Below are 420,412 nucleotides of genomic sequence, written 5' to 3' on the forward strand. Positions count from 1 at the left end.
CTCGTTCCTCACACACACACAAAAATATGTTTCACAGGTTCTACAGTGTCCACCTGGCAAATTTCAAGACACGTGCTGGCCTTGCCTTTGTAATAGCACCACTTCTATGTGTGTTTGCCAGCGCTGACGAGAGGCGGTAACCCTGGCAACAGCTCCCGATGTGCTATCTCTTCTCCCTGCCCACTGATACCCATCGCTCGCTCGCTCTCTCTCTTGCTCCTGTAGTGAGTCATGAACTTCCTGTGCAACAACTCTGATCCCCCATAGTGCACCAAGGATATGTTTTGAGTTGTGCATGAGTGTCAACATGTGCTTGTGCTACGGATGAAATAACTGAAATGATTTTTTGGGCTCATTTGAAAAAAGAAAAATCGATTTCTTTGTTGCTACGACTTCTCAAAAACCAATGAGACCATATGGCTCAGTTAAACAGGCACACATAGTTTTTGTTCTACTCTTTTGGTCAACCTCAGACCTCTTTTACAACATCACTTCTTTTAATGTTGTTTTTGACTTTCTTTGACGTCTCCCACTAGGTGACAAGTGGTTTGTGTCTAGAAGTGTTCAGCTGTGAGTTTCCGCTACCACACAGGCTAAATTATGGGCATCACTGTGATAAAAATAGACCATATCAAAGCTTAATATTAACTGCTGAAGGTGTTGATACCAATGGAAAAATTGTACTGCCATACAACCATCACAGCTAAACCAGACCGTTATAGTGAATTCCTATGCGTAAGCATTAACACATATACACAAATGTGAACACATCCTAATTAATACCTCAGAATACCTGCACAATTTCAATCTCTTGAGTCCATCTGTCAACGCGTCTGTGTGATACATGTGTACAGGTGGAAGATTGTTATGTTGTTAGGAGCCAGCGCGGTGATCCAGTCGCTTCCAGCGTCCGATATGCAGAAAAGATAAGTTCTGTTTGAAAGGCTAGCCACTCTGGTTAGCCAAGACCCATTCAGGGCCAACAACAGCTGGCTTGGCACATGCACACCTTCATCTGTCTGATCTGGCCCCAGACTCTGACAGCAGATCCTAATCACATCCATTCAAGATCCAATCACTGTTTCTGGGACAAAAGAGGAGAGTGAATGAGAATTATGCAACTTAGCTGAAGCATATGTGTTTCATTGATATTAAATGACTTCTTAGAGCAGAGTGCACTTTTTTTCAGAGGGATACACAGATACAAATGCAAATAGAGTCTAGATCATGGGTAGTCTATAAGTTTGTATGCATGTGTGGGCACCCAGATAGCTCAGTTGGTAGAACGGGTGCCCATGTATAGCGGTTTACTCCTCGACGCAGCCGGCCCGGGTTCGAATCCGGCCTGCGGCCCTTTGCTGCATATCACTCCCCCTCTCTCTCCGCTTTCATATCTTCGACTGTCCTGTCAATTAAAGGCCTAAAATGCCCAAAAAATAATCTTAAAAAAAAAAAAAAAAAGTTTGTGTGTGTGTGTGTGTGTGTGGCTTACTACCACGAAGATTAAGCACAGTTCAGAATAAAAGCAAACCACGGTGAGGCAGAAAAAGGTCACCAAATGCTACCAACAGATAAGCGAACACAGAACCAGATAGCGTTGCCAAAAAGCAGCTTCCCTTTGCTTAGAGCCACCCAGAGATAACTCCAAATTCACACCATGTACTTTTCAGTAATTCTTATTTATAAAGATGTTGCTGTGCGAATGATAAAATCAGGCGTTTTGCGTGTTTTTGACTCGGTCTGTCATTTATTCCATGCATTAGTTTGTGAAGTTCTTGCCCCACAGTAAGGTAAAGCTTATACTTTCTTACACTAAATAATATAAGCTAAGAGGTATTTTTTCAGAACTGTATGTCTATTATTTATTCATAACCTACACTTTTTTCATGATGGACAGTGAGCAGATTCCCTCAAGTACTGTACTTGAATTTTTGAGTGTATTTTTTTTTACATTGTTGTATTTCTACTTTTACTAAAAATTCTTGCACAATCACTTATTAGATAGACACTTGACATTTATTGTGGTAAAATTAGCTTCCTAGCTGTCTTTAAATCATCACGCTCCATTTGCACTTTACATTACCATAATGTATAACACATTTTCGTAGATAAATATATATTTACATGCAAAGATGCTGAGATGAACACATATAATACAAACTAAATTTAAAATTGACACGAGCATTAGTGTCTTGCACTTGGAGTAGGAGAAAAGAGGAGGCCTTACTGTAGGCGGGGTGTAATTTGTATATTGGTCCATGGATGATGTGTTAAACTGCTACCTACACTAATACCAACATTATAATACACTGTGCAAATTATCCGCTCCTGCAGTGAACTGAATGTGGATGCAAATCATGATTTTTATACAGTATACAGTTGTATCTGTTTGCCTCGAGGTAGGGAACTGAGAAAGTGTGCATGATGCATTCAAACAAGACTTAAAAAAAAAACAATCTTTACCACACGGCCTGTAACATTTGATGGAAATTCTTTGCTCTTGTTAGAAATATAAATATGCTCTAAGCAATGAAAATAATCATTCCTTAATCAACAAAGCTCTGTTAACAGTTTCGTTTACAAAACGCATGTGCAATCACAAAGAAAGAGGCCTGTTTTTAACACGTTTACACCGATTTTAAAGTCCTGACTACATCCTGTTGAAGAAGAAAAAAACACATCACAGAGAGATAGAAGGTACGAGAAGATGCTGCTGCTGATTTTAGATTGTATCATTTGGCTTCTGACTGCGTGTTCATTTATCTTGCGAGAGAGGCGTGTGACATTTATGGCAGGAAGAAGGCCTTCCAAGGGTTTGAGGGCATGGCAGAAGCAGATGGAGACTGTATCTGAAGCCAGTACAACGCCGGAGCTGAGCTGGGTTTGGGTCCTCTGGGGAATTGGTGAAGCCCTGTGGAGCCAGTGGTGGCTTAGGTTTCTGCCCTGACCACACACACACACACACACCACACACACACACCACACACACCACACACACACACACACACACACACACACACACACACACACCACACACACACACACACACACACACACACACACACACACACACACACACCATCCTTTGCATATGGTGTCATTGTTATATTTGCATACAAGCATATAACACACTCAAAGAAACAAGCATTAATTGAATATGAACACTGTAGACTTACACAAACAATAAGGCTAATTTCAGTATGTCTAACAATAAATATATGGATGGATACAGTGAAGTCTCGATTTAGCTTTTTCACTTGATAGAAAAAGAGACCTGTCAGCAATGAGTTACACTTGTGGCGCAGTGTTCCACGGACTGTAATGATGCATAAAACATCCAACAACCACTAATTCACTTTTGCTTTTAATTATTGCTTGGTCCATATGGTGTTTGTGTGTGTGCGTGTGTCTGTGTGAAAGTGTGTGTGAAAGTGTGGGAGCGGGACCCACAGAGTGCACTGACAGGGCAGAGGGACTTCCACCCTTACTTGTGCATCGCAAACACAGCAAACCACAAAGCCACTTCTGCTACCTCTACTGGAACAAAAGGTCAAATATGATCCTGAACCTACTTTCAGTCAAGTCCATTTCCCTTTCACTGCAGCTTTCGTCTATAAGACGTGTAATATCTCTTTTTTCACTGCATCATTTATACATTTGTTGTTTTCAGATTATTGCAATGCTTTAAAGAGGCTGTAGCATGGGCATTTCCAAAAAAAAGCTTCTGCAAAAAAACCTAAATTTCAAGAGCTAAAATAATGCACCTTGTGATTCTGGTTAAATTAGTAATTTTAGTATGTCCGTTTTTAGGTTTTGGTTGAATATTTCAATCTAGCTTGGTGTTTTCATTGTTTGATTTCATGTCTTTTCTCCTCATTCAGTAGCTGCTACTTTCATGTAGCAACAATTTGAGTTCAAGACGTTGCAGTGTTCCTTTAAACCAACAGAAATAACAAGTGCATGACAAAATCTGACCAAATTAGCGAATAAAAACCAATTTATATCGTTAACAATGATCAAATCAAGTGACATGGGCGTCCATGATAACTCTATTCTTCTCCTTCAGGTGAAGTGAAACTGGTCACAGAGACAGAACACCACAAGGGCCAGAAGCTTAAGGTCCTGACACCCGGGTCAGCTGAGCTGCAGCATGTGTGGGACTGAAAAAAGCAGCAGTCAGAGAGAAGCCTTCGACGCTGGTCGCCTGTGTGGCTTCCCCATTGGTCGCTGCTTCCCTGTCTGCAGGGGGAAGCAGGACAGTGCCAGGGTGCGATGTTTTATGAGCTGGTCTCAACCAAACTCACCACGTTCCCACAAGCATTGCACTGAAGGACGTGACTCTGGCCACGCAGCCGCGCAAGCCGGACCACAGGGAGCGTGCGCGGTGCATCATGACACATACACATACACACATGTACTTACATATGTGCACATATCAGACCGGGGAATAAAGGTTGACTCAACAACTCAACTGTGCTCCACAATAAAGTACTGAAAAAAGAGTCACTTTTCCCAAGCTCTCAGCTGTCTCTCACAGCCTTTTTCTGCAAATTTGAAACAAAAGGAAACAAGAGACTTCAGGTGTTATTACGTGACCCAACCACAATATGACACTTGGGCAGGTGTTTTTCCAACCACAGCTTCTCGAGGTTAAGAATAAATGATCATGTCATGTATTCAATTATACAAAAACACTCGCATCAAAATCTATTTCTATAACACTTCAGATTTCCTGCATTTTCTGCAGAAGACCAGCTTATTGTTTGCTGTTCTCTCTTTTTTTATTGAAGGGCATAACCTATGAGTCAACTGCTGTATATCATTTTGTTTGCTTGCCAGACTGTGACGGCCGACTTGACTGACTCACTAAAAAAAAAAGTTTTTGGGTCACAATGTTGATCACGCCCACCACGTTTTTATCTAAATGTCAGGGATGTTTTAATCTTCCAAAAGGCCAAAGTAGTTAAATAATGGCCACTATAGACTATGACATATACTTCAGAGCTGCATTTGAAAGAATCTATCATCATATGGTGACTAGGGAACTATCCGTTGAAAAAAAAGTAGATATTTTAGTTAAGTGTTAATATTGTGTGTGTGTGTGTGTGTGTGTGTGTGTGTGTGTGTGTGTGTGTGTGCTATGTTTAACTACATTTGTGGGGACCAAGAACCGGGAATACAGTATACTTATGGGGTCCTGACAGCTTTGTGGGGACAAAATGCTGGTCCCCACAACTTTAAAGGGCTGTTTGAGGAATAAGACTTGGTTTTAGGATTAGGGTTAGAGTTAGGTTATGGTTAGGGTGAGGGTGAGGGTTAAGGTTAGGCATTTAGGTCTGATGGTTAAGGTTAGGGTAAGGGGCTAGGGAATGCATTAGGGTTAGGGTTAGGGTTAGGGTGTGTGTGTGTGTGTGTGTGTGTGTGTGTGTGGTGTGTGTGTGGAACCACATCGCTATGGAGCAATGTGCATTACCAGACCTATCTCCACAGCGGTGTGGAGAAGGCTACACCACACATACATTGTGGGGTAGGAGAAAAAAAAACGCTCTGGGTTGTTTGCATTTCTTTAACCCTCATGTTGTCCTCGGATCAAATTGACCCGTTTTCCTATATCAATGTTCTTTTTAACTCCCCAAAATAACATGATTGATTCCACACAACGCTCTTTGGCAAGTACAAATCTCTACTTTCATTAATTTTTGGGGTGTCTTATTCAATTAATAGCATTTGGAGAAAAGAAATGTGGTTTTGAAATAGTATTGAGTAAAAGTTGACATATTCCAGTCTGTGTTCATCCAAAAAACATAAATTCTTTTAATTTTAGTCTACATAATTCCTAATTTCTGCTTTTCTAACTCAAACAGTAGGTAAGATTTCCTATAAATGAGGTTTATTGACCATAAATTCCAAAAATAACTGTAAAACTAAATTTAATAAGATAGTGTTATGTAGCGTTAAACATTAAAAAAAGTGGCAAAAATTGAAAAAAGTGTTGGAAAAGGGACAAAAACGTAAGAAAAGGTTAAAAACTTTGATTAAAAAGTCAACAAAAGTGGTGACTCGAGGGTTAAACCCGGTCACAATTGTCTTGGTTGCTAAGCTTTGGACACAGCAACGGTGGGTCGGCTAAATAGTCTCGGGAAGGAACTTGAGGAGAAGAAAACATTACATACATACACACAATCACACGATAATATAATTTGCTCTTACAATTTAAAAATATACAGCTTAAGTATGATGCAGTTTTCTCTTTCTGCTGCTTTGACCATGTCTCACTATATAACCTTTGAGCTCCCGCTCTCTGGTTGAGAGGAAGACCTGGTATTAACCTTCCTGTTGTCCTCGGGTCACATTTGACCCCTTTAAAAAAAAAGTCTATATCTGAAATATGGGTTTCTTTTTAACCAAATTACACACAAATGGATTAGATTCCATACAGCGCTCTTTGCAAATACAATTGATCACAATTGATCATTCCTCTAATCTTAACTATTGGTCAATAAAATTCAGTATTTCTGCTTTTTTAACTCAAATATTAGGTCAAATTCTATATAAATGAGGGTTATTGACCATGAATTCCAAAAAGTACTGTAAAACTAGTAGTAGTCAGGTGGTGTTAGTGAAAAAAAAGTTTAAAAAAGGGACAAACATGTCATATTTTTGTCTGTTTTTGACCCGGGAGGACACCACAAGGGTTAAGAAAATGCTGGCCTTGTCCAATATCATGAACTATTCTAGAAATCCATGAAGGGTGGATGCGTAGAATTCTGGTGGCCTTTCCGAACTGTCACACATGAGTCAAGTTCCATTTACAGTTAAAACCCCCCGCGGGTTTCCATGTTCAGCTTCAGCGTGGCAAACAAAGCGATAAATACTTGACAGTGAAAATCATGAGCGCAAATCATTATAATCCACCCTCCCTCCCTGACTCAGATTGCAAATTATGCAGCAAATTTTGAATAGGAAGGCATTCAGTGGGTTTAAAGTGTGTGTTGGCATATCCTGTGTGAGGTTGACCAGAGATAGATTACACACCCGGAGTGTGTGGTGACCTGTGTTGCAGCCAACCAGCAGCGGTTTAGATTGCAACTCTAAATCATTTCATATCACGGCCATATCTGCTCTTCCCATGGCAGTTAGGAGCCGCAATCCTAACCCGCACAGTCCCTACAGGAATGTACAATGAAACTAACTCGGTTTTTCAGCAACTTTAACATCCATATTTCAACAATTTACACATATAGTGTATGGTACCTCCAAATAGGAGCTAGGTCAACAGCTGACACAATGCTGTAGCAACAGCCGCCCGGGATGTGTGGTATTAAATATACATCAAGGTGAAATTGACATGCTTTCCACTGCAGGTTGCTGAGAGCACAGAGGTTTTACGAGATGCATCCATACATCATATTGCAGTTGTTCATAGTACATTGTTGGTGAATAATAGATGTAAGCCAGCAGGGACCGGGTTGTTCGGAACAGATGGAAGCAGAAAGTCACTAGCCTCCATTTATTAAATCTTCATCTCCAAAAAGAGTGACTAAAGCTTTCAGAGTCATGGAGAAGACTTAAGGACTGAGAAGCTCATTTAAATAGGCTCATGTGTTTCCTGTTCTCCTATTAGGATGTTTGTGTCGCAGGGACGTAACATACACAATGTACTGGAAATGTCAGTAACATTTGTCAGACCAACACTGACATCTATTGGTGGCCTCTAAACGAGTAGAAAGAAAAGGGGGTTACATCATTGCCTCTTTATAAATAAATATTCAGTGCTATATGTTTTTGGGGTTTAGCTCAAATTCAGTCAAATAAGAAAAACAAGTTAATTATAACAAGAAAATACCTGATTAAAACATTCCACAGTAAACTGAAGATACAAGAATTTTTACCATACAAAATGTCATGTGAAATACAGTCTTTTGTCTGCTGTAAATTCTAATTACATGTCATTTTTCTGACGCTTTTATCCACAGTGACTTATAATAGCTATACATGTCAGAGGCTACATGTCTCTGGAGCAACTACGGGTTAAGTGTCTTGCTCGGGGACACATTGGTTGATGAATCACAGTGGGAATTGAACCCATAACTCCCACACCAAAGGCGTGTGTCATATCCACCGCGCCAAGTAATCTGGGGTAGGAGTAAATACCATCACATGGGAAACATGGGCGATTCTAGGATCGGACCTTTAGGGGGGCTCAGCCCCTAATGACGATGTCACGAAGATACAGTGCCCCCCCCCCCGCTAAACCAGTCATTTCATTTCATTAGCCGATCATCTTTGAGCTAGCTGCTGAACAACAACATCAGGTATCAGGTATCATTTTTTGACACTATTAACATTGTGATGGAACTAAATCTGACACTTTGTAAGTCACAGTAATAACATCCAGCAATTTTAGTTGTTTACATTTCAATTTGGGTTCTAATGAAATTACCAACTTCTTCTCTGGGGACTACAAACTTCACAACCTCCTCTTGCTCGCCCCCTGACGGATCAGATTAGAGACTCAGCCAAAGGCGGGAGTCTGGCACGACCTCCTCCGATGGGCCAACACTCCGTTACTGTTAACCCTTTTCTTGACTGGGTTGCAGGTGCATAGCATCGGCTTCAGAGACACCTGTTAAACCTGTTTCAAGCCCTTTAAACCTGTTTTTTTTTTTGGCATTAACAGACAAGTTTGCAAACTCTAACTTGAAACCCTTGAAGGATTGAGCCCATGATGCCAATGATGAATGATGGGAAATATGTTTCAGTTTATATAATACATGCAATTAAAAAGTTTCCAAGTTACATTTTTAGTGAACATTGAGTACTGGCTCCTGATGCCCAAACACACATCACTTCAAGTGAATGAAACAATGAATAAAACTAACTATTGGAATGACTGAAAATTGATAATTTTCTGAGGAAAGAATGGTCTGGGTTGCTGAAATTATGGAATATATATATATATAGAGAGGACGTTGAAATGGAAGTGACATCATGCGTCAGCTGAGAAAAAAAAAAAATTCCCTTTTTTGATGTTAACATGTTGGTTTGATGAAAAGATTTACACTGTGGCATGTTAGCCTGTGGCCACAAAGTCTATTTGACAACATAAGCTTTTTTTTGAAGAGGATGATGTCTGCAGATATATTTGTAAAAATGCTAATATTTTTGGGCTCGGTCTGTGGGCCACTTATGTAAAACATGGAGGTGGCACAAAGCAGCATCTCCAGCTGCGTCTTACAATACCAGCACCTTTCTGTGTTCCTCTGTCAAGGTTAGCTAGGAGAGATAGTGTGAGCGTGTGGCAGAGGGGGGGTGGGGGGAGATGGGGGTGAGTCATCTGGATGAGTCATGTGCGGCGTGTGTGGACAGCTCAGGGAAGGATGGATTGGGAGAGGAAGACTGGGGTGTGGAGGCCAGAGTGGAATTGAAAAAGGTGTCACGGCGCTCCATGTGACTGAAAACACACTCTCGTTAAAGAGAACAGATGGATTAAGTTGCTGCTGCTACTGTACGCTCAGTCTGATACTTATTTAACATATTCTTGATTGACAGAATCATAAAAAACAGTGTTCTATCGTTCATATGAGCTCTGGCTTGCAGTGTGTGTTTATAACCAGCAGGGGGCCCCTGAATATTCACATCTCAAAGGGAGTCATACAGAAGAGGAAAAGAGAGTCTGGGGACTGTGAGAAAGTTTCACAAGAAAAAAGGCGGCCAGACAAGCTGATAGAGAGAATTTGGGTGCCTGGAAATCGTCATGGACGGCAGTATTTCAGTGATCCAGAGTTTTTGGGTTTCATTCAGAGCTCCTCCTACCCTCTTCTTTTCTCCCTCCCTTAGAGAATAAGTTCACATCTAAGACTGCTGTATCTGCCTAATGCTGCTCTTCTCACTTCCCATCTCATCCTTACTGTACAACATATGGTATGGACGGTGCTATATGACACATATGGTTTTTAATGATTGTCAGGTATGAAATTAAGGATGGCAGCTGTACTCTATTTTCCGAGATGTGCTACTAACTGTTTGGTTGGAGGAGTCGTGATCAGCTGAGTCAGACTGAAGACTTTGTCCAAATTCACCAGATTTATTCTTAGTGAGTCAGTGTAAGACTCCAGGTTTATACCTCCATGGAACAGCCCTCTTTCCTTAAAACGATCAGTGACGAACAGACTGTATCCATGCGCACAAGGCAGGACAGCATCAACTTTACACGCTGCATCTGACTTAAAAGAAAAGGCGTGAACATCGGGCATTATCGATGCACTGACATCAGGCGTTCAGATGAGCTACAAAGACATTGTTTTCTTCTTCTATGGTGCCCACACCTGTACCGGTGAATGAACAGTCACGTCTGGTGGAATCAAACCAACTTTGGGTGATGCGTTTTAATTAATTCTCACCCACTAACGCTGGCTTTCCAACGGGGAGGGAGTGAGGGAGAGCTGAGGAGGAGGAGGAGGAGGAGGAGGAGGAGGAGGAGGAGGAGGAGGAGGGGAGAGGAGAGGGGTGTGTGTGTGTGATGAAAGATTCATGAGCGGTGGTGATGTTCGAATGAAGATAGGGATTTTATGTCAATGTTAGTGAATGGGATGCTGTAACATAAAGAGCCCCTGAATAAATACGCATGTGGAACACATACATATGCATCACGGCACATACCATAATTCAGAGGAATGAGTATGTGAAGCAGCAGATGGTGGGGAGAATACCGTCATCGCTTTGCTTTACTGGTGCACGGAGCAAGGGGTAATTCCCTATTTTGATAACATACATGCACACCACTGTTGACATGGCTCCAGGCCCTCAGTTCTAACAAGATGCAGATTGGAAACCAGGCTGAATCATTGTTAATGTTGCGCCTCAGTGCATGTAAAACTACACAGCTGTAGTAGAATGAGGGACAGAGAGGAGGAAATAAGGAGAGTTTGACTGAGTTGGAAGGAAAGAGGGGAAAATCAAGAGGGGGGAACTAGCAGGAAGAGTGGTAAAGCAGAATACTGATTAGTTGTGTGTACTGTGTGTGTACTGTGTGTGTGTGCGTGTGTGAGAGAGAGGTGGGGCAGGAGCAGCACTCTGCAGGTGAATGCTGAGCCCTGTGGGGTCTCTCTCTCTCTCTTTCCTTTTTTCTTTCTTTCTGTAAAACGATGCACACAGAGAAATTAACAGATATGGGCCAGATGGGAAGAGATGAAGAAACAGATAGATGGAAGCAGTGTGAAGGATAGCAAGAGAATTTAGAGATGGAAATAGCGGGGGAGCATCACTTGCAGAATAAAAATGACACAAGGAATCAGGCAGTGTGTATAGAGACATTCCCTGGACATCAAAGTGGCATCCCCACAGTCCCTCCCTCCTGCTTCTCTCGAGCTATCCGTCTCTTTGTCTTTTTCTCACTCTGACACATGCAACTGCTGCATTGGAGCAGATTTTTTTTTTTTAAGTTGAAGCAGGAGGTTGGGGAGCTGGAGACGATACTCCGGTTCAATGTAAGAGATACAGCCTTAGGGGGGGAAAGTGTGGGGGCAGAGGGGGGGGGGTGAAATGTACATAAGAACATGAGGTGCACTGGAATTTTTTATTCCCAGTGACATATTATCATTTCATACTTAATTCATGGCGCTCCTGTGAGAGCATTGATGGTTGGTTCTAGCGTTTGTGTGAGTAAGAGTACTGACCGACGCTACCTTTGATTCGGTATGACTTATTAATGTTCGGCTCATTAGTTTGTATAACTCATCACGTCGCATTCTCTTTCGGAGATACTTTTTCTGGAACTCTTAGAGATTTGTGCTTCAGGATTTAATGAGCGTGGAAAGAGAGGTGAAAGTAAAGTGATGGCTTATGAAACCCAAATCTATAGAATTGATGTTGTTAATATTAGTGGGATCTTAAATTATCATTTATTAAATGAATAAGCGAGTTTAAGTAAACTGATTACCATAATGTTACGGAAATACAGCAAGTTTCGAAGTAGAACATTCTGATTGTAAATCAAGCAGTATGAGTGCCAATAAAGACGTTATTAAGATAATTGTGTGTTGATATGACACGACCAATAAGAAGAGTATCTTTGTCACTATCTTTATAAAGATTCCGCTATAAGGTCCATTCATTCAGCCGAGGTGAGTTGCTAACTTAGTTTTTAAGTGCCACGCAGCAATCCCTGCCCTCAAGTTTCCTCGCATGCAAAAAACGTAATAAATAACGCAGTGTGGTGTACAGATTTTGCGCTAAAGATAGCGATGGTACGGCAGACGTGATGTTTCCAAATTGGTATCGGGAGACAAAATGTTTTATCAGTGCATTTGCACTTTTCAGAAACATTGAAGAGCAACACTACAAAGTCTACAAATGGAAGAACTTGTGGGTAAATACATTTACGTCAGCACCACAGAATATAGTAGTAGTAGAAGTTTATTTGAACATGTAAAACATTAAAATAAAAAATATATATACCAGGGCTGAGTCCAAGACAAGTGCAGGACCAGGACTAGTCGAGTCCAAGTCGAAACCGAGTCCAAAAAGGTTTGATTCCGAGTCAAGGCCGAGTCCAGGACAGAAAAAAAGGTCTTATGCATGATAGTACCGAGACAATATTTTTGGGTTTCACTTTCCCAAAAATATTATTATCAACATAATAAAGACACCTGGACTCGGTCGAGACCAAAAGCCATATTTGCTCAAGACCAGTGGCAGGGACCGAGACAAGTCCGAGTCCAAATACTAGCGAGTCCGAGACAAGTCAGAGACCATAGAAAAACGGTCTTGAATCCGGACTCGAGTCCAAAACCAGACTCAAGTACTACAGCCCTGATATATACATACATTCATGCATATATATATATATATATATATATATATATATGATGTACTGTATGTATGTATATATGTATGTATGTTTGTATGTATGTATCTATGTATGTATATAATTGTCTGTTACAATTAAAGTGACAGATATATAAGGTCAAGTACTTCTCAGCACAATCTTCCAAAATGATTGAAAGTAATTCAAAAAAAGAATTCCCATCTGCAAAAAGGTGTGTATATATATATATATATATATATATATATATATATATATATACATATACATATACATACATACATACATATATATATATATATAATATATAGTGTAATATAATACATATAGTACAACAACTGCAAAGTTATTGGAGCGAGTGTTCATTTAGAAACTGTGTCTGTACACATTTGGTTTTGTTGGGTTTTTGTCACACTGTAAGGCGTTCCTGTTATTTTGTCTAGCCCATGATTATACCACACACATAAAATACCAGTAGTCTATTTAACTCAGGTGAAATACTTCTAATATAATTTGCGACATGCCTAAGAGCTCCATAGGATGGACTTCCTGTCAGTCACATACTGTAGTGTGCTCTCTGTCAACACCACGTTATAATATTCTATAATAATACAATACAGCGTTTGTTCATCAGTCCGTCCTGTGTAACTCTTACTAATTAATCCTGTGGATAATTACCTTCTCTTTGTCACTCTCTTGCTCACACCACACAAGTGAATCATCGCTGTCGCTCCCTCCCTCTTCTGTTAACTGCAGCTTTCTCGCTTGTACGCTCACACATGGAAAATCAGCCATCGGCAGCCAATCAAAAAACACCACCTATGAGGAGAGAAGTATGTGAGAGAAGCCGAAATAAAAGAAAAATAGGAAAGATATAGCATAGAAGAGAATGTATTAGCATTGATCATCATATAAGCCAAACAACACCTACGAGTCATATATAGTAAGATTGAGCTTATTGTAGCTGTCAATAACTCCTGCTCACATCCTCCATATACTGTACATCTTAATTTTCAGGAAGTTCAGTTTAGGCTTAAATGTCTGTTTTGTAAAAAAAAAAAAAAAAAAAAGAAATGCTGCAACTCTAGATTTAGACTAACTTCCTTCAGCTCAAGGAGGAGGAAGTGATTTGAATGATTTAAACCAACTTGACCCCGTGGCCAGGTTGGTTCAGTGGGTAGGGCGGGCGCACATGTACTTCCAGATTTATGCCTCGACGCAGAGGTCTAGGGTTAGAATCCGACCTGTGATGATTTCCTGCATGGCCTCCCCCTCTCCCTCTCCTTTCTCACCTAGCTGTCCTGTCAAATAAAGGCGGAAAATAATTATTTGAAGAAAAAAAATCTACTTGACCTTATCAAAAGTGATGGCCATAGTGTATTCATGAATTGTTAGAAATCACATTTTCCTATCTTATACCGTTTTCTTTTTAAGGATTTTAGGGCCTTAATGGGGAAAAGAATCCATAAATGTTACAATGGGAAAAAGCTAAATCAGAAAAAGAGATTAATTTGATTAACGGAGGTATCTTGTGACTATCTGGAGAACCACAGATTTAAATAGATGTTTATATTATATGTTTATAATATTTTCTGTATTCTCTGTAATACCCTTTTGTGCCAGAAAAGAAAATCTGGATTAGTTTAGGTAAATGAATTGTTTAATTAATTCTTTGGATTCTATTGTTGCTTTACTGCATCAACTACTGAACTCGACGCATCTGGTGAGATCTAGGTTCTGACTTAGTCATGAGTTTCATTTTCCAAAAGAGAGACATCAAATTTAGGATATGTAGAGACCCACAGAGCTTCCTTAAAGCGGACAATAAGACTCAATAAACACAGGTGTGACTGAAAATATTAACACGGCATTAATAAGCCACTGACATGGCTTACTGGTACATCTAGATAGAACAGAGCCATTGGTTTTTTTAGATTATTTTGGGGCTTTTCCCTTAATTATAGTGACAGTGATAGACATGAAAGGGGGAGAGAGATGGGGGATGACACACAGCAAATGGCCGCTGCAGGACTCAGCCAACATGAGGGCAAATATTCTTACTAGTTGAGGCAGAGCCCCCCCCCGAACTGAGCTATTGTTGCACCTGTGTCTTTACACTTAAGGCCCACAAACTCAATGCAGATTGTTTGGTTGTCATAGAATAGTAGTTTCTTTTGTTCTGAGCACTCATTCCCTTTTCCCGGAGCTTCTTTTTCTCCAGCTTCTCTTTCAACTAAATATCTTCCCATAATATCTCCAAAGAGCTGATCCACAGTCTGGCTGGAAGCAAAATCACTACACATTTGATTTAGTATTACTTGTTCCAACGCTTCTCACATACATCAGAATCGTACAGGGCCACTGCACCGATTATACACATGAATATCAAGTTTACACGTCGTGAAATGTGGCCCGATACTCGGTTTGATGATTTCCTCTGTGGTTTTGGAGGAGCTTTCTAAAGTCTGAGAAAGCAACCTTGCTGATATATCGGTGCATGTATCAGCAGGAGACTTCAGATTTATAACAGAAAGCTTGTGTTACAAATTGTGTGTGTGAGGTTTAAAAGAAGGTCTAATGAAAGAAGCTATAAGTTGCATTATGGAAATGTATGTATGTAAATTACGTTATTAGTTCTTTCTTTGTTAAAGTCATCTTATATCAGCCTCTGCTGCTTTGATTTGGACTTATTCTTTAAATCTGTTGTTCACAAATATCCTCACTTTATAAAAGTAAATTGCTGGATCACCTCCTTAAAAGCAAGATGGAACAGATCCAGTCCCACGGCTCCATGGCGCCTCCCAGAGCGGATCCAGGACTGAAAGATGTGTTTGATCCCTGTGATTATTCTCTGATGAGGAGAGGAGAGCATGTATTACATAGCAGGTTCAAAGAAGGGAAGGAATTACTGATCATTTACTTGGCACACACACGGGAATATACAGTGCATACATGCCAAGGATAGTTTAATAAACCAACAACAAAAGGGTCCAGGTGACTAATATTTTACTTTTCCTGCTTTATTTCTTGTGCACGCATCACTTTGGCACACAGGCTTGTACTATTAGAAATCAATGTGCTTGACAAATACACACAGGACTATTGGCTATCCAATTAAAAGCCAAAGATTGTCACTCTCCCACCCCCCCCCTACACACTTCCTCCCCCAACCCCGTCATGCTTCCTTCTTCTCTTTCTCTCTCTCTCTCTCTGACTTCCTCCCCTCACGGAACCCTGCGCGTCCTCCTGTTGACTAAATTTCCTCGGTGACGTAAGAGTCCACGTACATCGTCCATGTAGGTGATGCTTCTGAATGAATGAGTGTCCCCTCCCATCTCCATTACTAGTACTACGGGATGTCTATAAGAGCAGATCGCCGGGACAGCCCGCTGAATTTCATGAGCTACCGAGGCGCAAGAGCGAGAAGCCAGAGATTGAAAAATAAATCCGAATTCGAGATTTTTTGGGGCGAAAATTACGCACCAGCGCTGGCGATGAGAGTAGATAGGATTAGACTATGATTTATGAAAACATTTGCTGAAATCCTGTTATTATTTCACCAGTTAGGAATTGGTAAAACTGTTTTTTTTTCTTTTATAGTTTTGATAACAACTGAAGAAATATCAACTGGACCGAAGAAGACCAAGAGGTAAGTTTTCTTTTTCATATTGCCAATGTTAGTCTTCGACACATACCGATAACAACAGCTGCCTCGATCCACGTGTAGCAAGACATTACAACAACGATGAGCATGTTAAATCGGTCACTCTTTTTTCCTGTCACCGAATTCTCTTTGCGTGACATTTCGTGAATCTACGGTAGATTACAGCGACTGGAAGTTACTGCAGTGTGAGTCACTTTTGCGCACATGGGCAGTGACAACTGTGAAAAAAGGAGGGAATGTCTTGTAGGGTGGAGGCTGCGCTGACTGCATGTTAACCAGGCTGCATCCCCGCAGATTGTCAGCAAATCACGACATGCGGGTGATTTCTAACCCCCCCCCCCCCCCTTTGTCTTTGTGGGACGTGGGCTGGACTTATTCACACCTAACACAGCCAAGACTGGTGTGTAGACAGGAGGAAGGGGAAGACGGGTGGGGGTGGGGGTGGGGGGGTATATAGGACACTTATGTGTTGCTATAGTTAAGGTGAACCAAGACATAAAAAAAAAAGCAACCGTAGGCTTTAAATCCGTCAGTGTGACGATGTATGCATCCCCTGTGGAGGAAACAAAGTGATTCCTCTCTTTGGAAGGCAGAGCTTCTCTCCTTAGTTAGTTTTTCTCTCCTTTTTTTTCCATGTTGAAATGACATCGTGACGCGTTCTTTAGATGAAGTCAAGTTTGCGTCATTCTTGCGCACATGCAGACGACTCCCAATCACCCGTCAGAGGGCTTTAAAGATACAGTGTGCGTCGCCCATATGCGTCTACAGCCTGCATTGCGATGTACTAGGTGGAGAAGATAAAGGGAGGTGGGGGGGTGGGAAGGCCTAGGAGTTCTGATGTAAACTCCCCGATGTAACTCCTGGAGGGAGGATATGACCAGAATTACAATAAGCATGGTTCGATACCATCTCCTTTAGCTCCACTGGGGCATATCCACAGTGGCTTAAAACAGGAAAGTACATGAAGCATAAATATAATCAGCAATAGTCTTTTAAACAGCGTTTAAAGAGATGGAAAAAGTAGTGGATCCGTGGTGCTGTCCATGGTGCTGAACCGGGTCTGGGTTGACCTGCATGGAGCTGAATACAAAAGTACATCTAGGCTTAGCTGATTTGTCTCCATACAACCAGTGAACTATGTTCATAACCGAGAAATATAGATATGTTATAGAGAAATTTGTTGTTGTTATTTGTTATAGATCTCTTACTCTGTCCTGTGTGTGTCTTGTTATCTACCTGGAATATTTTAATATTTTAAACTTTCTGACCTCTACTTAACGTGTGTGTGTGTGTGTGTGTCTCTCACAAATAGAGAAGTGCATCTCTAGAGATCTTTACGGCTCACGCAGCAGCCGGATGATTTCCAGCACCATGGACAGCATCAGAGTCCAGATACTTAGTCACAGAACAAAACCGTCTGCTTATAATGAATTTGTTCTAATAATTTCAGAATTTCTGTATGTATTTCACATATAGGTTAAAGCTACAGTTGGCTAACGGTTACTAATGAAAGTACTAATGATAATAACTGGCAAAAAAGTCAGTGGTAACCTCTGGTGACACTTACGTGGCAACTTTTGCACTTTCCCCCCCACACAGTGCTCCGTCCCTTTTCTTACTCATCTATCAATTCCTTCAAAAGGAACATAACACACATATGAGCACAGTCAGCCATTTAACACAGCTTCAAACTGCCGTAACATCCGGTATTTGAAAATCAGATGAGTGCTCGCGAGTACTCAAATTTCCGGACTGCTGACGTCAGTCCCAGAGTTACTCAGTTGAGCTTGCATAAGCCACCAATCCACCCTGTCCATATCCTGTGTCTGACTCATAAATAATCGGCATGGAAATCAATACGACAAACACAACAAGTGGGCTACGTAACCTCCAGTCTGGCCACACGTAGCCTTAGGCCCGGGGCAGGAAAATGCTTTAATGTGTGCTACTGTGAGCACTGGGTCACAGTATGTAATCTGATTTGACTAATGGCCGTGGAGATATGCCAGGCGATAGCAAAAAGCACTAAAGAGCTTGTTTTCCTTTGCACTAACCTTGATTTGTTCACAACACAACTACAGGTGACATTTAATTGTTGAACAAAGGGCAGCTCCATGGTGTCTGTCTCTCTCTCTCTCACTCGGCACACCCCCCTTTCCCTCCGTGTGTTGCCATCAGCTTGTATGCTTTCTCACACTGTGATTTAATTCCAAGCTCCTGCCGTGTTCTGTTCTATCAGTCAGTGCATCAATACCTTGGCTCTAGACTGCTTACTGCTAAAACTCCTCCAAAGTACAGTAACAGTCTACAGTCATGGCTACTGACGTCTGGCAAACATCAGCTCGGTGTGACAACGTTCACCTCGGTGACTGTGAGAGTTCAGACGAGTGGGGAGAGGCGGCTGTACTGTATGAAGTTCCCTCCTCCGAAGCCCAGCACTACTGAAGGCTGCATCACCGACATCATCAAGCCACCGAGGACGTCAGCAGTTACTACAGCCAATCCTATTTCGCCTGCTGTCTCCATGGTGACCGTGGCATTAGATTGTTACTGTAGCAACAGCACCACTGGTAACAGTCTACAGCCATGGTCGCTAGGGGGCCAAACACACATCTGAACCAGAGTGGTGCAAAACACGTACTAGACATGTGAGAAGAGAGGGACGGAAAGGGACCAAAGAAATAATCGCAAATAATTATATTTGCAATTAAATAATTGCAGCATTCTAGGTTGAATCAGAAGAAGAATGTTATTAACCAGAACATATACAGCCTTTGATGTGGAGTGTATCATGCATGGAATTCAATTGAAAATGTAAAAGAAAAGACAAGAAACCACCAAAAGTAAGTGAAACTAATAAAACCCAAAGAGCCTATGAACTCTATGAACCAGAGCATCATTTATACACACAGAAGTAGAAACCCTTACATGTCAGAGATGGTATCCTAAAGGGGGTAAAAGGCATCACGTAACTGATGTACATTTAAGAAGGAATGTTACATTATACCCATATCGTGGGGGAGGGCAGACTCCTTGACATGTGGATGAAAGTCTTGGGCTTTGAGACTACCCGTCCAGTCCTGATGAAAACTAATCCACTCCTGCCAGGAAAGAGGAAAAGAGCTCAGGGAACATCCTGTTCATGTGGATTTTTGCTTCTCATCAGCGGTTATGTTGGGTTAGTTCATTTTCTACCGTGTTGGTTTGAACCATTCCACATGCAGTGTATCATTTCCTATCAATAAATTGGTATATCAACACATGACTTTGTCAGTAGTAGTGACATGAACTGCTCTTAACAATGGCCTGGATGCGTTGGTTTAAGAATTGATCATTGGACAAATGAAAACCTCCCCCCGAGGCTGTAGTTGCCATCCTCTGAGCGAGGGTTCTACTACAGATGAGTGTCTGTTGTCTCTGCACTGTAAGACTCAACGTACTGAGGTCCTTTCCAGCAGCCCCTAAACTCGTACTGTTCAGAGACCAAGACTCACGTCATACAATTGGCACCATAATCAACATGATTTCAATATCCACAATTAACTCGGTAGGGTTGGAAGACTTGTCTCTTGCTTTTTTAGAAAATCCTATTTAGGGAACACAAGATCAGATGAGGTAGATGCTGATTAAACATATGCGATACAGTGGAAGAAGTAGCATGTGCAGCAAAGAATATGTCTGTGTATGAATGTTAAGAGGACACTTAAAAACAGCTGTATTTCTTTTTAAGATTCTTTTTTGGGCATTTATTACTATTGGACAGCTTAGTGTTAAAAAAAAGGGGGGGGGGGTATACCTCTATATATGGGGGCTCGCTCGACCAGGTGAGCTACCCGGGCGCCAAAATCAGCTGTAAATAGTGCCAAAACAAGAGGGAGAAATTAAGTATTAACGGGTTACGGGACTCAATCAATAAATCCCATTGAAAGAATTCTTCTAAAGTGGCCGGATCCTAAGAAAGGTTTTTACAATAAGTAAGTGCTCCACTTAAAACACAGTAACCCCAAGGGTATTTTTTATTTTCACAAGAAAGATTCTGTAACGATAAGACGGTTTGAGGCTTATACTACTGTACATGTAATGTCAATGGCTGTTCCGATTGAGCTAAACTGTTATCTTTCACTGAAAATAACATACATAATGTTCAAATGGCTCTTTCATTTGTGCAAAACCTTTTTTTTTTTAACTCTTTCTTTAACTCAAAGGCACATTTGCAACACAAGTATACACAGTTGCTACTTCACTGTATAAACCTGTTGAACTCAGAGGTAACATGAATTAGGCCTTTATGTACAGTGCTGCTCATGAGTATAGGTTCCCATGCTTAAGTTGACTAAAAAAAGGAATTAAAAAAAACATCTTTTGGAAACAAATCTTATTGCCTTAATTAAAAAATTAGGAAAAATTCAACCTTTAAGGACACCAATTTTCTTTGTGAACGAATAACAAATCGTAAATAAATAAACGTTCTTCCTTAAAATACAGGGGGCATAAGTATACAACCCCCTATGTTAAATTCCCATAGGCAGGCAGTTTTTTTTTTTTTTTTTTTTTAAAGGTCAGTTATTTAATGGATCCAGGATCCTACGCAGCCTGATAAACTTCCGTTGGCCTTTGGAATTAAAACAGCCCCCCTCCCCCCCCCACATCATCACATACCCTTCACCATACCTAAAGATTGGCATGGGGTACTTTTCCATAAAATCATCTCTCAATGCAAACCAACTATTACGCTAACTGAAATAAAACCATGCCAATCTATAGGTATGGTGAAGAGTATGTGGTGATGTGGGGGGGGGGGGTAAATATAAATGAAAATATAGATAAAAATATAAACGTGACTGATATGGGAATTTAACATAGGGGTGTGTATACTCATACCCCCGGTAGTTTAAGGAAGAACATATTTTTTATTGACATAATACATTTACAAAGAAAATTGGTGTCCTTAAAGGTTGGATTTTTCCTCATTTTTTAATTTAGGCAATAAGATCTATTTCCATAAGATGATTTTTTTTTAATTTTCTTTTTTTCCTCTTAAGCAGGGGTTCCTATACTCATGAGCAGCACTGTACACAAAGGGATCTTATCCAGTAACAACAGCATGCTTGTCGGAATAAGGGAGAGGAAATCCAGACTGAAATTGTGAGTTTTCGCTCCTCTTTTCTACCTGAGCGAGAAAACAAGAGTGGCATTAGTCATCCGCTTCAGTCCCACTGGGACAATTCATAAAAGGGTTTCCATTGTGTCTGGTAAACTGGTACAGCACCGTCACATCCAACTCTTCAGTCACACTCTGAAAATGAAATGGTAATTAGTAAACAATGAGCTCATGACAACCTCACGAGAAAACAATAGCTTATCAATCCACTCATGAATAGTCATTATTATCTTTGATTTACCAATAGTATCCTGATGATTTATAACAGATTAGTAGTAACGGTGACATTTGGCGTTTTGTTTATGTTAAGGCAATGGAAACTTTTCTACATTTTTGATTAAATAATGGCTTGATGACATTGTCAACAGATATATTATTATTACACATTCTAACATTTATTATAGAATGAACAAGTGCTCGGTTGTGTATTTAGACATCAAGCGTTCATGAGGAACACACCCGTTTAGAACAAAGGACACACAACCTTGAGTCGTTACCAAGGTTACAAAGTGAGGAACAAATCAAAAGTAATACAAATCTACAACAATAAAAAAATAATAAATGCAATTAAGAACTATTGAAACGTCTTGACAGCCTACTCCTGGATACTACGTTAGATAACTTTTTTTTTTTTTTTTTTTTTATACATTCGTCTCTTTTTTTGACATTTTTGTCAATTTATTTGGCTTTTTTTTTCTCCACATTTGTCACGTGTCATTTTTAACATTTGTTCACATTTTTGTTTAATTGACATTTTTCTTTTTGATGATATAAAATTGACAAAAACACCCAAATTCAATGAAAGTGGTGAACTCATTATTTATTTAACTTTATTTATTTTACTTAACGTTGTAGGGAAACCATCCACGTTACTATTTTGGACAATTTGTTTAAAAGAAACCCAAATTTCTGATATAGAAACTTAAAAAAAAAAAAAAAAAAAAGGGGTCAAATTTGACTTGAAGACACCAGGAGCGTTAAACGCAGCGCCTGAAAACACTTGTTTACAACCTGGTCCCGGGGTGAAGAATTGAAAACGCCGCGTTGGTCTCGTTTGGACGGCGAAGCCTCATACTCGATGGTGACATCGCCACACCCCTCGACCCGTAGCCTTCGACCTCTTATCCCGAAACAATGGCGGACTACATGCTTGTGTTCCTGCTGGAGAACATATTGAGCCCCTTAGGGTTCCAAAACATAGCATGCTCCGCCTCTTCTTCTCCGTTTGTGAGGAATTTCTGTAACAGAAAACAGCGCCACACATAGAATATGAAGTAGCATGTTGAGTCATTTACAAATGGATCCTTTGGATGCAAATGTTCTTGAAACAATGCAGGGAAAACGGGGGGGGGGGGGGGGGGGATATGGTTTTGGTAAGTGTGGACGTGGCCTGACTTAAATCTGCTGCTAATGGCACACAGCTGATCATGATTAGAATAGCAGTAGTTTTGACTGGCAGACCGCAACTGGGAAGGCATCAATATAGCTCGCATATGACACAGGGCAGACACGAGTTAATCATTTGCAAAGCATATTTACATTACAATTCACATTCACATGTCATATTATTATTACACTGGAAAAGTGACATGCATTTGGGAAATGAGTCCATCACTGTCAATGGCCGCCCTGCTGCGTAGTTATTCCATCCTTTTATCAATGAGTCATATCTGTTAATGGAGAATGGTTGTCGATATTTTGAGTGTGTTAAAAGAGAGCTGACATTACCTCTCTGTTTGTTACTCACAGTCGATGAGGTAAGACGTCACCTGGGAGCAGATTCTGATTGGTTCGTAGCAGTCAACCAAACTACCTGGGCGCACAATTCAATGTGCAGTGTGAATTCACGTTGAATGATACTTTAGTTACACATGAAAATGAAAATACTTTATTTCACGTTTGGGAAATAAAGTATTTACAGCGTGTGGGACTTCTTCAACAACAACAAGTCAGGGAGCCGCTGCTCCCAATTGGAAATTAGACCAAATCAATGTGATTACATAATCATTTAGAAAGGGTCAGTAGGCATATTCACAGATATCTGATCATCACAAACTAGCACACTGGCATGGTATAGTCAGTTCCTTAGCTTTAGGTTTTTTTTTTTTTAAACACTTCTTTATTTTCTTTTTAATTTTATATCAGAGATGGAGGGCAGTACAAAAGAGATCAGAACAGCCAAAAAGTACAATGCACACAGCATAACAGTGACCCTCCACCCCCCCCCCCCCCCCCCCCGCTCCCCCCTCAAACAGCAAACCACAACATAATAGTAGTGGTAGTATTAAGTATTACAGTAATTTAAAGAAAAACAAAATTAAATAAGTAAGCAAATTAATAAGTATATAAATTACCCCAAAAAAATTATTAGTTGTCATTTCTGGGGATGGACATGTTATGTACACACGTTATGTTCAAAGGATAGAGTATTAACCTGGATAAGTATGGGCATCGTCTGTGGAGAAGGTCTATTGTGTAAAAAGGTTAAAAATCTCCCCGGCATCTGTCAAAAAGAAATGGCTTCTTCTTTTGGTTAAACTGATCTTTTCTGCATGGGTTCATAAGTTTATGAACCCTACTAAAGTTGACTAAAAAGAGGAAATAAAAAAATTTTTTGGAAAGATAAAGTTCCCTTTGGCCCTTTGGGAAATTTAAAAATAAAAAAAACGCAGAGTACAAAAAAAAAAAAAAAAATTTTTTTCAATACTCTTTATCGGGGGCATAGATCCTGGTTACTTTCCTTGGCCTTTGGAAGGGTATGTGAATGTGGGGGGGGGGCTATTTTTTTAATTCCAAAGGCCAACTTTCGGGATAATAGTATAGGATACAAAAGTCTGCCCCAGAAATAAGGGTTTTAAATAAAAAAATCTCCCTCCTTAGGGGAATTTCCCATAGGGTGTAGGGGGGGGGGGGGCTCAGGGTGAGTGGGGGCCGAAATTTGGAAGTTGGTGTTTTACCCCGGCCCCTGCACCCCATGTAAAGGGCCCTTGGGAAAAACCCCCCCGGCCAAAAATAGGGGGTGTGGGTGTGGGTGTTTTGGGGTGTGTTGTGGGGGTTTTGGTGTGTGCTCCTCTGATGAGCAGGGGCCCCTTTGGGTACGCACCTGGGCCACGGGTTTTGGAATGAAATGGTGTCTTACTGTTAAAAAGCGCTTTCAGTATCCTTGAATAGAAATGCATATACACTCATTTTGCCCCCTGTATTTTATACATATTTTTCATCACAAAAAAATGGTGTCCCTTTAAAGGTTTGGGTTTAACTTTAACCTTTTAAATTTAAACATTAAGATCAATTTCCAAAAAGGTTTTTTATATTCTTTTTTGTAACTTTTGATGGGTGACTTGTTCCCCGTTGTGTTTGTTTTTAATGTTTTTAAATTTTTAAAGAATATAAAAAAAATTTTTTAAAAAAATTGGTTATAAACGTATGAAAACCCACTGTAGTTGTAGATGAAAGCTCTCTGACCCTGGAAACCCCCGGGAGCTCCCATTTTCCAGAAAGGCTTAAAAAAAATTTGCGCAATCAGGCTTAGCTTCAGGATTTTGTTATATTTCCGCCAATATTAGGAAACCCCGGTTTTGGACTAAATATAGACCACAGGGTATTTCAGAAGGTTTTTTGACAGTAAAGATTTTTTTAATTTGGGGGAAATTCAGAATGTTGCTGCTTCTGCTTGTTTGAAAGTTTGTAAAAATTTTTCATCTCCCGAGATGTTTTTTTCCCCCTCATGTTTCCCTTGGGCCCTTTTCAGTTCATTTTATTTTTTTTGTTGAAAAAAAAAGGGTCTTTGAATAGCGCGAAAAAAATATAAAATACTAAAAAACACCAAAAAAAAAAAGCACCCCCAACATTAAAAAAGTGACAAAAATGCAAAAAAAGAGATAATGGTAAAAAAAAAATGAAAAAAAAGTTTTTTTTTTTTTTTTTTTCCAGTAGAGGGGAAGACAAAACAAGGGTTAAAGGGGCCAGAAAAACCAGATTGCACCTTTCTTTCACATGATCAATTAACCTCAAAGAAGAATTCAGATTAAAAAAATTTTTGGGTTTTCAGAAACTTTGCTAAATTCTCAAATTTTTTGAATGGTTTTGAACAATCAATGTAATATAAAAAAATAGTTTCCCGTGCAATAATAGAAATAATAAAAAATTAAATTTGTATAGTGTTTTTTCCCCAAACTCAAATTTGACAGATAGAAACAGTAGATAAAAATATATATAATAAAAAAAAAAAAAAAAAATAAGGATAGGCAAAAAAGAAGGAAAGGGTCTTAGACGGGACTGAAAAATGGGAGGGACTCAAATGCGGATCTCATGGGGGGGGGTTCCCGGCCTGGGAGCTGCCCTGGGAAAGGTCTGTCCCAAAACGCGGGTTGACTTGGGGCCAGAGCCCCCTGGGGGGGTAGGTTTGGGAGGGGGGGAGGGGGGACAGTGAGGGGACGGGGGAAAATGGGTTGCTTTTTTAGTAAGGACCGGAAAGTTTATGTGAGATTTTTTAGGACCGGATGATTAACAATGACATCTTCCTTTGCGATCCACTCCAAATCCTTTAAGGATCATAGCCCAAAATTACTGTTTCAAACACAAGAAAACAGAAAATCAGAACCCTTTGGCCCCCTCCCCCCCCACGGGAGTAAGGACTATATTAAAGATAGAAATGGAGAATACAACATGACGGAAAACGTGACAATCCACGGCAGGGAAAGGAGTGGGTTGGGAAAAAAGGGACTTTGCGCAGCCCGCGGGGGTGGCTCTTGGGGGGGGTGACAGGACAGACTGACCTCCTACGCAGCATAGCTTCTTTTACCCACTTATTTTCTTTCCCGCCTAAATCTTTTTCAACCTTTTAGAACCCCTTTCCATAGCTGTTGGGGGGGACCCACACACACACAACCACACACAAAGGAAAAGTCACAGCCCCAGACAATTTATTTTTTGTTCAAAATTTTCCCCAAAGGGTGCGGAAACAGGGCTTGTTAAACACATCGCTGCTAATCTCCACCTTGAGGATAGGATTCTTCTTAAACTAAGTCAAAGAAACACTTGGAATTAGAATAGTTTTAACACGAATAACAAGCTATTTTTTGGCTGTTAAATTCTGCCTTTAAGGGACCTGTTTCTTTTGTTTAGCTTTTTATGTAAAAAAAAAAAAAGGTCTGTTCTCCTTGTATTGCAGACCTGATTCTCAGCAGAAAAATGGGAAAACAGAACACGATACGAGAGCTCAGTGGTGCCTGCAAACCACTTTTGGAGTTACTCACGCTGTAATACAGGTACAATAGCTCAGACCGGCTTTCTGTTCATTATGCATCTTCAGAAAATGTAATGCAGACACAGTTTGTACACTAACAACGTCAGTCCGTTGTTATCGGCATAGCACACTCAAAGAAACCTTTCAAACGGTGTTCCTCTGCAGCTGAAAATTGATTTTTCCCCCCCAAACAGTTTCTCATCAACCTATTGTAGAGTGTCTTGACAGATGTAAATACAGGCGAGTTAAACCAAAGCAGTTGTCTATAATTTCTAATAATCAGCAAAACTGCTGAAAGAATAGCAGAGAACTACAGAATAAGGAAGGCACACCTCTTTTCACTCAGTTATTGAGCTTTTATGACTAGGCCCTCTACTGCCACTCCTTCCCCAGCACAGCACCAGTCACATGTGGCCTTCTGAAGTCACACTTTACCTGATGGAAAAAATAAAATATATAATATATATATAATATATATATATAATAATATATATATATATATATATATATATATATATGCAAAAAACAACTTACGAAACAAATCTACTCCTCTTCTGTGTATTTTTGTTGTAGTGCCATGAGTCATAACTTCTGTCTCAGTTCCACCCATGCATGATTTCTCTATTTGGACGAAGAAGTCGGTTATTAATAATAAGAAAGCGAGAGAGACTGCTGTGATGTAGCCTTTCCCTGCTCGAGAAATGAAACGACTAAATATATCTGACAAACCCACCGAATAACAATGACCCGGGCAAACAGTTCATATTTACTGAATATTATCACCTCTGGATGTTTGATGACGTGTGCTTGCTGAGGGTGCATTAACCGATGGTGTTTGAGTCATATCGCAGCTTACTGCTGTAGGCTACACAAACAAGTGCCGGGGCGCCAATAGCAACCAGCTGACAATGCAGTCAGGGTATATCCATATCACATTGAGCGGTGCGTGACTTGCGCACCTGTTGCGTAAAGTACAGACTCAGACCTGCAGCCATCTGCAGAGACATAATGAACATGTCACTAATTCTCTGTGGTGAGCTGTGCCCCTCTGGACAAGAAACTGGATGCTGATGTCAGAGGAGGTGGGATGGCAAACACATTCGGAGCAAGTAGGGTGCACGGGGAGAAAGAGTTGAGGGATGAGATGCCAAGAAGGATGAAAGAGCGTGGAATTAAATTCCTACCACATCTGGAAAGAATTGCACACACCAGTTACAGAAGTACACTGGGTTCTTGCACCCTGCCAAGCACACTCACTCTTCATGCTGCCATGCCCTGCACAGTCTTTCCACAGTGAACAGCGTGTGCCTTGAATGCCTTACAGGACTTCACATAAGCTATGCAAACAGTGCCACCCAGTGGTCTCTCAGCGGTCGGGAGACCAGACCAGACTGACTGGGTTTACATTACTCACACAGCCGTCTGTCTGGGACTGGCACAGTTAAAACAGATCCGTGGGTCAGAGCCTCGTTAACTTTCCGGTCTAACTCCCCTGTCAGTTTGCCTCCATGAGCCATATCAAGTAACCTGGAAATGCTTTGAAATAGTTCCATCCAACTGCTCGGGAATTCACTTTTATTGAGTTTTAGGTTTGGTACAGTTCCATCATTTTTTTTCTTTCCACAGGCATGGTTAGCTAGACATGACTTGCACATGTTGTGTTCTATCAGGTGCAATTATGACTGTGTCCATTGCCAAATTGTTCATTATGGGAACAAGAACAAACCCTGCAGCGGGTGGATAAGAAGGTGAGGCTGAGTCATGTTACATCAGCACTGACAAATAAAACCATTATGGACAGAGCCATATCTCACTAGCACACTCAGCCATACTTTATATCCTAATCTTGTAAAAAAAAATGTTTAAAGAAGCAAATTAACAAGGTTATTCTTGGTCAATTATTGCTTTAATGTTTTGATAGTTTGGTATTTTGAGGTACGTAAGGTAGGTAGGTAGAATATTGACATAACCGCATTATCTACTGTATGTAATGTAAGAGTAAATATTGGCTCATTATATTGTAATTTTTCAACATGGATTTATGGTAGCGTACTTGTTGCCAAGGTAACGATCAAAGGGGATCCATATATACAGTAAGCAATAAGATTGAGATAATGTAGTTTTGAGATTTATACGCAAAAACTGAATATTTTTAATTGGATCATTAGTTTAAAATGATCTACCGAAATGAAACACCACACACATCTACGTTGACAATTTTAAATTTTATTTCACACATACTGAGAAAATAATATAGTTTTGATTGGAAAAACATTCCACAGTGGTATGCATACATCAAAGTGTCCAGACCTCTACTATTTATCTAACTATGTTAGCAATGTAATAGGGGCCCGATTTGACTTTAATTGTGATATTTAAAGAACCTTTGGTTCCGTCTTCCGTGTGTCTAAAATGGTTGAAATTCTAAACCCAGCAGACAAAATGTAGCCATGCCAGCTTGGATTTTTTTTTAGAACCCATCCCATTTTACTGATGGTCTAGACAGTTTAGACAAAATATTTAAAGCAAAACAAATCTTTAGGCTGTGATAAAACTGCACACTTTAGTTGGAAAGAGATGAGGATTTATTCAACTGTTCCCCATCTCCCCCCCCCCCCCCCCCCATAGAGTGTGTTAAATAAAAATAAATCAAACCTCAGCTGGGAGAGAGCTCTGCTGCCCAATAATCTATTCTTGACCACCATGCATCACACACTGCACTGGAGCAAGTACTGAGCTCTTCAACATAACGGCCACTAGTGGGACGCGTGAGACACATCATAAGACGGACATCTAGTGGGACGGCCTGCATCGCACCGGCCTCTGTTGCCAAGGAGATACAACGGTGGAAAGTAGAGGAGAGGGATCTGATTCGAGAAGTCTAGTAGTTGTAGGCAAATAAACCAAAACTCACGGAGCCCACCCGCTTGAGACGGCGTGCTGGAATCTGGGGAAGATCAACAAGTTCTCGGGGTCAGCTGGAGCCACGGTGTGCTGCTGTCAGTCAGTTTCTGCTGTGACAGCCAAACAGCACTAGGGTTTTTTTTTTATTTTTTATTGTTATTTATATTTACTGACAGACTCCACCATCAATAAATAATGAGGATGGAGAGCAGTCGTGACCAGCACTGCATGGATCTACTGTAGAAACCCGTAGGGTTTGTAAGGCCGAGGGCTTCCGCGTGGCACTGAGCTGATCAAAACCACTCACACAACAAGCAAGGGTCCATTCCCGATTTATTGTTTCAGAGTTTGACCAGAAAAACAAGACAGAGAGACAAGGTGGTGTCGTGGCGCATCACATTTTAGAAGAATAATCAAATAAAGTGCTTGATACAATATGTCAACGCCATTGAAACTTAGCATGAAGTGTCCGAAAACATACAGGGCTTTGCAAGGGCGACTGCTTATATTTGATAATCCACCCACATTATCGCTTTCCTTCCATTTAACGTACACAAGGCATTCTCGCATGTTCGCTCCAACAATCCCAAAAGCCATGCGTGCATTACAGAAAGGCCCACAGTTTCCCCCTGTCCAGGATCAACTTGTTTCTTAGCACCGCAGAGAGCAGCTCCTTCATGGGAATGTGACTCACATGGACATGCATGACCTTAAACGCACAAGCTATACTCTCAGTATTCTGAGTTCAGAACACGTGCAGAAAACGTGAATGAGAGCAAGGAATTTGGTTTGACCCGCTGTGCTTTAAAACGAGGGCTTACTTATGGCTGGTAATCCGTGTGAGGAGCAGCTGAGGGCTCCTGTGGGTTTACCTCTGCTTGTTCTATCCCGCCTGGACAAATACCCACTGTCTTCTTCTGGTCTGACCTCCCTCCAGCCGTCAGCAGAGGCAGAAGCACTGGCAAACACTGGGCTGGGCATGACGTGTTATTTCCCTTGACAGTCACAGGGGGCGCTCCGGTTCTGCTCACACTGCTTGGTAGGAGGGGCTGGCTCCGAGCCCGGTTTCTGCAGGCAGGTAGTGGGACAGCATTAACACTTGGAACAGAGACAGGACCCACCTCAGACAGATTAGTGGTAATATGGGGCAATATGGCTACTGCAAGGTGTATTCTCACGGCAGCAACTGCTGGATATGCCACAACTACTACAAAAAGACACAAAGATATGCACTTAATTAAGTGCATATCTTTTCTGGCTTTTTGACAGGTCCTTTTTTGTTTAAAGGTCCAGTGTGAGAATTTCTCCCATCCACCATTGAGATCATAAATTACTCTCTTGCGCAACGCAGGTCAAAGTATTACAGCTACGGTAGCCTTCAAGCTTCAAAAAAGCCGCTCGTCTCTTGCTCTTTTCAATATCCTTTTTTTTTTTCTGGGCTAATAAGAAGACTCCTGTTCCTGAAATTTGGATTTTGAATACATGTGGTCCTCTATGTTTCCTTCTTCAAACTTGCCGGGGCCGGGAAGTGACGATACCCCTTAGCAGTATTAGCATCACCTGGGAGTTTATCATGTGACAGCGAAAACGCAAAAGGCGGAGCAGTATGTCCTGTCTGTCCCTCACCGGCTAACATATTTCAAGATGGCGCATGAATATGAAGCGTCTACCCCAGTTCACGCAAATGCCAATGTAGAATTTCAAGCCAATAGGAATACTTGGAATTGATGGTGGTGGTAAAATATTCATAAAAAAGGAGAAGTTTCTGAACGGCAATACAGATCTTAATAATAAACAACTAAACACGTTACACACTGGGCCTTTAAAAAGCCGTACAATGTGGATTTTACATTCTCATAGATTATGTATTTACTTGTTTATTTACATTATTTTCTACGATAAGTATGTACATATTTCAATATGTAGGTTTTCTTTTTTGCAGTGTGTGCATTTATACATATGTAGCAAATTGTAAAGAATGTGTTAAAGATAAGGATATGATATAAATATGAAGCCATTCATGGTGATTATTATTATATATTTTAGACATGTTAAGTCTGGTGTTTGTGTTCTTTAAGCTTTTACTGCATTCATTACAAAAGTGTTCATTACATTTTTTTTTCTTCACTAAATGAGAAAATGTTTGATGCACATCAAGGACAAGGTCACAAGTCCACGCCTATAAGAGAGACGTCCACATACATGTCCTTTAGTCATTGGGCCACTAGGTGTCAGTGTGCTGACATTCTGATAAACACATGCTGAACACAGTACAGTTTCTCTCTTTACCAGCTATTTTTCTCCTCTCCCCTCTATTTCCTCATCCATTCCTCCTTTTATCTCCCAGCCCTGCCTACCTGGGTCTGCCTGCGCGTGGGCCGCACTGGTTGGTTGTCAGGGTGGTTGGGTGCCCACGGCCCCAGGCTCTGATTGGAGTAGAAGTCCATGGGGTAGACTTCCTTCCAGCCGACCTCCTGTAGAGCCACAGCAGCCTGGGAGATAGTGAGACGGATAATCCCAAATAATGTAACAACAAATAAAGAACAAGAAGCTCGACGATCTCAAAAGTGTACCACCGTGTTTGGGCAAAGCAGCTGCAGGAAGCCGCGCAGTGACGAGAAGTCGCAGCAGACAAGACAGGTGTCATAACATTAAGCTTGGATAACAGGCAGAGTTGTCATGTTATCCCTATGCAGCTGCACTGCATGGCACAACAGCTGTTAGAGAAGAGAGCAACAGCACAGGCATGACAGTACAGTGACTTTAGTCCAGACTGCTCCATATGGAAGACAAGTGCCTGTGAATATTGATTCTGAATGAAGGAGGGAGCAGCTGAATGATGAACAGATGAATAAACAAGCGTGTTGAAGGAAAGAGCAAATCATTTGATTGATCATTTATTCATTATTTATAACTATTTCAGACTAGATTCCAAGACCTAACTTTAGCTTTATGCAAATTGGGATAATTTCTATGATGAATGGATGGATGATGAGAAAACAAGTCACGTGACGCATTAGAGACCCAAGTTTAAAAACCCTAGTTGAAAAGGGCAGCTTTAAAGGTGCACTATGAGATAAGATGATAAAATAAGATAAGAAAACCTTTATTTGTCCCACAGTGGGGAAATTGCGGTCTGCAACAGCAAAGACAAGAGCAGAGATAGATGTGTACAAGTAGCATGTGTCTTGTGTACTTCAAACAAAGAAGTACTGTTCCAACAGTAAAATATAACCAAAGGTACTGTACATTAAATAAGACTAAAACAGACAATGCCTTATACAGTCTCCTGGGGCATAAATAAATACTGGTAGTATAAAAGTATTGAGGGGTAATGCGTATACGTCATATATAGCAAACTGTATTATACAATAATTGCACATGAATGAGTAAAATTGCACCATGAAAATGGCACAAATGAAAATTATCCACAGATGTAATAATGGTGCATGGGATATACTGTATATCCTGCATGGTTTCAGCACAATTTCATTTTTGTCTCAAATCGTTGGCTTCTCTCCTGGATCTGCTAGCTGTCTGCCCCCTGAACACAGGGTGACAAAGCCCGGTCCCGGGAGACAACACAGGGGTCGTACACGTCAAACAGACACTAGAGGCACAGGATAGGCATCAAAATACAGCAAAGCACTCCGGCCAATCACCGAGAAGATGGTTTGGGGGGTGGGGTGGGGGTTAGTGACAGTTAGACAGTTAGTCGTGACAGTTACGGAAACATGGAACTCGGAAGGTCAACAGAAGGGACCCATGCAGGAACTCCTAGTGCACCTTTAAAAGTGATGACATCTCTCATCTAGTGGGACATAAGTCCTCCTGGTTTCACAGCGTGTAGCTACTGTAGTTTATTTTGTTAAATTTGGTGTGTACCGACACTAACAAGGTAGTGGTCTCTCACATGCTGGCTGCATCTTTAATTAGAAACAGGAACACAGCCAACCCCTTAAACATGTGTTGTTTTTAATACGTTCATATGAACAAGAAACAATAAAGGATAAAAGCAGCAGTAGAGCTACGGATATCCTTTCCCTTGCTCCAAATAATCAGCTAATGGTCGTATTAGTTTCTATTTATTTTTTTCTATGTATATATGTTTGTATAAAAGGTCAAATGTAGCACTTCATATTCAGCTAATAAAAATACAATCTGTGGCTCAACTGAATCCCCTTATGTTTCCTCCTATACAAACAAACACACACACTCTGTACTGGGATACATCTGTCATGTTCTACCTCTCCTTTCCCCAAACACCCTTTTTCTTAATTTTCCTTCTCCTCTGCCCTTATTTCACCCGCCTCCTCCTCCTCCTTTTACCCACGCTCTCTTCCTATCCCCTCTCACACCAACCGCCTCTCTCTGTGGCAGCTAGCTTCTCTTGCTAATCCCTGCTCTGACAGAAGAGCCAAGTGTGTCTTATTGACTATAAATATAACATGAGAAGCACTGAAAATAAATGCTGCTGCTGCCCCCCCGCTCCCCTCCCCTCCACCAGCCACCCCTCTCCTTGCTCACTCCACCCTCCCATCTCGTCCCTCTTCATCTTCATTGGGAATGCCACAGTGAAAAGCACAGTGCACTGGGACGTATAACCCCCATAGGTACGAGATGGGGGTGAATTACGACTCATCACAACTGCGCACACATATAGACACAAGTGCAGCTGCGAATTATTTAAATGGGCAGAGAGTGTTCCCAAATAGCTAGCGGGAAGAGCAAAGTGAGCTCTAACCAAAAAGGGCTAAAGAAAAAACAGATTTCCACATTCCAGCGGGGCGAATTTCAGACTTCATAAGCACCATTATACCCTTAATCAAAAACAAAACAATCCTCACTTTTTTCCTTCCAAGGTCTATGCTATCATTCGTTATTCTTAATGGCCTCACTCAGCAATGTATGTGCGGCACACGCCGTGCACAAAATTGTGCAGCCGCAGGACAGCAGCGAGCATTTGAAATCACACTCAAATACTCAAGACAGCAAGTCCCCTCGCTGCCATTTCACAAGGATTCAAATCAGCAGCGTATCTTTGAGGAAATTCATTGAATGGATTAATAGTTGGCATCAAACGCTAACCAGCCAAGTCACATAATGGCACATAACCGCCAAACCCATCACAAAGTGGCTACACCAGCTGCAACAACAACACAACGCGTGCTTTAAACGGATCTTTATGAGTTGCTGTCCAATCTTTTTCTCTCCCTCTAGATAAACAAGTCAGCTGCAGGGGAGGAGCGGTGCTGTGTGGTCCTGTGGCCAGTAGGGGGGGCTCATCTTCTGCTGATGCTGTTTTACGTGTGCGTCTGTGTGTGTGTGTGCTGGTGTGTTTCATGGCAGGGATGGAGGGAGAGAGAGTGTAGTAGGCACAAGTCCTCATCTCCAACACAAGCAGGGCTTGATGAGTTGTATACAAATTCACAAACACTCCCTATAAAACAGCTCCCTTATCTTGTGTTCTTCGATGAAGGCTTCAGCAAGACAACCGTCAGGGGGTCTGTGTACTGGCAGGAGGGTCAGTGTGCGTGTGTGCAATGCATGAGCCCCCTCTGATAAGGTAGTGACAGCTTGGGATCTTGCTGAGAGACTATACGGTGTTTACCTCGTATGGAGACAGCAGTGGCTTGGAGAAGGCTGTGCCCCAGTCGATAGAGAGGCGCGGACAAGCGATCTGGATCCACCTGTAGGGATGAGAAGATACAAATTTGGGCTTATAATGTACATGCATAGGTGAGTTCAAATGTGCGTGTGCGTGCGTGTGTGTGTGTGTGTGTGTGTGTGTGTGTGTGTGTGTGTGTGTGTGTGTGTGTGTGTGTGTGTGTGTGTGTGTGTGTGTGTGTGTGTGGTGTGTGTGTGTGTTGATACGTGATTGCAATGGGTTTGTGCAGGGAGCCTCCCTCCACCTGATCTCCAGCATCTATTGGAGAGTTCCGTCCTGTTCTGCAAAAGCTCTAAAGACCGCCACGCTACACAGTCTGAATGCATAGCCAGTTAGTTAAAGAGAGAGGGAGGAAAGGTGGTGTGGTGGTGGAGCGGGGGTAGACTGGTTGCAGGGGGGGGCCCCTAAACAGAAAAAAACAGGGAAGGAAGTGAACTGAAGTGAAAAGAGGAGAAACGCAGCGAAAGAAACAAGGAAGAGGTTAGGTGAGTGTGAATAAAAAAGCCGCACAAGCCCCGGTCTCCACGGAGGTAGCCTACATAGAGAAAGGGGGGGGGGGTGAGAAAAAGAGAGAGAAGGACACAGATATACAGCGATAAAGAGATAGAGTAATGAAGACGACAACAGAGGGAGGGGGATTGAAAAGGCACGAGTAGGAAGAGAGAACAGAGGAGGGGAGGATGATTGGCAGCGAGAAAAGTGTTTACTTTGGAAAATGCATGGGGGGGGGTGAGAATGGTGCAGATGTAAACAGCTGTAGGGAAAAATGAACAATGGGTAAATAGAGATGGAGAGATGCAGCGAGGGCGGTTAGCTTTTCACAGATGAATGCAATCTACATTTTCATCAGAAATATTGACAAATATGAGTTATCAGTTATATCAAGCCCAGGAGATAACGTTAGCTCTAGGTAAATGTCCACAGGAATATTAATACACAACGTTTTGAGATGTAAGCATAGGGGTATCGGCGAGTACAGCAGCTTAGATGGGAAACACTTGAAAGAAAAGAAAAAGTTTTGCAGTAATCACATGACTACTTTTTGTGAGTACACTACTGAGTCTAAATCCCCATCTGTCTTTTCGTCATTTCCCAACTTTTACGCAGTTTTTCGACTGCAGAATTGATTGCGCCGATGACTCTCGCTCCACTCTGATTTCGGTCACAGAAATATTCCAGCCCACCCCCTTGGGCAACCGCGTGACATTTTCTCATTTTCAAATAAAAGTAAAAAAAATAAATAAATAAAAGTCGCCCCTCCAAAGTGTAAATTCGTATTCGTCCTCCTAATTTTAGAGCCAGCTGAAACAGAGATGTGTGCACCATGCACCAGATCCTCAGACCGAAGTTTGCCGAGTTGAGATGGCGTTGTGGAATCTAGAAAATGACCTTTAACCCTCCTGTTGTCCTCGGATCAATTTTGACCCGGTTATAATAAAAAAATCTATATCGGAACAATGACAAAAGATTGTTAAAAAGAGTGACAAGTGTGGGAAAAAAATACAAAAACGCAGGAAAGAAATCTGCAAAAACATTGTTTGTTTAAATGCTGATATTTTTTTGGGGGGGGGAAAAAACCACAATTTTTTTTTTTACAAAATTGACTAAAACATAATTTTAAAAAACATCAAAAAATTGACAAATGTGTAGAAAAAGAACAACAAAATGTTGAAATTTCAACCCGGAAAAACACAAAGTTGCATGGTCGACGGGAAGACAACACAAGGGTTATATCCTTCAGCAGCTATTCATAACCCGAGCCCTTTCTGTAGCCAAACGCCGCACACGTATCAAAACCGCCGCAGCCCAAACACACAGGAAAAATAATATATAATTAATGTGGAAGAGTCTGGCAGTTTGCATTTGTGCGTTTACACTTGGTGAGTAGACGTCTGTATGCACTTTGGCTGTATGTAACTATGTAGTGTGTTTATGGTATATACCACTAGGTGTAGTTAAAAGAGGTAAGGCACTTTATCATTCACTAAATCACTGGTGCTAGCATAGAGGAAGGTAAGACAGAAGGCAGGAAAACAAAGACAGAGAGGATCAGATAGCTGATTGGCACATGGACCCAGAAGGGACTTTATTTTTTTTTAATATTAGCACAGAGATTGAAAATATAATGCAATTCCCTAAAATGCATAGTGCAATGCCAGGTATAGCCCCTCAGAATGCGGCCTTCAAACTAGACAGCTCAGTAGAGACACCACATTATAGGGTGCAGAGAAACAGAGAGAGAGAGAGAGAGAGAGAGAGAGAGAAAGAGAGAGAGAGAGAGAGAGAGAGAGAGAGAGAGAGAGAGCAGTAGGAAAGAAAAAGGTGCAGAGAATAAAGAAAAATGTGGGCTTTTGTCTCTGGCAGTGGAGCCTTGTTTCACAACTTATTCCCAAGCAAAGAGGAATTGAAAGAAAGAATGTATAAATGTGACTTTGATCGAAACCTCGTCTCTTCGGAACCTGTTTACCTTTAGTAGAAAGTAGAACCCTTCAACACTGAGACTCGTGCAGAGTTTAGAGGAGCAGGGTGCAGGACTGGTGCAGACTATGCTGTGATATAAAAAAAGGTAAGACTGAAGGCATTTAGTGTGCTATGCAATGCGAGCTCCAGCCCTGGCCTTGCCGCATCACCTGCTGTGGCCCATTACAACCTGACACTGTTAGGCGGACCTCCACCTGCGTGACTTCGCTTCAATTATCCTCAGTCACGAAGCGCCGAAAGCAAGAACAATCCACCTTTCAGCACGCTGGGCAAATGCCCACCTTTAACGGCAACCTTAATTAAATTAGAACAAACTACTTCATTTCAAAAGGGGTCAAAAATGCAAATTCAAACAGAGTGTATGGTGTTACGGAATCTGTACAGAAAATCTGTACAATAGTTTAAAAGCTGCTTGGGGACAGCCTAATTACACACTTAAAAACATCTGCTAATGGTGTCCCTCGGTTTATACGAGTGAGTGTGTCTGTGTGTGTGTGTGTGTGTGTGTGTGTGTAATGACGGAGAAAGCCCGGGGGCGGGCTCTGTACAGTGTGCTGTGTCGGCTTGTGCTGAGCACTAATGTGTCCTCTACCACCCCACACCATCTATCTCTCAATCCTCCCCCCCCCTCTTTCCTACTATTCCTCCCTCAACACAGCTTCACACCCCTGGTGGTGTGTAATGTCTACTGCAGCCTCGTGCCTGTGATCTTACAAACTTATTCTGCGCTGTGAGGGGAAAACACTAAACAAAAAAATTTGAAATTAAAATAGCGATCCACTCTATGTCAGTCAGACTTTGAATAAACACGTTTATAATTTAACCCTCATGTTGTCCTCGGGTCAAATTGACCTGTTTTCCTATATCAATGTTCTTTTTAATTCCCCAAAATAACATGATTGATTCCCCACGACGCTCTTCGCCAAGTACAAATCTCTACTTTCATTAATTTTGGGGCGTCTTATTCAATTTTATAGCATTTGAAAAAACAAATTGAAGTGGTTTTGAAATAGTATGGAGTAAAAGTTGACATATTCCAGTCTGTGATTATCCATCAACATCCATTCCTTTCATTTTAGTCTAAATAATTCCTAATTTCTGCTTTTGTAACTCAAATTCATTTCCTATAAATGAGGTTTACTGATCATAAATTCCAAAAATAACTGTAAAACTTGAGTTAATAAGTTAGTGTTACGAAGTCTTGAAAATGAAAGTGACAAAGATTGAAAAAAAAGTGTCAAAAGTGTTGAAAAAAGGGACAAAAACGTAAGAAATAGTTAAAAACATCAATTAAAAAGTGTTGATTTTCAATTTTGACAGGAAGACAACACGAGGGTGAATGAATAACAATGTTGTCAGTGAACCTTCAATTTTCACTTTCATATCTTACTTGGACTATTATAAGTATTAGAAGTTGACCGATGTATGGGCTAACCAATATTAATCGGCCGATAGTTTTTTTTTTTTTTTTTAAATATTCATTCAACAGAATCATGTATAATGACAAATAAAGAATTCTGATAAAAATTAAAAACGGACTGTCAACCATGTTATGAGCGTTGCCGTTGTATTGTCTGTCCACCAGAGGACGCTCTACAGCGTCCCTGTTGGCAACACTGATTTTTTTTTTTTGTTAATGTGTTTTTGTTCAAAGGACTTTAAGTTTCATACCTTAAGTTTGTATTTTTATACATTTTATTTACCAGACCTTTAATATATTTTGATGTTCTTCTGTTCTGTTGTGACAATAAAAGAAATTAACATATTTTACTGAATAACTCAAATAACTAAAAACAACTAATGTTAGGGAAATCTGTTTATGTTTTGTAACGCGTTTCTGGATTATTTTTGTTTGGCCGATATCTCAGCATATCGGATTTTTAAATAATCAAATATTTGTATTGTATCGGCCTTAAAAATCCTATGTCGGTCAGGCTCTGATAGGTATTCATTTATGGCGTCATTAGGCAAAAATCAATTGTAATTCAAGTGGTGTGAGAGAAATCTGTACTTCAGCATCTCTTCTTGGCTCCGTTTTCAGGTTTAAGATCCCAGCCCATGCCGGGAGACTGTCCTATTCCTACTGGCTCTTCTGCAAATGAAAGTTCTGCTAACCGTAGCCAAAGGCTCAGGGCTAGAGCTAATTTAAGGATTAACTATTAGATAAAAGACCCGACTGTCATCCATCTACATGCAGTCCAGTTTATTGTCCAGGGAGCGGACATTTGCTGTGACATTTAGTGGGGAGAGCTGGTCTGCTGGGGTTAGCCTTTAGCGTAGCAAGAATGCCAGCTTGTTTGCCGTGTTTCCTCTCACACGGCCTCTGGCGTCTCCTTGCTCAGAGAGTCCAAAACCGCGGCACCGCCTACTGCTTCTGCCGTCCGAATGAGGAGTAGGGGTGGGCGGATTGATCCAAATATATAGATAATATCTATACCTACGCTGGTATTGATATTGATCAATACCAGTGTAATGAGATCGACACTTTAGTTTCAGTTTCTCTGCAGTATACACTGCTGCGGTTTCACCAAAGCAGCGACCTGGCTGTCTGTATCATGTACAGTAAGTAAATACAGGACCAGTATCACCGATACTTAGACTTCTCCTTAATAATTATGAATTCATATTAATTAATTTATGCCTTTTATGATGACTCCTACAAGAAAATTGAACTTTCCAGGAGCGGTTTTCAGCAAGAAAAATCCAATAAAGAGAAAAAAGACAGTATTAAGATAGCAATAATAAAAGAAATAATAACAGTAGTGATATTAATAACGATACCTTTTTTAATAATTAAGGTGGATTCATCATCAATTTGCTAAATCTAAAGTTCCGAAAAATTTATTTTCATGATCATTTAAGTGTTTTTGGGGATTTTTTCCTTTGGATTATTAAGAAGTGAAAACCCAGTCCAGAATGTTCATATGCTTGTATAGATTTGTTAACACTGTATCTAAGAGACAGACAGCCGGGTCGCCTCTTCGATGAAACTGCAGCGGTGCCAAAAAAAGTATTGATCTTATTACACTGGTATCGATCAATGTCAATGTTGGTATCGATTTTATCAATATTTGGATCGATCCCCCCCCCATCACAACCAGGACAGAAGCTAAGTTTCCATCAACGTGTCAATCGAATTATCTGAAGTTCGGTAAAAAAAAACTCATGCGAATAAAGCTGGTGAAAGTGTGTTTCCATCCAACGGCTTTAAAGCCGATAAAAACCTGGGGTGATGACGTCACATGACGCCGTTTTGCGATCAAATTGGCATATCAAATTGATTTGAGACATTTTAAGGTGTTTCGATTCATTTTCGCGCTGAATCGCACAACATTCAAGCAAACTTTTGCAAACAAAGTTTTTTTTAGACAAAATGGATCGTCCACCAACACATGATCAATATGGAACACGTTGTAAAAGTGCTTATGTGTCAGCTGATAGCGACATATCAAGCTATAATAAGAAAACAACGACGCTATCACCACATTGCTATTGTCGGCCATTTCCTTCGCGAGTTCCTGATAAGTTAAATTCAAAAAGTCTCTTGTCTCGTCAGTCCACTTCCATCTGTCTTTGTTGACACTCGCTGGTGTGCAGACAGAGAGGAAGTACTGGGCGGAAATGAACGAAAACTTCTTCTTCTTCTTTGTTTTGTTGCGGGTTGCAACCATAAAATGACCTTAAACTTAATCGCAATTCATTATGTATTCAGCAAATAACGTTTCCATCAGCGTATAGCAATCAAGATAAAATCTGAACGTATTTCCTTTGAGTCGATATTCATGAAATTCCATCTAATTTTACGGTTTCCATGAGGAATTTTTCATTCGATATCACTTAATCCGGATAAAAACGTGTGAATGGAAACAGCTAGACGCAGCAAAGAGGAAGAGGAGCGCCGTGTGACTATATTTTCAGGCTGAAAATGAAACGGCAGCAAGCTGTATAATCTCTAAAAAAGGCTGTAAGATACTGTGGTAACAACAGATTTATACAAGCATATGAAAATTCTGCTATGGTTTTAACTTAATAATCCAAAGGTACAATCAGAAAAACACTTAACCCTTGTGTTGTCTTCCCGTCGAAATTGAAAATCAACACTTGTCGCCGCTTTTTATTTTTTCAATGTTTGTCATTTTTTGGGACGTTTTCAACACTACGTAATGCTAACTTTTTAACTAGTTTTACATTTATTTTTGGAATTTATGTTCAATACACCTCATTAATAGGAAATTGTACCTAATGTTGACAAGCAGAAATTAGGAATTATTTAGACTAAAATTAAAGGAATGGATGTTGATGGATAATCACAGACTGGAATATGTCAACTTTTACTCAATACTATTTCAAAACCACTTCAATGTTGTTTTCGAATGCCATAAAATTGAATAAGACACCCCAAAATTAATGAAAGCAGAGATTTGTACTTGCCAAAGAGCGTTGTGTGGAATCAATCATGTTATTTTGGGTAATTAAAAAGAACATTGATATAGGAAAACGGGTCCATTTGACGTGAGGACAACATGAGGGTTTAAAGGTCATGAAAATTCATTCAAATTTAGCATTATGATGATGCATCCACCTTAAGTAATAAAAAAGTATTGTATTGTATCGGCAATACTGGCACTGTATTTACCTTTGCTGTATAGCACACCACTAATGAGGAGACGCCGGAGGCGGTGCAAGGGAAACGTGGCAGACGAGCCGGTGGTTTAGCCTGCTGCTAACTACAGCCAAAGACTCACAGTTGTGGCTGATTCAAGTTCATGTAGCTAGCCATAGCCTGGAATCACAGCATGTCATCTCTAAGGGCTCTACGAAGAAAACAGGGCGACCATATAGGTCGCTTTATCACGCCATCTGAGTGTAATGAATGACTAGCAGTCATAAAGGTTACTGTGTGAAGATGGTGCATAGTGTTTGTCTGGTGGAAGGGGATGGAGAGAGAGAGGAGAGGGAGAGCTGCACGAGGAGGTCTGCTCTACTTCAAATTCTATAGGTGTAGCTACTTAACTGGCAACTGGGTATACAAGTATATAGCATAGTTCTATCTGATATACAGTGCACAGATTTATGGGCCTTCATTTTGTATTTCAGCACTTTTGTTTTCTGGACATCAAAATCATAAATGCTAATGAAACCGACCTTGTTGAAAAGCTGTTGTCTGTGTTGAGGGTTGGATTTGGTTGGGTGAATCGTGCCTGACTTACATAATTTCGGACAAGGACTCATACGTCAGTCTGTAGAGGAGAGCCAAAAAAAAAAGAAAAAAAAAAGAAAAACTGCTTTTACTGCGATCACTCGCTTTCAAAGGCAGCCTCCGCAGTTACCTCTGCATCTCTCTCTCCAACTCACTCTCAATCTCTCTTAGACCTTCTGTCCTCTCACCCACTCCTCCCTCACACATCACACTTCTCATTACTCCACAGTGAGGGGCCAATCTGAGGGAGTGTGAGGAGCATGTGTGTGTGTTAGGGGCCGTTGGAACAAATTCCGAAAGTCGAATATATTTCGAATAGTTAAAAAAAAAATCAACACATTTCAAATGCTGAAATTACTATTCAAATGTAATTTTTTTTAATGTTTTTTAAGTATGTTGATTAATCTTCTCACCTTGGCCTACCCGCACGTGAAAACAAAATGCTTTTGCCACAGCTGATGAACAATAAGTTAGCGGAAGTCGGAAGAAGAATGCAAAATAGTTTTATCGTGACATCCGCCAAAATGCTTATGTTATATTTAATTTTCATTAAAAATGTAATTAATTTATGTTCTTGTTTCCTAACTGAGTCATAGGTGCTTAGCTGCTTGCCACATGGTGACAGCTAAAGTTAATGTTAGCTGTCCGAGTTAGCATCAACATCATTTATTACCTTCTAACAGCTGTATTCTCAGTAACGTGACAATCTGAAAGGAACAGGTTGCTTATAAATCAATAAAAGATTAGTGACAGCATGTCGCTGTGTGTTCCTGGTCAAAAACAAAAGTAAAAACAATGATGCGTGCAAGAAATGCAACGATGTAGGTCCCCTTCAAGGCCTGGCTAATGTTGAAAGTCCCTCTAGTGGACAGAACATGCAACAACAACCACATGCTTATAGTGGCATTGACAATAGTGTGGTACATATTATCAACAGGCTGCATTAGAAAATTATTTGAATAACAAATGAAATTTCAAATGGTATTACAGAGGAAGATTGATAGCTCCATTGTCTAGTAAGCCTAGAAGTCTAGACGCTAGATGAATTAGAGAGGCGTTTGAGTACTTGGTATTTCATTAAAGAAACTTGCAGAGTTAATTTCTTTGAAGACTGTAATGAGTGGGGTGGATAACAGCGTCAAATGGCAGAGAATAGTTCAGAACCTGCCACTCTGATTATCATATTTTATTAGTAAGATCAAAAATAGCATCAAGAATGCAATCATTTTTATAGTATGTAAGGGAATGAGTAAGTGTTGATTATGTGTGATGGCTTTACAGTGTCCTTGGGTTCAGGAAGGCAACATATTTTTAAACTAATGGTTGATGTTTAAAATGAACAGAATTTGGAGCCTGAAGGTAAAAGAAAAGCAAGAGGAATGCTAATATATATACTTACATTATATATTATATTATAGTAGAGAGTCCAAAGCAATCCCTTTAATAGGTTATATATAAGTAGAAATTCCTCTTTCCATGACCCGTGTGTCAAAGCTGAGGACATTTTGCGTTGCGCTTGAATATTAGCTTTCGCTACAAACCTATGGAATCTCACTAAGACATGAATGGCAATTTTTGAAGTTTTCAAACAAAGTTTATGAAGCAATGACAACTATAGAAAACTAGAATTGTCTGCTCCTGGTTATAGCACTTGCAAATTATGCTGAATCCCCAGTTATGTGCGCAATGATGCGTACAGAATACATTTCAAATGTATTCGCCTGCAACTTTTATGTGCCTACTTGCTGTTGATCACAACAGCTCTGCCAGGGTCCATGGTGTGAAATATAAATTAGCCATTTTGTATAACAACGAGACACCAATGATTAAGAATCTGCAAATGACGAAAAAGAGCCAAAGGAAGATGTGTTTTAGAGATGTGTGGAAGACAATGACAAGTAATCCAACTATAAGGTTGCAGGAAGCGATGGTGACAAGGAAATATGACCAAATACATTTTATAAGAGGCTGATGTACACAAGTCTTTGCAGTACCAAAAATAAGACGGAGAGCTTTTCACTTTAAGAATAATCTTAGCCTCCAATGTTTCATGCATTGTGGTATGGCTCAAAAGCATCCGAGGTGTTGTCAGGGGGAACCGACTGAAATTACTGGCTTCTGCAAGGCTTGGAGACTACGGGCCTTTGATTTTACTCCATCTGCCAAGGCCAAGCAGTTCTGGTTCAATAAATAGCACATTTCCTAATTGCGGGTGTGCGTTAGTTTACGTATATGTGCCTCTTCATACTCACGCGTCTACATCTTGCATCAGATCCAGCTTGCCTGGGAAAATCTCCGACAGCAGCACTCGAGTGAAGGACTTGCCCAATGACCGGAGCCTTGACTCCAGATGCTAGGAAAAGAAAGAAGTACAATGAAAAAGGACCAAGTGAAATGTTTGCAATCCACACATCAAACACAATTTCTCTCTAGGGTTGCGAAACTCAACATAAACTGTGTAAAGTGTGTATTGGTATATTTTTTCTTTTAAAGGCCATTTCTGTGGAAACTGCCTCTTTACTTATGTTCTCTCCTGACTCCTAAAGTCACCACCAAATGGGCAAATCACATATGATCTTCCCACAAACATGAACTTTCTTCTGTGAAAGTGCCTTTAAAGTTTTTGCACCCTCGTATAAATTGCAGGAGCATTTTAAATTAGACTACCTACCAGCAATGGCACAGTTGAAAATTAGGATAAAGGACTATTTGAGTACTATTTGAGTTATTGGGCGCTGCTGGAGATGTTAAAATGATGTTAAAATCTCAAATTACCAGTCTTTTAGTCTTTTTCTGTTTTCTGTTGTCTGTTTTTTCCTATATATTTTAAATATGGAACTATTGTGCTGCTGTCTTGGCCAGGACTCCCTTGTAAAAGAGATTCTGTATCTCAATGGGATTATTATATAAAATAACGGTTATAAAAATGAAAAACAAACAAAGCCCACACAGACAGTCCAATAGGCAAAATAGGGTTGTCCAGGAGTTTTTCCTCTACCGGTTATAATCTCAGCACAAAGACTATTTAAGTACTCAGTCTCTGAAGGCTCACATATCCATTCATCTATTTTCTGCTCGTTAAGTCTACAGGGTGCCGAAAGCAAGTTAAGCAAGGCAGCAGACAGATTTGTCTCCTCAGCCATGTCATTCTTACATGCGGGACGTGTAATCTCTCCAGCATATTCTAGGGCTTCCTCTGGATCTACTTCCAGTTGGCTCTGGCCAGAGCATCTCCACTGAATTAGATACCCAAACCATCAACTGGCTCCTGTCAGACCACCTTCCTATTGTTCAATCTCCTCAAACTGTCACTATGTGCCCATACACAGTGTAGAAAACTCAGTTCGGGCACTTGCAGCCACAGTCCTATTCTTTCAGTCTCTACCCAGAGCTGAAACTATGGGAGAGGGCAGGTCGTCAGATCAAGCACTTCTGCTTCAGATTCCCTAACCCTAACCCTCCACTTCCAGCAGCAATTAGCAAATAATTGCTCTACAGATCTGTAATTTTAATTTACAGACTGAAAAATGTGTGCTGCAGAATTGTGCTGTTTTCTAACAGTTTGGCCTTGCAATGAATAAAGAGAGAAAACCTGCTCTTAACCTTTTTACTGGCATTTTGTGTTCATAGTTAGACCCATATCAAGATATATCATTATAGGATTGTCTAGGGATATATTGGTTATGGCAGAATTTCTGAATCGTGATATTATTGATGTCGTTTGCCATGTCTCTGGTCATGTCTCTGGCCATGTCTCTGGCCATGTCTCTGGCCATGTCGCTCGCCATGTCGCTCGCCATGTCCCCCGCCATGTTGCTCGCCATGTCCCCCGCCATGTCCCCCGCCATGTCGCTCGCCAAGTCCCTCGCCCTGTCGCTCGCCCTGTCGCTCGCCCTGTCGCTCGCCATGTCTCTCGCCATGTCCCCCGCCATGTCGCTCGCTAAGTCCCTCGCCCTGTCGCTCGCCCTGTCGCTCGCCCTGTCGCTCGCCATGTCTCTCGCCATGTCTCTCGCCATGTCCCCCGCCCTGTCCCCCGCCCTGTCGCTCGCCCTGTCGCTCGCCATATCTATTCCCATGTCTAGTCCCATGTCTCTCGCCATGTCTACTCCCAATCACGAACCTTCAACTCCATTAAAAACATAAAAAAAGGAATTCCCATTACCCTTCCTGGCAAGTCAAAGGTCTGGTCCATTGTTTGACGCAGTAAAGCTGAGGATCAGAAATGGTCAACAGTCAGAGAAAGTCTGTGCCTCAGTCATGTAGATATGACCTTCTTTTTCTACAGGTAAAAGCTCCAGCACAGTTGTGCTCATCAAGAAGTTTATAACTCATAAATTCCACCGGGCGGCGGTAGCTCAAGGCAACGCTAGTCGCAACGCAGCACGTCCCACAAAACGGCTCTTTGCTCCGCTAAGAATTTACACCAGGAGCGCCCTGTACAGACTCCTGACCGCGTATCACATGACTACACTATTTTGACAAATAAAGCACAGCCATAACTCATTGATTCGTGCCATTCATAACTAGACTAAATGGAAGAAACTATTTGACTATGTTGACTACTTATTTTTATGGCAGAAGCACAGATATGCGGGGAAAATGATCAAAACAACAGAATAGAATGCCTTTTTTTGTCATTATACACAAGTGCAGTACCTGTGCAACGAGATTGAAGCAATCCCTTCACAGTGTCAACACGCAATATAAAAAATATAAAATGTAAGAAGAGCAGAAGAAGGTGAAAAAAAAATAAAGAGAGGGGGGAACGTGGTGCACAGGTCCTGAGAGCAACTATATACATATATGAAATAGTAAGAAAGATAAAGGGTTTGTATACACATTATGCAAAAATATAGTTTGGTGAATCAAAAGTCCTGAGTATTAAACATTACACAGTAATGAGATTAAGTGATTAAGTCTTAAATATTGCACTGTAATGAAATGAAGTGCTTAAGTATTAATAATACATAAATATTGCACTGTAATAATGAAATTAAATGGTTAAATATTATATATTGCACTGTAATGAAAGTTGCACAGAATTCTAGTGAATGTGCAAGCTGGGCGGGCAAAACACTCTGATTCCGAGATGCTCCTGAAGGCATCCACCCTGGTAGATAGTGGGGCCTTGTAGATCAGGCCCAACCTAACTTCCTCAGATTGAGCTGGATTGGGGCCCTTGGGTATTAACCCAGACACCAGGCCTATATAACATATCAATAAATAATATTGCGTAGCCAGTTCAAGGAAGTCTTCTCCCTGGGTGTCGCTGCCTTTGAAGTGTCGGGCATTTGCACTGAGGTGTTCTTCAGAAGGCAGCCAAACCAAGTGAAGAAATCCCATAAATGTTCCTTTGGTGAGATAAAGGTATGAAAGTTGCTGATATCCACTGTCCTTGGGAGTATCATGAGACATTTCTACAACTGTGCTCTTATCAGAGATAGTTCTGTCCCCCTGCTGGAGGGGTTATCTTACACTGCACTCCTTAATCTCAAAAGATCACTATGGGAGAGCTGGTCCGTCTTTTTATTTAAATCCCCATTTTAATCCAGCCTCTCCTGCCAGCCTAAAATATTACTATTCACTCTCTGGTTGACATTCACATACAATCAATGCTAACTTCATCTTTCAAGTCTGGATATTTAGAAATAGGAGCAGAGCGCCAATATAAGCCTAAGAGTGTATGATAGGTGTGGAGTGGTTTTAACCTTTTTACATCTAAAAAGGTCAATGCACTCCACCATACTGGAATATCTATACTAATTCCTGACATGATTACGTGACAAAGACAAAGCAGAAAACAAAACAGAACTATGAAAAACTATAAAAACTATGTCAGATGTCATACAAAACAAAGGAGAAAGAAAAAGGAGAAGTGGAGAGGAAAGCAGCAGGAGGAGAAGCAGTGGTTAGGAGTGACCAGAGAGGTCGATCAATCACTACCATCAGACAGACTTGTGTGCATGCTAATGCATAATAGCTCATACTAGCAAAGACAGAGTTCCTCACTCAACACACTAATGGACCAGCATTACCGTATATCCACAAACCCCCCCCCCCCCCACACACACACACAGTAACCATGAATTAATGTTAATTTTGTCAGGCGAGACGAGACTAAATATGTTCGTCGACAGCTTTTTTTCCAAGACAAGACGAGGACAAGACTGCACCATTGTCCAAAAACGCTGACTAAGACTAAATTAGCATGCATTATTGTTGACGAAAAAAGACGAGACAAAAATGTTTTGCATAACATAAAAAACAAGATAAAATCTTTCTCCATTTCCGTTTACAGTCGTCTCTACTTGTTCATCATGAGATAGAACTAGTGCAGCGTCCGTTTGGAGAGCCGCAGTTCAAACAGGCGCAGCTGTGGCCCATCTAGAGATTTGGCATGTCCCCCTTTTTTCATCTAGCCATCACGCATCCAGGTAGCAATGTGGCCCGGGTGGGGGAGGGAGGAAGCCCACTTTAGCCTGCTGGAGAAGCCGCTACAGCGCGTAGCGATGTGCCCTGGCCCCGGGCAAGGGGAGGGAGACATGGTGGAAGGCCGGTTTAGCCTGCTGGAGAAGCCGCTACAGCGCGTGGCGATGTGCCCCGGCCCAGGGCAAGGAAAGGCGTGCAGGCGAAGCCGCTCTTATACAGCTAGCAGAGCAGCTGCCGATATGTATGCAACAAGGTGCTGTAGAACCCAGGAGCCCTGGCTCTTATCTAACATGTGTCGGTGTAACAAGGTGCTGTAGAACCCAGGAGCCCTGGCTCTTATCTAACGTGTCTGTGTAACAAGGCGCTGTAGAACCCATGAGCCCTGGCTCTTATCTAACATGTGTCGGTGTAACAAGGTGCTGTAGAACCCAGGAGCCCTGGCTCTTATCTAACATGTGTCTGTGTAACAAGGTGCTGTAGATCCCAGGAGCCCTGGCTCTTATCTAACATGTGTCTGTGTAACAAGGTGCTGTAGATCCCAGGAGCCCTGGCTCTTATCTAACATGTGTCTGTGTAACAAGGTGCTGTAGAACCCAGGAGCCCTGGCTCTTATCTAACATGTGTCTGTGTAACAAGGTGCTGTAGATCCCAGGAGCCCTGGCTCTTATCTAACATGTGTCTGTGTAACTAGGTGCTGTAGAGCCCAGGAGCCTGGCTCTTATCTAACATGTGCTGTGTAACTAGGTGCTGTAAGCCAGGAGCCCTGGCTCTTATCACATGTGTCTGTAAGGTGCTGTAAGCCCAGGAGGCCTGGGGCTTATCTAACATGTGTCTGTGTAACAAGGTGCTGTAGAGCCCAGGAGGCCTGGGGCTTATCCAACATTTGTCTGTGTACGATTGTATTGAATGAAGAAAGAGGCTCGATATAAAAACCAGACGCATTTAACAAAGTTGCATTCAACAAAAATCATTCAACAAGTCTATTTTGTCAGGTAAGTGTGATTTCTAACGAATATTTCAGATATGTGGAACACTATTTGACAGAAATGGTTATCGAAAATAATCTATTTAAAAAAAAAAAAAAAAGACAAAATGTTTCGACTGAAACTTGACTAAGATACAGAACCTGAGTTCTCTTTTGACTAAAACTAGACTAAAATGTTCACTAACAAAAAAACATATGTGAATGACTAAATATGACTAAAACTAACAAGAACATTTGATAAAAGACTAAATTAAAAATAGGCGACAAAATTAACACTATCACGAATAAGGATTTTTTTTACATGTAACATTTTTGAAGTGTTGGGAAATTTGCCAAAAAAAACAAAACGGAAAGCAATGTTCAGTGACAAAAAGAGTATTGTTTACTTTTGAATATTAATTTATGATTAATTGATAAAATAACTTAAAGTGTTCATATTATGCTTTTTGGCTTTTCCCTTACCTTGTATTGTGTTATATACATCTTTTTTGTGCACGTTAAAGGTTTACAAAGTGAAAAAGCCACCCCAACAAAAATATGGTGTTTTTTGAAAATTAAACCATGTAAACCTTTTCTGATATAACCTCTTAACACAATTATGGACCTGAAATTGAGCATCATATGGGCACTTTAAATCCCCACTTACACTATAACAGCAGATCAAGGATAAGACGCTCTATGGCTGCATCATAAATGTGAAATAACAAGGTCCCAGTGTGAAGACTACTTGTCCTATCAGCACTTCATGTCACCAAACCACTTTTCAGAGAAATTCACACTGCTAAATATTACAAGCCATTGCACAAGCAGCCTTAGGACATGTAAACGGTTGAAATGAGGATGCAGACTCTCACCTCCATGACTTTGGGGCTGCCTTGCCGGCCCAGTGTGCCCATGATCAAGCCCCATCTTTGGGCGGATCGAGCCTTGTCAATCGCCTGGAACCTTAAAGCACGCATGGCTTCGTGGTCATAGTACTCCCTGGAGAAGACCTTACTGTAGGGGTCATATCTTTGTACAAACACAACACAGAAAAAGGCAAAGACGATGTGAATGGAATGTGTGTAGAAAAATAAACCGACAAACCATATTATACACATTAACAGCTATTGTTCAAGCATCTAACTTGAGGACAGACATGCAAGAAAAGATGAAAAAATCCAATCACGAAAAGCCATCAAGTATGACACGAGTTAGTGTATCTTAGGAAAAATGAAGGTACTTCTGAGCATCTAATCTCTTTTTCCCCGGTACAAGGGGTTCACCTGAGATTAGAATCTTGTTTATGAGAGAGACCTGTGATCTGTGCAGCAGTGCATATGTCTATAACGACACAATTTCACTTTGCATCCAATCAAGACCTCATCAAAACAGAACTTCATCCTCCCAAACTGTTATCATGACACTGCGGTACGGTGAGTGATCACGACAGCAAGTGCTTTTTTAAATCTGAATAGCATTATAAAATACCTTTTAGGTGCAAAGAACATTTTTTCCTGAGGAAAAATTAATTCAAATTAATAGTTCATCCCATTATTATATTTGCATAATGGATTACTTTTCTCCTTAGTTTACCAATGTATGCTGCTCCAAAATTGGGTGAATAACATTAAAGCTGTAATGCTTAGTCACTACAATTAACATTTTGTCAATGACCAATGTCAATATTTCCCCACAGAAACTTAAATATTCAACAACGCTGGTGTCATTTTGTTTCACAATACCTGTAGGCAGGGATGTCTGGGTTTGCGATCATGATCGACTCCAGGTGAAATCTTCCATCTCCCAGATAACTACAGCAAAACACAATGTAATTCAATGTTAGAGGGAAAACAAAGACATGAAGAAAAGATATTTGTGCAAAGGAAACAATACAATTCAATGCGCAACCATAATAAATACTGGCCTACTATTCTCCAAAGATTTCAACCAGCTTTCTCTATGGCTTTGTTTTGAAATCCATTCCTCTTTGCAGCCTCTTCAACAGAAGACCAAAGTGTTACCAGGCAGAAGGCCTGAGGCTGGGGTGGAGGGTCTGCCCATATCTGCTGTCCGGGAACATGATCCTAACGATTGGAGCATGCTGTTTACAGAGAATGCAAGCCCTTCCAATTAACCCAGGGTCTGGGGCTGGGGATTCACCAGAGCACGAGCCGAGGCAGTGTTCACAAACTATAAGTACGCAGAGACACGTAGGTGCCAGAAAACACAAGCTCAGGCTGAACAGCCTTAAACATAAACTGCCCTCTTAGGGTCAGGCTGAGAAGAATCCTGCTGTTAGTGTGAGGGGGGCTCAGATCGGTGCACCTCCTTACTACTGTACACTCTCAGTAGGCCTACTGAGACAGGATACACAATTAAATCCACTAATTGGTCGGTGTTTAGAGCAGCTTGGATGCTGTGGGTGGTTTGCCATGAAGGCAAACTGGATACATGCCAGGACTTTGTTTTTAAGGGCCTTTGTGTGTGTGAAAACACACATGTACTGCGTGTCTCACTGTGCATGTGTGTGTCTCAAATAACACTCGACGACAGTACAAAATGAAGTCAAGCACATGCGTCTGTTGCATTGCTTTTCCTCAGCAACATCCAAGGCCTTCACGTAGCTCTCTGTAGCTTTAAAAGGCTGGCGTCAACGCTAGCTCTCACTACCACCACCGTCCTTCCATCTGGATTCGATTGTTTGTAAAATGCTCTCCCTGTAATGGTAATGCTTTGCGTTATGCAACACCGTATCTTCACATTCATATCTTTATATTGTTATATGGATCGAGTGGAGGCAGAAATGGTCGACTGATCATAGCTTCATTCAATGCAGCTATTAAAAATACTTTTCTTCATAGATAAAAGGACAGACCAAGCCATTTCTAAAGCTACAAGATGGGTCTCAAAGACTAAAAGACTACTACTTTTTCTTCCAAATGCTCAAGTAGCTCAAAGCTCAGGTTAAATACACTTTTTTGGAACACTGACTTCAACCTAATTAATGGAATATAACCTGGTGTTACATATTAATTCAATGTACTATTAAAATGTGATATACGCAACCATGCACTCTTAAAAAGAACTTGTTCTGGGCTGCTTTTCTTGGAGATAGTGGATTCTGTCAACACTTTCATAGTGATTCATTAGGATCATTAAGGTAAATGGAAGCTTTTTATTAGAGGGAAACTACACAGTGATTAAGCTTTGGATACAGATTTCACATCTTAATAAAAGTTCTTTCATTTAGGTTTTTGAATAAAATTGGGAGAAGGGAGATCCAGCTCGCTTCAGGAAGTATGAAGTCCCGACCATGTCTGCATGTTGTACATGCAGGCATGAGAGAGAGAGAGAGAGAGAGAGAGAGGAGAGAGAGAGAGAGGAAGAGGAGAGAGAGGAGAGAGAGAGAGAGAATACAAACTCTCAGGCAGCATTATCGTGTGTCTCTCCCATCACACCATTACAAACCCCCACTCACACATCGAAGACAATGCACATTGGATTAGAAAGGGAAGGACACCCTAACCCTTCCACTTCCACTTATTTCACACACACAAAGACACTATGTAAGAAAGACACAGCGCTCTTGTCTCCCTAAAGGCCTGGCTTATGCATACAGCAAAGCTTGTCCTTGTGAAGCCAGTTTAATCTCATGCACTGGGAGGTTTTAATCACATGGACTAACACTAGATGTGTGCGGATCCGACGTGCCAGGTGATACACCTAGATATTATTATTCTACCCGGGGAAATACTTCAACTCACTGTGCACCAAAGACCAAAGCATAGGATTCTCTCTGCTGTAGAGCCGCACAAGATGCACACACACAAAGTGGTTGCGGAGGTGTTTGTTGCCTGAACCTGTTATTCTGCCAGAGCACTCTCCTCCCTGCAGTACCGGAAGGATAAGCCTCACTTTGACAAGTCTCACATGCACAGTGTTTATGTCGATGACACAGAGGAGCTCGTCTTTTCGGATTCTACGTTTCATTATCCTCCTTTCCCCTTTAGAGGAAATGAACAGGCAATCTGACAAGCTGAAACAAATGTACAGACAATTGGAGACGCGTTGCACATTTGATCAATTTTTCACCCTGAATGTGCCACAGCAGGTGTCACACCTTGTGAAAACACTTCTTTTGAAACACAGAACGTTGGCGAGTGCGTGGATGTGTTGTGGTTGGTTTGAAACAGCCAAAAGTGGCCATGTCTGTCGGGCTTTACACAATTCAATGCTTTGCACAGCGTGACGGTATTTTTAGCCTTGCTGTCCTGGATCAGCATCTGGCTGTTATTGACTTGATGTAATAGAAACCTGACTGGAAGCACACAGACACAGCTAGTTGTCACAGCTAGCTATGTCAGGTGTGACTGGTGTGACGTCATACTGATTATGTCACATGGGTGGGCATGGCAATGGCAGGGGTTATTATGGGACCTGGAGCGGGAGGGGGAAGGGGTGTCTGGGTGAGTCAAGGCTGATGTCTTTGGTTATCCTGATATCTCTGCTAATTAACAGGAAGAATGGAAGACCTGGGGAGAAACTGTGAGGCAGGAGGACAGGAGGTTTCTTACATTATGGCATTGACGTGGCAGTCCAAGCGAGGGGAGGTGCAGCCCAAGATTTCTCCTGGTGACAGAGGACGACACTGTGGGACCAGCACATCATACTCTGGCTTCAGGGCTGCACTCACAGCCTGGAGCATCGAGGAAGGGAGAAGGAAAGCCAGTTAGAGATTCACACCTTTTCCCTTGTGTTAGTGTAGCTCTAAGTTTGGAATGCCTCTTCAAAAAAACACAGCTATGAGGTACAGTCTTAAAGTAACCTGCATATGCCATTCAAGACTTGTACATCTTGTACTAGGACCAGCAAAACAGTGTAAGCCACATTTCTTCTTCTTTTGAATAAAAGAATGGGAGTCGCCAAATGCAGGAACATGTTAATGTTGTTATTGGGTCAGTGAGCTACCTCCCTTGTGAATATTATTCAAATGTTTCTGTGTTCAACTTGTTGTTATATTACAGGATCACATGTACAATATTCCTTATCAATGGTGAAATCCTCCTATTATTGTTCTGTATTTAAGGTTTCATGTTAGAGCTTATTTATGCTGTCGCTTCCTGCTTTTTCCTTATTTCTAGAGACGTGTCAGCATAAAAGAATCCAGAGTGGCTGATGATTCAAGCCTTTTTGTGTTCCTTATGCCATTGAGTGTATTTGTGAGGGGGAAAAAAGCAAGTTAACTTTTCTCCATTTGGGGCTTTTTTCTTTGTATTAAAGAATAGATAACGACAGAGAGAGAAGGCAATGACGCAAAGAATGAGAACGGTCAAAGGTTACAGTAAAAATGTGCCGCGGCAGCGATCCTGAATGGATCACGTTTGACTTAGACTCCCGATGTGGCCACTCATGGCTAAATGTATGGATTCATAATTCTGCTGAGCACTGACAAAGAAAATGTCGACATGGCATGCCATAAGCATTAATAACAATGAAAATGTGTCGATAAGAAGAATATCAACACATTAACATGGGAAATAAATATTTTCTGAAGACAGCACTGCAATACTGAAGTGAGAAATCAAAGTAAGAAGGTAAGAGAGCAAACACAACAAAAGAAAGAGGTAGTGTGCTTGGAGGTGGAGGGAAAAAGTGAACGATTTAAGGCTAATTTAAGACAGGGAATATGGGTGAACTACCGCCCATACTGTGTGATCTCAACAAGCCTACACACTTTAAGACATGGGTGAGATGGAGGCAGACATGCATACAATACACAAGTACAAACACAGAGACATATGTGCACACATATAGCCTCCACATGGATGCACTCAAACACCCCAACATAAGGTATGAGCCATGGGCAAAGTGTGGTGTAAAAATAACAGTGGTTACATTAGTGAAGGCCCAAAGTGGTGTTGCATCAACATTGCAAATGAAAGTAGCTAAATGCATTATAGAGAGGCAGCGAGTCTGAAAAAAAAAAAACAAATGTTCAGGCTTAATACTATAGCTGCTGCCACCGCTTATATAAAAAGCAGAGCTGAGCACGACTGAACCGAGAGGCCTTCCGAGTTCATTCCACCTTTCAAATCCAAAATAACTGCTGTCGGATTTGACAAACCCACACTTGAACTGAGCTTAAGTGTGGAGTGTGAGCTTGTTCATAAAAGCCAGGAACCGGATGAAGTATACTGTACAAATGCACAGAAGTATGCATGCGTGTGTGTTCCTATACTGGACATACAAAAATACTTGGGTAAAAACAGAAAATACACACAAGGATCATCCAGGCATGGATACAGAATAACTCTACCTCGGCCGCCTCCGACTCACCCGCATTAACACACAATCAGAGACACAGACCCGGAGCTTAATCACCTGCAGTGCTGCAACGAACTGAATAGTGCTGACGAGAGCCAGAGAGTGTCCGGGAGGGAAGTTGAACTTGACCGTGTCCAGGAAGTGTGCATTGTCCATCTGGATATCCACAAACACATACAGCATCTTAATACCTGCTGTGGAGTCTATGGGGACTGCAGGAAGACAAAAACAAAAGAAAGACAGATGAATAATTCACCATGTTATGTCAGGTATGCCTGCAGTATATACACTGTAGATGGTGGCTCACACATTAACACACAGCACATGTTCAGTGATACGGTAAACACAGGACATGCACATATATAGATCTTAGTAGGCGTCCATGTGATGGAACTGAAACTCATACAGCAGAAAGTGATGCAAGACCCTCAAGTATTAAGGTAAGGAGAGTGACACATGCACTTACTATTACTGCCATTCATTTTACAGACCATATACTACAAGCCCGGGCCTAAGACAGGTAGCTAGACATATGGTGAGTTAAATGCTGAAAAAAGTAGGCGAGGGTGAGGAAATGGAGGGGGGAAAGGGCTCGGATAGGAAAGAATTTTTTTCGTTTGTGTTGATCATCATAATTATTCTTCCTCTTGCGTTAAATTTAATTTGGAGATCAGTAACAAGGGGACGTTTTTATGATTAAGCAAATGGCTCATTATGGTGCAAATGTTTTATGAGCGAGTGCAGCTTACTAGATGGCCGAGATTAAAGCAACATCGAGAGAGGCATAGTGGCGTTAGAAAGGCAAGAAAGAAGAAAGAATGAGTGAATAGAGATGGGGTGGGACAAGGAGAGACGGAAGATGTGTGAGATGCACTTTTTTTACAATGGACTGAAGGCAGATGGGAGTGAGACCAGGAGGGAGGAATGGGAAAATCCAACGAACGGAGGCTGGAAAACAATAGATGGAAATCTAATTTGGAGGTAGGGGTAGGCAATAAAATAATGTAATGTAGAAATTCCAAAAGATAGAGCATGGAAGTGAGGAAAGGAAAAAGGAATAGGATACTCTGAGTGTGTGTTTGTGTGCGTGTGTGTGTGTGTGTGTGTGTGTGTGTGGTGGAGGGGGGTGTCAATTAACTGGCAAGAGAAGTGATGAATGGGCTTACATCTCAACAGAGAGGGAAGGGTAGGAGATGGATAAGGATTTAGAAAAGGTGGGCTTGGCTGCATGTTGAGTGAGAAACCAATGAGATAAATATGTCACGAGAGTAAAAAAGGACTGGAGGAGTTGAGTAAAAAGTCCAGACTGAAACTAACAGCGGTCTGATGCTTGTTTATAGGCACTCCCAAAACGTAAAGGGCAAAGAAAAGTGACATCGATCTGTGTTCACATTAGCATGGTAGCCGGAGAGCACTTAGACGCTGCAATTAGAGACACAGTCAACGAGATGGACAGGACTCACGTGCCCCGCCCGTGGTTTTATTCATCTATGTGTTCTAGCACTGTGGTCACTTAGCACGGCAGCTCGTTGTAAACAAATATGCATGCACATTTATAGCAAGTGGAAGTATCAAAAGGTCTGACATAATGGTGTACTGGCTTATTTACAAATGGCTTGTTGACAAATCAATATCAGGTGCTTGTGGACAACTTTATAAATAATACAGCAATCATTTGGTGCCTGAAGTGATCTATGACCAATTTGTGGCAGTACAACCTTAAGACCGAGACGGCCCTTGAGAAAACACAGAGGGCAGCCGCAGTGGCGGTGTTCTGTGGGTGAAAAAAAGACTTGAGTCCCATAATTTTTTGGCCTGTTATTTAAACCCAAGCGTCATGCTGGTCCACTTCAATAACACTAGCTGAAACTAAAGTTGGCGCCTTGGGTAAATTTTGCTTTGCAAAGCTCTACTAAAATGAGTCATGCCACCAAAATAGTGAGGACCTGCTTGTAATGTAGAAGAAGGTCCAGTGTTACTAACGGCAATACCGGGCAGCTAGCCCGGCATCTGAGCAAGTCTTCGAAGTCTAATTGCGTATATTTGCTTCTTCTCCTTCTTGCCAACACACTTTCACTTCCTTCTATCTCGGTGTTTTTGGTTCAGACTGGTCAGATAATCAGTTACAAAAATGTTGTTTAACCCTCATGTTGTCCCGGGTCAAATTGACCCGTTTTCCTATATCAATGTTCTTTTTAACTACCCAAAATAACATGATTGATTCCACACAACGCTCTTTGGCAAGTACAAATCTCTACTTATTCAAATTTAGCATTTGAAGAGAAAAAAAAAATTGAAGTGTTTTTGAAATAGTATTGAGTAAAAGTTGACAAATTCCAGTCTGTGATTATCCATCAACATACTTTCCTTTAATTTTAGTCCAAATAATTCCTAATTTCTGCTTTTCTAACTCAAACATTAGGTATAATTTCCTATAAATGAGGTTTATTGACCATAAATCCCAAAAATAACTGTAAAACTAAAGTTAAAAAGTTAGTGTTATGTAGTGTTGAAAATGTCAAAAAAAGTGAAAAACGCTGGAAAAAAAGCGTCAAAAGTGTTGAATAAAGGGACAAAAACATAAGAAAAGTTAAAAACATCGTTGATTTTCAATTTTGACGGGAAGACAACACAAGGGTTAAACATCAATAATGTTAAATACATTTCCCATCCCTCATATTATACCTTGAAAACATACAAGAACATGGTTCTCTGATGTAGCCCATATTGCCCTGCACTAGATGGAGGTGCTACATGATGACAAAAGATGAGATGGCAACGGTATTCACACAATCAAATACCGCAGAGGAAATGAAAGGTGCAGGAGAGACAGGTTCTTGTAAGGGAAATTGTGTTTGATCATGTTGAATCATGCATGTTGTTACCTCTGAATGAAATTACCTCTGATCCTACACATGTTAAACTCCCCTTGTGTTTGATCAAGCTGAATCCTGTACAATGTAACCTTTGATTAAACAAATACTGGCCCGATTGCATAAACTAAAGCCCCGTTTCCACCAAGGAGTCCGGTTCAGTTCAGTTAAGTTCGCCACACGTAAGAACGGTTCTATTTGCGTTTCCATTGTCAAAGGTTCATGGTTCATGGATCGCAGTTGCAGCGGTCGCCGTGGTCCTGCTACGCTCTGCTGTGCCACGTAATGCAGCGCAGTACCCCGCTATCCCACTACACACTACTATTCTTTTTAGTCAATGTTCCATTCTCTTTTACTGTGACTGTTATTGCCGCCCTTCCTTTCAACGCCAACCGGCTTGGGTCCTTGTAAATTATAGAGTGTGGTCTAGACCTACTCTATCTGTAAGGGATCTCGAGATGACTCTTGTTATGAATTGAATTGAGAAGTTATGGATGGTACCAATTGAACCGCTCCATTCCATCCTGTTGTATCGGTACCCCTCTGTTTTAATGTACCTACTGTACCTTAGCGAGCTGGGTGGATCGGTAAGGAATAAAAGGTTTTTCAGCTTGTTTCATCGCATGGCTATCCATGGCTATACGTTGAAAAGTAGCATCTAGTGTTAGAACAGATCTAGTGTTAGGTACATGTCCGTAGGGCTTAACCCTTGTATGGTATTCGGGTCAAATTAACCCATTTCAAATTTTCACAAGAAGAAAAATGGTATAAGTTACATTTTTTCTACCTGAAAATCAATGGCCTTACCTTATTTTCTGTGATAAACATGTATTCCTGACACAATTTCAGAAAATTATTCTGGATATGACCACTTATGTTTTTACCATAGTGGATTTTTAACATGAATTATAACCTTATGACAAAAAACAAACCCCACTTCCATTTTTTTCCATGACCACTTATGTTTTTACCATACTGGATTTTTAAAATTAATTATAACATTATGACAAAAAACAAACCCCACTTCCATTTTAAATTGTGTTTTAGTAAAGACTGATTGCATTCCCTGAACATGTATGTTACCTCAATTGTTTGAAATGGAGATAAAGACAATATTTGTTAATAGTATATGAAGTAAAATTTTATTTCAGAATTGTTTTTAAAACCCCAAATAAGTCCCGGGTTAATTTGACCCGGGAGATATGAGAGGGTCCCGGAAGCCAACGTATGAAGCTAGAGACCAGCTCCCCATCAGCATGCATATTAAAACTCACCACACCCTTAGCATAGGAATTATTTAGACTAAAAAGTATGTTGATGGATAATCACAGACTGGATCGTGTCAACTTTTACTCAACACTTTTTTGAAAACATTTCTTTCTCAAATGCTATAAAATTGAATAAGACCCCAAAATTAATGTGATTACCAAGGAAACCCTTAGTTGATTTCATCAAGAGACCTTTTGTTGACATTTACCTAATGTTAAATATTGTATGATTAACTGTCAAGTGATGCTTATTACTGTAATAACTAATGAAAATAGCATCTTATAAACCATTAAACAACGAATCAAACAATACGTTAGTTGACGTTAGCATTAGTAAATGATAGTTGGACACTTTAGTTAGCGGTTATTTCCAGTTTAGGCTCATTGGTAAATTAAATAATGGCAAAATAGAATTAGTTAACTGTAATTAACAATTAGTTAAGGCATTAACTAAAGGTAAATAATGCCTCAATTAATACCTAAGTCAACAATAACAAACATGAACATTGTTTGTACATGTTTATTAGACACTTTATTTAACCATAATTGACGGTTAATTAATGAGTATTAATGTATTAAGTAATGCTTATTAATGTACCCTTATTGTAAAGTGTTGACGAGATTGTTGGTCTCGTTCCTCAGAGTGGAATTACAAAATGGCTTACATTACTTACTTCACCATTTAATTTCATTACAGTGCAATGTTTAATACTTAATCACTTAATCTCATTACTGTGCAATATTTAATACTCAGGACTTTTAACGCACCAAACTATATTTTTGCATAATGTGTGTACAACCCTTTATCTTTCTTATTATTTTATATACAGTATGTACAGTACATAGGTGCTCTCAGGAATGGGCACCACTCTTTTTTTTCTGCACTACTTACATTTTATATTTGTATATTTTTATATTTTGTGTTGCCACTGTAAAGGGGTTGCTTCAATCTCCTTGCCCAGGTACTGCACTTGTGTATCATGACAATAAAGGCATTTTGCTTCTATTCATTCTCTACAAGCCAGTCAGAACACTGCCTTCAATCTCCCACAGGTATCGGACATCTTGGGCAACAGTGCAGATGATGTCATGATTGAGTGATGAAGGTCAGGAACACATGTGCACTGAAACCCTTACACACAGAATTTTCTAGAATCTCCTCCTTCAATTAATATCTGATCCTACTTCACAACATACGACACATTGATCTTTGGTGCCTTTATCTTGAGGTTATTCTGAGTGCAAATGAAAAAGTGCACACATCTTATCTCTTTTGTAAGCATACATGCATGCAATCACATCATTCTTCCACGATCATCAAACTCTATAAGTCCACACACACAAACACAAACCAACACAGTGAAAGCGTTTCAGTGTATTAAAATTCTGTTGGTCATTTCTGGTATTTGGGAGAGGTGAGGTTGTTCTGGCAGCGATGTATCAAAACTATTGATTTAGCATTTCCTCCCATGTCCTGCAAGAGACAGACAGCGGGGGCGAGGGAGAAGGTCCTCAAGAACTGCTTGAGGTTTTCAAAGGACACCACTAATGCATGTTCCCCATTGATCTGCTGGGTAAATGTGATGTCCAGGCTCCAAAGGTCTGATATGCCTCTATACTAGAGCTGGGCGGGCTGCACTAACTAGTTACGTTTTCCGTTGATCAATAGCTCTGTCGGTCGGACTTCTTCTTCATGCAAGCCCACTCTCAGTAGGTGTGAGTCCTTGATATTCGCCCACTTCACGTTCCTCTTTGTGGTATAGTCAAGCATCCGGAGTGACGGAAAGACAGACAAACATGCACACACACAAATGCACACGCAGGTAAAAAGACTCACTGAGACAACTGTGACCGTAGTGCACCATGAAATCAGCTCCCAGGGCTCGGGCGGTGAAGTCGTCCACACAGCAGGCCCCATACGTCACGTCCCCCATCACAATGGTATCGGCCTCCGTGAACCTGAAACGCACACGGACAACAATCAGTACAGCCACACACACACACACCATAATGTACATCCAGCTGTTCGTTACCATCGCGATCAATAAAGAGCATGCCAGGCACAGGGTGATTATGAGAGAGCTGAATAAGATCAATCCCTATCCACTTGCTACAGATCAAGTACACTATATAGTATCTGACAGCGATGTCAGTCTATTGACTGACTCACAGCTCATCAGAGTGACACACTGCTATTCTTTTGCTCCTCAGGACCGCCAGCCAAAGGCCTGAGTGCGGCACAAGCAGCCTGGTAGTTAAAGCCCTGCCAGATGAGGGTGAATAGGTCATCAGTCAGCCCTGCCACAGAAAGGAGGCTCCACAAAAGGAAGCGGCAGTCGGAGGGGGCTAGGACTGGTACACATAAGCAGATTAGAGTTTGTAGGGGCCGTGGCTTGTCCATCTATGGCCTGGATTTACAGCACATCTGCCTCAGAAGGAGAAACAGCCTCAGCAACAGTTTTTGCAACATTAGAATAAACTATTCAGCCTAGATGCTTTCTTCCACAAGCAGATTGCGAGAGCACTGCACGGACCACGTGGGCCTCGTGTTCCACTTTGCGCCTGTAATAATAATAAAAAAAAAAAAAATCATGTCCTTATTGAGAGGAAAACTACCAAATTACACAGACATCTGTGGACCCAGATCTGTAAGAATGAATTGCCGATCACACTACAGAAAAATAAGCGCTTTCTTTTATTGCCCTTTAAGGGCGAATAAAATGCTAAGTAAACCCATAAAGGCTAAGTGAAATGAATAAAGGCTGAGAGTAACAGGGAGGAAGTGCAAATGAATAAAAGCTAAAGGCATTGTAGGGAAGGGAAGATGGGTAAAGAGGGGGTGGCTGTTGCCAGGTATTTGTGGCTGTATTCTGACAGATTTAGGCTAGAAAGAAGGGGCAGAATAGAGATAAGACCAAGGACTTGTGGAGAAGAGGAAAGTGATAAGCAGACATGGCTGCATACAGAACAGCATCTGCAGCAACCAGCAGACTCTTAGTAATGTGTCTCCTGTTGGCCAACCTTTCAACCCACATCCACTCTGTGTTTATTCCTCACCGTGGCCCTCACAACAGGCTTCACACAACGTTTCTATTTAGCCTTTCCTCCCTCATTCTCTCTGATGTAATCTCTGGTTTTCACTCTCTCCGGGCTCCTCATCATCGTCCCCTATCTTTCTGTTATTTCTCTCTCTCGCTCTCTTTATTTGTGTTGTCCCTTCTCCTCTAATGGCTGCTCTCAAGTGAAGGGCAGTGCAGGCCAGCTGAGCCCAGGAAAACATAGACGGAGCAACTTATCCGCTAAATAAATATTTGCCTTCGAAGATTTGAATCAATTACCCTATCCCTTGTCAAGGTTTTCTGAGGTTGTCAGTATGTCTCTTTGTACGACACACACATCCGTTAGCAGAAAGGAAATTGTGGGTTACTAAAAATGATACAATCACACAGGTTGTTTAAGGTCTGTGGACCTGTGCACTATTTTGCTAATTCACTGCAGTCCATTGTTCTTTCATCGCAGTCCGGGGACTTTGTTTGGAGTTGCATAAAACATACATCAACCTAAAGCTTAGCTAAAAATACACAGCATGCCCACCAGAAAAATAGAGAGGCTATTCCCTGCAATCCACTGCGGATCATGCAGAATCATCTATAATGCAAAACACAGCACTACAGAAAATGATTTGATCTAATCAGCCATTTATCTGCCAGAAATACCATTACCGTGTCATCTCCATTGGCAGTGCACTGCACATCTAGTTATTTCCAGATTGAGTACGCTGAAATTTCATGGTAATAAATGCAAAGAATCCGATTAAGAGGACCATAAGAGACATGCAATGCTACTGGGACATTGGCAGAGTAATTACTGGGCAACGTATAGTCCCATATTCCACTGGAAGAGAGCCAAAGAGGAAAGATGGAATGAAAGAACTTGAGAAAGAGAACAACAGAATGAAAAGTACATCAGTGTTAATCAAATCCTATTTTTAACACGCTATCTCACACAAGACATACTATATGACTGGTGGGGTACATACTGCATAAACCAGAAATGTCCTCCAATGTCTCCTCATTTCCATTTATTCCCCTCTCCATCTCCTCAACTATCGGTCCTTCTCTCCCTTCCTGCATGCACTTGTCTCTAGTGTCAGTCACTTTCCTGTTTCCTTCAGTATATCAGCACGGGCTTTGCCTCATCTCGAGGTACTCAGTTCAGCCATTCCAACTAAAATGTCATTAAGATCTAATTAAGATGTCAGAGGAGCTTGTGGACTCCATAACAGCCCTGGTTAATTAGCTCTATAGCATACAGCTCAATATGTGTGAGAAATTGCCCGCTGATCTAAATCTTATGGTATAAAAAACACTGTGCTGGTGTGTGCTGCAAACACAAATCTAGGACTGCAATATGCAAATGCGAACTTCCCCCAGTATGAGTGCGCACACGCACACGACAAAGGATTAAGTGCCAGCTGATTGTTTTACTGTTTATCAACAGGTTAAGCAGCTGATACGTTTCAAATGAATGGGATCTCATTCAGCACCATTATTGTCCTAGCCTGGCAGCATGAAAACAGATTCATCTTTCGGCTGCTGTCCTCTGGAGAGGCTACACTTTTCTGACTTTGACAGGAACTTCTTCTGATGCCGGCATAAAAGAGGGACTCGTTGGCACCAGTGCCTTATGATGAGATGTTGCCGGAGACAAAGAGAATGAAAAACCTCTCCTGTCTCCGAACGCTCCTTTTTAGTATTCACTAAGCCATTCTGTCGCCGGTGACACTTATCTGTTGATGAAAATGACTTGACTGAATTTAATTAAAAGCATTCCGCCATCTGTTTGAATAACCGCTGGTATAAGGTTTGCCGGGTTTGGAGGTGTGGGAAGCTGTGGGTAATTTTCACTCTGACACCCAGCTTTACCCTTGGGCCAAGCGGTTTGAGAAAGCCTTACAGTTTAAAGGGCTGTTGGAAAAAACAAAACAGTTCATATATTTACAGTGCACTGTTCTTAACATTTCCATATATCAGCTATATTCGGCTGGCTGAACCAACAGGGCTAGATGATTCATTTTACCGTATTACTGTGTGATCTTTCTGCATGCAACATCCCAGATGGAGTGTGTGTATGATGGTGGTGGTGGTGGTGGGGGGGGGGGGACCTTTCTGCAACAGCAGATGTTTTTGGATCTGTATTTATTCAAATGAAGTGGACTGACTGAATTGAAAGCATGAAGTGCTTCATGTTCATATCTTTTTTTTCTGGAAGGTGCGAAATATAAAATCAGATCTCAATTTAAAAAAAAAGTTGTGTTTCAGATGATTCCGCAGTCACGCAGACAGCGCTCCGTACGAGATGTACACAGATCAATGACGTCACTCATATTCATTTGCAAAACACATTTACTGTGAAGCTGTAGAATCACTAGATGTGATCCTTTGATGTTATGTTTCGAAGCAGTAGCCATGCAGCACATTGCATACGTCATAACTTTGTAATTGTGTATGTGTGTATGTATCGTTGCTAGTCATGGTTCGTTTCACTCTGAACCATCAACGGTAGATGTATTTCTGTAGCTCAACAAATTGTAAGCTGTAATGAGCATGATGGAAAAAGACCAAAGACTCACTGCCACAAAATGAAACTGTTGCAAACAAGAAATAAAAGCCGCCACACCAAACTCCCCGCAAAACTCTTGCAATTTAACCCTTGTGTTGTCTTCCCGTCAAAATAAAAAAAGAAATTAACACTTTTGTGGACGCTTTTTATCAATGTTTTTAACTTTAATTACGTTTTTGTCTCTTTTTTCAACAGTTTTGACACTTAAAAAAAAAAAGTCACTTTTTTGACGTTTTCAACACTTATTAATTTTATTTTTTTCAGTTATTTTAGAATTTATGGTTAATAAACCTCATTTATAGGAAATTATACCTAATGTTTGAGTTAGAAAAGCAGAAATTAGGAATTATTTAGACTAAAATTAAAGGAATGGAAGTTGATGGATAATCACAGACTGGAATATGTCAACTTTTACTCAACGCTATTTCAAAAGCACTTTTTCTAATGCTATAAAATTGAATAAGACGCCCCAAAATGAATGAAAGTAGAGATTTGTCCTTGCCAAAGAGCGTTGTGTGGAATCAATCATGGTATTTTGGGTAGTTAAAAAGAATATTGATATAGGAAAACGGGTCAATTTGACCCGAGGACAACATGAGGGTTAACTGGCTTACAGCAAATGTTCCATTTCTAGTTTGCCCTCTAGATAATTGCCATTGCACTCCATGCTAATGTGTTAATCAGTCTACCTGCTTGGCTATATGGACCTTTTTCACAGCAGATACTTTGACTTGTTATAGTAGGAAAGGCAAAGCTGAAATCGATAACCTTAACGATGGCTCAATTCCTTCAAGTGTCCCAGTAGGCTTTCAGTGAGTCAGCATGCCCAACACCAGGGCCTCTCCTTAGTGGAATGCAGCCATCATTAATGGTTTTAAATACACCTGTGCTTTTCCTACAGCTGAACCTTTATGCCGTGGAAAAGGTCTATTGTATCCACAATACTGTTTCTCAAACACCCCTAATTTAGATTAAATGCTGCAGGAAAACACAAACATGATAGTAGATATTAGGACTGCACCGAACGATGATTTTCACTGTTAATTGATCTGTTATTTTCTCAATTAATTGATTGGTTGTTTGATCTATGAAATATCAGAAAACGGTGAACAATGTGGATCAGTGTATCCCATCTTTTGTCCACAGCTCAAAGATATTCAGTTATGGTCATAGAGGAGTTAAGAAACTAGAAAATAATCACATTTAAGAAGCTAGAATCTGGAATTTCGTTTCATAAAACATGACTCAAACCGATAGCTGGCGATTAATTTAATAGATGACAACTAATCGATCAATCGGTTCATCTCTGCAGTTCTGGTCAATATTCAAAACACAATCAATCACATCAATGTTGCAATATTTGATTTTGTCGGTATTGCGTAGCACTGCATTTGGCGTTATGATTAGGCTTGGGTTTCCTCTCCATTGTGCCAGAAAGTGGGATACGTGCCTTGCTCAAGGGCAGGGCAGAATTGGGAATGAAGGGACAATGTTACGACTTCCCTACCCTCATGTTTTCCTACTGGTCTGCTAATGTAAAGGAGGCAGTGGTTAACATAAAAAAATAACAACCTCTTATTACGCTCAGATGCTTCAATCAAGCCCATTTAAGTAGAACAAGCTCTCATAAGCCGCATTAGTGCTGCTTGTAATGCATTTACACATTTGCTTGTAAAGTGTATGGATGGTCAACAAGCCTGACAAGCAAAAAATAGGAGAAAAAAAAGAAGACAATTCATGAGCCATCATCAGGTGGGCTTATCTAATTAGCACAATGTCACGCCTCCTTATTTCCCTGCTGATGTGATTTAATTTGCTCAAAGGTAACTTTGCTAGCCAAGTGAACCATGGGTGAGAAAATGATGAAAGCTTTTCCATCTTTCCAGGTTTTAAAGTCTTGCGGTCAACGGTAAACATCCCGGATCTTCTATGGCACGAATGGTAATTTTCATGGAACTTAATGAGCATTTGCCATGTAATTAAGTCATTGCAATTATGTAAAAGTATGGCAGGGAATACCAGCAACCAACCACATGTTGCTCTGGCAGCAGCTTGGTAATTAGCACTATCCTCTCACAAAAGAGAGTTCAGGTTTGAATGTTGAGCCATGGCGCTTTGTATATTAAGTCTGCATGTTCTCCCAGTGGGGGGGGGGGGGGGTGGATTGCCTCCAGTGGCACACATGAAATGGATTTGTCACTCTACATTGCCAAGCGGGATTGAGAATATGTTGACCCTGATGGATTGGAAATCTATCCAGACCGTTTCCCTGCCTCTCATTGAGTGCATGCTGGGATGGACTACAGACTGTCTCAGCATCCTGTAGATTGTACAGTATTTTTACAATACACAGTGCTACCATGTGTTTCTTTACTTGTCAGGCCAACCTATTATGTCATTTGAGGTATTTGGAATCTACACTAAGATGTGTTTATATACAGTAAAATACACTTAAATGCAAATAGGTTTTAATAAAATACATAAGTAGTAGTAAATAGTAAAAGAATATCCTGCAGAATACAGCCAGAGGGATCAAAATCTCTCATTTTATAACTGATCTGCACATTAGCAATAATAGTACATCAAAGCAATACCTTATAGTCATTGAAATGTATTATAATAAGGCATCTTACAGTAAAGCATACGGTAGATAACTAGCTAAAACTAGCTGTGTAAAGCACAGGTGCACGCATATATGCAACAGTATGGTCGAGGCATTCATTTCACATTATTGATATTAACATATCAGTTTGGTAAACGTAATCGTAATAATATTTCCAACATCTTCTAACATTTGTTTTAAGATCACAGATGTTGCTAAGCTACAATTTAACCTTGAATTCATCTTTTTGTATTAATACAAAAATACATTCAGTAAAAGTTCTTTGTAATTAATTATCATCTAAAACCAATTATTGCCTAATGATAAGAGCATCCTTATAATAATTGTGATAATTTCTTTTGAGTTTTTTTATGAGTTGGTATTCCTAACTTACTAAACCAATAATAATGCGTCTATTTATTTTTACTGTCTGGTTATTTGATCGATAAGCCAATACAAATATGTGGTGGCAAGGTTTAAAGGCAGGGTTTTTTATTCTTAATGCTGTCACTATTAAATTGCATGTTTTCCTCGTGTTCGGCTCAAAACCTAAGCCAAATCAAATATGCGGCTGATATAATCAGATTTCCATAGACCAACTAGACGCAAAACAGATGACGCGATGTGACGACTCCTGATGGGATCAGCGGGAGGAAGGAAGAAGAAGGTCGTCACTATGCATCGTAATGTGCACTTCCTTTCCAACTTTATTATGCCTTTTGCTCTTTGTTACAGTACGGTATGAAGACGTGATCTTCCCAAATAAAGAGAATGGGATGTGCTAAACATTGTTATTCGTGATATAATGAAGGGGGGTGAGTGCTGCGCTGATCCAGTTGGCTCTTCTTCAAAGAATTTCTACTTCTCACTTCTCACCCATTGCTTAAAACAGATGTCTTAATGAAATGTATTTGAACTATGTTGATGGTGAATAGTTAGAGTAGCATAGACAATCTTAAGCTCGTGAGAACTTCATTAACTACTGTCCTTACTGGGGGCTAAGTAGAGTCATTTAATTCAGGTTGCAACGTCCTTCAACTAGTACCAATCTAAGCTTCAAAACACAAGAAATAGCTAGCTTGGTGAGGGAACATACTGTATATTTTATGTCTAAGCAGCTTTTCAATTACTAAATGTGTGTCCAATGTTGGCTTTGGACATTGCTTTAACTTGACTTGTGTTATGGTACTATAAGTAATAAGGTAATAAAAGAACACTAGAATTTAACACAAAGACTTCACAAGAGTGAAACATATATTTCAAATATGCTGATTAATGTCGGAAAAAAAACAGTGCAGCTATAAGCCGTAACACACAGAAACAACTAGACGCACTTATACAACCTTTGTTTACGTGCATGCATTTGAATGGTGTGAATGAATGAATCACTGCAGGAATGTTGTGCACATTGACTGACCCTGGTGAATAAATGGATAGTCAGGATTAGACTAGACTAGACCAGAGGCACTATTCTTATTCCTCAAAGGACAGTATGTATTGTAACTAACAGTCTAAAAGGGAAGGTTGCAGTACACTCCATGGTAGGTTATGTGTCCATACTACTGTGTGCCAGGGATATTTTTTTTTTTGTATCTGAAGTCTAATAATAGCAGAGGTAGCAGGCCGGTCTCATAGGAAACAAAGTGACAAGCAGGTCAGCGGGGTGGGTGCCGGTGCAGCAGCGCTGCTTTTGCACAGTTGCCACTGCAACACCGTCGGCTAGACAGCTCAGATGAGCATATGTGGCGCGTTTGCATACCAATTCACACATGCACACACTCGGACACAAGGTCACGTTTCCCTGTACACAAAAGTGTGAATTATTTCCTACATTTGGCAAAAGCTCATCTTTTATGAGGGGTGGCTATGGCTCAGTGGTAGAGTGGTTGCCTGCCAATCGGAAGGTTGGTGGTTCGATCCCTGCCCCTGCAGTCATTGTCGAAGTGTCCTTGGGCAAGACACTGAACCCCGAGTTGCCCCCGGTGCTGCGCATCGGAGTGTGAATGTGTGTGAGTGTTTATCTGATGAGCAGGTGGCACCTTGTACGGCAGCCCCGGACACAGTACACATGTAAAAGCGCTTTGAGCAGTTGTTAAGACTGGAAAAGCGCTATATAAATACAGCACATTTACATTTACATTTATTCCATCACATTTCAGACAGCCACAGCAGTGGTTCGGTGAGTGGGCTTTGGCATGGGGCGGAGCACGTTGGCCCAGGAATAGAGGCTTCTCCCGAAGGTGGCAGGGCGGCTCAGCAGAGATGAACTGTCATTACACACTCTAATACACTCTAAAGTTTAGGTAAATGAGAAGAAAAAGATTAAATCACACACAGCGAGGAGCAAAAGTGCAAGAGATACTGTTGAGTGATGGGTGAGAGGACACAGAGGGAAAACAAGAGAACACGTGAGTTGAAAAACAGAACGGGAGAACGGTGCTTTCTACATGAGGCAGAGAGGGAAATGTTGAAAAAGATGGAGACAGAGAGAAGGAGAGGGGGGGGTGATTATGAGGAGGAGGAGGACGAGGGTGGCGACTACATAAGACAGATGAGCGGTTTGCCGTCGGCTTTGTAATATTAGCAAATCTGATATTGATAATCTGCTTGCTGCACATATAACATAGAAAATATCCTGACAAAGTGCTCCCCTCCAAAAATAAAATTGGCAAGGGGGACTGGGCAGGAGGATTAAATGATCTCCACTCCTTTTCTCATTGTGTATATCTTCCACTTGATGTCTCTCCTTACTTATTTCACTATATTTCAGTGTCATATTGACACAAGAAATCCTGGGTTGCTTTTCACAGAGAAAATTTGGAGACAAACCCCGTGTAAAATATGACTTTCCGCAGTCATTGAACATCTGCCAGGAATGGGTAAATCAAGAGACGTGAGACAGCGAGTACAGGCTGATGCTTACACAGATGTTTTCAGTAATACTATTAGATAATCCTTTAACTCCCTGAAAAACAAGATCATTACTGCTATTTCTGTGAGTGTATCTAATCTATTTGTCATGGCATGTATTCAAAAGCCTAAGCCATAGGTCATTATAGAAAGGCCTACAGCTTTATCGAGATAGATAGAGGCCCAAACGGCACAGCGTAGCGGAGCATGCTTAAATCCGCGATCCAATTCACATACCTAAACAACGCATGCAAACAGTTATTACAAGTGACAGTTTTGACAGATTTTTGCCCTGGAAGGTGAAAACTCAGCCTACAACCAGGAACCATTCAAATCTCTAAGGAGCTCTAAAAAACACAATACACCAAACAACATCTAGTGTGACACAGTGGTTATCATATCTGTGAGGGTATACAGACAGCAATCAGGATAAGGGACCAAAGAGGACAGATAATGGAGGTTTTAAGTGCTACTGTGCCTCCACGAGATCAAAACACTTAAGCTTCCTTGAAGATGCTGTTGTTGGCTGGAACATTGTATTTGCCTATTTATCCTTAGGTACATTAATTATACCATGCAGGGTGATGGCGTGAAGCCCACGTGTGAATACTGTTTTAGGGACTCCTTTAAAAAGGTGAAGTCTGCTATTCTTAAATCAGCAAGAGTCAAAAGTTAAAGAAGCGAAAAAACACCTTTGTTGGAAGTTATTAAATAAATAATGCATTTCTAACAACAACGGATCAAATTATTATGTGAAATTGGATGGAGATGGCTGACCTGGCTGATAAAAAATGTCATCACATCACTGACCGTAGAGCCCGACCGATAAAGGATTTTTTAAGGCCGATACCAACACGAATATTTGGTTATTTAAATAGATATGCCGATATATATTAAAAATAGTATAATCCAGAAACACGTAACAAAACTCAAACAGATTACCCTAACATTAGTTATTTGTAGTTATTTAATAGTTTGCACTAAAATAATATGATAATAATGTATTTTATTGTCACAGAACAGAGGAACATAAAAATATATTAAAGGTCTGATATATAAAATGTATAAAAATACAAACTTAAGATATGAAACTTAAAGTCCTTTGAACAAAAACACAATAACAAAACAACCAAAAAAATCAGTGTTGCCAACAGGGACGCTGTAGAGCGTCCTCTGGTGGACAGACTATGCAACGCCATCACTAACAGGGACGTTGTAGAGCGTCCTCTGGTGGACACACTATGCAACGCCATCACTAACAGGGACGTTGTAGAGCGTCCTCTGGTGGACAGACTATGCAACGCCATCACTAACAGGGACGCTGTAGAGCGCCCTCTGGTGGACACTATGCAACGCCAACACTAACAGGGACGTTGTAGAGCGTCCTCTGGTGGACAGACTATGCAACGCCATCACTAACAGGGACGTTGTAGAGCGTCCTCTGGTGGACAGACTATGCAACGCCATCACTAACAGGGACGCTGTAGAGCGTCCTCTGGTGGACACACTATGCAACGCCATCACTAACAGGGACGTTGTAGAGCGTCCTCTGGTGGACACACTATGCAACTCCAACACTAACAGGGACGTTGTAGAGCGTCCTGTGGTGGACATACTATCCAAAGCCATCACTCACAACACGGTTGACGTTTATATTTTATTCTTCTTTCTGAGAATGTATTTCCCAGTTAGTATGCGGTTAGGAGATGGCTGTGTCTCATGTGACTTCTTATTTGTACACCCTGGGACTATACAAATCCCAACATGTAAATAAGAACATGTTGGCGTTATTTTGTCATACATTGGGAGCAGTAGCTAGTTGGAACCAGTTACCTGCAGGATCTGTGCTAGGCTAAGCCAATGCTGGGGGCGTCAGACAGAGTTACAGTACGCACGGAGATGAGAAGGGTGTGTATGGACTTTAACTCTGGGGGGGGGGGGGGGGGGGGGGGGGGGTTACGGTGAATAGGCTAAAGTCCCAGTAAGTCGGCGCGTCCCTTTAAGGGCCTTCAAAATACATCCGGTAGGATTCACAAATGAGCCTAAAGTCTAAATTTAAAACAATTTACTGTACATCCAAGCTCTAGGCCGATAAAAATGTGCTTCTGCACATTTAAGTTTGGAAAACAAGTTTCCAAAAACCCCAGTACATCACTTAAAGCCAACTCAGAAAAAATGTAATGCATTAAAACTTGTTCTTGTAGCGATTGATGAGGTCACATTCATCTAATCCCTCCTTTGTTCATCCCTAAGGCTCTCCTCCATCGTCTGTCGCTCGGCTCCCTCAAGTCATTTCACAGTCTCTCTCTTCACTTTCTCAAGCTTATTTTCACTCATATTCACTCTTCTTATGCTCCTTGTCATAATTTCTCTGAGCTGCTGTGTATCATAACATCTCTCTCTCAATTTTGGGGAACGCCTTCTCATTAGGGTCTTTCTTAATGCCTGATGAATCTAGGTGGGTCCCAGTGATTGAGTTGTCCTTTATTCATCCTCTAATAAAAAAGGACATTCTCATATTAGTTTCGGTTCTCTCTTTTGGCTTCCCTATATAGCAAAATACTAATGTCCATGTTTTCAGAATAGAAAAGTAGTTGTTGCATGTTGGATTAGGAAACGTGCCTTTTTCTAGCCATACGTTTGGCTGAATTCACGAAACTAAGTTCTGTGTCATAAGTGAGTGTAAACTACTCAATTTTCCTATAGCGCAGAACTTCACATGATGCTTTGATTTTGTTGTTTTCATTCATTCCAATTTGCAGATTGTCCAACTCCCAATTTGTGTCCTTGGAACTGCCAGAGCAATATCAGTGGAATAACTGTGAAAGGACATTTTAAAAGCATATGTAATATTCTTCCGGTATATTCTTTCCAGGCTGTGCATAATATTACACGGCTCTCTGTGAGTGCAATTACATGGACCATGTGCGTGGGACTGGGCCATCCAAATTGAGAGTGATTATGGCCGGGCTAACTGGTTGCGCTGAGACAGAACAGAGGGGAAGAGAGGGAATGTAACCTTCAGCACTAAGTATTGCCTCTCTCTCTCTCTCTCTCTTCTACACACTGCTGAGAAGAGTCAGAATGTGTTCATATTAGGGCCGGGCTATAGGGAGAAAATGAGATATCCCGATATGCTTGACCAAATCCCTCAATATCAATATTGCGGCAACATACTGGGGTTGACAAGTAGTTCTTAAACAATATATCTTCACACTTAGATTTTAGATAAATAATGTGTAATGTGGGCAGTAATGTGGACCGAATGTCTAAGTGGGGAAAAGGCACATAATAAAACTAAAACAGTCAGAAAAGTACATCACTTAACTGTAATGCAGCCTTTAAAACCAGTCAAAGATAACACCTATGTCATATCACGATATTAAGATATTAACCCTCGTGTTGTCTTCCCGTTAACCATGAACTTGTCCTTCCAGGTCAACATTTTTTTGTGCTTTTCCAATGTTTGTCGCTTTTTCTGAATTTTTTTTTTTTTTTTTAAACCTGAGCTGGTTTTATAATAGGTTTTACACTTATTCTTGGAATTCATTGTCAACAAACCTCATTTATATCAAATTATACATAACTTTTAGTTAAAAAGGCAGAAATTATGAATTATTTTGCCAAATAGTTAAGATCAGAGGATGTTGAGTGGATCACAGATGGGCAGATGTCAAAGTTTAGTCCCAATACTGTTTTGAAACCATTATAAAAAAAAAAGAATTCAAATACTATAAGATTAAATAAAACACCCATGTTATTTTTGGGCAATTTGGTTGAAAGAAATCCATATTTCTGATAGAAAACACTTTGAAACGGGTCAGTTTGACCCAAGGACAACACAAGGGTTAAGCTATCCAGTCTCAGATCACAATATCAATATTTAATATCGATATATTGCCCAGCCCTAGTTACTTGCATAAACTACAAGTATCCAGTCCAGGTAACATCAGGGGTCTCTTCACCCGTGGAGCAGTGCCTTCACCTAAGTATTCTCATTATCATCCTCATATTTTATTTGGAAGTCAAAGGCCAGGCATTAAGAATAAAGAGTCACAGAATGTGTTTATGAAATCTACCAGATGGAAAGACTAACATTTTCACTCCGTTTGCAGATGAATAGATTTGTAGTCTTATGGTCAAAATGGGTGTCCTATGTTAATCAAACACAACATGCAGGAATGTTGTCAAAATAGTGGTAATCGAGGGTTGATTTCTAATTGTACTGTATTTTATGTACAGTTTATTTCAAAAATAATTGTGTTGTTGTCTTTTGTTTCTATATGTGTTAGAGATATGTCTTATAGTAATGCACCCCTTGTATTGTGCTCTAATATGTTCTGATTATATTTACAAAAATGGGAATGTTGGGAATGGAGAACTTTGGTCTAGATCACGGACCGGAGCTGTGACAATGACGTAATGTAAATCTGGCTATTGTCTTGTTCTCACTGTTTCAAAAATAAAAGAATTAAAAAAAAAAGTCACAACCTCCATCTGGCTCGCCCAGTCTGGTCCAAGTTACGGCCAAAGCAACCTTTTATTATTCTTACTGTATCTCTAGAGGAAATCAATTGTGCTTTCATGACAGCTCAAGCAATTATCAAGGTGCTATCTGCCAATATATCATATCACACAGTGTCAGCAGCTATCAGAATTTCCAGTCTGCCTGGGCATGATGTCCTCTCAGATGAAATGTGATTAGCAAAGACAGAACCAGAAGGTATCGTGGTGGTCCTCTAGGCTTTTGCTTTTAAAGTGCAAGGAAACGTAGGTGTGGCTGATTCACTTTACACTCTCCTGTACTACTACCTGGCACTACAAATCAAATTCACCGGAGATGGCATCAGTGTCACGTTTCACCAGGGGGTGACCAACACCTGCAATGACAATACTCCCTGCGGTAGAAAGTCTTCCCCTCTCCTTTCTCTTTTCTTGCTCTCAACTCTGATGTGTGTCTCCTTTTTAAAAAGCAAAGAGTGACAAGGAGAAAACTGAGGATGTGAGACAGACACACAGTGTGCTGCCGGGGTTTGCCTATACCTGTAAGCTTGCTTTGTACAAATTAGAACATAGGAAATATACAGACACAATGCTCCCCTCCAAAGAGAAATTTGGTAAGGCGTGCAGGACAGGAAGTGTAGTCTTCAAGCGTGTCTCCGTGTCTTTCTTTCCATTTGGGCAGATGGTAGGAGACGATATGGGGGGGGATAGAAAATCGTGACAGATGTACGGGTTTTGCAGGCAGTCGCTGATGATGGGATATTGTTGGAGTTCAATAAAAGCTTCGGGAAGGCAGAGAGGGTGTGCGTATGAATACCTCATACATGAGGATCTCATAGAGCCGAAGAGCAGACAGAAGTTAGAGTCGGCACAGACATCCAACCACGGTGCACGTAGGCACAAAAACACACATACATCCACGCTGGCCCACGGACACATTCCCCGCCTTGCATGCGCCCGCATCTGTTGCCACAGCTCAGCTGCGCTGTGGGCGCCGTGAGGACTGTGACGATGTGAGGGTAAGAAGGCGTTGGAGGCTCCCTACCAGGCTCCTTCCTAATCGTAGAGTTGACATTTACCCTGGGAGGCTGTGAGCTGTGACTGCTGCTTCCACAAAAATGATTCAACCTGCTGGGTGGAATGTAGAGAAATCTATTCTGATGGATGAAGACAGCCACGGTGAAGGACCTGGAGATGTCTGGGGGCTGTGTGTGCATACTGTCCCTTAATTTACTAACACACTGCATCTGACATGACTGTTACTTGAGCCATCTAGGGCCAATGTTGACAGTTATCGAGGATAGCACATGATGGAGCGAGACAGAAAACAGGCACGGTATGTCAGGATCACTAAGTGAACGTCTTTCATTACACATTTTGTTGAATCATACATACAAGCACACAACTCCTCTAGATGGCTCAATAAAAAGCATCTCAGAAAAAAACTTCCCCCACACATCGTTATTGATTGGACATGACTTAATCCTGTTCCTATTCTAGCAGTCGTGTTACTGCTGGTCACACATTTCTTAGACATTCGTCTTTACACTGATTTACTGCTTCAGATTTCTGGAGTGTTGAATACCTGCATCACAAAAAGTCTACCAGTCCTAGTGACATGGACAAAAAACATTGATAAAGCTAGTCTTTTATAGAATGTTCACCACGTTCGTAATAGTTAAGCCTGCAAGGTCAATACAACAAGTGTGATGGGAATGTCATTAGTTGTAGAGGTATTTGGCCATAAACTTAAAGTATTTTTTATGCTTCACACAATAAAATTTAGCCTATAAATGCCATATGTTTAGCCTATATACCGTATATATACACACACACACACACACACACATATACACATACATATATAGTTGTCATACATTTTTAATTGCTGTGTTTAACACACAGACACAGAGAGACACACACACACACACACACACACACATACTATACACATACATATATACATACACACACACACACACACACACACACACGCACGCACACACACATACCCACACACGCATATACACATACATATACACACACACACACCACACACACACGCACGCACACACACATACCCACAACGCATATACACATACATATACACATACATATACACCACACACACACACACACACACACCACACACACACACACACACACACACCCACACACACACACACCACAACACACACACACACACACACACACAACACACACACACACACACACACACACACACACACGAGTGTATAACATCCGTACTTTATTGCCACATTATGCCAATTGAATTGAAGGTAAACAAAAAACATAAAACACTGTTCTGCTCACCTGACAGAGATCATAAAATGAATACAAATGTCAAAACAATGGACCGCTGATACTGTGCTGCACATCCGATTTAATTGGGGTCGCTTTAAAATGACAGCTCCGAGGCACGGATGTCTCATTTTGTTAAACGCCTGGTGCTGCGACTGCTCTCTCATCGCGTCTCTTCCTCCAATCCACCGTAAGCGAGACTAAGACGCAAGGAGGGAAGACGAGGAGAGGAATCGGGGATGCACTAACTGGGAAAGTGGAAGTGAGGATTTTTGACCGGAGGGTGGAGCTGGGGAGGGCGACGCGGCCGCGCCATATTTTTTTTTATGGTTGCAGTGGCGCTGCCCTTAAGGCACTTCCGCGTTGGCTTCACTTTCCAGGCCCTAAAGCATCAACCAATTCATTTTACACTCTATGGCTGCAGCTGGCTGATTCAGGAAGCCAATACATTTTAACTGACTTATCTCTGCATCTCTTTGTTCTGCTATCTTCCTCTATTTTTCTGTTTATCTACTTTTTAATGCAACTTTACATTCACTGCATTGTACATCTGACTGGTATGTATTTCTTGATAAACAGATTCTGAATACAAACATTGTATAAATACAAAGAGCATGATGGTAACACCTACAGTCATAAAACCATAAAACCTCACCCTATCATTTTTTACCTCAACTTCAATAATACACAGTGCAACACTTGAGCCTTGTCCTCAATTAAAATTGGTCAAAATTAACCGGGTAGCGGAAATTAGGGTTTTAAACTCAATTCTGTGAGCAAACACTGATCAAATAAAATCCTCAACCTTTCTGACGTGTGGCCACAAAAAAACAGTTCATCAATCGAACAGTGGTTAATGTATGCACTGCCATTAGCTATGTTTCCATCCACACGTTTCTATCTGAATTAAGTGATATCAGATGAAATATGCTTTATGGAAACAGTAAAATTCGATGGAATTTCATGAATATCGACTCAAAGGAAACACGTTCAGTTTCATCGGATTTTATCTTGATCGCTATACGGCTAATGCGATAAACGCTGATGGAAACGTTATTTGCTGAATAAATAATGAATTGCGATTAAGTTTTAGGTCATTTTATGATTGCAACCCGCCACAAAACGAAGAAGAAGAAGAAGAAGTTGTAGTTAATTTCCGCCCAGGGTTTCCGCTCTGTCTGCACACATGGCGGCTGTCAACAAAGACGGATGGAAGTGGACGGACGAGGAGACGAGAGACTTTTTGAATTTAACTTATCAGGAACTCGCAAAGGAAATGGCCGACAAAGGTTAGGACAAGCCGTGGGACGTCCTGCGGAGTAAATGGAAGGCTCTCAAACAGCGAGACATGTCTCAAAAAAAGAGTCTCGCAGCGGTGCCAGAGGGACAATAAAAGGCATAGCAATGTGTTGATAGTGTCATTGTCTTCTTATTATAGCTTGATATGTCGCTATCAGCTGACACATAAGCACTTTTACAACTTGTCCCATATTGATCATGTGTTGGTAAACGATCCATTTTGTCTAGAAAAACCTTGTTCGCAAAAGTTTGCTTGGATATTGTGCAATTCAGTGCGAAAATAAATGGAAAACCCTTCAAATGTCTAAAATCTATTCGATATACCAATTTGATCGCAAAAATGCGTCAAGTGACGTCGTCACCCCAGGTTTTAATTGGCTTTAAAGTCGTTGGATGGAAACACACTTTCACCAGCTTTATCCGCATGAGTTTTTTTTTTTTTTTTTTTACTGAACTTCAGATCATTTGATTGACAAGTGGATGGAAACTCAGACAGTTCATTGAATACTATGGCGTGCTACGGCTCTGTTCAAGGCAGCTTCTCTACTCTTTTAGACCCAAATTGGTTGGAAAATGGAGGAACATTTAACAGATGGTTGTTTACAACATATGAAAACACACTAGACTGTGTTTCGTGGGTGTCATTTGTTGGACAGAGTGTCATCTTCTCTGAACCTAGAAATTGTTTCACAATAAAATGTAAATTCAATTTACTTGATTTCACTCAGTATTTATACTGCTTCATAAAACACGCTCAATACATAAATTAAAAACAAACAGTAAAACAAAAGCACTATAAAACATGTTTAATGTCTCTTACGAGCTATGATAAATGGTCAGAGAAGTGCTTTTCAGTCAGAGAAAGGAATGTTTCATCTTTCACTGTTGTTTTTTGCTTCGATAGCAGGAGCCCTTTGGCCTTGTGTGCTCAGCAAATTTGTCGTTTAACCACCAAACATCACAGAACAAGACCTCGGATTAGGTTACAAGCCCAAATCTCCGGGAAAACAGAAATATTAAATGCTAGTGCTGTCGTCAGGATGGGGACAAGGCAACATCCCCCCCACAACTTGCTTTTTCTCCCACTTCTCTCTTTATCTTCCCCCACTGTCACAAAAGCAGCAGCAGTAAATATGGAAGTAAGCTCATAAAAGTATCCTTCAAAGCGAGGACGAGACAGCTGGCATGCCATCAAAGGCAATAAAACATATGGTACAGTGACAGCACATGCATCATCGCCTGCCTGCACAAGTTACCAATTCTTTATTTTATTCTGAAAGCGTTTTCTCTTTTGTTTACTTGTGACGGCAGAGTTCATAAGTCTTTGAATTCCCATGGCAATGTTGACACGGAGAGAGTAAAGAATGACATGAAATGGCACAGAGAGAATCAGATGAAGGTGGATGGACTGCCGCTTTAAATATTGTGAAATGGTTATTTAGACATTAGGCATTTGAAGAGTTGGGAGTGTACAAACTAACCTACTTTAAAGTATGAGACGTACGCCCATCTCTAAGTGCTGAGTTTCTGCATCCTGCATAGAACCAATAGAAAACTAAGATATGGTACAGAGGACTGTGGGTAGAAACATCTGGAGGTTAGTAAGGAAATGTTAAAATAGAGTTATATTCAAGGTACTAAATATAAATATATACCTAAATATAATCTAATTCAATAAAACAGACTTGGACTATGCTTTACCTTCATGAAGTACAAATTATTAGGCAACATTTTAGCATCTCTTCCTTGGATATGTGTATGTATTGGAGTATTATTATTATTATTATTATTATTATTATTATATATTTAAAGGCTCACTTTCAAGGACAAGCGTGTAGGTTTGGTTGTTAGAGGTTCTGAAGCAAAACAAAGTGTGTACTAGAACTCGACCGATAAAGGATTTTTAAGGCCGATAGCGATACGAATATTTGGTTATTTAAAAATCCGATATGCCGATATATCGGCCGATATATTTTTTAATGTTACAAAACATAAACAGATTTCCCTAACATTAGTTACTTGTAGTTATTTATGAGTTCTCACTAAAAGAACATAATAATATTTATATATTATGATAACAATTTATTTTATTGTCACAATAGAACGGAGGGACATCAAAATATATCAACGTTCTGATAAATAAAATGTATAAAATTACAAATTTAAGATAAAAAAATTAAAAGCCCCTTGAACAAAAAAAAAAAAACAAAAAAAAAAAATCAGTAAACCCCAACGCTCAAACAGGGTTTATCTTTAAAATATATAATTTTATAATATATATAATATTAAAAATTATATCATATGGGCATTTATAATGGCCTTTTTAAAAAAAAAGAAAAAAAAAAAAAAATTTTAAGAAAATTTATTCAAAAATATTTTTTTCCCATTAAATGTTTCTGATGTTTAATTTTTTTTATTAATTGATTAAATTAAATTAATTTATTTATTTTTTAAAAAGGCCATTTAAATGCCGATACGGAATATGGGGAAAATGTCTAATATCAGCCACATTTTCACCCCCCCAAATAATCGGTGGGCTCGGTAAAAAACGCTATTTTCTTTTCTTTTTCAATGGGTCTACAATCTTCCCCTCTCCCCCAAAAGCCTTTGCTTGGGCTGGTAAACGAAAATAAAAACCAAATCAGAGCTCCTTCATCGGGGGAGAGGGGCATTTTAAAAAAAAAAAAATTTTTTTTAAAAAACTAACCCCAAAGGTCATTCTAAAACGTGAGGGGGACTTTCCCCCCTCCCTTTCCAGTGGAAAGAATGTTTGGCGACCGTTAACTATGGAGGGCAGGTTCATGAAAAACCATCAAAAACCCGTCAAAACGCATGAGGAACGGGCCTGTCCCCCGTATTGCCCCAAAGGTGTTTCACTTTTTGCGATAAAACGCAACATGAAAATTTTTTTAAACATCAATGGCTAAAACCCTTTTTTTCACCCAAAGCCTCTGCTGTTCAATCCGTCAGCCTGCAGCGGGGGGGGTGCTCATTCCCCCCGGGCGGCTGGCCGCCACACAGACCCAAACACCAACACACACACACACCACACACCAGACACCACACAAACCCAAAGGTCAAAAAAAATGGGAAAGAGACGTACGATGACCCAAATTGGGGACATACGCTCTTTTTTTAGTCCAAAACCTTTTTCAAAAACCCATGAATGTGGGCCAGCCCCCGGATAAAATAAATAAAAATGTAAAATCACAAGCCACGACGACATGCTCAAATTTGATTTATTCAATAATTTGTTATTTGTCTTAAATCCGCCATTATTACCAACTTTGCACATCCTGAGCCCCTTTCGGGGAAGGTTGCAGGGCCCAGCTAAAATTATTTTATATTCCCCAAAAATTTCCCTTTAAAATTTTTTAAAGAAAATTTTGTGGTTAAAATTTTACTTTACAAACAAAAAGAACTTGATTTTCCTCTCTTTCTTTTATTTTTAAGGGAAAAATTTTAAATAAAAGCCCCTTAAATTGGCAGGTTGTTTTATCCCGGTTATTTCGGGTTGGGATTTGGGTAATATTTAAATTTTCGGTAAAAAAAGGCCCATAATTTTCCGGTAATGGAAAACCTTTTCTCCTTTTTTTTTTTTCCCAAAAAAAAAAAAGCGTTTGAAGCCCAAAAACCCTCCTCCCCTTGCGTTCGTCTCAGCTACTTTCCCCTGAGAAGGCCCCAATAATGGCTTGAATCACGTAAAACTTTTTGTGCTTTATTCCATGATGGGAAACTTTTTGTAATAGTGTATCCTAATTGGGGAAAAATTTTAATTTATATATCGATGCTGAAGTTTTTCTTTTTTCTGGATTTGTTTAAGATTAAAAAAAAAATAAAAAAAACCGCACAAAACCCCAAAACCCCATGACCCTCCCAACCCCGTGAGGGAATCAACCCGGGGTTTTTGTGAACCAGGGCCAAACCGAGTTTTCGGGTTATCATATTTCCCTTCGGGGCCTTTTTTGGGAACATTTCCCCCCAGGCTAAAACGAGAGGACTCCTTGCAATAGTCTAGCAGTTATTTATTTTATTTTGTCTTATTATATTATTTGTTTTAATTCTTTCATTTTTTAAGCAAGATCGAAGTCAGAAATGTGCTGAATCTACTCTAAAGTCATTTTATTATGTAGGCTGTAGCTTGTTGTGCTGCTGTATACTAAATGTGTAAATGGGATTGCAAGATCATGTATTTTCCCGCGGTTGTTGATATGAATGTGAATGAATCAGAAAGATAGGGGAGAGTGATAAACAGATAGATGAATAACTAGATGGACGGAACAACAGAGGAGAAAGATCATGCTAGAATTAAAAATGTAGCGCCTATCACATCATGGACACTGACTTGACACACCACACACACACACACACACACACCACACACACACACACACAACACACACCACACACACACACACACACACACCACACACACACACACACACAACACACATATATGCGCATATACTAACATATAAATACAGTATATGCACATATATACATACAGTATATGCACATATATATACATATACACATACATACACATACATATATTGTATATATAAATATACATATATATATACATATATATATACACACACACACATATGTGTATATACAGTATGTATATATCTATATGTGTATATACTGTATGTATATGTGTACTTATATGTATGTATATATAGGATATGTATGTGTATATGTATATATATGTATGTATGTATGTATGTATGTATGCGTGCATATATATATTTGGCCTAAGTGTAACTGTAGCATGACCATAATTCAGAGCAGCTTGTCCTCATTTAGTCTTTGCAGTCCCTCCCACTGAAGCGCCTTACTCTGAGGGCAGATTAGCCCTTTCATCCCCATTTTGGTATGGACCTCAGCCCTGTCTCAAAGGGATCGAGGGACTGTGGCAGTGATGGTCATGGCAGAGCCACCCAACTCCTGGGACCTCTGGTAACCCGCAGCATAAGCTGGGTGACACGAGGTCAGCGGCCTGCTGCGCCAACATCCAAAGGTTACCGTCCCTCACTCTCTCCAAACACCACCCTCCAATCCTCTGCTAGATCCACATTAGGGTTGGCATGCCAATTTGCTCATTTTCATCAATGCAACAGTTTGCTTGGTTGTTGCCATAGTAAAGTGCTCTGAAATGGTGGACACTGCAAAGTCTGACATATATGTCTCATCTCTCTATCTTGTGATCACTGTTAAGTTTTCCATGCCAATCTCAGCAGAAAATCCTGGTTTCTCCCCAACAAGCGGTTTCATCTGACAGCTTTCACCTGCAGGTTAAGCCTTTAAGGGGATAAGCTAAATTCTGAGCTTGTGTTGAGATTGTTATCAAGGCAATTCTGACTTCCAGGGCACCATCTATCCGGTTAGAGTATGAAGTGAAAACAGACTTAAACCAAAACCTTAAATTCCTTTAGTTACATGGTTCAATTTCATCCCCATATCAGGATCAAAGACCATATGGTGAGAAGCCACCACATAGTGTTGACACTAGATTCCCTTTTGCTCCGATAAGCTTTTAGACGTGGTTGTCAACATAAACTACCAGTTGTGTCTCCATCACATTAGCAAAGTATGTCTAAGAAGATTCTCAGTCAGAGAGGCGGCGATTTTTGCATGTTGGATGCTTTTATATAGACCTTAGTGGTCCCCTAATACTGTATCTGAAGTCTCTTTCATAAAGGCCTTAGTGGTCCCCTAATACTGTATCTGAAGTCTCTTTCCCAAAATTCAGCCATGGTGCAGAATTACAGCCACTAGAGCCAGTCCCACAATGAGCTCTCCTCCTTAAAAGGGGCAAGACTCCAGATCGGCCCATATGAGCTTTAATTTTCTCAAAGGATACCCAGGGCTCGGTTTACACCTATCGCCATTTCTCGCCACTGGGGGATCATAGGCAGGCTGGGGGAACTCATATTAATGTTAAATGACATTTTCATGCCATGGGAACTTTAAGTCATAGGCAAGTGGACTTTTTGGGGCATTAAATGCAGGCTTCACCATACACTGTGGCTTCACACCGTATGGGTGTAGACTTTTAACAAAGACCCTGTGCTGTGTTTTCTGAGGTCACAGATTCATGGCAAGTGTTCTCGTCTTTGCTGTTGTCTGTTGAGGTGACCAGGATCAATAAGTTCACCAAGAAGACGGGATCCGTTATTGGCCTGTCGCCAGATTAGTGTCTCCCATATATTGACTTATTTGTGGCGACCCGCCACAATATCAACATTGACTGCCACGTATTGATTTCCTATTTTTGCTTGAAGCAATTTGAATTGTAAAGAAAAACAAAAATCTTACATAGTAAGACAGCACAGGCAGAAGCAAAATAGCTTAAGGGAAACTATATAGCAGGAGCTAATGAAGCGCAACCATGAGAACCACTTCGGCTGCCACAGCCTAGAGGAGAAATCGTGTGGATGGTGAAGAGAGGGTGAAAAAATACAGAGGGATGAGCGATACCGGACGGGGTATGAAAACACTGAGAAAAGCAATTAGTGTCCGCTAATTGCTCTCATTAGTGGAGATGGGTGTGATTTTCCAGACTCGTCAAACAGTACATGTGGACTGCATGGGTATGCGGTGTAAAAGCCATGCAGCAAACGGTGCTAGCTCTCAGTCTGATAGCAGCAGGACTGATAAGACCAGACCCTATCATCAGACCTTCACACTATCGTCTTCCTTGTGATAAAAAAAAAGCAGACGTGACTGTAGAGAGAGTGATAGAAAGATAAGGTAATAGAAGTCTGATACAGCTGCAGAAAAGACGAACAAAATGATGGGAGTAAAAAGAGAAGATTAAAGATAAAAGCGCTTAGGCAATGGAGAAAGACAACCCCCTTGCCCAACTTCTTTGAGACCGAAGTTGTTTCATTTATATGGTAAATAAACGAGTCTTGGCATTTTAATATAAAGTGCATGCACGTATGAAGAGCCCAATAATGCAGTCATACTGATGTAATCCAGGTTTCCTGTGTGAAATCAAATATCTGCCCAGCCTGAACAAAAGGCAGCTCCAGCCACTCTATGCTTCATCATGTAAATCGGGTTAGTATTGACTAAACACCTATGAAAAGAATCCACGCCGGGTGTTTAATGATAGCAGCCATTTTCTTTGAGAAAACACTTAGCGGACAGTGCTCCTGAGAAACAGAGGCCAACTGAAGGTGCAATGAGACCACAGAGACTAAATAACAGGGAGAAAAATTGAAAAAGAGAGCAGATTTTTATTGTGCTTAATAGCGGCTCAAGACAAAAACGACACCCACAAAATCTTGTGAAAACATGTTTTTCGACTAACCAGGCACGCTGCCGAGCATTTATCACAGTGTAGGACAAACCGTAGCCTTGTATAAAAAGGGACCATTAATGCTGAAGCCCTTCTTGCCGCAGGATGAAATAAAAGAACTTTGTGGTGTCTGTGTGATGGAGTGTTGGTGTGCAATAGGGCATATGCAGACTGAAACGAGATGTAATTAACAAGAATAATAGCTCGCCCCTCCTCCAACTGTAAGCGAGGGAAGCTGTGATATCTGCTCCGTCCTAAAACAGCGTAATCATGTCTCATTTTCTGCTGAATCCCTGATTGAGTCGAAGGCGGGGAATGACGATAAAGCTCTCGCTCTCCTAATGAGCACCAAGTGGCCACGGCAGTTAAAGTTCGCACTCCGCCGGCTTGACTTCTACACCTGCTTCTTACTCAGAGACTTACAAATAACTTAAGCGACCAAAATAAAGCACCTTACCTCTCAATGATGTCAGCAATGACACAGGCAAACATCTGCAGGCCCTCGGGAAGCTGCAGAGCCACTGGAGAGAGGGGGAACAGGCAAACAGAGAAAAGTTACATACTTGCATTAGAGTGACGGCAACATGTTATTTAATAAATCCTGGAGAGCACGGCTATACATAGCCTCTGCTACTGGTTCTGCTCCACTGACAGCAAATCATGACATTTCAGGGTAATTCCCCCTCTGCACGGCGGTGCCGTGGTTTTTTTTTTAAAGTTTGGCTGTGGAAATATATCCAAACCAATCCCCCAGGTCACTCTACGCTCGGGTTGTACGGACACTTAACTGCCTTTTTCCTGTCTGTTCCACGGCGCCCTGGCTCTTGGTCTCAAAACACAAACACCACAGACACACACACAAGCGGGGAATAAAATTGGATAAGGGTGAGGGCCGCTTAGAATTGAATTAAAAGAATTAACCGTTGGACCTCTGAGGGTTGCTCCCGACAAATGGAGACCACAATCGACTTTGTGATCCGCTGGACGAACCCCTCTTTGGGGCGGGATTTCTCCCCTCGTTTCGCCCCCTGCATCGGGCCCGGGCATTTTTTTTTTTTTTTTTTTTTTTTAATAAAAGAGCAAAAAGCCGGGAAGCATCTCAGTGCCCCCAATCAATCGTAAAACGCGCCCCTTCCTTTACGAAATCCCAGTCCCCCCCCGTACTTTGGCCAAAACAGGGACTTGGCCACGCCCCCCCCCCCCCCCCGGGTTCCCCAACCCCAACCCCTAAAAGTTGGGGTTTTAAACCCCGCCTCCATTGGGAGACCAAAAGTCCCTAACTCAAAAGGGAGTTAGTCCTTAGTCCGCCCCTTAACCACCGGGCCATCCTGACAATTAATGGACTATTTTTTAATAATTCTGCAAATGCTTTTAGGGGTGGGGGTCTCTCTGAAACCTGCCCCTGTGTTTACAAAACACAAATCCGCCAAATTTTAATCTCACTCACTCTCCGTCTCATTTGCGTGATTTTTTTTTAAAGGGGTGCTGGGGGAGCTATTCCTCCTGGCTTTCCCAAGGTGCTCTTGGCAAGGCAAAAACCCCCCCTCCCCGCTCGGGCGTTGGCCACCCGAAGCCCCCCCCCCCACTTTGACATCCCCCTTTGGTCAGTATAGAACCCCTCTGTGGGTGATTTGGCCTTGTGTAGAGTAAAATTGTAAATTTCCCATAGGGGATCAATAAAAATATAAATTTAAAAAAACTAAAATTTAAATTAAAAGGGCTTTTTTTTTTTTTTTTTAAAGACTTTAACACCCGCAAAAGTTTCACACCCGTCTCGACCACTTCTGTACCTTTTGGCTTTGCTTCAGGATATTTTTATTGAATTTAAAGTAATGAAAAACTAAAAATAACCTTTCTTTTAATTTGCATAAAAAACCTATCTTATTCAGGATCCATAATCCAGATTTATAACATTAAACCTGCCATCCCCTCCCAAAAACCACGCATCTAACAAAAGATTTGATGATGTCAAGAAAACCCCCCAAGGGAAAAAACCGAACAGAAAACAGAGCATAAATTGGGTAGAAGGGAAAGAAAACGCAGAAAGGGAATTAATAAGGAAAGCAAATATGGTGCTATGAAATGGCACACCCCGTTATAATAACAAAACAAATACCTTCCCTATTGACCTTTTGCAAAATTTTAAAAAGCACAAGTAAAAAAGTTATACTGATTTTTGGTTGAACTTTCTATTTCGCCCCCAAACGTTTACTCCCCCAATTAGTTATTTTTTTGGGCTATAAAACATGAAAAAGGAAAAAAAATTAAAAAAAAAAAAAAATTCCCCCAAAAGAAAAAAACCTAAAATTTTCCAAATTAATAAAAAATTGACTCAATTTTCAGAGATTTAAAACAGCGGGAAATCAGACTTCCCCCTTTGACAACGGGGAAACCAAAACCTTTTTTGGGAATTTTGGGGTTTTTAAATCCCACACTTTTTAAACAATTTTTTATGATTTGTTTTGTTTTTTAAAATTTCTCACTATTAATTTCTATTTAGCGAAAATCAAATGCTAAACAAAAAGTACAAAAAAATTTTAAAAATTATTTCTAGCAGCATGGGAAAAAAGTGCGCTAAATCAAATTACGGGTAAACCCCCCCTCCTCTTCCGCTGCGCTGGGTCGGAAAACCTGCCGTTTCAATTTTTTCGGAACCAAAAAAACAAACGGCGATTTTCCTGGGGGCCTATTTTCCGGTTTTAAAACAAGGAAAACACGTTAAAAGCAACCGATTTCTTCTTTTTCCCTTCAACAAGCGGCTTCGGGACCCGATCTGTCTGCCCCGCACGTCCGTCATAACACCAAAGATTTCCGCAGCTAAAAATAATCCGGGTTTTTCAAGAATTCGGCAAAGTTTGGGGCCGCTGTTGCTTTTACCCACCCGTCGTTGCTCGATTGGGTTTAAGGCTTCCAATTTCTACAAGTCTTTGAACTATGCCCATTGGTCACCTTCTTTTGCAGAAAAAACAGGCCCCCCCCGCCAATGCTCAATCTCAAATCTATGGGGTTGGCTCGGTCTGGTGTGGCCAATACCAATCAAAAAGAATAAAAGGGGAAAAATCCTTTACAAAAATTCCTTTCACCTTCATTTTAAATCTTTTGAGAAAGATACGGGAAAGGTAAGTATTAACTATAAATTAGAGATGTTCCCATACTGATACCAGTATCGGTATCCCATCCAATACTACCTAAAACGCTGGTATCGGGAAGTACTGGAGTTTATGCACCGATCCAATACCACGTAAAAAAGTCCTAAAGAAAATCAACCTTAAAGTAGTTTATTTATGTCCTTTTTCTGTTATGGCTGACTGTCAAACTGGATGATAAAAGAAAGTTATGGGGCATTCATTGTTTGTGTTTGTTCATGTTTCACAAAGAGTTTAACCTGAGCCAGACCGACAACAAAGATAGAAATCATATCGCATCCATACAGGGGTAGTAGTACACAGCTGTTAAAACATGATAAAATACATGACACAGTGGAATGGGATCAGTACTGAGGTATCAGAATCGGTATCTGGAAGCAAAAAAAAGGTATCAGACCATCTTTGTTTTCAAATACACATAATAATGCAAGACTGACAGAAGTTGTGTAACTGTGTGTATTAAAGAAGTTCTGCTGTTCAGTGGTTTGCTGTATGGGATTATATTATACGACATTGTTTCATGAAGATTTGATATGATCACAAACATGCATTCACATGGTGTTGCCCAGTTCAGTGTGGAGTTTCAGCCATTATGTCATGACATGGAGCGAGCCCTGGAGACAAAAAGCCCATGACAACCAGTCAACCTCTGCCCCACGTTACTTTGATTTTTATTTTACAAAAAAACCTTTATTTGTATTAGCCGTATACCCACAGTATGTAGTGACATTTCATCTCTGAATTCTTAACTCATCCTAGTATTAGCATCACTGGCCAGTAAGGGTGTGACAAGATCTCGTTTTACGAGATCTCGCGAGATTAAAACGTGACGAGATTTCTCGTCGAGGTGAAAAGTTGTCTCGTGAGGCGATGTGATGTCAGCGTGATGGAGCGTGAAATGATAAACGGCGAAAGAGTGACAGACAAGACGAACACAATATGTAAACATTGTAAGAAAAAAATGCTAAAAAGTTAAATAACATTCATCATTAATAGTTGATTTCAAAATGCACCTAAATTGTTTTGCATTTTGTGATTTTTCAGTTGAATAAAAAAAACTATTTTCCATTCATATATTTCATCGAGGATTTCTTAAATTTTTTTTTTTAAATCTCGTCTCTTCTCGTTCTCGTGAACCCAATCTCGTGATGTGTCTCGTCTCGTGGAGTAAGCGTCTCGTCACACCCCTATTGGCCAGCAATTCATATAGCATTTGAGGGCAATCAAGAACTGAGAATTCAATAAATCCATCGTCTCAGTGGACACTTATAGTTTGAAGACACTAAACTCAATGCAACGTTTTCACATGACTAGGCCTGAAACAGATCCAAGCCGTCAGGGCCAGACAGCATTAAACAATAAAAGCTGGGACAGACAAAAGGCCAGGGAAGTTCAGGGTGCATGGTCTCGAGATGGAGTGATAAGGGTGGGGGGGGGGGGGGGGGGGTGTGGGAAGAGGAGAGCAAGAGCAGTTCTTACTGATGAAAGGTTAAGGGATCACCAAGCACTCATGCAGACAGTGGAAGACAGGTCGTTACCTAGAAAAGGGCAAGTTTATTAACAGAGAAAGGTGTACCTCCGCCACAGCTGACGGAAGCAAAGAGCTTTCTCCATCTGCTGCCCCCCCCCCCGGCAAAAGGTGAGTCAGATGTTGAAGGTGGGACTGACCGTTGGAATGCATATTTGACTTTTTCACGCAAGAATGATTAGCTGCTTTTACCTTTGGAAGTGCACTCCCGCCCCCACAGAACAGAGAACCTAAACAACACAACATAAATGTGGCAAGAGGAGTTCATTTCACGGCTTCATATTAGTGCTGGGTACCATTTTCTTTACTTTTTAGGCACTAACCGAATTGCCTCCTAAGTATGGAGTATTGAAAAATGCCCCGTCATTCAATACCAATAAAATCAATGCCGGTTGGATTTTTTGCTAACCAGTCAAACTGGCATTTTTTTTTTACCGTAGCTATGTTTCCATCCACATGTTATATTGAATGAAAAATGCCTTATGGAAACGGTAAAATTCGATGGAATTTCATGAATATCGACTTAAAGGAAATACGTTCAGATTTTGTCTTGTTTGATATGCGGCTTATGCGATAAACGCTGATGGAAACATTATTTGCCGAATAAATAATGAATTGCGATTAAGTTTTAAGTCATTTTATGGTTGCAACCTGCCACAAAACGAAGAAGAAGAGGAAGTTTTAGTTCATTTCCGCCCAGTATTTCCGCTCTATTTACAAACATGGTGCGTGTCAACAAAGACGGATGGAAGTGGACGGACGAGGAGACGAGAGACTGTTTGAATTTAATTTACAAGCAAAATATAACGGCTATTTTTGGAAGTTGCTCAAACAGCGAGACATGTCTCAAAAAAAAAAAAAAAAAAAGAGTCTTGAGGCGGTGCCAGAGGGACAATAAAAGCCGAGTTGCATCTCCACTGTCAAAGCAATGTGTTGATAGTGTTGTGGTTTTCTTATTATAGCTTGATATGCAACTATCAGCTGGCACATAAGCACTATTACAACTTATAATATTGATCATGTGTTGGTAGATGGCGCGACCCATTTTGTCTAAAAAAAACTTTGTTCACAGATGTTTCCTGGAATGTTGTGCGATTCAGTGCAAAAATAAATGGAAACACCTTAAAATGTCTCAAATCAATTAGATATGCCAATTTGATTGTAAAACAGCATATGACGTCATCACCACAGGTTTTTATTCACTTTAAAGCCGTTGGATGGAAACACACTTTTTACCAATTTTATTCACATGAGTTTTTTTTCCGGACTTCAGATAATCCAACTGACAAGTGGATGGAAACTTAGCTATTGTCAAATTAAAAGTATATAAAAAAGGCAGCCTGCATTAGGAACCTGTGCCCACGGTGTCATGACACTAAATACAACTCACTACTTCAAACAGTACAGGGCAGTAGCGTTACTAGTTTAACTACTTCAATAGCTAATGTTAACACTTTTATTGATCGAGTAGTGCGGTAGTATCCACACAAGCAAACATACTAATTTTCCCCGAGCATTCTGAAGCTCAGGACTAAAAATAAAATTGCTGAGTATCACTGGTGCCACCGCCAAACACAGACATATGCTGTGTATATGGATGTAGGCCCGTAACAGATATTACTAAATTGTCTAATCACAATATTTTTTAGACCCTAATATATCAGAGTTTCAATCTCCACCTCTTAAAAAAAGTGACGCTTCTCAGCCGGATTACGTCTGGCCATGTTGTAAATGGTAGGGGGCGTGATATTGAAATTTCTATTCCAGAGTCTAAGATCCGTTTCCAGCCACTACATTTATCAATGTACAACCATTCTCATGCTCTGATTGGTGTGATACAAACGTTTCATCTTGTTTCTACTATATAGCAGTATGTTCCAAACGTCAGCCATAATTTCACTAAAATACACGGCTTTCATCTTCTTTGTGAATGGCTAGTCTGAAGAACCTCCATCAGGCTCGTTTGTTGCTCTGAATTCCAATTCCAGGCCGTTTTTGAAATGATTCCCATCTTCTGTTATGGTTTGCTATGAGAAAAATGTCTTAGTTCATGCATTTCACAAATTTCAGTATGACAGTTATAATGTCAACCGTTTAACCCTTGTGTTGTCTTCCCGTCAAAATTAAAAATCAACCCTTTTGTTGAGGCTTTTAATTTTTAAAAGCTTTTAAGCTTTTTTGACACTACGTTACACTAACTTATTAACTTTAGTTTTACAATTATTTTCAGAATTTATGGTCAATAAACCTCATTTATAGGAAGTTTTACCAAAGTTTTTGAGTTAGAAAAGCAGACATTAGGAATTATTTTACAACTTTTACTCAATACTATGTCAAAACCACTTCAATTGTTTTTTCAAATGCTATAAAACTGAATAAGACGCCCCGAAATTAATGAAAATAGAGATTTGTACTTGGCAAAGAGCGTTGTGTGGAGTCAATCATGTTATTTTGGGGAATTAAAAAGAACATTAATAAAGGAAAACGGGGCAATTTGACCCGAGGACAACATGAGGGTTAAATCTGAACATGCTCAACTCACATCTGTACTTGACCAGAGCCGGTCTGACTCGACTCTCATCGGGTAGGACACGTTATGCCGTAAATCGTTTACATTTGAGCTTGCGCGACTCAAATCTGCACTCGAATTATATTGGGGAGTGACAATCACTCAAACAATTGCTTCTTCATAAACACTTGAATCAAGTCAGCTAGGTATTATCACCTAATTAAATTTGCGTTGTCTTTATCTTAACTGAATGTGCGACCGTAATCAAGACAGCAGACAGCATTCAGAGAAACTCTAAATGACTAAGCTGCTCTGGAATGTGCAGCAGATTATACCACAACAAAATGAGAAAGTTATGAAAAACAACACAAAGCTTATGACTATTTATAAACCCTGACAAAAAAAAAGAAGCTGGGCAGTTAAAGTGCTCATATTATGCTCATTTTTAGATTCCTAATTGTATTTAGAGGTCATATCAGAATAGGTTTACATTGTCAAATTTTCAAAAAACACCATATTTTTGTCACACTGCACATTGCTGCAGCTCCTCTTTTCACCCTGTGTGTTGAGCTCCCTGTTTTATCTACTGAGTGAGGCCTCTTACCTCTAGTCCATCTTTGTTGGGAGTTGCACATGCACAGTACCTAGATAAGGACTACTAGCCAGTCAGAAGCAGAGTATGAGGGCCCTGACAGTAGCTAGGTAAGGACTACTAGCCAGTCAGAAGCAGAGTATGAGGCCCTGACAGTACCTAGGTAAGGACTACTAGCCAGTCAGAAGCAGAGTATGAGGCCCTGACAGTACCTAGGTAAGGACTACTAGCCAGTCAGAAGCAGAGTATGAGGCCCTGACAGTACCTAGGTAAGGACTACTAGCCAGTCAGAAGCAGAGTATGAGGGCCCTGACAGTACCTAGGTAAGGACTACTAGCCAGTCAGAAGCAGAGTATGAGGCCCTGACAGTACCTAGGTAAGGACTACTAGCCAGTCAGAAGCAGAGTATGAGGCCGTGCCACGCTAGCAGCTAGGCGAGCATCATAACATGTGTTACAAAGTGACTTTGGGCTTTTTCACTTTATAAACCTTTAACATGCAAAAAAAAAAAGATATATACCACAATACAAGGTAAGGGAAAAGCCAAAAAGCATAATATGAGCACTTTAAAATGAAATTGTACTGTATCGTCCTCAGTCCTCCATTTCAAAAGCAGACTGTATGAGACTCAAGAGGAGTTCAAAGAAACAGATGGACACAAAGAGGAACAGAGAGAGAGAGACAGGGGTGATAAGGTGAGTTATGCTCTCGGAGTTCAAAGAAAGAGAGGATGATATTTATGAGAAACAAATGCCACAGAACAAAAGAAGCAAAGCCAGCAAGCTGTGGTAAACCACCCACTCCCCACAGGGACATGGACACAGGGACTAAAAAATGATTCAGTCCTCTTGGTATGCCATCTACATATTTCAACCCGAGGCAGGGGCGACTAAAGGACTTAACACGTTGCCGCTATCGCAACACCACCCCGTGTCCACGATCCGTTTCCCTGAGAACACCAAGCACAAGGAAACGTCAAAATGTACACGTAATAACGCACGAGGGCCGGAACTGAAGTTGCCTGGGAAAACCCTGACGAACTTCCGGCAAATTTGACATTTGCTCTGGAAGTCCGTCTGGCCAAGAGCCCATTTCCAATTTTTCCCGTATCAATTTTTCCCATATCGAGGCACCAATCGCAGCCGTTAGCGTTACACAATGACGATAGCCCTGACTGGTTTTAGGTTTAGCCTAAGAGGCATTTGAGCGGAGTCCGTTGGTGACGCCCCTTTGGAAATGGGCTGTGAATCAACGTTCCCCTGAGAAGGGTCTGCTGTCAACCAGGAGTAGTACATATGCTATTCAAATATCTTTTTTTTTTTAAGTCTGTTTTAAACCAATACTCACAGGTCCATATATATCAAGTCAAGTCAAAGGGGCAATTGGTTCTGCAGCAGTGACCACACAACATCATTACAAATGCAACAAGAAATAGCAGACATGTAAGAACAAAAAAACAAAACAAATTTAAAACAACCGGAAACTTCATTCCACTTAAAATTTCCAAAAAGCCATGTTTACCATGTGTGGTTGTGGTCCAGCTGATATGACCTTATTTATATACACTGCAGGTCAAAAGTTTGGGGTCACTTAGAAATTTCCATTGCACTCTAAAGACAGAATACACTATAATACTAATGCACTATAGACAGAATACCAGCTGAGATCAGTTGCATTGTGTTTGTTAACCAGGACAGCAGTTTTCAACTACATTATGTGCTTACATAATTGTAAAAGGGTCCTCCAGTGTTTTTTCAGTTAGTTAAAAAAAAAAAAAAAAAAAGTAAACAGAATGGGCCTTTGGAACATTGGATGAATGGTGGCTGATAATGGGCAATGTAGATGTTGCATTAAAGATCAGCCACCCACTCAGATCAGCTGGTATTCTGTCTAGAATGGAGTGGTATGGAAATTTGAAAGTGACCCCGGGTAGTGTATATATATTGAAATTAGGAGTCTGCGATATGTTAAAACTATATATGTGCAAGTGCGAGGAAGACAAAAAAAGTCTTGACACGTGGAGTAGCTTATAGGTTACGTTTTGCTGTACGGGTCACATTACAGGACAACAGGAACCACCGGTACCGGTGTGTGAGGAGAACAAATTCAGGTATGAATGTTTATAACAAGAGTTATGAGTCATCCAATGAGAACTTAATAAAAAGCAGTTCAAAAATGAATAATGTGTTACACTTGAACTGTGCACCTGAGGCTAAGTCTCTCCAAACTGTGGATCACCTGTGCGACACATAGGCTATTCATGTTAACAATTTTATATTAATTACGTTACATTGGTCTGCAGACATGAATATTAGACTCTTGTGTTTCTCTTTTTTTTTTACGCTGTCAAATTGCTCCTGTTACTATGCAAACAAAACAATGAAAAGCCGTCATGTCTGGGTGCGTGGCTTGTCAGGACCCAGGAGCACCTTAAAACGAGGCGCTTTTCTCTTGATACGGTTCATAACACATTCAATTCCAATTCCATTTTATTTATAGAACATTCCTCTCAGTACAAGCATTCGCACCACCTGATTAGTCCTGACTCCTAAATGTGTTTTTATATCCGACCCAATTTGTGAAAACCCGCAGGCGAAATATGTATTACCTAAAACTACCTCTGCAAATAGATCGTACAACTGAAGTACTGTGTGTGTCATCAAGATACACATTCATTCATCAATCATTCACATTTCTTTGCTTCTTTGTTTCCGGACTGAAATTTAAAAAAAACAACAACAAAAAAACAGCTCTGCCTTGATAATTAATAGGGGACTGACTGCAGCTCTTCAAAGCTTCCCTGTAGTATTTCATTTTGTGGGTGTTTTTGTTTTATCACCTAATAAATGTAAAAAGGCTAGTTAAACAATGTAATACTATCATCAAATGATATTAAAGGCGCTGCGAGAGCAACAAAAAAGGATTTGCCTGTTGCCGTAGACCACAGTGTACAGTACGTGGATGTTAGTGAAGCCTCCCACTGTGCCCACACTCAAGTTAGTCCTGAGGCTGCAAGCCTTACTACTCATTTCAGATTTCTGCTCCGATCTGATTATTCTGTATACAAAGTGACCCGTATCCTGTATCAGTGTAAATGACCTCCATCCTGAAAACACCACCAAAGGACAAAAGATATCACAAGAAAAGATATGATGTCTGGACAGTCTGTCAGAGAGGCAAGTGAAATTGTTTTGTAGGATCATTTTCAATGGACTTTGAGACTGGGTTTAAAGTACCTGTCCTTTATGGGGCCGAGTTCTGCGTTCAATATGGGTCAAAAAGACATAAACAATGCAAAGTCTTGTATTTTTTTGTAGTTACACTGCACACAAACATCTGTGGTGCATGGTGAGTGAGAATACACATGGAGGTGTGATAGTGAAAAGCATCCTGCTTTACTTTGGTGTTCCATGCTGATATATAATAATAATAATAATAATAATAATAATAATAAAACATAATAATAAGATGTAACATAACATGAGAAAAAGAGGCTTTTTTTGTCTAAATCACATCACCACAAATGGACACATTATGAAACACATTTGAAAATCTCATTGCACTACAACCAATCACAACAACACACAGGGTGACGTATCCAGAGCTCCAAACGCTTAGCTACCAGCGGAGCTAACTTGTAGGTAGGGCTGCACAATTAATCGAATTTTATTCGCGATCACGATTTGGACTTCCCACGATCAAATTTGCGTGATCGAGCGATTATTTTTTATAAAGCGTCATTTCATAGAACGCTCCGGGTTTTTTGCAAAGCCCATCTCCCGCTCCGTAAAGCCGTCTGCTCATGAGCCAGTCAGAGTAGTTCACTGCACCCCGTGCAGCTAAGTTTCTAGATGTAGACAGTCACAGAGGACAGAGAAACGGGAGGAAAACTCAACAGATAGCAGTCGGTAATACGTCAGTCTCAAGGTTTACCAGTTTACCAGTAAACGCAACACTTTGTCCCATTTGTTGTTTTTCAGACAACAGCAGTGACCAGTGCTAGTCGGTGCTAGTAGCATCTGTTAGCTGTTAGCTAGTAGCGTCTGTTAGCTGTTAGCTCCTCTAGGACGCACCGGTGCTAATGTCCTCGCATCCGCTACAATGCTGTTTATATGGATATGGTTTAATTTTGCGTTACATGACCCATTTCGTCTGTAAAGCCGTGCCTGTGTTGGATCTTTCTACGCTCTCTCGTCCTCCTCTCTCTCCTCTTACTCTCCGCGCCCCGCCACACAGCGGCCGCCGGTCCACACTTCTGATATTTGTCTACAGTTTTAATTTTTCATTAACACAGCTGTATATTGTTAAGTATGAGGGGGCAAACCTGTATTTGTACCAGTGTTTCCGCGGGTAACTCTGTTATCGTGGCCGCTGCGGCGAAGAACACAGAAGAAGTTATTGAATGCAGCTAACTTCAGTTGGTAGAGTAACAGCGTGTGAGACGCAGCTGCTGGACCAGGACCAGAGATGTGACCCATGGCCAGAATATCATAGTTCATAAAAATGCAGCGCAGTGAAGATACAGACGTTTCATACACACGACGTGTGTATCCGCCGTTTGACCCGTGCTGGACCCATTCATAATGATCAGCCGTCTCTCTGTGAGTAGCGTCCATCACACTCCCTCTCACAGTTATAAATAGCCTAAGTGACAATAAAATTTGTTTTGGTTAAAATCAACAAATAAATCGTGAGAATAATCGCGATCAAAATTTTGATCAAAATAATCGTGATTATCATTTTGGCCATAATCGTGCAGCCCTACTTGTAGATTAGACTGTCCTCATCTGTTTAGCTCGCCTCTGGCCCCGCCTATATCAGATACACCGATGTGATTGGTTATTGTGGGATGACCTACAGGCCCATTGGAAACTGTGTTTGGTTTTGATTTGCTACAGCACTGAATACACCTGTGTGAACTTCGCAGGTTACAGATTGTTCAATAAAGTCGTCGTAGTTGGTTAAAGCACGGATGCACTCATGGATGGAATTTTGACTGAATTAACGCTGTGCATCTGTGTGTTCTACGGACGATAAACTTATCGTTTTCATTTAATATAACATTATTATTCGGATTCCTGGTAAGGATGCCTCCTGGGCGCCTCCCTAGGGAGGTGTTCCAAGCATGTCAAGCTGGGAGGAGGCCTCGGGGAAGACCCAGGACTAGGTGGAGGGATTATATCTCCAACCTGGCCTGGGAACGCCTCGGGATCCCCCAGTCGGAGCTGGTTAATGAGGCTCGGGAAAGGGAAGTCTGGGGTCCCCTGCTGGAGCTGCTTCCCCCGCAACCCGAGACCGGATAAGGGGACGGAGATGGATGGATAACATTATTATCAAGGTGGATTACCACGGTGTGGAAACCGCGTGTTTAATCCTTCAATGTTCAGTGCAGACGTTTGCTGCTTGCTCCTGCCTCTGCTTGCATATTTCTTCTGATAATCTTGCTTTTCCCCCGAGAGAAACTATGAGCAGTGGCTCTTAGACTTAGACTTAGACTTAGACTTCTCTTTATTGATCCTTTTGGATGACTCCCGCAGGAAATGAAAATTCCAGCACCAGTTTAGCAAGAAAAACAAATTAAAAAATGATTAAAAAAGAAAAGAAAAGACAGTATAAAGACAACAAAATAACAATAATGATAATATAACAAACAATAAGAACATTTGTCAATAAAACAACAAAAGACCTAAATTGTTATTAAAGTGTCAGTGTTGAGCCAGTATTGAAGTGATAAAGTGATAAAGTGACTAGTGTGCGTGTATGTATGTATGTGTACTGTGTGTATGTATGTATGTATGTGTACTGTGTATGCATGTATGTATATATGTATGTATATATGTATATATGTATGTATATATTATATATGTATGTATGTATGTAGTATGTATGTATTGTCCTATGCCCTATTTCCTCCTCCCCCCTAGTGAGGAGTTGTATAGTCTGATGGCATGAGGGACAAAGGAGTCCTTGAGTCTGTTGGTCCGGCACTTGGAAGGAGCAGCCTTTCCCCTGAACCGGCTCCTCTGGGTGCTGATGACGGTGTGCAGGGGGTGCTGGCATTTTCAGTAATAGCCAGCAGTTTGTCCAATGTCCTCCTCTCTGCCACCGTCACCAGTGAGTCCAGCTTCATGCCGACCACAGAGCCGGCCCGCCTGATCAGTTTGTCCAGCCTGTGGGTGTCCTTCTTTGATATGCTGCCCCCCCAGCACACCACAGTGTAGAAGAGCACTGGTGACCACAGACTGGTAGAACATCCACAGCAGTTTTGCTGCAGATGTTAAAGGATACTAAAAAATAAGATACTAAATCTTGGATACTCATAAATCATTTTTTGTAGATATAGTAGGCTATTGCCATATTTCAACATTTTTCCGCATGAGCGTGGCCTACCAATAGCTCAAGTCTGTCCTACACTGACTGTAGCTAAAGCCAATTAGCAGCGAGGTGCCTCCCTTCTCCGCGGATGACTAGTACAAACTCCTTCAGAAGACTGCACTAGTTTCTTGGAGTTGGAATCATGTCGGAAGGAGGAGATGACAGCGCTCTAAGAGGACGAAAGCCTGAAGCATGGGCATATTTTGATTATTATAAGAATGCCAAAGGACAGCTGATTGAAGATAGTTCTCCTGTCTGCAGAACTTGCAGGAAAACAGTTAAAGGCTAAAGCTAAAGGCATAAAATACACTTTTAATAATTACATTTTCCTTTAACCCTTGTGTTGTCTTCAGGTCAAATTGACCCGTTTCAAAGTATTTTTTATCAGAAATATGGATTTCTTTCAACCAAATTGCCCAAAAATAACATGGATGATTCCATACAACGTTCTTCAGGTGACATTTTATTAATCAAAATAATTCAAAATTTCTGCCTTTTTAACTAAATACGTATGTATAATTTGATACAAATGAGGTTTGTGGACCATGAATTCCAAGAATAAGTGTAAAACCTAGTATTAAACCAGCTCAGGTTTTTTTTTTAAAGCGCCAAACGCATTTAAAAAGGACAAAAACATTGGAAAAGCACAACATTTTTTGTCAATTTTGACCTGGAAGGGCAAGTTCATGGTTAACGGGAAGACAACACGAGGGATAAAGACAATATTTGTGAATAGATTATGAAGTCAAATTTTTTTTCAGAATTGTTTTTAAAACCCCAAATAAGTCACGGGTCAATTTGACCCGAGGGATACAAGAGGGTCACCAAAGTGAAGACAACACAAGGGTTAACTGTTTAATTATTAATCTGTCAAATAGAGCCCGACCAATAAAGGATTTTTAAGCCCGATACCGATACAAATATTTGGTTATTTAAAAATCCAATATGCCGATACATCGGCCGATATATATATTTTTATAAATCCAGAAACGCGTTACAAAACAAACCAATTTCACTAACATTAGTTATTTGTAGCTATTTATGAGTTCTCACTAAAATAACATGGTAATAATGTGTTTTATTGTCACAACAGAAAAGAGGAACATTAAAATATATTAAAATATATCTGATAAATAAGATGTATAAAAAACACAATCTTAAGATATGTAACCTAAAGTCCTTTGAACAAAAACAAATTAACAGAAGTTAAAATAAATCAGTGTTTCCAACAGGGACGTTGTAGAGCGTCCTCTGGTGGACAGACTATGCAACGCCATCACTAACAGGGACGTTGTAGAGCGTCCTCTGGTGGACAGACTATGCAACGCCATCACTAACAGGGACGTTGTAGAGCGTCCTCTGGTGGACAGACTATGCAAAACCATCACTAACAGGGACGTTGTAGAGCGTCCTCTGGTGGACAGACTATGCAACGCCATCACTAACAGGGACGTTGTAGAGCGTCCTCTGGTGGACAGACTATGCAAAACCATCACTAACAGGGACGTTGTAGAGCGTCCTCTGGTGGACAGACTATGCAACGCCATCACGTTGTAGAGCGTCAACGCCAACACTCATAACATGGTTAACAGTCCGTTTTTATTTTTTAAATTGATCACACTCATTTATTTGTCATTATAAATTACTTTTTCTTTTTTTTCTTTTTCTTTTTTTTCTTTCCCGATCTATCGGTACCCATAGATCGGGAAATTTCTAATATCGGCCGATAATATCGGCCCACATATATATCGCTCTACTGACAAAATGTATTATTGTCGGTTAATGGAGTTGGTGACCCAGACCCAGATTCCACATTTGCAATGAAGCGTATTCTACAACTGAACTTCTATAACTTGAACACTGGCATGCCCCCCCCCCCACGGTAAATACAGTGACTGTGCAAAATGGATCAAGTGTATTCAGAAAGAACAGGGCTCACCTCTCGTTGCATTCGCTTGTCTCACTCGCCAAACCGTCTTGTGAATCTCAAAGTTGTAATTTGCGGGCAGGGCTTTGATCGCCTCTTGTAACTCAGGGTCTTGCAGGATTTCATCTGGTATTTGATTGGCTACCCGCCGTGGACCTCGGACTGGGGAGAAAATGAAATGATTGAGCTGTTATTAATCGATCAGATCTAACGGAGACTTTCATGCAAAAAGTCCCAGTCGGACAATCACGTGGAAGTTATCAGTGATGTTTTCCAACAAGAGCCGTCTATGCAGGTCACTCTGCACCAAACGAAGCTAGACTCAGGCTTTAAAACAAGCTTCGGACATGTTCTATGGTTAGGACTGACCCCACGGGTGTAAAGGCGGTAATACACTACAGGAGAGTTGCATTCTACGTGGGTCTCCTACCTATACAGAGATAGATTCACAATGTGCAATCTTATTTAGGGACTGCACCTGCATTTTCTAATCCATTTGCCTTTTGTTATAGATACATGCCACACAGGGTTTTTTAGCATAACATTTACATTTCTATGTGGTTATTGGTATGGTTTCATAGGCACTTCCGCTTATGTCCGTTTATGTCAAGACTATGCACCATTGTACTTGAGTTCAATAAATAACTCAGACATTTAAAATGACATTGTGTTTAATTTGGAAGACTGAATATTTAGTCTCCAAAAATGTTAATGCAAAACTTGACAGTCACACACTGCAGCTGTCATATTTCACGTAGCCACTGATTCCACATTAAACTTTGCCACAAGACTCCCATGATACAGTTTTTGTTTTTTCTCTGCCAGAATGTGATTTCTCAATTGACATAAGCTATTGTCACAGGACAGTCCAAGTAAGTTAGACATTTTAATCATAAATTAAAACAAACAAACAAAATGCAGTCAATCAAAATGCCGCTCCGGTTTCATCTGTCGTTAAATGGCTAAACAACATGTTAAGAACTCCTGCCCAGTGTGTCTCATTACATGCAGTAGACTTAAGAAAACACACTTTCAGGTTCTTTTAAAGGTCCCGTGACATGAAAAATTAACTTTATGAGTTTTTTTTTTAACACTAATAGGTCTAATAGCCTGCCTATGGTCCCCCAGAGGCTAGAAATGGTGATAGGTGAAAACCGAGCCCTGGGTATCCTGCTTTGCCTTTGAGAACATGAAGATGAGATGGGCCAATCTGGAATCTTGCTCCTTATGAGGTCATAAGGGGCAAGGTTACCTCCCCTTTCTCTGCTCTGGCCGCCCAGAGAATTTGGCCCACCCATGAGAGAGAGACATCGTGGCTTTCAAACGCGCAAAGTGGCAGTTGGTCAAGGCCACACCCCCAGCCTCCACCTTGTGACCTTAGACTGACTCTAGTGGCTGTAATTCTGCACAAAGACTGAGTTTTGGGAAAGAGACTTCAGTTCCTAGAACATTCTTGGAACGTTTGTTCTTGGTTGCGGGAACGCTCCCTAAAAGGTTAGGTTTGGTTAGGTTTTAGTTGTGTTTTGGTTGTGTTTTGGTTGTAATGGAAAGTTGGTTTAACGTTCTGGGTTTTTGGTTACATTGAACGTTACCCTAACGTTACCCTAACGTTGCAACCTTTTAGAGAACGTTCCCTTAACGTTTCCTTAACGTTGCAACCTTTAGAGAATATTCCCATAACGTTCCCCTAACTGTAACATAGCGTTATCCTAACGTTGCATCCTTTATAGAAAGTCACCCTAACGTTGCCCTAACGTTGCAACCTTTAGAGAACGTTACCCTAACGTTTCAACCTTTAGAGAACGTTCCCTTAACGTTTCCCTAATGTTGCAACCTTTAGAGAAACTTCCCCTAACGTTCCCCTAACTTTAACCTAACGTTATCCTAACGTTGCAACCTTTAGAGAACGTTCCCTTAACGTTTCCCTAACGTTTCCCTAACGTTGCAATCTTTAGAGAACGTTCCCTTAACGTTTCCCTAACGTTGCAACCTTTAGAGAAGGTTCCCCTAACGTTCCCCTAACTTTAACCTAACGGTATTTTAACGTTGCAACCTTTAGCAAACGTTCCCCTAACGTTGCAACCTTTAGTGAACGTTACCCTAACGTTGGAACCCTAAGGTTCTTTTTTACATTCCCCTACCCTGACAGTAAAACAAGCTAATGTTTGTGTCATGTACGTCGATGCTAAGCTACATGCTGAGCATATCCGGACACCTACAAAACATCCCGTACAGCAGACGTGTGCTGGTTACTGATTTTCCTGTTATAATACAGCTTTTATAATATAGCTATGTAATATAGCTAACCAGCCTGCTGTGTTGTGATGAAAACAGCTGAGTGTCGGTGTGCATCACCGACGTGGAAGCTAGGTAGCCTAGCGTAGATCCATAAAGTACGCATAGAAGTTATATTCCCATCTGTCTACTGAATAAATATTGAATATTTCATATTCCACGTCAATTCTTACCTGTGGGCTTTTTGGCAGGTACAACCTGAACTTCACTCACGAGCGCTGACATGTTTTTTCTCCCAAACATGAAACATGTGAGGAAGAGAAAGACGAAACCAATCGACCACAGAGCTCAGGGGAGAGAAGTCGAGCACAGATGTAACCGATGCTGCTAAACGGGACAGGACAGGATGATACTTCATTCCGGTGTATTCTATGGATTAAAGTGTCCGTAGTGGCCATAATAAAAGGAAATAAAATAATCATATCAAATTAAAATATTCTCCAGCCCAATCTATATACGGCTGTTCCAACCTTCTTTACAATGGGCCTACCATGTAAAAACAATAAATAAATATGTATGATAATAAAAAAATGAAAGTAAAAAGTAAAATTAATTGTTATTTTCTTGCAGCCAAATGTATACCCTAAGCAACAGTTTCAAGTAGCTGTACATACATTTACATGCAACAAATACAATAAAACATAACAGAAATTAACATAACATTAATGAATAAATAAACAAATAAAAAGTAAAATGGAATACATTTGAAATTGGAATAAAACATAAAACAAAATAAAATAGGAAAAATGTCATAAAAAATGATTTGCTAAGAGTGTGTTTGTGTGTGTCTGTGTGCGCGCGAGAGAGAGAGAGACAGAGAGAGAGAGAGGGAGAGACATAAAGAGAGAGGGAGAGAGACAGCGAGAGACATAGGGTGACAGAGAGAGAGAGACACACACACACATACACACACAGAACGAGAGAGAGAGAGAGACAGAGAAAGACAGAAAGAAAGAGAGGGAGAGAGACACAGAGAGAGAGAGACAGACAGAGAGAGAGAAAAACAGAGAAAGAGAGAGACAGAGAGAGACACACAGAGAGAGAAAGAGAGAGAGAAAGACAGAGGGGAGAGACACACAGAGAGAGAGAGACACAGAGAGAGAGAGAGAGAGAAAGAGAGATCAATAAGAATATCTATAAGATGTTGATTTGGGAAGAGTCTATTTGATCAGAAACCAGCAAGTTGTATCGAACTGTCCCCCTCTGCAGAATGAGGACCATCCCAGGGAACGTCCTCCCATGTTTTGTCCCCCTAATCCATTGCTGTTACATGGAGGTTTTGTCCCGTTGAGTCCTATCACATTTCCTATGAAGACCTCTGGTGTCAGGGAGTGTGTCAGGCTGGCGCAGACAGAGCCAGTGAGAGGGATGGAGCAGGATGCTGCCCGGTGGGGGGGCTGAGGCGGTACAACATACTTTCTCCCTCCTTGAGCGCATCCGCGAGCTCTCATCCATAGGTGGACAGCAGAGAGAGAGAGAGAGCTTCACAGACGAGATCCCAGAAATGTAACAACATTACGAGTGTAGAGGAGAGCTGAAAAAAGGAGGGATATTTTTTAAGGAAACCGAAGGCATCAAAGTCCACATTAATAGGGAGGATTTGACGAGTCTTCGTTTATAATCCGACATCAGAGGCGGACTGAATCCAAATAACTTGTTAATTAGAGATGTTAACGAAAAATGATGCGATTTGAGCGGCTTTGACGCACCGAGAGAAGAATTTAAGATTGGCCATTTGAATCTTGAAGAGAAATATCTGTTTTGGGGGGGGGGGTGTTTTTTTTTTTTTTTTGTGGGGGGGGGGGCTTGTGTCCACCGTCGACTTGCTCCCAGAACAGATTGAAGGCTCAACGGTCATCTGCGTAAAAAAAAAAAAGGAGTTGGCTATCAGAGGCGGTGTCGGTGCGTCCGTGGAGTTACCGTGACATCGGACCGTGGGGATGGTTCTCGTGCGTCTTTTTCGCCTTATTTCCCAGGTCCGACTACGGTCTGCCAGACTTTGTGGAAAAGGGAGATTATTATTTGTTGTCGACGTCTATCACACCCGTGGCGGTCTGCAGTGCAACTCAACACCAAGCGGATCGCGTGGACAGCCCGAGGAGTGACAACTGACATTCACGCGACGAGCCGCGAAAGCTCCGGATCAACTTCAAAACTAAAGCGCTCAAGTTTTACGTCTGGAATATAAGAATACATGTTTCTCAGAGGACAGAGGACAAAATCCACCTAGGCCTACAAAATGTTCAAAAGGGGTGAGTAAAGTCTCAACTTTAACACCCAAATGGATATTTCGTAGTGTATTTTCTCATAGCATCCATGTGGCGATCTGTGCGTTCTCGTACATGTGTATGTCTCCACTGTGATGCTGGTACTTTCTACGGTTATGAAACACATGTTTACATATGACACATTCATAATGCACCACGTTTTCCCCGCCGATGTGTTATTACAGACGATGCGCCATTTGAAGCGCACGCTCATTTGCACAACACGCACTGAAGATTTCCGGGAGGGAAATATTAAACTTGGTATGGAAACATGGGGAAGACTAGGCTATATGTGATATTAATACAGCTGATGCCGCACTGCAGTTGATGAGTTGTACCCGGGTCACTAGGCTATCTCTCCGAGCATTGCACTCTGCTGAAGCCTTATTATTGGCTGTGTGTGTCAGTACATCTAGATGTGATGGATCAAACCGCAGTTCACAAGGTTATTCTCCGCGGGGTGCACACTAGATGAACACTCGAGACCTTTAGCAATCTCCTATAAAAGGGAAAAGCTCCACAAACTTTTAATATCAAGATCCCCCAGATGGATGCACGTTAGACAACAGAGTCCTATTTGATGGTCCCAAGGGACCGTTTCTTTCTTTCTTTTTTTCTTTCTTTCTTTCTTTCTTGGCTTTAATTAGCCATACAGCTGCGTTAAGTGTCTACACTGGATGTCTGACAACAGGGAGAGTAAAGACTCTGTCTAATTAGGATAGATCACAGTAATACACACTCCCATTGTGCTATTATCGGGGGAGTGAAATAATAGTGAAATTACTGGACCCTTTAGGTTCCCACGTCAGGAACTACTGCATTGGACCAAGCCTTATCACTTTGTCATGAGTTATTAATCCCGTGCATATTAAGCAAAAGTAGCTTAAGAGATGCTCCAACTATTAACCCCTTGTTGCCTTGATCAAAGTGACCCTTAAAATGTTATATCTGAAATATGGGTTTCTTTTACAATTGGATCACTTTCATTCTGATGAAAATCCTGTTTATCAACTATTGTCAAATATTCACATTCCTGCTTTTAACTCAAATAGTAGTATTTCTGTAATGAGGTTATTGACCATAAATCCAAAAGTAGTATAATCTATGGATAAGGTGTAGTGGTAAAAAAATCTAAAAAAAGACAAAAATTGTAAATTTTGGAGTTTTTTGACCCGAGGACAACACAATGAGGTTATTGACCATGAAATCCAAAAGTAGTGTAAAACTAGTGGTACAACTGAGTTGCTATGAAAAAAAATTAAAAAGGACAAAAAATTCATATTTTTGGCAGTTTTTGACCCGGAGGACAACAAAATGAGGGTTATTGACCATGAAATCCAAAAAGTAGTGTAAAACTAGTGGTAGGAAGGTGGTGCTAGTGAAAAAAAAGTCTAAAAAAGGAAAGAAATGTCATATTTTTGGCAGTTTTTGACCCGGGAGGACAACACAATGAGAGTTATTGACCATGAAATCCAAAAAGTAGTGTAAAACTAGTGGTAGGAAGGTGGTGCTAGTGAAAAAAAAGTCTAAAAAAGGAAAGAAATGTCATATTTTTGGCAGTTTTTGACCCGGGAGGACAACACAATGAGAGTTATTGACCATGAAATCCAAAAAGTAGTGTAAAACTAGTGGTAGGAAGGTGGTGCTAGTGAAAAAAAAGTCTAAAAAAGGAAAGAAATGTCATATTTTTGGCAGTTTTTGACCCGGGAGGACAACACAATGAGAGTTATTGACCATGAAATCCAAAAAGTAGTGTAAAACTAGTGGTAGGAAGGTGGTGCTAGTGAAAAAAAGTCTGAAAAAAGGACGAAATTGTCAATTTTCTTAGCAGTTTTTGACCCGGGAGGACAACACAAGGGTTAAAGTAAATCTTCCAAACACAAACACATGATGGGGTCGTCATACAATAATCACTGCGTGTGTCATGTTTGTATGTATTTAGTCTGTCTTGCAAAAAAACCAAGTATCTGTTTAGTTTGTGTGTCTGCTGTGTGCCTTAGGGCCAGAGGAAACACAACATGCTGTTCTTGCTGCCATCAGATTGATTATTGTTGTTCACACAGTCGAGATGAAACACACCATGGTGATGAGTGCTATAGCTAAATAACAGCTTTGAGGGAAGGCCTTTTTTCTTAATGTGCACCCTGACAGCTTCTCATAACTGCTCTTATTTTCTATTTTTTTTTATCATATATGTTAAGTGTCATGTCTGGATTTTAAGGGAGAACCAGCGTGAGTCACCATTGCGTTCCAGGAGAGGCTCTTTACTGGTCAAGTATAGAGCAAACCTGTCTGTCTCTGTTTTGTGTCAAACTAATGGACATGCTGGTAAATGCTCTTACTGTTGGTGATGTATCATCATCATCATCACCAACATATCCTCAAGGATATGATTTTCCACAACACACACTCATTTCCCATTTATGTCGAGGGGTTAAATGGAGAGCTGAAACCAAAAGTGATTGGCATTTGAGGATTTTGTACTCCGATCATGCTCCAACCCTGCTCTGTCCAAGGTTTTTTGTATGTAAATCAGTCTTACCACTGCTCAGCGTCTGCTCAGAAAATCACTTAATTCAAGACAAACGACTTCAAAGTACAGATTCCACCGGTCGGCCCAAAGTGCTCAGCATGCCAGCGTGTCTGAGTCTACAATAGTGATGCAGAGATGCGTCAGCGTTGGCAGGAACAGAGGTTCTGTGGTGAATCTGAATTTTTTTTGGCACCTAAAATAACACATTGGAGGGAGCCTGGCTGATGAACGCAGTTTTTTTTTGCGACAGCTCCACCATTCACCAACACATATAGAAGGAAAGTGTCTTGGTTGACACACCTTACAGCACCTCCCACATTTACTTCACACTGTTGTCCCGCTATGGCTAATTATCATGTAATGGAGTGGCCACGTAGCTTGTATAATGGCCTTTCGGTTCCCACTTTGTCTATCAGTCTAAGGCTGCTGATCCCTTCATCTGTGGATCATGAATTTGTGCGTGTGTATCAGTGCTGCAGCAAGGGATATTAATGTCCAAACCATCAACAAATATGTCTGGACATGTATATTACTTGCGTCACTGCAGGTGAAACAACACAGTCCTCATGTCTTTGTTTGAACAGTCAGAATGATTGTGTGTTGATGTCTTTTCTGTGGCTTATAAAACAACGACATGTGTGAGTGAGTGTGTCTCTGGGTACATGTGTAGATTTATGTAGCCCTGCAAGCATACATATCACTCAATCTCTATATTGGCTTTTTGTCCCACTTTTACGGTCTCTCTTTTTGTCAAAACCAGTCAGCCATTGAGTGGGCACAAGGGATGATCTGTCAGAACAGTTGGAAAGGAGATGGAAAGGACGATACGTCCAGTGAATATACCATGCTGTGACATTCTGGAATTCCTGCTACATGTTATTCAGGATTATTGGAGGAGGCTCAGCCAAGGCTTTTTCTGCGTTATGCCACCTTTTGGATTGTACAGTGTTCGGCACGTACCAAATGATCCATGCAGATAAGCACAGGCGGAAGACAGGCAGGTATGCACCTCACATCCTAAAAAAAAACAACACAATGATCGATGTCAATGTGCAACCCCACTCAAACACAAAGATGAACATACATGCACATCCTTGTACTTCTGTCATTATGAGAATGCTCTGACGATTCTCTTAAGTTTTTACATGTTTTAGTCTATTTAAGTTTGCCTACCCGGATGTTGGAACTTTTCTCACTCCCATGGTAGCAACTATTTTCTTTTCATTTCAAAACGGCATGGAAATCAATTTGCAAATCTTACATTGTCAAATTTGCAGCATACCACACACACAACACGAATTCCCCGTTTCAACGTGAACAACATGATTTACTGCATAATTGCATGGGGATGCTATTGTGGACAGAAACTATTGTTAAAATACTTTTATTTCTTGCAAGCACATGTCAAAGTGCACATACCATTGCAGATGTCAGACCTTTCAAAGCAGCCTCTTAAATGCAAAACGAAACTGACCCTTATTGCATCTATGTTCACCACTCAAAGACAATGGAACCTGTAAATTAAATGTACATAGTGATAAATCACTTGCCTCAGGTAAGCTGAGAGTCTCTACAAGTAGTTGAACATGTACTTAACTAAAGCTGATGGTTACCTGACAGCTAGGAAATCACTCACAACCTATGGCATGCTCTGGAAAACTGGAATGCTTTGGTTGTGATGTAATATATACATCATTGGCACTTTTCAGGCTAAAACATACAATATCTGGGATATAAGCATCAAGCCCTACATGTCTGACCTCAACCCTTATACATGAACTTAAAGCTAATCCATCATCAACCACAAAACTAAGTTCTTAACCTAAAATAGGACTTGGAAGTGCTCACAAAAGCAGTGGGGAACACACATGCTTACACACACACGCACACACGCACACACACAAGAGGGTATTGCAATTGCAACTTTAAAATGTATTATTTTGAAAGGCCTCAGATATTATGCCTTTAGATATTTCTAAACTGCACGTTCTTTCCTTTACGACTCATACCACAGGAATGGTATGATGGAAAATGTCAGTGGTTTAGAAATCATGACTTACAAAATACCTTAAAAACGGTAACCAGCCCATGCTCTAGACATGCACGCACACACACGCTTGCACGCACGCACGTACACACGCACGCCATTGCTTTTTGAACATAAGCATCAGACTTGCAAGATAAGACTAATTGGTAAACGCAATCCCATTGACTTCCTTTAACGTGATGAGCATTTTTTAAATGGAATTTAGCTCAGAGAGAACAAAGGGGGGGGTTAAAAGATCATGTGAGCTTTATGTTTGTGCACATTGGCAAACACATCCGCAATCACATGACTACTAATTAATTGACAATTTGAACATTCTGTTATGAACATATCTAAAAAGCACCACAGCCTGTTCCTTAATCTTCCATCTCCTGTGATTGACAATATGCGGGGATAATTACTTGCAGCAATTATGAAATGTTGTAGCATTTAGTAATCATATTTTGTAAATCAACGGCAATTACGAGCACTGTTAAGGTTTCACATTGCTCATGTTGTATTCAGAAGTCGCTGACAGGTTCGGGGATTTGCCGTTAATGAGTTCAGCACAATGGATGCAGCACATATGTAGGTAAACACATGTGACCTTTGCTCTTCAGCTTTCTGGCTCCGCTCACTTGTGCGGGCCACATATCTCATTCTGGTGTCAAAGCAGCTCATCCGCCAACACAGCTCCATTTCTGCTCTCCACAATATCTAATAACCGCACACGTCAAGGGGCTCCTCTCTTCCGTAAGGGAGAATGTTTTTAACCAAAGGATGATGTGACTCATACACATCAAGTGCCATGTTGATGACAATTATAAATCAAAATGTTGAAGTCATGAAAACAAGTGGTTTGTCTTTGTTACCAAAGAACAATCAGAGGCCTTTTACCAGAGGAGAAGACACAGGAAAACCTCGCAGCTAACCCCATGCGAGTAGATCTGATATGACTGCATATGTTTACCCACATCTGTCACTGTGATATGAAAACTTTGCGCCATCGTCGAGGCCCGGACAGTTCTATTAAAAGACAATGGCTCCCCGCTCATATGATCATCTTCCAAATCCCCCCAGCTTTCTGGTATCACTCCTTGTCAACTCTGCATTGTTGTACTTTCCAGCCATGCTTGTGTTTCCATACGGTTGAGAGGCAGCGTGGACTGATGACTGAGGGTTTAGAGGAGAAGAGGTTTGAAGGGAAGTGAAGAGGATAATGTAGAGAGGAGCAAAAATATAAACCTCAAACTGATCCCCTAAATCTATCTAAGCCGCCTGAAAAATAGAAAGCAAATCTGAGAGGAGGACAACTCTTCCACTCCTGTCTGACACTTGTTTAAGAAAAGACCTTCCTCTGAAATGGTAGAAAATGCTAATCAAGACACAAGGTAGATACAGGAAAATGAGAGCATAAACTCGGATGTAATAAAAATAAGGCAACCAAAATCCCATTGGTTGTCTGTAGATCCAGCCCAGACACACAAACACAGAGTAGTTGATGGAGGAACATGACTATTGGATAGCTGAGTCACATTTATTGTATTACTACATAATGCATGTGGCTTTATTGGTGCATTCCAAACATCTTATTTAGCTGAAGGAGAGTTTTTCAAATCCAAAAGCCATATTTAGTGGCCAATACTGTGAGTGTTTTCATGGAAGATGACAAATAATTAACGAGCGTGTGTGTTTGTGTGTTTGTGTGTGTGTATGCGTGCAGAAGACAGCACTGACCAGGGGGCATGTCACATTTTTGTCTTTTTTTTGGGGAGACATTTTCACAAGTCCCTGTCAACCATTTCACACTGAATTACGCCATGAGTACTCTGAGTTTAGAAGTGGATGCAGTGCTCTTATGCAGCTGAGGACTCTCCTATTTATTCAGTCCGAAGAGACATCTAAGTGATTAAATCCAGAGGACATTTCGACTTGGACAAGGAGTCAGGTGTGAAAATTACAGCACATGCATGGAAAGAAAATCTGTCCATCTCCATTTGCCCTTTGGAAGAAATCACCTGATTCTCTTGCAAAAGCCATTTCTGTAGCCTTTGTTGTGGAAATGAGATGCAAGGGTGGTCATTAGCGGATGATAATGAGGTGAAATAGACAAACAACCAAAGCCCTGTTGGTTTGTCTAATATTAATAATTAATTTCTGATTAAGTGGCTAATTGGAGTTTAAAGGTCAATGGCAATGAGAATGCCATGGATCTTAGGAGACAGCAGTGAGGTGGGGGAGGGGCAGAGGGAGACAGTCCAGGAGACTGTTGACAGTAATCCCAGGTGCTCTCCAGTTACTTTGACAGCTCTCCCCCTTCCTGAGCCATCCCCCCCCCCCCAGGCGACATTGCCTTTGTGTGCTTAGGACAGCAATTCAGCTACCCCAGCACCTGGGCATCTGCCCTTTTGGCATTGAGAGTTAGCAAATCTTCAAGATGGAGTGGCATATCATCGCAAGATAGAGCAGAGGTTAAGAAAAAGGGAGAAGGGAGCATCTGTTGTGTACATTTGTGTTTCTTATTATTACGTAAAGAGAGTGACAGATTTTTGGTGTGAATGCTCAAAAAGCGCGGGCATGTATGTACACACTGGCTGCATGCCCTTCTGAGCGACATTAGGTTTGAACTAAACTGACTCCTGGCATTGATTCATGTACTTTATTATGCCTCGGATTAATCTCACACTCTATCAAGTCACAGTCAGCGCTCGTTTGTTTCAAGGTGTTCGCCGCGAAAACAACGGTGTTTGTAGGCAGGTTAAAAAGATGCTTCTGAATGAAAGTCTCTGCCCGGGCTGCCGAGTGAAATTATAACACCCAGTGGGGTATGGGATGAGAAAAAAAAAAAGAGCAACAATCAACTTTCCATTCCATTTTCCAAGGCTCCGGTCTTTGGCTCTGTCGCTCCGGTCACCTTCTGCTCCACAGCTCCACGAGAGCCAACCTCCTCGTCCACGGCTTTAATGAGACAGGCTAGTGTCACAGTCACATCTGAGCGCAGTGCTTGTAATATCTGCCGTGTCTGTGTTTCTGGCAAATGTTATCTGTGCTCATGCGTCTGTCACGGCTCAGACTGACTTTTAAGTACAGTCAGGGCTCAGGTAATTGCTGCAGCCTGTTGGGATTAATTCAGTCCTCCATGTTAATGCACGCTGTGGCCCGTGATACTGCAACTGCAGAACCACTTACAACTCAGGCCCACTCTAGCCTACTGCAGAGTGAAAAGGTTCTACCAAAACAAAGTAAGCTTTGACTTTTCCTTAGATTTATTTCACTTTTCACTATTCTATGAAAGCAACAGGATTTAGTTGCGTGAAATATTTCAACAGTTAATGAGATACAGGCTGGAACCAGATGTTGTCTCGTACAATAGCCAGACAAAGACAAGAGGATTTACTTTAGAATCCGAAAGACAGTTGAAGAGAGGAATGGATGAGTATTATTGAGGCAGGACTGAGAGACGGATGGAGATGTAGTAATTACAGAATGTAGGCCAAGGTCTCTTCCATAATCACACATCTTTTTATATGCAAATTCCTCACAATTGTTTTAGAATGGTGTTAAATTCAGTGATTTACAGAAGCAGAACCAAGTTTTGACCTTATTAAAACTGGTACAATGGGGATTAGCATGGATTGGAACTATCAGTTTCAATTTACCCTCCGTTTTTTGAGAATGTCAATTTCAAACGTTGTGTTCGCGGGCTACCTTCATCAAAGTTAAATCTATTTCTATATCTGGATCTCACTCTCTCCTTAAGCGTTTCACTGCGGGGAATAAAGCCTACACACCTACCAGACGGAGGGAAAGGCAGTTGGATTGATCAGTCTCCCCGAGTTGGTCAAAAAAGTGCCTCGGAACACACCGAAGTGACGAGACTTAATACGTCTCCATAACAGTAGGCGGCGCTAATCTGTACTGCCGCCCAAAAATGAAATGTAGCTGATTGGACAAACGCGTCACGGGGGGGTGGTATCTTGAGAAATTCAAAGCCAGACTGTCATGCAGTTGCTGAATCTGTCTTCATTTCATATCGACAAAGGTCATTTTAGAAGCTTTTTCGTCAGATTTTCAGAGACTCCAGTCACGCTTATCTGGGTTTGCACTCCACCAATCAGATCGGTCATTTGAGTCCGACTCCCAGCAGTGCCCGCCTTTCAACCGAGCATGTCAGGTCGGTCAAGACGAAGGCCGACGGCCTCTCCGGACCACTCCAGACGGACAATTGCACGGAACACACCGAACAGACACAAGTCACCGACCTCGCCAGACTGTCCGACGGCCTATTATCGGGTTGGTGCGTCCCGGCCCTAAGAGTGAATTCCTTGACATTTGCCTGTTCTTTTTTTACAAGCTTTGCTTTTCAGCATTGACAATCACTCACACAAACCATTCAAGCCATTAAGAGCTTGCATCGTAAACACTGGGCATCAAAGTCACAATAGAGGTGCAAGGTGCTGTGTTGTGTGCCAGAGATAAGCTAATTATTCCCCTACTTGGTAGACTACAGAGCCTTCGCTGGACTCAAATGACACACTAAGGTGGATTGTGACACATGGTGCATGTGGTTTGTTGGTATTGTGTTGCATCACATCCTTGGCCTACTTAACTGATGTTGCGGTGCCTGGGGAGACCCTGATTTAGGACGGAGGCGTAGAGACAGTAGTGAGGAGTAGTGAAGCCAGTAGCTGGCCGTTTTACATTCCAATCACCTCGATGCTGCAGGGTTTCACCTGTGCATCCTAATGAAGCACTTCCCTTTGCACGAAGCTCAGAAATCCAGATACCTTTCTGTTAGAGATGAAACAGCTCGGAAACCACACTCAGAACATTTTGTCAATTTATTCTTGGCTGTCTTTTTGGAAAAAACAAAAGGGACAGATGTCACAACAGTGTGGTCTAAAAGGCGTAGTATAGAGTATGAAAACCCCGTCCGATATGGATTTTCTTCCCTTGGCAGGGCTTGGATGGCTGTTTGTTGTTGGGATTTTAACGGTGAACCAAAAGGGGAAAGCTCAGAGCTGTTTTTATTCCGAAGAGAGGTTTCCACCCATCTGCTTTGGTTGGCAAGGGACTTTGAAAAGCAAGCAGCATGCTTCCTTGCCTGCAGTCAAAAAAAAAAAGAGAAAAGAAGCAAGAATAAAAAAAACAAAAAAACTGCCAGCTAATAGATAGACACCGCCACGTATGCTGTTTCTCGTAGCTGCTGCTCCTAGTCTCAATCACAAACTGCCCATTTACCCATGGGAGGCCAAGGAACACAGAGATGCCACTGTCTGACAGCGAACACCGCCACAGCTCTGCCCCAACGCCCAGTATAAGATCCCTGTCTAAGCCACGTGTGCACCCCTGACAGCTCCAACTCTTACAAAAGCTACCAGTCTCTTTATTCCCCAGATGGCCGGGAACAGCCTACAGTTTACCCTCCGCAATCACACTAATATGTCCCCAGCCCCAATGCAGAGACCTGCCTGACGTTAAATTGTTGTTTGGAAATGGAACGTAATCATAGAGGGTAAATATAGCAGATGTCATCCGCTGCCAGCTCTCTAGCGAAACAATAAACAGAACATGCTGACGGAATACCGACTTGTTATATAGCTGAGCTGGGGTAAGATGAGATTTATGAACTGCCGTTGCGGTAACAGTTCCATGTAGGGGGGGATTGATAGCGTTTGGTGATAAAACTCCTCTGGCTGGGACATTAACTCAGCAGATTTGTCCCTGTCTTCCCAAACACAGCCAGGTCAATTATTTAAAGGAACAAAACAACAGCTCTGGAAAAGACAGCATTTGGTGTGCATTTACACAAATCTATTCCCAGAAGTGTGCTCATTCATTTGGGCGCTAATAAGAACTGGTCTTTTATTCCTACGTTCAAACTATTGCCAACGTGAGTGCCCTCATTCCTCAAAGACGATCAGCATCAAGGGGAAACAAAGAGGCACTGAGGGAGAAAGTAACACAAAAAAAAGTATTATTAAAGACTTGTTAAGTTGCTCACTTCATAGGAGCAGAGGGAGGCAGACGGCATTGCAACAGCGAGATACAGGGCTGAAGAGAGAAGGAGAGAGCACAGGGACAGGCATTAGGCTCTGTCAGGGCTCTAATGGAAGAAGCAGGTTTTTTGTGTCACGGCTGCTCTCTCCACTGACGGATGGGGAGGTGAACAGTCGCTGTGAGTTAGGTAGCCGAGTGCACAACATCCTCTGGAGCCACTTTCCAAACGCAGCCCTCCTGTAGCTGCTGATCAGCCAGTCAACCAGTCTCAATCTTAACTTTTAACCTAGTTTCCCTGCATTGTGATAACAAACTAAAACCTGTTCAAAGTATGCTTTGTCTTGTTTTATGTGGCTATATTTGCCAAGCTCTGCTTACATCCCTTCACACAATTATTTCCCACTCCCGTGGGGAACGAATCTCCTTGAGAGACCACAAAGTATGTGAAAGAGGTATACGGTAGTGGTATTCAACTGGAGCTCATTCTAAACACAGATTGTGTTGCAGAGGGAGAGCCTGTGACACACTGGTCAAAGGGAAGTTAATAGATTCTATGACATTGTCAACAATGAAAAAAAAAAGCAAGTACAAAGAGTTGTTGAAATAGAGAGGGAGTAAAAGGAGAGTGAAAGAGGAGGAGGGAGAATCTGGAAGATAGGGAAAAGGAGATTATGTGGGCTGTAATGATGTCTGAGGGAACATATGTGTGTGCCCGAGATGGTGTCATTGACACGAAAGGGACTGTTATCCATTCCCATGGACCAGTATGAGGCTATTGTACTTTTCAAGGAACAAACAGACATTTATTATGAGCATGTATGTATGTACAAGCTCTGCGTAACCAGGAAAGGAACACATACACACTCCCGCACACATTAAAACATGCAGACATGCTTGTTAACCTTGGCACAGACATGAAGGTGTGGAGCTTGTGTGTTCTTCCTGTCAAAATCAACACTTTTGTTGATGCTTTTTATCAACGTTTTTAACTCTTTCTTATGTTTTTGTCCCTTTTTTCAACACTTTTGACGCTTTTTTCAATGTTTGTCACTTTTTTGGCATTTTCTACACTACGTAACTAACTTATTAACTTTAGTTTCACAGTTCTTTTTGGAATTTATGGTCAATAGACCTTATTCATCGGAAATTCTACCTTATGCTTGAGTTAGAAAAGCAGAAATTAGGAATTATTTAGACTAAAATTAAAGGAATGTATGTTGATGGATAATCACAGACTGGAAAATGTCAACTTTTACTCAATACTATTGCAAAACCCCTTGGGTAGAAAATTGAATAAGACACCCCAAAATGAATGAAAGTAGAGATTTTTAATTGCCAAAGAGCGTTGTGAATCAATCATGTTATTTTGGGTAATTACAATTGGATAGTTAAAAAGAACATTGTTATAGGAAAACGGGTCAATTTGACCAAAGGACAACATGAGGGTTAACAACTTTGATGGAAAATCTCTTGAAATGACATTTTTTTTGTAGTTTAGTTATACTCTAAGAACTGACTGACTGTTTGACAGTAAATGTAGGATTAATCACCTCAGGAGAACCCCATCTAATCTGTCATGGACTCTCATATAGAGCTTTTCAAGTCTTAATGACTACCCAAAGCTCTTTCACATAGTACAGGAACCATACTACTCATCCACCTACTCATCAGAGGAACGCTCACACACATTTACACACCGATGGTGCAGCATCGGGTGCAATTTAGGTTTCAGTGTTATGCCCAAGGACACTTCGACATGGGACTGCAAGGCCAGGGATCGAACCACCGACCTTCCGATTCCCGACCACTGAGCCACCGTAGCATCTGAGAAACAAATGCAAAGCAAGCCATGCTGTAGTTTCATCTAGTGGCTGAAAAGATAATCATATTTACAATTTTCCAAATCATTTCTTTGCGCAAGGTATAAGATGGTGCTTGAAGCACATGTGTTGCAGCAAGATTATGCTTTAACGTTATGGTGTTTATAGTAGAAATATCTTTTTCTAGGAAGGTGCAAGATAATGATTCCTTCAGGAAAGAAACAATAAAAAGATTGGAGGGTAAAGGGAAATGATGAGGTAATATGGAGGAGTTTACACTATCAGTGTTCCCTCCCCTTGCTTGGGAGATTCTTTCAGAGAGCTGTGCTTATTTCTAAATTTCACACCTGGTTTATGATGTTTACATCATCCTAGTCCCAAAGTCTCCACGCAGTACACGCTACATGATGTGGCAGTGAGAAGAAGGCGCACCCACAGCCCAATCTGTCAATGCCCCTCACAGCAGGCCCCGCCACGCACACACTGCACTGGTTTTCAACTATTTTAAAATTCATACATTTAGTCAGCTTCTCATCTCTGCACGGAGTGCCTCGGCTCATGAAACCACGCGATGATGGCACTATTATCCTGCTGATCGGAATAGCTCTCGGCGCTGTGTGGGAGCAGCTGGGACGATCTGGCTTCAGGTGCACACTGCGCACACACACACACACGCACACACACACACACACACACACACACACCACACACACAACACACACACACAGTAACTCTCTCTCTGTTGTAGATTCACACCATTGTTGTTCCATCGGTGTATGTATGAGCCCTCTTCAGCTCTCTGCCTCCCACCTAGCAGGTGCAAACACTTCTATAAAACTAAAAAGGCCTCAGCTGTCCCCGTCCGTACACTTCTCATCTACTCACCATGGCCCACGTAGCCCTCCTGAAGAATATGATATGATATTAGAACAGTTTGTACAACAAAGTTGTGTTTTGTTTCTGCTGACGGTGAACTGTTAAATACCGAGTTTCAACTGTAAGAGCACAACTTTTTAGATTCAGCATGTTGGGAGTGACTGATATCGCTGTTTCTACTGTCGCTTTGCTAGTCGCTGTAGACCCAACAGCTGTGCTTTGAACAGAGTTTTGATCTGCAATGTTCGTTGGCCATCTTGACGATACAACGCAGAGGTCACCTTTTAAGTAATAATCGTGCCGACTGAGGAAAGATGGCGACTCGTTTTAAGACGCCGCCCCTCGGCGTTCTGCCGTGTCACTGCATATTGTTTGGGTCACACCACATGTTTTCAGAAAACCTCTGTCAGAATGGATCATGATTATTGTGTGATCTAGCCTGGAAGGTGTAGCGGCCTAAGGTACCTGTCTTTACAAATATTTCAGTGCCAAAAAATGTTGACAAGGCAGAAAAATGAGTCATGGCAGATGTCAAAATATTAAAATAGGCCTTTATGAAAGACAGCTCTGAAAACCAATCCAAACAAAGTAGGTCTGTGTGTGTGAAATAAGGTAGAGTAATATTTACAGTTGAGAGAGTTGGCGTTTATGTCTTGAGTATATGAATATTGTAAGGGCCTCTGACAAATGCACAAATAGAGGTCATTAAAAAAATAAAATAATTTAAATCAAGGAACATGAGAAATCCAATCTTTTTTTGCTTCTTTCAAGAGCAACTTCACTCCGTCTCTGATGTAAAGTAAATCAACGTTAATACATCAAATGCTTAGACATTTAAAAAATGTGCCACTCTTGCTTATTAGAAATAAAACCACTCTGTTTAAAAGAAGAAGAAAGAAAACCATGCAAGCCTTAATTTGTCAGATTTCAAAGTTCACATCCACCTTATTCAACAATGAATGTCGGGATTTTCTACTGATTACAGCAATGTACAATGCTTTTGGTATTACTGATGGGTGTCTTCCATCCCTTTTTGTGCAAATGAGTCTCCTGTCTGGAGAAGCAACAATTACGCAACATCTGTCTGGGTTGTTGCTGACCCACAGTCAGGTCTGCTCCCTCGGCCCGCATTCGTGCTGTGTGTGTAATGCAGTTCTTCCCCTCTTCTTTGGCGTGTGATTAATGAAACCCATCTGAGAAGCGTGTGCATGTGTGTTTGTGTTATAGCATTTTGTGTTTAGACTTACACTGGGCAAAGTAGGCAGGGTCCCCTAAAGAGCATGTCTGAACACAAAGGCCGTGACCTGTCAGCACCAGACCTGTGACCCCCCCTCAGCTCAGCGTGCTCAGTAAACACCCACAGAGCTCCGGCTTATCTCCAGTCACAGCAACAAACAAGGCATTGTTGAAAAGATATAGAATTATGAGCCAATATGTTTTCTGTCTGAGTTGCTGCATCTTGCAGAGACAGCAGGATAACTGACATGGATTCATGAGGACTGAATAAATGGGTAACAAAGGTCACAGAAAAATATTATCCCTAGCACCACCTGCTATGCACAGACACACACCTATTCTGCAGACAGACAGGGGCATTTCTACACACATCCAACCATTTTTCCCCCCTACATATTGAAGATACAATGTTCCCAGTTGATGCGGGACACTACATTATAGATTTCAACCATGACACAGACCATTATCCACATAAAAGAAATCCGACATAGGAAAACAGGATGACAGACGTTGTAAGCGGTGGCATTTGAAACAAAACAGCGTCAACACAAACGATTAGATCTCACCGCAGCACTTCCTCTCTTTCAAGCCATTATGGCAGGGACAACTGTGTGTGCGGGCTGAAAATGAATAATTAATGTAAATTGGAATTGTTAGCAAAGAGTGGCAAAATCACAAGGGCTCAGACTAATTGGCAAACGTTGTTCCCTCGCTACCTTGTTGCCAGTGGTAAGAAATTAAGAACAGTGGAACATAATGAGATGTGGTTTGGGCCAGGGTCGGGAGAAGTAAAACAACCAAAATGAACTGATTAATTTGAGATGAAATTAATTAGAATTGAAGCCACGCTAAAAGGAAAATACTGTCTGAGAAACGGAACAGGTGCCTCGACAAATTGAAAAATCGAAACCACGGTAATTGTACATTTTGTTCGGTACTTGACATGACTCCTCAGGTGGTACCGACGGAGCATAGTCTAGCACCCACTCCGAGTATTTTGATGACGTGTTTACGTCGTGAAATTTGGTAGTAACATTTTGAACTTGGCGAGTTAATCCTAAGAATTCCCTCACTCTTAAGTATAGCTGCACTTCAAATGAAGACATCATGGTGAGGTAGTTGCTAGAGCGTGTGTGAGTGAGCCAAGGTCATAAATAACAAGTAGCACAGCATTTCTCTATGCTAAAAGACTTCTCTATCAACTGATGCACAGCGTAACCCTATAGCAGTCGTTCAGTCTCCAGACTGGTAGATTTGGTACGGAGAGTGTTGTTGGATTCTTTTCCTCCCTGTCATTTCCTTGGCTTCATCGCTTGCTGCAGAATTCTTTCTCCTCTATTCATCCTGAATTATTAAAAAGTGTTGTGATTCCCAGTGTGATTGTGAATATGGGGCTGCAGCTCTCAACTGCGCAGTCACATTTGCTTGTTTTTCCTTGCTCCTCACAGTGTTCGCCCTGTCTTTTTCTCGTGCTTTCTCACTTGGTTGACAAGGCGGAGCATGATGCTGCAGTCCTCACGCCCAAAATACACCTTGAAGGGGGCAGGAGGGGGGGGGGGGGGTTTAAGATGGTGAATACTTAAAAAGTCGTGTCTGCCCTCGTCTACAGAGCGAGTATTATTCGTCTGAATCTGTATTCAGGTCAGGGTGCTTTCACGGGGAGGCAAAAGGGAGGGAGGGATATTTTTCTTTCCCATCATGCATCAGCAGCAGGACCCAAATTGGCACAGAGGGTTGGGCAGTTTCTCTAGGGATAAGCATCCTGTCTCTAGCCTGACTCCCTCTGCGGGAAACCTGCCAGGGACATCCGTGACCACAACACACATGTCTGTTGTCTCCTGAAACAAAACCAAACACCCAAGAGACCAACACATTCGTCCCCCCCCCCCCCCCCCCCCCGGCATCTGACCTGCCACCATGGCCAAGGACCCCCACCTCTAATGTTTTTTTCGCGCTCCTTTAAATTCCCAATGCTGCCAATCTTGACGTTCCAGTGACTCTCTGGCACTGCAGAAACCTCAGTGGCTGCCCTGAGAAAAGGTTATGGAAGCAGCTGCTGGCAGATGAAAAATTCATGCAGTGTTACCATACATTTGAGTATCCCCGCCTCATCCTCTCCTTCTCGTTTTCTCTCTCTCTCCTTCTCACTTTCTGGGTGATGCACAGATGACAAACCAGTCAGTACAGCACATTGGTCTGAGGCTCTTTTGTCTCTGATCTGTGGGAGAATATTAATGCAGTGTGTGCTGTCTGAGATGGATCAAACTATTCAGTAAAAAGATGGATCTTTATCTGGGTCCACAAGCACTGGGTTGTAGGGATTTTAATGTGGCACTGACTTTACACTCTAATAGGCCAGTGCAGACAACACGAGAGGGGTCCTCAGAGAGCACGATGGAAGAAGATACAGTATGAAGTGAGGGAGGGGAGAGAGAGAGAGAGATACGCATGGATAAAAAAAGCTCTTTCTATAGCTGAGAGGAGGCCTAGCGAGTGCGGTTGCCTCACTTGCCGGATTACTTCCAGTGGACATGGATCTCTTTGCAAATCTTTAGTGGACCCTCTTGCCTCTTAACTGATGTTTTTTTCTTCTTATTATTTTGCTTGCTTGCAGTGTACTGGACCATTTAATAAGCTCAATAAGAACTTAAATCTGGACAGAACTTTAAGTGGAAACACAGTGGGCTCTATTTTAATGATTTAAGCGCGTGTGAAGCAGACAGCACTGGTGCGTTTAGGTCCTGTCCAAATCCAAGTCTCAATTAATTCAAAGGTGTGTTTTGGGCGTAACATGCAATACACCAATCCGTGTCATCTCATTCCCTTTAACAGTTTACCTTGGTGCATTGCTATCATGATTGTGGATTTGCACCGTAATATTTTAATTTTTATTCTTTTGCGTGTGTGTGTGCTGCTGCGCTTCCATGTGTGTGTAACATAGCATAGCATAGTGTGCAACCTGTGCACAAGCCTGGACACATTTTACTCATACACTGTTAAAATAACAATCAAATGCTGCGTTATTGACTTCAGACCAGGTTTTCTTGGTCAATGGGGCGATCACTTCCTGCTGCCTCAAGATAACAATACACCAAGAAGTCACCTGAACGCACCTCCCTTTAAGACCAGCACGCCCATGGGCGCAGGTGCATTTGATATTTAAACGACGTGGGCACAGGATGGGAAATTAACAACTGCGTCGATCTTAAAATAGCAAAGCCACTTGCGTTGAGTTTAAAGTTGCAGTATTGAATATGCTTCAAGCTTGTGTGTTTGTCTGATTTATATTTGTTGTACCTTGAAGAAGGAGACAGTTCTCCTAAAAGCATTGTCACATTAAAATGTACTGATTTTATTTAGTATTGATGAAATCTGTTATAATATATTAGGCAGCCAACAAGCACAACTTGAAAAAGATGCAGAGCCAATTTAGTATGATGAATACACCTTACTCACATAGACCTTTTTTAATGAGAGGACGTCTTGGCAGCACCATGCATTCTGGACTATATGTGCCATAAACACATAGCCTACGTCTAATCAAATGGTCCCATTATATTCACCACTAGCAATTTGAAATCACATTTGCATTAAGTCTTCATTTTTTTAAGTGTTCGTTAATGGGAGATATTTTACAATAAAAATCAAAGGGGATACATTTAGCGTCAAAGGCCACAGGGATTAAGAATAGTAGTTTAATGAGGCAGTGTGTGGATGTAGAAGGATGCCCAGACGTTCCCAGATAAGAGTCCTTTTTTCCGATCAATGTATGGTAATGAGGGAGCAACAAAGGTTATCCAAGAGAAGGAGTGGGAAATGAATACAGGGTTACAGGTTGTTAAAGCTGCTACAGTTAGGAATTGACAACATAATAATAACTCTTTTGAATGAGCATTGAACGACCCAGGCTCCTTGCAGTGATAAATGCACCACCTGTGCTTTTACTCATGATGCATTGGTAGGGGCTTGGCAACATGATATGATAAAGGACAGCGTGTTGAGCTGTATCCTGTCATTAAACACTTCCACCTTGCTCTGGGGACAGTTTGTGGCACTACCCCTCTAAATGATAATCAACACCCATCTGAGACACACCATGCATTTCTTGTAGCAAAGAAATATTCAATAGAATCTATGTATTCATGCTGGCTGCCAATAACATGTCAATGTAAGCTGTCTGCGAGCACCTAATCGCACCCCGATGGGAGCAGAGAATACTGAGCTAGATCAGCAGAGAGCGAAATCAGAGCTCTGCAATGAAATCTAGAGGCCTTTCCTCCCCAGGGCATGCCTCCAGGGCTGGATGTGTCCACAGTGAGGCAGCCTGTGATCAGCCTCAGTTCAGAGAAGCCTAACACACAGAGCCTTGTCATGTGGTAGTTGGAGTGGAGGTTAATTTCAGATGGGTGTGGTATTAGAATGGTGTGGAATAGAAAGTTAACGTCAGAAACAATAACCGAAACCCGCTATGAAAACGAAACCTAGTCTGTCAGATTATTGAAATGCTGTTTGATCTTTCTTTTGTCCTGGTTTGGTTATCATTTAAGCTCCTCTACTACCTCACAGATCACCACTGCGGGTTCAACTTAGCTCCCTCTTCTCCATTTATCCTCTCTCCCTTCCTCCCTCCAAAGCATTGTTTCACATACCCCTCTTTGCAGAGTGGAGAAAACACTTGTTTTGACAGTTATGATAACTGACTAAATGTAATACGTCTGGAAGAAAGGGGTCTTTTGTGTAGTATTAGAAGGCATTGCACTCGCCTTCTTTCTCCTTCTTCCTCCTCTCTGCTGTTTTCGGGTGTGTACGTCAGTGTGTTGATCCTGACCAGTGTGGTGTGTTGGCTAGCTGGATATGTGTGTGTGTGTGTGTGTGTGTGTGTGTGTGTCCCTTAATGTTTGCCTGTGCCTGTTTCCTCAGACAAGTCGAAGCAATCGTGTGCATATTTGAGTTTGCAGTTGTGTGTGTACATTGAACTACAAATGGCATCTCGTCGGGAAAGATAAATGAGGTGTCAATGCTTTGGCTTCCGCCTGTGCCATTAGTCGTTTTCACTGTTTACTCACATGCAAATGTGAGCTTTCCTGCAAAAATAATGAAATAATGCAATCAAAACGCACTCCATTGTAAGTGTCATAAACCCAGGCTTAACATGAGGATAATGGCCATTTAAAATGCACACTCTTTGATGTCTCACGAGAGAAACGTTTAAAAGGAAGGGCCTGTTGTGGAATACATTATTTCACTGACGTAGAATTCCTGGCATATACATAACATGTATACGTTTTCCTGTTATTAGAACCACTGTCAGAGCAGTCAATCGTCAGGTGTACAGGAAGAAGTGGAGACACATATCTGCTGAAACTAAAGTAGAAGAGACATGTGGAATGTGTGGGAAATTGCCTAAGCCTTTTCAAATATTGAATTAATGTGTTCCAATAGTCATCATGTATCTAAATATAGTGTAATAGAATGCATCTTGGAGCTTGAAGAGCCTTGGGGTATTGCCTATGATGTCTTTTTTTGTGCAGGCTCACCAGGCTGGATGACATGTGAGAGAGGGTGAGGAGAGAGCTGTGCTATTAACTGGCATCTAAAAGACTTCCCTAATGTATACTTAATAGAATTCTGGGGGTCAGAGATGCAGGAAATATTCATTCAGTCCAGCACTAATTGCAGCGCCAAGTTTTGTTTTGAATCACTGACAATGTGCTGATGCTCTTTGGATGTATTTTATGGCTGTTAATCCAATACCGCATAATGATCTTGCATCCAGGGATGTTGTTGGAAATGAAAAACAAGTGGTGCTTGAAGAGTCTACCACGCCCCCCCACCCCACTCAAACATACATTTGTTATATATTAGCATAGATATTGTATATGCATATGGATTATTTTCTTTGTTTACCAGGAGAATTACTCATCAACTTGTGGTGGGTGGCAGTAGCTCAGTCTGTAGATAGTTGGTGGGGTTGGGAACTGGAGGGTCCTGGTTCAAGTCCCAGTACGGACCAAAGTACAGGGTGGGGATTGGTAGCTGGAGAGATGCCAGTTCACCTCCGAGGCGCTGCCAGGTGCTCTTGGGCAAGGCACTGCACCCCCTTATCCGCTCAGGGTGCTGGTCCAGCACTGGCAGCCCACTCACTCTGACATCTCTCCATTTGTGCATGAATAGGTCCTGTGTGTGTGTGTGTGTGTGTGTGTGTGTGTGTGTGTGTGTGTGTGTGTGTGTGTGTGGTGTGTGTGTGTGTTACGGGCCTATGTGTAGTGATTTCTAACAAAGAGTTTACATTGTAATTTCCTCATTGGGGCTCAATAAACAATATAAAAAAAAGAAACTTAACCAGAACAACAAACTAGGAGGTACCTACCTACAGTCATACATATGCTGATTGACCATGTGGTTAAAGCATTCTGATTGGCCACACTCCAAGGAGGGACGACATCACTTCCTCCCTCCTGTCTCTCTCAAAGAGTTGTGTCTTTATCGTTTCTACACAATGACTTATACAAATGAAAAATGCCTGCAAGGCATGGTGTTTTACTCGGTTGTACGTTCAAAATGGGATGACAGTTGTTATGTTATCAATGAAAAAAGGTCATCATGGAGAAGGTCAAACCCGGCCTACATTTACAACTCCACATCTGGCTCATTGCTGCAAAAAGTTGAAAGATTTTTGGATTCTGCAGCCATTTTAGCATGATGATGATAATTCTCACTCTAACCATAACCCTAAAATACATAGTTAACCTTGTGGGACCAGTTTTTGTTCTCAAATGGGAGATATAGAAATCTTCCAAACCAAGTTTCAGTCCCCAAGGGGTAATTCAGTGTTACAGGCCACCCATCCATTACTGTAAGAGTTCAAGTTAAAAGTGCATTAGCATACAATGTATATGATGTTAAAAAGAATAATTCAACAAACAATAAATAAGTACTGCAGCAGTCACACATCACACTGTTTACAGATGCTTCTCTCTCTCCCATAACATCCACACATTTACACATGACCCAGTCATTACACACACACACACACACAAAACAGACACACACACTCATACACCCAAACATAGACACACACACACGCACACACACACACACACATACAAACAGACACTGACACACACACACACACACACACACACACACACACAACACACACACACACACACACACACACACACACACACACACACTCATACAACCAAACACAGACACACACACACACACACACACACAAAACAGACACACACACTCATACACCCAAACATAGACACACACACACACGCACAAAAACACACACACACATAAAAACAGACATGACACACACACCACACACCACACACCACTCATACAAAAAAACAAGACAACCCACCCCCACACACCACCCCACACAAACACACACACATAAAAAACAGAAACACATATCATAAAAACCTACACACACACACACACACAACACGATTTGACCTGACACAACACATCTAAACCTAAACACCACACACACCACCCCACACACACACCCAAACACTATACAACCAAACAAACACCACACCCACAACAACACAAAACAAACACACATGACACACAGAGACCGACCACAACACACACACCAAACTTTTAAAACAGACAACAATACTCATACCCTCAACCACCAAACACACACAAAAGACTCGCCTGACACCACACACTATAAACCCAAACACACACACCCACCACACCAAAACAAACGTCCGACCCCACACAAAAACCAAAAACAAAACACACAACACACAAAAACCAAACCCAAAACAAACACACAAACCCCCACACACCACAACCAAACACAGAAAAAAACCACAAAAAAAAACAACACGACACACACGACACATAAAAAACCAGACCACACAAAACACACACACACAAACACACACACCCATACCACACCGCGACGTAACAGAGAAAGGAGGTGTTCCAGTAGGTGACTCCATTATAGTGTGAAAAAAAAAACACTTTTTTTGAATTTGCAACGCCTTTTTTTCTGAAATTTCTCTTTGAAAAAGAAAAAAAACAATGTGAGGGGGGTTTTTTTGGGAAAGAGAGAAAAACCTCCTTTTTTATGTAACTGGGGGGTCAAAGTTGAATAGGTTTTTTCTGTGTTTCCTGACCTAGCTATCAGATGAAGCTAAAAACCATGTGAATGATGACCCATATCCCCGGTTATATGTGCGCAAAAAAGGAGAAGGGGAGAAAAAATATGTGATGCAAAAAAACGGTGTGACCGGCAGGATGTGAAGACATAATATCTAGTGGCCTTCCCAGTTCCCCTCTGACTGGAATATATGAGAGGGCCCCCCCTCACAGAAAAAGATATGCATGGGGCCAACACAAAAACCAAAAAAGTTTCTTGAAAAAGAAGGACTTGCATGACCGTTCCCATGAAACTACCTCAAGGCGGGTCATTGCTGCTGCAAAGTGATATGGACTTCTATTTTAGTTTTTCAAGGTTGCCTTTGATTTTTGGGATCATGTTGTCGCCTGGCTCCCCAAAGGGCCCCAAGCGTGAAGATGTGACTGAAGATCACGGCCTGGGCGGGGGTTGGATCAGGGGTAGGGGGCGCCATATATGGAGGTTTAGCCAGGGTTCGGTTGACCGACCTGCCCCCCCTTTCCCCTATGCCCTGTCCAAAAGGCAAAAAACCCCCCAAAAAAAATCTTAAAAAAAGAAGTCAGCCCAAAAACCATTTAAGTGTTTGAAGGCTGGCATTCGGTGCAATTTTTCCCTTTGATTTGTGTTTCATTTAGTGAATATTTCATTGATTTTTTGTTAAAAAAGAATAAAAAAAAAATAAAAAAATTAAAATTTTTTTAAATTTTATGTGAACCCCCCCTAAACCCTGACCTTTTATTAATTTATATACTGTATTTTGTACCTAGTGCTGTATTTCCCTTAGGGTTTTGCTGCCTTGAAAATAAAGTTCGGGAGGGGAAAAAAAGGGAAACAAAAAATAAAAAATAAAAAAGAATTTTTTTTTGGGTGAAAAGTCTTTTTTTGTGGTAGATATTAATATTTTCTGAAATTTCCCAAAAAAACTACGGCAGAAAACCAATTTTGTGGCAAATATGTATTTGGTTTCTATTGAAAACAGCTTTCTCTTATTAGGCTACACAAAATAATGCTAACGTTAATTTCTTTTTGGATAACCTTGGTGTTTGCAATTACAAAAGATTCTTTTGCCTTTTATTTAACCCTTGTGTGGTCTTCCCTTTGACCATGAAAACCATTTTTCCCCATATCTCAACATTTTTGTTGCTTTTTACAAAGTTTTTTGGGAAGTTTTTGTATTTTTGATTTTTTTTTAATCAATTTTTCTGCTTTTTTCAACATTTTTCACCCGTATTTTGACTTCCTTTATTTCAGATTAAAAAAAAAAACTTTGAAAACGAAGAGAAGAAGACAACATGAGGGTTGAGATTTACAAGTTTTCACAGCACTCTTCAAAGAGTACTCTTGAAAGTTATTCTTATGTTTACCGTATTATTCACAAGTATCATTACAAGTAAGATTACTCACATGGAACAACAGACTCAGAGAGGTTGCTTACTTTGGCTATCTGGTCTCTCTACACTGTCACTTGAAAAGTACCCTGCAAGATTGACTACTCTCCCCTCAAAAGCCATTTTTTCCGCAAATAAAGATTTGTCAGGTCTTTGGTGTTCTCTACATCTTTGGCAGGCAGTTCCCTCTTGTGAAGGCCAGTACTTTAAGAGATTCTTGTAAAAGGCCAAGTGTGTCAACAACATCAAATCTCCGGTCTGTCCTCCTGATTGTATTTTTTCAGTAAATCCACAAAGTCCAGCAATATAAATGTCAACAACCCTTCCTCCACATGCTTTAGTTAGGAAGAAAACAACTCATTGAGAAGTTTCACAGCTCCACAACTTAACTGTGTTGTGGTGCTTGTAATCCCACCAGGTCATAGCCAGTGCAAGCACACTACGTTGTCTGTTAATAAATACTTTAATTGCCACTCTAAATTCATATCTCGTTCTGAAGCACATGGGCACTGTCTCTTTTAACAGCTGACTCTCTCACCATGCAACAAGAAGGCTTAAGTATGCTTTTAAGATGTAAATTCCCATGTCAGATATTACACGTAGAATTCTCATATGTTGACTATTGCAGGACATAAATACATGTTTACATTTATGTGTACATTTGACTCATTAACAAGGGTGCTAAGGGACATCTTGACCCATTCCAGGGACTGTTCAAGGGCCCTCAACCCACTGTGATTATTAATAAAATAATTAGGAACATAAAAATGCTTTCCCACCAGCAGACACTGTTAGGCTCCACTTGACTACGTGGTTGACCCTGACGGGACACTCACTCTGTAGGACGTCACGGACCAGATGGCAAATGTGGTGTGGTGGCCAACTCTGTCTGGCTACAAAGCCACAGGAGGCAATGTGTAGCGGCCTATGGAGAACCAAAGAGAAAACCAGGAAGGACAAAAAGGACAGAGTCCACAGTTTAGGCACGTTCAGATGATCCTCAAGGAGAAGGGTGGCTATGAAACATGGCAAATGTCTTAACAGATAGATAGGGGCTTTAAAAAAAAAGGAAGAGTGACAGTCAGCTGAGATAGAACAAACAAGAAAAAGTTAATACTTGTCTTTGTCATTTCACTCACAATTTCAGGGTCATCGTAACAAGAGGATAAAAATAGCTGCAGTATAAAGTTACACAAAAAGACCATGGCTACAGCACAAATAGAAAACACAATGGGAGGTGCATATAGATTTCTACTCATAATTCTATATAGCGGAAAGATTGCCTACTACTAAATACTGTTATTGTTACTTCAAATTTTACTGCAGGAAGAACTAGATTGACTTGTGCTCAGAACAACTTATGTAGGAGAAGAAAGGTTTTGACGTAGTCTCTGAATAACACTAACTGCATACAATAATTACATATGGCTGTGATTAAGTATTCTTAAAGAAAAAAGAGAAAAATGATTTTAGGCAACAGTGAAAAGCAGGTGGGATGGAAAATAGGGTGGACAGGGATTTATTTGCAAAGAGCTCAGGAGCTAGCATGGATAGCAGGCTAATAACACAGTAATAAAACAATAATTGCAGATTTTTTTGTTTCTTATAAAACACGTGATTGTCAAGATCTTCTATCAATGACCTTGCACTTACTGCAGCCAAGCAGCAGCCCTCCTCCTCTGCTGTGTGTATTCTTTTTGCAGTGAAGTTATACAGGATACAGACAATCAATATTTCTGGAATTAGAGGTTAGTCTATCCGCTATCAAAAATAGGCAGGACACTGAAGAGATGCACAATTCCCCCGGTCAAAGTTCAACAATTCATGAAAATCCTGTCCTCATTTAAATAAATGGGGAGCTAATTTACAGTAAGTCTGACCACATCTTAATTGTACTGTAATAGGATACATGTAGCCACTCTTAGGTAGTTTTATTTTGGGATTCAATAACTATTTATAATTAAGTACATGCTACCCCTGCACTGCGGACTGTGTGGCAGTACAATTTGTTATTGATACTAAATGAGAAAGTAATGAGGAGGAGCTGAAACACGAAGCCGCAAAGTGCTGTTGTTCTCTTGTCTAATCAGGCATGCTTGTGCACGAACACACGCCGAACACTGCCTCTCGCCCTTACCTTTTTTTATTCCCCGCATCCTCTCCTCCCATCTTGACTCCCCCTTTCCTCCTTTGCAACATGACAGCACAAAAACAGAGAGCGAGGCGACCAAGCAAGCCCTGAACTTGTTTACCACGCTCTCCTCTCGGACACTCCGACAGGGGCCATAAAGTTTATGCTGATGTATGGTTACATCCGAGCCATTCAGGGTAAAAATATTGCCACTGCATATGAAAGAAGTGTGGGCGATAAGAGACCCACAACAGCTTGTGTGTGAAAAGGCCATGCCAGCAGGGGTGATACATTACACCTCCACATTTTTCCCCCCCCCTGGAGTTTGTATATATGTGTTTCCGTGATTATGTGTTAGTCTGTGCATCTAAGCGGTGTTACTACGTGAGTTGTAGATGCAGAAGACTGGACAATGTTGCACAGAAGTGAAATAAACCTGTGAAAGCAGATTTAGTCTACTGTGGGGAAGGCATGGCCTCTTGTGACTCTGGGCTGACTAACAGGTTTTGAAGTATAAACAGGGGTGAGGTTGCGAGCCGTTACGAGCGGTGGGATGTCAGGGCACAGATTGTCGAGAGGAAAGAAAAGCAATCATGACTGACATTAATAAGAAACGGCGGCAATAACAGCAGGAGCGGGTGAAAAAACTAACACAAAAATATTTAATTTTAGTAGGGGAACACACGACTCCTGAACTAAACGGTGAGTTTGCAGATGTACAGCACTTTGTTCAGCTACTGCTGATGTGAAAGCGCTTTATAAATAAAGTGATGATGATGATGATGATGTGACACATAGCATTGAAGAACGAGCAGTTAAAACCCATTTACTCCCACTACCGGGGCGTAATTGGCGTTCATTAGTGCTCCTCATATAGCACATACTGTACTTTTTCATCTCTCACGCTTCATCTCACCCCTTTTCTGACCTCGCCACTCGCTCTGTCGACACACATATTCTAGATTCCAATAGATAACTCACAAGCCATTTCGGAATCAGACTATACGACACATGTGCTCGGACTGCTAAAAGGGTTTATCACCTGTTGCACGTTTATTTCCCTGCAATCACAGGTAATCAGCCAGGTGGAGTACACAAAAAGGCTCGCTGTCATTGCTCTACTCGACCCAGAGCCCGGCGTGACATCACATACCCTCTCTTTTGTCTCCATCCTTTAGAAATATTACAGCCTGGAACACTCTCTGTACTGGCTGGGTTGCAAAGGGCTCAAAAGACTTCTGGAAAGTTACGCTTGGGAAATTTAGAAACGTTTGTGTAATTCACGTTAAACCCTAAGTTGGCACACAGCCCACATTGTCTGCACCGGATATTAGTCATAAAAAGTTGGAACAGTAACGTGCAAAGCCCTCTTATTGTCCTTCGATCCCCTTTTTTTTTTAGTGGTGATCAGGTCGAAGTGTTGTATATCTGGATAAAAGCAACAATGAATACACAATATAGAGTTACAGACATACGTGACAGTCAGGAACCAACGGAACAAAAGGCAGCAGATTAGGGTAAATACTGCAGCTGGTGTGCAAGTCATTGATTACATTTGAACAAAGATTTGCTACTCTGATTAATGGCATGAGAGTTTAAATTGCTTGTGTACCAGTGGTTTGGTTAACACACACACACCACACACACACACACACACACACACACACACACACACACACACACACACACACACACACACGCACACAAACTTTCGGTGTTTCACACAGACTTTGAATGAGTTTACAGGATCATTTTCCTGCTATCTTATCATGATAGATATGGTATTCAGTAAAGCCTCAAGCTCTGCAAAACTGTGATTACAATCTCAGATAGATGGCCCTTTATTCCCTAGTTGTTCCTATTTTTTCAGTGATACACCTTTCCTGCCGGATTTGTCATCGTTGCGTGGAAGAAAAATGAACCCCTTGCCCTCTTCCTTGCCCCTCATACGCACGCTCCTTGGCAGCCACTTTGTTGCGGGATTTTTTGGGGGGAAAATTGAAAAGAAAACCAATTAATTTCAGGGCGAAAAAATACAAGCTCACACCATTCTTGATTTGTGTCCCAGTGATTGAATGAGTCGGTTCCCTGACTGAGCTGACCTGAAGACACAGTCTCCCCCGTCTGCTCCATCACAACCATACTCACTCCCACGCTCTTTACTTTCTTAACTTCTTTACTGTAAGCAAACACTAGCTAGGGATAACAATACTGTGTCTGTCTTTGTGAGATAAAGTGTGTATATATATATATATATATATATATATATATATATATATATATGTATGTGTGCTTTGGTGCAAATTAGTTCTTAGTTAGAATATTATGCTTGTTTTCCCTCTTGAATGGTTGTAATGTAGGGATGCTTCCCATTTATTGTCTCTTGATGTTCTTTTATATATATTATGTAACTGAAAAAAGACCAATCCAAGCTTGAATTTTAAGCAAAAGCCATTTGAGCTGTTACCGTGAGTGAATCACAGTGTCCAGAGGGAACGCCTGGATTTTAAACCCCACTGTGCACATTGTTAAACCCACACAGGTCTGTGAAGATAGGAGTGCTGTGGTACAGACTGCTTTAGGGGTTGAGGGTGTGGGATGAGGCTCAGCTCTCTGTAACAGGGCGATCTGTGGATGGCTGTCTGCCCTGCAACAGGCATCCATGTCATGTTGTTCCTCACAAATGGAGTCATGCGGTGCACACTTTTCTTTTTTCTTTGTCTCTCTATCTCTTTCTTTTGCCTTTTTCCCCTCTCCTTGCATTGCAATGCTATTAATAGCAAGTTCAGCCTCTGGAGGATTTAAACTGGAAAGCGGGGATGGATAGAGCATAGAAGAGTGGAAGTGATGTAGATGGAGAGACCAAAGCAAAGAGATAAATGAGGGAAGGGTTGATGAAGTGAGGATGGAGAAAAAGGGCAGAGAGCTGGAACAAGGAGGCAAGCAGGAATAGCTAATCTGCGCAAAAAGCATGAAGCTGTATAAAAAACTATGTTGTAAAGATGACGTAAATAAAGTAAGGTTAAACAGTGTCACATAAAAGTGAGAGCGTGAGAGGGAAGACTTTAGACCTCAGCTCTAAATCTATTTTCGGAGGTGGGCTGGCAGGCAAGAAGGCAAAAACACTGAATCCATGTGGGAGCTGAGGCAGGTCAAGACAGACCAGCCAGTGTCTCCATGTCATCTAGTGGTAGTCACCACAGCAAACCAGAAAATTTGTGGCACAATAAGTGAATTAGCGCCTTCCCATCATTATGCAAACATATCCAAAGGCATGTGACAAGATTCCATAATTGATCCAGGCAACTCTTCAATAAAAGATGGCATGGCATAATTGCTTCTTTTGCAATAGACAAAGCAGAGGCATGGAATAGATATAGGTATAGAAAAATGAAGATGTATTTGAAGAAGAAAAAAATGTCTATCCACTTCACATCTGTCCACAACTGGTCCAGATGCTGCTGCAAGGCTATTGGCCCGGTCCAGCAGGACGTCGCACATCACTCCGATCGCTTCCGATCAAGTTCAGGATCCAATATCAAGTTATTGTTCTGAAATATAAAGCTTTACATGGTCAGGCACCCATTTATATCTCTGATTTGGTACATCCATACATTACCAACATGTTACTCAGGTCTTTTAACCAGGGATTACTGGTGGTAAAAAACGTCTTTAAAACTTTAAAAACTAAAGATCACGGTTCCTTCGAAGTGGAACGCCCTTTAAAAAGCAGCTGAAGATGCGTTTACACTTGCTTTTGTCTCATTTTTTTTGGTTTTAAGTTTTAATTTTTCATTGGTAATTCATTTATTATTGCTTACTAATTTTCTGGACTGTATTTTAACAAATGTTTCACATGTGACGCACTTTGTGACTTTGTCTGTAAAAGGTGCTACATCAAATAAAGTCATTATATAAACTATTATTATTATAAATATATTATTTTCCTTATTAACATGCAATTTTTTTTCACCACAGAAAGTTTTGCACAATTTTTGTAACGTATTACTGGCATTATTTTATGCTTGGTTTGAAAATGTGCACAGATCCAGGTAAATGGAAACATACCTGGTGCTATGGCCTATAGACATTATATGATTGTGTCATGCTTTTACATTTTTAGTTGTGATTATACCACCATCAGTGCTGGAGGTCCATTTTCCAAATGAAGAGATTCAAGCAAATCTTCAGGCTTATTTCTAAACTCCTTCATTGCTCAATTTCATGGCATTTGAACACTTGGGTCTGCAGGTAATTGAAAATAGCCTGTTGTCTGACAAGCTATAAACCCATTCACAGTCATTACACAGCCAATGAAAAGCATGTTTTCCTAATTAGGCTGCTGATAATAAAGTCACCTGGCTGGGAGCTCCGATTTCACTGTGGAACAAAGGAAGGCAGGCAGGCCACACGTGACGTTAGAGATTTTAGCGTGACCTCGGAGACCCCGCTTCCCCCCTGGGCCACAGCTCCCACTGAGCCTTAATTATAACCGCATGTGGCCCTCAAACGCAGCCATATCGGATTCTAGATTAAACCACTTTGAAACACTTAATTGAAATGAGAATTTTCTGTGGAAATAAGCCTGGTGACTCCTACGAAATGTCCACGCCAGGACATCACAATGGATGTGTGGATTGAAGTGATGATTGTAGACCTGATAGGATGCTTACCCTAGCTGCCGCAGTAGCTTAACCAATTACCTGCTAAATGCAGGCTGGATCATAGCCGGATAACCTACCGAGCCACAGATAGAGCCTGTGGGTATACACGAGAGGGAAGGAGGTGGAAGAGGTTGTTGTCCCATTTCCTGCTAGAAACACTGGCTATGTGTGGGTGCATCTGTGGCCAGTTAGCACTGTTGTTGTTCTCATTAGACTGGGTCACCACAGGGGCAGCGCTCAAACAATTGCACCTCCCTGAGCCTTTTCTACTTTTGAGCCTTTTCTTTCAAAGTTGTCCCCCATGCACACTTTTCGATTGATAAAGGGTAGAAAATGGAGGCCCTTTTCCACCCTTTATCCGTCAACAGTGAGATATGGCTCAGCTGTGTCACAGTCGGATCAGTTGAAGAGATCCTGCGCCGAATAAAACAAGACAGAGAACATCAGCATGTGACGGGGTACAAATTGCTTTACTGCCGAGATCTTCGCTCTGCTACAGGTGCAATGTTAGAAACATGCATTGGACCTTGGGGTTATTGTGAGCTGTAATTCACCCCGGCACTTGATTTCCCTTGATAACAGCTGCAGCTGATGTCAGACGGTTGGGATGTTATATGCTATGAAATTTCAACAGCAGAAAAGATAATATATTCCTGCTGTAAAGTGTTTCTCTCATCTGCCGTCATGCTTTAACTCCTAGTCTTTGGCCCTTTGGATCCACACAGAAGCCTTTCTACAGAGAAACGTGGGCTTATTTCAAATGTAATGCAAAACATTAAATAATTCTGTATATAGAGAATGTAGACCATTCCTCACAGTGAAGAAACACAGGCCCTCTCACAAACCCCAGGCCACTGCAGCACATGGGGAGATAGTTACATAGTATGTTTAAAGCTAATTTAAGCCATCACATAATTCAGCCTTATGTGAAGCAATGCCCCTCCTGGCATGGCTGCATACACAACTAATCAGATCAGAAATTAGAGATTAAGGGTGGGGTCACACTCACAGTCAGTCAGAGTTTTCTCAGTCTTTGTGTCTTAAGATTGGAAGACAGTCAGACGGAAATATAATGCTACATTGTTTTCAGCTTTTGATTCATGAAGTTCTCATATCTTGCTTAGCGCTGCCATGCGAAACTGCCGTGACGTCATCACCAACACGACATAAACAGTGTGAAACATCTGCACTTGGTTAATGGACCATGGCGTATTGATCGTAGCTTGGCTGTTTAAAAAGTGATGGGTTTGTGCAAGATTCTAGTGATGATTCTCTCTGACCAATCAGTGGGCCGCTGTGTGTCGGCTCAGCTCGGTTGGAACCTTGACCCATGGTGATACCAAAAAAAGTACCAGAGACCAGATAGTATCAACCCGGGTTAGGGTTAGCCAATGGAAAACCAGGAAAAAAGAAGGGTCCAAGCAAGTTGAGTCAAATTGAGCTGAGCCGTGCTGTACTATCCAGTGGAAATGCTACATTGGCTAAGAGGTTAGCACGTCTCCTTCACAGAAAGACGAGTCTCGGTTCAAATTCAGGTTGTTCCGGGCCAGTTTGTGTGTTTGCATGGGTTTCCTCTGGGTGCTTCTGTTTCTTCCAATAAACATTCTTACAATAAAGACATGCACACTTGGCAGAAATACACTTAAAAAAATAGCTGATTGGCTAACACTGCTGCATTTACAGATATGTCGATTGATGTGCATTGTCCCAATCAAACAAATACATTTTAAAAAAAGTAATTAAAATACCTCTGCCACAGTGTTTTAATTATTTGTAAGCAGCGGAGATGTTCGAAATTGGCAGGACTCTGCCTTTAACTTTATCATGCTCTCACCCATCTTTCTCATTGAGTTATGGTGGCTTGTGAATCACTTTAACGGCGCAGGAAGGCCCGTTAGGCGAGAGTGGAAAAGGAAATGTTTATGAATGGAGGAGATTTGATGTGTTCATATGCAAATAACCTAATACTTTTAGCCCTGCTTGCCATAATGCCTTGCGTTGCTGGTTGCTCAGTTGTTGCAAAAACTTCCAAAACTTCCAAAAAAAGAGAACATTTGCTGGAAAGTCAGTTTTAAGACTGTCTGCACCTGGCGCATTAATCTTGAAAAATTGATCACTGACCTGTGAAATTGATCATTGACCTCGACTGTGATGCATTATGGTTACTTTGTGCTGCCGTGCAGGTAAATACTGAATTAAAGCAAGACAGATTGTGACGGAAATGTTGCCCAGTCAGGCCGAGCTCACATTAAAGAATGTGTTTACAATTCAGAGTATGTAGCAGTGGGTGTGTTTGAGCTCGAGCTTCCAATCTGTCTTCTCCGAAATACTAAAAATACAATCGCCTGCCCTTTCTAATTTCAAAAAAGATGCAGTGGATGCTGATTGAAGAAGTGAGAGAGCGCAGAGGCAAGATAGAAGAGAAGGAGAGCAAGAGATGATCCCTATTGAAGCTGGATTTTAAGAACGGACACGACAACAAAAAAAAGCGAGCAAAACGAATGAAATAGCCGCTGCTTAAGCTAACACACGCACACTCCGACAGTAATTAATCTCCTTTTGGGTCACAAATGGCTGGCCTGTTTCTGCGTTAAGGGTTCAGGGTTGACACTGTGCTAATCTCTTCTTCTCTCGGACATTCACGCTGCTGCTGCTGAATGTAGGACACCCGGCTTGGGGTTGGGCAGAGATTGAAGAGGAGTGCCCATCCTCAGCCGTCTACTGCTTCACCCCTGTGCCATCGCCTCTTTACTGACAGACTTATAGAATGGCTAAGGCTGGCTCATCTGTAGTGCCAAAGCAGAGAGGAGTAGTTGGAAGACCTCAGTGTGTTGACCTAAATGCTAGATAGCAGCATATCAAACAATCCTGCAGCTGTGAGTTGTTAAAGGTGTGTTCAGACAGAGAGCAAAGCAAAGCCCCTCCTGTTATTCACTGTCTGTGTTCATTCACCCCAAACAGCCAATGTACTGACTGGAGAGACGTCAGCTGCAGCTAGCTTGCAATGGAAGCACCAACCATGTTTGTATATGTGTGTGTGTGTGTGTGTGTGTGTGTGTTGGCTGTCTTTTCTGCGTTTTAGTAATAGCTCAGCCTCTTACTGATGTTAAATCTAAAAACTGCTGGATCTCTAGTTATTTTGGTTATTTTATTCAAGGCCCCTCTCCTCTTCTTATTTTCTCTGTAGATGTATTCATTGGAGTAGTAGTGACCAGTTTGAATTTGCATGTTTATGTATTTCTGGCTTTGTCTTTTTATATGGCATTGCATCACCTCTAAAATATGTTTCACATTCAGTCCAAAACATCTTAATACAATCCAAAAAGTACACTTGATGGCAATTATTTTTTACAGTTATTATTATAGTTTAAGGGAGGGGTGCATGCTAGAGACTAAAGAGCATCTTGCTATGGGATAAACAGTATGCACATTCAATACTCGTTTAGATGTATAAATTCTAGGATTTAACCCTTGTGTTGTCCTCGGGGCAAATTGACCCGTTTCAAAGTGTTTTATATCAGAAATATTAGATTTCTTTCAACCAAATTGTCCAAAAATAACATGGATGATTCCATACAACCTTCTTCAGGTAACTTAATGATTACTTTCATTGCATTTTTTGGGTGCTTTTTTTCAATCTAATTGCATTTGAATCCTTAATTATTTAGTCCAGAATTATCCGGACTAAACTTTGACATAAAATCTACATCCTCTGATCTTAACTATTAGTCTAAACAATTCATAATTCCCGCCTGTTTAACTAAAAACGTATGTATAATTCCATAAAAATGAGGTTTGTTGAGCATGAATTATTATTAAACCAGCTCAGGTTTTTTTAAAAAAGCGCTAAAAGCATTTTAAAAAGTGACAAATAAATCAGAAAAAGGACATGGGGAAAGCACAAAAAAAGGTTTGACCTGGAAAGGGCAAGTTCATGGTTTACGGGAAGACAACACAAGGTATAAAGACAATATCTATTTATAGATTATGAAGTAAAATGTTATTTCCCATTAAAAAAAAACCCAAATAAGTCACGGGTCAATCTGACCCTCGGGATACGAGAGGGTCCCGAAAGCGAAAACATCACAAGGGTTAAAAAGACTTAACTACTTAAAGTATATAAGGTAAAGTAATGTAAAGGGAAAAAAAATGCCCTTAAGGACAAAAGCTTAGGCCGCTCTACAGGAGGCTTGTGTACTCCAGGCCATAATGAATATAATGTTATATTAAAATGTTAATGTTGAAACATTTGGGATGCACCTGTTTCAGCCACATTCATGCTCATTGAAAATGAATGCATTTTAGTAAATTAAATTAAATTAAAGAACCATATATGTGTACTACTGAGCATTAACATGTTTTTCATGGAGCAGAATATATTCTGACTATGTCTTTTAATGGTGCAAAAAAATCAAACTTCAGAGGCATGTTATCAATGGCCTTTATTGGAATATAAATGTACATCCAAGCTTAGCTGCAGGAATCTGTGAGGGCGCCATTTATCTGGATAGTTTTTTTTGTGTGTGTGTGTGTGTGTGTTTTTGAATGATGACAAGCCGGAATGAAATAGGAGTTAACAAGGCTATTTTTAAAAGGTAAGGAGGAAAAAGTACAGAATATTGGGTAAAAATGTTAAGGAGTAGTAAGTAAAACGTCTGCTGTAAAATAATGAATGCAAGTATAGATAGATAGATAGATAGATAGATAGATAGATAGATAAATCGATAGATAGATAGATATTTATTGATCCCAAAAAATGGGAAATTACGGCGTTACAGCAGCACACGTACATTAGTCACAAAACACAGAATATAAATGAGATACTAGGAAAAAATATACATACATACAGTATACATGAAATAATAATAATAATAATAGGAATAAAATATAAGAATAAAATATAAGAACAAATATTTAAATATATACAGGATGGGAAAACAAAATGTGCAACTGCTTAAATAATATGCTAAATTGTAAATGAACCAATTGTGCAGGTTGGCCTTAGTGCAATATTGTGGTGAGATAGAAAAAGAGTGCAAACAGCTGACCCCGGGACCCCTCTTAGTTTGTTGGTTTCTACTTTATAATTCATCTCGTCTGTATAGCATCCTGCATATTTGTATGCATCAATGCATAAATAAATGCTGTACTTTCCAACAGCCTGCTTCTGAAGGTGTCTCTACAGCTATTTTCTGCTTAGGGCAACATATTAATACATGTCAGTAGTCAGACCCAAACTTTCTACTTCAATAAGGTAACAAAGTATTTGTACTTCGTTACTTGACACCTCTAAATGGGATCACCCCAGTCGTAATGGGCCCAAATCTGGCTACTCCCCCCCTTTCTACTTCCTGGCACCCTTGCTTGGACCACACTCATCTTTGAAGCTGATCTTCATTTGAAGGTCAACTACACGCCTGGAAAGTTTTGTGACATGATTTTGCAGGTTTATTGGGCCGGGGGTTTCTACCCCATTACTTGTAGAAAGGCGTCCTTGCTGGGACCACACCCTTTTTTAAACCCAGGCTTCTTTTTTGATCTCAACTACACACGTTGAAAGGTTTTTGACGTTATCGCAGTGACAAAATCTGGCAACGTGCTCACATCCGCCTCTGCTTTTGTTCCTGCTACAGTAGGTGTCTCCAGGACTAAATTTGGCATTCTGCTACAATGACACACACACATACACACGCACACACACGCACACACACACACACACACACACACACACGTTGCTGTCGTGTGTTGAGGCTTTTCTGACGCCAAAGAAGAGTCAAAAACATTCAGATGGTGCAAATAAGATGAGTTATTTTTGCAGAAAGAAACTGACTTGAGTGTGACATCTCTTTGGAAAGTGGCATTCAGCAGTTGTTGGGATGCTTGTAGAGCATTAGGAGCTGGATTGAGAGCTAAAAGATTGACACACACACACACACACACACACACACATACACACACAGGGTCAGTCTTTTAGCTCTCAATCCAGCTCCTCATACTCTCCTGATCTGAGTCTTTTTTATTCATCCTTGGCATCAGATAAAACTCAACACGTGTCAGCATTGTGGGTATTGATGTCACTGTGTGTGTGTGTGTGTGTGTGTGTTGTGTGAGAGAGTTAGGGGGTTTCTTCTCTTTATACATGAAGCTGCTCTTAGGAAAGATCTATCCATTCCCAAACCCCGTGGGACATTCAACACGGCAAAAGTGCTTCAGGACTCACTTCCGCAAATCCATTTTCCTCCAAAGCAGAGTGTGGTGCGGCGTATGCATGTCAATACTGCAGTGTGTGTGAATAGAGGAGGGAAAGGGGAGAGAGAGTCGGGCACGTCATTGGCTTGTGAAGCGAGAGAAAGGTAGAGCGGGGGTAACGGGGAGGGGCGGGCATCAGTGAGAGAAAGTCCTTTCATCTCTTTCTGACATCTTCAAAGACAATGAGCATTACCCACTGCACTTTGTATTGACATTAACACGCAGCACACGCACACACTAAAGCCATCCTAAACATCTTAAAGCACACACACACAGTGCGGACACACTTGTGTCAGCCCTCACGTGTGAGCTATCTCACCACATGCATTATGTGTGGATGGATGTCAACGAGGACACGATTGATAACCTAGCGTACAGTTGAGTGTATTTCCACGCCACAAAGAGGCACCAGATTGCAAGGGTACACGTCAGCGTTCCCTGCCCCGTCTCCGTCACTCCATTGCGGACTCCACTGATGGGAGACTACGTCAAAAGAGCTCATGTGTTGACGCAAACACAGGCGGTAGGCGGGAGGCGACCACAATCCCGCTCGAGGGTGATTTGACGGACAGAAAATGAATTTTTATCATCGTCAAATTGTTTTCATTTGCTGTAAAATAACACCAAATTAGCTTTGACATGGACTGTTGTTCAAGCGGATGTAGTCATGCACCGCACTAATTTGAAATAAGGATTGTAATGGTGCAAAAAGTCAAACTTCAAGGCATGTTATCAATAGCCTTTATTGGAATATAAATGTACATCCAACCTGAACGATGACAAGCCGGAATGAAATAGGAGTTAACAAGGCTACTTTTAAAAGGTAAGGAGTAAAAAGTACAGGTAATTGCGTGAAAATGTAAAGAGTAGATGTAAAAAGTCTGCTGTAGGCAAGGCAAGGCAAGGCAGCTTTATTTGCATAGCACATTTCAGCAACAGCGCAATTCAAAGTGCTTTACACAAAATCAGTTACAAACAGTCAAAAAAAATAAAAACAGATAAAACATTAAGACACATAAAACATAAGAATAAAAGTTATAGTGCAGCATGAGAAATTAAACATTAAAGAAAGGCAACATCACAAATAAAGGTCTTCAGCCTTGATTTAAAAGCGCTGTAAAATAATTAATCCAGTAAAGTATAGATACCCAATATTTCGACCTAAGTAAAATAACAAAGTATTTGTACTTAGTTACTTGGCATCACACCCGTCGTAATGCCAAATCTGGCATAGGCAACCACAATCCCGCTCCAGGGGGATTTGACGGACATAAAATGAATTTTTTATCACTGTCAGATGGTTTTTATTTGCTCTAAAACAACACCAAATTAGGTTCCTTGCTTTGACATTGACAGCTGTTCAAGCTGATGTAGTCACGCACCGCACTAATTAGCCTTACATCTCAAAGTCACTCCTAGTCTGCCAGAGCGAGCCAAAATATGGTGGGCTTAGCACATATGGGTGACAGCAATGACATAGTAAGTTTAAAGCAGCAATAACTGAGTTTTTATGAATGCAAATTCAAGCTTTTTTCACCAATTCGACGATTTGTGTAGGCTACGTGGTCGGGGTGGGGGTTCAAACACGAATCAAAAGCCTGTTGGCATTATTTTTGACGGTGTCAAGGTTCCATGCAATCCACAGCCGACTGTCATGTATTCTCATCATGAAGTGGCAGCATCACATCTGGCTCTGTGCTGCACACAGACCAATTAGAGCCTGAAGAACCCCCATCATATGAAAAGCAAATACATCATATCATAATCATATGTCACAAATCTAATCCATTTAGTCAAACAGCGTACTACATTTGCATTCAATAATGCATATGTGTGTCTCTGCCGAGTGCTTGTTAGAGCTTCTCAACATTCAAGTGGACATGTTCAGAGACCCTTTCTAGTGGCTGCATGATGTGCACACAGCGTTTTATTTTGTGTTGATCTGTGCTGGAGGCTTTTTGCAATCAACAGTGCTCCATGCTTGTTATTGCGAGCAAAATGTCTCCCAGCTCTGTATCTCTCTATCTCCGTCTCTTTTTCTTTGTCACGCTCTCCACTGTTGCGAATCCGTGGACTCAAATGCCGCGGGGCGCGGGACGTCCATGTGCTTGACAGTTTGGGTCTTCTGAGGGGGCGTTTTTACTGCATTTGTCAGACAGAGTGAAGTCGTGGCGTGATGGACAGGCAGGAGATGAGTGGGTGACATAAAAACACAATTTGCTGGCAAGGTGTTTTTGGTTTTTTTTTCCTACAGAAATGATGAGGCAGATAATTACACTGCAGGCAGATGCCGGTTGTTTTTATTTGTGCTGCTAATCATGAGCCAAGTATTACAACAAAAACAAACAAAAAATGCTGTTCCCACTTTGATATACACTTTACATTTTACCAATAAGCTGATGCGCTTGATGCGCCAGACATAACCATCTGAGAAGCTGTCATTGGAAACTTTTTGGGGAAAGAGCGGGCACTTAAAAACACCTGGCAGGTGACTGGATGAACCATTGTTATTATATACATATATTTATTATATATGCAGTATTCATGAATACATACTATATACTTGATATCGTGAGAATCCAGCTGCCGTGCAAGGTAATGTTACTACCCCATTAATTAATATTGATAATTTTATCCAAAATGTCACACTTCTATGTAATTTAAACCTATGTTCCTCTATTTGGTGACACTGCAAAATTACAGTAAGCCTATATATATTTAGTCAGAAAAATAGATTTGAATGTAGTCATTTTTGTTGTGATTAATTTGGATTTTTTATTTTTTATTTTCAGAAAACATAATATAGGAAACATATTCATGAACAGTTACAAACAACACACTGGGACATGGTAACACGTCCCAAGGCCAAGAAAACACAGAGAGGAAAAACGGGCGGGAGGGACACACAAACAGACACACACAGACACACACACAGACAGACAGACATAAGACAGAGGACCAATCACACACACAAAAAGACACACACACAGTCAGACACATGACAAGGGACCAATCACACAAGCAAATAAGAGAACAGGCTACAGCATTGACCATAAGGACTCAGCAATGCTGTGCCAGGTCTCCAAACTCTTCCCCCGGGGCTCCACCCACATTGTCGTAGGGGTCCATGTACGTGACACTCAAAACAGAAAGGATCCAGAAGTCAGAGAAGGTGGATTCTAACGGGTTGCAGTCATTCTCTTAGCAGCTGTATGTCCAGCAAACGCAGAATGTTTTGGAGCTTTAGAGAGCTGAAAGGCTCACAGGTCTTGAATGTAGTCCTTTTGACTTCTAGTTAGTTAATCCTTTATTTAAATAGGTACTTTCATTTTCATCAAGGTCTCTTTTTTGAGACGGATCTGTGCATACAAATTTTAGGCTCGACAACCACGCAGAAACTCACAGCAACACACGACAACGTAGATGAAATTCTTTTATTAGGAATAACCCCTTGAGATGTAGTTTTTGATGGGATCCTTGAATGCAAGAAAATACAGGACATTCACAATTAGACAAGACAGTTAACAAAACAACTTGAGAGGACCTAAAAAAAACAAAAAAAAAACGTCACAAACACACACACATAGTGACTGACACAAGCTCTCTATCACACCAAAACCACCCATATCCCCCCCGTTCCACCATTAAATATCAGACAATAAACAGATAAGGTCATTAATATAGACCGTTGAGAAAAGAATTAAGATTTTTTTTTATAAAAAAAAAATAATAATAATAATAATAATAATAAAAAAAATAAAAAAAAAAAAAAAAATAAAATAAAAATAAAAATAAAAATAAAAATAAAAATAAAAATAAAAATAAAAATAAAAATAAATAAATAAAATAAAACAAAAATCAAGTTTGAGGAAAACAGTTGCAGCTTGTATTCAATAATTGAGAAGAGACATCTTAACCCTTGTGTTGTCTTCCCGTCCACCATGAAACCTTATTACCATTATTCACTTTTTCTGACATTTTTCTCACTTTTTCAATATTGTCGGTGCTTTTTTTTAAATGCTTTTTCCAAAGTTATTTGATATTTTTAATGTGTACATTTCCAGCGCTCATTTCGAAGGCACATTTTCTATGACAAAAAAAATTAAAATGGGTCAAATTTGACCCGAGGATAACATGAGGGTTAAACTGGTGAAAAGAGGAGATAGCTCTAAAATACCTAGGTAAACCATTCCAATTGGAAAGGGCTTTAACTGTAAAGGCCTTCCAATTTCTTTATACACATGTGGTACGGCGAAGCAAAGACGGTGAGTGTCTCTTAGGCTACACAAAAGACATTACTTACAATGGAAAGGGAAATAGGAAAACCTGTTTTTTTCAAGCTCAGTTCAAACATTCAATTCAATTCCATTTTATTTATATAGCGCCAAATCACAACAACAGTTATCTCATTGTGCTTTTCATAAAAGAGCCGGTCTAGACCGGACTCTGTGATGTTCTTCACAGAAACCCAACAATTCCCTCCAAGAGCAAGCACTAGGCCACAGGGCAAGGAAAAAGTTGCTAGCTAAAGTTTGTTACCTTACATCAGTGGTTCCCAAACTTTTTCAGCTCGAGACCCAAAAGAGAAATTTGGTGTCTCCCCGGGACCCAAATTTACAAAAATACACCATGAATCATTGTAACATCTACATTTTTAAACTGTGGACAAAAGACGGAACAAACCGTGAATTTAAATGTATATCAAGTATATTTATTCCATTATAAAAGTAAACAAAAACAGAAAAGGTCTCTATTTTCCTTTCTGTGTCTCACCCCTTTCTCAACTCATTTTCTTATCCCCTCCCATCATCTCTCAGTACCGACACCAACATTTGTTTAAATAATGCTGACTTGAATTTAATGAGATGTATTTGGCTGGTTGAAGATATCAACCAGCTGATCTAGTCGAGGTTCGGTTTTTGAAAGTGCCCCATTCTGAGGTCATGCTGGGCATTTAGTCTGTTCTCTGCCAATTGGCAACCCAATGAAACGGGTCTGCGACCCATTTTGGGTCCCGACCCTATGTTGAAACATTGCCTTACATTATAGTTGCTGTGTTTGCTGCTCTTTAAGCATGAAAACACTTTTCTGTTCTGCTCAAGAATGTATATCACCTGTGATAAAGTACAGTGCACTGTAAAAAACAGAGTCAAGAGGCTAGAAAATGTTGTGTGGGTGGGGGAAGACATCACCATAATCAAGCTCAGACATTATTGTAGATTGTCTTGTGACGAGCAGAAGATTAACATGATTTCACTTTTGACCTTCAATCTTCTAGTCAGGTGTTCCTAACAGTGACTTATCAGTAGCCATACAAAGGTGATCATTATGTGTGGCACACAGTTAAAGCATTATTATTATTATTATTGTTTGCATTTGAGGCATTCTTGTCTTGACGAGGAGCTTTTTCTAATGTTGTTGTGTTGTGTAAGAGCTTCCCCAGCTGCACCATGGTGTGCCTAGGGCTGTTTGGCACACACCAGCACTCAGCCCCTTTAGTTGTCTATGTAACTGGTGTGTGTGTGTGTGTGTGTGTGTGTGTGTGTGTGTGTGTGTGTGTGTGTGTGTGTGAGTTGGGTGGTAACAAGGTGACAGCGATGGTACCTGGGTGAGCAATGAGCAGCGAGGCGCACGCAGGCCATCTGTAGTGAATACTGTGTCAGCGCTCAGAGGTCAAACAAAGAGAGGGATGCAAACCACAGGGCTGCTATTATTTCTTTGGCCTAAATGACCTGCACTATCTCCTCTCATATAACCCATACATCTCATCGAGGGCTGGACCATTTGTCCATGTGATGCTTTATCTCATCGGCATCTATGGATCCACAGAGACTAACTGAATTCAACCCCTCAAAACAGACTCAGAGAGAGTCTCGGTTTACATAAAAGGGCCCACGGCTCATTTAGACCAGGTAGTGTTTCCCAAAATTCTGTGTAACCCAGTCCGCTTTTCCCAGATAGAAAATGACCTGTAGTACCTGTAGTCTTTTAGATGAGACTTGGATTTGATTGAAAAACAACAATACTTGAAATGGACTTAAAAACAACCTAATGACAAGCAATGTGTTGTCCACAACCCATGATGTCGATACACAGACACATACACAGACAAAGGACATGATGATGGATGGACTGTGAAAACCAAGAGCCATTCATTTACCAATTTCACTGTCATTGTAATCAATAGGTTTTCTCCAGCGCTATTCCAGTGTAATAATGTCCGATGTCTTTAATTGCTGATGGTAATGAACAGTGACTCTTAGGATCAGAGGTTTCACTGTGTAAAGTACAAGGAATTAGATCTGTAGCTGAAGGAGTGGTTAATAACAGGGCTGCCGCTGACGTTTCAAGGAAAGAGAGCAATACAGAGAGAGATTGTGATTCTCTCCTCTGCAGGAATGCCAGAAGGTTAGCAGGATGGGGCAGGTGCTGAAGATAGGGTGCCGCCATCAAAGCAAAGATCTGTGACTGCTGTTGTCAAAAGCAGGGCACCAAAACCTTTCATCCGTCCACGCCAATCTGGGAACTCTCACATGTGTCCTGTCACGGCTAGGTCTATTTGCTGTGTGCACGCCATCCATACCGGACATGTCAGACAAGAGGGACTTCAAAAGGTAAAAACACGCAAATGCAGTTTTATCTGCATCCAAAAACCCACCCCCCGGTCCTACATTTGTCCCTGTGACCCCAAGCGGAACAATGATGGTACACCAGCATCCTACAGCTGATATGTTTGTTCAGTAAATCAGATCAAAGCAAAACAAATCGCATGAAATACAGCATAACAATAGATGTAATGATAGCTCCGGGTCAGCTCTTGTGCCAACACACTTTTAGCTTTGCATCAGCCGCTGGCACAACAAAAGCCTAGTCGGGAGGGGATCTAAAAGGAAATTCAGTTTGATTGCAAATTGCAAACCTTAGTCTCCGTAGCTGAGTGTGTGACATTTATTTCCTATTACCACTTTGAATCCTGTAATTACTTTCTGGGCCTTCTGAGAGGCTGGCACAGAAGTGTGTGCACACAGCAGACAGCCCCAGCAGCCCCACTCAAGTACACTTTCAATCTAGTCTGCCCTCTTTGGCATGCACCATTGTTCATATTCCATAGAGAAGTATCTACACAATTGTTAATCTCAAGAAGCCAGAACCCCTGTCTTGTAAAGCTCACAGAGGTCTGGAGAAAATCCCTTAACAGAATGTGACAGTGAGACCTCAGGTAAGCCTTAGACCGCTATTCGATTAACTGTAGGTTTGAAATGTTAGCCTCTAGCTGGGCGCAAACAAGTCCCCCGCAGGGATAACATCAGTGGTTATGGTATAAACATCCCATTACGTCTACACCGACAAAGTTATAGGACAGAGGGCTGTCTATGCAAGATTACATGAAAGTAGCCCACAATTGTCCCTGCTGTTACATCCAAATCCATTCATTTTGATTTTGACCCTCTGAAAGATCTTTCATTTGCAGTGTTTTACCCTGAGAAGGAATATACAGTACTCAGCTTGAGAGCAACATCCTCCACTCTCTTTATTCCACTCCTAATGATATGTCAGGTGTTCACACGCACCCCTGATAAGCAGAGGTAAACCTTGCCCAAAAGTGGTCCATTTCCAACAGGTTGGAACCAAGGGGCTCCAATCTCCCGCCTTGGACCCCATATGGCTGGGTTTGAAATCTAGTTTGTCCCGGAGGTGGGTAAACGGAGCGGAACTGACCCCAAAATGGACTCATCATAGGTGTGATGGCAACAGATGAGGGAGTTTAGTCCACATGGCCTCCTTTTGCTCATTAAACCAGTCTGCACCTGTGTTCCCGCTGCACGGCACATCTGCCAGCCAAACCCCCGCTCCTCCTTTACTTTTCCCTCCGCAGCCCTCTCTTGGTTACCTTGCACGGCAGCTGGACTCTCGCGATATGACGAAATTATGCGGGAACCGCGGGATCACATATCACAAACCATCTGGCATGTCAAGTTACTCTCTTGGGGTGATGCACCGTGATTCATGAATACAGACGCACGTATATCTCACTTTTAATCCTCTCTATCACACCTTAGGTGCACCAGCTCCTCATCAACATCTGTTCACTGTGTATAGTCCTGATTATATGATATACAATATTGTGCGTAGCATTCAGTCACACTGCAAAATGTTACACACTGGATAAAAAAAAACAGATAATTGTAGCTAATAGATAATAATACAGCACATGGGTAAATAAAATGCGCATGCCTCCTTATCACACTTAGTCTCATGAGTGTATTAGATTTCTTTCATATTTTCTTTTTTCATTTTCTATAATTTACACTGTGATGTGTATTTAGTGGCATCATACACATTCACAACATGAAGCAACGATGTCTACACATCAACCAGTGTTGCTAAAGAGAGGGACATTTGCTTGAATTTTGGGCTTCACAGTTAATGGCTATGATAATATTCATGATGTTTTTGGACTCCACAACTGCTATAATTTTACCTGGGCTGCTGTAATATTGTGGAGACTTCCTGTCTGATCTAGTGTGTAAACCCATGCAGGTAAACTGTCCGACCCATCACAGCCATTTATTTGGAGCATGCTGTGATTAACTGGTCTGTGCCTCCCAGACACAGCTGCAGGCGAGGGTGTTTTCACTTCACGAGCGACCTGCAAGTTGTAACCGCAGTTTCTATTTAGGGATGAATCCTCTTTATTTGGTGGCATGCTGTGAAGGAATAATTACTGAGACTTCTAAGAGTTTCATTTATATTAAGCTTATAGAAAATGCCCTGGTTTCTTGTGAAGAAATACAAAGATGTGTGGAGATTATTGGACAGTATTTTGTCAAGTATTTTAGATAAATAATCACAACCTCTGTTATCATTTTAGCTGTGATCGTGCAGCCTTACTTTAACCTATCCCATGTCTGTTTAATGTAAATATAGGGTACAATTTGGAATAAAACAGCACTACACGGAGCACTGTGGTTGTTTTTTTTCAATGTTCTTATGTATTAAAATATGAGTTGGGGACTGAGAATACTATTCAATCAGCCATTATAGGTTGGAAGCTCTTTGTTGTTGTCCTGTCTGCTCCCAGCCACTCATCTTTGTGTTTGTCTGAACTCAGCCCTTCTACTCCAGGCAGAAAGCCATGCCGAGCTTCAGAGCTCAAATTAAATGCATGTCCAATATGTTTTTCATAGAATGGCACAACAGTAGCCCAATAAGCTATTCACATTATCTTCTGCCTCGCATGCATCAAAGAGAGTGCCGCCACGTCCTCGTAGACTAAAGAAATGTTTTAGGTTTTTAGCATTGATCCGGGTCCCTATGTTCCTTTAACAGTGCATCATCGGCACTGTCGGTTCATTCCTCTCATTCTGTTTGTGTTTTGATTTTCTATTGTTAATTTCACAGTTTGCACTCATCGCCCAGCCAATAGCGACGTGTTTCCCGACTGCTTATGTTTCCCACCTGGTGTGCGCGCAGAGCCTGTCTGTCGCCTGTGTTTGTGATGAGCTCAGTGGCATTTGTCATAGATCCCTCCGTGTTTGGGTGCACAGGACAGAGCTTTGTAGAACCACACGTCATCTTTAGACAACTGCTTTTTGTGCGAAAGAAGGCAAACAGCACACACGGTTCAGTTGCAACAATCATGTCAAGAGAAGCTAATTTTCCTTTTCTCCCTTTTTTCCATGGGGCTTTGTAGTTTATGTCAGTACTGCATGAAGAAAGCCAGCCAGACACTTTTATTTTTCATTTATGGCTGCAAACCTCATCAAGGGCACCAAACAATACATAGTCTGCATTTTTCTTTTCCTTCTTTTACATAGGCAGAGGGCAGGAGATACTAATGAGATGAGAAAAATGCTTCATGAAGACACTGAGTGTAGTTTGGCCTATTAAAAATGTGCATTTTCTTCCTAATCATTAGGAGGACAACTGTGTGTGTGTGTGTGTGTGTGTGTGTGTGTGTGTGTGTGTGTGGTGGTAGTCATGGTGATGGTGGCAGTATCTGTTAAGGTATGTACTCTATGTATGTGTGTTTGAGAGACAGATAGAGCTATGGAGGGTGAGAGAGTGAGAAAGTATGACAAAAAGAGGCAGCCATTTCCGAATATATTGGATGGATTGTGGCAAAAGCTGTTGGCCTCTGTTGAATAATGAAAAAGAATGTCAAAACATGCAGTGACATGAAGCTGGGCAAGGGCCTTATTTGTTCACATTTGGGGAAATGTGGACATATATGAAATGGGGGAACAAGACTTTATCTCCTCCAAGGAGAAAACATGATTCTACTGTGAATATAAGTATGAAATTACTCTAAATGTGACAGCGTGGATAATAGTAGTAAAGTGCACTGCAATATGGGTGTCAAGTCAATATTTATGCGTCCATGCGTTAGTCTGTGTGCTTGCTCTAGCTGACATTTTCTAATAGCTCTGAAATGTGTGTTTAGGCAACTGAGGGATGGAGGAGAAAATGAGGGAGATAGGGAGAGAAAAGCAAGAGGACGTGGTGTACATAGATGCCTCTCAGACTCCATTAAGGCTGATGGCGCCCCCATAAAGCTCCTCTGTGCTTTTACTGTTTATGCTTTATTCCTTATTCAATTCACAAAGTGACGTTTGAACCTGACACATTCAGGCCACAGCTGGTTTAGGCTTTCATACACTCATATCTCCGTTGTATGCACAACACTGACTCACTGAAATAAAGGCCGAAGCGTTGCAATTCTTATTCAGCACTGTGAAAGGACAGGGCCTCAAATCCTCTCTGGAGCTGTCCATGGTACCGACAAAACAATGTAGTCTTGCATGACTCGAAAGCTTTTCTTAGCCCCTGCAGCCATCAGCATGTCATGTGTCCATGGTCTGTCTGGTCCATGATGGCTGCTTGTGCTGCAGTGGCTGGATGTGGTAATAAGAGAAATGGTGGGGCCCCTGGTCTCTCACGTTCGTCCCCCTGTCTCTATCAGTACCTGCCACTGACTATGTTTACATGCACACCCATATGCTACTATTAGCCCAAATATGACAATATTCCGGATTTGATACAGGTCATGTACACAACATACTCCGGTTGGATATTCAGAATAAGGCCTTTTTTCCAAATATAGCATTTTCCGATTAAGACATGAGATACTTACTTTCTTACTTGCTTACTCAAGCCTGTTAATCCAAGAAGGAGCATAGACCACTGACAATATGTCTCCACTTTGTCCTATTCTCTGCCAGCTCTTTCCATCTCGGGTGTGACACTCTTCCTCCAGGTGTTTCTTGGTCTCCCTCTACCATGTTGACCCTGTGGGTTCCTCTGCAGCGCATGGCGTGTGATGGAATTCTTCGGTTTCATCAATGTGTGTCCAATCCCTCCTCATTTTTCTTTATTTCCACTTCTATTGCATGCTGCTTTGCTCTTCCCCACAGCTCTTCCTTCTTCATTTTATCAGACCAGCTGATCTTACGAATACAGTATTTCTGAGTCAGTGGTTGGTGAAGACTTGTAACTTGTTCTGGAGATTCTTTGTTGTTTTTCGTGTCTCAGATGCGTAGAGGAGTATAGTTTTTATGCTTGAGCTGAATCACTGTATTTTGGTCTTGAGTGTGATGTCAGGGGCTCTCCATATGACCCCTATCATGCCAAATGCATCTCTTGCCTTGCCTATTCTCCTCTTTACAAGACGTGGGATATTCCGGTATTATTCTGGTTTTAGAGGCACTCTTTGGACATGTATGAAACGCATTCCGACTATGCGTTATAATTGCGTTTTTTACAGGCTTATGGTCAGCGTTGATGATGCGTTGCTATAAAAACCAACCAGCCAACAGTTTGCAAGGCTGCAGACCTGATTAGAAGGATAGACACAGCAACTTTTAAACATTATCAAAGACTTGGATATCAACAGGTTTTGGATGTGTGCACACATTGTGACGCTGACCTTTTAAAGAAGCTGGTTGAAGGAATGAAAGAGGGAGGCTGTGTTCTCACGGTCCAACGAGTCTGCCACTGCTGGTAAACAGCTTAGTCGAAACATCGTCTTTTTTGGAATAAGGGCAAAACCTGGTTATATTATGTGCATGTACACGTAGCCACTGTTAGCAAAGACTGTCCAAGCCTGACAGCAGAGTTTGCATAACACACACACGTAGCATAATGACATTAAGTCAATTGGCCAACAAGGTTACTTTTGCCTAAGCAAGCACACGTTTTTGGAACGGCTCTTAGAGAGGACGAGCACGGCAAATGTGATCCTACACACAGGCATCCATATGAAAAAAAACAACATTGTTAATTATTCAGCTGCTCTGGAGAACAGGCGGGAATAACTGCACCTGGACAGTCAAATCAAGTTTATTTATTCACATAGTGTGTCAGTGGGCTTTACGGACCTGCATCAGCAATGGATTTTGGCAAAGCTCTCAGAGAAAGCAAGCATGTGTGTGTTTGTGGGAGAAAGCATGTGCAGTATGCATGTTTTTTTGTTTTTTTAATTAGGGCTGCAACCAACAGTTCTCTTCACAATTGATGTATCTGTCTAATTATGTTTTGATCAATTATTCAGTCTAGAAAATGACAGAATTGATAAGAATACAAATAAATACAAACAAAATGTCCAATGCTTGTTGCGGCAGAACAGTCCAAAAACCCAGAGAGATTCAATTTACAATGATTTCGAGTAAGAAAACAGCACATTTGAAAAGAACAGCCAATCTTGACAAAAGACTTAAACAGATTTGAACATCAACTTCTTCTCGATCTGACAAAAAAAAAAAAACAGCAGTGTAAGAAGCACAAACTGAACCAAAAATACTGAAATCTGCGGACAATGAATGAAGGCAAAAAAAAATAAAAATACTAGCAGGCTCCTTTCTATAGGCAAGATAGTTTTCAGCAGAAATAAAGAAAAGGGACACAAGCAAGACACAAAAGGATAAAAATACCCATTGCCCTTGAGGAGAATAGAATAAATGAAAAAAATGACAGATGGACAAGAAAGTTCTTTAAAAGATATTAGGAAGGGACAGGCATGCAGCAAGTAAATGTCAGAATGGAGAGGAGTGGAGAAGATGAGCAGTGGTCCAATGGGACGTGGTACTTTGCTACTGGCTAGTGCATCTTTATTGGCTACAGTCTTCTATCACTGTGCACGGGGCTAAATTTGTTGTTTCACAGCCCTGCAGGTCTGCTATTTCAATGGCTGTTATCTACACCAGGGGCGAGCAGGACTAGCTAGCGTAGGTTGACCATATTTTGATTTCCAAAAAACACTCGGCCCGGCCTCGAGACACAAATCCAGACAGGCTTCTCAGAGGTTAATGAACGTACTTTATTATGTCTCAGTGGTACAAAAATAACTTGTGTAATAAAATAAAATCTGTAACCACTTGCAACTAAATAATAGCTCTCTTTTCAAATAAATGCATGAATATGAAATAATGTTGTAAATGTGACCTATTCTGTGTCAACCTCAACATCCAGCTTCAACAAAATATCTTTTAAAACCTTTTCAATGTAATAAGATCAGGTTTTGAGATCTCCAGCACCTTTATTAGACACAAACAAATGTGCTAGCTTTGCACATGGTGCACTCCGCCTCCCACCTGACCCGACCGGTTTGCAGTTACGCATTTTGAATGCAATGTTGCTCCCCTTCCTGTCTGATCTGCTCCCTGTATGTGCTCCCTGTCTGATCTGCACAAGGCAGCCTCTCGGGAATTAACAGGACATAATGAAGTTTTTGTTTATTTGTAGATATGACAATGCTGGGCAATATTGATTATCCAAAATGTCAAGAAAATAACCTAACCTGTCTTTTTGGTTAAAATGTCTGTTCTTGTTTAAAACCTTTTGGCTGCATTGAATAGGCAGTTTTGATTGGAGTCCCAGTACCTGTAATGCCTGTCACCGTTCACACCATCACAGCCTCTCAGCAGAATGCCTCCATGACTGATGCCGATTACGTAGCAGAGTGCAGCCTTGTGCTCTCTGGAGTAGCAAAAGAGTGGACAGAGAAGGACAAAAACATGTATCAAGTCCCAGGGGATTGATTCTCAGTATATGGGGACGGACCGTAGAGCGGGGTGGGCACTGCTGACATTTATAGCGCAGTGTGAATGAGGCAACAGGGGCGAGAGACGCAGTGGTCGGTTGGTGCAGGGTGATGATGAAGTGACCCTGGTGCAAAGCCCCGGTTCTTCTCCTCCCTGCCCCTTTGCCACCCGCCGTAGCCAGGATTGATGAGCGAGGGCCAGCGAGTAGACGCTGGGCTAGATTACAAACATATCGCTTTGTCTTGTGAGCAGCAGTTCTTCAATGGTAGCACTGCTCCCTTTAATTGGTTGCAATCCCTCCAAAGCTATTCTCCCCATGCGGCCAGTCCGTGTTGTGTGCATTTGGGGGGGGGAGGGTCGATAGAAGGGAGGAAGGAGGAACCTTGGGTAGGAAAAGAGAGAAAGAGAGGTGGAAAAAACTAACAGCTGCAGGAGTTGCTGGAGTGTCTGAATTTTCTATACCAATAAACTCACTTCTGGGGATGTGCGTGCATGTGTGTTTTCCAAAAGCAGAACATGAAACATTCAGACTTTGCATGGCCTAGATTCAATGTTTTTTTTTCTTTATAAAGTCAGGCCAGACACATGAAAGGTGGAGAAAAACTGTTTAAACGCAGCTTCTTTAGTAGCACCCGGATTGATAAGACTATTTTTGTTGTTGTTGGAGAAGGATGAAGGGTTGTGGAAGGACTGTTTGCAAACTATTTAAATTACCGCAAAGATGGAACCTGCTCAACATCAAATGAGGATGAATAGGAGAGGAAGATTACAGGAGAGGTACTGCCATAGATTTGAATAATTCCTTCCTCTCTTAGAGTAGCAGGTGCAAGTCATACACAGGTGCTCACTTTTTATTAGATCCAAGAGTTGTATCCTAGCAACCCGGCTGTGGGAATAGGCTGGTCCCGCCCATGCCCCAGGGGCTGCTAGGATTGAGATTCTGATTAAGGCTTTAGGCCAGTCGGAGAGCAAATTGCAAATCATCAGCACTGCTCTTTCGAGTTGTGGGAACCTGGCAGCTCTTGAGCCTTGAGGGTCCAAAACCAAACCGAGCGACCATTCAAGAAAAACCTTGATGACTCAGCAGGCTACATCTTTATAGCGCCGTGACCTGGTGATCACGTGATGTAAGGAGGATTCACAAAGTCAGAAGGGAGAATTCAGAGCATGTTTAAGCATCTTCCTACACAGCAGGGGAATTGAATTGTGAGTCCATGAACGTGTGTTTGTTGAAAAGCCTTTGAATATGGGACCTTGTTTGTATTTGTGTGTATTTCAGTGTGCGAGTGTGAGGCTATGCATGTGAGTGTGTACCCTCCTGCGAGCACTGCGCATTTATTATTTTTAATGTGATTCCTGAATCATACTGGAAGGCTGCTAATGAAGCTCATTGGGTGTCTGGGCCGCAGTACTTCTTCTCCCGCTGTTTACTGGCTACCTCCCCCCCGTTTTACACTCTCTCTCCTTCGCTTTCTCGCCCAGGCTTCGTGGGGAAAACTACAGAGATGCACCAACGATGAGGGGCCGATCGGGGGACAGCCAGGAGAAGAGGGATTGGAGTGTTAATGAAAGGAATTAGGTTGGTGTGAAGAAAGCGAGCCAAGTTTGAGGAAACAAAAGAGGCTAAATAGGCATGGATGAGAGAAGAAATAGGAACCAGAGACAAGATGTGAGACACTGAAACAGATGTCAGACAGAGTCAGTGTTAGTAAAAGGGCTGCATGATAAGGCGTGTGAGATAGTGACCGAGAGACGAAGCGAAGGAGGGAGGGAGGTAGAAAATATTCTGACCCACTTTGCAGACACCACGCTGAGATCCTAACCACGGCTGCAATAAATAACACAAGGCAGGCCAGCAGAGCCTAACAGCTGCTTGATGGCACTCTGTGCCTCCACTGCCCCCCCCCCCCCCCCCCCCCCCTTCGTCCCCTGCCACCGCCTGGCTGGCAGCCTCCACCCATAACCTCATAATTCTACCCATCACTTCCACTGCTCATATATTCATACACCCTGGAGCACTGGGTGTTGTTTGTGTATTTGAATGTGTACAATCAAAACAAGCCTTCGGGCATGCGTGTGGGTGTGGGTTAAGCAGCTAGGATTGTTCTGTGATTTGTGCGGGCTTGGTCATGCAGATTGATGGATACGTTTACATGGAAGCACAGGTGCAGTGCGAAAAATCCTCCCGTTTGGAATAGATAACAAAAGAAAGATAGAAGATAAAAGGAAAGAAGCAAAAGAGAGGGGTTAGACATGGAGGAATAAATGATGAAAGAGCAAAGACACAAACACACACACAGGCTTACTGTTAAAGTAATCATGTCCATTGTATATACGCACACAGTATTTTTCATAAATGAATGCTGCATGGCGATACAAAGATTACTGCAATCCATTAATGCGGCATACTGTGAAAAAAGCTGTTGTTTCGCTTGTCAAAAGACTGTTGGCTGTAGCTCAGCATTTTTGCAGATGTTTTAAAGTCTGTATGCCAACTTAATTCTTGGCGCAACGTTGTTGCTTTTGGGACCCATTCACTCTTTTCATGCACCAGAGTCGTGTCCCTCGTGAACACAAAGGCACATTCATCAGCGCATATGACAGGAGAACACAAGACTGAGGCAAGCTATTTGCTATTTGCTTGTATTTCGAATGGCAACTATACTGCGAATGTATGAGGATAGAAGTAAGTTGACAATAAAGTGTGATTTTTTGGATGTCTCATTCCAAAACAGTGGGAAATAATGTGTTGATATAACAGCCTTCACATTTCTGTTAAGGCTTTCCTTCACCTGTCTGCCTCAATTTGCTGCCATTCAGCCACAAGAGCATTAGTGATGCCGGCCACAGATGCAGGCTGATAACACTCAACAAGGTTCGCAGTCAGCATTCATCCCACTGCTGCTGGATGGGGTTGAGGTCGAGGCTCAAGTCTTCCACGCCAAACTGGGAAAACCACTTCGGTGCAGACTTGGCTTTGCGCACAGGGCCATTATCATGTTGAAACATGAAGGGGCTTCACTAAACTATTGCAACAAAGTTGAAAGCACACAATAGTCAAACAATATCCCTCTACGCTGTAGCATTAAGAATTAATTAGATATGAGCCGAACCATGAAAAACAGCCTCACCAAAAGTATAGAGAAAGTATGTGAACCGGTTCTGTCTGCATATTATATGTACTTAACTGTCTGATACTGTAGGTGCATTTGAAGTTCACATAAAACATATTTTAAGATGTGTGTCCTCCACCAGCAATGGGCTCTGACTTTGTCCAGCCATCTTACTGTATATAGGGAGGCTTTGTGTTTGCAGCTGCTCCTGGATTGAATTTGTCATCAAACACAAAGGCAAGCAGAGTGTACTTTAGAGACACGTTCAAAGCAAAAGCTGGAGAGAAGGTAGGTGTGTGTGTGTGCGTGTGTGTGTGTGTGTGTGTGTGTTTTGGATGGGTGTGTGAAGCCACTTGTCCTTGGAAGGGGGTTTAGCCCTGGTACTGGCATCAATCAATAAGCAGTGTTGTGTGAAGGGGTCATGAACACATGGTCCTCTCTCTCTTTTTTTTCCTCTTTCTCTCACAACAAAAGAAGGCTGCCCTGTTTCTAGAGCACACAAAGGTGACTCTGCCAACATGAGAACAACCAACACTATAGGGCTCTCATAGCACAATAAACATATGGCCATTTTATAACACATTACCTGATGTGCAATCCAAAAAACTAACCTCATTACCTGTTAATTCTGAACATGATGCGATTTGTGAGCTAATTGTCCTGATGGTGGCGCTACAACAGCAATCTAAAATTTGAAACTTTAAAAATTCATAACAGATCAGCCGTATATGCTTCAACGTTGCAACTTATGCCAAACTGTAGCTCCAATAGATGCAAGATGATCATACACATATCTAATTAGGCATTGGGCTGTGGACAACCGCGCAGCATATTTTAAATGTGTGACTGCATTAAAGGTCCCATGACATGCTTTAGATAGGTCTTAGTTGTCCCCTGATACTCTTATCTGAAGTCTCTTTTATATAGGCCTTAGTGGTCCCCTAATACTGTATCTGAAGTCTCTTTTATGTAGACCTTAGTGGTCCCCTAATACTGTATCTGAAGTCTCTTTTATATAGGCCTTAGTGGTCCCCTAATGCTGTATCTGAAGTCTCTTTTATATCTTTCTTGCATGTGGGGGGGGGGGGGGGGGGGGGGGGGGGTGGCCTTGACTAACTGGCACTTTGCTTGTTTGAAAGCCATGATGTCTCTCACTCATGGGTGGGCCAAATTCTCTGGGTTGGCAAAACAAAGAAAGGGGAGATAACCTTTCCCCTGATGACCTCATAAGGAGCAAGATTCCAGATCGACCCACCTGAGTTTTTATTTTGTCAAAGGCAGAGCAGGATACCCAGACCTCGGTTTACACCTATCACCATTGCAAGACACTGGGGGACCAGAGACAGGTTTGGGGAATGCATATTAATGTTAAAAAACTTCATAAAGTGACATTGTCATGCCATGGGACCTTTAACACACCAGATTTTGATTATCAATCAGTCCAGTTTCAGTTTAGGAAAGTCAAATTATTGAGTCAACCCAGACTGACTCAATAAAATATAGCCCAAATAGCTAGAGGAGTCAGCACCTGAATAACTGAGATCAACGTTTGCCTTTGGACCCAAAGATTGCGAGTTCAAAGCTTAGCTTAATATTGCTTGTTTTCAGAATGATCATATACTCGGGCACTTGAGAACCATATTTTGTAAACTATACACCAATTGGATTTGCAGGCACATAAAATAAAAAGCTTTTCTTCAAATAAATTATATAACATGTACATCACAAAAACAAGCTGTTTTAAATGATTGCCCACCTGTACATACCCCGCTCAGTGACAATGTTCACACAATGTGCATAAATGACTAACAGCACACTCCAATCCATTTACTCTATGAGGCAATTACTAACCTTTGTGAATACAATAGCACAATGCATGGAAATATAGCAGGCAATTTGAGACATTGTGATGCTGAACAGAAGTGCTGATGAACACAATCTCTATGTTATTAGAAACTGTCTATTGTTAGATTAGAAAACAGGAGAAGTGAACATGGAGAAGAAGCTTGGTGGGAGGGGGGATTGAAGTGAGGCCTCTGTGAAATAGTAAGCATAACAAAGCTAGGTGGGTGTGGGCCTTTAATTAATCCCCTGACCCTGATGAAAGCACAAGCTGAAACGCGAATGGTCTTACACGAGAATCGGTCTATATATTGTACCACAAGTGTTGCTGGAGTCATGACCCATTTCATTAATCCACTTAACAAAAATAACTGTTGTCACTGACCCACACACTGGAGCATCATTAAAAGCCAATCCACGCCATGATGTGTAATTGGGACTGAAAAGGTCACATAAATACAGTATTAAAGGAATACTGTGTGTTTGTTACATTTTTTGCTGTACTCACATAGAGTCTTAGGTTAGGAGTAGTCCCAGCCATCGTTGCAGTGATACTATCTAATCACATTAAATACCGCACATAACTTCAGATCTTTACTTCTTTTGTGTCTGTGAGAGAAAGACAAACATTGTGGAATTCCGGCATCGTGCAACATGCTCTCAGCGGTACTCTTTGGCGATCCACAAAGTGTAAATGATAACAAATCCACAGAGTGACACGTCTCACTCCTCTCAGCAGTGTTGAGTGGAGACAACATAAATCATCCAGTGTGTCTACATCTGTGTGATGGATGGCCAGCTAAACATAAGACAGTCCACATCGCTTTTGATCGGCATCTTCACACTCAATCTCAGAAGTTATATATACTGTGGCCATGATTCCTTCATAGTTTCCCTCAGTTCTTATTATTCATTGAAGTAGTTTTGTGGATCTACATGCATTGTGTCATGCTGTTCTGACGGGCTGGAGAAGGGGTGGATGCAGATGACATGGCTGACCGTGCTGGAGGTGAAACACTGAGAGAAAGTGATGTCGGGCCACCTACAGTCGTCAGAAGGCCATGGATCCGGAGAGTGATAAATGGTTCCATGCCACTTGTGTAGTAAACCGCAGTTTTTGGAGAGCTGTCTTTTGATTTATGTTCTGATATTTTCTTTAAATGGCATTTTGTTTCCTTCATCGCCATCATAAAAAGGTGTTTAATGAGCGGTTTGCACACAGCAACTGCTGGCAGTGTGTGAGGTCCTCGGGGGTGTAAAAAGTGCAGCCCCAGGAGACAGAATGCAGAAAGAGAACTTGGACAGGTTTATTGTTTACTCCAAACAGTAGGAAAGTAAAGCCCCCCCCCCCTTGGATCAATCAGTAAGTAAGAGGATGCCTCATACTGTGAATTATAAAATGTGAGATGTTGACCTTTTCTTGTACCCATCAAGCCAATCAGTTTATTTCTTTTCTTAAATGCCAAAACGCGGTACATAAATGCATCATTCCACCACCTTTGAATACGAGTGAGCCAGTGCTGGATGTTTTATGCCTCGGTTTGTTTGTTTTAAGCAACCATGCTGAGAATTTGAACATTTCTGACTTTAGCATCCCTGTGTGGCACTATCAGCACCTATTTCGAGTGGGATTTTTTTCAACTTGACAGTATTCATTCAACTTGTATTTATGGCTGTGAGGTGTCTTGGCCAAGTTTTTTTTTCCACTGCATGATTACAGTATTGCCACTATGACTTGACTTTTTTGTTCATTACAGGCATCATTAAAATATATCTTAAATTACTACTTCAGTTATGTAACGTACACATTAAAATCCCATAGTATTTCTAGCATATTACTCTAGGTCACGGCTGCGGCTAATTCAAGTTCAATTCAATTCTATTCATGGCATCAAATCATAACAAGAGTTATCTCAAGACACTTTACAGATAGAGTAGGACTAGACCACCCTATAATTTACAAAAACCCAACAATTTTCTTACGAGCAAGCATCGTGGTGAGGCAGCAACCTCAGCCAGACCCAGGCTCTTTGTGCGGTACCTGTCACTGCACGGACACAGACACTGATACAGACACACAAACATAGAGAAATATGATTCATGATTATAGCGGTTGGAATGATGAACAGTGGCAGTTATATGGTAACAATAAAGATAGTTCAACTATGACTAGAAATAATAGTTGTAGTAGTTCAGGGGCGGGGCGTAGCAAGGCATTGCAGGGCATAGCCGGGCGTAGCAAGGCATTGCAGGGCATAGCAGGGCCTAGCCGGGCGTAGCAAGGCATTGCAGGGCAGAGTTCATGTTTCTTTAGCTAACTAGAGCCTCCAATCGGTGTGTATCTTTTGGATGGTAATTTTTATTAATGCCAATATATAATGGTACCAGGATGAATTGAATGACTACTTATATGTGTCCGCATATGCCCGTATATTCCCATCTTTGTCTAATGGGTAGGGAATTTGCCTTCCTACTGTTGCCCCAACCTTGCACAATTAAGTGTGCACAAGTGTAGTTTTGTATGTAAGTGTGTAACTGTAGTCATGTATTAACAACATATAATTAGTATAACTCAACACAATTGACAGTAGAATTTTCATTCATTGAAAAAGTACATTTACTTTAACCCTCATGCTGTATTTTATGGCTTTTCTTTGTAAATGGTGTAATATCTTTGCATGTGTGTGGCACACCAGCCACTTTGTGGCCACCAACAGCTGATTCTAGTCATTTCTGACTTGTGCTGAATAATATTAAACAGAGAGAGGGGCGAGCATGGACTACATGATGATCTAAAGATAGCATTGCTGATTGTGATGATGTATCTAGTAGTTGTACTCTTAATGAGCCTTGTCCCACCTGGAGAGAAAGGGGAACACTGGTTGTCTCTGTAATGAGGTGTTTTCACGGAGCTGGTTAAAGTCATTCTGGGAAATCACGGCATGTTGAAGTTGATGAGGCCAGTTTAAGCAAAGTGGGCACAGCCAAAATCGAAAATTGCCACATTTCATCGCAAATTGAACATCACAAGTTGATGGTGTCTAATTGTGTAAGTGCATCTGAGGATGAGATTGTAAGGGAAAAGGCAGGGTAAAGTGACATGAAGAGAGATAGAGACAAGCATGTCCTTGCCAATCTCATTGTCACAAATGAAATCAAACAAAAACATCCTCCTCTCACTTCGTTTCTACCAGCCTCCACTGATTAAAACACAGCGGCACTTTGTCATGAATAAATTATCATGGCTTTTTTTTCTACCAACTGCAGACCATGGCCAGCTTAAATTATTGAGATAAATACTCGAATAAACCTTTAATGCCCTGAAACGGCACAAGGAGAAGGCACATAGCTCTGCACCATCTATTGGCTAAATACTAAAAACAGTAAACAGCGAGCTGCTGTGCCAGAGTGAATGATCCAGAGACTAGTGTTCTTCAGGGGGTGAGACCAGAACACACACGTCCAGTGCCTTAGGGCTGCTGGATCCTCAAACTGGAGGCTATCCACCCTCTCACTGACTTTAGAGGTTACTTCTGCTGCATCCATGTGGGTGGAGGTGTTTGGAATAAAAAAAACACAGCTTTTTGCTCTAAAAAAACAACAACCCTTTAATCAAAAATTCCTGTTTGAACGTTACTAATTCTTTTTGATTGTGATCTTAGTTATGAGCTTTGAAAAAACCAGCATCTGATGACTGACGCTTATATTTTTATTTATTTATAATGTTCTATTTATACGTTATTGCTTTATATGTAGCACAGAGAATTGCTAATTTTCCAATTATGCTATTTTCTGTGGTTTTGTCAATAATCTACAACAGTGCAACCAGCTGTATTTGAAATATTTGTAATGTTGAGTTACATTGCACAAATTCTTGTGAAGATGTTTTGCTGCAAGAGTTTAAAAAAAATTAAAAAAGTGTTTTTACCTGTTTCAGCCTGTATGTAAAACAATATATTATCCTATATGTTCCATTACAGCCACATATGTTTTAACCCTTGTGTTGTCTTCCTGTTAACCTGACACTATGTGTTTTTCTGGGTTGAAATTTCAACATTTGTCACTTTTTTTCAACGTTCTTTTCTTATATAGAAAGTTTTTGTAAACCGGTCAAATTTGACCCAAGGACAACACAAGTATTAAAGCATTCGATAGAAAGCAAAAAAGGGAAAGTAAACACTACACGGGGTGACGTATCCAGAGCCCCATACGCTTAGCTATCAGCAAAGCTAACTGGTAGATTAAACTGTCGTCATTTGTTTAGCTTGCCTCTGGCCCCGCCTACATCAGATACACCGATGTGATTGGTGCAGCTCAGCTACAAGGGCATAGTTAATGAGCAGCATTACTCGATGCCAGAGTAACTCGCTGAGCAAATTCAAATTGTGCTCTCTGAGAACTTTGGATTTCCTGGGTAGTAAAAGAGTGAAACCATAAATAACTCCTGGTATGTTTCTTTAACAAAAATATTTCCCACTCCCTTCTACAGATTCAGTGTCATCTATAGTTGTATAGCTTGGAGGATGATACGGATAATACAGTTTTTCTCAGTACCAATATATGTAAGACCACCAATGTATTTACAGCACCACAATCATACCCCACCATCTGCTCACCTATATATTTTTCTTTTACCTATCGACGTCACAGATTCCTGTGAAAAATCCAGTGGAAGCTGCTCATTGCTGCCTGAACTAATGCAATCTCTCATGCTGAAAGCACATGCAAGGCACATTTGACTCTACTGTATGTGTTCAAAATCACTGGCATTGTATGGAAAGTGGTTTCATTGTGCCTTTCAACGTGATACAATATATTAGTCTAAGCAGCAGTGTGTGTCCGCGAGCTGTTTCTAATTAATTTTAGACATCAACGGTTGCCTGTGACTGGCAGGGCTGCAGTCAAAGAGAAAGTAATGGACACCACAGCACTTTAGTGAGCTAAGTTTTCAATGAGCAACAATAAAGATTGGATAAAACGACCCCAAATCAAAAGAAAGCTTTCATTTATGGTTGATACAGCACATCTGTGCAGCCAATAATACTTACACTGTACATTTTTATAAAGCAGCCCCGCAGTCACACAGTTTGTGTTTGTGTTTGATTGTTTAAAGCGTCCTGTCTTTTCATGACTTTACACAAGCATTGGTTTACACTTAAGCTTTACACTTTCGAGATCTTCACAACCCACTGACCACAGAGTCCGGTCAGTGGGTTGTGAGGATCTTGAAAGTGTAAAGCTCTCCCCTGGGACCTAGAAGAAAAAGCCTGTGGTATACACAGTGCACCTCTACTTTAGTAATGGACTTATGGGAGAGTAGCATCAGGCAGGCGTAGGAGGCAAAGGGTGGCTGAGTTTAAGACACCCAGTAGACTACTTAATGGCCTTTCACCCCCTTGAGACCTCCCAGAGAACGTGCAAATGTTAATATGGCGGGTGGTGGACTGAGAGTGGTTTGAGAATACATGACGACATGATACATAGTTATGGAATGGGGATAAGGGAAAGGAAGCAGTGCCATAGGCAAGTGAGAGAGGGAAGAGTGACAAAAAATAGATGGAGAAAGGTCGTATCTATAATGCTTTCCATATTTTCAGCTGCATAAGAGTGCTAATGTGAGTCTTCATGCATTAGGCAGATAACAAAAACTGACGATTTTTCAGATGTGGAGAGAACAATTTGAAAGGAAACGTGTGGTTGAGAGATTAAAAAACACTGTGTTTTCACACTATCAGCGCATGTGCTATGAGGTGTCCAAGCAGCTGGAGAGCTGGACTTGTCACAAAAGTAAGGTTAAAGTACACTGATGAGCAGATACAAGATCAAAAAGGGGAAGAAGTGAATCGGGTTGCATTCTACCCTGCTCTAACAATGACTGTTAATGATCCTGTTAATGATCCTTTGAGAAAAGAGTTGAACCCACAATTGCCAAGAGGTTTGCAGTCGCACCATGCAGGTCCCAGGTGGAAATACAGTATGTGTAGCTCTCTATGACTTGTTGGGCAGGCCACTGTAGAGAGAGGGCAAGCATGCTCAGTCAACATTCTGGTTAAATAAATGTTTTAAAATGGAAGGAGGTAGTGAGAGCAACAGAAAAATGGAGTGCATCGATGCCTACAGCTCTAAATAATACGTTACCTTGTAAGTAGGCAGTGTTGAGAATTTAACCCTCGAGTTGCACATAACTTAAGTCTCCAAAGACAACCCCAAAGGTACCAAGGCATTAAATGTATGTATCTCTAGTCTACATTCTGGCATAATAAAGGCTGTATTCATCATTTTGCACATAAAAAAACCCATATGTTAGCCCTAGGAAGAATGATAAAAAAGGCTTTATAAAACTTTTTCAAATATGCAGTAGTACTCTACTAGACCTGTAAACAGACTTTAATGTGTAAAATTGGTGGAGTTCCCCCTTTAAGTCCACTGCATGTAGAATTTGAAAATTGGCAATTTTGGTTGCATTAAGGTAGACAGCAGTGCACGCCGCTCGACTCACCCTTCTAAAGTAAAATAATAAGCCACAAAGGGAATTGTGGCGGATTCCTGGAACATGATAAGTTATAACAACCTATTTTATGTTATGCACCAAAGGGTTAAACCCTTCCATTTCAGAACATGAGACTCTAGCAATTTTTTATCAGTCTCCGTGGAATCATGCTCTGAACTTCTCATTGTACAATTCTTAAACCTTTGATAGAAAAGTCTTTTGTTTATGGCTCAGGTAATCACCACTGGTACCTGCGCACGGTGTTCCCAGTGTACAGTTGACACTTGATAAATGAAATGTTGAAGTTGTGTCAACCTCAGACATGGGATATGACAATAATCTCGAGTGGACCACCAGTATATCTAAATGTAAATATTTCGATATCATCTCAATGTGTTGATACATTTATGGATGTATTCAAGGTCACTTGCAGGCCCGGCTAAAGCCGTGTGACTGAGCAGAAGGAATTCTGACAGCAATATTTTGTAGCTTTATCTAATTCCAGCTCCACTGTCATGCTTAAATACCTTTTTCCATGTACCTTCCCTTCATTTTGGAAACACTTCAGAGGGAAAAACAGAGAACCAAAGATGGAATACATTCAAATGTTCTCCTTTTTTTCAGTCCACTAATCTGAAGAGTTACCTTCATATCATTTTTCCTCCTCTTTGACTGTACAAGTGTAAAAATAATGAGCATTTGCTGAGCTGCATTTTAATGTGGACTCCTGCGTCTCCTTACCGTTTGAGTTTTCTGCTTTCGATACTTCTACTACTAATCTAATATTAAGTCACTAGTGTACAAGTGAAGAAAATCAGTCGTAAAAAAAAATCAATTTTTACCTTCTTCATTTACAATGTGTATTTTTTTTCTTCAAATTATGGCTGGTAGTTTGTCGACTTGAGCTGCTTCTTGCCGTCAACACATTTCCATCGCCAACGCCCTGTAGGCATGTTTAACACTTTGGTTGTAGAAAACTGTGCATGCATGTTTGTGGATGAAAAATGTCAGTTTCATTTGTTCAAGAAAAGTCGTTCTTCCCTGGAAACTCTACACACCTCGAGCTGGCTTTGTCTACGGCATGTAATAAGGGCTATTTTCATCTTGGTCACCATATGAGCTCATTCAGGCGAAACAGCATGAAGTGAGAATGCTGCAATTGCTCGCCCAGTGGATAAGCTCGAACTATTGCCGTCTTTATGGAGTGAGAATACTACAAACCACTGAATGGGCTCTCCCATTCCAATTACCGAGCATTCAGCAGCCGCTTATATTCTAACTAGTCAATTCTTTCTGTACTGTTCATTTTATTTTTTTTGCAGTTTGCCTAACACTCAGTCCCCAACTTCATGACTCAGCGGTGGTTGGCAGGGTGACTGTCCATCTTTGTCACCTCCCCATCAAACATGGACCCCCCACGCGCTTCCCCCCGCAGGTCCACACTCTTTGTAGCTCTGTGCGGAGCGACGTATCCGTCTCCCACCCCCTGGGAAGCTTCTGGCTCTGATGCAGTACTGCAGGTCTAGATAAATGTGGATTTTGGTTCTCAGCTTCAGATCTTTCCCACTGTAGTACTGAGTAGACACACCTAAGAGCATAGTTATTCTTAAGCTACTAGTCTCAGCCAAAGCTTTCAAAAACACAACACGGCTTGTCCGTCAAATACACATGGGTTTATGGCAAAAACTATTTTTCTCTCTCAGGCAAAGTATGGATGTGTGAACATGTTGTCAGAGCAAGTTGTATTTCTTGTGAAAGTTTTTCTTTCTGGTGCTCTTTGACCTCTGTTTGTTCTGGCATTTGCTTTACTCAAATGCAAAGAAAGCAGCCAAAACACTGTGCCAGGGAGATACTGAATTAATGATGCAAGAAACTCTGGCCGGAGCCACAAGCCATGGCACGGCATGGCCAGTTTGGGTCAATGTAATCCACCCCCGTATCCTGCGGCCCCAACCAGGGCTGCATTTTTCTACCTCGGGCCGCAAAGCCTTAGGGCTTATCGGGCAAGGGGGGGCGGGGCTTTTCTTTTAAATTAAATTAAATTCTCCATTTCCCTTTTTTGTTTTGCAGTGTGTCACAATTCATTTTTTTTCACAAGGGAATGGGGGTGTTGTCGAAAGCCGATGCCTCGCCCTTGTCTTCGCGGGAAAACAAAAGAAACATACTTAAAAAGCAAAAGCTCGTTGTTAATTTTTTTTTTCCCTTTTTTTTCAGCAGGGCCAAACTTCTCCCCATCCAATTGTCAAATTTTGCCCAAAACCAAAAAATTACCCATACATGGCTTTGGAGCTGACACCAGTCCCCATAAAAATGGCTTACGGTCAGTTAGGGAGTTGAGCCATTTTTTTTCCTTGTGAACCCTCATGTTAATTTTTTTTCTTGCTGTAGTAAATTTGGGAAGGGTTGTGGGGGAGTTTTACATCCTTTTTTTTCCATTCTTTTTATTAATCCTTTCCACCCTTTAAAATTCCATCCATTTTTCCCTGCCCGTACCCCTTTTTATAAGGGTTGTTACCACACGGACCCCAAATTTCTTTATACTTTTTTTTTTTTTAAAACAAGAAACCCTCATTACTGCTACGTCATTCATAAAAGATAGGTCCAAAGCACCTTTCCTGCAAAAATTTAAACCCCTTTCCCCTTTAGAGGGCTTTTTTCCATATAGAAATTGTTACCCCAAAACTAGAGGGGGTAACAACCCACCCCTTGGCGGCACAAACTCCCTTTCTCCGGGGTTTCTCTTTCTTCCCTTTTTGCCCCCCCAAAATCTCATAAACCATAGTGCCCCAATCCAAACCAATGGCAAAAAATTTAAGCCTTGATCTGTGGCCCCTTTTTTTTCCCCCACTCTCTAATCGAACAAAACCACCTGCAATGTGCGCTGACAACCCACCTTTAAACCCCCATAATCCTTCTTACGTCACACCGGAAACCCCTTCGAAGACATGCTTCCCCTCTCAAGGGGAGGAAACCGAAAACCTCACACTTGAGTCCCAAATGCCACCATCAACTCCAGAAAAAGGGGCCAGCACGCTTTAAAGAAAAAAGTCCCATTTACCCCAGAAAAAGGCTCATCTCCCAAACAGCCGCCCACTCAATTAAAATTCCTAAACTTTGGCCCTTGGGGCCCTCCATTTTGAGTTTTGTCAAAAAGTTCAAAAACCCGGACTCACCCTCTAATTTTAAGCCCAAACAGTGCCCCAAATGGCAATGAAAAGAACCCCCCAAAGAACCAAAATAAAACCCCCTTCCCCTGTTAAAGGGGCTTAAATTAAAAGCGAAACCCGTTTAGGGGCTATTTTTAGGGGAAAAACACTCTAAAAAATTAGCCGGGGACTTTCTTTATCTTATCTGGGAAATTCCCCAAGGTTTTTTCTAGGTGGGGGTAGAAAGGAAATCCCCTTCGGGTGGGCCCGGGATCTCCCCGGGGGGGGGGTTTCTCCCCCCATTAGTTTTTCCCTATTCCAAATGCCCTCCAAACAGGGAAATTGGAGCTTTTCTAATCAGCTCCCTTACCCCCCAAAATTTCCCCAACTGTTTTGATAGGGGGGGAAAGCACCTCTCCCCCCGGACTCCTAAACCTCCCCAAAGGGGATAAATTTTTTAAATCCTTTTCAGCCCCTTAAAACCCAAGAAGGGGCCCGGGAAGGTAAGGTGTAGAAATTAAAATCACCTGCTAAATTGAATTTTTGGGCCTTCGGGCCCCTTTTTTTACTTCAAACTTTGTCTGGTACAATGTCTTCATGACTGCAGCACCAACCCTCTTTGATCAAATGCTCCATTTTACAGTGGATTGAGAAAGTGTACACACCCCAGCTAAAGCTGGTTAAACAAAGAAATAAAAAAACATCCTTTGGAAATTGATTTTAATGCCTTAATTAAAAGAATTTAGGAAAATCCAATTTTCTTTGTGAATGAATGATGTATTGTAAAAAAATAAATGTTCTTCCTTAAAATAAGGGGGCATAAGTATACACATATACATTATAAATTATGTTAACTGTAACCTTTATGTTAAAACTTTAGCACGGGTGTGTAAACTTTCTGAAGCCACTGTACATGACAACACACCAAACTATCGTTTTGGTCACCCTTAAATAAAAATGGAGTCCATCACCAGGCCAAGGGGACATCTCCCAAAAATCTAAGTCATTCACATAAGTTATTTTACCATCTGCAAAGCTTGAGCATTTCTACCTATTTTCTCCTTAATTGGTAGTAGTGTGTGCTGCTGATCTTGATTGCCAGCTCACCTAACTATTCTCTCCCTAATATGGTGGAGCTTCTAAGTTTTGTCCATAGAGGAAATAGAGAGCTGAGGTGGATACTGATGTATCCTGTAATTGAAATTAACAATCTCATACACATGGACCCTCAGAATCATAGCTAATTGCCTCCCTCATTAAAAAACATGTGCTGCGTCTTTGTGATCTGCACCATGTTGAACTGGATTATTGCTGCTGCCACAGACAGCACAGTATATCATTCTTTTTTTTTGTCAGGTCATTTGGAGACTACATGGTGAAAGTGAGATAGCGCTGCTTGGTGGCATGCTATATGCTTTAAATGAATAAGCTTCATTATAAAGGTCTCGCTCCTCTGAACTTCCATTCCACTCAGTGTCCAATTCGCCTCCATTATACTGCCTCGACCGTTAGGAAATTTAATTACAGATCCTGAAAAAACTTGAATCAGATGGATTATCCACAGTCGCAATAAAGCTTTGTTTCAGGGTGGAGGGCATTCAGGAAATTTCCAGAACACTGTTAAGGCTTGCTAGCCTCCATTTAGGGACAGGATTAGACAAAAATGCACCATTAAACAAGTCCATTTAATATGCTGCTGGAGTACGGCCTTCAAATTCAATTTTTCTATTGAATTGAATTGAAATGCAAGCATGCCAACCAAGCCCTTATATGAAAGAAATGTATTTTCTAGAATGTGATCATTGTGTCAGTAGTTAAAAGGGCTGACATATGGGCCCACAAATGCACCAACGTGTTTTTTTATAGCTTATATTTTATAAATAGGAAGCGTAAATACATGTCTGTTTGGTGTGAGCTATGCTGGCTCTTGACTGGACATGAATTTCTTGCTGTCTGAAGGCGAAAAGGTAAAATTCTCCTACCACTGTGCTTGTATGATACAAAACAAAGTGTCGAAAGAGAGCATTATTAACTCAATGTTACAGGCCGTTTTTATGAGGTCTTTCCCTTTTTTATGCAAGCGCCGCACAAACACGTGTAGACGCACGCACCCACACACTCAGGAAGTGAAAGATAAATGTCGTTAATAATGCATTTTTCGACTGAAGCGTTGAAACAGGTGTCAGGAAGAAATGGGTCATCAGTGTTTGCGGGCTGAAATGTGTTGATGGATTATCTCACTTTCAGGTGTGCTTTTCTCAATCACAGTCTGACAGTTCTGTTTGAAATTCTGCTCAATATTTGATGAAGCCATGCACCTTAGATCTCGGTATGCACCCATTGTACTGAGCTGCACAATCTGTGTGAGACTCTCTTCTGTCATTGTAAATACTAGTACAGGGCCCGTTGAAAATGTGCCTGTTTCGAATAAAATTCAGAATGTAATCATAAAAAAACTGGGTTATTTTTGGGACGGTAACATTATTAGCGTTAGCAGTAGACTTAATTAACCGGACCCAGGGTGAGTATGATGAAAACTGCTGTGTCAGCCCGGTTCAGCTCGGAGATTTTCTCGCATTGCACAGCGCTGTGAAGGAATAATCTCTGAGATTACGTTATGTTCTGCCTCTGTTTAGAAATGGTGAATGTAGGCTACAATTCACAGCAACTAAATTCTATTTAGTGTTGATTTTCCCCTTAAATAATACCCACTGAAAAGCGTAGTTTTTTTTTTTCTACCCATATTTCACACAACAATCGCAATGTTCCTTTCAGCTATCTGCTCCAGGAAAAGCGAAGAAAAGTTGGTTTGGTATATCCAGCAGTCATGTAGCTAAAAAAGACAGTAACACCTCCTCCCTGCTGCTGTAAAGCCTTCTGCATGTGGCGTCTGTGTGTGGCGTGCAGGTTGCCTTCCCACCGACACACATGCATACATACAGATGTGTCTGACTTCATGAACATCTCTATTTTTATACCTGATATCAATTACCGTGTGATGATGCACATTTTTCAGTGTAGTTCAAATTTTTGCTTTGATAATGCTCGACTGAAGTCAGGTTTACTTAGATTTATCACTTTGGAGATCCTCTTCTCAGCACCCTATACAAAATTAGCCCTGTGTTGTTGCCAGGTTGGCTCAGTGGTAGAGCAGGCGCACATGCACACAGAGGTTTAGTCCTTGATGCAGAGGTCCAGGGTTTGAATCCAACCTGTGACGGTTTCCTACATGTCTTCCCCGTTCTCACCTAACTGTCTTGTCAAAAATTAATGGCGGAAAAGCCCAAAAAACATTTAAATAAATAAAATGATCCCCGTGTTGACTCATCGGCAGGCTTGACTATCCAAATAGTGGCACAAATCAACGAAAGCCATTTTAAGAGCTTGCAGAGAGACATTTCAAATCCTGCCGAATGACAAATCTGGCCTATGACGATGAGTCTGAGCTCCAAGCATATAATCCACTTGTTCCCTAAATATTCTGTGGAAACGCTTTTTATACCTACGCCATAGTTCTGTTGAAACTTGACACGGCTGCCGGTGACATTTGCAGGCTCCTTGTTAAGGAACAGGGCGGTTTTGTCACTTATTCAACATGTTTCTAAGGATTTTAAGGGTTATTTGTCAAAAACACATGGTTGTCATTTTCAATAATATGTTGTACAGTGTTTATGACACAGCATAGTCCAATGCAGTTCAATTGCAGGTCCACTAAAATGAAATCATTTATGTTCTTTACTATTCCATTTGCAAACATTTGACAATAAAGCAGAATTGCTTGGAATTGATTATAATTGCTATAAGATAAGATCATTCAGCGTTAATATTGCCTCTAGTCAGTATACTGTGTTATTGGCTTCATTTAATACTGGGTTATTTAATTATGGCTCCAGCAATCTACTTGCCCTCCAGCTGCTCTAAACATAGGACTTTTAGAGGTCTGCGATGTTGTCTTGGCTGATCTGAAAAGGAGAGTCTCCCACAAATTACATTCATATAACTAATTTGCAATCAAAAATTATGTTCAATATAGGAAAACTGGCCATACAGACGGTAATGTAATATAGTGACGGTGTGTGAGGTGGATGGGTGTACAGCTGCAGGACTGCAGTAGAAGTAAAATGTACCAATGCCATAGTGTAAAAATACTGTTTTAGGAGTAAAATGTTACTTCAGTAAAAGGACAAAAGTATGAGCATCAAAACATATTTATACCACAAGTAAAATTACTCAATATACAGAATACCCTATTTCAGAATTGTAGTGTCTAATGATTTGTAACGTGAATCAGGTTCTTTTCAAATTAAATACGGTTGATGCAAGGGGGTTTACACTGTATTTGGAGCATGAGTTGGAGGGATGTTTGGGCTAAAAAGTGATGATTTGGATTTGATCTTTGGTTTTCCCATGTAGCAAATCCTAAATGTTATCTAACATGTGACCTAAACATATCCTATATGAAGTATGTCTAATGTATTGAAAGCTAGAGTGTGTTCATTGGGTTAACACTCTCCAAGCTTCTGGAGAGCTTGTAAATTGACGCTGAATCTTTGAAATAATAAACTTTATTTACTTTTTTTCTTTCGACACATCATCCAGCCTTGTTGTTCAGACACCCCAGAATAATGTACAATACATTACTGGATGATTAATAGTGATGCATTAATGTGTTGGCATCACTTTAGTGTTGCAGCTGGTAAAGTTGGGGCTGATTTCAACTGATTACTAAAATGGAAAAAAGTACTCACGTGCAGTACTTCCACTTCCTTTCACCACAACAACATTCTTTTCCTCAGTCAAGTGGTTTAGTTGCCTATGCTTAACCCTACTTTATAAGACACCCATGTTCAGACTTAAAGTTGCATAAACATAATCATGCTATTTATGCCTCCACCGTCGGCGATGGCTGTGGCTGAAACCCGAAGGAATTATGTTTTCGGATTTTTTGATCCAGTTCTCTTGAATGCTATATCTCAGGAACTCCTTGAGGGAATTTCTTCAAATTTAGCAAAAACATCAACTTTTATTTAATACTTTCAGAGTCTTCACTACAGCATTTATTTGAGTCTGGATAGAAATTGATATAAACTAGAGCCAGACAGATATATTGACTTGCTGATATTATCGGCCGATATTTGGCATTTTCCAAACTATTGGTATCGGCATTTATCGGCATTTATTTGAGTGTTGGGGTTTGTCCACCAGAGGGCGCGCTACAATGTCCCTGTTGGCAACTCTTTGATTTTTTTTTTTATATCATTGTGTTTTTGTTCAAAGGACTTTAACTTTCACATCTTAAGTTTGTATTTTTATACTTTTAATTTATCAGAACGTTAATATATTTTGACGTTTTTCTGTTCTGTTGTGACAATAAAACCAGAAAGTTTTTATAAAACTGCATTATCATTAATTTTAATGAGGACTCATAAATAACTACAGGGTATAACCCTATAACTACAAATAACTAATGATAGGGAAAGCTGTTTATGTTTTGTTACGCCTTTCTGGATTTAAAAAAAATTTAATATATTGGTCGATACATATATTGGAGCAAATATTTGTATTGATGTCAGCCTTAACAATCCTTTATCGGTCGGGTTCTAAACTGCAACTTGACTGGTCAGTGGAGGGAGCAATTCTAGTTTTCACATGAGCAGATATTGTATTACAAGTTTAAAAATTCTAACTTTGAACATTTAGCATGTTTTCATTATGCCTCTTTAAAAAGGGTTGGCAGTTAACATATGGTATGTTCAGATATGTTCATTTAAAAAATGGAATCTTGATGACATTACATTTCCTCCAAAACCTCCATATAGAGCTCAGGCAAAAGAGACTGTAAATCTTAGCAGAAATTGTCCTTTTGAGTGAGCCTGTCACTCAAAAAGAAGCAACGGCAAAGAGGATCAAGGTCTTTGATTGTTCGACACAGTGGGAAGCCACTGCTTGCCGCACTCTGCATCATCCCTCATAAATTACCTTTTGTCTGCTAGTTTCCATCATCTTTGTCTTCTTTTTACCTGGCAAACCCCGACCTCACAGCCTGTCTCTTTTACATACAGTACGCCTTCTTTTTATCATCCCATCTTGCATTGTGTAGCCATGTATCATGGCATACCCCCCTCTCTGCTTTTCATTCCTCCTCTCTACATCTGTTCCTCCCTGCATCCTGCCATTGGGATTCTGCTCACACTGGCCTGCCTAATTAGAGTGAGGCAGCAAGAAAGAAAAACAAAAGGCCTCTCCTTTTTTACTTCCCTCAACGTGTCCTCTCGCTCCTTCCAATGCCGTTGGTTTTCTCTCCCCTCCCTCTCACTCCTCAGTCAGCTGGATCACAGGGAGATGGTGCTAATTGATTTATTAAAAGCCATTCGGTTTCTTATGGCGTTTTAACAACTTTCTGTGACAAGTGCAAACGATGCAGCAACTCCTCCCACTTTGCACCTCCAGCGTGTGTGCATAGATTGTAAATTGACTGTAAGCTGAATAATTAGTTTGGAGTTGCCAGTTTAGCACACTGGTCTGTTTATTTATCAAAAGTTATACTACTTATATGGACCCTCCATATTCGAGTTGCCAAAACTGAAACAATCAGAATAAAGGATGCAGCATCTATTCACTTTCCAGCAAATTACCCATGCATACAAAAAAACATGTTTATGTAATGCTGCGTGCCGCCAGAAGGTTTTGTTGAGAAACCCATTCCCTCATTTCTGCATTAATCCATTTCATCTTCTTTGTGTCTGTCTGTACTCTCTGTGCATTCTCCTATGCTGTGAGGGATGATCAATATTTCAGTGAAGTGTCATTTCAGTTCCAGGCCTGTTCATTCCCCCTGTCTACATCAAGGATTTGAGATCAGCTAACCCCCGGTGCCTCCGTCCTTGCAGAAGCATGGGCATACATGCACAGCAGTTGACATACAGTATATGTCTGGACACACACGCTCTATCATGCAACCCAGACCCATTTTACAACCTCAACTAACACAGCTAGGCCAACAAACCGCTCTCCACAGCTATTCACATTTTCCAGCTCCCACATACTTGGTCCAGCTGCCCCAGTGAGCCATGCTCATTTATAACTGAGCCTATGTGACAGGATCCAGCATTAGCACACTCCACTGTCCAAGCACACACAAATTCCGCTCTACGGGACAGCGTGCATTCCTCCATATGTGTGTCTGTTCTGCTGGTGGCTTCCCAGCAGTGAAGCTGTGTCTCAGCTGGGGCTGGTTCTCCCTCAAAGCCTGCCGCCTGCTGCCACACACCCGTCCTGATCACTCACTGTTAATAAGAAAATTCAATCACCAGCAGCCCATCACACATGGCTGAGTCCCCTCATTTCCCACAATCTACGAACAGGGGCGAACTAAAGAAAAAGAGGAAATGTTGGCATGAAATAGGATTTCCTTTTTACATATTCAGCAGTGTGCAGTCAGGTTTTGGCAATCTTCAATGAAAAATATATATCTTGGATCCATTCCTTCCATTATACGCATCCAAGCAAGCCGCCAAACATACTTAGCATTTGCTGGGAGAATGGTGTTGTTTTGTTAAAGAAAACAGATTTACTGATGTTTTTATGCTTGTCTGTTTTTGGTCGCACAGCGGCTTTTGCCTAATGATCTGCGTCAGATTAGACGGATAAATCATTAAACACAGTGGTTTGTTGCCACGCTCAAATTGACCTCCTTAGCCATGCAATGGAGTGTGAACCATCTCTTTAGATTGTTCACATCCTACATTACATTCTCAAACCTCTCTCCTTCACCATTATCATTTCTTAGTTCCTGCTCCTTCTCCACCCCACACGTACCCTCCTCCCTTTCTCATTAATTGATATTGTTTCACTTCATTAGAGCCATTTTGCACTGATAGATCATTTCACATTCATTTTCTCAGTGTGTTTCATCATTGTTAATTTCAACCTTTACTGTCACCCATGAAAACCTTCTTCAGTTCCATCTTGTGATCGGCGTTCTCTCGTCTTTTATGGGTCCAGATTCTGACTCTAACCTTTCTTTTAGGTTTTTTTGGGACATGAGCTGAAATTAAAAAAGAAGAAGCTTTAACCATGGTGGGATCTGTTGAATGTTAGAACCACAATTAGAACCACAATTAGAACCACCTAGACTGGGTAAATCCTACCCACTCTGCCGGCGATTTGATTTCGCCCTGCAGCTCGGCCTGGAAACCTGCACGTTTAATTCTCCTGCTTCAGTTCCCAATTGTGCAAGAACCAATCACGAGCTGGCTTATCTACTTGGCGCGCTATTTGCTGGTTTAACACGATGACGATACAGAAGCGACCAAGCAAGACCAATGCTCAATCTCACATCAATGGAGCTTGGCTTGGTCTGGTGATAGCCAGACTAAGAACCACCAGTTCCTAAAGCGCCCATATAAGGCTGATTTTCAGGTTCATGGTTGTATTTTGAGGTTGTACCAGAATAGGTTTCCATGGTTTCATTTTCAAAAAACACCATATTTTTGTTGTACTGCACATTGCTGCAGATCCTGTTTTCACCCTGTGTGTTCAGGTCTCTGGTTTAGCTCCAGAGCGAGACATCTCGCTTCTATCCTGTCTTTGTTTGGAGTCAGACATGCTCAGTAGCTAGCTAAGATCCCATCAGCTAGATAACTCTTTCTCCAGCTTTGGTCAGTCCAAAGAAGGATTAGCTGGGAGACTTCTTCTAGACAAGGGCCACTTTTGGAATGCCTGCACAACAGGGACATGGAAGTAGATCTTTTGGAGATTATGGTGCACTAGTGTGTGTTGTTGCAGTGTTTTGCCATTGAGAACAAGCTAGCATGCTACGGTTAGCTACCTGGTCTCGGCTAGTGACGTAGAAAGCCGTGCAGATGTTGAACAGCTCACCCGGAGAGTGAATGCAGAGGACTTTCAGAAACCATATCTCACTCAGAACAGTATGGATGTATTCTTTCCAAGTTTGTATGCATGTGGAAAAACCAAAGACACAAAATAACACCCCAAATCCCAGAAAAAAGTGTTGTTTTTTTCACAATATGGGCACATTTTTAGTTGTTTCCGCAAGGCAAAGTTGGCAGGAACATAGACACATTTATTTTCAGCCAATGACTGTAGAAAAGCCTTAGAATGCTTTACTGATGCTTGATTGGGATTTTTCTCTGTGTTGGGAGTGTGGACTGGCTCTCCTCACACAAGATAAATGAACCACTTTAAAAAAGACTCCTGTTTTCACTGGGCTGTCGCTGGTTAGAATATTAACCAAGTGTCCACATTGCCAGACATACTGTGGGTACGCCATGATGGTTTATACTAGGCCATCTGAGTTGGAAGCCAAACACTTTGGAGTGCCTGAGTCATTGAAATGCTGGAATGACCTTTGGGCTAAAGCGAGGCACAAACCTAAACCAGGGGAAGTACATAGTCATCAATAACAAGAATTCTAACAACAGATGGGTCTCTAGGAGAGGAGGAGAAATAGCATGGTGAGTGGACAGGGATGCCTGGCTGCCTGGAATGCATTTCCTTCTTGATCAACGGATTTTCATGAACGTGTTCCTTAGACAACTTATTATTAAATGATGTTTCCCGCAAGTTGGCATCATGTGGTGATGGCTGGGTTCAGTAATAAACTAGTCAAAAAAAGAGTTTATGAATCATTTCTTGAAAAAATGACTATTTACATTTCAAAATGACTATTTACATGTCAACAAACCAGCCTAGAAGATGATACAGATGAAGTGTAGCTGTGCTTTGTCAACTACATGTGGTTGGTTTGTCAAATAAAATTTGGTTGGTTGAGAAGATAAAATACTTGATTAGTGTTACTCAGAGCAGAAATGTTGAATGTATTAACAACTAAACCTTAAACCCATACAATGATCCATAGAGACAGTTCCATGTTATTATAAATCTCAACCCTGTGTGACTCTCATAACTCCTGTTAAATGATATTACACTAACGCTATCCAAAGTTAAATCTTGTTAATTTTAATAGGTAATTGATCATTCAATACCCAATTTCAACACCTGAGGAGTAAATGTCAGTGAGCCAGTAAGCACGCAGCATGCTTCTAATGCTGCTGATTGTCTTCGTTTTGTTTTATAAAATTGGTATCTGAAAAAAGTATTGTTTATAAACTGGTATCGAAGTCTCGGTATGGGTATTGGTATCAATATCAAAAATCTTTGAACGATACCCAGCCCTACCATGAGATGCTGGTAGTTTCACAGGCCATTGCAATTAACCCTTGTATTGTCTTTTACTTTTGGGATCCTCTCATATCCCTTGGGTCACATTGACCCGTGACTTATTTGGGGTTTTAAAACTATTCTGAAATAAAATTTTACTTCATAATCTATTAACAAATATTTTCTTTAAATATTGACTTTATTTCAATTTCAAACAATTCAGATAAGGGATTGCAATCAGTCTCTACTAGAACATAATTAAAAATGGAAGTGTGATTCGTTTTTTTTGTCATAAGGTTATAATGTTAAAAATCCCCTATGTGATCATTCTTATCTTGGAAAAAGAAATAAGTGGTCATATCCAGAATAATTTTCTGAATTGAGTCAGGGATCAACAGCTCAAAGGATTTGATATCATGATCAACATGAGTCACTACAAATCATTTGGGTCCTGGTACCATCCGTAATATGTTAGCAGTTGAGTGGGGGGGCTTTGTCACTGGGGATGAAAACCATTGAATCTGTCCATTCTTAGACAAATATGGCTGTGGGGCTGTGGGGTATAGTAGCATGTGTGCTCTTTTTTTTTTTTTTTTTATACATGTTTATCACAGAAAATAAGGTAAGGCCATTGATTTTCAGGTAGAAAAAAATTATACTTGCACCATTTTTTCTTCTTGTAAAAATTTGAAACGGGTCAATTTCACCCAGATACCATACAAGGGTTAAGTTTAGCCAACAAAAGGTGACCGTCATGCGGCGACAACAGTTAAGTTAAGGCACCAAGACAAATCATTTAGATAAGATGGTTAGGATTTAAACACCGGTCCCCTTAAGTAGCACTCCTGGAACATGAAAACACACTTCCTTTATGACCCCCCCATCCACCCGACCTCCTCCCTTAGTGGACCAGATTGGTCTCATACAGCAGCAATTGCTGTGGTGCATACAGCAATGAATACGTGTAATACATACAAATTAAAGCACATTACCTTTCATAGCCATATGTATGAATGGCTCGTGAGAACAGACTTTTCTGAGACATGTCAGTTTACCATAAACTTATATGGCCACAAAACGCTACACGACCAACAAGGTATCATTTAGTGGAGTGGTTAAAAGGCTCTGAAACAGTTAGTTAAGCTCAAGCTGTGGTCTGACTGCACTGAGTTAAACAGTGCTCTTATAATGGCAAGTGCTCTTATGATGCTGTCAAGTATTGCAGACAAATGATAGTAGTTTGGACATCACTTTCCTGTGAGACCGAAATTTCAAGCTCATTCCAGAAAATTGGTTGTGGATATTTTTTTTCCATATTTAAAGCAAGGCACAGCTCTGTCCTAGTGCCAAAATAAATTGTTGCCCTGACTCATTATTTTTTTAACCCTAATGTTCTAGTCCTAATGTTTTAGTTATTGTTTAAGTTAAATACTATCACCTTGATGCTTCCGCGCTAAATTGATCAGAAATACTTCTAAAACCGGATTTTAAACTGGCATGTTTCAAAAATTTACCGCAGAAAATGAAGAATTCCTTCTGTTCTGCTGTAAAACATAGTTAAATATGACAGATTTTCACACGCTCTGTATCTGTGATTGGTGTTGACAGTAGTTTTTACACAGCACAATGCCTCCAAAACCCCAAATTACTAGCTGTCTATTTGAATTTTTAACAGTTTGTTAACACCCCAGAGAGGTGTAACAGCAAGTTAGACGCCTACTGTATATTTATTTGATGAAATATATGCTTGTTTGGTGTAATACAAATTAGGAATTGTTTGTGACAAAGGGATTGGGAATGGGATTGATTTTGCTATTATTATTTTACACATACAGCACAGGGGTCTGTGTGACCCAAAACAAAAAGGAAGCCAATATACTGTTGTTGTACACATATACATATTTATGAAGAATTATTTAATTTGATTGTATTGCAATAGAAAGGACCATATGGTTGAAATTGACATATGCTTGGCATTTAATATTGTTATCTCACATGTAAAATTAATTACAAAACCCTCCAGTTATCATGCGCTGTTGTTGGCATGTTAGCTGGAGGGTCAAGAACAACCTGATAAACGTCTCCCCTTTTTAAATAGCAAATCCAATTCTAATCAGAAGAATTATTGACTCCTGCAAAAAAAATAAAAAAAATAACATGAAGTGAATTAGCTGGCTGACCAGGCTAAGTCAAGTACGCGTACGTCTGCCTGACAATAATTATTGGGTTAATAATGAATTCCAATGTGTCCTCCAGTGCAATCACTAAAAAGGTTAATTGAAGCCACTTTCAAATGCAAGGGCTTAATAGCACTCTAGGTTGCTATCCCCATTTAACTTTGCAAAAATCAACATACTAATGCAGAGAACATTATCATCAGGATGCACAACGCATCCGGATTGTTTCCAGAAGATAACATTTCCAGTTAAATGCAGCTGTGTTATTGCTAAAATTTACATACAAGCCAAACTGTAGTTAGTATAGGCTGGAAACGTCTCTCTGAAACGCAAACCTATTTTGCATGGTGAACATGAAATTAAATAAAAAGTAGGCCTCAGATCGTATATGCTCTGTGGCTGCCCACACTATTCTGACTGTGCCGTGGGGACATTCAACTCCATCAAACTGGAGAAACAAACAGAACCAGCTGCAAACAGAGTCTCCTCCTGCTGTGTAGCAGAGTATGTCCTCAGCTGGTGGAGCCTATGATTTAATGCGTGTGCGTGTTCAAGTATGCACCTGTGCAAAGTCAAAAGTGACAAATTAGAATTGATGCTTATTAGTTTTTCCCGGCAGTAACATCGGAGGGTGACACCTAAAAACAGATTTCCGACAGAAAATGACATTCCTGCTTTTGTGCGGTGACCAGATTTAAAAAGCAAAAAAAAGGACTCAGTCAGTCAAGGTGTGACAGTGTGACAGCTGACAGACAGTCTGAGATGGCCTCAGTGTTTGTGTGTATTGGGTCAGATGGGCAAAAAAGGATCAAAGTGCTGTGTTTCACTGGCGAAGAGAATCACACTTTCCCAGCATGCTTGCTGTTCTCAGATTCTTCTCAGCGCTCCACCTTCCCCATTGTTACTGAAGCGTCAGACACACACACGTGCATTGGCTGTTGCCAAGATATCAGCACTGACAGTGCTGAGCTGGGCTGGGCTGGGCTGTTTTGTTGCTATGCAGCCAGACAAACAGGCTGCGCTCCTCTGGTGTGTCCATCTACCAGACCGGAGCGGGCCAGTCAAGCCCAGCCGGCCGCTACAGCTTGTCTGTGCTTGTTTTTTTGCCATGTGGCTGTGCTACATCTGGCAGTAACCCAGCTCCAGAGCCACCTTGCCTTCACAGGCAAAGTCCTGAAAGATTGATGAGCAGCCAAAGTGTGGCACGGTCTCGCAGGTACAGGGAACTGCTAATGGAAGCCCTAGACACATCCAGAGTAGACCCGTCTGGTCCTGACTCAACAGATCCAGCTCTGATATCGTTCAATCTTCAAATTTCTCCTCCTAGTCCACTCACGCTGTAGAATCCAATGCCCTACCTTGTCAGCATGTGTGTCTAAACGATTATTGTAACTTCGATCCGCAGTTTCCCTAGCGTCCTCTTTAGGGATTTGAACAGACTTGAACTCTGATTAACCCTAATCCAACCGCAGAAGGGCACCGCAGCGGCTGAGCGAGGTGTCCGTCAGCTTGAACAAATGCATTTAATAAAAGTTGTTTGTGAGCTCTCGGCTTAATTGTTGACACGGGTGATGAATAAGGCTGAATGGGCCATTTGTTAGGCACATATGGGCTTTTATTGACTTTTGATTTAAAATGCATTTGATTATAAGTGCATGTTTTCAAGCTTAACATCCAAGCAAATTGACAAATATGTGATAGGTTTTGAGTATCACTCTTGCTTTTATGGGTAAGTGAATTGGCATGCACACATTCCACAATTTGGTAATAGGAAGAAATGATTTAATGTGCACATTTTACTTGTTTTTTAGGGTAGGCCTCCAGGATATGAATGTACACAGGTCAATAAAAGTCCAAAAGTACCACAGAGAAGGCAACAAATCATGTTTCTGATGACAATATAATTGCTTTACAACAAAGAAATCTATAAAAGCAAGGCCACCCCGAAATAATGCAGAAAGCCGGCTGCATTACACACAGGAATGGATGATGTGTGTCAATTTTTACCAAACTTGATTGAGTAAGCCAACCATCCATGCAGAGCAGAGTGCAGTGTGTATGCAAAGCTCACTTTAATGAATTTCAATCTGCCACTCTCCATCTTCCCTTAGAATGTACCTTAAATGGCTAAAGGAAGTGTTACGGTGAAAAATATCAAGGTTTCCAGATACGGCAGTGATTTTGATAAATTTCCTCATCAAAGACTCGTCACGCCATATGCCAGATCTTTATTTTGCATCTGACCTTCTCCTGTTAAATACCTTGTTTCATAGCAGCAAGGGAAGCAGATAATGGCCTTCTCCTGCACTGCTGGGGCAAGAAAACTCTTCTAAACTGCGGTTCGTATCAAACTGTCTCGGCAGTGCACAACAAAGCACAAAGAAAAAGTGTCAAAACAAAACCATGACCTAAAAGAGAACTCATCTCAGAGCTGACTTCTGACTGCATTGGTCAGTGCTGAGCACTTTTGAATTCAAGATGTAATATTTTTCCATTAGAATTAGTTGCCCGAAGGCACCCAGCTAGAAAATCATTTTCCCAATTAAATAAAAAATTCTGGGAAATGATTCCCCTTTCGGTTGAAATGAAAACCCATTTAAGGACATTTGACTGGCAGTTTTCTTACCTTTCCAGGTGTCAGATGTGTTCAGATTTCAGAGGGCCTAACTCCAGATGCTACATTTCCCATAACAATATCTCCTCCCTTTTCCATGCATATTAAGCATAATGGATGTGTAGATATGTATATGGATTCAGGAATGTGCACATGTAGTATGCAAATAACTGTTGAGTGCTTGCATGTGCAAAAAGCTCTTTCCCCTTACTTTCCCCACTCCAACATGGTACTGGTAATTATTTGATATGAGATCAGGCTCCCTTTAATAATTCCCCCCTTCGTGAAGGAACTCCAGGCTGCACATAACCTACACAGAGTATTTGGGACTGTGGCTCGACGACAGGCTGGGTGTGCATGGGTGGCTTTGGAGAAGTGGTGTTTACTAGAGTGGGCTTTGAGAAGAGGGATTAGTCCTTTTCCACTTAAGCAGTGGGCAGTGGGCTCTGGCTCTGCTGCCGGAGATGCCAGCTCTCCACTCAGCCAGATAAAGCAGGCACAGCATATGTTAACAAACACTTGGATATACTCAAACTACTACAAACACTCATATTTGGGCTGAAAATGCATGTGTGCGTTTGTACATACAGATTCAGGAAAAACAAAACTTAGGTGATTCTTTCTCAACACTATAAATCTTGTTACCACTCCTCAGTTTTAAACAGATAGATAGATATTTATTGATCCCAATAAAATGGGAATTTATAGTGTTACTGCAGTCACACAGCACAGAATATAAATATAAATGAAATACTAAGTACTAATAGACATGCATACAATATACATGAAATTATAATAGGATGTGAATGAATGTGCAACTCCTTAAATAGTACTATAAAATGTGAATAAACCAATTGTGTAGGTTTCACTTAGTGCAGTATTGTGGTGTCAAATACTGATAGTGACAGTTTGCAGTGTGGCACTAAAATACACAGGGTATAACATGACAACAGAAAGATAGAAACTCATGAGCGTGAATTAAAGGACTGGTTTGTGGGTGGGATTAGAGAAAACAAGTGCGGTCATAAATGAAGTAGGGGGTGGGGGTGAAGAAAAGAGGAGTGGCGGTGCCAGACGTGCAGAGGAGACAGAAGTGGGTTCCCACAGAGTAATGTGGGAGCAGAAGAGGTTGTGCGAGGTATGATGCAAGGGATTGGATCTTTCAAACGGTAATCGCTTAGCTACCCAAAGGGGACAACTCCACCTTTCCCGCTGTCTTTCTCTTTCTCTCTGCCCACTCCCCCATTCAGGACGAAGGTGGTGCAGACGGTGGATTGAAATGTAAGAGACAGAAGATCAGAGACAGGTGGAATGAAATGAGAGGAGCAAAGGGCAGAGTGGGGAAGAGATGAGGCAGAAAAGGTGCCGATCCCTGCTCTTGAGCAGGGTAGAGGTATAAAGGTCTTGTGCATGCGTGTGATTGTGTGCTTGCTGGCGTGTGCATTCTTGTTTATGAGCAGGCCTCTAGAGAGAGAGAATGGTAGATTGTTGTTAGAGGTCCTATCCTATTGAATCACTCCATGGGCCCCCTTCAGGAATAGACAGTCAGCCGAGGATCTCCCCCGAGAATGAGGGGAAAATGGAATGATATCCATCAGTAATATAAACAGCTGGAGGTCATGCTGGGACCAGGAGGTATTCGGCGCTGACTCCCCTCACGGTCGGCTCAAGGGAGCTCCGCTATGTTGCTAACGTGTGAATCGTGTGCCCTTAAAGCACAGCACGCAGCAAGACATTATGGATTTGAGTAAAAAGATAAGATAGGATAGGATAAATAGGCAGTGTCGTACAAAAACGACATTAATAAAAGTGAGAGCCATAGACCCATTTTTGGGGAACTAAAGCAGAAGACAATTCAAACAAATAAAATAACACATGAATAAAAAAATTCTTGTCCCCCATAGTCAAATTTAAATGGCTGGCGAGCTCTTTCTAGCCCAATTTAAGAAGAAACAGGCAACAGCTCTGACAATGATCACCTGTAATCGTTCTATTGTAAAGGAAAATGATGCACCAGGACAGTCTTCACCTCGTGTCCTAATTGCATGTTCAAATGCAGGCATACATTTTTTAATACTAACAATATGAATTATTCATTGACCTAATTAAAGCCATGACTCATTAACGTGCATGTGGGGTGTACGTGATGATATTCAAAGAAAGAATGGCTATGAATCATGGATTGCCCACTGCAAGATGCATCAATCGGAAAGTCCTTGTTCAATAAATAGACAGTAATTGGGCCCAAAGAAAGTTAGTTATTTGCAGACCAACATTACGTTTAGTAAAAAAGTTCTTGTTGGTCCCCCAACTGGAAATGATTTTTTCATGGTCTGACCTATTTAAAAAAGAAATTGAACATTTGCATTGCTGCCTACATTTTTCTGAAGCCTATGTTTTAGACTTCCTACCACCCAAGCAAGCCACTAGACGTAATTTGTTGGTAATTGCATCACAGTCAACAACATTACAACAAGTTCTCCTAAATAAATAACAAAATATGTTGTTTGTACAGTAATTTCCATCTGGAAACACAAGGACAAGACTCATTATCTATACGGTTGACTCCGGGTTTGTATAATATCACACAAAAATTCACAGTGCTACTTATGTGGTGTACAAATTACTATGCATTACTTTTCACTGGTTCATGAGAACATGCTGGTTTAAACATGTTACTTTTTTACATGAAGGTATCTGCATAAGAGTGACATGACACTGTCATGAATGTGTCATGAAGAATATAAACAAGTCATAAACGTTTATGACATAACGCTTCTTTTAGTAAGTGTCATTCGGTTTTGTCACGACAAGTTAGGGTTAGGGTTCATGTGTCATGCCAGTGTCATGTGTTCATAACAGTGTCATGTGTTCATAACAGTGTCATGTGTTCATGACAGTGTCATGTCACTCTTATGTAGATACCTTGTGGCAGTAGCTCAACCTGTAGGAGATTTGGGTTGGGAATCGGAGGGTCGCTGGTTCAAGTCCCCATGCGGACCAAAGTATGGTGGCGGACTGGTAGCTGGAGAGTTGCCAGTTCCAAAGCACTGCCAAGGTGCTCTTGAGCGAGGCACCGAACCCCGTACTGCTCTGGGCGCCTTTCCAGGGGCAGCCCCCCCCACTCTGACATCTCTCCATTTAGTGCATGTATAGGTACTGAGCATGTGTATGTCATACAAGCCTGTGTGTTATAACAACAGAGTGTAAATTGTAATTACCCCTTGCGGGATTAATAAAGCATGCATTATTATAAATAATTTCTTAGGATGACAGTTTCTAAGTGTCCAAAGTCCCATTTGTATGTACCTGCAGGTGAAAGCAGGAAGGGAAACTCAATTCTCTGACACCTACCCTGTCAACGTCTCCTGCTGAACAGCAATCCTTTTTAGTGTGAGAAATGACCAAAATCCCAGCATCCCTTTCACAATGTCAGTGTTTGTGTGCCGTTTGTCTTCTAGATTAGATTGCCTGAAAACGGCACTCATCAATTCTTTTCGTCAGATGACTAAATGTACATTTTTTTTAAATGCACCGCTGGCACCGTTGAAAATTGTCCCTGTTACAACTTTGACAAAAATAAATAACGAAAACAATCAAGGTGGCAGATCTCAAGCTGAAGATATGATAGATCTCTCAAGTATCGAGTCTGCACGACGTACGATTTTAACAGCCACAACTGAAATAAACTGAAAAAATACAGTTAAGAAACTTATGGTGTTATTTAGAAATTGTTCACCTTAATGTAAAGCCTGTTATGTGCATCACTTAAAGGTTTTAGTAGAAGCAGTTACCCATAATGGGCCATGCTCTCTTCATATCTTTATCACCCTAGCTACCATCTTACACACATCTGGTGAGCAGAGAGAGGCTTCTCCTCTAGGCTTATCATTAGCACCAACCGTAGGGATGGGCTCATTTGATCAGATCCCCCCCCGCCCTCTCTACTCTGCACATGTTCTCACCCATCTCTGTTCCACCATCCTCTCCTCTGTCTCCTCTTTTCTCGCCTGGCGGCCTCTGAACAAGGGGAGTTCTATTTTAAGAGGAATGCCGGAGAGAAGGCATCAGTAATAACGACAGGAACATTAAATAAGGTAGAGAGGAGGATGGGTGGAATGCTTTGCAGCAGCTTCGGGGAGGTAAAATAAACCAAATCATAGATCTGATGCAGTAAATACACAATCAGGAGATGTGTACAGTAGTTTTTGTTCAAAGGGTGGAGTGTCTCCCCACTATTATTTTAGACACTTTCATGGAATCAGTGTGAGTGGGAGTGAAGCAGGTGGGTCTAGTGATTTCTAATGAGAGAAAAAAACAGTCTTAACATATATATTTCCTGTAGAGAAAGAGAGAAAGAGAGAGTGTGTTTGTGTGGATGTAGGGCATGTATCATGTGCATACTTGCTCACTCATTTATTGATCAATACCCTTGGACTTCCTGACCCCTTTTAGCACTGTCAGTCAGGCGGCTTATTCTCACCCAAACGCCCCCTCAGTGCTGATTGAATGTCAGTCTTGAGGTCGTGCGGCGCTGCGGTTCTTCTTGATTTACCAAGGCAGCATATCTTGGAAGTATTTCATTATTTTTAATTTCCTGTCTGTGTCATGCACACTAATTCTGCACTACTGGGTATGGAAACACTTCAGCAGAGCCCTGCAAGGCTGCACCCTTCATGCTGAGTAAAATACAACACAGAAGATCAAAAAGCTGTTTAATGTAACATCAAATTGTGACTTTGCAGTTGGCATTTTGACGGGCAACCTAATGTTCCTCTAAAGGTCCACCTTCACGTGTTGTTCGAGGCTACCTTGAACGGTAAACCATGTTGTTTCTGCACAGTAATGAAGTTGCCATTTGTGTTCCATTTTGTGCTTAATTTATGGTACATGTCAGCAAATAAAACTGTCTAGCTTTCATCAAGTGGCTTCAAGTCTTGTTTGTTTTATTAGACTTAATAGGGCTGCTTGGAAGCTCTATTTCCCACTGCTCATGAGTGAAAGCCTACATGTTAAAAAGTAATTGTATTGCCAAGTTGCCATGAGCCTTCATTTCCAGGACAGCTCATTTATATCTATCATCAAAACCGTTTCATTCATCATCTTTTAGAGAGTATTGAATAGAACAAAACAGCAAAGCTGATAAGCTGCTAGCTTCCTGTCTGCCGGTGTACTAGCTCAACGGCTTGAATCCATCAATGCTAGCATTCAGTAACAATGCAGAATGCAGAATACAGATGATCTCCCGCCTGTCTCAGACCGGATTCATACTGTTCATGCAGTAGTGAACATTTTAGATTCACAGCTTCGATAGACTATAAAACATTTTAGAGTCATATAGCCACTTGTGCCACCTGATAGATTCCAGAGGCATTTAAATGCACCATGTCCTCCCTATGATGAAACTTTGCGAGTGAATGGTGAAATTACTTCCACAACTGAGGCAACTTTTGGCACTCCATTAAAAGTATTTGGCAACTGCCGATATTCTCAGTCAACACACCCTTTGGGAATTGAAGGGTGTAGACAGAATGTCAATGTAATCACACTAGAAAACTAGTCCTGCCCTATATCTGAGTTTTTAAAGATCCTAACAATCTCATCAAAACACTTTAGTCTAGATTACTGTGAGAACTAACTGTATTCTGGATGTATTCGTTGATGTGACCCAATTCTGTCAGCTCCCCCTTTGCTGTCTTTTACCTCATACATACTCCACAACTGTTAACTGGCACAGTCACTCTAATGGACACACATATTCATTAGAGGTAGAGGAACAAAGCAGGTGACTGTTTGATGAAAAAAGCTTTTTTGGGGAATAATAGTAAATGAGTTATCATTGCAACACCAACTGCTTATATGTTTGTGTGTGTGCATTTGGCACCTGTTAGTGGTTTGCTCAGCAGTTGTTATCATCTCTCTCTCTCTCTCTCTCTCTCTCTCTCTCTCTCTCTCGGATTCAGGTTTGTTTCACACCTCCTACTCTATCAAAACCACTAATGAACTTGACTCCCCCATGAACTTCATAAGAAAGCCCTTTATCCCTTTTCAAGGAGGCTTTTACTTATATAATAGCTGAATGTAGCATTTTGTTCATACTATAATGCGGCTTTGAAGACCAAAAAGCTTAGACACTATGGACATTTTGGGATTCAGATTCCAATATGGCTGCATTATTACGCTATCTTCCAATAGGACTGAAGAAAAAGACCGAAATCCTCTGACACAGACTGAACTTGCATCTAGAGGGATGTGGAAAATGATGAATTGTTGTAGAAACTAGAGCTCCAGGAACTGGGATTTTACAGGCCATCAGCACTGGGTTGAATTGGACCAGACAGTCGACAGGAAGACAACAATGTAATGTATTTAGAGGCAGTGGTGGCCCAGGGGCGCAAGCTAGGGACCGGGAGGTCGCCAGTCGGCAGGATAAAATCTGGGTGGGGAAAGTGAAAGAGCAGTGCTCGTCATTACCACCACTGAGGTGCCCTTGAGCAAGGCCCTTAACCCCAACTGGTCCAGTGGAGCTGCTTAGTGGCCAGCAGATCAGACTGTGGTTGTACTGGGCAGCTTCCAGGTATGAATGTGGAAGTTGTGTAAACGTGAAAGGTCGGCTTACTTGGGTAATAAAAGTATAAAAACAACAACAACATTAAATCAGTTTGGTCTGTCCTTGTACAGTGTTGGTTTCCAGGCTTTTTAACTGCAGTTCCTAGGAGATCCTTCTAATAGCTGAGGCCTTTCAGGTTTAATTCTGTTTGGATGAGCAATGTTGTTAGTGCGTCTCTGTGGCTGTATCAGCCTGATCGGTGAAGGGAACTGCAAGGGAGCTGATTGGAGCTTTTGATAAAGGGTAATTAACCAAGCCACTCTTTATTTTTATTATCTCACAAATGTGTGTGCACAAACACACACAGCTTCTGTATACACTCGTGGCGTGGCCCCCAGCTCTATGTCACACTGGCTGGGTTTAATAGAAAAACACAAGACAGCAGTTAAGAGATAGTCCCCTGAATTTCCACCAAGGACATGATTGTGTTTTATATTCAGAGGAAACGGAGGCTATACTGCCTATGAGACATTGTACGAGTAATTTATTTTTTTACTCTGACAGTACCCACTAGCAGACCTTGGAGGACATCAGCCAACATGCTGTACGTGGCTTTGAGGTGCCCTTGCTGCGGTAATGTTGGGCCAGAGACAAACCAGCAACTGTTCCAGTCCGACTTCCCACCCATACTGCCTATTGCTGGCTAGCTGCGCTGAGTAAAGCTGACTTAAAGAAAACCAGCAGACGGATTTTTAGATGCAAAGCCTTTGGTGTGTTATTCCCCTTTATCAGTGGGGTGTTTCTTTTCATGGATGGCTGCAACAGAGGTCACGATCACACAGGGAAACCAAGAGCAAGGGAATCACTGAAGTGAGTAGACTTTGTTGTACTGTGTGATGTCTTCAAGCAGGCCATTTAAATATTGGGAATTTACCTTGATAAAGACAACCAAAGGAAGGGATTAACATCTAAGAACACAATTACTAAAACAAACAGAACGTAAAATGCAATTAATTCTATTAGCAGGATATTCCCCAGAGGAGTAGTGATAAGGCCGAACACTTAGGGATGTGTCAACAGGCAGCGTCAGCAGAAACAAGGAAGAGATACTCTTATGTAGGAATTAAAGCCTGACCGATAAAGGATTTGGAAGGCCAATACAATACGAGTATTTGGTTAATTAAAAATCCGACATGCCAATATAGCGTTTGATATATTAAAAAAAAAATCAAGAAACGTGTTACAAAACATAAACAGATTTACCTAAGATTAGTTATTTGTAATTATTTATGAGTTCTCACTAAAATAATAAGACAATAATTTGGTTTATTGTCACAACAGAACAGAGGAACATTAAAATATATTAACGTTCTGATAAATAAAATGTATAAAACTACAGATATGAAACGTAACGTCCTTTGAACAAAAACACAATAACATCAACAAAAATCAAAGAAAGAAAAAAATTTGTGAGACGTTGTAGAGCGTCCTCTGGTGGACAGACTATGCAACGCCATGACCAACAGGGACGTTGTAGAGCGTCCTCTGGTGGACAGACTATACAACGCCATCACTAAGAGGGACGTTGTAGAGTGTCCTCTGGTCCTCTGGTGGACAGACTATGCAACACCATCACCAACAGGGACGTTGTAGAGTGTCCTCTGGTGGACAGACTATACAACGCCAACACTAACAGGGACGTTGTAGAGCGTCCTTTGGTCCTCTTGTGGACAGACTATGCAACACCATCACTAATAGGGCCGTTGTAGAGCGTCCTCTGGTGGACAGACTATACAACGCCAACACTAACAGGGACGTTGTAGAGTGTCCTCTGGTCCTCTTGTGGACAGACTATGCAACACCATCACTAATAGGGACGTTGTAGAGCGTCCTCTGGTGGACAGACTATACAACGCCATCACCAACAGGGACGTTGTAGAGCGTCCTCTGGTGGACAGACTATGCAACGCCATCACCAACAGGGACGTTGTAGAGCGTCCTCTGGTGGACAGACTATACAACGCCAACACTAACAGGGACGTTGTAGAGTGTCCTCTGGTCCTCTGGTGGACAGACTATGCAACACCATCACTAACAGGGACGTTGCAGAGCGTCCTCTGGTGGACAGACTATGCAATGCCAACACTAACAGGGACGTTGTAGAGCGTCCTCTGGTGGACAGACTATGCAACGCCATCACCAACAGGGACGTTGTAGAGCGTCCTCTGGTGGACAGACTATACAACGCCAACACTAACAGGGATGTTGTAGAGTGTCCTCTGGTCCTCTGGTGGACAGACTATGTAACACCATCACTAACAGGGACGTTGCAGAGCGTCCTCTGGTGGACAGACTATGCAATGCCAACACTAACAGGGACGTTGTAGAGCGTCCTCTGGTGGACAGACTATGCAACGCCATCACCAACAGGGACGTTGTAGAGCGTCCTCTGGTGGACAGACTATACAACACCATTACTAACAGGGACGTTGTAGAGCGTCCTCTGGTGGACAGACTATGCAACACCAACACTCATAAAACGGTTCACCGTCCGTTTTTATATTTTAAATATTCATTTATCAGAATCATTTATTTGTCATTATGAATGATTCTGAGGAATGCATATTTAAAAAAAATCGGCCATTATAAATGCCGATACCGATATATCGGGAAATAAATTGAATAGTAGGAACCAGCTTGGGATGACTACACAAGCCCAATAAACAAGCCCAGGCCTTTGAATTGACTCTTTCCTTCATCATGTTGTAGATAGAAACTGAACGTGTTTAAAAAGAGAAAAAATACAATCAGAAAATTGTTTAAATTTACACAATTTGCTTGCACACTGTGACGCAGGTGGCGAGTGATAGCACTGAAGGACGTGTTCTGTTAGCTCTGATCAAAGTGACTACAGCAGCACAAAGAGTGGTCACTGTATACAGTTTTATTTACTTTATCTAGCAGAGACAGAGCTACTGGAGGCCACTTCTTTCTAACTACCCCTCACAATTGTTTGCTTGAAGAAAAGAGCTTTTTAAATTACAGTATGTCTTCCTATGAAAATCACAGTTTTCATTAGTTGTATGTAATTTCATTTTTCTGTTTGCCCTCTATGTCTCTTCTTTGACTGTAGCAGGTGAATCTTTTCTTGTGTACAAAGGCCATGTCTGTTCCTAACACAAATGTGCAGAACTAATAAGAAAATGGCCCTGACTTCTTGTATCTGCATGGATCTCTTGTTCTGTATTGATCTTTCTTCAGCAGCAAATAGACCTCTGGCAGGTAAGAGGTAAGAAGTGTGGAAAACTGCACATTCGTTACTGTTGGCTGATTTAAAGCATAAACGCTTAATTTCGTTCTGTGTTGGTAAAGCAACACACCGGCTCGCGGTTGAATGGCAACAAATAAGTGCGAGAGCGCCTTCTTTTACAGTGATGAATCAAAGCTAGAAAATGACCCTCCATCCCCTCATCTAAAACCAGTCATGCACACGACCAGGCTGGGATGTGTTTATTCGAGTACCATTAGCATAATGTTGGCTACTGTCCTTGCAGCTTGTAAAGTTTAAAGGACGTTGAAGGAAACCGTAGGAAACAGCAATGTTGTACTTTTCTATGATGTCAGCTGTGAGTAATAGTCTTTCAAACTAGTTCATGGATACCGTTGAACTAGCTTGCCTCAATGCTGTGACACAACACCCAAAGGTAATGGATGGATATGTACACTCAACAACGAAACAATCCAGGTGAGTCGATGTAAGCTGAGTTTGTACCGTAGCAAGCACATAGCTCTTGACCCAGTCAGCCTTTTGACTAGTGAGAAGAAGAGAAGAGTGATTGAAAATCTCTGCATTGCCTAACACTGCTCTTTGAGCAAGGGGTGAGGTAAGGGGGGGGGGGGGCATGGTAAATCTATAACCAATAGGACTGAAGAAAAAGACCCTGTCAAATCTTCTAACATAGGCTGAGCTTGTACCTAGAGGGATATGGAAAATGATGAATGTTGTAGAAGCTAGCGCTCCAGGAACTGGGATTTTACAGGCCATCAGCACTGGGTTGCATTGGACCAGACAGTCGACAGGAAGACAACAATCCCAGGAGGAGGAAATCAAGGCTGCACATAGAGCAAGAGTTGCAAGGCTCTGTTTGCTCCACAGTTGCTTTGACATCCTCAAGAGGTTTTTCAAAGCTGTGAGTCGAGGCAATTATTAATTATGGCCTTTTCTTCCCGTGGAATAAGAACTAAGGGGAGATGTGTTCATATAATATGTGATAGTAAAGAGGTCTGAAGGTACCTTGATCTGAAAGAGGCAATTTTGTTCTTGGTGTCAAGGCAAAGTCTAATTATTGAATAACTGGTGCTATGAACTAGACTGGGTAAACCCCGCCCCCTCATTTGATTTTGCCCTGCAGCTTAGTCTGGAAACCTGCACGTTTAATTCTCCTGCTTCAGTTCAACAATTTTGCGGGAACCAATCACAAACTGGCTTATCTACCCGACGCGCTATTGGTGGGTTTAACACAATGACGATAGAGAAGCGACCAAGAAGCTTCTTGTTCACGTTCAACATAGCGGCCAACGAGGTGTAGCAACCCGTTTATGCCCCTCCTACATCACCCAGATTGTTGATCTGATTGGTTGAAGGACTATCCAATTACTTAGAGAGTCATTTGAACTATGCCCTCTGGTCAACCCTCTTGCAGCGAAAACACAGAGAAGACTCCCCAGACCAATGCTCAATCTCAAATCTATGGAGCTTGGCTCGGTCTGGTGATAGCCAGATTATCCATGAATGACACAAAACATAAATTACTTACAGAACAGCCAGAAGAAAAAAGGTATTCAGGTAAAGTCTGAGTCATTTCCTGTGTAAGCACATCTCAGCTTGTATTGCCAATAAACACTGCATGTCATTTTTTGATTGTTTTTGTAATAGGCCTCGACGCAGCCAATACACGACTAAAACATAAAGTCAATAGGACAACATATTTTTCGACATACAAAGCACACCAGTGCTGTTTAAATCAATGTCTCATTTCAAACTGACCTACTTTGCTTAAAATCCAGCCGATTACTTAGAAATAATTAAAGATGTGCTGCTTCTGTAACCCATGCAAACGTTCGAGGAACATACAGGAACCGTGATCACGACTAATACAAAGTGGTTTTGCTCTGAAAAGGGTGTTGGGAGGAGAGAAAAAAAAAGAATTGACCTTGAGAAAGTCCTTGATCTGGGATGCATTTTCTTTCCCTTGGTGAAATTGCTCCATTGCACATCCCTCTTAAATATTTCAATAGGGACAAGATTATGGTTGCCACATTTTTACGGCGTTCATGCGCTACTCAGTATATCCATCCATGGTCCTTTTTCTAATAATTCCGCAAGCTGTGGCTAAGCTAAAACATGCTATGTTTGTTTGTTTTTTTCTGAGTCAGAAAGCAAGAAAAACCTATTGACTTGTCTTTTCTATTTACACTCTCTTCCCTCAATCAGGTTTCCCATGTTTCATTGTCTTGTCACATTTTGCCTCTCCATCCTTCCATCTCTCCCTTCCCTCACAAAAAAAACATGTCTTAGCTCTCAAAAGAATGGGCCAACTGCGCCTTTTGTCCTGCTGTTTCTCGGGTGATGAAATATTGAAAGAACATTTCTGTTCCTATTTAATTGCATGTCAACATCCATGTCAACTGAAATGAATTGCCGGATGCACCTAACCAGCGTACCTTGTGGGAAAAAACCCGCACCTGCTCTGATTGGCTGCTAAATGCTAACATTAGCCAAGCTAACAGAGAGGAGTAGTGACTCAACCACGGCATCTAAGGCTTTTGTTCCCTGGACACGACACAGCCTATTTGTGATTTCATACATATTTGCAGTCTTTACCAGCATGTTATTTGGGCTGTTTTGCCCGACAATGGAAATGTTATGAATTCAATGATACGACAGCAACAGCTCAAATAACAGGGGAGGCATTAACGTTACTCGGTCGGTGATTGTCACCCACCCACCCGCCTATCACCGGATCTTTAAAGCTCTTCTGCAGTTGGATGACACAGGCGACAGTGTCGGCGGCACAGAGTTCCCTAGGGAACAGCAGTAGACAATAATCTTATTTTTATGTTAATAAAATGTGCCAAAAAAAAAAATCACACACATACTGTCATCTGGTGTTTCTGTTCCTGTGTACATCCAGAGAAATGTAAGTTGTGATGTTATCAAATTGATACAGTGTTATGTATATATTATTTTAATTATGTACATTACAGTGTGAATAAATTACGTGGAAATGTGTCTTTTATCAGCATGAATGGCACCAAACCATCCAGTTCTGTTTCTACTTTTATGTACGGCAGTTTCTTACGGTTTAAATTTAGGCCTATGTTGTTGCCAATGAAGCACAGTAGCAAATTAATAGGTATATTTGCCCACTGTGACTAGGATATTTTTAAGATTATTATGTTAGTTTATTAACTTGTGTGTTGTAGCAAAGCTTTAAGCTTGTCAACCGCTACATTGTATTGTTTACCATCACAAATTAAAGTGCAATAGATTGATCCAATTGTATGGAACTATTGGTTGCTCTAGGCCTTTTCTTGGTCTCACCCGTGTCACCACGCCCTCCACCAAGACTCCAAATGGTCAGGAGGGTTAGAAAGCAAAGCTTCAATCAGTCTTGGGTCAGTAATGTTTTATAAAAACCTAGCAGACTGGAAAGAAATGAGTTAAGCATGAAAATGCTGAGTGTGGGCATGTCAGCCTCAACAACACCATAAGTAATTCATAGGTTGTGTTCTAACCTACTGGGATGAAGTTGCCCTTCAGAAGCCTTTTTTTCTTGAGATTCCATCCTGCCGGTTTTACTCACATACAATAATAACATCACTAGAGGACATTTCGCATGTAATGCATTGATTGGTGAGCAGGGATGCCTGTGGGGATGACATTCATCTAGTACCGTATATGTAGACTCGGTCAGGGGCTATGCAATGTATGCATGTGTGTGTGTTTGTGTATTTGTGGCTCCAGGGAAAACGACACTGCCCAGCTGTGCTGCATGTGTTACCCCGGGTGATTCATCGATCAGCGATATGGCAGAGTCTGCCTCAACGGTGGCTGTCTAGACGTGGCAGCATGGTGAGGAATAAAGAGATAGGAAAAATAAGATTGAGGAAAGTTGTGGTGAATGTGCCAAAACGGCAATGCAGCAAGGCAAATATGTGATGCTTAAGGTCTGGAAGAGACACCAAATGTACTGTGCGAATGTACTCTAAAGTCTACATGTATTAATCAGACCGACGGACTGACACATGCCTACATAATTATTCATAGTCACCGCAATTTCTCACCTCCTACTGTGACCCTTTCTCTCATCCAACCCACTGCTGTACTGGTAAAATCCTAAGTGCTCGCAAGCCATGAAGCATGTAATCGGAACATACAATCACAGAGTGGTCTGATCTGCTGGATGCTAGGTTGGGAATGGGGAAATGGCTTGAGAGCAGTGGTCTCAGAATCAAAAGGAGGTACTGTTGCATTATTTGCCCGTTAGGAACATGTCTGTTTGCTTATGTGGGACCTGTATTACACGACGGATTGCCCTGAATGCAAACGGGCTGGCTTGGAGAATGCTAGACTTATTTAAGACCCTTAGAAGCCCACTGCAGAAATGACACATATATATCATATATTGGATCATGGGTCACTATCTGTTCCCGTATCCCGAGAAAGATAGACCTAGTCTCCCTACCCACCCCTCCACTCCTACCCCCAGGGTTTTTAAGTCTCTTTTAGTAACTTAATATTTAGCATTTATTTAGTCTCTGGTATGGTTAATTCGGGGTATGTATTGTATGTTGTGTTTGAATGTGCCTGACCACAAACAAAGTTCCCTCACGGGAAAAATAAAGTTCTTTTGATTTTTGATTTCGAGAGAGACACTCTCCAGACACCAATTTAACGAGGTAAAGAAAAGTAATCACAAACCCGAGACTGCAAACTGAATTAATAGGATGGTGAATCTGGTGGTGGTGGGGATCAGCAATGAGAGCCGGTTTCACACCTATCCATATCAAAGGCTTTCAGGGCGAGAGAAGGAGCTGTGCGCTTCTGAATAGTAGCGGGGGATCAGTGATTAAAGCTAACCTGGGCATAGCAAGACGGCCGTACAAGAGAACTATGTGCTTCCCTTCCTGATTGATTTTCCAAGCTTTGGGCCTTTGGAATGTCCACATGCTTCTTGGGTCTTTCAAAGGTGGAGTGAAATGAGATTTGATGACTGTCCTTCTTGTCTTGACCAGCATAAAAGACGAGGGCTATACTCTCTTCACTGTCTTTTATAGGTTTCTACGTTAAGGAGGGAACAATGTCTTCACAATGTCTTCAGGAATCCAAGCAGAACATCAGGGTTAATGACTAGGTTTAGGTTTAGCTCGAATCCTTCAAATGAGAAACAACTTGTCTTGTTTGATATCTGAAAATTGCGACTGGGTCCGATTTTCACTTATTTAGTAGCAGGCACCGAGTGTTGACTTATTAATCACCATTATGTCATGTGCACTGTTTGCAGATGTCATGCTTCATAAATCTGACAGATATGATCATCTGCCCAAAATTATTTCACGCAGGCACATGTGTGTGCATATTCATGGAGCGTCATGCCCGCTGAAGAACCTCAAAGCGCTTAATAGTCCCCCCCCTTCGCTTTCCTTCCACTAGTGGCGGACTACCTGTTGTGTTATGTAAATCATCTATGGTTTGACATCGCCAACCATAAATCTTCATTAGTAGATAGAAAGGCCCTCATTTATCAACCTAACGTAGAAACCAGCACGCAAATGAGCGCAGAAATCCTCTTACGACAGGCTTAACGTGGGAGTCATGAAACGTTCGTATCGCACCAATCAGAGCGTAAGAATGATCGTACGTTGATAAATGCAGCAGATGGAAGCGATCGTAATTTAAATATCACGCCCCAATATATTCTTAATATATTCTCAGTTTCTCGGCACTTTTCAGAGGTGAAGATTGAAACCCTGACTTCTCAGTTTAATTTGCAGTAACGCATTTTTTATTTGGCGGCCTGAACACTATTATCAGGCTGTAGGAAGAACGCGGAATAGAAAGAGATCACTGATGCGGTCAACAGTGTCGCCAAATTAAATCGGACTCCAGCTGAAGTTTATTTAATTTATACATCCTTGACATAAGTATGTATTCTCCTAAAAGTAATACACAGGCTGATATTGCAATCTCTTAGGCCTACATGTAGGTGTACCTATATTTAAATAAACTCACGTTAGGGTAGTTTATGCAGTGTTTTTTGTTTTACTAGTGTTTTTTTCATGAGTCAGAGCCAAGCAACAGCTGTGTGGAAGAGCTGTGACCTACGCCCCCCCCCCCGTGCTGGACCACCACCACCCCGACCCTGTCCCCTGACAGCAGAGGGGCTGTAAAAACTAGCCGTAATATTTCAAAAATGGCAGAAAAAAAAACCTTCACTTGTGGCCATTAACAACACTTTAAAAGACAAACGAAAACCTGAAGAATAAATGTTGAAAAAATGTTGGGCATCGTCATGTTTCCTGTATTGAATATCATTGCCAAACCTAACACTATAACTTTTGTGTACCGGTTGTAGCCCCCAGTTGGGGCTGTGCTGGACCCTGGTCTCTGGGCATCGGGTCAGCGGCTCCGCCGCCACTACATTTATGACACCCTGTTTTCCTGCACGATGTGCAGAACCCCACAGGCTGAAACAGTGTTGCAGACTTTTTCTGGCGTGTATAGTAGGGCCCCCCCGCCCCCCCTTCACCGTGGCTTGTGCGTGTAGGCTACGTGTGCACTGTTGCTCGGCTCATAGAGGTCTTCTAAAAGAGCCAGATCTGCTGCACCGCAAGTCCACACTCACTCCAAAACTTGCGTACACGAGGTCAGACCAGACGTGAGATTTTTTCGCAGCCTACACTCAAATTGAAAATCACCAAGCTTAGGAATCGGCGTACGCCCGTCTAAACCTGTTTTAGGTCGTACACACGTTTCATAAATGAGGGCCAATAAGAGAAAGGAGCTATTTTCTGATTCATAAGAGCTGTTTAATCATGTAGAGGGATAGGACAGAAGTCATGGAGCAAGAACTAATCTGCACACTGCAACCAACTAAAGAGTATTACTGATGGTATTTAACCTAATTTGAATAAAAGTGCAAACCCAAACCTCCATTCATTTCTGTTCTAGACATTGTTAGACACTCAGAGCTCATTAGCTACCACACTAGCGTAGGAAAACAAACCCCAAATACTTTCAAATGTTTCTCTTATTTCTCATTATGTAGGTTACGTTGCTGTGGTTCAGCTCTTAATATGATAACAGGCAGTGTCAAAGGTCTACTTATTGATTTTTATTACAGCTTTATTAAAGCAGTCAGGATAAAATGCCATGAAAATAGATCACATGTATATTTTATGTATTTGCAACGAGGATGAAGTGCACTCTCTCGCTGGATGTGACATTTGTCACTGCATATTTTAAAACTCAAAGCATATTATGTAAAAAATGAGCTAGCCGTGCATTGAAAGTGTCTGGTAGATGCTTAAAAATAGGCACACTGAATCATCCCATTGACAGTGTTTTCCCACCTAGAGAGATAGTGCCTGGATCAGGTGTAGACATTTTAAAATGCCAGACTTATCTCCCGTTCCATCTTCCACAGTCCTTATTCAGTGCGTACTAAAGGAAGTCCATTACCCACTAATCTACGGTGTGTAGCCTATCACAGAAATTATTTCAAGGCATCCAGGATTCGAGAACTTACGATGTATTATGTCAGCACATTTTCTCCATTCTGTATATCAGCGATGCTATTCTTCTGAGTTTCACTCTATCTCTCTTGAAACATTTAAAAGTGGAGACACTGCAGAAATAGCATCGTTCCGACTGATGTTTATCGCAAGCAAGCGTTTCAGTGCATAATCCATTGGATTCTTGAGAGGATTGAGTGTGTGTGTGTGTGTGTGTGTGAGGGAGAGAAATTTCCATCCTCTGAGTATCAGATTCAACTCATCTCTCTTCATTACCAATACACATCCATCCACAGTGAACTGAACCCCTGGCTTCGGTACTTCACACAGTATTACTCCGCAAACCCCATCTGCCCTGGCAACTTCCCTGTGCCACTCAGGCCAATCTACCCATATTACCTCCCCTCAGGCATCATCTAAGTGTGACTGATAGGGCCAACACAGGGAAACAAACAGCAGGCCTAACTTCCAATAGGATTAGGGGCTGTGAAGCATCAGCACCACAGTCTCTCTTGCTCTCCCTCCGTCAACAATGGACCAGCTCAGCCCATCTGCGTGCATGTAGGAGTGACTTTAGAGAAGCTGTCGAAACAGACATGAATAAATGCGGGCTAGATTGAAAATCTCAAAGCCGATTTTATTAGCCGGTCCCCAAAGCTAGTGGGTCAACAGCAAGGATGGGGGGGGGGGGATTCTGTAACAAATGTACTAAAACTGTTGGGAGGAGAGAAAGTCAACCTGCTTGAAGCCCGTCTCGCTCCTCTATTATTTACACCCACCAGTGACGCCATGTAACAGAGAAAAAGCACGCTGTTACAAAATGAGTTTGGGGTTAGATTTCACGAGGCTCCTGAGTGCTCTTACTGTACAGCCCAAAACTGCTCAGGTACGGGTCATTAGGAAACGCCTGCTCTTGCCGTGCACCACACCAGCCCGTTAGCTGGAGCCTGGTGCATGCTGGGTGAGAAAAAACCGGTGGACAGGTTCCAGGCTAGAAGTACTGTATTCTTTAGAAACACAGGAATTAGCAATGTATGTAGGTAATTTTACACTGGACAGGTGGTTAAGGTATGATGACGAAATGTGATATTTCATTTGATCACAACAATTGTCATTACACTGGCAATGTGATACTATATTGATCATTATTGGGAACGTTAGAAATAGTACAGTGCCTAGGGTGCTGGTAGAACGAGTAGTGTGTCTTCATCGAGGCCACTTTAGCAAGGCACACAACATGCTAACCTTATATACTGTAGCAGAACTCACCCAGAGGCAGTAGCATCATTGTGGGTGGGGAAGCTTAGGCCAAGCCTTATTAGTAATAGCATGTGCTAAATTTTTTTGTCTGAAAAACTAATAACTAAAAATGATATGAACATGACAGACAATTTAAAGGAATGTGTAGGCCTACTCTGCAGACGGTCACAGACTAATTGCTGTGGTTGTCATTGTGATTATTTGCAACAGGTTCAATTACAGCCTCAATGCCATATAGCCCGCAGAACTAAAAGAAAAAACACTGGTTAAAGATTTCTCAGACGTAGTGGCCGCGGGTTTGACTTTAACCTGTTGCTCTTTGCTGCATGTACTTCCCCCTCTCTCTCCCTTTTTCATGTCTCCAGCTGTCCTATGAAAATAAAGGCCTAAGGGAATTGCCCATGCAGTAACATTTGCCATTTTGCTACATTCAAAGCACAAAAATCCGTCCCGTCAGCTGTGTGCCAGCCGCATTTCCTCAGCTCGTCCCTGCTCTCAAAAATGGCCACTGGCTCAGGGACAGCACAGACAATGGGGACCGTAGTGTGTGATTATCTCAGATATCCATCCTGTGAAACATAACATAAAATTTAATAAGTGAGAAACAGAAGACGGACCTCGTCCTCATCTTTGAGATTCCTTTGAGAGGGTCTTTTCTGGTGAGTGCCTAACTGCTGAAAAGATATTGTTTGCTGCAGGTGTACCAGTAGGAGCTGCTAGAGTGGGGGAGCATTGTTTGTACAAGGAATATTTTCAGTTGCACTATGGCACTTAATAAATCCTGTCACAAATTTGTGTGCATATTTGCATTTATTTATGTAACATATAGCCAGTATCAGTTATAACTGACCAATGTGTTCAATTCTATACACTTCTTTAGACTAAAATGTATCACGAGAGGGAAAAGCCTAGTTTACAAACTGTGCAGAGACAAAAATCTATCAACCATCCTATCAACTGCATCCAAATGAGGTCTCTTCGTGGGTGCAACCTTTAGTGAGTGAGGCTTTCAGGGCTCCATCTCTCCCCCGCTCTGCTGAGTTCATGCATGATTGAAAGTAGTTTACTTCATGATGCTGTGGTTTCTTTTTTCATCACTGGGAGAAAAATTCAGCGACACCAAGTAAAATTCTGTCTACCCTTACAATTAAAAAATAAAAATTGGTGAGGACTTTATACAGTATACACTCATACATATTTTAAATAATAAATGTAATTAAATAATAATATTTTTAATTGAAAATCTCTGTTTACATTATGCATTTTGGCTTTTTCCCCTCTCAAAGTGAAAAAGCCCAAAGACCCCCCCAAAGGGAGTTACCATCTCCCACAGAAAACACTGTTCACATTCTCACTCCCATCTGGTAAAAAACAGACACTTGGTCAGGTGCCTTTGTCTTTGTTATTGATGCTAAAGGAGACCTTTGGCGTCATAAAATGCGGGTTAAGGAAAAGGATATAGGTGGGCTTACGGTTCCGTGACCCGCGGTAATGGGACGATTGGGTTAAGGAAAAAAGTTGTAGGTGGGATTATGGTTCCGAGATTCGCGCTATTGGGATGGTTGGGTTTAGGGAAAGGTCGTGGGTGGGTTCACAGTTCCGAGATTTGCGCTAATGGGAGGGTTGGGTTTAGGGAAAAGGTCGTGGGTGGGCTTATGGTTCTGTGACTCGCGATAACGGGACGGTTGGGTTCAGGAAAAGGTTGTGGGTGGGCCTATGGTTCTGTCACTTGTGGTAATGGAACGGTTTGGTTTCATGGAAAGGTCGTGGGTGGGCTTATGGTTCTGTGACTCGGGGTAATGGGACGGTTGGGTTTAGGGAAAACGTCGTGGGTGGGCTTATGGTTCTGTGACTCGCGGTAATGGGATGGTTGGGTTTTAAGGAAAAGGTCGTGGGTGGGCTTATGGTTCTGTGACTTGCGATAACGGGACGGTTGGGTTCAGGAAAAGGTTGTGGGTGGGCCTATGGTTCTGTGACTTGTGGTAATGGAACGGTTTGGTTTCATGGAAAGGTCGTGGGTGGGCTTATGGTTCTGTGACTCACGGTAATGGGACGGTTGGGTTTAGGGAACAGGTCGTGGGTGGGCTTATGGTTCCGAAACACGAGGGAATAACGGGCCGGTTAAAGAAGAAAGCAGCTTCCCTGACATATAACGGGACGGTCAAGGACACACGTGGGACACAAACCCCACTCCCCTGGGTAAAAGTCCTGGGCTTGACCCGTCCACCCCCCCGCCCCAACCACCCTCCCTATGCGGAATGTCCCCCTTACATACTACTCGCTAAACCCGTCTACATGCTGCTACACACACGCTGAAGGGCGTCTTTTTTGGCGCATCAGATGTGGACAGCTACTGTCCAAACTTCCATATTTTACACACCGTATACCTGCCGGAAATCATTTTGTGACTTTGCAAGAAAAATTGAAAAAGGCATTAATAAAAACTGTATGAAAATAGCGTTATTTTCACTGTTAGTCTCATTTTCTATGACAGGTCATTCATGATCTTTAAATGGAACATTACACACTTTCAAAAACATTTAAAAGTTACATAGAGTCACTTTAAATAACTTTCCACTATGAAACATCTTCGACTTGTTCTGCCTGTGTTTCGGAATCAGACTAACATGACCAGCTGAGCCGTAGCCGTGGTTACCGGCTGAAGCCACACTAGCTTGCTTGTCACGCTAGTAGCTGGCTAGTAGTCCTTACCTAGCTGCTGCGCATGTTCAACTCCCAACAAAGATAGTACAGAAGTGAGATGCATCACTCTGTTGCTGAAACAGAGAGCTGCAGAAATATGCAGTACAACAAAAATACATATTATATATCTAACCCTAACCCTTTTTCAATTAAACCATGTAAACCTATTCTAATACAACCTCTAAATACAACCATGAACTTGAAATTGAGCATAATATGACTTTATCACTTTAATATGTATGGGGATTCGTTATACATTCATCGACCTAAAGACTTTTTTAAAAGCATAATGTTGTTGAAGCCATGGTTTATTAGTCATATGAATTATTATTATTGTTTTATTAGTAGTCAGATGAATTACTGCACCCCATTGCAGTTTGCATTGGCCTAAATATTCAGATTTGATGGTTGTTTCTTGCATGAAACTTATGCTTTGGTTGGTTCCTACTCTCTACACCACCAAGCCCTGAAGCGTCTTTCTACCTCATACAAAACACACCCGTCAGGTATGCACTTATTACTTTTTAATGAATTGTTTTTTCCATCCCGCTGACTTGCACAGGCTCCTTTTTGGGCAGCAAGATCCTGAGCTGATGATGATGAACTATCCATTGATGGGAGGTCAGCGAGCAGGAAATGAGCCTTAATATAAACCTGATTCAAATGCAGCTTTGCAGTTAATGTACTGGTCAGACTATTTAATGGCTTGTATGGACACTGTCATTATCATCAATTATTTATTTATTGAGGCAAATAGGAACAATTTGGTTTTAGATGCAGGGTTTAAATGTAATCTGAACTGCATTGCGTAACATTATAATGGAATTGGAAACTTTTAAATGAACTTTGTGTGCAAATTTTGTGTTTTGGGACCACAAAGTCACTGGTTGTTGTTGTTGTTGTTTATTGTAATTTATATTCAACCAAATAATAGTTTGAACAGAGAAAACGACCATTTTATTCATAAAAATGAATACACTCCATGGATTCTTGTTACAGTTTAACACCATTTCTTAATAGCTATCACTGAATTTGTGATTATTATTGCCAATTGTGACTACTATTGCCATTGTTCATCACACCCCCGACCAGCACCATCAGACACCACCTACAAAAAGCCAGGGTCTGTCCAACGATTCTCCCTAAAAGGAAGTATTTCTCTTCAACAAGGTTTCTTCCTAAAAAGGAGTTTTTCCTTGCCACTGTCACACTAAAATCTTGCGGTTGGGGGAATTACTAGAATTGTTGGGTCTTTGTAAATTATAGAGTGTGGTCTAGACCTACTCCATCTGTAAAGTGTCCTGAGATAACTCTCGTTATGATTTGATACTATAAATGAAATTGAAATACTCACATAAGGAGTCCTCTTAAGAACTAGACAATTCATGAAACAGACACTGTGATAAAATATAAAGTGCGCAACACTTCAGTTTTAAATGTGCGATAATGTAGGGGCCATTAGAGGCAATTATGACCAGCCTTTAACATGTATTATATCTCATCAGCTACTGTAATTATTGAAGGGTGGATGAATGAATGGATGGACAAATGTGTGGGTGTTTGAGTAAATGGAATTGATGTGTGTCTGTATACCACATTTTCAATCCACTAGGTTTTCCTGTGTTGAGAGACAGGAACTGAGAAAATTCGATCTGACCTTGGAGATGGGAGATGTTCTTCCTCACATCGCACATCTAGAAAACGCAATCTTGTTTTTTTTTTTTGCGACACATGTTGTTGAATACTGTGAGAGATCCTCTCCGCCTGACCTACATCATGCAATTACATTTTACGGCCTTGACTATCCCGACTCTTGACCCACCTACTATACAACCTGATATTGACTGCAGGGTCTCCAATCAAAAAGATCAGCTTGAGGATGTACTTTTTGTTATTGTGCCGTGTCAAAACAATGAGGTTTGGTATTAAGTGGGTTCATGAGACGCCTCAATCTCTTATAGCTTCTGATTAAAGTAGTGTTATTACGCTGAGGCTACAGCATCACTTTGTCTAACAAGGAGCGGGTGTAGGGCCCCGGATAATATGCCGTACTTGTCAGACACTCAATTATTATTTGTACCCGTCTTTGCATTTTAATTTCATGTACAGTGTATTCCGACAAGGAAAGTGATTAAATTTGACATTGCACATGTGCCAAAGGTTATGAGAAAATTCTCTCTGATTTGACGAAACTAGAGAAAAAAAAAATCCAATAAAGCTTAGCCGTGCCCCAGAAAGGGAAGATGTTAAACCGAGGCTGTTTTTTTCATTTAGGCTCTACCTCTTTCTCTCTTTTCCTGTTCCCTTATTACCCTGCAGCTCAGAAAGGATGGGGAAATGATTTGAGTTGAGCCAGCAGAGTAGGAAGGACAGACGGACTGAGACCTATAGCAAAAGGCTTGCGTCTGTTTATGAGGCTGAGCTGGAAGATCTAAAATATAGAGGAATATTATTGCATTTACAATTAATTCCAACGTCCCTACTAGCCTAAAATTCAACTTCTGTGTAGTTTGTTTGTTTCACCCCAGCTCATCAAGATGTTGCTGTGTGCACACTGTACACGAGTGTGAATACGTGCATCCGAGTGTGTGGTCCCATGTGTGTGCGCGGCTGTGGATGCCGGTAAATGTCCCGTCCCCTGCGGGTAATGCGAGGTTTGGTTTCCAGATGGCTGCCAGGGAAACTCAGTCTTAATCTTGGTTCCACAACTGTCCTCTCACGGGTAATGACAGTGTCCCACTTCTCTGTTTCCCATTTGATGTCTCCTTCTGCTATTCTCCACACCTCTGTCCTCTGTCACTCCCCGTGTTTCTACTCTTCCTCGAGAAGTGCAAATGAGGCTTTTCAGCTCCCACCCTAACTCCAACGTCCCCACAGACGGCTCTATCCCTCCCCTCTCCTCCCCTCTCCTCTCCCTTTCCCTCCTCTCCTCTCCCTCTCCTCTCCTTTCTTTTTGTATTGTTTGTATTTGTTTAGTTGTTTTTTTTGTCTATGTTTGTCGGTTATTCTGTGATTTGAAAATGGTCCAATAAAGGGAAATTAAAAAAACCAAAACCTCTCCTCTCCATCTGGCTGTCCAGTAGAAATATGGGGCAGGGGGTGGGCAGTGTGGAGCCGGCACCGATGCTGAAGGGGCTGGTCAGGGCCCGGCTGAGGGTTGAGCACTCTTACTACCAGCGGATGGACAATTTGGTGGGTTTTGGTAATGTGTGGGCTGTAAAGGGTGTGTTGTGCTCCTTGGAGGAGGTGGGGGGGGAGTTGGAGCTCAGGTTTTGAATGGAAATGTAACAATGTCTTTTTTGTATTGTTTGTATTTGTTTAGTTTTTTTTGTTGTTGTCTATGTTTGTCGGTTATTCTGTGATTTGAAAATGGTCCAATAAAGGGACTTTTAATACCAAAAACCTCTCCCTCCCCTCTCCTCTCCCTCACCTCTCCTCTTCCTCCCCTCTCCTCTCCCTCCTCTCCTCTCCTCCTGCCTCTCCCCTCCTCTCCTCTCCCCTTCTCTCCTCTCCCTCTCCTCTCCTGCTATGACAGGCCACCGACCACACATTTTCATCACCTAATTAGCGCTGACATTAAACTGCATTTGTTTACAGAGACCCTGTCTATACCATCTTAATTATCTGAATAAAAATGTCACACATTCGTTGTTGTTTTTTAAAGGCGCTGCTGTTGAAAAAACACCTTAAAGGCGCAGACAGACAGAAGGTGTGAAATAAGTCCCCATCCAATCCCGAAGATGACAAACATCACTTATAGGCTTTTAAGATGACTCAAACTGTTAATTACATACAAAAACAAAAAAAAAGAGTAGGTTAAATAATGTACCTAGATACATAGAAAATAGCATAAAGTATTTTTACCCTCCAATGGCTGCATAAAAGTTTTCCTGTGTTTCATTTACAGACACTTTACTATCTCTAATAACTCTTTGCTTCTCTTATTCTCGTTGACTTATTTAGTAAGCCTGCAGCATTTCCCACTTTCCTTGTCACATATCGAATAAGAGAGGTGTGTTTTAAATGCTTTTGCAGAATTAGCAATAATCTTAATTTATGCAACAGTGAAACAACCCAAAAATTGTTTTGGCAACTAACTATGCCGCAGGAGCCACTGGCAGCCTTTTAGCTGCGCCACTCGCGCTAATTAATTCTAACCCCATAAAAACTAAATCTAGATGTTTTTTGTGCTGTTTTTCTCCAACAGATCAGCTGATAAAATGGCATCTCTGACAAAGTGCAGTAAATGGGAGTGGTTTAAAAAACCCAATGGTCCCTGTGTATTGGATAAAAGTAATAAAACACCATCCCCTAATGATAACTTTGACGTTTCACAAGCCCATGTATTTTAGATTTAATTACCATACAGACAAAGAAAATATGAAAATGTTACGTGAGGGAAATGGGGAAACAGATAAGTGATTTAAATGTGGAGTAAAGCCAAAAAAAAAAAAAAAAAAGTATTTTCATTTTTTATGAGTTCAACGACTAAATGGAAAATTGTAGATTTAAAGTAATTGTTTTATTAATTTATGCTATGGACTGATTTGAGGCAAAGCAAGTAATTATGCGAGATAAAAGCTTGTCATTTAGAAAAATCCATTTGCATTATTTAAATCACTCATTATGTTGGCAATTTATTCAATTACACCCTCAAATTATCAAATTGCCTCTTCGTGACATTTGGGACGAATTTAGGATTGCATAAATCTCACCTGGAAAGTGTTGTTGTTAGTCAACAAATAATCCATTTCCCTCCTGGTAAAAGAAGAACCTTTAAGGGTATAACCTTGTTGGTAATGTTGAATTTCTTGAAGGATGTGGTTAGAACTGCAATCTGCCTGTATGACTGCTTGGCTCAAGGAACTGGCGTTTGCTAAAAATAATAAACCGCATAGCCATTTAGAAGATGTTTATTTCATGGCACATGTACGATAGGTATCCATGATTCTACAAACATGATTATGCCATGTGATGCGACGAGGCAGTCTATTCCAAAAAAACATACTGAATTACTAATGCAAAAAAACCCAAAATCAATTTAAATGGCTGTTTCCTGTGACCAAGTGCAGTTGTCCATGGTCATTTCTACCCCATTTATATTTAATAATCAGGATTCTATTATAATCAAAGGCAATCCTCTCTTCCCACGCGTGACCGTATAATCTGCGTGTGGACGTGAGCAGAGCATCAATAGCCCCCTGGAGCCATACATAGCGGGATCCAAATGGATGTTAAACCAATTCTGACATGTCTATGAGCTGCGCTGGGCATCAAGGTGATTGGTTGGTTCTTCTCTAAACGGGATCTAAATGAGCTGGTGCGCTTGGCTGATCTGCAGAAGAGAAACGAGATGGTCGGTGGCTAATTCCTGGTGTCTGGGGGGGGGACTGGCCCTACAACCTTTCGGCAACGGTGGTCCTCTGGGGCGTTGCAGGCATTACTGAGCACCAGTGTGACCTTTATGTCCATTGTAAGTGGCATCCAACCAGGGCTGTAAATCACATTACGTACTTGTCTATACATCCCTGAGGGATTCTTTACCATCGCCTACAGGTCAGCAATAAAAGAAAAGAACATGCTGTTTGTTATTTTGCTAATGAGCCATAGTTACACCCTTTTACCTGGCTAAAGCAATGTGCCCGGCCTTCACTTTGTGTGAACAAGTTGCGTTTTAAAAGTGTTAATAAGCCCCGAGTGAAATGCCATGTGTAAAGTAGCCATTAGTAATACTGTCAGCTCCAGTCTAGCAGGCCTAAACCAGTTATAGTTTAAATGTCATCTCTTGGCTTTGCACGCGGCCCGAGACTGACTGAAGAAAACCTCCGCCTGTCCAATGAGGGGGTTGATATAATATGGCCTCTGACACAGCAATCAATAGGCACTGTCTGTGGAGGGAATACTGTGTTCCTCCCAGGGTCTAGGTGAGAAGGCCAGAGCCCGGTGCCAAGAAAGAAGAATTGCAATAGGCAGGTTTGGAAGGAGGCACAACAGATGCCAAAGCCATACTGAGTCACAGCTTACTGAAAGCAGCACGGCCCGATATGGCCTGTCTCACATTTACCCTCTCTCTCTCGCAGACCACACACCCATTATGCTGACACATGTAGGCAGGGATTTTCAGACCTAATCTGCCTTGCCTTCAGCGGTGTTTCAGTACTTGTTACATCTTTTTGTGGATTCCCTTACCCTGCAACCTTATGGATACAAATAAACAGAAAACACCCAGCTGTTAACACACATATATGCACGCTCATGCTCATACTGTCGTCCTAACCCTTTCATCATTCCGTTTATCCCTTGTTGGTGTTGTTTCGCCAGCGTCGCTACTCATAGCCATCTCTCCAGCTGAGACCCGTCCATTCCTACTATCCCTACCATCCATCTCAGCCAATGACTAAGAGCCAGGAGGGATGAGCTGCCTGTCAGCAGAGGAATTGGTACAGGGATTCATAACCTCTTCAATGCCCTCTCAATTTCCCTTCACTGTCTTGTTCCAGACAGGCCCTCTAAAGTTTTTTGTCAGAGCTCCATGGCCAAAGCACAGTCAGACACAAACGTCTGTCCATGAGGAGGATTTGGTCTCTTGGCTCAAACACACAGAGAGACAAGACAGACAAGACAGCAACAGAGACAGTTCGCCTTGATAGATCCTCCTGAGAGACAGAAAGAAAGCATAGGGACTCTGTGACAGCGTAGATGGAAGGTGGGGTGGCAGATAGACGGACGTCACAGAGGTGCAGCAAGGAGCAAGAAGACATGTGACAGCGGATGAGAGGAGATGGATAGAGACAGGGCTAGTAAACAGACAGAGAAAGAAGAACAGATGATGATAGATAATAGACAGGGAAACACAAGAGAGAGAGAGAGAGAGAGGGCCTGCCCTGTCCTAGCATGTCTCTGCTCTGTCTGAGAGGGTTAATATAAGCTGCACACCAGCACTTTCATAATACACCAGTCATGGAGTTTAAATGGATAAACATATAAAAGATTCATCAACCTGTCATACAAGAAGGCAATGGTGTGTGTATGTGCACGAGTATATGTTTGAGTCCAACCCTGCATAGTGAGTCTTTTAAACATTACAGAAACTACAATGTGGATATTACAGTGGTAGCTTTATCAAAAGAAGTACATCACTGAGATCTCAGATTGACATATAGGCCCAATAAGGTCTGCAGATAAATAGCAAATGTAACATAACACTGACTAAAGCTAGAGCTGTCAATGGTGAGATATGGGGCCTCGGCACAGGCTGTCGAAAACAATTCACAGCAACAAAGGGAAATCTCAATCAAGGCTTTCTTTTTTTATGGCAAACACAAACCACATCCATGCTTTGTCATCAACTTTGACAGAATGCAGAGTCATTAATAAAGATACAAATGCGAAAGCACACACGAAAGTTGCAGCACACACACAAACACACACACACACACACACACACACACACACACACAGGCGTCTTAACGTGTCTTAAGTGAAAATAGTGCTCAGTCTGGCTTCTTTGAAAGCTTCAGTGCTCTCACAGTTCAATTAGTAGAGCCAAATCCATCTCTTGTCCAACTCCCAGTAGGCCTGTCAATCTCACAGTCAGGACCTGCCACTGCCCTGCTTTTAGCCTGACAGCCCAGTACACACACATGCACATACACATGTAAGCTAGACACACACACACGCGCACACACACACACACACACACACACACATACACACACCAAAGCTCATGTCATTCCCCTCCTGCCCTTATCCGCAGACATTGACCCACATAAGGCTAACTTAAAAGGTGCTAAAAAACATTTCCTCACTATCTGCTAGCTGTCTGTTCCCTGAACACACTGTAAAAAACATCTCTTCACTAGCTGCCTGTCCCCAAAACACACTGTAACAAACATTTGCTCACTATCTGCTAGCTGCCTGTCCCCTGAACTTACACAAAAAAAACATCTCCTCACTATCTGCTAGCTGCCGGTCCCCAGAACACACTGTAAAAAACATCTTTTCACTATCTGCTAGCTTCCGGTCCCCAGAACACACTGTAAAAAACATCACCTCAGTATCTGCTAGCTGCCTGTCCCCAGAACACACTGTAAAAAACATCACCTCAGTATCTGCTAGCTGCCTGTCCCCAGAACACACTGTAAAAAACATCTCATCACTGTCTGCTAGCTGTCTGTCCCCATAACACACTGTAAAAAACATCTCCTCACTGTCTGCTAGCTGCCTGTCCCCAGAACACACTGTAAAAAAACATCTCCTCACTGTCTGCTAGCTGCCTGTCCCCAGAACACACTGTAAAAAAACATCTCCTCACTGTCTGCTAGCTGCCTGTCCCCAGAACACACTCTAAAAAAACAGTTTATTGTGATTCAGTGACAAAGATCACGCCATTTAAGTGAGAAAATTAGCTTACTGGATTGGCAAGTAAGGCGTAGGGGTGAATCAAGAGAAAGCCAGGCTGTGCGACTCACGGTGGGGGGTGGATGAGACTTATGATGTCATCGTTGCCCTCTGTGGATCCTGTAATGAGTGAGAAGGAGGAAAGAAGGTTGTGGAGGTGTTTTTTGGAGGGATGGTTGTGAAAACTGAGACAATCTTGAGAGAAAAGGGGTTAGACACACCTGTATAGACACAGGGAATGACATTACAGGGTGAGGTATGGTCTTAGTCCCTGTTCCTGGTTCCAAGTTGTCATATTAACTTCATGAAAACCATAATCTATTTAGCCCTTTATGAATGGGGTCAATATATAATCAATCAATTCATACATACAATAAAAAATCGTTAACCTGTGTGTTGTCCTCCCGGATCAAAAAGATTAACACTTATTTATTTTTACCCTTTTTTCGACATTTGACATTTTCAACCCATTATTGAATGTTTTTATTTCACCAACACCACCTTACTACCACTACTTTAAACTACTGTTTGGAATCCATGGTCAATAACCCTCATTTGTATAGAATTAGACCTAATATTTGAGAAAATAAAGCAGAAATTATGAATAATTTTGATTAATAGTTAAGATCAAAGGAACATATGTTGAGTGGATGAGTATGGTCAGGATATTGATTTGAAACCATTTCAATTTTCACCACACATTCAATGAAAGTGATCAACTGTATTTGCATGGAATCCATCCTTTTTGTGGTAATTTGGTTAAAAAGAATGCCATATTTCTGATATAGACATTTTTAAAAAGGGTCAAATTTGACCCGAGGACAACAGGAAGGTTAGTACTACAGCAGATTTGTAGTAAACACATGCTGAGGTAAAACCTCTCTCATATCTTCTAATGCTACAGCAAGCAGCTGGTTAGCTTTGCTTAGCATAAAGAATAGAAACAGGAAGGAACAGCCGGCCTGTCTCTGTCCAATGGCAAGTCTTTGTTTTCACAGTGAGGTTGCCAGGTAACTGGTGTAAAGAGCCAGACTAGCTATTCACTTGTATCCGGTCTTTATGCTGAGCTAAGCTAACCTGCTGCTGGCTTTAGCTTTTTATTGAATGGACAGATAGCGTGGTATCAACCTTCATTTCTAGCTCTGCAAATCCTGCTCTGAAAACAGGTTGTGAGTGTTTCCTCTACCTAGTTATGTATTGAATGCACCTTTGCTCCAGGCTGGTAACACTTTATTATTTAATATAAAGGCAACACAAATGACATGTTTCTGTCTTCGTGTTATGAATTTCAAACACCCACACATGCTCATAGTGCCATTTCCTGATTCACAGCATCCCATATTAACTGTTTGCAGGACAAGTCATAGGTGAAAGAGTACCTCACAATACCTGAGGGTGAAAACTGGAGAGCTCAGGGGACACGTTTGATGGAGGATAAAACGGGATGGTGGCAGTAAAAGTTATTGTCCCATTAATCAAAGTGACAGCTCTCGTGCCCATCACACATGAAGAAATTGTCTCCGGTGACATAAATAGGTTGAACAGACTTGGAATGAGCAGCTTCTATCAGTGGATGACAAAACTGTAACTGACCCCTTGTCTCTCATCTATTTTAGGACGCGCCAGTTGAGCCCGCAAGCTGTAATTTAGCCAGCGTAATGCATCTGTAATTTCATGCTGGCTTTGCTGTATTTTAAGGACAATGGAGGCCGCATGTAAAAAAAAAAAAGAAATTAATAGGTGGACTCCTGTGTCATTGTGGATTTATTTGGGACTATGGCTGTAGTTCCAAGCTATTCAGGAGGATTGTGTTTAACAATGCTGCACGAGCCCTCTGCTGTTTTCCCAGAGTAAGGAGCTGCCAGAAAATCAATCAAGGGAAGCATTACTACAAATACATATTTACGTTGAGCGACAATCGGCCTGCATAAACACCACTTAATGTCCCAGGAGCAGAAGACCTTATTCATTTCAAAATTACCTTTCCAATCTTGCAGACAGAAACATAGTTCTGTACAGGCTCGCCGGTGTCATCCTTATGTCTGTTGTGACTCACATTTTTCACACTTCTGCTTGTATGAGAGAGAGACAGAGTAGAGAGAGAGCTTGCAGGCTGAGTAGCGTGTTGCGCCTGATGTTTTAAGCAATTAATGAGTAAGTTGGCTTCAAGTTAGCTAGTGTGAAAGTGGTCACTTTTTCATATTGGTGCAGTCCCATGGTGGATGTAGGGCAGTTCTGCAGTCAGGGCTCTTGTCTCCCGGGAGTCACTAAACACAGGAATCAGACAGAGGAGAGGCCCAGTGAAATATATGAAAAATACTCATTAAAGATAGACTGGGGAAAAAAAAAGTCCATTCATCTGCAGGCACAAAGCTTTTACACTGCAGCTTGACTGAGCAACATGTTGTCGTTCCAAATGCTTTCCTGCTCTGTGATTTCCTCTCCTACTCTATTCTCCGGGCATGGCAACGTCAGACTAATTCGCAAATGCAAATTAGTCTGGAACCTTTCAGTTCACTCCATTTCCAAGGGGTGTTATCGATGGGCACAGACCAACATGCCTCTGGACGCAGTTGAATATACCTACAACTAATCAGAAACGCCGTGGCGCTGAGCAACACGTGCAAGTTGGGCTTAGTCCCTTTAGAAGCAGGACAAAAACATCACCAACCTTCTCAAACTACAGCTAAACCATACACTCAAATGTGCTTCAGAAAGCATTTCAGGCGAGAAATATGCAATACAGTAAAAGAATGTGATTCATATTTGATCAGCACTGCCTAGTTTGATAGTTTCATCAGAGTTTTGTGTCCCTGGTACGTTACATTCGGTAATTTGGTAAACATGACGCTCCTCTGTCAGTCATTGTCTCAAACCTGCCTGTCTTAAACTTAAATGGCTGTGATTGGTCGGCCCAGGGCCTGGCCGGCTGGAGATCTGTCTGAATGTGAGAGGGGCGAGATGAACTGTATCTACCAGAGCAAATCAAACATGAGCTAGCAGATTCGAATGGTGTCCAGGCTACCGTCCTCCTCTCCTCCTAATCCATTCTGCAGCCCCTCCGTCTGCTAACAACCATTGCACGGTAATTGTGCCCCCTGGTGAAAAGTATAAAAAGCTTTTCTGTCTGCCTTGGGGGCTACCTGGTGTCCCATAGGATCGTTATTTTGCCCGCTTCTGCTTTTATTGCACCACCATGCAACAGACAAAAAGATCAAATATCAATCCGTCAAAATGACAAACCACCTGCTCCCACATTGATACAAAAGCCCTACGCACTGCAGGGCTCTCATAAAAGAGGTTGATTACAAGAGAAGACGCTAACACACACACACACACACACACACACACACACACACACACGCACAAAAAGACCGTAGAGAACTTGGACAACTGCTTGACTAATCAGCTGTCCTCACAGAGGACACACTGCACCATCAATACCAAGGATGTTCACAATTATCCATACACTCGTGTTTGTAATATAAAACAGTTTAATATAAAAGCAAATGAAAAACAAATTGATGCCTTCCATAATGGCATCGTTCCCATTTTGATTGTGCATGTTAAAATTGTATACAAAATGAGACGCCACCTCCTGAATGAGTAATGAGTCTCCATTATTATCACTCATACAATAAAAGAGAAATTATTAATAATTTTATACAGTTCAGTTCTGTAAGGAGCAAGAACTATAACCAAAAGTGGTATGGTAGTGAAACGAGTTACCAAAATGTACCATGTCATGAAATGATTGATTAAGATTCATAGTTTATACTTTTCATTGGAGCCAACCAAAGATCATGGTGGGACGTTTTTCTAAACCAACACATACACAATAACCTTTAATCTTATTGTCTTGTCGGCAGGAAAAAGGCCTTTTTTTTGGAGCCAATGTTGTATGCTGCCAGCTCACTGCCAGACGTAGCCCACTTAAGTACTTACTCACGCTGTGATCGCAGCCGGTGGCATTGGCTATGGTCAGAAACTAAATCCAAAACCTATTGGGAAGTAACACCAAATACTGCAGGGGCACGCAAAAGCATTGTGAGGGAACACAAAAGTAGTTCAGCAAAATAAATCGCATTATGCTGATGTATTATCCTGAGCACAAGGGGTAGTGAGTGGATATGACATCAACATATACATCAACCAATTCGTCCCTGAGCAAGACACTTAACCCCTAGTAGCTCCAGAGGCGTGCGATCTTTAACATATATAGCAATTGTAAAAGTGTGAATAAAAGTGTCAGCTAAATAGCATGTAATAATTTAATGTAATGCATCTCCACGCCTCTCCTTTTAGAAGGTGATGGCGCAGTGGATATGACACATTCCTTTGGTGTGGGAGATCTGTGTTCGATTCCCACTGCGATACATCAACCAATGTGTCCCTGAGCAAGACACTTAACCCATAGTTGCTACAGAGATGTGTGATCTCTGACATAAATAGCAAATGTAAGTCGCTTTGGATAAAAAGCTAAATTAAATGTTATGTAACAAGACATTCAACAACTTCAGTCTCTATTGAGCTGCCATCTAGTATGCCACGGTTAAACATAAGCATTTGTCTCATAAGAGTGATGCTATACAGTGGCTAGTTTATATTTAAGTATGCTGTTGTAGTTTAAGCAATGCAGGGAAATATATTAAAAGTGCAAGCTGAATGGCCCTCAAAATATCAGTTTACGCTAAGTCCTACAGTACCAACACATATTTTCTGCCAAACTGTTTTGGTTTGGTCTTTCTGAAAAATACTCTTCTACACATTACGGATACATGTTCGTAAATTGGTCATAAACGACTAAGACTTGTGCCGTTCCTTGAATTTGTCTGACGAGAGTTCCCGGATGTGGTTTTCAGAATCAGAAACAGCTTTATTCGCCAGGTATGAAGACACATACAAGGAATCTGTCTTTGGTTGGAGCAAGCCTCCAGGGGGCAGCTATGGAACAGCGCCACCACACGCTTTCTCGAAAAGAAACAATGCAGACAGCAACATACTATACAATACAACATAGTGCACAAGACAACACACAGTTCATGTGGTCACATTGAGGTGGCTTGGGAGGGTGTGAGAAACACAAAACCCCTCCCGTTAGACATTTGTGTTACCGTCTTTCTGTAAATCTGTACGTTTTTTTTAAAATTGAAGATCACACAGACTTTGTACTAGAAAGCTGGCATGGTAAAGACCAGTTGATGTCTGATTCTGATGTCTAGAAAATTTCAGGTTTGCAGTGCATGTGTGAAAGAGGCTTCTGATGACTGATGGGGAATTTTGTTCATGTTACTAGCACTGTCAATCCGATCAAACCAGCTGATTAGGTGAGTTTTTGACTAACTAAGTGCTAACTAAAGATGTTTTTTGTGTATATTGTTGTGTGTGTTCTATAAGAGATATGTAATGCTATAGAGGAATATGTAATATTTGAAACCATGTGTTCAGGGGCTTTAAGTTTCAGCACTGAACAGTACTGAAGTATGTCAGTAATGATGTACCATTTTCAGACAAGTACTCGTGATGGCCAGAAGTGAAAGTGTAATAGATGAGTTCTGGTTTTTTCAAGGTGACATGAATGCCTGCATTACTACCTCTCACTCTTCCTGACCTCGGTTCAAGTATAATTGGACAAGCCCGGCCTGTCCATCCGGTCTACATTGGTGCCAGCTAGCTTCATTTTTACTCCGAATTCACTCTTCACACTCCTTCCCATTATCTCCTCGAGCCATCTTAACCTTGTATACGCACAAAACGGTGAACCATTGCAGCAAACATGGAGCCGCGTTTCAGCACACTATTTACAAATATTAGCATTAATGCAAAATGCATTAGGAATAGATAAATGGAGATGAAGGTGGGTGAGTGTTATTCTCACTCCCTGAACTCTTGCCAGTTAAACTATCTCTACAGCGTGTCAGGTTGAGCGGAAGGGCGAGCACCGGGAATTTTTATGAGGTAGAGTAATTAGGAAATTGGAATCCGGCTTAAATTGAACTAGCATGCAGGCTGAATGAAATACACCGTGAGTGAGTGGGTGTTGTGTTGCTGTTGAAGTGGGCCGTGCCACAGAAAGTAACTGATGAGCTGAGTTAGACAGGATGAGAGGGGTGTCTGTTCCTGAATGCCACAGTGGAGGATGACTTCAAGTTATGCGACCTATTTTCTGTTAAGAAGACGTGTTGCTGTCGGACACTTCTCACAGGGGGTTCCTCTGAACCCAATCCTGTCTTGAAGGCATATCGGAGCAATGCAGGTTTTCCGTTTTACAACCTTATTCTCACCTCCAAAGTCCCTTTTCTACTGAAAAACGAATCTAGCTAAATATCTTTCTTTGCCTTTGGAGAACTAGGAATACATGTTTAATCTATAATTATCTTCTACTTAAATCAGTCACAATCTCATTACCGGACAAAAACGCCCTGCTTCCCGGCAACCACTTTCCTGGGGAAGCAGTATCTTATTCAGGTCCCACACACAGAGAAAGGCTCAGTGATATCTCCGATTTAAATCCCTACAAATCAGTTCGGAGGAGTGCACCTAGCCACTGCACACATCTTTGAGACAGCAAACACTAGACACAAGTGGAATGAGCGTGAAAGCCCACAGGAACATCAACGCCGCCTTTACATTCCACTCAGGGCCTGTCGCAGGAAGCAAGGTTGTTTTTGTTTTTTTTCTCCGAAGAAGGCTAATGCATTCAACATGCATTTTGGTGAGAAAAAGTCGATTATTCTGTTTCTTTTTGATGCCAATTCCAATTTCCGTTGTGGGGTTTTTGAGGAAGTCTTCCCGTGCCTTCAGCTTGCGGTTGTGATGGTCAATTTCCTAAAGGAGCATCGACAATGATTCATCCATCGTCCCTAAATCCTCCTTCTCACAATTTTTTTTTTTTAATTCGCTAACAAAACCACAACATTGTTCATAAAAGTAGTTTAACTGGGAAGGGTCGTAGTATGGTGGGATGAATATGGTCGAGGAGAGGGATGAAAAAAAAAGAGCGTTGATTACCAGGGGATGAATGGGGATGATCAGAGTCGTGGCGTGGCCTGAATGGTTGGGAATCCCGACGTTGGGTGGGGGTACGCCTCGATGAGCTAACGGCTACATCATCCCCGGGGGTTTAAGTCTGGGATTTTCTCGGTGTTGCCGAAGGTGAAGGTGTTAACCACCAGGATGCTTGGGTGCTTAACTAAGAGGGGAGAGAGGAGAAGAAAAGGTGTTTTGGGTAGGGGTGTGAAAAAAAATCAATACAGAATAGTATCGCCATATTTTCCCGTTGCAATTTTGTATAGATAGACAGATGACAAGTGCCAATCTTATATGTGTTGATCAGTTTGTCTGCTTGAAAATCCCATTTTGCATTTTGAAGTGAGATGAATAAATAGAGAAATGTATCTCTTTAGACCAAACAGATGTTGCAAAGTTTTCCTTTTGGAGACATCATTTTAAATTGCGACTATAAATATAAATAATTGCAATATGTGTCTAAAATCTCAATAATACTATATTGCGACATAAGTATCGTGATTGTATCGTGAGGCCTCTGGTGATTCCCACCCCTAGTTTTGGGGGTAGGGTTGTGATATCTGAGAAACACATGAGAGATAGGTCTGGACAGGTTGTAGTGTGTGTGAGTCACAGGTGGGTCAATTAGTAAGACGCAAGTGGGAGAGAGAGAGAGAGAGAGAGACAGAGAGAGAGAGAGAGAGAGAGAGAGAGAGAAGTGTGGTCTTGTTCCTAAACCTCAATTATAATAACTCTATTAGTTTAATCTTCAACACAGTTTCCTGCATGGAGGGGGCAGAGTTGGGACCCCAGGGGGGTGTGCTGCAACAAGTGTAGGATGCATTCATGCAATGAGTCAATGTTGATTAAGTTTGTATATACTGCACAGAGATGAATGCTGACGAATGATAAATGACCTTCTTTCGTTTTTTAGAGATTCTTTTTGGGGGCTTTTCCCTTTATTTGATAGTGACAGTGGATAGACGGGCAATGGGGGGAGAAAAAGAGGGGGTGACGCACAATTGCTGGAGGTTGGATTCAGACCCGAACTCAGCCTATATGAGGAGCACGCTCTTACTGGGTGAGCTTGAGGCCGCCCCACCTCCTACCTTCTTGTTAAACTCAGAAAAGCGTTTCTGAAATAATTTTCTTTGCAGTCAATTAGGATAATTATATTCTTGTTAAGGCTAATACTTCAGATCATTAAAATCATTGTTAAACACTATAAAATTCCAACTCCTGTGCAAAGTGAAATTGATACCCATAGACTCAGTAACACATTAAAGTTAATGAACAGTCATTTCTAACAGTTGGGGTAAGATCCTCTGTGATTTGCACTTTGATATATAGTTGCCAGATGTCTGTTTACTTCCGCTTGTGTTGGAATTTTAAGGTTGGTAACTCCGGTGGATTTATGAGGACTCTGGTTAACTGGTCTCAGATGTCTGCAGGGTAAATCCAGAAAGCTAGCTAGACTATCTGTCCAGTTTGAGTCTTCTGTTGCACGACTTTCAATGTCCACTCAAGAACATTGTGATTAGTTTAAAGAAATGCCAATGAACCAGTTTCTCTCCCATCCCGGAATACTGTGTGGACTAGCCAGACCCTCCTTTGCAGTGCCGTGGAGGAAGGCCTGGCAATGCGAGACGAGCACTCATATAATGGAGGATGCCATCACAAAGCAATGAGGAAAACCTTCCAAAATTCCATCAAATTTGACACCACTATTAGAATAGATGATACGACCCGGGAGGAAGAGAGTGAATCAAAAAGTCTTACTCTTCTTCTTCAGGTATGTGCCACACCTTTCTACACCGCCACTATTTTCTTTTTCCCCCCATTCGGAATCTTGTCAAAGTGTTTGTGGTTGTGAGTAGTGGGGATTAAGGAGTGAGAACAGTGTTATCAAGAAGCAATCTTGGTTCAATGGAGTAGGGATCTAAGCTGCAGAAAAATGGGTGGGTGGCAAATAGTTTTCTTGGAAAGCAGACAAACACTGGCTCCATGTCTGTATACAACATACAGAGTCAAAAACCTCTCCCCTCGTGAGCAATTATATGGTTATACTAACACTTCATCTCTGCAGGTGATGAAATTAAAGTCTGGTTTGATGGCTAGTAAAAGTATCTCCGCTACATTAAATCAGAGCAAATTGGCTGTTTTTTTTATCATAGGTTTCAATATCACCTCACACCATTTGTTTTCTTCTGTATGTGTCATTTATGGGGTGACTTTGAACCCTGGATAGACGTTCTACAGTTGCAGTGGGCACTCCTCTAAACTGCAATCCAATGTCAGTGAGAAGGGCACTTAATATTCCCAAACAGTCCATTACATTTCTGTCAATCTTCATTCTTTTCTCGCTCTGAGCCCGGCTATCAAGGTCACTATACTCGACGGATTCGGTGAGATGCTGCCGCCAGTGCCCAGGTCCACTGATCGCAGTCGGCCCGTTCATTTGGCCGAGAGTCAAATCAGTCAGAGGCAAAGTTACTACCCAGAGAGTTAGCTACGTTTCAAATTTAGATTTTACAAACAACACAACCAAAGAGCTCATAAAGTAGTAAAAAGTATACATATACTGTACATATATACATACATACAGTATATATATATACACACATACATATACATACTGTATTTAAATATATACCTATACAGTATATATAGACTATATATACTGTACATGCTGCATACATACAATATACACATACATATACTGTATGTAGATATATACTGTATGTCTGTGTACACTGTATATACATACATACAGTACACTGCTTATATCCATATCTACACAATATACATATATACACACACACACACGCATATATTATATATACATACATACATATGTATATATATACATACATACATATATATATATGAATATATATATGAATATACACATACATACATATATATATATACACATACATACATATATACTAACATATACATATATACATACATACATACATATATACATACATATAAATACACATATATATATATACATACATACATATATACATATATATAAATACATATATATATATATATACATACATACATACATACATACATACATATATACACACACACACACACATACATATATACACACACACACACTTTTATGTATTCACACACGCACACATATATATACACACACACACACACACACACACACACACATATATAAATATACATACATACACACAAACACACACATACACGTACGTAAAAGTAAAAGTATTCTATACAAAACTTTACACTAATTGGCTATAAATGCTTGTGATTGGTTGGTATGTAAGCATGCAGGTGTTCAAATGTATCCATTCTCAGGGAGCTTCCATGGCAGGGTTGACGTGAAGGGGACACTAGTTTGCAGGAATAGATCTGAATGTGTAAAACTGTTAGTGTCTCACAAATAAGGAGTCGTTTTGAAGGTAACACTGTCTCACAGAAATAGATAAACTGAAATGTGCAGGACAAGAAGAAGATAAAAACCCACCGGTCACTCTTGTATAGACACGTGTGCGTGTACAGAGGCGGCTCCCTTGTCATGAAAGTTTGTTCACTGTTTGAATGAAGCTGCAAAGATCTGAAGTCTTCAGACTCGTTGAAGTCTTCATCATCATTTCTTGATCTCTTCCCCGATATCAGCTTGAAGACGAGATACCTCACTGTTTAACTTGATGCAAGTGTCTCAGACATCTCTTTCTGCCATCTTTGTGGAAAACATGTTTTAGGTAAAACATCCATCTGGCTACTGTGCATGGGGTTTGTGGGAGCTGGTGTGGAGGAAATATTCCTCAGATATGTTATGTGCTGCGTTCATGCTCTCCCTGTAGTCAGGTGAAGCGGTATGTACAGTATACATAGCATGCTGCAGTGCAATAGCTTTCTATTTTAGCTTCTCTTTTCAGGCTCTTTTAGACGCCGGCAGGCAGAGTCAGTACTGTGAAATGTGATGTGAAAGCTATTGTGAAGCCATGCACGTTATATTAATCATCAGAGTGACACATTATGGAAAGAAACTACAGCATTTTGAAGAGTTTTAAGCATAGTTTCTCAGAAAGATGAAAAATGTAGCACAGTACTGATGTAACTGCTTAATTCGAACACAGAGACAGAGACTATAATGGCAGGTTAATAGCAGGCTTGTGTGGGTTTTCTATGGCAGCTGCTTTTTATATTGCTGCTGACCTCCGCTCTCCTCTGGGTAGTAATGCAATCACAAATGAATGCAATCCTTAGTCTCTCTTTGGAAATTGAATTTGAATGATTGAATGTGAGATTAGATCTGATAACTGTTCAATAATTTCATCAGATGCGCAAGCTAAAGCTTCTGCAAGCTATTTTAATGACAATATCATCTTCAGAGGGGTTTTTCTGTGGCAGATTAGATTGGTTCAAATGAGAAAGAAGGGCTGGAAGAGACTGAGCTACTGGAGCTGTTGCTACACATAACGTATCCACATTGTCCACCTATTGGTCAGCAAACTCTTGCTGCAGATAAATGTGGAATATTATTTTCAATTTTTTTCACCAGCTTTAATGACCAGCTTGAACAAGCTAATAAACAGCAATGCTGTTAGACGGTGGGGATTAAAATATCTTTTTCAAGTATAAGTAAATGTGAAGTATAGGATCAGTAAAAGAGAAAAACAACGTTCTAAGGGGATCGAGTATAGCGCACTGTTGGCTCTGTGTCATGTTGTTCTGTTGTCGTACATTAGTAATACTGATTTTGTAGACATTAGAAGTAATCATTGTATTGAAGCAAAATCCTGGTATTACTAATATCTACTCTGTGGCCAAACAAGTCCATGCAGCAGTGTGTGTGTGCGTGCGTGCGTGTGTGTGCTGTGCTCCAGGAGGCCAGCTTCCAGCTGTCAGGGAGTGCAGCCTGCAGTCAGTCAGGGGGAACAGGTCCGTGTTAGCTGCCAGTCAGGCCCGGCTCTGCAACTGCTGTCCCTACAGTAACGATGATGGGGGAGCACATCCACCACTACGGGAGCTCATTAGGGGAAAATAATTGGAGTTTGTTGAAAGCAGCAGTCCTCAGGCTGGGGAGACAGGTGTTTGTCCACATTTGGGAAGACACAGTCCACGTCCTATGTTGGGTTTTCACCTGGCAGCTACTAAAGGACACAGCAGAGATAGCTTGATATCAATGGAAATAACTGCACATTCATAAGCCAGCATGACTGAAACTCTCATTCAGCCACCTCATTAGGCCTCCAAACCCCCATCTTCTATAAAACAAGTACAGCCTCTCAAAAACACAATACACAAAAGCCTCTTCTGATTCCCTGCTTTTACCCGACACTGACAATCACTATAATTATTACTGCTCTCACAAAAACCCGAGTTGGGACTTGTTTAATGCTGCGAGCTAAAATTAAACATAACACGTGTAAACACTGGCATGTAAGGAGAAACATGCAATTATTGGTAATTACAGAGCAGGATTCTACCATGGAAAAGTCAGTCAACATCCAGTGCTGAGGAGGAAACTAAAGAGACCGAATTGAGATTTTCTCACTGTAGCAGTGCCAAGAATGTTAGGGTTGTATATGTCGTCGTGCTTTAAAACTCCCTGGGTCAATATTAAATATTCATCTGCAAGATGACAAATCTGTCCATACAGAACACGAAAACAGTCATTTTTTTATTATTATTCCATAAAACAACACAACATTTCGGTCCCATGAAAATGATTTTAAACTGGCACAAACTCAGCCTTAATGTCTGGGAGTGGAGCTGCATGTCATGTTGTGATTGTGCCGCCTGCCCCCGTGATTTACATGCTCCACCCTCAGCAGCAGGGGGTTAGATGCTCTGTGTGCATGACTCAAAAACCCGTCGCCAAGTTCCAATATTTACCTTGACTCATGAGAAAAAGATTTGGCACACATCACTTGACGAAAGTCACATTGGTGACATATGTGACAGGTGATTTAGGTGAGCCAGGAATCAGCATGTTTGGGTACAAATCAGTCTTGTTCATAACACGTAAGAATGATATTTACAGATAGATATTTATTGATCCCAATAAAATGGGAAATGACAGTGTTGCAGCAGTAAAATAGGGTACTATTGTACATATAGCATGGTTAGTTCACAATTTCTCTTTGTGCTTGAGTTCTGAGTGAATTGAGTTTTTGCCCTGGGTTTTGTCTTTTAGGCTACACACAGTCTGTCGTATCATGCGGGTGGAGGTTGGCTGCATTCAAAACCTTCTACTAGCATACTGGTTTGGTCAAAAAGTAAAATATAGTACGCAAACAAAAACAGTGACCCGTAGGGATCTCATGTCCCCTTTTGTCGGCTAAACTTAACTGTAACGTAGGCCTAACCCTGACCTGTTGCAGTAATATCCTACAATATCATACAAACACAATGATGAGAATACATGACATGCATTTCTCTTATTGAGATGTGCAAAGATAATGCTTTTCAGTCAATATTTAGTGTATATCATATAGTTGCTGTATCTTGATACTGAACATGCTCATATTTGGCAGTGGCAGTAATCTCCATAGGTAGTGATGGATGTGCAGAAGTCAGGGATGCCTAAGAAAAAGGTGAATGTTCTTTAAGCCTTAAGAAAAGCCTTAGTTTGCGGCATTGTAAAAACCATTACACAATACTTGCACGGAGTTTGTTCTGTTACAAACATAAATAAAAAGTATTGAAGTGTTTGTGTGTGCATGTTTGTGTGATTCAGTAATAGCAATTTCGAAGATGAGCCGGAAATGCCGTTGCCCAGAATGCTTAGCTGTAATGGAGCATGGCAGAGCCACTGGCACTTTCTCGGCTCAGACAGCCAAATTCATAACAAGAAATACAAATATAATGGTTTGCGGAATAAAAATGAAGAAAAAAAAAAAAAAAAAAAAAACACATCAAGGGACATTGCATTTCATCATGCGTGCGGAAGCTGTTCCTTGTGGTGATTGCTTCTGATAAGATTAAACATCCAACTTTTGGAGAATGATCAGAGCTATATGACTGTAATCACTGCAACTGTGTTGCTTTTAAGTGTTTTGAGGATGTGAGAGGCACCAGGGTTGAAACAGAATACGGGCTTTGTGTCTACTCAATTTTGACCAAAAAAGAATGAGCCTGGCTCAAAGAGAGCTGCTGTCCAGAGATAATGATAGCCTGTCACATTTAAGGGCAGCAATTATGCAGATTTGTCTTTTTCTGAAATGGCTTGCAGAACAGAATGTCACTCAATAACTGACTCTCACTCAAACATGGCTAGACAGGCCCTCCCTCTGTACTCTCTGATTGGTGGTTAGTACAAAATATGCCTCAACATCACCAAGTGGCTTTTGGGACACTCACTGATAGAGAGAAACTCAAAAATACCTGTCTAAACTCATGCATAGCACTGCAACAGATGGTGCATTTAAATACATGTTGTGAGTTCATTATCTCAATGTCATTCAATGTCTCCTCTGGCTGCAAATCTTTTTTTAATTGCAGCCAAGTTCATGAAGTGTAAGTGGCTGATCTCATTAAGCTTATTGGGATTTTACCATCCACAAAGCGTCTGGGATTTCTTTTTTTTTCATTTGAATGTTCACAATGTCTAAAATGAGAAGTAGAATATGTGATGTTCAGTATGTCAAAATAGTACACTTTGCTTTTTTTGTGAATCAACTTTTTCTCAAACTGCACCATCTGCTCCCACTTCAAATACCGGTTTCCAAAAAGTCTTTCAACATCCCACAGAGGGTAAAAAAAGTGAAGCATTCGGCTCAGTTATGTGAAGCAACATCAATTGCAACAGCAATAAAAGATTTTTTCCAGTTGAGGAAATGTGAGCATTACACCTGTAACTCCAAAGGCGACATGTTTTGTGGCTGCATTGCATCTTGGTCTTCTTAGACTGCTGCTGTGAAACAAAATTAGCATCTCTGCCTCTTGTACGACATATTTCTCTCTGAAGGAGTGTTGAACATTAATGCAAATGGTGATTCAAGAAAAAGATAATTTACGGTTTGACTCTGAGAGGCTGACACCAACATCTTTACCAACAACATAAATGTTCTCTTTCAGACTCTGAAATCATTGATGTTCTGCTATCACTGAGGGTTTAGTTGGCTAAAAACATATTATGTTGTCTACTTTTGGCCACTTTTCTATTTGAATAACCAAAAAAACAATATTATTTTTTTTAAATGTTACTCTCCAGTTTGGATTTTCTGGGTTCAGGGAGTCCATTATTTGCATGGTTTTATTCTAGGTTTTAGCATTTTAAATTATTAATCTGCAAGTAACATTCAAAAAATGTACAAATATTATATTTACTCAACGTAATCAAATGTTTTCCTAAAGATATGCTGTGTGATGTATTCTTATTTACTGAAGTACTCTACTTCAGTACAATTTTAAAGCATTTTATTTCCATTCAATGGGATGCATTCCATTCTACCCTACTACATTTCAGAGGGAGATATTGTACTTTTACTCTATTACATTTATTTGACTGTTATAGTTACTAATAGTTACATTGCACGTTTGGGCTGTGGTGGCCTAAGGGTTACAGAATCAAACCTGTGTCCACAGGGTTCAGTTCAATCCCTGGAACGACAGGATAAATCTGGGTGGGAACAGTGAAAAACAGCACCCTCGATACCACCACTGAGGTGCCCTTGAGCAAGGCCCTTAACCCAACCGCTCAAGTGGAGCTGCTCAGTGGTTGTACTGGGCAGCTTCCAGGTGTGAATGTGTGACTGTGTGAATGTGATCAGTGTAAAAGGGTATGTTACTCTCAATGTACTCCCCCCTGAATAATTAAAAGGTGAGATTCAATAGGGTGAGCTTATAAAATATGCATTTTATCCATTAAACTACCCCAAATCATAGTTAATGGTTCGATACCACTGCCAGCTACAACATTAAATGGATGCTTACATATTATTGCAATAATAAAAATACAATAATTGAATAAATAATACAATTATAATAAGGACTAGTCTGCTGCATAAGTTTATTTTACTTCAGATATTTCATTTTTTTGTAGGTGGTATTTTTTGCCCCAGTGTGGCAGGTCTGGAACCACTCCCAATGCCCCACCAGCCGTGTGAGCAGCTGGTGTCTGTGATCAATGCACAGCATAAAGAAACCAAGAGGGCAGTGTAGCTCGCAAAGAAAACAGTCATCTGTCAGCAGAGAGCAGATATAATATTTGGAAAATGATTGCATATCCCTACCCTGGAAATCCAGAGTTCTCAGAGAGCACAATTTGAATGTGCTCAGCGAGTTACTCCGGCATCGAGTAACGCTGCTCATTAACTATGCCCTTGTAGCCGAGCTGCACCAATCACATCGGTGTATCTGATATAGGCGGGGCCAGAGGCGAAATAAAAAAAAAAGTTCAATCTGCAGTGAGATTTTCAAATGCACGCTTGCCAGACCCTTAATCTGTCGGTTTCGGGTCTGGATTTCCAGGCTGAAGTATCCCCCCCCCCCATTTGACACAGATCTGCCTGTCACAAGTAGTGAGTGGAAATTGGTAAAAGTGCCATCAATCAATGTCTTCTCTACAAGATTGGCTTGTTAGTTTTGCCAGTGAAAGTACTGCTGACATTTTGCAACAGGTGACAGGAGAGGGAATGAAGGTGGACAGTCGGAGGAAGAGAAGAAAAAATGTGAGTGGTTATAAAATGAGGACTGAAAAGGTGAGGTCCTTCTGGAGGGGACTCATAAATGCTTAAAAATATGAGAAACAGGATGTTTAGAAATACTAAAGAGTTCAAGACGTATCAGTCAAGCTATAATGAGAAGTCACTTCTTAGTAAGGCCATGTTTTCACAGCAGGGCAAATGGAGCTACCCTCCAATTCAACAGGAACTCTTTCTGCAGAATAGTTCACAAGGGATAATTTTTATGTTCACAGAGGTGACTTACCAGCTAAGATAATGGAAGAACATTTTTAAAATGTGATACATTTTTGTAACCATGTAATGTGTACATCAGGCTGAAATGAGACCCTGGTGTCCCCCAACGTGGAAATCAAAAGAAATTGTGATTCTGTAAAAGATGAGAAGGAAAGGGGAGGGGAATGCAAAAAAAAAGCTTAAAGGGATGTGATTTTAAACCAGCTTTGTGTCATCTTTGTGTGGGCAGTTTGTTCAGATTAATGGTTGTTTGGCTTCCGCTCGTGGCGCCAGCGCACAGAGCCCCGAGCAGCGTTTTGCGTCACACGACGGATCTGAGAAGACCTCCGCTGGGAGCGTCGTGCACTGGCACCGTGCAACAAAGTCACACCGTTCATCAAAACACACTGCCCACACAGCGATGACAAAGAGCTGGATTCAAATCAGCACAACAATGCATAACCAGTGATACATAAAGTTAAAATACCAAGCATTCATTAGCGTTAACAAAGTTGCCTCCTTTCAGGGTTTTAGGTCTCACATAAAAATGAAATCATTTCCAGATGTAATGAATTCATGATATATATTTAACAAAGCAAATGTCAGTGAAAGTTTTTCAAATGAGTTGTTCTATACCACTATAAATGCACTGGATCCGATGACAGTGTGATATTTAAAAAAAGGGTAATTTAACCTTAACTCCTACCAGCCACATGAATTATCTAGTCTGCACAAATACTGTGGATAAACAGAAGACTAACTGTGAGTCTGAGACTATGCGAACAGCATACAAGATGGGAATGATGTTGCATAGCAAATAGCAATCACAAAGACAGAGCGGTGGGACAGATGGCAGCCTAGTGATCAACTGGTTTCTCAGGCAGGAAAGCAGACACATTGGCAAGACGCGACAGAACAAAACAGCAGTGGGCAGCTGCAGAATGAAGCATTTCTAAGGGTAAATGAGACAGAATCTATTTATTCAGCTTGGCATTCACAGTTTTATTGGTTAATCCAGTAAGGCATTACTTAGGCCGTAGTTACATGATGAACCTGTTGACACCCACTAGTAATGCTACAGATTGAGCCCTATTTATGTTGGTGGAACTGTTAAAAGGTCCCATGAAATGGTGCTCTTTGAATGCTTTTATATGGACCTTAGTGGTCCCTAATACTGTATCTGAAGTCTCTTTTATGTAGATCTTAGTGGTCCCCTAATACTGTATCTGAAGTCTCTTTTATATAGACCTTAGTGGTCCCCTAATACTGTATCTGAAGTCTCTTTTATATAGACCTTAGTGGTCCCCTAATACTGTATCTGAAGTCTCTTTTATATAGACCTTAGTGGTCCCCTAATACTGTATCTGAAGTCTCTTTTATATAGACCTTAGAGTCTTAGACCTTTACCAACTGCCACTTTGCTCGTTTGAAAGCCATGATCTCTCTCTCTCATGGGTGGGCCAAATTCTCTGGGCGGGCAAAGCAGACAAAGGGGGGGTAACCTTGCCCCTTATGACCTCATAAGGAGCAAGAGTCCAGATTGGCCCATCTGAGCTTTCATTTTCTCAAAAGGCAGAGCAGGATACCCAGGGCTCGGTTTACACCTATCACCATTTCTAGCCATAGGCAGGCTGGGAGGACTCATATTAATGAGTAAAAAAACTCATAAAGTGACATTTTAATGCCATGTCTGGCTCCAAAAAATGTTCCAGGCACAGACAAATTGTGTCCTTCTTAAACATAAACGTAACAAGACTGGGTTTTTCCAGCAGGACTTTGACAGCAAAAGTCTTTCTGCCACTTAAACCTCCCATTTTGGTGTGAATCAAGAAACTAAAGCTCTTCTGTACCGCCAACATTTTGCACCACCTCTTATGATTTTTTTAAACGGTGGCTTGCCCTGGATTGTATTGTGCAACATGTCCGGGACTAAAATTACATTTCCACTTTATACAAACCAAAACAAACATCAGAATGTCCCCATTACTGGAGAAAATGTAGAGAAAAGTGGTTGATAACACTATTATTAGAGCGAGGAGGGAATAAGCAGGCATAGATAAAATGCCAGGCACTGTATGCTAGGTGACTATTGAGAACAATAAGTAGGAAAACATGCATTTATTACTGGCCCCTGTAGGTCAACTGTGGTAATTTGGTTGAACAAAAATTTTTTTTTTTCTAAATAGAAAGTCAAGACATTCAGTAATGCATGACCCATTATAAGAAATAGTTTGACACTTTAGGAAATATGGTAATTTTCTTTCTTGGGATGAGAAGTCCAATGCCACTCACGTCTTTACAGTAACTAGCTTAGCTTAGCACAAAGACTGAACACAGAGGGAGACAGCTAGTCTGCCTCTGTCCAACGGTGACAAAAGGTACCTGCCAACACCTTTAACGCCCGCCAACAGCATTTGAAATGAATGTGTGCATCAGTCTCACGCATCTCAGTGCCAATGTGGGGCAGGTGGACTGTAAAAATCTGAAATGCTCTAAATGCCACGCAATGCTGTACTCTCCATCCCTCAACGCATCAGCTGCATTCCTCTCACTCCACAGCTTCTGCTAAGTTATTTCCTTAAGAGAAATATGCTTCCTATTTCTGTTTTTGCAATTTCAAACTGGTGCAATCCACCAAATGAATTCCTGGGGCACCAAAGTATGTCTAGATTTCAGAGAGAGAGAGAGAGAGAGAGAGAGAGAGAGAGAGAGAGAGAGAAGAGAGAGAGAGAGAGAGAGAGGAGAGAGAGAGAGAGAGGATACAAAAGAATGTCCCGCACTTAAGAGGAAATAATTGTTCTTGACTGAGGAGATTTGCGGCACCATTTCTCTCACCATCACTATTTCTCAAACTCCCCTTGTGTCATTAGTCTCTGGGGAAGAACAAAAAAAAAAAAAAGGTTCATTTTCCCTTTCCCTCCAAGTACAGGGTGCAATGAATTATCTCTCTGCAGATTTTCACTTTCAAACACGTAGGCTGTTATTGGTGGAGGAGCAGCCCGGGGATAATAATACTAGGGCGGTGAATATAATGAAGTAGTTCCATTTGTCACTCACTCCATCACTGTGTGTGGCAGCTACAATCACAAAATGTGTACTTCAAGTTCGTATGCTACATTCCTTTACAAAGTGGTTATTTCATCATCACGCAATGTCACATAGCATCACAATAAGAGTAAAAAAAAAATTGTTTCCTATGTTGTTGTTTTTTCCCGTTTAGACACAAACATGTGTGCCAGGAAATAGTCTTTACCAAAAGGCAATGAGGGTTGGAAAGAGAGTTCTTGTGGATTTGATCATACCATTGGTTTTTCATGTTTTAGCCCATTAACCATGTTTCATGTCAACACTTCTGACCACTTTCTATGGCATACACTGACATGTTCCCTGTCGAAGCTCCATTACCATCTCATTGCTATTCAGTTGTTAGCAGAGACAGCTATGAAAATGTGTGAGTGTGTTCGAGGAAGATCTCGCATCTGATGTCTGAATCACATTCACAGGCCATGTTTTTTTTTGGGAAAATCAAACCTGGAGGACGAAAATAAACGAGCTAACATGGTTCTCGCTGGGAGGTTCATGTAAATTTCTCACATTTGAAAAGTTTGCAGCTCAAGTCTCACATTCTTAGGTTTTCTAGCACTGGAATGCACCAACCAATTTCCTTCTAACATCTACATACCACATGGTGAACATGAAAGACATTTTTTTTTTTTTTTTTTTCTTTCAAATATGATGGTTTATCCATCTAAAGCAAGTTCATTATCAGTTATTCTGTATACGGCTACTGTACAGAAACTATTTGGTGACTGGGAAGAAATAAAACGTTCAAAAACGTATATGATGCACTAAATGGGCAAAATGTTAAAAATACTTAACCCTTGTGTTGTCTTTCCTTTGACCATGAAAAACAATTTACCCCTTATCTCAATGTTTTTGTTGCTTTTTACAAAGTTTTTTTTATGAAGTTTTGGTATTTTTTCATTGATTTTGCTGCTTTTTCCAACATTTTTCACCCGTATTTACTTTTTATTTTTTTCAGATATAAAAAAACTAACCTTTGAAGACAACATGAGGGATATACAAAATGACTGATATAGTCCTGACCGCCCCCACCCCCCATAAAAACTCCATCATGGTTAATATTTGCACACTGTATTTCTCAGAGAAAGGTGCTCACTGACTCCTTAAAGAAGGCCACATCTGTAAAAGCTTGTCTATTGAACAAACAAAAAAGAGACTCACACTTGAATACGCACACTTGAATACGCACACTCTCATAGCGGTGCCTCAACAGCACACAACCATCTTGAGACGTTGGAAGAACTACTGTAAGAGTTTTGAACTTGAAAATGTGTCGTATGCAGATGGATTGAAGGCAGTTGCAAACTGAGAGAAGCATACGTCCTGTATATAAAGGGGTGTTACCACATTTGAAGTGATCACATGCTCTTCGGCGGTTTATCATCTGATGTGCATTTCTATAAACAGAAGGCAGACAGGGATGGAGGGATTTAGGTGTTCCCAGTTAACCAGCCAAGTGGGGCTGATTGTGGCTGAGTGTCAGCTGTGTTCTGGCACCAGATGACCAACTGCGAGTTGGGTCTGGCACATATGTCTGCCAGATCTGCTCCAGTCCGTTAACAAGCTCTGTGTGAAAGTTTCTTTTCTTTGTTTTAACTGAATGCATTCGCTTCCTTTTTGTTTCAACTGCGTTGGGGTTTGTCGCACTGACCACTGGATCAAATCCTAAAAACAGCCTGAAAAGATATTTTCTAAATCATCTTCTTAATAAGTCTTTTGGGTTTATCCCCAAACAGACTCCTGTTGGTTTTGTCTGCAGCCTTGTCTCTGGTTGGTTAAGTGGGAGAAAGATGATGTAACATCCACCAATCAGGATTTAACATTTGAATCTTTAGATTGGTCTGCTAACTGAATGTTGTCAGGTCACTAACAATTAAATATGCAGAAGATAAAGAATACAGAATTATTTGTTTTTCTTCAAAGTGACTTGTTGCTTAGTTGTCTTATTTGGTCATGAATATTTAATGCTTGGAGGAATATGTTGACTTTAAAACCAAGATTTTACATAGACCCCTCGCTGATTAAAGATACTATCCAGTTAAAGGCTTTATATCGTAGACTGTTAATATTATAATATACAGTCTATGCGTTATAAATGGGCTTTTCATGCCCAGTGGGGACTATGGTTTGCTGTGATGAAATTTTTTTATTTTTATTTTTTTTTATGGCGAGCATGTTGATGTATAGAGGTCAAGATTGACACGCCACAAACAACCAAACAGTAGCTTTTCTGCACACTAAATTTACTGGAATTTGTCACAGACGGGTTAGCAGCAGACAACCATTCAGGGCAAAATAGAGGAGTCTAATCAAGCAGTTACTGAGTGTCTTCAGCGTAGAAAGCAGAGATCATATGCGTCTGTGAAAGAATCCTTCCAGACAAATAATGTGGTATGATATAAGTAATGGGGGAATAAGGATGAACACATTACGTTCCCCCATAATTCAAACTGCAGGGATTATTGCACACTGTAGTGAAATCCATCATTATTTTTTAAGAAAAAAAGACTTTGCCATTATGAGCATTTGCATGAACTCCTTATATAGTCATTGTTTCTTTACACTCTTGTTACAATCACAATGTGAGATGTCGTACTTTAACAATTGAAGTGGGGGGTGTTAGAAATCCGTCAGCACATCACCAAAAGTACATTCAATAGCAATAAAACTCAATTTCAAGCTTCAATTATCAGGGGAATGACAGTGATATTCAAAGCAGAGCCTGAGATTAGCACTATGTGTGATATTCCTGTTAAAGTATCATACCATGAAATTATCACATTCCTTAACAGCACCACCATAACTTTAGGCAAAACTACTGTACAGACCCCCCACCTCTCTGCCAACCCGCCTACGCATCCACCCACACAACCCATTTTCTATGCAGCCAAATGCGGCTCTATTCTTTTCTAAAGCATTGTTGGCGTCTTCACAAGGGAAGTAGAAAGGAGCATTGGCTCCAAGAACATCAAGCATTGGCTGATTTGCTACATAACTTTGTATCATGCCATGTTATGGCCCTCAGAGGTTTTAATGATTGAACTCTTCTTTTTTTTGTCTGAGAGTCTTGTTGGATATTTTTCACCATATTCAACATTTTTTATAGATAGTAGCTGGATTTTCTATCATATGATTCAATTGTCCTTTTCTTGTCTTTCTGAGATGGTTGCCCGCTAAATGACGAGGTGGATAGTTGGGCTAATGAAGCTTGTTACAGATTCAGTGTCGCACAACCAAAATACTTTTTTTACAGGTGCTGGACAAAAATATGAAACTGAATGCAGAAGCCAAACAAAAGATGCTCACACTGTACTGATAGTGGGAGCTACACAGTAAGTGCAGTTTGGAGATCTTTTGTCTGACACAAGGAACTACAGTTCTTCTTCTGTTTTCCTACCAACGACAGATTGTTTTCTTATGACCCTGACCATGAATTTATCATAACCTTGTAGGATGAGGCTGGCGATTGTTGCAAATAGATTTTATTGTTGTCAACGAATCCAATGAATAAACCAAATTGTGTAGTCCATCTCAAGACCATACATTTGGACTTCCCTACCCTGATAGTGGCACTCCGCCATCACCTCAATTACTATTGAAGATGTAAACAAAACCAAAGAACAGGTAACACATATTGTATAGTTTCAATCCTAAATAAAAAAAAGGATCAGTAATTTCCTAAAACAGCTGGGAACCTTAGGCTTTATTCCAGCAGGACTAAATATTGAATTTGTTGGGGATCATTTTCAGATAAGATAAGATAAGACACCTTGTTGTGATAGTTAGTACTCCAGCACCCAAAATAAATAACATTGTCCATGTTCATGGTAATAAATGAACCTGTCACCCACTGTGAATGTGGCTAATTTAGGTTTTTAATAGACTTGGACAAGAATAGGCATTCTAAACCACAGACAAATTAGCTACTGTATATCAGGCCTCGCTTAATGGACAATACTACTTAGTTACATCAATTTATTGTTGGTTTTTATGTGTATTGGCCTTTGTTAACATATAAATAAAGGGTATTGTCAGCCTTATCCTTTTAGTTGCCAACATTGAGCACAATTTATCAGACAGGCAGATTAGAAAATAACTTACCAGACAAGTTTAATTTGAGTGTTGCATTTGCTTTAAGGTTGTTTAATTCTATAGGCCATCAATGTCAAGACATTTCGTTGTTTATATTAAGGATTTTGTCTGTTATTTGCTCTTTCAAAAGTAGATTTCATCCTTTTAAATAGTGCTGTATGCACATTAAGTTTGTTATTTTGTCAACAGTGTGTGTTCAACTGAAAGATCGCTTTAGTAAACTTGATGTGTTTGAGTTTGGGCTTTCGCCATTACAGCTTCCCATGGTTGACTGGGGCCCAGTTTAACCTCTGAAACGGCCCTGCCAACAATTCAGCCTGGGGGTAGAGCAGGATAGGTGGGTGAGAGAGGGTGGCATGGTGAGGAGGTAAAGTTTGTGGTGGTGAGGGCAGAGAGGTGTGAAGATAATAGCCCCAACGGGGAGATATGCAAGGCAGGGGGGCTTTATGAGCCTTGGTCAGTCTAGTGTGAAGGAGTCCTGCATTGCAAACAGAAACTGAAAGAATACTCTTCAACTTATTCAGTATTTTTTTTTTTTACTTCTGGCGGCTTTAAATCTCTCTCTAACTCTCAATTCTTTTCTTTCTCATAGTCTTTTTGTCTCTCTTCCTTTATTGGTATGACCATGAGTAATTACGTACAGTATTGTTGGCTTTCAATGTACAAAGTACACAAAGTATGATTCAGAATGTAATGTAAGAAAAGACAAGTTGTTTGCACAGGTATACATGCAGTATACAGCTACACACATACACACACACACAGTATATATACACACACATACACATATATACACACACATACACGTATACACACACACACACACACACACATATACACACACACGCACACAGTACACAGTACACACAATTATATATATATACATACATATGTATATGATACATACATGACGCACATGATACATACACACATATATACATATGTATGCATACACAAATACAACAGAAAGGCTGCACTGTTAGACTTAATTGTAATTTCTTAAGCTAATGAAGCTGCAATTTCTACAGTTACCACAAAATGCCCAGTAAAATACCATAATTTTCTTTTCCAGTTCATTACTAATAAACATTGCATCATGGGCATTAACATTTCATTTAGAGTGATTAACTGTATATTTTGAATTAGCGGTATTGAAAATATAATGATGATACAACTGAATGTAATGGCAATGCTCAGAACAATGGAAGAAAAGAAATACAACGTAATCAAAAAGAGAGGCAGAGTTGTCATGTGGTGTGCTAGTTTTTCCTTTAAGCTGTGACAGGTTTGGGCATATTGTTTGCTGCTTCTATGGAATGCTAGATTTTTCCTGAAAATAAATATTGAGTTTGATTTTGGTAAAGAATTTGGTTCTGGTATTGTCTTTATATTGGTCTTCATAAGTGTTGCTCTTTTTCTATCTTGTCTTGTTGGCAGAACTGACACAGTCTGGGTTGCCAGGTTTGTCTACTAATAGAAAAATGATGGTCACTCATCAGTATTTTATCTTCATCAGTATGTGGTCACTTACAGTGCATAGATAATGTGTTACTTGGTATTGTTTGTTTAAACTGACATATATAGAGATGTTGTTGTAGATGTAGTTGTTGATGAACCTTTTTTCTTTGGCTATATTTGATTGGTCCAGATTGTGTGGCAGTTGTTCACTTGTCACTGTAGATGTGACTCATGCCCAGCTGGCTGATGGGAATATTTTCCTCTTGGCAACCCAGTTGCTTTATTGAGAGCTTGTGCTTTAACCCTGATGTCGTGTTTGAGTCAAAAAGGACCCATTTTGTATTGTTACTTAAAGAAACACAGTTAAAGTCATTGTCCTCGGCTTATTTTTGTAACGAAAAACACTGTGTGAAGATGGAGTCAATATGACCTTAGAAGTTAGTTCGTTTTTTTCTCTTGGAAAGCTCTCGGAGGGAGGAATCTTTTTTTATAGCGGTGATCTAGGTCTAGATCAAATTGAACCATTTGAACCATTTCAGTGCAAATCCTGACGCAAGGGTCTTGGCTATATTAAGACCGACCGACTCGGTCGTCAAATACCCGTCCAGCACCCGCAGGGTTAAAATAGCAAATGCACCTGTGCCTATCTTTGCACCCATGGGCGTGCTGGTCTTACAGGGAGGTGTGTTCAGGTGAATTCTTGGCATATTGCTATCTTAAGGCAGCGGGACGTGATCGCGTCATTAACCAACTAACATCTCATTCCTTGTTATTTATTAATAATTAGATTTTTTTTTTTTAAGAATTAGTAAAATGCGCCTAGGCTTATGCATAGCACCCGCACACTATGCTTTTCACACACACACACACACACACACACACACACACACACACACACACACACACACACAAGATTACACATAAAAATATTAATAATATTACAATGTAGCAATTACAAAATCACAATACCCCAAGGTACAAACACGCCTGGCTTCTATAAGGAATGGGAGATGACACTCTGATTGGTTTATTGCATGTTACACCCAAAACTAACCTATGAATTAATAAAGACACTAAGTATAACCCTTTTGAAACATGCACCTGGAGCTCAGACCCTTTTTTCTGCCGTCAAACTAGCAAAAGTGGATTTGGACACGCCCTAAACGCACCTGCGTCATGCGCTTCACGCCATAAGCTTAGAGCGTTAAAATAGGACCCCTAGTGTTAAAGCGTGTTTTGTATGATTCTGACTTTTGGACCAATTACAGGAAGTTCTGGCAGGCCAGCACCACGTTATAAGAGTAGCGTAGCCGCTTTAAGGAATAGCTCAGTGTGTGGTCGAGAGAGAGAAAGAGAGAGCAGACAGCTGTTGGCGAAATTACTGTAGCAGTTCAGTTGTAAAGTAGGAGTGAATGTACAGTGTAGGTTTCAGTTTGTCTTTGAATAAACACTGCTGCTCATCAAGACCAAGGTAAGGTTCCTGTGTCTGGTTTCTCAACTGCTGGGTCAGGGTGGTTAGCCCAGTTGGGAAAAACATCAGATTTTCCAAGACGACAAGAGAGCAAGGATACGAGTAGACAGGGAATCTGGTCTAAAAAACAATCAATTGGAAGTATAGCAACAGCTCATGTGGGTAGTGAAAACAGGAGATACGTAGGTACTGTATATCTGCTTTCCGAGCGGAGGGATTTTCGCGTTCATGGAACCCTTTTTCTCGTGTTCCGACTGGACCCATTTGGGAAATATCAAGTTTGTCTGACAGCAGTTCCTGCAACTCTTTCAGCTCTTACTTCAAGACAGGGTGTTTCCCCTTTTCCCTTTTGACCTAGGTCTACGTTGATTGGTCCAACTTACAAGTCACGCCCCCACATTGGCCATCTGTAGAAGCCACGACGTCTGTTTTTGCAAAAATATTGACTCCTTGACTAATTACTTGACTACGTGAATTACTACAAGAATGGACGGAATGCTGAACTCTGAAAAGTGGACTCATATTACATATATCATCTATCCCATTACGCTGGAGCCCTCGTCTTCTGTATTTCTCTGTTAAGTACTCCAGCCTAGTCTTTAAACACCGGCGTTCAAGCTCCGTTATGAGGAACAGGACCATTTCGATGGCCTCCTCCATGCTGGTCTCTTGTATGTGGCTCTAAAGTCAAGTGACGACGCCATAAAGACAGTTGCCATTCTTGTGTCTCTCCCTTACCCCTCCTACCAGTTCCTGTGCCAACTTGCCCGGAGTGAATGCAAATGGCAAAACTGGGATTGGGGAGAGTAGTTCGTAGAACCGTTTAGAAGTGGACTGGTCCTATAACTACGTTCCTGCAGCTACTTGGTCAGAAAACGGCTTATGTCATGTATAGATCTTTGGTTCGTTGGCATTTCTGCAATGTAAAACCAAAACTAATCAGATCAAATGTATACGATGTAACAACGATATTGCTCATTTCAAATCTTAATTAGAAGTGGAAATGTTCTTCACCTCTGCATCCACTATTTTCCTTTCTTTCACTCTCTTTCTACATCTCTACACTGATACTCTCCTCTCTGGACACCATCTCTTTACCTCGCTCCCCCTTTCCTTTTTCTGCCTCTCCTTCTTTGAAACACTTGTGTAAAAAAAACCTCACTGGCTCTTCCTCTTTCACTCTCTCTTTGTCCTTGACTTTACTTCTCGTTATCCATCTTCAAGGAGAGATGGGGATGGAGGGGTCATGTTTCATCATCCATCATCCATATGAACCGAGATGGAGTCAGACGTCTCCTTTTGCAGCCGCTTGTCTGACTATCACGTTGTTTATGACTCAATGCAATATTCAGGGGAAGGCTTTTCTTTTTGGTCATACATCTGGAAAGTTCAAGGAACCAAGTCATTACATGTGACAAAAATGAGTCTAAGGAAAAATAAATAAACCACTTATCTTGTGGGCCGTCTGCAGCGAGGCACTTGGCTTTATAAGGAGAGAGGGGATTGGGAGCACTCTCTAGCGAGTGGTAGTTGCATGCAGACAAGCAGCAGACAGGGAGGGGAAAGCACTCACAAAGCTGAGTAGTTTGTGTGGTTTGCCTCGAGAGAGAGTTCAGGTTTACAATGGAGGAGGAGGAATGAAAAATAGAAACTTTAAATGGCAGAGCGGTGGCAAAAGCAACAGCACTCTCGACATGACAAAACCCCCTGAAGGTTCGTTAGCAGAGCACGTGATTTGCCACGATTCTCTGATTCAACTTTATGGATGAAACACAGGCAACAGGGCAAAGTTAGAAGTGTGAGAAATGCATCATTGGTGGGGGGGGTGGGGGGGGGGGGGGGGGGGGGGGGGGGAGTCACCAGACGTCTCTTGATACGATATCATCACAATACTCATGCCACAATAAAATAATATTGAGCTTTTTAACATATTGCAACATTCTGCGTTATATCGCAATTTTTACCTTTTCTCTAACTTCTATTTTTTTTCCCAAATTCAAATGATGTCTCCAATTGGAAACTTTGTCAACATCTGATTTATCTAAAAAGATACTCTGTTTGTTCATATCACTTCAATTTTATTGCTGCAAAATGGGATTGTCGAGCAGACAAACTGACCAATACATAAATAATAGAAGATCCATACTTGGCGCCTGTGTGTCAACACGGTATTGCCACTGAAAATATTGCAATACTATGCTGTATCGATTTTTTTCCCCACCTCTAATTATTGGGGTTGTATGGTTTTAAGGTGATAGGACACGATGATGTGAATTTGGTGTTGTGCTTTTTCAGTGACTCACTAAATCCCATAAGCTGCTGTAGTATCTCTAACGGCCAGACCGGGGCTTCTTTAATCACACCTAGACAGTGAATACGGTTTCATCCCACAAGCCTTCTGCTTTGTAGTTTTGGGAAACAACAACAGAATCAATTAAACAGCCAGGGGGACATGGCATGGGGGGGGGGGGGGGGGGGGGGGGGAGGAGTAAATGATGGCAGAGACAGGTCGTAAAAAAAGGAACAGTAATTTAAATGAGCAAGAGAGACATTACCTATATCCATTTGTGGAAACGTTGCATTCGAGAACTATCGCTGTTCAGACTGTAAAGGAATTTCACAATGGAGGCTGGTGCATTTCTCAGGAGCATAGACTCAATAAACAGGCGCACGCATGTGTGCTAGATGGAGACAGAACAGTGACTCGAGGGCAACTCTAATACACTGCAGAGAATTGAGCGAATGAAATGATGATAGTTCATCCTCAGCCAGAGTATATGAAACCAAAGACGGACTGAATGAAGACAGAACAGTGGGAATAAAAAAAAAAGTGGAAAGACCAAGATGGAATCCAATTGGGAGCAAAACAGATCTAAATTTGTTTTGATGAGAGATGAACAAACAATAGTCCCCCCCCCCCCCCACCCTTGTCATTGTGAGACAGAGTTACAGTAACTGAAGGTGTTTGTTGGGAGAGTGTTGGAGGCATTCAATGCCCTGTAGAGGCCCAGTACATTAATGAATTGACATTACACTAGAATCAATGCTGAAGCTCTCAGGGTCTGAGAAACTACACTTAATGAAAAGGGATTACTCTATTAAGATCAAGGTCTTCCACTGCTCCCTTTCACCTCTGCTTATTTTCTTCTGCTCTTTTTAGATTCTGTTGAGTTTTCTTTCCTCACTCCCCCACGCTTTATGAAAAAAAAACACACACAATTTATTGTGTCCCCAATCTGATATGGCATCCCCAATCAACAGGTTTAAATGCAAATTGAGTCTGCAAATGTGGCAGGGTTCCATTTGTTGCACTGTAATTAAGTGAGAGAAGCTTGTGTAAATGGCAACATTATGTGTTTATATCTATGCAAATTGATTTGTGGGAATTTGAGTTTCTGCTTAAGGGAATAGTTTGTTTGTAATCTTCCTTTTCAATATAAGAAACCTTTTACTCCCTTAGATTTGAATTGTGACTCTGCGAAGTTTGCTGCTCTTTCCTTTGAGGACAGCCGCATCTAGTTGACTGATTCACGGCAACTACAGTGGATTTTAAGTCGAGACAAACAAAAGACATATCAAAGCATCTATAGAGACTTTTCTAACCATTCATGTAGCATTGATCCATACTCAAAGTCAAAGTCAAAGTATCTTTATTAGTCTCCATGAGGAGAAATTTGTTTTGGACACTGTGTACCATTGCTGCAAGAGTTACACAGACACACAACAACAAGCACAGGGTTAAAACCATGACAGTAACCATATGTGGTACTCAAAGAGCTGTGCAATTTACAAATTATCATTTTCTATACTAAAATAAGATAAAAGCCATTCTTCCTACAATCTTCTGTTCACCCACACATGCCTAACAACCACGTAATCCTACTTCCATCATCCATGCATTCATTCATTCATTCCTTCATGCATATCCATACAATACATTCACTCTTTGTTTCAGCACTGGCAATATCTCAGTTTCTTCACAACCTAGTGAAATACATTTTCATGACACACTAGTCTCATCATGACTCCTATGCCCCAACGAGAGACGTGTAGCATATGTAGCGATTACTTGGTGCTTTGGTTCTTTGTTTGGAACCAACTGAGAACACTAAGCAAATGGATCGGGAAAGTGGATTATGGATTAAGGGTTTGAGAAGTAGTATCTTTATTTTGGTACAATTGAGTCTGGGTCTCTAATTCAATCCATTGTCACAAAAGGTAAATCTAAAAGTGGATTATGGATTAAGGGTTTGAGAAGTAGTATCTGTACTTTGGTACATTTGAGTCTGGGTCTCCAATTCAATCCATTGGCACAAAGGTAAATCTAAACTCCTCCGTGAAGGGGTGAAATGGAAACTTTTGCTGCTAAAAATATGGCTTTAACCTGCCTGCATCAACTGAATACACAACATATTGTTTACTTTAGTAGTTACAGGAGCGGTCACATGTACATTCATGTGTACGCAGTGTTGGTGCACTAGCTTCAGTTACACTTACGCCTGTGCTGTGTTATGTTCTCCCTGGAGATGGTCTTTCAGCTCCGACTTCCCTTCAGTGAGTTCTCTACGTCTCTTGGTCATCCAACTGTCTCTCGAACTAATGAGCCACAATGCATTGCTGTTCCCTCACACACTTTTCAGCTTGATTTCACATTTCTCCTTGCCCCTTTGAAACCATTAGTTGAGACTGTTGAAACTGTGTGTGTGTGTGTGTGTGTGTGTGTGTGTGTGTGTGTGTGTGTGTGTGTGTATGTGTATGTGTGTGTGCGTGTGTGTGTGCATAGAGCACCAAACTCTCACCTGCTATGAATATTTGATCTGCTGAATCTAGGCCGCATGAGGTTTGTATGCAAGGTAGCAGCTGCTGCAGCGGGCGGGTGCTTCACACTGTGTTTAAGAGAAACATGTAAGGGGCAGGACATTACATTGACTTTTTGAGGCACTTGTCCTTTGGACATTTACGTTTCACTTGTCCATGCACAGAAGTCCCTTGTTTGGTAAATATTTCTCATTTTATAATTTTTTTGCATGTGTTTTGCTAATGCAGAACTCGATCAAACCGCTGAAAGCGTCCAAACACTATCAACATTAATACAATTCAATTGAAACAGTAGAAACAAGAATAAAGGATCTCCAAACAACATAATTTAAAGTAATATTTGCAGGGCTGCCAACTTTTCCCAAAACCTTGGAGTGAGATTTGGGGGGGCAACCCATATTTTGCCACGTACAAAGCAATTTTTTGGGTTCTTTATCCTTCAGGGTTTAAATTGTGATTTGTGATATGTGGGGGGGTGGGGTTCTCCCTAGGGGGGTCTGGGGGTATGCCCCCCCAGGAAAAAAAATTGAAAAATAAACCATTAAAGGGCACTTTCTGGAGAGTTTTTTTGCAAAAAAATGGAGAAATCAAGTCTTACATGATATGTGCAAAACTGTAGGGTTAAGAACCTTTGCATTGTTGTAGTATCAACAGGTTTTACGGCATTCAGCATTTACATTATATACATTATTAACTTCTTATGATATAAGAACTGACCCAGACAACGTGCCAAACATAATGAACCACATGAAGAGACAGTAGCAAATCTCATCAACAGCTGAGAAGATTTGGGTCTGTGGGAACAGGTCCAGGGGTCCCTGGTGTTGGGACAAGGGACCCAAAGTTAAATTAATGTTGAGGGATCAACTAAGACCACTGAAATTCTAAGAATAAGAACCACTGATCTACATAAATTCTTATCCTTTAACCTTTGTGCCAAGGTTCAGTAATGTTTGGCCCTCATCCTCTGGGCCCCACTTACTGGATTTACTTTTTGGGGAAAAAAAGACTATTTGTTACTTTCATAAAACATCAAATTAATTATTTACAGTTACATTTAGAGATGCACCGAGGTTAGAGAAGCACAATAGTGGCCCAATGTTGCAGTATAGTATATATAGTATAGTGTATATATGTAGTATATATAGTATAGTATATATAGTATAGCTCAGATGTGTTTCACCAGATTTCTGCCCATGTTTACAACTTTGTGCACATTCAAAATATAACTCCTCCCATCTCTGTTGGCCGAGATTTGGAGAGTTGTAATATAGTAGGCTATATATAGTATATATAGTATATGGTGTAATATAGTCTGCTGTGCATGTCATTGCTCCGCTGATATGGTGGATCTCATTCAGACCGTCTGACAGACACAGACGCCCATTCGGGTCTCTGGTCTCTGACAAAGTTTAGAGGAGGCTGTACGCTGCGCATTATCGGAGGACTACACGGATGCAACGCGTCACTGTCCACAGCAGAGCAGGTCCACTAACATGAACTGAAGTTGCTACGCTACCAGCCGCGCTGCTCACCTCTATTGTTACAGAGAGTGGACACGAAGCGACGGACGGTCTGTGATACTCAGAGCTCATACCTAAAGCCGGGGAAATGGGATGGATCGTAAAAAAATGTTCTCAGTTTGCGACAATTCGAAACTTTCACAGACAGGGAGCGCTCTTGAACCCCCTCACAGTCTCTGAAAGCACAACTAGTGGCTAAACAGATAAATCTATAGATAAACTCATCTATCAGAAATTTGACCGACCGGGTTGACACTTCAGCGTGAGAAATCGGGGGTGTGGCGTGTGAGCGTGTGAAACCAGTCAAATGCGTGTGTCTCACGGCCAATGCGTGAGAGTTGGCAGCCCTGTATTTGCAAGCCGGTGTGCAATGTAACACCAGAAGTATTGGTGACTTGAACTTGAAATTATACTACTTCTAAAATAATTTTGTGGACATGACAATGGATTTTGCCACTAAATGTTGGTGTTAACTTCACAGTTGATGGGTCAAATGTTAGCGGTCCGCTGACCCACTGCTGCTGGGTCTAACGTCAGCGGTCTGATGACCCACTGCTGCTGGGTCTAACGTTAGCGGTCTGATGACCCACTGCTGCTGGGTCTAACGTTAGCGGCCTGCTTACCCACTGCCACCGGGTCTAACATTAGCTGTCCCCTGACCCACTGCTGCCAGGTCTAACATTAGCGTCCGCTGACCCGCTACCACCGGGTCTAACGTTAGCGGTCTGATGACCCACTGCCACCGGGTCTAACATTAGCGGTCTGCTGACCTGCTGCCACCGGGTCTAACGTTAGTGGTCCACTGACCCACTGCTGCTGGGTCTGATGTTTGTGGCCTGCTGACCCGCTGCCACCGGGTCTTACGTTAGCGGTCCACTGACCCACTGCTGCTGGGTCTAACGTTAGCGGTCCACTGACCCACTGCTGCTGGGTCTAACGTTAGCGGTCCACTGACCCACTGCTGCTGGGTCTAACGTCAGCGGTCCACTGACCCACTGCTGCTGGGTCTAACGTTAGCGGTCCACTGACCCACTGCTGCTGGGTCTAACGTCAGCGGTCCGCTGACCTGCTGCCACCGGGTCTAACGTTAGCGGTCCGCTTACCCACTGCTGCTGGGTCTAACGTTAGCGGTCCACTGACCCACTGCTGCTGGGTCTAATGTTAGCGGCCTGGTGACCCACTGCCACCGGGTCTTACGTTAGCCGTCCCCTTGCCCGGATTGCGGGGGGAAAATGTAGTTGTTTCTAATCGGTATCATAGACGTAATGAGTGGCACATAACGTGAAGTAACATGGCTTTTTATTTAGTTTAAGTTTTAAGTTGTCCAGTGGGGCAAGTACATTTCCACTTACCCTACAAAAAAAATCCACTTGTCACCTAACAAGCGGACAAGCCTTAATGCCAAGCCCTGAAGAGGTGCCAGGACATGGAGACTGGTGAATTGGAAAATGCGCCTTTTCAGTGCAGGTATAAGTCTTTACTGAACTGATGGTTCCAAAGCAGAGATGTGCAGCTTTTAAATCATTAATTCCCAAAAAGCTTTTAGAAGCACTAGAGCCAGAATGTATTGTGGGTGTCTCCAAGGTTAGTGAATGTCATTTGTATGCATGTCAACATAACGCAGTTTTAATCAGCAGTTTCTTAAACCAAGATTTACAATACACTTCTAAATCACAACGTCTGCTTATAAAAAGGACAAGGTGGTGGAACAGAGTCAGTGGACAATGGGGAGAACACGTCTCAGAGTTGACAAAACACTCAAAAGCAACACAGTTTACTCTATTTTGTGTTGATAACCAAGCAGCAACAGTTCAGGAGCTCAAATAAATTGAGTGTTTGTCTGGTAAATATTCGAGAAATGATTATTGTTAGTAAGTGGGCATTGTTAAGTCATGCAGTAAACTGCTCTTGGGCCATCTTTCCACGGATTATGGTGTTTGAACTGACCGGCATCTGAAATAAAGGACCCTAATAGATAAAAATGCAGAGCAGATAGAGACAAATTATGGGTTACATTAGCGTGCTATTGGTCTGATTGGAACATTATGTAAAATGGCTTGTTATATTTTTATGTCACTGTATGAATTCCAAAGGGAGAAATAGATCTTTTTTTAACTTTCAGCTGCAGCCCTGCAGCCTGCTTTGGCCATTCTGCTCTGCTTTTCTAAACACTGTTAATTTACTAAATCCATGGGGAAATTTCACTGTTTTGTTTGGCCCCTTGCACAGAAACATCAAAGCACGGGGTTAGTTAAAGAGCAGCAGCCCTGGAGCAAGTAATAATTCAATGCTCTCTCTCATGATTCTTCATAAGGCAGATGCTGGCTGACACAAAGCATATAACTAGGTCTTCTGGTTCATGGAGTAACTACAGTACCATTGCTGTAGACAGGTTTCCAAAAGGTCCACAGCTACTCTTTAAAACAACCTCCCTCTGCTATTTCCCTCTTTCTTCTCAATTAAGTTAGCTAGAGTTATTACAGTCATTTTCTCCATGATATCTCTTTGTCATTTGCTGCTTTTCTCTCCGTCTGTCTGCTCCCTGTCACAATACCACCCCCATAACTCAGCTGTCACTCTGACACAGACACCCAAAATGATTGGCTGTGCTGCGCTCTGTCATTGACACACAGAACATGCGCATGACTGAACAAGACACAGCGGTTGGACGACCCAGGCAGACTGACAACAATCCAGCCTGCCGCTGAAAGCTAGAAACTCAGCTCCGAACTCTGGGCAACAGAGAATAACTGTGTGTCAAGTGTGAAACTGGAGGCAGTGTGTGTGATTAGTAGAGCCCGACCGATATATTGAGGGGCGACATTATTGGCCAACATTAGGAATTTCCCAATCTATCGGTGTAGGCATTTACAATAGCCAATAAAAAAAAAAAAAACCTCACACACACACACATACATATAATATACTATATATATATGTATGTGTGTGTGTTTTTTATATATATTATATATATATATACACACATACATACATACATACATACATACATACTACATACATACATACACACACACACACACACCACACACACACACATATACACACATACATATATCACACACACACACACACTAATATATATATATATAAAATATATATATATATATATATATATATAATATATATATATATATATATATATATATATATACACCTACATATATATACAAACACACACACACACACACACACGCATATATATATATATATACACACCCCACACACACACACACACACACACACATTTTTAAATATTCATTCATCAGAATCATTTATAATGACAAAAATGTATCTGATGAATGGATATTTAAAAAATGAAAATGGACTGTCAACCATGTTATGATCGTTAGCGTTGCATAGTTGGTCCATCACAGGGCGCTCTACAACGTCCCTGTTAGCAACACTGATTTCTTTTTTTTTTTTGGTAATGTGTTTTTGTTCAAAAGGACTTTAAGTTTTATATCTTAAGTTTGTATTTTTATACATGTAATGATCATAACTTATAATATATGTTGATGCTCCTCTGTTCTGATCATTTTTTTATTATTTTAGTGAGAACTCATAAATAACTACAAATAATTAATGATAGGGAAATCTGTTCATGTTTTGCAACGCATTTCTGGATTTGAAAAATATGTATGTATATTGGCCGATATATCGGCATATCGGATTTTTAAATAGAATAAGTCCTGTTTATCATTTGAAGCAACATTTAAAGGCAACATTCTTGTCTGTCTATGACTACGGGGATATTTTATACATGCATTCAACCTCCCAGTGTCTTCATGCTTTGGACACTGGGTTTCATGGAGCCTTGAGATTCATCACAAACTTCACATCTCTCACTCATCACTGTTTGCTGTATTCTCGGGTCGGGTGGTTCTCCCTCTCCATTCGACGTTGGATACACTGACATCTTTTTTATTTATAAAGGCAGTATTAGGACTTCTTCCTCCTTAACATTTCTTCCTCCTTAACACTTCTTCCTCCTTAACATTTCTTCCTCCTTAACACTTCTTCCTCCTTAACATTTCTTCCTCCTTAACACGTACATCCTCCCAAGGTCTGCAGGGACATAACACCTGCTCACAGGATCTGTTTTTACTGACAGTCCCTAAAGCCCGCACTGACTTTGGCAAAAAGGCTTTTCATTTTGCAGCACCATCTGCATGGAATCAGCTTCAGAATGAGTTGAAGGAGTTGGTCTCACTTTATTCTTTTAAAGGCTTTTTAAAGGACCTTGCAGAAAGGCAGTCTGTATGTCGTTGTTTTTTATGACGACATTGTTGTTTGAATATGAGTGAAAGTACGTTTATGTATAACCTTATTTATGTGTTTTACTGTTAACATGGTCAACTGCTAACTTAGGGGACATCGCCCAACCCTGAGCCAAACTTTGTTAATTAAACTGCTGTTACCCAGACAGCCTTGCTGGTCTACTGGCTCATATTCACAAATCTTTCATGATGGAGGATGTTGTTGCCTCAGTGACTGACAGCAATGTTGCTTGACTTCTACTATGTCACAAAAATTCATGAAATGTTACATATCTGAAGTTGCTGTTTAATTCAGCATTAGGTCTAGCTGGAATTTGCAAAATGTGCTAATGAGACAGATTCACCATGCATTTTAGTGCCACTAGCGTGTGAGATGAAACTGAAATCAAAGACCCATCTTGTATACTGTGATACGGACTGAAAAACTCCTAATACTCCTACATTATATCAAACATATAATTATGGGCCACTCAACCAATGGGAATTGCATTATGAATGCTTTCTATCACCTGCTGGAGTACATATGGATACACTTTGGATGATTAATATAGAATTGCTAGAACCATTAGTTTAGTTTGGCCGGTGCAGTGCAATACCGCTGCAGGGAGTGCAATATATTTGAATTATTTGGCTTTCTGCTGTGATGATGAATGAATGTAGTTGGCGGCAGATAGTATTGCCCCCAACAGCGGTGATTTCGGTAGTGCGTGTACGTGTGTGTGTCTGTGTAAGTATGTGTAAGTATGCGTTTTCTCTTCAAATGTTTGCATGCACACCTATCAACATTAAACAGAATGCTGTAAAAGCTTAAAGAGTGCAAGACATATAAGCAATTATCATTAACTTGTACTGGACATCCACAAATTATGTTAATCTGTTAATTAATAGAAGTTGGTATTAAACATCTGAATAGCTCTGCCATCAGCCTTGCAACTCTCTTCCCTTTTCAGCATCTTAACGTTCCATGTTTGATACAAAATCTGCTTATCCACCTGTACACTCTCCATGAATCTTCTGTACATGCTGCATATGGAGCTGCTTGTTTGGGAGAGTTATTCGCAAGCCCTCTGATTCCAGAACCTGAGAGACACTGCTGTCACTTACATCTTCTCTACCTTTTTTTATGTGTGACTTCCCTCTGGTTTGCTTGCTTGCTTGCTTTCTTACGTTTGTGTGTTGAGAAGCACTATAACCAGTGACATCCTCAGCTCGACATTAGGCATTCCCCGTCATTTATACTGACAAATACGTTATTCTGATAAATGAATATTTAAAAATTAAAATTAAAAAAACGGACAGTCAACCATGTTATGAGGTTTGGCGTTGCATAGTTTGTCCTCCAGAGGGCGCTCTACAACACTGCTGTTGGCCACACAGAATTTTAATATGTGTTGATGTTCCTCTGTTCTTATACTATTTTAGTGAGATCTCATAAATAACTACAAATAACTAATGTTAGGGTAATCTGTTTTGTTACGCCTTTCTGGATTTTTTTTTATATATATGTCAGCCGATAAATTGGAATATCAGATTTTTAAATAACAAAATATTTGTATCGACCTTAAAAATCCTTTATCGGTCGGTCTCTAGTCTGCACTGTTCAGGCGCGAGAGAGATGTCTGTCATTCTTTTAATTTGAAATGTAGTATTTCCTCTCTATCTGCAGTCTTTCCATCATGTATTTTTACTTTCTATTTTCTTCTGACTTTGTCCATTCCAAAGTTATGAATCTATGGAGATTCATTGACATGGGCCCCTCATTGGCCAGCCAATGCTGCTTCCATTATAAAACAGCCATAAAATAGCACTTAGCAGACATAACTATCAAGAATGTGGAGAACAAGCTGGTTTATTTAACCCTGACATAATTTGGCACTCTGTTGGCCAACCTGCTATGTGACTGGGCTCCCAACTTTAACCGTCCTCCTGCCTCGGCAGGGATGCATTCAGAAACATAAAGCAGTTCAGTCCCTCGAAGTGAAGCCAAACCTGACAGAAGAATGATTAAATCACCATGTATGAGAAGGAAGTGGTGACGCCGTTGAAAAGTGTTCACACTTCTTTGCAGTTTCACAGCACACACTGTGCCGACACCAGTGGCGCGAATCAAAGGAATCCAGAGATGGTAAAAGTACTCACTTCCCGTACTTAAGTAGAAGTACAGATACTTGTGTTAAAAAAATACTCTGGTAAAAATAAAAGATTGAACTTCTTTACTCAAGTACAAGTAAAAAAAGTACAGGCTTGGAAATGTACTTAAAGTGTAAAAGTAGCCTTGTGAATGACAACCATTTTTTATGCAAAGCTACCAGGACCACACAAATGTTCCTAGAGTGCACGCTGAGAAACTTTAGTGGACATGGAAAATAGGCTCTTTATATGCCATCACCTACATTTTAAATGAATGTCTGCCAACAGGCCTAAAACATCACATTTGTATATGATAATTAAGACAGAGACTGGGATTCCAGGTTAATAAGAGTCTGACTGAGTAGCAAGATGGGAATTCAGTTGTGATTCTGTGAGAATTCACAGATCCAGTTTCTCTTTTTTAATCTTCCCCTTTAACATTTAAAGGAATCTACATGTATGTGTGTGTGTGCTCAAATATGGCTTTTGGAAAGAAAATATGGACATAAATTACTAAACCGACATCAATTAAGAAGTTTCCCAGCCCATTGGCCAGGAGTCGTTCTTGATGCCTACTATCGCAAACATCTCTCTCAGATAAGGCCCGAGGATGATGGGGAATGTCTTGCTGCTTGTCTGCCCAATCTCTGGGATCTCCGTTTTCTTCATTTTCAATCCCGTCGCCGTCCGTGTTGCTATGTGCTAACGTTAGCACCACCAAGCTGCACTGATTTGCCGCAAATGAATGCAGAATGCCGTCAAATCTGTCGAGTCAGCTTAGTGGTGCATCAAGTGCAACGTACTATAGTCCCATCCAAATGGATTGAATATGGTATTGATGCCGCAAACAACAATAACGGGAACTCCAGAGACATTATTTGAAAGTTGTTAGTGAGGTCTAGATTAGGACTGGATTCAAAGCTGATTCTGGTCTTTGTACCAGGTGTCTGTCAAAACACGGATGGAGACAACTTCTCTCTTTTGATGCTTTATTACAATCGAGCAACAAAACTAAATCACTAGCTAACTAACTTTAAATGTTCCATAACTACAGACCAACACAACCACAGGCTTAAATGAACTCACAACATAAGTTATACGACTTACAGTTCTCAAAGACGCACACACACAATCTGAACTTATTATCCTCCGGACAGCTAGTCTCCTTTTCTTTTCTCTCACTTTTACTTTGTGTGGCATGCACCCCCCCCCCCCACCCCACCCCACCCGCGCTATTCTCTGACATGACCATCTCTAAAACTAAAGTAACGAGCCAATTTTGTAAAATGTAAGGAGTAGAAAGTACCGATAATTGTGTTAAAATGTAAAGTGTAAAAGTAAAAAGTTGTCACAAAAATCAATGAGTAAAAATATCAGAAAAATCTACTTACTACAATAAAGAAGTATTTGTACTTTGTTACTTCCCATCTCTGAAGGAATCACACAGCAGAAGAACCCAATGTGAATCAATAGCGCCAGCCCTGCTGGTCTGAGAGCAGCTTGTGCATTATAATGTGGGACTTTCTTTTTAACAGTATCCTGAATGTTCAAAATAGTCATTTTTTTCTCAAAGCTGTGTGATGAGGTGACCTGAGGCAAAAGCTAATTGATCTCTCCCATAAAATCTATATCAATCACCAAAGAGAAGATGGAGAAAAGGAGACAGAGAAACACATTTCGTATTTCTATTAAGGATTATGAAGGCTTAAACTGATAATCAGAAAGAAACCCTTAATATTTAGTGAATTCATACTAATAATTACAATATTAGCTCTGCGTGGCCTAATTTATTTGTAGCGTGCTAGCATGAGATAAGACATGAGGCCAGTTTTGACCCAAAACACACACACACACACACACGTGTAAGCTATCTCTCTCCATTTGCTGATGCCTCTGCACCAAAAGAATATCACAACGAAGTGCTATATCTCCGAAATATTTCCATTCTGCTGCATTTCTCAAGGATCTCAGCATTGTCACTGTTCTCTCCCATTTCCCTTTCATTCACTGGAGGAATAGTCAGACAATCTTATGAGGCAATATTGCCTGCAGTGGAGCCAGAGAATGGTAAATGAGACAAAATCTATAACATTCTGCAGCAGACTGGGAAAAAAACAACACATAACCCTGAGCAGAAGTGTTGCTAGTCATAGCTGTTGGCAGGAGTGCTCAGGTGTGAGTTTGCTGTTCAGTCAAAACAATAATGGCAACAACCAATGCTTTTAACAAGTCAACAGACAAATTCTTTTAAAATGGTTATGAGAAACAGCTTGGGTTTTGTGTCATTATTGGGGTCTTTTAAGAATATTTGCATCTGTTCCATCACATTCATTAGTGGTCTAGTTGCTGTGAAACAAAGGCTTATATAAACAAATATAAACAAACGATTTTATATTATGTGAAAAATACAATTTATAGATGTTGCTCTATATTGTAGCGCTTGGTATTGCCAATGCAGCCTGGATTCTGTCTATTAAAGAAGTCTGAGATTCAACAATGTCCCATAATGTGGAGTTTATGATTACATACTAGAGGTACAGGTAATGTGCTCTGAACAGATGGCAGAAGTATTTGAATGCTTGCAGTCGTATTTGCAGTTAAGGCAGTCATTTTACCAACTGATCCAATATTGAAGTCTGGCACCTTGCATGACTTGACAGTAGATAGGAAAGGACAAAGTAAAGTTAGACAAATGGGGAAAAAAAACGCCAATAAACCAGAGCACAGTTCTCTTCCAGGAATGCTTTGTTGGCTAGGCCATTGCAGCTATTGCATTTACTTAGTGACAGCACATGTAGCTCCACATGGTGATGCTAATACTGCACACATTTCCAAGATGAAGAATGAGCCCATTCAATCAATAATCTATTATAATTAATAACCACCGTGTGCACGAAAATGCCTGTGAACGACTTTGGGGGGTGGGGTGGGTCGAGACATTATTCAGAACCGGCCAATAGCAGGAGCGAAAACACCGGGGTGCTTATCAGGGTCTTTGGAGAGACACAGGAAATTGGGTTTGTCCAGTCTAATTATGGGCCGAGTCACACAGCTCCACAGACGTACCATTTTCCCCCCCATTAGCAGAGATGTGTTATTCATGAGGGCAAATCTAGTGTGAACTATGCTTCACTGATATTCTACACAGTCACTTCTCAGTCTGCCAGGGCACCGAAGCCATTGTGTTTTATTCACTTATTTATCTATTTCCGTTTCGAAAAAAAAAAAAAGGAAACATGGTAATGACGGGGGTCACGAGGGTCAAACTTGTGAAGAAGTATCAATAGTATCTTTCCTCAGTAGCCAGCAGAGAGGAAAAGGGAGGGGGGGGGGGTGATGGGAAGCTGCTCTGGGAGAAACCTGGAGGTGAAAGACTTGTGACGTGACTGTTAATATATACATCTCCAACCAGCGATAGCTACGCCTTTTCCTTTCCAAAAACACATTATCTCTCTTTCAGAACCTCTCCTTTATTCTGCCAAATTCCAATTGGTGCTATTGGCATATATATGCTCCGCTGTGTCCAAAGCTATTTATATAATACAATCTGAGCTGAATTGCTCATTGTGGAAGCGCACAATGTCGCCATGACACACATTAATTTCTGACATTTTCATTTAAGGACAACATTCCCACACAATTCTTATTTTTTTCCCTCTGTGCTCCGGACTCAAAGCGCTTTAAACGAGCGTCGTTCAGCCTTCTATGCTTGTCACACAGACACGATCTGCCTCATTCTTTCCCAAAGCTAAGGCATGCGCTGATGCTTGACAAGGCACGCATGTCTTAGTGGATCCACAGAGAGCTTACACACATATTCATGCAGTAATGTGTGCGAACGCACGTGTGAATTCACATTAACATGCGTACTTAAAGTAGTGTTTGGAGGTGTGAATCCACGGGGCGCTGGGATCAGTGAGCCAGTAGTTGTTAAAGACTCATGTGGAAGTGAAAAAAAGGGTGTATACTTCGCCGTCGTCACACATGCAGAAGGTGTGTATAGTGTACTTTCAACATCTAGAAGATAATCCACATCATATATTCACTTCTTCTAAAGCCTCATCTGGATACAAGTTAAAAGATTTTGTTTGTAGGGAAGGAATAGAGGAAGATAGTGCACCCGTTATCTGGCATTTTGATGTTTTTCTCTACAAATAGAGGTATTTGGCAACTCTGTAGAACCAGCCATTTTAGTGGAAGCAGGGTAAAGAATCTATTACTTTGTCCTGACAAGCTGAGGGGAGTGAGAGAAGAGGAAGTGCATGCTCGTGTCCAACGTGATTAGCGCATCACTGATTCAAATTGTCTCACTATCGCGGCAGCATCTACGTTCTCATTCCCTCGCTTTCCCCGTGCATCGCACTTATCACCGTCTGCCTCTCCGCCGCTCAGATCACTTTCCTGTTAGAGATCTGCTATCTAATTCTACTGACATGCATGAAGCAATGTGTTAATGGGAATAATTCAAGTCCTCAAAAAATATAACTACTGGAGTAGGAAGATCTGTTTAATGAGTAATGGAATCTCTTGGATGAATTCCTGCTTGAAATCATTCAATCTCAGAACAAATGTAAAAAGAAAAGGCAGATTGAATTTGTTGTATTTGGTGTGTGCTTTATGGAAAGGCTTTGTCTGTGAGGGTTAATATTCTAATAACATAATGCAAATGTTCCTCAAACAGCATCTGGAAAATATACTGTGTCTAATCTTGCTTAGTCATCAGATAGATAGATAGATAGATAGATAGATAGATAGATAGATAGATAGATAGGTCCCAATAAAATGGGAAAATTACAGTGTTGCAGCAGCAAAATCAGTCACACAGCACAGAATATAAATATACAGTAAATGAAAAACCAGGATACTAGGATACAATATACATAGATACAATGTACATGACATAATAATATAATACAATAACAAATATTTTAATATAGACAAGTTGAGAATACAAAAATGTGCGAATGAAGCAAACCTTTATTTCCCAAGAGTAGTGAAAAATGTTTTCATCTATTTACTCCCATCTTCCACTAGGGGTGCAAAAAAAATGAAAAAAATAATCAATTCATATTCGAATCGCGATTCAAGCTCTACTGATTCAAAATCCATTTATAGAATTGCAAAAATTGTATTAGAATCATCAATAATTTTTATTGTTTAAATGAATTATCTTCTGCAATCACATCATAGATACTTTATTGATCCCCAAGGGAAATTCAAAATCCCAGTAGCTTAGAGGACATCACCACACACCACACACAAACACAACACACACACACACACACACACACACACACAACACACACTACATCATAACAGGAAGTTTTTTTTTTTTTTTAATTCGATATTGAATGGAATCGTTGAGCCTAAAAATCGAATCGTGATTTTTTTTCTGAACTGCATACCGCTACAATTCACGAAAAATGGCGGGAGAGAGAGAGAGAGAGAGAGAAGAGAGGAGAGAGAGAGAGAGCGAGAGAGAGAGAGATGAAAACAGCTGCAGAGTGACAACTAAGTGACACATCGGTTGTAAATCTGGATTTAGCCCGTAAAATACCAATGGATCCATGTCCTGATGCAGATCATGCATTACATACAGTAAAATTAGAAATAATAATAAAAAAGCCAAGGCCTACTGTTGTGCTGTCGTGGAATGGACTGATCTCCAAAAGCAAAAATATCCACATAGATACTAGCACACATAAACACACTCTCAGATTCAACCTTTCGACAGTGTTCACCCGTGAAGAATCACCTCATTTCCTGAGCACATTTCAGGTTCAGGAGGATGTGCGTATTTCCATTGTTGCCCGGTAGCGGGGCAAATAGGATTAGATCCGCGCCCGAGAGAGCACACTCCTGTTCAAGTGACACACATCTCCATGCTCTAGCTCTGCAACTAGACACAGAGAATTACTATTAAAGGTCAGTGGAGTCAGTCGCTGAATGTCACAGCTTAGCCACAGTTTGGCAAGAAAATACCTTAGATAAATACGCCTGTCTATCGGTGGAGAGTAAATATGCAGCTCCAGCATAAAAGACCCAGGATTACAAGGCAAGTTAAGAGGCAACGGAGGCGTATCGATTAGAGGCAGTGAATCAGGCCTCTGCTACGCTGTGAATAACAAATTGAGCAGAAGACAGCCAGGGGGTTGTCAGATGGAACTTTCATGATGGGCTGTGAGTTGTGCTCATTTTAGATGAGACTGTGGATAAGTCACATCTCCAGTCGGAGGATCTGGGGAATCGTGTCACTGATCAGAACGTGCCTCAGAGCAGCTTACTACAAGTTTTAAATAAGCATTCCACGGCCCATTTAGCCACACAAAAAGACTGATCACATCCTCCGCTCGCTGCAAAGTAGCGCCGACGGACTTGGACTCTTAATAGCACATCTCCCTAAGGTGGCAGAATATTGGAAAGGGCAATTTCAGGAAATAGCTGCAGAGGTGCCGAAGCCGACAACAGTGTTGCACCGGGGATCCAACCAGCTTCACTGAGACGTCTTGTGACTCACTGGAGCAGGTGTTATTGTTTGCCGTCTTCAATAGACTTGTTATTGTGGGCCTGAACACACTCAATGGATTCGGGCAGTAAACTGTGAAAGAGAGGGTCCATATGTGCAGCGCGTGCTGTAGCACAAGTTGAACCAATCACAGAGGCAATATCACTTCTTTGTGAAAAGCAAAACACAAAATTAACTTGTGCTGAGCAACACATGCCCACATTTGGCACAAAGTCAGAATGTAAATTAATTTGAAAAACCGTTACTACCAACCGGTTTACATTTTGCTCTGTGTTTCCCGACCTGTGTTGTACAGTATGATCTCAATACACTATACTTCTAGTAGGAGCCTAGGAGTCACTCATTTAGTCGGTCACCCTCTCTGGTCCTGATAGCGATATCTCAACAACTATTGGATCAATTGAAATCCAATTTTGTTAATTCACACCATGATTAAAAATCACACCATTGTTTCTTTACATTTAGTGTTTTAATAATAAAGAATGCAACATTATTGCAACACAAAATTAGCAACTACAATAATATAAAATTAAAATTATAATAATTTAAGTGATCTGTGCCTCTAGTGGGGAGGCACAAGCATTTTTGGGGGTAGGCCCGGCCCCCTTTGACCCACCCATAGCGACAGGTGTGCATCCGCGTCACCATATGAAAGCAGATTCCCGCCCCCCCCCCCAAACTCTCATCTAAATGCGGAATAAAAAGTGATAATGCAATGCCACTTAAGCGTTTTTTCTTGTGATCGTTTCCATGGAAATATGGCCTAAGATGGTGAGCATGGTAAACATTATTAGGCCTACAGCTAAACATCAGCATGTTAGCATTGTCACTGTAGGCATACTGGTGTTAGCTTCAGGGGCAAGTAGCCTACAGCTTCACGTTATCAAGGCTGTCAACTCTCAGCATTGTTCATATTTCTCTTTCTTCAAGATGGCGTTGACTCTAAATTTCAAGTTAAAATGCTTTCAATCCGTTTTTAATTAATTTTCCTTTTTCTCTCCTGTCTGTCTATGTATGTCATCTCTTTGTCAACCTTCCTCTCTCTCAACCTGTGTGTGTGTGTGTTTTTACTGCAGGCTGTGGGCTAGAGATCCTGCTGGTTCTCTGTGGGCTCAAGTTTTCCTGGTCCTGCCCCCGTCACTGTATCTGCTACACTGCACCCAGCACCGTCTCCTGCCAAGCCCATAACTTCCTGACGGTCCCCGAAGGCATTCCACCTGACAGCGAGCGTATCTTCTTACAGAACAATAAGATCCATCGCTTACTTCGGGGCCACTTCAGCGCCAACACCGTCACTCTCTGGATCTACTCCAATAACATCACATACATCGAGCCATCCACCTTCCACGGCTTCGCGCTGCTGGAGGAGCTGGATCTGGGAGACAACCGCCACCTGCGCACCCTGGCTGAAGACACCTTTCACGGGCTGAATCGCCTCAATGCGCTTCACCTGTACCGTTGTGGGCTCAGTTCACTACCTAATAACATCTTCCAAGGCCTCAGAAACCTGCAGTATCTCTACTTGCAGGTACATTAGAGTTTTCTGAACTAACACATATTCTATGCAAATGAATTTGAACACAACCCACGTAGACTTATTCTAAACTACGTTGTATAATGAACGTTGTTTATTCACAGTGCCTCCGCTGCCTCACTTGAGTGACAAGCTGGCAGTTGCACTTTCCCTTGTCTTTACACAAAATTTGTCCATCTGTGGTGTCCAATCTAAAATTCTTCTACACATTACTTCTCAGATGTTTTGGTGTCATGATTATCTATTCAGCGCTGCTTGTTAGCTTTCTCCATTTTGTGAAAGTCACAACAAATGTCTCATTCACTAAAGGGTCAATAGATCAGATGGACGCTCCAGTTGGAGTGCAAGGAGTAGTCTGTAGGGCTTAGTCACTGAGAAGTTTGAAATTTAAACAGATGATCACAAATTGATTGGCATGGAATGCTAATTCACAAAATGTATTGATGGCATGTAGACAGTTCAGTTCAGTTCAGAACAATAATGTTGACACACAGACAATCTTGTGATTGTGTGCTCTCTGCTTCTCCTCAGGATAATCATCTGAAGTTCCTGCAGGATGACACATTTATGGACCTCCACAACCTGAGCCACCTGTTCCTGCATGGAAACCGTCTGTGGAGCCTGAACCAGAACACTTTCAGAGGCCTTCGAGCCTTGGACCGACTGCTTTTGCACCAAAACCAGATCGAGTGGGTTGACCGCCTGGCTTTCCATGACCTGAAACGTCTCACCACCCTCTACCTGTTCAACAACACCCTGATACAGCTGTCCGGTCAGTGCCTGGACACACTGCCGGCATTAGAATACCTGCGCCTCAACGACAACCCCTGGTCATGTGACTGCAAGGCCCTGTCGCTATGGGAATGGTTAAAGCGTTTCCGAGGTTCAACATCTTCAGTGAGTTGCCAGGCGCCGGCTGACATGGTTGGGAAAGACCTAAAGGAGCTCCGCAAGGAAGACTTCCCCAACTGTTCACCAACTGTCCCTAATTCTGAGTCCAGAGCCCAGACTAACAATTTATCTGGCACGGTGAACCCGTCTTTGAATCGTGGTGTGGTGGCTCTGGAGGGCAGACCCACATAGTGCACCCCTCGAGGCCTGGCCGTTCTCGGAACTGCACAAAGCCTCGTAACAGGTCGAGCAAGGGGAAGGGTGACAATGAGGTTCACCACTCGAAGGAGGTCATGGCAGACAAGGAGGATTCCTCCCCAGATTTCACAGACGGGGGCAAACATGACCACACGTCCCCAGATGGCACCATCACACGGAGGAAGCACAAGTGCACTCCCCGGACCACTGTTCGCCCCCCTAGTGGGGTTCAGCAAGCCAACAATAGGGCAACCTTATCCCAGTCATTACTCCATGTCTGTGCCCTCTTTGTAGCCTTGATAACGACCAATATTGACTTCATTCTCCGTTGACCCTCAGAGGGTTTGGCAAATGCTAATCACAAACACAGCCCTCAGACACTCTCTTGCTCCTGCACTACAAGGCCTGTGTGTGTATGTATGTGTGTGAGTGTGATTATATATGTAAATGTAGTGTCGGGAGCCTTACTGACTGAAACAGGCATCAAACATCTACAACAGAAACACTTGCAGCACAAAAATAGAAAGAGACTTACAGACAGGGAATGATAAAAAGGTTCATGCAGACCGAGCTCGCACTGCCACTTATGTCGGTATGATTTCATCTCCATATGTTGGTAGCATATGTATTTTTTTATTTTATTTCTGTTTTTCACTCAATGTGGGCTCAAATAACTGAAAGTTGGTGAAAATGAAGAACACAAGATATCGTATTTGCTGATTAGCTCTGAGACAGATAAGCAAAGTGCTCCATCCAGCTTTAATTGTCCGTTCACAGTTTGGAAATTGCCATCGAGAAAGTGCAAATGGTAAGTCGATGACCCTATAAAGCCTCCGGCTTCAGTCCTGCTCTCATCCTTTTCTGCCAAATGTAAAGTTTAAGCATTGCAATAAATTGTCGGCCAGTATTAGGCATAGGAATGTGCCATTATCACAAAATGGAAATCTATAGCCACGGATGGCTAGAAACAGAGCAATCACTGAATACACTGTAGGAAGCCGTAGCAAATTGTAACAACTACTCTCTATAAAATGCCGGATTTTTTCCAGATATTATACCAACGTTTCTGTGTACGTATCAGTGTTGTTGTTTTTTTAATTTGTACTACATTTCTCACACAGCTAGGCTTCATCTTCAATCACACCACTTTTCTCCTTCCGTGCAACTGAATATTACGCTGCTAATTGTTTTAAGATGACAAGGACAACAACCACGCGCTATTTTCATTTGCTTGGAAAACAATGTGTGTCTCTGGGAGATGTGAATATTGAAGAAGTATGTCTATATCTTGTGTCAGGTGTTGTTCATTTGATTTGTCTAAGACACAAAATGGAACTACGTACAGTAGAGACGGAGCCCTGCTGCGGGGCCAGGAGCCTTAGAGGTGGAGGGTTAAATGGGGGGCTTTCTCAGTTTCCCTGTAGTGTTGTGCTGAACTGACCCCTCCTTAATGACCCCGCTCATTGAGAGAATGTGAGGAACACGTGTCGTTTCTTACACCTTAGTTAGGTGTAACCTAACTCAACGTCAAAAGGAATACAAGAACAAGACGTGAGAAGAAAAAAAAAAAAAAAAACATGTGTCTACCTTCAATAACTTGTGATCAATAAAATAAAAAATAAAAATACATTTTGATTGGAGCATGGGGAAAAAAAGGATCATGCAGAGAGAAGTGTGCCTCTTCATTAACTGATGTGATTGTTCATGGATGAGGAGGATCCAAGACCAAGAAAAAAATCCCGAGAAGCAGCACAAAAGCAGATTGACAGATGGACGTTTACGGGGAGTCTTGCTGTTCTTCTGGAGCTTTTGTGCCTCCCTTAAATATACTGAAAAGATGGTGTTTGTATCAATAACGTGAACTATACCAATAACAATTGAGACAAGAGGACTTCTTGCAGCGCTGATATTAATCATTTACCGTATTACTATGAGAAAAACAATATCAGTGACATTGACGATGATAACAGGGTTTTCTGCTCCTCCTGTCAGGAAGAGCCTTTTGATTTTTGGTGATTCTTTTTATTTTACGTAATGTTTTTCATATTATATTTTTAGAACCTTTTATTTGTTAATGCACAATTCTCTCACCCCCTATTTCTTGTTCTACTGTATGCCTATTCATCCCCTTCCTTTGTCACAATTCAATTGTTCAGTAAGTTATCATCAGAAAACAGTACAAAAATGTTTCTAAAGATATTAAAATCTATATCTTCTTATGTCTACCGTTGCTGCCGGAGTCCGTTTATTGCTGCATTCAGGGTTTGCTGGCTTGTTTGGAGAAAGCAAAAAAGGAGTGCGCCATCCCCTCTTCTTGCCATTCTTTCCTTTAAATTCATTTAAACCAGAAATTGATTCTGTCAGCAAATTTAGTTTTTTAACCCCACACCCTGTTTCACCCTGTTTCACCCTGGATCTTGGTTCTAGTTTGCAATTTGTCTCCCCTGATCAGACCTGCCGGCTGAACCAAAGCTGTCTTCTACAGACGGATCCACTCTTTCTGTGGGATTTAAGGTCTCCAATGTAAATCGAGACATGTTGGCTACAAATAGAATAAAAAAAAAAGCCCATTTCATCAACATCCTATACCAACAGGCAAAAAAGAAAATGCAAAAATGACATGCAGACTATGGTGTGATGTATTGCAGTTCAATAAATCATTTAAAAGCACTAAGGATATTAATGAAAGTGTCACACGGAATCTGTAGATATTCCAGGCTATTATTATTATTAATGGGCCTTTAGAACATGAATTCTATTTCCTCTTCTATAAATTCCCCTCACTGGGATAGAAATTGATCCACAAGTAAGTGTTCCATTTAACTTTTTTTTTTCTCCAAATTCTGTTAAATGATAAATGAGGACAGAAAGAGTGGTTATAGGCATGGACCAGAGTGGGGTGTAATTATATTCAAAATGATAGCAGGTCGGACATCTGGTGTCTGATGCTCTTCTACTCACCAGCTTCCCCCCCCCCCCCCCCCCCCCCGCTCATTCCAACACCCACCTCCCAATTTTTCCCTCACATGACATTACAATCATTATTTTTGGTTATATGATTAAACATGATGTTTAAAATGAATGATTTTCCTGGAACAGCAAAAAAAAAATGAAACATTTAAATGAAATTAACAAAGCCACATCCAATTTTGTCACACTAAATGTAGCTTTGGACAGAACCCAAAGCCCACACAAATCTCGGCAATTTTTCTGGTTTTACTGATGATGTGAAAAATGATCTTTTTGCTTCAATGCTTCCAGATATACAACACATACAACAACACATCCTCATAGCTCAACGACAATATAGGTTGATTTCCAGAGACTCCCAGAATGACACAACGGTTCCATTCACTGCTGAATGATCGCGTTTGAATCATGTGACCGTGACCACGTGACCGTTCTATGTAATGTTACTGGTGCAGTTTTAAATTAGAGAAGGTCCGATACCATTTTTTGCTTCCTGATACCGATTCTGATACCTGAACTTGCGTATCGGCCTATACCGAGTACTGATCCGATACCATTGTGTCATATATTTGATTATGTTATAACAACTGTAAACTACTTTCCCTGTAGATGTGATATGATTTCTATCTTTGTTGTTGGTCTGGCTCAGGTTAAACTCTCAAACAATGAACGCTCCAGAACTTTCTTTAATTATTTATTATTTATTGAGTTTGACAGTCAGTTATAACGGACTAAAAGAACACAAATGAACTACTTTAACATAGATTTTCTTCTGGGCTTGATTATGTGGTATCGGATTGGTGTATAAACTCCAGTACTTCCTGATACAGATACCAGCATTTTATACCGATACTAGGGGTAATCATCAGACGCCTCCCGATACGATATCATCACGAAACTTTTGTCACAATACGATATTATTGCGATTTTTAACATATTGCAGTATTCTGCGACATATTGCAATTTATTACCTTTTTTCCAACTTCAGATTTTTCCCAATTTAAAATCATGTCCCCCAATTTTATTGCTGACAAGCAGACAAACTGACCAACACATATATAATAAAAGATCGATACTTGGCGTCTGTATCAATACAGTATTGCTACGGAAAATATTGCGATATTATGCAGTTTCGATTTTCCCCCCAACCCCTAACCAATACTGGTACCTGTATCGGAACATCTCTATTTTAAATACAAAGTAATCGTAAAACTGAAAAATGTAAGTTTAGGCAACACAACTCCTTTGGCGGGGTGGGGTGGGGGGAGGGGGTTAAAACATCAGGGATTGGCTTTAAAATCATTCAAGTAAAACTACTAAAGCGAGGACATAGCAAAGTCATCGTGTCACGGATTAAGGTCGTCTCCTGAGTGACAGTGAAGTCCTGTGTTTGTCTGACCCCGTCCACCGTCCCAACACGTCTCCTGATGTAGAATTTTGACTCTTGTCACTTTGTTACCCTGCTTCCTTGCCTGTTTTAGCTATAATAAGTCACCGCCTAACAAGAAATGGAGGCTGATTGTGGGTCATCATGAGCTGCTTCGTGACCCCGGCTACAGACCTCCGTCACAGCTCGGTTGTACCCGCAGCAGTTAGCACGTGTTCATCCGCAACAGGGCACTGCGACGCGTTCCTTGTGATGCTCCGTCGTGTTAGCGGTATTTTGTGGTTCAGTTATTAACCCTCGAATAGATGACTTTGACCTGGTTACAGAGCACCGCAAGCTAATGGTCGTTTCGGTTGAGATTACGGTTAAGTTTAGGCCACAAAACGTGAGCATTATGTGGCGAGGAAAGTTAAGTTTGGGCACCAAAATGACTAGTTAAGTTTAGGAAAAAGACTGTGGTTTGGATTAAAACACTCCAAAGGATTACACACTTCCTGGGTTGAAGTCTTTTGTTTTTCCCCAGGAAGCAAACTCCACTCCCAGTCTGGTGTTTTATCACCCACCCATCAACCACGACCTCCACGACCACGACCTCCACCCTACTTGGCGGTGGACTGCTTTTAAACGAACGGTTCATGAGAACAGGCAGAGATTTTTCCGTATCTCATCCATAATGATCAAGTCCAAAGTCAGCAAAAGGGTGATTTTCTTTTTTCCATGTTCATGTTTGAGTGAGCTGAATGAGATGTTAAATGATAAGCAGGGAAAAAAAACGAGGCATCACTGCATCCATTTGTAACTATTTGCAGGAACTGATGGGGTGTGGATTCTGTAATAAGCTTGTTCACATGCACATAAACATCCATCACTGTAATTTAGGGAGGGGGGGTACTAAACTGATGCAGGGAACTTCATAAATCTGAGAATAAACCTGGTAATTTGCTGTGCAACATTTCACATTTTCACATGAACGTTGTACTTACACTGACTGTAGGTAAGGCGAGACTAAGTTAAACACAGGGTATAACTCTTTCAACTTTTTAGCAACCTAGTAGTTTTGGTATATGTAATATTTTTACAGTAAAATCTCTAAAGCTGTACCTACGATATTTTGTTGAGTTATGTACTTACATTGTCCCAAATGTTTCAATGGCGCCATTTAAAAAGGTGCTCCAAGCAATGTTGTGCGTGTTTTAGGCTACAACATTTGTTGTCACATACAGCAAACATCTCACTACCTGTCCCCTGAACACACTATTAAAAACACCTCACTATCTGCTAGCTGCCTGTCCCCTGAACACACTGTTAAAAACACCTCACTATCTGCTAGCTGCCTGTCCCCAGAACACACTGTAAAAAACACCTCACTATTTGCTAGCTGCCTGTTCCCCAGAACACACTGTAAAAAACACCTCACTATCTGCTAGCTGCCTGTCCCCAGAACACACTGTAAAAAACACCTCACTATCTGCTAGCTGTCTGTCCCCAGAACACACTGTAAAAAACATCTCCTCACTATCTGCTAGCTGTCTGTCCCCAGAACACACTGTTAAAAACGTCTCCTCACTATCTGCCAGCTGCCTGTCCCCAGAACACACTGTAAAAAATATATCCTCACTATCGGCTAGCTGCCTGTCCCCAGAACACACTGTAAAAAACATCTCCTCACTATCTGCTAGCTGCCTGTCCCCTGAACACACTGTAAAAAACAACTGCCCCAACCTGCAACACAAAGCATACACAAACAGTGTTCCAGCGTTCCAGCCAATAACCAACAGGAAGGATTTGGGGGTGGGGGTTGGGGGGTTAGTGCGTGGAAGCACAGAAGGGAGGGGAAGGGGATGGGATGAGGATGAGGAGGAGGGAGGGAGGGGTGAGCTAGTCTTGGTTGGTTTGAAAATAATTTGAACGTCAACAAGAAGTAACGTCACCCAACATCGCTTAGATCACCTTCGACCTTTGACACCTGTAGTTACTCCAACTTCCATCAAAACACAGAAAAAACCAGATGATACGTTCAAGAGCAATTGTAAATCATACTATGTCAAAGCAGTACCTGCAATTCAGATTTTCTTTCTGCCACTGAGCCTCCTTTTACATTGATAACATGCCACTTAGCAACACAGTGATACAAGAGGGACCTATACTTTATTGGTAGAATATGATACCACTCCCTTAAAGTCTCCTACCTGCCAAAAGTCAATTGTGCACTTTGATGTTATGATGATACTGAAGTCTTTAAGTTTCCAGCTGCCCCCCCCCCCGAATCCCAACCATTACACTATACTATATAGCACTTATTGACATTAAAATACGCCTGCAAGCACCTCCAAACTCATTAACATGTTACATCTGGTTTGTTTTATTTGTAAAAAAAGTGAAAACAATTTATGGTATAATGAGGGTTGTAATTTTCTATTCCTTGGCCAGAGGGATATGGAATGTTGTTTTATTCAACATTAAATAAATACATACATAAATGAATAAATACATAAATTCATGAATAAAATGCATTTGAAATACATCATGAAATAAACGAGGCAGTAAATACATAAATAATTAAATTTAAATTGTCACATAAATGAATTAATTACTTAAATAAATATGTTAAAAGATTTTACTTTGATATTTCATGGTGCTTTTATTTCTTAACTTCACGTTTATTTATTTATTTCAAGACACTTTTATTTCCTAATGACACATTTATTTATTTCCCATGTAACACTTATTTTTGTTTTGTTATTAGGATGTGCAACAAGTAGTAGGCACACTGTTAAAATTTCTGCAGAATTTTCTAGTTCCAATTCTTATATGCAAATCGGGGGGCGGGGCTATCTCTCACATTCGGAACAGAGTCTTGGGCAAAGAAAGGCTGGCGAAGGGAGAGGGCACCACACCGGCACCTCGTGGAGCTCTACCCATCACACACCCACCTATTCTGGGGTAACTGAACCACCAGCAAGCGCTGACCTGATGGAGGTTCAGTTCAATGTGAATTAGAGCAGTCGTTTGCCCGCTTGCTCACTTAATAACGCCTCAGCTAATGTTGGGTTAAAGATGCTGTGTCATTTCTCCGACGCTCCATTGTTCTGACCTCTCAACAATCCCAAAAAATTCCCTATGAATCAATGGGATGTCGGAGCAGAATGTTTTTTTTTTTCCAAAACAAAAGGGACGTCGGACTAGTGGGCTGTAGGACCAAAGGGAATTTTTTGGGTCGTTGAGAGGTCGGAACAATGGAGCGCCAGAGAAATGGCCAGTCCCTGTGTGGATACAGAACGACCACCAGCGGTAGTTGGTGGTCTAGTTACCCCAGAATAGTTGACTGTGTGCTAGGTACAGAGCCCCGCAAACTGCAAGTCGTGTTGCTCCGTCAGGTCAGCTCTAATTGGTGGTTCAGTTACCCCAGAGTAGGTGACTGTGTGCTGGGTAGAGCCAACGGCTGTGTTCTGAATGTGAGAGATAGCCACGCCCCCTGATTTGCATTTAAGAATTGGAAATACATAGAGAGGGAAATAAATAAATGTGTCATTAGGAAACAGAAGTCCACGGAAATAAATAAACGTGGATTTATTCAATTCAATTTTATTTATATAGCGCCAAGTCACAACAACAGTTATCTCACAGCGCTTTTCATAAAAGAGCCGGTCTAGCCCGTACTCTGGGATGTTATTTGGTGGGTGGTAGTAGCTCAGTCCATAGGGAGTTGGGTTGGGAACCGGAGGGTTACTGGTTCAACTCCCCGTACGGACCAAAGTATGGTGGTGGACTGGTAGCTGGAGAGGTGCCAGTTCACCTCCTGGGCACTGCCAAGGTGCTCTTGAGCAAGGCACCGAACCCCCAACCGCTCGGGGCGCCTTTCCATGGGCAGCCCCCTCACTCTGACATCTCTCCATTAGTGTAGGTCCTGAGCATGTGTGTGTAATTCAGGCCTGTGTGTAATGTGTGTAATAACCACAGAGTGAAAAGTGTAGTTTCCCCTTGTGGGATTAATAAAGTATAATAAAAAATAAATAAAAAAAAGTGGACTTATGAAATAAAAGTGACCATGAATTAAAAGTAAAACCTTTTAACATATTAAACTAATTTATTAATTTTATATGAACACACACACACACACACACACACATTTATTTATTTATTTCATGATGTATTTCATATATGCACATTTATTAATTTATTTATGTATTTATTTAATATTGAGTAAACCAGCATTCCATAGAGGGAGAGGTAGATTTTTTGCTGACTGTTCCAGTCCTTATGCTAAGCTCGGCCAACTGTCTTCTATCTGTAGCGTTATATTGAACAGACAGACATGACAGCGGCATCAAACATCTCGTCGAAGTCTTTGCAAGACATTAAATAAATCGTATTTTCCAAAATGTGGCGTTATTCCTTTAAGATGTTAAACGTTTTGGAGTGCTGGCTGCTTGTGATGTGAAAGCAACACGCTCCGAGCATCAGCTGTCCGTCAAACCGAAAGCACGACTGGTAAGAGGCCACAGTTTTTGGCCAGGAGCGCACACCCGGGGAAAGATCAAGGAGGCCACTCACATCCGACACCAGTGAGAAATCTTGAATATCTTGCATACATGACAACAATTATTATCTCACGGCCTTCCATACTTACTGCAGGTCTGGTTTCAGCCACTGAGCCAGCTCCACTGGCTGGTCAAGACCGTGTCACGTTATGGTTTTAACCCTCATGTTGTCCTCGGGTCAAATTGACCCGTTTTCCTATGTCAATGATCTTTTTAACTACCCAAAATAACATGATTGATTCCACACAATGCTCTGTGGCAAGTAAAAATGTCATTAATTTTGGGATGTCTTACTCAAATTTCACAGCATTTGAAAAATTTGTATTATATGTAAATAGTATTGAGTAAAAGTTGACATATTCCAGTCTGTGATTATCCATCAACATTCTGTGCATCCCTTTAATTTTAAAGTGATGCTTTTCTAACTCAAACATTAGGTATAATTTCCTATAACTGAGGTTTTTTGACCATAAATTCCAAAAATAATTGTAAAATTAATAAGTTTGGGTTACGTAGTGTTGAAAACATCAAAAAAAGTGACAAACATTGAAAAAAAAAAAGAGTCAAAAGTGTGGAAAAAAAAGGGACACAAAAAAGTAAGAGGGTTAAAAACATCAATAAAAAGCTTCAACAAAAGGGTTGATTTTCAATTTTGACGGGAAACAACACAAGGATGCAACCATTTCCATGTGCAAATAAAAACTTTTGAAAATGTGTTTGTATTTCAAAAGCTAAGAACTTAGTTTAGTAAACTAAGTTTCAGGTCAAAATTTGACTTTGGACTGTCATCGTTTATCAAAGTTAATTTTCGACTCATTAGGAACAAAACAGACAATTAGAAAGTGAATCCAATGAGGAATGGATTTCTAATAAAGTTTAGTTCAATTATAAGTAATCACTAATGAGATCATTAAGCTTTTTCAGAGCAAACTACATATCACCTTTGTTTGTCCTCAATATTCTATGTGCATTTACTGTTGGATTAATGCAAATGGAGGAAAATACTGATACCAACACTATTCAATTCAATTATATGTTAATTAGGGATTGACCGATTATCGTCCCTGGAGGATTATTGTGACTTTTTTGGACAGTTTCCATATTATCTGTATCTGGTTTTTATTTGCCTGATCAATAATTTAAGTCATAAGTTAATAAATTAAAAATGCCACTAATTTGGCTTGGCTACAGCTCTGTGTCTGTCCCTCTGCTTTGGGTTCACTCACCACACAGTCTGACTTAATGTCCCCCCCCCCATAATCTTCTACTGCGTATTATGTTGAAAGTGTCTAATTTATTAAATAAATAAAAAATGTTTTTGTCAGATTTTGTAACATTTCAAAATCTTAATTTTGACATAAATAGTTTCATCGGCACTGTATATGCATAGCGGTTCCAAATATCGGTTATCAGGTTTATTAAAACAGCCTTAAAAACCCGTATTGGTCAATCCCTAATGTTAATATACTACAAAACACACTAAAAAAATACATTTACATACTGGAATTTTTTTGGGGGGAAGTTTTGACCAATGTGTTGCTGCATTTAAAAGGTTTACTTGAATTGTAATTCCTGTTAATCTCCAGTTGCTGAGGCACGATTTAGTATTTTAATAACAAATGCAATTCAGTAAATTTATATCTATGTATTTATTTGTTCACAGTGTTTAAGTCAAACCTGATGTTGCCTTGCACATAAAAGAATGATCCCCATTCTCTTCCACACAGGGTACCGATCAGTGTTTAATTAACAAGCATAAAACACCCGGCCAATACACTAAAACGCCGGGTTATCGGTGTTGTGATAGAGAAAGTTGGATCAGTGCATCCCTAACGAGCACTATTGTTGCAATTATTTCCAGCCAGAGTTATCTTGTCTTGGAGAGTTTTTACACAGAATTGTTTGATTTTCCTCAAATTTGAGTTAAATTAGTATCTGACTCAGAGATACTCTCATCTGACTTGACCCAGTTATTTGGAAAGCACATCAAAGGCAGGGACGTAATTGTAATTGTCTCATTGCAGAGGAAACCTAGGAGCGATCAGCGCACTGTGAAGATCCAGTTCAGCTGGCAGATCCTCTGTGTAAAAACAGGTAGGACGCCGCATCGTTAGAAGCCGGGGCCCAAAAAAAAAAGCTGCTGCATAATTAAGAGATGGGATGAGGAGAAATAAGTCTTAAAATGTGGAATATGGTATCATTAAGAAGATGGAGAAAAGCGGAAGGCGAGAGAGCAGGGAGGCTACAGTACAGCAGTAATTGAGCGGTTAGAGGGTGGGGAATTGGCTGGGATCCATGGGGGAGGAAATGACACACAAAGGGAATACAATCAGATATGTGATACCACAGTAATGAAACAGGGGAGAAAAAAGGGAGGAACAAAGAACTGAGAAACAGTGAAAAATTTAAATAAAAGAGGTGTTTGATACATTACAACACCAAGTGGCTTGGTATAACTACCATGTATATAGATATAGATACAACCATAAGCGCCACAACACTAACGGGCCTCCCTATATGACATCTGCATGATTTCATTCCACTTATTCATGCAGGAGAGAGGCAGCTTGTTGATTCATCTAAGGCGCGACAGTATTGTCAAAGCAATGCTGTCTAACAGAAACACCCCTCCCAAACAAGAAATAAAAGTGCAGCCTTTTGACTATCTGTGCCCATTTCTTGGCTTTTAATTGATTCGCTGTCACTTCCGTGTGGCTTTAATTAAAACCAAGCAATTAGAAAATTGAAAAGGAGATGAAGAAAGTGGGTGAGCTGGGAAGGGAGATGGCGCGCTGGGGGGATATGATAATTAAGAGCATACACACCACAAAATGCCTCCGACACTTGCATGGAGTGCGACTCTCCATTCCCTCTCCTTCCCCGAGTCCCACTCTCCCAACTCAATCACAAAGCTAATATCACCTCTTTCTCCATAAAACCCTTTCTTATTCCAGGTCTTTTATTTTGTCTATTTATTTAGCTTAAAATCCCACCCCCCTCCAGGGCATTGGCGTGCTCCAATTCTCCAAACCAGCCAGCCCGCATACTAAATTGAGAGGAGTAGAGCAGCCCACGGCCACATCATCACCTGCATGGATTAGAGACTGGCTAATCCTCTCAGGTTTGACCTCAAGTCAGACAGAATATGCAGAAAAAAATGACTGAAAGTCGGCGGGGCATGTTCCTCCATAATAATTGATCTAGGTTAAATGATTTTCCTTTGTTTTTGGTAGGTGGAGTAGGGAGTGAGGGGCTGGTTAGCGCAGTGTTACTTTTTGTGAATCACATACGCTGACAGTTGTATGCAGTGCCCATGGCATAAGCCGATTTACCAGGAGACTCGTGGAATAAGCTGTTGTTCACATGCACCATTTTTGCCATAACAGTGTACTCACCAAAGTAGTTTTTGAAATCTGAGAACACAGGAACGCGACAATCAAGGTGGTTGCCATCAAGTCAACTGCTTAAAACTGAAAGATTCCCTGGATGCAGAGCTGGAACGATATGCCACATAAAAACCAAAATGGCCACTCACACTCAGCACTCAACACTCAGCTCCACGGACCTGTGTTGTGGTGTGAGAAGGCAGACTCACGACACACCCCTTCCAACTCCCAGAGTTATCCTTCCCATCCAGATCCAATGCTTCCACTTCTTTAAATTCCTACTAATTCCTTTCGTTTTGGTGTTTTGGTGCCTTATCCCCCTTTTGTTGGGTAACATTAGCTAACTGTATAGGCGGTTAAAAGTGAAGGGGGGGGGTGGGGTGCCAGTAACGCTAAGGAGGTGTAAAGTTGCATTAGCTACTTGTCAACCAGCACCTTTACAGCAGGAACCAAAGCACTATTCCTCTTCGGTCCCCCTACAGGTTGGGAGCAGAATTGCCCATTATTGTTATCATTACCATTATTGTTATGTCTCATTCTGTGTGGTTGATGAACCACTGACATGATTTTGGAAACATTTTTTTAAGGTACAAAAGAAACTTTGGTGTTGGATCGATTGATATTGAAATCATTTAATATCAATAAATGAGGTCTCTGTTGAATTATTGTGTTGCAAAGTGGGAGGTAATCAATGAAAGAACAATGCCATGTGGCAGAAAAAGAGTTTAACTAACTAATAATAACTATAATTACGTTTAAGTATATCTCTCCTCCACCACCCCCCCCCCCCCCCCCCCAAAAAAAAAAACAATCAATGTTTGTATTGAATCGTGGGTCAAAAATCGTGATACAAACCGAATCGTGGGCCTGGTGTATCGTTACAGCCCTACCGGTGTTTCAGAGGTAAAGATGATGTTACAGTCTTATTTATGAAAAAAACAAAACCATAAATATAAGTTTTGAGCTGTTTTGTAAAAATATGAACAGAAGTCGTTGTGTTTTTGGTACATTTAGCAGGCCAACCAAAGAAAACGGTTTGGAAAATACTCAGATACTTGCCATTCTAATACTTAGATATTACAATGCCATACATAATGATGACTAAAACTAGGAAAACAAAGGTAGTAGAAAATCTGAATCCCCCTTTATGACAGCAGCACTTCTTTGTTTCTTCCATCGAGCTCACGTTCCACGTGAAAAGACTCCCTGGTCTGCTTTTGTCCTGATCAATGACGTAAATTAACACACGCTATCAATTGAGCGGGCCTGAGGAACACAGACTCCGTCCTTTGAGTGCGAAGCAGCCCTGGAGCCATCACTCCTGCAGGGGTCCGCGCTCCAGTCAAGAGGCTAATGACACACACAGCACTTTCTCCCCCCCCCCCCTTACAATTAATCACTCCTGTGGCGGATCTGAGGGAAGGAAATCTCCTTTCCGCAGCGGCATTTCATTCCGTCCTGTTCAGGGTGGCTAATGAGATGTGCCTCTGTCCTTTTGTGTCCACTGAATGTATACAGATATTCAATAATCATATTTTGTTACAAGTAAAGCAGAATAAAATGACTGACTATACACTGCACACTTCTCTTAAAACATTTTAAATTAGCAGGTAACTAACATGTTATACTATATCTAATGGGGATGCGTTAGGGTTAAAGCTGTGTTTCCTCTATGCTGATTTCTGCCGCCACGGGGTCAGAAATAAGTCAGACGCACAGTGTAGTCGCAGTTGCCTTTTGAATCTTCTGCCGACATAATGCACCCCCCTTTGCCTGCCGCTCACATTGCAATTTAACAACAAGTAGAACTATTCCGAGGTTATTGGGCCCGTCCAGTTTATATGTTCAAGCAAAGCTATGTTTAAATCTTTTTCATGCTGTTAAAGCCATATTTCACTCTATTTCAGGCTACTCTAAAACGGACTCCCCCTGTTAAGCCAGCTTTATTCCAACTCTGTGTGAGACAACACATATCCAGTGTGTCACTCAGGTAATATCGGACCATTGTGGTGTAGGATTTTAAACATTAAAGGCTTAAATGTCCAAGTAAAGCCATATTTGAAATCTATTTCAGGCTGTTAAAGCCATATTTTACTCTTTTTCAGGCTACTGTAAAACGGAATCCTCCTGTTAAGCCAGCTTCATTCCAAATCTGGGTGAGACATCACATATCCAGCGTGTCTCTAATGTAGTATTGGACCATTCTGATGTAGGATTTTAAAATTAATGGCTTAACTCCACATAATGTGGTGTCGATGGAGTTTATTGGCAAAACGGCTATTAAATGAACAGCTCCACCAAAAACGTCACCGCGGTGGGTTTGTTCTGATTGGACAACTTGTCAGTTCTGTCAGCTCATCGTCCTGACATCAAACATCTGGAAACATTCAAACGGTAAGTGAGCCAGTGTAATATAATATAAATTGGAAATAGTCTATAGATTACCAGGGGGCTGTGGCTCAGCCAATCGGAAGGTTGGTGGTTCGATTCCTGCCCCTGCAGTCATTGTCGAAGTGTCCTTGGGCAAGACACTGAACCCCGAGTTGCCCCCGGTGCTGCGCATCGGAGTGTGGATGTTTATCTGATGAGCAGGTGGCACCTTGTACGGCAGCCCCGGCCACAGTGTATGAATGTGTGTGAATGGTGAATGTATCCTGTAGATGTAAAAGCGCTTTGAGCAGTTGTTAAGACTGGAAAAGCGCTATATAAATACAGCACATTTACATTTAGATTATAGACATAGTCATTTCTCATAATATATAGTCATTTGGGTTTTGGTTTCCCTATGAAGAATTTCTTGTAAAATTAATTTTGTAGACCTATTGTAGATGATAAGTTGTAGATGATAAGTTGTAGATGTTAAGTTGTGGATGTTAGGTTGTAGATGATAAGTTGTAGATGATAAGTTGTAGATGATAAGTTGTAGATGTTAAGTTGTGTATGTTAAGTTGTAGATGTTAAGTTGTAGATGTTAAGTTGTAGATGTTAAGTTGTAGATGTTAAGTTGTGGATGTTAGGTAGTAGATGATAAATTGTAGATTAAAAGTTGTGGATGTTAGGTTGTAGATGATAAGTTATAGATAATAAGTTGTAGATGTTAAAATCAATCACAACTGAAAATATGTCTCATTGTGTGTGAATGGAGGTAAATAAAAATATTTGTTTGTGCTGCAGCAAAGTGTCAGTTCCATAAAACATTTTAAAAAACACCTTTGTGGGCCCAGACTGCTAAAAAAAAAATCTTAAAGGAAAGGAAGGAATTTCTCCATCCACTTTTTTTTCATATATAGAGTGTTGGATGTGAAGGGGATTTTGGCCACATCTTACACTGTATTTTATTCAGTAGCCTTAAAGATCCACTTACTGCCAAAACCTCTCATAAGATCAAAGGGTGCATCTGTCGGCCTTGGAAATGATGTGCAAATAATCTTGTAGGTCTGTGATAATCCCGTGATCACAAGAAGCCAAAACAGAAATGATGACACATGGATGACACATCTTCAAATGATCCAATGACTTTCGTAATGTATCAGAGATAAAAAGAGACCAAAAAAAAAACAAAAAAACTTGGGAAGTAAAACACAGCGTTGCTGTAATGCTTTAGATCACAGACTGCGAAGTACAGTGAATTATTTCATGCAGCCTATTCCGCATCAATAGGTATAAATACACTGAAAAAGAAATACTAGTTCAAATATAGGCTACAGGACTATATTACAAGAGGTAAAGTAATTTCCTTTTAAACAAACTGGTGCATGACTAAATTCACAGAAATGTTCCTGGGTAGAACCTTGTAATTTAGTATCACTTATACAGTGTACAATTAAGTGTTAAAATAAATTGTACAATTGGTACACTTCCAAGTAATTGCTAGCATAACCTAGACAGTCTTTCATTTAGTGCACAGCGGGTTCATTGAACATAAAAGAAATGGGAAATTTGCCTACAGACACGCATAGAATTAAAAGCTTACAATAACAAATGAATAATGAATGATTTTATACTTGGATTTAGAGGAAAAGTTATTGCAGAGTTAGATGTTTTGTACCACTCTCAAGTTGTACATTGAAATGTATATTAAGCTACAGCTAGGAGACAGTTAGCTTAGCTTAGCATAAAGCCTGGAAAGTGAAACCAGTTCCATCCAAAAGGTGACAAAATATACATCTAAAGCTCACTATTAAGCATAGAGGAATCGTTCTATATTTACATCATTGAAGCGGAAATACTGACTGTCTATTGGTTGAGCAAGACCATATTGTTTCTGCATTAAGACAGATTTAGTTAACATTTGAATCCATCCTGAGGAATTCTGGGGAGTTACAGGGCCTTGACATACAGCTGCTCTCTGTGAGCGCTGAGCAAGAGAGGGGAAATTAGATTTTTTTTTTCTTCACAGTACATTTTGGGAGTCCATGTCCACATACCCCACAGTTTTTTTTAATTTGAATAAAACTCTGTTCTGATCTACTGACAAAGTGGCTCTCTGGCTCTGGGTACAAAGAGAATGAAATATGTTGAAGTTGTAGTGATTTTGTCACTCACCTTGAGGCTAGCCAGTGACGGACCCTCAGAAACCCACTTAGTCCTCTCTGGCTCTCTCAGCACATACTTGCTGTTACATCCTGGGTTCACTTCAGGGAACCTTATTAGGAGAGACAGCATGGACACGTTCCTCACAATCAAAGCTACACGTTTTTTTACTCACGTACTTGTTCAACTTAGCACATTCAGATCATCACAGTAACAGAAGCGGCACAGCGCCAACTAGTGGAACGGGGTACTCAATGCTCAACGTCACATACATCACACTTACCAGAGCAGCTCCTCTTGCTTCAACATTCAACCTTCCTTTATGACATCTCATTTGTAATTAATTTCTCCATGACGCTCCCAGTAAAGCTCCTATAACTCGCGACGCAGTTAGGACACCAGAAAATATTGATGACATAAGCATTTTGGCTTCGGTGGATGTCGATTTTAAAGTCATGGTAAAACTCTTATTTGCCTTGTGTTTATCACTCTTGTAGCCTATTGTTCATCAGACATGACATAAGAAGGGATTTTTAGAGATTCACATTTGAATAATAATTTCAGCATTCGAATAGTATGGATTTTTTTACAATTCAAGTTAAATTCATTCCGACAGCCCTACATCAGCATTGCTCTATTTGAAATGCATTGAAGGGCATCATGTGCAGCTGATGGGCCCGATCACCGGGCCAGCAGTGTGTGTAACATGTCGTATTCTGAACACATTTTAATACCACACTGGCATCACTTCCAGAGCCAATACTTTGAAGCTGTGTACGGATTATGCACAACAATAGAAGAGAGTTTAATAATCAAAGAGGGTTTTGTTTCTTCATCTCCCCGTCTTTAAAAAACAACACTGCGATTCACGCTGTTTCGCGGATTACACCGGGATAGAACAACATCGACACTAACGAAGTCAACAGAGATAACGAATCAAACAACCTCCTGTGTATCAGCCCAGCCTAATTTACAAACTACAGAAGGAGTGTAGGATTTCAACCTCTTTCCGTGTTAAAAAGGCTTTACTGCTGCTTCCTAGATTACACTTTTGTGGCTAAAAGTTTTGCCACTGCAACAAAAAGAAGGCACCACCAAGTGTGTCCCCCCCCCCCCCTCCCCCCCCACACACATCCACATGCTCCCACTCAGTGGGAAGCTGCGGGGCGTCTGAGGTCGAGTTCGAGCTAGTCTCACTCCCTCGATCCGTGCTCTCGCCCGGCGGCACAGGCATCACACAGATAAACACACACCCACACTGACACGCAGCACATTGCAATAACACTCACACAAACATGTACTTAAAAACACATTTTTACATGTGATGCTCATCGCCCTTTTGTCTGTGAGACACCAGCGCACATGGGTGTATCAGTGCGCCCGTATGGCTTCCAAGTAGGTCTGCACCACCCACGAAAGCACCAGACCCCAGCTGTGTTTACAGAAAAACAAACCCCGCTGATGATCTCATAGACTGTGTGGACTAATGCTATATCTGTGTTTATACACACTATGTACAATTCTTCATAGGGTAAAAGTAACTCATATGCAGGAAACTGACAAACCAGCAGGATTGGAGAAAACCAACAGAAATCACATTGTTTGGGACTTTAGAACAAAAAACAGCTATTTTAAATAGGGTGATATGGATTTTTCAGTGCCGATAAAAGTTCTTTTTTTTTCATTCATGACGATGCTGGCCGCCGATTATAAACCCTTTAGGCACTGGATTTGTTTTCATAATCTACTCTGCCATTTCTTTAAAAATAAAAAAAAATCAGATCAGTGTCACTTCTGCAATCATCTATCACCCAAATGATGTGTCCAATGTGCATCATATGGCTGGGTCCATTGCATATGGTTAACTGTGCAAGGGTGATAGGCTTTTTATCAACATCTACAACACAAAAGAAGATTATTTATCTAAAATCTCATTGTGAAGACATTTTGTTAAAGCACCAATTGTCAACCCAATAACATCTATAGCATGTAGCGATATCTGATTTTCTCCATATCGCCGAGCCCTAACTGTACGTACACACCACCACCGACTTGAGCTGCAAAAAAGCTCTGGCCGCCCCGCCAAGGCCGCTTGTCAAAAAGTACGGGGAAGCTTTGTGACGCTTTGGCCGCTCTGACGTGGCGGCGTTTTCTGTTCGACCGGGAGAAGCGCACGCAGCCACGGCCAATACACTGACACTAGAAACCTTTATAAATTACATATATAATGACAGAAGTTGTATTAATTGGTCGCAACGGAGTCTGTTAGCAGTTAGCTCGCTCATTAGCCGCTGAGCCGTAGCGGCGTGCAGGCAGAGCGAGCAGCCGCCGGACTAACCTACTGACCCAGACTAACCTAGGGACCCAGACTAACCTAGGGACCCAGACTAACCTAGGGACCCAGACTAACCCAGGGACCCGGACTAGTCTAGTGACCCGTGCCAGACTTCACTGTGAGCGGATGTGACCGGCAGGTAGCGTTAACTTGTTCCTATGTACAAACAACGTTATATTATAAACGAAAGGTAACCCAGCATATCCTATTAGTATGAATAATTGGGGAATATTAGTGTGCATGTAAACATACTCAATGAGAGACTAACATATACAACCCCTCTGGCTTTGCACTCGCTCTTCTTCTAGAGTATGGAAGGGGGGGGGGGATCGAAGGTTAACAAGGAGCATACATTTTGTCATTTTGCAAACAAGGTGGATGGCATCGCCTACTGAGTAACGGTATTTGGACAAGTTCTTCAAACTCCACCCTCATGTTCTCAATACTTTTGAAAATGACACACAGACATTTTGGGTCTGAGGGTCAGTCCCCCCCCCCCCATACCTGGTATACGACTTAAAGAACCCTTTATATGACTGTGGTTAATGGAAATCTACTTGAGGATAGGAAACAATCACGGTCCTGGGAAAAAGAAACTACTGTTGACTGTTGGTAGAAAACAGGATGTGAGAAGTGATGCATCACACAGTTTTTCCGCGTTACTTTGTGTTGATTTTTAATGACTTTGTTTTGCTCAAGGAAAAAAAAAGCTATATAGAGTTTATTATCAATTAAAGGGATTTGCTGAGTAAAACTGAATAAGCTGAATAAGCTTACGGGGCAACTACTGTCAAAAGTTGAGTAAGCATGCAGTTAAAACAAAATGTTATATCAAAGGGAAATAGTCCTTTGAGATGCTTGTCAGCTTATTTTCATTACTTTTGAAATGTGCCACACTTGTGCAGGAGGGGAGATGGCAGGCTGCATGAAGACCAGAATATCCAAAGGATTTTGTTGCTTCACAAAATATATACCCATCTCTACAAAAACAATAACTATGAAAAAAAACTAAATACTTGTCTGTGATCCACTGCAGTTGCTATAGCCATTCGTTTGCTTCTCCCTGACAGTACTTCAATACGATGAGGCAGTTGTGTCCAATACAGTGAGCAGAGGGAAGGAAAATGATGGTCAACGCAGGAAAGACGTCACTTTGTTCACACCATCCGGGCTCCATCCTGCTGCCTCTCACGTTAGGGGACGGATGTCCATTGATTTTGTGACAAGTGAATCGGGCTCTGCTTTAATTGGACATGTGCATTTGCAGTCATCCAACCTAATTGCTCAAGGCCATAACAGCTCAAGACGTGCTGCTGGGGGGCCGAGCCGGTTGCAGCCTGGTTATACCGCCAACAAAGTCTGAATGATCACTCCGGGTTAGCGGCAGAGGACCGGTCCTGCTTTATCGCTGATGTGCCTCTGGTGTGACAACATAGCAACGCCAATATCAGAACAGGAGGCAAGTGTTTCGGTCAATAGTTGATGTGCAGAGTCAGAAAAACACCCTTGTTAGTGTAAGTACTGTAATGGGCCGCTGCAGGTGATAGTGAGTCAATGGATGTGGCAGAATTGATCTTTAGGTAGAGTTTTCATCCCACTATAGAGGACACAGAATTGCTATAGCTATAAATGGAATAAAAATAACCCTAGAATTAAAGAGCAACTTGACAGCAGCTGAAAATGGCCCGTGCTGACCTCCACCGAGACATGTCCCCGTGTCTATGATGTAGACGTGTACTCCAGGGTGTGTCAGTACATCATGACACTATTGGGCGTGACTACCGGTGCAAAAACTAATACACATTTTTAGAACCAGGAAACATGGCTGCACAACATACAGTATCTTTTCTTATCATCAAAATGTCATCTAGCGCAATATATACATCCCGACCTGTCGAGGGTATCTGTGTTAGTATCAGGGTATCAGTCATTTATTTTCAGTGGTGCCTTTTATGTTCAGTTCAATGTTCAGTTTTTTTCAATAAAAGAATGGTGAAAATTGTTTGGAATTCTTTTATTAGGATAAGCCCTTGAGATGTACCATGTCGTTTTTGAGAGGGTTCCGGGTCAAGGTACCACACAAATAAAAAAAAACATTGCACATATAGAAACCAAATAAGCAAAACAAAACAAAACAGACATAAAAAACGGACAAAAAAAAGCCCACAGAGCCTACAATTACAACATAATAAGTAATAGATCATAACACCATCATTGAGAATATAGCCGAAGTTTACTGTAAAAAGGTCAGTGAGATTGAGTGGTTGAGTAAAAAGAGTAGAGTGAGGAATGAGATCAAATTAGAAAGGTGTTAAAGTCTCCATGTACAGTCAGCATGAAAGTGAGATGCCAAGGCATGATAGTCTGAAAAATGAAATGGATGAATAAATGAATATTTACTGGGAAGTTATTCCTGTCAGAAGGTGCTTTAACCCTTGTGATGTCATCCCATCAACCTGGAATTTTCATTATCAAAGTTTTGGTTGACCCTTTTGACATTTTTGTGGCTTTTTTCCCAAATTTTTAAAACTTTTTTTTTTTTACATTTGTCACTTTTTTGACATTTTTGTTACTGTATTTGACGTTTTTTCTCTCCTTTTTTACACTTTTAAAAGTGTAAAAGTTCTTTTGCCAATTGTTTTTTTTTCTCCAAATGGTGTAAAATTGACAAAAAACACCCAAATTCAATGAAAGTAGTGAACTGATTATTTATTTAACTTGTGAGGGGCGTCGTAGGGAACCATCCACGTTACTTTTTTGGACAATTTGTTAGAAAGAAACCCAAATTTCTGATATAGAAACTTTTTGGAAAGGCAACAGGAGGGTTAAACATAAAAGCTTTTTTTTTTATATATGGACTTAGAAACATTAGGTGCTGTATGTCTTAAATGATGAGTGGAGGAAAGAATGGTGGCAATTGTTTTCTTTCATTTGATGTAAATTCAACTAGCAATTGGTTGTATTTTAGCATTATACTGAAAGCAGAAGACACGCAGGACTGGGTACAACTTAGTATCTGTTTATTAATCGCAAGTAATATAAAATGTCCTAAATTAAAATTTTGGGATGAATAAAGTATCTATCTCTATTTATAACATTACTGTATATTTACCTCATAGCGAGCTGACATCCCTAGCTGACTGGAATAGTTTCCTCTTTTTTTAACCAACACCTTTAGGATCAGGGCCTTCGACATGGTCTGGCTATTACCAGACCGAGCCAAGCTCCATGTATTTGAGATTGAGCATTGGTCTGAGGAGTCTGCTCTGTGTTTTCTCTGCAAGACGCGTGACCAACGGGCACAGCTCAAATGACTCAATTGGATAGTCCTTCAACCAATCAGAGCAACGATCCGGGTGACATAGAAGCGGCATCAACGGGTTGCTACGCTTTGGTGGCCGCCATGTTGAACGTGAAGCTGCTTGGTTGCTTCTCTGTCAACATCGTGTTGACAGAGAACCCACCAATAGCGTGCCAGGTAAACAAGCCAGTTTGCAATTGGGCGAAATCTAATCGCCGGCAGAGTGGGCGGGGTTTACCCAGTTTACCTTCGTCAGTTTTTTTTTCTTTCAGAATTATCAAAAGCAATCCGTTTCAATTACCCAATGAAAACAATGCACGGAGGTCATTTCTCTTAAGAACCCTGCACCTCTAACTCACATTTCAGACATAAATACATATTGAAAACTGCTACCGCAATGCAACAACTACAAAGCTTTTTTTTCCATTTAATCACATTACAAAATAACTCTTTAAAGCTAAAAACCTTCAACTGTAAAAACACTTGTGTTCCTACCAGCAGTAGGGTTTCCAGCAGTGCAACAGTCGATCAGCTGGGGGGGGGGGGAGTGAAAGCGTGCTTTTAAGCCTGGTGTTAAGTTACTCTTTAAAAGGTATCCTGGGGAGTGTTGTTCTTTGTCTTTCCCGCTTCCTTTCTAAAAACACATTTTTATATTAGAGCTAACAGATGAGTGCAGTGCCTCTCTTTCTTTAAAAAACCTTTGCACAGCCAATTTCAAAAAGATTTTAAAAACACGTGTTGTTTACATCTATGTTTGCTAGCCAATTGCTTGCATGCACAACACAGACCCACACATTAAAACATTTTTCATGATGTCCTCGGGTCAAATCTCTACTTTCATGAATTTTGGGGCGTCTTATTCAATTTTATAGCATTTGAAAAAAAAAAAGTGGTTTTGAAATAGTATTGAGTAAAAGTTGACATATTCCAGTCTGTGATTATCCATCAACATCCGTTCCTTTCACTTTAGTCTAAAAAAATCCTAATTTCTCCTTTTCTAACTCAAACGTTAGGTATAATGTCCTGTAAATGAGGTTTATTGACCATAAATTCCAAAAATAACAGTAAAACTAAAGTTATTAAATTAGTGTAACGTAATGTTAAACGTCAAAAAAAGTGACAAACATTGTAAAAAAGGACCAAAACGTGAGAAAAAGTTAAAAACATTGATAAAAAGCGTCAACAAAAGTGTTGATTTTCAATTTTGACGGGAAGACAACACGAGGGTGAAACACTCCACGGGGCACCTTTAAATCTCCTCCTCCTTCTCCTCCTCCTCCTCCTCCTCCTCCTGTGAAGAGTTGGATCGTAGCCTCTCCGGCCCCTAGAGACCTTACCCAGCATGCTTTCCTTGGCCTTGGGAGGGCTCAGCTGGCCTGCACAGATGTGCAGGCAACATGTAGGGGAGGTGTGTGTGCTCCCTAAAGTCCATCTAATGCAATAAGGGATATTAGGACAGGAGAGGAATGCCAACAGCCCTCTGGAACGCCTGGCATGTCATAGGAATCCTCCACCTCCATTTATCTTTTATGTACTGTAGATAATCAGTGCAATTCACTGGAGAAGAAACATTTATGAAACTTGCAGGAGGATTCGTTGAACCCTTTTTAATCTTTTAAAAGCCCATAGCTTGTGCTGCATCCACTGGATTGCATAACATTAGGGCAACATATTGATAATATATATCGATATCATGATATGAACCTAGATATCATCTTAGATTCTGGATGTCATGATGTGACATAAGTGTTGTCTTTTCCTGGTTTTAAAGGCTGCATTACAGTAAAGTGATGCACTTGTTTGAACTTACCAGATTGTTGTAACTGTTCTATTATGTGCCTTTTCCCCGCTTAGTCAATACATCCACATTACTGACGATTATTTATCTAAAATCTAAGATATTTTGTCAAAGCACTAATTGTCAACTCTAGAATATCGCCGCAATATCGATATCGAGGTATTTTCAATTCAATTCAATTCAATTCAATTCAATTCAATTCAATTCAATTTTATTTATAGTATCAATTCATAACAAGAATTATCTCAAGACACTTTACAGATAGACCACACTCCGGAATTTACAAGGACCCAACAGTTCTAGTTTCCTCCAGAGCAAGCAACAGTGCGACATTTGGTCAAGAATATTGTGATATCTGATTTTCTCCATGTCGCCCAGCCCTACTTTAATGCGTTTGTGTTGTTTAGTCCATTCTTTGCATACTAATACATAAAATAATGGATTTTCCTGTAATGACAGTGATGGCTATTTCACTGGGCTCCACTGTAATGTTTTTGAGTAATTGAATTGTCCCAGAAATTGAAAATGGTTTTGGACTCTGAGTTATTAACGACAATAAGGAAAAGTGATTTAGATTGTCAGTTTTTACTAGAGATGCACTGATTACAGTTTTCTAGGCCGATTCCGATTCCCCATTGAGTTTCAATTCCAATTTCAGTTTTTCTAACCACTTTACAGCACACACATATATTAATTTTCTATCTTTTCTTTAATAGAACATTTTACATTTTGCATAGAACATATAACTTTTTACAACAGATAATTGGTCGCTATAAAATAAAAGTATAAAAATTACTCTTGGTGTGGGAAAGTCACACACACATCTAAAGTGTAATGTTATGGAAGAACCATTTCCTTCTTTTCACATCCAATATTTAACAAAAAATGTGATATATTTAGCAAACTACACTTCTGTATGAAAACAGGGAAAACAGAATGCATTTGTACTGAAGGAAGCTAAGGCAAGGCAGCTTTATCTGTCGAGCACATTTCAGCAACGAGGCAATTCAAAGTGCTTTACACAAAATCAGTTAAACAGAAAAAACACAAGTATCCTCAAAAGAAAAAGAAAAAAAATTCCTAAAAGAGATAAAAACACAATTGTAAACTTGAGACTACCGTCACACTAATTAGTCCATGTTAGTGCTACCTTTCGTGATCACCCTCAGTGTCACCACCCTTCGCGACTCTATTTTTAGAGACGTTACCTTTCGTCTCATTGGACTCTTCTTCACACTAATTAAGCCGATCTAGCGCTGCCTTTCGTGTCTATTTACGACACTACACATTCACACTTTTTCTTTAAAGTGCTACCCTTGGAGTCTGCCTTTCTCTGTCTTTCTCTAGCTTTCTCTGTAAAAAACAAACACTTTAGACACTAAAGGCTGTCTAGAAGCAGTGATTGTTAGAGTGCATGTCGGAGGAAAACGCGGACACGTGCCAACCGAAAAGTGAGAGAACGAAAAAAAAGAGACTTGCTGTCCGAGGGACAACTAGCCAGTTGAGATTGTGTGTGTGCGAACTGTGAGTCGTGTAACTAATGTTCATTATTAGCTGGTGATTTTATTTGTTGTGCTTTTCACCTGTAGCTAGGTAGCACGCGGCTGTTGATTCAATAGAATAGCGATTGTTGAACGCCCTTGCACATGTTTGTATTTAATGAGCATCATTCACATACTACAGTAGTTACACTCCATGATGTAATTAATAGTGGGTTTATTGTTAGTATTAGCTAGCCTATATTTAATTACTATGCCTTGTGTATAATAGCCTTTACAATGTTTGACCGGCATCATTTCGGTGACCCGCAGGTCGCCCGCCATGGTCGACCACATGTGAACCAGTTAACCAGTCACCAGCTGGTCAATCAGTGCATCTCTAATATTTACTGGAGGCAGGTGGTTTACTGGCCAGATGGAAAAGATAACAAAAAGAAAACTCTTAGTGACAAGTGTGATGAGATAGGAAGATAGATGAACAGATAAGCAGAGCACAAAGAAAATGAAAAATGATGAGGACTTCCTTTTTCATTTTAATTTAATGACAGCGAATGGGCCTGCCATCTTTAGAAATGACGTTTGTGGAGCGTGCTATGAAAATGTAAAAATGTCCCCAACAACGTCCATGGCCGTCTCCCTGGGGGGGTTTGAGCTGGAGAATCGAGCTTCCACATCACATCCCCACCACACTGACAGCAAACGGTGAGACGTCGCTCCGTCACAGGGGACTAGTGGAGCCGCTACATATATCCTCGGCGCTGAAAATAAGATGTTAAACCCTCTCAAAAAAATAAAACTATCGCTCATCCCACTTGGTTTGTTAAGTCGTCTCAACAGGAGACGCTGAGAGATCCCATCTAACCCATCAGCTTCGGTGCAACTCTTCTCTATCCCACAAGCACTCGGGAGGCAACTGTCAGAATCTAAAAAAAAACGTTGCACATTGAAATTATTAACAGTGAAGCTTCACATCAGTCAGCGTGCGAGGTGGTGTGCAGAATCTTTCCAAGGTCTTTTCATGAAGCCAGGTTTCTGATCAAAGAATTTAAAATATTTCGGGATGGCTGTGACGCCATGCATGCATTTGTAAAAAAAAAAAAAGAGCGCAGTAGATTCCCGTGAATGGAGGCGGTGGGAAAGAAAACAGCTTCGGCTTTTCTTTGGTAAACATGTTCAGGGCCGCCGAGGGGCTCTGTGCTTACAGATAAACTTGTCTGTTAAGGTTTGAAGTGACGGGGGGGGGCCGACGCAGGCTTTGCACTGCTCTCTGTCAACGCTGACAGAGCTGAGCAAAAAACCTGGAACCACCTCTGCTCCTTGTCCGTTCTTCTCCTGTGTCCTCGGGAGCCCCATCACGGTCAATTAAATTCAAGCTTGTCGGATCAAACAGGCGTCCTCTGCCTTTCCGGACAACCACCCAACCCCCCCCCCCCCCCACCCACCACCTCATAAGGACACAAAGAAGCGAAAGCGATGCCTTTAATTCACGGTGAGGAGAAGAAAGCTGACATTTGCGGTCAGGCACCGCTTCTGCCCAGAGATGCTGTGAGGAACATGCCCACTGTCCGGTACACTCAATTAACGACAGGCTCGGTAAAAGCCTTTGATCTGTTTTTTATATGCTGTGGACATGGCTCAGCATTTACTGTGCAACACCCACAGAGGCACACACACACACACATGCATACAGGATATTGTCTACATCCACCCACGGGCATAATAACACAATGCTCACATGCTGTAGTGTAGGCAGACAGTCCTTTGCTAGAAAGATGGAAACACACTGATGCTTTCAATGTCACACAGTAGTTTTTTTTTGTTTCAAAATTGCCTCACTACGGCTGCACTACTACAGTTTCCAGTGTATAAGTGTAATCTGTCATCTTTCAAGATCTCTATAGCACGGCAACGTTGCTCATCATCTTCTCAGATTCATAGTTTCACTGAAAAATGAGTTATAAGCCTATGCTTGTTGGAGTTATAGATAGATAGATAGATAGATAGATAGATAGATAGATAGATAGATAGATAGATAGATAGATAGATAGATAGATAGATAGATAGATAGATAGATAGATAGATAGATAGATAGATTTTTATTGATCTAGAAAGAATGGGAAATTTCAGCAGCAAAACATTGGACACACAACACACAAAGAATATACATGATAATAAATGGATACAATATGCATGAAATAATAATAGGATAGAACATAAGAACACATAATTTACAATACATACAAGTTGGGAAAAATGTATAAAGAAAAAAAGAAAAAAATCTGTTTAACTATTATTAATTATTAACTACTAGTAGTAATAATAATAATACCTGTGCCTATTTTAATTATTGGGCATTGCTATTTGTACGTGTGTAAGAATGTGTGTCTCTTTTGTGATATTTTTTGGAGTCAGTTAGTCTATATGTATGTGCCTATAAAATGCAGATTAGGGGGATTTGATCCCTGGATTGTTCTCTCTAAATTACAAATTACACATGCAATAATATATTCCCAATTCAATATCACTAATAAGATAATGTGCAGATTTGTGCACGCCCTATTTATCTATTATGTAAATCTTTTTCTAACCTTTCCAAACAAGTAGTTTCATTAGCATAATGAGTGTTCTAAGCATTCATTTTTATGATTTTCCATTATTGCAGGCACATTTTTTTGAAATGCACCACCGGTTAAAGATGTGTATCTATTAACTCAGGACATTGTTTGGCTTTTTCACAAAGAAATACACAAGACATAGAGGACGGGAAAAGTGGGATTACACTTATTTAGCTCCTTCTCTTTACCCTGTTCCATGACTTAATCACCTAACTGCCAGTGTTCAACAGACATAACTTTACTTTGAGTCAAGTTCAGTCTACTAATAAAGATTTCTGAATAAACCATAACAGTGCTGAAATGAATGTCCTACATACATTTTTAATGTTGTACACAGTGATTAATCTGGCAGATGAGATCAGTGGACAGTGAGTTGTTTCATAAAAGCAATTGATTACATTTTTCCGCTGTAATACGAATATATCAACAGTGATATAGTCTGGCTTTCTTAAATTAGCAGATTAAGGCTGTGTCTCAAATCGCGCACTTCTGTACTAAATACTAACTATTTGAGTACATAGTGCGTTCACATTGTCGAAGTGCGGTAAAATGCAGTGCACTTAAAATACCCGGATGGTGCACTCAAACCGGTCACAAAGTTAAGTGTAGATCGATGGACACTTTCCACACTCAACGGTCGCCATCTTGGCTACGTAGCGGAAGGGGCGGAGCTAACAACCGTTGAAAAACTTTTGATAGCGGCGGCCGAAGACGCGATAGCGAGACCGACGGAGCAATACAAAGTTGAACGTGAGTCTTTTTGCTATAGCGTTACATATGAGCCACTTGTAAATGTATATTTGGTTAATTTTACAGTCGATAATAGTTTTTGTACCACGAATTATAACGTTTATTAGTACCGTAATTTGACGTGCTAGCAAGCCAACCTTAGCTAGCTAACAGCGGCAGTTTAACCATATTGGCAAATAAGTTATAAGCCAACGTTACATGTGTTGTAGTATATTGTTGTTTGTGTTAAACTTTCGTCCCATTGTAGACGATTTTAGTGTTAGATGTATGATCTTAAGAAGTTGTACATAATCCGATGTGAGCGTCAGCTCAGCAAAACAGCGATCAGCTGATTGTCTGCCGGGAACTTTAACAGTAGCGTAACGCTAATGTTAAAACGTATCTGCTGTTACTGCCTCCACCTGATGTATATCCTGTATAACCCGTCTCTTCAGGGACAAACGAGGAATAGAGGGCCATCAGACCGTAGAAGGATCCCCTGGAGAGCCTGAAGTCCCCCCTCTTGTCCCTGTCCCTATCAGACTAGCTACGGCCTGGGGGGGGGGGAGCCTGCAGAACTACAAGCACATTTTTAAAATATCTTTGTTATCTTTTGTATTACACGTTGCATGACTGTAGCAAGCCTATAATGAATATAAAGGAATGGGTCTATTTAAATGTCAATTCTGTTACCTCTGCTTTCACTATTGTATTGTCACTGTATGAAGACCATTTAGAACAAAAATACAACTTAAATAAAAGATGTAATGATGTTTTGTCTATTAGGTAAGTTATAAGGGAAATGCTTCATAACAACAGTCTTATCTATGGGCAACAAGGATGTCCTCATGAAACCGTTGAGCATTAAAATTAACAGTAACGTAATGAATGAATATTTACTTTACTTATTTTTAGAGCAGAAACATAAGTATATACATAAAAGAGTGGACTGCAAAGAATAGGTATAATTAATGAATTAAGAGTGCAGTAACAAGAACGAATATTACGATACAGTTGTGTGTACTGTTTTCAGCTAATGGGGGGGGGGTGACATGACGGTGGTGTCGCAATCGTCATCCTGGCGTGACACGGAGCAAATATATCACATTTATTTTTGTTAAAATATCAAAATCAAAGCAGGAATAATTTTTCGCGAAACACAGCAGCAGACTGGAATGCTCTCCCGTGGTGAAATTCCCAATTGTACAGAAGAAGAAGGGATGAAATGTGATCGTGATTTCCGGTAAGTGCACATGGAAGTGCGCGATTTGAGACAAAATGTATGCACTATGCAAGACAGTACGTAGTGCACGAAGTGTCCTGTCTGTAAGTGCACTAAGGGAAGTGCGCGATTTGAGACACAGCCTAAGTGTTGCTTAACCTTCGTGTTGTCCTTGGGTCTGTTTTCAGTTAATTGTTTTTTTTCTCACAAAAAAATAAGCCGTCAAAATAAGCCGAAAATGTCAGCATAAAAATGTCACAAAACCTTGGGAAAAAAATCAAAAAGCACCCACAACATTGTAAAGTGACAAAAATGTGTGAAAAAAGCGATCATTTAAAAAAAAAAAAGTCATCAAAACTTCTTTTTTTTCATGGTTGACGGGAAGCAAATAGCTTTAAAACGGCTATGAGTTCTCCTGAATAATAATGCTAAATTCATATTTATGTTTAGGAAGCAAGAATTTGACTTTGGAAATTGTTTAAGGATGAAGTACCATGAAGAATTTTTTTTTTAAACCTGGGTGGTTGTGGGTTGGGGGGGGGGCATCACAGCCCATATGCCAATGCACACACAATGACACACACGGGAGGACATCGAGGGAGGGACACGTTACTTTACGCAGTAATGACAGGGATCAGGTCAAATGTCTTTCTGCATCTGAACGCAGCGCGCAGCATTTTGTCAGCCCGTGTCATGAAAACATACAACATGACAGAGGCCTCCAACTTAGAGGTGAGAGGTTTCATCTCTGCCACTCATAGCTCAGATGTGCCCTATTTAAGATGTATGGGGTCAAGAGAGAACAATATGTGCTTACTGTGATGCTGATCTTCAGTCAGTGTTGGAGCTAAATCCCGCTCCGGTCCTCAGGGTTCAGTCAATTAACAATCCAAATCTCAGATGTTGATGTGTGAATCCTTTTTATTACGTAGGATATATCCTGAGGCAAAGTTACATAGCTCGAGCTGTGACAGCTCTCCCCTTCCTTTGTCTGGCACTTTGGCCCCTGCACCCCTAGCCTTATTCCCTAAGGGTGGGGTCTCCAGGTCACAGTGGTGGGCTGTGTTTGTGTGCTTTTTCGCTATCTTTTCAGTTGCAATGTGACTGAACGTTTGTGACCCTTTCAGGACCTGCAGAGAAAGGATAACATGAACTGCTGCCCTTTAGTTGGGCTGGGGAGAGGAATCACAACCAGACACAGGATGCGTCCCAAAAACCATCAATTCTGCATCTGACATATTTAGTAGAGTTGGATTACAACGTAATGTACCAGAACATCTTAAATTATAGAATATAGAATTGTAAAACACCTCAATGCATGAACAACAAACTTAATGCATGATCAACATGTCTTCATTTCTGTTGAAATAATGCTTTTGCCTTTTAGCTTAAATGTACAATGTATAATGCAAATCACACATAATGTTACACATATAACATTTTAAATTCCAACATTAACAACTTAAAAGGATGGGACGGGGCTAAAAAACATTGTGCGTGCACTATGAAAATGCATTTTATTTAGAGTCATGGACCGTAGCTTATGTAGCATCTTACTTATTATTCCTCTCTCAGAAGGGGCAACACTGTGTAAACAGCGAGTGAAGAGCTTTGTGTATTCCCACCGTACAAAAGAAGAGAGTCCTCGGTTGTCTTCGTGGGCCTTCTACAAAAACACTGACGGTTTGTCCTGACTTCAGAGACGCCCACCCCTCCTCTACCTATTTCATGCACTCTTGACATCTGAAAATACAAGGATTAATGTTTTCCCCAAAGCAAGAAGGAAATTTAAGTGAAAAACACACAAAAACAACTTCTCTGCTCAGTTCCCTGTGACAACAAAGCGTCTGGAACTTTTTTTTTTTTTTAAGCCTGCCGCTCACCAATTCCATGGATTTATTTTGTCCATGTTTTAATAGCGAGGAGCGCTTAGTTTGGAGTCGTGAGTCGTGAATGGGACCGCAATACAGTCCAAAGCGCACTGGCAAAAGCCTTTTTTTGTGTAATTCCATCAGTGCCAAACTGTAGCTTCAATATTCGCAACATGGTTACTTAGGTTTCTTTACAAAAGAAGTTGCTTTAGTACGTGAAGCGAACGCTGTGATGGAATCCACTACATCTTGCAGACACTAACATGGGGTCTTAAGCAATGCTTTTTAGTCAAACTAACTGCAAACTGCATATGAGCATTAACCCTTGTGTTGTCCTTCCAGGTCAAAACAAAATTCAACACTTTTTTTTTTTTCTCCTTTTTTCAACATTTGACATTTTCAACGCATTACTGCCACTAGTTTTACACTACTTTTTGGAATCCATGGTCAATAACCCTCATTTGTATAAAACTAGACCTAATATTTGACTTAATAAAGCAGAAATTATAATTTATTTTGACTAATAGCTAAGATCAGAGGAACATATGTATGTATCATATATGAACATATGATCAGTAGATGAGTTTTGTTAGGATATGCATTTGAAACCATTTCCATTTTCCCCCAAAATTCAATGAAAGTGATCAAGTGTATTTGCAAAAAGCGTTGCCTATCTGTTTTTGTAGTAATTTGGTTAAAAAGAATACCATATTTCTGACATAAACATTATTAAAAGGGGTCAAATTTGACCCGAGGACAACAGGAGGATGTTTTGTAACGACAAAGAATGCACAGCAAGCAGAAGAAGAAGAAGAAGAAGAAAAACATCTCGATGGGAGTAATGTAACTCAATGATGTTTCAAAGCCTCTGAACACCACAACAGGTGTTTTCAGATATTCTGGCTGATTAGAATCTGCTCAGGTTGAAGGTGGGCTGGAGATTTGATGGGAACTTATTATGTCATACATTTTATCTACCAAGATAAATTACACAGCTGTCGTTTGCCCCGCCCTAACAGGTGCAACAGCACTAACAAGGGACTCAGGAAGGTGTCACTCCATCAGTCTAACCACACCCACACAGCCCTGGGGCCCTGTTTACACGTACAAGGTTATTTTGACAACCAGATACATTTCCCTTCATTTGTGTCCTCCATTTATTTACATGGAATTGGAGAATTTGCCTCTGAAAACGAGTCTTTCTAAAAACTCCGGCCAGAGTGCAGATCTTTGATATCTTCGTTTGCACGTTTGCATGTAAACTGAGACAAACGGAGGTGTAGGCAGCCGAGGGAGTGAGGAAGAGAAGAGAGAGGAAGTGATGTGTTGCTGTTGGCGCTAATTTCAGGATTCTGATTGGTTAACGTGAGCTTGACCTTCTCGTTACAGTCTGCCACCTACAGGTTTGGCGTGCTCTTGACAACATTGACGGCGTACATACACGGGTGCGTGTAGCTGAACCCTTTTCTGAAAACTGACAGCTGTGTACAATGTTATTTTTGAAACCGGAGAGGTTGAAATCTCCGTTGAAAAATCTGAAAATAGAATATTGGACTCACATTCTCTAGGTGTTTAGAAACACAATTAAAAATGAACGCTAATGTTGTTCCATGTCTCTTGACACATTAGCCAAAACAACATTTTGACCAAAAACTGGCAACCACATTTTGTTTGCACTGCTCCCAAGTGGCCAATAAAATCAGTTATTGCATGCAAACATAAAAAAAAAAAATGTATGGAATATAATAACCCAAAAGTAAAAACACGTTAAAAAGTACTTGAGTTAAGCTCTGTTGGAGATACTGCCAGGTACCAGAGCACCAGAGGCATTTAATCAATCCCATAATACACATGAATACTACATGTGTGATGTTGTATACTCTTCTACACACACACACACACACACACACACACACACACACACACACACACACACACACACACACACACACACACACACCCACACACACACACCACACAAAGCCACTGAAGAATGCCCCAAATTAATCAATGGCAGCAATAATTAAGGAGCAGCTTTGGCAGACCTTTTCTAATTCTCTGCATAAATGATTCTGGTTAATGAGGGAGCATTTACAGTAACAAGATAGATGCAATCAACCCAATCCAGGTGCCCGTTGGCTGCCAACGAACACAACATGGAAGCCCATCTCCCATTGATCAGTAGGGCCGGTCAGGTCACGGTGTGGCAGCTCCATTATGGCTTTTTAATCAAAAGAGAAAAAAGCAGGTGACGTGTGGTGGTGTTATGGGGATCATGAAAAGCTATTAAAAAGGTCGTTCTTTTGTGTTGATTCAATGGTTAAAAAGAAACTCGCCCGGCAGTCATCATTCAGCCATTGCTCGGGACAGTCAAAATGGCCTCTGCTCACTTGCTGTCTTGGCAGGGACGTCTCTTTATTCACGCCTAATGACCCATAATACTGTACATCTTAACTCAATCATTCCATTTCTACTAAGCCCATTATCCACTGAAAAGCCATTTCAAGTCATAATCAATTTGAGCTAAATCAATAACTCCTGGTAGAAGAGAGACCATGGGAACTCCACTGTCATTCAGACAGTTGGCTCTATCCGTCACTGTTGCCTGTTATCTGGCTCACCCCTATTGTCTGCTGCCTGATGTTATCTAGTCAACAAGTACACACGGACGAGCACAGCATGCACAATCGTGTCAGCGCAGTGCTCCGTCGCATCAGTCTCCTAAGACAAAACTCCCCCCCCCCCCAACATGCTGATTCTAATTACATCCCACCTTGAACGCTGCTTGCTTTTTATTAACTCTCACTTCCCGGCTCCACTGCGCACAAGATACTGTTAAAATCAACATTCCTTGAAAACCAATAAAAGATGTGATTTAATCACGTCTACACGTTAGCGTTTGTTATTCCGACCCCATTACCATGGCAAATACAAAGTGTGTTTACTGTTTTCACTCTCATTGAGCAGCGGAGTCATGCAGCTGGCGGAGTAGCTCCTCACACTCCGACTGGCAAGCGGCAAAAAACAGCTGGAGATTGAAATTGTGTCATTAAAAAATATTAATGTTTGTTTGTTGATTGTATTTGCCACTGCAGTACTTTGGTGACAGATACTGTGGGTTTTGGCCAGTGTGATGTGCACTATGAGTTAATGGAGGCCGCAAGTGTCTCGCATAAATAATTAGCTTTTGCCTGCATATGCATGACGCTTCTGGGGGAAAATGAGTTTTAGAAGATACTGAATGTACACAGCCTCTGGTGGTTTTTGTGAAGACGAGAACACAGACACGTCTTCATCTCAAGCATAAAAGCTTCCCTCATGTTGTTTAACCCTTCCTGTCAAAATTGAAAATCAACAATTTAGTTGATGTTTTTTATCGATATTTTTAACATTTTTCTTACGTTTATGTCCTATTTTAACACTTTTGTCCCTTTTGACATTTAACACTAACTTTTTAACTTTAGTTTAGTTATTTTTGGAATTTATGGTCAGTAAACCTCATTTTTAGGAAATTACACCTGATGTTTGAGTTAGAAAAGGAGAAATTAGTCTTTATTTAGATACTAAAATAAAGGAAGGGATGTTGATGGATAATCACAGACAGGAATAGGTCAACTTCTACTCAATACTATTTCAAAATCATAGGTTTTTTTCTCCAAATGCTATAAAATTGAATAAGACAGTAGAGGTTTGTACTGGGCAAAGAGCGTTGTGTGGAGTCAATCATGTTACTACTAAACTACTAATTTTTTCTATTTTTATTGCCACTCTTCATTCTAACCCCAACCGGCCCGTCAGACACCGCCTACCAAGAGCCTGGGTCTGACCGAGGTTTCTGCCTAAAAGGAAGTTTTTCCTCGCCACTGTCGCACTGTTGCTTGCTCTGGAGGAAACTATTAGAACTGTTGGGTCCTTGTAAATTCTGGAGTGTGTTCTATCTGTAAAGTGTCTTGAGATAACTCTTGTTATGAATTGATACTATAAATAAAATTGAATTGAATTGAATGTTATTTTGGGTAGTTAAAAAGAAGATTGATATAAGAAATAGGTCTGGCTTGGAGCTCTAAATTAGCATAGAAGATCTGCCGCCCGTTCGCCAAAGTTGACTAGGAGTTCACTTTTGAAGAGCGGTAGCGGAGTTTCAATTGTTCAAAGCTGCCGGTCAGGGCGCCCGGTTAGCTCACCTGGTGGATTGGGCGCCCATGTATGGGGGTTTGCTCCTCGACGCCGCGGCTTCGGCTCCGACCTGATGCCCTTTGCTGCATGTCGTTCCCCCTATCTCCCCCCATTCAATTATAAGCTGTACTATAAAAACATAGGCCTAAAATACCCTGATAATTGTTATGCGGTGGCATGAAGGAGGACCCAAACGCAGAGTTGGCAGGCAAGGGCAGGATAATTTATTGAAAAACAACAGAACAAACCACAAGGGAGGAAACAGTCCAAACTCCAAGGAAAGAAAATGCAAAAACCCCAAAACACAAAATCCACAGGGGTCCGGGGAGGAAAAGGGCGAGGAACAGAAAGTACAAAAAAAGGCAGGGGAGACTCACAGGGAACCTGGTCGCAGGACCGGGAACTCACAGAAAGACGAGGACCAAACAGGCTTGACGAACTGGCAAAAGGATCTGACAGAGGACAAAGGGAACACAGGGGTTAAATACAAGAGGTAACGAGGTAACGGGGAACAGGTGAGACGTCAGGTGAATCACATTAGGGCGGGGCAGGACAATCAGACAGGCACAAAGCAGAGCTAGACAAGACTGGACACTTACCGGGGAATCACAAGACAGAGATAACCCCACAAGACCGGGGAGAAAACTAAGAAACAAACGCAAGGAGGTATGACGGGAAAAATAACCCCAATAAAAAAAATTAAAAAAAACACACAAAAATAACAATCAAAAAAGAAAAAAATAGCTGCCGGTAAAACCCAGCGTTAGAACACTAAAGGGCGCGCCCGACACACGCATAAACATGCATCCGACTCTTTCCAAATGAGTCGGAAGCAGAAAGCAAAACCTAACTTTACATTTAATGATATTAAACAAAGAAATATTCTTAGTGGGAGAAGTGACATTTTTGGTTTTGAACGAGAGCAGTAAGTTGTCAATGCACTGGCATTGGTGGAGGGTACGGTCAGTCAGGGAGACACGGGTGTGGCTTTTTATGGAGTTCATGTGTGAAAAACTGGACTCACATGTGTATGTTGATCCAAACCTACTGAGCATGACGATTGCTACTTTCTTAATGTTAGGGAACTGAAGTACATTGACATCAGTCCAAAACATTGCAGGCCCTTTAGCGCAAAGCTCCCGTACCATGGTTATAGATGACTGCATGTCAACAAGTTTCTTTGCTCTTGCGGATGAGTCCCCTTCTATTGCAACAGTGAACGGGTCCCTGGCAAAAATGTCTACCTCTGTGGGCAGAACGAGTCCATCCAATCGACCAGCAAAGTTCTTTTTCGGGCTCGCAATGAAATCTGTCATCACGTCCGGGATTTGTGCAGAAAATGCAGCATTCGGCCTGTGCTCAAATCTAATCAAAATCAAAAGCTGAAATGCGAAAAGGTCCGGTTCAACTTGGAATGCGCGCATCTGTTCCACAAGGTCAATGACAGTTTGAATATGTCGCTTGGAAAACAGACATCGGCCGTGAAGTTGTCATCCAGTATGCGACTCGGGTGCGTTTCTGCCTTTTTTTGCTTGCTGCTGCGAGGGAAAGTTAGGATCTCCTCTCTGAGACCACCTGAGAGCTCCAGTGCTTTTCCTTTGGACGTCCACCTCACGTCATTATGCAAAAGCAGGTCTGGGTGTTCAGCAGACATTTCTGACAGCAGCATGCCGAATAGATTAGATTAGATTAGATTAGATAATACTTTATTCATCCCACAGCGGGGAAATTCCTTTGTTACAGTAGCATTCTCAACAATAAAAGCAAAAAACAAACAAGTAAACACACAAGAAATGTGCTCTAGTCTTAACGACTACTCAAAGCGCTTTTACATTCACCATTCACACACATTCATACACTGTGGCCGAGGCTGCCGTACAAGGTGCCACCTGCTCATCAGATAAACACTCGCACACATTCACACTCCAATGCGCAGCACCGGGGGCAACTCGGGGTTCAGTGTCTTGCCCAAGGACACTTCGACGTGGGACTGCAGGGGCGGGGATCGAAGCAGGCAACCGCTCTACCTTTGAGCCACAGCCTCCCCTGAAAAACAGGCAAACAGTAACAATGAGCTGAAGGTAGACTTAAGTAAAGTGGCATCAAATAAAGGTATTGTAAAGTAAAGTGCGGTTGACATAGTACAAAAAAAAACAATATTGCAGTGTAAGTAAGTTACGTTAAAATTAAATTGAATATTAAAGTAATAATGCAAAAGTAGGTAACCATAATATAAGTTATATTCACCTGTGACCATAAATAATATTGAAAAAGTAAGTACTTGTAATGGAAAAATATAAATTCAGATAAAGATATACAGAGAGTGTGTGGATTAAATGAAAAACAGTGTTGAATAAGCGGCGTTGGAGGTTTGATGTGGAGCGAATGAAATTAATTGTAGCCATCACGCTGTCCATTGTCGTTTTGAGTGCTGCACGCTTAGTTTTCCGCGTAACACCGCCTGATGTACACTACAGCGTAAGGAGATCAACTGAGGTGCAACAGCGGACCAACGGGGTGCCAAACCCTTCATTTTCCCTGTCATGGATGATTGCAATCTTTAAATACTTTAAATACTGCAACGCACTCATTACAAATTAAACACATCGGTTTGGCGTTTGGATGTGGCGGTAAAATAAACAGTATTTGTCAGTCCGGGCAGGGTTAAACTGACAGTTTTCATTGTCAATTTTACGTTTCAGTGTTGAGAAAGATATTGTGATACTAATAGGTAATAGCTAATCTAGCTGTAATAGCTAATCTATCTGTAATAGCTAATCTATCTGTAATAGCTAATCTATCTGTAATAGCTAATCTAGCTGTAATAGCTAATCTAGCTGTAATAGCTAATCTAGGCCCCTACCGGCACAGCACGCTCTGCATTGTTTGCGTGTTGCTAGTTTGGATAATAGCCCTGTCCTGATGGGTATGACTGATGGTAATTATCATTATCTGGTTCATTTAAGAAAAAAAATACTGTTTTATGATAATAAGGAGGCGCGATTTCCTTGTGTTCATTGTCTGCGTCACATAACAGCAATATAACCAAAAGATGTCTCCTGGATTTCATTCAAAACTTTATTTGTTATATAGATATTTTTAAATTTGACTGAAAGAGACAAAGACTTGCAATTATTTCTGAAACAATTGATTGTATGGTATGGAATTGTTATAGCTGTAGTGGTCATACATAATGCTCGAAGATGGGACAATACAAGTAAAAGCTGCTAGCTCTAGGGTTGCCAAGTAACCCGACACAGCAACAAACCAGCGCCATGTTAAACAACCATATAACCATATGCCCACATAATTATCATCAGCACTGCTTGACGGAACCTGAAAATAAAAGTCCATACCCCACAAGCTCTTTTTAGCTGCATTTTCCATAAGAAACTGTCATGTGGTTAGGTAAAAAAAAAAATGATGTCCCTGTAGGCTCCGAGAGCCATCATTAAGGATTAGACAGGCTGACAGATACGTCAATATTTGTAAGGCCACTCTCAATGGCATGCGGGCTTCCCATTTATCCTGAAAGAAGCAATATCAGCCCCAAAAGACAAGCCTTCAGTGAAGGCTGTGTACCACTGAGAGATGCAACCACTCGATTTGAAGATTTTTATTGTTTGTTTATGGCCTTAAATGGCCTGGCTCGGAGTATTTGTCCGAGATTTCAACCCGGCGGGAGCACAACAGGTCCTTGCGGTCTTCAGATCAACTGGTATTAGAAATCCCAAGGTCACGGTGGGGGGGGGGGGGGTGATCAGGCTTTTGCGGTTGCTGCCCCCAAGACTCTGGAACAAGATACCCCCTGATATTTCCATTATTACAGATGTAGATGTGTACAGATGACACTTAGTGAGGTTAAAACTGGACAATAATATCTGTTTTGTGCAATAACAATGGCTTGAAATGTGTGCAATACTCTACTGCTACCATTATTATTATTAGTAGTAGTAGTAGTAGTAGTAGTAGTAGTACTGTTCACTATTACAACTCCCTAATTATGTAAATACCTTATCATACCATTACTTTAACTACGTAAATACCGTACATATCCACACTTCTTATATTTCTTTCTTTATATTTATACTTGATATTTATACAATTTGTCCAACTGCAACACAGACTTTCCCCTCGGGGATCAATAAAGTATTTCTGTGTTATTCCTTGGCATGAAGGAGGACCCAAACGCAGAGTAGGCAAGCAATGGCAGGACAACTTGTTGGAAAAAACAGTACAAATCACAAGGGAACCAACAGTCTAAAACTCCCAGGAAAAATGCAAAAAACTCCAAAATCCACAGGGGCCCAGGGAGAAAAAGGGCGAGGAACAGACAGGGCGAAAAAGGCAGGGGAGACTCACAGGGAAGCTGGTCACAGGACCGGGAACTCACAGAAAGCCGAGGAACAAACAGGCAGACTAACCAGAAGGCCCTGAAAAGAGACGAGGGAAGCACAGACATTAAATACACAAGATAACGAGGTAACGAGAGGCAGGTGACAAGAGGGCAGGGAATCAGGTGGAAAACATCAGGTGATCAAGAGTGGGAAGACACAGGAAGTAAACCTAGAAGCGAGACGAGACAAAAAACAGACTTCAAAATAAGACAGGAAACAGAACATACTGACACTCAGGGGAACACGAGACCAGACCAACAACATGAGACCAGGGGGAGAACACTAGAGACACAAACATCAGGAGGGCCAAGAGGGAAAAATAATCACAACAAAAAACCCAAACCACAACATTTCTGATTCTGATTCTGATTCTGATGTAGCTCTTTTTAGGTCCAAACCCAAAACCTGTTGGTGTAAATTGGCTTTTAATACGTAGTAGTGGTGTGACAATTTCTCTCTCCTGTTTCTATGTAACCTTTTCTGATTGTACTGGTTTCTACGCCTCATTTTTTGTTGTTGCATATGTTGTTTTACTCTTGGTTTCTGATGGGAAGCACTTTGGATACCTGTCAAATCAGATTCGGAGTTTTTTACAGCAGGTAACAGGTTTCTTGGACTTTTGGACGTGCATGCATTTTACGTATCTAGAAACCATATTCAATGGACTACTCCATTGTTAGCAGTGAGCAGTGAGTGGCCAGTTTATTAGCTACACCTATACAATGTAATGCATTTCAGCCCTGAAACAAATCCTTTATCAAGCTGTTCTTTTTTAAAACTACTGTAGAAGAAGGGTATTAACTCAACTCCATTGTAATTGCTGAGGCGGTTTTGTGTGGTGGTATGACTGCATTATATTAAAATGCACATACTATTTTGATACTGGCACTTGAATAAATAAAAAAAAGGAGAACAAAACATTGAAAGACCTCCCTGGAAAACTCTTTACTGTTTTACTGATCTTTTCTTTTCACCTCCCCCCCCCCCCCCACCCATATGCTTAAAAAGGTTCAGTCGCCATATCACAGAAAAACAACTCCTTACTCCTTAAGGTCTAGCCATGCAGACAGTTTTCCTTTTATCCACCAAGGTTTTAGAGTATTCATTGCGCAGACTAATGCCTCGCCCCCAGAATAATGGGGGTGAATGGGATTCTGTTTGTGGTGCTCAAAACATTGATAATGAAATTAGAAAAACTCAGCTGCAATACGTGTCTCTCCAAAAACATTGCCTGGGTTACTCTGGGTTTATCTTCAGACCTCGCTGTGAACTGTTTTCATTTAAACTCATTTTCTCTTGAAAAACATGGTCCCCATAATACTGTTCACCAACAATAAAAGCCCACTGTTTATCTCTACATTTTCCTTGAAGCAAGACTGTTTTTTTTTTAATTTCAATTAGTTTTTTATTAAACCAGGAAAAGTCCCATTGAGTTACAGTAACTCTTCTCCCAGGAGGCCTGGCCAATACTGGTGGCAAAAAGTTTTAAAATACATAAAAGACAGAACAAAGGTTACATGCTAGGCCTGCACGATTCGGGGAAAAATATTAATCACGATTCTCCGCCACGATTTTTTTGACCATGACAAAACAGAACAAATTGGCATTACCAAACATATATATATTTTTTTACACTTATGGCACGTTGCACATCACCACAAGCCTGGAAACACAGAGGCGTCGATGAAGAGAATGGAGAGAATAACAGCGTCTGGGAGCTCTATAACCCTCATGTCCTTGGGTCAAATTGACCCGTTTTCAGTTAATAATTTTTTTTGTCACCAAAAATGGGCAGTTGAAAGAAGCTGGAAATGTCAACATTAAAAATATCAAAAAAAAAATTAAAAAATGACAAAAACTTTGGAAAAAACGATAATAATGTTGAAAAAAGTGACTAAAATGTGTTTTTTTCCATGGTTGATGGACACGAGGGTTAAAACCTATTTATTACAGTCTATGATTAACTCTGTGTTGTCTTCCTGTTGACCATTTGTTTTTCTGGGTCAAAATTTGTTGGAACTTTTTTCTCACCTGATGTTTTTGCCTGTTTTTTTGTTGCCAACGTTTTATTTTTTTTTGCCGACGTTTTTGAAGCTGAGTCATTTTTGTCACTTTTTTCAAAGTCGTTTCACAGTTTTTCTACAGTTGCTGCTCCAGCTCAATGCCAACAACAGAACCAGCGTTCTTTACCAGCTTGTACAGTCGCCCAGCGTCTCCCCCCTTAATGCTGCTCCCCCTCCCCACCACTGCACCCAAGCATAGAACAGGACGCTCCATCTGCAGTAAGCTTCCTGCAGACATTAAATGACCGCAGCCTCCTCAGGAAGTAGACTCTGCCCTTTGCGATACTGTGCGTCCATGTTGGCTGACCAGTCCAGTTTATTGTCCACATGTACCCCCAGGTACATGTGGTAAATCTGCTGACCCCCTCCACATTGACCCCTTCAATGGAGACTGGTGTCATGTGTGGTTTAGATCTCCTGAAATCCACCAACAGCTCCTTGGTCTTTGCAGTGTTCAGCTGCAGATGGTTGACCCTGCACCACTGCACAAAGTCAATTATGACGATTAATCCGGCAGGCCTATTACACACTACACAACAAATCTCTATGCATACACAAAAAAGACATTAGAACTTACATATACAACTTAAAGGGCACCTAGTTAAAGCAGTGACACTGTTCAGTCAGAGTTGACTTTAAAATGTTTATAAAAGTATTGAGAGGTGGAAGTGATTCTAGATTTAAGGTGTAATATTAGAAAATAAATTTTAAAAATTATACTGCGATTTACATTATCAATACACACCTAGTGGTTTATGTTAGCTAATGTAAGCAAATGTGGAAAGATATCATTATGTAACTGACATTCCCAAGTAGAGCTTTAACAATTCCACATTTTTATGTACAATTAATGGTCTCAGAAATAATTGCGATTGACAAAGAATTGTCTCTGTCAAATTTTCAAATATCTATTCATGTATTTATTTTCCAGATGAATTAAACTTTTGAACATCTATAAGTTATATTACTGTTATGTGACAAACACAAGCAGGGTTGAAAATTAATTTTTTTGTCCACCAACCACATGGCTAATGAGTGTTCAAATTTTACCCACCACTCAATATATAACCATTGTTTTTTTGGCTGGTGAGTGAAGCAAATCTGCCAGCCATTTTTTTAATTTTACAGGCATATGACTGGTATATGGTGCTAATGTTGTACCCTGCAAGTAGCCACGCCTCTTTTTTCCATCATAAAATATTGTATTTTTTTTCTTAACTGAAAATGAAACTGATGAATAAATCACACCCCTTAAAACCTTAACTATAGGATTGTTACTTTTGCATTATCCAGGAGAGTCTTGTACTTTCTACTTAAAGTGAATATTGTAGCATCTCCCAATCTAAAAATGATGTCATGTCCTTTCTGTTTCTTTTCGTTTCAACCATAAATTCTGTTTTCTCTACTCTCATACCACCCTGTTTATTCATAACAATCTTACAGAATCCCCCCCGATGATTGAAGCGCTGCTCCTGGTGACTCCAGATCCCGGGCTTATTTGTTTATCGGGAGAGTGTAGAACATGGCGTGGGACAACAGCAGGCCCCATGTCGTTAGACCCCCCCCAGTTTTAAGGGGTTGTTGTTGATTCCAGGATTCCCAGGCATGAAAGAAGGGATTTAGATGATGACCCAAACATCCCTCCACCTGGCTTTGAAGCCTGCAAATAAGGCCTGGCATCACACTGTCCCGCCACCTTGCATTGTGCTGTACAGCTTCCAGCACGGCTCCCAGTCAAAAGACACACATCCTCGGGTTCAACTGTGACATATTTTCCTCCTGCTGCTCGGGTTGCGTTTCCCGCGTGGTTCAATGGTGCAGCCGCTGATGGGATAAACAGTCCAAATACTGCCCAAACACACAGACCATTAAATTTACCCCCCGCGGCTGCCTCGCCGACTTCAAACGCCGGCCAGGAAACACATAGGTCACCGCTTGGCCAAATCATGGACTTCAATTAGGCAAAAAAACAATGGGTGCTAGTTCGGGCTACTGCTGGCTCGAGGAGGCATTCCCACCCACACGGCAGCGTTATCTCTCCCACCACAGACATGCATGCATTGCCTGGAGCTCCTCAGAAGACACACAGTTGGCATAGGATGTTGTTTAATTATAGCTCGTCGGAGTAATTCTTCACATTAGCTTAATTTTCCCTCATTAATGATTGCGATAAAGCATCCCTTAGTTTCTCCCTCTACTCCCGCTTTGGGTTTGTTGATTCTATTAGTCAAACACGAGGCACAATGGCTTTTAAGTAATGATGTGACTTGATAGCTGCGGGGCATCTGCTGAAGTAAAGCCTCGGAGTTGGCAGGAGAGAAGCTGACGCACGTTGACAGCTAAGTTGTGTTTGTGACGGAGGGGCTTTCTCTTTTTTTCTGATATGATAATTTGGGAAGGAGAGCTAGAGGAAGAGGAAGACACTACAATGTGAAAGTCCCACTCCAGAAAATGAAGAGCCAAAGGTGTAGCCGAGACTCCACCACTGCACCGGCTCTGCTTGTTGTGTTGGTTTGAAGATGAGCTCTAAAACTGACAATTTGAAGTCTTTGACCAAAGAGCACAATGTTACACAAAAATGCTCAGTTTTTTATGTTCTTTAACCTAGGTATTTGAGTAATTTGACAGTTTTAAATATAGTTTTTTTTTACAGCTCTAATTGTCTCATTTTGGAGTACACACACACACACACACACACAAATCCAATAGGGGTGGGAATCACCAGACGCCTCCCGATACAATATCATCACAATACTTATGCCACGATACAATATTATTGCAATTTATAACCTTTTTTCCAACTTCTAATTTTTCCCAATTTCAAAAGATGTCCCCAAAAGGAAACTTTGTCAACATCTGTTTTATCCGCCGTAATCCCTGACCTCTAATCCTAACCCCCTGAGTGAGTGAAATCACATTATTTCAACCCCCTCAATGCCATTAAACACTGACATCATTCTGAAAGACCTTCATCTGACATTGTGGAATAAATAAAAAGATACATTTCTCTGGATGTTCATATCACTTCAATGTTACTGCTGCAAAAATGGGACAAACTGACCAACAATTATATAGTAAAAGATCCATACTTGGCCCCTGAGGTAACGATACAGTATTGGCACTTAAAATATCGCAATACTATGCTGTATCACTTTTTTCCCCCACCCCAAAAATCCAATGATGACGTCTACTTTTGTCTTTTACCAGTGATTTTTCTCACGGCCAAATAGTCCCCTTCTGAATCCACAGGTTCTACTGCAGGTGGGGCATTACTTGCATTCATGGTCACAGCGTCCGCCTAACCCGGCCCACCTGCTTCTCGTCATAGTTGTCAGATTTATCTATTAGATAATCAATAATATAATAAAATGAGAGGGAGGCAGGGCGATACAGTGGGGAGAGTTCTAGCCTGACCAGGCTCCTCTCTTTACCCTGTCTCTCTTAGTTATGTTGTAATAGTTTTAGACAGCTGGGGACTTCCTTCGACACACTGAGCTCCTCTCTCCTCTATCTATCTATCTTTCTATCTTCCCATTTTTGTTTGCATCCATGTCCCAGAAATGCTTGTTACTAACCTAGCTCTGGGGAGTCATTCCCCGGAGTCCTTGTGTTCTTTTCCCCTCAGCATGTTTCCTTGGATCAAGGAGGCTCCAAAATCATGGTTGCAGCTGTCGCCATGGTCCCGCTACATGTTCGCTTCTGCGCTGCCGTGTTACATCCTGCCACGATCTGCTGTGCCCAGCTACATCCTGCTACGTCCTGCTACGTCCTGCTGTGCCTTGTAACGCCGCACTGTGCCCTGCTATGCCACAAACTACTACAAAGAACTACTACAATTCAATTCAATTTAATTCAATTCAATTCAATTTTATTTATAGTATCAATTCATAACAAGAGTTATCTCGAGACACGTTACAGATAGCGTAGGTCTAGACCACATTCCAGATAAAAACTACTATTTTCTTTTTTTTTTTTGGGACTGTTATTGCCACTCTTCATTCTAACCCCAACCGGTCGTAAGACACCGCCTACCAAGAGCCTGGGTCTGGGGTCTGGGTCTGTCCGAGGTTTCTTCCCAGAGGGGAGTTTTTCCTTGCCACTGTGGCTTGCTCTGGAGGAAATTATTAGAACTGTTGGGTCCTTGTAAATTCTGGAGTATGGTCTAGACCTACTTTATCTGTAAAGTGTCTCGAGATAACTCTTGTTATGAATTGATACTATAGATAAAATTGAAATTTAAATTAAAATGGCTGTGGGTTTGTTCCTCCTGTGCCTTCTTTGTTGTCTCCTGAATATCCTCTTCTCCTCCGATGCTCGGGTCCCATCTAGACACAGCTGGCGCCAGGTGTTGCGGTCAACAGCCATGTTCTTCAGGTCCCCAGGTGGGATTTAGCACTTCTGAAGCGCTGTCTTCGATTTTCTTTTGTTGATTTTTTGATTTAACAGCCTTCACTTTTTCCATTACATTCGCATGACTGACTAAAGGGGTTCTCCAGATTCTGCCTCATCTTCGAGAGGTTTTTAGAAAGATGTCAAAATATCATCTCAAGCAGGAAGTGCTGCCTGTGTAGGCACTCTGTCAGCTCCTGAGACAGCACAGTCGCTCTTCCTGACTTCCCCTTATTTCATCTTGTTCCAGGAACAGGACAAGCTTCCACTGACAGTAAGTAAATATAAGCCAATTGCTTTTTTTTACTTTGGTAGTAGGAAGGCAACTCAAAAGGGTTTGTGCAAATGGAGTTTTATGCCGACGCGGGAGACAAATCACTGTGTCACTATGGTGCATCACCCAGAGCATGGAGAGGGCTGGACCATGGAGACGTATTGTTGCAGGGCCTGAGGCTACGGCCTCCCCTCAGGGGGTGACTCTTCTCTCGGCCTGGCCTACTTGACATGGAGATGTAATCTGGATCCCGGGGAGAAAAAGAGGAGCAAGCAAAGCGAGCAAATTCTGTTTTCCCGACAACACCTCGGCATAAATTCAAACAATCGTGTTTGAATGCACTTGGACTCCCGTTGCACTGAGGAGATGATGTGGGCGCCCACTGAAGATAAATACTGAAGAAACATAGGACAACAAGGGGAAAAAAAGCAAATGCTAAAAGAGAAACTGCACACTGAGGAATACTAGAAACCTCGTGGAGTGTACAGAGTGTTTGAGGGAGCAAGAAGCATGGAGGATGGGGATTCTAACTAACTAATGTAGAACTGGCTCGCTCCTGTTGTGGCGTCCTGGAGACACGTGCACAGGGACACAAGCAGACGTAAGACAGGTGGGTCACACACTCAAGCCTTAAGGGAACTCCCCCAGCATTTCTAAACAATCAAAGCCACAATGCATGAAAAAGTGAAGACGAGGGACAGGGGGAAAACAAGAAGGGAGGGGAAATAGAGGCACTGAAGCAGCACAAGCAGGGCCCAGTTACATAACTTAAAAAGCCTGTTCAAATCCCACAACACAGGGACTATTAAAAATGTCTCTGTGTAGAGGCCGCAGAGGAGAGCAAGGCAAAGTGGTGTGAACGTGGACAGGCAGAGAGGGAGGAAGAGAACTGGATACAGGATCCAGGAACAGAGCTGTACAGTATCAGAAGCACAACGCATGACTATTTATAATGATCTCTCTGTTCATTCAAGGAAAACAGAAGTATTGCCAGTAGATACATAACATAAACATGTTTTTTACATACATATGTACACATCACAGAACAAACTAATAAAATAATGCCCTATATAGTACAGGCCAAAAGTTTGGACACACCTTCTCATTCAATGCATTTCCTTTATTTTCATGACTATTTACATTGTATATTATCACTGAGGGCATCAAAACTATGAATGAACACAATATGGAATTATATAACAAAAAAATGTGAAATACCTGAAAACTTTATTTATTTGATTAGGACAATGCACATTAATGAACATTTCTGTAAATGCGCCAGTGTTAGCCAATTGGCTAGTTTTCAACTGTAGTCCTACCTAGGATGCATGTCTTTTATGGTGGGAAGAAACCAGAGTACCCGGAGGAAACCCACGCAAACACGAGGAGAACATACAAACTCCACACAGAAAGGTCCGGAACAACCTGGATTCGAACCAAGAACCTTCTTGCTGTGAGGCAGAAGTGCTAACCACTTGGCCACCGTGCTGCAAAACTCGTAGTCTTATATTCTTTGATCTGACTACTGCTTTGCACACTCTTGGCATTTTCTCGATGAGCTTCAAGAGGTGACATGTTTTCAGTTATTTCACACTTTTTTGTTAAGTACAGTACATAATTCCATAATGTGTTCATTCATTGTTTTGATGCCTTCAGGGATAATCTACAATGTAAATAGTCACGAAAATAAAGGAAATGCATTGAATGAGAAGGACTTTGAACTTCTGGCCTGCACTGTATATATACAGGTATATATATGTATATATATATATATATATATCCTTGAATTAGCTTGACAATTCCTGCGTCGGCTCTTACAGACAGAAGTTTACGAATCTCGATGTCTCTCCAGTTAGACATTCTTGTTGCCGTCTTCTTCTTCTTCTTCTTCTTCTTCTTCTTCTCTTTCTTCTTCACCCCCCGTCGTTTGTTTACTCCCAGCCGCAGCAGTGCCGCTTTTTCCTCTCTCTCCCAACATTTGAATTAGGTCTTCTGCACAACATACTGTATATACACATACAACATCAACTGGGGCAATAAAAACACACGGGACGTTTCTGTGTTATTTAAAAGAAAATGTTAGCAGAAAACTGCATTTTGAAAATATAACTCTTACTCCCATACCATAGCAGAATACGTAAAGCAGCAGAAATACAAAACGGACTACACCTTAATATCTGTTCATTTATCGCAAGGAATGTCGTTATTGCGTTATTTAAAGTCATATTTTCATGCATATCGTTCAGCCCGAATTAAAAAAAAGAAACAGGCATTCCTGTTCCTTTTTACAATTCGAGTACATATCCCAATTTACAATATCCGTTAGTTGACAGCCTTAGTTGGCTGGTGAGAGGGGGGGGTGACACACATTTGATATGTTTTCCGTGTGGCGATGGGCTCTGACAGCCTTGCACCATGTCTCCTCACACTGTCTAATCGCTTGTTATCTTGACACTTCAATGAACTCCGAGATGATACCTCTCCCCAGTGTTCCCTGATAAGGAGCCCTTATTCAAAGCAATGGGTCATCCAATTAAAGAGGACCTCGACCAAGGTCAGCCGCACCTGTACATACAGAATGAAGACCTGCCCATCTCGAAGCGCGGCGTGTCAGTTCCTTTGTGAGGTTTACAAAAAAGCAACATGAAACTTCAAAGTTATTTTGATATCGGAAAGCGTCCTAGGAATAGTAATTTCAGTGACGCGCTGAACCTTTGATGTTTTTTTTTTTTCCTTCGATGTAATGAGAATCTTAAAAAATATTCTACCGGCACCGTTCGAACGCCCCTGTGGTGCTGATTCGGTTCCTTTAAGAAGAAAAAAACCTGACAGCTACAGGACAAACCCCCACCATCATCCTTCTTAGTACATGTGGAAAAAAAAGCAAAAGGTAAAATTAAATAAATGGTGCTCTAGGGCTGAGAAACTGGCTCGGTTGGGCCAATATAACCGGTATGCAGCTGCTTTAAACACATGAGATCAAGAGTTTTTCTAATTTCCCAGATAAGACAAATTCTGTGTGTGTATATATATATATATATATATATACATACATTGCATATATATTCATATATGTTCATATATATACGTATATACACACTGTGTGTATACACACACTGTATATATATATATAAAGTATGTATATAAAAAAAGGAAAAAAAAAAGAATTATATAAATACACACTGTATACATATACACACTGTATATATATATATATATATATATATATATATATATATATATATATATATATATAAATAAATGTATAAATGAATGCATTTAAATAAAAAATATAAAACACAAAATAAATACAAAAAATAATACAAAAATAAATTAAAATATATTTATATAAATTATATGTGTATAGAATTAAATATGTATATAAATGTATGTAAATAAAATATATAAAAACACAAAAATAAATACAAAAATAAATTAAATATATGTATATGAAATTATATGTGTATAGAATTAAACATATATATGTAGAAATTGTATGTATATAAATAAAAAATATAAAAATACAAAAATGAAATACAATGAAAAAATGAATATAAAATGTAAACATACTGTATGTGAATATATATGATATAATATTACACACACACACACACACACACACACACACACACACAGTAATTATGCCAAGAGACTGCACACTCAACACAAAAGGCCTCCTTAGAGGATCTTTTAAGAGCAGCCAGGAGAGTGAGCTGCTCAGCAGCAGACCGATTGACACAGACATCTGAAGCTGGGGTAGGCAGTTTTTTTTGGGCAAAGATTCCGTAACAACCTTTCAGCATATTGTAATTCAAGTGGTCTGAGAGATAACTAGACTTCTGCACCTCCTCTGGGCTCCTTTTTCAGGCTTTAATAATGTAGCCGGTGACTGGAGACGTTGGCCAAACACAGGTTATTTCGGAGAGAGAGTTCCGTCTAGAAAAGGCAGCTTGCACGTCCCTCCAGATGGTGAAAGGCCGGTGAAAAGGTTTCTATATCAGCTGGGGTTCACATTGGTTCACAAGGACGAGAGGATATTTCAACACTATTTTAAAGATGACTTTAATTAAGATATATGACTGGAAAAATTGTCTTTACCCAGAGAACCAGGGTTACAACGTAACCAAGCGTTTCATTGCAGCAGTAAACAAGCAAGTAGGCTGCTCTTGCATTGATTTATGACCAATTTAAGATGAGGGGAGAACATTTCTCTTCTTTTAATAGACTTTTAACAGTTCCGCCGCTCCTCCGAGAGACCTTGGGTTCCGGATGTAAATTTCCCATTCATTTCTGCCACTGACGTCCAGAAAAATCCATATATAAAGAGTTTTAGACCATGCTTTAGGCTAACCAGCTACCACATGACTCATAAGCATACAACATATTGTAACCAGGCCCAATAGAGGGCTTAGCCAAACTTAGCAATTTATACTTCGACAACGCCGCCTTGGGACTTTCACCCAAAGAGTTTAACATATTAATTTGATTATTAACAATCCCAGGGATTGCCACTACACAGGCAAGGCCACAGAGGAGATCGGAGGCGTGGTTAAGTTTAACTACGCACAATGAGTCATTGTAACGAAAACCAACATTTATTTAAACATTAACTATAAAAGAACAAATAATTAACACAACTAATGCAATAAGGAAAACAAAAGACACAAATATGTATGGCCCGGGAGAAGTGAAGTTGGTCTGGTAAAAGTATTTAATGAATTTGAAAAGAACTAATTAAAACAACTGGTTGCTACAGTGTTAGCAGGTAGATTGTATAACTAGATTAACACCATCAATAAAAACACCACATGCAAATATCATAACGTAAAAACCATGCGATACACTTAAGATCAGTTTGTTATATCTCACCACCTGTTAACCACTAGCTGACAACCATTAAGTTTCCTAACACTATGACCTGATTAAAAGTCGCTAGGACGAAGACACCCAGACCCGGACAAACGTTCTCCCTAAAACCACCGTAAAACACAATCAGTTACACATAAAAAAGTAAAACACGGGCGCTTATACGTTAGAACCTGTGAGTAAAATAATCTAAGGTAGGCAAAACAGTCTGAGTAAGGCAAAACAGTCCGAGTAAGGCAAAACAGTCCGAGTAAGGCAAAACAGTCTGAGTAACGCAAAACAGTCCGAGTGAGGCAAAACAGTCCGAGTAAGGCAAAACAGTCCGAGTGAGGCAAAACAGTCTGAGTAAGGCAAAACAGTCCGAGTGAGGCAAAACAGTCCGAGTAAGGCAAAACAGCAGTGACACTAGGACTCGACTTGGCTTGGCTTTATCCTCCAGAGACCTGCACACGACACACTAAACGCTTGGCCCAAACCCAGCACGCGAGGCAGCAGCAGCAGAAGGAAAAAGACCGTAAGCTCTTGCCGGCGGAGCCTTTGTTTCCGCATCGGTCACGAGACATCTCACGTGACCAAACTTTAACCAATATCATTTCAAGTGAAAAAACGAACAGAAAATCCCCCAAAAAGTCAAAAAGGTGTGTGAACAAGGTGTACCAGTGCCACCAAAACACAGGCCATCTTACTGTCTTGATTCTGCACATATCTCTGTTACTGTAGTCCTATTTATGATTTCATTATTTCATCCAATTGTGGCGCTGTGGATCCGTGCGCAGTGTCACCTGCCATGGAGACGCTGGCCTCACTAACTTCTCCTCCTGAGTCGGGCCTCCCTCGAGCTGGACTCAGTTTCACTGAGCTACTAACACTTAGAAAATAAATGGCATTACATCAGAGAGATTAAACTGCTTATGGTGCTTAATTCGGACTGACACTGAGATGCATGTTGTTCTTGATTTCCACTTCGACATTAGACTTTATTCTTATTTCGGCCATGGTTCGGTGCATTCACTGCCCGGTCACCATTTGCCACTCTGGGCATTTTCTTTATAGCTTATCTGAGATGACAAACCTCATTCCCATTTTTTTCTCGACTCCACTTCGACGATCAGCACCTCCAACGTCACGAGAAGTTTATTTTCCGTCTGCAGTAGGAAGAGGATTAGGGCCACTGGTGAAAAATGTATTATTCTCAAATCAGAATTCCGAGATTAAAGTCAGAATTCCGAGATTAAAGCCAGAAATCTAAAAATAAAGTCAGAATTCTGAGATTAAAGTCAGAATTCTGAGATTAAAGTCAGAAATCTAAAAATAAAGTCAGAATTCTGAGATTAAAGTCAGAATTCTGAGATTAAAGTCAGAATTCTTAGATTAAAGTCAGAATTCTGAGAATAAAGTCAGAATTCTGACTTTAAAAATGAAGTCAAAATTCTGAGATTACAGTCAGAATTCTGAGATAAAAGTCAGAATTCTGAGATTAAAGTCAGAATTCTGAGATTAAAGTCAGAACTAAAATACATTTTTCACCAGTGGCCCTAATCCTCTTCCGTACAGGATAACTTGTTGTGATATGACAAAGAATGACGAAATTTATAGTCATTTCCATATTAATTTATGGGAGGAGGCAAGGCGGGGTCGGTGACTCGTTCACGTGCGCTCAATTTCCCGTTGAGTGTGATGTATAAAGGAAAGGTGTGCAGGACCTGGCGTACGCCCGCTTTTCTACATGTGGATATTTCTGTGCATGGTCTTTTCTACACAAGGCCCCCGGTTACAGAATGGAGACTGAACAAAGGCACGCTGTGATGGTCATAGGATGGGACTAAAGGGAGAAGAAAAAAAGAGAGGTGTACACTGTTAAACACGAGACCTTTTGTATAATGTGTTAAAGCAGAAACAGTTGGAACATCTAACCCAATTCTTTCCTAAAGCAAGATTTGAGGTAAACCAGACTGAGAGCCTAGGTCCATGAATACGCTCCTCTCACGCACACGGTCAGAGAAAGGTTACTGAATGTGGAACTAAAAGGAGGAAAGAACTGAAGAAACAAGAGAATAAATAAAGATAACCTCATGTGCCTTTCAGTGGAGGTTTGATGGCACAAAGGCAGACAAAAATAAATTTTAAAATCCAACGACCTAACACTTTATCAGGGGTTGTGTCTAGCCCAGAGATCAAATCAGAATAGAATAGAATGCCTTTATCTTCATTAAACACATGTGCAATACATCTGCAACGAGTGTCAACAAGAAGGAATATAACATGGAATCAACCAGAAGTAATGCAAAAGAAAGCGGGGGGGGGGGGGGGGGGGATGAGGTGCACAGTTCCAGAGACAACTACATACATATGTGAAATAGTACGAAAGATAAATATGGTTTGTATGCACATTATGAAAATAATATTACACGGTTATGAAATTGCACAGTTGTTGGTGTATCAAAAGTATTAAGTATGACATATTGCACAGCTATGAAATTAAACGATTAAGTATTCAACATTGCACAGTAATGAAAGTGCACAGAATTTAGTACTGAATATTGAAATGTTGTACAGCAATGGAATTACACAGGATTTCAGTGTCTTCTGAAGTATTATATATTACATATTATTGCACAGTAGGTGGGAAGATGAAAGTCAAGGGAGGGGGGGGGGGGGGGGGCTGTGAAGTGAAGGCATTGAAGACGTCATACCATTAACACATTGTCCACTTTAATGTCCACTTTTTGACCTGAACTGTTTAGTGTATAGGAGAACAACGCGTGGCATAGAAGGATATAATCTTCGGAGATTGCCACGGTTACCATAAGAATCGCACGAAGCAACTTTCTCCTTTAGTCTGACTTTTCACTAGTTTGAAGGAGAAAACAAAAACAGCAAACCGAAAACGATTCATTGAAATTGAATCACAGTGAGGCGTGTTATTCAGGACGCCTCGCGCCGCCAATGACAACGAGACACTGCAGAGAAAATCACAACACAAACTCTCTCTACATGACCTTATAATCTAGTACTCGAGAAGAGACAAACAACTTTATCTGAGCCCAAATCCAATTAAAGTGGAAACAGGATAGAGGGCCAAGACACATTTGTATCTACAGATTCAATCTGCGCTGCTTTCCAAAAGCTACAATGGATTATTGCTTCATTTGATTGCAACAATTATTGTAACCATCAGCTCTCCACCTGCCAGACATGGTGACGGACAATTTTCCTCAGCCCATCATCAGGAGACAGAGACACGTCGTTTGTCTCTCTCCGGCAAAGCGTTTGGGGACGCCAGTCAGAGACAGAGAGCGGGGACCTGTTTGGCCAACAGGTCCCTAGACGAGACTCACACACACACGCACACACACGCACACACACGCACACACATACACGCACTTTCTCTCTCTCTTTCTCACACCTCTCTCTCTCACACACACACACCCACCCAAGCACGCATTAACATTCTTTCTCTCTTTTTCACACACACACACACACAACCACTTTCTCTGCCTCACACACACACACACACACACACACACGCACGCATGCAAACACACTCTCTCTCTCTCTCTCTTTCTCTCTCTCTAACACACACACACACACACAAACACTTCTCTCTCTCTCTCTCTCACACACACAGACACACACACTTCTCTCTCTCTCTCAGTTTCACACACACACACACACACACACACACACAGACACACACACTTTCTGTCATTCTCTCTCTCTCACACACACACACACACATTCTCTCATTCTCACTCTCTTACACACACACACACACACCCCTGGCTCAGGAAAAGAACGAGTCCCATGAATCTTTAGAAATACACACACTGTGTACTCCCATTCATTACAGCAGCACCCAAGGGGTCTTCCTCGTGCCCGTTCGTCTCCACGTCGTCGGGGCCCGAGGCTTTCCTACTTTCTGAATGACTTCCATAACGCTCCTTAAAACAGATCCTGCAGTGTGGAGCTACGTCGTCAGCACCGAGGCACTCCAGAAAATGAAAGATTAGACTGGTGATTACTCGGACTCGACCCCTTGGCTCTGCTGGTTCCACAGTCACGGAACTGCAATAGGAATTCAGCTTCCGTTAATGTAATTGAGTTTGCATCGGATTAACTGCTTCATTTCCAAAATGGGAGGAGAAGACGGGAGACTCAGGGTTCATGGACTTAGGATAAGTTTAGGATGAGGATTTAGTTAGTTAGATTTAGTTTTTCCTCACCACTGTCGCACGTACCAATTGCTTGCTTGGGGGAATTACTAGAATTGTTGGGGCTTTGTAAATTATAGAGTGTGGTATAGACCTACTCTATCCATAAAGTGTCTCGAGATGACTTTTGTTATGATTTGATACTATACATAAAACTGAATTTAATACAGTCCAATTGCAATGTATTTTTACACTTGGAGCTGTGTGTAAAGTCATTGTAAGTCTCAAGTGTGCTTGGTGAAAAAAAAAAGAAAAAAAGAAAAGTGGGCTACCCCAAAGGTTACGGTATAGTTGGAACACTGGCTGAACAATGGATGTATTAAGGTTGCTGTATGCATATTAAAATATATTGGGTTGATGTTCAACATCTTATAAGACAGAACACTGGGAACTCATTTTAACCCTCATGTTGTCCTTGAGTCAAATTGACCCGTTTTCCTATATCAATGTTCTTTTTAATTCCCCAAAATAACACGATTGATTCCCGACAATGCTCTTTGGCAAGTATAAATCTCTACTTTTTTTAATTTTGGGGTGTCTTATTCAATTTTAAACCATTTGAAAAAAAAGAAATTGAAGTGTTTTTGAAATAGTATTGAGTAAAAGTTGACATATTCCAGTCTGTGATTATCATCAACATCCATTCCTTTCATTTTAGTCTCAATAATTCCTAATTTCTGCTTTTCTAACTCAAACATTAGGCAGAATTTCCTATAAATGAGGTTTATTGACCATAAATTCCAAAAATAACTGTAAAACGAAAGTTAATAAGATAGTGTTATGTGTCAAACGTCAAAGAAAGTGACAAGTGTTGAAAAAAAAGGTACAAAAACGTAAGAAAAAGTTAAAAACATCGATAAATAGCGTCAATAAAAGTGTTGATTTTCCATTTTGATGGGAAGACAACACAAGGGTAAACTTAAGGATGAATATATTTGTATTATTAAAAAAATAAGATGATTAACAACGTTTGGATTAATGTAAAAAGGTTTTATATACACCTCAAGGATTTCACTTTGTTTTTTCTCATGTCATAATGTTAAGCATTTAGCATGATTTGGTCAATTCGAGAGGTTTTGGAGAGGAATCGCCCCCCCCAAACTGAAAACTCTCCTATAAGGTTTAAAACGTACGTTTGGTATTTTGCATGGTATGGCATGACACACGTCTTAGGAATTGTTATTGAAATGGGACTTATGATAGACAGGGAACTGATTGAACTGATGTGTAAGCATACTCTTTGAATCCCATGCATATTTTCAGAAACTAGAAGAATGTAGGTTTTGAATAAAGCCTCACATATGCATTTTGACCGTACGGATCTTTTATAATATTATTGTAAGTTATCAAACAAAAAGAGGTGGATGTGAATAGGTTCAAGTGAAACTGAAAGCTTTCAACCTTCAACACCCGTTATGCGAAGTGGTGGAAGCCAACATGAAGGACCGTTGATTAAAATGAGAAAAAGATGGAAGATCATGGAAGACATCTAAGAATATCAATAACTACACTAGGTAATTATTAATGGTGCTCTAGGTGCTCAATCTTATGAGCATATGCATTTAGAATAGGCAGACATGTAAACTTACAAATGATTTATTTGGGGGGGGGGGGGGGGGGGGGGAGTGACCCAGAAAAATCATGAAAATGTTGGTCTACGGGAACACGAGGGTTAATGTAATTGTGCTTATTATCGTTGGCCCAGTTTACACTCTAACGTACATTTCTGTTTTGCTCATATTCTTTTGGCTGTCATAATTTACATAGGAACCTCCACGAGTCGTCTTTGGTCCTGTAATTTTGAATAATTCTTGTAAATACAGTCACGGGTGAAAGATTAACGTGCTAGTATCTTTGGTAGCAAGCCATATATTATATACACTATTAGTGTATTTTATTCCTATTATTATTTCATGCATATTGTGTGTATGTACTGATACTGTATCCTAGTATTTCATTTATATTTATTTGATTTTGCTGCTGCAACACTGTAATTTTGTACTCTTCATTGCACTATTGCCTCTATATTGTTTCTGTTTAGAGTATGTATATATTAGTATGTATATATTAGTGTGTATATATTAGTATGTATATATTGTTTGGTTGTTTTGTATGTGTGAGCGCACTGTGAGCAACGATGTTCCAAAAAAAAAATCCTCGTATGTGTCCTCATACCTGGCAACTAAAGCTGATTCTGATTCCCCATTTTATTGGGATCCACAAATATATATGTATCTATGCATCTATCTATTGATCATATATATCTATGGCAACCAAACTTCACTGTTGAGACAAACATGATGACAGATCTTTAGAAAATTTAACAAAGTAAAAGTATGTGAAAAATGTACTTAAGTAACAGTAACCAAAGTATTTGTACTTTGTTACATTCCACCACTGCCCTACAGAGGAGCGGTTCCCCATGACAACCCAGCTCGACAATGAGAGGAAATCTGATATAAAAACCTTGGGGAATAAGTTTCAATAAACAAAAAAATTGCAAATGTATAACTCCCAGAAACTGACTTCACAAGGATTCGGCACGACGTTGACATCCATATTTAATTGTCGATGGATGAGTCATCGTAGGGTTGTCACATTTCGAGTTAGGGGGCTTTATTTATCTCGTGATTACACAAGCCAAAAAAAATTTCAGTTAGCACTTATTAGACTCATTTTCAGGGACAGGTACAAAACGCAACTCCGCTGGGATCTCTTGTCAAACCACACCAGGGGAAACTTTATGCCACTTTTATGACTAAAATCAAAAATGCAATAACAGAAAAAGGTTTAGGGTGCAATTATCCGGGATACCTATGTTGTTTGAACCAGCGGTTTTTCTTACAGACAAACCCTAATTAGACATTTGGGGCAAAACCTTACTGGGGGGGGTTTTATAAACATTTTTCAGTATGCTGTGTTTGGAGGGAGGGAAACAACTCATACCCCAGCACGGGCCACATGCGTTCCCATGTGTTTTCCCTGCCAATGAGAAAGAAAAAAACGAACTTTTCCAAGCAACCCCCGTAATTAGCCAGGTAAGGCCCTATGTATTCAAACGAGTGCAAAAATAAATTAAAAAATGGTTACAAGTCATCTTACCTACCGAACTGTGTGATAAATTTAATAAAATTACAAAAACAGAGAAAGATTTGAATGTAAAAGGGGTTTGCATGGGGTTGAGCCGGTCAGGGTGGTTTCCGGTTTATAGGAACTTGGGAAAAGGCAGATGAAAAAAAATGGCAAAAAATATGTAGGGGAAAAATGTCCCGTTGTGGGATAAATGAGCTTCTAGGTTTTAACAAGTGCATCCCTGCTTTAAATTTTTTCAGAGGAAAGTACACCGGGAAAAACAGACCTTCAATGCTGTCCCGTAGGTACGGGGATTTTGAGGCAGGAAGGGGACGAGGACCCTGGCGACCTTTGCACCTTCTACAATCCCAGAAAATTTTGGGGGGGGGGGCCATATTGGCTTTTCGATATTCGGTGTCCGCTTTTTTAAGGGGCCCGTTTAAAAAAAAAAAAAAAAAAAATTTTAAATTTTCATCACAAACATTTAAGATAAAAATGATTCTGTAAATTATTTAAAAAAAAAAAGGGGACAGTAAACCCTGTTAGGGTGTGGGTTGCCAGTTGTCCCCCAGGGACGTCTACAACGACCCAAAACCCGATTTTTTTGGGTTTGTGTTTTTGTAAGTTTATATCTAAGTTTGTTTTTTTTATACTTTTCTTACGAACAAATATTTTTTGGGGTTTTCTCCGTTCGTTGCGAAATAAAAAAAATTACCCACCGGCCCACTTATTAGGGAAAAATGCCCCAAACTGTCGAAAAATCAATTTTCTAAGCGGCCAATCACAGGGGAACTCGTGCATTAGGCATGTGGACATGGTAAAGAGAATCTCCGGCATTTTAAAAACCGGGGCATCAGTATGGGGAAAAAAGGTGTTTTGAGGCTTTGAACGTGGCATGATTTTTGGTGCCCGAAGGGTGGGTTTGGGATTTCGAAAACGGTAATTACTGGGGTTTTCACGCACAACCCCCTTAGGGTTACGAGAATGGTCCTAAAAAGAAAAAAAATCCGTGGGGCAGTTCGTGGGGGAAAGCCTTTTTGATGCCAAGGTCGAGGAGAAGGCCCGGGTTCGAGTGATAGAAGGGGAAAATGCTCAAATAACCCCCGTTTCAACCCAAGGTGGGCGAAAAGCATCTCTGAAAGAAGTAATGAACTTGAGGCAGATGGGCATAGAGCAGAAGCCACATGGGTGCCACTCCTTTTTGCTAAAAAAGGAAACTGAACACATTTGCCAACCACGAAATTTGGGCAAAAGAGATTGGGAAAAAAGTTGCCTGGTCTGAGGATCTCGATTTCTGCTGCACAGTCGGGTGGTGGGTCAGAATTTTGGGTCTCCACTGAAAACGGATCCACCGCCTTGTATTCCCCGGGGGTGGTGGTGGTTGTCTGGTGGGGAAAATTTTCTTGGAAATCTTTTGGGCCCCCTTTGGACCCTGAGCATCGTTGCAACGCCACAGCCCACCCGAGTATTGTTGCGACCCTGCCATCCCTTTTTCCCTAAAGACCCATTTTGGTCTTTCGCAGGGTAATTTTCAATTAACTTTTTTCATTGCCTGTCCAAATACAAGCCAAAAGAAAGTGATCCCAATTCTAGAAATTTCTATTTCAGGGTATAAAATTTGTATAAATTTATGTATAAAAAGTAGTAAGGGAAATTTAAAAAATTGTTAAAAATATTTAAAAAAAATTTGGGGGCCTATGACAGTTTAAACAGAATAAGAGTAAAAGTATATTTTAAGCAAAAAAAATAAAAAAGTAAGGGGGCTATAAAAAGAGGTTAATATAAACTAGGGAGGTCATGCACGTTTTCAGAATATACGGGGAGTTTGTAAAAGATGTTAGTAAAAGGATTTAAAATTATTAGGGATTTTTAATACAGGAAAAAAGGCAGATTCATTTACAAAATTTTACGATTATAAATATGGTTTTGGGGGGGACAGTCCTGGATGTGTGGGGTGTGAGGCAGCCATGATTTTTATTGTAGGGGTGGAGGGGGGGTTCCCCTTTCTTATATTGTTAGGAGGTTTTCAAAAGCGTGACGCTGTAGGAAAAAGGTTTTCCCCGGGCCCTGGGGTTCGGTCCGAAAGTTCTAACCCCCCCCCAGAAGGCATTCTAAAACTGGAATCAAAAAATTTTCTTGAACATAAAAATGAGTTTCGCTGCTCAAAGGGCCCTCCACAGTCCCCAATCCCCAACCCAATAGAGCATTTGGGGGATTGGTGGAAGGGGAATTCGATCAGATGGCGCCGAAAAACTCAAAAACTGTGTTCCTCGTCAATGGAAAAACCCCTGGGGGAAATTCCCCAATAAATGGGGTGGCTTTTTTTTTTTAGTGAGATCAAAAATAACTAAAAAGACTAAGGTTGGTTTCTTTTTGGTAAAGGTTTCTGGATTTTTTATTTTTTTTTAAATATATGTCGGATTTTTAAATGACCAAATATTTGTATCGGCCTTAAAAATCCTTCATTGGTCGGGCTCTGCTATCTACACCAATAGCGGACTTGTGGCGTTAATAATAATAATAATTTAAAAAAAAGATCTATAGATGTATTCCAACACCTAGGAGAAGAGAAAGCATGTTAATGTTGGTATAACAATGCCAGCAGGGAGATGTAGGAAGGCGATCACAGGCAAACTTGCATCAATATCTCGAGGCATGGCTCGCAAAATAAAAAATAAGAAGTAAAACGTACCTTTCCTTACCATTTAAAGACCATCTCATCCCACTACAGGCAACAGATGCAGCGCTCAGCAGAAACGAGATGCTATCACAAGAAAAATGGGAAGGTGCAGCCTCCCTGATGTTCTGCTTTATTACAACATGAAAGTCAGGTTTGCAGGGAAATGTGTTGCACATCTGAGCATTGTGTACCAGCCCTTGAATAAATCCCCTGCACACAGTGCAACTCCTAAAGAACAGGTCTGCATGTTTTTGTTTGCTTTGGATGGGTACAGGTTAGGATGAGGTGCTGTAAGGGATAGGTGTGCCAGCTCAATGGATGTATACATTTCTGTTATGGACTGTAATTCATACAAATAGACATCTGACCGAGAGAAAAGCATCTAATGTAAAATAGACAATAACTTGGTAACATCTTTATTTTCACAATTATCACAAAAAAAACTGAATTACACCACACACAAAACAGTTGCAGGCATTGTAAATATGAACAATGCATTGGATCTACTTAAATAGACTGCAGTGCATTTCCCCTTAGGTCTGCGCTGCGCATGTGTGTATGGAAGTATGTGAGAGACGGAGCAAAAAAAGAGTGGGCGAGTAAATGGTCTTATCAGGGATGTGCAGGTCCAGCCCAGCCGTTTTCAGTTCATGTCCGAGAAAGTGAAGAGTGCTAGCTACGTAAGCGCTCTTCTGCTTAAAGCTGCCACCACCCACACACAACCACAGAACCACTGGCTGTCTTAAGACAGACACGGTGAAAAATGATGTTTATTTGTGGCTTACTGACCCACTCTCTGCTCCCCCGCATAACAAAAAGAAAAGAAAAAAAGTCACTGTCCGTTATGTTCACCCACAAAAACAAATCATGCCACTAATCATTATTTCACAAAGGAAAAGTGAACAGTCACAATGACCGAGGATAACTCCCTCACAGGGAAGTAACATATGGCCCAAAAAGAAAACTAAACTTGTTCATACATGTGGAGCTGTTTGTTGACTGTACAGAAACAAAAAAAAAAAAAGGACAAAACCAAGAATTAGAATACTTGGCATAAATGATAAGTCCCTACTGAGCAGCCAGTTTCCTTATGTTCATGATCAACCTCTTGCTGTAGTCCTTATGGTCAACAGGCTTCACCTCCATCACGGTAGCCTTGATCCTGGACTCATCCTGCCGGGCAAACGAGAAGGAAACTCATTCATGTGTCGTACATTTTAGGCCAGCATATGCTGGGCCGAACAAAGCTCACACACATAAGCACACAGATGTTTGCCGATGTTAATACAACAGATTTTTCCAACAAAATTCAGTGTGTAAAATAGCTTGTATGAGCTTTCTCGGATTTAACATAGACAAGACTATAGGTTGCATTTCTAACCATCTATATATCCACTCATCTATCCACTCGGGGTGGGAGTCACCAGACGCCTCTCGATACGATATCATCACGAGACTTATGGCACAATATTGCGATTTTTAACATATTGCAATATTCTGCGATACATTGCAATTTATAACCTTTTTCGAATTTTCAATTTTTCCCAATTTCAAATGAAAAAGTAAACTTTGTCAACATCAGTTTTATCTAAAAAAAAAAAAGATACATTTCTCTGTTTGTTCATATCACTTCAATTTTATTGCTGCAAAATGGGATTATCGAGCGGACAAACTGACCAACACACATATATGATAAAAGATCCATAATTGGCGCCTGTGTATCAATACAGTACTGCCAATGAAAATATTGCGATACTATGCTGTATCGATTTATTTCCATCCTTCATCTAGTGGAAACACACTGATATATAGGCCTCTTCTCTTCCCCCATGATAAAGTGGGTTAATGTGACACGTTTGGACTGGGTATGTGAAGTGTGTTTGGCATTCAAAAGAATGTTTCACAAGAGGCGGCTTTTAAAGCCATATCCACCTCCACAGCCGTCTAGACAGGGAAAGGTCATTTCTACCCGGGCCATTATTCTCCACATTTAAACAGAGGTTGCACTCATTTCATCTCCATTAATCCTCTGCAGCTTAAGTGGTTTAATTGTACACCGTCCGCCTTTGGACTGTGCCCACATTCTTTCACAATAGCCCGTTCCAAATCTCTTTGCTTGTTTCATATGATGCAAGAGAAATATGGACCCATTAGAGAAAGACTTCATCATTGTAGTCTGACATGAAGTAGAATTAACGGTCATGTTTAACCTTGGTATGGATAAATGAACGTGATACTAAAACTTTGGCATTGCATTGTATGTCACGTCTTGCTATTATCCTGGTGTGAGTTAGGGTTAACCCTTCTTTATTGTGCAGAAGAAGGAATATGTCTGAATGAATACATCTCATTCAGTCAGTCAGTTTATAGGTTATGTTTATATTTTATAGTCATAGTTAATATTTTATCACGATCTACTGCACCGTTCACTTTTGCACTGTCATTACACACAGTCTACAATAGTATCTCACCTTATCATGGTCATTATATTTCTGTGAGTGATTTTATTCTTATGTGTGTATATGTGTTTGTTGTGTTATGGTAGTCTTGCTACTGGATGTCTAAAATTTGTATATGTATGTGTGTAGAATATGTGGAATTTGTTTCCATGTATAACTCTGAAAATCAAATTAATTCAATGTGTTGACACTTACTTGGCCATAAAAGTGGATTTAAATCTGAAGAAATTATTAGAATCATGAAATTACACTGCTCAACAGCTAGCAAACGTGAATATAAACATAATAGGATTTAAAATATTGGGGGTCAACTTTGCAGGCCTTAAGAATACACTCATTGGCCCGTAAAACCGGTATACGGTCAATTCCACACAAAGCTCGGCATTTATCAATGTGGACGTGAGCGGAGGCTGCGATCCAATCTCACGTCAAGTTTAAACTGGTGTGCGCGAGTTTTCGAGTCAAGTTGTGGTTGCAGTTTCTGTGGGTGGATGGGATGAGACGTGTGTGAATCTGTGAGCAGCCGACCTCACACAGCCAAGTTGGGTGTTGACCCACACTTGGACGACCTGTGCTGCTCTAGTGCTAGACTTTTCAACAACAAAACAAAAAGAGTTTTAAAGTATGCGGAGAAAAACTCGGGTGAAAAAGCTGCGAGACATTTCGTCATTGACCCCAGGAGGATCCGAGAATGGAAGAAACAGAAGGATGAGCTGACAAGGTTAGCCAACTAGCTAGCTGCTAGCTAGAGGTGGGAGGAAAAGAGTTAGCATGGAGCTAAAAACAAAACTAGCTAGCTGGAGGTGGGAGGAAAAGAGTTAGCCTGGAGCTAGAAATTAATCTAGCTAGTTAGCTGGAGGTGGGAGGAAAATAGTTAGCCTGGAGTTAGAAACAAAGCTAGCTAGCTGGAGGTGGGAGGAAACAAGTTAGCCAGGAGCTAGAAATTAATCTAGCTAGTTAGCTGGAGGTGGGAGGAAAAGAGTTAGCCTGGAGCTAGAAACAAAGCTAGCTAGCTGGAGGTGGGAGGAAACAAGTTAGCCAGGAGCTAGAAACAAAGCTAGCTAGCTAGCTGGAGGTGGGAGGAAAAGAGTTAGCCTGGAGCTAGAAACAAAGCTAGCTAGCTACCGTCTGTAACGTTAAATCGGATACTGGTGTAACTACTGTATGCTCTTATTGTAATCTACCAGCAGTACTGTAGTATCTGTATTTTGAAATAAATACCCAGTACATGTACAGGGTTCGAACTGACACAGTGGTGGTGTTCGATTATTTCTGATCCAAATTGCTCTGTCGCCCTTCTGGCTGTTGCTGTAATATTATGTGATATTTTTGCAAATGTTTCTTAAAATATGAATGCTCTCTGTCCACTGAAACGCTATGGCCTTTCATTTAAAACAATTATACTTATACAAACAGAAGCCTGCATCAAATAAAAGCCAGGTACCTTCTGCAGTTCAGGTAAAGAAAGGCCCCGGCTTTTATTTGAGGAATTACGGTATACACAAGTACAAGATGAACAACACATACATTCATTTGTTCCACTGGGACTTTTTTTTTTTTTTTCCTCCTAACAGCTTTAAACTCGCCAGAAACACTTTACAGAAAACAGAAGCCAAGGAAACTATTTCATACTTGCAAAACAAGACATTTTATTTCCTATTACAGCCTCTAAACAAGAGCAGCAGGGAGGCAGAGTTGACTGAAAATTGGGCACAGACACTCAGACACCAGGATCTGATGAGTGACACAAAAACCTGTCAAATCTTCACTTTAAATCCCTCACATAGTTTCTACCTGTATATTTGATGCTCACACTGCTACACCAGTGGTTGTAGCAACGGATGTGTGGTGGGATGGAAAAGAATAATGTAAAATACTTCATCATGGGATCATTGATGATCACATCTTGTAAGGGAAAGGATTTAGTGTGAATACATATTAGCTGAGTGATTTGAAACAGGGCCTGCAGTGGGGCAGTGCTGCAATGAAAAGCCTTGGATGTTCAATATCAGCGCCATTATTTTTGAGACACTTAAAAACGGTTATAATGTCTAGACAGGGCCTACAGGGACAATGAGACCTAAATAACGGCACACAGTTCAGATAGTATAGCCGCAAGCAGACATTCCTCATGTCAGGCAAGTTAAAAACGTCAGACTGTCAAAGAGTCAAGTGATAACTGAGTGGCAATGTTTAAAAGATTGCTTTTCGCCAGTAATATCAAATTTATAGTGAGTCATTCATCCACTGACATCTGGAGAGCTACAACTCAATTACCTACACACAATATCAAAAGAAATATTTTGAATGCCCACAATGCAACTTTGATATTGATTTGTGTGACAATAATGACATTATGCATCACGCTCACATAAACAAACTGCCAATCACTTTTGATAAATACACTGTAATTAATTGTTGCGTTTGGATTTAATAGTAAGAAACTATATCAAGTGGCAGAGCTTTGGGCTCTCAGCGGCGCTGCATATGTATCCTTAAAAGGCTTTATACTCATTTCTTTGAGAATTTTGATGCCAGAATGACATTAAGCAAGCTTGAATGTAGCTTTGATCCTTAATGGGACACGCTGCTCTTTCAACAGTACTCTGGTTTTGCTTATAAAGAACGTCGTGCATATTTGGGTTTTTGTTCGGTGTGATGTCGAGCATCAAAATACTTTGATTTTGATAATAAGGTCCCATAAGTCCTGCTAATGACGGGATGTGGCTAATTTGGGGTCAGATGTCCGTCACCTTCCTCTTTCTTTGTGTTGGCGTTCTAACCTCCGGTGGACTTCTGAGACTATGGTTACCTGCTCCTCAGATCTCTGCAGGGTAAATCCAGACAGCTAGCTCGACTGCCTGTCCAATCGGAGTTTTCCGTTACTAAAACTTTTTAACGTACACATGTTCTACCAAAACAAGTTCCTTCCCGAGGCTATTTTGCAGCGGCACCGTTGCTCTGTTCTCTGTGCGGCGCTGCCCAAGACGGTTGTGATTGGCTTAAAGAATGCCAAAAACCAGAGCACGTTGTTCTTCCATCCCAGAATGTTGTGTGGACTAGCCAGACCCTCCTTTGCAGCACCGTGGAGGAAGGTCTGGCAATGCAAGTCTTTCAGTAACTAGATATGACAAACAAACGTTTATAGCCTATGAGAATTTTTTCCTCCAGATTTAAGATTAATGATTAAGTCTAAAAGGTCAGAACATTTTGAAAAACAGCTACAAAGAAAAGCCGCTAAATGTCATATTTGATGGCATTTTCCCATTACATGGTACCTACTTGACTGTACTCGCCATTTTTTGTTTTTCCTTTATGAAAAGAAAGTACCTGGTACCTGCCAACAGGTACTTTTGTTTTAGTATCACCCCCGTCAAGGTTCTGACGTGAAAACCTGATTGGTTGGAGAGAATCGTCACCAATCACTGCTCATTGCTCGTGACAGACGGGGGGGTTGTCACGAACAAACCCACCATGTTTAAGTAGTTTAGCCAGCGCTGTTTTTTTCTGCCTCAAGCTTCTTTTGAAACTAAATGTGTCTTTTGGCTGTGGCAGCAGCCACATGGCGAGAATCAACAACAACCTTCGACGGTCTGTGTGTGTGTCGCGTTTGGTCAAGGCACTTTCCTGCGGCGTCGCTATGACAACCAGCCACGCTCACCTCACCCATGAGGCGGAACTGAATCTGCAAGGGAAACTGAAGGACGGGGCTGCACGGTCAAGTCAAGCTGAGCAGAGCTGGTGCTAGCAGTGGGTAACCGCCATTACACCTGGAACTAGGTATGCTAATTTGCTTACAAAGTAACAAACAATTATCAAAATATTCTTTTTACCAACTAATTGATAAATTGTTTTGACTTGAATTGTAGACACATAATGCATAAGGCTAAAACTGTGTCCTCTACTATTATTGCTATTATTACCTTCCCATAGCAAGTGTGACCTTAAAATGAGCTAACATTGTGTTTTCATGTCATCATTAGGGATCATTTCATCCTCCTCATGCCACTATTGCAAGTTCTTGATTGAATTGTTCTGATGCACCTCGTTAGGGTTTCTGTCAAAACTGCGATGCAATAGGATGGATAGGTGTCATTAACTGTTAAGGAACTTTTTTGTCCAACACCAAACAAACATTGTTGCACACATGAAAACATGTGAGAGCACAACACAATGGCTGGCTTGTAGTATTGAGAAGGTGAGAATAAACCAGAAGCAGGGCTGCAGGTGTCTCTGTTGAAGGAGTGTGGGGTCTGGAGGCAGCAGCCAATGCATGCTTGCAGCAGTGCCATTGGCAGTTAAGATGCTGAGCTGAATGTGACAGACAGTGGCCTCTTCTGTGTGTTGAAGGCGGATGCAGCCTCTGGCTACGCTCCAAACTTCCTGCTCAGAGTCCCAGCCCAATCAATTCTTTCATGTGCTTGCCTCAAAACAAACCTCTGTCTGTGTGGCCTACAGGAAACAGTGACCGCGACTAATCTGTGTGCGCACCCTTCACAAAGCCACGGAAAATGAGCAACATTCCAGGACAAACACGCAAGACACGCTTTGTTTTAGAGACGGTTCTGTCAGTCAAAATGAAAGGAGGGTAGCTTTGTTAATAAATGGGGAAACTAACACGGAGGAAAGACACAAAAAGCTAAAACATAAAGAACCCGTTTTACCTGCTATGCATTTTCAGCTTGCATAGGAATGATCGTTGTAAGGGGGATTGGGGCTGAACCATTTTCTTTCCCTCCCAGCCTTATTAAAAGCACATTTTCTATTTTGTATAGCAATATATTCTGTCTACAAAGCATGATATGACAGCAACAAACCCGTAGGCATTTTATTCCACCAATTACCATTCCTGCTTTACTTACGTTATACGTTTCTAGCTTCACTCTGCTGCGGAAGACAAAAGTGTGGAAGTTGGCTTGTTGGAAGACCTCGTCAAAAGCAGCTTCGTTCTGTAAGTGAGAAACATTTAATTGGCTCATTATCAAGAGATACATTTATGGTTTTAATCAAGTTAGTTAGTTTCATCACAGTTTTAAGTGCAAATAAAGTTAAGTGTCTGATAACTGAACCCTGAAAAACAACTCTTGTGATTTTGGAATTGTGCCAGGAAGAAACAAAGCACAGTGGGTGTCGTTAAGGTGTCAAGCGCATGTGTTAGTGTGCGTGTTTGGCCATAAAATAATAAAAAAAGACTGGTGGTTTGGCTTGCGCCCTTGCCATTTCCTGAGGTCAGTATTATATTCAGGAAGAGGAGTCTCACCGAGTCCTTGAGCTGCCCAAGGTAAGCTGCATTCTGGCCTAGGATGGCCTCTGCACTCTCCTGGAAGCAAGTCACCCATTGGTTGTCCGCGTAATCTGCAACGTTGGCCTGTCGGATTATATAGAAAACAAAAGGCAAGCGTAAATAGCAAGAAAGGTTACATGCATGAACACCAACATAGATCAACGTACATGTGTTTAAATGATCTTTGTTTGCTGGGAGTATTTGCTGGATGCTTAAATATGGTCTGTTAACTTAACACACGGTTCATCTCTTAAGAAATCATTACATCTTTATATTAGCCTGTTTCGCGCTAGCAAGCTTGGCAAAAAAAGCCTAGTCATAGTGCTATTGTGATGCATACAGTGGAAGCAAATTCACAGCTTATGCTACAGCTTGTGAAGAATAACAATATGTTGACTGGTGAGTGGTACAAAACAAAAGCCGCTTATTTCAGATGCCTGGCTGCAATTGCTCTGTTGCTGACAAAGACAGTTTTTGTATTTAAATGTTGTCATTTGTTCTTTCCAAATTATGTTTGTTTGCGAACAAGCAGAGAAATAAAGGCCTGTATTTGTGTTCCTCAATGCACTTTCTAGAAATTGACTACCAGCACCGTATGGAAAGCTGCAGCAATTAACCAAACATGCCACAGAAACGACCGAGTTAGCTTTAAATGGCTCTAAATTTAACATCAACAAGCAGATGGGGCAATGCTTAACGATAGGGGGTGGGCCATAAGGGGAGAAAGGATCCCAGGAGACAGAATGACAGAAAGTTAGGACAACAGAAAGATGAGGCAATGAGACGGACTGGAGGGATGATACACACGGCCTCAGAAGAGACATCTGCTCAAGACAAAAGCAGGAAGAACAGAGCATTTAAGATATATGCATTAGAATATATGCTTGTATGCGAGTGCATGGGTGGCACAGCTGGAAAAGTTTTAGGGAAGCCACTGCTGAGTCACTTACTGAAAGGATGAGGCGGTACTTGAAGTTGGGAAACTCTTTGTCACACTTTTCACAGCGGAACATGCCATTCTGTTGGTCTACCACTTTTTTGTTGCATTCCTGGCTGGGACAGGCCTGGTAAAGGCAGTTTTCCTTGCGCAGGTACACTATGGTAGCGATGCAGGTGTAATAGTCGGCCTGAAGTGGAATATAAACAAACAAAGATGCATATAAACAATAGGTTCAGTGCAGAATAATGTTACTGGGATGTGCTGCTTGCCGGATGTCTCTTCTCTCTCTCACGACCTTTGTGTTTTGACTGTTAAAAACCAGGAATAAAAACAGCACGGCATTAACATAAGGATGCCATTTTAAGGAACATGTAATGGTGTACACAAACAGCATTTGTGGAGCAGATGCAGAAGTTACACTCCCAACCAGAATTCTAATGGCTCGGAGACAAATGCAAACTAGTGAGCGAGCTGCTGCGCTTGTGGGGGAACAGGCTGACTTTTGAAACCGGCTGCACATAAACAGCCTTCAGGAAGCATTCCTATTCAGAAAGGAAAACACCCAACCAAGTGACATGAATTTCACATTAGATAAAAATAGATGAATATAAGCAGCAGCTCTGGATGTGCTTGAATGTGGGGGGGGGGTTCAACATGTTTGCAGATGAGTCATATTACCTCTCCTCCTCTGGAAGAGTTTTCTCTAATGGCAGGCCCTGATGTACAAGACAGTTGTTGCACTATAACCCCCCCCCCCCCCCCCCCCCAAAAAAAGAATAAGTCTGTTGATTTTCATAAATAAAAAGCCCTTAAATGTAGTGAATGACCGCCACAAAATAAGAGAAAACCATCCTGTGCCCACACCAGGAGCCACTGGCTGCTTTTTTAATTACTTATTTGATTTACCAAAAACAAGCCAGACACCAACCTCTGCTTTTCAAAAGAGGTGCAATTAATCAAGTTAAAACCTCCTCAATTAGTGCACGACTGACCGGGGCTGCCACAGTGGGAAGATGACAGAAGAACTCGTTTCTAGACACTGTCAGAGGCCTTTACAAATGCAGTGTCAAGCAAACGAGAGGAGGGTGACCACTTACTGTCAGAGAGGGCACGGGAGCAATGTGGAAACTTGAGATTGTGATTATGACACAAAATCTTTGCGACAGGCACAAATAATTGCAACAGGCTTTGGTAGGAAGGGGCTGACCTCCATGCCCCTGTGTACTGGATGTCTCAGAGGAGTTGAGGGCGGCCTTGGCTCAATACCTTTGTCAGTACCGGACCTTATCACACGCCATGCTGAGGAGAAGCAAGAGCCGCCAGAGCCTAAGGTCAAACCATTCCTCCTAAACAGTAGGGAGCCAATGCCACGAGAAGCACTTAACCTGACAGGAGGCTCATGGTAACAGTCAGGATTGGTATTTGAAATTTAAGAGAAGGAAAAGAAAAAAAAAGGAGATTGAATGTGGTAAATTGCATTGTAGCCTCCAGATGATAGAATAGCTGAAGTGGCTACACAGAAAAAGGCAAAATGAGTAGCAGTAAGACCTGGTACTATCTGTGACTGAGAATCCTGCAGTTAAGACGGGGACCCTCACAGCCTCGGGCAGCAGACGGGCAGTTTTCACCACTGCATTGGGAAAAAAAAAATCCTGAAGCTACTCCTTCACCAAAACATATTTTTCACTTAATTGAGACTTACAGATAACTGCTACTTTGGTTTAATCCTTGTATTTTTTGCATTTCTCTTTGTTTAAGGAACTATGGGTCCTCACGTCTTTGTTGAGCTTCCAAATAGAAAATAAAAGCACATAAAAATTGTTCTTCTTGCGTCTCTTCTTCCTCTAAGATAATCCTTTGCATTAATTGTCCTAGTTTAATGGGATAGTCTCATCATACTGTGATAATTTCCAATGCGCAGAGCATGTTAAATTATATTAAATTACACAAATTAAGATCTCTGCACAGGTCACATTATCTGGTCTAGACAGTTTATATACAATTCTGGGAGCACTATTTCCCTGCACAGTATAAATGAAAAAAGGGGGAATTAAAAGAACACATTACTTTACTTCTCGGAGGGCAATAATTTCATTACAGAGGGCAAATAAAAGAGCCTATGCAGTCTTAGTAATCAATACTAGAGATAAATGTGACTTTCACCATGAACACACACCAAAGACTGTAAGAGGACACCCACAATAAAGGGTGATTAATGAGAAGAAGATCAGGGTGCAATTTTTAAGCACACATTACCCGATGGTGCAGTGATTATATGAGTCGATGACTATGAAGATTCATCACGGTGGCTCTCAGCTAAAAGTACCGTTGCAAAGCTGAGCTACGACTGACAAGGTTACATTTGTAGAGCCATGCATTGTGTACCGTGGGTTTTCCAATAACAGATGCAGCTTAACTGCGAGGACTTTCATATCTGTTGTTTGAAGTTCAATGCCAGTCTTGCAGTTTGTCCTTGTATATCTTCATAGGAATCCTTGAATAACAATATGTCTGGGGTTACCATATTTTGAATGTGCATCAAGGCAAAACTGAGCACGCGTATACCTTGTCTCCATGTCCCAGGTGCTCCGTCTTAACGTCAGCCAGGGTCTTCCAGTTGGTTAGTCCTCCCCCGCTGCCTTTCACCTCTGTCAGAGACTGTCCATCCATGGCATGACCCACCTTGTCATACCTGTGTGAAAAAGAACAAATACTTAAGTCACAGTCATCCAAGTATGGCAGTAGGACTGCAACTAATGATTATATTCTTCTCACATGAATCTGTTTATTAGTTCCTTGATTAATTGTTTGGTCCGTAAAATGTTGGAAAATAGCAAAAAGATAATGAATCAAGAAATCACAATGCTCCCTAACCCCAATTGGACAGACAGTCCAAAACTAAATTGTAGTTAAATAACATAGGTCTAATAGAATCAGAAAATGTGAGATAATGAGCTTAAAAAAGAAAAATTCTTGTCCCTGGCAGAGCATCCATTTGTGTTTGTCAAAGCGGGGATGTCTCAGCTGAGAGCAAGGCAAGCTGAGAGGCTTGTGAAATGAATCAACAGCAGAGGGACAGAGGAGTTGGCCAGGGTCAGGGATGTTACGGTGATATCAGGAACCCATTTTCGCCCAATGTTCTCGATAATTCAGGGAAGACAACGGGAAGAAGAAGAAGAGGGAAGTAAGGGTAGAAGAAAGATGAGTGGAGGTAAAAAGCAGTTGTGTGTGGGGTGTGGAGGGAGGAGGGGAAGGTCAGAGGGATCAATAGAGCTTACTAATCTGTTGGCCACGAGGCAGAGTGGCGCACAATGGGGAGGTCGGGCTGTAAATACGGCGAGGGCATGCCTTGCACCAGGGGGCATGACTAATTTAAATTTCCCCATTAACCGTTCAGACTGTGGCCAGAGCAACGCACAAGCTATCAACGTCTCACACCTACTGACAAATGTGAGCAAATCTTTGTTGGCACCAGATTGCTCATTAGTGTACCTGCACTGCTCTGCTGTAATTGTGCCTGCGCCCAGTTAGGAATTTGAAAAAAAAGAAAGATATTCTGACAAATCAAATCAAGACAAAATGGAGATAGAATCTTCTGTTATACCCAAACGTCTCTCCAAAGACAGATGTTTTACAGAGAAGAACAATGCAGGGACAACATAGTCGAGATAATTAAAAATGCACTGCACTTGCAAAAAGATAAGACTGCAGACTAGATAGGGCTTTACAGTGTTACATGGCTGATCTGGACAACTGATTTGACAGGCACCCATAAGGACTGTAAGACACTCAACGAGAAACCCCTGTGACAGCATCAAGGTTTGGAGCTGCTGCTGTTAATCATAGACATGGCAAGGAGCACAGAAAACAGAACTGGCCTGGCAGACAGCGACCGTGATGAAGGAGACAAAAAAAGAGGACAAATTAGACCTGGCAGAAAATGTGCAACAGTCAACTGTAAGAAGGCAGATCCCAGCTTAGCGGAACGTGGCTTCAGAGAGACAGACCATTTGCAGGAACACCGAGATAGAAGACTGGAGGTTGGCAGACATGCATGTGCATGCCATAGACATGTCAAACGTCAGTGTGTCAATGAACAAGGACAGGCTAGGAGCAGAGATGTGTCAGAGCAAGAGGCATGAGGGGATGATGGGAAAGTCTTAGTCAGCAGTCTTCTCGGCTCCAGGCTAAGACTCTAATGCCTGGGCTGCAAAGTGCAAATACATAACGCGTGTCACATGGCGGGAGCCACTTCATCTGGAGTGAGTGTCACGTGGTCAAACAGTGAGCTACCAGTAACTTAAATGACGCCACAGAAGTTGTTTCATCTGATGTCAACACCAATGAAGATACGTTTTCCTTTATTCTCATTTTGAAAGAATGAAAGCAACAGGTTTCTTTCCCCTTATAATGGACAGATCACACAGGCTGCAACTATAACACCATTTGTGCAAGAACACTGCAGTATTCAACGGTGAGAATACAGAAACCGCAAGTGTATACATGTCATTCCTACACCCTAGGACAGTTCTGCATGCGTCAGACTCACCACCTGTGTCCTGTGTTCACCAACAGTTGAATTTTAGAGTTTGTCCTATACAGAGCTCCACCGAGTATGTATACCATAGAAAAACAAACTGGAAAGTTATTGCTATGCTACAGTATTTTTCTTGCAAAACAAGATTTAGTGCAGTAAGGCACACTGAACATCCTGCTAACCTGTTATTTGACCTCAGAATACCTGTATGAATAAAAGATACAGTATATTGGACAAGTTATGAATCGCTTTAAGACGGGGTTACAGTTCCCATCTTTGTAAGGCTTCATCTAGACTAGATCAGTCTGTCCAGGAAATCACCACAGGGTTGTGCGGCGGCGAGTGTTACTCAAATGGCCCATTTGTGTGATGTCCTGTTGTGATTTTTAACCCCAAACATGGCACAAGTGGACTATTTAAAATTATTGTTTTCCATCAGATCGTTTATACATCTCAACATTTCTGAGAGGGAGAAACTGTGCTTTGGCGTGGAGCATGTTGCAGAAACAAGTCAGCTGTTACAATCTCCTGGGCAGTGAAATGCTTGCGTTTTTATTTTACTCTCATAGTTTTTTTTTTTACTTTCTTGTGGCGACAATAGAGGCAGAGATGTTTACTTTTTACCATAAAGGACTCTCACACCGCTTCAAAACGGACTGCCAAGGCTGATTGCAGGTTACAAGATTGGCCACCGCAGTGTGAAGTCTGGTTTTTGTCTCCCCTTTTTCGTCTCTCACCCCCCCCCCCCAGCCTAAACACACCAGCCCCATTCAAAATGCACGGTAAGACTTGTGTTTCCGCCTGACTGCTTGAATGTATGTAAACCTGGCCTGAACCTTCTGTAAGTTCCATCAGAGTATTTTGAGTTAGAAAAGCACTGAAGTTGTAAATTGTATGCCTGTCTGGTATATGCAGCAACTATCACTTATTTCATTATCAATGAATCTGCCCATTGTTATCTCAAATCAATAATTGTCTTGTCTATAAAATGTTAGAAAATAGTAAAAATGTACATTTTAATTTCCCAGAACCTAACTTAAAGGATGCAAAGTGCTTGTTTTTGTCAAACCAACAGTCTAAAAGCCAAAAAGATATGACTTACTTCATGCCAAATCCTCACTGAGAATCTGCAACTGGAAAATAATTGGCCATTTTTGCTGTATTGACAAACAAAAACATTAACATAATGACTTGGTGCTAAGTAAATGACAGCTCTGTATTCCACCCTGCAGATCCAGTAAAGCATCTGGGGATGAGTGCCCATGGCTACTTTGACAGCAGTGACTGAAAGGAGCCACACAAGAGAAGAATTACTCACTTTGACATACAATTTGGTTTGAAACATTCAGAAAGCCAGTTACTAATTCAATAAAGCTCATAACTCAACACCAGTAAATCAGGAAGTAATTCCGCCACTATGTTTTGTTTTTTTGATCAGTCCAGAATCCACAATAACAGTCAATTAAACACTAAGGCATCATGCACAATAGACTGCTGCGTGAAAGCTGGTTTGCTTCTGGGCTGACATAATTACCAACACATCTATATGCTGTGGCATGTACATGTAGCATACTGGAGTCATGATAAGGATTATGCAGGAAATGTCAGCTTGGACTTGAGGGACTAAAAAGAGTCTGTGGTGAATGGCTGAGGTTGACAGCATCACAACACTGAGAACAAACAAGTGTAGTTACCAAAAAAGGGACGGTATAGGAAAAGGCATTATGGCCATCTCCAAATGTGCTGTTGCCACCTAATGGACAACTGCATCTTCACAGCTCAATGGATGAAAATGTGAAATTAGAATGTTACGCTGATCATTTTCACAAAGAGGAGCTAGGTTTCTTGTCGAGTTGGCAACCTGTGTCAATAAATAAAAAGAGGGTTAGGGCATACAGCAGCACATGCACAGTTACAACGCACTAGGAACCCAGACTAACCCAAGATCAAGATAATTAGTGCACAGTGCAGAAATCTCATTTATAAGCACGTTGAATAGTGCTGAGCGGCAACATTAATTCTCTGCATGAGTTTGAGTCAATGGCCCACCGAGGATAAACCATTCATTTGAGGAAGTCCCAAAGGTCTGCGCCAAAACACAATTAAATTAAGACGCCTCTGCATGAGTAAAACAATGTTTCAGCAGCCTCGGCTGTACAGTGAAAGCATATCTTTGTTCGGTTGAGGGAGAAAAACAGCTTTGGGTTCTTGCAAGATTAAAAAATAATCATCAAAAGATTCATTCAGAGTTTAAATTGATTTGCTCCCTTGTTCGGTTTTCCATAATTCACATCTTGGCTTACAGAACAGTTTGTGGACGGCTACAATCCGGAGACCCAGACTTCAGCAGCACAAGAACACAAAGCTGGCAGTCTTCCAGTGAAAGCACACACTAACAACTTATTTGTCATCACAGGATATCGTCGCTGTAATGCGGCCTTAAAATAAAGACTATAAAGACTAACAACTAAGGAGACTATTGTCTTCATTCTCCTCACAGCATGAGGCTGGCTGGGACGCAGGTGTCAGACATGCTGCATAACGATCTTGTCTTCACCATGGTTCTCACATGGATCGAGAGTAATGAGTCAGGTCTGGCCTCCTTCCATCGGTGACTTTCGGACTGTTCATTAGCGGGTGCCTGCGAATGTGCAGAAACCCATTGTGCAAAGAGGACCCACGTGGGCCAACACCTCTTCTGCAGTGGCTAAAGCAACAGAAGAATTTAAGGGTCATTATCTCTGGCTGTCCAAGTGAGAAGTGACGGGAGAACGTGGGAACCAACCTTTTTTTCATAAAAGAAAAGAGCACAGGAAGTATTAAAAGTCCATGCTCCAGAAGGGATGTGGAAACGCGATTACAGCTTTTTAATGGTGTTCAGGTAAAAGAAAGCAGCAGACCCAGCAGTCATACTGATGATAGAGCACTTTCTATCGCAATGCAAATAGAAAATGATCCCATCACAAAATTAACAAAAACAAAAAAAACTTAGCAGCAGCTCACAGTAGTTGGCATTCTGAGAAATGAGATAAAATAAGAAAATATATTCAGAAAACCCGAGGCTGGTGCTAAACTATCATCCAAATATTACGAGGAGCCAAGACAAATGATTAAAGGAGGCATATTTGAGCATAATTTGTGATTTGCATCTTCTCACCTGCAAAGTAGAGTCACATTCACGGAAGTGATTATGCATCTTAGGTCTTCTGATCACTTATAAATACACACAGCTAGGTTTGTCAAGGCAGAAAAAGAGACTGCACTGGCCTGGTCGCACAATAAATTTGAACTGTTTACGGTCTTTTATTCCTCAGTGCAGAGCGGGCATTGGCATTGGGAAGTAAATAAATAAAACTCCTGGGATGGAATCGATTGGATCTCCGCTCACAAATACAGACATTTGCTATCATGTCAGCAAGGAGGGGCAGACACACACACAGCTTGTTTAAGTAGGCTCTATAAGGACAAATCAATCAGTGTGCCACAGGGCTGGAGCGAGGGAAAAAAAAAAAATCAACCCCCAGCGAGGCCAATGAGAGCACTGCCTCATCCGTCCATCACGTGAAAACCTGTACCAATTCACACAACCACATACAGTGGGGCTCGAAAGTTTGGGCACCCCAGGTAAAAAGGTGTATTAATGTGCATAAAGAAGCAGAGAAAAAGATGGAAAAATCTCCCAAAAGGCATCAAATGACAGATTAGACATTTGTATAATATGTCACAAAAAGTTAGATTTTATTTCCATCATTTACACTTTCAAAATAACAGAAAACAAAAAAAAGGCGTCTGCAAAAGTTTGGGCACCCTGCAGAGTTTTTAGCATGCACCGCACCCTTTGGAAAGCTGAGACCTGACCGTGTCATGGATTGTTCTCAATCATTGTCTGGAAAGACCAGGTGATGTCAATCTTAACGTTTTAAATGCCCAGACTCATCTGACCTTGCCCCAACAATCAGCACAATGGCTACTTCTAAGCAGTTGTCTAGAAAACTGATACTGAAAACAGTTGACGCTCACAAAGCAGGAGAAGACTATAAGAAGATAGCAAAGCTTTTCAGATGCCAATATCTTCTGTTCGGAATGTAATTAACAAATGGTCGTCATCAGGAACAGTGGAAGTTAAAGCAAGATCTGGAAGACCAAGAAAAATATCAGACAGAACAACTCGCAGGATTGTGAGAAAAGCAAGTCAAAACCCACGTTTGACTGAACGATTATTCAGAAAGACCTGGCAGACACGGGAGTTGTGCTACACCATTCCACTATAAAGAGATACTTGTACAAACATGGTCTTCAGGGAAGAGTCATCAGAAGAAAACCTCTTCTACGTCCTCACCACAAAAATTAAATGGATCAATCACGCTTTGGGGTTTGATTGCAGCCAGTGGCACAGGGAACATTTCAGGAGTAGATGGAAAAATGGATTCAATAAAATTTCAACAAATTTTGGACGCTAACTTGATGCCATCTGTGAAAAAGCTGAAGTTAAAGAGAGGATGGCTTCTACAAATGGATAATGATCCTAAACACACCTCAAAATCCACGGGGGATCAAGAGGCGTAAACTGAAGGTTTTGCCATGGCCTTCACAATCTCCTGACCTCAACAGAATTGAAAATCTATTGATAGACCTTAAAAGAGCAATGCGTGACAGACAGCCCAGAAATCTCAAAGAACTGGAAGACTTTTGGAAGGAAGAATGGGGGAAGATACCTCAAACAAGAATCAAAAGACTCTTGGCTTGCTACAAGAAGCGTTTCCAAGCTGTGATACTAGCCAAAGGGGGCAGTACAAGGTATTAACTCTGCAGGGTGCCCAAACTTTAGCAGACGCCATTTTGTGTTTTCTGTTATTTTGAAAATGTAAATGACGGAAATAAAATCTAACTTTTTGTGACATATTATAAGAATGTCCAATCTGTCATTTGATGCCTTTTGGAGATTTTTCCATCTTTTCTTGGCTTCTTTATGCACATTAATACAATTTTTTACCTGGGGTGCCCAAACTTTCGAGCCCCACAGTAATGTGTCCCTATGAACCTGGTCATCACACACCGACTAGGTGGTGTCTCGGTTTAAAAATAGATTAAAAAAAAGTCCTCTGACTAAAATACATTCATGATTATTGTTGGTAATGCAGTGCACCAGGGAGAGGTAATAATTTAGAAAATAAGGAATCGAGAAACTGGAACGTGTGCCCAAATAAAAGATCAAAGCTGGAGTCTTCAATGGTTTTCTCTTCCATTGCAGAAAAAGTCAACCAGAAATCTTCAAGGAATATAGTCACATGCCTTAATTGCGTTGTTGTACAATCCTACAACTCTGCATTTGGCTGTAGTACTTCTAAAAATGAATGCAATGCACATTACAGCATGCACACTGATAAATAACTACTCAGATTTTGAAAAGACTAACTAATTTCCACATAATCCTATGTGCTCAAATGAAAACAAACATGAAAAAACACACACACACGCGCAATCAACGTAATCACACAGATATTAGTGTGGATTTCATTTCATCTGGAAAGGCGATTAGGGCCATAAAAAAAGGCATTTCCACAGATTTAGTATGATTTCCATTTATATGTAATGCTTCATTGAAGCAACGCGCCACATTGTGGCTAATGGGGGAAAACTAATCTAGATAATGAGAGTCAGAGCATGCACTTTCGCAACCATTTAAATCCTTTGAGTTCTTCTACTTTAAGAGTTAACAGTTTACAGCGGGGGAAATAAATAGGAAAAAGTCTGCAGCCGTTAAATGTATACCATGTTTCATACCTTCTATGAAAGCACTTTGTCATAAGTATACAATTGCTAGAACAAAGGAGCAATTTACTGCACTGCATTATCTATGAACCTCAGGCTCACTTACCAGCCTCGGAGCTTATATGCCTCAGGGATGTCAGGGTTGATCATCAGGGTGCTGCTGAAGGACGCAGAGAGGGACCTGCCTCCAAAGTCTGAAAGCTTCGCCCCCTTAATGGCTACGATGGGCTGTCCAGAGGCCTCAAACTGTTCTGCCTACACAAAACAAGAGATACGGACAAAGGACAAACACTCATAACTCTTTTACTTATATTTAATAATAATAATGTATCCTTTATTAGTCCCACAAGGGGAAATTACAATTTACCCTCTGTTACCAGAATTTCATTTCTTCAGTTTTTTGGCATATCAAGTCTTGGTTCTTCCTACCACAAGAAAAAGCACCTACACAATCTAATGGTGCTCATAATGACAATGTTAACATTCTGATGATTAGCAGGTATTATGTTTACGTCTCAGTTTAGCACGTAAAGATTTGCTTATTAGCACTGAGCATAGCTCAACTGAGGATGATGGGAATGCCATTGAGTATTGCAGGTATTTGGTCATAAACTAAATAATCTGACAAACTAATTTGGACCTGATGATTGTGGAAAATGAAAAGTAAAGGGATCACCATAGTTATTACACTTTATCCAGTGAAGAACATGAGAGTGTACCAGATTTCAGGACAATCCATCTGATAGTTGTCGAGTTTTTTTTTCACCGAACAAGAATAGAAGGAATTGTCTAGGGATAGCCCATATCTGTAGGATTCATCATCCGGGGCCCAGGAATCTTAATCCACCCAACAGTTATTAAGATATGTTATTCTGAACCAAAGTGGCGTGACCAAAAGACATCGCCATCTCTAGAGCCTTGCAGTTTGGAACTATGAACACATTTCTTATTAGATCAGTTCCAAAATTACTGACAAATTGCTATAAAAAATGTCTTGTCATTACCAGTCCTCTTTACTGAAATAACCTGAAAAAAAACTAAGAGAGAGAGAGAGAGAGAGAGAGAGAGAGAGAGAGAGAAGGGGGGCAACAGTACTGCCTTCAGAGACGGGGAAAGATATCGCCAACACTTGCTTTATGGCATTGCCATTGTTCTTTACAAACTATACGTCTTGTGTACCTCAGCAAGTCCCTGTGGAAAAAGGGAATATGTCAAACATACAGGGAACACTGTGCTTCCTGTCAGAAGGGGGAACAAATGGAGGCAAACTCAGCACAGTCCCTCTGAGCCACAGGTAAAAATCAACTGCAGGAGCACAGTTCCTTCATCACCCTGCGACAGGGAATTCAGTCAACGATCTCAACCCCATTTGTGCAGATTATTTAATGCCTTCGGTTCTCAAACTGCTAAACCGTGGTCAGCGAATCCATTCAACAACCTCTAATTAAACACCTTTCTGACATGGTCTCACCAAAAACATAATGAGATTCGCAAAGGTCACATTTATTGTAGGCTTCTTGCATTGTAGGTACTCATGTCATTGTTCACTTGCTGAATGTGTAAGCTAGTTTCTGTTTAGCTTAAGTCTAATACACTAAGTGGTTGTTCTCAGATGATTAGCTCTGGAGAGAAAAGTGTTCCGAGGACAGAGCTTTACCATTACAATAAGCATGTTTATGCATTACAAGGTTGGTTTTGATTTTCACTGGCCGTAAAAAAAAAAAGCTCTAGACACAACACCTCTACCCCGTTACACGTTTCATTCGCCATCTAATGGCTGTACTCACTTCTTCTCCCCACAGAGTGACAGACACCAGCTTCCCAGACATGTCCATCAGGTTGATTGTTCTCTTGGACACTTCTCTGTTGGACTTGGTGGTGAGGCGGGTCACTTCATCCACACTCTTACACACTCCAATCACATCTGGAAAAATAAAGGAATCGGTGCATGAGCAGCAGACACTCAATGTATTTTTCTATTCCCTAGGGTGTTCCATACCATGACATGGCTTAGGTGCGGCACCCACGCTGTTTTGGGCACCACCAAGTGGTGGGCATCAAAACTTAGTAATAACTTTTAGCAGATTTAATAATTGCAGTTGGTCTCCAGTGGGCATTTTTTTAGCAAGTTTTGTCTTCAGGCTTTTGGAGTGTTAATTAATTATTATCTGCTTTAGCTTTACAACGTTTTAGACACAGATATGGTCACAATAATGATCCTAAATAATATGAAATTGCATATTCTTCAATGAATACCATTTTCTTAAGAGGATCCATAAATCCCCGCCAACTCAATGCACCTAAGTCTTCCACAAACTTAGAGAAAACACTGAATAGCAATAATATAGAGCTTTGTCTTGAGGAGACTACGACCACATTATTTTCACCACAAATACCCCCGATTGTTCCCAAATATACATATCATAAATATTGATTGTGGTGTTTACGCCCACAGGTCACTCTAGGTCTCATGGCTTCCGCCACAAATTGGCTCATGGGAAATAAGTGATTCATTTATTTCAAATAAGAGTGTGAGGTCACTGGCCTGCGTACTGGGCACTTACATCCATAATGTAGGAGAGAAGCCATGAAAAGGCCGGCTTTAATTGTTTCCACCAAGGTTCTTCATCAAGCATACTGTTGACTAATGCAATCAAGCATGGTTGATGCCATTTGTTTGTTAAGGTGCAAGTGGGATCTCCATCATTACTCAGCATCTATAAACCCCCTCTCCTGTTGAGTAAAAGGATTTTAAAATGTAGTAACCATGATGGAATAAAACTTAACGTTTGATGCCAACTGGTAAGCGGGAGAGAAATCACTCAAGCAGCAGTCTTCATTAAAAAAATTACAAGCAGACTCCTTATTATTACTTCATTTTACCTGTGACAGCGGGGTCTCATTTTCTCATCGGCTTTGCCATAGGGCCCGAAGTCAATCTGCACTACAGGCTATTACTGTCATCAGTATTATTAATACCACTTTTATCTCTCTGCTCGTATGCTGTAATTACCTTAACTTCAGAGCATATCCGGCTCTACTTTCTGCTACAAACTTTATCCTCTGCTTATGATAGCTTATTATTGGCTGCTTGGGAACACCTCAGTAGGAGCTGGGCTCTGAGCTTCTGTTGGTTGGCAGTGCTTTTTTTGCCACATACTATTGCTTAAGAGAATGATGATGTGTTTAGGCCTCATAGAGCGCAAGCCCTCCATAAAAGGAAAACACTGGCACTCATAAACAGGAATCATAGCAGATGCAAACATAAGCTATCCATAGTTGCATGGTACATTTACAGAGGGGTGATGACTTTGACAATACCCTGTGCACGCCCGGTGTTACACAACTCTTCTCTCCGTACATTAGTTTAGGGCACTACATAATACATAAGACAACATAAAAACTAATGTCTCATAAAATGGGTGAAATGTGGCCACTATTCAAACAGAAAGAATGGCTGATCCTAGACGGATCATCCCACAACAACAATGCAGCATAGGAACCATGTGAGCCTAAAGCTCTGCCCTGAAAGGATCCGCACGGCCGGATTCTGAGAAATAGACTTGAGGCAGTGTGTAGTAGGGCTCGAAAGGTTTCTCAATAGCAAAAGTCTAAATTAGTCTCAAATACTGTATTGGTCTCACTAGCTGTCTTTATACAACATTTTACAGTATACAAACAGCTAGTGATAAGACTTTTTTTGGAGGAGGGGGCTGGTTGGGAGGAATAAAAGGGGCTTCACCTAAAGGAATAATCCATATATTAAGGCCCATTAATAAAAAATACTTTGAGCCAGCTATAGAAACAACAAGTCAAATGGGGATGAACAGATCCAACGTATATATATTCCTCCAGCACATATTTCAACCGGTAAGGCTGGTAGTCTTACGTGGCCAGTCCTTAAATGTTTAATTCAGACGTTCTTTGTTAAAACACTGAACTTAAGAGGGTTTAAAGCTGACAGTTCCACTTATTTATTCCATACACTATCTCACGCTATACATATCTAGAAGCACCTATAATAATTCCCGCAGCCAAAAACGTGTCCTTAGAGGTTGGTGGCCTGTACTATTAATTGAGCATTCGGGAGACTTGTTTTATAATTAACACATCCGGCTTGAGCTGAAATAAATTTCAGGGCTATGTTATAGGGCCTTTAAGTTTTATTTTTGACAGTATACCATTTCTTTGTATTTGTAGTTGGGGCTGCAGGCTGTTCAGTATTTTCGTCTCAAAATACAGTCAGGGAACAAGCCCACAGGTTACGATGTTCTGGGGATTTAATGACACAGGTTGGGTTCAGAAATGCCGGGGTAGATCATTACTTGTGCTCCTTACCAACAATGGCATCTTTTTCTCTGTTCTCCAGGTCACCAATAGAAACAAAGTCACACTGCAACACGGGAACATCACAGTCTTCTTCACAGGGGATGATGCTGGAGTCTCCATTGAGAGTCATCTCGTAGTCATTCTTCACTGATGTGTACTGCTTGTTGGCGATCTTCAGGGAGCCCTTCGAGACATAGTAGACCTGGCCCATACAGATGGAGGAACCACGTGTTAATCAGAGAGATCAGAGATAGGCAGCATTTCACCTGACTGAATGGTGCAAACAAGATACGACTTTAGACAGTCGGGATGATCAACAAAAGGCTGGCAGATGATCATAAGCCGCTTATTGTATGGGTACGGTGCAGCCACAGGACTCATTCATTGTCTCTGTGATTTAACTCACAAAGTACTGGCAGCTGTTGATAGAACAGTCTGTGGCCAAATCCATCTTTTACAGCACAGTAAAAAACTGTTTTGACAAATAATTACGACCCAATGAATCATTATCTGGAGGAGCGTCTCACCTTGCCAACTTCAATAAGGCTGAAGAACTTGTCCACCTCTTGGTTGAAACCAGTCACTCGTATCTCTCCCTGCAATATAATATAAACTGTGGTTAATGTATTAAAGTAGGTCAGGGACAGCACAGGATTTCAAACTCATGATATTCTGTTGTTTATTTACAAAGCATTAAAAAATTAGCAGTGGGATCACAATAACACTCACACTTTCATCCACAATCTCCATGGAGAAGAGTTTGCCATCACCACGAGAGTTGCTCCATGTACGGATGCTGCTCTTGTTGGTTACACGGGCACGGATGGTCCACCTATCGGACAGAGAAAAGTCTGAGGTTATTCATGTCAGTTTTGTTTATTTAAGGGCCACTTATGGACCCAGAATGTAACTCTACATGCACATTATTATAGTAATAATTCATGCATTTATTCACCAACCTCAGCCCTTTCAATAGTCTGCCCCTTTGTGGGTGGTAGACACTCTTATGTATGTTGCATCGCAGCAAACTCAAACATTTTAAGTCTCAGCAATGTGAAAGTGAATGTGATATATATCACATTCACATGATATACTACAATATATAGGACTATATACTTGATTTTTGAAATTCATTCCAACAGCCCTAGTTTGGATAAGCAATTCTCAAGAAAGCTACAAGCAGCAAAACCACAGGACAAGCAACTGAATAGTACCAAACAGGCCCGTTCCACTGCATCAGTACAGATAAAGGCAAGAAATTGTTTCCCAAATAATAGATCCAATGCAGCACAACAAACTAAAGCTGCGCAACAGCCAGAGTTGATTCAGCATTTCTTGGACAGTCTCGACAAGATCAAAGCATCAAAAAAGATGTGGAAGGACTGTTAGGACTAAAATTGCATTAAATTATATAGCCATTCATAATATTTTAACTACCTTCTGTTGTCTTAAATGTCTAGCTTTAATATGTATATACATACATATTATAACAAATGTATGCGGTGATGTGCTGTCCCAAACATGGCAAATACACAACCTTCTGACCTTTCCCACTGACTGGGTTACATACTCACTTGGACTGGTAGGGGTTGAGGCTGGCAATGGGAACAACTTTAGAGCTGTCCCCTGGAGTACTGGGCATGGCAGATGGGGCCTTCTTCCCAAAGTCTCTATTGAAACCTTTGTTCCCTGTCAGAGGAATAAAGAGAGAAATAAATGATCCATGAAGAGCAGTGATGGAGAGAAGTCAAGAGAGAGGCACATGCATTATTCATCAGAGACAAATTACAAAAATCCAATTTCTTTGGATTGCAACTGCTTGATCACTGTAATTATCTCGCTCCATGAGAAAAGTTACATAAAAGAAATACCTAATGAATTAAAGTAGCTTCACCACTGTTGGCTCTCGAGTTGAGCAAGAGGAAAGAATCCAACAAGAAACAGAACACTTGTCAAGTTGGTGGAGATGTGTGATCCAGCATTTTGGTGAGGATGATTCACATTTTGCAGAATCAGGGCAGAGTGTGAAATGCTATAACAAACTGGAGCTGCTCCTCTCCAGGAGAGCTGTGCTGCCTGACTGAAGAGATTTTCCGTTTGAACAAGCGCCGCACATTTGATTTGTGTGCGTCTCACGCGGAGGATTAGAGTTCAAAGTGTCCGCTTAAGTCCTCCCACTTTGCCAACCACTGCACTTCTGGAAATTAAGCCCCCAGATCAACCAGCACATATAGAGAAATGAACAATGACTGTGCTGATGAGGATGGCGCTTGCCACAACCTCGATTCCCACACGGCAGATTAGAGGGATGAATACCTGCTATGACCCAAACTAGAAGACTGCAAAACCCTTCTGACAGCCGGATTGCACATCTCTGCTGGTCCAAGTTTTTTGCGTTGCAGTGATCTACTGCTTATCTTTGACACGAACAAATATGAAAAATAAATCTGTTCATGGGGTTAAGATACACTCTCCAGGTGTTGCCATGTATTTGTTTGGGTATTCTACTGTGCTTTAAAAAGAAAGAAAAGATAAACACAAGGATTGACAGGGACAGGCAGAGACAGCTTCCCATCAACACAGGCTCATGGTTGTTAACGTTTATGATACCAAGCATTCACATGAATAACTGGAGCCACGGAGAATTGTAAGTGTCAATAACAATGTGAAAAAACTCTAAAGAAAGATTTGAGAAAGCTAAAAATGAAAGTGTTTCTCAATGGGGCTGTCAAAATTGCTTGTCTTCTGTAAATCTGAGGGTCCCATGAACTATAAAAGCAGCAGACAAATTCTGCCCTCTAGTGGTTATTGATGAACTAGTTTGTGCACAGTGTTTTTCACAAAAAGGTAAGTTCAGAATGTACATCCTTATTAATTAATGGTCAAAGAGTTCAAATAAAAAGTTGCATTCACCTTCATTTCTATTTTGCTGCTGTAGCGGAGGGCGGTTTTCAGGGTTTGGTGCTGACTGAGAGCCTTTGCCCTGACCTGCAAGAAAGATTTGACATTAGTACTAGCCTGCAGTGACACTTTGACCCATTATTTATGACTGATGTCTATGTAAATATCAATCTCACTTCATTAACATATTCACTAACCACTGCTTCTAGACAAACATTAAATATTCAGTAAGTAGCAGGTATTATTATGAAATGTGATTTGAAGGCTTACCCTCAGTGTAAGGAGTGGGTTCACCTATTTTTCCAGCAACTTCGTCAGCACTCTTGATGACTTCAATTTCCAAGATGATCACCACACGTCTGTAATAACCGCAGGAATTAGCATCGCATCCATTTAGTTTTGGAAGACATTTACTAAATTTGCTCAATATTATTAACACAGTTATACACGGTGGCAGTTGCTCAGTCGGGTTGGGAACCAGAGGGTTGCTGGTTCAAGTCCCCATACGGACCAAAGTGTGGTGGTGGACTGGTAGCTGGAGAGGTGCCAGTTCACCTCCTGGGCACTGCCAAGGTTCTCTCGAGCAAGGCACCAAACCCCCAACTGCTCGGGCGCCTTTCCATGGGCAGCCTCTGACATCTCTCCATTTCGTGTATAGGTACTATATGTATACTATATGTATGTATAGGTACATTTATAGGCCTGTTCAGGCCTGTGTGTAATGTATGTAATTAACAAGAGTGTGAAAACATTGTAATTTCCCCTTCCATGATTAATAAAGTATACATTATTATTATTATTATTATTATTATACAGAAAGTGGACATGATGGGAAGATAATAAATGCAAAGGAAAACTGCATACCGTTTATCCTTTAGTATATTAGTTACATGCTTCTTGAGAATGCAGATGCAGTTCGGGGCCAGTCTGTTCTCCTCAGCCATGACGTTCAGCTGCGTTGAGAGCATGAAGGCTGCAAAGGTGTGGAAAAGCGAGAAAAGAAAATAAGACAGGCTGTTCTTTCAACTAAGGCGACTAGAATAACTGCTTTAAAAACAGCCAGTCTAGAACCACATCCTACATTACATTAAATGCCAACCACACTCACGTTTTAACTAGATAATACCCATTTAGGAGATCTAAGATCCAGATAAATTATTTAAATATGGTTTACCAACCACATTACTATTTGCTCATAAACAATCAGAAAATGAAACCTAAACAAAAATCAGCCAAACTAACATCAATATTTTGCAATAACTTGTTTTACATATCACATTGTCTGTTAAGGATTTTTTTATTATGTACTCCGCTATGTATTTAAAAAAGTAAAAAATCTTACAGGACAGTGTGTGCAGTCCATCACTCATCATCACCCGAAAGCGAGGTAGACCACTTCCTCCATCAATCTTGCGGATGTTCTTAAAAAAGGTGATAAACAAGTGCAACGGTTTTCAAACAAGGGTTTTCTTCCCAAATGTAGTGTGTGTCTAAATTGTCGGATTTTACACCCTCTGAAAGCATTAATTTTGTATAGTTTGATGTATTCAAAGATGGAAGTACATAAGACTCTTCAGAAAAATAAAACTCTTTACTTCTTATACAGTGATCCGCATTATGGTGGGACAGGATCTGTTTCCTGGAGTCTCTACTGTTGTTAAATATGTGTAGTGGCACCCAGCCTTTAAGAGCTACTAGCTAAGTATAGTATTATAGTATTTTCAAATATAGTTTTTTGTGACCTTGGTCTGAAAGGTATTTTTTAAGAAGGTTTTTCCACCATAAAGATCCAGCTTTGGTTTGCAGAATGCTTTCTCAATCTGGTTCAAACTGATGTAACTGTTGAGGAGACAGGGGACGTGTGCATGTGAACCTATTGTTTTTGTAAGGATGAGTATCATCATTATTATTATTATTATTATTATTATTATTATTCCGGACCGTCTCTCTCATTGCACACAGACTACCATAGTATCTCACCTTATCATGGTCATTGCATTTCTGTGAGGGATTTTTATTCTTAAGCATGTGTGATATATCTGTGTGTAGCTATATGTGTTTGTTGTGTTATGGTTGTCTTGCTACAGGATGCCTTTGGGATGAATAAAGCATCCATGCATCCATCATGCATCCATCCATTCCCCCATGAATAAAGCATCCACCCATTCATTCATCCTTGAATAAAGCATCCATCCATCAATCCATCCGTCCATACACCCATGAATAAAGCTTCCATCCATTCATCCATCCATCCACCACCATGAATAAAGCTTCCATCCATCCATCCATCCATCATCCATCCACCCATGAATAAAGCTTCCATCCATCCATCCATCCATCCACCCATGAATAAAGCTTCCATCCATCCATCCATCCATCCACCCATGAATAAAGCTTCCATCCATCCATCCATCCACCCATGAATAAAGCTTCCATCCATCCATCCATCCATCCATCCATCCATCCTCACCCATGAATAAAGCTTCCATCCATCCATCCACCCATGAATAAAGCTTCCATCCATCCATCCATCCATCCATCCATGAATAAAGCTTCCATCCATCCATCCATCCATCCATGAATAAAGCATGCATCCATCCATCCACCCACCCACAGGTAAGGTTGGTGATGGTGATATATCTAGTGGTTAAACCCTAAGAGAAGATTGTGTGATGTTAGTCTTTCTTGATACTCACCACCAACTGAAGCACGGCGTCGTTACCACCGGTGCCATTTGATAGAGCCTGGAAACAAATAGTTAGTTAACGTTAACTGGTTAAGCCGTTTGCTGTCAACTTCTATATTCAACCATGTTAACGTTACAAGTAGAAACGTGGAAAATTACTGCTTTTTTCCAAAAAATGACTCAACGTTATTATCTAACGTCAACTTTAAGTACACTTTCTATTAACGTTATGTCTGACAACAACCGTGTTGGCTGCAATGTTTTTTCCGTTACGAACGTAAACAACATTGCTAATGTTACATTAAGCTAACATTAACGTTCGTTAATTAGCCACTGAAAGTAGCTTGTAAGCTAACTAGTGCAAACAAATGAGTGCTAGCTAGCTTCTACAGCTAACGTTAAACAAAGAATGCACATACAAACTAATTGTGGCATGTTTTCGTTTTGAAAATTATGTCTTAGCGTATTAGTTATACGGAAAAGATTAGCCTTACCTCTATTGCACCCTCTGATAGCTTCGTCATGTCTGTAAAGAGTTGCTTTAGCTACAAAAAAAAAGACAATTTTACTGAAATGAACACTACAGCCAATTCTATGCTTCTACCACTGACAGTACTCGTTGGGTTGTGTCAGTGGCGCCAACAGCTTGGACAAACGCGCGAAACGTCGTATGTGCTGTTCCGGTTTCCGTTCACTGATCTGTTTTCAGTTTGCAATTTCTCAGCGCCTTGAATCTATGGGCCTAGTACACACGGTAAAACTGACCGGAGATCAGCTGCGTGAATGTCAGCGCTAAATGACGTCAGGCGCTTACTAAGATGCATTCAATGTCAGAGGAAATTAGGAAGTTCAGAATCCACTTTGGATGACCGTACATTTTTAATGATTGACATTGGGTTAAAACTTTTGAAATTTGGTATAGTGGATGCCCTTTTATTGTGGTCATCAAATCACGCTTATATACATCTAATGACCATTGACAAAATTAGTGAATGAGGAAAGTATGCAAGAAGTAAGTTCCCTTAATTATTTCATCACACACTCAATGTGAAAATAGTAATTAACAGTAATGTTACATGATTTAAACGAAACGGTGGTGTAAAAACCTATTTACAAAAAACGATGAAGTGACTGTACCTCCCATCTTTTGGTCAATCACTAGGCACCACTTTCAATCAATCACTCTAGTCGCAGAGAAAAGGGGGAAACTGGTGGGCTAGGACCACCAAATAATACCAGTTAGTTACTTGTCAATATGCATAAAAGGGTATTAGTTGCAACCACAATTTGCTGGCATTTGGATAAAAAAGTGCCGCGCATCTACAGTGTGTTAACTTGCACCAGCTTTCTACAAATTGCCTCAGTTCAATGTTTTCCCAGTTTCGTAAACGCATCAGTTTACCCTCACATTACAATCACAGTTCTTCATTCAGGAATACAATAAAACTTATCACCTTGACACGTTGTGTTTCAAATCAATTAAATTTATAGGACCATTAGATGACATCTTTAAAAATAAATTAAAACATTCAACTAGATACAAAATGATGCATTAATGCTGTGACATTGCCCTTACATTTTCATATCTTGGGAAATTTAAAGTGTAATCAATTCAAGATGAAGAAAGATTTTACCATTGTTGTAAACCATTTGTTTAATCTAATATCCTGTATCTACTTATACATGCCATCTAGTGCAGCAAAACTGTAATATTTGCATAGAAATATTTCTTTTTTACATGGGATAACTCGGTTCCTCAGTGTGTTTATTTTACAATAAAACAAAGACATATATGAAGCATCTGTTTTCACACACACATTTTGATCCAGCTCTGTGATATTGTACATTTAACATGTACAGTCATAGAGATCTTGGTCTGGGTTTCCCCTGGGACAGCAGTGCAGGTTTTAGTCCCTACTTAGGTGGGCCTCCAAATGAGCCAACGTGATTCTTATCAATTGGGAAAACCACTTTATCTTTGCTCCCGAATTCCCCTCTCTGCAAGATCGGAGCTCCAGGATTTGGGTTGTTAATGACACCCATGAAAATTGGCACTTGAGTCATATCATCCATGAGGACGAACAAGAACGGCTGGCTGAGGTGGAAAACAGGGTTGGATGCCCGGGAGATGACCACGGTGGTGGCTGCAGCAGCCTCTGCCCCCTCCTCGTTTATCTCCATGCAGGACTTATGCATCACACTGGAGACCAGCAGGGGGCCATCTGCAATCTCAGCCAAATTGGGACTGGAAAACATCCCTCCGAGGCCTAACACAGAGCAGAGAGGACCGAGTCAATTCGAGGGACAACATGTACAGTATATTACGTTAAAACATTTCATTGAGCAATATGTATGTGTGGTAAAAATAACAAGGCCACAGAAAACGATGAAGACTTACCCAATTTGGTAAAAACCTCCTGTAGGTCTTGAGCATACTCCAGTTTAAACTTGGGGACTTTAACTTGAACAGCCCTCTCCTTGGGCAGACGATGATACAAGTCGGTGATATTCAGCTTTGCGGAAAGTGAAGATACATTCACCTGGCCGGACAGAGGCATGACCACCAACAAGCTCTTGGACTTCTGGAATGGAAATCTTGCTACCTGCACACGGAAGAAGAGATATGGTAATTAAATGGAGGTAATTTAAGGAATTTGTGTATCGTTCCAAACTGTATGACAAGAGGCAAGTGTGTTTTGGGGACAGTTATTAAAGTGTAAATGAGTATTATACCTGAGCCTCCAGTTCATTATCGATTAATGAACTCAGGGGATGTTTGGCATCTTCCATCACTTCAACGTCAACCATGTGCTTGTCGTCGAGATAGAACACACCTCGAGAGGAAAAGCGCGGGTCAAATCGAGCTTTCCACTCTCCTGTGGGAAACACGGGTCTCAGTTTTTAAGCAGCAGCATAATTCAAACATAAAGAAGCTTATGGAAAAGGGAAACTTGCAAACACAGCAGATTTCATAGGTTATTTCCACTGGGATCTTGGGAAACGAGCACTTTTTTTTTTTTTTTTTTTTAAACAGACTAATTATGTGAATATGATGACATTTCACCTTTGAAATGAACAGCATTAATGAGCATGAGGAGCAGATTGGGTGGTAAAGAAGACAGAAAGCCAGTCATCTTTCCTTTTGTTGCATTCTCTACCCAGTCATTTATCTGCTGCAGACTCTCCAAGACGGCTGGTACTGAGTCGTATAACCGCTGGGATTCACGGGCAAAGTCTTGCTTTGGCTCAAACCCTGAAACACATATGAACACACACTCCGTCAGGCTGTATTACTCTTTAGATCAGCACTAACAATTAAGAAAATGAAGGTTTCTGCCTGCAGGAGCGGTGTAGTCTCAACTTCTTGTAGAGTTAAAAATCATTTCCAGGGGAAAATAATAACCTTGGCGCAGGAAAATACGTGTGGCAATGTGCAGGTCGCCGTTCCTGAGCTTCCCTAAGATACTATGCAGAGACTCGTGATAGCAGGAGAGAGTGTTTTCATGGAGATGATGCATCAGCAGCTCCTTTGTCTCATTCACTGCTCCTGTAAAGAAGAAGGGTGCAATTATCTGATGAGAAGGATGGCGGTCTCCGGACGTAGAGAACTATGGAGCTAGAACAGTGACAGTAACCTGTGGTATTGAAAATAAAATTTGGCATTGAAACAACAAATATCGGCATTGAAAACTGTTGAACTGAAGTATAAAACACACACATCAATAAGTAATAATCCCATAATCCTATGATATTATTTCACTTTGACATTAGTTTGCATCATGATAGGTTTTTCAATGTCATTTTTTCTTGATGTCCGTGTCTTTTCAGTGACAGTTTTTTTTTTTACGCTGTCAAGATTTTTACAATGTCACTGTTTTGGCGTAGGGAGGAGGGGCCTGAGGGGAGGGATAAAGGGGGCGTGGCTTACGGGTAACTTACAGAGGCTACTGGCGAGAGACCGCACCTCCAGACGAATCCTCCCAGAGTTGTTAAAACCGCATATCTGCAATGTCTTCCACACGTTCACCTGGAACCTCCAAATCTCAAGTAAGTCTGTTCATATCGGCCATTTTTTCTCCACATAATAGGTTTCTAGGAAAATCACACACTCACTAAAAGGCTAGACGCATTCACTGACAAACTACATTAAAAGTTAACACTAAACCAGCCTGCTTCTGTGTGAAAAAATGGCAGGATTCCTATGGAGGTGCGGTCTCTCGCCAGTAGCCTATGTAAATTCCCACAAGCCACGCCCTCTTTGTCCTTCCCCTCAGGCCCCTCCTCCCTATGCCAAAACAGTGACAGAAAGTTGAAACTGAAAACAGTGACATTGTAAAAATCTTGACAGCGTAAAAAAAATAAAAAAAAACTGTCTTTGAAAAGACACGGACATCAAGAAAAAATGTACATTGACATTGAAAAAACCTATCATGATGCAAACAAACGTCAAAGTGAAATAATATCATAGGATTATGGGATTATTACTTTTTGATGTTTGTGTTCTATACTTCAGTTCAACAGTTTTCAATGCCGATATTGGTTGTTTCAATGCCAAATTTTATTTTCAATACCACAGGTTACTGTCACTGTTCTAGCTCCATAGAGAACAAGCTGCGTACAGGTACGATGTGTCATGCAAAAAAACTGCAGCAGGACATGCATACCTAGAGCCAGTTGGGAGAGTGCTAACGATATGCTCAAAGGAGATATGATGACGTTCGGCTGCTCCGGCGTTGTCTCCAGGTTCTGCAGAAGCTGCACCCCCAGTTTCTGAATGGCCGCGGCGATGGCCTCCCTGGCCTGCCTGGCCCGCGGGCTTCGGCTGTCACACAGACACACTTTATCTTGTTCTTCCTCTGATGAGTTCCCATTGATTACAGGTGCTTCTGTGGGATGTGTAGTCCCTGGTGCTACTGCACTTTCATTTTCTACTTTCTAAAGGCAGGAAGAGGAGAAGTTGTTAATGGCGTGGCAACAAAAAAACTTAACTGTACACCAAAGTTTAAGTAAAGTGATTATATTCACATAAATTGACTGTTGAAGATTTTACCAAATCTATGGGAGTCTGGAGGTCTGGCTAAAAAAGAACAAAAGATGAGAAGAAGGCTGGGCTAACCCACAAAGAAACAAAGCTGTGAAGTCTAGTCTACCAGACCCCCCCCATCCTCAAAAAAAATAACCACAACAGACACACTGATGCAAGGGCTGCTTCAGTCTGACTGAGAGAGACACAAGCAGTGGTGTAGTCTAATGTATTGTAGTGGCTTTACTGTACTGTATATATACAGTTTATATACACTACCGGTCAAAAGAGATTTCCATTACACCCCATTATAGACGGAATACCAGCTGAGATCAGTTACATTGTGTTTTTTTAACCAGGGCAGCAGTTTTCAGATCACATTATGTGCTTACACAATTGCAAAAGGGTTCTCCAATGTTTTTCTAGTTAGTTTTTTAAAATGATATCACATTAGAAAACAGAACATTGGGTGAATGGTGGCTGGTAATGAGCAATGTAGATGTTGCATTAAAGATCAGCCCCCCCACTCAGATCAGCTGGTATTCAGTCTATAATGGAGTGGTATGGAAATTTCTAAGTGACCCCAAACTTTTGACCGGTAGTGTATATTAGCCGGGGGGGGGGGTCTGGGTCTCCTCCCGAGGGACGTTTTGAACATCAACGACTTCATTTCCCGTATTCGGATACACTTTTATGCACCAATTTACGGTGGTAATACCTTTATATAGCCTATGTGTAGAAATAAAACCACATATGACAATTCAAAATATATCAAAAATATATGGATATATGGAAATCCTGGAGCTTTCTTAGTGGGTATACGGCATATACCCGTGTATCACATAGACTACACCACAAGGGCACATTTTAAAAAATGTGAAATGACCAGAAAACAATAACACAACAAGCACAATGTGCAGAGGAAAGAAGAGGTGTTTTGCCTCAAACCTCTCTGGGGTGGCTGGGCATCAGAGGAATGAGCGGCACCAAAGGGATTGAGTCATTCTCTGCCACCTCAGCATTCTGTTGAGAAGAAAGATAGTATGAGACAACAATCTATACACGCATTATATATAACCAGAAGAGATGATCAACATCTAGCATAATCTTAAAAGTGAGTTATAAGGAGCTTCGGTGCTTTACAGTGACTCCTTGGCTGCAGAGACAGATCAACAGGAGTGTCAGACGAAGGTCCATGCCCTTAGAATGGAACTGTAAAAGAGAGAGAAAAGATGTGTGGCCTAGCTTCTCACTTTATGACACAAATATACCACTTGTGTAAACAACCTCTTAGAACACAGCACTCTCTCATTTTGCTCATCGTTTCTTAGCTGGATTGTATGCAGGTCTCAACCTTTTTCGTTCTACTTAGTTAGTTGTCCTCTCTTTGAAAGGAACCCAGATCATCTGGAAATATGGGAGCCACACAAAATGTTTTGTAGCACTGCTTGCAATCTGATTTCCACACACATAAGTGCAGAGTGTGTGCTTTGAGCAGATATCCGGGCTGTCGTGAACCACATCCTAAGATTGCAGATTTATTGTTCAATAACGCATCATTGTAGGCTATGCACTTTAAGGGACAGAAAATCCACGTGGCAGAAACAATTTGGAGTACCAGTGCATTGTGGTCTACAATCTGTATTCAAATTAACTTTAAATGTCTGAAAGTTAAAAAAAAAAGTCCAAAAAAGTATTAGCTGAAGCGCTATAGGCCTTCTGCAGACCTTATGTAAAATAAAAAAAACATACATCACTTAGTATTAAGCAGATTCCACCAAGTCTTCAGAAGTGCAATAGTATCCCAATAAGTCGAATAAAATGAACGTGATCTTACCTTAAATTTAAATTACAAAATAAAACTCGCTGTCCAGTCCAAAAAAGGAGCGACTAAGTGACTGTGGATGGCAGAATTCCTGTGAGCAAAGATTGGCGCCTGCTCAGCAAACGGTTAAACATCAACTTGCATTGATTGTGGCCTCACTTAAGCCACTATTTGTTTGTAAATGTGGCTACTGAGACAATTTCAGTGTTAAATATGCTTAGCTGCTTTGCATATGAATGGGCATGAGATAATATCATGACACAAGTAAGTCTTTGACGGAAAACATGACAGATTCGTTGCAAAATTGTGGTTAATCAAACTTTGTGTGGGTAAATGAATACTGCTTGGTGACACCAGAGTTCCATATTTGATGTCAGAGAACACAAACCCACCCCCCCCCCAAAAAAAAAAAATCCTGGCTCTGATTTATTACCAACTTGAAAGAAAAGATCACTCTGCAAAGTGTAGAAACTGTGATTTTATGTTGTGATCTGTAAATACTGAAGAGAGGGAAAGAAATTACAATTTTCAGAGTATTTGGTCCCGTTTCACCGCTAAGATAAAGTGCTATCTGCTGGATCACATGACAGCCGAGCACAAACACAGGAGGGGGACTTTGTCCAATCTGAGCTCTAGTGAGAACTGAAACACAAACAAAAAAAAAACAAGGAAAGAATTTATTTTATTAATCCAGTTAATAAATAAGCGTTAAAGGATTTTCCTTAAAAATGTTTAGCGATAGTGGACCAATCGTAACCAAATGCAACTACAAGTTCTCTTTTCAAAAAAAAACAACATTTGGTTGTTTTATGATTATTGAGCTTTACAAAAAAAATATATATATATATATATATATATATTCAAAAAAACAAAAAGAAAACAGCACACTTGTTACAGGATTTTTGAGCTTTTAGGCAAATAATTAGAAAAGTAGGCAGACTGTTTTACAACATGAAAGTGACAAAATCATACAAAAGGAGAGCGTTTTGCCTGTATAGTCATTTGCATTACACAAAGAACAAGTTAAACCACATTTTTATTGACCTTTTTTTCCCTCAACATATTCATATGCCGTTACATATAAATGTTAAAATACAAAAAACTGTTATCTTGGCATTGACTGTTCCAATGTTAGCTTTTGGAGACAGAAATTAGAGAGTGGCGAGTCTAACAACTGGCATACCCAGTCAAAGTGGCACCTGCCTAGATACACTACCCGTGTAATGTTGCTACAGGTTCGGACTGCTAAATCAAGAATTTCTAAACACGGTTTAAAAATCCCAAAGCAACTTCAAGTAATGTACTAGTGGATAAAAACATTCAGTATTTAAAATCTGAGTGAGGATCTAAATGTTACAATTCAGGCCATACTTCTGCAGTAGAATCAAGGCTGTGCATCAGTATTTGACTTTTAAAGGTGGCGACATCCGAAGAGTTCCCTCTCTGAGAAGACGCACCAAAACACTTCTATTGTTCATGATGTACAAACAATCTACTCTTATGAAACACAGAGTTAACACTAACACAAACAAATGATAGGATCTACAAATACTGCATAGTTTAATCAGTGCATTTATATACGCATGTATTCTAACATCGAGGGAAACGAAAGTTGAGGTCAATGTTTTTTTGGTGTTGTTATGCATCTATTTGGAAAGCGTAAACACTACGTAAGAACCAGGTGTTGTTCCACCTTTCCTGAGCATGTCGTCTCATTCATCCTTTTGAACAGAATAAGTGACCTAGTCAAAAGAATAACTGACCTAGTCAAGATAGGAATTCCCCATTATATATACTATCTATACATCTATAGGCTTTTTAAAAAATCTTGGAATTTACTGTACATGATGAATGGTAACTGTCAACCTTTCCTGTTGATCAAATTCGGCGCCAACAGCCAGAGTGGCAAGATTGGGTAATAAGCTTATACAATGCCTTTACTTGTGCTGCTTCATTCAAAAAGAAATTTAGAGCGACTGCCCTACCAGTACAATAGACCTCGAGGCCAGCATAGGGGACAGCGAGAGCTCAGACACCTGGTGTCTTCAGGAATAAGATAAGAGTGCTTAGCATAGCTGGGAGCCATTGATTTCCCCTAAGCTAGTAACCGGATGGCCCCGTTCTCAGAGCCCAGCAGCAGAAGCCTCTTGGTGGGCAGGACCGCCAGGCTGGTCAGAGTGCCTCGGAAGTTCTCCGAGCTCAGCTTTGTGCTGCTAACTGGGCTCAGAGAGATATCTGCCATGGAGTACACCCCGATCTTGTTGGCCACTGTTCCGGTCACAATCTCTGAGCCGTAAAGGTCAAAGGCGTGGATGGGGTCGGACTGCGACTTGTACTGGCGAAGAGGCTTGTGCTCCAAATCTTTCCACACAGCGAGTGTGTAGTCAGTGGAGGAGCTGACGACCAAGTTTCCTTCTGCAGCCTGAAAAATAAAAAACAAGGAAGGAAGTCACCGACTGCTGATGTCGTATCCCAGTAAACTCTGCCAGTCTCCAAGACCCCGTTTCCAAGATTTGAGATTAAAGCTTTAGTGCGTCACTTTTTGATATAAATGAACGTTTGTTACATTCAAGCCATTGCCAAATGAATTGCTACAAAGCTATTTAAGACTAACAGCTACACTACTCTCTCTGTATTCTCTCCAGCGAGATTCACACGCAGACACTTGAGTGGAGAGAATAAGCTCTTCTGAAGAGTCTAACATGTTTATTTTTTTAATCCTTTGTGTCCTCCTTGGCTACTAGCAACTGTGTGGTGGAGGGGTGGGGCCGGTACATGATCACGGAAGGCTTGTATCATGTGGACACGCTGACAGTGTTGTCGTCATTACGCACTTTAGCTTTAAATACTATGCAATGCAATTCAAAATTTGTAAGTATCTAACATGAGAAGAGAATGAACGAACGAAATATGGTGCTTTGAAAATGTAGACACCTCAAACATCCTACTCTTAGTATATCCTTTTCTTACTCATACTGTCTACAGTTACTGACACTCTAAAGCACATAGCTTGGAATTTAATGAAACATAATAAAAACCTGTAGGGTTCCTGTACCCATAAACGTACAACCTTCAGTTGGGATTGATTAGTTTGTTTGATCATCTTTATTTATTACACATATCTTACTATTTTTTTCCCTCTTCTTCTTCTTCATCTTAATATAAAAACACCAACTGGTTTGCTACACGTAAGAATTGAGGGGGAAGTCGGAGTAATATGAATGTGCCAATGGGAACCACTGTGGTCTTTCTAATGAGTAACCTGTGTCCATATTTGCCTAAACAGAGAGACAATCCTTGACCTAATTTGGGGTTAAATAAAGTTTGCTCATCCTTGCGTACTGTTGACAACAGACTTGCTGGGTACAACTTTCACCATCTATGAACGGCTTAGTATAGCTCAACCACTACCATTGGGGAACGTCAAAAATAAAAAGCCACTTGGCTGAAAGGTCTTCTTGAATATTTATCACATGCCTAATGAAGAGTACAGCCACACCTTCTGGCTCGAGTATGTGATGTGGTCAAAGAATACAATAACAGGCTCTTATAACTTGTCTGGCATTTTTTTATTTTATTTAACCTTTAATTAACCAGGAAAATCCCATTGAGATTACTGATCTCATTTTCAAGGGATTCCTGGCCAAGACAGCGGCACAGATCACAACAATTCCGTACATACATTTTTGGGGGGACAGTACTGATGTCATGCAATAGCTATGTTTTTTTTTTTCTCGTATGAAACTAAATTAAGACTAAATTAACACTACAGGCAGAATGCACCTTAAACAGAAACATTCCTCTTCCTGAAAATGGCAAACTTATCGCATTTAATAAAATGCTTGTTTTCATTAGGGGGAGGCAATGTGGTGTTTACAAACTATCAACGACACCCCTTTTACACCAAGATCTGTCAACCTGAATCAAAAGCAGGTCATTTATCAAAGTAAAATGATCCTATAACCCATGTAGGCAATCCACCAGGTGTCAGGGTCAGACATACGGGTGTAATGTGGGTCGCTCAGAGTCAACACAAGTGACAAGTGATTAACTGGCTGACATTATGTGGGTTGTGACTTCCACATCTGTTGTCATCCAAAAGTTCCCACTGTTTACCAGGAAGCCTGACAGTCATCTACTACCCACCAGATTGGGATGCTGTTTTTGATGCACCTAAACACTGACTAACACCAAATAAACAGAAAGATATGCTCTTTCTAACAGTAACAGCCTACTGTATAGGCCTGTTATCAGTGATATAGTACTCAAGATCAGTCTTGGTCTCCATAACAGTCTCAAGACTACTTTTTGGTCTCAACCCCTCAAAGTCTTGTTCTTGTTATGGTGATGACTTGTTCTATTTGATGATATGCCCATCATCCAACCTCTCTCAAACCAATACAACCCTGCTATTATTTTAGAATTTATAGCATGCTTAGAACTCAAAGTAATGGAGTGTTGTTGGAAAATTGGTCCACTTGTTCTTGACTACAAGTTTATCATAGAGGGCAACCGGCCATTTATTTGACACACTGCGTCCACCCCCGCCCACGTCTTGAGTCAACAATTTGACCATTAATCCCACACATCAGCTGGTGTTGGGAAACATGTAAAATACTGGCGCGGGGTGTTAACAAGGGTTCGAGTTAGTGTTTGGCCACCATTTTGTTGAAAGCGAGGCATTAACCAACGGACACACAAAACTAGTTAGTATTCAGCCACTCTGAGGTTTTCATATTTCATTTCTTTCCTTCCTCCCTTCTTCTGAATTACGCTACGCATACAACAGTGGTTTTATTACATAGCCAAACCAACCACCAAATTGTCTACACCAGGGGTCTTCAATGTTTAAGTCGAGGACCCCTTAACTAAGAGAGACAGCGCAGGGACTCCCCTACTACATACATTGTATAAAATTAAGTTGGATATTAAACTGGGCCTACAAAAACATGTAAGGAGGCCTAAAGCCTTTATACTGTACATATCTTGTTAGTGCATAGAATACTAAGCTATCAAAATTGTGGGCATGATTTTATAAATAATATTTTAATTCTCAACAAAAGTGTATCTTAACTGTATCTGTGGATGGCTACGTTAGTAACAGCATTACTTATAGGAAAGTAAGCCCATCATCAGTGGGATTTATATTTGACAATAATATGATTCATGTAAAGACTTTTTTGAAAAAACAACAAATCAAAAATGAACAATAATTTGGAGGGCCCCCTGCAGTGACTCTGAGGACCCCTCAGATCTCTGGTCTATACTATGCTCGATGTTTTTTTACGCCTCCAACGTCGCCTTCCAGGCAGCTAACCCTAATCTGAACCCTTAACATAACCATTGGGGGCTTTAAACACCAAACACCCTAAACTATTCTGAAAACACTCATTTCCTTATGCATTCATCAAATATATTGAGAATAATATAACTACCCCAGTTAGCAATTGTTATAATTTGAAAACATGAAAAACATTTGCCTAATGTTACCAAATAGTTGAAATAACTACTTATTTCAAATTAATGCTGTAAGAGATGCACTTTAGGGATGCACTGCTCCCTACAGGTTTGTCCATGTAGTTGCAACGTCTAAGGTTCAGGTCTAGCCAGGTACCTCTAGTTGCATTCCTGCAGTTCCTTCCTCTTTACTGTCTGCTATTTAAATAAAAGGCCAAATTAAAAGAAATGCACTTGTTTGTTGCAACTATTGTTGTATACAGTCAAACCATGGAATCTGGAAAATGTTGTACCATTGCCAGTAAAACAGTTGTCCACTGACCGCAAATTTATTGAACACCACTGACTACTGACTAAGATGTTACACGGAGGCAACCCACCTTCATTTGGAGGATATCTCCCTCATGAGCTGGCCAGCCCTTCAGAATAAGTCCTGTGCGTGCATCAAGCAGAACAATAAAGCCAGACGAGAAACCTGCCGCCACAGTACGCCCGGAAGGGCTCACTGCCAGGTAGCGGATGAGCCCAGCACTCACATTGTTGTACGCCAGTCGAAATTCATGCTGGGGACACAGGGGAATTGGTCACCGTCAAGTCTAAAATTACTATGGTGGAGAAGTGTAAAAGGTGCTACCATTTTAAAAATATAATTGGGGAATATAATATATAAGCTTGCTAAATGTAATCTGCTACCTGCAATCCAGGTTTGCGAGGGTCGATGAAGCGGAGAATAGAATCTGCACTGCCAAACACAACACTGCAGTGTGGTGCTGGCATGGTGGTGACAGCTGTAATGGGATTCTTCCCATCCACGGCTTCATACGAGCGGATCTGCTTGCCTAAGGACAACAGATCAAGTGTTGGTATATAGTACAGTTATTATTTGCATTCTATTCAAATGTCCTCATGATCACATAAAAAAATTACATGATGCATTTTAGATGCAGAGTTCTAATAAGCAGAAATGCATGGTCTCTCTTACCTGTATACTGGTCCCACAGGTGCACATTACCATCGCAGCTGACTATGTCCTGCGAAGCCTCTAGCTGTCCAACATAAAATATTGACTTTCGATGGTCAGTATACGTCAGCCTGGGCTCCACCTCCTGTGTTCCATCACCATGGTTATAGAGAGGCCAGAGCTTCACTGTCTTGTCTTTACTACCAGAGAGGAAGTAATCCTCTCCTGCCAGAGGTGCCAAACACTTTGTGGTGCCTGAGTGACCCAGGAAGCTCTGAAGTCGGATCTGGTGGAAGTGAAAATGTGGATCCTGTTGGTTGAGGCCAATCTCATACTGCCAGTAGGCCAGCCAGTTGCCCTGCAGGGAACGGCCACTGCGAGGGAGCTCCTGCTTCAGGACACTGTCCTCTGGGGTGGGGCCTGTCACCCAGGAGGAGGAGAAGGAAGCTGTGCCTACTGATGGAGCGGTGAAGGTGGAGGCGGTGGTGATGACTGGGGTGGTATGACTGGAACGTCCCCAAGAGCTGGCCAAGCCCAGGGTCGGGCTACCATCGTAATCAGTGTCCCGGGACACTTGGATGCGGTTTCCTACCAGGTGGCTCCCAAACGTGCCCGACTCAGGGAGGGAGTCTCCTAGCGAGGTGGAGCTAGTCGAGGGTGCAGGGAATGGGCTGCAACCCACACGTCTGCCAAAACCAGAGGGACCTGTGGAAGTAGGAGGTAACTCCACCCTTGACGCTGTTGTGAAGTTTGTCTCTGTACTCCCCTGATGCAAACTCTGATGGTACGACTGGGCCAACTGCCAGACCAGCTCGTGGTTGGGAACCAGCTTCCGAATAGCCATGTCACCTACATAAATCACAATACAGCACTGATTTATTCCAATTAAGTGTAAAAATATATATATATGGGCATTTTGAGTTTGGCCATTTCCTACCAATGAGGCAGTAGAAGGGGATGTATGAGGAATGGGCCATCTCAGGGTTAAACACAGTATGTAGCTCCTCCAATATTCCCAACTCGTATGTCACAGTAGACTCTTCCGGTGTGAAGACGTCCACAACCGTGACTTCTCCCACAACTCTGCGAGGAGCGCTGTCCAGCTACAGTGTAAAAGAGACAGTCAACACGTGTGTATTTCCAATTCCATTCTCAAAAATACATAGGTGTGACTACATGAAGAAAATTCAAAATTATCTGATGCAACAAGAAGAATCATCCTGCCATGCTCACAAATGCAAGTACTCTTTCAGTTGCTCTGTCTGTCAGACAGTTTGTTATCCAAGTTTCTGCCTCGTTTTTATTTTCATCCATATTTCCATCTGGCTTTCTGTCATCTGCTTTTGTAAAGCTCTTTGTGACAGATCTGCTTGTTGAAAGCCTTCTAGAAATAAACATGCTTGTCAGTCTTCGTGTGTGTGTGTGTGTGGTGTGTGTGTGTGTGTGTGTGTGTGTGTGTGTGTGTGTGAATACCTGGGGCTGCAGAGAATGCAGCAGAGAGAAAACGGCAAAGAACCGACGCAGAGTGTCAGCCATATGCTGTTGCACCATCTCCCTCCCAATGCGCAGACAGATGAGAGCCATCAGGCTGAGTGTCTTGAGACAGACGACAGTGCGTGTCTGCACCCCGCTGGGGAACCTGAGTACAGCAGAATGAGTACAACCAAGCAGAAGATGAATGACAGATGTATTGTAGCAGGTTTTCTGATTATACTCTATTTCCACACAAAAAAGAAAAAAAACACATTGCATTATAGGAACAGTTCACTTAAAAAGAAAATGTTTGCAATATTTTACAGTGATATTACTAGATGACATTCTGTGTTCAAATAAGTATGCTTCATCATAAATTATTTCCCTTTACATACATCTAGAGTATTTGCGTCATTGCATGCGTGTTATTTACCCCATACGGGGGGTGGTGAGCAAGTCCAGTAGTGGCAGAAGCACATCCTGGTTGATTTTCAAAAGCATGTCCATTAGAGTGGTATCCGAGAGAAAGACAATGATCTCCTGTGTAAGTGCAACCGCTCCAAGCAGACTTGCCTCCTTACGCGTGTTAAGACGCTGCGAAGAAGGTGGAGAAACCTGGAAACAAACATATTTGTGAAATTAGAAAACATTTGATACATATTTAATTTTTCCACATTTGGCAATTCAGCTTAAAAGGATAAAGGAAGATTTACAGTATGTGTGCCAGTGTACATTCTCCTTACCAGATATCCTATATAAGGCAGGTACTGGTAAGTGAGTACAGGCTCTCCATAAAGTTGAGCTATGTAGATGAGACAGTCCAACACAGGCCCTGCTGTCTGGTCACCAACAACAGGTTTCTTCTCATAAACACTGCCCATTCCCACACTCTCCAGACTGCTCTGTTCTGATGCAATGTTCACAAACTGGTGTTTCTCAAGCCCTACAGGCAGAGAACATGAGGAGAACGGGTGAAGAAAACACGAGCAGTAACACATGGCACCCCTTTGAAATACAAAGATGGTTTGCTCAATGTTGCAAAAAAATCATGTATATGTGAGGCAATTAAAAAGTTTTTATGTTATACATTCACATACCAATGTAACAATTTGTGAGCAATCGCAGCAAATTTCTGGCCACGTATCGAGCCGTCACTGTTGGTCCAAGCTTTGCTGACAGCCACCGAACTGTTTTGCAAACTGTATCTGTGTGTGGAGGAGACATGATTAAAATCATTAGACATTTTCAGTTAATAAACAAATTACCTTACACCTCAACTATTCACTCACCTAGAAGAATCTTTTGCTCTTTCTCTCGAGACTCTTCTGATGGATCATGGTCATCCTCTTCCTGCTCTCCCACAATGCCTTTATCAGTCTCTTCCAGTACCATTCCATTCATAAACTCACCCTCCAGAGTGGCAACTGTAGCGCCTGAAGCGTCTGTGCAGCCAGAGAGCTCCAGGTTGGCAACGGTAGGGTCATCTGTCCCCTCTTTACCCTCATTAGTCTCAGTCATCTCTTCTTCCTCCAGTTCTCCTCCCTCCTCTCCCTCACTAGCGTGTTTCAGGTCCTGGCTGCTGTCAACTGATTTGAGACTAGCTCGATCCCGCATTGAGTCTCCATCACCCAGTGAGAGCTCACTTGTGCTGCTTTTGTCACTTAGTTTCCCCACACTTAGAGACTCCTGGTCTTGATCCTTGGCTCCAGAATTCTGGCTCTGCTGTTTCCCAGCAGCCACCCCTGCTCCCCCGTTGACATAGAACTCATCCTGAAAGTCCTCAGCCTCTGAAAGAAAAACCTGGTCATTGAGACTGATGCCAGAGGAGTAATCGACCATCCCTGAGTCCCCCACCACGCCAACTCCTCCACTGGTACCACCGCCACCTCCCATTTTCCCGCTAACAGATCCAGAAGATGGCTGTACCTCGCCACACTGATAGTCTTCTTCCTCTTCCAAGTTACATGTGCCACTCCTCAACCCTTTGCCAGCTTCCCCGCCCGAGCCTGAGATGCAGCTTTCAAAGCCAGTGATGACCTGCAGCATGTGGGGGAGTAAGCTGGACAGAAAGGCCTGTAGGCCGAGCCTCACAATCAGCTGCAGAATGAAACAGTCAGTGTAGAGATAGAAACGTCCCCGTAGGCAGTGAGGGTTTTCATAAACGTTGATCAGTGGCTTCAGTAGGTACTTGTTTGCATTTCTGGGACCCAGTACTCTGGAGATGGGCTCAAAAAGGTACCAAGTAGCATAGACAGCAGTGGACTCCTCAAGCATGAGGGCCAGAATGAAGGGCAAGAGAATTTCGAGACCCTCAGCTGTGATGTTACCCCGCAACAGTGTCTCCAGCTGCTGCCACAAGTTAAAGACAACATCTCTTCCTTGAAGACTACATGTGGTCTCCATCTTGGCATGATAGGAAAAGATAAAATTATGAAGTGCTGCAAAATAGGAAGGGAAAGGAAAGGGGGTGATGACTGAGTTCAATAATTGGCAGGGGTTTGGGGGAGGGAGACCATCACTGATGGGTTCATATTTGAAAAGAAGTGGATGTGGGCAATCTGGTACTTCTTTCTGTGCTATTCCAGAGTGCTTCTCTATTAGGAGCAGTGTCTCAAGAGCATGATGCAAAGACAGTGGAACATCACGGAGGCTGGCAGAGCATAGCTTCATTACAGCTTGGAAACGCTGTCTCAGGGGGGTGCCTGGTTTCAGTCCTCTCAGTTTAGAGGAGTGGAATATCTCAGCAATGAGAACACCAAGGGCCTGCATGTCTCTTTGGTAGAGCTGTGTAAGAGAGGGTAGCGATTCAATTATGACACCATCGTTCATGCAGTCAGCAGATCCTGCAGGATGCCATACTTCAGCGTGCAGACTCTTTACCAGAAAGTTATTCAACTTCTCCAGCTCTTCCAACGGCTGCAATGGGTTGAAGCCTTCAGGGAGGACAATCTTGATTTCTTCTGCATTGGTGGCAGTAACACTACCCTCCCCTTGTTTTTTGTTTATTTGCCCACCTCTTTGTAACATGGTACTGCGTAAACCAGGGCTTAAGCTGCTGGTGAAATCACCAGCAAATGAACTCGGGGACTGAGATACATTAAGTGCTGTGTGCTCTCCTCCCATCTTTCCTCCAGCCGTACCGATGCTTGGCATTGGCACAGAGCAGGGTGCAGAACTGGCTGGGCCAGCAGATGCTAATGAGTCCAGAGCTTCCATACCTTGTTCAAGCTCTTCATCTCGGTCTACCATGGTCCAGCCACTGGACTCACACCCTGTGGACTCTGGCACCATTCCATCCACAGTGTCAGCCCCACTGTTGATTTGAGGGATGTGTAGAGAAGGCACATTAAGAGCAGCAAGGCCAAGGAGAGGAGGTTCTGCTGGGGCGTACTGGGAAGATGATAAGCGTGGTGGGTGGGGCTGGTCAAACAGCTGAACTACTCCATAGGTAGTAAGATTTGTGTGGTTGTCCACCAAGTGGAGGCACACGTTCTTGGCCTTAACAGCTTCTTTACCAAACAGCTTATAGCCAAATGTGAGGTCTATCCAGTGATGCAAGTGGTGGGATACTTCTCTGCTCTCCAGAAGGCGCCGATGGACCTCAATAAACTCCTCGCACGACTTGCACCAGGAAGGCACATCCAGGTCTGGCATGTCGGGGTGGATTGAGCGGAAAATGGAGGGATCTGTGTAGAACTCTGGAATGCACTCGTCAGGGGTCCAGCTCTGCATGCGCTCCATACTGGCTGGGTATTCGTTCGGCTCCCACTGGGATCTAACGTGGCTGCACAACACTGACTTGGGTGTCTGCCGAGCTTTGTAGACATAGTAGGTAATGTCTGAGAGCACATCAGATATGTGGTGAGGTACGTGGAGATGATCAGACTGTCCAGCACCGCCGGCCCCTACGGAGCCACCAAGGTCTCCACCTACACCGCTTCCACCAACCCCATTACCGACTGCAGCAGCCAAAGCCTCCTTAGTCATCTCATATGTGAAGTCCAGCTGCTTATCCCCTTTGTTTAGCCTGAACTTAGACCTCCTGAGGTCTCGGAATTTTCCAAATGGCACAGTAAAATCAACCACCCAAGGCAGCACGGGATGATAATTAGGGTCTCCTTCTCGCCGTCCTGCTAACCTGTTGAGTTCCATCACGTAGCGGAAGTTACTGACACGTCCATGGACCCAGTCCAGAACCAACGTCTTAAGCTCATCAAAGCAGTCTTTGCAAAGTCTTTTGTTCTCTTGGCTCACACATGAATTGTTCCTTGGCAGGACATGTTTTGGCATTTGTCTGCCTGTAACATTGCTGTTTGCATCCCATTCCATCCCCAGATCCTCGTAATGGGCTAGGTTGAGCTTGAGGCGGCTGCAAAGCTGCTCATCTACAGCTATGTCCTGCAGGGAGAGCTCTCCACAAGACAGACCTGCTGCATGACATCCCTGCAGAGCTATCAGTAACTGGTAGAGAATGAACAACACTTTGGCATGGCTGTTAGCAAGCTTGGCTGGGCTGAAGGAGACAATATCATGGAGTGAATACTGAGTATAAGGTAGAATCACGTAGAGCATTTCTGCTGTCTCTAGCAGACATTCTGCAGACAGAACATTAGGACACAGATGGTCTGACTGGGACTTGGAAGAGCAAGATGAATTGGTTGGCAAGAAGTTTTCTTTTTCCTTCTCTCTGGCTGGAGAAAGGGATGGTGACAATCTTTCAGAGGAGATGAACGTGGACTTGAAGAGCTTCTGTAAAGCATTACGCACTGCATCTACAGCTGCAACATGCATCTGCTCATTGGCTCCGGCATATGCCTGCACAAGTTTGTAATGAGCATCATGCCACAGATTCCTGAAAAAGAGAGAAAAGACATAGTTGAATTATTACTATCTCAAATATGTTAGACATACTGTACATATACTCATACATAAATCTCACATTCAAACAAGACATTTAACGGACATCTATCCTGATAATTCAAAAAAGTTAAGAAGTTAGTAATAGTTTGACTTTCTGACTATGGGAACCTTCCAAAAGCTACAAGCAAGTGTGAACTGCCTAATTTTATAAAAGTGCACTATTGAGCGACCACACTAACAGTGAATGACATACCCTGTCCTAACCATAGAATGTAGCTATGGAATTGAAAAAAAAGCTAATTTGTAGAAACTCTAAAGCAATTCACAAAGGCAAGCCCGTTTTAAGTGAAGTTCTAGGATCCCTGATTTTAGGGTTGCAACTTACAATTATTTTCATTACAGATTATCTGTTTTTTTTTTTAAATCAATCATTTACCTATAAAATGTAAAAAAGTAGTAGAATTGCCTAAAGACTGTAATTTATCTCAATATAAAATGTACAAAAGCAGTAAAGCAGCATTTTTGCTGGATAGATAACTTTTACAAGCAATCTTTTTTTAAAAATTGTTGCAGATTAAAGATCTGTCAATCAATTTATCGATTAATCAATTCATTGTTTTAGCTCTACCTAAAATCATCGCAGTAACGCTTTTTTTTTTTAATTAATTGAAACAGTGAATTGACATGGGAATGACACTGTCTTTAAAAAAGGTTATTTTTTCATTTGATTGCATTTTACCACAGACATAAGGTCGCATGCATAGCCATCAAAGTTTGTATAGTACCTGACATTATGTTGTGACACACGCTGCATGGTTGTGACATACGAATCCTGTGACATGAATTCCATTTGTTGATGACATGGGTCCCTGGCCAATCTGTAGCTCAGCTTGCTTTTTCTCAGACCCTGAACGCAGACTCGTGTCCAGCCAGGAGGCAACTTTGCCTGGGAACACTGAAGGTAGGTGCGAATTTCTGCCTCACTGATGCTGTCAAAGCGGGCACAGCGCATGATCCTCCTCTCCCTCAGGCCCAACACCCAGCGCGTTGGAACAAGGGCTATGACCTCCCTGGGACGAGGACCTGGTCCTTGCTGCCGCCGGTCAACCCCCAAGTCTTTCTCAACTGTATGCATCAGCCAATCCATGGTGAGCCTCCAATGCTTGTTAAGAGTTGCACAATGTCCCGCCACGTATGCCTTGCTGTCTTCCACAAGGACGGCTTTCAGACATTCATGGAGGAAGAAATCACAGTCATCAAAGGCAGACCGAATCTCCTCTTCCTCTGAGGACATGATTGAAAAGCATAAATGGAGAATTAGATAAGCTTCTTTCGTAGTTCATTAACAGTAATGTTGCTGTGATGAGAGAAAGTTTGACAGGAGAAAAGCAGGCTAATGCAATGAAGGAGTTATGTGACGTTGGTGAATGCACACGACTACTTGTCCTTAAACTCCCTGAAGTTTGAGCTCAACTCTGCTCACATGACTCCTTCCGCCCCATCAGCACATTTGGTGGCAAGTTTACTAAAAGGTTTCAAGTGATTTAAACAGCAACTTTACCACAAGCAAACTATTACCCAGTGGCTTACTAAATGTACAACTTACTTTACGACATGTTTCCAAGACGGTCGCTAATACAGTACCAGTAGTTGAAAGTTTGAACGGATATGTATTACGTTAGCTAGGCTGCTAACTTTAGCTGTCTAGAATAGATAGCTAACATCCAAAACGCCCAATTTCAACCGAGACTATAACAATTACAAGCTTAAAAACGACACGTTTTAAATGTTATGACAACTTCTTTCACGATATAGGCCTACTTATCGCAACGGAGAAAGTGAGTTGGAGAAAGAAGCTTAAGGGGAAGTAACGTCAACTTGACAGTTAGCTAGCTTATCGAAGTGGCTAAGGTTACGATACCTCACTCAAGCAAGCAGAAAGCCCTCATAGTTACTAGCATCATTGGCACAAAGCAAAACGGGAGCAGCCATACTGGTTAAACTCCATTGGAATTACAGAACAACAGCGCTCGCTGTTCAGTGTTTTGCTTACCTCTCACCACTTGTAGCAGTTGACAGCTAGCTAGCCTTAAGCTAACGGTGCACCACCGGTGTCACGCATGATGAGTTTGTGACGTTACCACAGTAACTATACAAAAAGAGGACATAGAGCGGGGCCACATTTGCGCCTTCCCTTTTTCCTAAAGTTTACTGATGCATGTCAGCAGACGGACGACAGTCAGTCAGCCGATAATGTTTTGTTCTGGGCTAGTTGTTGGAGCCATGTTTAAGAAGAGACACCTCACGTGACACAACATCAGCCCCATCTCATGTGACTGCCGCTGCCCTTCTTTGAGTTTAACGGCAGCTGGCTTCCGTGTTAGCATTGCATTACCGCCATCTTGTGGAGTTAGGGAACTCCTACAGTGCCCGGTTTGGCAGATGTTTCAGCCATATTCTCCATAAAGTCAAGATAAAGCATAAAGTCCAAAAACTGCACTGGGAAAAGAGCAATAGGCAACCTTTAATGAGGGATAGCATTGGTGTTATTGTCCCTGGTGGGACACTGTTCTGTCTGTATTTTGGACGTTGGTGTGAGGAGGACAATTTGACTTTTTTGTACTAGAATTATAAAATCACGTCCAGTAGATATTGTGCAGCAATACAAATTTAAGCAAGATGAACAAACAGAAATGTATCTTTTTAGATAAAACCATACAGTCTATATGGACGTAACTAGACGTAGACTGATATGTTTTTATTTAAAATCCAAAACATAACAACAGACCATGGTTGTCTAAGCTACAGTGGAACAGACTTCCTTCTACAAAATCTTTTGCAGAGGTAAGTCGCACTTTACAGTTGAGCTAAAACTACTTGTTTTACTCAACTTTTTTCTGTTTAGTAGAGCCTCATCGAGTGGGGAACAAGTACATTTACTTTCATCTGTCAAATAAATAAAAACCTTTTTAGCAATTACATATATTCCAACTATCAGATGTGCTGAAAACAGAAATGTCTTGTCGTGTTACAGTGAAGGTGTATTTGAGCTAGTCGTAGAAAACGCTGCTTTTAATGTGATTTTATTATTTTTTTATTGCTATTAGAAATATTGTCTAATATTATCATTAGCCCAGAGACGGACTGGCCCTCTGAAACTAATATATATAATATTAATAACGAAATAATGACAATAATTTGTGTTGTTATTTTTCAAAAAGTTATCATCGATATATACACTACCCACAATTCTAAGCGTGACAACGACGTCTTTGATTGGTCCAATAAGTCGCTGTTGCCATGGAAATGTTTACAGTCCATGTACCCGTGTACAATAGAAGTCTATGGTAGTTTCAAGATGTTTTACAAGCGCCGAATCCATTATTATTATTATTAATTATCACCGACCACCACCAAGAGGGGGAGGGAGGGGGCGAGAAAACGAGAAAAAGAGAGAGAAAACAAAGAAAGCAATGTTTTTTAATCCCAGTCCGTCACTGTAGCCTACCAGTTGCAGCTATTATGTGGATGTATATATGTACTGTATACAGTGGTGCTCATACGTTTGTGAAACCATGCTAAAGTTGACTAAAAAGAGGAACAAAGACTCATATTTTGGAAATTGATCTTAATGCCTTAATTAGGAAAAATCCAACCTTTAAGAATGATGAAAACTAGCCTATGGCTAACCCGGGTACGCTTACATTTGCTCCGAATGTTGATCAGTGTACATTGTCCCCTTTTCAAATAAACAAATAAAAGGAAAAATAAATAAATAAAATAAAGGCGCCCATTTTCTTTGTGAATGAATAATGTATTGTGAATCAATTAGGGTTCTTCTTTAAAATACAGGGGGCATAAGTATACACCCCCCTATGTTAAATTCCCATAGAGGCAGGAACAATTTTATTTTTAAAGGCTGGTTATTTCATGGATCAAGATACTATGCATCCTAATAAAATTCCCTTGGTCTTTGGAATTAAAATAGCCCCCCCACATCATCCCATATCCTTCACCATACCTAGAGATTGGCATGGTTTTATTTCAGTTAGCCTAATAGCCGGTTTGATTTGCATTGAGAGATGATCTCATGGAAAGTTCCCCATGCATCTCTATGTGTGGTGAAGGCTATTTGAGGATGTGGGGTTATTTTAATTCCAAAGTCCAAAACATAACTCCATAACTTACTTAAGCCCCCTGTATTTTAAGGAACAACATTTATTTATTATACATTATACATTCACAAAGAAAATTGGTGTGCTTAAAGACTGGATTTTTAATTTTTTTTTAAATTAAGACATCAAGATCAATTTCCAAAAGATGTTTTTTAATTCTCTATTTAGTCAACTTAAGCATGGGTTTATAAACTTATGAGTACCACTGTATGTGTCTATCATACATTAATACTAATTAATTTCACATTATACTGTAGTCTTATGATTATAAGTGACCTTTTGCATTTTTGTTGTCACGCACAATGCAATAATGATGTGTGACCAGATACATATTTCTCAGTTTATTTCAGTTCAGTTAGACGGTTTAGTGAAGTAAAATAACTTGCCTAGTGTGCTGAAACAATAATGTGATTATCAGTGAAGTAATTACTGTGTGTGTTTGTGTGTTTGTACTTGCAGTTTCAATACGTCAGTATACAAACGATTATTCGAGAAAATGCTTAGATCCAATTCTGGACCGAAATCATTTGCAAGACCTCGGCCTTCAGGAGGTAGGTACTCTTCTTCGAAGAAGTCCAAACAAAGGTGTGAGAGACCTTTGTCTCCTGAAGACCTCAACCCTCCTACCATCTTGAGGGAGCACGGAAAAAGGGGTGAGGCCCTTTTCTATGGAGGCCAACCCTTTTCTGGCACCATGAAGGGGCCCCAGGCATTGGGGTGAGGGCCCTTTGTCTTGTGCGAGAACCTGCCCCTCCCACCAGCAGCAAGAACAAAGGGGAAATGTGACCTCTTTGTTCTTCGCTGGCACCAACCCTTCTACCACCGGGGAAGGGGGCACAGGCAAAAGGTGAGGGCCCTTTGTCTTGTGCAGAAACAAGGCCTCACCACCAGGGACCGACTGCTAAGGGGTGTGAGATTTTTCTCTTCTGATGAAGTCAAGCTGTTCTTCCCAAAGCGGAAACAAGCATGGAGGATGGGGGAAAACTTTGTCTTCAGAAGATGAAGACAACCAGCCTTTTAACCACAGGGTGGAGCAACAACACAGTCCTGTGTCCTCATAGAAAACAACCTTTCTACCCACCTTGAGTCAGGATGGACAAAGTGGTGGGAGCCCCCCTCTATTTCTTCATCTTATGAAGACACGAGCCTTCTACCCACGAGGGGAGCAAGAAAAAAGGGCTGAGAGCCCTTCTTCTTCTGAGGAAGTCGAGCCTTTTGCTCCAATGCGGCTTCAGTCTTGGAGAAGTGAGAGCTCTTTGTCTTCCTCTTCTGAAGAAGACGAGCCTTCTACTCCAAGGCGGCAGCAGCATGGAATGGTGAGACCTTTGGTTTCATCTTCTAAAGACGACCAGCCATCTACCGCGGGGCAGCAACAAAGAAAGGATATGTACTCTTTGTTCTGCGTTGACACCGACCCTTCTACCACCATGAAGGAACACAGGCAAAGGGGTGAGTACCTTTTGTCTTCCTCCAAAAAAGACGACCAGCCTTCTACCACCAGGCAGCAAGAAGAAAGGGCTGAGATCCCTTCTTCCTCTTCTGAAGAAGACAAGGCGTCTACCACCAGGCAGGAAAAACAACATTTTGTGATCTCTTGTTCTGCATTAGCACCAAACCCTTCGTCTTCCTCGAAGAAACGACCAGCCTTCCACCACGAGAAACAGCAAAAAAAAAAGTGTAAGCCTTGTTTCCTTAGTAAAGCAAGCCTTCTTCCACTTGAACAGGAAAAAAAAAAAGGGCGAGAGCCCCTTTTTCCTCTTCTGAAGAAGATGGACTTTTGCTCCTGCGCCGTTAAGGGGATTGGGGGGGGGAGCTCTTCGTTTATCTTTTGAAAAAGCGAGCCTTCTTCCATCGGACGAGCAAAACCAAAACCGTTTCCTTTTTAAAAAATCAACCTTTTACCACCTTGAGTCAGGATGGACAAAGTGGTGGGAGCCCGTCCCTCCCCTTTATCTTATAAGACGACAGCGGTAAAAGTTTTTTCCATCCAAAGAGTGCAAGAGGGAATTAGGGGGTGCAGACAAAGAGGGAAAAGAAAGAGTAAAAAAAGAAAGAGGAGCTGTGAAGAGTGAAGAAAAAAGAACCAAGGAAAAGGGGGAAACTTTTGGCTGCTTTCAAAGGTTTTTCTTTTGGGGGCCCAACCCAAGAAAACCCCCACGTGGAGAAATCCAGTCCCCAACGCGTTGAAGGGAACCTCCCGCTCACGGGGAAAAAGCAAATTTTTTTTGTTCGAACATGACAAAAAGGGAAAGTTAGCCCCCCTTTTTGTGAACAGTACGTGGACCAGTGGGGAAGAATATTTCATTTTTAAAAATAAAAGTTCCCAAATCACTTGTAAAAAAAACCATTCAAGTAAAAGTCTGAAATTTAATTATTATCACTAAAATTCATTGAAACAAACCGAGAAGAGCCCCTGTGACAAAGTAGGGTACTGTGTGATATTACATCATGGGAAAAGTTAGGGTGAAACAACAAGGTACGTGTGTTCATTTTAAGGTTTGCTCTTTGGGTTGGATTTGGAGAGAGAGGTTAGCAGCTTCTTGATTATGCCCAAAATTTTAAAAATTTTAAAATCGTTTTAAACTAAAATCTTTCTCACTTAATGTTGCCAGGCCAACATGCATTTTTAACAACTTGCAACAAAACAAATCTGTTGACTATTTTTTTTTGGGAGGGTTGCGAGTGTACAACTGGACTCCACACTTAACCTTTCATATTCTGTTGTTTACAGGTCCCCTTAATTCACAGAAAATGGCAGAAAAAGAACGACTGCTTGACCGAAGGACGGAGCTGGTTGTGTACAAACGCAGACAAGAATTTAAGGTGGAGAGGGAAGTGAGGAAGCAAAGACTGAAGGTAAAGAGGACAGAAGGAAAGGTTTTGAAGATGGAGAATATCTCAGAGTTATGCGACAACCCAGAAAGGCCAACGCCAGACAGACGTAGACATAAGTTATATAGCATTTAAGAGAAAAGGAGAGCAATCAGAAAAATGGCACCAAATAGAAAGAGATTTGACAAAACTGAAGTAAAGAAAAGTTAAAAATTCTATTAAAACATTAGCAACCACCATCAAACATCCTCCCAACCACCTGATAACACCCTAGATGCTTTAATTCAATTACAAAATGATGAAATTATACAAATCTCTTGATTTCTTAAGATCCAAAATTATTAGCCCCCAGGTCATTAATAGATTGTAATAATGGCCTGGGGGCTAATATTATATTAATAGTGTACCCTTTCTGAGCCATAACTGACAACAAGCTCTTAGAGTAGTTCTTTACTAGGATGGCTCAGGTCTCCTGAGGGATTTTGGCCCATTCTTCTATTGCAAATTGTTCCAGCCGGTCTAAATTGTGTGGTTTCCGAGCATGGACATTCCCTTTGAGCCCCCGCCATAGATTCTCAATAGGGTTGAGGTCTGGGCACTGTGTGGGCCACACCAGGACCTTTGTTTTGGTATCATTCAGGAACTGTTGGACCAATTTCGATGTATGCTCTGGGTGATTGTCTTGTTGGAAGACCCAGCGACAACCTGAGGATAGACTACAGATTTAGGCATATTATCCCTCAAAATGTCAACATAATTTTCCTTTTACATGATGCCATGCTCCCAAACAAGGTTCCTTGTGCCTGAGGCTGCAAAACAGCCCCACAGCATGATGCTCCCCCCACCATGTTTAACTGTGGGAACCGTGTTCTTAGGGGTTGAAGGCCTTTCCCTTTCTTCGCTAAAACATAAGCAACATCCGTGTACCCAACCAGTTCCAGTTTAGTCCCATCAGACCCAAGCGCAGACTTCCAAAACTCATCTTTACCTTTCAAATGTTCACTGGCAAACCTCAGTCTGGCTGTGATGTGCCGCTCTTTGAGTAAAGGGGTTCTTCTGGGACGATGGCCCTGAAGCCCACCACGATGAAGAGCCCTCACGTCTGTGTTCCTTGAAACATCAACTCCAGAAGAGGCCAGGTCAGCAACAATCATCATGGCAGATGTCCGCGGCTTCTTGCTGACATCTCGGACTATTTTCCTCTCCAGAGTTCTTGCGTGTGCTTACAACCACGCCCAGGTTTGTTTCTTACAGAATGTGTCTCCTTGTACTTGCAACGTACAGGAATGGCTATACTGCCATTTCCAAATGCTTGGAAATGGCAGTATAGCCTTCCCCCTTATCATCAGCCTCCACTCTCTTCTTTCTGAGCTCAAGACTGATTTCCTTTGTCTTTGGCATGGTGAGTATATGTAGTCGTAGTAGTAGTTTTCAGTAGCCTCTCAATAATGTGTTCAAGTGCCCTGTTCATTCGAGTCCTTTTACCCTGATTGAATGCTCAGGTGTTGTTAGGAAGCCAATTGACTGCACATGTGAAAGCTGATTGGTTAATTAGGTGTGGTTTGAAAGCAAAAATTCACATGGGGGCTAATATCATTGATCAACCCATTTTTCATTATATTTAATATATAGTACTGTACCAAAAGCTACTAAATAGCATTGGTGAATGTTTCATTATATCAAGTTTTATCAATGCTGCAAACACTGGGAAGAGTTTTAGGAAAATGTTCCATAATTCCTGGGGGGCTCATCATTTTGGCCTCAGCTGTATACAGTCAAAAAGCATTGTGCCAATAACAGTGTCCTAACCTAACGCCACCTGACCCAATCTAATTCATCCTAACCTTGCCTAATTTAACCAAGATTAGCCCAACACCTATCCTATGCAAGTCTAATGTATCTGAGGCTTTGTGCCAGACTTGTTGTAGCCCAATGTGTTATGTCATGTGTGTTATGTGGGCAGCTGTTGTCTTCCTGTGTGTGTCTCTCCCCTTTTCCCCCACTGTGTCTGCGTGTGTGTATGTGTGTACGGCCGGTAGATCTACCTCTCTGGACAGCTGCTGGTTATTCCACTTACCAACTCTACAGTATTTATTCCTGGGTGAAGCTCACCCCCGGCGCCAGATCGATGCACCTACCAGTGAGGGAACTTGGCTTAACTACTTGGTAACTACAGTCTTAACTCAATGTTCCCCCCTTTTAACTTTTGTTTCGTTTGGGTTAGGGTTTACATACAATTCATAAACAGCAAAAGGTGGTGCTTTTGTTAACGTCCTGTTTTCCCTGTCCAGACCTACGCCTCCAGACCTGTTGCCGTGGCTCATCACGCTCAAGCCTTCCTACCTTCCCGCTTGGATTCCAGAAAGAAAGTTTGGATCCAGCACTGCCTGCCCTCCTCGGCCCCTATCCAGCTCGGAGTCCGCCTACCTTGTGTTTTCTGTCCTTGGCTGCTGTAAGTACAGAAGTTACATTAAAACGTTTTAATGGGGCTTTGTTGGGGCAACGTGACCAGCTAATTCGTACTGTAATGGATCACAAACCACCAACTGCTAGGCGTTGGAATCACCAGACGCCTCCCAATACGATATCATCACAATACCATATTATTGGGATTTCAAAAATATTCCAATATTCTGCAATATAGTATATCAAATTTAGAATCTTTTCTCCAACTTCTAATTTTTACCAATTTCAATTGATGTCGCTCTGCAGTTTATTGTGGAGGTGGATGCTTCTGACTGGGGGGGTGGGAGCCGTCCTTTCCCAACGCTCCCCCACAGACCAGAAGCTTTACCCTTGTGCTCTCTTTCCAAGAAATTGTCTCCCACAGAAAGAAACTACAACGTTGGAAACCGAGAACGACTGGTCTGGACCGACCATAAAAACTTGGCATTAATCCAATCCACCAAAAGACTCACCTCACGTCAAGCCAGGTGGGCCCTGTTCTTCAGAAGGTTTCTTTCTTTTTTTGACAGACCAGTCCAACATGTCTTCCGTCCCCATGGAATACCTGTGGACATTGTGTCTGATAGAGGCCCACAGTTTACTTCTCGTTTCTGGAAAGTATTTTGTACGGTTTTGGGTGCATCTGTAATTCTGTCCTCAGTCATTGCATTTCTGTGAGTGATTTTTGTGTACATGTGTTTGTTGTGTCATGGTTGTCTTGCTACTGTATGCCTAAAATTTCCTTCGGGATGACTAAATTATCTATCCATCTATCTGTCTATCTATCTATCTATCTATCTATCTATCTATCTATCTATCTATCTATCTATCTATCTATCTATCTATCTATCTAGAGTGCCATCCCCAATCCATGGGTCAGACTGAGAGAGCCAACCAGGACCTAGGAGCATCCCTTCGTTGTGTGTCTGCTCAGCGTCCGTCCTCCTGGGTCAACATCTGCCGTGGATTGAGTAAGCCCACAACTCCCTGACCACCTCCGCCACTGGCTTCTCACCTTTCGAGGTCGCCCTAGGATACCAACACCCCCCCCCCTTGTTTCCTGCTCAGGAGAAGGAACTGGCTGTTCCCTCGGTTCAGGAGAACCTAAATTAAAGTTTGGAGCGACGCCCGGGAAGCCCAGCTCAACGAAGCCAAACTCACCACCGGAGCCAGATCGTTGCACCTACCAGTGTGGTAACTTGGCTTCCAGTTGAACTTTGTGCCATTTTAGTCTTAGTGTTATATTCCTGGTGCTTTTGTTAACGTCCTGTTTTTCCTGTCCAGACCTACGCCTCCAGACCTGTTGCCGTGGCTCATCACGCTCAAGCCTTCCTACCTTCCCGCTTGGATTCCAGAAAGAAAGTTTGGGTCCAGCACTGCCTGCCCTCCTCGGCCCCTATCCAGCTCGGAGTCAGCCTACCTTGTGTTTTCTGTCCTTGGCTGCTGTAAGTACAGAAGTTACATTAAAACATTTTATTGGTGCTTTGTTGGGGCAACGTGACCAGCTAATTCGTACTGTAATGGATCACAACCACCAACTGCTAGGCGTGGGAATCACCAGACGCCTCCCAATACGATATCATCACAATATCATATTATTGGGATTTCAAAAATATTCCAATATTCTGCAATATAGTATATCAAATTTAGAATCTTTTCTCCAACTTCTAATTTTTACCAATTTCAATTGATGTCGCTCTGCAGTTTATTGTGGAGGTGGATGCTTCTGACTGGGGGGGGTGGGAGCCGTCCTTTCCCAACGCTCCCCCACAGACCAGAAGCTTTACCCTTGTGCTCTCTTTCCAAGAAATTGTCTCCAGCAGAAAGAAACTACAACGTTGGAAACCGAGAACGACTGGTCTGGACCGACCATAAAAACTTGGCATTAATCCAATCCACCAAAAGACTCACCTCACGTCAAGCCAGGTGGGCCCTGTTCTTCAGAAGGTTTCTTTTTTTTATACAGACCAGTCCAACATGTCCTCCGTCCCCATGGAATACCTGTGGACATTGTGTCTGATAGAGGCCCACAGTTTACTTCTCGTTTCGGGAAAGTATTTTGTACGGTTTTGGGTGCATCTGTAATTCTGTCCTCAGTCATTGCATTTCTGTGAGTGATTTTTGTGTACATGTGTTAGTTGTGTCATGGTTGTCTTGCTACTGTATGCCTAAAATTTCCTTCGGGATGACTAAATTATCTATCTATCTATCTATCTATCTATCTATCTATCTATCTATCTATCTATCTAGAGTGCCATCCCCAATCCATTGGTTGGACTGAGAGAGCCAACCAGGACCTAGAAGCATCCCTTCGTTGTGTGTCTGCTCAGCGTCCGTCCTCCTGGACCAACATCTGCCGTGGATAGAGTATGCCCACAACTCCCTGACCACCTCCGCCACTGGCCTCTCACCTTTCGAGGTCGCCCTAGGATACCAACACCCCCCCCCCCCCCCCCCCCCCTTGTTTCCTGCTCAGGAGAGGGGACTGGCTGTTCCCTCGGTTCAGGAGAACCTAAAGTAAAGTTTGGAGCAACTCACCACCGGAGCCAGATCGTTGCACCTACCAGTGTGGTAACTTGGCTTCCAGTTGAACTTTGTGCCATTTTAGTCTTAGTGTTATATTCCTGGTGCTTTTGTTAACGTCCTGTTTTTCCTGTCCAGACCTACACCTCCAGACCTGTTGCCGTGGCTCATCACGCTCAAGCCTTCCTACCTTCCCGCTTGGATTCCAGAAAGAAAGTTTGGGTCCAGCACTGCCTGCCCTCCTCGGCCCCTATCCAGCTCGGAGTCAGCCTACCTTGTGTTTTCTGTCCTTGGCTGCTAGAAGTACAGAAGTTACATTAAAACGCTTTTGAATCGTTACTCTGTTTCCATGTATGTTTCTCTGAGTTCTGGGTCAGAACCTCTGCCTTAACCCTCATGTTGTCCTTGGGTCAAATTGACCAGTTTTCCTATATCAATGTTCTTTTCAAATAAAAAAAAATAAAAATATATATATATATATATATATTTACCCAAAATAACATGATTGATTCCACACAACACTCTTTGGCAAGTACAAATCACTACTTTCATTAATTTTGGGGTGTCTTATTCAAAGTTATAGCATTTAAAATTAAAAAATTGAAGTGGTTTTGAAATAGTATTGAGTAAAAGTTGACATACTCCAGTCTGTGATTATCCATCAACATCCACTCCTTTTAATTTTATTCTAAATCATTCCTAATTTCTGCTTTTCCAACTCAAACATTAGGTATAATTTCGTACAAATGAGGTTTATTGACTATTAATTCCAAAAATAACTGTGAAACTAAAGTTAATAAGTTGGTGTTACGTATTTTTGAAAATGAAAAAAAGTGACGAACATTGAAAAAAAGCGTCAAAAGTGTTGAAAAAAAGGGACGTAAACGTTAAAAAAAATAAAATAATAATATACAGTCCATGGATAAAACTGAAAGATTTCCTTTGTGGACATAATTTGAGGTTGGAAAAAACTAACAATATGCAATATATTGCGATATCTTTAAAATCACAATAATATCGTGTTATGACAAAAGTGTTGTGATCGTATTCTATTGTTGGGCTTCTGGTCATTTGCACCTCTAGGAATTACTGTATTCTTTTATAATGTGCAATATTTATTTATTATTTAGTACTTAACCATTTCATTACATTACAGTGCAATATTTATTTATTTGTTGTTAATACTTAACTAATTTTCACACAATGTGTATACAAAAGCTATTTTATAAATGTATGTATATAGTTGCTATCAGGACTCAACACTATGCACCCCCCCCCTCTTTTTTCTCTGCACTAGCTATACTTTATATTTCTATATTTCATATTCTAAAATATCGTGTCGACACTGTAAAGGGGTTGCTTCAATCTCATTGCACAGGTACTGCACTTGTGTATAATGACAATAAAGACATTCTATTCTATGATACACAGTAATAAATATTGGACACAAGTATTTAGTAGTGTAGAAACAGAGGGTGGTCAGGGTTGAATAAAGATATGGAATATTGCACTATTACAATGAACATTTTTCCACAATCTTTCGTCTCTGTGCAAAATACTAAATAGCTCTATTTGTTTGGGTTAAAACAATTATTCAAAGGAAAAATCCCTCTTTAGTTAAGCAGATCTCATACTGTGTTGAGGGATATTGAATTGACATTGCTTTGATTGAAATAGTCACAAACCAAAACTGATGGATGTAAACTGATGTACACGGCAAGTCTCTGGCGTAAGTGACAGTATTTTGACAGTACATACAGTTCATTGGTGCAAACCAGTGTTTTATTACAATATACAGAAACTCTGTGCAGTACATGTCTAGATTCATGTAAAGACACAGTATGTGGTAGGCTACATGTTTTATTCAATCTTCAGTGGTGGAGCGGTCACCTGCCAATCGAAAGGATGGGAAATCGATCCCTGGCCCTGCAGTCCCATGTCAAAGTGTCCTTGGGCAAGACACTAAACCCCAAGTTGCCCTCAATGCTGCCCCATGTGTGGGTGATGAGCAGGTGGCACCTTGTACGGCGGGCTCGGCCAGTGTGTGAATGGTGAATGATTCCTGTAATATGGAAAAGTGCTTTGAGTAGTTGTGAAGACTACAAAAGCACTTTATTAGAACAGTCCATTTACGGTTACATTCAGGGGACACGTTTGTGTGCACACTTTAGTCCATCTTGTGTTAATCCAGGCCTGCTTTGGTGCATAAGTTTTTCATATCAATTAATGTCAGTTACATTCAAGCCCTTGCCAAATGAGTTGCTACAAAGCTAATTAAGACTATAAGACAACTCTCTCTGTATTTCTCAGTATGTTCAAAAGATTGTGGCATCCTGTGGCTTTCCTGCGCAGAATCTCGAGTGAAAATCATGTTGTTTTTATCATCAGTGTCATCCTTGGCTACTAGCAACAGGGTGGAGGAAAGGGCGTCGCATGTTCACGGAAGGCTTGTATCAGGCAACAGTTTGTTGTCATTACTCATAATTCCATATGGGGGAGGAAACTACGCACCATAGCTTTAAAATCAGGCATGGCATTTAGAAACAAATAGGATTTCCCATCATAATCTGGCGCATTACTCAAAAGAGAGGACGTGGAAAAGGTTCACACAAACAGGAGAAACAACAGAGTTGAGCTAAGTTACAGGGGTGAAAGGAAGCACACCGGCTCTTTAGGGAACTTGACAGCAACAGACACGGGTATGGAGGTGGAAAATAACTGTTTCTTAAAGAACTGTTGTTGCTTGTAACAAATGGCAGATTGATCTAAACAGTACAATTGAACACAGAAACACCGTGGCTTGTCATAGTTCTCATTGCCTTAGAAAAAGATATCGAGCAAATGTGTGCAAGTGAGTCACAGAGAGGAAAATGGTTCCAGTTCAAAGCCTTTTTTCAGTTGTTTCCAATTACTGTCAGCAGTGACCTGGAACAAGAAAGAGCTCATGGAGGCATGGGCTTTTGGGACCTTTTAATGGACGATGCGGATCTGATGTTGAAGTGTAGCAGCTAAAACACAAAGTTTGGTAAGGAATGGCCCTGAGTTGTCAAAGATGAGTTTGTATATGTGTAAAATGTTATTTCTACGGCTTAATTAAGCTGTACGATGATGATCTGAGCTGCACAAATTACTGTAAAGGTTGCAAAAAGCCAATTAAGACATGCTTAGACAGCATAGTTATCTGCCTGGATGACAGAAATCCAAGAGGATTTAAGATAAAATGGAGCTTCTGGATTGCTGGGCAGAGAGGGAGAGAGAGGTTTTCTTTTGACCACTTGAGAGAGCTCTTGCTAATTTTATTTCTGCTGGGTCTCTCTGGCTCCCCATTCACCGAGCAGAGACAGTTTGATCCTGCAGGTCTCCCATTTTCCATAGGGTATAAGAGTTAAAGAGGGAGGGTTAGGCTGTCATGTTCACGGTCACTCTGCAAGTAGCCGATTTCCCCCATGGCCTCCCCTGTGGTGCAAAAGTAGAGAAGCAGTTGTGTGAGGATTATCAGTCTCCTATTACTGCAAATGCCACTGCATCAGCACCACTCAACGTGATTATGTCAATAGGAAACACATTGGCAAAGTTTACAGTCTCTAAAACCAAGAGCTGAATGAATGGAGTTGCTTTCAACAAAAGGCCAAGAGGGAAATTAACAGATAATCCCCAAAAAATGGACCCAAAGTGGCAGTAATGCTTTAAAACCTAACACCAGCATATATTAATGAACCCATCCTTTGTATTTCCTCGAAGCAATTACAAAGACAGTAGATAGATTAAATCTGACCGCAGCAGCGCAGTTTACATAATAGAACAACATGTACTGAAGTAACAGTGAATGAGACAACATTATTACTCATTAGCTGTTTTACAGACATAATGGATTTTTCCTTAGGGGCTAAAATCTCCTGATGGACATTTTTTATGAAGTACAATAAGGAAATGAATAACCATTGTAATGTAAGATAAAAAGGCCTTGGCAGATGTTTTTTACACTTTCCTTTTCTTCTCCTCTATCCTGGCTCTCCCTTTGCTTCGTAACATCGGGTAAAGAAATGGACTTGGATATCATAAAAGAACCCTTAGAGGCTTTGGCTTTGCTCCGCTTCTGTCTGTGAATCTGACATCAAAGCTCGCGCTCCTAATCCCTCTGCCCTATGGAGGTAAACAAGGGCCCATGTGTCGACACCTGGCCTGTTATGATGGCGAAGGGCAACCATGTACTGTACGGGGGCACTCTGAGCTGGATTAAAACAAAGTAATCCGCTCTGTGGAGAGACAGGGAATAGCCACAGCGGTGCCAGAGGTTAAGCAAATCAACAATGTGCTCCTTTTGATGGGAAATCTTTAGCAACACCCTCTGTGCTACAGCACAATGCCTAGGCCTACGTGCTACTCATTGTCTTTTCTTGTTGCCATGAATACGGGGGAAATGTTAGCTGTTCATCGGGATGTTTTTATGTTCATCTCATATTGGTTCGTCATCATATTTTCATCCGTAGATTGTACAAAACACAGAATAGCAATGTGAAGCAATGGATATCTAGGGGGAATTGTTTATTATGGCCACTTCCTCCAGTTTTTCCCCAAAACCTTGGCTGCAGTATGTATTGTATATTATGTAGGGCTAATCGTGAAATCATGATTATTTATCACAATTACTCATTTAGTTTTAGAAAGATGATGCATTTATTGAACTTGAAGAAAAAAACCCACCTTGATCTGTCAAATTTCCACCAATACTTTCCCATTTGAACATGTTTTGGAAAATCTCTTTGGTGTCTGACACACTGGAGTTATCTATGTTATTTTATTTATTATCTTGCAAGTAGAAGGATACAATTTAACAGAATTTAACAGAGGCTGCAAAGTGTTGAGCAGCACGAGAAGGAGGGGGCTGTATAGCCTGGTGCGAGGAGAGAGAAAAAGCTATGGTTTCCTTTTCAAATAATAGAGTACTATAATGGATCCCTATAACTGATACATTATACTATAATATAGAAAACAGAGTAAATGTTGTACAGTATAAAACACAAGACAAAATAAGAGTTTACTTGCAGAACGTAATGTGCAAAATAACAGTTTTTCTCAACAGCAACTTGATTTTGGGATCAAAAATAGATTATTTGCACGGCCTAGACTGCCGGGGGACTTCCCATGATGCACTGAGCACCTCTCTCTTCCTCCTTCTCGCCATCTGTTTGCAATGTCATTCCATTAATGCATGTTACTAACTCAACTTCTTCCCGTTTCTGGAGTCTTGTGCTCTCTCGCCCCTGTAGTCTTGTGCTCTCTCGCCCGTCTCCTCTCTCCTCCTATCGCTTCCTGCAGGTGGTTCTGGCTCTGGAGCAGTGGAGTCTGGATCTGCGGTTGGAGTCACCTGCTGCCTCCATGTTCCTGCTCGACACCCTCTGCTACGATTCTCCATGTCTATCGCCGTCTTTCTCGGTCTGTCTCTCTGTGTTTTTTTCTCTCACCACCCCAACCGGTCGAGGCAGATGACCGCCCACCCTGAGCCATGGTTCTGCTCGAGGTTCCCGCCTCTTAAAAGGAAGTTGTTCCTTGCCTCTGTGGTCTAATGCTTGCTCTTGGTGGGAATTGTTGGGTTTCTGTAAATAACATCCCAGAACACGGCCTAGACCTGCTCTTTTATGAAAAGCTCAATGAGATAACTGGCGTGTGATTTAGCGCTACATAAATACAATTGAACTGAATCGAATTGAATTAATATTATGTATTTATGACTTTTTTGTGAATTTGTAAACAAGTTGTATGGCAACCCCTGTGAAGGAATGTAGAATTGCATCGTTTGATTTATGGTTCAACAAAGGCTGAATGTGGCAAGGCTGTTAGGCGCCACTTATGTCTCTCCCAGTATCCTGTTAGGGGAGACATTGTCACATGTGGTGGGATCCCGCATCATATATCTCAGTGCAGTTTACTCCGAACTTGTATTGTTATTGCAGTTCAAACAGATAAGTTCAGGCACTGCATGTGACTGTATTTATTCGGCAATAAAACAATGGAATGGTATTTAAATGTATTTACAATGACATGACAGGTCGCAGGTGCGATTGATTATTAAACACTCATTGACGAAACCATTGTGCAAGGAAAAAAAAACATTTATAGTCATTACAGTCAGTCATTTATTGATTGCCCAGAACAGAAAATGAATGATGGGCAGAAATCCGGCGGTAGGTCTCTACAGTCAGTTGTCACTGAGGTGACTGATTTTGTGTAAATTATTAAAATGGTCAAACGTTGTATTTATTATTCAATAGGCCGGTGTTAAATTCATTGGTTCACTGTTATGTATTTATTGTCTGATTTGCAGTTGTTGAAAATGGTGAGATGCACTGATACAGAGATGTTTGCTGCAAATTGGTCAAAAAATAAAAATCAGTAGTAATTAATTACAGTGTGTTTCAATCTTGATTTCAACACTTGACATTAGGAGCACATGCATTTCATGATGAGACAACCCTTTATTTATCCCGGTGGAAATTGTTGCATTACAAAGTGGGAAAGTGTGGAAATAGACAAACCTATAGAGTGCATGTTCTTATACAAGGCACATGTTAGATTCTAACTTGACAACAGAAGTTGTCAAGACAGAAAAAAAACAGAAGAAGTTCTTCTTCTTCAATCTACCAGCCTTTACATGGTTACATAGGTCAAAACACTTATATAGGTCACACTCATGTCCCACCAATCAAGACTAATTCGGTATGTGCCTAAAAAAATGGTCCCAGAGCATTTGTTCTACACGCTAAAACTGAATGACACAACCATGCGTAGAACAAGACAAAATCTCAATGACTTGTGATTGAAGAGCATTCTGAGAATTTTGAGAATTTGACAACAAGGATTTACTTCAAGTGGCTTCAGCATGCGCACTTACACACACTCGCTCTTCCATCCAACCATGATTAAAACCTTGATTGCATCAAGCTAGTCACTGAGGAGAAAACTGTTGATTGCTGCGTTTTTAGCATATGGTTAATCTGGAGATGTAACTGTATTGCTTTTCCAAAGTTATGTTGTGGAGCGTAGCCGGAACTGTCATAACGAACCATGGATGATTTATGGTTTACTTAGGTAAAAACAGAGGGATTTCAGTGGAGCAGGCAGCTTTGTTAGAGGTGTTGTGCCACCTTTCCCTGGCTGATAGGAAACAAAACACCCAAACTTTAAACTATAGTGAGGTGAGCCGATCCTATAGATTCCCTCTGGTTGCACATTTCACCCCACATTGGCCCAACAGAGGAGCAGCTTCTCAAAGAGGCTGCGACAGTTTAAATGCCGCACAGACCGCTACAGGAAATCGTTCCTACCACAGGCAATAAAACTCTTCAACAGGTCATCACTGGGTGCTAGATGAGACTCTGAGACACCACAATATTGCAATAAGGGCAACCGGCCCATTTTAGCATACTTAAACAGTTGCACATTTTGTTTTTCCCATCTTGTAAATATTTAAATATTTGTTCTTATATTCTTATATTTTATTCTTATTCTTATTCTTCTTCTTCTTCTTCTTCTTATTATTATTATTATTATTATCATTTCATGTATATTATATGTATGTATATTTTGTGTGCTGCTGTAACACTGTAATTTCCCATTTTTTGGGATCAATAAATATCTATCTATCTATCTATCTATCTATCTATCTATCTATCTATCTATCTATCTATCTATCTATCTACTACTATCTATTTCAAGCCTGCTGGGAATGTTATGCAGATATTGAGTGACGTTGTATTGGGTCGGTTTGTGTGTTCTAGTGTGTGTGTGTGTGTGTGTGTGTGTGTGTGTGTGTGTGTTTCTGTTTTGTGTGGGTAGGGGAAGGGTAACGTGGTCTTGTAAACCTGAAGCTGTGTTGTTACTAACAATCAATCTGGCAAAGGTGCAAGCTATGATCTGAATGTAAAAGGGCCTCGTCCCCACCTCTAAAATCTAAAAGACAAGTGGAAGCTGCTCATTCCCAAAATGACTGTAATTGACCGAGAAAACACAGACAATGATAGACAAATATTTTCTGTTGATGTTAAAGACTAGATGGGGTAATATATTGATATAAAAAACAACATTTTGTGCAAATGAGTATTTCTCATATATACTTGTAGATGACAGATCATCACAAAAAAATATCGCAACTGTTAGAGAAGCATTTGATTTCATTTCCAGGCAAACAGGGCCACAAACAGCATGGCTGAGTAATGGAGCCCCTTCACAATCTGACAACACAAGTTACTGCCAACGCCATTGTGCAAAATCCTCCATTTGGGGAAGCTTTTGACTGCTTTCCTTTTAGTGCAATAACGCAGCAAAACTGCAGCATTGCACTCCCTGTTGCAGGAAAAGGGACCGCACTTCTGAGGCATGACATCCAGGTCAAACTCAGACCGGCTCAAAGCTGTAAATTCATCGACGGGGGACACGAGATATGCCACCATTTCTTTCTCCAAAAGTCACTGCACTGCACAAGTCAGCGAGGAAGACAATACCCAGAGCGCTTAGCTTCAGCCTCCTCCGAGGAGTGTGTTGAGCTCAGTAGCAACACTTACCCCATATAAGTTAACATCGATTCCAGATGACGCACCTCTGTGTGGAACCCACAGGTGATTATACAGTACGTCACAGTTAGAGGCAGTGTCTCAAAGAGGAATCTCATCACAATTTGTCCATGAAAATAGGAAAAAAATGACAGATGAACAAATAATATCCACATTCATTTTCAGTCTCTACATTTGGCAACGAGGATGCTTTATCTTAATTTTCCTGTTGTGCTATTCTCAATATATTTTCATGGTGGGTTATCTGTTGTAATTTATGAACTAAAGTGAGAATACCGGCTTTATCCTATTTGTATTTTGCTATAATATAAATAATAATAATATAAAGGATAATACCTGCCTGTATAATGCAGGTATTATCCTTTTCCCGCCACATTGACAGTGCACACACATACTGCTTGTCAATCAATGTTATTCCTCTGCTCATTTGACAGCTTCGTCTGGGAGTGTACACGTAAATAAGAGTCTCCACCCTGTGCTCCAAGGACTGGCTGACAATTTGGATAATATTTAGGTTATCGTTGGTAGAAAGAATAACATTTGTTGGTTCAGAGCTTGAAACACACTGAAATGAAGAGTTTCAGCTATGGTCCAGTTGAGTATTCTGTCAGTCTATGAGTTTTTGCATGGATTCAGCAACAATGCTCATAAATCGGTCTCTTTTGCATGACAGATTGGCGTCAAAGAATAACCAAAAAACAATAATTTAACACCAATTATTATCCACAACGGGTTACATCAGACTTGCAATAGCAGTGAAAAATAAATATAAAAAATGCTGTCCCACTTGCATTTTTCTTGGAAAGCCCGCATCCACCTACCATCACATTTCTCATGCATTTTTAGAGTCAACTGTTCTCATGCCAGGATGCACTTGAATAATCCTATCTGGTCGTTGTGAGAATCCATCTGCATGTCTTTAAAGTCCTCTATTAGAAAGTTAAATGAGCACATGAATATCCCTGGAGATCGTTTACAGTACCTGCATTGGATAGAAAATACCATTTTTATGGTGGAGTAGACATCACAGTGCAGCCACAAAGTAGAATGGATAGCCTTGGTCCGAAGGCTTATTTAACACATGATGTCATGCGGCTACATCATTTGTGCAGGCGGAATAACTCATTTGGAAAATGAAAAGTCTCTTGGAGTGATGTGTGAGATCTAATCGGCCGCAATATTGTATGGTTTGTAGACGACTTCTTGTCAGCCACTTCACCGGGTGCAAAAAACGGTTGGTTAATGTGTCAGCCTGGATTGTCTGAAGGGGTTAGTGTGGCTGTATAAGAGTCTGGAATTTGTTTTGAAGAAACGTCTCATTACAAAGATGCATTGCCACATTACTGTATCTACGTAAAAAAGCCAAAATGCTCACTAGAAATACAAAACAGAAAAAAGTAGCCACCACGAAACAGATGATATTTACTGTCTGCTGTTCATCACCCAAGCTGCTCGTTGCCATACAAAACCCCAACAGGCGTATCTGTTGTTGCAGTTATACACATTGACCAAAGGATGGAGCCCAAAGACAGAGATTTCCTGGCCTGCTGCTGGTCACTTCAAGGGCTTTAGTCTGTGAGGTTCATGCATGGAGACTGAATACATAAAACATGAAGCTTCTCTTATGCCTTCAGCAATATCAACATCAAGCCTTCAATTCATCCTTGTCTGGACAAAGTTGCCTTTTGATTATCATTTTGTTTTTCTTCAAGTATTCAGCTATTCCAAGGTCTCATCACTCTTAGATCAATCTCAGATTTAGTTGTGAAAATTGAGAGCTCCGAGGCAGATAATATAGGTCAACACGATTTTAATAGAAATAACAAGGAAAAAAACACATGCGAGAAATGTACTGGTCTCTTTCTTTGGTGACTCATCACGTTTATATCTGGAGGCGGCAGTGTTTTTCATGTGGCTCGGGTCTTTCTGGAGCTGTCCGCCCACTCACAGCTCCCATGTAAATACAGTGGTTTGTTATGAGCTATAGTTCCAGCTAAAGGTTGAAGGCACTGACCTCGGACCAGCTCTTATTAATCAATAGAGGAGTGCAACTTCCCACACCATTAACCTTGCAGGAGTGGGAGGTTCATAAATGGCACAGGCCAGACCTACGAGACAACGCCCACTGATTTTATAAACCCAGTCTCTGCTGGTGTATTCATTTTAACGGTTACATCAGCACTAATTTATACACTTCACAAAAAATAATAGTCAATTTTTAGCAAGGCAGCAGCATGTCCTGCTTACTTAATTTGTGATTATATACTCACCTAAAAAATTATATTTGAATATGTATCTTTATCAGCACATTAGAACGTTGCTATTGGACGATTCCTCGATTATGTTAAACGTGTTTTTTTAACATCCAGTGCCATGTTTTTACAATTCAAATTTTTTCTCAAAATATCCTCATGGTAACTATGGAATGATTGAGGTTAGGGAAAGCTTGTGGGTAATGAAAAGTAAAGACAGTTGTTACCCAAAGCTGAAAGGTCTTACCCACAATTCCGACCCAACATAAGAAATCGTTGCTGTGAAAGCGCTATTGAAGCATCCAACATTCAACTCCGACCGCCATTTTGAACGTCACTGGCCTCAAAACCACGTAGGCTCAAAGAGAAGTATACAAGAAGCTAGGTAAATATGACACTTCTATGGATTTTCACTGTTGATTTGTGTAAACTGTTTTTTTAAGGTCCATAAATGTAACATCTTTTCAAAAGTCAATGAGTTATTGTGTAAAAAAATTGTGACTTCAGTATTGACCTAAATAACTGTCATTGTGATTTTTTTTTCCATAATCGAGCATGTCACATAAGGATGTTAATGACATATTGTATTCAGTTTTGCGATATCCAACACCATCAAATACAATGGATAACAGTTCAAATATTTACTACCAACAAGCAAATTGCACAAATTCGTTGCAAAATTAAACCTGCAACATGGGCTTTAACCATTTTACCGCTAAAAAGAAATTTGAATGAATGAATTAATTAGATGCACGTAGAGCTGCAATGATTAGTTGACTGTCTCTGCCATTTTTTAAGCAAAAAAGCCAAAAAAAGAATAGCTGTTTCTCAAATATGAAGATTTCCTGCTTTGACTTCATAATATTATTGTAACTTGAATATTTTTTGTCTTTTGACTGATGGTGAGAAAACAAGAGATTTCAACTTTGTTACCCCGGACTTGAATGGATATTTTATATTTTCTGACATTTTATAATCCAAACAAATAATCAAAACAATAATTGGCTGACAAATCAATGATAATAAATGAATAATAATAAGTTTCAGCCGTATGTGTGAACATATTCAAACCTGTGAGCGGCCATCGAGCAGCAATTTGAGGCCCATTGTCTTTTTTTGTGGACAACTGGGAGACAATTTTACTTCGCAATCTGCTTCTGAATTCAAACCACAGTCCTTCCAGTCACAAGTCTTTTTTTTTTCCAAAGGTCAGAGAATGTCTCGGAGAAATAACCATCTGTTTCACACTTGTCTTGTGTACTCTGTTTGGAGATGTGGAGATAAAGAAAATACAACTCGCCATGTGGAGCGGAGAAAGGAAACACTGTCAAGCTCAAAACACTGAGCTGAAAATCAGTGAAGCATCAGCTTGTGCTCTACTTCACTTTTTGGATAATGAGAAAACCCAGTTTTCCTTTGTTGGCGGTGTGTAGTCGCGTAGTTTTGGCTGATTTGAATTTCCTTTATAAAAACCCCGTTTATGTATCAAGCAGTCATATGTTGTACATCAAAGTTTATAGAAGTTGAGATAATGTGGGAGCAGATGGTTTCTACTGGAGATTCCCAGATATAAATCTGACGACAAAGGTAAAATAACAATGTTTAATGGACATAATTGGAAAATTAGTAGCTTGATATTTAGCTAAATTCAAGGTGGTACTTTTTCTTCATTAACTACCTGCCAATATGTATTATACGTATGCTTGTGCAGCAGACCTGATTCAAACTCAATTTACAACATTGAAAATTCATTGTCTGACTCTCACCATCTTCTCTGGTTGGGTACAGGAGCTTGAATCTACTTCCACCACCACCATTCACCAGTAGTGTGACAATAAATGATCTTATGGATAAGCAAAGGTAAATAATCCATACACTTGCACACCTGCAGACGCACATCCATGTGTACAGGGTCTCAGAACAGCAGCATGTGCCAAGAAATGTTAACTTGCAGCCCAGTCTCGTGGCATTTTGTGAAATGGTCACGTTATTTAATCTATTGATTCGTGTACAATTTAATTTCAATTCAATTTTGTTTTACTTATAGTATCAATTCAAAGCAAGAGTTATCTCAAGACACTTTACACATAGAGTAGGTCTACACCTCACTCCAAAATTCAAGGACCCAACAGTTCTCGTAGTTCCCTCCAGAGCAATCAACAGTGCGACAGCTACAGGTTAGGATAATGTCGTTATTTTCCTGTGTTGATTACAATGTTGTATTTCAGTGGGAAGCCTATTTTGTGATCACAGCACGATTACGGTGGTGAGTAGTATTGAAAAGCTGAAAATCCGTGCAGGGTTGACCGAGGTGGTGGACGATTCTAACAACACAGGGACTTTCGTCCCGGAGACCGGTAATCGTTTCCCGCTTGTTGAAATTCCTTTCCCCCGTTGGCGTTTGGTGTTTCATTTCCCCGTTGTTGCGTCCCCCAGAGACCGCTGATCGTGTCTCGGCACAAGTTGTTGTCATTGTCCCGCTTGTGGCGTTTGATTTCCCCGTTGTTGCGTCCCCCCAGGGCAGCCCAGTGTCGTGGCACTTTGTGAAATGGTCAGGTTCAAAAATCGGGGCATGTACACAAAAAAATAAATACAAATTACACAATCATTTAACAAAGTGGCGTGAGACCGGGTTGTAATTTGATGTTATAACGTTATTTCATCTACATCCATTGGAGTTGCTTCTGTTTCACAGAAAGTTCTGTGTCCCCACTGATGATCTGGTGTCAGGTTTTATTTATCTTCAGAAGTACAGTATGCCACTGGGGCTTAAAGTGATGATGAGTAATTTCACCCTAGGGTCCTTTGCACCCCGATCTCGAGCCAAACAACCCCTCCAGAAATCTTTGGACGAACATTGGGCGAGTTAGCGTCATCAGCTGATTAGCTTGGTGCAGGCGCTAATAGAACCACGGGTGTATCTTGTAAATTACCCCATAATAATGCCCAAAACTATACCAAACTTACTTGTACAGTAGTAATAGGTTATGTACTCATAAAACAATGAATTGAAAAGTTTGTAAGTACACCAGGAGTTTACCTAAATAACACTTGCCACTGGCTCTAAGATGAGTGCTTTGGGACGTCTACTAATTACAACACTAAAAACAGAAACAACAAACGTATTTATTAATTTAATGATTAAATAAGGTATTTTCTCCAAACTTAACTCAACAACTACAACTACAGAGATACAACAAAAAGATGTGCTGTAGTACAACTAGCAGGAGACAAGTTATAATTGAGGTAAGACGTTCCTAATCACTCGTCTTACAGCCGGCAGCGGCAGTTCTTGAAATAGTGTTATTTAAATAAACTCCTGGTGTACTTAGAAACTTCGCAATCCATTGTTTTATAAGTACATAACCTATTTGTAATGCTATAGAAATTTGGTATAATTTTGGGCATTATTAGTGATGTAATGTACGTGATACACCCGTGGTTCCATTAGCACCCGCACTAAGCTAATCAACTGATAACACTAACTTGCCCATTGTTTGACCCGTGGGAAAAAAGCTTCTGGGGGGGTTGTTTGGCTTGAGGTGGTGGTCCAAAAGACCCAAGAGGGAAGTTACTCTGAACCATCACTTTGAATTTGTTGTTATCCGGTAGGCTACATCATCAAGTACACCACTGGAGAAAAGTACCTGCTGGCGGGTTGATTTCGGCTGAGGGAAAAATATCCCAGGTCATGGTGCACAAACACTTAAGAAATTAACCAGGCCCACAGGAAGTGCGCCAGGCTTTGAAGCAAATTAAACTTAGAGGCCAAAAGGTAAGACTGCAACCCAAAATGGCCCAAAAACATTTTTTTTCCCCACTTACTCTATATCAGTGGATAACATTTTTTAGAGCGTCACAACCCCCATGTAGTGACTTGTTTCCCTTTCCGAATTTGATCCATTCGGTCCGATAACATTTGGAAACCATAGAAGAGCCACATAATTATATCATTTATTCCCCATTCAAGTTAGCAAAGCGCTAAATTGAGGTAGCGGGTTTGGCCTGGTAAAGCTCCCTAGTGCACCTTCATCCGCGGGATTTTTGGCTCCAAGATGGCTTAGTGGCTCCATGATGGCTTTGTGCGCCACCAAGCAACTCTCATAAGAATAAGAATGAACAGGGCTCCGTCTCTAACGCTGTATCCAGTTATTATTATAGATCCATTACATTGGCTGGTATTCATTGATTTAGATGTGTGTTTGAGAAATGCAATGGACGTTAACTTTGAAGTAAGACAATAGTTTGCCTGTGTGGCTGGCCGCAGCATGTTGGCGACGTCGCTGGTGGGATTAGATAATCTCTAATGGTCTGCTGCTCTGCTGAGTGGCAGGTTTCATCAGCGGGGGATGTCAAGTATTGTGACAGGAGGAAACTAATTTATTCTGCTATGAAGGGGAATTCCATTTTTTTGTCCGCCTGTTGGACACTCAATACTACATATCGTGTAGTTAACAATTTATAGAGACGTCTCATCCATTGACCAGCATGAAAAATAATGAGTTGCTCTCTATGTATTAAATCTGCCTTGGCAGTGTAGCAATTATTTCAGTGTAACAAAAAATCTTGAATGAAGCATGAGATCGTAAGCTCATTCTCCTAGTGACTGCAAGCCGGAGCTGATGGCAAAACAGGTAAGCATGAGAATAAATGGATGCCACTTTAATAAATGTATCAGACTGTGAAATCCATTATAATTGATCCTCCATTTATGAAACTTGGCAGGGACATTTATTAGGCTTCTGAGGGTTTGGGGTTTGATTAAATAGGCTGAGCGGCTGGGTCTGGTTGTTTTCTTGTCTAAATAACACTTTGTTTTGTTAAGTGCTTTCATATTGTGCTACAGTAACATTTATTTGCCAGATGTGTCTTGACAGGTGTTATCTCCATGCAGGGTGGAAAACAGTTTTGGCATTCTTCACCTCTTTAGGCATAATCCTGTGGTGTTAAAACAGCTCATTCTGAGATAAGCTCCTCCCGCTCTGCCAGACCCTCCTCCAAAGCACTGCGGAGGAGGGTCCTGCACTGTAAATAATGGCTGTGAAATCTACAGTTATTTCCTTTAGATATCACAGTAACACTACTGTATATGATTTTTACAGTAGATTTCTGCACAGTTTACATTACAACCTTGTTGACATGACAAAATCGCAGTAGTCTAAGTATTACTCTAAAACAAATATCACAATACAGCCCCTATAGTAGTGTAAATAGCAAAGTAACCTACTGTATTTTTACTTTTTTTATTTTAAGTTGTGTTTAATTGTTTTTTATTTTACAATGAATACATAAAATACTGTAAATGGAAGTACAGTACCTTTACTGTAAAAATAATTCACAGTAACTTGCTGGACAATTGTTGCCAGTAAATTACTGTAAATTTTACCTGAAATTTGTTACAGGGTGGGATGGGAAAAAAAAACAAGTTTGGTTTTATTGCCATTAATTTAAACCAATCACAATTGTCATGGGTGGTGCTAAGCTCCGCATGGGGCCTTGGGAAGGAGCTTGTTTTGGTGGAACATGTGTATATTCAAAAACTCAGAACGTAAAAATAATCTAGCTAGCGGTCCGGGATTACCCTGCAGAGGTCAAAGGTTGTACATGTGCACATCTTTCAAATTAAAAATAGATGTAACTTCTTGTTGTTGGTTATGACATCGTAGCCTGAAGCTTTTTTTGGTCACTACGTCTGTGTCTTTGCAGCTATTGTACTGTGGCTTGTTCCTGCTACAGATGGCATTTTGGATATGCGAGTCAACAGCCTTTAGTCAGCTCAGCCAATCAGAAGTAACATACTAGTGAGTCAGTCAAGAGTAAATTATTTAGTTGGAAGCATTATTTATTTAGGACGATGTTAAACCCTAGACTTGATCAAATGTATTTTATGTTCATAACATTGATCCCAAATCCTGCACACGGTCTAACTCGCAAAGATAAATCAATGATTTGCAATAAACGATGTTTCAGTACCAGACCATCAGGCAAATGGTTTGTGGCACTGAAAAAACATAAGTACGGAGTGGCTGTAAGATTGGACCCACATTCCCCACATCTGGTACAAATATACAGCATCAATATACTATACAACCAATCACATTTGCATACAATTACTGATATCTGGGAATTATGACTGGACATGATGGAGGAAACTGCACACATGACGAGTCCAATAAATTTAGATTAAATGCAGCTTCATTCAATAATTGACACACACGAGTGTGTACCCAAAGTGTCTCTCTGAACATCAGAAAAACTCCTCTTTTACGCCTTTTCTTCTTGTCCTCACACATTTCAGTTTATCTGTTGCTGTGACACAGTGTTACCTTCCAACCACTCATTATTTGTAAGACCCTTCTCATAGATAGACTCATTCCGATCTATTCTCACTTATGGGATCGGGTTACCTCAAACTAAGCCGTCTGTGGATGATCCTTAGAATAGATGAAATAAACCTACATGCTTTAATATTCCACCTATCAATAACCTCTGGGTGGAAAAACCCTCTAGTGATGTCCACATCTTTTCTGGAGCAGTGTGTAATGACATAATTCAGCACTAATGCTGAAACATTTTGAAAACAAACCTTAACTTGGGATGTGTTGTATGAATTATTTCAATGCTTGAAATGAATTTACCAAAGTCTAGGTTATATATGATTCAAACAGTAAATAAATGTCTGACATTACATTTTTTTAATATTGCTTTATGAGTTGGGATTTTGTCAAACATTGCACAGTGTATCTTTCATACTCAGAGGGCTAACCTTATCTATTTAAATGATACAGTTACAGAAATAAACGAGTTTCCCAATTTCACATATCTCCCCAAATAAAATCAACTGCAATTTGTCTACCTGGAACGTCACGGTGATTCGGTCTGGGCATGGAGCTGAAAAGGACTACTACACTTTATATGGTAAGAATCATAAAAGTGCCCCAAAAAGCTTAAATTAAATGTATGCAGATGTATATATAATGAATGCTTGAAACCCAAAAGGCTAAACGGCATGCACATGTTCCGAAATATTGCAAGTTACATTTGTAGATTTTTCTGAACTGCATCAATAAATGCATGTAATGTAATGTAATGCACGTATGTAAATGTACAATTTACAACTACAATTTACACTTTACACAATTTTCGTTATTACACACTACACACAATACACACAAGAATACTGAAATACACACACATGCTCAGGTCCTATGCATGCACTAATGATGTCAGAGGTCAGGGGGGTGTGAGAGGAGTGCCAGTGCTGGTCCCGACATTGCCCTGAGCGGTTGAGGGGGGGTTCGGTGCCTTGCTCAAGAGCACCTTGGCAATGCCCAGGAGGTGAACTGGCCCAGTACTTTGGTCCGAACGGGGACTTGAACCAGCGACCCTCCACCCTACCACCCCCACATAGAGTGTTGTACTTTTTTCAGCTCTATATATAATAAATTGATGCTTTATATGGCAGCGTTATAGCTTATAAGGATTTTTTTTACACACTTACAGTCACTCTGTACTTAAGATGGCGTCTTATTGTCAGAAACCATTTGCCTGATGTAAGTCTAGTACTGAAACGTCGCTAATACTTCTGTCTCTTTCCAAGTTTGACAGTGTGCAGCATTTGGTTTGCAACTTTTCACCTACTTATCCCTCTGCTACGCACCTGTCTGATGAAATAGATGTACAAAGTACTTTTCTGTACTTAAGATTTTAAAAAATGACTTTCGAGATAAGCAATGAATTGGCTTTTAGTGGCGTTAGATTTGCATTAGTGCATTAGAATGCATTTGAGTCTGTCTCCCTTCCTCTCTCTCTCTTTCTCTCTCTATCATTCACACACACACACACACACACACACACACACACACACACACACACACACACACACCACACACACACACACACACACACAAGCTACAATTCAATTTCAGTAATCAGATTTATTTTCACCAAAGACAATGCCGCTTCCGCCAGAAGCCAATGCTGGAACCTTTCATCAACATCCTGACACAATCACAAGTCAGATGTCTAATTTACATTTGGCCACATGCCACGGAGCTAATTAAAGATTTACATTTGGTTGGATGGTGAACACAAATCAATAGTTCTTCTCTTTAGACAATAAAGTGGAGTCATCAGTTGGAAAGTTTAGCACACGTTGGTTTAAGAAACTACAGGCAGTATACAGTAATACTGCTTTACCTTTCCCTGTCAAAATCCTCTTAGACATACTAATAGAAATGATGAGAGTGGTAATTAATTTTCACTCTCTTTCACTTTAATTGTCCATGAATGTGCTGTAATGACAACATCTCTGTAATTATGGCATCACTGGCTGCGATATGAAAGAAGGCGGATGCAGAATCCCGTGAATTATAGCAATGAATTTAGGTGGCAGTGTTTTTTTTCATTAATTAATCTTAACTTTGCATCTTTCTGTTTCAACTCCAGTTTAATTTCATGGCATTTTAACTGTCGACATTGAGCAGAAGTGATACCGATAAAGCTAACTGTGAATTCGTGACATTTTCGTTACAATCAATTGAAGATGAATAGGATTTAAAAATGAGAATCTTAAGAAAAGGTGCTAAAATTCACAGATTACACAGTGGAAAAATGTTGAAATATTGGTAGGGAAGTAATGTAATGAGACTTTATAATGCAATGCCTCATTTTAAAGCCTGAAAATCTTTAATGCTGCTCTGCAGAACTTTGTTCAGGGGTCTCATTTATAAATGTGGCGCACGCACAAAACAAGGCTCGAAATGTGCGTACGCCACTACCCACGCAAAGGTGATTTATAAAAAACAAACTTGACGGGAGAATCTGAAAACTCTGACCCATGCGTACGCACATTTTGGAATTGGCGACGTTGATGGTATCCATATCATCCACGTTATTACAAAGATTATATCCAACAGTGTTATCTGTGCTTGTACTGAGCGATAATTGATCCATAAACACCTTGTAAAATCCAACTCAAATCTTAAATAAAATCATTAGTTACCACTAGATGATGCTGTGATTTTGGCAAGATGTTAACAATCACTTATTGTTGTAAATATGTTAAACACTGCGGTGACCCCCGTGTGTAATGCTGCATGATGGCACTGCTGGAACTGCAAGAGTTCTACCCCCGATGGAAGAACCAGGAGAGAAAGAGACTTCAAGGACCATGACGATGACTGGCTAATATGCCAAGTTAGGGTTAGGGTTAGGGGGTTAGGGTTAGGGTTAGAGTTAGGGCTAGGGTTAGGGGGTTGGGGGTTAGGGCTAGGGTCCCTAAAGTTCCTGTTCTTGGATCCATGTACTGAATTGGGTCCAGTAGAGAGGGCAACGCACCGGAACTTTGCCATCCTGGTCCAAATACAGGTCCTTGCTACTCTAGGGGCAACTGGCGGTTTCCAGAGAGAAATGGCGGATAGCTAAGTGTTTAATATAAATATTATGTATAATCGTCAACTTTATCACTAAGGCTTGTTTGCATAAAATATAAAGTTTTGTTAAATCGTATCATATAGGTCTGGTATATCGAAGCTGAGTGGTGCAATACCTGCCGTTTTAGACAGTATTATTAATATAGGTAGTCTATAGATCAGGTTTCCCTACACTGTGCGAGAAAAGGCCAAAATTATAATTCAATTTGCAAAAATTTACCTGCGTTAACGCACTAATCAGCATTCACAAGGTACGTCGCATTGACTATTTATGGTGAACAATGGGCGTTTACAGGGCGGGATAAGAGGCTGATTCCCGTACACACTCTTGTGGGTAATCTGTGATTTATAGAGGGAACATTGGTGACAGATGTGCATATGCAGGGTTTTATAAATCCAAATTTTTTGGGGGGCGTACGTACACTTTTAGTAAGGATCCTACGCACAGTTTTATAAATGAGACCCCTGGTCATTTCACGGATGTGCCCAGCAGTCAGTGTGGAAGCCAATAGATTTCATGTTGTGGCCCTCTCCCCTGGGAATCGTCTCACTTTAGTTCTGCTCTCAGATACAGCTTGAGGTTTTAGCTGTTTGCACTCTCAGACTCCCAGAGCAGGCTGGTCTTTTTTATTTGTTCTTTGCACTGCATTTTTAACAATGACAATGTAAGTGGGATCAGTGGGACCGCAGCAGCAGCAGTTATTGCATTGATTTGGATCATGGTGTAGTTACTCCTTGTACAATACTGGGTCTTTGCACCAAAATAACACAGTGGAGAAATACATTTGTACTTCAACGCCCCTAGAAGAAAATTGCAGCCTGCCAGACTGCAACTGGAAATAAGAAAAGGTAGAAACATGTTCAAAATCAAAAAGAAAATCAACAAATGACAAGAAAAGCAAAATGACTTGTGAATGAATACATATTGTAATCTTGTCCCTAATGCCATTTTCACACCGAGGACCTTGCATTTGTCAAATAGGCGACCCTCGACATAGTCATGACATAGTCAATTTTTCCATATGAATAATAAAAATAATAATAATAACAAACAAACTACAGTGGAGCTAAACATCGAACAACATGGATATGTGACAAGATTTGGAGGTGTGGGAACTCTGCCTTCTGCGGTGAGATACAATTTAAGTGGTGGACGACAGGGGATGGGGGACGGGACGGGACGGGGGGGGGGCAACATAGTGAATTAGAGAAGAACTAGCATGAATTACGAATTAGCAAGAATTAGCATGACAAGGCTAACTTTACTGGATAAGAGAGGCATCCGCCGCACATAGAAATGGGTCACATAGAAATGTATGGCACTGAGAAAGCGGAACACCAAAGTTCATGACCACCACATGACCGGCAGTACTATCTGTGCAACAATATTTTATTATATTTTCGGACATACTGCTCTTGCTAATCCAGTCCTGGGGTCTCATTTATAACCATGGCGTACGCACAAAACGGGTTCCGAAAATGTGCGTACGCCACTTCCCACTCGAAGATGGTGATTTATAAAAAGAAACGTTGACATTAAAATGTCACTCCAAACAAACTCTGACCCATGTGTAAGTACATTTTGGAGACAAAATGGGATTTGTTGATGCAGATGGTGAAGTGGTAAACTGAAGTCAGACTATAAAAAGTACATGTGGGACAAATTATTGCTCGTAATATTTTCCAGTATTGATGCCTCACACACATTTCTTCACTCCGTATCCTCCACGTTGTCATGAAGATTAAATCCAGCAGAGTTTTTTGCACTTGTAGTGACTGATAATTCTCAAATCTCAAATTTTAAATTAAAATATGTTTGTAATGCTTAGCCCCATAATGGAAGAAGAAGGAATGGACTCTGGAGTTCTTCACCTGGTGCCTTGATTTATTTCCTCAGCAGTCACAAGGAAATGCAGTATTGCGAGAATGACTTGTTGAAAAATAAACAAAACATGAAAACTAAAAACTTACTATTGAAATTACTATCACCAACTAATATCAAACAAAATAATAAAAAAGGCTAAATCCGGCCCTGACGAGGCCCTAGCAACTGCACTCTTCCTGGCCAAAGTAGTTCTCTTCCAGAGGAGCCTCGGCCTCTTTCCTTTATAGCAGAAGCCCCTCCTACAAGACAAACCAAAGTTAATTGGAAATCACTCAAACACCATTGTGTTAATTCAGCATTCCCAAACCTTTCTGGCTTCATGAATACACGCTATATCAACAGTTACATCAAAAATGAAATGTTACATGCTGAACAAGTTTCTCACCACAGAACTCTAGGCACTCTGTACACCCCTCTGGCCCTGCTGACACTTGGGCCATTCCAGATCTTCCCCTCTGTAAAATACTCCAGACTCTGTCACTTCCTGTTTGCCAATTCGACCCCGATCCCTGCTTGCAATGAGAACAGGTGAATGAAACTAAAATAAATAACTTGAAATGAATTATGTATGTGTTGCTTTTATCCAAACATAATTCCTAGTCGTTTGACAAGTACTGAAATAAAATGACAAACCACGTGTTCATTGATGCAAGCCCGCATGCTAATGACAATGCTCACACTAACCGTTCCCTAGTACTGGACATACAAAGGTTAGCTTAGCATGATGCAACATGCTACCCCAGATTTACATGAAGGCATGGGTTAGCCCCATGACATTGTTCGTAATGTATTGGGACGGTCTTGCAATCATGGAGTCGGCTATGGAGCGCAGGAGGAGGAGATGAGCGGACTCCATGGAATACAGGATAGCGTCAAATACACCATTAGATGATGACAGAACACTGTAAAAACCAAATATCTGTCTCTAATACTGTGCATATGTTAGTTAGTTAGTTAGTTCGTGTTTATTGTCCCCATAGGGAAATTAGGTTGCAGTAAAAAAGATCACATCACATGGTATTCAAACATTAACACAGATCAGGCAAGGAGGAAGAAAAAAACACAACATATGTACACCACCACTCATACCATAAACCAAAGTAATATGAAGGGGGGGGGGGGGGTAGAGTTCCAGACCAGCTGGGAGAAAGAAGAAAATAAAATAGATACACAAAATATATCTATCATCGGACGGGACCTTCATTACAGTTATTATGTCATCACATGTCAATGTCTGGAAACACAGCCGGTTCTCGTGCATGTCCTCAATATCGCTCCGAACTTTAATACTGTTCATGACCAAACCTGCATGAAGAAAAGTGTGTTTGCCTATTACACTTTTGCCTTTAAATTGCATCTCGGGATAGTTGATGCTGTGATATTGGCAAGGTGTTAACAATCACCAATTGTAAATACTATATAATATAATGCTGCATGATGGCACTGCTGGTCCTCTAGGAGGACAACCCCCATGGAAGAACCAGGAGAGAAAGAGACGGATAAGAAAAAGTGGACAAAAAAGGCTTTAGGAGTCCATTATTCTTACTGCCGGAGACTCTACAGTTCTTTAAAAGATGATCTCATAAGACTGTTTCATTGTGCTTTACTATGTACAGTACGTTTTACAGTTTTTTTATTGTATCAAATAAATATCCCCCTCTTCCCTCACACTGCCATCAGTATTCTTGCAGTGACTAAAAAATCCTTTCCGTTTTAGTCTCTAATGAGCTGCTTGCTGATAGCATCAGAGGTTTAACCCTTGCATGGTATTCGGGTCAAGTTGACCCATTTTAAATTTTTAAGAGAACAAAAATGGTATAATAATACATTTTTTCTACCTGAAAATCAACGGCCTTACCTTATATCCTGTGATAAATATGTATTCCTGACTCAATTCAGAAAATGTTCTGGATATGACCACTTAGATTTTTTCCATAGTGGATTTTCAACATGAATTATAACCTTATAACAAAAAACAAACCCCACTTCCATTTTGTGTTCCAGTAGAAACCGATTGCATTCCATGAATGTTATCTCAATTGTTTGAAATGGTGATAAAGACAATATTTGATAATAGATTATGAAGCAGGGCTGTAGTCAAGACCACCTTAGTCGAGTCCAAGACAAGTCCAAGACCAGGACTAGTTGAGTCCAAGACAAGACCAGGTCCAAAGAGGTTCAAGTCCAAGACAAGACCGAGTCCAAAAAGGTTCAAGTCCAAGACATGACCAAGTCCAGAATGGTTTGAGTCCAAGACAAGACCCAGTCCAAAAAGGTTCAAGTTCAAGAGAAGACCGAGCCCAAATGGTTTGAGTCTGAGTCAAGATCGAGTCCAGGACAGAAAAAAGGTCTTATGAATGACAGTATCAAGACAATTATTTTGGGTTTTCACTTTCCCTAAAATATTATTATCAACATAATAAAGACACCTGGACTCGGTCAATGCCAAAAGCCACATTTGGCAAGACCAGTCGCCAAGACTGAGACAAGTCCGAGTCCAAATACTAGCGAGTCCGAGAAAAGTTCGAGACCATAGAAAAACGGTCTTGAGTCTGGACTCGAGTCCAAGACCGGACTGGAGTACTACAACCCTGTTATGAAGTAAAATTTGAATTCAGAATTGTTTTTAAAACCCCAAATAAGTCCCGGGTGAATTTGACCTGAGGGACATGAGAGGGTCCCGGAAGTGAAGACAATACAAGGGTTAAGTGACATCAGTTCTCTGTTTTCCTGCTTTGGGGGGGAGCTCTTGTTTCTGTTTTGTTTTTAACTGTCTATTCATGTGTTTTATCGGTTTTTAATGCTTATGTTTTTTAACTGTTTGTACTTGTGTTTTATCTGTTTAACTGATTTAATGTAAAGCACTTTGAAATGCCCTGTTGCTGAAATGTGCTCTACAGATAAAGCTGCCTTGCCTTGCCTTCATGATTGCACTTACTCTCTGGCCTGTTTTAAGCAAAGTGAACAACAGGAAGATGCAGACATTGACTTGAGTTCCCCTCCACTGGCTGCAGAGACGTTATTTGAAATAAACTTTTCGTGTGACATGTTGAGATGACAGCACTGCGTAAAGAAGGCAGAGCGCATCTTAACCGTTGATCCGTTGTAAAAACACTGACATTTATGTTGATTTTCAGGACCTTGACTTCACTTTATCTGTTGAAATCAAAAGAGATAAAAAAATAATGTGAAATGTGTCACTGTTTAACTACTTTTTGAGTTCATAAAGAGTGGTTTTGTCATTTGGACTTAATCCTCTTTACCCTCCTTTTTTAGATATTACCACAAAACGGCAATAGAGTAATTATAGATATCAACAACAATCCTTTACTCGTGATACATGACATTTATATCACTTCAGGCTGTAGCTCATGCTAGATTGCTGTTTAAGGCTTTGAGGAAAATAGCTCTTTGAAATATAAGTGTATGCCTATACTTTTATTTGTCAAAGATGTCCAAGTAGAAACACTTTAAGATTAAGAGTGCTACATGTCATTGAATGCACCTGAACTTTCACTTGTTGTTTACAGAGTTCTAGGATGCGGTTGAATTAGGATGGATCCTTAAGGCTTATTTTACAGTCAATACGTCCAAGCTTGTGCGCGCCAATGTGATGTCAAAATGACGTAGATCTCGCTGGCGCGGCATGAATTTGAGTGCGCGTCCAGAGGGCGGCCATTGCTTTTTTCTTTTACCAAATCCAAGCAATCCCGTTCTTCTGTTACTAAACCTAACCCATCCCGCTGAATCCAGCTCTGCAATTGTTGGTATATTGAAAACGTGCTGACCTTCACGATACACAAATGTACACAAATGTGTACACAAATCAAATACAAAATAAATGACAGTGCCTTGAGAAAGTTTACACACCCGTGCTAAAGTTGATTAAAACAAGGACTAAAAAACATCTTTTGGAAATTGATCTTAATCCCTTAATTAAAAAAGTTTAAGAAAATCCAACCTTTTAAGGACAATAATTTTCTTTGTGAATGAATACTGTATAGTAAATAAATAAATGTTCTTCCTTAAAATACAGGGGGCATAAGCATTCACCCCCCTATGTTAAATTCCCATAGAGGCAGGCACATTTTTACATTAAAGGCCATTTAGGTCATGGATCAGGATACTATGCATCCTGATAAAGTTCCCTTGGTCTTTAGAATTAAAATAGCGCCCCCTACATCATCACATACCTTTCACCATACCTAGAGATTGGCATGGTTTTATTTCAGTTAGCCTAATAGCTGGTTTGCTTTGCATTGAGAGATGATCTTATGGAAATTTCCCCACGCTGATCTCTAAGTATGTTGAAGGGTATGTGATGATGGGGGGGTTATTTTAATTCCCAAGGCCAAGGGAACTTTATCAGGATGCATAGTATCTTGATCCACGAAATAACTGGCCTTAAACAATAAAAATGTGCCTGCCTCTATGGGAATTTAACACAAGAGTGTGTATACTTATGCCCCCTGTATTTTAAGGAAGAACATTTATTTATTTACAGTACATTATTCATTCACAGAGAAAATTGGTGTCCTCAAAAACTTGGATTTTCCAAATTTTTTTGAATTAAGGCGTTACGATCAACTTCCAAAAGATGTTTTTTTATTCCTCTTTTTAATCAACTTCAGCATCGCCATGTTCTTATCATCACATCCGTGAGACTGCGTTGGTCTTTATGAATTCTCCCTCACATCTTTCCCTTATCGCATGGCGTTTTCCAGCGAGGTCACGGAATAGCGCGAGGACACAAGTGTTTTGGCCATTCGACAGCAGCCCTGGTTTCAGCAGGTGCACCTTGCCTTCAAATTATTCAGCTCTTATTTGGGACACAGCACCGTATTCAGCTTTTAGATGAGCCAGTCAAACTTGAACAGGCTCCTCATTAAAACAAGCACAGCAGTCACTAACTTTGTTGTTCTTTGTCATTTTCAATGACACCAGCCTCCTTGTTTCAATAGCCCGACTCCCTCTGCATATGTAGTTGTAAAGTACATGACAACAATGTAAATATTCCTTGTTTCTGACATAAACTTCCTGCATTTGCAGGGAACAGTGACAGCCGTGTGCTGTCAGATCACTGCCTTGTGCCACGGTTACGTCACATTGTTCAAACCATAATTAAAAGCAGCCCCTTTACGGAAAAACATCATCCGAGCCTCTGGGGTGCAATGCGGAGATGTGCGGAATTCATAAAAGCAACAATATATCTCAGTTGAGGAAATGAACAATGGAAATGTTTGGCACTGAGGGTTAGGATCCGTTATCATCAACACTAATACAATCAATTCTGCAAATTTACAAGGAGCTTTGTCCTGGCTTGGCTTGATGTGTTTTTTGAACAATTTTGTTGATGCTTTTTATCCATGATTTTAACTTTTTCTTACATTTTTGTCCCTTTTTTCACCACCTTTGACGCTTTTTTTTCAATGTTTTTCACTCATTTCGACGTTTTCAACTATGTAACACTAACTCATTAACTTTAGTTTTACAGTTATTTTTGGAATTTACGGTCAATAAACCTCATTTATAGGAAATTAAACCTAACGTTTGAGTTAGAAAAGCAGAAATTAGGAATTATTTTGACAAAAATTAAAGGAATGGATGTTGATGGATAATCACAGACTGGAATATGTCAACTTTTACTCAATTCTATTTCAAAACCCCTACAATTTTTTTTCAAATGCTATAAAATTGATGAAGACGTCCCAAAGTCAGCCATCGAAATCACCTCATAGAGCGTTGTGTGGAATCAATCATGTTATTATGCGTAGTTAAAAAGATCATAGACATAGGAAACGGGTCAATTTGACCCGAGGACAACATGAGGGTTAATAAACAGCTCCAAATATACACATTAATAAGGACGCACAAACCATTTTGCTATCAGCATGCCCAAGTGACCCCACCTCTCGTTGAGACCAGTGGCCGTAAGGGTCCTAATTGGTGTATCCAGATCCTCTCTGCTCTCCTCTGAGCTGTGGACCATCTAGGGTTGCACTGCAAAACTGTGGCAGTCAATTAGGACCAGTCATGCTCAACAAAGTGGTTTTCCAGAGGAATATGTGTAATATTTTATTATTGACTCAATTTCACTATAGTGAATAAAATGAACCACAACATGAAATACAACATGGCAAAACATACTATATAATGCACTATTTCTGTGATAGGGAATGGTTTCGAACACCTGAATTTGTAAACAGAAAATCAGGAAAAAAAATGGTAATTATCCTCATGGGAATAAAAAAAAAACAACCTTTTGCACAAAAAATCCTTCCATTTCCTTTATCCAGCACAAACCTTCCATTCACATTGTATGCCTTTTTTCTCCTTCAATGTAACTGAATCACACAAAAATGCATTTTTACATTTGCTTCTCTAAAAAGGACACCCTAACCCCGAGCGGCGATACTGTCGAATCTTGCCCATGGTGTCTGTTTGCGCTGGTCCAGGAGAGAAAACAGACTTCAGAGGAGCTTTTATAGACTCAAATGTAGCACCCAGGGTCAAAATACGCCCCAGCTTCCAGCAACATTTACAATAATAATGTCCAATTTCGAAACATTCCCAGATGTCCCTCTTTTGTTCTGCACGGCCGGCACCACATTGATTTTAGTTTCACAAACAGAGGCGAGCCGAGGCACATGGAGTAAAATGTTACCTTGTGGAGGATAAAATGATCCAACTCTTAAAGAGGCCACACAAAAATGGCTTATATTTAATCACACTTACTATGTTAGGCTCTTCATGGCACACAGACTAAATGTAGCATTTTATTAGGTCTCACATGTGACATTCTCATCTGTGGCCTCATGCAGGGTTATATAACTCAAACATCCCTGCAGCCAGTGAGACAGAAAATGTCGTCTCCAGTTCACTGAGGCATACCAACCCCTGACAACCATTACTGTGGCCCCGTGCTTCCTCTACATTGTGAGCATGAATACATTTCAATGACTCCCACATGCTCAATCTTTCATGACAGGGATGTGTGTGAAATCTTAAGCCAGCCTCCCTACCTATAGTGTAGTGCAAGGTGCACAGCACGAAGCGGCATCAAGATACTAAGCTGACTGTCAGAGGAAGAGGCGTTTCATTTTTTTTTTACACAGTCACAGCTTTCTTCACTTCAATCCTGCAAAAGCAATAACCCATCTTTTACGTGGAAATGTCAAAAACAAGCACAAAATAAAACCTGGCAATGAGAAAAAATCAAGAGTTGGGGATTTGCTTCACTCAACTTTAATAAGTAGAGAAGATCCTTTAGTGATAATTACACTTTGGGTCTTTTTAATAGTCAGATAGGAGATAATAATGAATAAATCCCCTATAAAGAACAGTATCAGGCTCTGAGCACTAATCATCTTACTGTGCAGAATCAATTGTAATGCCGCCTATTGCCACGTTGATGGTGCCACCACTAAATATGCAAGAAAGAGTGGCGGCTAATGATGCTTGCCAATGGGGGCTTGAGTTGATATTATAACAGATTGCACTTGAGTCAGGGTCTAGCCAGTGGGAGAAAGGAGCAGCTTCTTTATTCATGTAGAAAATTGCGAGCACAAAGAGGAGAGGTAAACGTCACGGATGGGAGAGAGTTGTTTACACTCTAAGGGAAATTTTACACTTCAAAGGAGGTAACAGTCTCCGTTTTGACAGTGAAAGATTAAGGTAAATGAAATGCTTTTTTTCCCATTATAGTTTCCAATACAAGAAGCCATTATTGGTCCTCTAAGTATCTCGGTCGTATGTATTTCTCCTAAAGCTTATCATTGCACTTCTGGGATGAATTTGCAAATTTGAACAATAGTGTGTCCTCATGTGTGAATGTTAACTTTCCCTTTCAATCCTCGCATCCTGCAAGCCCAGCACACCGTGTGGCACATCATACAGACAATGTGGATTTGGGATTCTTATTAAAAGTGACAAATGCG

General features: G+C 41.0%; 5 protein-coding genes and 3 long non-coding RNA genes across 10 annotated transcripts; 3 read left to right on the forward strand and 5 right to left on the reverse strand.

The window, feature by feature from the left end:
• Nucleotides 1–29,959: 29,959 nt before the first annotated feature.
• dph1 (diphthamide biosynthesis 1) lies at nt 29,960–106,312 on the reverse strand. The gene is made up of 12 exons (XM_032503324.1): nt 106,126–106,312; nt 103,670–103,819; nt 88,038–88,101; nt 62,851–62,972; nt 56,930–57,084; nt 55,123–55,244; nt 52,291–52,359; nt 51,421–51,577; nt 45,405–45,505; nt 35,415–35,493; nt 32,161–32,295; nt 29,960–30,871 (listed from the first exon to the last, which is right to left on the reverse strand). Exons 1-12 carry the CDS (start codon nt 106,193–106,195, stop codon nt 30,791–30,793), a joined length of 1,305 nt encoding a protein of 434 aa, XP_032359215.1. The 5' UTR covers nt 106,196–106,312; the 3' UTR covers nt 29,960–30,790.
• On the forward strand, nt 86,843–96,454 carry LOC116671883 (uncharacterized). The gene is made up of 3 exons (XR_004327393.1): nt 86,843–86,854; nt 91,444–91,446; nt 96,373–96,454. It is a non-coding gene; the product is annotated as an uncharacterized LOC116671883 (long non-coding RNA).
• Nucleotides 106,313–107,753: 1,441 nt separating the features above from the next.
• On the forward strand, nt 107,754–269,760 carry rtn4rl1b (reticulon 4 receptor-like 1b). Its single transcript, XM_032503323.1, is given in 4 exon segments — nt 107,754–108,204; nt 265,991–266,442; nt 266,980–267,514; nt 267,517–269,760. Coding segments are annotated over 4 exon segments (1,353 nt in total). The 5' UTR covers nt 107,754–108,191; the 3' UTR covers nt 267,870–269,760.
• Nucleotides 269,761–330,253: 60,493 nt separating this feature from the next.
• Nucleotides 330,254–359,517, reverse strand: rpa1 (replication protein A1). Of its 2 annotated transcripts, XM_032504497.1 has the most exons (17): nt 359,255–359,517; nt 358,771–358,818; nt 357,417–357,495; nt 356,939–357,047; nt 356,345–356,433; nt 356,087–356,161; nt 354,748–354,862; nt 353,903–354,005; nt 353,701–353,769; nt 353,183–353,375; nt 350,632–350,768; nt 348,951–349,099; nt 341,101–341,227; nt 338,546–338,722; nt 337,572–337,679; nt 337,174–337,260; nt 330,254–331,025 (listed from the first exon to the last, which is right to left on the reverse strand). In XM_032504497.1, the coding sequence occupies exons 1-17, from the start codon at nt 359,282–359,284 to the stop codon at nt 330,921–330,923; spliced, it is 1,800 nt and encodes a 599-aa protein (XP_032360388.1). In that variant the 5' UTR covers nt 359,285–359,517; the 3' UTR covers nt 330,254–330,920. The 2 variants fall into 2 exon arrangements, with proteins under 2 accessions (XP_032360388.1, XP_032360396.1); XM_032504505.1 differs by lacking the exon at nt 356,087–356,161.
• Nucleotides 359,518–360,223: 706 nt separating this feature from the next.
• On the reverse strand, nt 360,224–365,858 carry serpinf2b (serpin peptidase inhibitor, clade F (alpha-2 antiplasmin, pigment epithelium derived factor), member 2b). The gene is made up of 9 exons (XM_032504512.1): nt 365,621–365,858; nt 364,927–364,995; nt 364,732–364,806; nt 363,425–363,695; nt 362,164–362,307; nt 361,825–362,013; nt 361,494–361,636; nt 361,159–361,363; nt 360,224–361,027 (listed from the first exon to the last, which is right to left on the reverse strand). Exons 2-9 carry the CDS (start codon nt 364,978–364,980, stop codon nt 360,675–360,677), a joined length of 1,434 nt encoding a protein of 477 aa, XP_032360403.1. The 5' UTR covers nt 364,981–364,995; nt 365,621–365,858; the 3' UTR covers nt 360,224–360,674.
• Nucleotides 365,859–366,271: 413 nt separating this feature from the next.
• On the reverse strand, nt 366,272–380,706 carry wdr81 (WD repeat domain 81). The gene is made up of 12 exons (XM_032504485.1): nt 380,413–380,706; nt 379,145–379,643; nt 374,789–378,351; nt 374,597–374,704; nt 374,243–374,442; nt 373,933–374,114; nt 373,500–373,665; nt 372,964–373,129; nt 372,048–372,875; nt 371,759–371,904; nt 371,446–371,628; nt 366,272–368,030 (listed from the first exon to the last, which is right to left on the reverse strand). The coding sequence occupies exons 2-12, from the start codon at nt 379,504–379,506 to the stop codon at nt 367,704–367,706; spliced, it is 6,231 nt and encodes a 2,076-aa protein (XP_032360376.1). The 5' UTR covers nt 379,507–379,643; nt 380,413–380,706; the 3' UTR covers nt 366,272–367,703.
• Nucleotides 380,707–387,140: 6,434 nt separating this feature from the next.
• On the forward strand, nt 387,141–390,272 carry LOC116673852 (uncharacterized). 2 transcript variants are annotated; one of them, XR_004327889.1, is made up of 6 exons: nt 387,141–387,532; nt 387,658–388,299; nt 388,666–388,782; nt 388,880–389,005; nt 389,096–389,737; nt 390,062–390,272. It is a non-coding gene; the product is annotated as an uncharacterized LOC116673852 (long non-coding RNA). The 2 variants fall into 2 exon arrangements; XR_004327885.1 differs by having other exon boundaries at nt 388,666–389,005.
• Nucleotides 390,273–395,204: 4,932 nt separating this feature from the next.
• On the reverse strand, nt 395,205–399,048 carry LOC116673840 (uncharacterized). The gene is made up of 3 exons (XR_004327883.1): nt 399,037–399,048; nt 398,035–398,040; nt 395,205–395,312 (listed from the first exon to the last, which is right to left on the reverse strand). It is a non-coding gene; the product is annotated as an uncharacterized LOC116673840 (long non-coding RNA).
• Nucleotides 399,049–420,412: the final 21,364 nt, after the last annotated feature.

This window comes from Etheostoma spectabile, chromosome 3, assembly GCF_008692095.1.
Source record: "Etheostoma spectabile isolate EspeVRDwgs_2016 chromosome 3, UIUC_Espe_1.0, whole genome shotgun sequence".
NCBI lineage: Eukaryota > Metazoa > Chordata > Actinopteri > Perciformes > Percidae > Etheostoma > Etheostoma spectabile.

Coding starts and splice junctions, on each gene's coding strand:
- dph1 (XM_032503324.1), bottom strand. CDS start 106,195: ATGTTTGGGAGAAAAAACATGTCAGCGCTCGTGAGTGAAGTTCAGGTT. Junction 45,506..51,420: donor GCAGCCCCAAAGTCATGGAG/GTGAGAGTCTGC, acceptor TTCTTTTCCTAG/CATCTGGAGTCAAGGCTCCG. Junction 30,872..32,160: donor CCACGCGCAGGCAGACCCAG/GTAGGCAGGGCT, acceptor ACCTGCCTGCAG/AAACCGGGCTCGGAGCCAGC.
- rpa1 (XM_032504497.1), bottom strand. CDS start 359,284: ATGACGAAGCTATCAGAGGGTGCAATAGAG. Junction 350,769..353,182: donor AGAAAAAGATGCCATTGTTG/GTAAGGAGCACA, acceptor TTATTTTTCCAG/ATGTGATTGGAGTGTGTAAG. Junction 337,261..337,571: donor TTGGGCAGCTCAAGGACTCG/GTGAGACTCCTC, acceptor TCTCACTTACAG/AACGAAGCTGCTTTTGACGA.
- serpinf2b (XM_032504512.1), bottom strand. CDS start 364,980: ATGGACCTTCGTCTGACACTCCTGTTGATCTGTCTCTGCAGCCAAGGA. Junction 362,014..362,163: donor ACGTATTTTCCTGCGCCAAG/GTTATTATTTTC, acceptor TATGTGTTTCAG/GGTTTGAGCCAAAGCAAGAC. Junction 361,364..361,493: donor ATAATGAACTGGAGGCTCAG/GTATAATACTCA, acceptor TTCCGTGTGCAG/GTAGCAAGATTTCCATTCCA.
- wdr81 (XM_032504485.1), bottom strand. CDS start 379,506: ATGGATTGGCTGATGCATACAGTTGAGAAAGACTTGGGGGTTGACCGG. Junction 374,443..374,596: donor GCTCACAAATTGTTACATTG/GTATGTGAATGT, acceptor CTCTGCCTGTAG/GGCTTGAGAAACACCAGTTT. Junction 372,876..372,963: donor CCCCTTCTACTGCCTCATTG/GTAGGAAATGGC, acceptor TGATTTATGTAG/GTGACATGGCTATTCGGAAG.